The 576,716-nt window shown below is 45.7% G+C and overlaps 2 protein-coding genes across 3 annotated transcripts; both read left to right on the top strand.

The window, feature by feature from the left end:
- The first annotated feature begins 3,062 nt into the window (after positions 1 to 3,062).
- LOC137545538 (solute carrier family 35 member F2-like) lies at positions 3,063 to 23,105 on the top strand. The gene is made up of 8 exons (XM_068266888.1): positions 3,063 to 3,351; positions 7,667 to 7,842; positions 10,203 to 10,330; positions 11,841 to 12,000; positions 13,390 to 13,546; positions 16,152 to 16,204; positions 20,198 to 20,352; positions 22,058 to 23,105. The coding sequence occupies exons 1-8, from the start codon at positions 3,251 to 3,253 to the stop codon at positions 22,265 to 22,267; spliced, it is 1,140 nt and encodes a 379-aa protein (XP_068122989.1). The 5' UTR covers positions 3,063 to 3,250; the 3' UTR covers positions 22,268 to 23,105.
- A 90,599-nt stretch (positions 23,106 to 113,704) lies between these two features.
- Positions 113,705 to 343,472, top strand: CWF19L2 (CWF19 like cell cycle control factor 2). Of its 2 annotated transcripts, XM_068266886.1 has the most exons (18): positions 113,738 to 113,965; positions 117,054 to 117,164; positions 127,494 to 127,610; positions 131,952 to 132,062; positions 145,693 to 145,812; positions 163,412 to 163,505; positions 166,950 to 167,065; positions 177,763 to 178,523; positions 196,255 to 196,351; positions 200,578 to 200,676; positions 230,287 to 230,412; positions 238,088 to 238,225; positions 282,462 to 282,674; positions 316,043 to 316,159; positions 325,171 to 325,326; positions 333,807 to 333,887; positions 342,114 to 342,215; positions 343,214 to 343,472. In XM_068266886.1, exons 1-18 carry the CDS (start codon positions 113,873 to 113,875, stop codon positions 343,352 to 343,354), a joined length of 2,793 nt encoding a protein of 930 aa, XP_068122987.1. In that variant the 5' UTR covers positions 113,738 to 113,872; the 3' UTR covers positions 343,355 to 343,472. The 2 variants fall into 2 exon arrangements, 1 of the variants encoding a protein (XP_068122987.1); XR_011026053.1 differs by lacking the exons at positions 342,114 to 342,215; positions 343,214 to 343,472 and adding an exon at positions 328,687 to 329,088 and having other exon boundaries at positions 113,705 to 113,965; positions 333,807 to 333,872.
- Positions 343,473 to 576,716: the final 233,244 nt, after the last annotated feature.

The raw sequence follows: 576,716 nt of genomic DNA, 5'->3' as shown, positions 1-576,716 counted from the left end.
AATGGTTTACTGACCATGGTATTACTGTGCTCAATTGGCCTGCCAACTCTCCTGACCTGAGCCCCATAGAGAATCTGTGGGATATTGTGAAGAGAAAGTTGAGAGACGCAAGACCCAACACTCTGGATGAGCTTAAGGCTGCTATCGAAGCATCCTGGGCCTCCATAACACCCGAGCAGTGCCACAGGCTTATTGCCTCCATGCCACACCGCATTGAAGCAGTAATTTCTGCAACAGGATTCCCGACCAAGTATTGAGTGCATAACTGAACATAATTATTTGAAGGTTGACTTTTTTTTGTTTTAAAAACACTTTTCTTTTATTGGTCGGATGAAATATGCTAATTTTTTGAGATAGGAAATTTGGGTTTTCATGAGCTGTATGCCAAAATCATCAATATTAAAACAATAAAAGGCTTGAACTACTTCAGTTGTGTGTATTGGAATCTAAAAATATGTGAAAGTCTAATGTTTATCAGTACATTACAGAAAATAATGAACTTTATCACAATATGCTAATTTTTTGAGAAGATCCTGTATATTGTTTACAGCCTGTTCTTTCAGATGGGCTTATCTGCTTATCTGCCATAGGCAGTCACGTGACACAGGGGAGACATCACATTACAACTAGTGATTAGACATAGATGAGGGGGAATTAGACAGGCTAATCTCTCTAAATACATACAGGGTGCATTTCTCTCTGTTTTCCTTCTGTCCTGTGCAAGAGTTCAGGTCCACTTTAAAGAGGAACTGCAATGAAATTAACATAATGAATATAAATGCTTAATTTTTACAACATTCATGTATAGGTAATTTAGTCAGTGTTTGCCCATTGTAAAATCTTTCCTCTCCCTGATATACATTCTGAAATGTATCACGGTGGTGACAGCTTTAGTACTGCCAGGTGATCTGTACAGAATGTTCGTTTATGAGAGTGCTATGCACAGAGATATTAATTGCTTGGCAGTGGGAAAAAGCCATTATTTCCCATTACTGCTCGTGGGAAAGCTGAGATCAGTTACTGATTGGAATGAACTTCAATCCTTGGTTTAAGTTCCTCTTTGAGGGCTGGAACCCACTAGAACGATTTTGTTAACGTTTAGGGAGCAATTCAAACCGCTAGCGATTTCCCTAAACGCTCAGCTAATGTTAATGAATGGGCCAAATTCCACTGGAGCGATTGTGATTACCAAAATCGCAAATGCAGGACATGCAGCATTTTTATCGATTAGCGTTTGTGCAATGTAAAGTATATAAACGCTGGCATAATCGCTCGTCAAAACCTACACGTAGCGACTTGCTAGCGTTTTTACATTACTGCACACTGTAACAAAATGAAAATTAATTGAAAGGACTAATCAGAATTAAAAACGCTAATCGCTACACAAACGCTCATAAAATTGTTTACAAACCACTCATACAAAACGCTAGCGATTTCAGATAGCGATTTGTAGTGGGTTCCAGGCCTAAGGCCACCATACGTTGGTATTTGTAGCTACTTACCTGGTAAATTACTGATCATATCTATTTTATCCATTTAGAATCTATACAGCGTTCCCAGGATAGTATATATTTTGTCTTTTCACTAAAGACATACCTCCCAACTTTTTAGGAGGGACACCTAAGCCACACCCCCGATCACGCCCCCGTCACACCCCTATTCATGCATACCATAAAGATTTCTTAAGAAAAATATGTTTTATAATTCAAACCACGCTGGTCCTTTTTATCCTGGTTCATTTTACTTCATATTAACATTTTAAAATTAGTAATATATCAATTTAAAGCAGGGGTGCACATTAGGTAGATCGCAAAGGACTTCATGGTAGTTCAGGACACCCACTAAATTTTCCATTCTGTATATACAAGTGTGCTCCTAAAATTGTACATGTGTAGATCATTTTGACTTGTTAATTTTTTAAAGTGGCTCACAAGCTGAAAAAGTGTGGGCACCTCTGACTTAAAGAGACTCTGAAGCGAGAATAAATCTCGCTTCAGAGCTCATACTTAGCAGGGGCATGTGTGCCCCTGCTAAAACGCCGCTATCGCGCCTCTAAACAGGGGTCCCTTCACCCCCAAACCCACCCCTCCAAGACTTGGTCGTAGTCTTGGTCGTAAATGTTCTCTTCCTGGAGGCAGGGCTAACGGCTGCAGCCCTACCTCCAGTCGCGTCTATCAGACGCGCATCGTCGCCTCTCCCCCGCCCCTCTCAGTGAAGGAAGACTGAGAGGGGCGGGGGAGAGGCGGAGGTACGCGTCTGACAGACGCGCGGGAGGCAGGGCTGCGGCGGTTAGCCCTGCCCCAATGCGGAGGCGCTCCCCCGCTTTACGGAGGGGATTTGGGGGTGAAAGGACCCTCGTTAAGCCACGGGATAGCGGCGTTTTAGCAGGGGCACACATGGCCCTGCTAACTATGAGGTCTGAAGCGAGATTTATTCTCGCTTCAGACTCTCTTTAAAGGATAGGAATAAAGTTTAGAGTCAAACACATTTTTTAGTAGAGAAATATATATATATTTACATAGAAAGAGGGACAATGTTCTGAAAGAGGGACAAATGAGGAAAGAGGGACTGTTGGAAAGTTGGTAACTTTGCTTAAAAGGCTATACACCGTGGGTCACATTTCTATAAAGTTTCTAATATGCACTACCCCCTAGTTTACACTGTGATTACATTATCATTCCTCTTATTGCATGATAGCTGTTTGACCAATGTTACGTTTATCACCCCGTTATTGTATGACATCTGATCAATGTTACGTTGACTGTTACGATACTACTTGGCCATATTGTTAGCCTTAATGTATCTTTTGAAAATGGAAAATTTAATAAAATTTTTGGGGAAAAAAAAGGCTATACACCGATGACAATTATACAGCTAGTTTGCATAATGTGTGGCAGCAATCAATGTACATTCAGGGAGTTTCCTGTGGAGGATTGAAGGAGGAGTCTTCACACTGTGGTTGAATGCAAAGAACAATGTTATCCAGCCTGTTGTTGCTATTCGCTGAAGCAGGGCAGCCTGTTTGCATGCATTAGGGACTTGCAGAGCCACATGACCATTGCCTGATCCAGCTGTAAACAGACCAGGCAATGACTGTCTATTCAGAGTAATGCCATGTCACAACCTTATGCTAGAGCTGTGAAATCTGATCCTGCCGGTGCTGAGTGTTTGCATTGTTTAGGGCTGTAGTCCTTCTCCTTATCTTGCTGAATGAGTCTTGCTGGTCAGTCTTCTTGTTGCAAGCTGCAGGATGGCTGATGCAGAGGCCAGCCAGCCCCTTCTAGCCCTGCCAAAGCCCCCAGGATGCCGGGAGCCCAAGTACAGAAGGCTCTGCAGGAAGATCTTCTCATGGTAATACTGTACTGTATATACATTTGTTTTAGGAAAACTTGTGATAATACTCTCCTGAAACTTGCTCTCTCCTCCTCTCTCTTGCTCTCTCTTGCTGCTCTGCTTGTGTGCATGTTTGTATGATGTACTATGTCAGCAGTTTACAATGTTACTTTCACACTTCCTATGACATACTGCAGTTTCTAAAACCATGTGATTTTTTTTTTCCTGTTAAAAAACTGCATTACTTTTGGCATAGACAAGACACAGAACATCTTGGCCGACTCAAAGCACTTCAGGGTTGCAGCCATGACTAAGGAGCCATATTCTATCCGATACGTGTGAGCCAGGGCCGGCCCTAGACTTTCTGCCGCCTGAGGCAAATTTTGAAAAAATTATTGCTGCCTCCCCCGCCCCCCCGTGGGGGGGGGGGGGGGGGAGCTGGAGGGGTAGCGGGCAGGACGGGGGTATTGGGCCTAGCGGCGGGGAGGGGGGTCGGACACCCCCTCCCTCGCCTGGGACCCCCATCCTCCACTCCCCTCCAGCCTTAAATAGATCAGAAGCGCTACTCGTAAGAGGCAGTGGGCGGGGAGGACTCACCTCTTCCTCGCTTGATCCAGCGTGCACTCCACTGACGTCACTTCCTGCAACGCCGTCCACTTACAATACAGTGGGCGGCGTTGCAGGAAGTGACGTCAGTGGAGCGCACGCTGGATCGAGGAAGAGGTGAGTCCTCTCCGCCCACTGCCTCTTACGAGTAGCGCTTCTGATCTATTTAAGGCTGAAGGGCAGTGGAGGACGCGGGACCCAGGCGAGGGAGGGGGGGGGGTCCGACCCCCCTCCCTGCCGCTAGGTCCAATACCCCTGTCCTGCCCGCTACCCCTCCAGCTCAGCGGCCGGCTTCCCGCACCCACCGACGGGCGGATGCCGCCCCTAGAAATGTGCCACCTGAGGCAAAAGTTTCACCCCGCCTCATGAGCGGGCCGGCCCTGGTGTGAGCTATCCTACTACAGTCCGTTTATTTGATAAAGACTGGCACTTTTAGGAATTGGACACGTGAAGTTAAGTTTTCCAATCTGCTGCAGCCATGGGGCACAGGCGAAGTAGGTTATTTTGGAGCCCAGTAAAACCTTGGACTGAAAGTAGCTTGGTTTGCAAGCACTTTGCAAGACAAACAAAATGTTGTTAATGAAATTTGGACTTGATATAGTACGAAAACTGCATCACGCCATTACAATTGTGCCAGTGGTTCTTTTCTCTTTGACATTGCAGGATGGACTGAGACTACTAAAAGAAAAATATACATACCTGGGGCTTCCTCCAGCCCCCTTCAGGTTCATCAGTCCCTCGCCGTCCTGCCACGCCACCTGCACCTGCATCCTCCGCTAAGCGGCGCGGTAATCCTGCCAGTCTACGCAGTCTCTGCGCCTGCGCAGTACTGTCCTGGTGATGGGAGTGCGACAGGGGGGCAGGGTTGGTTACGCATGTGCAGTACTCCCTCACTGGTGGAATTACTGGGTCATTAGCCTGAAGAGGCCTGAGAAAGCCCCAGGTACCATATATTCCTGCGTATTAAATGACTGGGCTTATAAGGCAACCCCCTAACTTTTCCAGTTAAAACATATACTCGCCGTATAAGACTACCCCTCTTCCAACACACACCAAATAAAAAATAAAATGATATACTGCTGCTATGTATGAACAGATACTGGTGCTGTACTTTATGTGGTACCCAGTATATAACAGTAAACAGGCGATTGACTGGTTGGATTGGTCAACTCTCCCTCTCCATAAATGGATTTTTCAGCTCCCCGTCTCCCTGTTAACAGAGTGGTATGGAAGAATAGATTGCGCTGTGCCCATAAAACACGCCTCTTTCACTCTTCTGGCACCACCCTTGTATCCTATTTACCTCCTCCTCTGCCTCTCAGATCTCGCACATGTGCGCCTGCGCTGCTTCACTACAGTCCTCAGCAGCGAGATCTGAGCGTCGGAAACAGGATAGGGTGTATCACCTGGCATCAATGACGTATAAGACGACCCCTAACTTTTCAGATGATTTTCAAGGGTTAAAAAGTAGTCTTATATGCCAGAATATACAGTATGTATCAGTTTTCTTTTAGTCATCTCAGGTTTTCTTTAATGTGAGTGTAGGGACTGTACAATGAAATCCTCAAAAGGTGGCAAAAGCGCCTGTCATTGGATACGTTTCTTGTTAAAGCTACACTGGAGTGAGCCAACTGACAGCAATGATTCTATTAGTTATAGTAAAAGTCTTCCTACACAATAACCTTCATCCTCCTAACCTCTCATCTCCATCAGCCACAATTCATTTCTAAATACAGTGCATGTTAATTTGTTTTACTGTATGCATTTTTACCTTAGCCAGTACAATACTTTGTGTTAAATATCTTTCTTAAATGGTGTTGGATTGTGCAAGGAATCATCACTGCGAACTATGCTTTGATATAAGAGCGTTTTGGATTACAAGCATATTTCCAGAGCCTTGGGCTTGGACTTGATGAAGGGTAGCCACTTATGCCAGCACTATTCACTATGTCAGCAGCCACCACTCATTAGCAGCCGTCACTCTGCTAGCAGCAGCCACTCATTAGCAGCCACCACTATGCCTGCAGCAGCCACTCATTAGCAGCCACCACTATGACAGCAGCAGCCACCACTATGACAGCAGCAGACACTCATTAGCAGCCGTCACTATGCAAGCAGCCGCTACTCTGCTAGCAGCAGACACTTATTAGCAGCTGCCACTATGCCAGCAGCAGCCACTCAGCAGCCGCTACTCTGCTAGCAGCAGACACTCATTAGCAGCCGTCACTCTGCTAGCAGCAGCCACTATGCCAGCAGCAAACACTCATTAGCTGCCACTATGCCAGCAGCAGCCACTCAGCAGCCGCTACTCTGCTAGCAGCAGACACTCATTAGCAGCCATCACTCTGCTAGCAGCAGAAACTCATTAGCAGCTGCCACTATGCCAGCAGCAAACACTCATTAGCAGCCACTATGCCAGCAGCAGCCACTCAGCAGCCGCTACTCTGCTAGCAGCAGACACTCATTAGCAGCCGTCACTCTGCTAGCAGCAGACACTCATTAGCAGCTGCCACTATGCCAGCAGCAGACACTCATTAGCAGCCGCAACTATGCCAGCAGCAGACACTCATTAGCAGCTGCCACTATGCCAGCAGCAGCCACTTATTAGCAGCCGTCACTCTGCTAGCAGCAGCCACTCATTAGCAGCCACCACTATGACAGCAGCAGCCACCACTATGACAGCAGCAGACACTCATTAGCAGCCGTCACTATGCAAGCAGCCGCTACTCTGCTAGCAGCAGACACTTATTAGCAGCTGCCACTATGCCAGCAGCAGCCACTCAGCAGCCACTACTCTGCTAGCAGCAGACACTCATTAGCAGCCGTCACTCTGCTAGCAGCAGCCACTATGCCAGCAGCAAACACTCATTAGCTGCCACTATGCCAGCAGCAGCCACTCAGCAGCCGCTACTCTGCTAGCAGCAGACACTCATTAGCAGCCATCACTCTGCTAGCAGCAGAAACTCATTAGCAGCTGCCACTATGCCAGCAGCAAACACTCATTAGCAGCCACTATGCCAGCAGCAGCCACTCAGCAGCCGCTACTCTGCTAGCAGCAGACACTCATTAGCAGCCGTCACTCTGCTAGCAGCAGACACTCATTAGCAGCTGCCACTATGCCAGCAGCAGACAATCATTAACAGCCGCAACTATGCCAGCAGCAGACACTCATTAGCAGCTGCCACTATGCCAGCAGCAGCCACTTATTAGCAGCCGCAACTATGCCAGCAGCAGCCACCACTATGCCAGCAGCAAACACTCATTAGCAGCTTCCACTACGCCAGCAGCAGCCAATTATTTGAAGTCTTGTCCATGTCTTTCAGGTTATACAATCACAATTTAGTCCAGCAAGTCAGGATCCTGTTCTCTCCCTGTTCATTTGCAGCTCTAGGCATGAGACTTTTGAGGTTTTGTGGACTTGCTGAGAGGCAGCCAAGTTGTTCCAGCAGAAAGATCTTTCATGCACAGACTTTGGCTTAGCTTCATAATGTGAGTTTTCTATGTCCCTAAAGTGTCCAAAGTGAAGCTCTCTATACACTAACAGATTGTCACCCGTTGTAGCAAAATGATTGATTACTCTGAAAGGAAGCAATCACCTTCTACCACACACTTCATCGGTTTTGAATAGATTCCAGCAGAAATAGCTGAATTGTCGTTGGCTGGAGATTCATCCCCTCTTCAGTTGCTGCTAATGTGAAAACACTATAATGCTTCTCCTATGTTGCAGGCATGTTTTTAAGATTGCTCTCCTGGGCCAGCTGCTGTCTATCTTCATATGTGGAACCTCCGTGACCAGCGAGCTGCTTGTAGAGAATTATATGGTGAACACTCCGGTCCTGCAGAACTTCATCACTTACTTCCTGCTTTCTCTGGTTTATACATCCTGGCTGGCATGTAGATCAGGTACGTTCCAAATCTGCCACGCCTGAGGAACTATCAAAGGCATAAAAACGAGAGGCTTCCTGCAGGGAACACACACCACAATATGCAGGCTGTGACATCAGAATCACTTTTACTCGCCGAGTGCGATAGATGTCACACCCAGAATTATTTGTGGTACACACGGAAATAAAAATAGTGCAATTAGTGCAGATAACAGCCACAGAGTGCAAAAACAACATGACAACAACATATGGTATAGTGTGACAGATGAAAGTCAACCATATGAAAAAACGTATATGTATGCTGGGGCTCCAGGGTATTTGGAGGAGACTGGGGTTGTCAATGGGGAGGGAAGTTGAGGAGGAGGACTGCTTGGGGAAGAAGGTGTTCCAGTGCCTGGAGGTTTTGGTGGGGATGGTCCTGTATTGACTGCCTTAGGGAAGGAGGTTGAAAAAGCGACTGCCAGGGTGGAAAGGGTCTTGTTGGCCCTGGACCTCATTCTAGATGTATGGAGGAGGTCCATGGGGGGGGGTGGTTTTCTTGGTGGCACTGATTACTCTATTAAGATTTGTCCCTTGCATTTGCCCTGTGTACCAGATGATAAGGGAGGTACTGATTAGTACCTCCCACAGCAAAACTTCCTCAATTGCCTCAGGAAGAACAGCTTCTTCTGGTTTATGGTTGGTGTTCACGCCCCATATCAAGTCTTCGGTGATGGTAGTACCTAGGAACCGAGCGCTGTGTACCCTGGAGACCTCAACTTACTTAACCAACAACCTATAGTAGATATATATGAAAATATATAATTTTATGTTAATTATCCAGGTGTTAGCCTCAGAAACATTTCCTGGATCTATATATTGCTGTATTTTGGTACGTTACCCCGTCCTTCCTGTGATGTTTAGCCTAGGCTATATAGTTATGCAGACTTCTGCCCCACAACACTCTGGGAGATAAGGTGTTGTTTCTGCTCTGTCATTCCGCCTCCTAGCAGTAAAGATGTTGCCACATGCAAGGGAGTCTGAAGTGTAAAAAAAAAAAAAAAAAATAACTTATCTAAGGAGAGGGAGGGCCCTGGGCCCTATAGAGCCTTTCCGCTATTCTCCTGGTCCCGTAGTTCCTGTGCTGGCTCCACCGTAAGACTGATGCGTGAGACAGACTGATGTGTGAGAGAGTGTGCTCGAGGATGCACAGTACGGAGCCGCCGGTCTTTGGGAGCAGACTACCAAAGCTTCCCCCGCAGTGGCAGAGAGCGGTCTCCGACCAATCTGTCAGAGACTACGACCAGGAGAGGAGCAACAAGGCTCTATAGGACCCAGAGCGTTCCCTTTCCTTAGATAAGTATATTTTTCTTTTTTTTTTCACTTGAAACTCACTTTAAGAATGTAACTCAAGGAAAGGAAAGATTTTACCATGGACAAACACTGACTAAATGTTTTATAAATAAATACCATATTGTAATATATTAGCACTTTAAAGTGGACCCAAATTAAACATACAAGATTTCAGAAATAAAATCTATTTTCTAAATTATAATAATAAATGGCAGCCTTTTTTCAGCTGCATGATGACAAATATAAAATATTTTACATTTATTGGAGAAAGCCCTCCCTTCCTTTCATATTGCCGGGATAGAAACCGGCAAACTGGTGGAGTAGGTGGTGTCCGGCAAAGGAGGAATTGCTAATGGCTGCCACCTGTATAACCCTAGTTATGCAAAGAGGAGGGTGAAAAGCATGCACTGAAATGCTCATAGGCTTGAAGGAGTGTTTATTTATCTTTGTATGTGTCAGAGTGGTGCAACTAAATATTTTGAATCAAAAAAATGTTTGGTTTGGGTCCGCTTTAAATTAATAAGAGATGAGAGAAGAGAACCTGAGGCGAACCTAAAGGAAAATATAACTTTCTTACCTAAGAAGAAGGAGGCCTCTGGATCCTCCAGAGCTTTCCCGCGTCCTCCTCCAGACAATGCCCAGAACCCTTTTTAAAGGTTGTGACCTTTCTCCTCTTTGTGCACAAGCATGGCCATGCCTGTGCAGTAGCAAGTACTCCTGTTTCCTGCGCAGGCATACTCACACAGGCTGTGCTTGTGCAGGAAGATTGCAGGACTTCACTAGGGCTGCCCCAACTTTCTGGAACTATCAGACTCACCCCCGTCTTTAATACCTTCAAACGAGCCATCAACAATCATCATTTTATGCTCACCTAAGCTGAAATTGATATAGAATTGGCCTTGTGACGCTGCATCCACTCCCTCACTGGCCCGGCGCTGTTCCCCCTAATGTTCCATGCTTCCCCCGACCCGTGTTTTGTAGAGCAGTAAAACCGAAAGAAAATAATCCGAATCTCACAATATCTGATGGTTTATGTCTTTGAATTAGGAGAGGAGGGGCTTCTGTACTTACTGAGACACAAGTGGTGGAAGTATCTACTCTTGGCCATTGTCGATGTGGAAGGAAACTACTGCTTGGTGAAAGCCTTTCAGTTTACTACTCTTACTAGTGTCCAGGTAAGAAGAAAAGAATCTATATTTTTTTTTTGCCTTATTATTTTAAATAATAATATATTACTGGGTTGAGATTGAAGGAATGTATTTTCCTGGCAAAAAAAATTGTTTCAAAAGCATTATGCAGGAGAACAGAGGCGCCAAAAGGATAAAAGGAAGCCAAATAAGCTTAAAAACCAAATTCTTGGTAAATAGAGGAGGTAGTGGTGGACTTACCTCCTCCAAGTAGACACACAACGACTGTAGTAAAGACAGTCAATATATTTTATTTATGAACTCCAAATATGCAACGCGCTTTGCAGGTTTGATTCCTCTTCATCAGGCAATAACAACGGAGCAATAGCATATGTGGTCAGTAGAAGAGCCAGGCACTTTTGTTTCAAAAGCAGTATCTTCAGCTATTTGATGAGACACCAGTGCAGCAATTGCCGGGGGTACAAAGCTCTGTTGTGATGGCAGGGACAGGGCCAACTGTTCCATAGAGGCAACTTGGGCAATTGCTCCAAGGCTCCCCAAGTGCTGCCAGGCTCCCCCAGGTACCTATCATATATATATTGGTCCCTGGGGCCCTGCAGTGTTTTCTGCAGCTTTGTGATTGAGGTGCCACGGCTAGGATTAAGACGGGAGTGCACAGAATAGGTGAATCACTATGCAGCAAAAAAAAAAAAAAAACTCTGCCAAGAACCTCCAAATAGCTGGGGGAGGGGGAAGGTGGCAGCCAGATCGGGGGGCTATGGGCGGGGGATATTCTAGAATTACAGAAGCAGCTACCCTAATGCCACTTGTGCCTCCCTGGTTAATTTTTCGCTGGGGTTCCATTGTCATTAAAACTGTCCCAAGGTAGGGTGTTACACAGTGAGGTCCTAATGTGGCAATGCGGGATTCCCTTTTCTGATGGTACACCACGGCCTTCAGGTCCTGTAGAGGCTGGAGGTGGTAGCGTTGATGAATACCCGGTACAGTTTTGGAACATCAAATCTAGCAGGGTTTGGATAATAGTATGTGACTAGCTTAAAAGGAACCCTTTAGAGTAGTGTTCCTCAACCCTGTCCTCAAGGCCCACCAACAGTGCAGAGGTAGTTAATCAGCTCTGCTAAGGCACTAATTACCCCACCTGTGTATGTTTGTGGTTTTCTGCAAAACATGTACTGTTGGTGGGCCTGGAGGCCTCAGTTGGGGAACTCTGCAATATACTGGAAAAAGGAAACCCTGCTCACCACTCCACAACACCAGGCAGGAGCAGGACCAAAGGCAGCCACACCTCACAGTTACCAAAGAAAGAGGAAGTTCCGCTCAAACAGCTGGATCAAAGTCCAATTTTTATTGAAAAATCAGCATACTGGACAAGGCAATCAGCTAAACTCTGCTATAAAGTACTATGGTATGTGCTTACAGTCAGTGCCATCTGTTACCAGATATTGGTAGTGCGGCAATCTCTGGACTTGCTGAATATTTTCAATGTAGATTCCACCTAAACTACAATAGATTCCGTTCTTCTGTTTTGTTTATGTAGCTTTTGGACTGCATGGGAATCCCTCTCATGATGGTTCTTTCCTGGTTTCTGTTCCGTACGAGATTCAGATGGATCCATTACGTTGCCGTTGTGATGTGTCTTCTGGGGGTCGTAACCATGGTCTCTGCAGATGTGCTGTCTGGAAGAGAGGATGGCAAAGGTTAGCATCTTCACAGTCAGAGACAGGACCGTTTCTGGCTATTTTGGTACCCTAGGCAGAGCAAATTTTGCAATCTCTCCCCACTCCCCCACTTAAATGATTAAAGTGCATGCAGGTTGCTGATCACAAGGGCACTGTCATTAACACAGTAATCGCAGTGCCCTGTACAGAATGATGCAAGCCGTTTTTAATCCAATTGCAAATGTAGTGCCTAATGCATTTTTTTTTGGTATTGGGTTAAAGGGAACTGAGCACCGTCTTTCACTGGAATTTCTGCTGGCATAGAAGCTGCCATGTCCCCCCTTCTTAGAGTCCTTATTTATAGAAGTCAGATATGCTATCCTGACACATTCACAATCTAGATAATCTCTTTAAAGAACAAGCGACACCCATGTTAACCTAGAAATAATAAAACACATATATAAGTAGAAAAAGCAGAAACTCCTATTCTAGGCAGTGGCCATTTTGCCAAGCTAATGCTGACATCATATCCTCCCTGACTCTTGTTTCCCCCCTCCCTTCTCTTGCTCATTATGTATTCATTAGCTGCCCTCCTCCCAGAGTCTTCAGACACTGCCACTGAGGTGTATACTAGTAACTGTCTTTTTTTTTATTTACTCTTCCAATTGCTGAGTCACCTCAGCCTTGCTTGTAAACACAAGTTATCAGAGGGTGTTTCTGATAAGCAGCTAGACAGGGAAATAAATGGAAGAGGAGAAATATATTATAGATAAAAAGAACCCCCAGCGTGCAACTGAATGGCAATGGCTATTAAAGGGCCAGTGCACCTAAGGTATGTGATAACTCCAAACCATAACAGCAGAAAAAGTTTTCTGCTTTATCACTTAATACACTCAGACCAGTTGCTGTTCAAATTTGATTTTTATGGTGAGGATACCGCTTTAAAGAAACTGTCCTAATTACCCACCCCCTGTGTTGATGAAAAGGTATTGTTTACTTCTTGGTAATGAATACAATAAAACAATTAGCTTCCTAAAATCTCTGTGGCCAGGGAAGGATAGGCAGGCCTGCTGAGGTAGGCTAATAAAACTTAATTGCTAAACTTTGAATGTAAAATGAAAGTTAAAATGAAAGCTTAATTTAATAATGAGACATATTGTTGGCATGCACTTTTCATGTGCTATTGAGATGCCCTGGGTGCTAAAACTGGTGCTCGGTTCACTATAAATGAATAGTAGTAAACCCAGTGCTATGTGATTTTCCCACATCATGAATTGTGATCGCACCCGCTGATTGCACCCAAAATCACGGCTAAACGCATGTTCTTTGCTGTAACTGGGCACAATTGCCACTGCTTGACGTTACAATTGCCGTTGTGTGTACTGGCTTTAAAATGACCTTTCTTGTCTGTGTCTTATTACCTTGCAGCTGCCAACAAGCTGATTGGGGACATTCTGGTGATCGTTGGAGCGTCTCTGTATGCGGTCTCTAATATCTGTCAGGAGTACGTGGTGAAGAATCTGACCTGCGTGGAGTTCCTGGGCATGCTGGGCTTCTTCGGGACCGTTGTCAGCGGGACACAGCTGTGAGTTATCTCTCTGTGTCTCTATCTGTCATGTATTACCAGGGCCGGATTTACCATAAGGCACTGTAGGCACCTGCCTACAGGTGTCTGATGATGGAAAGGTGGCTCAGTCCCCACCCCCAGTGCCTCCCTCCCTATGCAGACTCCCAAGCATAGTGTAAATGAGGCTACTCACCCAGTTCTCTGCATTCCACTGACCAGATCTCCCTTCAGCCAGGGGCACCTCTAGCTTCTTTACACTTTGGAGCAACTCTAGCTAATTAAAGGACAAATTAAAAGAGAGGTATATGGAGGCTGCCATATTTATGTCCTTTTAAGCAATACCAGTTGACTGGCAGCCCTGCTAACACTCTACCTCTAAAGGTGGCCACTAACGGTCCAATTTCTAGAGAAAAATCGTTAGAGCGATCAGAAATTCTGATCGGACGAAAAAACATTCACTACACCATCAACTAACCAACAATTGCTTCCTATCTATCACGACCAACAAGAAAATCCAAATTTTGGTTCGACAAAAATTCAATCGGATGAATTTTTTTTATATAATCGTTCATTATCGATTGTGCCCATCAACTGAGATTATTTACAACCAATCCGATCAGAATTTCTGATCGCTCTAACGATTTTTCGCTAGAAATTGGACCGTTAGTGGCCAGCTTAATACTTTCAGCCATAGGCCCTGAACAAGCATGCAGCAGATCAGATGTTTCTGACAATATTGTCAGATCTGACAGATTAGCTGCATGCTTGTTTCTGGTGTTATTCAGACACTTCTGCAGCCAAAAAGACCAGCAGGGCTGCCAGAATACTGGTATTGTTTAAAAGGAAATAAACATGGCAGCCTCCATAGTCTTCTCACTTCAGATGTCCGTTAATACCGAGGATAGCTCTGGCTATGATGGGCATGGAAAAAATAAGGGAGAAGTGACAGCTAGGCCAGCCAGCACACTTGCGGTGAGGTTCGGCGGTAGGTTGTGGGTTCATGGAGGGCGGAGTCTAGGGTGCCCGGACATCTGTGCCTATAGGCTCCTAGGAGGTAAATCCAGGCCTGTGTATTACAGTAAAATCCCTTTATACTGTAGTAGACTTCAAGGGACACGGCAAAGTAGTTTAATATATCAGAAGTTTACTATATCAGGATACATCATACATTGTATAGTCATACAGACACATGGTCGGGACCTGGGGCCTCCCCCCACTAGTCCAGCAACCATACTGTAAGTGTACAGAAAGCCCCGATATCTTATTTTCCATGGGACCACTGCTGATCTCCATAGAAGAAAATACCTTGGTTCTCTGGGAGGAGGTGTGGTCAAGCTGCTGCTCACCGTGTTGCTCTAAAAGTAAAGCAACATCATAATACGAAAAACGTTTTTTTGTTACAGCTGATACAAATCCTGCAATGAATCTGCCGTGTGTCTACTTCCTGCTTTCATGGAAGCAGACATAGGGTTAACATCCTGTGTTAACAAATTAGCTGCTCTACTGAGGCAGCCAACTGACATAGCTGAGAGAGCAAATTACAGTTGTGAATAGTCACAGACAGGGGGGGGGGTGGAGGGAATTAGACAGGCTAAACACTCTAAATACATACAGGGTGAGTTTCTCTATGTTTTCATTCTTGCCACTGTAACTCCAAGCGAGTGCTCAGCATATGCATATCTGTCTGAACAGCTTTCAGGCTAGGTACACAAAGTAGACGATTTTATTCTGGTAATTGTCAGCTGGAGGGTTCTTTTTTTTTTTTTTTTTTTTTTTTTTTTTGGGAAAAATCATTTGAAAATATAGTGGGAATGCAGTTGTCCGCAATCCCAGCTGACCAATTATGTTAGCGATCCATCATGTTGGATCAGTAGCACCTAAAGGGCTTGATTCACTAAGCTGGGCTGCTACAGACCACAGGGAGTGTTCTAATTCCCTGTGCACGCTATGCAGCCATAGCATGCACAGTCTAAGTACGCTGGGCTCAATTAGTTTAAAGAGTGCTTCGTTACATATAACGATTGCTCCACTGAACCTGCCCGGCGGGGTCAGTACTTTCAAAGAACCGTATTACTGCACTTTGATTGGCCCAGTAGCCTGACTGTCAAGTGACAGTCCTGCAGGCGCAGTAAGGATGAACTCGAGGTCAACCGCTGCATCGGTAGGGACCTCGGGCTGGCGGCTGGGAGCTCCAGCCGCTATATAAGCAGGCACCTCTTTATTAAAATTTTAAAAATGTATTCAAGTAACATGAAGCCAACGTTTCAAGGCATGAAGTCACTTCCTCAGGGCATACGAAAGGTCTCACAATGGCGATGCGTAACTGTAACACATAACGTGTTACGCATCGCCATCGTGAGACCTTTCGTATGCCCTGAGGAAGAGACTTCATGCCTTGAAACGTTGGCTTCATGTTACTTGAATACATTTTTAAAATTTTAATAAAGAAGTGCCTGCTTATATAGTGTTTCAAGATTGAATTACAAGGGCTGTCATTCCCCTTTTTCCCATCCACATCCCACTGCTTATTGGTTAAAGCTGGAGGTGTGTGGGGGCATATTTCCCTAATAGGATGTACGCTTTGTCTGCTAATTACATTAATCTCTGTTTTTCTTCATTCAAGGGTGGCTCTGGAATCTGTTACAGTTGGCCGGATTGCGTGGAACTGGTGTGTAGGTGAGTAACCATAACAATGGAGAAGGAGTGACTCTTTGTGGTTACCAATAACCTCCAAGAGTCTAAGGGATGCGAGAGACCAGGAGCTCAATGGTACAGTTTTGTTAGGTATCAGGTGATATCATATGATTTTTATATTCACAAAAGAAGTTTGCAATAACTTGCAACCACCGTCAGAGCCTGCGAGAGATAACCGTCCCCACTCGGTTTTCCAGGTCTGCTGTGCAGGTATCGGTTGGTTGCCCCTTAAGTTTTTTAGGGAAAACTGAAAAAGTATGAACCCCTGCCAGGGATAAAGGCTAATGCTGGGTACACACGATGCAATTTCCCCTCCGATCGACTTGTGATCGGACAGGAAGTTGTAGTGTGTGTACATGTCCAATCTGCTCCCGATCAGTAAAGAAATCGATCTGCCAATGATAATTGCGCAAAATCTATCCCTTTCTCGATCGGAAACGGATCGCACATATCAGAAATAATCACCTGATCCCCGCCAATTGGATGGAAAATTGCATTGCGTGTTCCCAGCATAGGACAAACACTGGTGGAGGCGCCTGAAATATGCTAGTTCTATTAGATAATTATATTAACGAGAGACAGTGTGATTCTTATCTCTCTTGAAGAATAAGGCAATATTGTTTGAAAAAATATTTATTAACTCAAGCGCTTCAAAGTGAACCCGAAGTGAGAGTGATATGGAGGCTGCCATATTTATTTCTTTTTTAACAATACTATTCGCCTGGCAGCCCTGCTGGTCTATTTGGCTGCAGGAGTGTCTGAATAACACCAGAAACAAGCATGCAGCTAATCTTGTCAGATCTGACAATAATGTCAGAAACGCCTGATCTGCCGCTTGCTTGTTCAGGGTCTGTGGCTAAAGGTATTAGAGGCAGAGGATCAGTGGGGCAACTGGTATTGTTATAAGGAAATAAATATGGCCATATCCCTCTCACGTCGGGTTTACGGGACAATGCATTTCACGGGCGCTGGCCCACTTCTTCAGGTCAATACAGTGCTTTTTGGATAAATCTGTATCAGCGTGAGTGCCTCTCATAATAACCATATAGAAAACAAGAGTTTATTTTACAAATAATGTGATTTAAAGTAAGGTTGTATTCATTTATAATGGGCAGTGTAGTGGATAACGATTACTACTTAAAGTGGATCCGAAATAAACTTTTACTCATAGCATAATTGTGTTCCTTTCATTTAGTTTATAGGGCATTCCTCAAGCCAAATACTTTTTTTGTTTTGTTTTAATACTCTAATTCCCTAAAAAACTAAACAAGCCTCGCCCACAGCTTTTCCAGATAGCCTTGGCACTTTGAGCCTTAGTAGCAAAGGCTTATGGGAGCTCAGTCTGGGCAGGAGGAGGTTACTAGCTAGGGATTTCAGAGGCCGAGGGGAGTGAAATTTTCACAGGCTGAGGGCTGGAGATGCTATTAGCTTGCCTGTGTGTAATGTGACAAACAGAACATGGCTGCCCTCGTATCACAGGAAGAAATGATCATAAACTGTTGAAGCTGTTTGCAGCTAGATTTGCTGTGTAAACCATTTCAACTTTAAATAAGATATATAGACACGTTACTTGTTATAGTTAGTTTTTCATCTCGGATCCGCTTTAAGCCTTGCAGCTATGGAAACCCTAGTTTGAAATTCTACTTAGAACACGATTTGCTTAGCCAATCAAATGTATTCAATTGCAGCAAATCTGTGTTGAGATGTTGTTAGTCATAGCCAGCTATTGGTTGCATCTAGGAACATAAAAGGAAGCAATGCACACACAGCATACAGAGCTCCGATTTTATAAATGTTAAAATGTGTACCTTAGAGTCTGAACACACTCCTGTACATTTTTCAACAATGCGTGTCAGTCTGAATTACTTAAAGCCTGGACAAGGTCCTCCAGCACCCAAGGCTGAGACACCAAAGTTCGCCCCTCCATCCCTCCCCAAGGCTGAGACACAAAAGTGCGCCCCTCCATCCCTCCCCAAGGCTGAGACACCAATGTGCGCCCCTCCATCCCTCCCCAAGGCTGAGACACCAAAGTGCACCCCTCCATCCCTCCCCAAGGCTGAGATACCAAAGTGCGCCCCTCCATCCCTCCCCAAGGCTGAGATACCAAAGTGCGCCCCTCCATCCCTCCCCAAGGCTGAGACACCAAAGTGCGCCCCTCCATCCCTCCCCAAGGCTGAGACACCAAAGTGCACCCCTCCATCCCTCCCCAAGGCTGAGACACCAAAGTGCACCCCTCCATCCCTCCTCAAGGCTAAGACACCAAAGTGCGCCCCTCCATCCCTCCCCAAGGCTGAGATACCAAAGTGCGCCCCTCCATCCCTCCCCAAGGCTGAGACACCAAAGTGCGCCCCTCCATCCCTGGCCAAGGCTGAGACACCAAAGTGCGCCCCTTCATCCCTCCCCAAGGCTGAGACACCAAAGTGCGCCCCTCCATGCCTCCCCAAGGCTGAGACACCAAAGTGCGCCCCTCCATCCCTCCCCAAGGCTGAGATACCAAAGTGCGCCCCTCCATCCCTCCCCAAGGCTGAGACACCAAAGTGCGCCCCTCCATCCCTGGCCAAGGCTGAGACACCAAAGTGCGCCCCTTCATCCCTCCCCAAGGCTGTGACACCAAAGTGCGCCCCTCCATCCCTCCCCAAGGCTGAGACACCAAAGTGCACCCCTCCATCCCTCCCCAAGGCTGAGACACCAAAGTGCACCCCTCCATCCCTCCCCAAGGCTGAGATACCAAAGTGCGCCCCTCCATCCCTCCCCAAGGCTGAGACACCAAAGTGCGCCCCTCCATCCCTGGCCAAGGCTGAGACACCAAAGTGCGCCCCTTCATCCCTCCCCAAGGCTGAGACACCAAAGTGCGCCCCTCCATGCCTCCCCAAGGCTGAGACACCAAAGTGCTCCCCTCTATCTCTCCCACCCCAGCCACCACACACGGATTGCTATTAGACTAAAGGTCCATACACACGCACCATTGTAACAAACGACGGGTCCGCCAGACCCTCCTGTGGTGGGTGGATCAGTCAAAAACAGTCTCATCAGTCTGCCGACAGCCTGTACTCATGTTCTACTGTCGGCAGAACGACCATGCCGCGGTCGCAATAGTGCATGTGTACACACCTTAAGAGGCGCCCCAGGACCCCCAACCCAGCCAACACCTTAATCTTTAGTTATCTGGCTTGCGGTCACTGCCATGTATCCCCTTTTCTTATTTCTCTCTGCTTCAAACACAATAGGGGAAGGATAGCTGGGTGAGTTGTGCACCCCCTCCTACACTGCGCCCTGAGGCTGGAGCCTCTCTCGCCTCTGCCTCGGCCCGGCCCTGGAATGACTACCAACAGAGGTGCACAAATCCCCTTAGAGGCAACATACACACCTTGTATTCAAAACAAATGTTACAATTATGCACTAGTGCCCTGAGCTCTGATGGAAACAGAATGCAAATATAAATATCAAATGGGAGCAGCTAGCCATAAGGTAACCTTACATTTTTTAGACAGCAGGGTCTGGTGGCAGCGCTTCCCTTATGACTACCAGCATACAGTAGGTGTGCAGAGCCTAATTATAGGCATGGTCTTGCATTCAAAACAGATGCCTACTTTGGGAAGCGCTGCCAGTGCCACCACCCCCCCCCCTTTGTCTAAAAAATACATTGTAAATGTAAACATTTACCTTTTGTAAACTTTTTGTGTAAGCCATTTCATGTGCTTTCATAGGGTTTGAAGGAAATAAACTTACTTCAGTTCTACAATAAGCAGAGATAAATTCCATAGTGCAGCTAACAGCAAAATGCCTGATGGGAGTGATAGTCTGCTGAGTACTTTGGGGGAGGAGGTAAGTCTGCACTTAGCAGACTGAAGGTTGGTTCATGCCTGACTGTTGTCCCGAGTGTGTTACACCCTTACTGTTTGCAGTATATGAGCACTTAGTTATGGTCTCTTTCATCCCTTGCGCTGACCTTTCTGTCCTTCTCCATGTTTTCAGGATTGCTATATGCTGGATACACTTCCTGCTTGTTTGGTTTGTACTCCATGATGACATTTGTCGTAAAACACTCAAGCGCCACCTCTGTCAACCTGGGTATCCTCACCGCTGACTTCTACAGCCTGTTCTTCGGCCTGTTCTTGTTCGGCTACAAGGTAACCAAGCAGTAAATTGCTGGGTCTCTGATTAATAACATGATACCCTAGCTATAGTACATAACATTGATTATGGCTGGATAGTGTACTGGTTAAAGGGAACCGGAAGCGAGCAAAAATATTTAAAATAAACACATGACATAGCTGCAAATGAATATTACATACTAACCTCACCGTCAGTTCCTCTTAGAAGCTCTCCATTTTCTTCTTACAGTGATCCCTTCCAGTTCTGACAATATTTTGTCAGAACGGAAATATACCAGTTGCTGTCAGTTATATATCAGCAGCTGTCAGTTACATCTGAATGTGCAAGGTAATGTCCATGTTTCCCTATGGTTCAAGTGGGTGATATTACAGTTTAACGGTATGCTGACCAGAAAGCTGTTATGGGGTAATGGCCATTTTTAAAATGGAGGACAGAGAATTCCATAGATCACAGTGGACAAACAGGACGTAGGAGAGGAGAAAGGGATTGAGGAGTAAACTACATGGGAGGTAAGTATGACCTGTATATGGTTATTTTGACTTGCCTCACACTGCCTTTAGTGGCTGCAGCTCCCTAGTGACTGCAGCTCTGGCTCTTTTAGTCCACCAGGAGAATAGCACGGTATAAATATCCTGTGTCTTGGCATAAAGACACCTGTCAGGAAGACAGATGTAGTGGGCAATTAGTGAATTAGCTCATGAAGTTGAATAGAACTATGAAAATGAGCAAGGAGAGAGATCTCAAGGACATTATCAAGGCCCAAACCGAAATGGTTAAATAATTCCAAAATTGCAGGTTTTGTGGCGTGTTCCCAATATACAATGGTTGGTACCTACTCAGTTTTTCCAGAAAGGTATACCAGTGGACTACCATCTTAATCATGCGCAGCTAAGGCCTCTTGCACACTGCATGCATTTCCGATTCAGATTCCACTTTTTAATCGGTTTTTACATCCGATTCAGATTCAGATTTTTAATCTTTACTGCATGCTGCGGTTTTTGATCCGTTTTTCTGTTGAATGTATTCAGGGAAAATCGGAATTGAAAATCGGAAACGGAATCGGAAAACGGATTTGCAGTGTGCAGGGAGCCTTAGGCTTACTGATGTGTGTAGAGAGTGAAGGCTACAAAAAAAATGTAAAACCTATGCTGAAACTAGAGTTGATGTTCGGCAACATTCAAAGTGTTGGTAGATCTCCTGGACTCGGCAAACGCGCCGAGCTCACGAGCCAAAAAAGTGTGGGCACCCCTGATCTACAAGAACCAGAGTCTTCCATCTATCTGTGCATTAATATAAGCTTAAATAATAACTGTAGTCAAAATGCAATTGTTTTTTTTTAATAATATTGATTTATAAATAATTTAGTCAGTGTTTGCCAATTGTAAAATCCTGACTCTCCCGGATTCACTTTCTGAAATGTATCACAGACAGCAACTTCTTTAATACTGGCAGGTGATCTCTGCTGAATGTTCATTTACTGAGAGTTCTAAAGCCAGTAGTAAAGATTTCTGATCTCCCAGAATGCTGGTGGGAGGGGGGAGAGTTCTGCATAATAAACAGCCTAGGTTAAGCCTCTCTGGCAGGGAGGGGCTACATTCCATATACAGTAATATATTGGTATAGGAAAATTACCATAAAAGTGGGTATCCTGAATAACTGACTGCAATCTACTGTATGTTGTTACAGTTCCTCTTTAACTTGCTTTGTTTTCCTTTGCAGTTTTCTGGTCTCTACATTCTGTCATTTGTAATAATCATGATGGGGTTCGTCATATACTGCAGCGTAACCACATACACTTCAGAGGTTCCAGCAGAGAGTACTAATGGAGACACTGATGGAAATGCCATGTTAGATGTGGAGGCAGCTCTGGAATCAGATACTTCCAAGAAGCAGGAACACAAGGAGCTCCATCACATTTCTGTTAAGTGAATTTCCTTTTTGGGGAGTCACCTGATCTATTCTGAAATGCAGTAGTGTGTCAGCTGCGAAAGGATTGTAAGTGATCATCTTTGATGTTTGGAAGGTTGAAGCCTGTTTGTTGGACACCAGAGGATCAGAGATGGCCACCACCAGCCCTTCGCCTAAAACACTACTTACCGAAGGACTGAAGAGACAAAGCAGTTATATAGAAGCTCAATTCTCTCTGGGTGAAGATCTGTATTTGTATTCTCCTTTGTTGTTACCTACAGGACTAAGGAGGGGGCCTACATAATCCAACTAGATAAATATGAAGAGAATGTTCATTGTTTTTGTACTATGCTTGATAGATGCCTTTACTATTACTGTGACCACATAATAGGCTGTTTTTATAATGGCCATTTATAGGCTCAGGGACTGATCTGTAACTACTGCATTTAGGATATAGGCCACCCTACCTTATTACTGAACAGGCACGTGCAGAGGGGGGTGCTCTGGGTGCCCAGGCCCCCCCCCCTTTTTAAAGCAGCAAAAAAGGCCCCTCTGATCGCGCAAAATAAGCCCCACCCCTACCGCGGTAAGCCCCACCCACCCGTGAGAAGCTCCGCCTCCGCCTGGGGCACTTTCAGGTGAAGAGGCCTGGATAGGAATCCTAGTGTGGCATACTGACCTCACCCTCCACCTAGGACCCATACTGACCTCTACCTCCCCAAGCACCCATAGTGACTTCTCCCTCACCCACAAGGACCTCTCCATCCACCTAGCACCCACAGTGACTTCTCCCTCCTCAGCACCCACAGTGACCTCTCCATCCACCTAGCACCCACAGTGACCTCTCCCTCCACCTAGCACCCACAGTGACCTCTCCCTCCACCTAGCACCCACAGTGACCTCTCCCTCCACCTAGCACCCACAGTGACCTCTCCCTCCACCAGCACCCACAGTGACCTCTCCCACCACCTAGCACCCACAGTGACCTCTCCCTCCACCTAGCACCCACAGTGACCTCTCCCTCCACCTAGCACCCACAGTGACCTCTCCCTCCACCTAGCACCCACAGTGACCTCTCCCTCCACCTAGCACCCACAGTGACCTCTCCCTCCACCAGCACCCACAGTGACATCTCCTTCCCCAGCACCCACAGTGACATCTCCTTCCCCAGCACCCACAGTGACCTCTCCCTCCCACAGTGACCTCTCCCTCCACCTAGCACCCACAGTGACCTCTCCTTCCCCAGCACCCACAGTGACCTCTCCCTGCACCTAGCACCCACAGTGACCTCTCCCCCCACCAGCACCCACAGTGACATCTCCTTCCCCAGCACCCACAGTGACATCTCCTTCCCCAGCACCCACAGTGACCTCTCCCTCCACCTAGCACCCACAGTGACCTCTCCCTCCCACAGTGACCTCTCCCTCCCACAGTGACCTCTCCCTTCACCTACCACCCACAATCACCTCTCCTTCCCCAAATCTAGCAGTGATCCTGCCTACCCCAGCACCCACACTGACCTATCCTTCCCCCAGCACCCACAGTGATCTTTCCCTCCCCCAGAGGCTACCCTCCTGTTCCCTGCAGCACTTACAGGGACCTCCCATCCCAAAAGCAGCGCCCACACTGATCTCTTCCAACACACAGCATCCACAACTACTCCCTCCTCCAATATCTACAATGACCTCCCCCAGCACCCACAGTGACCTCCCCTTCCTCCAGCACTCATACTGACCTCTTCCTTCCACAGAACCCACAGTGACCTACCCTTCCACCAGCACCCACACTGACCTCTACCTCCCCCAGCAACCACACTGACCTCTACCTCCCCTAGCAGCAACTATGCCATTCGTAGCAGTACCCACAGTGATCTCCCACCCCCTGCACCCACCGCAATCCCACCAATATTCAGCACCCACATTACACTCAACCAGTAACCCCCACTATAGCAAGCACCCAGTACTTGCACCAAGCAACTTTCACCCAATACTTATATCCGACCTCCATATGGCACTTAGTACTTGCATCATTCACCCTATAGCTGGCACCCAGTACTCACACCCACTTGGCACAGTACTTGCACATTTTCTGAACTCACATAAACCAGTACTAGCACCCAAAGTACCTGCACTCAGAATCCACATGACACACAATGCCCACCCATAGCTAGCACCTAGTGCAGGCAATGCACCAAGTATTCGCACCAATGTACCTGCACCCAACACCCACATGTTTCATCTGCAGTAGTTCCAGTTGCACTAAGCCACCACTTGGTGCCCAGCACAAACACCAAACACTCACATATGACATCTAGTACTTGCACCCAGAACTCACAAGCGCTTGAGTAACTGCAATCAACACCTACATGATGCTTGACACCAACCCATACAGCCAGAATGCACATAACACCCTGTGCCAGCACCCAGAACCCACATGGCACCCAGCATCTGCCTTTAGCACTCACATGACAACAAATACCCCACTAACCAGCACCCATTACCCAGATGTTACCATGTACTCGCTCCCAGTACCCACTGGGCACTCAGTATTTGCACCTAAGACCCACATGACACCCTATAACCCCCATAATCAACACCCACATGGCATAGTACTTACACAGCACAAAGTTCCAAAGCCATTATATGCACCTAGTACCCGTCCATGGCCAGCATTCAAATAGCAACCAGTACCCACCCTTGGTCTGAACCCATATGAGACTCAGTACTCTCCCATGGCACACATCCAGACCACACATGGCACTCCCTCCTCACTCATGTCCAACACTCACATGGCTCCCTGTACCAATTAGCACTCACATGGCACCCACTATTGTTTATCACCATCTGCTACTGATTCAGCACCCAATACAGCATAGCATCCACTGCAAATAAACACCCAATACAAACTGGACCTTGGTACCCACAGCAGCTTGACACGGACTGTACTTTGGCACATCAGCACCCACTGCAACTTAGCACAAACTGGACCTTTGCATCTTTTCACCCATGGCATCTGGGCACCCACTGCACCTTGGCACTTACTGCAGTTTTGCATCTACTAATGCTTAGCAACCACTGCATATTGGCAACCACTGCTTCTTTGCCTGAAAAGAAGCTTGGATGTTGATCTAGAGGGACAGAGGTGGCACCAAAGAAGTTGGTTGGAAGAAGACACAAAGTCTGCCTGATACTTCTATAAAGGTGTGTGTGTGTGTGTGTGTGTGTGTGTGTGTGTGTGTGTGTGTGTGTGTGTGTGTGTGTGTGTGTGTGTGTGTGTGTGTGTGTGTGTGTGTGTGTGTGTGTGTGTGTGGTGGGGGGGGGGGGGGTTAAGACTGCCTAGTGCTTTCTGGAGAAGGGGTATTACATACACAATTTAGCACGATTTATCGATTAGGGACCCTTTTTCAAATTTGAGCACCCCCCCTTGAGAATCCTCTGCACGGCCCTGTTACTGAAGACAAAGTCTAGTAAAAAAGCAGCATACTATGGTGGACACCAGGATCAGCTATATATTGGCATCCTGCAGTGGACTCCAAAACCAGTTGGAGATCAGCGTCCTGCAGTGGATTACAAGACTATTTAGAGATCAGCATCCTGCAGTGGACTCCAAGACCAGTTAGAGATCAGCGTCCTGCAGTGGATTACAAGACTATTTAGAGATCAGTACCCTGCAATGGAATCCACGACCAGAGATGAGCATCCTGCAGTGGACTCCAAGACCAGTTAGAGATCAGTACCCTGCAGTGGAATCCACGACCAGAGATGAGCATCCTGCAGTGGACTCCAAGACCAGTTAGAGATCAGTACCCTGCAATGGACAAGAAGGTCAGCCAAAAACCAGCACTCTAGCAAATTTTCACCAAGAACTTATGCTACCCTTAACAACCATGGACAGTCAGGAACTGACATAATTCAATGGACATCAGTCAGCCAAAAACTAACATATAGTCATGGACTTCAGTGAGGCAAAACCTTGTATCCTGATTTTTGTACAGGTTGGAGGGAATGCTCTCGTTTAGTTTTATTTTTTGAACGAAAGGAAGGCAAAAAAATTCTGACTAGCCAATATATATATATATTTCTTTTACAGATGGGGCAGAGCCTGTTGATATGGGTAAAATGTGGGTGGATTTTTTTTACTTTATAGCACCTCTTCTAAACCTGTGTTTTAACTGTTTGTGCACTGGCTTTTGGCTGTGCTGTTAAAACTGGTGTGGGTGGGCAAAAAGGGGGCAGTACTCATGAACAATCTGGCAGATGCCATCTGCCTAGTATAACACTGCATGTGCACTAGGGCGTCGGCCTGGCAACTAGATTTTCATAGGTGCCTTTACTAGAAATACGGACACTTTAGATGCAGATATTTTATTTATCCGCTTTAACGTGAACCTGTGACTTTATTTAAAAAAAAAAAAAAAAAGTTACATTCTTGCCTAAGTAGGGGGAAGTCTCAGGATGGTCTAGAGGATTCCTGAGTCCTCCTCGACTTCACAGCCACTGGCCGGGAGCTTCTGCTAGTTTGTGGCCGTGATCCACGTATGCGTGCAGCTGTTCTCACGCACGCGCAGTAAGGCTGCACTCATACATGGAGCAGAGTGCAGCCACAAGAACATATCCAACAAACTCTTGTACTGCACAGCAGCATTGGGCTCCAAGATGGTTTAAGAAACCCCTGGGTCATCCAGTGGCTTTCCTCTACGTGGGTAAGTATCTAACCATCATTGCCAAAATGAATATGTCATGGAAAAGGGATGTTGTGGGGAAATGTTCAAATGTATTATTTTTTTTTCAAATGTTTTAATTTACTGAATAAATGTATATTGCCTTCATCATGCTTGTAAGCCTGGTGTCAGCATTTGTGACAGAATGACTAATGTAGTTGTAGGGGAGTCCTCTCTGTCAGCCTTTTAAAAGCAGTATCTGACACCTATGCCAAGGATTTAACGCTAATGCACCTGCGCTATTGCGCTCTCTCTCACTCATGCATGCGCAGTACAGAGCCCCCTGCCTTTGGGAGCACTCGGGCTCAGGCTTCCAAAGCCTCCCACATCAGGGGATTCAAACGGAGGTGACATCACTGGAACGAGGGGACCGTGAGAGTAACGAGAAGATTCTATAGGACCCAGAGCCTTCCCTCTCCTTAGTTAATGAGACTCTGTAACAAAAAAAGTTCCCCTGGGGGGTACTCACCTCGGAAGGGGGAAGCCTCAGGGTCCCAATGAGGCTTCCCCTATCCCTGTAGCTGTAGGCAATCCAGCGCTGGCTCCCCCCGAAGCATCCCGCAATCCGGGCTCGACAAGCCTTGATATATTTACCTTCCCTGGCTCCAGCGGGGGCGCTGTTGCGGCTCTCAGCACAGAGATAGGTGGAAATAGCCAATCTCTGTCGGGTCTGCTCCACTGCGCAGGAGACTTGCGCCTGCGCAGTAGAGCAGACCGACTGCGATCGGCTATTTCCGCCTTTCTCCGAGCGGAGAGCCAATACTGCGCCTGCGCTGGAGCCGGGAAGGTATATATTTACATCCCGCTGTACGGAGCGGCTCAGCGAGACCGCCGTGGGACACAGAAGGACAGGGTAAACCTCGATAGGATCCGGAGGCTTCCCCCACCCGAGGTGAGTACCCCCCAAGGGAACTTTTTTCGTTACAGGTTTTCTGTTGTTGTTTTTTCGGTTCCCATTAGCTTTTAAGAGGTGGGCCTCAGCTAGTTCCAACTTTTCTTGTGAAGGTTCTGTTCTGTAATTATGGCTATGGCACCATCTTGTGGATATTTACCACAACACCTACAAGCATCTGGTGGATTATAATAATTTCTAAGCCTTCCGCTGTAAATGTGTGTTTACATCTGTTCACACCAGACAAACCCCCTCCTGCCCCATCCTGCTGTGATTGGTTTGCCACCCCCTAGTTTATATTATAATAGCAGCCAGCATGGGAGAGAGGAAACACCTTTTGTTACTAATAAAGTCAAGTGTGTATTATTATTTTCATTTATTGGATTTATATAGTACCAATGAACTATGCAGCGCTGTACAAGGAATAAAATTACAGACATTGATAACGGGTGACCAACAATACAATACAGGTAATAAGCAATCAGATACACAATGCCATATCATACACTAGAGGGTAGTAGTCCCAATAATTATTCTGTGGGTAGAGTGCACAGTCAAGTATGATACAGAAGGAGGGAGGGCCCAGCCAAAGGCTTACAATCTAGAGGGAGGGGGGGGGGGGGTGACATGAAAGGAGGGGGGCTGAATGAAGAGGTACTCGTTAGAGAGTTTGGGCAGTGGTAATTTGGGGTAGGCCTCCTAGAGAGGCGAGTTTTGAGGGCTTGTTTGAAGATATTGAAGGAGGGGGCTGCCCTGATGGGCAGTGGGAGAGAGTTCCACAGGATGGGGGCAGCTCTAGTGAAGTCCTGTAGTCGTGCATGGGAGTGTGAGATGCTTGGGGTGGCTAGGAAGAGGTTGTTGGAGGAGCGAAGTGGGCGGCCAGGTGTGTATCTGCTAACCAGGTCAGAGATGTAGGTCGGGCTGGATTTATGTATACAATAATAACAAAATTGACTTAAAATTAAAGCAATACACAAAGCTATAGAAATGCAAAATTAAATACTATTATTTTTTTAACCACAAAAACACAAACACAAATCTACTAGAAAATAAAGTATTAAGACATTAATTCAAAATAAATTCAAAATAAAATGACAAATAACAAAGCATCATCATAAACTACAAATAACAATAATAAATGTGTGTAGGAGGATTCTTGCATTTTGGATAGGCACAAAATCATATTCATGCTAGAATATCTTTTTTCACGTTTCCATCAAATTAGTTTAATGCAAAACTCAAAACATTTCCAAGCTTTGCATTAATCTCATTGGATGGAACATGAAAAGAAGCCTTTGGCAGAACACATTTTCACATACCGTTTATAGCAAAATGCAATTTTCCCCCGAGTTTAAAACCATTTTCTTCTATGGAACTTTAAAACTGATTTTTCTCTAAAACTACAAGGTGTTTTTTAATCTCTTTCCAAAAATGTTCTTAACCACTACCTGAATTCAAGACAGTACATCTTTAGTTCTTTACCCGGCGTAGATATATATGGCTCCCGCTATGATCCCCGCTGTGCGCTCTCGCTCGCTTTCTCATTGCCGCCCGTTAATACACAGATCAGTGAATGGGAACACAGTGAATGACCACCGGCATCAATGAGATGCTGTGGTCATTGATAAAATGAAAGTAGACACTAACTTTGCTTCCTGCTAGCGTACTAACCGTACACACAGGAAGATAATGTCTGGGGACATCTAGTGGCCAAATAGTAAAAATATACCCTACATACTTATCCATAAAATCCCATTAAAATGAACCCTATACTCCCCCCACTCTCCCATAGTTACACCCCCCCAAAAAAAGTGAAAATATATATATATATATATATATGTGTGTGTGTGTGTGTGTGTGTGTGTGTGTGTGTGTGTGTGTGTGTGTGTGTGTGTGTGTGTGTGTGTTCGTGCGTGCGTGCGCGCGTGTGTGTGTAAAAATCCCCCTTATTTTCCAAATACAATATTGTCGCCATACATTGTACTAGGGACATAATGTAAATGTTGCAATAACTGGGACAAATGGGCAAATAAAATGTGTGGCTTTTATCCACAGTAGCATGGCTTATTTTAAAACTATAATGGCCAAAAACTGAGAATTAATGAATTTGCCTTTAACCACTTGAGGACCGCAGTGTTAAATCCCCCCTAAAGACCAGGCACTTTTTCATTAAATTGGCCACTGCAGCTTTAAGGCCTCACTACAGGGCCACACAACACAGCACACAAGTGATTCCCCCATCCCCTTTTCTCCCCACCAACAGAGCTCTCTGTTGGTGGGGTCTGATCGCCTCCCAGTTGTTTGTTTGTTTGTTTGTTTATAAACTGATGTGTATTTTTTTTTTAATTAAAAATCGTGTTTTTTTTTTTAATTTACATCCCCTCCCCCAGCCAGCCTATCACAGCGATCGACTGTGATAGGCTTCAGCCTATCACAGCAGATGGCTCCTGTGTCCCACAGGGGGACAGCCGTGTCACATGGCTGTCCCCAGTACAGCGCTGCTGTAGATCGCAGCGCTGTACAGGTAAATAGATGGCGAAATCGCCGTTTAACTGTCTCCCGAGCGGCGGCGGAGCTCTAGCTCTACTCTGCCCACCAACCAGGAGATGCGCGCGCACCCTGCGCGCGATCTCTTGCAAAATGCTGCTGCGGTCGGGTAGAGGTTAAGACTCCAACCAGTACTGCAAAGTACATAAAGATGCATACTTTCTGTAGCTTGTGCTCTCCTCTTTCATTTGATGCCTGATTCGCCGTTCTACACCAAATAGTTTTCGTTCGATTTCAGTTTAAGAATCGCCACAGCCATCTAGGCTATGTTATAACTTCCGGGTCACCCCTGTCTTCTCTGTTAGAGAAGTGCATCACTGAATGAAGCGGGAAGAGGAAGTGACATGCATGGCCATTGCAAGAGGCTCCTTCAGAGGGGTCATAGCACAACTTTGTTGGAAGTCATCTGGCTTAAAGGCATACCCATGAGAGGTGCTCGGCGTCCCTTTAAAATGCTTTTAGAATAAAATACTTCTTAGCAAAATATACCACCCAAAGAAAGCCTACGTGGTGGTAAAAAAGATATAACAGCCCCCTACGATTATTATCTGATTCAATAAAATGATCAAATTGGATGGTTGATCAGGCTGCAGAATTGGTAGATGCAGGCCCGACCCTAGACTTTTTGCCACCTGAGGCAAACTTTAAAGAAATCGCCCCCCCCCCCCCCAAGCCGTGGGTGTAAGGGGCCGCCGAGCTGGAGGGGATAGCGGGCAGGAAGGGGGTATTGGGCCTAGTGGCGGGGAGGGGGGGTCGGACCCCCCCCCCCTCCCTCGCCTGGGTCCCCCGTCCTCCGCTCCCCACCAGCCTTAAAAAGTTAAGTTGATGCAGCTATTGTAAGAGGCACATTTCTTTGTTACAGCTGATACAAATGCTGCAATTCATCGACAGTGTGTCTACTTCCTGCTTTCATGGAGGAAGACATATTGTTAACATCCGGTATTTATCAATTAGTTGTTTTGCCGTGACAGCCAGCTGATGCATCTGCAAAATCAAATTACGACTTGTGATTAGTCACAGATGAGGGGAGATTAGACAGGCTAAACTCTCTAAATGCATACAGGGTGCATTACTCTATGCTTTCCTTCTGTCCTCTGCAAGAGTTTAGGTCCACTTAAAGGGAATCTGAAGTGAAAATAAACTTATAATGAATTGTATGTATTTTACAGCTAAGAAATAGAACATTCGTAGCACAGATATGAGTCCCATATTGTTTCCAGTACAGGAAGAGTTAAAGGGATACTGTAGGGGGGTCGGGGGAAAATGAGCTGAACTTACCCGGGGCTTCTAATGGTCCCCCGCAGACATCCTGTGTTGGCGCAGCCACTCACCGATGCTCCGGCCCCGCCTCCAGTTCACTTCTGGAATTTCTGACTTTAAAGTCAGAAAACCACTGCGCCTGCGTTGCCGTGTCCTCGCTCCCGCCGATGTCACCAGGAGTGTATAGCAGAAGCCCAGTATGGTCTGTGTCTGCGCAGTATGCTCCTGGTGCCATCAGCGGGATCGAGGACATGGCAACGCAGGCGGAGTGGTTTTCTGACTTTAAAGTCAGAAATTCCAGAAGTGAACCGGAGGCGGGGCCGGAGCATCAGGGAGTGGCTGCGCCAACACAGGATGTCTGCGGGGGACCATTAGAAGCCCCGGGTAAGTTCAGTTCATTTTCCCCCGACCCCCCTACAGTATCCCTTTAAGAAACTTCACTTGTTGTTTATGCAAAATAGCTTCTCTGAGTTCTCTACTCATTTTGTCAGAGAGCAGTGCTATTTTCTGAAGCACTTATACATCAAAGAAACAGTGAAAGACAACTTCAGATAAGATTTTACCGCAGGGAAGTTCAAAGTTTCATCAGCTCATCTTTGTTTCATAGTTTAAAATGCAGAGTGTAGTTTGAAAACTGCAAATATTAAAGAATGATGCAATGTTATAAAAAATGGAAAAAAAAAACTATATGAAAAAAATTCTTTGCTACATGTTCTATTCATTATCCTTACTACACATACAATTCATTATATCATACGGGTTTTTTTCGCTTCAGTGTCAAAATGGAAATGTTATCTGTGCTCCTTTGCTGTGGAGCCTAATCGCAGCCAAAGGCTGAAGTGGAGTGAACAGACATGTCCTGCAGAGACCTGGATTGGTAGAATGTCTAATAATGTCCTCTATTCATTTGTAACAAATCCATCTACCAGGACGGCCAACCTTTCTTGTACGTCTCTCAGCGGAACAGAAAATAACTCTCTACTGGAGTTTTCTTGGTAAAAAGGTATCGGGTCCCTCCAGTTATTTTCTTCTCTAAATGCTGTCTGTTAGTTTTGACTGCGCTGTGAAGCCAGATGGAAACTTCACGCTGTGATTTTTGCTTTCTTGCTGTAATTTAGTACAGAGAAAGCTATTTCAGGACAGTTCTACGCCGTACTTGGAAATGGAACTGGGAATTACAGCACTTAAAGGCAGAACTATTGATTCTGGAAATAAGTGGCTTATGCCATTCCCTTTTACACCTAAGCAGAGTGCGCGCCGTTAGGTTTGGAAATTGTGTTTTTATGTTTATTTGGCCTCCTTTTATAGTCGCACAATATGAAATCATTTCAGCGGCAGACTGACTGTGTGTCTGTGATTGCGAGACACGACCTTGGGAGATTGCCAGCTCTGTTCTCAGACGTAAAATGGACAATGCACCTGCTTGTGCCGGGAGAAATGCATGCTGGGATAGGCCAAAGGGCGGAAGTGTAAAGAGAAATAGATAGGTGAATAAATGTAGATAGACAAATCAATATGTATTGCCAACAAAAAGTTAGCAAAATGTAAATGAAGGCAGAATACAACAATTTGCAAAGCATGATACATGTGGTATGATGAAATAAGGATGTGAAAGTGTAGTACCAATCCTACACAGAAGTTACCTTATTATATGTGTTTTTTTAACAGACGTTTTGTACACAGTGTGCCTCTGAGGAAGCGGCTTTTGGGCCGTGAAACACGTCAGGCAGTCTTTTATGTGAATTGGAACTGAATTTGTATCCATACGTTGTGTCTACAACCATAGAAGATATTGTGAAAAAAAGAATAAATAGAGAAACTATTAAAAAAAAACCCCATTCTTTGAGAATTGTCTTGTGTGTAACTTGTAGGGGAGGAACAGAACTACTTATTTTGATTGTGTTTATAGACATCTTTAGTTCTGCCAGGTGATCTGTGTGGAAGGTTTGTTACTGAGAGTTCTATGCACAGAGGGAGATACTGCTTGCTTGGTAGCTGTAAAAAAAACATGATTTCCCACAATGCAACAAGGTTCACATACAGCAAACTGTCAGGACCATGGTCATGACATCATACCGTGGGAGGGTTACACCAGAATATCAGCCATACAGATCCCCTCGATGATGTATTTGAGAAAAGGTAAATGTTTCTTGTGGAAAAGGCTGTATTAGCTACTGACTGGAATGAACTGGGTTAAAGTTCCTTTTTAATAAACAAGGCTACTTGCCGGAAGGCAGCAGACATGGAGCTCCAGGACTGAGTCACAAGAAGAAGACCTGGCAGTGGCAGGTAATTATAATGTTATAGGACAAGAGGTGCCACCGAATAAGTAATGTGCACTGGAGGTCCGCTTTAACGTGTACCAGAGACGATATCAACTAAAAGTTTTATACATACCTGGGGCTTCCTCCAGTCCCATGCGCATGGATCGCTCCCACGCCGCCGTCCTCAATCTTCTCTGTCTCGTTACAGGGTCCCGGAACTTTGGCCAGTCTGACGCATGAGAAGTTCGCTCTCTACGTATACTGGTGACAGTTGATATCGTCTCTGGTTTCCTTTAAGTGCTTCATTCTAAACAGCAACTCTAACAAATGTGATTGTTGAGCTGAAAAACAAACTGTAATGATCCTTTGAACTTTTCAGTGCTAAAACCTTATCAGCAGCCTTTTTCAAATAAAGCTGTTTTGACTTCTATTTACTTTTCAGGAGACTAGACAGAATACACAAGGTTTTCAACAAACTCATTTGCATAGATAACTGTGGTTTTTTTAACACTTGCTGTACTGGACAATAGAAAACCTCTTCAGACAATTTCTTAGTAGGACAAGTACTATCTGTACCTATGTTTATCTTATCGTGTCACGTATCACTTCAGCTATGTTTTAAACTTCCCAATATCAGGTTTTATTGTATATATTTATATTTTGTGGGTATTTCCTGTAATGTACCTGCATATTGTGCAGAGACTCTGTGGGGAGTTTTTGCACAATCTGCAGGTACATGTATCCAATGTATCCATTCCTATGCTTTAGGAATGGATACATTGCGGCTTGGTATATTGTGGGCAGGTAACTTTTGCAGAAGGTGATCATTAGTTGGACTCTGAGTACTCACATACAACCTTGGAATCAGTTTGAGTGTGGTGAACCCTGTGATTGGGTTTGGTTCAACGTGCTGCTTGCTAATGCTTTGCTACTAATCCTGCCAATTTAGCAAGAAATGCCTGTATGCTTCAGCTATAAGGACATTTGGAGATATTCATTGCCCATGTCTGTTGTATTACCACCCATCTGCAACTTGGCTCATGTTCTAAACTTAGTAACATAACTACTGTGGTTGAAAAATACATCTGTCCATCAACTCCAATGGGCCAATTAGCCTTTAAAGAGACACTGAAGCGAAAAAAAATATATGATATAATGAATTGGTTGTGTACTATGAATAATTACTAGAAGATTAGCAGCAAAGAAAATATTCTCATATTTTTATTTTCAGGTATATAGCGTTTTTTCTAACATCACATCATTCTCTAATATGTGCAGATTACACAACATTCAGTATTCAAAATGATTCTTTCAGAGCAGTCTGTGAACTAATGACCTCTCCTCTGGCAGAGGAAAAGTAAAAAATTAACTAACAGTTGAGATAATAAAAGTCAGAAAACAGCCCTCTCCACGACTTTGAAAGTCGTAGAGCTTAATGGCTTTTTTGTATAGAGATAACAACTGGAGTTTCTTAACTCTTCCTGTACTGGATACAATTAGACTGATGTATCTGATCTTAATGTTTTATTTCTTAGCTGTACTACACATACAAATCATAATATCATAATTTTTTTTTCGCTTCAGTGTCTCTTTAAAGGGAAAAATTCCTTCCTGACTCCAAATGGTAGTCAAATAAACACCTGAATCAACTCTCCCAGGAATTACCTAGTAATTATAACTGTGGATGCTCTTCAATGTAAAGAAAACATCCAAGCCCTCTTTAACCCTTTAGCAACCAATTTATTTAGAGGCTTGCAAGGGCTCTAGGCCAATTTATTGTTGAACATTTTTTTTTATTTCTTCTTTGTTAGATTTCTATCTTCTTATTAGTACTGCTGTAATGTGTACTTATGCCCACTTGTCACTAGGGGGCAGTGTAAGACAATAAAAGTGGACTTCTGCTTTCAGTTTCTATGTTTTCTGCTTGGAGAGAGATCAAAACAAGCCAAACATTTACAGCACAAAGAGTTCTGCAAGCTGAAGACAAAAGCAGTGCATTATCTTAAAGTGAGATAACTTGAACAGTTTAAAAGCATCCAAGCCCTCTTTAAAAACACCATTCCCTCATTACTTGCATGTCAATTTGAGTGTCACTTTGTATGTTACTTGCAGACTTAATTATGCATGTTATGGTCTCCATTGCTCTGTCTGTACATAAAGGGGTATTCCACCATGTACACACTAAGTTAAATCACCACTGGAGCATTCCCTGATTGGGTCTTCCTGCATACTTTTTTCTATCATTATACGATTGTTGAGGCCCTTTATATCACTTTAAAATGTTTCATGTTCAGTTAGGTTTATGCATTGGTTGGGGGTGTCAGTTAGGATTAGGTATTGGTTGGGGGGGGGGGGGGGGCAGTTAGGAATAGGGATTGGTTAGAGGGGTCAGTTAGGATTAGGTATTGGTTGGGGGAGAGGGGGTCAGTTAGAATTAGGTATTGGTTAGGGGGGTCAGTTAGGACTAGGTATTGGTTGGGGGGGGGCAGTTAGGATTAGGTATTGGTTAGGGGGGTCAGTTAGAATTAGGTGTTGGTTAGGGGGGTCCGTTAGGATTAGGTATTGTGAGGAGATGTCAGTTGGGAAGGTTGGTTAGGGATAGGCATTGGGTGGGGGAGTTAGTAAGGGTTAGGTATCAGGGGGCGGGGGGTGTTCAGTTAGATTTATGCATTGGTTGGGGGTGTCAGTTAGGGTTAGGCATCGATACAGGGAGTGTTCAAGTGAGAATGGGGTCAGGTTAGGAGATAGCAAAATATAATTAGTAAAAACTAACTACTTTGGAGAAGCCTCATTGGGATCCAGAGGCTTTCCTCACTCAAAGTAAGTACTGTTCCCCCTATAGGTTTACTTTTAAATACTATACATTTCTTGCAAAAAATATTTTTTCTTTGTGTTTTGATGATGACCAGCTACACACTACAGTGCTGAATAATCAGAACCCCCCTTTATAATCCCTCGGCAGGATCATTTGTAAGCATGAGATGAGGGTATAACAAAATTTACATTGCCTGTTACAAGATGACAGTGGAGAACAGGAAGCTGGGGGCGTTTAGCAGTTTTCATCTTCTGCCATTCAGCGACAAACACTCCATGAAGATCTGTAACTGTGGCGAGAGGACTGATGTCATCGTAGCTGCAGGGAGCGGAGAGTGACGGCGGAGAGTTGGAAGGAGGAATGGCGGGACGTGTTTCTGTGCCGTGTGGGGCCGCTGCTCGTGCTGCGTTCTGTGCGGTATAAATTCCCTTACATTTTGTAAAGGGGAAACATTAATATTTAACGAGCACTTTGTGGAGATTTTTCTAGTAAATAATTTATTACAAAGTTATTAATGCAGAAGTTGTTTGTGTTTTGAGCGTTGTTTAGATTGCCTGAGGCTGTTTCTGTCGCAGGCCAGAAGAAGAACACTGTTTCACAGAAAAGGAATACTTTGTATATTTTTTATTTCTTCCATGAAATGGTCATAGCAGTGAATCTATGAACAGTGCCAGGAAGGGCTCACATTATACTGAAAGGCTTCTGGGAAACCCGAATAGCCAATCTGGAAAAATTGTTGAATACCTGTTTTTAAATTTTTAAAGAAGGATAGAAAAGGCATACATGAAATAAAGGCACCTGGAAAAAAGGGGCGCAGGGGTTTGCCGCTAGTAGAACCTCGCTAAAATTATCGATATTTTGCTACCGTTTCCGATTGTAAAATATCAGTAATATTATAGAGATATTTTACTATGGCTAAACCTAACCCTACTCTCACCCAGAACCCTCCCTCTACCAATGCCTAACCCTAAGACCTCCCTCCTCCCGGTGGTGCCTAACTCTAATACCCCCTGGTTGTGCCTAACCTTAACCCACCAAACCTTTCCTCCCCCTCTACCACAAAGGCGTGATGTGCAGCAAAAGCAGGTACATTTCTGTGTCTGGAGACACCTGATAGAATCCTGGGCACCGGGGCTTGCGGAAATGCAAATAGTGGCATAGTACAGCAAGCGTGCACTGAAATATACCTTGTATGCCACATATCGCATCCATTATAAAAGCTGCGATTTGCGGCAAAGAAGGTACATTTTGATAGCGGCCACCAACATGCACCCAAATTTCCTTTCTTTGCCGCTAATTGTGGCTTTTATAATAGGCGCCTACGGCGGCGCCTTTTTCCCAAAAGGGCTCCTACGCCCATTTTTCCTGTTTCAGAAAAAAAGTGGTCCTTTAGCTAGGAATGGTAACTGACATCTCCAGGAAGGTTTCCCTTCATCCTCTTTTCTTCTTTCATCTTCTTACCATTCAGAGGAGAAATCTACAGCTAGTGGCCCCAATAAACAATGCTCGTCCATCCCAGCTCCTTCTTTCTAACAGTCTAAGGCATGGTTAGCAGCCTTGTCAATAAAACCCCCACCATAGACATAAGTACTAGTAGGAGCAGGACTAGTGGACATCAATTATCCAGTATCTACACCATTAGAATGGCAGAGATGAAGGAACAGTGGATGTAGAAGATTTGTCGTGAAGATTATTATTTATCATATTTATAAAGCATCAACATATTAGGCAGCCCTGGACAGTAAACACATAGAATGGTGCAAAGTATGGCAGGCATAACAAGGTTATACAACATAGGACAAAGTTATACAAGGCAAATGGTACAAGATACATGATCATGCGATTTGGGGCTGGTTGGGTAGGTCCAGTAATTCAAGTACGAGGCTGTCATAGGAAAGGAGCCCTGGGGCACCTTTTATTCTAATAGCAATCAGTGTGTGGCGGCTGTGGTGGGCGGGATGGAGAGGTGCAATTTGGTGTCTCACCCTTGGGTGCTGGAGGACCTTGTCCCGGCTCTGATGCTGACCCAGATTTGAACCTGAGATGGTAGTGCTACAATGCTAGCTTGCTACGCACTATGCCATCAGTTTCTTATCAGTTTGTTGTTTACCCAAGGGAGGCTTAAGGGGCCCGTACACTGGTCAATTTCAGCCATCGATCAATCGATTTTATAAAATCAATCGATCAGAAATTGATTCTATCAAATCTATAGATCGATTTGCGGCCGATTTTGATTGACTTGATTTATCTGACAGAATGGAAAATCTAGGTCGATCTGCTGCTGGTAGCAGATCCATAGCCCATAGAGTTGCACTGCATCTAATGGTCCAATAATGCATTTAGATCAATTTCCAATAGATTTCCAATAGATTTAATCTTGAAATCTATTGGAAATCTGTTCCTAGTGTGTGGCACACATCAGATAGATTCCTGTCAGATTGGACTTGATAGGCATCCGACAGAAATCTATCTGATGGTCAAATCTGCTGTAAATCTGTAAGTGTATGGCCACCTTAACATTGTTCTGATAGATTTTATGTAAACAGGAAGTGACCTTGGAACAAAATAGCTATTTACTCTATAGCAGGGGTCCCCAACCTTTTCAGGCCCGGGGACCACTTTCTGACAGTGTCATGCGCGGCGGGTTACGAGGGGGGGAGGGGTGGAGGCTGGGGTGCGGCGGCATAGCTAGCATAGTTGCCCCAGTATAGGGGGTTTAGTATCCCCAGTATGGCTAGTATAGTTACCCCAGTAGAGCTAGTATAGTCCCCAGTATAGCTAGTATAGTGACCCAGTATAACTAGTATAGTGCCCCAGTATAGCTAGTATAGTGCCCAGTATGGCTATTATAGTGCCCAGTATAGCTAGTATAGTGCCCAGTATAGCTAGTATAGTGCCCAGTATGGCTAGTATAGTGCCCAGTATAGCTAGTATAGTGCCAAGTATAGCTAGTATAGTGCCCAGTATGGGTAGTATAGTGCCCAGTATAGCTAGTAAAGGGCCCAGTATAGCTAGTATAGTGCCCAGAATAGCTAGTATAGCGCCCATAGTGCCCAGTATGGCTAGAATAGTGCCCAGTATAGCTAGTATAGTGCCCAGTATGGGTAGGTAGTGCCCCAGTATGGGTAGTATAATGCCCCAGTATGAGCAGGTAGTGCCCCAGTATGAGTAGGTAGTGCCCCAGTATGAGTAGGTAGTGCCCCAGTATGGGTAGGTAGTGCCCCCGTATGGGTAGGTAGTGTCCCAGTATAGCTGACCCCCCCCCCCCCCCCATTACCAGGGGAACCGCTTTCCTGCTTCTGCCTCATCACAGCAGCCGGGAGACACGCTGCTGTGAATCACAATAACAGATGCATGAGAGGAGAATATAAGAGAGGAAGCGGCCGCCAGCTAAGGTAACAGCATCGGCGGCCGCGGGGGGCGGCAAAAGGACAGACCCGCGGGCCAACTGCAAACGCCCCACGGACCAGCAGTGGGCCGCGGACCGGTGGTTGGGGCCCCCCCCCTCTCTATAGCACCTGGACTATTATGTACTATTAGTACACACACCATACAATTTTCTGGCAGATTTACCTGCCAGATCGATTATTTCCAACATGTCCGATCTGAATTTTGATAGATTTTCGTTTTTCTGATCGATTTTTTGAATGTTTTTCAAAATAATTTCCGTTCACTTCTATGAAAAATGTTAGGAAAACCGATCGAAAAATAGTTCAGAAAAACAATCGGAAAAATGAAAAGCGATCGAAATTCAGATTGGACATGTTGGAAATAATCGATCTGGAAGGTAAATCTGCCAGAAAATTGTATGGTGTGGATCATTACAAATTTGGAGCAAGGTCTTCTTTTTAAGGGGCATAAATTGGTAGCAGGAATAAAGGGCACAGATGGCTGGTGGACGATTTGGGTGCTGCCATAGGTGGTAATGCAAATATCAATTGACGGTGCCCAAAGCAGAAAAATGGGTGCTTGATAAATATTGTTTTCAACATTAGAATGTGTACATTTGTTTTTATGTACAAATTTTATGTTGTCAAATATACCATCGTTGCTACGAATGAAAGGGAATCAGGAAAGGGGGTCTTAGGGTTAGGCAACACCAAGGGGGGTCTTAGGGTTAGGCAACACCTAGGGGGGTCTTAGGGTTAGGCACCACTGGGGGGGTCTTAGGGTTAGGCACCACCAAGGGGGGTCTTAGGGTTAGGCACCACCAAGGGGGGTCTTAGGGTTAGGCACCACCCAGCGTGAGTCTTAGGCTTAGGCTCCACCCGAGGGGGGGGACTTAGGGTTAGGCACCACTGGGGAGAGTTCTCTGTGAGAGTAGGGTTAGGTTAAAGTGAACCTTAAGCCAGAAAAAAAAAAGAGTTTTACTCACCTGGGGCTTCTACCAGCCCCCTGCAGCAGTCCTGTGCCCTCGCAGTCACTCACTAATCCTATGGTCCCCCGCTGCCAGATAGTTTCGTTTTTGCCGACAGGCCCGTCAGGACTGGCCACGCGTAGCTTTTTCCGCATACCCGACTGTAATTAGCGCTATTGCGGGCCGCATCACGTACAAAAATATGCGTTGCCGCATATCTATGCGTGCGTAATGCGGCAACGCATATTTTTGTATGCGATGCGGCCCGCAATAGTGCTAATTACAGTCGGGAATGCGGAAAAAGCTAGGCGTGGCCAGTCCTGACGGGCCTGTCGACAAAACGAAACTAGCTGGCAGCGGGGGACCAGAAGATGAGTGAGTGGCTGCGAGGGCACAGGACTGCTGCAGGGGGCTGGTAGAAGCCCCAGGTGAGTAAAACTCTTTTTTTTCTGGCTTAAGTGTCTCTTTAAAGGGACACTATAGGGGGGTCAGGGGAAAATTAGTTGAAGTTACCCGAGGCTTCTAATGGTCCCCACAGACATCCTGTGCCCGCGCAGCCACTCACCGATGCTCCGACCCCGCCTCTGGTTCACTTCTGGAATTTCAGACTGTAAAGTCTGAAAACCACTGTGCCTGCGTTGCCATGTCCTTATTCCCGCTGATGGCACCAGGAACGTACTGCGCAGGCCCAGTATGGTCTGTGTCTGCGCAGTATGCTCCTGGTGACATCAGCAGGATTGAGGACACGGCAACGCAGGCGCAGTGGTTTTCAGACTTTAAAGTCTGAAATTCCAGAAGTGAACCGGAGGCGGGGTCGGAGCATCGGTGAGTGTCTGCGCGGGCACAGGATGCTTGTGGGGGACCATTAGAAGCCCCGGGTAACTTCAACTCATTTTCCCCCGACCCCCTACAGTATCCCTTTAAGCTGTATTATTGAATAATGAAAAGGTTTACAATGTAAATAGCTTTTTGTTTTTATTACCCGTCTGTTTTCCAACGATACTTATCATTTACAAGTTTTCGGTTTCACTTCCCACCCAGTTGAAAATGATCTTTATCGTTTATAATGATTTTGTTATCCACCCGAGCCTTTCGTTATTCACCTGCGCCCTTTTTTCCCCGTGCCTTTATTTCAGACACGCCATAAATTAGACAGTTGAGTAGGAAGAAATGTTAAAAATGTGAAAAGTTTACAGGTGATATCTTTTGGGGAACAAAAAAAAGGTTTAACAGCTATAAAATATGATTGTTGTTCAACATTCAGACCAATTGAAGTTGTATTGATTAAAAATTAGGTTCTAGTCTAGTTTAGTTTAGGAGACTCAGCAGGAGATGACTATAGGTCATAGTAAACGATGCTCAAACTATTTGGCCAATCACAACCCTTTGTGCTGTAGAGCATACTTGCAAAAACAGCACAGGGCCTAAAATGGCTCATCCTGTTCCTGCAAAAGCCCCAGCAGCGTTAATTACTATTCCCCCTTCAGGCTGCCATGGACTCAGGGGTAAGACATAATTCAGTTGCCATCTCAATTTGGGCTCACCGTGGCAGCATGGCGGCGTAGTGGTTAGCACTCTCACCTTGCAGTGCTGGGCCCTTGGTTCGAATCCCAGCCAGGTCAACATCTGCAAAGAGGTTGTATGTTCTCCCCGTGTCTGCGTGGGTTTCCTCCGGGCACTCCGGTTGCCTCCCACATCCCAAAAAACATACAGATAAGTTGATAATAGATAAATAAAATAAAATACGGCCTATGGCGGCACATGGTGTGTCCAAATTTCCCTGCGCAGATTGGAAAACTGTCCCCTATGAGGTTTCCTGCTGGGTTCCTTAAAATAGACTGGCATCAAAAATTATGCCAAGTTTGCCACATATTTAACTTTTCCCTGATGAGGAAGATTCTCTCTTCCTATGTTAGATTTCTAATAACTGTGTTTGTGCATATCTCCTGTATTTCTGGACGGCAAAGTGATAGAAGATGCATCGGCCTGTCTTATACCTATACAGAGACTGAGGCTTAGCAGAATCTCATCATCTGAACAGCTGGAGGCTTATTGCTGTTTTTTTGTGAAGCAGATTCTGGCTGAGGAGAACATTATAACAGAATACAGTAACAGCACAAGTTGCAAGATATGCCTAATGCCCAGAAGAAACAGTTGTGCCTCAAATACATTTACATCAAAACAAAATAACTTAAACAAATCCAGATGTAATTGTAACCGTAACATTTACTCTTTCCAACCTAAGGGCTACTTTCAAAACTTTTGCAGAGTGTAGTTGCCGTTTTATAGAAACAAAAAAAGCACCTAAAAAAAGGAACAGAACAGGTCATGCAGACAAAATATAATCAAGCATTAATAAACATCTAATTAGACCGAAAAATATAACAAACAATTAAAAAACTCCCCCAGCAAGTGGATTGTGGGTGGAACAAGACCGGGACTAGGTCAAAAATATAAAAGTATAAATAATAAAAATACAAAAAAATCACTTAAATGGTGGAAACATCTTGGAAGGAAACCCACAATTTATAAAATAAATATAAGTTGAATAATTTTGGAATAATCTGATTATTCACAATTATTACACTTACATTTATATTATAAATGGTGGGTTTCTCTCCAGGTGTTACCACCATTTAAGTGATTTTTTTTGTGTTTATTATTTATACTATTCTATTATTGACCAGATGCCGAACTTGCTCCCCCCCCCCCCCCCCATGATCCACCTGTTTTGCCTTTTTTAATTGCTTTTCATATTTTTTGGTGTATGAAGATGTTTAACAAAACTTGTTTATATTTGTTCTATATGGCTTGTTTTTTGAGCTGCTTTTTGTTGATATAGATTGGATTATCGAGCTCTTGTGGCACAATTCAGGCAAATATTCGGGAAATCACAGAATTAGTAGACTACGTTCCCCAGGAGCAAGTGAAGTATCCAGTCCTGTATAATGCTTGAAGAAGAAACTGAGTTTCAAAAGCTTGCAATAAACCATGTACAGTTAATCCTAGTACACACATTCAACTTTGATTGGCCAATTTTACCACTTCCATGTTTTATGAGAGCTTACCTACACAATCTGCTCATAGTATTCACAGTCTGTTGACCCTCACATTACATGGAGGCAGGGGCGTAGCTACAAATCTCTGGGCCCCTCACACATATTTTACTGTAAATTACATTTTACATAAATATTATTGTGGCTAGTTACTTAGAGAGGACGGGGAGTTGGACGTCTCTTTCTGCTGCCGCTAAACTCCCTGCAATGTTAAATACAATTTTCCCTCCCCCCTCCGAGTTGTAGCAACTCAGAGAGAAGTGTAATTTGGGGTCTGGTGATGGCCAGATCCCCGAGTTAATCTGCACAGGGCAAACATCATAGCATTGCTGCTATCACAGCACCCAGCGATGTGCGCCAAAGTTACCTGCTTTGCCTATCCCCCACCCACACACACACCCTCCCACAAGCCCCCCTCCCCCCCCCCCACACACACACACCAAGTTACAGAATGCAAACCCCTTTCACACAAACACAAACACACACACTGTACACACACACACACACACACACACACACACTGACACTGTACACACATACACACTACATACTCACACGCACAGTGTAAACACACAGTCTGCAGGCACACACGCGCTGCAACTGCTTTCACCATGGCCCAGCTACTCACAGTGCTGGATGGAGCACTTGAAATTCTTTTCCTGTCTGCCCCACTGCCCCCTCCACCGATGCTGTGATCGGGCTGACAGGCGGGAAGGGGGTGGAGCTTCACTCACAGCCATGTGGGAGGGGCGGAGCTACACTTTGGAGGGGCAGAGGCCGCAGAGCAACAGCCAGCACTGCTCTTCTGTGTTCCGGGCCAGGCCGGAACTATGAAGTAAGTATCGGCAGTCGGAGGGATATGCAGACAGGTGGCGGTGGAAAATAGTCCCATTCAGGCCCTGAGCAAAACCTAATTTTTTTGTGCCCCCCTTCATCCTCTTCGCGCATGCGCGCACACACACAGGCCAATATGCAATTCACCTTTTCTCCTGAGATACTTCCTAGGACAGTGGCTCCCAACCTTTTTGTCGTTGTGACATATCACGCCAAATGCTCAGATCTCTGTGACACGTCACATATGTAGAATAGAAAAAATACTATTAATAACCAAGAATGGATGGAAAGAGGGCATTATCCTGAATATACTTAAAAATGAAGGCTAGAACCTTTCAGGAATATTAACCACCTTAGCGGTATGGACGAGCTCAGCTCGTCCATTACCACCAGACGGTGCCGCTCAGGCCCTGCTGGGCCGATTTTGATAAAATAAAAAGCAGCACACGCAGCCGGCACTTTGCCAGCCGCGTGTGCTACCTGATCGCCGCCGCGCGGCTATCCGCCGCGTGCAGCGGCGAAAGAGGGTCCCCCCAGCCGCCCGAGCCCTGCGCAGCCGGAACAAGTAGTTCCGGCCAGCGCTAAGGGCTGGATCGGAGGCGGCTGACGTCAGGACGTCGGCTGACGTCCATGACGTCACTCGGAAAGCCAAACAAGGAAGGCTGCTCATTGCAGCCTTCCTTGGTACTTCTGATTGCCAGAGGCATCCGGAGCGCCCTCTAGTGGGCTTTCATGCAGCCAACTTTCAGTTGGCTGCATGAAATAGTTTTTTTTTTATTTAAAAAAAAAACCCTCCCACAGCCGCCCTGGCGATCTCAATAGAACGCCAGGGTGGTTAATAAAAACAATCAGTGGGACAGTTAGCCGCCGCCCCTCCCCACATTTAGAATGATAGCACAGCACTGACAATTTATACCACACGTTATAGCCGCAGTGCGCCCCCCCCCCCCAAAAAAAAAATGCCCTCAGACTCAGTATAGGTAGGTAGCCTGGTATAGGGGGCCCCAGTATAGGATCTCATGTGTAGGTGCCTTCAATATAGGTTTCCAAGCATAGGTGCCCCCAGTATAGGAAGTTAGTTTAAGGTCTCCATCCGCCCCATAGGTAGCCAGGCGTAGGTGCCCGCAGCATAGGTAGCCAGGTGTTGGTGCTCTAAGTAAAGGTAGCCAGTGTGAAGTTTAAAGGGGTCGCAGCCAGCACGCAGTACACAGATGTACAAAATAAAGTCCGTTTATTTTAGCAGCAGAACATAAACAGCTTAGTTTCAGCAGTAATGAGGAAAATAAACAGTAAGCTTACGTCAGCTTTTGTAGTAAAAAGTCCAGTTTGTTCAAAGCAAGTATATTTCCAACAGGCCAAAGCCACACTCACAGCAGTCCACACTCACAGCAGTCCACAGTGTGGTTTGGCATCCAGCAAGTGATCACCAATTCTCCTTTAGGGCAGAAACCCACTGGGAGTGCTTTGCAAGCGTGAGTGATTTGAAAAAGCTCTTGGTAATGCAATGCTATGGGGAATTTTTATAAAATCACATCACTCAAGTGGGATCACACCCATAGCATTACATTAGCTAGAGCTTTTCAGATCACAAAGCGCTCAGAAAAGCTCTCCTAGTGGGTTTCTAGCCTCACAGGAGATCCAGTAGATAACATCCTACACCTCCAAACACCTCTCTCTGACTGCCTGTGAGGCTGCTCCTTATGCATAATTAGCATCTCATTACCATTACATTAGTGAGTCTCTCTCAGCCCTACTGCCAACCAGGTGTGTACCTAGGTGGGATGGGAAGGCCCGCCCTTCCTTTCTTCCCTCTCATCCCAGGAGTCCGGCCCTGAAAAGAGAAAAAAAACACACAAGAAGCAATTGCTTGCTGCTTCCAAAATCCGGACTCCTTTCCTAGGACCACACAAGGTTTTAAAGGGACCACAATCCAAACACTGGAGATATATACCTCCCATCCAGCACCCATCCCCGATGACCTCTACACCAGCTATAGGTGCTCCCAGTATAGGAAGCCAGGAGTTGGTGCCTCCAGTATAGGTATCCAGCTATAGGTGCTCCCAGTATAGGAAATTAGGTGTAGGTTCCCTCAGTATAGGCAACCAGCTATAGGCGGTCCCTTGGAAGCCGGCGCCCTGACTGCTCCGGTCGCTCAGGTCAAAGGCCGGCTATGGTCCCATTTCACCTGCCAGCCTCCAGCCTCTCTGCAATGCGGGGGGTGTTACTCCAGGATTCCTGAATGTGCCCCGCATGATTAAAAAAGAAAGAAAAAGCACACACACACACACAAAAAAAAACAGGCAGCAGGACAGGCGGGCCCCCCAGTTGTGGTGAAGGGATCCGGGCCCCATAGCATTGCTCTGGTTGCTATGGTGATCCCTACGCCACTGCATAGAGGTAATAACATGAGTCAGTGATTGGCCAATCAAAATAGGATGTGTGTACGCACCCTAATGCTGGGAATACACGGTACGTTTTTGAGGCTCGATTCTCCCACTCGATCTAACTCCCGCTCGATTCCCGCAGGCGATTCTCTTATCTTCTGCTCGTTTTTCTTATCTTTTTCCATTTCCGAAATCGAGCACGGAAACGATCGGGCGGAAGATTGGACATGTCGGAAATTATCTATCGAGCTATCTAAATGGCTCAGAATCGAGCTGCGTATTTCCAGCATTGGTCATTAAAGCTATATCCCCAATCAATGTTTGTTGGTTTGATGTCAGCAGGGCCAGTGTTTCAGTATAAATAGCAATGATCCTGCAGTCTACGCCAACTAACGGTGTGTGGTGTGGAAGCAACAAGATCCTTCAGGCACATATAGCTTTTAAAAAGCTCCTCTCACATGAAGCCACAGGCACACAGATTGTCAGAAAATGTTTTAGGCTTAAGGTGGCCATACACTGGTCGATTTGCCATCAGATCGACCAACAGATAGATCCCTCTCTGATCGAATCTGATCAGAGAAGGATCGTATGGCTGCCTTTACTGCAAACAGATTGTGAATCGATTTCAGCATGAAACCGATCACAATCTGTGGAGCTGCCGCTGGAGCCGCCCCCCCCTTCACCCGCCAGCTATACATTTCCTGATCCGGCCGGCGCGAGTCCCACGGTCTCTGCTGTCTTCTTCTCCGCTCTGGACTCCGGGTTCCGCTCTGGGCTTCCAGTCCGGGGAAGTTTAAACAGTAGAGGGTGCTCTACTGTTTAAACTTCCTGCCGGGACAGGAAGAAGCCAGCCGGAACCCGGAACCCAGCGGAGAAGAGACAGCGGAGACCAGGGGACTTGCACCGGCCGGATCAGGTAATGTATTGCGTTGGTCATCGGACATTCGAACACCGCTATCGACGCACTCCTGACCCGCCGGCGATCGAGGGAAATCTTCCACGAAGACGGAAAGACGGGATTTGTCGGGAACGATTGATTTCAGACGGAAATCGATCGTTCTGTCAGCGTTTGCGCAAAGATTTCACAGCCGATTTGATCACAGTGATCGAATCGGCTGTATATTGGCGGGAAAATCGGTAAGTGTCTGGGCCCCTTTAATCATCTATGAAAGCTAAAACGTCTAATGCTCCCAAGTCTTTTGGCAGCAACACTCTGGTGTGATACTGACAGCCTTTTTACTGACACTCTAGTATGGTTAAATGACACATCCCATCGATGTGTTGAAGCAGAGGGAAAAAAACCATGATCTGCCAAAAAAAAATAAATCAGCAAACGACAGCTGTCCACACAAGTGAAGTAAATGGTCCAAACAGCTAAACAGTTATACTAGTTATAAATGCTTGCTGGCCTGTGAGTAAACCTTAGCCATCCAGGCTCACAGAATTCTGCCACCATTTGGCAAAACAGGACATTTTTGGCACCAGGGACACTGCAGAAGTTGATTGCAACTATAACGGGAATGGGCAGCTAAACTTTCGGCACGCCCAATATTTTACATATATAATGGCAAAGGTGGTGTGGATATCGGCGTGTATGCAGCACGGTGGTAAGGTTGTGTTAAGCATGAGAGTGGGGTCGGTTGGGTTTAGGCATGGGTGGGGGTTTGGTTAGGGTTAGGCATCGGTGGGGGGGGGGGGGGGGGGGTCGTTTAGGGTTAAGCGTCTGTAGAAGGAGGGCTCATGCGAGAATCGGGTTAGGATTAGCATTAGTAAAGTACAATTTTCAGATATATAGCTATCGGAAATGAACACTGCCTAGCATTGGAATATCGGCAATATAAATCCAAAAAAACTTATGAAATAATGAATTGTATGTGTAGTACAGATAGCAAATAGAACATTAGGTAACAAAGCCAAAAGTCTCATGTTGTTTTCCAGTACAGGAAGAGTTAAAACACTTGTGGTGTTATCTATGCAAAAGAGCTTCTCTGAGCTATTTGACTTGGTGGAACTCAGTCCTGTTTTCTAAATTTTAAACAGCCAAGAAACAGTGAGAAACAGCTTAAGATAAGGTTTTACTACAGGAAAGTTCAAAGGGTCACTAGCACTGCTCTGTTTTCTAGCTTAAAATACAGAGTGTGATTTCTAAACTGCGAATATGATAGAATGATGCAATGTTATAAAAATGCTATATAACGGAAAATGAAAATGAGACTCTTTTCTTCGCTACTAATGTTTTATGAATTATCCGTACTACACATGCAATTCATTATCTCATAAGTTTATTTTTGTTTCATTGTCACTTTAACTACTTAAAGACCGCCCCACGCCAATGGGCGTGACCGCGGCGGCAGCCCCAGGACCGCCTAACGCCAATTGGCGTAAAGTCCTGGGGCTGCATTTTGCAGGAAATCACGCGCAGGCTGCGCACGCGTCTCCTGCTCGGGGGGGGCGGAGCTCCGGCCCCTCTTCAGTCTCCGGGCGGCTATTGCCACTTGGGAGACTGTTAGACGGCATGATCGCCGTCTATTTACACAGTACAGCGCTGCGATCGGCAGCAGCGCTGAACTGGGGACAGCCGTGTGACACAGCTGTCCCCCTGGGGGACAAGAGAGCAATCGGCTCTCATAGGCAGAAGCCTATGACAGCCGATCGCCGTGATTGGCTGGCGGGGGGTGCGCAGGAGGGACAGGGCGGGGGGAGGAAGACACAATTTTATTAACAATAAATATAGATAAATATTTGTAAAAAAAACAAACAAACAACTGAGGGCGATCAGACCCCACCAACAGAGAGCTCTGTTGGTGGGGAGAAAAGGGGAGGGGATTACTCATGTGCTGTGTTGTGCGGTCCTGCAGCTTGGCCTTAAAGCTGCAGTGGCCAATTATGCAAAGCACAGCCTGGTCTTTGGGGCGGTTTACCTCAAGTGGTTAACTAATATTCTACTAACGGCTTTTTGGCACTCAAATTTCCCTGGCGCCCATTTGGCATCACCTTGTAAAGCCGCTCTTTAGCAAGGAGGCACACATCTCCATTTGCTTTTGTATTTTGCCTTGTCACAACCCCAAAAGGCCTATTTTTGTTCTGGAAAGAAGCACTTCCTCTTTTGATGATCTGGTGAAACATCATGTACAATAGTCAGCTCTTTCTCCCTATTGTCACTCATCTCATTTTTAGTCTGATGGCTGGAGTCATTTTTAGTATTCTTTGCCACATTCACTCCTTGCTCTTCTGCTTCAGCGCAAGGGCGTAACAATTGACCCTTCAAAGGATGCAGTTGTAAGGGGGCCCAGAAGCCACAGGAGTCCCCATAGAGAAAGAAGTTTCTTTTCCCTGTCCTGAGAGACTAACAACTACGGGCACAGAGAGAACAAAAACTTTCTGCTCTTTGCACAAATGTTCCAATGACTGCATCGGCTCAGCCACTGAAAAGGAAACTTTTGTAGGCAAAGATTTGTAGACTAGGCCGGATTTATCCTTTTTGTGCCCTAGGCCAAGTTTGTTGCAACTCCCATTTCCTGTGCAGCAGCGCCCCATCCCATTTCATGTGCAGTCCAATTTTCCATGTGTATCTTCCATATACCGCAGCCCCTTTTTTTCATGGACACTTCCCCTTGGGCATCAGTTTTCCTTTTCCGTGTGTTGCTCCCCATTTTCATATGTAGCAACCCCCTATTCAATGTCCAGGTGCCCCCTTGGGCTGTAGCCGCCCAAAGCACGGGCCTTGGGGCCTTTTCAGAAATCCGGCCCTGTTTCATCAGTTTCCTATCCATTTTGTAACAGTTTTAACAAACAGGAATGGAACTGACAGAACAGGATGGAATGACAACTGTAGCATTCTCTGCTGTCTAGTAGTCCCCCTCCAAAGCACATATAGATTTCACTGGTGTCAAGTGGTCTCCCCTTCCTATCCCATATAGCATTTTCTGGAGTCTAATGCCCTCCCCCCAGCCCATAAAGACTAAAAACTTCCCTTGTGTCTAGTGGTCTCCCCTCCCTAACCCATATAGATTTACCTGGTTTCTAGTGGTCTCCCCTCCCTAAGCCATATAGACCTCCTTTGCAATCATAAAATTACTTGAACCCGGATTTCTATAAATGAAAACATGATTTCAAGATACACTAATTTGAAAAATTCACAGTGGAATTATATAAAAAATGGATAGGTCAGGGGCGTGATAGTACCCTGGAAAGTATCAATAAGAAGCAGAACCTGTAGATCCTGCTCACTGACAAAACTTAACAAATAAAGTCAAGGGATAGATAGTAAGCAAAGGTGTAACTAGATGGGAGCAGCCTTAGAGCTGTTTCGGGGCCTCAACTACTAACCTTCCCTTCCTCCGATACATGGGACTATACTTCAGATCAGGTGTTTTTGTGGCTATCAGGGACGGATTTACCATAAGGCATTGTAGGCTCGTGCCTACAGGCACCTGATTATGGAAAGGCAGCTCACACTCCTCCCCCAGTGCCTCCCTCCCTCCTTCCCTATGCAGAGTCCTGATGAGTGTGTAAATGAGAGGTTACTCACCCTGCTCTCAGCATTTCACTGATGAGATCTCCCTTCAGTTAAGGTTCTTAATACTCAGGGTGCTACTAGCTACCTAATACTTGGGGGCACCTCTAGCTACCTAATATTGAGGCCAATGTGATGCAGTTCTGTGGGGATTTGTACATTCATAGAGGGTGAAGTCTTAACTGCCAGGACATTTATGCCTACAGGCTCCTGAGTCCTGAGAGGTAAATCCGGGCCTGGTGGCTACACTCATTATGGGTGTGAAGATCATAATGGCCACTCTTGTTTTATGACCCTTGTGAGATGGGCCCCCAGGCAGTGAAGGGCACCAAGGGGAGGCAAGTGAAGGGGTGGGAACATTGAGGGGGGGGGGGGCTCATCAAAGTTGTGCTGGGGGGCCTTATGAATTGTAGTGATGCCCCTGATAGTAAGAATAGAACCTTATCAGAGTAGATCAGTTTTCATATCTCCAAGAGGAGAAGATGAGAGATGTTGCTGTCATCTCTACTTTTGCAGCATATGGGTAATAAATAGAGAGAAGCTGCATTGTCTGTTCCAAGTAATCTAACAAAGACTGTTCTGTTTTTGTTTCAAGCTTTTTTCCAAGAAGAATATAGTCTGATCAGCAAAGGAGTAAATGAGAGGAATAGCTGTGGAGCACTCAACACCCATGAGAATAGTCGAGAACATTTTACGCACATAAAGTTACTGTAAGAATAAGATCTATTTCTAAGAGGACAAACAATAAAGTAGAAACGACACTTTATAGAGCTGCTGGTATGTGATTCTGACAAGGTTGGTTGCTATAATTCAGTCAATGCTAGAGAGAAATATTTCTCTAAAAACACACCACAGGCAAGTACTGAAACTTTTGAAAAGCAGTACTGGAGGCAGAACCAGGAGATTCCAGATGTCTGCTATAATTATAAGCAAAAAGTTATAGTGTGTATGAGGAGGTACTTTAAAATAATAAACAACATATAAAAATGTTAAAGGCAATCTGAAGTGAAAATAAACTTATGATATAATGATTTGTAGGTGTAGTAAAGCTAAGAAATAAAACATTAGCAGCAGAGATATGAGCCTAATATTGTTTCCAGTACAGGAAGAGTTAGGAAACTCCAGTTGTCATCTATGCAAAAAAGCATAACTGAGCGCCACGACTTTCAAAGTCGCAGAGAGCTCTGTCTTCCGAAGCTTATTATCTCAAGTGTCTGTCACTGTATCCCCCCCCCCCCCCTCCACACACACACACACACACACAAAGGACAGTTCTAAAGTTCACTGGCCTGCTCTGTGAAATCACTTAGAATTCTGAGTAGTGTGTAAACTGCAAATATTAGAGAATGATGCAGTGTTATACAAAAACACTATATAACTGAAAATAGAAATATGAGAATATTTTCTTTGCTACTAATGTTCTAGTAATTATCCGTACTACACAACCAATTTATTATATCATATTTTTTTTGCTTCAGTGTCTCTTTAAAGGCATTTTTTCTATTTATCAAAGAAAAAAAATTACTGATTATACCCCCCCCCCCCCCCCATCCCCAGAAAGTAAAATAAAACATTGTACGCAATTGGTAACAACCTTCTTAGTAATCCAAGACTCTGAGACTGACTGCTGCACACAGGAAATGTCAGCTCTCTCTTATATACAATGAAACCCCCCATCAGCCCCTCCTCAGTACCTAGCAGAGTGAATCGTTATTAGGGATAAAAATTTTGGGTTATATAATCCACCTCCATCACTAAAAAGAAAGAATGGGGGTTGTTGTTCCAGAGGATTACTAGTAAGAACGTTACTTAAATATTTACTATCTCTGAATATTCACCCTGCGACACAAAGAAGATGGATCCAGCAATGTCTCCCTGATGACCAGCGCAGGCCAGCGGGTATGCATGACGTCATGCGGCGGCACACGACGTGCGCGAAAGAGACTTCAAGCTACTGCGGTACTTAGCGTGCGAGTTGTCGGGATCTTAAAGCGCTGCTGTGGTTATCGTTATCGCCACACCAGTACCCACGTTGCACGATCGCGGAAATAACTGATCGTCCCTCAAAAAAATCACTGGTTGGGAAAATTGTCGGAAAAATTGCGAGGTGGGTACCGGCCTTCAGACCTTGTTTCCACTTGCAAAGCCCTCTCGGCAGAGCCGGATTTAAGCCAAGGCCACATAGACCATGGCCTAGGGCACCACAGGAAGAAGTGCGGGTGGGTAGCAGGCTATGCTGGGGTGGGGGTCACCTGGCTACCTATACTGGATGGAGGGGGGGTCATCAGGCTATTTATATGGAAGGGGGGGGAAGGTCATCTGGCTTCTTATACTAGAGGGAAGGGGGAGGGGTCATCACACTACCTACACTGGAGGGAAGGGGGGTCATCAGACCTATCTAAACTGGAAGAGGGGGAGAAAGGGTCATCTGGCTACCTATACTGGAGCTGGGGGGAGGGTCACTTGGCTTCCTATATTAGAGGGAAAGGTCAACGGCTACCTATACTGGAGAGGGTGGCTGCTGACAGTGGCCTAGGGCGTTAAAGAGTACAAATCCAGCCCTGGCTGTCGGCAAGCTCATGTATGCGGCATCAGGTGATCCACGCCAATGCCGGATACCTGGAACTTTGCTGTAATGCCGTTTCAACCACGATCAAGCCAGAAAATACTCAAAATACATCTAACAGTACTTCTTAACTACCTATTGATACTTTTTCAATTGCAAAATGCTGAAAAGTTATTTTAAAGAGAAGATGAAAAATTATTTCCAAAGAGAAAACTTAGGAGAAAAAATATGGGCCAGTGTGTCTAAAATAGATAAAATGTGTCACAGAATGAATATCTCGTCCGTAACTGAACAGTGCATTAATACACAGAGATTGCTGTGTTAGTACTGCAGTGTCTGGTGCGTCCATGTCAGTACGTGTGTGTTAATATGTGGTTTGTGAGCTGCATGTGGTGTGGAGGGTGTTGCATGTGTGTTGTGTACATGTATATACTGTATGTTTGGTGGGGAGGACACAAGACCACCTTAACTGAGAGGGATATGGATGTTTCCTTTTAAACAATACCAGTTGCCTGGCAGTCCTGCTGATCTCTTTGGCTGCAGTACTGGCTGAATCACACACCTGAAACTAGCATGCAGCTAATTCAGTCTGACTTCAGTCAGAGCACCTGATCTGCATGCTTGTTTAGGGACCGTGGCTAAAAGTATTAGAGCAGGCTTTCTCAACCAGGGTTCCTTGAGTACTCTGCAGGGGTTTCTTGGCATTTTCAACATCATGGGGTAAGTATAATAGAGCACATTATAATAGGAGGTACTGTAAAAAGAAGCACTAAATTGGGGGTCAGAATAATAATGAGCACATCAATAGGATAAGGAGACTAATGAAGGGCAGGTAGTAGGGGGCAGTGAAATAAACAGCCACACCTACTTTTAAAGGGACTCAGCGCTCAACTAAAGGAAATGTTTTATACATACCTGGGGCTTCCTCCAGCCCCTTACGCACAGATCGCTCCCACGCCGCCGCCCTCCTCTGCTCGCAGCTCCAATACCGGGTCCTTGGTATCAATAATTTGTATTTTCCCATTGAAATGAATCTAATCTGATTGGCTGTTTGTGACTCAGCCCCCTTTCTGAATTTGAACCCCAGTCACCCAGTGACCAACTGTACCAGATTTGATGCATCTGCTATTAACAGTGTAAGAATGGCAGCAATTTAAATATTCCCATTGAAAATCAACAGGTGAATTTTGATTGGCTGTTGTGGACTCCACCCATTTTCTGAATATTAATCCCAGTCACCCAGTGACCAACTGTTCGAAGTTTGAGAACCCTGCCATTAACAGTGTAAGAATGGCTGCAATTTACATTTTCCTATTAAAAAATGAATGGCTGAAATTTGGCTGCTTTATGCTCCACCCACTTTTCCTGGATTTGTAACCTTGGTCACCAAGTGACTAACTGTGCCAAGTGTGGGGACTCTGGCTTGATTACTGTGAGAATGTCAGCCTTTTACATTTTTTCCATTGACATGAATGGGTGAAATTTGATTTGCTGTTTGTAGCTCCGCCCAGGTGTGCAGAGGGGACGCGAGGACCCCAGAACATATCATCCCAGGTAGTAAGGGATCTGCATACCAAGTTTCGTTCAAATCGGTCAAGCCGTTTTCGAGTGATTTTATATATGTTATGGCCAGAACCCAAAGTTTGGCCACTTCGCGTTCTGGCCGGTCAATGTGCAAAGTGGCCGCTGCGCTGCGGCCAATGTGCGAAATGAAATGATTCCTGTAAGATTCATGTATTTTCTAGCCATCTCGCTGCGGCCAATTGTATCAACAGTTAGTTAATTTAATGAAATTAAGCCGGCGGCAATGTAGCAGATGAAGTCGCTGGCTCTCTCTCTATTCCCCATGCCTCTCTCTCCTATACAATACTGGGCAGCCGGCGGGGACATGCGTGTCACCCCAGAGTCGTTTGTCGCGGCAGGGAATCCTGCCGTTCTTGCAGAGCGGGTGCTGGCAGAAGCGATGTCTGCAGCCTCCCCGCTCTGCTTCCCTGGAGCGACGAACGACTCTCGGGGCTGCCCGGTGTTCTGTAGGAGAAAGGCAGGGGGAGGAGAGGAGGCAGAACGGAAGCCGGCAGCTTCATCTGCTACATTGCCGCCGGCTTAATTTCATTAAATTAACTAACTGTTAATACAATTGGCCGCAGCGAGACGGCAAGAAAATACATTAATCTTACAGGAATCATTTCATTTCGCACATTGGCCGCAGCGGCCACTTCGCACTTTGACCGGCCAGAACCCGAAGTGGCCAGCCAGAACGCGAAGTGGCCAAACTTCGGGTTCTGGCCGTAACATATTTATAGATTTTACAGTGTAGGACCTTCCCTTCCCCTCCCATCCACTTAAAGGTGGCAACTGGGTGGCTGTGATTAATATTTAAAAAGTGGGTGGAGCCTACAACAGCCAATCAAAATGCACCTATTGATTTTTCAAGGGGAATATTTACATTGCTACCATTTTTACTCTGTTAATGGCAGAGGCCTCAAACCTGATACAGTCAGTCATTGGGTGACTGGGGTCCAAATTCACTGTGACTAGATTAGCAAGCATTCATTCTGTCAGCCTTTGTCCTCCTAGTCCTGTCCTTGCGAGATAGCCATTGCTGCGGTTGCTATTGGCTACCTCACTGGAGTCTGTCTTGTATCTGTCTGAATGTTTGCTATCGCAAGAGCAGCGCAGCATCGCACTGCGCTGCCATTGCGTCTTATCAGAAGCCCAGAGCTGCAGTTGCTCTGGGCAGCCTGTGTAGCCTCTTCCATTATCTAGCTCTCAGCCTTGTTGTGCTGGGTGGTCAGAAAGTATGACCCTCCCAGCATTACAGGATCATTAGTAAAGTCAGTGACAGAACAGAAATGAGTGAATACGAGGTTGAGCATATGGCCATCAGTGTGGGTTGAGGTAGAGGACCACTGAGACAAGCCATAGGAGGAAGTGAGTGATAGAAGTTTGTTGGAGACAGTGTTATTGGTGTCAATAGGAATGTTAAAATCACCCATGATGATGGTAGGGATTTCAGAGGACAGAGCTGGAGAAGTCAAGCAGAGAAATGATCTAAGAAAACAGGAGCAGGTCCTGGAGGGCGGTAAATAACTGCAATTTGGAGGTTGGAGGGAGAGTATAGTCGGATTGCATGGACTTCAAAGGATGGCAGGGAGAGAGGAGTAGAAGTGAAAGGATCATGGATGAAGGGCAGTTTGTTGAAGGGTGAGCGGGCATTCCAGAGGGCAGCCGAGATCGGAGGGGGTGTAGGGGGAAGGAGTTGAATATTAATAAGGTTACAGCAAGAGAGAGGGGAATTTGATTTGTTGCAAACTGTGTGATTAGCAGGGGAAGTGGGGGTCCAGGGTTAGGTGAAATGTCCCCAGCAGCAAGGAGGAGGAGTAGGCAGACAGAGCGGAGCAGAGGGTGAGGTGTGGATTTATATTTAGATACAGTGTGACAAGGAAGTTGAGGTTGTAAGTATAAGAAAATCTCATGAGAGGCGAGCTGTGGAGTGGATAGGAGGGATGTTGAAATGTACTGCATATTGCTGACAGCAGGAGGATGTAGTGTGTGAAGAGATTTGAGGAAGGCTGGGGAGAGCAGGCAGATAGTAAATACCAGATTCAACATTTTTGTAACTAACCAGAGAAGCGGAGTTTTGTGTCAGTTCCTTCTGTTTCCTTCTGGTTCAATTCTGGTCTAATTCTGGTCTTTGTATTTTCATAACACTTAGGGTTGCAGATGCACTTTGGGTTCAGATGCTCAAAACTGACTGTGGTGAACATTACGGAAAGTCGTGCGCAATCGCCAACGGCTTGCGTAATGATCCAGCCCATTATTGTCAGTCCTGTGTAGAATAAAACAAAATACCTTTCCTTTTGCTCTTCTCACTGGAAGCAACAGCCACTCACCCACATCCTGTGTCAGGTCAGAAAAGAATTTCACACGTGGCCGACCCCCTATGCAGAGCCATTTGGCTGCACAGCTCATGTCCCAGAAACTAGCTCCAACCAGTAAGATAAGAGATTCCCTCCAAAATCATACAATCAAACAAAGAGAACTTTTATATATTTGTAATTCAAAATAGTCTTGTCGCAGAAAGACAAAAAACACATTTTCTGATACCTAGAAATCAGTTCTATCATTCACCTGAACTACAATTTTCTAACTGTCAGGAATCCATAGGAAACCACTTTATCCGGTCTGCGTAGAGCAAATGCGATAGAATAGGCATGTATAGTGCTGGTTGATACAGGGTCGTAGGCCGCTTATGAATATAGTCTCGGATTTGCGATGCGCCAATCTGGGGAGGAGTCACACAGATTATTAATAATTGGTACATTTTCCTGCTCTGAGTCTGGGGGTGGCAACCTTGCTGCCAGGAGATAACCCTGCCTTAAACACACCTACTTTCCAGGTAGTGACAGCCCAAAACTCAGGTCCTATAAAAGTGGGGTGGGACCAAACCCGCCCAGTTCTCCAAATCCCATCGACCAGGAAAGTCCAGGCATGCGTTCAAGGAGAACCGACGCATGCTGTGTTCCAGGACTCTTAACCTGAATGCCTACTTTTAAACTGGACTCTTTTTCTTCATTCTTCAAATGGACTGCTCAGCATAACTAAGTAAGAACTTTCTGATTTTATTCCTTTTTATTTTTAAGCTCTGTGTGTTTATGTTAATTGGTGTATATAACTGTATGCAATGCATTTTTGTTATTAAACGTTTTAAAAATCGTTTAGCGGTTATGACCTGTTGCTGATCATACACAATTGTACCTATTCTCCTGAAATCGCTACCCTGTGTTTAATAGAAGTGTGCCTTTATAACCCGTATGCGAGAACCCGGCCCAGATATAATGATCTGACCCAGGTTCCTGCATACTGCTAAGGGTTAATAGAGCATTCTCGAAGTCCTAGTATAATTACAGTAGCGGGCTGTGTAACCCGCTTGGTGGCAGATCTTTGAATTGTATGTGTGAGGTGAGTCCTTTGTCGTCTGAACGCTCCCTCTGCGAGTCAGTTCATCAAATTGCGGAGTCGGGTTACCCTTCGTGATGAACAAAATGACTGTGTGAAAGGATTTCTGACGCTGATCGATTGACCCCATCCGCATCCCGGCCTTGCGGTCTGTGACACTGACCAGTGGTCAAAAATGACCTCCTATCCTAGCTAAATGCAAACAGGCTGCCAGCATCTTAACCACTTGAGGACCCACCCTTTACCCCCCCCTTAAGGACCAGCGCTGTGTTGAGTGATCTGTGCTGGGTGGGCTCTGCAGCCCCCAGCACAGATCATGTAGCAGGCAGAGAGATCAGATCACCCCCCTTTTTTCCCCACTAGGGGGATGATGTGCTGGGGGGGTCCGATCTCTCCTGCCTGCATGTGGCTGGCGGGGGGGGGGGCACCTCAAAGCCCCCCTCCGCGGCGAAATTCCCCCCTCCCTCTCCTACCTGCTCCCCCCCCCGGAGATCAGGGCTGCACAGGACGCTATCCGGCCTGTGCAGCCAGTGACAGGACGTCCCCTGTCACATGGCGGCGATCCCCGGCCGCTGATTGGCCGGGGATCGCCGATCTGCCTTACGGCGCTGCTGTGCAGCAGCGCCGTACAATGTAAACAAAGCGGATTATTTCCGCTTGTGTTTACATTTAGCCTGCGAGCCGCCATCGGCGGCCCGCAGGCTATTCACGGAGCCCCCCGCCGTGAATTGACAGGAAGCAGCCGCTCGCGCGAGCGGCTGCTTCCTGATTAATCAGCCTGCAGCTGGCGACGCAATACTGCGTCGCTGGTCCTGCAGCTGCCACTTTGCCGACGCGCGGTATGAGTGCGCGGTCGGCAAGTGGTTAATTAGCAGACTTAGTGCAGGTGAGATGGTGGAGTGGTTGAATGGGAGACTCAGCCTTGTAGGCTGGATATAAAGAAGAATCTGCATGTGGCTGGATAGATTTGTAACTCACAGATCAAACAGCATACAACACTGTATAGGGGAGGGTGGGAGGCACTAGACACCAGGGAACTGTATAGGGAAGGGAGGACCACTAGAAAACAGGGAACTGTATAGGGGTTGAATGGGAGCCATTAGATAACAAGGAACTTTATAAGGGAGGAAGGTGGCCAGAATATACTGAGGTTGGCCCGAGACTAGGAACTAGTGTTCAATCTCGGCCCACTTTTGTATTTGAGTTTGACACCCCTGCTGTAGGGGCTCCCAAGGTGTGTGTCCCCTCCCCTACAGCTATGGTGACCGCCGTGGGGAGAAGTCCGGAGTGTAGAGCACAGTGCTGCCTCCTGTGTCCTGCCTGGATTAGGTAAGACCCCAATGTGTGTACACTCTGGATTTGTAAGGGTAAGGAGGAGCGGAATAATGGGGTCCCCAACAATGCATTTGGGGACATATGATGGACACTTTGATATGATATTGAGTAGCTGGGGGTGTGGTGGAATGAGTCCTGGGAGTTGGTACAAAGGCTGTGGGGGAAAGGGGGTGCCCTGGGGCCCCATTGTAGTTAGAACTGGCCCTGGGTGCAGAGGCTGATACCGCACAACGAGGCCAACCCTCAATTGCAGTGTGAGCTCTCTATTGGTCCTGTGCTGGTAATAATCACTTCTATAGATGCTTTGAATAGTAGTAATCATTAACAATGTGTTCCCCATCCCCTTCTTGCACCTCTGGCACTGTGGATGTCCTTGGCAGGTTTAAGTGGACCGTTAATTGTAATGTATAGGGTGCTTGGGGGGGGGGGGGAATGTAAAACTTGCATTGTGGCCTATAGCTCCTTAGCTACGCCAATGGTGATGGCCCAGTCCAGCAGAGTTACTACATGAAGGGGAACTGCTGTATGATCCCCGAGAAGCTTTGAAAACTCTGCAGAATGTGACTTGTGGGCCTCCTCATGTTCCATGTTCTCTGGGCATTTCTGGTATTTGCTCCAGATTGACTATGTAAAATGTTTATTATCCTTCTAAACATTTGAACATTCTATTATAACAAACAAACTGTCAAAAAAAATTATTCGCATGAATGTGACTACTGGTAGCTGATGATCCAGTGTGTTGCCGTTTGTGCACACTAGGTGGCATCATTTCACTAGAAATAATTTCCATATATCAGCGCAGGTAGAAGATCTCAGTTGAAATACCTTTACCCTGAATATAAAGCCGCATCTACACGAGTAGATGCGGCCGCGATGTTCCTTATCAATCGAGCCGCTGATGGCGGCTCGATTGATAAGATCCGACAGGACGGATCTCCCCACCGCCGATTCCCTGCTCGCTCCCCGCAAGGGGACAATGGCAGGGAATCGAGCGGAAGATAAGCGGCGCGGGGACGAGCGGGAATCGAGCGGGTATCGATTCCGGCGCACGCGCGGCGAGCAGGGACGCGGAAGAGGCGATCCGGCGGCTATTTGAGCCGCCGGATCGACCGCCTCATCTACACATGTAGATGAGACTTAAGACCACCTACCCACTAAGCTCTGGCATGTTTTGGGGGGAAACATCCAGGATTCTTGATATACTTTATAAGCCCTACTTCAAAAATAAGCCATAATTACAGTTCATGAAAAAAACTGGGGCACCTATACCTGTCTTACCGATACAGGGGACACAAACACTTGTCTAACCTATACTGGGGCACCTATACCTGGCTACCTATACTGGGGCACCTATACTGGGGGCACCTATTCCTGACTAACCTATACTGGGGGCACCTGCACCTGGCTACCTATACTGCGGCCAGCTATACCTGGCTAGCCTATACTTGGGGGCACCTATTCCTGACTAACTAACTGAGGCACCTATACTTGGCTAACCTTTACTGGGCACCTATACCTGGCTAATCTATACTGGGGGCACTATACTTAGTGTGTGTGTGTGCAGTTTTTACACCCTCACCTAGAAACTGGCCCAATTTTGCCTAGAAACTGCCTTAGTCCTGACAAATGGGTTTGGCCAAATTCCAAGCTTTAAGCGATGTGCATGATGGGATTATTATCAGATCGATGATTTCTATCACTCAGTTGCTGCCAAATGTATCCCATCCCTTCACGGCTACCAGCACTACATCTCAGACTTTTTGCACAGCCTGGGTGCTCTGATTGATGAGGAGGGTCACATGCTTCAGCAATCAAATCTAAGCTGTTGTGAAACATTACTTCCTTCACCTAAGAAACATTGCAAAAATGAAGCACCTCATACGTCCAGCAGATCTTCCAACCCTATTTCATGCCTTCATCACAAATGACATGGCAAATATCAATCATTTCTTGGTCTCTCTTCTATGTTTTATCTTCTCACTTTGCAATGTATTGATTTATTTTTTCCCCTTTTCGCTAAAGTTCCTCTTGATGTCCATACTGAAATCTCACCTGTTTAGTCTGGCATTTATGAACACCTGACTATTCCCTCTGTAACACAGTCCACCCCACGACTATGTACAGAGCCGGATTTCTGGAAAGGCCGCAAAGGCCCAGGCCTTGGGCGCCAGCAGCAGTAGGGGGCACCTGGACATGGACGAGGTGTTGCTGCATATGAAAAAGAAGGCTACAAATAAGGAGTGACACATGCAAGAGGGGTGCTGCTGTCCAAGGGAGCTGAACATGAAAGAGTGGCTGCTGTACATAGATGGTACTACACATGAAATGGGGGACTACACGTGGGATGTGGGATGCTGCTGTTAAAGGGAACCTAAACTGAGAAGGATATGGATTGTTCCTTTTAAAATAATACCAGTTTGTAACGATCGGTGTCAGCACGCAGAGAGAATCTGATTATTGGCGATCTGCAGTATCACCAAGAATGCAGATATATACCCGATTATTGATGATCTGCAGTATCACCGATAATCCGATATATTGCTAACCTCTGGACACCAGCAAAAGAACACAATAAAGACAGTAAGATCACGGAAGTGTGGAAATATCCACCATACGGCAATTCCTCAGAGGTGTGGTTACCTCTGCATGGGAACCCCGTGAGTGAGATCCTCTAACCAGGCAGAGTGAGGAATCTCAACCCCTAGCAGTAATCGTCTGCTTGGGGCAGGCGTCTCGGAGAGGCAAGCCTCAGAGATAACCCTCCAGTGGGAGACGTTCCACTGAAGGGAGAAAGGTCAGACAGGCAAGGGTTCAGCAACAGAGATGACGGGAGCAGTACAGGAACGGAAAGCAGAAGAGTAATCGGAAATCAGGCAGAGGTCGGCAACAAGGATCAGATAGGCAAAGGTACAATAACGTAGAGCGAGAGAGTAGTCAAGGATAGCCGAAGTCAAAACACAGATACAATATCAAAATACTAGCTAAGGTGTGAAATCCTTAGTATCAACACTAGGACACTGAGCTAAAGTCTGAGCGCTAACACAAGTGTATTCACGACAGCAGACAAGGAGCAACTGACAGACAGCTCCTTTTAAACTGGGGAACACTCTAGCAGCGTCCCCCAGCCAATCCCCAGCACTGCTGGAGTCAGCTGACCAGCCTATTGTGCCCTTCGGGAACAATAAAGTTCCTGTCTCCTCGCGCGCGCGTTACCCGGAGACACTGAGCCGGCGAGAGGGTGGGGAACCCTCTGGGCAGCAAGCTTACGGCCAAGTCCGTCGGACTTACGGACTCCGCCGGCTGTCCCATTGCCCCCACCGGCAGCAGAGCGGAATCCCTCTGGGATGCGGAGTCCGCCGCCACGTGTGTTCCGGCGGCGGCTCCGTCATCCCTTACACAGTTGCCTGCCTCTCCTGCTGATCCTGTGCCTCTAATACTTTCAGCCACAGCCCCTGAACAAGCATGCAGATCAGGTGCTCTGACTGAAGTCAGACTGGATTAGCTGCAGCCACTACTGCAGCCAAAGAGATCAGCAGGACTGCCAGGCAACTGGTATACATATACCGCTCAGTTTAGGTTCCCTTTAATGAAGAGGACCAACAAGAAAGTTGGCCTAGGGGTGCAAAAAGTATAAATCTGGCCTTGACAATGTATTGATCTGAGACATATCTATGCGCTTTAAAAACCGATGGGAGAAAAGTGGTTTACAAATGTTATTGTCTTGTATTATAAGATAATCGGAATCACTCACTGCTCATGTTAGTAGTTAGTTAATGTTGAGGCTGAATGGTGTATTTGCCAACATAAGCAAAGATGATCTGCACAGATTTCAGGCACAGCAGCGATCCCATTGAATATACTGTAGGAAGCCCGCCATTTAATACATTACATGGCTGATTGTTAAAGAAGAGTTCTCTCCTAATATATGGCTTGCATGCTGAATGCTCTCTGATTTCCCATCATGCAGCCCCCCTGGAGAAACGAGGCTAGCTGCAGCCAGCAGGCTATTAACGGCCAGCATTCTGCTGTATAAAATCCCATTTAGTGCATTTTATCCCCTTGATGACCTCCAGATGCTAGCGCATCAGCGATCCTGGCGTAAGCTGCCTGCTAGTACCGCACGGGCTAAAGAGAGCAGGAATAGCGGAAATAGGGAAACCTCAGCCAGTATTTCACTAACATAGTAACTTTATGTATGTCAGCACTATCTGCACAGAGTTTGTATGTTCTCCCCGTGTCTGTGTGGGTTTCCTCTGGGCACTCTGGTTTCCTCCCACATCCCAAAAACATACAGATAAGTTAAAGCGGATCCAAAATGAAAAACTAACTATAATAAGCAACTTGCCTATATAACTTACCTAAGGTTTAGATAGTTTACACAGCATATCGAGCTGCAAACAGATTCAACAGTATGTGATTATTTCTTCCGGTGATACAATGAGAGCAGCCATGTTCTGCTTGTGATCATTACACACAGGCAAGCTGCTCTGCATCTCCACCCCTCAGCCTGTGAAAACTTCACTCTCTTCTCCTCCTCCCCTCTGCCTCTGAAATCTCTGGCTAGTAACACCTCCTCCTGCCCACACTGAGCTCCCATAAGCCCTTGCTACATGGGTCTCAGAGTGCCTAGTCACTGGAGGAGCTTGTTTAGTTTATAGGGAATTAGGGTAATAAAACAAACAAAAAAGTATTTGGCTTGAGGAATGCCCTATAAAGTATATGAAAGGAACACAATTATGCAATGAGTAATAGTTTATCTCGGATCCACTTTAATTGGCTACGATACATACACTACTTGATACATACATAGACAAATCACTATAGTAGGGATTAGATTGTGAGCCCATCTGAGAGATAGTTAAGTGACATGACAATATACTCTGTACAGCGCTGCAGAAGATGTTTGTGCTATAGAAATACCAAATAATATTAATGTTCCTGCATAAAGAATATTCTCACAAAGTATCTAACAAAAGTGAATGCACCTCATTTTTATAGATTTTTTAAAATATCTTTTCATGGGACAACACTGACGATATGACACATTGAAGCAATGTAAAGTAGTCAGTGCACAGCTTGTATAACAGGGTACATTTGCTGTCCCATCAAAATAGCTCAACACTCAGCCACACTCACAAACCTGAGTACACCTCTAAGTGAAGAATGTCAAAACTGTGTCGAAAGTGTTGATATTTTGTAAAGCAGAAGTAGAATAGATTGGCACAAAAATTAAACAGGTAGACCTTCTGGGGGGTAGATGGAAACTCACTGAGCCTCCGGACCAAGTATTCACAGCAACAACAGAGGAAAAAGTTTCCGGGCACCAGATGAGTTGCAAGCAAGCCACCAATTTATTTCATCCCACCAAAGACAGATACAGCTACATAAAAAGGCGGCCTGACAGCCGTTTCGCAAGCACAATGCCTGCTTCCTCAAGTCTGGTCTCTGAGTAACAAGTCTGGTGTTTGAGGAACAAGTCTGGTCTCTGAGAAACAAGTCTGGTCTCTGAGGAACAAGTCTGGTCTCTGAGGAAGAAGGCATTGTGCTTGTGAAACGACTGTCAGGCCTTTTTTTTTGTAGCTGTATCTGTCTTTGGTGGGATGAAATAAATTGGCTTGCTTACAACTCATCTGGTGCCCGGAAACATTTTCCTCTGTTGTTTGTGTTGATATTTTGAGTGGCCATTTTTCCAGCACTGCCTTAACTCTCTTGTGCATGGAGTTCACTAGAGCTTCAGGATGCCACTGGAATCCTCTTCCACTTCTCTATCGGATCCGGTCGTTTCAATGCCAGGACCATCAGATGTCTCATAAACGCCTGTTTTAAATATCAGCAATCGGGCACCCAGTTTTTTATTTGGGAACCCAATGTGGGTAGTAGCCGATTGGCAACAACACAGAATTTAATCGTTTTAGATGGTCGTAGATGGTCAACTGTCAGTAGTTTGGGTGCCCAAGTTAAATTAGTGTTAGGCATTTTTAGGGGAGATAAGGTAAGGCATTAGGTTGGGGTATTAAAGGACATCCGAGGTGAAAATAAATTAATGATATAAAGAACTGTATATATATATCCTCCTTTTCCTAAAAATGACTTTTTTTAGATATCCAACAGTTTTGTTTTTTTTTATATTTAAATCTAATTTTTAAGTTATTACTATTGTCTCTGCTCAATGACACAGTGAAGTGTCAGTGAAATATGCCAGGTCTAAAATCTATGAACTATTGATCCTTTTTATCTCTTTCCTGCTTTCAGAAGCCATTTACTGCCACAGAAGTGTTTTATGGCTGTTATGTCTTATCAGCGAGGTCTATGCTATAGTCTGACTTGCATACCTGATGTCTAACTCTGCCAGCAGAGAAAGCAAAAAAGGAGCACAGCATAGTTATTTGTGTGCTTGGCACTGTACATACACATGACTATCTCATCATGTCACATGTCCTTTAAGATTAGGCACCTCCAGGGGTGGGGTGGGGGGTTAGGTTTAGGCAATGCGATTTAAGTAGTAGATAATAGGGTGCCGCCCAAACAGTTAATGTGAGTAATAAGGAACCGAAATAGTAATATGGTCAGCAATAGCTTTAGAGATAGAAGAGCAGGTTGGGTTTAGGCATTAGATGGAGGGGCAAGGTTAGGCACTTTAACCAGAGGGCTAAGGTCAGGATAAGTGCTGGGTACTAATAGCAGGTTATCCCAGCACCCACCTGATCCGGCACTGTGGTAACATGTACTCTCCTCCATGACGAAGCTAATGGGTGTTGGAGACCTTGCACTCCTCCTTGTTTGAGACCTTGCACTCCTCCACCTTCCATTAGAGGATGCTGCACATATGCTCAATAGGGCTTAGGTCTGGAAACATGCTTGGCCAGCCCAGCACATTTAGACTCTTTCTTTAGCAAGGCTAGCGTCGTCTTGGAGTTGTGTTTGGGGAATACTGCCTTGCGGACCAGATTTCGTAGGTAGGGGATCATGCTCTTCTTCAGCATGTCACAGTATATGTTGGCATTCGTGGTTTCCTCACTGAACTGTAGCACCCTGTGCCAGCAGCACTTATACAGCCCTGAACCATGACATTCCCACCACCATGCTTTACTGTAGGCAAGACTCTAGGCAGGTTACCGCCACACATGCTTGACAATGCGTATGTGAGATGAATGACGGCTCACGATGCTGCCACTCCAATTGCCGGTGGCGTAAAACACTATTGCCACTTCCAGTCATCACAACTTGGAGGGAAAAGTAGTTCAGGGTCTGGCGATCACCGGAACCCAAAATAGCCCGTGAGTGGGGCACGAACCAAAGCACTAGTGCTATAGCGATGCCCAAGTCAGGCACTACGCGGCCAGCGCCGTGCGCCGAAAGCATATTTTCATTGACAACATCTATGGGCAGACACTGATTAAATAATTTATAAAGTAATTAAAAAAAGTAATCATTTTTATTTATTACATTATATTCATTAAAGTTCCTCTTTAGCATGCATTGGTCTGAAGCGGTTTGCCCAGCTGAGTAATCTCCAGTCACCCAGTGACGGTCAGTACCTGATAGTTCTTATGTGAAGACAGGGTAGCGATTACTATGTGGGTCAGGAGACATTAACATTCTGCATCGCGTTATGTTTCCTCCACTGGCCACATTCTGATGTCTGCACTGACTTTGCCTTCACGCTATTAAACACAGTGTAATCTTTTGTAATTCCCCATGAAATCCCGCTGACATAACTTGTCATTCTTCCTGAACAGAGTCTCGCAGAGAAGAATGAGAAGTAAGGAAATAAGTGTGAATGACCTTCACAGAGACTGATTGCAGACAGAGGAGGCGAGACAAGCTGTTACATACTATCAGGGAACGGCTGGAGATGATCGCTGCCGCTACAACTGGGTAAGGATGTAATAAGACGGCCAGGGAAAATAACTGCAAATAGTTACGTTTATAAAAAAAAATAAAAAAAAAATGATACAATGCCTTTGCCAAAAGCTTACAGTCTAGAGGGAGGAGGTGGTGACATGAAAGGAGGGGGGCTGCATCGAGAGGTTCTTGGCAGGAAAAGTTAGGGCTGCAGTGAGGTGGGGTAGGCCTCCTTGAAGAGGTGAATTTTGAGGGCTTGTTTAAAGGTGTTGAAGGAGGGGGCAAGCTTGATGGGCAGTGGGAGAGAGTTCCACAGGATAGCTCTAGTGAAGTCCTGTAGTCATGCATGAGAGTGCAAGATGCATGGGGTGGTTAGGAGAAGGCTGTTGGAGGAGCGAAGTGGGCAGCCAAATGTGTATCTGCTGACTAGGTCGGACATGTAGGTCGGGTAGGACTTGCGTATAGATTTGTAGCCCAAACATAGGATATAGAACAGGCATGGGCAAACTTGGCCCTCCAGCTGTTGAGGAACTACAAGTCCCACAATGCATTGCAGGAGTCTGGAAGCCACAGTCATGACTCATAAAGGCAAATGCATTGTGGGATTTGTGGTTCCTTAACAGCTGGAGGGCCAAGTTTGCCCATGCCTGATCTAGAAGCTGATTAGAAGACAGTGAAGGGATTTGAATAGGGGAGTCGTGGAGACAGAGTGGTGGGAGGAATAGATTAGTCTGGCTGCTGCATTCATGATGGATTATAGAGGGGCGATGTGGTTCTGAGGGAGGCCTGACAGGAGGGTGTTGCAGTAGTCCAAGCGGGAGATGGTGAGGGCATGGACAAGGAGCCCTTAGCACCTCTTACTTGTGATGTTGTGCCAGTACACCGCCATAGAATCAGTGCATAGCAGTGGAAAGTTTGGCTGCCAACGCTCATTTTCTTTATAGCAGGGGCGTAACTTTAAACCATGAGGCCCCCAGCAAAACAATGCTGGGGCCCCATAATGTTCACACCATGTCCTTTGCCAACCCCTTGTGACAATAGATTGTAAAAATCTATCAGTTCTGACAGGTTTTGGACGGCTCATAGGGGATTATCAAAGTTTTATTTCTTTTCAAAAGCAGTCCCTGAATGGCAGTTGCTCAGTCCAACTGCCAGAATAGAGTGCAAGCGAGTAGGCAGGCTGGCTGGCCTCTTTGTATTGATTCTTTCCAGAGTGATTAAGTAAAGAATTAAAGTGAACCCAAGGTGAAAATAAACTGATGAAATAAACAATTATATGTATCCTCCTACTCCTAAAAATGACTTTTTTAAGCATTTACAAAGTAGGTTGAATATTTTACTGTCTCTAATCAGTGGCAGCCTATTCAGTGTCCCAGAGTTATAGAAAGGCCAATAGTTCATGTATCTTATTTCTCCCTGTCCTCAAAAGTTGTATTCTGCCAGGAAAACTTTTATGGCTGTAATTTGCTTATCAGTGATGATTACTATATTCCCGACACGGTAGCAACAAGACAGAAGCTGTCACTTCCATGCCTAGAAATTAACTCTTTCAGGCAGCAAAATAAAGCAGTAAAACAGCCTCGTTATTATTATGATTTGTACTATATATACATGTTTTTCTCATCATGTCACATGTTGCCTCGGTTACACTTTAAGAAATACCGAAACTTTCTCATTAGGACATGGACTAGTCCAAAACCTGTCAGTTCTGACTGTCATATGGCTTAATGCTTACTGTAAGGAAAGGGACAACAACATAGCAGAAAAGTCATTTATAGTACATTTTACTCTGGGAAAAATGCACTCCTTATACGTGTATTTTAAATTGTCCAATTTTTCGTGATAGTGGTCCTGTAACAGTCTTCAGTAAAAAAACCTTTAAGCTTTTGCTAGAGGCTTTGCATTTATTTTATTTAAACAAGAACAGCATGATAATGTGAATTATTTATCTGCAGAAAATACACCTGGCTGTGCCACAGGAAAGCAGCCTGTGATCAGTGAAAATTGCTCACTTAACAAAAACCGTTTTGGACGGGAGTCACGTCCGGGTCAGACCAATAGCCTGCTCTGAATATTGCGTCACTTGTGGAACGAAAAATGGTTTTCAGAGAATGGCTATGACTGTGATAACAAGTGTGTTTATTTCCATGAGCCCGATGTGCTTTGCTACAAGATATCTTTTGTTTTTTAAGCCAAGGGATACAATAGCTGGCGAACGTGGCATTAAAATTCAGATTAGGGTGGAGTGTTTTAAATGAGTATGAGCAAAGGCATGATTTGTGTCAATGAATAATGGACATAATAGGTCTAAATACAGAATAAATCCCTGAAAAATATTACAATAGAATCTCAGTTAGCCAGCCCAGGGATTGGTAGGTGTCAGGTAAATGTAGCTTTTGGTTGCATTAAACTTACTATTAAATATAGGCCTACTGTACTGTTCCACTTACAATATTCATATCGTAAAACTGCATTAAAGGACCACTGTCACGAAAAAATGTAAAATTTACAATACATATAAACACATATAAATAAGAAGTAGACTTCTTATAGGGTAAAATGAGCTATACATTACTTTTCTCCTATGTTGCTTTCATTTACAGTAGTTAGTAGAAACACAAACTTGTTTGCACCCTATTTTGTCAGTTGGACTGTGCAATTGCTGTTCACTAAGTGCTTTTGCAAATAAAGAAAACCATGAGAATCCCCCACGGGGATATGGGCTAGTCAGTTCGGTGAGATTTCTACTACCTACTGTCAGGGACGGATCTAGGGGGGAGCAAGCGGGTCTCTTGCCCCAGGCGCAATTTGTTGAATTCTTAAAAAGGCGGAAAAATTTGGATGGGGAATGGCAGTTTAGGCGCCAAAACCTGACCTTGCCCCAGGCGCAACTTGGGGCAACTTGCTCTAGATCCGTCCCTGCCTACTGTAATTGACAGCAACATCGGAGAAAAGTAATTTATAGCACATTTTCCTTTGGGAGAAATGTTCTTTTTATTTATGCGTTTTCATGTATTTTTTTTTCTTTTTTGCATTAGTGGTCCTTTAGTATTGGAATACTGTAATTAAAAACTTTTTTTAATAACTTCCAGTAATTTTTACAGAAGTGGTAGAGAGTTTACTGTGTAGACATTGTACCAAGAAGGACCATCATAATCTGATGATGTAGCTGGGACAGGATCAGGAATAGTGGATACTGGCTGCTTAAAGGGAACCAGAGGCCCCAGAAAAAAGCTATTATACATACCTGGGGCTTCCTCCAGCCCCATACGCATGGATCGCTCCCACGCCGCCATCCTCCGCTTCCTGTATCCGGCGGTACCGGGTCCCGTAGTTTCGGCCAGTCGGCGGCAGGACGCGGCCAAATGTCCGCATCACAGGGGCTCCCGGCATACACGTGCAGCTGCATACTGAGCAGACGCACGCGTAAGGGTATGGAGGGAGCCCCTGCTCATGCGGACAATTGGCCGCGTCCGCTGGAAGTGACGGGACCCGGTACCGCCGATACAGGAAGCGGTGGACGGCGGCGTGGGAGCGATCCGTGCGTATGGGGCTGGAAGAAGTCCCAGGCATGTATAAAAGCTTTTTCTGTTTTTAAAGAGAGTTCCTCTCTGGTTCCCTTTAAGAGTTCTTCTAGTTAAATGACTTTTAGATAACTGAGATTCTAATAGAAATGTGTTAGAACCTGTTTAGGTTTTTCATTGCTGTTTATGATTTTCCAAAATACCTGTCTCTAGTATCTCCAGGGACCTCGATTGCTTTTAAGTGTACCTGAGGTGACATGTGACATGATGAGACAGACATGTGCATGTATGTACAGTGCCTAGCATAATAATAACTAGGTTTTGCTCCTTTTTTTCTTTTTCTACCCAAAAGAGTTAACATTCAGGAATGCTAACGACAGTTTCTTTCCAGCCTTGACCCAGTCAGACGATATTGCAATCCTCACTGATATGGAATTACAGTCACAAAACTTTTTACTGGTAGAGAACAGCTTCTGAATGCAGGGCATAGATAAAGAAAATCAATCGTTCTTATATTTTAGCTCTGGGACATGGTAAGACTGCATCATTGGGCAGGCAATAAAACATTAAATCTACTTTTTAAGTTTTTAAAAAGAAAATAAAACCGTGGAATATCTAATCTATTTTTAGGAGTAGGAGGAAAGATTCAATTGTTTATCTCATCAGTTTATTTTCACCTCAAACTCAGGTTCAATTAAAAAAGTAAATTCCACTTTTATTAAAAAATTGTAATAAATATGTGCTGCTGCTATATACGGTAAATACATAAATAATGATATTAAGTGTACATGGGTGGGCCTCAAGTCTTTTTGCAATTTAGTTTTATTAAACATGATCGAAACTGACAGCTGAACTCTCTCTCCTATTGGCAAAAATATCATATGTATCTTGTTCAGAATAGTGTTGCCAAAAGAGTGTCCAAAAATTAATTTGTATGGAACTGGGGAGGAGCTTATGGCCATGGTCCTCCCAATTAAGGGATACTTCTGCAGGTATCTTTGGTGCGCTGGCTTTCCTGGCTGTCTATGTGCAATGCACTTGTCATTTGATGTCACCACCAGATCGAAGATCAAGTATTAAAGGATACCCAGAGTAACATATGACATGATGAGATACACATGGGTATGTACAGTGCCAAGCACACAAATAAGTATGCTGTGTTCCTTTTTTTCTTTCTCTGCCTGAAAGAGTTAAATACCAGGGATGTAAGTGGCTGACTTAGTCCTGATTGAGACAGGAAGTGACTACAGTGTAACCCTCACTCTGTCTGGGTCAGCCCTCGCTGATAAGAAATTCCAACTATAACACACTTTCCTAGCAGAAAATGGCTTCTGAGAGCAGGAAAGATATAAAAAGGGTCAATAGTTTATAGATTTTAACTCTGGCATTCTTCAATGAATGTGTCATTGAGCAAAAACAATAAAACAGTAAAAATTAAAAAGTAGATTTAAACATAAAATAAAACTGTGGAATATATTAACCTCTTGACGACCAGCTAACGCCGATTGGCGTAAACTGGTCGTCTGCGGGTTACCATGGAAACTCACGTCAGTTCACGGAGGGTGTCTCCGTGAACAGCCGGAGAGCTGCCGATCGCGGCTCGCCGGCAAAATGTAAACACGCGGGGAAGAAATCCCCGCTGTTTACATCATACGGCGCTGCTACGCAGCATCGCCGTAGGACAGATCGGCGATCCCCGGCCTCTGATTGGCCGGGGATCGCCAGCATCTGATAGGCGGAAGCCTATCCTTCAATGCGCAGGACGGAACTCCGTCCTGCGCATTACGGAGAGAGGGAGGGAGGGAGGTAAGGAGGCAGAGGGCGGAAATGGCTGCGGAGGGGGGCTTTGAGGAGCCCCCCTCCGCAAAACGCAGATGGCCGGCGGCGATCAGACCCCCCCTGGCAGGACATCCCCCTAGTGGGGAAAAAAGGGGGGAAGTCTGATCGCCGTGGCATAATACTGATCTGTGCTGCGGGCTGGAGAGCCCACGCAGCACAGATCAGGCAAATCACCCCTGGTCGGCAAGTGGTTAAGTCATTTTTAGGAGAAGGAAGATAGATACAATCGTTTATTTCATTTGTTTATTTTTGCCTCTGATGTCCTTTAACCTTCCTAGCGGTATTGACGGATATACATGTCAATACAAAACATGCTGTGAACAGTATTGACGTGCACACATGTCAATACTCTCCTGCACTGTATACTAGACCCTTGCTTGACACATTTTGGCAAGATACAGGAAAAAAAAGTTATGAAATCCTGGGGAAATTGAACGCCAGGGAGGTTAAGGTAAGAGCCATTGGCGCCACATCCACAAAAGTATCACGTAAATATGATCAGTAAGTAAGTAAACAGATGATGCCAGATTGCATACTGTATGGCCAGCTAGTGACTTCCACTAGCTGAATACAAAGACAGCATCTGAAGGGCTTAGCAAAAAAATAATGAAGTGTGTGAGTTGTATTTGCATACAGCAAAGAGTCAGGGTTCAACTCCACTAGGGGTGATTCTGCCCGATTTCACTCATACGAATCCGGATTGGCAGCCTATTGAAATAGACTGCTTCAAAATTCCAGACAACCCATCTGAATCATATATCCATGTATAGCACAGCTACAGGGATTCAGATGTGTAACCGCGGTGTACAAGTGTCAGTGTCTCGGAGATGGACACCCGGCACTAGTGGAAACCCGGCTTTAAAAAAAAAAATCTTTTCAAGTCGTTTTCCTGTATAGAACCGTGGTGGCAAGCAGTTTGAACGTTTATGAGCTCCCTGTAAGGATCTGCACATACAGATTCTTATCAAGATAAGGCAAGAGCAAGAAATCACATATGAAAATACTTAGGTCTGCACGGGTTGGATTTGAAGGTGAAAACGTGTTTTATTTACAAAGGTGCAGCAATTCAAATATACATCCACCATAGACATACAATCATACAATCCAACAAACAATGAATCACAATTCCAGAACCTCTCTAACTATACAATTATATACAACAAATATGCGAATAACACAGACCACACAATATATACAATGGCACAAACAGGAGCACGGATCTCATGATATATACAGGAGTGGATAACCAAATCAGCATACAAGAGAATAGTCAGACAGGCAGTAATCAAACCAGGCAATCAGAATACACAATAATACAGACGGCAGGCAAAGAATAGTCGGACTAGCAATGGTCATGTAACGATTGCGGAATCATCTCCGTGGTCAGCGCACCAGACGTGCGCTGACGCGGCGGTTTTCCTTCACAAGCGTATAATTTGAGGACACCCAGGCTAGGTGCTATGCACCTGCAGAGGGAAATTCCTGTCGGCAGGTGGAGCTGTGGAGTGCAGAGGGACAGCTCCTCTGCCCTACCACACACGCCAGACAGGAATTGTACGAAGGGAAGAAACGCAATCGCAAGAGAAGCGATTGAGAGTGAGCACAGAGACAGATTGTGTGTGTGCGTGCATAAAACTAGTTGCCAACCCGCGACTGTGCACACACCACAGCAGATAAGAAGCAGGAATGCGATCGCGAGAGGTGCGATCGCCAGACGTGACACAAGGCTACAGCAAGGCGGAGCACGAGAGTAGCAAAGGCACAGCAAATCATACAATGAGGAGATATGGAAAATAACAAACGCTAGCTAACCGCGAACACCGCACTCATTCGCAACAGTGCACGCGGTTATGCGCGGTCTCCACGTGATAAACACAATAGAGACAAGCACGCCTAACTAACCATCGACAGACAAACATGAAACAGAGGACGCGAACGCTTGCTTAACGGTTACCTCACCGAGCCTCCAGCAAGCGTCCGTAGCAGACAAGACAGACACATGAAAACAGGGACAAGCGAGAGACAGGATCCACAGTGCCAGCGAAAAGTAGCTAGCGCGATCCCAGGAGACAGAACAGAAGGATCCACAGCGCTAGCGAAAAGTGGCTAGCGCGATCCCAGGTGACAGAACAGAAGAGATAGCTGGTAGCAACCGCTGCACCAGCTATACTCCAAGAACAGAGATCAGAACCATTTCCTGTCGACCACCGCTGGGACAGGACAACAGCAACAGAACAAACAAACAGATCAACAATCCTAACTGCACTTAGGGAATCTGCCTAGCACAGTTTCCAGGAATTACTCTAAGCTGATCTTCAAACCAAGAGCATGGCTGACACTCTCTAGGAGTGTGTACTACAAACCCTGAAGGAATGGCCAGCAAAGGACTGTGGGTAATCCCACCCTTTATACTGCCAGTCATCACAGGAGGCAGGTAGGGGATTTGCATAACGAATGTATGCAAATTCCTCAGCAGCAAGCTGCAGAACTGACAATAGGTCTCTCTTAAAGAGACCTGCAGAATGCAGACGTGAACAGTGGTCAAAACGCTGCCTGTCTGCACAGGCAGCTGAGCAGGTTCTCACAGTACCACCCCTTCTAGGGTCGAATTCCAGACGACCCTCAAAACTGATATCTCCAAACCATTCTAACAGAAGACTCATGAAGGTCGGGGCAGCCCGACAAGGTCCAATTCCAGAGTCAGTCCACCCGAAACCGACCTCATCGGAAACAGAAGCCACCGAAACATGCCCATCAGTACTACCAGTCTCAGTATAACACCCATCAGGACTGTGAACGCCAGAGAAGAAGCCATCGACACCCTCCAGACAATACCCACCACCTTCCAAGGAGCGTCCGAAAATACCAAACCTGCCACAATACCTGTTCGAAGTGTCCCTTACAACACAAAAGCTACCGTTGATCTTATCCAGGGTACCAAGCAAAATTTCTCCCGGAATCTCCCAGAACCTTTTGAAGCTCCACAGAGATCCCAAGAGGGCAGAACAATCACCAGGCTCACATGGAGAATTACCAAGAACCCCCATGGAACTAATGACAATTCCGGATTCAGAATTACGAGGACACCCATCAAGATCAAGACTTTCAGGGACCACTTCTGGGCATGCAAGCAGGCAGGCCATATCAGAGCATGTCTCCACCGAGGAAGCATCTGAGTACGCTGGTAACCGAGGCACACTTGGGCTTTCTGGGTCACAGAGCACACTGGGGTACACCGGCACAGGAGAAACCTCAGGACATGTTGGGGAACTGCCAACCTCAGAGTCCGGCACGACAAGACCAAAACCAGTACCGGGCAGAGAATCATCATGAGTGGAGGTCACAGGCACTGGACTTTTAAAAGAAGACTCGGATACAAATTCAGAAATTTCTGTGACAATAATATCATCATTGACTACATATGAGTGAAGCTCCATCAGAGCTGAAAAGGTCGCCAGCAAGGCAGCAATGCCTACGGAAGCGGGTAACACCTCAGAAGGACTTGGGGGGCAGGAGACATCTCCTACAAGTTCTGCACCCTTTGTGAGGAACTCGGAGACCTCCAGAACATCAAACAAGACCTCAGGAACATCATTTTTCAAGTTTTCTAGGAAGGATTCTGAACTATCCATGTTACAGGGCAAAACTGGAACTTTATTTTGTGAACAGGGCAGATGTCCCAAGGAAGATTCCACCATAAACTGAGATTGAATTTCATAATCATGAGGGGGAATGTACAGGTATATTTACTGGACCACACACTGACTCCCTAACTTCCTTCTCACTGAACCCAGAATTCTGCGTAGCAGTCAAACTAGCTTGAAATTCCAAAAGTGCAGAAAAACAGGTAAAAATAGCAGCAATACCCAGACGAGCCTCTAGGGGCACTGCAGGAAATATTGTACAAGGCAATATTGACTCATCCAGAGTACAGGGTGGAGAGTCAGAACTTTCTTCAAAGCAAGAAAGGGGTTCCCAAATGTCAGTGTGATTGGACATCATATTGTTATTAATGGTACAGGGCAGGCTCAGAGAAACCTTCTCTGGACCCAGCAAAAATGCTTCAGAGTCAGATTCGTAAAACCAAAGTGCTGTCTCACTCTTAGACTCGGCTAACGATGTTGAATCCGAGGAGACAGAATGCAAAATTTGCGGATCCAAGATCGCTTTAGGTTGCGAAACTGATGCTTCCATAGCGCAAACCTCCGCGATCTGCGTAGCAGACTGCAAGGCATCTAGGACAGAAACACTGGAGCAACTGTCATTAGGCAACAGGTCTTCACAGGTGTGAACAGAATAAGACATAGATTCATTTGCAAAAGAAGTGGCGACAACAACAGAAGAAACTTTATTAGACACATCCATAAATTTCTTAAAGTTGCATAACTTAGGAATTTTCTCCATAGCAGGTTCATAAATGTACGATCTCAGAGAACCTGAGGGAAAAGATCTGACTTTCTTAGACAAAGGATCACACAGACCTTTTGCAACCATACGTGCGGTGGCGACATCAGACCGCACTGGTTTAACCTCCACACAAGCAACTGCTCTGAACGACTTGCACTCAGGCTTCAAACACTTGGTTGCTTTGGGAAAGGAAATGCATTCAAAACTCACTTTCTTTAAATCCAGAGGATTGGAACAATCATCCGTTGACAATGTGTTTTTACAAGAATTAGCAGATTGAAGCGCATGTAGTGCATCCAAAATCATTCTCCACACGTCAAACAGCGGAGTCACAAAGTCAGAGATACATTCACCAGTCTTGATTAAAGTGCACGCAGACTCAATGCACGCATACAAAACTGCTTCATTTTTAGAAAGGTAATGATTGCAAAACGATCTCCAATCACCTTCCAATTCATAGACCAGGAGCTCGATCTCCCATTTCTCAAACGGGGGTTCCCATGCACACTTAACAAAGGATGAACAATCATAGTGCGCACAGTCTACAGATGGAACTGGAGCAGGAACAGAACGGGAAATTTTTACCTCTTTATTGGGATCAATTGATTGGTGTGTGTGTAATTCATCCAAAATCGTCTGCCATACAAACATCACCAGATCCACAACACACTCATCACATTCATCAGAATCAATCAAAAGGTACATAGAGTCAAGACAATCGTTCAGGACATCCGCGCTTTTGGCGATATAAAAATCGCAAAAGGTTTTCCAATCAAAATCAAATTCTTCCACCAAGGCCCCGATTTCCCATGAGGCGAATGGTGGTTCAAACAACCCGGTGTCTAGATAATCTCCATATGGGTGGGGATCAGGAACGAGAACAGATTTTTTTAACTGCCTTAATATAGTGTGCGATACTACCTATAATAGGATCCACATACGCTTTTGTCTCAGGCAATGACATCTGAAGCAAATCAAAGGTTCCCTCTGCCTTGGGAATTTTGGTTGGGCTGGTCATTCTGTAACGATTGCGGAATCGTCTCCGTGGTCAGCGCACCAGACGTGCGCTGACGCGGCGGATTTCCTCCACAAGCGTATAATTTGAGGACACCCAGGCTAGGTGCTATGCACCTGCAGAGGGAAATTCCTGTCGGCAGGTGAAGCTGTGGAGTGCAGAGGGACAGCTCCTCTGCCCTACCACACATGCCAGACAGGAATTGTACGAAGGGAAGAAACGCAATCGCAAGAGAAGCGATTGAGAGTGAGCACAGAGACAGATTGTGTGTGTGTGCATAAAACTAGTTGCCAACCCGCGACTGTGCACACACCACAGCAGATAAGAAGCAGGAACGCGATCACGAGAGGTGCGATCGCCAGACATGACACAAGGCTACAGCAAGGCGGAGCACGAGAGTAGCAAAGGCACAGCAAATCATACAATGAGGAGATATGGAAAATAACAAACGCTAGCTAACCGCGAACACCGCACTCATTCGCAACAGTGCACGCGGTTATGCGCGGTCTCCACGTGATAAGCACAATAGAGACAAGCACGCCTAACTAACCATCGACAGACAAACATGAAACAGAGGACGCGAACGCTTGCTTAACGGTTACCTCACCGAGCCTCCAGCAAGCGTCCGTAGCAGACAAGACAGACACACGAAAACAGGGACAAGCGAGAGACAGGATCCACAGCGCCAGCGAAAAGTGGCTAGCGCGATCCCAGGAGACAGAACAGAAGGATCCACAGCGCTAGCGAAAAGTGGCTAGCGCGATCCCAGGAGACAGAACAGAAGAGATAGCTGGTAGCAACCGCTGCACCAGCTATACTCCAAGAACAGAGATCAGAACCATTTCCTGTCGACCACCGCTGGGACAGGACAACAGCAACAGAACAAACAAACAGATCAACAATCCTAACTGCACTTAGGGAATCTGCCTAGCACAGTTTCCAGGAATTACTCTAAGCTGATCTTCAAACCAAGAGCATGGCTGACACTCTCTAGGAGTGTGTACTACAAACCCTGAAGGAATGACCAGCAAAGGACTGTGGGTAATTCCACCCTTTATACTGCCAGTCATCACAGGAGGCAGGTAGGGGATTTGCATAACGAATGTATGCAAATTCCTCAGCAGCAAGCTGCAGAACTGACAAAAGGTCTCTCTTAAAGAGACCTGCAGAATGCAGACGTGAACAGTGGTCAAAACGCTGCCTGTCTGCACAGGCAGCTGAGCAGATTCTCACAGGTCAATACCGAGAGTTTAGAGTTCAGGACAAGATCAAGGAGCACAGGGAAATTGGCCAGAGTCACATAGTGATGCTCGGATACCCCTTTTTATAATTCGAGTTTGGTCGAATTCGAATAGTAAATTATTCGAATTCGGTCGAATATTCGAGTCGAATATTTTTTACTATTCGATTCGACCTCGGACTTCGACCTCACTATTCGAGTCGGTATTCGAGCTCATTATTCGAGCTGACTATTTGAATTGGCCTTAAATAGCTTCCAACACTTGTTTTGAGGGTGAATGATGCAAGAAACATCTTTTTTTCCAAGTAACAACAGCAAGTGATTATGTGGGGATGTTCCTTTAAAAAAAAAAAGGTGGAAAGAGAAGTTGTGTCCAAAATGTTGTTCAGTACTGTATATACTTCTTCTTCTTCTTTATCTTCTATATCTTCTTCTTCTTCTTCTTCTATATCTTCTTCTTCTATATCTTCTTCTTCTATATCATCTTCTATATCTTCTTCTTCTTCTTCTATATCGTCTTCTTCTTCATCTTCTTCATCATCATCATCTTCTTCTTCATCTTCTTCTTCTTCTTCATCATCTTCTTCTTCATCATCTTCTTCTTCATCATCTTCTTCTTCTTCATCTTCTTCTTCTTCATCTTCTTCATCTTCTTCTTCTTCTTCATCATCATCTTCTTCTTCTTCTTCTTCATCTTCTTCATCTTCTTCTTCATCTTCTTCATCTTCTTCTTCATCTTCTTCTTCATCTTCTTCTTCTTCTCCTTCTTCTTCTTCTCCTTCTTTTTCTGTATCGTTTTCTTCTTTATTATTGTTATTATTATTATTATTATTATTATTATTATTTAGTATTTATATAGCGCCGACATATTACACAGCGCTGTACAGTGTATATATATACCTTGTCACTAACTGTCCCTCAAAGGAGCTCACAATCTAATCCCTACCATTGCTATATGTCTATATTATGTAGTGTAAGTACTGTAGTCTAGGGCCAATTTTTTTTTTTAGGGGGAGCCAATTAACTTATCCGTATGTTTTTGGAATGTGGGAGGAAACCGGAGTGCCCGGAGGAAACCCACGCAGACACGGAGAGAACATACAAACTCTTTGCAGATAGTGCCCTGGCTGGGATTCGAACCAGGGACCCAGCGCTGCAAGGCGAGAGAGCTAACCACTACGCCACCGTGCTGCACTTATTTCTCTTTTATATTTTTTTTTAAAGAAATGCAGCTATTTTTGAGCGTAATAAATAGCTGGTTGCGCACGCATGTTGGAAGCGCCATTGTATGTGCTCCTTGGCAGTGGAAACACACAGACAGCAGGAGGTAAATTCAGCAGCAGGAGGAGGAGGATGATTGTGTGGCAGCAGGCAGTCAATGAGGCAGGCAGCGAGACGAGACATAATAGGCTGTGGTACCTAGCGGTGGTACCAGGCCGTAAATACACAGCATGAGGTTCCAGACAGCGGTCGTGAAGCCCACATCATGTCCAATACACAACTGGGACAACACAGTTTTCAACCCGGACACCTCTAAAAATAATATCACACAGTATTAATAAAAAGTATATATAATTTTTTAGTTTTTTTAAAGAAATGCAGCTATTTTTGAGCGTAACAAATAGCTGGTGGCGCACGCATGTTGGAAGCGCCATTGTATGTGCTCCCTGGCAGTGGAAACACACAGACAGCAGGAGGTAAATTCAGCAGCAGGAGGAGGAGGATGAGTGTGTGGCAGCAGGCAGTCAATGAGGCAGGCAGCGTGACATAATAGCCCTGGTACCTAGCGGTGATACCAGGGCTGTAAATAAACACAGCAGGAGGTCCCAGACAGCGGTCGTGCAGCCCACATCGTGTCCAATACACAACTGGGACAACACAGTTTTCAACCCGGGCACCTCAGAAAAATTAAACCTTTTTTTTTTATGGTTTATTTGTTTTGTTTTTTATAGAAAATTACACAGACAGATATAGCTATTGTTTGACGTAATAGCTGGTGGCAGAGTGGCAGCAGAAGGTAATTCTGTGTACCCTGGCAGTGGGAAACACAGACAGACAGCAGCAGCAGCAGGAAGAATGGAGGAGTAATGTGAGCAACTATTGTTTGACGTAATAGCTGGTGGCAGAGTGGCAGCAGAAGGAAATTATGTGTACCCTGGCAGTGGGAAACACAGACAGACAGCAGCAGCAGCAGGAGGAATGGAGGAGTAGTGTGAGTGTGGCAGCAGGCCAGGCAGGCAGCGTGACATAATAGCCCTGGTACCTAGCGGTGATACCAGGGCTGTAAATAAACACAGCAGGAGGTCCCAGACAGCGGTCGTGCAGCCCACATCGTGTCCAATACACAACTGGGACAACACAGTTTTCAACCCGGGCACCTCAGAAAAATTAAACCTTTTTTTTTTTTATGGTTTATTTGTTTTGTTTTTTATAGAAAATTACACAGACAGATATAGCTATTGTTTGACGTAATAGCTGGTGGCAGAGTGGCAGCAGAAGGTAATTCTGTGTACCCTGGCAGTGGGAAACACAGACAGACAGCAGCAGCAGCAGGAGGAATGGAGGAGTAATGTGAGCAACTATTGTTTGACGTAATAGCTGGTGGCAGAGTGGCAGCAGAAGGAAATTCTGTGTACCCTGGCAGTGGGAAACACAGACAGACAGCAGCAGCAGGAATGGAGGAGTAGTGTGAGTGTGGCAGCAGGCCAGGCAGGCAGCGTGACATAATAGCCCTAGTACCTAGCGGTGATACCAGGGCTGTAAATAAACACAGCAGGAGGTCCCAGACAGCGGTCGTGCAGCCCACATCGTGTCCAATACACAACTGGGACAACACAGTTTTCAACCCGGGCACCTCAGAAAAATTAAACTTTTTTTTTTTTTTTTTTTATGGTTTATTTGTTTTGTTTTTATAACAAATTACACAGACAGATATAGCTATTGTTTGGTGTAATAGCTGGTGGCAGAGTGGCAGCAGAAGATAATTCTGTGCACCCTGGCAGTGGGAAACACAGACAGACAGCAAAAGGGCAGTACACAGCAGCCCACTGTAGGTGTAAAATGTGTGGCTGCAGGCGACGTAATAGTCAAAGTGAACCAGGCTGGCTTAGTGAGCAGGAGCCAGGAGGTGGTAAAGGGTGGTAAGGCACATTAACGATGGTTCTTCAGTTCATGTCCCCCTCTCGCCGACAACAGGGGCCAGGAACTCGCCTTCCACCCACGCCTGGTTCATCTTGAGAAACGTCAGTCTGTCCACAGACTTGTGAGACAGACGTGAGCGTTTCTCGGTGACCACGCCACCAGCTGCACTGAAGCAGCGCTCGGACAGCACGCTGGAAGGGGGACAGGACAGCACTTCCAGGGCGTACTGCGCCAGCTCGCTCCAGATCTCCAGGCGCTTGACCCAATACTCCATGGGATCAACAGGGGCATCGCTGTCAAGCCCGCTGTAGGACCCCATGTAGTCAGCCACCATTCGGGTCAGGCGCTGGCTGTGACCGGAGGAGGATGCTGCTGCATGCACCTCCTCTCTAGTCACTGCTGCCGGAGCCTCTACAGTCCTGTAGAGCTCATTGCTGAGAGACAGCAGGTCTGTGGGGCGCTTGCTGCTGGATGCAGGCACCTGCTGCTGCCTCTGTGCTGGCTGGACATTGGGGGTGGAAGGCTGGGGGAAGGCGTCCTCCAAGCGCTCAACAAGGGCCTGCTGCAAGCTCCTTATTTGTTGCGCTGGGTCTCCTCCTGCAGGCGGCAGGAACTGGCTCAACTTCCCCTTGAGGCGTGGGTCCAACATCATGCTGATCCAGATGTCCTCCCTCTGCTTCATCTGGATCACCCTGGGGTCCTTGCGCAGGCACGTCAGCATGTGCGCTGCCATTGGGAAGAGGCGGGCCACGTGTGCTGGCACATCGATGGCAGTGCTGTCCTCATCCTCCTCCTCTGCTGCCTCATCCTCTCTCCACCCCCGCACCAACTCAGCTGCGCTGTGCTGATCCCCCTCATCAGCAGCAAGGTCAGGGACCTCCACCAAGTCCTCCTCCTCCTCCCCCTCAGAGGTGGACTGTGCAGCTGCATGACGCTCCTGCTGGTCCAAGGCTGCCGCTCCCTGTTCCAGCAAAGCATCGAGGGCCCTGTTCAGCAGACAAACCAGGGGCACCCACTCGCAGACCATAGCATGGTCCCTGCTCACCATGTTAGTGGCCTGCAGAAAGGGAGCCAGCACTAAGCACACCTGCTGCATGTGCCTCCAGTCATCATCGGGGACGATGGACGGGATGTTGCTGGTCCTGTCCCTTCTCTGAGCGGCGGACACAGTGGCCTGGGCAAGGTACTGGTTGACAGCGTGCTTCTGTTCAACCAGACGCTCCAACATCGCCAGGGTGGAGTTCCAGCGAGTCGGAACGTCAAGGATCAGCCGATGGCGTGGCAGCTCCAGCTCCTTTTGCACGTCTTCCAGGCTCGCACAGGCTGCAGCCGAGCGCCGGAAGTGACGCACAACGTTCCTTGCCGTTTACAGCAGTTCGCCCATCCCCTGGTAGGTGCGCAAGAACTTCTGCACCACCAGGTTCAGCACGTGGGCAAGACAGGGGATGTGGGTCAGGTTTCCCCTGTCTATTGTGGCAACCAGATTGGCCCCATTGTCGGCCACCACCTCTCTGACTCTGAGGCCTCTGGGGGTCAGCCAAATCCTCTCCTGCTCCTGGAGTTTGGCCAACACATGGGTTGCCGTCAGTTTGGTCTTCCCAAGGCTGACCAAGTGCAGCAGCGCTTGGCAGTGGCGGGCCTTCACGCTGCTGCTGAGGCGGGGGGTTTGGCCAGGTGTGCCGGAGGATGGCAGAGGATCGGAGGAACCTGCTGCAGTTCCCCTGACCCTGCGGGGTGGCACCACCCACTGTGTTGCTGCTGCTGCTGTGCCCGCTGCTGCTCTCCCATCCTCACCCCCTTCCACCAAGCTGACCCAGTGGACAGTGAAGGACAGGTAGCGGCCTGTCCCGAAGCGGCTGCTCCAGGAGTCCATGGTGACGTGGACCCTTTCACCAACCGCGTGCTCCAGCCCTCGCTCCACATTGGCCATCACAAAGCGGTGCAGTGCAGGAATGGCCTTGCGGGCGAAGAAGTGTCTGCTGGGGAGCTGCCAGTCTGGGGCTGCACAAGCAAGCAGCGCACGCATGTCGCTCCCCTCCTGCACGAGCGTGTACGGCAGGAGTTGGGAGCACATGGCCCGTGCCAGCAAGCCGTTCAGCTGCCGCACGCGACGGCTGCTGGGAGGCAGAGCCCTAACCACCCCCTGGAAGGACTCGCTCAAAAGGCTCTGGCGTGGCCTTTTGCTTGCACGGGAATCAGCAGACACAGCAGAGGAGGCCACTGAGGACTGGCTGCCAGAACAGGCCTCAGTGTCGGCGGCAGGAGTTGCAGAGGGGGGAGGAGCAGTGCGTTTCCGCACTCCTGCTGGTGCTGCTGGAGGAGCAGGAGGGCGGGTGGCTGCTGTTGCTGCTGCTGCTGCTGCTGCTGAAGGCTGTGCAGTGATGGGTGTGGTGCCACTGCCAGCACCAGATGCCTTCAGCCTCTGGAACTCCTCATGCTGGTGGAAATGTTTCGCAGCAAGGTGGTTGATGAGCGAGCTGGTGCTGAACTTTAAGGGGTCTGCACCTCTGCTCAACTTCCGCTGACAGTGGTTGCAAGTGGCGTACTTGCTGTACACTGTGGGCATGGTGAAAAATCGCCAGATTGGTGACAAAAACAACCCCCTACGGCCTGGAGCCGCTGCTGCCTGTCTCCCTGTGATGGTTGGGGCGGGGGCTTGGGTGCGGCTGGTGGTGGTACTGGCAGATGCTGCTGCTGCTGCTGCTGAGCCTGAGACACCAGCAGGCTTTGGGACCTGCCTACTGCTGCCAATGCTTGCAATGATGCGCCTCCTTGCAAGGCCCACAAGCGCATCCTCCTCCTCAGAGCTGCTGATGATGACATCCCCAGGTGCTGGTGGCACCCAGTCTATGTCTGTCACCACGTCATCATCATCATCATCCTCCCCCTCCTGAAACATGTCCTGCTGGGATGATGACCCCCCAAACTCCTCTCCTGATGCATGGATGGGCTGCTTGACTGTCGCCACAGTCTTGCTGTCCAATCCCTCCTCCCCCAAAGTGCCCATCAGCATCTCCTCCTCAAGATCACCAACAACAGCAGACAATTTACTCATGATGCCTGGGGTCAAAAGACTGCTGAATGACAGGTCGGCGAGTGACGGTGAACTGGCCTCCTCCCCAGGCCCTGCTGGGCGGCTGCTGCGAACAGGGGTGGTGGTGGTGGTGAGGGTGGAGGCCTCGGATGCAGAGCTGATGGCAGGCTGCTTATCCTCCGTCATCAGTTGCACCACAGTGTCTGCATCCTTTTCCTCAATGGGACGTTTCCGACCCGGCTGGAGGAAAATCGGAGCAGGTGCTACACGCTGCTGCTGCTGTGTCTCTGCAGCGTGAGTTGCAGATGCTCCTGCTGGGCGGCGCCCAAGGCGTCCACGGCCAGTGGCTATAGGAGGAATGTTAGCCACTGACGCTGCTGCTGCTGCTGCGGAACTGTGCATGGTGGCGCGGCCGCGGCTTGCCACAATGCTGCTCCCTCTCCTCCTGATTCCCTTGCTGCCCTTCCCCTTGCCCAAACCGCGCTGGCTGCCACTTCCAGACATCTTAGATGTTTTGGGCGTAAACACAAAAGTTTTTTAAAAGGGCGGGTGAAAAGTGGGGTACTTTAATGGAGTGGGTTGGTTGGTGAGGTGACACTAATCACTAAGTGATTAGATCGCTAACTGATTAGTACTGTACAAATACAAAATACAATAATCGGTAATCAGTAAGTGTGAACAGTGAGTGTGTCCCCTAGTACACTAACTAGAAATTACAATAATCAGTAGTAATCACAAGGAAATAGAGTGTGTGTACACTACAGACAGTGAGTGCACGCACGCGCACACACGCGCAGGAGCTAGCCTATGAACAGTGACTGAGTGAGTGTCCCTAGTACAGTAAGTAAGTAGTAACAGTCAGGAAGTACAACTAGAAATTACAATAATCAGTAGTAATCACAAGGAAATAGAGTGTGTGTACACTACAGACAGTGAGTGCACGCACGCGCACACACGCGCAGGAGCTAGCCTATGAACAGTGACTGAGTGAGTGTCCCTACCCTAGTACAGTAAGTAAGTAGTAACAGTCAGGAAGTACAACTAGAAATTACAATAATCAGTAGTAATCACAAGGAAATAGAGTGTGTGTACACTACAGACAGTGAGTGCACGCACGCGCACACACACGCAGGAGCTAGACTATGAACAGTGACTGAGTGAGTGTCCCTAGTACAGTAAGTAAGTAGTAACAGTCAGGAAGTACAACTAGAAATTACAATAATCAGTAGTAATCACAAGGAAATAGAGTGTGTGTACACTACAGACAGTGAGTGCACGCACGCGCACACACGCGCAGGAGCTAGCCTATGAACACTGACTGAGTGAGTGTCCCTAGTACAGTAAGTAAGTAGTAACAGTCAGGAAGTACAACTAGAAATTACAATAATCAGTAGTAATCACAAGGAAATAGAGTGTGTGTACACTACAGACAGTGAGTGCACGCACGCGCACACACGCGCAGGAGCAAGCCTATAAACAGTGACTGAGTGAGTGTCCCTAGTACAGTAAGTAAGTAGTAACAGTCAGGAAGTACAACTAGAAATTACAATAATCAGTAGTAATCACAAGGAAATAGAGTGTGTGTACACTACAGACAGTGAGTGCACGCACGCGCACACACGCGCAGGAGCTAGCCTATGAACAGTGACTGAGTGAGTGTCCCTAGTACAGTAAGTAAGTAGTAACAGTCAGGAAGTACAACTAGAAATTACAATAATCAGTAGTAATCACAAGGAAATAGAGTGTGTGTACACTACAGACAGTGAGTGCACGCACGCGCACACACGCGCAGGAGCTAGCCTATGAACAGTGACTGAGTGAGTGTCCCTACCCTAGTACAGTAAGTAAGTAGTAACAGTCAGGAAGTACAACTAGTAGAAATTACAATAATCAGATTCAGTAGTAATCACAAGGAAATAGAGTGTGTGTACACGACTACAGACAGTGCACGCGCACACACACGCAGGAGCTAGCCTATGAACAGTGACTGAGTGTCCCTCCCTAGTACAGTAAGTAGTAACAGTAAGTACAACTAGAAATTACAATAATTAATCAGTAATCAGAAGGAAATAGAGTGTGTGTACACTACAGACAGTGCACGCACACACACACGGTCACACGCAGGAGCTATGAACAAACAGTGACAGTGAGTGTCCTAGTACAGTTATATAACTACAATACAAAATACAATCACTCAGTAGATAGTAAAGGACAGCAGAAATACTGGTATAGATGAGAAATAAACTAACAGAGGACAGGAGAGAACAGCTGAGCTGCCCACACAGGCAGGCCCTGAGGCCTAAAGTTGTGTAAGCTTGCCTGCAGCAGCTGGCTCTCTAGTAACACACAAGCTACTAACTAAAATACAATGTCTATCTAACTAACAACAATATAGGTGTATATAGGAGGTGTATGTGAGCAAAAACGCTAGGTGAATGACCACAATAAAGCTCTTGTTAAGCCAAAGCACAAAGGAGCAGATCTCTCTCTGTACAAAGTCAGGCAAGGACGGAAAAACCGAACATGACGGCCGCTATTTATAGAGTAGGGGCTGGCCAGGGTCCCCCTCAGTGATTGGCTGCCGTCAAAGGGCCTGGGAGCCCTCTGATTGGCTCTGAGGACATCAATCTGGGCTATGACGCTATTCGAGCTCGGTATTCGAGCTCGAATAGCGCTGTTAGCTCGAATAGCGCGAATATGAATGTGCTATTCGAGTTCACTCGAATAGCCCATTCGAATATCTCCAGCTATTCGGAGCTCGAATACCGAGCTCGAATAGCTGAAAAAGAGCTCGAATATTCGAGCTACTCGAATATTCGAGCTCTGTTGAGCATGCTGCAAGGAAACAGAATGACCTAGCAATGTGCTGCTAGGAAGTCTGGTCTTAAAGCGGTATTGTCACCATAAAAATCAAATTTCAACAGCAACTGGTCTGAGTGTATTAAGTGATAAAGATGCTAATCCTGCATTCAAAACTTTTTCTGCTGTTATGGTTTGGAGTTATCACATACTTTAGGAGCACTGGCCCTGGTGCCAAACAAGTTGAATTCTGGTAGTTCTTTTAAATGCTGGGAGTTCTTTTTATCTATAATATATTCCTCCTCTTCCATTTATTTCCCTGCCTAGCTAATCACTTGTGTTTATAAGCAAGGCTGAGGTGACTCAGTGATTGGATGTGTAAATAAAAAAAGACTCTGGGAGGAGGGCAGCTAATGAATACACAATGAGCAAGAGAAAGGAGGGGGGAAAACAAGAGTCAGGAAGGATATGATGTCAGCATTAGCTTGGCAAGATGGCCACTGCCTAGATTAGGATTCTCTGCTTTTCCTTTGTAAAATTCACAGGAAATGAATCATTACATGGATAGCACAATACATCTGTTATGTAAGTAGAAGTAGTATTTATCTATGATGGCCTACCCACCTCCTACCACACAGTAACTCTCTAAGGAATATTTAACAGCCCCCCCCTAGTGTTTCCACCCCTCCCTTTAGATTGTAAGCCTCTGGCAGGGTCCTCCACTCCCTAGTGCAGGCATGTCAAACTGGTCCTACGAGGGCCGAGGTCCTCTCACATTTTTGACACAGCTCAAATGAATTGATGGGACTGAATTAGGAAAGGTGTGGTCCATCAGGTAGAACACAGTTCTCCATTTCTCAGTCCATCCTAAACACTGGCCTGGATCTGGCCCTCCAGGCCTGGAGTTCGACACCTGTGCCCTAGTGTAATCTACAGGATCATGTGCTCCTGTCCTATGACAGCCTGTACTTGTATTACTGGGCCTACCTAACCAGCCCATATTGCATGATCATGTATTTTGTAGAATTTGTATGTATAACTTTGTTCTATGTGTATAACCCTATGTATGTCATCCTTGTATCATTGTATATATTTATTGTCCAGCACTGCGTAATATGTTGGCGCTTTATAAATACAATAAATAATAATAATAATAATAATCTACTTACATATGTGTTTTTTATTACAAGGTTAGCATGTGTGTCGCTTGTTCTTTAAATAGCAGCACATTGATCAGGTGATCTCTCAGAAAGTTCACATAGTTCCATCTGCTGGTGATCCGGGGAACTGCACAGTTCTCAGCAACAAGGGAGACATCTGCTGGTTGACAGTGGAAGTTCACAGCAAAGTTCACTAGTGATGTCACCAGTAGGATAACAGAGGCACAGATCCTGACATTATAGTTCCACCTGCTGGTGATCCGGGGAACTGCACAGTTCTCAGTAACAAGGGAGACATCTGCTGGTTGACAGTGGAAGTTCACAGCAAAGTTCACTAATGATGCCACCAGCAGGACAACAGAGGCACAGATCCTGACACACCCATTGTCCATTACATAGCTCTGAGGCGGCTGCTACATAGGTTGTGGTCCTGAACATTGGAAAATCTATTTGCAGGGTGAGGCTGTGAGGGGAGTGACAGGGAACTGGGATTTATGACACCATAGGCCTACCTGTATATATAGTTTTAGCTGTTCAGGGAAGGTCAAGACAGCCTGCAACCTGTCCCCAGACACAGCAGCCGGATCATCCACAAGGCAATTCTAGGCAGCTGCCTAGGGCCTTGAGAGAGTCTAGGGGCCTGCTGGATGCTAACTCCCACCAAATCTAACTAAAAAAGCCAGTTCACCATCAGGGCTCGGCAAAAAGTGCTATCTTGCCTAAGGCCCCATTTCATCTTAAAGGGGAAATGCCAGCCACAAAATCAAATTCCATTTATCCACTGCACTGTGTTCATTATGTAGCCTGCAACCTCACCCTGCATTGCAAGCACTCCAATCTAATCAGAAATGTTTCTGCTGTAATAAATCTTATCTCAGTGAGCCTGGCTCTATTCTGATACATTGCGGGGAGACGGAAGCTCGTCATCACCCCTCCCACATTCCCTGTTCTTCACTGATTGGCTGAGGGCAGTTCAGTGTGAAGCTGCTGAAATCTGATCTATTCTGTGCTCACATATTTACAAAGCAAGCTAGCAATGACAATGCAGATTCTAGAAGGAAAAAAAAAGTAAGGAAAAAAATGACATCAGGATTGGCTTCAGTCAGAGGGAATCAAGATGGTAAATGCCAGGAATAGAATTCTCTTTATTTACTACTGTATGTAAAATTCACTGAAATCAAAACGTGGACAGTACAATACATATGTAAGTAGAACAAGTAGTTATCTACTTATATATTTTTTTGTCTGCATGCCTGGCTTGACACCAGAGTTCTGAGCTTGGCGATGGAGACTCTGCATTACAGCGCTATTTCCCTGGTGTCCAGAGGGACCACGAGGTAAGCTAAGATACAATTCTTCATTTATTGGCAGACATGGCCTACAAATAAGTAATTAACTAACACCGAGAGTTTGTTGATTTATCCTTATAAAGTAAAGCTATGCCTGCTTCTCTACATTGCTTCATTTTCTTTTTAGCTAGAAAAGTCTGAAGGCCACGAGAAGAAACGCAGACACCAGCGATCCCGAGAGGAATGAAGACTCTCTCGGAGGTGAAGACTTTATCGATTGCAGGGAACAGATTTAGAGGCAGTCATAAAAGTGATGCATTAAGTGTAAAATGTCCTTTTGTCTGAGAAAAATGGGTTTTTATGTGTCTTTCCAGCTAATGATCCTCAAATTGCTCAGCTGCACAGCGTGAACTATAAAGGAAAACCGTCTATAGGAGGGGCCTGAAACAAAGCCCTTCACACACACTGATCTGCCTTCAGAAATATTTAATTCTTAAGAGGGAATTGTCCAGAGACACAGTTGGGGTTTATGTCATTTAAAAATAAGTGCGGTCTATGTGGTTCCTTTGCCAGAAAGTGCTGCAGTTTAAAGCAAACCCATGAGTTTGTTGTAGAAAAAAATTAGATACTTTTCGTATTTTTCAGCAGCCGCTCCTCCACATGCACGAATGCGGCTGTATTGCGCCTGCACAGTAAGCTGGAGGCGTCGCCATACTCGCACCGGTGTAGCACTGCCACGCTCGTACATGAAGGGAGCACGGTCACGACCTTTAGGAGGTTCCCATGCAGCTGAGGTGGTTGGGAGGATAGTCTCTGTAGCATCCGTTATACTGCAACCGCCGCACTGTGAATGTCGCAAAGGTGGTGCATTGCGGCAAGCTGCACTGCAATTCACCACTGTGAACACAGCTGTAGTGTTATTCTCTAACTTCTGCCCAGAAATCATTTTCATTTGCGAAAGCACATTTCTGCACGCAAACACGGTATTTTGCGTGCTTAAATTCACATTTGCGCGCGGAAACCGCTACGTGCGGCCAGGGCCGGATTTGTACTCTGTACCACCCAAGGCCACTGTCACCAGCCGCCCTCCTTCAGTATAGCGAGATGACTCCTCCCCCCTTTCTCTCCAGTATAGGTAGCCAGATGACTCCCTTAATCCTTCCTTTCCCCCACCCCCCTTCAGTATAGGTAGCCAGCTTGCCTTCACGCCGCAGCAGCCATCAGTGTCACTCATTTCTCAGCTCGTGTCCAGTGCAGAAGCTTCCTTTTCCTTTCCGTCTCCCATGCTGCCCAAGTCCAGAGCAGCCAGCCACAATGCAAACGTGCACAGAGAGCAAGGTGGCTGCTGTACAGGCAGATAGCAACAGAGTACCATGGTCAGGCGCTCACCTGATATCCCTGCATTGCAGTGTTTGCACCAGTTTAGCCTGCTGCTTTGTTGCCCTTGCTACTGTGGTGCCCTAGGCCATGGCCTAGGCGGCCTTGGCCTAAATCCGCGCAGGACCGGATTTAGGCCAAGGCCGCCTAGGCTATGGCCTAAATCCGGCCCTGCGCGCGGCCATGCTATGAGTTAGCACGGTTTAGTGAATCAACCCCTTGGTGTGCACCAGCCCTTATACACAATCTCCTGGCAGTCTCCATATGTTCCCAGTCCAATAGTTTTTGTATATAGCCCTTGTTGGTTCTGCCTCACTTCCTAGCCAGGCTTTAGTGTGCAATCTACTGAGCGGCACCAGAAACAGCTGACACGTTCTCTGCTGTCACTCTAAGTCCCCGCTTGACCTTGACTTGTGAGAAAACTATCCAAGGAGGTCTGAGGATGATCACTAATGCAGAGGAGCAAATCCACAGCTGCACTTACATAGCTATGTTATACTTATTTCAGTGATGGACCCTCGCATGTCTGACTGATGGAAGGACTGCAGGAGGACACATTTGCCCTGCAATTATCTTCTTCATTTTCCCCACTTCAATCCTGCCACTTCCCTGCTTCTCCAGTGTCATTTTCTCCTCCACTTCATGTGACCCAGGTGCAGATCTGGCTTTCTTATCATTATCCTGTATCTATCGCACTTTCTGCAGGGAATGGCTGGGATCTCTGTGTTGTTCCATCGCCTTTCATACTATGACGTAGTGGATGCTAGTGGATGGTCTTGCAGATCTGAAGTCACAGGATTAAAATCTAGGTCAGGATGCTATCTGCTTGGAGTTTGTATGTTAATAATAATAATAATAAGTTAAATGGTTCCTGCAAAATTAGTCTTAGATTATCAGGGGTACTTCTAGGTTCCTGTGAGATCCGGGGCACCCCTGGGCACCAAGATATAAAGGTGAAAAATGGGCGTGGTTATGCCGCGTAAAGTGGGCATGGTCAAAGGTGGGTTCAAATGCTCATGAACATAGCAGTGGCGTAACTTAAACATATTCAATAGGCAGCATTTCACATATATAAGCCCCTCACCTAACTTCTGTCTTGTCTTCGGCTGGCTGGTATAGGTTAGATAGGTAGCTTCCCCCAGCGTAGGTTAGATAGGTATCGTTTTACGAAGAGGATAGGAGGCGCCCTTTGTGATATTTCGGTAATTGATTCTTGTACAGAGACTCCACTTGATAGAGAGTAGAAAGGTTTTTTATTTAGCACTATAGACAACGCGTTTCGCGGCTTAAACCGCTTCCTCAGGTCAAATACAGGTGCTTAGAACGGCATACGAGATGCCTGAGCGCCAAGATGTGGTAGACCCACATCTTGGCGCTCAGGCATCTCGTATGCCGTTCTAAGCACCTGTATTTGACCTGAGGAAGCGGTTTAAGCCGCGAAACGCGTTGTCTATAGTGCTAAATAAAAAACCTTTCTACTCTCTATCAAGTGGAGTCTCTGTACAAGAATCAATTACCGAAATATCACAAAGGGCGCCTCCTATCCTCTTCGTAAAACGACGTCTTACCACCCCATCCGTGGGGTCCTTCACGACTTACTAGAAGTGAAGCCTTTTTCTCCTAAGGAGTAGCGACCGACCATCTCAAAGACCGAGTGGGGACGGGACTTCCCCACATGCCTATACAAGTGGTTGCCTTTACAGCAACCTACACTTGTGAGTATAATTTACTCTTGTTTTTATTCAATTTACGTGAAGATAATACACCATAAGGGCTCCCGGTACCCCTGCGGTTTTTTTCTTTTCTTTTTACTGTACTAGTTACAGCCTCCTGATAGGTTAGATAGGTAGCTTCCCCCAGTTTAGGTTAGATAGGTAGCTTCCCCCAGTTTAGGTTAGATAGGTAGCTTCCCCCAGCGTAGGTTAGACAGGTAGCCTCCCCCAGCATAGGTTACATAGGTACAGTGATGTGAAAAAGTATTTTCCCCCTTCCTGATTTTTTATTCTTTTGCATGTTTGTCACACTTAAATGTTTCTGCTCATCAAAAAACGTTAACTATTAGTCAAAGATAACATAATTGAACACAAAATGCAGTTTTAAATGATGGTTTTTATTATTTAGTGATAAAAAAACCTCAAAACCTACATGGCCCTGTGTGAAAAGGAAATTGCCCCCTGAACCTAATAACTGGTTGGGCCACCCTTAGCAGCAATAACTGCAATCAAGCGTTTGCAATAACTTGCAACGAATCTCTAACAGCGCTCTGGAGGAATTTTGGCCCACTCATCTTTGCAGAATTGTTGTAATTCAATTTATTAGAGGGTTTTCTAGCATGAACTGCCTTTTTAAGGTCATGCCACAACATCTCAATAGGATTCAGGTAAGGACTTTGACTAGGCCACTCCAAAGTCTTCTTTTTGTTTTTCTTGAGCCATTCAGAGGTGGATTTGCTGGTGTGTTTTGGGTCATTGTCCTGCTGCAGCACCCAAGATCGCTTCAGCTTGAGTTGACGAACAGATGGCCGGACATTCTCCTTTAGGATTTTTTGGTAGACAGTAGAATTCATGGTTCTATCTATCACAGCAAGCCTTCCAGGTCCTGAAGCAGCAAAACAACCCCAGACCATCACACTACCACCACCATATTTTACTGTTGGTATGATGTTCTTTTGCTGAAATGCTGTGTTACTTCTACGCCAGATGTAACGGGACACGCACCTTCCAAAAAGTTCAACTTTTGTCACGTCGTTCCACAAGGTATTTTCCCAAAAGTCTTGGCAATCATTGAGATATTATTTACCAAAATTGAGACTAGCCTTAATGTTCTTTTTGCTTAAAAGTGGTTTGCTCCTTGGATATCTGCCATGCAGGCCGTGTTTGCCCAGTCTCTTTCTTATGGTGGAGTCGTGAACACTGACCTTAATTGAGGCAAGTGAGGCCTGCAGTTCTTTAGATGTTGTCCTGGGGTCTTTTGTGGCCTCTCAGATGAGTTTTTTCAGCGCTCTTGGGGTAATTTTGGTCGGCCGGCCGGCCACTTCTGGGAAGGTTCATCACTGTTCCATGTTTTTGCCATGTGTGGATAATGGCTCTCACTGTGGTTCACTGGAGTCCCAAAGCTTTAGAAATGGCTTTATAACCTTTACCAGACTGATAGATCTCAATTACTTTAGTTCTCATTTGTTCCTGAATACCTTTGGATCTTGGCATGATGTCTAGCTTTTGAGGTGCTTTTGGTCTACTTCTCTGTGTCAGATAGCTCCTATTTAAGTGATTTCTTGATTGAAACAGGTGTGGCAGTAATCAGGCCTGGGGGTGACTACAGAAATTGCACTCAGGTGTGATAAACCACAGTTAAGTTATTTTTTAACAAGGGGGGCAATCACTTTTTCACACAGGGCCATGTAGATTTGGAGTTTTTTTCCTCAGTAAACAATAAAAAACATCATTTAACCACTTCACCACTGAGGGGTTTTACCCCCTGAGCACCAGAGCAATTTTCACCTTTCAGCGCTCCTTCCATTCATTCGTCTATAACTTTATCATTACTTATCACAATGAAATGAACTATATTTTGTTTTTTTCCGCCACCAATTAGGCTTTCTTTAGGTGGGACATTATGCCAAAAATTATTTTATTCTAAATGTGTTTTAATGGGAAAATAGGAAAAATGTGGGAAAAAATTAATTATTTTTCAGTTTTCGGCCATTATAGTTTTTAAATAATGCATGCTTCTGTAATTAAAACCCATGAAATGTATTTGCCCTTTTGTCCCGGTTATAAAACCATTTAAATTATGTCCCTATCACAATGTTTGGCGCCAATATTTTATTTAGAAATAAAGGTGCATTTTTTTCAGTTTTGCGTCCATCCCTAATTACAAGCCCATAGTTTATAAAGTAACAGTGTTGTACCCTCCTGACATAAATATTTAAAAAGTTCAGTCCCTAAGGTAACTATTTATGTATTTTTTTTAATTGAACATTTTTTAATTTTTTTTCATTACAAAAAAAAAAAAAATGGGGAGTGTGGGAGGTAATGAGTTAATTTTTTGTGTATAACTAATTCATTTGTGTTTGAAAAATGTTTAGGGTGTAGTTTTACTATTTGGCCACAAGATGGCAACAGTAAATTTTTGTCTAATGCGACCTCCAAGCGTCCTTCCGGATGCTCGGAGGAAGTATAAGGAGGCTGGACACGTGAGTTTTTTTTCACAATGATCGTGCTGCCCATCGGAGAGCAGCGGATCATTGCGGGGCTTAGATCAATGAACGGGAATGGATTTTCCCGTTCATTGATCTCCGGGCGAGCGGGCGGCGTGTTTACTAGCGGCGGGCGGCGTGTTTACGAGCGGGAGCGCGGGCAGCGGCGGGAGTGCGCAAAGTACGGATTTCTCCGTCCCTGGGGGTTAAAGGATGGAAAAAGGGACAGAGAAATTCGTACGGGCGAGGGTAGAGTGGTTAAAACTGCATTTTGTGTTCAATTATGTTATCTTTGACTAATAGTTAACGGTTTTTGATGAGCAGAAACATTTAAGTGTGACAAACATGCAAAAGAATAAGAAATCAGGAAGGGGGCAAATAGTTTTTTACATCACTGTAGCTGTCCCCAGCGTAGGTTAGATAGCTTCCCCAGTATAGATTAGATAGGTAGTTTTCTCCAGTCTAGATTAGATAGGCAGCTTCCACCAGTATAGATAGGTAGGCAGCTTCCCCCAGTATAGATTAGATAGGTAGCTGTCCCCAGTATAGATTAGATAGGCAGCTTCCCCCAGTATAGATAGCTAGGCAGCTTCCCCAGTATAGATTAGATAGGCAGCTTCCCCCAGTATAGATTAGATAGGCAGCTGTCCCCAGTATAGATTAGATAGGCAGCTTCCCCCAGTATAGATTAGATAGGCAGCTGTCCCCAGTATAGATTAGATAGGCAGCTTCCCCCAGTATAGAATAGATAGGCAGCTGTCCCCAGTATAGATTAGATAGGCAGCTTCCCCCAGTATAGATTAGATAGGTAGCTGTCCCCAGTATAGATTAGATAGGCAGCTTCCACCAGTATAGATAGGTAGGCAGCTTCCCCCAGTATAGATTAGATAGGTAGCTGTCCCCAGTATAGATTAGATAGGCATCTTCCCCCAGTATAGATTAGATAGGCAGCTTCCCCCAGTATAGATAGCTAGGCAGCTTCCCCCAGTATAGATTAGATAGGCAGCTTCCCCCAGTATAGATTAGATAGGCAGCTGTCCCCAGTATAGATTAGATAGGCAGCTGTCCCCAGTATAGATTAGATAGGCAGATGTCCCCAGTATAGATTAGATAGGCAGCTTCCCCCAGTATAGATTAGATAGGCAGCTTCCCCCAGTATAGATTAGATAGGCAGCTGTCCCCAGTATAGATTAGATAGGCAGCTGTCCCCAGTATAGATTAGATAGGCAGCTGTCCCCAGTATAGATTAGATAGGCAGCTTCCCCCAGTATAGATTAGATAGGCAGCTGTCCCCAGTATAGATTAGATAGGCAGCTTCCCCCAGTATAGATTAGATAGGCAGCTTCCACCAGTATATATTAGATAGGCAGCTTCCCCCAGTATAGATTAGATAGGCAGCTGTCCCCAGTATAGATTAGATAGGCAGCTTCCCCCAGTATAGATTAGATAGGCAGCTTCCCCCAGTATAGATTAGATAGGCAGCTTCCCCCAGTATAGATTAGATAGGCAGCTGTCCCCAGTATAGATTAGATAGGCAGCTTCCACCAGTATATATTAGATAGGCAGCTTCCCCCAGTATTGATTAGATAGGCAGCTTCCCCCAGTATAGATTAGATAGGCAGCTGTCCCCAGTATAGATTAGATAGGCAGCTTCCCCCAGTATAGATTAGATAGGCAGCTGTCCCCAGTATAGATTAGATAGGTAGCTGTCCCCAGTATAGATTAGATAGGCAGCTTCCCCCAGTATAGATTAGATAGGCAGCTTCCCCCAGTATAGATTAGATAGGCAGCTTCCCCCAGTATAGATTAGATAGGCAGCTTCCCCCAGTATAGATTAGATAGGTAGCTGTCCCCAGTATAGATTAGATAGGCAGCTTCCCCCAGTATAGATAGCTAGGCAGCTTCCCCAGTATAGATTAGATAGGCAGCTTCCCCCAGTATAGATTAGATAGGCAGCTGTCCCCAGTATAGATTAGATAGGCAGCTTCCCCCAGTATAGATTAGATAGGCAGCTGTCCCCAGTATAGATTAGATAGGCAGCTGTCCCCAGTATAGATTAGATAGGCAGCTGTCCCCAGTATAGATTAGATAGGCAGCTTCCCCCAGTATAGATTAGATAGGCAGCTTCCACCAGTATATATTAGATAGGCAGCTTCCCCCAGTATAGATTAGATAGGCAGCTTCCCCCAGTATAGATAGCTAGGCAGCTTCCCCAGTATGTAGATTAGATAGGCAGCTTCCCCCAGTATAGATTAAATAGGCAGCTGTCCCCAGTATAGATTAGATAGGCAGCTTCCCCCAGTATAGATTAGATAGGCAGCTGTCCCCAGTATAGATTAGATAGGCAGCTTCCCCGAGTATAGATTAGATAGGCAGCTTCCCCCAGTATAGATTAGATAGGTAGCTGTCCCCAGTATAGATTAGATAGGCAGCTGTCCCCAGTATAGATTAGATAGGCAGCTGTCCCCAGTATAGATTAGATAGGCAGCTTCCCCCAGTATAGATTAGATAGGCAGCTTCCCCCAGTATAGATTAGATAGGCAGCTGTCCCCAGTATAGATTAGATAGGCAGCTTCCCCCAGTATAGATTAGATAGGCAGCTGTCCCCAGTATAGATTAGATAGGCAGCTTCCCCCAGTATAGATTAGATAGGCAGCTTCCCCCAGTATAGATTAGATAGGTAGCTGTCCCCAGTATAGATTATGCAACACGAGAGTCAAGATCTGACTCAAGGTTCCTACATATGTACTAGAGTGGTGTCGTAGTTCACACCACCTTGTTGTCACAGGTCTACTAAAAGACTACTACATCCTTTATTTGCAATACTTAAAGGTTTTAAAATATATGTTGGTGCATAGATTGCAGACCAAAGCGGGTGTCTTTGCCTATCCCCCCCCCACAGTTCACTGTCAGGCCTCTTGCACACTGCACGCGATTCCGATTCAGATTCCGCTTTTTAATCTGTTTTTACATCCGATTCAGATTCCGATTTTCAGTTTGCTCCCTGCACACTGCAAATCGGAATCTGAATCGGATGTAAAAACTGATTAAAAAGCGGAATCTGAATCGGAATCGCGTGCAGTGTGCAAGAGGCCTCAGAATGTGCGAACAGTTAGCTGGTCTGAGTGCACAAGCTGTGGGGTGTGGCTAACCCTGAAGACTTTGGTTGCACAGCACTATTATTTCTTTTATAAAATCAAAACAGTATTGTGTGGGGTGTACAATTGAACCACCCTGCAGCGACTTATGCAATAGATATGCAAAAAAGCTGTCCAGAATGCTCAAATATTTTCTAGAAATCAGATTTGTGAATTGTGTCAGAATGCTCAAATATGGCAGCTCTTTGCATCTACAGAGTCGCTGCAGGTCTCCCTCACACAATTACTGAAAACAAGCCAGGGAAATAGTACAAGGATTAGGGAGTGCAATACATATATACAGTGCTAACAGTGCTCGCTAGATTCGATAGGCAGCTTTCCCCAGTATAGATTAGATAGGCATCTTCCCCCAGTATAGATTAGATAGGCAGCTGTCCCCAGTATAGATTAGATGCGCAGCTTCCCCCAGTATAGATTAGCTAGGCAGCTTCCCCCAGTATAGATTAGATAGGCAGCTTCCCCCAGTATAGATTAGCTAGGCAGCTTCCCCCAGTATAGATTAGATAGGCAGCTTCCCCCAGTATAGATTAGATAGGCAGCTTCCCCCAGTATAGATTAGATAGGCAGCTTCCCCCAGTATAGATTAGATAGGCAGCTTCCCCCAGTATAGATTAGATAGGCAGCTGTCCCCAGTATAGATTAGATAGGCAGCTTCCCCCAGTATAGATTAGATAGGCAGCTTCCCCCAGTATAGATTAGATAGGCAGCTGTCCCCAGTATAGATTAGATGGGCACCTTCCACCAGTATAGATTAGATAGGCAGCTGTCCCCAGTATAGATTAGATGGGCAGCTTCCCCCAGTATAGATTAGATAGGCAGCTGTCCCCAGTATAGATTAGATAGGCAGCTTCCCCCAGTATAGATTAGATAGGCAGCTTCCCCCAGTATAGATTAGATAGGCAGCTTCCCCCAGTATAGATTAGATAGGCAGCTGTCCCCAGTATAGATTAGATAGGCAGCTTCCCCCAGTATAGATTAGATAGGCAGCTTCCCCCAGTATAGATTAGATAGGCAGCTGTCCCCAGTATAGATTAGATGGGCAGCTTCCCCCAGTATAGATTAGATAGGCAGCTGTCCCCAGTATAGATTAGATAGGCAGCTTCCCCCAGTATAGATTAGATAGGCAGCTTCCCCCAGTATAGATTAGATAGGCAGCTGTCCCCAGTATAGATTAGATGGGCAGCTTCCCCCAGTATAGATTAGATAGGCAGCTTCCCCCAGTACAGGTTAGATAGGCAGCTTCCCCCAGTATAGATTAGATAGGCAGCTTCCCCCAGTATAGTTAGCTAGGCAGCTTCCCCCAGTATAGATTAGCTAGGCAGCTTCCCCCAGTATAGATTAGATAGGCAGCTTCTCCCAGTATAGATTAGCTAGGCAGCTGTCCCCAGTATAGATTAGATAGGCAGCTGTCCCCAGTATAGATTAGATAGGCAGCTTCCCCCAGTATAGATTAGATAGGCAGCTTCCCCCAGTATAGATTAGATAGGCAGCTTCCCCCAGTATAGATTAGATAGGCAGCTTCCCCCAGTATAGATTAGATAGGCAGCTTCCCCCAGTATAGATTAGATAGGCAGCTTCCCCCAGTATAGATTAGATAGGCAGCTGTCCCCAGTATAGATTAGATAGGCAGCTTCCCCCAGTATAGATTAGATAGGCAGCTTCCCCCAGTATAGATTAGATAGGCAGCTGTCCCCAGTATAGATTAGATAGGCAGCTGTCCCCAGTATAGATTAGATGGGCAGCTTCCCCCAGTATAGATTAGATAGGCAGCTGTCCCCAGTATAGATTAGATAGGCAGCTTCCCCCAGTATAGATTAGATAGGCAGCTTCCCCCAGTATAGATTAGATAGGCAGCTTCCCCCAGTATAGATTAGATAGGCAGCTTCCCCCAGTATAGATTAGATAGGCAGCTGTCCCCAGTATAGATTAGATAGGCAGCTGTCCCCAGTATAGATTAGATAGGCAGCTGTCCCCAGTATAGATTAGATAGGCAGCTTCCCCCAGTATAGATTAGATAAGGAGCTTCCCCCAGTATAGATTAGATAGGCAGCTTCCCCCAGTATAGATTAGATAGGCAGCTTCCCCCAGTATAGATTAGATAGGCAGCTGTCCCCAGTATAGATTAGATAGGCAGCTGTCCCCAGTATAGATTAGATAGGCAGCTTCCCCCAGTATAGATTAGATAGGCAGCTGTCCCCAATGTGATTAGATAGGAAGCTGTCCCCAGTATAGATTAGATAGGCAGCTGTCCCCAGTATAGATTAGATAGGCAGCTGTCCCCAGTATAGATTAGATAGGCAGCTGTCCCCAGTATAGATTAGATAGGCAGCTTCCCCCAGTATAGATTAGATAGGCAGCTGTCCCCAATGTGATTAGATAGGAAGCTGTCCCCAGTATAGATTAGATAGGATGCTGTCCCCAGTATAGATTAGATAGGCAGCTGTCCCCAGTATAGATTAGATAGGTAGCTGTCCCCAGTATAGATTAGATAGGCAGCTGTCCCCAGTATAGATTAGATAGGCAGCTGTCCCCAGTATAGATTAGATAGGCAGCTGCCCCCAGTATAGATTAGATAGGCAGCTGTCCCCAGTATAGATTAGATAGGTAGCTGTCCCCAGTATAGATTAGATAGGCAGCTGTCCCCAGTATAGATTAGATAGGCAGCTGTCCCCAGTATAGATTAGATAGGCAGCTTCCCCCAGTATAGATTAGATAGGCATCTTCCCCCAGTATAGATTAGATAGGCAGCTTCCTGAGTATAGATTAGATAGGCAGCTGTCCCCAATGTGATTAGATAGGAAGCTGTCCCCAGTATAGATTAGATAGGCAGCTGTCCCCAGTATAGATTAGATAGGCAGCTGTCCCCAGTATAGATTAGATAGGCAGCTGTCCCCAGTATAGATTAGATAGGTAGCTGTCCCCAGTATAGATTAGATAGGCAGCTGTCCCCAGTATAGATTAGATAGGCAGCTGTCCCCAGTATAGATTAGATAGGCAGCTGTCCCCAGTATAGATTAGATAGGCAGCTGTCCCCAGTATAGATTAGATAGGTAGCTGTCCCCAGTATAGATTAGATAGGCAGCTGTCCCCAGTATAGATTAGATAGGCAGCTGTCCCCAGTATAGGTTAGATAGGTAGCTGTCCCCAGTATAGATTAGATAGGCAGCTGTCCCCAGTATAGATTAGATAGGCAGCTGTCCCCAGTATAGATTAGATAGGCAGCTTCCCCCAGTATAGATTAGATAGGCAGCTTCCCCCAGTATAGATTAGATAGGCAGCTTCCCCCAGTATAGATTAGATAGGCAGCTTCCCCCAGTATAGATTAGATAGGCAGCTGTCCCCAGTATAGATTAGATAGGCAGCTGTCCCCAGTATAGATTAGATAGGCAGCTGTCCCCAGTATAGATTAGATAGGCAGCTGTCCCCAGTATAGATTAGATAGGCAGCTTTCCCCAGTATAGATTAGATAGGCAGCTGTCCCCAGTATAGATTAGATAGGCAGCTTCCCCCAGTATAGATTAGATAGGCAGCTTCCCCCAGTATAGATTAGATAGGTAGCTGTCCCCAGTATAGATTAGATAGGTAGCTGTCCCCAGTATAGATTAGATAGGTAGCTGTCCCCAGTATAGATTAGATAGGCAGCTTCCCCCAGTATAGATTAGATAAACCACAGAGTAAGATAACACATTCCAGGCATGAAAAAGGCTAAGTAAAATTGTTCAAGTCATAGTCAACACAGCAAGATGCTGCTTTGACTTCTTCAGCCTTGTACACACGGGGACAAAAATAACTCAAAATGAACGATAAATGACCCATTGTTCAGATATTAGCAAATAAATGATCAAACGCGGGTTAAACAAACGATCCAAGACAATTCTTCTGTGTTTCAAATGACCGTCATGATTGATCACAGAGACAGATGCTCATTCATAGTCAGCAGTGTGCTCAGAGCTACAGTATGAACAATTATAAACTATGTGTACAAAAGTCTACGGCACCTAACCATTGTTTAGTGATTCAATCATCCGTCACTCTTTTAAAAACACATTACTTTGTTTCAGTGGCTTACCTAGGGAATTGACACCCGGTGCTGATTATCTACAGACAACAATTCCCCCCCCCCCCCAAAAAAAAATATTTTTTGTTGATGGGAGGGTTGACAAGTTGGGGCGCCAACAGTGTCGCTGCAAATCTTGGGATTTTTGGGGAAAAGGAGGCGTCAGGATGTGGACAGAGCTAACCATTGTGAAACGCTGTACTCTATACAGTGCTGCAGAAGATGTCAGTGCTATATAAATACACAATAATAATAGTATGGTAGGATATTAGACTATGACTATGGTATGATTAGATTGTGAACTCCTCTAAGGACAGTCAGAAAAGGGGGACATACGAAAGAGGGGGATGCGTAGGAGGAGGGGGGGGGGATAAAGAGGTAGAGGCACAAGACAGAGAGCCTGGTGGGAGAGGAGACATGGCAGGAAGACTTCTCACTAGGACTGGAGACATCACCAGTGCTGTTTGGCAGGGACATGCTGTTAAAAAAAGCCTCTAAAATCTGAAAAGTGGAAAGGATCATGGGGGAAGACAACAGGATGGGAGGAGAGCTGGGAAAGGCAAGAAGATTATTTGCAATAAAGCTAATCTAAATTGCCTGGAGCTTGCTTTTCTGCTCACTACAGAAGTCGGCTGTCAGCATCTGTATCACTGGCTTCTGCAACAGCAGTCTGCCCTGCATTATTAATTAATTATTCTGATCAAGATAAATAATTATAGTCTAGAGCATTCTGGTATTACAGCAGCCAGTGCACACGGCTAATAATGACAGGCGGCTTCTGCAGCACTAAACACATCCTGCCGCCTCTCCCTGCTAATGTCCCAGCTGCAGCACATAAATCAATCTCTCTACTCACCCTGCTGCTCTGCACATTCACTCACTGCAGAATGTGTGTAGAGCGAGGAGACACATTGCCCACGGGACAGGAAGGGGGACTGAGCAGGTTGGATAGAGACAGGACGAGTAGAAAAAACAGAGGAGGGGCCTGTTGCTGCTGCTTTTCCTCCACCCATCTGATTGTAATTTTTTACATATTCAAACTCCCGTCTGTGGTGGTTGCCGAACCTAGTGCCCGATTTGCCTCTGCTCACCGATTTACGGCACACAGAACAGACTGCCCTGGATTCATCCTCTTCCAGAACAGTAAAATAATTCCATGCATGGGATGGGCGTGCACGTCCAGCAGTGGTGCGACCTGTTCTAGCACCTTGATGCTCAGCATTGGACTGGTGGCGGGTACTGACAGACGGGAAAGCACTTGCAGGCTGCTGGCCAACCGTCTGCTCTGTTTCTACAAGCTGTTCACGCCTGCTAGTGCCTAAACCAACAGGTGGCAACCACGTTCGATCAGCCACCTCATCATCCAAAATATCATCTAGTTCAAAAAGTGACTCTTCTGAACCCTCCACCTGGCCACCAAACACCTCTGTAGTTGAGTAGTGGTGATGATGATGTTGACTGGTGACACTGGATGAAGAAAACACAGTGGCCATATCTGTCACCACAGAACCCACCACTTCTTGGGAGCTTGGTCCCATGGTCTCCTCCAATGCCTCCTCCCAAACCGTCTCCACATCTCTCTCAGCGATGTAGGTGTGCTTTACTTCTGGAGCGGATTACTGGGAGGAAACAACCTTGTCAAGAGAAGCAGCTGCGGTCAGGTTCAGGTCATGAGGAACCTGGCGGCCGGTGCTGCTGCAACTAGCTTCAAGTTCCTCAGACTGGGTAGAGGGTTCCTGATCTAAATAATCCACAACTCTCTTCGCCTCCTGCTCTGTCAAAATTTTCCTGTGCGCTGCGAACACAGGTAAGACATCTCTGACCAGGGGGGAACGCTTCCTGCTGCTGCCACCCTCAACCTGATCACGTACTTGACGTGATCCACCAACACCACCATCACTCCATTTCCTTTTAGGAGTGGCAGGAAATTGCTGCTGCTCTTGCGCCATTATTTTGGGGCCACAAACTTTATTGGAGAAGTGGTATGAGTGACGGAACAGATCAGAAAATAAGGGGGTGAAATAAAGAAAATAATGAGAAGAAAAAACCAAACAAAGAAGACAAAAAAAAAATAAAAAAATAGAAAAAAAAAAACTTGCACTACACTCACTCAACTAATCAATCACCTAACTCACTCTCACTCTGTCAAACACTAAGGGCCTGTTCAGACTATCTGCGTATGAAGAATGCGTTTAAAATCAAAGAAACGCAAGTTGAAAAACGCATGCGTTTTTCTTGCGTTCTAATGCGTATTCTATTGCGTTTTGCACACACACGTGACCCAGGGGAAAAAAAAAAATTATGGGAACCGCAGAGGAAAACGGACGCTAAAAACGCAATAGTACGCGTTTTTGATACGCGTCCATAGACTTTCATTGCGTCCGTTTCTATGCGTGACGCACAGAACTGCGTGCAGCAATGCGGATGAGAAACGTATGCGTCTCATACGCATACATGTGAACTAGCCCATTCAAAAGCATTAGGAGCCGTTCCTATGCGTTTTTGGTACCCGTACGTGTTCCCTGAAAACGTCTAGGAACGCGCATAGTCTGAACAGGCCCTAAGCCTGCGGCCTGGCTGGCTCTGCAGCAACTACTAGCACACTACACTACAATCTATCACTCAAACTAACAATCTACTGTCACTCTCTCACAAATACACCTAGCTTACTACTACTAATATAGCTCACATTCTAACTCTTTCTTAGGCCTCTTGCACACTGCAAGCAATTCAGATTCAGATTCCGCTTTTTAACCACTTGAGGACCCACCCTTTACCCCCCCTTAAGGACCAGCGCTAGTTTGATTGATCTGTGCTGGGTGGGCTCTGCAGCCCCCAGCACAGATCAGGGTGCAGGCAGGGAGATCAGATTGCCCCCCTTTTTTCCCCCCTATGGGGATGATGTGCTGGGGGGGTCTGATCTCTGCTGCCTGCGAGTGGCTGGCGGGGGGGGCACCTCAAAGCCCCCCTCCGCGGCGAAATGCTCCCCCTCCCTCTCCTACCTGGCCCCCTTTGGTAAGCCGGGCTGCACAGGACGCTATCCGTCCTGTGCAGCCAGTGACAGGCTGTCTCCTGTCACATGGCGGCGATCCCCGGCCGCTGATTGGCCGGGGATCGCCGATCTGCCTTACGGCGCTGCTGCGCAGCAGCGCCGTACAAATGTAAACAAAGCGGATTATTTCCGCTTGTGTTTACATCTAGCCTGCGAGCCGCCATCGGCGGCCCGCAGGCTATTCACGGAGCCCCCCGCCGTGATTTGACAGGAAGCAGCCGCTCGTACGAGCGGCTGCTTCCTGATTAATTAGGCTGCAGCTGGCGACGCAGTACTGCGTCGCTGGTCCTGCAGCTGCCACTTTGCCGACGCACGTTATGAGTGTGCGGTCGGCAAGTGGTTAATCTGTTTTTACTTCCGATTCAGATTTGCAGTTTGCTCCTTGCACACTGCAAATCTGAATCTGAATCGGAGGTAAAAACTGATTAAAAAGCGGAATCTGAATCTGAATTGCTTGCAGTGTGCAAGAGGCCTTACAGAGTCTTTAAAAAGACTTTTGGTTTATATACAGTCTTTAAAATACTTCTGTTTTATGTTAAAACAACTACTATGGGTCTGTCTCTCCTCTCCCTCCAACACCAGACTGAAACCCACAAGCTTCGTGACTGCACAGCTCTCTTATATACAAAATGGGTGGGATAGCTGCTGATAGGTAGCTAGGGAGCTGGTTGCTAACGTAGGATTGGTTGATCATTCTTAAGACTCTAATTGGTGCAGAAAGTCCAATTTTCATGCAGAAATTCTGTTGATAGCACTTAAGCTTCAGTCTGATTTGCTTAAAAAAATTGCATTCCGCCGGAATTCCGCATAGCAATTCTGGAATTTCCATTTAGCGATATAGCAATTCCGAACGGAAACACCAATTTCCCACCGGAATCGTGGAAAACAGAATTCTGCGGAATGCAGTGAGCACCCCTAGCTGTTGTGTATCTTTTAGAGCAGAGAGTTCTGAGTTCAGGTTCACTTCAAAAGCAATTCAACATAGTGTAGTAGAGACTCTACAGTATATTATTATCTCGATAAATCTTTTTTGTTTTCTTTTATAAAAGATCCTTGGAATTTTTCCTGACAGATTGGTAAAACTTCTGATACAATAAATTATTTTGCCCAGTCCCTTGGAGTTTACTATAGATGGATTCTACTGTATCTGCATCGTGCCTCTATATTCTCCTGCAGGAGAACAGAGGCGCCAAAAGGATAAAAGGAAGCTAAATGAGCTTAAAAACCAAATTCTTGGTAAATAGAGGAGGTAGTGGTGGACTTACCTCCTCCGAGTACACACTACGACTGTAGTAAAGACAGTCAATATATTTTATTTATGTATATATTGACTGTCTTTACTACAGTCGTTGTGTGTCTACTTGGAGGAGGTAAGTCTGCCACTACTTCCTCTATTTACCAAGAATTTGGTTTTTAAGCTCATTTAGCTTCCTTTTATCCTTTTGGCGCCTCTGTTCTCCTGCATAATATTGAGTCCAGCCTGGGTGGAGGGTTGAACCCCATTTTTCTCATCTACAGAGAGCGACTTCTTATTCCTGAGTGGGGTCAGGAAAATCTCCCCACCTGCCTTTACAGTGGTTGCCTAATGGTAACCCTGGTTTGTGAGTATTAATATATACTCTATCTAGTAACCATTTACCAGTACATATTACACTATTGGGGCTCTTGGTGTTCCTTGTTTTTATCTGTATTCTCCTGCGTTTGTCAAGTTTCCTCACATAAGTAAAAATATATAGCAGGCTTTCTGGAACCCCAGGGCTCCTTGCGCACTCTGTTGGGGTTCCGTGGCATTTTCCCCCGTCGTGGGGGAAGTATAACAGAGCACACTATAATTGGGGGTACTGTAAAAAGAAACACTAAATTGGGGGCCACAATAATAATGAGCACATTAACTACTTGAGGACTGCGGTGTTAAACCCCCCTAAAGACCAGGCCATTTTTCTTAAATTGGTCCACTGCCGATTTAACGGCTCGCTGCGGTGCCGCACAACTCAGCACCCCCCTCCCCTTTTCTCCCCACCAACAGAGCTCTCTGTTGGTGGGATTTAACAAGGGTGAAAGCTGGCACATCCAAAATCAATCTTTATTAGTTCCATGTAAAAATATGGCCAATGTTTCGGAGCCGCGTAGGACCCCTTAATCAAGGCAATATCTGCTCTGAGGCAAAGATCTGTTTGCTGCTGCTCAGGGCCGGGCCGAGGCAGAGGCTGGAGAGGCTCCAGCCTCAGGGCGCAGTGTAGGAAGGGGCGCACAATTCATTCAGCTGTCATTCCCAATTGTGTTTGAAGCAGAAAGAAATAAGAAAAGGGGATACATGACAGTGATTGCAAGCCAGATAACTAGAGATTAAGGTGTTGGGGAGGTTGGGGGCCTTGGGGCACCTATTAGTCTAATAGCAATCAGTGTGTGACGGCTGGGGTGGGAGGGATGGGGGGGCGCACTTTGGTGTCTCAGCCTTGGGTGTTGAAGGACCTTGTCCCGCCTCTGCTGCTGCTGACCTCAAATGAATATAAGAAGAGCCAGACTCCCGAATTCCTTTGCAGAATTTTTTGCACAACAGCAAACAGATCTTTGATTCAGAGCAGATAAAGGAGTCCTACGCGGAAATATTGGCCATATTTTTACATGGAACTAGTAAAGATTGATTTTGGTTGTGCCAGCTTTCTCCCTTGTTGAATACTGCATAGAGGGTGTCATCCCTCTTTTCAGCTGTCGCACTCCCCTTAAAGACTATGTGTCACAGGAGCCCTAGTGGCTGACCGCACTTAGCCTTCTAAACGGTGCCAGCGCACAGATCGTGCGAACTCTGGTCGCAGTCAATGCGCAGGAACCGTTAAGAATTAGCCGCAGACAACTCAGAAGGGAGCCTGTGAGACACGGGTAATTACAACGTCACCTACTGGTTCAGAGTAAACTGCCACCACCGCGGTTACCATGGGACCGTGGAGCCCACTAACTGACTGACTAGTCCTGCGAATAAAACGGTTAAACACACGGTATTCTGTCTAGCCAACAACAAACAAACAGTAGCGTATCTTCAGAGACCCGGGATCAGTTCTGTGTGTGTGCTGATAAGCAGGGTAGCGGACAGTGAATGACTTGGAGAAAGTCGTTTATTCACGCAATATAAATAATTAATATATACAGACAATTATTAAAATCAACAATTATTAAAACAGTAATAGCCAGTATAAAAAATAAAAGAAGGGAGAAAAATACTTAGTTCCTGGAAAGATGTCCTTTTTGTGGGAAAACAGAGTTCTGGGTTTCAATTTGAGTTCAGAGTTCAGACCAGGTGGATGCCAGCATATCCTCAAGCTGGCATCTGAGGAATTCAAGATGTTTCAGTGTGGAGGACACTGAGTTTGGGTCCTCAGCCATTCTTATGCCCCTGCTTCAGTAGGAGGGAGTGAGGGCGGGGAGCCATACACCCCCTTAGAAGATGAGATGAGCCCTCCCCTTATCCTGGGGGCTAGAAATCATATCTACCCATATATGGGCTCTATCTCACAGAACCGTACAGGTCAGGGCAGATTTATTAACATTTTCAGGTCTGTCTCGATTTACCCAGCGCCCTGATACCAGACATGAGGGGTGGGACCCCTGTGGTATCATCAGGGCATTTTCAAACTGCCTAACTGGCAGTCCTTACCTCAGAATGTTCTGAAACTTCCTCAGAACCAGCACCGGGGCTCATGCTACACTTCCCCCACGTTTGGTGAAGCTGCCATCTCAGGAACCCCAGAAATATTACAGATCTGGGAAGTTATGGATTATGCCATGAGACTTCAGGTTTATTCAGGGTGTGTTCTAGCTGCTAACAGCTGACTTTCCTTTGATCTTTACTAGGGAGCAAAGTGTCAAGACCTCCCGTGGATTCGTAGCCTGCCTGGCTGTACCTAGGCATCCTTTGGTTAATTAACATCTACATGAGATCAGCTAGGTGTCACCTTATACCTGATGGATGGGCCATCCGCACAGCTTGAAGCCAGGGACTCTCTGGGCCCAGGCTCATTAGCATATCAAAAGAGCCATCCAGCCTTTAGGATGGTGCTCTCACTGCTAAGAAAAGGACTCCAGCTCCCACTACACACTCAACCCAGATCGTATCGATTTGAAGCGCAATCGATGCAGGGAATCGAGTGCGATCGCTTTTTGTTCACGGGCGGTTACAGGACGCGCCTGCGGCCCCGCAACCGTCCGTGACACTATGGGTTTAATCCATTAGTGAGTGCGAGACAATACTTCCAATGTGATGCAAAAGCTCTCTGTTGGTGGGGTCTGATCGCTCCCCCGTGTTTATTTTTTTTCATAAACATTTATTTATTTTTTACCCACTTTACCCCCACGCGTACGGATTTCTCAGTCCCTTTTTCCATCCTTTCACCCCCAGGGACGGAGAAATCCGTACTTTCCGCGCTCCCGCCGCTGCCCGCGCTCGCTCTAGCGCGTAAACACGCCGCCGGCCGATCGCCCAGAGATCAATGAACGGGAAAATCCATTCCCGTTCGTTGATCTAAGCCCCGCAATGATCCGCTGCTTCTCCGATAAGCAGCGCGATCATTGTGAAAAAAAAAACTTTCTCAGCCTCCTAGTACTTCCTGCAAGTGTCTGGAAGGACGCTTGCAGATCGCATTAACCTCCTTGGCGGTAACCCCGAACTTAGTTCGGGGTAAGCCGCGCAGGAGGTTTTCTCCGGCCCTGCTGGGCCGATTTGTTTAATTTTTTTTTTGCTGCACGCAGCTAGCACTTTGCTAGCTGCGTCAGCACACCGATCGCCGCCGCCCCGCGCACCCCCCCTAATCAGTGCCAGGCAGCGCTGAGGGGTGGTTCGGGACTCCCAATGACGTCCTGACGATGGGCAAATACATTTCATGCGTTTTAATTACAGTAGCATGCATTATTTAAAAACTATAAAGGCCGAAAACTGAAAAATAATAATTTTTTTCCCACATTTTTTTACTATTTTCCCATAAAACACATTTAGAATAAAATAATTCTTGGCATAATGTCCCACCTAAAGAAAGCCTAATTGGTGGCGGAAAAAACAAGATATAGTTCATTTCATTGTGATAAGTAATGATAAAGTTATAGACAAATGAATGGAAGGAGCGCTGAAAGGTGAAAATTGCTCTGGTGGTCAAGGGGTAAAACCCCTCAGTTGGGAAGTGGTTAAATAAATTTTACTATTTATTTATTTTCTTAAATCCCTCCCTCCCCTCAGCCAATCATGGCGATCGGCTGTCATAGGCTTCGGCCTATGAGAGCCGATTGCTCTCCTGTGTCCCAGGGGGACAGCCATGTCACACGGCTGTCCCCAGTACAGCACTGCCTTAGATCGCAGCGCTGTAGTATGTTAATAGACGGCGGTTTCGCCATCTAACAGTCTCCTAGCGGCAATTGCCGCTTTCCAAGTGGAGATGCGCGCGCATCAGCACGATCTCCTGCTAGCTCCATTGAAAGGGGCTGCCACCGCGTTCACGCCAATCGGCAAGTAGTTAATAAAAAGCACTAGGAGTATAATAAGTGTCAGTGTAATAGGGAGTAGTGAAATAAACAGCCTCATTAATTTTTTAAGATCATGCCTCCTGCAAAATAAATGCAGGGATTCCTCAAGTTAAAAAAATTGTTTGCAGGGGTTCCTTGAGATCCAAAAGTTATTTTTAGGGTTAACAGGGTTTCTCCAGGGTAACAAGGTTGAGAACGGCTGATATATAGTGACCAGATGTGAATGATGTAACAAGTAACAGTTTGTCATTAGCAAACTGTTTAGCGGGAAACTCCTGCTCAAGGCCAGCCACCAGGCAACAACATAGCCTGCCTTTCTAGTATCCACTTTTCCTTTCATTTCAGGCGCTGCACAGAAACCAGCTCTCCAGCGGCCATACGTCACTTCCGGGTGTAGTAATATGGCGGCGCGGTGTCTCGTGTCACGTGATCAGTTGGGAAGCCGCAGCTGGAGATTGCGCTTTACGGCAGCAGCGTGATGGCGGCGTACGGGGGTAGTTTTGAAAGTGCGTCTAGTATATCGGAGAAGAAGGAGAATAAGAGGAGGGCTCGGGAACAGCTGCTGGCGCAGGTATCCGCAGAGTCAGCGGGTCTCACCGGCCCAGCTCAGCATGGTTGTTGTCATATCTATTATTGTATGCAAATGCACCATTCATGATAGTCCTTCATGGACAGGGGCAGCTTCCTGTCCCCAGTAATTATACCATAGTGTACTCTTCACACCTTCCTCACACTGCTTAACAGTAACACCATCATGGCTCCTGTCTATGGTGGCCCTGGTGCAGCGTCCTCTACCTGTACTGGTGACCTGGGTGCAGCGTCCTCCTGTCATCGGTAGACCCAGGCGCAGCGGTCCTCCTCCCGTGACTTGGGCGCAGCGTCCTCCTGTCACCAGTGACCCAGCCGCAGTGTCCTCCTGTGACTGGGGTGCAGCGTCCTCCTGTCACTGGTGACCCAGGCGCAGCGGTCCTCCTCCCGTGACTTGGGTGCAGCGTCCTCCTGTCACCAGTGACCCAGCCGCAGTGTCCTCCTGTGACGGGTGCCGTGTCCTGTCACCAGTGACCCAGCCGCAGTGTCCTCCTGTGACGAGTGCCGCGTCCTCCTGTCACCAGTGACCCAGGCGCAGCGTCCTCCTGTGACCTGGGTGCAGTGTCCTCCTGTCACAAGAGACCCAGCCGCAGTGTCCTCCTCCTGTGACTTGGGTGCAGCGTCCTCCTGTCACAAGAGACCCAGCAGCAGCGTCCTCCTCCTGTGACCTGGGTGCAGTGTCCTCCTGTCACAAGAGACCCAGCCGCAGCATCCTACTCCTGTGACCCGGGTGCAGCGTCCTCCTGTGACCAGAGACCCAGCCACAGCGTCGTCCTCCTGTGACCAGAGACCCAGCTGCAGTGTCCTCCTCCTGTGACTGGGGCGCAGCGTCGTCTTGTCGCTGCAGAGCCATGCGCAGCGTTGTCCTGTCGCTGCAGAGCCATGCGCAGCGTCGTCCTGTCGCTGCAGAGCCATGCGCAGCGTCGTCCTGTCGCTGCAGAGCCATGCGCAGCGTCGTCCTGTCGTTGCAGAGCCATGCGCAGCGTCATCCTGTCGTTGCAGAGCCATGCGCAGCGTCATCCTGTCGTTGCAGAGCCATGCGCAGCGTCGTCCTGTCGTTGCAGAGCCATGCGCAGCGTCGTCCTGTCGTTGCAGAGCCATGCGCAGCGTCGTCCTGTCGCTGCAGAGCCATGCGCAGCGTCGTCCTGTCGCTGCAGAGCCATGTGCAGCGTCGTCCTGTCGCTGCAGAGCCATGCGCAGCGTCCTGTCGCTGCAGACCCATGCGCAGCGTCGTCCTGACGCGTGTACAGCGGCATCCTTTCACCAGTGACTCGGGCACTGCGTTGTCCTCCTTTTACCAGTGACCTGGGTGCTGCGTCCTCCTTTCATTGCCACTAAGCCAAGGTTTACACTAATTAAAGTGTTGGGAAACGTCCTTTAATTTGAGTACATTTGAAATCGGCGCCGGTAGACTTGGGCGCAGGATACAGCCGGTATATGGCTGATCCTGCTTCTGCACAAGTTTGGGCCGATTTAATTACTATTCCCCCTCCAGGCCACCATGGATAGTGGGGGAATGAAATAATTCGGCTTCCAGCGATTGCTGGAGGCCGAATTATTATGTTTTTAAGCAACTTCGGCTCCGTCCTCTGACGGAGCCGACGTTACTCACTGAGCGCTGCAATAGGAATGATTCCTATTGTAGTCTATGGAGGCGCCAGCTGCGCCCAAATCTAGCATCGCTGAAAAGCACTGCTCCGCTTACTTTCCCCTCAATACACTGTTGTGAAGCATTGCCTTTGATGTGGCTCTCCTCTTTTTCTTGAATTGCTGTTCCTGGAAGGATTGGCACTGGTTGTACTTGCTTATGGGTAGAGGTTGTGAGATATCCTATTGTGACAAAATAAAGGCGACAGGTGGGGATAGGTAGAGATTGCATACCCGCCCACAAGTCTGCCAATAACAACCAACTATTGGTGCTACTGATAGCGGTCACCAGCCAGCAATTGCCTCTTGCACCACCCTCGCAATAACCACCAAGCCTTTCTAGCTTTCTAGGTGCTAGGCTAATTTAGAGGACCCAGCAGGAAACTTTATAAGGAACAGTTCTCCAATCACAGCACCCTCTACAGCAAGAAGCTTTGTTATTGGCCAGATAGTTTTGGCGTAGTTTACTACAACCTATGGAAAACCTAGCAGTTCGAGAGGGTGCTGACCGCCCGATCAAGTTAGCTACATTTCCCCTATGAGGTTTCCTGCTGGGTCCCCTAAAGTAGACTAGTGCCACATCCTGTCATAAAATAAATGCAGCTTTATTTACCTGGGGCATCTCCCAGCCCCTAGAATTGATTTGTGTCCATCGCCGCAGCTCTTTCTACTGGGTCCTGCTGGCAGCATCTGAAGGGTCGGCGTCATCAGGTGCATACTCCGTCTGAGCAGTAGGTTTCAGGTGACGTGGGCGTATTCTTGGACGCACACACACCTGCACATGTGCAGAAGATCCCGACCCATCGGGGGTTGGCGATCCTTCAGAGGCTGCCAGTGGGACCCAGGAGAAGACCAGTGCTGTGGAGAGGGACACAAATGACTTCTAGGGGCTGGAAGAAGCCCCAGGTCAGTAAAGCTACATTTATTTTTTGACCTCGGGAATCCTTTAAGTGGACAAAAGATTTAAAGCAAACCTGAAGCAAGCTAAAATGAAACACTAAGACACTCTACGAAGAGGGATGGGTCGGAATGCCATAGAGTCTTCGCAATCCTTTCTCTACCTCCTCGATCCACCACTGTCCCCCATTCTAAATTCTTGCTTTCATGACTCCTTGGCACTTGCCAGCCCAGACTTGCATGTTCGCAGTACGGATCTGCTTGTCTTTGGAGGTGCTCAGTGATAAGTACTTTTGAAGGCTGCACAAGGAGTCCCAGAGAGGTTATTCGACCAGGAGGTCAGAAAACTTTAAGGGGGGGGGGCAGCGGTGGAACGAGGATCGGGAAGACTCAATGGTATCTTTAGCCTTCCCTTCACGTAGTTGGGTGTAGCTCTCCAATTTCAACTTAACCCTGGATTTCACACTGTACGCTGAGCTTATGGAGAAATGCTTGGACCTTGCTGACAGCTTGTCTGTGAATTGTAGGCTAAGGAAGACTATGAAAAAGAAGAGCGAAGGAAGGAACAGAGGCGGCTGCGAGGAGAAGACACATGGATGCTGAATGATGTTAGTGAGCGTCTTGCACAGATTGAACAGGTAATGGACTTTAATGTAACATCTGGAATAGATGATATATTACCTTCTAAGACCCAAGGAGAGGTCTACTGACTGGCCGTTATGGAGTTACATTACAGGAACTTTAAAAAAAATAACAATTTGTATGTGTAGTACAGCTAAGAAATAAAACATTAGGAACAGAGACATAAGTCTAATATTGTTTCCAGCAGGGCTGTGGAGTCGGAGTCGTGGAGTCGGGCAATTTTGGGTGCCTGGAGTCGGAGTCGGGAAAAAATGCACCGACTCCGACTCCTAATGAATTTGTAACTGTAATTAAAATAGAAAATATGATAAAATGTTCTATTTCTCAGATAATAGTCATTAAAAATAATGTATATATACAGTATATATACAGTAATAGCTGTGCTTTGTCCACAAAAATGAAATAAACCAATCAAAATTAGTTACTTGTGCTGCTTCAATAAAGCAGTCCCCGTATTTTTAAGGTTAGATATACATATCTGATTGTGACTGTATATATGATGTGTACACAGGAATCTCTTATATATACTAAATAACATCTATGCTGTAAGAATAAAGCCTGATGTGTAGCTGTGTCACTAATAGAGATGGTCAACGAGATGGAAATAATTCCACATTGATGCTGATTTATGCAAATGTATGCACTCCCTTTGCTTATGAAATCAAATAATTTGATATGTTATTCAAATTTGGTTTGGTGACTACAAATTAAAGGGTAACTGAGACGGATGAAAAGTAAAGTTTTATACATACCTGGGGCTTCCTCCAGCCCCCTTCAGGCTAATCAGTCCCTCCCTGTCCTCCACCACCCAGATCTTCTGCTATGAGTCCTGCTAATTCAGCCAGTCAGCGCAGTCCGGCCGCATGCCGCTCCCACAGCCAGGAACATTTTGCACCTGCGCAATAGTGCTGCACAGGTGTAGTATGCTCCTGGCAGCGGAGTGTGTGCATGCGCACTACGCCTGACTGGCTCAAGTACCTGGACTCATAGCAGAAGATCCAGGTGGTGGAGGAGGACAACGAGGGACTGATTATCCTGAAGGCGGCTGGAGGAAGCCCCAGGTATGTATAAAACTTTAATTTCATCTGTCTCAGGTTTACTTTGTTACACAGTAGTACTATACTCTACATATGCACTCCCCACAGAGCTGCAGGGAATCCACTGAGAATGCTGTGCACATTGAACACAGAGGTGTTGTCTGTTTACAATCTCCTCATTCCCCTGCAGAGTACCTGCACATCATTCTTACATGTACCCACACTTACATTGCCTAGGGCCTGATAGATGTTCTTTGTTCCGGTTTGTACCTTTTACAAGTACTCTTACCAAGGACTATTTTTAGTCTAAAAGGGAATAAATATAGTAGTCTACATATCCTTCTCACTTCAGTTGTCTTGTAAAATTCCTAAGCGTTGGCAGTTAAGAGACGAATTTCATGTTACATACTTTTAATCAACAAAATTGTAATATGCAAATTAGAGGAGTCGGAGTCGTGGAGTCGGAGTCGGTGGAATCCTAAACTGAGGAGTCGGAGTCGGTGGATTTTCGGACCGACTCCACAGCCCTGGTTTCCAGTACAGGAAGAGTTAAGAAACTCCAGTTGCTATCTATGCAAAAGAGCCATTGAGTTTCATGACTTTCAAAGTCACAGAGAGCTCTGTCTTCTGAGGCTTGTTATCTCAACCGTCTGTCGTCGTATTTTCTTTTTCTCTGCAGAGGACAGGTAATTAGTTCACTAATACTCCAAAGAGGTAGCGCTCTCAGCTCTGAAGATCCCACCCTCTGATTTACATAAACATAGAACACCTGTTCGCCACCTCTTAATTTACAAATAGATATTCCAAGAGGCAAGGCGCTCACGGCCCTTGATAGGTCTATAAGCTATGAATTAAAACAACCTTGAAAATGATACAGAGTAAATTTGGTACAACACAGTTCTTATTCCATAAAGTCCTTTTAGCAAGTCCATAAACTAGCATCCGCACAGTAGTTGTTATGCTTCCATACAGGTATAATCTTCAACAATAGGCAAGACAGAGATGGCCACCACCAACACCCTTTGTGTGCCACTCACCGCTCTTTCTGACCAAAAAAGGTCAATACACGCCTTGGGACAGTTCCCGGGTCGTCCCCCACCTCTTAGATCAATTCACCTCTCCGATCAACAATATCTCCTTTCAGGGATGATTCTTCTATTAACCACCTCAGAGGAACAAACTCCACATAGTATAATACCGTTTTGGGAGCCACCATAATTGTGACCCCAAGGACCTATCCTTCTGTGCACTCCAAAAAATCCTGCCGGATTGGAGGGGCAGTAATAGAACAAAAAAGGTCTCACAAGAAGAAACGAGATGGATACATAGGATGGGGACCCTCAGACCTGATGGACTTAATATAGAAATAGACTTGGTGTGTCTCCCTCCGCCGCTAAGTTTCGTTTTCGGACGACTGCCAGTCGTCCTCAGGCAAAGCGTCATCTTCTTCCGGATTCCCCGTCGTAAAGAGCCGTAAAGCGCGTCCGCATGACGCGTTTGGCGTCATGTGGACGCGCTTTACGGCTCATTACGACGGGGAATGCGGAAGATGACGACGCTTTGCCCGAGGACGACTGGCAGTCGTCCGAAAACGAAACTTAGCGGCGGAGGGAGACCGGAGGGCACCGAAGGACCGGCGCGGGCACAGGACGGCTGCAGGAGGCTTGGGAAAGCCCCCAGGTAAGTGAATTATTTTTTCCACGCCAGTTAAGGTTCCCTTTAAGTGTAGAGAAACCGAGAGCCCAATATAGTGTAGTATGTTAAGCATAAATGAAGTAAAGGTTATCGTGAGAAAATTATACTCACAAACATGGGTTACCACAAAGGCAACCACTGTATAGGCAGGTGAGGAGATTAGACCTGTCCTCACTCAGGGATACGAATTCGCTCTCTGTAGATGCGAAAGGGGGTAGATCACGCCTCCACCAGGGGTGGACACGGTATAGCAGTAGGAGAACAGAGGCGCCAGCAGGATAAAAGCGGATAAAAACTTTAAAATTTGCTGGGAGGAAGCGGTGGACTTACCTCCATAAAGCAGACACGAAAGACTGTCTGAATAGTAGCAATCACATTCTCTGAGGCGCTACACCTGCTATTGCTGAAATTCTGTCTTGTCCCCATGTTTATTGCCTGATGAAGCGGACTGGGCCTGCGACACGCGTTGCACTGTTTTGGGGTACTAGTTAATAAATGTGATTGCTACTATTCAGACAGTCTTTCGTGTCTGCTTTATGGAGGTAAGTCCACCGCTTCCTCCCAGCAAATTTTAAAGTTTTTATCCACTTTTATCCTGCTGGCGCCTCTGTTCTCCTACTGCTATCCTTATTACTTGTTTACCAGATAAAAAGAATTGAGTTTTGATTGTATGCCCGACAGTTAAACTTTAAAGCAAAGCAATCACCTGACCTAAGGAGGGATATGGAGGCTTTTTTTTTTTTAGATGATGCAAATTGCCTAGCTGTTATTTTGATTCTCACACGTATGGTAAAGGTGGCCATACACTAGTAGATTATTTACATAGATATCCAGCCAATTTGATTTGGCCAAAATTGGCTGATGATGCAGGCAGGATGAAAAATTTTGGTCGATCAGTGGTGGATCGCGAGTGCATCGCTAATGGCGTTTGATATTGCAACTCAGCAGGGGAAGCTACTTTCACCTCTCCAGGGCGTAGTTCTGGTGTCTTCTCTCCCCGCTGGCTGCACTGCAGAGTCCATGGGCTCCTGTGTGACACAACTAACACTAGATGCCACTAGTGGTCAAGTAAGGTACATGCCACGCTGTAGGCCTGAAAGATAAATCGAATTTAAATTGAAATCGTGATCACCAAGATCACAATTTCGGAATCGTCAAAGCGGCAATTATCGCGATCACGTCATTTTTACGTGGGAGAAGTTTTAAGAAGTGTGCTTGGCAAAACTCCGGGTTCCTGTATGTCACATGACATACAGGAAGTATTCCGTGCATTAGAAGCTATGTCCAGAACTGATGCAGCTTGGGGGACAGAGGAGGCACAGAGAGACACAGAGAGACACAAAGGGGGCAAGAGAGAGACCCAGAGGAGGCATAAAGGGGGCACAAAGAGAGACAGAGGAGGGAACAACTAGGCAAAGAGGGGGAACAAAGCTTGATTGGAAGGAAACCGTGCATCGAATCGAAATCGCAATTTCAGACAAAAATCGCTCAATTCAATTTTTTCCTAAAATCGTTCAGGCCTACCACGCTGCCCCTGTTGTCTGTCCTCATGTCACACAGGCTCCCGGGATTTGGGAGTGAAAAAACAGCAGCTGGCATGGAGAGCAGAAACTGGGACCACGTGGGGGAAAGGTGGGGACTGAGAGACCCGGCAGGTGCACACAGATTTTCAAAGAATTCAAATCCATTGAAACTGTGTGCAGTGTGTGGAGGGATTCGAGCAGATGAATCCCTCTGTCATTAGATAATGATTGGAGAGGAATCTACTTGTTAGCCTTATTGACCAGTATATGGCCAGCTTAAAACAAATGAGGTGTTTGTTACCAACAGCTCCTGGCTGGAGATAAAATGCAGAGCAGCCATTTGTGAGGTTGCAGATGGCTGTTAAAGAGGAACATCAGCCTAAACAAACATACTGTCATTAAGTTATGTTAATTAAAATAGATAGGTAATATAATCTCTTACCCACTCTGTTTTAAAAGAACAGGCAAAGGCGGCAGGCATCTTTTTGGTTGAAAAGAAGTGACAGGGAGCATGAGACACAGTTCCAACTGTCCTGTGTCCTGATCACCCCTCCCAGTTGCTAAGCAACGAGAACAACATCAGAAATCCCATCATGCTTTGCACAGCATCAGGAGGAAAATGCTCAGGCAATTTTCTTTGATGGCGCGGGGCTTAGCTTCTGTGCAGCTAAAAATGAGGCTTGAGTAAGAAATACAGTTCTGATGCTGTGAAACTGTTAAAGAAACCCCAAGCCTTTTCAGTGCTGCTGAGTAGATTTTTAGTCTGGAGGTTCACTTTAAAGTGTGCCTGAGATGATGATGATAATGGGTATATTTATACTTACCTGGGGCTTCCTCCAGCCCCATGAGGTGCGAGGGCTTCCTCGCTGTCCTCTCCAGCCGCTCCTTTGTCAAACCTCCACGGCAACTCTGCTGCCCAAATTTCCTACTTCCTCCTTCCACAGCCCAATGATTTTTAGAGGAAACCTGTAATGTCGTTAAAAAAAAAAAAAAAAAAAGTTTGTTACCTGGGGCTCCGTTCCCCCACTGCGGCTCACATTTGGTTTCTTCAGTTGCTGGCTACTGCGCCTGCGCAGTCCTGGCCATGCGCGTCCTCGTGAGCGTCCTGCACTGTAGATTTTCTTGTACTGCGCAGGACGCTCCCGGCTCAGAAGCATGTACGATGATGCTAACGGCCAGGGCTGCGCAAGCGCAGTGTTTGTTGACTTACAGGTAAGCCGTGGTGAGGGAACGGAGGATCATTGGGGACCAGCGTGTGCATAGGATGGCTGCAGGGGGCTGGCAGAAGCCACAGGTTAGTGAAACTTTTTTTTTTTTACCAACGATACAGGTTTCCTTCGTTATTCTTCTTTAAACGAGTGCAGTGCAAAATTTGTACTTACCGTAGCTCTTATCCTGAAGGAGTTAAAGGACCCACAGGCATAATATGACATCTGCCAGCCGAGGACAAGTTGGCCAAGCAGGGTCCTCTGGGAATACCTCCAGCCAAGTCTTCTTGGGCAGGTTAAAAATACTCATCCCATTGCAGTTGTCCCCCTAATGAGCTGGCATGGGCTACGTCTGCACTCGATTTTCCTCCTCCACACTTCATTACAGAAGCGGTAGCTGAGCCAAACGTTCTTGTTTGTAGTGCCGCTGGGTTACGCAGCGAGCAGGGTTGTGCTTTCAGGTCTGATCATTATTTTCGGCTTGCTGCCAGCTTTAATTGTGATGAAACTGATGATTTTTATTTATTTATTTTTAATTTTAGTTTCTCCGTTTCATCGCGTTTTGTTGTTATGTTTTTTTTTAAATTGGAGGAGATTCAGTTTATAGACTAAAGCTACGTATACACAAATGCGATAACTGTTGCCTGACAATGACCTTTTCAGCCACTGCTCGTTATGTGTGTAAAGCAGCCGCCCATCAATATTGCTCGGGTGTCGTTTAGGATCCGTTCTGTCAGATCCTTAACAAGCCACAATGCCCAAGCATTACCGAATGCTATTTTAAACCCCCCAGCGGCTGATCGAAGCTGCTCCGTCGTCCGCTGATCGTCGTCCCTCAGCCCCCCTCCATAGCAACAGAACACATCACTAACTTCAAGGCTAGGGATGTGTCTCTACAGCATCGTTCCCTGGATTGTCCCCCGAGGGATCGTTTCCCAATCTCCGATAGGCAACAATTCTCACTTGTGTGTACTCTGCCTAAAGAACTGAAGAGAGAGGTATATGGAGGCTTCCATGTTTATTTCCTTTTAAGCAATACCAATTGCCTGGCAGCCCTGATGATCCTCTGCCTCTAATACTATTAGCCATAGCCCCTGAACAAGCATGTAGCAGATCAGGTGTTTCAGACTTTAAAGTCAGATCTGACAAGAAATAGACCAGCAGGGCTGCCAGGCGACTGGTATTGATTAAAAGGAAATAAATATGGCAGCCTCCGTATACCTCTTACTTCAGTTCCCCTTTAAAGTGAACCCGAGATGAGAATAAACTGATAAGATAAACCATTTAATCTGTCCTCATAAAAATTACTTTTTTTTTTTTTTTTATAGCTGTAATTTATCAGTGAGGTACCCTATAGCCCGACTGGGTCCTGACTGGAGAAAAACTGTCAGATGCATAGCTGGATATGAATTCTTTCAGGCAGGGAGAAAAGAAAAGCAGCACAGCATAGGTGTCTGTATTCTTCTTGCCACTGTATCTACACGTCTATCTCATCACCTCACATGTCATCTCAAGTACACTTTAATGTGACACTGATACGAGTAAGTATAAAAGATTTAAACATACCTGGGGCTTCCTCCAGCCCCCTGCGCACCAATCGCTCCCATGCAGTCTTCCTCCGTTTTCTTGTTCTCCCGTTGGCCCCCCTTTAAGTTTGGCCAGTCGGTGCAGCGCTGCGCAGCTGTGCTTGTCCCCTGTCTCGCAGTAGTAGTTGCAGAGCCTTCCCTCCCCGGGAGCACGGCGAGGCGCGTGCATGTGTCCGGACAGTGCATGCGCAGAGCTATTGTGGCTGCTAATGGGAGAACGAAGAGCAGGAGGAAGAGGGCGTGAGAGCAATCGGTGCGCAGGGGGCTGGAGGAAGCCCCAGGTATGTATGAATCTTTTATACTTGCTAGTGGAAACCGAGCCTTAGGCTCATACACATTGACAGCAACAATCGTATGAATTCAACGACTCATTGTTCAGAAATTGTGCAGTAAATAATCAACCAACCGGTTTCACTTCGGCAGATAATTGTTCATAGTCGGTGACACTGAAGCAAAAAAAACAAAAACAAGTTTGTGATATAAATGAATTGTATGTGTAGTATTGATAATTAACCACTTCACCACTGAGGGGTTTTACCCCCTGACCACCAGAGCAATTTTCACCTTTCAGCGCTCCTTCCATTCATTCGTCTATAACTTTATCATTACTTATCGCAATGAAATGAACTATATCTTGTTTTTTCCGCCACCAATTAGGCTTTCTTTAGGTGGGACATTATGCCAAGAATTATTTTTTTCTAAATGTGTTTTAATGGGAAAATAGGAAAAATGTGGGGAAAAAAAAATTATTTTTCAGTTTTCGGCCATTATAGTTTTTAAATAATGCATGCTACTGTAATTAAAACCCATGAAATTTATGTGCCCTTTTGTCCCGGTTATAAAACCGTTTAAATTATGTCCCTATCACAATGTTTGGCGCCAATATTTCATTTGGAAATAAAGGTGCATTTTTTTCAGTTTTGCGTCCATCCCTAATTACAAGCCCATAGTTTATAAAGTAACAGTGTTATACCCTCTTGACTTAAATATTTAAAAAGTTCAGTCCCTAAGGTAACTAATTATGTATTTTTTTTAATTGTAAATTTTTGAATTTTTTTTTAATTACAAAAAAAAAAAAAAAATGGGGAGTGTGGGAGGTAATGAGTTAATTTTGTGTGTAAAAGTCATTTATTTGTATGTGAAAAATGTGTAGGGTGTAGTTTACTATTTGGCCACAAGATGGCCACAGTAACTTTTTGCTTTATTGCGACCTCCAAGCCTCCTTCCGGAAGCTTGGAGGAAGAATAAGGAGGCTGGACACGTGAGTTTCTTCTCACAATGATCGCGCTGCCCATAGGAGAGCAGCGGGTCATTGTGGGGCTTAGATCAACGAACGGGAATGGATTTTCCCGTTCATTGATCTCCGGGCGAGCGGGCGGCGGCGGTTTTACTAGCGGCGGGCGGCGTGTTTACGAGCGGGAGCGCGGACAGCGTCGGGAACGCGGAAAGTACGTGTTTCTCCGTCCCTGGTTTTTAAAGGATGGAAAAAGGGGCGGAGAAATACGTACGCGCGGGGGTAAAGTGGTTAAAGAGACTCCGTAACAAAAATTGCATCCTGTTTTTTATCATCCTACAAGTTCCAAAAGCTATTCTAATGTGTTCTGGCTAACTGCAGCACGTTCTACTATCACCATCTCTGTAATAAATCAACTTATCTCTCTCTTGTCAGACTTGTCAGCCTGTGTCTGGAAGGCTGCCAAGTTCTTCAGTGTTGTGGTTCTGTGATGCATCTACCCCCTCCAGGCCCCTCTCTGCACACTGCCTGTGTATTATTTAGATTAGGGCAGCTTCTCTCTTCTCTCTTATCTTTTACAAGCTGGATAAATCCTCCTCTGAGCTGGCTGGGCTTTCACATACTAATGATTTACATACAGGTAGAGCTGTCTGCACTCTGCAGGAAGAAACAGCCTGACACTTCAGTGGATGAGAGCTGCAGGGGGAAAGAAACACACAAATTATCTCTTGAGATTCAAAAGGAAGGGTGTATACCACCTGATTGTGTATGGATGTATTTTCTATGTGTGGACATACTGTACATCAACCTACTTCCTGTTTTGGTGGCCATTTTGTTTGTTTATAAACAAACTTTTTAAAACTGTTTTTAACCACTTTTAATGTGGCGAGGAGCGGCGAAATTGTGACAGAGGGTAATAGGAGATGTCCCCTAACGCACTGGTATGTTTACTTTTGTGCGATTTTAATGATACAGATTCTCTTTAAAGAGAACCCGAGGTGGGGTTCTGAGAAAGTAATCCCCATACAGAGACTGGGTCTGCCTATAGAGCCCAGCCTCTGTTGCTAGTCCGATTCCCCCTAAGCCCCCCCTGTGCTCAGCGAGACCCCATTAATCACAGCCGCGCTGTCGACACGCAGCGTGTCGCAGCGGGCTGTTTACACCTCCTCCTGTCAGTCTCGCCACTCCCCCCGCCTCCTGCATCACTCCGGTCGTCGCTGATTGGAGGGAAGGGAAGCGGGCGGGACCGGAGCAATGCAGGAGGCGGAGATCGGTGAGACTGGCATTAGAGAGGTAAACACAGCCGCACAGCGCGGCTGTGATTAATGGGGACTCGCTGAACGCAAGGGGGGGGGGGCTTAGGGGGAATCTGACTAGCAACAGAGGCTGGGCTCTATAGGCACACCCAGCCTCTGTATGGGGATTTCATTGTTAGAACCCTGCCTCAGGTTCTCTTTAATAGAACATTAGTAGCAAGTATTAGTATTTTCAGTTATATAGTTGTTGTTTTTTTTGTGTTTTTTTTTTTTAATACATTGCATCATTCTATTATATTTGCAGTTTAGAAACTACACTCTGTATTTTAAACTATGAAACAGCAGAGCTAATGACCCTGTGAACTTCCCTGCAGTAAAACATTATCTAAAGCTGATTTTCACATTTTCTTTGATGTATAAGTGCTTCAGAAAACAGCGCTGTACCTGAGCCAAGTTGGGTCAGAGAAGCTCTTTTGCATAGATAACAAGTGAAGTTTCATACCTCTACTGGAAACATGAGACTCATATCTGCCACTAATGCTCTATCTCTTCTGTACTACACATTATGTATCCGGTCGTAGTCTTTAAAAAACATTCACATCATATTGCGCTTTCCTGAAGGATTGATTGTGAAACAATTGCTCATCAGTCTTTTCTCATTATCTTCCAGTGTGTACATAGCTGTATAGTCCATCCTTGTGTTGTGCTCCTCATAAAGTGATCATATCCGTCTTCTGCATTTTTGTGTTCTATTTTATTTCTTTGTTTTTATATATTTTATTTCAGGAACATACTGGAAAGAAAAAGAAAAAGGACAAACACCCCAAAAAGGCCAAGAAAGAGAAAAAGAAGAAGAGTAAGGAGAAGTCTTACAGGAGGGAGAGTTCCTCCGAAGCCTCTACAGTACGTATCTGTGCAGATCTCGTGGAGACAGAATGCAGTGCGTTAGTTTTCCTGCTATCTTGGCCTTTGTGACTTCACGCTGTAATTTAATTTAAAAGCCATAGAAGTAAATGGTCCTCCTGCGCTGCTATGTTTATTTGCAGACAAGGCTGCCATTATCCTATTGTAATTTCCCCATCTAGTGTCATTAATCCCACTGTGACAGACAAATGGTAGATGAATGGTAGAAGATACCGTCCCCGAACGGCATCACACACAGGCTTCCATCAAGGAGATGGTATTTGTCCCAGCCGTTAGGAATGGCGTCCGCAGATCACTTTGTTCAGGTGACCTTCCTCTCTGCAGATTAACCTTGCTGTTGTGACGCATCCATTAGAGGTAGTAAATGCCTTTACAGGTTTAGTACTAAAGTGGAGCCTCGGCCAAATAGATCAGTGCACAGTTGAAATACATACGGTTTCAAGATACCAACCTAATCGCAATCTCAGATCTGCACACAACCTTCTTTTGACCTTAGAATCACCTCTTCGCATTCACGTGTACAAGATTTTGCACTTGCTTCACTCCTCCTCTGGAATGGTCTTCCACAACACATCTGTCACTCTCCAACCTTTCATATCTTTAAAGGGACTCCGAGCAGTGCATAAAAATGAAATCGTCCTGGCTCCTCTCACTGGTCCTGCTGGCGATTTCATTACCGGCGACACCCAGGCCGAGTGTCGGCTCAACACTTCCTGAGCGGTGATCCTCCGAGTCATCACGGCGGGTGGCGTGACAGTCCTGCGCATTGGTGGTTTTTTAACTCTGAAGTTAAAGCGTCACCGTTCAGGAATTGTTGGGCCGAAATTTGGGGGTTGCCGGAATAAAATCAGCGGGACCGGGAGAGGAGCCAGGACGACGCCGGGGACCTTTCTCTCTCAGAACTCACTTTTTCTTATACTACATAACCTAAAAACGCACTGCTTCTAGGTATGAATATTTTGTATACCACCCCACCCCTTGTCCCCAAGCTTTGCTGGCCTTCTCCGGTGACTGTGCTTTTGGATCACTCTTCCCGATGGCTGTTATTAGTTACTTATATCATTGCCTTTTTGCCTGCCATGGGAGGTGGGGAGGAGGCGAGGTTTGGCATAGGGAGCTTTACAGTGCTCATTCTGAAATAACTGATAATAGGTTAAAATGGGGGGATAGTGTCTGGCCCCCAGTGCCAGTTGGTTTTATTCGTATACGCACCGTTCCAAATAATTATATAAATTGTGTTTTTCTCTGATTTTCCTAAATACCGTATTTTTCGGACCATAATATGCTCCTGACAATTAGTTGCACCTAGTTTTAGAGGACTAAAACCAGGGGGAAATAATATACATAACCTGGCGCATCCATGGTGCAGAGGCGTCGTGTGGATTGTACATCTTCTGTTCCCCTTGCATCATCCCTTGTGCCTCTTGTTTCCCCTTTTGTGCCTTAGGAACCTCTTGTATCCCCCTTATACCTCTTGTATCCCCTTGTGTTCTCCTCCGCTGTCCCTTTTCTGTCGTCCTCAGTGCTCCCCTCCTTACAGTTTCCCTTAGTGCCGGTTGTGTGTAATGATGCAGTCATGAGAAACCAGCACTAGGGGGAAACCATGAGGAACAGAAGACGTCACTGACTGCTGCAGGTGCTTCTGCTCTCTGCACAGAGTACAGTACAGGGAGTCCCCGACATCACAACGTCGGTGGGTTATTGTAAGTCAGAGACTCCCTATATTCAGTCCATTAAATGCAGTGACTTTACTCCCCACTTTTGGGGGAGAAAAGGTCCGTCCTATGGTCCAAAAAATAGATGATCTACATATTCGGGATCATGGTAAACCACAGTTGAACTGAATTGAATTATCACAAATACCTTCTGTTTTTAAAGCGGATCCGAGATGAAAAACTAACTATAACAAGTAACTTGTCTGTATATCTTATCTAAAGTTTACACAGCATATCTAGCTGCAGTCAGCTTCAAAAGTTTGATTATTTTTGTGATACAATGAGGGCTGTCATGTTCTATTTGTTACATTGTCACGGGCTGAGGGCTGGAGATGCTATCAGCTTGCCTATGTGTACATTCAGTCCCCGCTCCTCCCCTCTGCCTGTGAAATCAATGGCTCGTAACCTCCTCCTCCTCCTGCCCAGACTGAGCTCCTATAAGCCCTTGCTACGGTGCCTAGGCAGAAAAGGAGCTGTGGGTGAGGCTTGTTTAGTTTATCTGGAATTTGAGTATTAAAACAAAACAAGTATTTGGCTTGAGGAATGCCCTATAAACTATATGAAAGGAACACAATTATGCAATGAGTGAAAGTTGATCATGGATCCACCTTAAACACTTGAGGACCAGAGGTTTATACCCCCCTAGTGACCAGGCCATTTTTCATAATTCTGCACTTCACAAATTTAACGGTTTATTGCTCCGTTATACTACTTAGCACCCAAATGAATTTTACCCCTTTTTCTTCTCACAAAGCCTCCAGACTTTCATTTGGAGTTAAAATGTAGAGAAACCGAGAGCCCAATATAGTGTAGTATGTTAAAACATAAACGAAGTAAGGCAAATCAGTGAGAATATACTCACAAACGTGGGTTACCACACAGGCAACCACTGTATAAGCAGGTGAAGAGATTAGACCGGTTCTCATTCAGGGCTAAGAAGTCGCTCTCTGTAGATGAGAAAAAGGGGTAGATCACCCCTCCACCAGGGGTGGACACGGTATACCAGTAGGAGAACAGAGGCGCCAGGAGAATAAAAGTGGATAACCTTTTTAAAATTTGCTCGGAGGAAGTGGTGGACTTAACTCCATAAAGCAGACACGAAAGACTGTCTGAATAGTAGCAATCACATTTATTATATAGTACCCCAAAAGAGCAACGCATTTCGCAGGCCGAGCCCGCTTCATCAGGCAATAAACGTGGGGACAAAACAGAATTCCAGCAATAGCAGATGTAGTGCCTCAGTGCTGAGGCGCTACACCTGCTATTGCTGGAATTCTTTTGTCCCCACGTTTATTGCCTGATGAAGCGGGCTCGGCCTGCGAAACGCGTTGCACTTTTTGGGGTACTATATAATAAATGTGATTGCTACTTTTCAGACAGTCTTTCATGTCTGCTTTATGGAGGTAAGTCCACCACTTCCTCCTAGCAAATTTAAAAAAACTTTTATTCTCCTGGCGCCTCTGTTCTACTGCAAAATTCATTTGGAGTTACTTGATTGCTGCAGGTTTTTTGTTTTTTTTTTATGTTAAAAATATTGTTAAAAAGCAACATACAGATAAGTTAATTGGCTTCCCCTTGAATCGGCCCTAGACTAAGATGCATACACTACACATACATAGACAGATGCCTATGGTAGGGATTAAATTGTGAGCCCCTCCAAGGAACAGTTAAAGTGGACCTGAACCCAAAACATCCTCTCTGCTCTAAAAGATAACAGAATAATAACCTTAAAATAAAAACATTTCTTTGTTACAGCTGATACAAATCCTAAAGTAAATCTGCACTGTTTCTACTTTCTGATTTATGGAAGCAGACATATTGTTTACTGCTGTGGCAGTCATGTGACACATAGGAGAGATCAAATTACAACTTGTGATTAGACACAAATGAGGGGTAATTAAACGGGCTAAACTCTCTAAAAACATACAGGGTGCATTTCTCTATGTTTTTCTTCTGCCCTGTGTAAGAGTACAGGCCCACTTTAAGTGACAAGACATAGCTATATAAATACTTTTTGTGTTATAAATAAAAATAACAGCCTGCCAGCGCCAATTGCTGGCTAGCAGGCTGATCGCTGGGGCTGTGCTTTCTGACGTGCACAAGCTCCTGTCAAATCTCGCTCCTCGCGAGATGACGCCATATGGCGTTGCTGAGGAACAACAGAGCCTCTCTCCCACCGCCATCCTGCGTTAGGCGGTCAGCAAAATGTTAAGGTACATTTATACTCAATGTTGCTTTTTAGTAAGATGACTTTTAGTCCTCTTTATCCACTCAGACCCCTTTTACACTTGGGGTGTTGCTTTGCACTACACCACCGCATTCTGTTGTAGAATTAGGGATAGTCCCGTGGGGCTATCACACTGAACGAGATGCAGGGTTTTGCAGCGGCTCACGGCACTGTGATTTGGAACTGAGGCACACTTTCAATGGAAAGTATGCCTTACTGGCTTGGTCGCACACACGGTAAAAAGAGCCTTATACTTTTAGTGGTTCCTAGTGGTTTTGGGTCGCCATGAGCCATCTTGGTATTTTGAAGTACTTTCATGACTGACGTATGCCCTCTTTGAGGTTTATTGGTTTATGACTGAGGTGATGTTCTTTGCAGGATGCCGAAGGTGAGTGGGTTGAGGCAGCGTCTTCTGAACCAGTCGGTGAGAAGAAGGCGTGGAAAATCCAAGCTCAGTCTCCAGAAAGGAAAGCTGGCCCTGAAATGGAGGTAAGTCGTTAACCTGACTCATGTTATATTTTCTTCTGTATGTCTGGAGCGTAACAAATAAAATTATAAATGGCCATACTTGCCTCATGTTAAATGATCATGGTGTTCTCCTGTCAGGCTAAGCCTGGATTCACACTACACACAAATACAACAGAGATCAACAAATAAATATACCTATTTATGGATCCAATGTTTTCTATACCGTAGGTTCTCAACACAGGGTATGCGTAACTCAGGGGATACTCGAACTTGTCATAGTCAATCTATTAAAGAGAACCCGAGGTGGGATTTAATTATGTTAGTGGGGCACAGAGGCTGGTTGTGCACACTAACACCAGCCTCTGTTGCCCCATGGTGTGCCCCCAGGACCCCCCTGCACGCTGCTATACCCACCGCAGTGCTAGCGACACACAGCGTGTCGCCAGCACAATGTTTACCTATGCCGTGTCTGTCAGCGCCGCTCCCCCGCCTCCTCCGTATCGGTGCTACCGGCCTGCGTCCCTTCCCTCCAATCGCCGATACAGAGGAGGCGGGAGAGCGGCGCTAACAGACACGGCATAGGTAAACATTGAGCTGGTGACACGCTGTGTGTCGCTAGCACTGCAGGGGGTATAGCGGCGCGCAGGGGGGTCTTGGAGGCACACCATGGGGCAACAGAGGCTGGTCTTAGTGTGCACAACCAGCCTCTGTGCCCCACTAACATAATTAAATCCCACCTCGGGTTCTCTTTAAAGAGAAACCGTGACCAAGAAATGAACGTCATCTCAATCAGTAGCGGATACCCCCTTTTATATGACAAATCTTTTCCTTTTCACAAATGGATCATCAGGGAGCTCTGTATGGCTGATATTGTGGTGAAACTTCTCCCACAAGAAACTTTGAGGACCATGGTACTCCTGGCAGTTTCCTGTCTGTGAACCTTGTTGCATTGTGGGAAATGGCTGTTTACAGCTGTTTCCAACTTCCAAAAAAGCAAGCAGCAGCTACATCATCTGCAAGCAGTAAAAATGTCACCATGTGATGTCAGAATGTAAATCAGGGATTTAAAAGATAATACATTGGTCACACTGACTAAATCATTTATACATACCGTATTTCGCGCCGTATAAGACGCTCCGGAATATAAGACGCACCCAGGTTTAGAGGGCAAAAACCAGGGAAAAAAAAATACTAAACCTGGTGCGTCCATATTCCCCCCCCCCCCACGTGTCCTTCTATGCCCCCCATGTGTCCTCCTGTGTGTTCTCATGTGCCCCCCATGTGTACGTCTGTGCCCCCCATGTGTCCTCCTGTGTGCTCCGGTGCCCCTATATGTCCTCCTGTGCCCCCCATGTGTCCTGTGTGCCCTTATATGTGTGCTCCTGTGCCCCCCATATGTCCTCCTGTGCCCCCCATATTTCCTCCTGTGCCCCCCATATGTCCTCCAGTGCCCCCCATATGTCCTCTTCCCCCCCCCCCCCCCCAGCCTTCCTCCCTCCCACCTGCCTGCGTCTCCTGGCCCCCCCCGGATAGAAGTGTCAATAGCGGCGGCAACTTACCTTTGGCAGGCTCCTGCGCTGATCCTAGATGATTGCGCTGCCCCCCGCTAGCCTCCTCTGCCTCCCCCCTGCTTTTCTGGTCCCCCCCGGGTGGAGGAATAAGTAGTGGTAGCGTACCTCCGCAGTGCGCCCGCGATGACTGCAGACGTCCGTCTTCCAGGCACTTCTCGCTCTAGTGGCCGGCTTGAACTGATGACGCGCAGTTCAAAGCCGGTCACTAGAGCGAGAAGTGCCTGGAAGACGGACGTCTGCAGTCATCGCGGGCGCACTGCGGAGGTAAGCTACCGCTACTTATTCCTTCACCCGGGGGGGCCAGAAAAGCAGGGGGGAGGCAGAGGAGGCTAGCGGAGGGCAGCACAATCATCTAGGATCAGCGCAGGAGCCTGCCAAAGGTAAGTTGCCGCCGCTATTGACACTTCCATCCGGGAGGGGGCCAGGAGACTCGGGCAGGCATGGGGAAGGCAGGCAGGGAATCCCCAACATGGCGGCGGGTCAGCGGTTCGGAACGGCGGACGTTAAGTTGGGGATTCCCTGCCTTTGCCGTATAAGACGCTGGGACTTTTTCTCCCCACTTTTGGGGGAGAAAAAGTGCGTCTTATACGGCGACAAATACGGTAATTCTTGTAAAAATGAAGCGCTTTTTTGGTACATTATTTTCAATGGAGTTCCTCTTTAAGTTTTGAGATGGAGAAAATGATGAACAATATATAAATTAACCTAGATAAGTATTAAATTAAAAGCATCAAGAAATGTTTGAAAAAAAGTGAACAAAATTATGCAATATTCCTTAATATGTATGCATCAAGGGGTACTTGATGTGATGCTCTCAACAGGGGGTACTTAGCCAACACAACGGAATCAGTAAGAGCCTATTGAGACTAACCACATCCTGTTCTCAGTAGTGCTTTTTAACCACTCGTTAGCTTGACATCAGTGTATCAGTGAGATGATGGTGGCCATTGACAAAGTTAAAGCATACATTCACAGTACACCAGTGCACAGGAATATAAAGTGGGGGGAAACCTGGTGGCCAAATAGTAAAATTACAACTACATACATAAAATTAAATAAAATCCCTAATTAATTAAGCCATTACCCCCCCCCCCCCCCCCAAAAAAAAAAAAAAAAAAAAAACTTGTAATTAAAAAAAAAAAAAAAAAAAAAAAAAAGTGACATTTAAAATTTGCAATTAAGGGCATGTAATTAGTCACATAGTCCATAAAGTCTAAACAAATGCAAATCTCAAAAAGACCTTTATTTCCAAATAAAGCATTGTCGCCATACTTTTGTTCTAGGGACATAATTTAAAGCTTGTAGTAACCAGGACAAATGGTCAAATAAAATGTGTGGGTTTTATCCAAAGTAGCACGTTTTTTTTTAAAACGAGTGGCCGAAGACCATTATTTATTATATAATACCATAATTAGAATAAAACCATTCTTAGCAAAAAGTTCCATGTGAAGAAAGCCTAACTGGTGGTGAAAAACAAGGTGTAGATTATTTTGGTGTGCTGAGTAGTGATAAAGTTATTGGCGAATGAATGGGAGGGGCGCTGAAATGTGAAAATTGCACTGGTACTTAGTGGTGGTCAAGTGGTTAACGTGTAACTAAAGGGGAAAAAGTGGCGCCAATGGTTACTAACCTAAGTGGAAGGGAAGCCTCTGAATGATACTGAGGCTCTCCTCACCCACCTCCAGCTCGCCAGTGCAGTGCTGGGACCCGCTGAAGCACATTGAGAAGGGCTTGTTGACATTTCTCAGCCGCATGGCGCAAACACCTCACCTGTGTAGTAGCACAGAGCCAAAAGGGCTTGGCTTTTTCCGCAGAGCCCTAGTGATGGCTCCATGTTGCTGCGCAGGCCCGAGTCATCCTCGCCGTGCATCTCCACTTATTCTGATAGGAAGTATGAGGTGAATGCAGAAAGATTTCATTCCATTGACCCTAATGGACAGTTGTCCTTGCACTCTCCTGTAGTGTCTGGAAATGGTGTCTTCTCCGGAATAAAGAATACACTCAGCATTCCGTAGGTGTAGGAAATCACCGGGATCATTTAGAGAAGATATCTAGGTCATTCAGCAGGGTTCCTCAGACCCCATACCTATGATTTTAATTTGTGCCTATTAATAAAAATGATGACGGTCTCAACATCATCTCCCACAGAGTCTTCTGTTGCTGTCTGCAGAGTAGTTGTCAATCAATGCCGGCGTAGGCATTAGTAACTGGACTCTTTTGTTTAAACTTTGAGCAGGAGCTGCTCTGATAGGAGGGGGTTTGTCATGTGACTTTTTGAACTGCCGCAGCTCTAGCTTTATTTGCAGAACTCTGCTCCCTCTGCCTCTATAGTCTCTGAGGAAGCAAGATTACCCGTGAAACAGCTGTAAGGCCAGTATCTCATTCTGACTTTGCTGTGATGCATTTGCTGATGCTCGGTTGCTGATTAAACCTGAAAAGCAATGGATCTGTGTCTGGTCTCTTTTTTTAAGATTGGATACTTTATTATGTGGTAATAAACTATACTGGATACTTTATCTATTATGTGGTAGATGTAGCAGTGACTGGTCACTGCATCATAGGAAAGAACAGATTGCCATTACTATTTTACCTACATAATATGGCAGTGAGGTCATTAGTGGTTGTTCTCGAATGAGGCAAGTTGTGCTTTGAGAACAGATGCTTTTCCTTGTTTTATTGGAAACATATTACAGAGTATTATTCCAATGTGCAGTGAAGCTGTCGCTAGCCACTGGCTTCTCATGTTACAGATTTCTCCTGAATTTAGTGGTTTGCTTGGAGATCTTGTTGAATCCATTACTAGTTAGGCTGCTCAGATGGAGAGCAGGGGTAATGAATCTAGGGCAGTGTTTTCCAAACTTTTAATGAAGGTCAGAACCAACATCACAACCTCCATCCTGTCAGTCGTCCTCCAGCTGCTTCTGGGACTTGATTCAATTGTTTATGCTCCCTATGGAGCCTGTTAGCTGTCACTGCGATGGACAAATTATACATGGTCTTCTGTCAGCCTCTGGACTCTAGAGGATACGCGGTAATAGGAACACAACCTAACTGTGCCTCTGATGTGAGCTTCGTTAGATGCCAAACATTGGCCCTGATGCTCAAACCACTGGCAATATTGCCGTTTGCTGCTACCGGTGTGAACACTGCTCGTTGCACAATAAACTAGAACCGCGATACATTGGTAACGCAAGCATTGCTAAGGTAATAAGCGTTTATTACTTGCGTATTGTGCGTTGCCCATGTACCTTGTGTAATTGTGCAATATGCAATTCCAATTACTATTTTTAATGCGATTAAAAAAGAAAAGTTTTGCATACTGCATTTTTTTATGCGTTTTTCTTCTTGTGTTGCTAGCATCCAGTGAAAATCGCAAAATGGTATCGGAGTTGCGATTGTCAGTGTAAAAGAAGCCCTAAAGTTTTTTTTTTGTTTGTTTTTTTGTTTGTTATGTATATCTTTTTAGTTTTTGTGGAAGAAAAGGTTAAACGTTGATGTATCCTTCAACGTTAACGGATACATCCAAGCTGCCCCCCAAAAATGAGCTCTACTTACCCTGGGCTACCTCCAGCCCTTGGAAGCCGATCTGTCTCTTGCCGCAGCTCCGGGGTCCCCTCCGCTCCAGATGCTCGTTAGGTCAGCATCTACTGCACCTGCGTGAGCACCACTTGGGGTCGCGCTCAGGTGGGCTGGAGTGTTCTGTGAAGGCACAGAACTTGTGAGCGCAATCACTAGCGATACTTGCGCAGGCGCAGAAGATGACGCACTGGCAAGGCAAGCATCTGGAATAGAAGGGATCCTGGGACACTGGAGCTGCAGCGAGGGACAGATCTGCTGCCAGGGGCTGGAGGAAGCCCGGTAAGTAGTTCTAATTTTTTTGGGCCAGCTCGGATGTATCCTTTAACCACTTCACCCCAAAGCGGTTTTTACCCTAACGGACAAGAGCGATTTTCACCTTTCAGTGCTCATCCCTTTCATTTGCCAATAGCTTAATCACTACTAATCACAATGAAATATATATATATATATATATATATATATATATATATATATATATATATATATATATATATATATATATATATATATATATATATATATATATATATATATATGTATATATATATATATGTAAAAAAAATATATATATATATGTATATATGTATATATGTATATATGTATATATGTATATATATATATATATATGTATATATGTATATATATATATATGTAAAAAATATATATATATATATATATATATATATATATATATATATATATATATATATATATATATATATATATATATATATATATATATATATATATATATATATATATATATATATATATATATAATCTATATATATCTCTATCTTGTTTTTTTTCACCACCAATTAGGCTTTTTGGAGTTGATATTTGTTTTCAGTAATTACTTTATTTTCTATGCATTTTAAAGGGAAAAACAAGGAAAAAATTAAAAGATACACTTTCTCCAATTTCATACCCTATAGTTTTAATATAAACACTGCTACTGTGCATAAAACCCACACAATTTATCTGCCTATTTGTCCTGGTTATCACAAGATTTTAATTATGTCCCTATTACAAGTATGGTGACAATATAGTATTTGGAAATAAAGGTGAATTTTTTTCTATGGTGTTTTTCTTTCTCACTAATTTCACGTGCACGGGAACGCATGCGCGGGAGCGCGCACGCACACAGCGGCAGCAGCTCTGTGACTTATAAATATGTCTTGGAGCCGTTAAGAGGCTCTAGCAGGACGTTTTTATAAGTCTGGTTGTCATTAAGTGTTTGAGGAAAAACGGTCGGGACTACTGGGGTTACATGCTTTTTGTTGGAGCCCACTCTCTATTCCACACTTGTAAGGGTCTGAAGTTTGAGAGCCAAAAAGGTAAGCGGGACAGCACTTAAATGATACAGGGGTCAGGCGTGCAGCGCATCCACCCGTGTACCACCAGGGTTAGTAATCCAAATCTTCCAAGATGATTCGGCACAGCTCATTTACCAAAAAGTTTACTTTATTGGATCTTGCAAAACATACATAATAAAAGCTGTATAGTGGCCACTATACAGCTTTTATTATGTATGTTTTGTAAGATCCAATAAAGCAGTGCTGTCCAACTGGCGGCCCGCGGGCCGCATTCGGCCCGCCAGGCCCCCTGCTGCCAGCTCCGTGTCTGTGTTGTGTGTCTGATTTTAATCAAAGTGGCCGCAGCTATTGTCTCTCTCCTTCCTCACACACAGCGAAGAGGAGCGGCACAGGCTGGAGCGGGAGTGCATTGGTTATTGACTCACACAGTCTGACTGAAGCAGGGGGCGGGCACTGGCCAGTGATGTCACTGACAGAAAGCGCGGCAGTTTTAGGGTGGCCACTAATGATCCAATCTTTTTCCTCCAATCTTACCAAATCTATGTAGTAGAAAGGCAAATTGAGTGAATATATTGCAAACATACTTTATGGTGGCCATACACGGTACAATAAAAACGTTCGATTTTCCCGTTTATTCGATTTAATGATCGAATTGAATGAAAGTTGAAAATATTTTTTTTTTCGATCAAGAAATTCGAACGATTATCCCGTTTTTTCGGGAAAAATGATCGGACATGCTGGAAAAATCTTTATATTCGATCTAATGGAATAATCGAACTAAATTATCTAATTGAAAAATTGTACCATGTATGGCCACCTTTAGGCAGTCCCTTATATTACATGGAAATGGTAAGATTGAGTGAAAAAGATTGTATGGTTAGTGGCCACCCTAGGCTTAAGAATTGTCTGGGCTGCAGACATATCCCCGGGCAGCGCTCTTTTCTCGGGAGAGGAGGCCAAGCGGGTGCAAGGGGTCCAGCCTTTCCTGGGTGTGCAGCAGCGGCAGAGCGTGTACAAGTAGGTCGCCGGTCTGTACTTCAGGAAGGAGAGGTGAGATGTTTTCTGAACATCTGTGTGACGCTTTCTGCTGCCCTGAATGCCCCTTTGCCCCTACTACAATGCTGAAATGTACAGCTGGCCACTGTGACCACTATGCTGCTACAAGTGCCTGCCTATGTGTGTCTCTGGGGAAGAAGCACTGTGTATCTTTATTAAAGAGGAACATTTTATTAAAGGGGGGCACTGCCTAATGTATTTTTAAGGGTCATGTGCATTTTGAAGGAAATGCTGCCAGGTCATGTGCATTTTGAAGGAAATGCTGCCAGGTCATGTGCATTTTGAAGGAAATGCTGCCAGGTCATGTGCATTTTGAAGGAAATGCTGCCAGGTCATGTGCACTTTGAAGGCAATGCTGCCAGGTCATGTGCACTTTGAAGGCAATGCTGCCAGGTCATGTGCACTTTGAAGGCAATGCTGCCAGGTCATGTGCACTTTGAAGGCAATGCTGCCAGGTCATGTGCACTTTGAAGGAAATGCTGCCAGGTCATGTGCACTTTGAAGGAAATGCTGCCAGGTCATGTGCATTTTGAAGGAAAAGTTTCCAGTTCATGTGTGTGTTTTTCTGTGTGTTTGTGTATTTGGGGGGCGGGAGGGGGCAGGGTGACTTAACAGGTACCCTATTTATTAAAGTTGGCCCTCCACCATGTAGTCTGAAAAAAAATTGGCCCTCCATGCCCGTGAAGTTGGACTGCACTGCAATAAAACAAACTTTTTGGTAAAAGAGCTGTCTGGATCATCTTGGAAGATTTGAAGTTTGAGAGCTAATGCACTGAATTGGGGGGGGGGGGGGGGGGGGGGGGGGGGGGGGGGTTTGTTGCCCGTTGTGATGAGAGTTCAGGAATCGCTTTCGCTCTGAATGTTGTCATCCAATCCACGTTCAGTTACATGTATTTGCAGCAGTGTTCATTTCAACCCCACAGCCTTATAATATTTTGCCATCTTTTCTGTGTATGTAGAGTTACCCCAGAGGCTGAGATTGCTTGAGCAAATGTAACAAAGTGACAGTGTGAATGGTAGCGGAGGTTACAGATACTTAGTCCTGCTGTTCTATGGGCCCTCCTCTACCCCTACTGCATCAGATGAAATCTTCAGTGCATACATCTCATATTATTGTCATGTTGCAACCCTATTACCACAAAAATCCAGATCTCTGTAAACAAGTGCCTATGGAAGCTTTTATGATTACAATATGGCCGGAGAAAGTGACAAATGAAGAACTGGAAAAACACCAACCAACTACCAATAGAAATTCATTTAAGAAAATGGAAGTGGGGTTGGATAGGCCACACACTCTGGAAGGGTGCGGTTCCCACAGAATCACAGAATCCCTGCCGTTTGTATCGGCAGGACGTTTGTAAGTTGGGGACTACCTATATAGCATGCCAGCAATTTTCAGTGTTAAAAATATAAACTGAAATTGTGCCAGTTTCAAACCTTTTTATAACTGGACAGTTTACCAATTTCTGTTGAGGTGTTCTGTCCGAGTGCCTGCTGCACACAACAGCTGTTTGACGAGATTGTCTCTGAAGCTATGTACACACACTAAATGAAACTTTGCTGTGGTGGCCGATAACGACCTTCTCTGCTGAGAATCCAACACGTGTACAGTGCCCTCTGATCCCTCAGCCTGTGATCAGCCCATCGGCCAACAACCCCCCCCCCCCCCCACCTGCATATTAACACATACACATGCCGCCCCTGTTGCAGAGAGACTGAGTCCCAATCTGTGCCAGGCTACATGCCTCGAGGCTTAGAAAGGAACTTCAGCCTAAACCAACATATGTGTAATTACCGGCAAGTTACATTAGTTATGTTAATTAAAATAGATAGGTAATATAAACTGTTACCCATCCTGTTTTAAAAGAACAGGCAAATGTTTGTGATTTCACGGGGGCAGCTATCTTTTTGGTTGAAAGGAGGTGACAGGGAGCATGAGACACAGTTCCAACTGTCTTGTGTCCGGATCACCCCTCCCAGCTGCTAGGCAACGAGGACAACAACATCAGAAATCCCATCATGCTTTGCACAGCATCAGGGGAAGAATGCCTGGGCAGTTTTCTTTGATTCGGCGGAGCTTAGCTTCTAAGCAGTGAAAAATGATGCTTTGGTAAGAAAAACAAAGTTCTGATGCTGTGAAACTGTTAAAGAAACACCAAGCCTTTTCAGTGCTGCTGAGTAGATTTTTAGCCTGGAGGCTCACTTTAAAGGGATACTGTAGGGGGGTCGGGGGAAAATGAGCTGAACTTACCCGGGGCTTCTATTGGTCCCCCGCAGACATCCTGTGTTGGCGCAGCCACTCACCAATGCTCCGGCCCCGCCTCCAGTTCACTTCTGGAATTTCTGACTTTAAAGTCAGAAAACCACTGCGCCTGCACGCCAGTGTCCTCGCTCCCGCTGATGTCACCAGGAGTGTACTGCGCAGACACAGACCATACTGGGCCTGCTCCGTGCGCTCTTGATGACATCAGCGGGATCGAGGACACGGCAACGCAGGCGCAGTGGTTTTCAGCCTTTAAAGTCTGAAATTCCAGAAGTGAATCGGAGGCGGGCCGGAGCATCGGTGAGTGGCTGCGCCAACACAGGATGTCTGCGGGGGACCGTTAGAAGCCCCGGGTAAGTTCAACTCATTTTCCCCTGACCCCCCTACAGTATCCCTTTAAAGAGGAACTTCAGTGACATATAGGTAGAATATAGTGGATTATTCAGGAAACCCACTTTTATGTCTGTCCCTCTACCTATGCATTCCTAAAACCCTATTGCTGGGTGTCCTTAGGGGTTGAGCTTCCCATAAATGGCTATTTCCGGTTGTGATTGCTAATGCACCCAAGCTTATTGCCCTATTGGCATTTTCTGAATTGCCGGCAGTCACTAGTGTAATTTATAGTATATGGCCATGAGCTCACTGCAGCGATTGCCGACGATTTGCAATTTGTGGAAAACTAAAACGCAGTAAATGCAGAGCTTTTCTTCGATTTGGGGCGATCACAGTATAAATGTTAAATCGCAATCACTCAAAAATGTCGGAAATGTACTGTAAAAAAAAAGTAAACGAACCCCCTCTGCAAGCGTTATGCAATCCCCAGTGTGAACGGGGCCTTGGGTAGAATCAGCCTTCTCCTCCATTCAAATCAGATTGTGTAGTTTACACTAATAACAAGCTACCAGTCATCCAGCATGAGTACCTTTCTAGAAATTGCCTCCCCAAAAATAAAGTTTGGCGTAAATGAAACCTTATGCATAAGTAAAAATTAGACTAATGCAGTTCACTGGTGTATCTGAGATATTGTGCTGCTGATGCTTTTCAGCTCTGCTATGTATTTTTTTTGTTCCCTGCGGGTGGGGAGGTGAGAGGACTGTCATGACCGTGATTGGAGGAGGGAAGGGTGGATTGTGGGGCCGCACTGTTTTGTTGTATTTTGCAAAAATTCAATAAAAGTTCACTGAAAAGAAAACAAAAATGAACCCGGTTTCTAGCATCAGAAACACTTCCTATATCTGTATATATATTGCTGTATATTAGTATGTAAGTCCTCCCTCCCAATGTTCTTCAGCCTAGGCTGTTTATTATGCAGAATTCCCCCAGAAGTTCCTGCTGTCGTCAGAACACGCAGTAAACAAACATACTGCAGTGATGCTCCTGCCAGCAGTGAAGATTTTGCCAACTGTGATAAATTTCGGAGAGGAAAGATCTTACAATAGGCAAACGCTCACTAAATAGTTTATGAATGAATATTGCAAATATTGCAAAAAAATGTATCAATTTTATTTCATTATGTTCAATACTTTTTCCACCACTACAATATATCTACGTCCTCTGTGACTTCATGTAAGCCACGAGGACGTAGATATACGTCGTGTAGCTGAAGCACTGCTGTGCAGGATTGGGCTTGCTCCTGTGTAAAACCTATAAGCACTATCTAATGCAGCACCAATTGGTGAATTAGAATATATGTTCCCGGAGCCAATAAGATTAATTTTTACCATTAAAAATACTTTCATTTTCTCAGTTGATAGTGAAAAATACACACTGTAGCATTATTTCAAAATCAAATTTTGTCGCCATGAATTGTGACAGGAACATAATTTAAGTTTTGTAATAAATGGTAGAAAAAGCCAAACAAAATCTGTGTTTATTATTTACAATAGTGCTTTTTATTTTGAAACTGGAATTGGTAAAACTGTGAAATGTGTTTTTTTTTTTTTTTCAATTTATCCTCTGTTTCCCATTAAAATACATAGAAAACAAAATTGTTCAAGGGAGAAAATGTCGTAGGATGAAAGCCTAGTTAGTCTTGAAAAAAAAATAAATGTGTATTTCATTTAGGTTTCATAAGTAGGGATAAAGTTATTGCTGATTAAGTAGGGACATAGCTAAAATGTCAAAACTGCTCTGGTCCATAAGGGGGAAACAAGGTCTGGATGCAAAATGGTTAAAGAGTACTTGAGAATAAATAGAAAGAGCCTGAATTGACAAGCTCTATCTGAATGATTGAGGGTCGCAGTGTTGACGCGTGATTGGTGGCTGGGGATGGGCTGCAGCCATACAGGCGGAGGTTTCTGAAGACTTTCAGCAGATTTCGGAAGCATGAAGGGGGGGGGGGGGGGCGCGTCACCTCTGCCTTGAAGACCTCAGGACAGGTATGTATCTCATCCATCCTGCACAGTAAGCTGCGTACAACGTGGGCTTGATTGGCAGTGGTGGTTCGCGCAGGCGCAGTAAGGACGACCTTTGGGTCGGCCTCTGCACCGTGCGCAGTGACCGGGACGGTGGCGGAGCGGTCGGCGTGGGACAGTCGGCTACAAGGGGCTGGAGAAAGCCCCAGGTCAGTAAAGCTTTTTTTTTTTTTTTTTATTTTTTTTTTTTATTTGGCTGATGATTCCTTTAAGTACTGTTTAACTGCTTCCGAACCGCGGTAATTGAAATCTACGCTCTTTTGGCTGCTTATTCCTGCCAGGGCGTAGACTTCAATTACCGGGCTCACACAAACCCACCGCTGCTACCGGCGATCGCGACGCTCTCCCGTCCCCGCAAGCCCCTCGCTCTGCCGTTGCTATGACGGCAGAGCTCTGTGACCTGGTCAGGAGACGATTTAGTTGGCTCCGGACCCCGTGATCACTATGAACCAATCTCATTGTCTCACATTGATCACAGGGTTAGGAACCTATGAAATCTACGCCCTGGCAGGAATTAGCATAGACATAGCGACAGCAGAGCAAGGGGCCTGCGATAATGAGTGACTGGCAGCTCTGTACGGTGATGCATCAGTAGGAGGAGTTTTTTGGTACCGGCTGCCTCTGGTCCTTCAGAGACCAGACTTTTTTTTTTTTTATACAGTCTTCTTTAGCATTAGTGCCATTGATAAAACGCAGCATCCCCGTGGCTGAAAGCTCAATTAATACCCCCAAAATCCCGGGGCACAAATCCATGACTTTCCAGGTTGTGGATTTTGCTGCCCGGGGGAGGCAGAGCTTTGCGCTGTAGCTCTGCCTCCATTCGCTTCAATCTGCGCTGATCGCCGCCTCTCCCCGCCCCTCTCAGTGAAAGAAGAGTGAGAGGGGCGGGAGGAGACGGAGGTCGACGCAGATTGACATGAGTAGAGGCGGAGCTACTGCACAAAGCCCTGCCTCTACCCAGAAGGACCCCCAAAATTTCCCCTGGAGATTTCAGGGGTGTTATTTGAGCTTCCCGCTGCGGGGATGCAGCGTTTTCATCTATGGCATTAATTCTGAAGAGGACTGTGAAGTAAAATCAGGTATTTTTGGAGGCTTCAGACTCTAAGGGGAGACTGCTGGTACGGAAGTGGTTAATAATGTTATGCATGCTGAAAGCATTGCAGTATGTATGACTTCCTGGAGGTTTTAGGTTTGATATAGTCCATGTGCGATCAGTGTTATATAAATTGGGTCATTACTGGCTTGGGTGCACTTATGTCTGTAGACACGTTTTTCTATCTCTTTGTGTGCCTGTCTGAGCACCGTTTAAAATGCTGCTGGTATATTGCTGACACACCATCCTCTCTGGTGACTGACATCTTATTGTATGGATTACATAAAGCACTCTTCTCCATAGAACGTGAGATTGGTGGGATATTTTTAATGCTAAATGAACCTGTGTTTCCATTTCAGAGGGACGAGTGGATGACCTTCGACTTCATGTCTGTAAAAGCGACGTCAGCAGCCGCGGTGAGAGCCGAGAGACAGAAGGAGAAAACAGCGGAGCGTGAAAAAGCCGAAACAGCGGAAAAAGTAAGCCTAAGAGCAGCCTGTGCTGTTTAGCAGGTAGTAGACATGTTAGCATGCCGGCCCTGATCCATACTTCATTTCTCATGAGTTATCTCCATTGGCCCCGATATCTCATGGGAAATTTCCTCAGGAAGCCAAGTAATTTGTCACCAATGTATTCAACACCCATCTCTTGGCATAAGTCCAAAATACGATTTAATAGTTTAGTAATGGCCTGTACACACGAAATATCGCCAAGCACGATTGCAAATGTAGTGCAATGCAATTGCGTTTTTTAACCAAAATTCTATTTGCGAAGGTCATAGGCCTTCATCCGTGTAAAACACAGATACAGCAGGACGGAGTGGGGGGCTCTGATAGTCAGAGCCTTCCCTCCACTTGGGTAAGTATCAATGAGAGTTTCTGCACTTTGTTTGGTTTCCTGCACAGTTAGCCTTAGAGCATGACTGTGGTAGGGGTGAGAATGTGAAATCCTCTGAGGGACAGTTAGGCTAAGTTCACAGTGGGACGTTAAAGTCGCGCGTTAAAACAGCATTTAACGCAGAATAACTCACTGCAATGAAAAATCAATGCCCTGTTCACAGTGCACACGTTGCGTTGGTGCCTAACGCTGCACGTTAAGTAAAAGTACTGCATGCAGTGCGTTATACACGTTATTAGCTGCGTTGGACTGTTTGCACATGCTCAGTAATGACTTGGAAGCATACTTTTCATTGCCTGTATTTTTTACTGTATCTGCTGTATGCGACGGTAACGCTGCGTTGCCACTTTTTGGGCGCGTTGCGTTGTAAGCTTGCGGTGCGACTTTAACGTGGCATCAAAACGCAACGTCCCACTGTGAATCTAGCCTAAATGATATGACTATGTACTCTGTAAGAAAGATCAGCTCTATATAAATGCATAATAATATGGGTGGACATTAGACTATGACTATGGTAGGGAGAAGACTGTGAGCTTCTCTGAGGACAGTCAGTGACAGGACTATGTATTCTGTAAAGTGCTTCAGAAAAGGGTCAGCATTATATAATGCATAATAATAATATGACTATGGTAGGATTAGAGTGTGAGCTCCTCTGAGGACAGGCAGTGACATGACTATGTAATCTGTAAAGCGCTATAATGATGATGATAATCCTCTTCAAGCACTAGTCTGACATGACATGGTGTAAAAGCAGTACACAACATTTCTATGACCTGTTCACTAACCATGGGCCTGGTGTATGATCTAGGCAAGCCCTATTAAGGTTCCCTTTAAAGCAGACCTGAAGTGTACCTGGGGCTTCTGCCACCCCCCTGCAGCCTCCCTGTGCCCGTGCCGTCTCTAACGATCCTCCATAAAGCTGACGTCCAATGCACCCTCGTTCACGTTCTTTTTTAAAACATATTTTATTTGTTCCATGTGCAGCAAGGTATAACAAAACTGCATAAGCAGATACACAAGTCATACACAAGCCATTTCTTGGACAATTGCCACAAACCAGCCAAATCTTCAGAGCAATTTAATAAACAAAATCAACAGTGGAACAGTTGTCTTTTTCCCCTTTTTCTTCCCCCATCCCTCCCTCCCCCTTCTCTCTGCATGGACCTTATACCTACTATGTGAAATTTTGGTTCTAAAGTCTCTTTTTATTCTCAGTGTCAGCGATTCATAGATCTTATTTTCAATCTGCCCAAAGTGTCCGTAAGATCCTCTGTACAGTACCATTTTGTATATTTGAAATTTTCCATGAGCAGGTTTATTTCCTCCTGTGTAAAATATTGGACAATAAAGTTCCTCCAGAGTTTGAAAAAGTTCTTTGCTCGTTTTTCTTTTGCTTGCAAAACCAGATATTTTTCTATTGCAAATAAATTAAACATTTCTTTTCTGATATCAAGCATTTTTGGTGGACTTGGTTTTAACCACCAACTGAATAAGGCTTTACGTGCTATAATAATAATTAAATGAAAGAGCAATGACGGCTTTACATTTGGGTCCCCGTCATTTGATTGGAAATAGTTAAATAGGCATAAATCGCTATCTTTGGTTAACTGCTTGTGACACATCTCATTTGCCAATTCAAACACTTTATCCCAAAAAATCTCAATCCTTGGGCATTGCCAGACACAATGAAACAAATTTGCGTTAGGTAGTTGACATTTAGGACATTCTGGGAGGTAATATGCCGGAGGATGTTTATATTGAATATTAAAGGCGTATTTGGCCTTGTGTGCGAATAACATATGAGATGCACGCCATATTTCGGATTGTATGACCTCATTAATTAGTTGGATCCCTTCGCAAATTTTAGTATGTAAATTCTCATCTGCTATGTGCTTTTGCCACGGCTTGGCAATTAGCACTTTACCTTTGTCTTCTTCCAGACCTTTTAAGTTATTATATATCTCCGACAAAGATCGTATGGGGGTTCTGGGCCCAATTAATTTATCAAATGTTGTAGGCAGAGCTATTTTTGTAATCCTTCGTACTGACGCCCCAACAAAGGATCTTATTTGCAAGTAAGGGAAATAATCCATGGGCAATAAATGATATTGCTTACGTACTTCCACGAATGGAAGCCATGCTCCTGTATGTATGTCAAGCAGATTTCCCAGCCTCTTTATACCTTTTTCCTCCCATATGGTAACATTTTTTTGTTGCGTACTTGGAGGAAAGTTGGGGTTTCCCCAAATAGGCATGTATTTGGAAATTAATATTGGCAGTCCCAATTTTTTTCCTGACCGCCTTCCATGTGGCAATGGTGTCTCTAAATATAACGTTACTTTTGAGCCTTAGTGGTAGACTATGTAATTTGGAGTGTAATAGTCCCAGTAGTGACCAAGGCTGTGCCACTTCTGCCTCCAGCTCATGGTTGGAAAGTCTGCTTGTCCCTAGTATCCAATCCTGCACATGCCGCAGCAGCGTGGCTAAATTGTAACTCCTGATGTCCGGGATTTTGAGGCCTCCCAGACCTCTTGGCAGAAACAATTTAGATAGGTATATCCTAGGTTTTTTTTTCTCCAAAGGAATTTATTGAAGGCTGAATTCAAGGCTTGTTCATCTTTGTGCTTAAAGGGAACCTAAACTGAGTGGGATGAGGATGTTTCATTTTAAACAATACCGGTTGCCTGGCTGTAGTGCTGATCTCATTGGATGCAGTAGCAGCTGAATCACACACCTGAAACAAGCATGCAGCTAATCCAGTCTGATTTCAGTCAGAGCACCTGATTTGCCTGCTTGTTGAGGGGCTGTGACTATAAGTATTCGAAACATAGGATCAGCAGGAGAGTCGGGCAACTGGCATTATTTTAAAAGGGAAAATCCATATCCTTCTCAGTTTAGGTTCCCTTTAAGGAGTAAAGGCAGGGTCTGCATCGGGTATAAAAGCCTACCCATTGAAAACATCTTAATTAGGGCTGCTCTCCCTGGAAGTCCAATCGGCAAGTTATCCCAATTTTCCAGTTGGCGTATTATATCTTTAATTAGTGGGTCAAAGTTTGAATTATAGAGCAAAGTAGGATCTCTTGTGATCTTAATACCTAGGTATTTAAATTCCGATTTGGTGAGTCGTACACCCAGCTTGTCCCATTTAGAAAGCTCCGCCCTTTTAGATAACGGAAATAAAATACTTTTAGTTTTATTAATTTTAAATCCTGACCAAGAGCCTATTTCCTCGAGTATTGAAAACATTTCAGGTACTTGATTAACTGGGTCTTCCAGGAAGAGCAGCATATCATCAGCAAATAATGCTTGACTAACCATCAATGAGTCTACCTCTATTCCTTTTATTTTGGATCTAAGAATCTTGGCCAGAGGCTCAAGGGCTAGGTTGAACAACAGGGGCGACAATGGGCAACCCTGACGAGTGCCTTTGAGTAGATGAATACGCGAGGAAAGAAATCCCTCGGAATATATTTGTGCTTGTGGCGTTTTGTACATGGCTTTTATGCCATTCATAAAGTTACCTTGGAAGCCTTGACTTTCCATAACCTGAAAAAGCCAGTCCCATTCAACGTTGTCAAATGCTTTTTCAGCATCAAGTGACAATATTGCGCTATTCTTAAATGAATTTGGATAAGCTCTTACATGCTCTAATGTTAACATAATTTTGCGTATGTTGCTCACCGCTGCCCTTCCCCTAATGAAGCCGACTTGATCTATATGTATCAACCTTGGCATTATGGCGGCCAACCTATCAGCAAGAATTTTAGATAATATCTTCACATCCTGGTTTAACAGGGAGATTGGCCTATATGACCCTGGGTCCCCTGGATCTCTCCCTTCTTTATGTAGGAGTTTTATGTATGCTAATTGTCCTGTTTGGGAAATACCTGGTCTTTTAATATTTTATTGTATAGTTCTGCTAGGGGAGCAGCTATTTCAGCTTTTAATATCTTAAAAAACTCACTTGACATACCATCTGGCCCTGGTGATTTCATGTTTTTAAGGTTTTTAATTACTGCTTTGACCTCACCTTCAGTGATTTCTTCATTAAGGCTGTTGATTTCCTCTTGGGTCAATTTTATTAGGGAAAGGCCTTCAATAAAGGTCTTCATCTGACTTTTGTCTCTCCTTTTAGTATTATAGATTTCTTGGAAATATTTGGCAAACTGGTCTGCTATTTTTTTTAGGATTAGCCACCATATTCCCTTGATTATCTCTCAAACAAATTGGCTTATTTAATCGCGTTGTGTGAGCTTTGGCCATGTTTGCCAGCAACCTCCCTGCTTTTTCCCTGTATTTATAAAATTTCGCTTCTGAATGTGGCTTCATAGCTTCTTCCGTAGCCTTTAACCAAATATCCGCTTTAAGTTTAGCTTTAATCCACTCCTTTCTATTCTCCTCTGATGGATGACATCTGTATTTATTAAACATATCTCCTACAGTTTTCATTGTTTGGGTATATTGCTCATTAATTTGCTTTTTTTTTGCAGTCTGATATGCTATTATTTGCCCTCTCGGGACTGCTTTGGCCGCTTCCCAGTATAGGATAGGACTATTTTTGTGCTGTTTATTATCTTGCTGATAGGTATGCCACCAATTTATCAAGTTGTCTTCAAAGGATTCATCTCCGTATAGTTTCATTGGAAATCGCCATAGAATGTCAGATCCCCGGGCATTCCTTTCCTGTACGTCCATCAGTATCGGGGAATGATCTGAAATGATCATTTCCTCAATTGTTGTTTTCTTCAATCTAGTCACCAACTTTTCCGAAATTAAAAATAAATCTATTCTAGACCATGATTTGTGGGCTGTAGAATAAAAGGAATATTCTCTAGATAGGGGGTTCATATACTTCCATGCATCAACTAAATTAGCTTTCTCCATCAAAGATTTCAATCTAGTATCACCTGGTCTAACTGATTTTGCCCCATAACTCCTGTCTAATGTGACATCCACAACTGCGTTCATATCACCTCCCACTACCAGGTTTTCCTTGTTATGTACCAATATTTTCTGTGTTAACTTATCAAAAAAACCTTTATTTTCCCCATTTGGGCCAAAGTATTAGTAGTTCACCTGCGAGTTGCAACCTTAAGCAGAGCCACCGGCCTTCGCTATCATGCTCAGAACTTATAATTTGATGTTGGATATTTTTATGAATAAGGATCAGTACTCCAGCCTTTTTGCCCGCCGCAGGAGAGCCATATACAGAGCCAACCCAGAATTTTTTCATATATTTATATTGTTCTTGTGATAAATGTTTCTCCTGCAACAGGCAAATATCTGCACGGAGCCTTTTAAGATGCTTCAGAATTCTAGATCTCTTATTAGGGGATTGTAAACCTTTTACATTCCATGAAATAATTTTCATATTGGATTTTTGTTACAAACAACAGAAACCGGTGTCTCCCCTAGGTATCCCCCGAGATGAGGCAACTGTGAGATGCGTATAACTGTCTCATTAATGAACTGTCTCCTCCGTGCAAAGAGAATCCTCCCACCCCCCCTCCCCCCCCTTTCCCCGATATCAAACCCGTAAGTTCGTCACTTCTCTTCTTCCCCATGTGTATCTTCTCTTTCTCCGTGGCCGTACAACAACTTTAAACCACCACGTTATAATAAACCTTGAAGGCGTCACCCTATTAAGTTCTTACAGAGAGGACCATGAGACCCCTCGGTGGTGGAAACTCAGAAAAATAGGGATTCATTTTAGAACAAATAATAAACTTCCCAACAGGGAGTACCCCTTAACCTATATGTCTTAACATTAGTGTTCCTCCGAACTTTCCAGATTTCGTTTGGAATCCACTACCTGTATTAAATCTCCATTGAGAAAATCAGCCTGTCACATCAACGGTCATCTCTGGGGCTTGCAGTGTCCTCTTCCTCGCTTTCTGGCCTCTTTTTGAGAAAAGCTTTGGCTTGCTCGGGGGTTTTGAAGATATGTGTGTTCTCTTCCTCATCTGTTACCTTTAATATGGCAGGATAAATCAAGGAAAACTTGATCTTTTTTTTTAAACAGAATACCACATATCGGATTAAAAGCCTGTCTTTTCTTCGAGACTTCTGCGGAAAAATCATTGAACATCCGGATAGTGTAGTCTTGTACTTGTAGATCTTGCTTGAGCGATCTGTATGCCGTCATCATTTTCACTTTATCCGCATAATCCAGATATTTTACCAGCACAATGCGAGTTAATGCATTATTGTTTTTTTGGCGCTGTGGGCCCACTCTATGCGCTCTTTCCACTTTCAGCGGCGTATTTATTCCCAGTAAAGCGGGGATATCTGTTTCGCAGAGTTTATGTAAATGTGAGGGTAAGACATCTTCCGGTACCCCAGTTATTCTCACGTTGCTTCTACGGGACCTATTTTCAAGGTCCTCAATTCTTTCATGAGATGCCTTATTCTCTTTTTGGAGCTGCGCCACCGCCGTTTGTGCGATTGCTAGCTGATCCTCACATGTGGACAATCTCTTATCTGCCTCAGCTATCCTTTTGCCCTGCGCTTTCTGGTCCTGCTGAATCTTCTTTATCGAATCAGTGATGGCCTCCCCAATAAAGTTATGTATATCTGGCAAAAGTACCTTCCTCATCTCTGCCGCTAGTTTTTTATAATCGAGGTGTACCTGTGGTTGCTGACTTCCGTCACTTCTGGTCTCTTCGTCTGAGTCCCAGTCTCCCGTAGGCTTGCTCTCTGCTTTGCGTGCCTGTGACTGTGACGCCTTGCTCTGGGATTTACCGCCCGCCATCTTAGGAGTCTCGGCCGCTCGTGGCTGTTTGTCTGTGTTCACCGAGCAGGTAAGATACCGCTCCATACAATGTGCTGAGTTGAGCGCCGGTTCTTCCCCTTTCAACGGGCTAGTGATCGATATGTTTAGCGGGCGTTTAGCTGGATATTTGTGGTGAAGTTACTGCTGGCCCGCCGGAGCTCTCTTCTCCTCCGTCCTTTCACATGGGCGCCGGAACCGGAAGTCCTCGTTCACGTTCTTGTTGCCGGAAGCGTCCTGCGCAGGCGCAGTACAAGTAAATCTCTCACCGGGAGCATGAATGAGGATGCGCATGGCCAGGGCCGTGCAGGCGCAGTGGACGGCGACTGAGGAAAGTGAAAGGGAGCTGCAGCGGGTGACCGGAGAATCGTTTGGTAGCGGCATGGGCACCAGGGATGGGCTCACAGGTAATTACGATTCTGCAAGGACTCGAATTCGTAATTAAAATAAGCCTTAAAGTGAACCTCCGGACTAAAAATCGACTCAGCAGCACTGAAAAGGCTTGGTGTTTCTTTAACCGTTTCACAGCATCAGAACTTTGTTTCTCTTATACAAGCCTCATTTTTAGCTGCACAGAAGAAAACTGCCCGGGCTTTTTTCCGCTGATGCTGTGCAAAGCATGATGGGATTTCCGATGTTGTTGCTCTCGTTCTGCTGTTTTGGTGCAATTTTTTTTTTTACATTTTGAATTTGACGTTTGAAGCCTAGTGCGTGCAGCTGGGAGGGGTAATCAGGACACAGGACAGTTGGAACTGTGTCTCCTGCTCCTTGTCACCTCCTTTCAACCAAAAAGATGGCTGCCCCCATGGCAAAGATGGCAGCCCCCATGAATCACAAACATTTGCCTGTTCTTTTAAAGCAGTGTGGGTAAGAGATTATATTACCTATCTATTCTAATTAACATATCTTATGTAACTTAATGATAGTATGTTTGTTTAGGCTGAAGTTCCCCTTTAATTGCCGCTTTGCGGCTGGGTGATAAGGGGTTATTTACCTACCAATCCGCCATCCTGCCTTCGCTCCAAATAGCTTGCACGTGTCCTATTGGACGTCTTACAAGCCTTCCCACGGCGCACTTCCTCCTCTTTCCGGCTTGAAGGAGGAAGTGTGCGTAGCGAGGCTTGTAAAGCATCCAATAGGACGCGTGCAAGCTACTTGGAGTGCAGGCAGGATGGCGGAATTATGGGTAAATAACCCCTTATCACCCAGCCATACAGTTGCAGGCTCATTTTATTTACAAATTTTACCCGTGAGCCCAACCCTGATGGGCACAGGACGGCTGCAGGGGGCTGGCAGGAGCCCCAAGGTAAGTGAAACACTTTTTTTTTTCTCTTTTTTTTTTTTACATACTTCAGGTTTCCTTTAAGTATACAACCCCCCAGATAATATATTAGAAAGGTTGGTTGTGCACACTAACGGGCGAAAACCTGCTAACCAATCTGATGAGGTTGATGGAATTGTTCCGTTTTTCGGATGGATACAAGCAATCTGATTTGTAGGGCTTTTGTCAGTGGGCAAGGTCGATTAATTACAACAATGATTGTAAACGATGAGTTGTCCATGGGAGTGTCTCATCACTGGGCACCTTTAGATGATGTGGCAGCTCAGTTTTCCAGCGTGGCTCAGGTGTACGTGTTTGCTGGTTGGTAGAGTGCGCCCTGCTCCTGATGATTTCCTTCCATGGTCTCCTCCGCCGCCCTTGCTCATGTCAGTCTGTGTAACTGTTATTCATCACATTAGATGCCGCAACATTACCATTTGTCCTTTGCCCCAGGCATACATTGCTTTACATTCCCCTCACAATGTGGTGCCGCTTCTAGATGGGAATGGGACTTTATGCTTTCCACAATGATTACCGAAACATTCTTTGTGTTTATCATAAATGAGATCTGATCCGTCATCCTCCTGATGAAATGAATGAGGCTTCTATAAATGTGACAGAGGAAAGGGCAAGTGCAACCTACTTAGCATTAAGATGGATTCAGACGAAACTAGCGTATTGCGGCTTCCTTATGAGCAGCCTAAGAATGTAGCACCCGGGTAATGGAAATGGAACAAGGGATTAGGCTGAAGCCGCCTGTATGAAAAGAGATGTATGCAAAATGATCCCGCAGATACGCCATTATACGTGAATACATTTTTTTTAATGCATATAAAGGCAGTCATATTGGGCTGCATAGTCCCATCAATTTCATGGGGTGGATTTATTCATGTTCTGAAAGACAGAATGGGGACAGCTTTACCCGTGAAGCTTTCAGTATATGCAGACTTTGACCCCTGTAACCAGAGCCGGATCATCCACAAGGCATACCTAGGCAGCTGCCTAGTGCCTGGAGAGAGTCTAGGGGCCTGCTGGATGCTAGCCCTCACCAAATCTAACTAAAAAAAGCCAGGTGACCAAGAGTGGGCAAAAAATGCTATCTTGCCAAGGGCCCCATTTCATTTGAATCATTTTCTGCATGTAAGAACCTGTATATTGCGGTTGTGCAGTGATCCTTTGCTAAAGCGTTAAAATTTGCCATGAGGTTGGTGGAAATTTCACTGCTTATTCTAGGAATATATGAATCTCTCCAAAGCACCAAGCGTGTGTGGACTCCCTGCACATCAGAGAGTGGGGGAAGTCTCTGTAGAGCTAGTAACATAGGGGGAATCTCTGCAGAGAAACTAACATAGGGGGAATCTCTGCACATCAGAGAGTGGGGGGAATCTCTGCAGAGCATCTAACATAGGAGGAATCTCTGCACATCAGAGAGTGGGGGAATCTCTGCAGAGCAACTAACATAGGGGGAATCTCTGCACATCAGAGAGTGGGGGGAATCTCTGTAGAGCAACTAACATAGGGGGAATCTCTGCACATCAGAGAGTGGGGGGAATCTCTGCAGAGCAACTAACATAGGGGGAATCTCTGCACATCAGAGAGTGGGGGGAATCTCTGCAGAGCAACTAACAGGAGGAATCTCTGCACATCAGAGAGTGGGGGAATCTCTGCAGAGCAACTAACATAGGGGGAATCTCTGCACATCAGAGAGTGGGGGGAATCTCTGTAGAGCAACTAACATAGGGGGAATCTCTGCACATCAGAGAGTGGGGGGAATCTCTGCAGAGCAACTAACATAGGGGGAATCTCTGCACATCAGAGAGCGGGGGAATCTGCAGAGCAACTAACGTAGGGGGAATCTCTGCACATCAGAGAGTGGGGGGAATCTCTGCAGAGCAACTAACATAGGGGGAATCTCTGCACATCAGAGAGTGGGGGGAATCTCTGCAGAGCAACTAACATAGAGGGAATCTCTACACATCAGAGAGTGGGGGAAATCTCTGCAGAGCAACTAACATAGGGGGAATCTCTGCACATCAGAGAGTGGGGGGAATCTCTGCAGAGCAACTAACATAGAGGGAATCTCTGCACATCAGAGAGTGGGGGGAATCTCTGCAGAGCAACTAACATAGGGGGAATCTCTGCACATCAGAGAGTGGGGGGAATCTCTGCAGAGCAACTAACATAGGGGGAATCTCTGCACATCAGAGAGTGGGGGGAATCTGCAGAGCAACGAACATATGGGGAATCTCTGCAGAGCACCAAGGATAGGGGGGAATCTCTGCAGAGCATCGATTGGGGGGGGGGGGGGGGGGGAATCTCTGCAGAGCACCGAGCATGGGGGGAATCTCTACAGAGCACCGAGTGTTGGGGGGAATCTCTGCAGAGCAACAAGCGTTGGGAGGAATCTCTGCAGTGCAACGGGCATGGGAGGAATCTCTGCAGAGCAACGAGCATGGGAGGAATCTCTGCAGAGCAACGAGCATGGGAGGAATCTCTGCAGAGCAACGAGCATGGGAGGAATCTCTGCAGAGCAACGAGCATGGGAGGAATCTCTGCAGAGCAACGAGCAAATAGCTGCCCGATATGTCACAGCCTGCCACCAACTGAGAGGAACATGATACCACATGGACTGTATTCCCAGCCAATACCCCCATATGGACTGTATATCCCAGTCCCCCATGCTGTCCCTTACATCATCCACACACCTATGGACTATATACCCCAACTCCCTATATCCTTCCCTTATTCCCACAACACCCCCCCCCCCCCCCATGTTAATGTTTTGTTTTGTTTTGCTTTGGCAATGCTAAATGTATTTGGTCCTGCCAATAAAGCTTTTTTGGATTTGGATTTGGCATGGGAGGAATCACTGCAGAGCAACGAGCATGGGAGGAATCTCTGCAGAGCAACGAGCATGGGAGGAATGTCTGCAGAGCATTGGGTGATGTGTGAATCTCCACAGAGCGTTAAAGAGAACCCGAGGTCGGTTTGAAGAATGTGATCTGCATACAGAGGCTGGATCTGCCTATACAGCCCAGCCTCTGTTGCTCTCCCAAACCCCCCTAAGGTCCCCCTGCACTCTGCAATCCCTCATAAATCACAGCGTGTTGCAGCGGGCTGTGTTTTTCTCTATATTGTCAGTCTGCTGCTCTCCCCACCTCCTGCAGAACTCTGGTCCCCGCCTGCATCCCTTCCCTCCACGCTGATTAGAGGGAAGGGAGGGGGGCAGGGACCGGAGCTCTGCAGGAGACGGGGGAGCAGCCGAGACTGACACTACAGATGTAAACAGCCAGCACAGTGCGGCTGTGATTTATGTCTGATTGCAGAGTGCAGGGGGACATTAGGGGGGTTTGGGAGACCAACAGAGGCTGGGCTGTATAGGCAGATCCAGCCTCAGTATGCAGAGAACATTCTTCAAACCCACCTCGGGTTCTCTTTAAGTGTGGGGGGTGTCTCTGCAGAGCACTGGGGCATGGGACTAAAACATACAAGCGGGGAGACTCTCATCTTGTTACCAATGTTCTGTTTTTTGTTTTTAGTTCTTAGATGCCCAGAGCTGCTGTTGTCATCAGAGTAGTATGAATGGGTTACGCAGAATCTTTAACATTGAACCTTAGAAAGCTGATGAAAAAAGCTAAATTTGAGCAGATAATGCAAGTTTCTCCCCGTCGTCGCATCTCCTGTCACTTTTACAGACAGCAGCATATTGATTTTAGGACGCAGGGTGATACCTGTTACAGAACAGAATCCTATCTCTATTGCTGGTCACTACTGAAGAGCCATGCAGTAGACTGTTAATAAGGAGTTTGTAAAGAGAGCCTACAGCAAAACCATTTCCTTCTCCAGCCACCCCTCTCCTCCTTTCAGTATAGCTTAATTGGTACACAAAACTTTATATTGTAGACAGCACATTTCATCTTTGTGACTAGATCACAAAGGGCACTCTCTGTCAGGCACACTGACGCGTATGTACTGTATATTCCGGCGTATAAGACAACTGAGTGTATAAGACGACCCCCAACTTCCCCAGTTAATATATACATTTTGGGATATACTCGCCATATTTGACTACCCCTCTTGACTCTTGGACATTTGTATACAGTACAGCAGTGATCCCCAACCCTGTCCTCAAGGCCCACCAACAGTGCATGTTTTGCAGAAAACCACAAACAAGCACAGGTGAGGTAATTAGTGTCTCAGCAGAGCTGATTAACTACCTCTGTGGATTTCCTTAAAACATGCACTGTTGGTGGGCCTTGAGGACAGGGTTGGGGATCACTGCTGTACTGTATGTACTGGTGCTATACTGTATAAACAGGTACAGATACTGGTGCTGTACTGTATTGTGGTACCCAGTATACAACAACCAACCAATCACGGCAAGCGATGTACCTTACCGGTGATTGGCTGGTTGTTGTATACAAAGCCAGCTTGCATTGGTCAGCTATCCCTGTCTCCAAGACTATCAAAGCGGTAGCACAAACGTGCCTCTTTCACCCATCTGGCCCGCGCTTGTATACGAGTTGCCTCCTTCTCTGCCTCTCAGATCTCGCACATGTACACCTAATCCTGGTGAGTGGATTTTCTTCTACCATACTTGTACAGCACCGCCCTTGCTGCTTTCATACGGGTGCACGTTCGATGGGGATGCAGATGTTTTTGAGCTCCCCCAACCGCATGCGGCAACTGCAGATTCTCCAGTCCGGCTCGGAAGTTTCAGCACCTGCCCTATAAGAAGACTCCCGACGTATAAGACGACTCTTGACTTTTGAGAAGATATTCCTGGATTAAAAAGTAGTCTTATACGCCAGAATATACAGTACATGTGCACAGCCCTACTGTATTTCCTGCAATGCTTTACAATATGCTGGTGCTTTATAAATAAAGAATAATGATATAACACTTGGGAGTTGGCTGGGATTCAGAACGGGTCACTAACCACAATGCATCCTCCTTGTGGTTGATGTTGTAGCTATCCCTGCAGTCCGAAGAGTGCTGACTGCAGTGCTCATTACACACATGGCCACTAGAGGGGGACTATGTAAATATTTTATGAAATACCATCCTGCAAATAAAGCAGTGCATAGAAATGGGAAACATTGACTCTGCCTTGAAAATTTAAAGGGAATAAAAAAAAATGTTTAAAATTGCTATACTGTAATTACTTTTAAACATTCTGTGTAATAGGGCAATACTTTATTTTTATTTAGTTTTTAGTTTTTGACTGGTACACAATGCTTGAGTCTCAAGTTGTATACCTGATTAATTAAATACAGCTGGCGCAGAAGCTGTTTAAAGTGGACCTGAACTCTTGTACAGGACAGAAGGAAAACAGAGATACATGTACCCTGTATGTATTTAGAGAGTTTGGCCTGTTTAATTCCCCTTCATTTGTGTATAATCACAAGTTGTAATCTGATCTCTCCCCTTTGTCACATGACTGCCTATGGCAGAGATGGCAGATAAGCTAATTTGAAAGCACAGGATGTTAACAATATGTCTGCTTCCATGAATCAGGAAGTTGAAACAGTGCAGAGTTATTTCAGGATTTGTATCAGCTGTAACAAAGACATGTTTTTTTGTTTAAAGATTATTATGCTGTTGTGTATCTTTTAGAGCAGAGAGGATGTTCTGAGTTCAGGTCCACTTTAACGAGAGCATTTTTATACCAGGTGTATAGCAAATTTGGAGACATTTTGTCTTTGAAATAAACCCCGCCCCCTTTATATACTCCATCCCCCTAGTTAGCCTTACATTGCATGCCCTCTGTTTTTCACTTGAAGAACTCTTTTTAATTAAATGCATCAATTACACCCTGCACTCAACAGAAGAACCCCTGAGGTACTTGTGCCATAAACTGGGAATCTAGGTTCTAGAACATATTTACTCGCTCATTAGAAACAAATGTACATGAGATTTTTCTTGACTGAAATAGCAGTAGTTGATCCTTTCAGCCCAAAATTTGTGTCCAGCTGTCCCCTGACATTGCCAGCATCCTCTCTAGCAAAACCGGCAGTTACTTTCCCCAATTGGTTTCTGGGAACGTCTAATGCTGGGCATAGACGGGTCGATCGGGCGGTCGATTAGCCGCCAGATCGACCCCAGCCGCGTCCCTGCTCGTCCCCGCCGGCGGTCCTTATCAGCCGCTCGATTCCCTGCCATTGTCCGCCAGCGGGAATCGAGCGGGCGAGGGCCGAGCGGCTTGATCAGGCCAACTGAATATTATCAGCTGGCCGATACACTATACACAAATGTACCGTGTATCCCCAGCCTAAGGTTCCCATAGTTCATTCGACCGTTCTCTAACTTTGTACTGCATCTAGGCTAGCTGTAGTGACATTAGAGGCTTAAAGTGCACCCCAGGTGAAAATAAACTGATGAGATAATTACGGTAATTGTATTCTTTTACTCCGAAAACTGACACTTTTGGACATCACATTGTTTTATTTTTTACAAAGTAGATTTAATATTTTATTGTCTCTTCTCAATGGCTGTCTAAAATGCTTGAACTATTGACCTTTTTAATCTATCCCCTACACACAGAAGTGGTTCTTTGCAGAAAAAAGTTTAAGGGCTCGTTCAGACTATACGCGCTGCCGTGCGCATTTTGGCAGCGCGCGTAGTGTGCGACACGCATGAATGGTAAAAGGCATAGACTGCCCTTCTACGGTTCCCATCATATGCGCTGCGCAGCACCGCGATGCGCTACCGCACTGCTGGTGCATTTTCGGGAATCGCAGCGCAGATCCCATTCACTGTAATGAAACTCTAGAGCAGCGCATAGTAGCGCGGATGGCGTGCGATCGGACGCGTTGCGTTCCGATCGGACAGCCATCTGCGCTAAGTGATGTGAATGAGGCCTTATGGCTGTAATTCCTTATCAGTGAGGGCTATGCTATAATCTGACAAGGGTCTGGCAAAAGATTCACTTGCATGCCTGAAGGTTAACTTTTTTCAGGCAGGAAAAGTAATAAGAAACACAAAAAAACCCCCAAAACAAAACACTGCTTAGTTATTATTATGTTTGGCATTGTACATGCACATACTTATCTCATCATGTCACATGTCACCTCTGGCACACTTTAACCCTGGCTATCTATACTGGGGATACCTATGCCTGGCTAATACTGGGGATACCTATGCCTGGCTATCTATACTGGGCATACCTATGCCTGGCTATCTATACTGGGGATACCTATGCCTGGCTATCTATACTGGGGATACCTATGCCTGACTATCTATACTAGGGATACCTATGCCTGGCTATCTATACTGGGGGTACCTATGCCTGGCTATCTATACTGGGGATGCCTATGCCTTGCTATCTATACTTGGGATACCTATGCCTTGCTATCTATACTGGGGATACCTATGCCTTGCTATCTATACTGGGGATACCTATGCCTGGCTATCTATACTGGGGATACCTATGCCTTGCTATCTATACTGGGGATACCTATGCCTTGCTATCTATACTGGGGATACATATGCCTGGCTATCTATACTGGGGATACCTATGCCTGGCTATCTATACTGGGGATATCTATGCCTGGCTGTCTATACTGGGGATATCTATGCCTGGCTATCTATACTGGGGATACCTATGCCTTGCTATCTATACTGGGGATACCTATGCCTTGCTATCTATACTGGGGATACCTATGCCTTGCTATCTATACTGGGGATACCTATGCCTTGCTATCTATACTGGGGATACCTATGCCTGGCTATCTATACTGGGGATACCTATGCCTGGTTATCTATACTGGGGATACCTATGCCTGACTATCTGTACTGGGGATACCTATGCCTGGCTATCTATACTGGGGATACCTATGCCTTGCTATCTATACTGGGGATACCTATGCCTTGCTATCTATACTGGGGATACCTATGCCTGGCTATCTATACTGGGGATACCTATGCCTGGCTATCTATACTCGGGATACCTATGCCTGGCTATCTATACTGGGGATACCTATGCCTGGCTATCTATACTGGGGATACCTATGCCTGGCTATCTATACTGGGGATACCTATGCCTGGCTATCTATACTGGGGATATCTATGCCTGGCTATCTATACTGGGGATATCTATGCCTGGCTATCTATACTGGGGATACCTATGCCTGGCTATCTATACTGGGGATACCTATGCCTGGCTATCTATACTGGGGATACCTATGCCTGGCTATCTATACTGGAGATATCTATGCCTGGCTATCTATACTGGGGATATCTATGCCTGGCTATCTATACTGGGGATACCTATGCCTTGCTATCTATACTGGGCATACCTATGCCTGGCTATCTATACTCGGGATACCTATGCCTGGCTATCTATACTGGGGATACCTATGCCTGGCTATCTATACTGGGGATACCTATGCCTGGCTATCTATACTGGGGATACCTATGCCTGGCTATCTATACTGGGGATACCTATGCCTGGCTATCTATACTGGGGATACCTATGCCTGGCTATCTATACTGGGGATACCTATGCCTGGCTATCTATACTGGGGATACCTATGCCTGGCTATCTATACTGGGGATACCTATGCCTGGCTATCTATACTGGGGATACTTATGCCTGGCTATCTATACTGGGGATACCTATGCCTGACTATCTATACTGGGGATACCTATGCCTGACTATCTATACTGGGGATACCTATGCCTGGCTATCTATACTGGGGATACCTATGCCTGGCTATCTATACTGGGGATACCTATGCCGGACTATCTATACTGGGGATACCTATGCCTGGCTATCTATACTGGGGATACCTATGCCTGGCTATCTATACTGGGGATACCTATGCCTGGCTACCTATACTGGTGACATAAAATAACAAAACTGCTATGGTCCTTAATTAATTGGGATTTTTATGCCGGTCCTCAAGTGGTTAAAATCTGATCAGTATTAAGTGGTGCAATGATCAGTTTTTCCTGATCGATGTTCAGTTAGGGAAACCTAAGTCATACTTGGTATCACAGGCGTCTCATAGAATATGCCTTTAATTAGTCTTTTGTGAGATGGTGAAGAATGTGCCCATATTTTTTTCTGATGATTGTGTTCTTTTGGCAGGAGCAGCTGCAAGCCAGGGAATTAAACCCGTTCTGGAAGGATGGCGGTTCAGGGCTGCCACCAGAGGAGGGGGATGTAACCTCGCTTAAACCAGGTAAATGCCTTCTCCCTTGCAGTAGCTGCTGCGCTCAGCTGTCTGCTGGCATTCTTCACTGTCACAGTTATATAGAGCTGGAGGAGCCTTGAAAGGATAGAAGATTGCTGTTCTGTGGCCACCAGGAAGGGACGTCAGGCATTGATCTGATGTTTAGTGGTGTTTTTTTCTTCCTTTATGTTCCCCATAAGTAAAACAATGTTTAAAGAGGAGCTGTCAGCCATACTATCTCAGAAAAAAAACACATATATAAGTAGATAAATACTTGCAGCCGCACTTGCCTCCATACGTACTGCGCAGCGCGGCTCTGCTCGGCAGCCATCTTGAATGTGGGATAGAAGACGACCTGTGCAGTGGGGTCGGGCCCCGACCTAGGGGCAATAAAAATAATACATTTGCAGCTGAACAGAATGGAGGGCGCAGAGGAACTCCTCCATGGATTCTAAAATGAAACAGGTACTGATCCAAATTTTGATTTCTGGCCTCGGAAGTCCTTTAAAGTGGAACTGTCGCAAAAATCTTAAAATATAAAACACATACAAGTAAGGCCCAGGGTTTTGGGAGCAGAGAGCCGATATTTGCCGAGTGCACACTGAGCAAATTTTGTATGTGATTCGCCGGCCGCATCCGCATCAGCATCCGCATGGCTAATCAGAATCAATTTATTTTCGCCAAGTAAGTTTGCACCTACAAGGAATATGTCTTGGCAGTTGCTTAACAAACACAAACAAAAACAATACAAGGACAGACAGTGTGAATATTACAAGTTAAGGACGTTATAAGTATAGTGGCAGTAAGCAATGTGAGAATTGTTCATGTTTAGTTCTGTGCTGATTACTTTCAGTCCTAGCAGCTCTAACGTGGTTCAGCATTAAGTATGGCTACCGCTTGAGGAAAAAAACTGTTCCTGTGTCTAGAGGTTTTGGTAGCGGTTGACCGGAATTTTACTCCTGAAGGCATGCGCTGGAAGATGGAGTGAGCTGGGTGAGAGGGGTCAGAGGCAATTTTGGTTGCTCTCTTTCTGCACCTGCTAGTGTAAAGATCCTGCAGGGAAGGTAAGCCACAGCCAATTATCCTTTCCGCTGATCGGATGATGCGCTACAGCCTCCCCTTTTCTAATGCTGAGCAGGAGCTGAACCATACAGTCATAGATGATGTTATGGTGGATTCAATAATTGCAGTGTAGAACTGCACCATTAGATTTTGAGGTAGGCCAAACTTTTTCAGCTGCCGTAGATGGTACATTCTCTGTTGCGCTTTCTTGACAATAGTGGCAGTGTTGTTGTCCCATTTTAAGTCGTTTGAGATCGTGGACCCAAGAAACTTGAATGACTCTACTTTGGTTATTGTGGATCCATTTATGGTTAAGGGGAAGTGCTGGGGGGGAGATCTCCTAAAGTCTATTATCATCTCCATAGTTTTGAGAGCATTTAGTTCCAAGTTGTTGCTGCTGCACCAGGAGGAAAGCTGTCCCACCACATTCCTGTATGCAGACTCATCCCCGTTTTGAATGAGACCAACAACTGTTGTGTCTTCTGCAAACTTCAGAACCTTAACAGATGGATCTGTGGAGATGCAGTCATTGGTGTACAGTGAGTAGAGCAGTGGGGAAAGCACACAGCCCTGGGGTGCACCAGTACTAACTGTCAGAGAGCTTGATGTGAGTTTACCAAGTCTAATGCTGGGTACACACGATGAGATTTCCCGTTCGATTTGCGGATCGATTCGATTATTTCAAACATGTTCGATTGGATTTCGATCGTTTTTTCCGTCGATTTTGAATACCTATCATGAAAAAAACGATCGAAATCCAATCGAACATGTTTGAAATAATCGAATCGATCCGCAAATCGAACGGGAAATCTCATCGTGTGTACCCAGCATAACACGCTGTCTTGTCTGTTAATAAGTCGGTTATCCATTTGCAGATGGGTTCAGGTATGTGTAGCTGGGAGAGCTTGCTGTGCAGCAGTGATGGAATTATGGTATTAAATGCAGAGCTGAAATCTATAAATAAAATCCTGGTGTAGGTTCCTGGGATATCTAAATGCTGTAGTACATAATGCACACACATGTTCACGGCATCGTCTGCGGATCTGTTAGGCTTGTAGGCAAATTGCAAAGAGTCCAGCAGGGGATCTGTGATGGATTTCAGATAATTCATTATCAGTTTTTCAAATGCTTTCATGACCAGTGATGTCAGGGCAATAGGCCTGTAATCATTTAAACATGAATTTTTTATTTTTTTTTAATTGGTACAATAGTTGAGCTTTTAAAGCACTCAGGAACAATTGAGAGTTCTAGAGATGCTTTGAATATGTCTGTAAATACAGGCCCTAATTGGTCGGCACAGAGATTCAAGCATTTTGCAGACACAGCGTCTGGTCCCATTGCTTTCCTGGTGTTTTGTTTTTTAAAGAGTCTATTTACATCTGATTGGCATATTGTTAGAGCATGCACATCTGGGGACAGGTTAGCAGATTGTGTCTGGCCTGCTGTGTTGTGTACATACTGAGGCACTGCAGGGGGTGGAGATGATGGCTGGTTGGAGGAGTGCTCAGTTTGCCTGTGGCAGAGATAATGTATCTCTATGGGCTAGTGCACACCAGCGGTTTGAGGTTTTAAGCAAACCGAAAACGTGCAGCAAGAGGCACGTTTGCAGCTTGTTTAAAACCTCAAACCGCCGGTGTGCACTAGCCCATAGAGATACATTATCCACGCGGATTTTCAAGCAGATGCGGCCGACGGATCCGCCCAGTGTGCACTGGGCCTAAGAAGTGCGTTTCTCCCAGAGTAAAATGAGCCATAAATGACTTCTCTCCTATGTTGCTGGCATTTACAGTAAGTAGTAGATATCTGACATTACCGACAAGTTTTGGGCTAGTCCATCTCTTCATAGGGGATTCTCGGCATGGCCTTTATTTTTTATAAAGACACTCCCTGAAAAAGATTTATACAAAGATGCTGACCAGCCTCCCTGCTCACCTTACACTTTTTTGCAGTTAGTACCATTCACTAAGTACATTTTGAAAACAAAAATCCCTGTGAACCCCCCATGAGAAGATGGGCTAGTCCAAAACCTGTCGCTTCTGTCAGATTTCTACTACCTACGGTAAGTGACAGGAACATAGGAGAAACGTAATTTATGGCTCATCTTACTCTGGAAGAAACATACTTCTTAATTGTATAAGTTTACATATATTTTACATTTTAAGATTTTCTCGACGGAGGTCCTTTAATTGGTTTGTATTGACTCTTTATTATTTGGCTATAAGAACTCTTCGAGGTTCAGGAAAGCACCCTTTGTGACTGTAGACAATACTGCTGAGGCAGTTAGGCCTGCTAGTGTGCTAGACTTACCACATAGGTACACAGTGACCCAGTATAGCATTTACTTCAAAGCTTTGTTACATTTTACAATTCAGCATCTTGTTTACTCTGCAGTTCAGCGTGTTGAAGACGGCGGCCTCAGCTGGCTAAAAAAGTCACTACAGAGGATGAAGGAGCAATCGGAGAAGCAAAAGCGCAACCTAGAGGATATTGTGGCTGAGAGATATGGGGTAAGACCAAAGCCTTATCACTAGCTGTCATCATATTGTCTGCTAGCATTGCTGACACACTCATAATTTCAGCAGATTATCATACAGTTTCCTGAATAACACATAATTGTTATAAATATAGGGGGATGACTTCTCCGCAGTGGGAGGGATGAGTACTTAACATGTTGCATGCAAGCTGTTACGGAAACCAACATCCTCCAGTGGTAGACAGGTCATGTGTATGCTAGGTGTGTATTTTATCCCACAAGTGGGGCTTGCACTCTCTTGCAGGTAGGCACTTATCTGTTTTTAAGTAGAGCTGTTCATTTCTTTGCTATAGATCAGGACCTGATCCCCCAGGACGACATCGCTGGCCTGCCTGTACAGACGCGTGTCAGCTATGCTGCTGATGACACGTTCTGTTGCTATGTGGGGTGGAGGGATAACAGAGAGGCTTTGTGCTTGATATCACGTGGAGGAGTGGTGCAGACAATGCGATCTGTTGTCATTGGGGGTGAGTTGATCTGCCTGGGACGGTTCAGGTGGTCATTATCAGCCGCCATAGTCAGGCTTGTGTACGGTCCTTAATACTTTTAGCCATAGACCTTTAACAAGCAGGCAGATCAGATTGTTCTGACTGTAATCTGACTGGATTAGCTGCATGCTTTTCAGGTGTGTGATTCAGACTCTTCTGCAGCCAATGAGATCAGCAGCTCTGCCAGGCAACTGGTATTGTTTAAAAGAAAATAGAAATATCTCCTATCCTCAGAGGAGCTTACAATCTCCAGTCATTGGCATTGTAATGGTCTGTTCTCCCCGGTTATCGTTACGCATTTATATAGCAGCAACAATTTTTGTGCCACTTTTACAGAATAAAGTCCCTCAGGGGCTCATAATCTACATCTCTACCACGGTCATAGTCTCACGTCCTACCATATTATTATCATGCATGGTGCTGTCCTCTTCTGCAGCACTTTACAGAGTATGTAGTCATGTCTCTTAAGGTAGCCATACATCTAGCGATTTGGCTGTACGATCGACTATTCAATTTGATCATTTTATAGAATCGAGAGGGAATAGAGTGTGTTCCAGAATTCCCAATCGATGAAAAGTGGCATTTCACGTGGAATTGACCAGCTTAGTCGATCGAGCCGGATGCAAGATATCGGTCGATCGCACAGGAATTGGCTACTGTTCACATATCACTCGATCGACTCTGAATCGATTTTTAGTTTATTATTATTGCTGCTAAAGGGGGTCCAACCACTTATTAGGTTCAGGGGGCAATTTCTTTTTCACACAGGGCCATGTAGGTTTGGAGTTTTTTTTCTCACTAAATAATAAAAACCATCATTTAAAACTGCATTTTGTGTTCAATTAGGTTATCTTTGACTAATAGTTAACGGTTTTTGATGAGCAGAAACATTTAAGTGTGACAAACATGCAAAAGAATAAGAAATCAGGAAGGGGGCAAATAGTTTTTCACATCACTGTATAAAATAAAACTGTGGGATATCTAAAAAAAAAAAAGTCATTTTTAGAAGAAAGAGGATAGATACAATTGATTTTCTCATCAGTTTATTTTCACCTCGGATGTCCTTTAAAGGGACACTTAAGTCAAACAAAAAAAATGAGTTTTACTCACCTGGGGCTTCCAATAGCCCGCTGCAGCTGTCCGGTGCCCTCGCCGTCTCCCTCCGATCCTCCTGGCCCTGCCGGCAGCCACTTCCTGTGTCGGTGACAGGAGCTGACAGGCTGGGGACGCGAGTGATTCTTCGCGTTCCTGGTCACAATAGCGCCATCTATGCTGCTATAGCATATATCATATACTATATAGCAGCATAGAGGGTGCTAATGTGTCTGGGAACGCGAAGAATCACTCGCGTCCCCAGCCTGTCAGCTCCTGTCACCGAAACAGGAAGTGGCTGCTGGCGGGGCCAGGAGGATCGGAGGGAGACGGCGAGGGCACCGGACAGCTGCAGGGGGCTATTGGAAGCCCTAGGTGAGTAAAACTCATTTTTTTTGTTTGACTCAAGTGTCCCTTTAACCCACTTGCCGTTACAATTCTGGCGGCAAGGGGGCAGCGCAGCACTTTAAAAAAAAAAATTTTTTTATTAAATCATGTAGCGAGCCCAGGGCTCGCTACATGATACAATTAGGAAATGAAGGAGGCACTCAACTGGCATTTTTAAACTTGCGTTTGTCAAAACAGTAGCCGACACGACATGTTTCGGGGTTTCCCCCTTCCTCAAGTGTACATGATAGCCGCTGACAAGCGGCCTCTCCCTATCCACTCCGATCGCCTTCGGCGATCAGAGTAAGCAGGAAATCCCGTTCAGAAGGGGATTTCCTGCTGGGCTTCCCCGGTCGCCATGGCGGGATGACGTCACCGACGTCAGAGGGAATCCCGATCCACCCCTCAGCGCTGCCTGGCACTGACTGGCCAGGCTGCGCAAGGGGTCTGGAGGGGGGGGGGGGCGGCGTGGCGGGTAGCGGCGAATCGGCGGCGAGCGACGGCGATCGCATACCACACGCAGCTAGCAAAGTGCTAGCTGCGTGTAGAGGAAACATTTTTTTTGAAAGTCGGCCCAGCGGGGCCTGAGAAATCCTCCTACGCAGGTTACCCCGAGCTGAGCTTGGGATAACCGGCAAGGAGGTTAAAGAGAACCAGAGACGAAAACACATAATATATTTATACATACCTGGGGCTTCCATCAGCATGGACCGCTCCTACGCCGCCGTCCTCCGCTGCCTCCATCGCCGGTACCGGGTCTTGTCTCTTTCGCCGGAAGCAGCCAATTGTACGCATCCGCAGGGACTCCCTCCGTCTCGCAGACGCCTGCTTTACACCTGCACAGTACGGAGGGAGCGCATTTCGCTTGCGTCGACTGACCGAAGTGACGGGACCCGGTACCGGCGATAGAGGCGGAGGACGGCGGCGTGGGAGCGATCCATGCTGATGGGGCTGGAGGAAGCCCCAGGTATGTATAAATGTATTATGTTCATCTCTGGTTCTCTTTAAAACAGTGTAAAACTCTTTACATAACATCAAATATATAAACATGTTTCCCTACTTTTTATTACCCACACAGTTATCATATTTGCTATTGTGCACAAGTAATAGCATGTGTTTACAAATTACAAGTTCGCAAAATATCTGGTCTGAAAGCTGCCATTGCATTTTATTGCATAGCTGTAAATATAGCAGAGTATCTAGTGATCGTTTCTCTCCTTTGTCATCCCTCTGCCTGCAGTCCAGTTTCAGCACTGCTGGGAATGTTTAGTAATTGAGGCTGATGATAGGAAATATAAACAAAATACAATGTAATCACATCCTCAGCATCGGAAATAAGCTTCCCACTAAAAAAGAAAGTGCTTTGTTTGAATGTTCTGCTATCAATTTTTCTAGTGGTAGGTTTTATGCTGTAAATAATCTTTTGGAGCAGAGAACAAATGCTGAGTTTCATACTACTTGAATTATAGATGAAAAAGTAACCAAATATAACTTAACTACTTTGGCCTCCTGGACGTACTAGCAACGCCCAGGAGGCCATGTGCGCGTCCGCGGGCTCCCGCGGCCGATCGCGCGCGTTCACGCGCGCTCCCAGCCGCGGTTCGTTAGCCTGGCAATCAGTGAATCAGGCTATGAATTAAAGGTAGAGCGGCCATGCACATCCCATATAAAACTTGGCTTTATTCAAAAATTGTTTAAAAAGGCATACGTTACATCACATCAGACACATGGAGAGAGGTGTACAAGCAGTGCAGGGAGGTCTACAGCCATTTCGCGCCGTCTGTGCTGTGGCGCATCATCAGGACTACCCACCCCCTCAAAAGTTACCCCTTAAATAGGTTCTTACCACAAACAGACTCGTGTAGCCAGTCCCCTCCTCCAGTCATGGCCGCATCGCCGGCAAAGTGTATGGAACGCACGCCAGCGGTGAAGTGTGGATTACTTCCTCTATGCGGAACGCATGTCCGGGAACGTCGTTTGCGTCACATCCGGTCGACGCTGCGTAAAAACATAGGTGTACCACGCTGCGCTCCACTTCAAAACGTGAAAAAACATTAAGCCGCGTCGCATCCCTAAATCAAAATGCTCCATATTGCCATCTTGTGGCCAAAAAGGAGTATAGCGATCCACAAGCTCAATATAGCAATGGAGCCAGCTGGAGAGAGGGTACAAAACACTTAAAAATACATTCCTTATTCAATTAGACAATAGAGCATATATATTAACCTTGCTTCGAATGGCCCAAATTCCAAAAGGAGGGGAGGAAAACCGGAGATAAATTCTCTCCAATCTCATCACATAAATATCTAAATTCCTATATTATTTTATGTATATTATTACTCACCACCCCCTAGAGGAAAGGGCCAGCAAAGCAAGGCCAAAAGAATCTGTAAGAAGAAGAATAGGGAGAAAACAAATGATTAAAAGAGGGTACAACTTAGTTACATTATTAAAAACTTCTATCTGAAAGATAAATGTTACTATAGACAAGAATCAATCACATTAAATGAATACTGAAAGATTATTCTTCTCATTTAAGCCTAAAGGTCCTACTGCATTAAAATATGAGATCCAGAAACTTTCCCTCTGCAAAAGTTTGCGTTGCCAGTCTCCACCCCTTCTGTCCCGTCTAACTAGTTCAAGGCCTAAAAATCTTAATTTAGTTACATCACTGTTGTGAGCCTGACGAACATGCTCAATCACCCTAGGGCAACCCTCAACACTATGAACAGATCTGCAGTGTGCCTGGTAACGGTCCTTAAGCATGTTGGTGGTCTCACCAACATATATCCTTTGGCAAGGACAAACCAGAGCATATACCAAACCTTTGGTTCTGCAATTAATAAACTCTCTAATTCTGCACATCTGTCCAAAGCGGTAGAAGGTGTCCCCTTGCACCAGAAAGTTGCAACATGAGCACCGTTGGCATCTGAAATTACCCTTTGGGCGATTTGACCCTAACCAAGTCTGTGTTAGAGGACTAATAAACTCACTGTGAGATAATTTATCTTTCAAGTTCGGGACACGTTTATATGAAACGCAAGGGGGAAAAGTGCTTTTTTCTTTTAACAATCTATCCTGTTGTATAATCCACCAGTTTCTATTAATGGACTGCTTGATGGTCTCATACATTGGTGAGAAAGAAAAATGCATATAAAACCTCTCTGCTGTTTTTTGATAACCCTTTGGTTTTAACAAAGAAGCTCTCTCTCTCCCTGCTGCTTTTGAGAAGGCCTGTTCTATTACTTGTGATCGATAACCTCTGCTGGCCAGTCTGGCTTTTAAATCCTCTGACTGCATAATAAAGTCCTCCCATGAGCTAGCATTCCTCCGTAAACGGAGGAATTGCCCATAGGGGACTCCCTTGATTGTAGAGGGGGGATGATAACTTGATGCACTCAACAGAGAGTTGACTGCTGTCTTTTTCCTGAAGGTTTTAGTTAGAATAACCCCTTCTCTAATCTCAATATCCAAATCCAAAAAGTGCAATTGCTGATCCCCCCAATCATAGGTGAAAATCATATTTACATCATTTGAATTGACATATCTCATGAATTCGATGAATTCACTTTCTTGCCCCTCCCAGACAATTAAAATGTCATCAATATAGCGGATCCAGAGTTTAATCCGCTCCAGGAACCCATTCCTCGAGGAGTAGATGTTATTGGCCTCCCAATGGCCCATGAAGAGGCCGGCATACGTGGGGGCCACCGGGCTCCCCATTGCAGTGCCGACCTCCTGATGGTACCACTGGCGGTCAAAGAGGAACGAGTTCCTGGTGAGGACAAACTCCAGACCCGCCTGGACAAACCACTGTAATGCCTCATCCTGTATTGCCTCAGGCATGAAAGTTTTGATAGCCTCCAAGCCATCTGTATGACAAATCCTGCTATATAGCGAGACCACATCAATTGATGCTAGATGATAGTTAGGCTGCCATTCAAAGTCTCCAAGAATGTTAAGGACTTCAGTTGTATCGCCTACATATGAGGGTAAAGATCTCAAAAGCGGTCTCAAATGGAAGTCCAGAAACTGGGACAGGGGTTCAGTCAGAGATCCGATAGCTGAAACAATAGGGCGGCCCGGCGGGTCTACCAAAGATTTGTGTATTTTTGGGATACAATACCACACCGGGCTACGTGGATGTTGTGGTAGCAATTTGTTCGCCTCAGATCTATCTATAGCCCCATGTGCTACTCCCCTTGTCAATAATCTTTTCAACTCCCCTATATAACCTATAGTGGGATCCGATGATAATTGCGAATACGTGGATCTGTCCTCCAATTGTCTGAGACATTCTCGTTGATAGTCGGCCGTCGAGAGGACCGCCACCCCTCCCCCCTTATCTGCTTCCTTTATCGTTAACTCAGGCCGACACTGAAGCCATCTCAAAGCCTCTTTCTCAGTGTCCATCAGATTAGGAGGGGCCTTGGGATAAATCAGTGATCTACAGTCCTCCAAGACCTTAAGTTGGAACAATTCAACAGATCCACCTGGTATTGCTGGGGGGTTAAAGGTTGATTTATTACCTATATTATGGGGCAGTTTGCGTTGAGTGTCCACCATATTTGGAATATATGCTTCAGAGAGCTCACAAAGTGTTCTCAACGTTTCTCTATCCCAATAATCCTCAGAGGGCCCCACCAGAAGGGAAATGGGCTTCTTTACCCCTTCCACTGGGCATTCAGAACTTTTCTCCCTGTTAGCAAAAAATCTATGTAGTGAGAGCTTTCTCATGTTCAAAAATAGTTCTTGTTCAAATTTAACAAAATCAAAAGAAACAGATGGACAAAAATTCAAACCCTTTCTCAGTAAGGAAAAAACAGCTTCCGGCAACTCATTTCCTGATAGATTATAGACTTTTAATTCCTCTTGTTTCTCTCGGATCGTCTCGGATGTGCTTTGGTCCAGGAAACTTGTTTCAAGATGCCTTTTTGATTTCCATTTGCCTCTCCTGACTTTCTTCTTTCTAAAGGGAGCTCTTCCTCCGATGATGATCCAGTGCCTCTCATTGAGCCCTGTGATTCATTAAGGGAATTTGAGGGAGACCCCATTCCTGAACCGTTACCAGAGGGATTACGCCTTCTCCTCTTCTTGTTTCTCTTATTTGGAGTGCGATAAGGTTTATCCTGTCTCCACGAGAACACCTTCTGTTGCTCATAATCTGAACGATCCCGAACAAATTTAGCATTTTTATCTTTTTTAATTTGATCCTGAATTGGAGTTAATCTCAATTCAAACTTTGCAATACTTAATTTAAGATGATCTTCATCAGCAAGAGCGATTATCTGTTTTTTAACAGCCTCAATCTCTTCCATAATTTCCTGATAGTCAATTTCATTCTCCTCTATGACAAGGTCCAAGTACATCAGCACACACTTTTCAAATAAGGCATCACATTTAACCTTTGCAGATGGACGGACCTTCGACTGAATGAGATGCTTGTAAAAACGTACCCCCCTAGGGGCTCTCCCAACTGCTTTGTACTTTTTTAAGGTAGCAATTGTCCAGTACTTTCTTACCTCTCTCTCCATTAAGTTATACAGTCTACTTTCCAGACCTTTCAGTTCTTGTGGTTGAGGGGTAATTGTATTCCCCTGTTCCTCCTCCAAAAAGGAGTCAACATTTTTGCGGCCTTCTCTGAAAGCAGACTCTGCCATTATATAGCCACTCTATACAATATAGAGACCGTGCAACAAGTAAAAAGCGGTGAATCAGGCTATGGTGCCCGATCACTGATTCCTCTCTCCCCCCAAAAAAAGCGACAGCTTCTCTCAGAAGCTGCGCTTTTTCTGGCTGTTGCGTCCCCCATGCGTCTCTCTAAGCGTATGTTACGCTTATGGTGGCCATACATGGTACAATTTTTTCATACAATCTTACCATTTCTATGTAGTATAAGGGTAAATTAAGTGAATATACTGAAAGGATAATTTATGCAGTTCCCTTATATTACATAGAAATGGTAAGATTGTATGAAAAAATTGTACCATGTATGGCCACCATTAGAGTGACGTCATGTAAACAAACTCATGGCCGCTATCTTGTGGCCAAAAAGTAAAACTACAACTAAAAGTAAAAAAAATAAAACTCAACACACATTTACACTCTTAAGACTACTGTTTACATCCCACCCTCCCAAAAAATACCCAAATAAAATGTTTAACCACTTCACAACGGAGGGGTTTTACCCCTGAAACACCAGCGCGATTTTTACCTTGCAGCGCTGCGTCCATTCATTTTTTTCTGTCTTATGATTGGTTATGGGGGACTGGGTCCCCCATAACCAATCATTGAACTGCAGAGCGGGGGTGTGTGTGTGTGCGCGCGCACGGGTCGCGGGGGCGCGCGCGCGCGATCGCACGCTGCACATTTGTTTACTTTAGGTTGTTATGAATGAAGACTGCTTCCGTTTGAAGCAGGCTTCATTCTGTTCGCAATCGGCGAGTCTAATTGGATTTAGGAACGCTTGTTCCTAACGTCCAATTAGTCACCTGCTGTGCTGGCTGGAGTGTGCGCGCGAGTTCCCCGCCCACTCCCAGCCAGTAAACAAACAAGTGCGCCTTTCTCCGTCCCTAGGGGTGAAGCGGTGCGCAGAGGGACGGAGAGATTTAGCACTGGGTGGGGGGGGTGTGAAGTGGTTAATGTAAAAAAAAAAAAAAAAAAAATTACAATAAAAAGAAAAACATGTAAATATTTACCTAAGGGTCGAAACTTTTTAAATATCAATGTAAAGATGAAATATTTCTATATTTTTTTTATTTTTAACTTGTAAATAGTGATAGATGCAAAACGGAAAAAATGCACGTTTATTTCCAAATTAAATATTGTCGCCATACATTGTGATAGGGACATAATTTTAACAGTGTAATAACCGGGACATATGGGCAAATACAATACGTGAGTTTTAATTATGGAGGCATGTATTATTTTAAAACTTTAATGGCTGAAAACTGAGAAATAATGAATTTTTTCCGTTTTTTTTCTTATTCTTCCTGTTAAAATGCATTTACGATAAAGTGGCTCTTAGCAAAATGTACCCCCCCAAAGAAAGCCTAATTGGTGGCGGAAAAAACAAGATATAGATCAGTTCATTGTGATAAGTAGTGATAAAGTTATAGGCTAATGAATGGGAGGTGAAAATTGCTCGGATGCAAAAAGTTAAAACTGAAGGCTGAAGTGGTTAACTAGATTGCTTAAAAAATAGCCTTGCCAAATAGTTGGATAGTACTCTCACCTTGAAGTTTATATATTCTCCCCATGTCTGTGTGGGTTTCCTTGCACCTTCCAGAAACATGCTGACAAGTTGATTTGTTTTCCCGGAAACTGGCCTTGGTCTATGATCGAGACATATGGACATGACTATTGTAGGGATTAGATTGTGAGCTCCTCGGAGGAACAGTTAGTGACATGATTATATACAAAGCTCTGCTAAATATATTAGAGCTATGTAAACGTACAATAATACATTTAAAAGAAAATCTCATTTTAAAATAAAGTGGTATGAAATGCATATAGTTTTATTTGCCAATTCAAGTATATTTACCCTACTGAATAGGAATGTCCCTTATAGATGAGAGATGGCTCGCGGAGTGATGAGCAGACAGACACTGCTATGATAGTGGCGGGTGGGTGACAGGCAAACAGTGTTTGCTTTTAAAGTAGTATTGTCACCATAAAAATCAAATTTCAACAGCAACTGGTCTGAGTGTATTAAGTGATAAAGATGTTAATCCTGCATTCAAAACTTGCAAAACTTTTTCTGCTGTTATGGTTTGGAGTTATCACATACTTTAGGAGCACTGGCCCTAGTGCCAAACAGTGCCAAAGAGTTGAATGCTGGGAGTTATTTTTATCTATAATATATTTTTCCTCTTTCTTTTATTTCCCTGCCTAGCTCCTTATCAGAAACACCCTCTGATCACTTGTGTTTACAAGCAAGGCTGAGGTGACTCAGTGATTGGATGTGTAAATAAAAAAAGAAGACAGTGCAGTTGTTAGTATACACCTCAGTGGGAGTGTCTGAAGACTCTGGGAGGAGGGCAGCTAATGAATACACAATGAGCAAGAGAAGGGAGGGGGGAAAACAAGAGTCAGGGAGGATATCATGTCAGCATTAGCTTGACAAGATGGCCACTGCCTAGAATAGGATTTTCTGCTTTTCCTTTATAAAATTCACAGGAATCATTACATGGATAGCACAATACATCTGTTATGTAAGTAGAAGTAGTATCTATCTACTTATATATATGTTTTTTATTTCTAGGTTAGCACGGGTGTCGCTTGTTCTTTAACATTTTAGTAAGATGGCTTTTTGCTCCTTTGTAGCCCCTTACACATTTCTCAGCGTTCTGATTCACCATGAGCTTGCTGGGTAGTCTATAACTCCAGAAGTAACTGGAGAAGAGATGGACAGGTCCTCCAGTGTGTTGTAGATCCCTGAATCCTCCATGGGTAATCACTTGTGGAGATGTCCTCCTCTTCCACCCATCCTAGCCAGTAACTCAGAGTGGGCAGATTTCAGTAGCAAAATTGAATCACCAGACTTGCATGCTGGAAGCGATGTCACTGAGTAAACCTTTCAATCACTGAACCGGTTCCCATTTTGGCAACTGTGGGAGTTGTATTATAGTATAAGGTTGATGAACATTGGATTTTATATTATTACAATTTTATGCTAATATTTTTCATTCCACTTTTTGGACAGTCAATGGCAGTTTTCCAGAGCAAGCTAAAAGCTGCAGAAGAAGCTGCAGGACAACGTTCTAAAGGAGAGCCGAGTGATCGACGGGAACGATGGAGAAAACCCAACGATTATGACCATGGCTCTCTGAAGACTGATAGACCAGATCGCTCTGGAGACTATGAGAGACCTAGAGATAAATATGGCGACGAGTCCTTCCGTGATAGATCTTCATATAAAGTTGGCAGAGACTACCATTCAGACAGAACGAAGACAGAGGAGAGAGATTCAAAGAAGGACAGAGGGGAATCCCAAAGAAGAGACTATCTGGCCAGACGTTTGGAAGAGGCTGCTGACCCTAAGAGTAGCTCATCCAAGCTCAAGAGCATGTTCTTAAAACCATCTGAAGATGAAGGTTCTTCATCGGCTGCTGGATTTAAGCCTCAGAGAAACAAGCCTGGATTTGTAAAACCTGAATGTGATGATTCTCAGCCATCATCGGCTGCTGGATTTAAGCCTCAGAGAAACCAGCCTGGATTTGTAAAACCTGAATGTGATGATTCTCAGCCATCATCTGTTGGATTTAAGCCTCAGAGAAACAAGCCTGGATTTGTAAAACCTGAAACTGATGATTCTCAGCCAATGTGGAGGAGAACTCCAGGAGAGAGACACAAGGAGGTTAAGGAAAGCTGCAGTAAAGAAGTTGCTGAAATCCGCCAAAGGACTGAACCTCGAGAGGAACTCAATGAGGAGAAGAGTGTGCAGGACTCTCCACCGTCTCCAAGGTAAATTAATGACAAGCTATTATTGAAAGGGATCTTCCTTTTTTAATGGAAGCCCTCTGTTTACTTTAGATATGAACTGTAGTGAAAATAGCATAATGAATATTATTATTTTTACAATATTCATTTATAGATATTTTGACACTGTTTGCCTATTGTAAAATCTTACCGGTCCCAAATTTATATTCTGAAATTTATCACTGGCGGTGACATCTTTACAAGTTCTGCCAGATGATTTGTACGTAATTCAGAATTTTAGTTTACTGAGAGTTCTATGTACAGAAGGAGATACTGCTTGCTTGGAAGTTGGAAAAAGCGGTTATTTCCCACAATGCAACGAGGTTCACAGACAGCAAACTGTCAGGACCATGGTCATGACATCACACTGTGGGAGGGATCTCACCACAATATCAGCCACACAGAAACACCCATCCCCCCCCCCCCCTTCCAGATAGTCTGTTTGAGAAAAGGTAAAGATTTGTTGTAGGAAAGGGGGTACCAGCTACTGATAGGGATGAAGTTCAATCCTTGGTTCTCATTACAAACAGAGCACTCCCTCTTTTTAAACTGAGTAGTAGAACCTGTTAATTTGTGCTTATACCGCATGTAGAATGGACAATGCCTATTTAAAATGTGATTTTTTTTTTTTTTTTTTTTATTTTTTTTTTTTTAATGTGTTATTACTTGTAAAGTGTTCCCCTCTACTTATTTTATTTTCCTCGTACACTTCTTACCCTTGTGGAGACCTTATCAACATTTGGCTGGGAAGACGTTAGAGTGGGGCTGCTTATGGACCATGTTGATACATAAATATAATGGGAGGGGCTTGCCAGTCTTTTAACACAGGGTTAAAAACTAGAATGTACGGTAAGTAAACTTCACTATTAACAAGAGCCTTTTTTTTTCTTTAATATTGCAACCACAAGTAAACCCAAGGTAAGTGATATGGAGGCTGCCATATTTATTTCCTTTTATATAATACGAGTTACCTGGCTGTCCTGTTGATATTCTGGCATTAGTAATGTCTGAATCATAACCCTGAAGCAAAGTATGGGGCTAATCCAGTCAGTCATAAGTTCAGGGTCTATGGATATAAGTATTAGAGATACAGGATCAAGGGGACAGCCAGGCAACGGAAATAAATATGGCAGCCTCCATATGGCTCTTGCATCAAGTTCCCTTTAAGCACAAAGTATATCAAGTTCCCTTTAAGCATAAAGTATAAGTGCACTAACACATTAAGCAATAATTGTGTGTTGAGGTATCTGATGTGTGTGCTTTGTAATGCTTAACCGTACCTAGACCTAATGTTGCTAAAGTGTACCCGGATGCTTTGCATTGTAATGTGGACACAGAGGCATGTTAATTAGTTGATGACATACCTCTTTGTACTTTCTGCTGTGCTCTCTGCCCCCCTCAGCTACTACACTTACCCCCGGAAATTGCCGAATACAGCTTGTTGGCAGCTTAGGACCAGAAGAAGCTTCTTTTGAAGGAAAGGGACTCCCGCGCTATGCCCACTCTGGCAACATAAAGGCCCCTTTACTCCTCTTGCTTGCCTCTCCCTTTGCCCCTCCTCCCTCTGCCCCTCCTCCTCCTCACTTGCTCACTCCTTAGTCTCTGCTGTTCACGAGAGGAGCTATTGAGCACGCTTGGAGCTCAGACCCTCTCGTGCACTACTCTGATGTATGAGCCGTGACCCGGAAGTACTTCCGGTTTCGCGGCCATTTTGGGAGATAGTACTGTAATCTTTCCAGGGACCTGGTATGCAGATGGAACAACATACAGCGGTGGGAAGTGGGGCGCTTGAATCAGGAACACAAGCTGATTCAGGTAATATGTTTTTTTACGATTTAAAAATCTGCCTCGGGTTTGCTTTAACCCTTACCACTCGTATGTCCTGCATAGCGAGACATCGCAAATTTCCCGTCCCTGTTATATGTCCCACTATGTGGGACATTATTTTAGCGGCGCATCTGGCCGCACGCAAAGCCCGATCTCTCTCCCTTTACTTAGTGGGCATGTAGAACTACATGCCCACACAGGTGGTACCTCCCTCCCCTAAACAGGAAGTGGGCAATCAGCGCTGGCATGGCAGGAAGTAGCAGCATCAACTCTGCTTTGTTGTTGCTGATTGTTCCTGCTTTTCTGCATGGCCTTTTTTGCAGTTTCCTGGCAGATTACTTCTGACCAATTCCTGGCTGATCCCTTGCAGGTTTTTTCTTGCAGATTCCTGGCAGATTACTTTTGGCAGATTCCTGGCAGATCCCTTGCATATTCCTTCTTGCGGATGCCTTCCGGTTATTTTTTTGAATATTCCTTGCAAATTCCTTACAGAGCGGAGCAATGGCATCCTCTGCAGCAGGTAAAATAAAAATGACAGCGTTTGAGGTGGCACAGCGGATTATGGATGACAGCAGCACAGAATCAGATGTGCAGGATTCTGGTGATGACAGTGGCTATACTGTCACTGATGATGAGGATTATTGCTACAGTGATGACATTGATATTGATGAGGCTGCTGAAAATGGGGAGGGTGATGGTGATCACAGAAAATGGGCAAGCTTCTCTCCTACCAGTGACTGCTTGCTGCATAATTTTCCCTTTACTGTGTGTAATGCAGGGGTACAACTGCCTGCAGCTAATGTTCCAGAAACTGTTGGTGGGTTTTTTGAGCTTTTTTTTTTTTACACCGGCCCTTTTAGAAAAAAATATTAATGAAACAAATGATTATGCAAAAAGGAAGTTAGAAAATAAACCTCCTTCACCCAGATCCATCTGGAGGAGCTGGACTGATGTTACTATGCAGGAAATAAAGGCATACTTTGGAATAATTCTTAGGATGGCACTGCAAGAAAGGGGATCTATCCAGGATTTTTTCTCAACTCTGTGGATCAATTACACCCCCTTTTTTGGCGATATCTTTTCTCGTGAGCGATTTAGTCAGATCCATTAGATGCTACATGTTTCTCCACCCATCAGTGGTCCTGAAGGCCCTCAAACTAGGGGTTGGAAGGTCAGGAACTTGACAGAGTATATGAAAGAAAGATGCAGAAGTCTGTTTGTACCCCACAGGAATGTAGTGATTGATGAAAGCACAATTAGTTTCAAAGGAAGATCAAAGTACAAGATGTACAATCCTCAGAAACCAAGCAAGTGGGGACTACGAGTGTTACAAATGTAGCAAGTCGCCCCCCCCCCCCCAAAAAAAAAGCAACAGGTCGTCGCCAGGTCCCTCTGTGCAACAGCCGCACACACGGCGCACAGAGGGACAGAGATGCGTCGGTAGCTGTCACCGACGGTCCCTCCCCCACCCAGCCCCCACCCCTCTGCCGGAAGCTCCGCTCTCTGTGTGTGTGTTGCTGTCGCTAGTCCGCATACACACAGCGGACTAGTGACAGTTGCGGTGAAGTTGCGGCGACAGCTGTTGCCGGCGATTGACCAAGTCAATCGCCTGGCGACAGCTCTAAGTAGCGACGGTTCGGGGCGCGCGCGTCATACACACGGGCGACCTGTCGCCGCAACACACGTGTGCCACGTGGTTGCGGCGACAGTTGTAGTACGTGTGTATGGGCCATATGGCTGATTGTGAGACTGGATACCTCTTTGCGTTTGAACCGTATTATGGATCTGCAACTTCGGAAAGCTTGCCAAGGCCAGACTTGCCATTTTCAATTCGCATTGTCCTTCATCTTTGTACAAATCTGTAACAAGTCACTCCTGGACATTGGTACCATTTATTTACAGATCGATTTTATACCAGTCACATATAGGCACAAGAGTTACTAAAAGAAAAAATTCACATAACTGGAACATTCATGCCCAATCGTAAAGGCCTACCAAGTGAAATAAAAAAACTGAAACTGAAGAGTTGTGAAGTTTGTGCTTTGAAACTTCACAGTGAAGAGACGGTATTGGCATACCAGTACACCAGTAGTCTGGTAGCACTCTTTCAACAGGAAGTCAGTGAAGTGGTGGAGGAAGACCTTTTTTTGGTTGTTGGAGCTGGCAGTAGTGAATAGCTTCATAGTTTACAACCAGTTGCATCCACATGAACCAAAGGATCATATCAGCTACCGCAAGAACCTAATTCTTGAGTTGGTTCACGAACAACGAGCCTCTATGCCTCAGCGGAGATATGGCCGCCCTTCTTCATTGGATGTGGAGGAGCGTCTAAATGGTATCCAGCATTTTATTGCTAATCATCCCAATCGAAACACTAAAGATTGCACAGTGTGCAGTGACAGGAAGACACCAGGTGGCAGGCGAAAAACCACCTATTATTGCGAAACTTGCTCACGCCGGCCAGGATTACACCCAGGAAATTGCTTTAAGATGTACCATACTTTGGCCAACTTCTCTGCTACCAGCCAATAGAAGACACCAAATAAGGTATGAAATTAAACGTCATGTGTTCTTTAGAAGAAGATATAACATGTTACTGTGTTACGTTCCATGTAAGAATGGGAGAGAGAGTAAGAGTGCATTTCTGCACAACAAAAAACAAAGAGTAGAATTGACTCCTTTTAGGAAAAAAAGTGTGAAGAGTGGAAAGGGTTAAAGGGAACCCCAGTCGGAATATTCAAATCTTAATAGGACACAGATGCATGTCCTGTGCACAATGACATGCTTCTGTGTCCTTCTAGTGCCGCTGCCAGTCCCTCCAGGCTCTGTTGTCCCCCCTGAAAATATTGCCAGGCTAGCGGCAATCTGCTTGTCGCTAACGGTCTGTATACCTGAGGCTTGTCAATCATCCTCCTCCGCACTGCCGCCTCCATTACAGGCTCCCCCCGCCGCTCCCCGCCTCTGCTAACTTCGGGGGAAGCCTGCAATGGAGGCAGCAATCGAGAGGAGAATGACTGACAAGCCTCAGGTATACAGAAGGCTAGCGACAAGCAGATTGTTGCTATCCTGGCGATATTTTCAGGGGGGGGGCAGCAGAGCCATGGCGGGACTAGCAGTGGCGATAGGACACAGAAGCATGTCACACTTTGTGGACCTACCGCGATCGTGTGTAACCACCCTTATTATCTCAGCTGTTATTGGACACCTGAGACCTACGTCAGGATCCAGACTTAGGTTGGAGACGCAAATGTACAGCACTTCGCCCCGAACTGTTCCCCGAGGGATTGACTCGCATGTATACGCATCTTTATTTCTGTAATGTAAACACTGGCAGCAATAAGCTTCTATTATAGAATAGGAGCAATATCACTGATACAACTGCGTTAAATGTTTGATCAGAGCCTCATGTGATGTGATCTGCAAGCTTGTTAATTATAAGTACACAAATCCTTAAACTTGCTTATCAGTTCTTTGCCGTGACTCGAGGGTGTTCTGTAGCTCAGCGGTTTGCCTTCATTGTACGCCATCCACGTCTTCCGTACCGTCTTGGCATCGCGCGCGCCTTATCATGACTATGCTATTTTTATCCGGTAGCACTTTTAACAGTTTTGTTTGGAGTCATTTAGATATAAAGGCTCTTTGCAGAATGACAGCTTTCTAGTCGGCAGGAGAGGTGACAGGGTTCTCTTTGAAGGTCTGCCTTGTTTGGAATAGGTCAGGAAAACAGCATAAAATAGGAAGTACAGTAGAAAGCTTTCCTAATTGATAACCACCCGCAGCCTGCAGTGGTTTTGCAAGCCCAAATCTCAGAAACCAACAGAGAGGAAATATTTTTTCTGCTACCTCCTATCAAACTGCGCAGCGTCTCTGCTTTCTAGTTTCCTGTGGCTCAGCAGAGCGGATCTATTAGTTTTTTTTCTTTTTTTTATCTTTTCTTCTCCATATGGGCTCTGCAGACTCTGCTAGATGAGCTGTGATATTAGAGCTGGAGAGATGCCTTCTCAGCTCTGTCTGGGTAATGAGTATCTCCGTCACACACTCTACCTCGGCTCCCCCTCGTACTTTGCTGCAGCGAAACTAAAGATATTGTGAGCTGTTGTGAGGAAGTTTATCAGAAAGCGTTGCTGATGAGAATTTATTTGCCTACCGTTCCATGTGTTTGTAATAGGATTCTTCAAGGGTTACTGCAGATCAGTATTGAAATCTACGAGGAACATGCAGAAAGTAACAGCTGTTTGTTTTTATCTGCCAGGCAAGGTATTCTTTCTGTGTAATTTATCCTCCCTGGCAGTAAGGACGAGCCTGACTCATCACGTTAAAAGTTGCAGATATCAGTAAGGATAAGTCAGGCTTGTCCATGTTACAAAGGGGGTTAAAAACCGCTCTGCCCCTGGGGACACATATACCTAGCTACCTATACTGAAGCACCTATACCATGTTATCTATACAGGGGACATTTATACCTGGCTAACTTATAAAGGGGTATCTATAGTTGGCTAACCTATACTGGGGCACCTATAGCTGGTTAACATATACTGGGGCACCTATAGCTGTCTAACATATACTGGGGCACCTATAGCTGTCTAACCTATACTGGGGTACCTACAGCTGGCTCACGTATACTGGGGCACCTATAGCTGGCTAACCTATACTGGGGCACCTATAGCTGTCTAACCTATACTGGGGCACCTATAGCTGGCTAACCTATACTGGGGTACCTACAGCTGGCTTACGTATACTGGGGCACCTATAGCTGGCTAACCTATACTGTGGCACCTATAGCTGGCTAACCTATACTGTGGCACCTATAGCTGGCTAACCTATACTGTGGCACCTATAGCTGGCTAACCTATACTGTGGCACCTATAGCTGGCTAACCTATACTGTGGCACCTATAGCTGGCTAACCTATACTGGGGCACCTATAGCTGGCTAACCTATACTGGGGCACCTATAGCTGGCTAACCTATACTGGGGCACCTATAGCTGGCTTACCTATACTGGGGCTCCTATACCTAGCTTCATATGCAGGGGCACCAATACCTGGCTAACTATACTGCCTTACCTAGTCAGTCCTTCAGAGCTAGATCAGTACGTTTCACTACACAAGACCTGCTTTCATGAACTTTTGGGTTTTTCTTCTTTCGTCTCATTTGAATGGATAAAGTGGATTGATCTATGACAAAATGTCTTCCAGAACTCACGAATTCTCAATTTGAAACTACTTAAAGTGAACCTCCAGACTAAAAATCTACTCAGCAGCACTGAAAAGGATTGGTGTATCTTTAACAGTTTCACAGCATCAGAACTTTATTTTTCTTACCCAAGCCTCATTTTTAGCTGCACAGAAGAAATCAGCCTGTCCGTTTTCTCCTGATGCTGTGCAAAGCATAATGGGATTTCTGATGTTGTTCTCCTTCTGCTGTTTTGGTGCAAATTCGTTTTTTTATTGTATTTTGAATTGGAGATTTGAAGCCTAGCGGGCGCAGCTAGGAGGAGGATCAGGACACAGGACAGTTGGAACTGTCTCATGCTCCCTGTCACCTCCTTTCAACCAAAAAGATGGCTGCCCCCATGAAGAAGATGGCTGCCTCCATGAAATCACAAACATTTGCCTGTTCATTTAAAACGGGGTGGGTAAGAAATTATATTGCCTATCTATTTGAATTAACGTAACTAATGAAACTTAATGACAGTATGACAGTATGTTTGTTTAGGTTGAAGTTCCCTTTAACCTTTTGATGACCCAGCCTTAACCCCCCCTTAAGGACCAGCGCTGATTTCGCTGATCTGTGCTGGGTGGGCTCTACAGCCCCCAGCACAGATCAAACACCAGGCAGAGCGACCAGATCGCCCCCCTTTTTTCCCCACTAGGGGGATGATGTGCTGAGGGGGTCTGATCGCTCCTGCCTGCGTGTGGCAAAGCCCCCTCCACCGCAGGATTCCCCCTCTCCCTCTCCTCCCTCCCTTCCCTGGAGATCGGAGGCTGCACAGGAACGGATCTGTCCTGTGCAGCCTCTAACAGGCTCCTCCTGTCATGTGACAGCGATCCCCGGCCGCTGATTGACCAGGGATCGCTGATCTAGTACAGCGCTGCTACTGTTAGCAGCGTTGTACAAATGTAAACAAAGCGGATTATTTCCGTTTGTGTTTACATTTAGCCTGCGAGCCGCGATCGGCGGCCCGCAGGCTATTCACGGAGACCCCCGCCGTGAATTGACAGGAAGCAGCCGCTCGCGCGAGCGGCTGTTTCCTGATTAATTAGCCTGCAGCCGGCTACGCAGATCTGCTTCGCTGGTCCTGCAGCTACCACTTTGCCGGCGCGCGTTATGAGTGCGCGGTCGGCAAGTGGTTAAGCATACCTGTATTGAGAAAAAAAAAGTGCTTCAAATGAGTGCTTCCCTCAGTAGAGGGAAGCCTCTGGATAATCCAGAGGGTTCCCCCACCCTCCTCCACTGGACTGTTCCAGCGCTGTCTCCTCCAGAAGACCCTTGTTGGCAGTTCACACCTGCGCAGAAGCACAGACCTGATTGGGCTCTGCCTTTACCACCAAAGCCCGAGCGGGTTCGTGCTACTGCTCAGGTCAAGAGTGTTCCAAGAACATGTCTGGTCAACGATGCGACCAATTTGGGCCAAAATTGGTAGGATTTATTGATCGGACATGCTGCAATATGTTGGTCGATCGGGTGCGCGGTGGTAATGGCGAGTGATATCGGGATGTGCGACAAACGTGATGAAATCCCCGCCACTGTTCCCCCTAGTTTATAAATTTGCCCCCGCATGTGCATTTATACATTACCTTTCCTGTGTCGCCCACCGCATAGTGCCCCTCTATCTTCAAAATCCTTCGCACTTCCATTATCGGTATGTCACGTCACGTGCCATGTAGCGTATACAGCGCTAATAGAGGAGCGGGATTTCAAAGATGGATGGGCACCGCACGGTGGGCAACAAAGGACAGCTAATGTATAAATATACACACAGGGACACAATTGTACACTGGGGGGCAGCGGCGCACTCAGACTATTCCAGAGAGATGTTGAAATAGATCTGGAATCGGCCTGGGGTGTATGGGCAGCAGACAGATCTCTCTGATCAGATTCGATCAGAGAGAGATTTGTCTCTTGGGGGAATCTGTCCATCATTGCCTGATGTATGGCCACCTTTATTGTGTTTAGCATGAAGAAATAAAAATGTTCCAACACACTGTCTCCATGAAGATGCTCTTGCATGAACATTACCCTGTTGGTGTCCTTAGTCCCATAGAGGAATTCCTAAAGGCCCACATCATTTTCTATAGGCGATATTTCTTTCACCCACATCACTTTTATAGCCCCACAGAGAGAAAGTGACACCGTATGAATTATTTAAAAGACTCCTGAATTCCAAAGCTTTATGAATAAAAGCAAAGCGCGAGAGGCTAGGCTTGATCAGGAATTAGTCCTTGCTCTGAGGCCTGTGAAGCCAGCAGAACAGCACTTCCCAGATGACAGCACTGGGGATTTTCCTGTGACAGAAGCGAGGTGTGGGAAGCCGCATTGTTACAGAGGATGCTTCCAGTGTGGATCGCGGCAGCTTATGCTAAACTGTGACAGAAAATCTATGAAAGTTGACGGCTCGAGGCTCATTGTGACCTGCTTTAAAAAACACCACTAATCCAGTGCTTGTTATATGGGGCATACTTATATCTATATAAGACAGAGACTGGATTAACTCTTCTCCTGCCTTAGAAAATCCCACAGACTGTAGGAACTTCAAGAGATATCCACTTTTGCTTGAGAAAAATAAAAATCCCCTCAGTTCAGCTCTGCATTGTGAAGGATTTCAGCTAACAAATTGGCTAATTTTATGGCCCCAGACCCACACAGCTCTCCCAAATTGTTCGTTTTGAAAATGACGTAGGTCTATAAAGATTCAAGAGTATCTCAGGTAAAAATATCTGAGCCCATTGGAGGGGGGGGGGGGGCTTCTTAGGTTTTAAGTACTTAACTGATGTTTCTGAAGATTGTCACAGCTTTTTGGGCCGCAGCAACGTAGATGAGGGTGGCCAGCGCCTCAGCAGCGATTTTGGAAAAAAAAAAAACCAACAGGGCCACATCTCCGGGGTGGGGTGTGGAGCGGTCACCTGCCTGGATGCATGATGTCAGTATAGGAAAGTATTTCACCCTAGCACCCCCTTCACCCCACCCCATCCTCCATCATATTAAGACAGAGCCTATCATGACCGATTCTGTGATTTTTACTCTTTAAAGGACCACTATGGTGAAAAAAGTAGGCAGTTAAAATTTGACAGAACTGACAGGTTTTGGGCCAGTCCATCTCCTCATGGGAGATTCTCTGTGTTTTCTTAGTTTTCAACAGCTTTCCAGTTAAACAGCCGTTTAACTGCCAAAATGGTAAGATACCAACCATCCTCCCTAATCACTTGCACACTATTTTAGACTTTGCAACTGCTGTTCAAGAAATGCTGTTGAAAACAAAGAAAACCCTGAGAATCCCCCATGAGGGGATGGACTGGCCCAAAAACTGTCGGTTCTGTCAGATTTTAACTGCCTACTTTTTTCGCGATAGTGGGCCTTTAACCACTTTACCCCCACGCGTACGGATTTCTCCGTCCCTTTTTTCCCCCCTAAAAAACCAGGGACGGAGAAATCCGTACCTTCCGCGCTACCGCCGCTGTCTGCGCTCCCGCCGCTCGTGCGCGCGCACCCGCCGCTCGTGCACGCCGCCGCCCGCTCGCCCGGAGATCAATGAACGGGAAAATCCATTCCCGTTCGTTGATCTAAGCCCCCGCAATGATCTGCTGCTTCTTTCAGAAACAGCAGGATCATTGTGAGTCTCCCAGCCTCCTACTGCTTCCTGTAAGCGTCCTTCCGGACGCTTACAGGTCGCATGTAAACAAACACTCTGTGGCCATCTTGTGGCCAAATAGTAAACTACACCCTAAAAGCATTTTACATATACAAACATTACATTTACACAATAAATTAACTCATTACCTCCCACATTCCCCAATTTTTTTTTTTTTTTTGTAATTAAAAAAAAAAAAAAAATACAATAAAAAAAAAAAACATAAATAGTTACCTTAGGGACTGAACTTTTTAAATATTTATGTCAAGAGGGTATAACACTGTTACTTTATAAACTATGGGCTTGTATTTAGGGATGGATGCAAAACTGAAAAAAGTGCACCTTTATTTCCAAATAAAATATTGTCGCCAAACATTGTGATAGGGACATAATTTAAATGGTTTTATAACCAGGACAAAAGGGCAAATACATTTCATGGGTTTTAATTACAGTAGCATGCATTATTTAAAAACTATAATGGCCGAAAACTGAAAAATAATAATTTTTTTCCCACATTTTTTCCTATTTCCCCATTAAAACACATTTAGAATAAAATAATTCTTGGCATAATGTCCCACCTAAAGAAAGCCTAATTGGTGGCGAAAAAAACAAGATATAGTTCATTTCATTGGGATAAGTAATAATAAAGTTATAGATGAATGAATGGAAGGAGCGCTGAAAGGTGAAAATTGCTCTGGTGCTCAAGGGGTAAAACCCCTCAGTGGTGAAGTGGTTAAAACCCCTCTTCAGGCAATGGTTTTATATGTCCACTGCCGTGCTCCCATTCCCTGTAGAGAGATGAGAATAAAGATTTAAAAACAGCTGCAGTGAGACAGGTGTTGAGGTGCCACACATGCCGTTTCAGCACCCGGTCACTTTAGTGCAGGGTAAGCCGAATGATGTCTCACCCTGCTGCCACTGAAATGCCAGGCAGCACTCATTACCATTCACCCCTAGTTGTAGCAGCTCGGAGGGAGAAGTAATTTGGGGTCTGGCTATGGCCGGCACCCGAATTACTCTGCTGTGCAGCAATAGACAATGATAACATTCTGGTCAGGTAATGTAGTGTATTGTTTCGGAGAGATTCTGAGTTGTGAATTTGGAGGTCACGTTGTCCCTTGTTGTCCGGTCAGCCTGTAATGTCCGCTGTGCTGTGCTAGCAGTGTGGGCTGGAGAACGCCTAACTTCATCTACTAATCCTCAGACTCTCTGGCCAGTGACATCCATTTGTGTCCCAGAGGTTTATAGCTACCGGATTACCATAACTACCTGCACACATACATTGTAATCTGCCCTCAGCTGAAAGCCTCTGCCAACATTTACACATCGAATGTATGTTTAAAACTTTAAAGTTAAAGAGACTCTGAAGCGAGAATAAATCTCGCTTCAGAGCTCATAGTTAGCAGGGGCACGTGTGCTCCTGCTAAACCGCCGCAATAGTGCCGCTAAACGGGGGTCCCTTGACCCCCAAACCCCCCACTGCGACACTTGGTCACAGACTTGGTCGCTCCTGGAGGCAGGGCTAACGGCTGCAGCCCTGCCTCCAGTCGCGTCTATCAGCGGCGGATCTCCGCCTCTTCCCCGCCCCTCTCAGTGAAGGAAGACTGAGCGGGGCAGGGGAGAGGCGGAGATGCGCGCTGACAGACGCGCGTGGGGCAGGGCTGCGGCGGTTAGCCCTGCCCCAACCAGGAAGCTCTCCCCCGCATTACGGAGGGGATTTGGGGGATCAGGGACCCCCGTTAAGCCGCGGGATAGCGGCGGTTTAGCAGGGGCACACGTGCCCCTGCTATCTATGAGGTTTGAAGCGAGATTTATTCTTGCTTCAGACTCTCTTTAAGGCCTTAAAGGGAAGGTTCAGGGAGGGTGGGTAAAAAATAAAAATCAATTTCCACTTACCTGGGGCTTCCTCCAGCCCGTGGCAGGCAGGAGGTGCCCTCGCCGCCGCTCCGCAGGCTCCCGGTGGCCGACCCGACCTGGTCAGGCCGGCTGCCAGGTCGGGCTCTTCTGCGCTCCAAGGCCCGGAACTTCTGCGTCCCACGCCGGCGCTCTGACGTCATCGGACGTCCTCCGGGCTCTACTGCGCATGCGCAGTAGTTCTGCGCCTGCGCAGTAGAGCCCGGAGGACGTCCGATGACGTCAGAGCGCCGGCGTGGGACGCAGAAGTTCCGGGCCTTGGAGCGCAGAAGAGCCCGACCTGGCAGCCGGCCTGGCCAGGTCGGGTCGACCACCGGGAGCCTGCGGAGCGGCGGCGAGGGCACCTCCTGCCTGCCACGGGCTGGAGGAAGCCCCAGGTAAGTGGAAATTGATTTTTTTTTTTTACCCATCCTCCCTGAACCTTTCCTTTAAAGCTAATGTGTAAATAAAAAAAAGTCAGATACTCACCTAAGTAGAGGGAAGGCTCAGTCCTAATGAGCCTTCCCTCTCCTCTCCCGGTGCCCTCCGTGCTGCGCTGGCTCCCCCGTTCACATGCGCCGCCGAGGGGACTTTAGGAGCCGAGTCCTGCCCAAAGACAGGCGGCTCCACACTGCGTATGCACGAGTGCATCATAGAGGGCGCTCGCGTGAGCACAGTTCAGAGCGGCCCGTCTTCGGGAGCACTCAGGATCCCGAAGCCTCCCTTCGGCCAGGAAACAGCGGTATTTGACCGAAACTGTTGAATACCGCTACGGGAGAGCGAGGACAACAGCGGGGACCGGGAGAGGAGAGGGGACGCTCTATGGGACCCAGAGCCTCCCTCTCCTTAGGTGAGTATCTGACTTTTTTTATTTAAAAATGGGTTCCCATTCACTTTACTAATTTTAGCTCTGAAATAAAAAATAAGAGATCAGTTTAATGTAAATCATCTTATTGTTGTGTGTTGATGATCTGAAAAACATATTTTCTATGTACAGTAAAACCTTGGCTTGTTAGTAACTTGGTTTAAGAGCGCTTTCCAATGCAAGCAGGACTGGATTCACCATAAGGCACTATAGGCATGTGCCTACAGTCGCCTGATGATGGAAAGGCATCTCACTCCCCTCCCCAAGTGCCTCCCTCCAGCCTTACCTATGCGGAGTCCCGAATAAATGAGAGGTTACTCACACGGGTCTCGGCATTCCACTGACCAGATCTCCATTCAATTAGGGGAACCTCTAGCTACATAATACTGAGGATAAGCTTGAAAAGATGACATAAAGACACAGACACCAGTTGCCCAATATCATGTGATATAGTCGAGAAAAGAAAGACCATCAATCTGAAGTATAGATATACTCACAAAGATGGGTTGCAAGGCAAGCAACCATTTAAATGAGCATGTGAGGAAGTACCATCCACACTCGGCCTTTGTGTCAGGATATCCCAGTGGTAGCTGTTTCAAAAGAACAAAAACCAGTGGTCTTGGCTACTCAGTGAGGTCAAGGACCAAGTACCTTCCTCGTAGGGAGGTTACTACATATGCTAGGGAAAAGTAGAAGGTGCCCAAGGTATAACAATAGTATAGGAATAGGTAAGAAAATCTTACCTTAAAGGGATACTTAAGTCAGGGCTAAAAAATGAGGTTAATTCACCTGGGGCTTCCCTCAACCCCCTGCAGCTGATCGGTGCCCTCGCAGCTCTGGTCCGATGCCCCTGGACCCGCCGGCGACGACTTCCGGTCTCCCCGTCACCGGCCGACAGGCATGGGAACGCGAAGAATCACTCACGTTCCCATGCCTGTCGGCCGGTGACGGCGAAACCGGAAGTCGTCACCGGCGTGTGGTGGAGCATTGGAACGGGGCTGCGAGGGCACCGATCAGCTGCAGGGGGCTGAGGGAAGCCCCAGGTGGGTAAATCAAAAATTTTTTTAATCGACTTAAGGATCACTTTAAGGTTGTATGGTGATGTGATGTTTGGATGGTGTCGAAGGAATTTAGGGTGAATCGTTTTAAGAACTGGAAGATTCCAAATGCCAGTGCCAGATGTTTTTATTGTTTTACACGTGTGGAATTCTGATACCAGTTTTACATGAGTGACTTACCCCAAGATCAACCGATACCAGAATTGTAGAATCTATTGTCCGTTGATTATTATAATCTGGATGACGTCTCCTGTGGGTATGGTCTTTGGGTGCTGTCATCTGACCTGTGTAGACCAACCATCTTTCTGCTGTTGTCTCTGGTCCAATCATGACGATTCTTCAATCATGAATATTCCTGCACACGGCATCTTAAGAGTTCTTTGAGAGTTCCATTTTCCTGTAAATGATGTCACAATCTTTCCTCCTCCCCAGCCTCCCAATTTCACTTCCTTGCACATGTTCCCTTGTTTTGCACTCAGCTCTTTCTGTAGCCATCTTGAGTTTCTGTATGATATCATCATATTGGTATTTCCTGTGAAAATGTAATGCTCTGGCCAACAACCAGCTCTAGTAAACGTTACACAGTATCTGTTTTGGCTTCTTACTATAACATTATAAAGGTAAAAACTTCCACAATGGATGATAAGCTGATATCACTTGTAAACACGGCCGTGTTGTCCTTTTTTTTTAATGGGGGATAAGGGGATTTTATGTGGTTGTTAGGAACATACACACGTCGGATTTCTCCAAACGGCTGGTCGTTTGGACGTCAAATCGAGCGTGTACAAACGGTCGTTCAGCTGATAAGACTGGATTTGACCTATCCGCCAAGCGGATCCGTCAAAACCAGTCTTATCAGCTGAACAACCGTTTGTACACACGCCCGATTTGACGTCCAAACAACCGTTCATTTAGAAAAATCCGACGTGTGTACGCACCTTTTATAGTGTTCTTAATAAAATTGGTATCTGTTAAAGTAGACACCCCTGATTGATTGTTTTTTGGTCTCCGGTGGGTTTTTGGGAGGTGACTGCCGTAATTTTGGGGTGACAGTTCATTTATATTAACCTCAAGCACTCCTCATGATTTTGTAATTTCCACAGCACCGAGCAAGCAGACAGGGCCAGGAGGCATTCACTAGGTTGTGAGTCAGGTTGAATTTCAGATACATCCTACCAGTTTGCTGAACAGCGGTAGTTGTGGGTATTTGGCTAGGCACCAACACTAGCATTAACAATGTGTTTTGGTTGTTTTCAGTGTGTTTTTAAAGTTCTTATAACAGTTTGTACAATGCTGTAACATGTAAAAATATGTAATAAACAGTACTGTATATTTATACATGAAGACAGCTTTGTTTGTACTTCTAAAACGTTGTAACTCCAGTCGTTTGTAAGCAGAGTACTGTCTGTATAACCTTTTTTCCCCTGAGGTTCTCTTTTGCCTGTATAAATTACTTTAGTATCACAATACATGCTTAAAGTTGATCGGTTCGCTTTAAGATGCTAATATGTAGTTCATAGAGATCCATTTGCTGCCTGCAGACGGTCCCAGGAGACAGAGGAGAGTCGCACAGACTCATTAGCAGCTAATTTGTTAATAACAGTGTTCATCTTGTGGTGTTTGTTACACATTTGTCTTGCTAGACAGTTTGTGGTTTAGGTGTTAAGGTTGGCTGACTGCTAGGAGAAGCTGAAGACGCTAAAGGGAAATAAGATCCCACTGTGGTAGAGGATAGGAACGCCTGCTGGGTGGACCATTGTCAGTCCATGTTTATACACTCTTGCTTTCATAAAATATTGCTAGTAGTTATGCAGATAATGCAGAGTTAAAGGACGCTTAAAGTGAGAGGATTGTGGAGGCTGCTATATATATTTGCCTAGCAGTCTTGCTGAGCTTTCAGGCATCGTTAGTGTCTGAATCGCACACCTGAAACAAGCATGAAGCTAATCCAGTCAGGTTTCAGTCAGAAACCTCTGATCTGCATACTTCTTCAGAGTCTATATCTAAAAGTATTAGCCAGGCAATGTGCATTGTTTAAAAGGAAATGCATATGGCAGCCTCCATACCCCCCTTATTTCAGGTGTCCTTTGTTTCAGCCTACTCCTTCAGTGACTTTAAAGGGAACTGAGCACATTCTCTTTCACTGGAATTTCTCCTGGCACAGAAGCTGCCATGTTCCCCCCTCCCCTTCTCACATTCCTTATTTACAGAAGTCAGAGATGCTATCTTGACACATTATTGACACACACAAAAATGTCTTAGAAGAAACAGGCCTAATTACCCACCCCCTTTGTTGATGAAAAGGTATTGTTTACTTCTTGATAATTAGCTCAATAAAACAATTAGCTTCCTGAAATCTCTGTGGTACGGCCGTGCAGGCCTGCTGACAACACAGGCTAATAAAACTACTTTGAATGTAAAATACAAGGTAAAATGAAAGTTTATTTTAATAATGAAACAGATTGTTAGCATGCATTTTTCATGTGCTATAGAAATGTCCTGAGTGCTAAAAAAAAGGTGTTCGGTGCACTTTAACCAGTTCAAGTACCCTTTGAACCCAACAGACATAACCCTTGGGGTACATGTGTCGTGTTGAGAGCCTAGGTCTAGAGCAGGGCTATCCAACTGGTGGCCCGTGGGCAGAATGTGGCCTTTGGGTCGCACTCACTTGCCCGGTCTATTTTTCTTGTATCAGCCCCCTCCCCCTCTCTGCCAGGGATACATTTTGTTGCACTTGGCTCTGTTCCCTGAACACAGGACATTGATGCTCTGCCCCTCCAGCCGAAAAATCTGGTAATAGACACACCCTTTGCCCTTGAATTCGACCAGCACCCAGCATTCTGGGAGACCAGATGTTATTTCTGCTGGCTTTGGAACACACAGTAAACAATCATTTTGCCGTGACCAGGGCTGTGGAGTTGGTACAAAAATCATCTGACTCCAACTCTGACTCCTCAGTTTAGGAAACCTCCGACTCCAGGTACCCAAAATGGCTCTGACTCCTCGACTCCTGGGTCTAATTCTTACCAGGGTTGTGGATTTGGTACAACAATTTCCCGACTCCAACTCAGTTTATGAAACCTCCAACTCCAGGTACCCAAGATAAGCAATGTTAGTCATTCCCTTTATATTCAGTAAGCTTCCTCTTTAAGTATACAGTATTTTGTAGTGTGTCCTTCCAGCTTTCCATGCTGTAATATTACAGGTGTTTCTGTTTAATCCAGACCTGAGACAAGAGCTCCACCAGTCCAAATACTTACGGAAGAGGAGATGAATAAACTTGGCGCCAAGATTGTCAAAGCTGAAATAATGGGCAACACGGTAAGGCCTTTCTGCATATTTCCCTATCATTTTCTGAAAAAAAAAAAAATCTGATGTCCTTAGTTGATGAATCTGGAAACTTTGCCCTGATAGTTTTGGCCGTTTTTACACCTGATATTTGCGTTGCAGTGTGATGCCATGTTCCTACCGCATCCCACTCCAAGGTCATATGCATAGTGCCGCAGCTACCCCCCACCCCCTTGCTCAGTGACGCACAGGAAGACCGGTTCGCACATGCACGTTGCCCCACGCTCTTTTGCCCACTGACTTCCATTTCCCCAAGCATTGTGCGTTAATCGCAGTACTTGCAGTAATGCTCTGCAGGCTTTGAGGCAGAATAAGGTGGGATGAACAATTTCGGCACAACGCGACGCGCTAAGTGTAAAAGGCTCCATTGACTTGCATTGCCATTGCATTACACTGCGGTAAAACACAACACACACTTGCAATGCAAGGGTAAAAGGGGCCTAAGGGACACCTGAACTGAAAGACCTATAGAGGCTGCCATATTTATTTCTTTTTAAACCTATCGGTTGCCAGGCATGCTGCTCAGCTCTTTGGCTGCAGTAGCGTCTGAATCACACACCTGAAGCAAGCATGCGGCAAGTCCAGTCAGACTTCAGTCGGAACATCTGATCTGCAGACTCAATGTGGATAGATCAAAGAGGGCAATGATGATCAATGGGCTTGTTCGGCAAAGTCGCACATGAACGGACCCCTCTGCACCGTCGCCGTAAGCATCCTGTGTTTGCGTGAATCAGTCTTTCAAGACGGGACCACAGAGAGGACACAGGGACCTTGCGGGCTACGGGGGAGGGTGGGGGCGGGAGGAAGCTCCAGGTAAGTCCAGATTCTGTTTATTTTCTCTTTTCAAGGTCCCTTTAAAGAGACACTGAAGCGAAAAAAAAATGATGATATTATGATTTGTATGTGTAGTACAGCTAAGAAATAAAACATTAAGATCAGATACATCAGTCTAATTGTTTCCAGTACAGGAAGAGTTAAGAAACTCCAGTTGTTATCTCTATGCAAAAAAACCATTAAGCTCTACGACTTTCAAAGTCGTGGAGAGGGCTATTTTCTGACTTTTATTATATCAACTGTTTTCTTTTTCTCTGCCAGAGGAGAGGTCATTAGTTCACAGACTGCTCTGAAAGAATCATTTTGAATGCTGAGTGTTGTGTAATCTGCACATATTAGAGAATGATGCAATGTTAGAAAAACACTATATACCTGAAAATAAAAATGAGAATATTTTCTTTGCTGCTAATCTTCTAGTAATTATTCATAGTACACAACCAATTCATTGTATCATTTTTTTTTTCGCTTCAGTGTCTCTTTAAGTAAACAATATTTTATATAAAACTAGACCTCCTGGCTCCAGAAATGCGCAGTACTGATATATCCACTTAAGACGTGGAGCATTACATGATGATTAACGTCCTGGGTGGGCTGAATGTATAACTGCAGCCCTGCAGGTAAGACTATCCTTCCCTAAATGAGACAATAGGCAGGGAAATGTAAATTGCCGATCAGGGGAAAGAAGGACACAATTTGTCCTGCTTGTGTGGACTTGTATTAATGTTTTTGTGTACTGCAGTCATAAAACCTCACCAGGGTGTAATGTAAGCTAATAACACATCCCATCGCTTGCCTAACATAACTGCAGATTTAATAGTGTAATTATAAACCAAAATCAGCAGCAGTGGCTAAATCCACGTCTTGTATTATTGCATCTAATCAATTAACCGTACTGATAGGGTGCCTACCTCAGTGTTTCCTCAACATCTTATGGCCCATACACACACGGCACAACTGTCGCCACAAACACGTGGCACGCCCATGTTGCGCCGACAGTTGCCCCGTGCGTATGACGCGCGCACCACGAACTGTCGCCGGGAAGTGAAGTTGGCGTGCGATTGATAAGTTCAATCGCCAGCAACTTCTGTCTCCGCAACGGTCGCTAGTCCGCCACGCGTACTACGTGTATGCGGAGTAGCGACGAGAGACAAACGCAAGTGAATGGAGCATCCGGCTGGGGGATGCTCCCGTCACAGACAGCTTTCGCCGCGTCTGCCTTTCTGGCGAGACGTGTGGATAGCGGTCGCCGCAATTGAGCTGTAGCTCCCTGGTCTGGCAACAGCAGACACGAGTACCTCGTGTGTACGAGGCTTTATGGGTGTGCAGCCCTTTTAGTAGCCTGTGGTCACCATGTGCCCCCTGACATGGCAAAGACAGTCTCAAGTACCCCTTGAAAAAGATATATATTCAATTGTGGTGCAGGGTAATTGATTTTAAACTATTTACAAGCATTTACTATTGCTTTTCATTATCTAAAGTTTTAATTATTTTTATACTTGATGTTCCTTTCACTCTACTTACAGAATGAAAGGAACCCAGCGAAAAACCGAAGCCCCTTAGCCAATAGTTAAAAACAGAGATTTAGGTTGCACAAACCTTGTCAGTTCTCTGGTTAGCTCAGGTTGGTGCCCCTACAGAGTTTCTGTGCATCCTGTTCTGTGAGTGTTTCCTGGGGATGGTTCTCTCTCTTCTGTCCCCTCGATATCTTTACTATTGACTCTGTGTTTGATTTTATTCTTTATTTTTTATTTCATGGAGCAGCCATTTTTGGAAGGGGGTTAAGGCTCGGTTCACACCTGCATTAAAAACGGTCAGTTCGCAGATCTGAACGGATACTGTACAAACGGATGTGACCGGATCCAATGTTAACCTATGGATCCGTTTACATCCATCCGTTCAAGACCGCACGATCCGCTGAACAGGACTGCAAGTTTGCAGCAACACTAATTTTTCTGGACCGCTGAGTTCAGCGGACCAGAAACGGAAGATGATGCCGTGCATTGGGGGCAATGTTAGAACTTAACTTTTCTTCACACTAGTGAAGAAACAGACTGTAAATCCACTGGGGGTGGGGGTCTGAGGGATGTGGAACTGGGGACGCCTGAGTGGGCGGGTGAGGGAGGGAGGATTTCTTACCCAGGCTTCCGTCTCTTCCCCTTGCATCTCATGTCGCGTCATGTGACTACCTCACTTCCTGGTAGTCACGTGACTCAAGGGGAAGAGATGGAAGCCTGGGTAAGAAACACCCCCCCCCCCCCCCCCCCCTCCCGCATGCCCGCTCACCAAACCAGAGTGTCAACGGAGTGAAAACTGATCTGATTGACCGGTGATCAGATCTGTTTTCATAGATCCATTTGCAAGTATGGACCAAGCCATTCAGATCCGGTGAAGCGGAGACCAAATCTGCTCTACTTGTCTACTTTGTCTAGTAGTTGCTCATCAGGTATGCCTCAGGGATGAGTTTGGCATTGGTTAGCTGATGTTAGGTGAGTGAGCCTTAACCCATTAGCAGCTTCAAATGTTTCCTTTGAAAGCTACTGGTGCATTCTAAGCCTCTGTCTGCACATCTCATTTTCCTGCCTAGTGTAGCCAAATGAGTGGGCGGCAGGGAGCATTTGTATTTACATGTTCCAGATGGCTTCTTCTCTTACTCCACCTGCAGCTCTGAACTTCCGACAGGTCTTCTGGGTCCCGATCACATGATATGACGTGATCGAGATCCAGGAGACCAAGTCGGCGTTACAGCACCACCTGGTGGCGGAAGAGACTCTTCCATCACCCTTCTTCCACCACCAGGTGGCTCTGTAAGGCTGACATTGACTCCTGGATCCCGATCACGTCTAATGAGATTTGAACCTGAGAAGACATGTCGGGGTTACATCACTGCCACTGTGGTGTAGGAGGAAGAAGAAGCCAATCCAGACATCTGGACAGGTAACTTCCCACCTGCCTACCCTGCTGAGCCTGCCAGGCTGGTGAAGGCACACTTCCCCAGCGGCAGGAAAAATTCGGCCCTGCAGCCAAATACAGTTTTACTTAACTTGGCTGCTAAAGAGTTAAAGGAAACTTGAACCAAATAAAATTATTTAAAATAAACACATGATGTACCTGAAAACAGGACTGAGTTCTACCAAGTTTGGTTAAATAGCTCAGAGAAGCTCTTGTGCATAGATAACTCGGGGGGGGGGGGGGGGGGGGGGGTTACTCTCTCTTTTAGAAAACATGACATTTCTTTGCTTCTAATGTTCTATTTGTTATCTGTACTTTTCATTCTCTCATAAGTTTATTTTTTCCTTCAGATTTGTTATGAGTTTTTGCTCAAAGCAGTAAAGTTTCATATGAAAACTGTTTTTTTACTCTTTTAGGAGTTGGCTTCAAAACTCCGAGCTCAGTTGGAAGACGCTCGCCAGCAGAGACAAAACCAGCCACGAGCACCCGAGAAAGACGGGAGAGCGAAATCAGAGGTAAAGCCCTGGCTGGCAGCAATTAAGGAGTTTGCACTAGCGAGAGAGTAGAACTTGCTTGGGAATAGGCAATGAAAGCACTAGATTAGACTAGAACATTATGTGCATAATTTGGCAAGCCTCAACTTTTACTTATTACTAGTCCCGAAATCTTGAGGGTTTTTGCAGGGAAACTTCTTTTAAGGTTTTGTTCTAAAGTCTAACTCTGGTTTTGCTATTATTGATAGAGAACACTGTAGCTAGAACTTTTTGGACTTATAGTGGATCCGAGATGAAAAACGAACTATAGGAAGTAACTTGTCTATATATCTTATCTAAAGTTTAGATGGTTTACACAGTAAATCTTGCTGCAAACAACTTCAGCAGTATATGATCATTTCTTCCTGTGATCAAATGAGAGCAGCCATATTCTCCTTGTCATCATAATGCTGGGAATACACCATACAATTTTCTGTTATGCTGGGTACACACTATGAAATTTTCTGGCCGATTTACTGTCAGATCGATTATTTCCAACATGTCTGATTTGCTTTCCGATCGATTTCCGAGCATTTCCCGATTGATTTCTGTTCACTTTAATAGGAAGTCGATCGGAAAATGCTTGTAAATTGATGTTAAAGCAAATCGAACATGTTGGAAATTGATCTGACAGTAAATCTGCCCGAAACTCTCATAGTGTGTACCCAGCATTAGATTTACCTGCCAGATAGATAATTTACACATGTTGGAAATGATCTAACCATCTATCTGCCTAGCAATTAGGCATTGTTCTACTCAGCAGGAGATAACCAGAAGACAATGCACCAGAGATAATGACCAGTCTCTACAGAAAATAATTTAACAGAAAAATGTAACAGAGCATTGTGTGGTGTATTCCCAGCATTATACAGCCAAGCTGCTCTGCATCTCCTCCCCTCATCTTGTGAAAACTCCACTCCCCTCTCCTCCTCTCTCCTGCCCTCTCCACCCCCTTGCCTCTGAAATCTCAGTAGCCTCCGGCTTGTAATGCCTCCTCCTCCTCCTCCTTCGGGAAAAGCAGCCTCATCCCCAGACTGAGCTCCCATGAGAACTTACTACATGGGACTCAGAATTCCATAGTTGCTGGAGGAGCTGTAGGTGTAGCTTGTTTAGTTTATAGGGAATTGGGACATAAAACAAAAAAAAAAAAAGTATTTGGCTTGAGGAATGCCCTATAAAGTATATGTAAGGGGCACAATTATGAAATGTGTAAAAGTTTATCTCGGATACACTTTAAAAAGAACACACCCAGTTTTGATTGACTCAGCATGAGTAGTTTGTTGTTGTTATTCAGCTCCCATACAGGCAGACCTTGGACTATTGAACTTGAACCTGCTCTCAATTGTGTTTTTTCCCCCCCAACCACACAGGAGTTTTATGGCCTAGAATTAGTTGCCTGTGAGAGCTATGCTATAGCTCAACTGTAGAGAAAGTGTCATCTAAAGCCTTATGCTGGGTACTCACGGTGCGTTCCCGCACACGATGCGCCGCTCGATTCCCGGCCGCTCGATTATTTCCGGCATGTCCGATTCGCGTTTCGATGGCTCGTTAGGTCGATTTGGCATACTTTACATGAGAATCGACCTAACAATCATACAATACCTTTACAGTGAGAATAGATTGAGGTAGAAACATGGCCTAGTTCTATGTAGGGTTGGGACTTGTACATACACGTTTACTTGGTGTTACTTCAGGTACCCTGCAGACTGGCTCCTGGCTTCTTCCTATTCACAGACTCCAGCAGTAGTTCTGGTTTCTAGGTAACAGATGCTGGGCCTCATGCTATGCCTATGTTTCTGTTGCTTACATTGGAGAAATCACTGGCCCTAGTTCTGTGTAGTGTTGGGACTTGTACATATATGTTTATTTAATTGTGTTACAAGCTACATCAGTAACCCTTTAAGCAGGACTCCTGCTTAAAGGGTTGCTGCAGGAGATGATTGCTCTTGGATTCTTCCTATTTGGCTACTCCAGCAGTGTTTCTGATTTCTGGTTGCTAGGTAATGGTCGCTGGGCATGATGCTATGCCTACATTTCTGCATCCATTGGAGAGATTATAGGATTAATTAGACAACTGATATCTCCATAACATCTCTCGACCACAGTCATCAGCAGAAATAACAAAAAATAAATAAAAATAAAATGGTCAGATGCATATATACAAACCTTTAGATCATAGGTTGTCCTGCAAGCTTTGACCAGAAAAATTGGCTAATATTTTATTGCAAACATTTTTAACTCAAACCTGGAGCGTAGAAGAAATTAGTTTTGTTGGTAAAAAGGTTAGTAAATTGTTTTTAAACTGGGTAAAATGACACTTTGCTGCGGTACACTATACTATAATGCGAGGTCCAAGTTACAGGATATTTCACAGGTAACATTTTTTTTAAAGTAGTGTGGCTCCTGCAGTGCTTAGAGCAATGGAAAAAGGAGCACCTTAAAATAAAGAATCCCCCTCAAGTTCTATATACTTAATTTAGAGCAAACCTGTGATCCAGGGCTGGGACCATCTGGGAGTTTGTACCTTTGCTCTCCTCTGTAAATGAGTCTGGCCACACTGTGTAAATGAAACAGCACATTACAATCATCACTAGGGCAGAAGGATGCACAAAGGGGGATGGAGGACAGAGCTGCATAGTGGCTGCAAAGGGGGACACTGAGGGAACAGGCGGACAGAGGTGACACATTCGGGGACAGAGATGACACAGAGGGGGACACTGGAGGCACAAGAGAACAGAGGTGACATAGAGGGGGACACTGGAGGCACAAGGGAACAGAGGTGGCACAGAGGGGGACACTGGAGGAACAGGGGAACAGAAGTGGCACAGAGGGGAACACTGGAGGCACAGGGGAATAGATGTGATGCAGAGGGGGACACTGGAGGCACAGGGGAATAGATGTGACGCAGAGGGGGACACTGGAGGCACAAGGGAACAGAGGTGGTTCAGAGAGGGGCACTGAAGACTCAAGGGAATAGAGGTTACAGACGGGGGCACTGGAGGCACTAGGGAACAGAGGTGACGCAGAGGGGAACACTGGAGGCACAAGGGAACAGAGGTCACAGAGGGGGACACTGGAGGCACAAGGGAACAGAGGTTACAGAGGGGGGGCACAAGGGAACAGAGGTCACAGAGGGGGGCACAGGGGAACAGAGATGGCACTGTGTTTCGACTTTCAGACAGATGCTGCCCTGAATCACGATTCAGTTGGCTTCATGGTAGGGCTGTGCCGGCTGTGTGTGTGTATGTAAATATGGATGTGTGCATATAATAATATATACACACATACATCTACAATTCAGGTTTGCCTGATCACTCTTGTTCTCCAGGTTTACTAAATTTGTTCCATGGTGAAACTTTAGCCCCCTCCTTCCTTCGGGGGGTTGAGTTTCTCTAAATGTTCAGATAGAATATGTGATTCTACACTCAGCGTAACAAAGAGATGAACATGCAAATCTTCAGCGAACAAGAAATGGAGATTTTATACTGAAAATGCCAATCGCCAGGAGAAATCTTCCATTTTTAATTGTTGGCACTCAAGCGTGAAATCACCCAGGAAAAGTAGCAATCATCCAGAAGAAAAGGAAAAAAGAAACCTGTTAACTCTGTGCGTGTTCTCCTATTAGAGGAAAATGCTTGAGACGGAAGAAGCACAGCGGAGTACAACACGCTGCTGTTCAGAGGAAAGCTCCTGTCTTTGTTTGCAAAACTTTCAAGCTCATGACCTTATTTAAAAACGTAAGTAATCAAAACGCTTTATTTTTTTTCCAAAAGTGAAGCTGTCCTTAAAGTGTACCTGAGATAGAAAAAAATTATACATACCTGGGGCTTCCTCCAGCCCTCTTCAGGCTGATCGCTCCTTCGCCGTCTGGGTCCTCCGCAGCTCACCCCAGAAAGTCCTCCAGTTGGTGCAGGCTGGCTGCGTGTAATCCCCCGCCACGCTCCCATGGCCGGTAGCATTGTACATCAGCGCAGTAGTACGAAGCAGAATGCTTCCAGCAGCAAGGGGGCGGCCAGGCCACACATGCGCAGTGTGCCCCAGATAGTCCTCCAGTTGGTGCAGGCTGGCTGCGTGTAATCCCCCGCCACGCTCCCATGGCCGGTAGCATTGTACGTCAGCGCAGTAGTACGAAGCAGAATGCTTCCAGCAGCAAGGCCGCGGCCAGGCCACACATTCGCAGTGTGCCCCAGATAGTCCTCCAGTTGGTGCAGGCTGGCTGCGTGTAATCCCCCGCCACGCTCCCATGGCCGGTAGCATTGTACATCAGCGCAGTAGTACGAAGCAGAATGCTTCCAGCAGCAAGGGCGCGGCCAGGCCACACATTCGCAGCTCACCCCAGATAGTCCTCCAGTTGGTGCAGGCTGGCTGCGTGTAATCCCCCGCTGCGCTCCCATGGCCGGTAGCATTGTACGTCAGCGCAGTAGTACGAAGCAGAATGCTTCCAGCAGCAAGGGCGCGGCCAGGCCACACATTCGCAGCTCACCCCAGATAGTCCTCCAGTTGGTGCAGGCTGGCTGCGTGTAATCCCCCGCCACGCTCCCATGGCCGGTAGCATTGTACGTCAGCGCAGTAGTACGAAGCAGAATGCTTCCAGCAGCAAGGCCGCGGCCAGGCCACACATTCGCAGCTCACCCCAGAAAGTCCTCCAGTTGGTGCAGGCTGGCTGCGTGTAATCCCCCGCCACGCTCCCATGGCCGGTAGCATTGTACGTCAGCGCAGTAGTACGAAGCAGAATGCTTCCAGCAGCAAGGGGGCGGCCAGGCCACACATGCGCAGTGTGCCCCAGATAGTCCTCCAGTTGGTGCAGGCTGGCTGCGTGTAATCCCCCGCCACGCTCCCATGGCCGGTAGCATTGTACGTCAGCGCAGTAGTACGAAGCAGAATGCTTCCAGCAGCAAGGGGGCGGCCAGGCCACACATTCGCAGCTCACCCCAGATAGTCCTCCAGTTGGTGCAGGCTGGCTGCGTGTAATCCCCCGCCACGCTCCCATGGCCGGTAGCATTGTACGTCAGCGCAGTAGTACGAAGCAGAATGCTTCCAGCAGCAAGGCCGCGGCCAGGCCACACATTCGCAGCTCACCCCAGATAGTCCTCCAGTTGGTGCAGGCTGGCTGCGTGTAATCCCCCGCCACGCTCCCATGGCCGGTAGCATTGTACGTCAGCGCAGTAGTACGAAGCAGAATGCTTCCAGCAGCAAGGCCGCGGCCAGGCCACACATTCGCAGCTCACCCCAGATAGTCCTCCAGTTGGTGCAGGCTGGCTGCGTGTAATCCCCCGCTGCGCTCCCATGGCCGGTAGCATTGTACGTCAGCGCAGTAGTACGAAGCAGAATGCTTCCAGCAGCAAGGGGGCGGCCAGGCCACACATTCGCAGTGTGCCCCAGATAGTCCTCCAGTTGGTGCAGGCTGGCTGCGTGTAATCCCCCGCCACGCTCCCATGGCCGGTAGCATTGTACGTCAGCGCAGTAGTACGAAGCAGAATGCTTCCAGCAGCAAGGGCGCGGCCAGGCCACACATTCGCAGCTCACCCCAGATAGTCCTCCAGTTGGTGCAGGCTGGCTGCGTGTAATCCCCCGCCACGCTCCCATGGCCGGTAGCATTGTACGTCAGCGCAGTAGTACGAAGCAGAATGCTTCCAGCAGCAAGGGCGCGGCCAGGCCACACATTCGCAGTGTGCCCCAGACTGGAAAATTGCGGAGGATTCAGACAGCACAGGAGGACTGCGAGGGAACCGTCAGCCTGAAGGGGGCTGGAGGAAGCCCCAGGTATGTATAGTTATTTCTCTCCAGCTCATCTTGGATTACCTTTAAAGGATACCACAGCTGACAAAAAATATTGCTGCAGTGTTTGGGGGACTTCAAACACATACCTTTAGCGCCCCCCTCCGTTTGCCGCCGTTCCTCTAATATTCCTGCTGGTGTCCGGCGACTTGATTGACCCCCCACCCGGACATACTGCGCCCTGTGCGCGCAGTATGTCATCCCCTCTTCACTTCTGGTTGGCGCATAGCGATCGGCTCAGAAGCATGCTGACTCCTCTGCCTCCCCTGGGCTGCGTGTGCGCTCCATTACACTTAGCGTCACATGCTAAATCATGTGACGCTTGCAGCTGAAAGTTTAACTCTGTGTTAAATCACAGTACAGCAAATTCACGGTTATCCAGAACTCAGGCAACCGGAAGTCCAACTGGCATGCCTGAGGGGATAACGGGGACAGTGCTTTGGGGGGTTTGCAGGTTAAAAAATACTTACCAAGCTTCCAGGCACCATCTTCTACCCTTCTTGCAGCTCCCGTCGGCTTTCTGGTCTTCCATGCATAGTTTCCAGCATGTCGCATGACCCGATGTGGGTCAGGTGACGTGTTGAGAGCCGTACACAGACGACGTCTGAAAGCCGCTGGGAGCTACAGGAAGAGTAAAGATGGTGCCTGGAGGCTTGGTAAGTATTTTCAGCTGCACGGGCGGGGGTTTGCGTTTTTCGTCTGGTTTCTCAAGCAACTGGCAAGCACATGTATCTGGCATCATAGAATCCCTGCTTGTGCTGTTTACAGGGGACTGTTATCCTGCAGATACAACTTTATTTTTCAAACATCCTCCTGTTCTGTTAACACGGATAAGCTGCTTTTCTCAGGCGTCATCCTGAGGTTATTGAAAACCATTTTGCCCTTGCAGCTGCACCTCTGTTAACCTGCTGAGCGTTACGCCGCTCAGGAGGTTTTGCAGCCTAGAGTCCCCCAGTATAAATGTAACAGATCCCTTTGCTGTAAAAGCTTTAGCTAGCACTAGGCTAGCTAGTACAGGTGGCCGGCACCCCGCTGCTGATCCCCCCCCGTTCCCCCTCGCTAATACATTATCCAACCTGGATCCAGTGATCGCGCAGCCTCACCGCACAGCTCCGGGCTTCAATATTGGGAGGATCGTACATGACGTCATGCGCAAACCCGATCCTCCCCATAGAGGAGAGGCTGCGCGATCGCTGGATCCAGGCTGGGTAATGTATTAGCGGGGGGGGGGGGGGGGGATCAGCAGCGATCAGGGGATGCCAGCCACCTGTACTAGCTAGCCTAGTGCTGGCTAAAGCTTTTACAGGCATGGGATCTGTTAAATTTATACTGGGGGACTCCTGGGGCCAGCAAGCAGTGTCCCCGACGCAGTGTCCTGATGTCCTGAAGTGTCTCTGCGTCCCCTGTCCCTGTGTCCGTGCATTTGCGCTACTGCGCATGTGCATCATGGACAGCCGTTGGGACAGGAGGAAGCAGGGGGCTGGACGGGTGTGCATGTGCGGCGGACACACACACACACACACACACACACACACACACACACACACACACACACACACACACACACACACACACACACACACACACCCACGCACCCCCCCCCCCACACACGCACGCACACCACACACCACGCACACGCACCACACACACACACCACACACACCACACACACACACACACACACACACACACACACAACCCTCCCCCCCACACGCACACACCCCCACCCCCCCCACACGCACACACCCCCCACGCCCCCCCTACGGTCACCTACTACTGGCTACACCTATCCCTGGCTACCTATGCTACGGCCACCTATCCTGTCTACACCTATCCCTGGCTACCTATCTACGGCCACCTACTACTGGCTACACCTATCCCTGGCTACCTATGCTACGGCTACCTACTACTGGCTACACCTATCCCTGGCTACCTATGCTGCGGCCACCTACTACTGGCTACACCTATCCCTGGCTACCTATGCTACGGCTACCTACTACTGGCTACACCTATCCCTGGCTACCTATGCTGCGGCCACCTACTACTGGCTACACCTATCCCTGGCTACCTACTACTGGCTACACCTATCCCTGGCTACCTATGCTGCGGCCACCTACTACTGGCTATCCCCTGGCTACCTATGCTACGGTCACCTACTACTGGCTACATCTATCCCTGGCTACCTATGCTACGGCCACCTACTACTGGCTACACCTATCCCTGGCTACCTATGCTACGGCCACCTACTACTGGCTACACCTATCCCTGGCTACCTATGCTACGGCCACCTACTACTGGCTACACCTATCCCTGGCTACCTATGCTGCGGCCACCTACTACTGGCTACACCTATCCCTGGCTACCTATGCTACGGCTACCTACTACTGGCTACACCTATCCCTGGCTACCTATGCTGCGGCCACCTACTACTGGCTATCCCCTGGCTACCTATGCTACGGCCACCTATCCTGTCTACACCTATCCCTGGCTACCTATGCTGCGGCCACCTACTACTGGCTATCCCTGGCTACCTATGCTGCGGTCACCTACTACTGGCTACACCTATCCCTGGCTACCTATGCTACGGCCACCTACTACTGGCTACACCTATCCCTGGCTACCTATGCTACGGCCACCTACTACTGGCTACACCTATCCCTGGCTACCTATGCTGCGGCCACCTATCCTGTCTACACCTATCCCTGGCTACCTATGCTACGGTCACCTACTACTGGCTACACCTATCTCTGGCTACCTATGCTGCGGCCACCTATCCTGTCTACACCTATCCCTGGCTACCTATGCTACGGTCACCTACTACTGGCTACACCTATCCCTGGCTACCTATGCTACGGTCACCTACTACTGGCTACACCTATCCCTGGCTACCTATGCTACGGCCACCTATCCTGTCTACACCTATCCCTGGCTACCTATGCTACGGCCACCTACTACTGGCTATCCCTGGCTACCTATGCTGCGGTCACCTACTACTGGCTACACCTATCCCTGGCTACCTATGCTACAGCAACCTACTACTGGCTACACCTATCCCTGGCTACCTATGCTGCGGCCACCTACTACTGGCTATCCCCTGGCTACCTATGCTACGGCCACCTATCCTGTCTACACCTATCCCTGGCTACCTATGCTACGGCCACCTACTACTGGCTATTCCTGGCTACCTATGCTGCGGTCACCTACTACTGGCTACACCTATCCCTGGCTACCTATGCTGCGGCCACCTACTACTGGCTACACCTATCCCTGGCTACCTATGCTACGGCCACCTACTACTGGCTACACCTATCCCTGGCTACCTATGCTGCGGCCACGTACTACTGGCTACACCTATCCCTGGCTACCTATGCTACGGTCACCTACTACTGGCTACACCTATCTCTAACCGCACCAGGACTTTTGCAGGAGCAGGGTGAGCCTTTTTACAGTTTTACCCGGCGCCCCAAATCTCCTGGCAGCTTACTAATATCTCCTGTCGGCTTACTAATATGTATGCCGAGGGAGTGGGGCACCCCACACTGCGGTGTGTGTGGGGGGGACACATTATAGTCAGAAAGTGCTCCCCCATTCACATGTAGCCAGAGAGCTCCCACTAATGCAGGTAGCCAGTGGGTGCCCCCCTGTTGAACTGTTCAGTATAGTTCAACAGCTAGTGCCCCCCCCCCCCAATCTTCTAGGCAGAGAGCAGAGCGTATGCTACTTGCCTCCCCAGGTTCTGGGCACTTCCTGGAAGTCTTCCTTCTGTCCTGTGAGGAGCACTGCGTATCTATGTGGAGATCGCCCTCTGTTGTCATGTCACAGACAGCATTTTCTGAATAGTGACGGGGCCCTGGGCAGACACGTAGAAGACTTCTGCTGACGATGGATCCCGTTGAGGTGAGTGACAATAGCTCTTTCCTGCAATCGCTGTGCATGGCCTCCTGGCGCTATCCACGAGTGTAGGTCAGGGTTACTACTAATTTTTGTTTAAAGTAACTCCCAGCTACACTCAGTACTGCCAAGGAGGTTAAAACATTTGTGCCTCAAAATACTATATTAAAAAAAAAAAAAAAGCCAAAACATTGAATAACAGATGCTGTTGAATGCACAGTCCAGTCACACTGCACGGAGTTCCGCTTTAAGGATACTGTCTCTTGTTGTACTGATGCTGGTTGTTTCTGGGAAGAGGAAACTTTTTGCCCTCTGGTCAGCCTTAATTTCTTATCTAGTTAGTCTTGGAGGAGGATCATTAGGAAATCTGTTTCATGAGGCGGCCAGGCATGTCCACCCATATTAAAATAGATTTTTCATTATCGCCCTGAATGCGATGAATAATGTATCCAGGCTCATCAGCTCTATATGCCCAGGGTGAGGAGGACGTCCTTGTTTTGTCACTGTCACTTGTTTATCTACGCAGCGTAGAATCATAAAGCACACAATGTTTTCCTGGGAATGGGGCTAGCCAGCTATCAGAGAAGCCAGGCAGAAGCATCATAGCACGTTAGCACTCCAAATTTGTTTTCATTACATTCTGCAATCTATCTCGATTAAGCATTTATATAGTGCTGGCATCACCCACAACAGAAGCTGTGCTGTGTTGTGTGAGCCTAATAGAGAGCAGGACATTTTCTAGTCACAAGAAAGACCAGTTAAAGGGGACCTGAGCTCAGAACTTCCTCTCTGCTCTAAAAGATATGCAACAACATAGCAAGGGAAATATTTCTTTATTACAGCTTACAGGACTCCTGCAATAAATCTGGAGCGTGTCCACTTCTTTCTTTCACGGAAGCAGACATATTGTTAACATCTTGTGTTTACTAATTAGCTGCTCTGCTGTGGCATTCAGCTGACGGCTGAGAGATCAAATAACACTGGTGATTAGTAACAGATAAGGGGGAATTAGGCTAAACTCTCTGAATACATACAGGGTGCATTTCTCTCTATTTTCCTTCTGTCCTGTGCAAGAGTTCAGGTCTACTTTAAATCATGCCAGCTTGCATACAAATTGTACGCTGCTTCGAAATGATCCCATCAAAATAAATGTGAGACCAGCCCAGTTTCAGACTGCTTACAGTTGGAATTTTGTCTGTAGACCCTAAAGGGTCAATCGACCTTCCAATTCAATCATTCTATCGAATTGGAGGAGAAATCCGTTTCGCAACATGCTCACATACAAATGGTTGAAGTGGGCTCAGAACTACTTGAAGACTAGTTTTCAAACCATCCTGTTTACTAATGAGTGCCATGCAACCCTGGGTGGTCCGTATTGGTGGATGGTTGGTGGGCGGACACCATGTCCCAACAAGACTGCAACATCAGCAAGAAGATGGCAGTCATGTTTTGGGCCGGAATCATGGAGAGAGAGCTGCTCCCTTTAGGGTCCCTGAAGGTGTGAAAATGACCTCTGAAAAGTATGTGGCGTTTTACTGTCCACTTTCTTCCATGGTACAAAAAGAAGAACCGTGCTTTCTATGACAAAATCATCTTCATGCGTGACAACGCACCATCTCTTTCTGCAAGAAATTCCTCTGCAGTAGGCGGTTTTAAATCGAAACCGTGATACCTGTCAAGACGATCTAGTGATCTTTGCTAACTACTTTTCCCTGTGCTGCTCCATACGGCTCCGCCTACCACCGACGTCGTCATTCGAGAAGAGGATCCGGTGATTAGTAGAAGCTGCACAGCTTAATACGGCTCCGCCTACCGCCGCCTCATACAAAGTAGAGCCAGTAGGAAGCTGTGAGGCTACTCTAAACGGATCCACCCCCTGCCACCCTCATATGCTAGACTCACAGGCTCCACAGTCCGCATAGTGTTCAGCCCAGTGACATCACAGCAGGCTCCGCCGCTGCCGCCCACATACATGCTCTGTCTGCACTGCAGCTCCACTCACTGCCTCCTCCATGTTGTTAACCCACCGTGCCAGGCCAGCGCCATCACACAGATCCCGTCACTTCCCTTCATACACAGGTAGTGGGAGAACCTATGCAGTCTGTACTGTAGTTTGGCTTAGCTGGTAGGGCAGCAGGGATTAGTGTAGTGCAGCGTATTGTAGCTTAGCTAGTGGGTTCAGCAGGGATAAGTGTAGTGTAGCTTAGTGTAGTGTGGCAGCAGGGGTTAGTGAAATGTAGCTGGTCAGTGTAGCTTACAGACAGTTGGGGGTGGTTGCCCCTGCACTATAGATTCATCAGGTTTAGTATTTGTTTGTTTTTTTTCCCCGGATTTTTTTTTTCCTCCTCTAAACCTAGGAGTTTCTTACAGTCCGAAACATTCAGTGGTGGCTGGATAGTTTAATGGTTATTGCTCTGCCTCTGACACAGGAGACCTGGGTTCGAATCTCGGCTCTGCCTGTTCAGTAAGCCATCACCTATTCAGTGGGAGATCTTGGGCAAGTCTCCCCAACACTGCTACAGCCTATAGAGCGCGTCCTAGTGGCTGCAGCGCTGGCACTTTGAGTCCGCCAGGAGAAAAGCGCAATACGATCACTTGCATTTATTTAAGAAAATCGAATAAAAATATAATCTGCATAATAATTTGGAACGCGGTGTATGAATGACCCAATGGAAGCAGGAAATCTGCGCACCCGTTATTTGTAGCCGCAGTTTGTAGACAAAATTAGTAATGGTGCCTATGGTGGCACCAAAACTTCTGCGGTGTCCATGTTCTTTCTTTTTGGAGTGGGGCGGTTAAAGGGACTCTGAGCACCTCTCATGGGCATACCTTGAAGACAGACGACTTCCAACAAAGTCGTGCTATGTCCCTCTGGAGGAGCCTCTTGCAACGGCCATGCGTGTCACTTCCTCTTCCTGCTTCATTCAGTGATGCACTTCTCTAACAGAGAAGATAGGGGTGACCCGGAAGTTATAACATAGCCAAGATGGCAGCCGGGATTTTTAAATTCAAATCGAACGAAAACTATGTGGTGTAGAACATCAAATCAAATGAAAGAGGAGAGCACATGCTACAGAAAGGTATGCATCTTTAAGTACTTTGCAGTACTGGTCGGAGTCTTAAAGGCATGCCCATGAGAGGTGCTCGGAGTCCCTTTAAGGTCAAATGGCAATCAGAATTAGCACTACAAAATGGTAGAATATTGATAAATTTACTGATATTCTACTAGTGGCCTTTTTGCATGTTCACTGACCCAATGAGGTAACAATCCATATGTCAACCTTTTCCTTAGAATGTACACCACCACTGTGGTCGCACAGTCTGGCAACGATCACTTAACTATCGGCCTCCTCAGTATAAAGTACATTTGCAGCCTATAACCGTAGTGCAAAAACGTAAGGTGAGGAAAGAGCTGGCGGTATAGCGCAGCACATGCGGCGCCAGTGCTGGAGTAGACTTGTCCGGGGATTGCCCATCTTTCCACGGTTCTCAGACAAAGCTGTTAGCCATCCAGCGCAGGCACCCTTCATCTGGGTGATGCCCGCATGCTCCACTGTGTTCCGTCCACCTACACGTTTCTCTGACTATACGTCGGCTTTGACAACCTGATGATTCGCTACTCTACAGAGATTTAATGATGTTAGACACTCTGCAAAGATTTAACCTATGTTTTTTGACCTGTTAGGATTGGGGTCTAACAGGTCAGTCAAGGGTCGGGTCAATATACTTCAGACTGCTGGGGGGGCAGAATATACATAAAATGATGTTGAAAAACATTACATTGAATCTAGGTGTTGATTCCTCCCAATCATGCCTGGAGGAGAACTCCCAGCAGCAGCCATTCAGTCATGTGGCACCCAAAGAATGTCTTTGTGCACCAGACAGTGAAGCATACCCAGGTGACAACCTGCCATTCAGTTGGACAGCAGTGTCACCTGATGCACAATTGGATTGGAAGCCAGGGAATGACTGCTCACCGGCTTTTACAGTATGTGGATGGGTGGTGCCAGCACTGCTATTCTATATGTGGGCCACCGATATTTAATGGTGCAGTGGGCCGCATCTATAAGTTATACATTGTGTTTGGGGGCCAGTGATAAAGCCTTGGGGGGGGGGCGCATTCGGCCCGTGGGCCTTAGTGTGAGGTCCACTGTGTTAGAACATCGAAAGTCTTCTCCGTTATCTCATGTACAATGTAGTCTGTTTTGTCAGACACACCTGATTGAAATCAGCAGTGGCTGGATAGAGTACTGGTCAAGGGCTCTGCTTCTTACACAGGAGACCAGCGTTCGATCTCACATCGATCTTCCTGATGAGTAAGCCAGCACTTATTCAGTAGGAGACCTTGGGCGACTCCCTAACACTGCTACTGCCTATCGAGCGGGTCCTTGTGGCTGCAGCTCTGACGCTTTGAGTCCCCAGGAGAAAAGTGCAATATAAATGTTTTGTGTCTAACTGAATATGAGCAGGTTTCATCATCCACTGCCTGTAGAACTGAATAACGGCACGCATCTATTTAAAATGATGCAGTAATTGTCGCACACAGTTCTAGAACACCACCTTAGTGTAAACCGAGAACTCCCGGTGTAAGTAAGAAATGATTGGAATGATGATTAAGAACGTTGGCGTGTTTTTGTTTCTCCATCGGTACCTGCTGGTAATGTAGAGCATGGCCGTTTACCCCCCTCCCCATTTCCTGTCACACATCCGTCCCATGGGCTGCTCTGCAGACGGTGCCGATCCTCTCAATAACGGCCATTATTTTAGCTGCTCAAAGCTAAAAAGTTTCAAAGCTGCGTAAGTGAGTCATTCTTCGTTATTTTTTTCATTTTAATGAGATTGTACAACAATTACCTGGAGGCACAATGTTGCTAAATAATGTATGAATCATTTAAACATGTCTTTTAGTCACGGTTACATTATTTATTAGCATTTTCAGCAGGGTCCTGTCTGGTTTAATATTTTTAAAATAGCATTTCGACTCATTGGAGGCAGAAACCGCCACCGGCCAATGGTGTGATCAGGGCAGAGGAGATCTTGGAGAATGTCCATGACTGCTGAACAGGCTAATGATGGCAGTTACTTCCTAAGCACCCTCAAGTATTTGGAAAATGATTATTTAATTGTCTAGTCAAGTGTTAGCAGGCTGATGTACGGGTGAAACTGGAAAAATTAGAATATTATGCAAAAGCCTATTTATGCAGACGGTAGAACAGCGCTCACAGACAGTCCAACCACATGCAGATACAATCCCACTTACGTTACTACTTCCTGGACACGTGTAGAAAAGTCTTTGCAAATTGCTTGGCTATATGCTTCTCCCCTGACAACTATGAGCAGCAGGGGGTTAACATCAAACAGAACAGTCCACCGCTCTGTTTATGTTTGAGTCGCTGCAGAACAAACCAGGTTACACTAGTGAGTAGTTAGTCAATACTGATACAATCCGCACTCTCCCTTCTGGACATTTCTGAATATATCTCTGGACAGTCAGTATAAGTTTAAACGTCCCTCACGGGTACAGACTCGCCAGGTCCAAGGGTCTAAATGACCAAATCTTGCATCTCCCTCGTTGCCTCTCTGGCAGTATAGATGGCCGTCTTATCCTCCTGCGTCTGATGTAAGCCTTTTTGGTACATCTGCTTCCTGGTTGTCTTAGACTCTCCGGTTTGTACTCCGCTTTGCAAAAGAATAAAGAGAACCCGTCTCCAATAGTGTATTACTACTGTATTAAAAAGTTAGCATTCTAAAAATGGTATAAAATACGTCTTATTGGCAGAGCTGGCATTATAAGTGTCCTAATATACAGGAGTGTCCTAATATACAGGTAGCCACGGCCACAGGGCTCCGGGCTTTTTTCTTTAGATTTCTCTTTTTTTCCCCCCTAAATCCTCCCAAATCTCCTGGGAAGGATGTGGGGAGTCACAGGCGTACTCACAGTCATACATACTGCTCATATCAGCCGCAGCTTGCGGGCTTGCATCGGGCTGCCAGCTGATTAAGAACCCAGCTGATCCGACGCACGTGGTCTGGCTGCAAGGGGGTCCGGATCATCACTGCTACCTGATCAAGCTGCGGATCGCGGAGGGAAATGCCACATTGAAGGGATGCCATACAGCCGACATAGGGAAGGAGATGCCATACTGCCGCTGAAGTCGATGATGCCATACCACCGCTGCTGCTCACTCATCCCACTGCTGAACGAGGAGAGGAATTCTGCCAGCGGGAGGCTCATGCAGGCTTATCGCTTGGAGGCTCCAGCTCTGCACTTCAGAGCCCGGCAGTGTCGGCCCCTCCAGCGGCTCCGAGTCCAAACTGCTGCCACTGCTTCTCCTCATGCTCCCTCCATCCACCCGGGCAGCCAGACCTGCTGGCCTCTTCTCCCATCACACATCCGAGGCTGGGCAGGGAACCACTCGCCACGTGGGCTGCAGCTGCTTCACCCCATGACCTCGACCTTCGCTGCTGTGCCCGGGCCGCATGGATTCCTTGCTAACTCCCACCAACCACAGGCCAGGTCTATTCAAGGTAGGCCCCAGCTGCATCCGCAGGTCGAAATGGCAGCTGCTGAACCTTGCCAGCCTGCCCCACTACTGCAACCCAACTTCAGCATACAGGCAGCCCAGAGACCCCTTCACCTGCTTTTAGGTCTCCCAGCTGCTCCACAGCCTAGATCCAACTGCCAGTGCCAACCACCAGCCCCGTGCGATCTAAGCGCAGCACAGTCCTGCACTCTCCACGGCCTTAGCTCCACTCTCTGCAGCCCAGGAAGAAGGACTACATCATCTTCTTCAAGTGTGTGACCACCAGGACACAAACCAGCCATGGTTTCGCCACAACCCCAGGGGACTCATCACTCTGATTCTCTCCTTTTTCTCTCTGCTTCTGCTTCCTGCTTTCTCTCTACTTTCTGTGGACAATCGGTTGCACCTGTCTTGTTGGGAGCGTGTCGCTGTGTAGCGTCCAGTGCCGAAAATGGCAGCGCTCATATCAGCTCTCAGGCTGCTCCTCCTGTCCCACTCTTTTTCTGTTCCTGCTATCAGTGTATGTAATTGCTTGCTTGTATTACGTTAACTGTACGTGTATGCTGTAATGCTCTTTGTTTTTTTCTGCTTTTATTCTATTGTCTATACGTATGTACCATGCTTCACTGTATACGATGCTCTGTTTCATTGTACGCACAAGCTGTTAATGTTGTCCTATGTATGCTTGTCCCATGTCTACGTATGTACCATGCTTAACCGTATGCTTTTTTTCATCAACGACCCTGTATGCGCCAAAACCAATTCCGGGTACAATCCACCGTTGTACTTGGCGAAATAAATTCTGATTCTGATTCTGAGTTAGCTCCCGGGTAGCCGCCTCTCTCATATAGATACCTCCGCCTTTGCTCTCCGCTTGCCGTCGCTAATTAAAAAAGCATACCCGCCTGGTTTCACATTCAAGTGACGCCGCTCGGCGTGTTGCGTAAAGCGTCATGTGCAACATGTTCTCACGTCACACAGTGGCTCCGCCTCTGTTCATTTTTGTCAGTAATTCTGAACCAGACTTAGAGACCATTTAAGGCCTCAGGAAACCTTTTGCAGGGGTTTTGGATTCATTGTCTGATTAGATTTTGACACGATGAGCCTAGAATATTGAACTTTTAACAACATTCTAACTTAATGAAAATCAGAGACGGCTGAAAGGAAAGACTTGATACTTACCCGGGGCTTCCTCCAGCCCCATAAGCACGCCTGAGACCCTCGCCATCCTCCTGAGGTCTGCCATTCATCTGCAATCATCCCTGGTAACTGGCTCAGTCATGTCAGTCGGGGTCTTCTGTGCATGCACGGGAGGTCCGCACCAGCTAATGGGAATCCATATATAACAAAAAAAAAGGCAAGTACTCACCTAAGGAGAGGGAAGGCTGGGGTCCTAATGAGCCTTCCCTCTCCTCTGCCGGTGCCCTCGGTGTTGCGCTGGCTCCCCCGTTCAATTCCCCCGCCGCGGGGACTTCGGAAGTCTCCAGGAGCCGAGTCCTCCCGAAAACAGGGGCTCCACACTGCGCATGTGCGAGTGCATCATAGAGGACATGCGCAGTGTAGAGCGGCCTGTCTTCGGGAGCACTCGGGCACTCGAAGCATTTCTGAATCCTCCCTTCGGTGGGGAAACGGCGGTATTTGACCGAAACGGTTGAATACCGCTACGGGGGAGCCAGCGCAACAGCGGGGACCGGGAAAGGAGAGGGAATGCTCTATGGGACCCAGAGCCTCCCTCTACTTAGGTGAGTATCTGACTTTTTTATTTAAATTTCGGTTCCCATTAGCTTAAACTGTCAACGCTGGCATTTGTTGTAACCTTTACCGTGTTTGAATAAAGTGCCGTTTAGTATCGAGTGGCGAAATCCATCTTTCTTCATTGTGGATCCATTTATAAAAGATGTAGAGCCGGTTCACGTTGGCAATAAAACCGGTCCATTTAGCAGACTGTAACGGACTGGATCCTGTGTTATTCTATAGGATCCATTCACATTGCTCTATTGAAATGGATCCGTAACAAGTTGAAGTGTGCATGTGCAGAGCACTCCTGGGTCTCGGAAGTGTGAACAAGGATGTGCACCGCTGGACCAGCGCTTGCACAGTAGTGCACGATCTTGTGAACCTGGCACAACATACGGGGTAATTTGGAGGGGAAGTGGTGAGCATGAGGACTGCTGCCTATACATGCCTGCTCCCTCAGTTTGTAGAAATTACTTTGCCTCGGGTATCCTTTAAGCAGATGGATATATAGATACAATAGTAAAATGATAAAAATCATTTGGACATTTACATATTGTCCCACATTTCCTTTAATTGACGAAAGACGCTGAATAGATACCACTTCCCTTCCATGTCACGGCCTACTTGGTGACATGAATGAGTTTACTTTCCTTCATTGGCTTTAGATGCAATTAAATTCCTCGTCGGTAATGGCATCATCTGTGCTCGTATCATGCGAGCAATGATCTGTGTTCTCTACATGCTAACAGTGGACCAAAGTCATTTAAAAGTATCTAAAAATATATCAGCTAATATGAAGCGATTTGCATTGACCGTAATTTACCGCGGCCTCCTGTCAGTGCACCTTTAAATTATAGATCTCGCTAGGCATTGTGTACTGGTGCAGAAAATGAATTCAGCCTAATAGAGACTTGCTCGGTGAGGCTTTTTGAGATCTTGTCATGCAGGCAGACATCTCCACTTTACCAATATGGCCATAGAGTAGAGCGCTATAATCCGCTTAGAATGATAGGATGACACAGTTTGCAGTCTGCTTCTTTTATTCATTTTGTTCTGTAAATTTCTGTCTTTAAAGTGTAACTGTCGGGCATAAAATCAAAAATCAATTCTTTATTTTTATGTGGTAAACAAGTAATAAGGATGCTAATCAGGCAATCCAAAAGTTAAAATCTCTATTACTTTTCTTGTTTATAAATGATCATTCCCCAGTTTCCCTGACTCTTATTTGGTACGTTGCCGCAAAAAGGAAGTTGCAGGGCATGCTGGGTTGTCCTTTTTTTCTTCTGTACATTAGTTAAGTCTGAGGGGAAATAAAGAAGCAAAAAAAGACAACCCAGCATGCCCTGCAACTTCCTTTGTGCGGCAACGTACCAAATAAGAGTCAGGTAAACTGGGGAATGATCATTTATAAACAAGAAAAGTAATAGAGATTTTAACTTTTGGATTGCCTGATTAGCATCCTTATTACTTGTTTACCACATAAAAATAAAGAATTGATTTTTGATTTTATGCCCGACAGTTACACTTTAAAGTAAAATGATAGAAATAATCTATGAGATGTTAATAATTCTGAGATGATGCAGATTTATTTAAATTGATGCACCTTGGAATTGGTTCGTTTGATTCAGTCTTTTTCTATGCTGCATAATATTAGCATGAAATGTTCATCAATTTGTAATTACGCGTTTTTGCCGCCATATAAGATGCACTTTTTCTCCCCAAACAAAAGTGAGAAAAAGTCCCTGCGTCTTAAACGGCGAATGCAGGGAAACGCCCACCTTACAAACAGCCGCCGATGCAACCCACCGCGTTGGGGACTTCATGCATTGTCCTTTGTGTGCCTCTGTCTCCCTCGTGTCCACTTCTCCTTGGGTATCCACTCATCCTTCGTGTGTGTCCGCCCCCTGTCCCCCTTGCATAATTGGCTGTGTCAGGAGTATCTCTCACCTAAACCATGGCTCCTGTGGGGATCGCACACCTCTCCTATTCCTAAAGTGTAACTCCATTTTTATTGAAAAAAAGGATATACGGTACATAATAAGTTGGAGATTAGCTATAACTTTTTGTTTCCTGGTAATAAATCCAAACTTTGCTTGCTTGGAACCATGGCAACCAGTGTAAATAAGACTTCCCAGAATCCTTCTCTCTCTGGTTGTGTCGTTGGTTCACTGCTTATCTAGATGTCTACACAAAACACCTTGGGCACCTTATCATAAATAGGAGTTTGAAAGACGTCCTTGTCATATTCTCACTGCTCAATGTACACCAGTAAGCGACAAAATTAAATCTCTCAGCGGGGAAGATACTATATTATGGACAAATGAACAGGTGTGTTTGTTTTTTATGAAAAATTCTTGATGGTGATTTGTTAAAAGCAGGAAATGTTGACAAGGGCCATATTGTGGTTACTACACGATCATGATCAGATCTCCAGTATAGTAGGCCTTTGGCAGTGGTTAGTTCTTCTGCAACGGTGTGGAGTGAGGGCTAGCCTTTCTGTTCCAAGCATCGCAATTGGACCCATGAAGCAATGGAAGTAATTGGACTGTTCTGATGGATCATGTTTACTTTTGCCTCCAACTTCCCAAGTTCTCAGTGTAGTTATCGGTTATCCATGGAGGCTCCACCTCAGAACATACATGACATTAATTTGTTGCGAATTCCTTGGTGCCAGGATACTACAGGGCACGTTAAAAAGCCTTGTGGAGCTCATTCCTGATAAGTCAGAGCTGTGTTAGCAGCACAGGGGCAATCTACTCATTTTTACAGTTCATCACTTCAGAACTTTTAAAGGGGAACTTTAGCCTAAACAAACAGTGTCATTAAGTTACATTAATTATGTTAATTAAAATAGATAGGTAATACAATCTCTTACCCACCCTGTTTTAAAAGAACAGGCAAATGTTTGTGAATTCACAGGGCAGCCATCTTTTTTCATAATTTTTTTGGCTGAAAGGAGGTGACAGAGAGCATGAGACACAGTTCCAACTGTCCTGTGTCCTGATCACCCCTCCCAGCTGTGCGCGCTAGGCTTCAAATCTCACATTCAAAATAAAAAAAAAGCACCAAAACAGCAGAATGAGATCATCATCACCATCTGTGCAAAGCACGATCACCATCATGCATTGCACAGCTTCAGGGGAAAAATGTCCAGGCAGATTTCTGCTGTGCAGCTAAAAATGAGGCTTGGGTAAGAAAATGCTGTGAAACTGTTAAAGAAACACCAAGCCTTTTCAGTGCTGCTGAGTAGATTTTTAGTCTGGAGGTTCACTTTTAGGGATTACTGATTTTTTTTTTTATTTATTGGAATGCTGAAGAATTTTTTTTATTTATTTTTTTAACCAGCAAACCCCCAATTCTCAAAAGAATCGCACACCACGACACCACCCACATTAAACTATCACCCACCAGTAATGATCACCGGATTAACTCCGAATAGGCTTTATTCTGATTTCATCTAGGTAATTAAAGCACCTGTGTGTGTGTGGGGGGGGGGGATGGCGAATCTTACCCATCAGATGTCTTCCTTGATCCGTCCCAAGGCGCCTCCCACGATGCGTTCCAAGCGCGTCACGTGACTACAAACACTTCCTCCTCAAACCCAGAAGGAGGAAGTGTTTCTAATCACGTGACCGCGGCAAAGAAGACGACTGATGGGTAAGATTAACCCCCTTGCCGTTCCAATTCTGACGGCAAGGGGGCAGCGCTGCACTTATTTTTAAAAATATTTTTTTTTAAATCATGTAGCGAGCCCAGGGCTCGCTACATGATAGCCGCTGACAAACGGCATCCCCCTACCCACTCCATCAAGCAGGAAATCCCGTTCAGAACGATACATACATAGACATGGTTGGGATTAGATTGTGAGCCCCTGTGAAGGAGAGTTAAAGGTCCACTATCGCAAAAAAAAGTAGACGGCTAAAATCTGACAGAACCAACAGGTTTTGGGCCAGTCCATCTTCTCATGGGGCATTCTCAGGGTTTTCTTTGTTTTCAACAGCATTTCCTGAACAGCAGTTTAACTGCCAAAATAGTAAAATACAAGCCAACCTCCCTACTCACTTGCACACTATGGCCTCGATTCATAAAGCATTACCTCATGCGGTAATGCTGAAAACAGCAGACTTTACCGACCACTTAGCAAAATGTCAATTCATAAAGGCTGTTACCGCATGAAAAGCTGACATTACCGACCAGGGAGATAAATTACCGACTTGGCTGCAGTTACCGACAACACATGTCAGTAAATTGTCAGCAAATGTCAATTCATAAAGCCTGCAACAAGCGGTAAGTCTGGCGGTAGTTACAGACACCTCTAGTGAGGCGATAAGTTACCGACAGCTCTGACAGCTCTGATGAATGCAAAAGTGCAGAGAGCCGAAGTCTGTTTGATTCATCTGTGGAGAGAGCCAGAGAGCCCTCTGTGTGAATCATTTCAGCAGGCAGGGAAAGACTGTGTGACTGTTCTGTCTGAGTCATCAGTGGAGAGAGCCGCCTGTGTGAGTCATTTCTGCAGGCAGGGAAAGACTGTGTGACTCATCTGTCTGAGTCATTAGTGGAGAGAGCCAGAGAGAGCCGTCTGTGTGATTCATTTCTGCAGGGCAAAGAGAGAATCGAGACACTGCTCTACTCTACCGCTCAATGGGCTGCGGTAATTTACCGACCTCCAAGGGCAGCTGGGGAAATCTTTATGAATTAGCACACAGACCGGGAAAATACCGAGTGCGGTATTTTCCCGACAAGATTTTTTTATCGCACTGCTGTTTATGAATCGAGGCCTATATTGTCTGTTAGACTTTGCAACTGCTGTTCAGGAAATGCTGTGGAAAAGAAAGAAAACCCTGAGAATCCCCCATGAGGAGATTGCCTGGTCCAAAACATGTTGGTTATGTCAGATTTTAACTGCCTACTTTTTTTCATGATAGTGGTCCTTTAAATGACAAGACAATATACTCTATTTAGCGCTATGGAAGATGTCAGCGCCATATAAATACTAAATAATAATAAAAGATCCCATGCATACTTTGGCTAGTATATAGGATGTACTGTAAAATAGTACCATTTATTTTTGGTATTATTATGTTTTGGGTTTTGTCTATGGTGCTTACCATTTTGCTGGACCTTCTGTAATAATTGGTACATGTCTCAGTTATATCTGTTTGACTTCTTTAGCATTCACATTGCACAAGACAAGACAAATAACACTTATATCGCGCTTTTCTCCTGGCGGACTCAAAGCGCCAGAGCTGCAGCCACTAGGACGTGCTCTATAGGCAGTAGCAGTGTTGGGGAGACTTGCCTAAGGTCTCCTACTGAATAGGTGGCGGCTTACTGAACAGGCAGAGCCGAGATTCGAACCCTGGTCTCCTGTGTCAGAGGCAGAGCCCTTAACCATTACACCATCCAGATACAGATACAGATTATCTTGGTTACAATTAATTGCTTTATTTTAGATAACCGTTCAGATCTAAAGAAGTGACTGTGGTATTGTCTTGAAACTTTATAGCCTATTGTTTCTTGTTTAAGTATCCGGAGGGAGAAGTGTGCAGCAAATCAGCAGGGATGAGAGAAGGCTATTAGATAACATAACAAGACTCTCTGTTCTACGCTGGGTCATTTAGCAATCTCTGCATCTATTGTCACTGCTCTGTCCTCATCTCCTCCCAGATGCTCTTGTGTCTTGTATGAAGTGCCTGTGGCTGCCGTTGAAGCCCAACTAGACCTAAAATTTGAAAAAAGGCAAATAAGTATTAACTTTGAAACTGGACTTTTAAGGCTCCACAACTCACTACATAGCTCTGCTTTCCTGAAGCTGTACACTTATTTCAGCCCTTCAGACCTTTAACTGATGTCTTAGTTCTTGTTCACACTAGCCTTAAAAACTCTCCGATGCAAGCTGGCACGATTTTTTTTTCCAGAGCCTGCATACACTGCAGATGCTTACTTAAAGGACCTCTGTCGTGAAAATCTTAAAATTGAAAATATATGTAAACTTATACAATTAAGAAGTATGTTTCTTCCAGAGAAAAATTAGCCATAAATTACTTTTCTCCTGTTTTGCTCTCACTTTCAGTAGGTAGAAATCTAACAGAACCGACAGGTTTTGGACTAGCCCATCACCCAATGGGGGTGTTCACAGGGATTCTTTTATTTTCAAAATGCACTTAGTGAATGGCACATGCTCCGTCCAACTGCTAAAAAAGTGTACGGTGAACAGGGAGGCTGGTCAGCTTCTTTGTATAAATCTTTTTAAGGGAGTGTCTTTATAAAGAATAAAGGCCATGCTGAGAATCCCCTATGGAGAGATGGACTAGCTCAAAACCTGTCAGTAATGTCAGATTTCTACTACTTACTGTAAATGCCAGCAACATAGGAGAGAAGTAATTTATGGCTCATTTTCCTCAGGAAGAAACATACTACTTATTTGTATGTGATTTAAATTTTAAGATTTTTGTGACAGTTCCTCTTTAACCAGTGCAAGCCACTTTTAATGCCTACCAAGCTGTTCCACCCTGTGTTCTGGATCAACTCACCTGCCGTCTTTGTTTACCGCTTAGGTCCTCGGCGTGCGTTGACCACTGCAGGTTTGGGGACAAGTGGTGGTATTGGAGTCACAGCAGAACCATAGGACTAGCATTGGATTTCAAAAGACCAATGAAATCCTCCATAGCACTAAGAAGAATTCTCATTGGTTCAGTGGTGGGCCAATGAAAATTCTCAGTTTTGCTACGTAGGATTCTAATGAATCTATTCAATGATAGCCCTATTCTGCCGGGGCTCTGAGCTTACCGCTGCTTGTTCTGGAGCCCAGCGACGGATGCACAATGAGTAGTGTGAATACACTTGCCAAACGCTGCAATAGGGCACAGCACAGGATACTCTGAATACACCGCTGTGCTTCAGGCCTAAAATGTAAACCTAGCCTTTTACAGTGGCCCACTAGATATGGTCAGCAAGATGTAGATCATTTCTGCTTGCATGCAAAATTCCTTTAGCTTGGAAAAGGGCCAATCAAATCAACAGGAAGTGCATTTGATTGGCCAGTCACTAACAGAGTGAAAATGGCATGTATGCTGGAATTATTTGCTTTGCAAACCAAATAAAATGAATTAAGTTGTTCCAAGGTAAGGTAATTTGCCTACTTTTTAGTACTTTTTGCTCGCAGGTTATACAAAAGGGATTTTGTGGATAAAATGAGAAAACATATGAAAGAAAAAAGTTTAGTAAATTAGGACCATGGTTTTTGCTGTAACACTGGGAAATAAAGCCCAGCATCCACTGTTCTTCCTTGCAATTAGAATTTGCGTTGTTCAGTTTTGAATTTAGCTGGGCTATAGCCATGCTACAGATAGCATCGGTTTCATAGATAAGGCCAGCCAAAGGTAAGACAAGGGTGGTCAGACCTGGAGAGGCTCTGACAGCCCTAAGACAAATGTTTAGGCCACCTTATGCATAAACGTGGATACTTGGGGACAGTGGCATACCTACAATTCATGGGGCATAAAATCACATAAACTTAAGTATAGTCCCCTGTATTGGAGGAATGAGAGATTAACAGTTCAAGCTGTAACAAAGAAATGTTTTTCTTTAAAGCAGCAGGATTAGCCATACTATGCCAGGGGGAAAAAACACATATAAGTAGATAAATACATTTTTATTTCAGTGAATGTTATATAGTAAATGAAGAGAATTCTGTTTCTGGTGGGAACCATGTCTTTTGCCCACAGCTGAGGCTAAATCCTGATGTCATTTCTGCCCTTTAGTTTTTTTTTTCTTTTTTCCTCCAATCGCTGAGTCATCTCAGCCTTGTTTGTAAACACTAGTGAGCAGGGGATCGGGTTTCAGATAAGCAGCTAGGCAGGGAAATAAATGGAAGAGGAGGAATATATTATAGATAAAAAGAACCCCCAGCATGCAACTGTTTGGCACTGTCTATTAAAGGGCCAGTGCTCCTTAAGTATGTGATAACGCTAAATCATAACAGCAGAAAAAGTTTTGAATGCAGGATTAGCATCTTTATCACTTAACACACTCAGACCGGTTGCTGTTGAAATTTGATTTTCATGGTGACAGTCCCGCTTTAAAGGTTATTATGCAGTTGCGTATGTTTTAGAGCAGAGAGGAAGTTGAGTTCAGGTCCTCTTTAAAGGGACACTTAAGTCTCTAAAAAAAAAGTTTTACTCCTCTAGGGCTTCCAGCAGCCCCCTGCAGCTGTATCGTGCCCACGGCGACTCCATCAGATGCTCCTGGCCCCGCCGGCAGCCACTTCCTGTTTCGGTGACAGGAGCCGACAGGCTGGGAGCGCGAGTGATTCTTCGTGTTCCCAGCCACAATAGCGCCCTCTATGCTGCTATATGATATATACTATAACAGGATAGAGGGCGCTATTGTGGCCGGGAACACGAAGAATCACTCGCGCTCCCAGCCTGTCGGCTCCTGTCGCCGAAACAGGAAGTGGCTGCCGGCGGGGCCAGGAGCATCTGATGGAGTCGGCGTGGGCACGATACAGCTGCAGGGGGCTGCTGGAAGCCCCAGGTAAGTAAAACTCATTTTTTCAGAGATTTAAGTGTCCTTATAAAGCCGAAGATTACTCACAGCCGAAGATTGCTCGCAACTGCACTGGGCCAGTGCAAAGCATGAAGCCACTCATGCAATGGAGCCGCTCTGTCTGTATGGAGTTTGTATGTGCTCCCTGTTTGTGTGGGTTTCCTCCAGGCACTCCGGTTTCTTTCCAAATTTTAAAAAAAGTTACAGATAAGTTAATCGGTTACTGACCCATATTGGCCTAAAGCCTCATATACGGTACATGCCAGACTTGACCAAGGGAGCCATACGGGGCTATCTTAGCATGTACCGGTGTCCCAGCAGTGCAGGGCTTTAGTGCAAGTGTTACAGGCAGAGGACAAGCACCACTGACAGGTGACTAACCTGTTTAGAGCAGGAGGCAGTTCTCTCTGTTCCCTTCTGTGAATGGCTTGCCTCCTCCTGCTCAGTTAAAACCTTTGCCATTTTTTCTTCATGTTGTGCTTTTTCCCCTCTCATTATGTTTAATTTCTCATTTGTACTATATTTTTACACTTAAAAGAAGAAGAAAAAAAGACTCTAAGTGCAGAAGCCTAATCATTTTGTTTAAAGGGCAAAAACGGAGCGAGATTCATTAGTAATAAATGTTAAACGTTTTTCTGCACTTGTGAATAATTTAACAAGCACTTCAGAAAGAAAAGGTCCGGCTTTGCGGCTTAAGTGCTTTATGCAAATAGTTGGTTCAGACTATTCCTATTCTTATGTTTCACTGTAAATGTGCAGAACCCTAAATCTGTTCCTCAACACTGCAGCATTTGTGTGAACTGCAATGGAGACTGGGCATAGACTTTAAAGTGGATCCGAGATCAAATTTTACTCATTGCATAATTGCGAAAATACTTGCAAAAAAAGCCAAATACTTTTTTGTTTTGTTTTATTACCATAATTCCCTATACATTAAACAAGCCTCTCCCACATCTTTTTCAGAGTGCCTTGGCACTCTAAAATTGTTATAGTATTGGTACAGTAGCAAGGGCTTATGGGAGCTCAGTCTGGGCACGAGGAGGAGGAGGTTACTAGCCAGAGATTTCAGAGGCAGAGGGGAGGAGGAGAGGGGAGTGAAGTTTTCACAGGCTGAGGGCTGGAGAGCAGAGCAGCTTGCTTGTGTGTAATGATCACAAGCAGAACATGGCTGCTGTCATTGTATCACAGGAATAAATAATCATGTACTGTTGAAGCTGTTTGCAGCTAGGTTTGCTGTGTAAACTATCTAAACTTTAGATAAGCTATATAGACAAGTTACTTGTTCTAGATAGTTTTTCATCTCCGATCCGCTTTAATACAAAGCGGGGAACCGCAGATCGGAGGAGGACGGCGTGGGACATTACTGCTACAGGGGGCTGATAGATTTAGAGTTTTTTATCCTTACCAAACACCCACAGAACCCCTTTAAGTGGTTAAAGTCAGTCTCCATTGCAGTTCACACTCATAATGCGTATGTCATGGACCTGACCACTGTGAACCTAGCCTAGCCTATTTTTCTCTGTGAAATTAAATGGACTGCATAAATTATACAGGTAGTCCCCGACTTAAAGAGAATCTGTACTCTAAAATTCTTACAATAAAAAGCATACCATTCTATTCCTTATGTTCTCCTGTGGCCCTCTGTGCTGTTTCTGCCACTCCCTGCTGCAATCCTGGCTTGTAATTAACAGTTTTAGGCAGTGTTTACAAGCAAAACGATAGGCAAAAAGGTATTCCTTGCGCTCAGGCTCTAGGCAACCAACCCAATCAAATCCAGTGTGTTTCTTGTCCAAATCAGGCAACCACACAGTGTGCTGCTCCAAATTAGGGAATGTGCAAAGTAACCATCTAAAGAAGGAAGGAGCGCTCTAAGTGCGTTAACCAGGTAGGACTTTTATTGCGCATATAAAATGGATACTCACAAGAAGAAGAATTCAAAAGCGCTTGTCTGCGGTAAAGCCACCCGCTGTACCCCTCTGCCATTAGGCCAGATCTGATGAAGTCGCAGAGCGCCAAAACGCGTCATGACGTCCCACGCACCATGTCCATAGGCCCCGCCTACCGCCTTGCAAGACAAGCCTCCCGGACACATCGGACACGCCGCTGCTTGCCACAGCGCGTGCAGCTTTGCCGCAGTGGGGTACAGCGGGTGGCTTTACCGCATACAAGCGCTTTTGAATTCTTCTTCTTGTGAGTATCCATTTTATATGCGCAATAAAAGTCCTACCTGGTTAACGCACTTAGAGCGCTCCTTCCTTCTTTAGATGGTTAGTTTACAAGCAAAATACTGTCTTCTAACCAGAGTATCATAGGCTGAGAACTAGCTTACTGTGTGACTCATGCAGAGCTTAGAGGGGGTGTGTAAAGCTTCTGCCAATGACAAGCAGTGCTGCACATTCCACACATTCCGCCTCAGCCCGACAGACACGACAGAGGAAAGGAGATAAGATTTATTACAGAGACCGTGCAAGTAGGAAAGGCTGCAGTAAGACAGACCACATTAGAACAGTAATAGGAACTTATAGGACAGAAGAAATAAGGCTCAAAATTTTGTTACAGAGTTTCTTTAAGAAAGTCCGACTTACAAACGACCTGCCGATACGAACGGCATGGATTCTCTGTTACCATGGGAACAAGTGAATTTTTTTTCAAAATGAACTTGTAGTTTTTGAGAAAATTAATTGAAAAAAAAATGGCTTTTAAACTTGTATTTACAGGTACAGAAGGCAGAGGTGACACAGAAGGGGACACTGGAGGCATAGGGGGGCACAGAGGAGGTACAGGGAACAGAGATGCCACAATATTCCGACTTAAGAACAAAGAACGAACCTACAGTCCCCTATCTCGTTCGTTAACCGGGAACTACCTGTATTGTATTGTTGTCATTTATTTCATGCAAGGCCCTGTACAAGAATGGGTGCTTCAGATGAGGTTTAAAAGCCTTTCAAAGTTCTCTGGAAGCTGTTTGAGTTTAATCTTTACACAAATCTACTGTAAAATGGATGTTTTGCTGACACGCGGCTCCCTGTGTGCCGCCACAGCTTTTGGTGGGGACGTAGTATGACTGCATTAGAGTTATTTTAGTCTTCAGTGTAAATCTCCATTTCTTCTGCAGGGATCGGGCTCCAGAGAGGAACAAGAGGTTCTGCTTGTCAGAATGGATCAGTCAGGAAGAGCATGGCCTGTGAATTCATCAGGAGAACCAGCAGAACCAAGAGGAGGAAGGAGAAAGAGGCAAACGGTATATTGTGTGTTCTTTTATCTTCTTGTGGAGAGCATGCTGTGTTATAGGAGGCAATATGTAAACCTGTGGGCTCATGTCGTACAGATTTTCTATCCCGAGTACAACTGAAGTAAATCTGCATTGGTACCGCAGCCACATGGGTGCTTTCAATCTATTTCCGGCAAAAAGTAGAGATGTGGTACAAAAAACTGTCTGCATTGTTGCATAATCTACATTTAATCTCATAACCAAGTGTGAGACTGTACCAATACTTTTTAAAGATTTCCCCCGGTGTGTAAAAAAAAAAAAAAAAAAAAAAAAAAGCCTGGCATACCAGGCTCTGTCTTACAGGACATCCGAGGGGAAAATAAACTGATGAGAAAAACATTTGTATCTATCCACCTTCTCCTAAAAATGACTTTTTTTTTTTTTCAGATCGCCCACTGTTTCATTGTCTCTGCTCAATGACACATTCATTGAAGTATGCCAGAGCTCAAATCTATGAATTATTGACACTTTTTATCTCATTCCTGCTCTCAGAAGCCACTTACTGTTTTATGGTGGTAATTGATTATCAGTAAGGGCCCTTTTACACTTAATCAGTTGGAGTGCGTTAGTATACATTAGTATGCGTTGGTACGCGTTAGTGCGCGTTGGTATGCGGTTTTTCCATAGCAGTGCATTGGGAAGAAGATTTCAGTTAAAACGCGTTAAGTGTGAAAGGTGCCATAGGAAAACATGGGCATTACTTTGAAAATCAGTTTTCTTTCCGTTATAACTGAGAGCAACTGATTAAGTGTAAAAGGGCCCTAAGGGTTATGCAATAGTCTGATCCAGTCCGACCCGGTGCTTGGCACTATACATACACATGTCTATTTTAACATGGCACCTTGGTTGTCCTTTAAAAAGGAACTTTAGCGAACAGGGGAAAAAAATAAATCAATATATTAGAAAGTAAGAAGTTAACAAGTAGGATAAAGATCAAGAAAGAGATCATATTGTTTGATCCACAATCAGCACTTCATCTACAATCCCACCCCCTAAGAATGCCATAGGCTAATAGGTTGTTTTTCTTTTTATATATATAAAAACATGCACACAGGGAGATGGCAGTTGGTAACAGCTGTTATTTCCCACAATGCAACACGGCTCACAGACCGGAAACTGTCAGGACCATGGTCATATTGCATCACATTGAGGGAGGGGTTTCACCACACTATCAGCCATACAGACCTCCCTGATGATCTATTTGAGAAAAGGTAAAGATCTCTCATGGGAAAGGAGGTATCGGCTACTGATTGGGATGAAGTTCAATCCTGGGTTACAGTTCCTTTTTAACGCTGCATGAATTGTCCTATATCATTAAAAAGACACTGAAGCAAAAAAAAATAAAAATGATATCATAAATTGGTTGTGTAGTACGGATAATCACTAGAACAGTAATGGCAAAGAAAGTAGTAGCAAAGGAAATATTCTCATATTTTTTATTTTCAGTTATGTAGTGTTTTAGAACATTGCATCATTCTATAATATTTGCAGTTTACACACTACTCAACATTCTAAATGAAAATTTACTGAGCAGGTCAGTGAAAATTTGAACTGTCCTCTGGAGAGAAAAAGAAAATACAGTAACTGACAGTTGAGATGAGCTTCAGAAGACAGAGCTCTCTGCGACTTTGAAAGTCGTGGAGTTCAATGGCTCTTTTGCAGAGATAACAACTGGAGTTTCTTAACTCTTCCTGTACTGGAAACAATATTACTCATGTCTCTGCTCCTAATGTTTTTTATTTCTTTATTTCTTAGCTGTACTACACATACAGTGGGATGCAAAAGTTTGGGCAACCTTGTTAATTGTCATGATTTTCCTGTATAAATCGTTGACTGTTACGACAAAAATAAATGTCAGTTAAATTTATCTTATAGGAGACCCACACAGTGATATTTGAGAAGTGAAATTAAGTTTATTGGATTTACAGAAAGTGCGCAATAATTGTTTAAACAAAATTAGGCAGGTGCATAAATTTGTGCACTGGTGTCATTTTATTGATCCAAAACCTTTAGAACTAATTATTGGAACTCAAATTGGCTTGGTAAGCTCAGTGACCCCTGACCTACATACACAGGTGAATCAAATTATTAGAGTATTTAAAGAGGAGCTGTTAGGTATAAGGTCTCAGAGAAAATAAACACATATATCAGTAGCTAAAGATTGGCTGTACTTACATTACATATGCATTTCACTGTCCACGTTTGGATTTCACAGAATTTGTATATAGTATATGCAGAGATAGATGCTCCTGACAGCTCATGGCAGGCTCCATGTTTTTCTGTCAAATGTGTCGTCATGTCCTGCCTGCTTCCTGATCACAGATAAGCTCCTACTTGAACAACACAGTGTGCAGTGAATATTAATGAGCCATGTGGCTAGGAACAATAGCTGACTCCTGCAGTGTACTCTGCCCGAGATTTATCAGTGCTACGCGATTACAAGCTGCTGTAACGTCTCATTAGCAGCCGAGGGGAGAGCCCCAGAATGCTTTGCAGTATGGTATGCGGCTTGCGTCTTCTTAAGAATAACAGCCTTGCTGATAAGCACACATCAAAGGTAACTGAGATTTTTATCTTCACTAATTGCTTTTGGGCTTCCTTCTAAACTGTTTAACACAGGAGAATAGAGGTTTAAATTAGCTTCTGCAGCCTGACAGTTACTCTTTAAGGGGGTCATTTGTAAGTTTCTCTCTTTTAATTTTCTCTGAAGAGTAGCAACATGGGGCCCTCAAAACAACTCTCAAATGACCTGAAGTCAAAAATTGTTCACCATCATGGTTTAGGGGAAGGATACAGAAAGCTGTCTGAGGGATTTCAGCTGTCTGTTTTCACAGTTAGGAACATTTTGAGGAAATGGAGACCACAGGCTCAGTTCAAGTTAAGGCTCGAAGTGGCATACCAAGAAAATTCTCGGATAAACAGAAGCATTGAATGGTTAGAACAGTCAGTCAACCCACAGACCGCACCAAAAACCTACAACATCATCTTGCTGCAGATGAAGTCACTGTGCATCGTTGAACCATTCGGCGCACTTTACAGAAGGAGATGCTGTATGCGAGAGTGATACAGAGGAAGCCTTTTCTCCGCCCACAGCACAAACAGAGCCGCTTGAGGTATGCTAAAGCACATTTGGACAAGCAAGCTTCATTTTGGAATAAAGTGCTGTGGACTGATTAAACTAAAATTGAGTTATTTGGGCATAACAAGGGGCGTTATGCATGTAGGAAAAAGAACACAGCATTCCAAGAAAAACACCTACCTACAGTAAAATATGGTGGTGGTTCCATCATGCTGTGGGGTTGTGTGGCCGGTGCAGGGACTGGGAATCTTGTCAAAGTTGAGGGATGCATGGATTCCACTCAGTATCAGCAGATTCGGGAGACCAATGTCCAGGAATCGGTGACAGAGCTGAAGCTGCGCCGGGGCTGAATGTTTCAACAAGACGACGCTAAACACTGTTCAAAATCCACTAAGGCATTCATGCAGAGGAGCAAGTACAACGCTCTGGAATGGCCATCTCAGTCCCCAGACCTGAATATAATTGAAAGTCTGTGGTGTGTGTTAGAGAGCTGTCCATGCTCAGAAGCCATCAAACCAAAATGAACTAAATCTGTTTTGTAAAGAGGAATGGTCCAAAATACCTTCAACCAGAATCCAGACTCTTATTAGAACCTACAGGAAGCGTTTAGAGGCTGTAATTTCCGCAAAAGGAGGATCTACTAAATATTGATTTCATTTTTTTTTGTGGTGCCCAAATTTATGCACCTGCCTAATTTTGTGTAAACAATTATTGCGCACTTTCTGTAAATCCAATAAACTTCATTTCACTTATCAAATATCACTGTGTGTGTGTCTCCTATATGATATATTTAACTGACTTTTTTTTATCACAACAACCCACGATTTATACAGGAAAAATACAAGATACAAAGGTTACCCAAACTTTCTCATCCTTCTGTACAAATCATTATATCATAATTTTTTTTTTTTTTTGCTTTAGTGTCTCTTTAAGACATGGCATGACCGGCTCTTTTGTACCTTGTCTACACTTCTGTATAGACACGTATAGATGTGTTTAGAATGTTTGTCTAGAGTTCTACTTAAAGAGAAACCGTGACCAAAAATTGAACTTCCTCCCAATCAGTAGCTGATACCCCATTTTACATGAGAAATCTGTTACTTTTCACAAACAGATCAGGGGGCTCTGTATGCCTGATATTGTGGCAAAGCCCTTCCCACAGGAGACTGTGAGGACCATTTTCCTGGCAGTTTCCTGTCTGTGAACCTCATTGCATTGTGGGAAATAGCTGTTTACAGCTGTTTCCAACTGTCAAAAAAAGCAATAAGCAGGTACTTCCACTTACATCACCTTCCAGCAGTAAAAATGTCACCATGTGATAAATGTCAGAAGGTAAATCAGGGAGAGTAAAGAATTTACAGTGGGCAAACACTGACTAAATCATTTATACATAATTCTTGTAAAAATGAAGCACTTTTTTTATTACATAATTTTCACTGGAGTTCCTCTTTAAAGCAGCTCTCTGTTCCTGTATAAAATATGGCATGTGTTTTGCCTTGAATGTCTCCGACTCTTCCCTGCAGGCTGGAACAGAGCATCGCTGTGATGAATCAGGCGGCGTCTCCTCTTCCTGCTGTATGTTTTATGTTCCATGCCACAGTGGCTCTCCACACCTAATGCATCACTGTAGCGGCAGCAGCCTGCCCGTGTCAGTCCCACAGCCCATAAAGCACACACAGGCCGCTAAACATGAGCTGCGGGAGGAGGAGAGAAAAAAAAGAATCTAAATTAACTTCCCCTTCCATGCGCCATATTAATATGAATGGGCTCAAAATAATGCTCATTTTCTTTGAGGGCATTTTCATTTCAGCTTCCTCTCCTGGGAAATATGCGCATCAACTTGACTGGAATGTAGAGGTTGTGATGCATGCAATATTTAGGAGATAATTCTGCCAGTGACGCACTGTATCATTACAGGGAGGCTGCCTGCTAAGCTACCGATATTATTTATTAAAGCAACAATAGCACAATATATTTCCTTTGCTGGTGGATAGACTTTGTTACGGAGGGTCGGTACACTTCAGCTGCATTATTAGCATGGAACTGAAACTTAAAGAGAACCTGTACTGAAAATAAAAAGTCAAAATAACCATACACAGGTCATACTTACCTCATGTGTCGTCTACTCCTCAATCTCTTTCTCTTCTCCTGCATCCCATTTGTCCACTGTGATCAATGGAATTCTCCATCCTTTTTAAAAATGGCCATTACCCCCTAACAGCTTCCTGGTAGCACACTGTTAAACTGTAATATCACCGACTTGAGCCATAGGAAAACATGGACATTATCTTGCACATTCAGTTGTAACTGACAGCTGCTGATATATAACTGACAGCAACTGGTATATTTCAGTTCTGACAAAATATTGTCAGAACTGGAAGGGATCACTGTAAGAAGAAAATGGTGAGCTTCTGAGAGGAACTGATGGTGAGGTAAGTATGTAATATTCATTTGCAGCTTCGTTGTTTGTTTATTTTAAATAATTTTACTTGCTTCAGGTTCCCTTTAACTGCAGGCTCAGATCTGCCCAGTATCCTCTACCATGCTTACTTCAAACCGTTACCTGATTGTTTAAAATACGGTTTCTGCAGCTTCAAATCCAGTTTAAAGAGAAACTGTAACCAAGCATTGAATGTCATCCTAATCAGTAGCTGATACCCCCTTTCCCACAGGAAATGTTTACTTTTTCTCAAATAGATCATCAGGGGGGTCTGTATGGCTGATGTGGTGAAACCCCTCCCACAGTGTGATGTCATGACCTAGGTCCTGATGGTTTCCTGTCTGTGAGCCTTGTTGCATTGTGGGAAATAACAGTTGTTTCCAACTGCCAAGCAACCAGTATCTCCATCTGTGCATATGTATATCTGTAAAGAAAACCAACCTTTTAGCCTATCGCAGTGTTAGTGGGCGTGGATATAGATAATGGCAGTTGGGGCTGTCTATTGTTTTTCATGTCTGCCAGCAGTAAAGATGATTGCATGCAGGCTGATTGTGGATCAAACAATATGAACAAATTACATGGAGAATAGCAATCATTTCTTGATCTCTCTCCTATTTTTTTTAATTTCTCACTCTGCAGTGTATTGATTTATTTCCTCTTTGAGGACCATAGGCTTACACCACCTAGTGACCAGGCTATTTTTTTACTAAATAGGCCACTGCAGCTTTAAGGGCTCGCTGCAGGGCCGTACAACTTAGCACACAAGTGATGATTCTCCCCCCCCCCCCCCCCCCCCTCCTTTTCTGCCCAACAGAGTTTTCTGTTGGTGGGCCAGAATTGCTGCCAGGATGTTGTTTTTTTTTTTTTTCTTTTTTAAATAAATATGTATATACTAGCGGACCTAAGCCCGTTTAAAAACGGGCTCTATGCCTATGTTTTTCGCCGCACACGCTCGCCACCCGCCGCTGCGCACACATTCCGCCGCCCCGTCCCGTCTCTGTGAGGTTGGGTCCGTGCTGCGCACATGCGCAGTAGCGTAAAGCACGGACATTGCTACACAAGGACAGCGTGACGCAGGGACACGGGTTTTATTATAGAGAATATATATATATTTTTTTTAAAAGAAATAAATATTGCTAATTTATTGTCATTTTTAAAATCCCCCCTCCCTCCCTCCCCGCCGCCAGCCTATGACAGCGGATCGCTGTTGTCTCCCCCATGGGGCAGCCATCTCATACGGCTGTCCCCAGTACAGTGCTGCCAGAGATTGCATCGCTGTACAGTGTAAATAGACGGCAACTAACAGTCTCCTAGCGGCGAGACTGATGACGGAGTTGAACTCCGTCATTCAAGAGGAGATGCGCGTGCATTGGCGTGCGTGATCTCCTGCAAATCCCCGCCCCAGGACTTGACACCATTTGGCGTTAGGCGGTTCCGAGGCCGCCGCGATCACACCCGTTGGCGTGAGGTGGTCATTTACAAGTTGAAGTGGGATTATGCTCCCAAAACTAAAATTTCAGTAAGTACTCTTGGATAAATTAAAAAGTCTCCTTTATTATTATCCTCCCTGGCAGTGATCTATACAAAAATCTTGGACGTCAAGGAGGGGGACAGGAGTAGGACACAAAGTACAAAAGGAGGAAGCCACAATGGGGGACGGGGGGAGCCCAGAAGGGGGGACAGGAGGACACAATAATTGAGGGGAGAACAATGTAAAAGAAGCCTCTGTCTGGACCATGGGAGCCTTATAGTCCAAAAAATACGTTAAGTATGTAATATTCATGTGCAGGTACATCATGTGTTTATTTTAATTTTACTCAGTTCAGATTCCCTTTAACTTGCAATGTGTTATTAGAAAATCCAGTTACATCTTTAGCAGCACAGAGTTCTGCTTCCAGAGCTCTCTATTGCAGCCAGTAACTGTCCTGAACTGGCATTAACATGTTGAGATCAGCCACAATGAAATAATCTGTTAGCAGCTGGAGAAATTCCGGCCGGGTCAGGCTAACCTACAGCCCTGTGATGATGGTAAATGGCTGCGTCAGAGGAGGGTGATCCAGGATGTGGAGAGCGCTTATGGATACTCGAGGCTGTGTGACTCAGGATGTATTTCCTCTGTGTTGCAGCTGGAGACGCATGTTGATAAAGAGCGAGTTCGCTATTTCCATGATGACGACAATCAGTCTCTCCATGATCTGGTGAAGAGAGAGAAAATGGGGACAGCCGAAGACCAGAATAAACTCTTTATGAGGATGGCTTCAAAGGTAATGCTGATGCTCGTCACTATACTTTGTGATAATACAAGAGATCATTGGCTCTTTTACTCTACATGAAATTCTGATTTTGATGTGATTCCGATTTTTGGTCCTGGATGCTGCATTTTTATTTAAATTTTTTTAGTTCTCGTGTTGCTAGCTTCCAGTGAAAATCGTGAGTGCAAATTGGAAATGCAATTTGCAGTGTAAAAGAAGCTTGGTTTACACATACTATATGTCTGTACATGTACAGTCCAGTCCTGTCAGTTTTGCATCAGTTTTCTGTCAATTTTACGTGACTGGACTGGAACTGTAAACCTTTTATGCGTGAACCCAGCCATAAAAATGTACTTAGGAAAGGACTGGACCATAAATGTACAAATTAATGCGTGAATGCATCCCTAGAAACACAAACTGATGCCAACTGTCAAAAACTGACAGGACACCTTTTTATGTGTAAACCAAGTCTAACAGCCCTGAGTCCCCACCCCCATTTCTCCACACAGTAGACTGCTCTGCCATTCTGGAAGTAGGTAGCGGATCAGGCCACTCTTCATCTATACAGGGCATTCACAGGGGATTTTTATTTTCAGTTATATAGCATTTTTTATAACATTACATCATGCTCTAATATTTGCTGTTTACAAACTACACTGTGCATTTTAAACTATGAAACAGCAGAAATAATGGTCCTTTAAACTTCTCTGCAGTACATTCTTATCTGAAATTGCATTTCATTGTTTGATGTACAAATGCTTCAGAAAATAGCACTGCTCTCTGACATAATTAGTCGGGGTGCTCAGAGAAGCACTTTTGCATAGATAACAAGTGAAGTTTCTTAACTCTTCCTGTACTGGAAACATGAGACTCATTTCTGTGCTGCTAATGTTCTATTTCTTATGCTGGGAAGACACATACAATTCATTATACCATACATTTTTTTTTCACTTAAAGGGAACCTTAACTCTAAAAAAAAAAAAAAAAAAAAAAACATGAGTTTTACTTACCTGGGGCATCTACCAGCCCCCTGCAGCCATCCTGTGCCCTCGCAGTCACTCATGGCTCCTCTGGTCCCCCGCTGCCAGCTAGTTTCGTTTTTGCCGACTGGGAGTCGGCTGGCAGCCACGCATACATTTTTACGCATTCCTGCTGGTGCTGGAAGCTATTGTAGACATCAAGTACATTTTACGCGTTACAGGTGTAATGCCTAAAATTTTACGCATTACACCCGTAACGCGTAAAAATGTACTTGGTGATGTCCGCAATAGCTTCCTGCACCAGCAGGAATGCGTAAAAACATACGCATAGCGGCCGGCCGACTCCCAGTCGGCAGAAACGAAACTAGCTGGCAGCGGGGGACCAGAGGAGCCATGAGTGACTGCGAGGGCACAGGATGGCTGCAGGGGGCTGGTAGATGCCCCAGGTAAGTAAAACTCATGTATTTTTTTATTTATTTATTTATTTTTTATAGTTAAGGTTCCCTTTAATCTTCCCTTTAATCAGCCAATCTGCTTTATAACCTCATACTTTGAATTCTGAAGGGCATCTTGCCTATTATTTTGATTTTATACAATTCACGTTTAGAAAAAAATGGAGACAAAGCAAATTGTTTTTTTGTTTTTTTTAATCTATTCATCAGTAATCCCAAACAAAGAGCTTTTTTTACACAAGTGTTATGCTTTTGTATTTTTGTATTTTTTTATTTTAATGCAGTTCTCCTTAAAGTGGTCTGAAAGTCAGCATTTCTACTTTGCTCTAAGATATTTCTCACAGCTTGAAAGCTACTATCCCAGAAAAAATCAGAACAGCACTGAAATGGTTAAACAAAGCATTTTCTCCTGCTATTCAGCTTCAAATCTGCATCCAAACTGGAGCTAACAGTATATTTTTTACTTGTTAAACACAAATGTATCAAGACTGGAATGTAAACAAACTGAGAAACTGTCTCTGCTTCAGGCACACACAGAGCTCAGAATAGCTTATTAGAAGGTTTTAACCTCCCTGGCGGTAAGCCCGTGCTGAGCACGGGCTATGCCGCCGGGAGGCCCCGCTGGGCCGATTTGCATAATTTTTTTTTTGCTGCACGCAGCTAGCACTTTGCTAGCTGCGTGCAGTGCCCGATCGCCGCCGATCCGTCGCGCCGCCCCCCCCCCCCCCCCGACCCCGTGCGCTGCCAATCAGTGCCAGGCAGCGCTGTGGGGTGGATCGGAGTCCCCCTTGACGTCACGACGTCGATGACGTCATCCCGCCCCGTCGCCATGGCGACGGGGGAAGCCCTCCAGGAGATCCCGTTCTTTGAGCGGGATCTCCTGATCTCCGTTCGCCGGAGGCGATCGGAGGGGCTGGGGGGATGCCGCTGAGCAGCAGCTATCATGTAGCGAGACTTTGTCTCGCTACATGACAAAAAAAAAAAAAAAATTAAAAAAACGCATTTGCTGCCCCCTGGCGGATTTTTGCAAACCGCCAGGAGGGTTAATAAATAATAAAAAGCAGTTATAATAGAAAAATAATAAAATGCAATGCCAGCTTTCAGGGCAAGAAAAACTACACTTTTTGTGTTTTGTAATTTGTAAACAGACAGTATTACTTATGCACAAAAGCAAATATGATAACTGTATGAGTAATAAAAAGTAGGAAACCACATTTTTATTGAATGTTATGTCGGAGTTTCAGACCACTTTAAAAGACACTTGAAGTCAGAGGAACATGGAGGCTGCCATATTTATTTCCTTTCAAACAAAGCATATTGCTCGAATGTCCTGCTGATCCTCTACCTCTAATACAGTTAACCATAGACCCTGAACAAGCATGCAGATCCGATGTTTCTGACTGAAGTCTGACTGGATAAGCTACATGCTCATTTCAGGTGTGTGATTCAGATACTATTGATGCCAGAAAGCTCAGCAGGACAGCCAAGCAACTGATATTGTAAATAAATATGACAACCTCCATTTCCGTTACTTAACCACTTTACCCCCGCGGTACGAATTTCTCCGTCCCTTTTTCCCCCCTAAAAAAAAACCAAGGGACGGAGAAATCCGTACCTCCCACGCTACCGCCACTGTCTGCGCTCCCGCTCTCGCTCGTGCGCGCGCTCCCGCCGCTCATGCACGCCGCCGCCCGCTCGCCCGGAGATCAATGAACTTGAAAATCCATTCCCGTTCATTGATCTAAGCCCTCGCAATGATCTGCTGCTTCTATGAGAAACAGCGCGATCATTGTGGTTTTCCCAGCCTCGTAGTGCTTCCTGTAAGCGTCCTTCCGGACGCTTACAGGTCGCATGAACACAAACTCATCTTGTGGCCAAATAGTAAAACTACACCCTAAAGCATTTTACATATACAAATACATTAGCTTTACACAATAAATTAACTCATTACCTCCCACACTCCCCAATTTTTTTTTTTTTTTGTAATAAAAAAAAAAAAAACAATAAAAAAAAAACATAAATAGTTACCTTAGGGACTGAACTTTTTAAATATTTGTCAAGAGGGTATAACACTGTTACTTTATAAACTACGGGCTTGTAATTAGGGATGGATGCAAAACTGAAAAAACTGCACCTTTATTTCCAAATAAAATATTGGCGCCAAAGATTGTGATAGGGACATAATTTAAACGTTTTTTTTCCTATTTTCCCATTAAAACACATTTAGAATAAAATAATTCTTGGCATAATGTTCTACCTAAAGAAAGCCTAATTGGTGGCGAAAAAAACAAGATATAGTTCATTTCATTGCGATAAGTAATAATAAAGTTATAGACGAATGAATGGAAGGAGCGCTGAAAGGTAAAAATTGCTCTGGTGTTTAAGGGATAAAACCCCTCAGTGGTGAAGTGGTTAAGATTCCCTAGAACAGTGTTTTAAGTGTGGATCGGGACCACCACTGAAATCAAGCATCATTACTGAATGTTGCAGGCAATACTGATTTTTCCAGAGCATGGCATATAACAGAGCATTGTAACTTGGGTATTGAAAGCTTAGAGGGAAACTAGAGCTAGGCTTCTTTCTTTTGTGCAATACTTTGCCCTCTTGTAAATAAGGAGAGTTATGGAATTGAACCTCATCACACAATGTGACAAAACGAAAGTGCTTCTTGACTGCCACAACTTGTGGAGCCTTTTGTAAATTTGGATTCATTTCAGTTCATCTTGGCTACCCCTGAAGGTTTTTGCAGGTCAGGGTCTTTACACAAGTAGCTCTTGACTTTCTGACTTTGACATAATCCCACCCCTTCCTGTGCTAAACTAACTACTCTTTTGCAAAGCTCCTCCCCATCCATTTTATAATTCAGTGTAAGATTTCCTACTACCTTCTAATGCTTTTGTTTTGATTGTATCGTCGATGGACACTGCAGCCTCTAAAAACTAAAATCTACTTAAAGCGGATCCGAGATGAAAAACTAACTATAACAAGTACCTTGTCTATATATCTTATCTAAAGTTTAGATAGATTAAACAGCAAATCTAGCTGCAAACCGCTTTAATAGAATATGATTATTTCTTCCTGTGATACAATGACAGCAGCCATGTTGTTTGTAAACATTACACAGAGGCAGGCTTATCTGCATCTTGAGCACTTAGCCTGTGAAAAAAACCTGATCCTCCCTCCTCCTCCCCTCTGCCTCTGAAATCTTTGGCTAGTAATACCCCCCCCCCCCCTCCTCCTGCCCAGACTGAGCTACCATGAGCCCTTGCTACTGTCTGAAAATGCCAAGGCTCTCTGAAAACCTGTGGGCGTGGCTTGTTTAGTTTATAGGGAATTAGAGTATTAAAACAAAAAAGTATTTGCCTTGAGGAATGCCCTATAAACAATAGGAAATGAACACAATTATGCAATGATTAAAAGTTCACCTCGGATCCACTTTAAAGGACAACTGAAGTGAGAGAGATAATGGAGGCTTCCATATTTATTTCCTTTTTAACTTTACCAGTTGCCTGGCTGTCCTGCTGATCTTTCATGCATCAAGTAGTGTCTGAATCACCAGCCTGAAACAAGCATGCAGCAAATCCAGTCGAATAATGTGTAAACATTTCCTACTTCATGTTAAAATTCTGAGACAAAAGCTCTGCTTTACTTTGTGTAAGTTTTAGCTGCATTGGAAATATCCATTAGAAGAGGTAAGCCTGTGTTTTATGTCAAATGTGACATGAAAGCCAGTGCTGGTCTCTGCATGTCTCAGAAGAGTACAAAGTACTTTTCTTTGAGAACGAAAGATGTTCAGCATGAAAACTGGCCCAGGGAGCTGCAGATTCAAGCTCCTGGCGTTGTCCCACGTCTTCGACCACAGCAATGCATACCAGGAGATGTAGTCAGCCAATGTGAATATATCTTCTGGACGGGAAATATCCTCACATTGACGGACTAAATCTCCTGGCATGCATTGTCGCAGTCCGGAGCATACAACACCGGCGGAAGTTTCAAAATGGTGCAGCTGTGGTTCTCCCTGAGGAAGATAGTGGACAAGTGGTTACAGGCAGCACCCAACCATCTAGATGCGACGGTGCTGGGTCTCTTCTCTTGGAGTCCCTGAGCAAGATGGCAAATCCCATATGCATGTGGGGGGCAAAAGAGCAGCCCCCGATAGGTGAGAAATGCAGATTGCCCCAACCCCTGCACATTCTGTTATGAAACTCTCTTCAGGGAAGTTGCATTTTGTATATCTTGATATGAAGGTAATTGGGTCCCTTCAAAGTTTACCCGAGATGGATTTTTTTTGGGGGGGGAGGGGGGGGGGCACAAATGAGACACAAAGGCATGCTCCCTTGTAAATTACATACCTCTTTAGCCTCTCGGCGCTGCTCTCTGCACCCCTGGCTCTGTGCTGCTGTCTTCTGCCCTGGTTCACCATAAACATTCACCTGATTTTCGGAAAAATAAGACACACACACACTGAAATTCACACACACACTGAAATTCACACACACACTGAAATTCACACACACACTGAAATTCACACACACACTGAAATTCACACACACACACTGAAATTCACACACACACTGAAATTCACACACACACTGAAATTCACACACACACTGAAATACACACACTGAAATACACACACACACACACACACACACACACACACACACACACACACACACACACACACACACACACACACACACACACACACACACACACACACACACACACACACACACACACACACACACACACACACACACACACACACACACACTACACACACACACACTTCAAAATATACAGACACACACACACCTCAAAATATACAGACAGACACACCTCAAAATATACAGACAGACACACCTCAAAGTACACACACAGACACACCTCAAAATACACACACACACACACACACCAAAATACACACCCACCCATTCACACTTATGTGATTAGTGGGCGATTCCCGCTAATCGCTAAAGCGCTAGCACTTCTTAAAGCGCTAGTGCTTTGTTATCCTATGGCAGTATTCTCACTGCAGCAATTGGCGCCGATCACGGGCATTTTACGATTAGCGCCAATCGCAAACGTGTTACCTGCAGCATTTTCTGGAGGATTCCGGAGCGATCGCGGTACAGTGCTTATAAAGCGCTGACAGCGATTGCTCTGGAATCGAGGAAGTGTCCAGTGATTTTTACCCCGCTAATCACAGTAAAATCACTTGCGCGAAACGTTTTGCCTTTTTAGATGTGAATTGGGCCTCACACTCACTCTCTTCCCTTTTTATTTTCTTTTATTCATGAAGTAGAAACCACCTTTAAAACCCTTCCCTCACACATAGCATGCATCCATAAAGCATCCTGAAAGCTGAATAGTCCTATCCTTCGGCAGCAGTACAGTCATTGCTTATGATCAGGCCTGACTTTGGCTAATGGTTTCTGACTGATGCCAAATGCGTGAAATCATTACTAAGTACAGATGTCTGCGTTGTCATGCATTAGCCCTCAGTCACTGGAACGTGTCATGTGGCCTGTGCATAGTTCTTACTAAATTAAATATCTTCTCCAGCAACTCATTCCGTCCGTGACCTGAATGGAGATCATCGGATTGTCCAAACTGATCAGGCTGCCATTCCTGCCCTCTCTCCATGTCTCGGGGCACATGCACAAAGCGTGTGTCCAAAATGAGAGAACTGATATAACCAAATGCATGTTTGCAGAGCTGTGAAGGAATGGAAAATGTACAGTTTATAACTAATTGGTGCATTCCAGTCTAGCTGACTTGTAGCACTTCTTCGGTGTACTCTGACTGCCAACTCCTATGTGGATAGATTAGTGCAACTCAGCGCTCATTGATATTGAGGTACTTCTGGAAACCTTGTGGAGGAGCAGTGTAGACATTCAGTCATGCGGAAAACAGCTGATTTTATGCACATTGTATAAAAAGAAGCCAGAAAAAGCAGCACCACTCAAGGGGTAGTATTGAAAAATAATTAACACGTCATTTTTATTGTAACAAATTCTATGTAAATAAGACGAATACACTTCATGATGATTCAGCATTAAAAACAATGAAAAGAGCATCCCATAAAACGCACTGCCTGTAATCTATATGCACACACGATGCAAATATCATATTGTACTGCACACAATATATTAGTAATAGCCAATTATCTCAGCCATGAGCCTCCAGGCAGTGGAACCTGGGTTCAGTATGCAATAAATAGTAATACATTGAAAAAATCTGTGACCTCATGCATAATTAAGAACATAGTGCAAATTGTAAATATCATTTGAAAATGCCCTCACTACAACAGTGAACAACAACGTGCTATGATAGTGGGAGTAGTAGCTGCAATGAGAATGCTGAAATAAGTGATTGGAGCATCCCATAGAAAAGTGCATAGAAGGTATACTTAGCCCAGAGAAGTGGTCAAGCATGCAGGCATCGGTGAGGAGGCAGAGAGACGGAGGGTCCCTTCAAATGGACCCACTAGTTCCGCAGGCGTTACCCGCTTTATGAAGGATAGAGGGGGACAACCAAACTGATTTTACCAAACTGACAAACAGCTGTTTTTACCAAACCTCTTGCCAATTGCCTATTCACTAAACCTATTACTGCGTTGAAACGTAAACTTACTGACTATTGAAGTAAGTTATGGACTTGTGCGGTAAATACCACAATAAATGTCAATTCAGAAAGATTAGAGATTTCGGTAAAACTAGTATAATGTTAAGTATTTTAAACCTGCCAGGGCTTGCCGATAACCAGCAATCTGGATTTGGTAAAATTGATAGACAAGGCAGACGGACAAATTTGAAGAGCCCCCTGGTCCTGCTACTCACCCCATTTGATCTGATTGACAGCCGGGCAGTACATCAAGAAAAAAAAAAAAAACATGAGTGCAGAAGGAGACCTTAAAAAAGGCTTTTCTGTATCCCTTTAGATGTGCAGATCTATATACCGATACACAGAAGAAAGCCCTCTAGTCCCTTCTAGACTTCATGTTCATCATAATGAGGAGGGATGATCAATGAGATGCAAATATTTCTAAGTTCCTGCAGATTTATATAAATTTTTATGCAAATATATGCAACTTGAAAATGGACCTATCAGTTTAAACCTGGGTGGGATTTGATTGGTCCATTTTCAAGTTGCACATATTTGCATAAAAATAATTTCCTGAACAGCCATTGCTAAGTCTAACTGCCAAAAAAAAGTGAGTAGGGAGGCTGGTGGTATCTTACTATTTTGGCATTTAGACTGCCAGAATCCCAAATTTGATGGTTCCAGTCAGATTTTAACTGCTTTTTTTGCTGTAGTGGACCTTCTTTAAGAAGTAAAATCATGTGTCGGAGAAATATGTTTTGAAGCCGTCGGTGTTTTGTTTGGAACCTTAGCGCTGTGTACATTATCAGTCCCTAGTTACACTTACACAAGCACTGTTCTTGAAAAAGTAATTACTGTATCTGCCTGGCACTCCTCATATAGTATGCATAAAGCCTAATGCAGAAGATGGAAATCTCAGAATGAATAGCCTATTCATTCTGGCGCTGTCATTCTCCTTTCTGCTTCTATACATGTGGGAGTTTGGGCAATAGAGATCAGCGTTCCAGGTAACTTGGATACGTTCTGTCAAAGACACTAGAGAAACAATTGTATCTCCGAGGCTTGTCTTTCTCAGAGATATTGCTTTTAGTGCCGGGTTTTTAATAACATAATCACTTCCCGCAGCCCACTCCTTCCTATGATTGCGGTCTCTGTGCAGAAGGTCATTTGCAATTTGTCTGTTAAAGCAACTGCAGAGGGTAGTGTGGCGTCTATCTGTGCCCAACCCCTCCGGCTTCCTGTAGGACTTAAAGGACCACGATCCTGAAGATTGTAAAATTTAAAATACATGTAAACCTATACGTTTCTTCCAAAGTAAACTGAGCCATAAATTAATTTTCTGCTATGCAGCTGTCACTTACAGTAAGTAGTAGAAATCTGACAGTTTTTGAAGCAGCCCATCTCCTCATGGGGGAAGATCAGGATTTTCTTTATTTTCAAAAGCACTTAGTGAATGGCAACTCCTCAGTCCAACTGCTAAAAAAAGTGTGCAGGGAGGCTGGAAAGCATCTTTGTATAAATCATTTTCAGGGAGTGTCTTTATAAAGAATCAGAGCCTTGCTGAGAATCCCCCATGAAGAGATGGACTAGTCCAAAACCTGTCAGTTCTGTCAGATTTCTACTGCCTACTGTAAGTGACAGCAACATAGGAGAGATGTCATTTATGGCTCATTTCACTCTGGAAGAAACGTACTTCTTAGTTGTATGTTTACATTTTATTTTAAATGTTACCCTTTTTTGCGGCAGTGGTCCTTTAAAGAGGAACTTTAACCCAGGATTGATCTTTATCCCAATCAGTAGCTGATACCCCCTTTCCCAGAATAAATCTTTCTCTAACCAATCCATTGTACGGCTGGAAAAGGAGAGACTCCAGACTCCTCCTCCTGGGGAAACACAATTAGCAAAGGATTAAAAGCCCCCACCCTGCCCCTCCTGCCTCAGTATCTTGTGTTTCCGGCCGACTGGGGCACAGTTAGCAGCAAGGAAATTTGGCTGGAGCATGGAGGGGCTATACTGCAGTGGTTAAGAGATGTCTGACTAACCTGGCCTGTGATCAGGCGTTAGGAGGGTAATCTCGGCAGTACCTAGTCCCGCATGCCGCCATTACCTGAGTGTGCGCTGGTATTAAGAGCAGTGCAGCGAAGGTCTGTCCTCTGCCGTCAGGCTGTTGGCAGAATGGCGTCCCCCGCAAAAGAGCCCGGCGGCTGAGGAGTTGTGTACAGCGCGAAGGGCGGAGCGGAAATGACGTAGGGGCGCGCGCGCGCCTAGTGACGTCAGATATGCGGGCGGACAGGGGCAGAGTGGCGGAAGTCTCCAGAAGTCTTACCATATATGGTAGACGCCGAGACTCGCAGCGGAAGGATCCTCAAGCTATTTACTGGTGACGGATCTTCCGGAAAAACCCTGAAGGGGTGCAGAAGGAAAGCGCCGACGGAAAGGATGGAGGTTTCCGTGGCACAGTCTCCAGCAGCAAGCAGCGCAGAGGGGGTAATGTACACTACCCAGAGGCGGCATTGCACTTATGTTGGCATAAAGCAGATAGGCTTGCAGAGGAACTGACTAGTCTTTATATGTTTTTTTCCTGTTTTTCTCTCTCTCTCTCTCTCTTTGAAAGGCTATGGAGGCTAGAGGAGACAGAAGCAAGTTTAAAAAATGCCAGAATTGTTTTGAGAAACTGGATATTTCGTGGCCAAAGAGTATTTGTCTTAAGTGTTCAGACAATATTATGGCCTCAGAGTCCATGACTCTAGTTAAAGAATTTATGGAGTCGATGAGACAGGAGTTAAGAACTGCATTAAAAGAAATGAGAGGAGGGCAGGAGACAGGAGGAGGACGTTCCCGGTCCCTCCAGGCCAGTACAAAATTTAAATACTACTGGCTTGCTTCCTCTACCTCACTTAACTATAGAGGAGGAGGAGGAGGAGGAAGAAGAAGAAGAAGAGGAAGAGCAGGCATCAGGGGGTTTGCAGGATCTAGAAATACCCTCAGGAGAGGAATCAGAAACAGACAGTATAAAAGATAAAACCCCGAGGTTTTTGTTTATGCCAGAAGAAACGCAGGAATTGCTTAAAGCAGTTTACAATACAGAAGGAATAAAAGAGGAAGCCTCTCTTTCCTCGGTTCAGGATAAGGTATATGGCGGGCTAATACAGCAACAGGGAAGATCATTTCCTGTGCATCAGTCACTAAAAGACATTATAGAGGCGCAGTGGAGGGAGCCCGAGAGGAAATTGTTTGTGCCGAAGTCAGCAAAACGTAAATTTCCTTTTAAGATACAAGATTTAGATAAATGGATGAAATGTCCGAAATTGGACGCATCCCTGGCAAAATATTCAAAACAATCAGACCTGTCCTTTGAGGATGCGGGTTCATTGCGTGATCCTATGGACAAGAAGGTGGAATTATTAATAAAAAGAGCATGGGAAGCAGCTGCATTTGGGTTTAAGTCAAACCTGTCTTCAACATGTGTATGTAGAAACTTGAAAATCTGGATGGAAAGTTTATTAACAAAGATAGCAGCAGGAGAATCCCTAGCCTCCTACTCAGCTTCAATCCCAGTAGTAATTAAGGCAATAGCTTTCTTAGCTGATGCGACAGCAGAGTCGATCAGAATTACAGCACGCACCACGGCCTTGTTGAATTCGGCCCGCGGAGCGATATGGCTAAAAACTTGGGAAGGAGATATCACTTCAAAGAATAAGTTATGTGCTCTACCATTTGAAGGGGGGCTACTGTTTGGGCCTGAATTGGAAAATATTTTGAAAAGGTCATCAGAAAGAGGGAACCAGTTTCCCTACAGAAAGAAGAGACCGTTTTTTAGGAAAGCCTTTGTTCAGCCAAAAACTGATAAAGAGCAGAATAGAGGAGCAGTGGGCCAAAAGAAGTGGTTTCCCAAAGGAAGAGGCAGAGGGGGATTTGCCCTCGGGAGGCCAGATAATGTTAGAGAGACCAAATGACTCAGAAGTGGGAGGGAGATTGAGGTTTTTTCTGGAGAAATGGGAAAAGTTAAACCCAGACATTTTTGTGTTAAACATTATAAGGGAAGGTTATCGCCTGGAATTTTTGGTTACTCCACCAGACAGGTTTTTCCTCAATCCACTCCCGAGAGAATTGGAGATGGCATTAGGAATGAAAGCAACAATTTCTTCCTTTTTGTCAATGAAAGTAATAAAACCAGTTCAAGAAAGGGAAAAGAACAGGGGGTTTTATTCCCATTCCTGATAAAAAAGCCAGGGGGCAAATTTCGTTTCATTTTGAATTTAAAGAAGCTAAACCCATTTCTGAAATACAAAAGGTTCAGAATGGAGAGCATATACTCAGTACGCCAGTTGTTGAACAAGGGGATCTGGTTTGTGAACCTGGACTTACAAGATGCCTATCTACATGTACCGATATGGGAGAGGCATCAGAAGTACTTAAGATTTGCAGTAAAAACAGAGACTCAGATTCTGCATTTCCAATTTGTGGCCCTGCCATTTGGAATCGCATCTGCCTCCAGGGTATTTACAAAGATAATCTCAGAGGTCATGAAGCCCTTAAGATTGCAGGGAATATCGATCATACCGTACTTAGACGACATACTCATACATGCACAGTCCAGACAGAGGATAGAAGCACACAAGCAGGTGATGCAGATGTTCTCAGATCTGGGTTGGATCATCAATTTACAGAAATCAAACCTGGTGCCATCTCAGGAGGTAACCTTTCTAGGTTATCTCATAAATTCCAATCAGACGAAGATGTTTCTGCCAGGAGAAAAGAAAGGAAAACTGAAAGACACAGTGGTACAGTTACAAGAACAAAAACAGGTAACATTGAGACACCTAATGAAAGTGGTAGGGCTCATGACCGCAGCTATGCCGGCCATCACATGGGCCCAGCTGCACAGCAGAAGGCTACAAAACTTTCTTCTGGACAGTTGGGACAAGTCATCAAAATCTCTGGAGAAGGTAGTGCAGATCCCCGAGGAAGTGAAGCAGTCACTAAAGTGGTGGACAAACAACGAGAATCTAGACCGGGGGCGAATGTGGTCCCAACAAGACGTAGTGACAGTCACGACAGATGCAAGCGGCAGCGGATGGGGGGCAGTTTGCAGAGAGTTACACTTGCAGGGGCAATGGAGCAGGAAGGACCAGCAACAGTCATCAAATGCAAGGGAGCTAAAGGCAGTGGGGCTAGCGTTAAAAGGGTTTCAGACTCAGATACAAGGAAGAGATGTTTTAGTCCTGTCAGACAACATCACGACAGTGTCATACCTGAACAAGCAGGGGGGAACAAGAGTGGAAAGCTTGCTAGAGTTGAGTCTAGAAATTCTACAGTGGGCAGAACAACATGTCAGTTCAGTAGCAGCCACACATCTCAAGGGCAGTCTAAACGTAAAGGCAGATTTTCTGAGCAGAACAAAACTAGACCAGACAGAGTGGAGTCTCAATCAAGAAGTGTTTCAGCTAGTGGCAGAAAGGTGGAGACAACCAGAGATAGACCTATTTGCCAGCCCGGACAACAAAAAACTAGAAAAATTCATGTCTCTTCATCGAAGAGGCCAGCCGTTAGCAGTAGATGCTCTGTCACAACCTTGGCCCTTCCAGACAGTGTATGCATTTCCTCCCTTAGCCCTGATAACAAAGGTGATCAAAAAGTGGGAACAAGAAGGGGCAAACATGGTTCTAGTTGCGCCCTGGTGGCCGAAGCGGGCTTGGTTCACACAGCTGTGGGAGAAGTCAGGAGGACTTTTTTGGAAACTCCCAGACAGAATAGACTTGCTACACCAGGGGCCAATATATCATCCCAATCCAACTCTGTTCAGCTACACGGCTTGGTTTCTGAGGAAGACCTGCTGAGAAAAAAGGGACTTTCAGAGAAAGTGATACAGACTCTATTGAAGTGCAGAAAGTCAATCACTAGAAAGATCTATGGGAAAGTATGGAAGGTCTACTTGTCTTGGTGTGCAAAAGAAAACCGATACAGGCATAGGGTAGCGGATATTCTAGATTTCTTCCAAAGGGGAGTAGAAATGGGTTTGGCGGTCAGCACACTAAGGGTACAGTGCACGGCGTTATCACTCTATCTAGACAAACCTCTGTCAAAGGAAATCTTAGTTAAAAATTTTTTGAAGGCAGTGGAAAGATCAACTCCTATCAAAGCAAAAATAGTGCCACAATGGGATTTACCATTAGTCTTACAGATGTTGATGAATCCGCCTTATGAACCACTACAGGATCTAGATATAGAGAGGCTCACGCTAAAGACGCTATTTTTAGTAGCAATAACATCAGCAAAAAGGGTAAGCGACATAGAGGCTTTTTCCATCAAAGATCCCTTTCTCACGATTTTTTCAGACAAAATTGTGCTTACCCCAGATCTTAATTATCTGCCAAAGGTAGTTTCAGATTTTCACCGAACCCAACAGGTGATCATACCTTCCTTTTGCCAGAATCCGGCAAATGACAAGGAGAAGAAGTATCATAACCTAGATGTAAGGAGAACAGTAATACAGTATCTAACTAAAACAAAGGAATTTAGGAGATCAAATAGACTATTTGTGAATCATTCAGGAGCAAACAAGGGGCTTCAAGCCTCAAAGTCGACTTTGTCAAGATGGATTAAGAAAATAATAATGGAGGCATATGAGGTAAATGACAGGAATTTACCTCAAAGGGTGACAGCACATTCGTCAAGGGCAATGGCCACCTCTTGGGCAGAAAAGGCAGGAGCTTCATTGCAACAGATATGTCAGGCAGCCACCTGGAAGACACCGACAACCTTCATGAGGCATTATAGAGTGGATATATTGTCGGGTCAGGATATGGCATTTGGGCGCAAGGTGTTACAGGCAGCAGTCCCTCCCTAGGGTGAGTGTAAGATTACTTACCTATCTCTCCTTTTCCAGCCGTACAATGGATTGGTTAGAGAAAGTCCAGTTTAGACTCACCGGTAATGGTGTTTCTAACCATTCCATTGTACGGCGTCCAGTATCCCGCCCTGTCTCTCATTCTTACTTCTGCCTTATCACACGTTGGTGTGGGAAGAGTTAGTTAGCGGTCAGGCACGACTGTGTTTTCCTTGGTGGCCGTTCTTACTTTCGAATATACTGAGGCAGGAGGGGCAGGGTGGGGGCTTTTAATCCTTTGCTAATTGTGTTTCCCCAGGAGGAGGAGCCTGGAGTCTCTCCTTTTCCAGCCGTACAATGGAATGGTTAGAAACACCATTACCGGTGAGTCTAAACTGGACTTTACCTTTTTTCAAATAAGTCATCAGAGACTTCTGCATAGCTGATATTGTGGTGAACCCTTTCCACAGTGTGAAGTCATGGTCCTGACTGTTTGCTGTCTGTGAACCTTGTTGCATTATGGGAAATAACATCTACTTCCAGCTGCCAAGCATGCAGTATCAGGGAGATACTGCATGCTTGGCATGCAGTTCTCGTGCAGAGAACTCTCAGTAAACGAACATTCTGCAGGGATCACCTGGTAGAACTAAAGCTTTGGCCACCTGTGATTAATTTCAGAATGTAAATCAGGGAGAGGAAAGATTTTACAATGGGCAAATTCTGACTAAATAATAAATGAAGCAATTTTATTCACTAAATTCTTTTTACCACAGTTCCTCTTAAAGTACATCTGAGGTGAAGCTAAACTGAGGAGAAAAACAATTGTATATGTCCTCCTTTTCCTAAAAATGATTTTTTTTTTTTAGAAATGCCTCAGTTCTATTTTATATTTAAGTTTGTTTTGTTTCATTGTCTCTGCACAATGACACCTTCATTGAAGTATGCTAGAGCTCAAATCTATGAATTATTTACCATTTTTATCTCTTTCCTGCTTTCAGAAGCCTTTTGCTGACAGGAAAGTGTTTTATGGCTGTAATTTAGTTATCAGTGAGGGTTATGACCCAGTCCAAACCGGAAAGAAACTGTCACTCATATACCTGATGTTTAAAGGGGAGCTGAAGAGAGAGGTATATGGAGGCTGCCATGTTTATTTCCTTTTAAAGCGGATCCGAGATGAAAAACTAACTATAACAAGTAACTTCTTATATCTTATCTAAAGTTTAGATAGTTTAAACAGCAAATCTAGCTGCAAACAGCTTAAATAGAATATGATTATTTCTTTCTGTGATACAATGACAGCAGCTATGTTGTTTGTAAACATTACACAGAGGCAGGCTTATCTGTATCTTGAGCAAAAAACCTAATCCCTCCTCCTCCCTCCTCCCCTCTGCCTCTGAAATCTATAGGTAGTAATACCTCCCCCTCCCCCTGCCCAGACTGAGCTCCCATGAGCCCTTGCTACTGTCTGAAAGTGCCTTGGCTCTCTGAAAACCCGTGGGCATGGCTTATTTAGTTTATAGGGAATTAGAGTATTAAAACAAAAACAAAAAAGTATCTGGCTTGAGGAATGCCCTATAAACAATAGGAAAGGAACACAATTATGCAATGTGTAAAAGTTCATCTCGGATCCACTTTAAGCAATACCAGTTGCCTGGCAGCCCTGCTGATCCTCTGCCTCTAATATTATTAGCCATAGCCCCTGAACAAGCATGCAGCAGATCAGGTGTTTCAGACTTCAAAGTCAGATCTGACAAGACTAGCTGCATGCTTGTTTCTGGTGTTATTCAGATACTACTGCAGAGAAATAGACCAGCAGGGCTGCCAGGCAACTGGTATTGATTAAAAGGAAATATGGCAGCCTCTGTATACCTCTTACTTCAGTTCCCCTTTAACTCTTTCAGGCAGAGAAAGAAAAAAAAAAGGAACACAGCATAGTTATTTGTGTGCTTGGCTCTGTACATACACGTCTATCTCATCATGTCACATGTCACTTCGGTTGTCCTTTAAAGTCAGTTGGTGGTTACTTGTTTCCAAACTTGGCACTTTTTTTTTTTTTTAATTTACCACCTTCACCTAGCTCACTTTTGTACTGTGGGACGTGTAAGGCAGCATGTTCACAGTATGTTAAAATGGATGTGGAAGCATATCTGAGACGAAGCTTGCAGTGGCTGTTGGATCAGGCTTTACAAATCCAACAGACATCCGTATTGTCTCTCCAGCTTTACCCTTCACTTCTCACTGTGAATGCCAGGCTATAGTAGAGTACTGTACACTCAGTACCAGTAGCCCCAGCAATCCCTCAGTCACGTGGGGGGGGAGGGGCCTGGCAGGGTAGGGTATTAGGGGAAAGAGATGGACCTGTGCATCGTTAATGTAAAGTACCTGCCGTAAGTTCTACAGTATTTTATATAGGTCCGTGGTGGTGAGAGGCCCGACCCAGTTTAGTTACGCCTCAGAGTGCAGCGTTTGCAACCGCATAGCTGCTGCCTTTCATTGGTCCTTTTCCAAGCCATTTAAAATTGTCAAATTGGCATCACATAGGTATTAGTAACAACTAGTTTGCCATCTGTATTACCTACTCAGAGATTTGTAAAGAAACTCATGTTCCCGTGATCGATCCACCCCCGCTGCTCTGTATATCTGCATGAGGTGAGCACAGTGCAGCCCTGCTTCACAGGCAGAAATAGGAGATTACGCAACAGGCATGAATAGTGCATAAGCATGGAGGGTAAAGGAAACATGGCCTGGTAGCATGAAAATAGAATAGAATAGCTTTATTCGCCAGGTGCGACAGGTACCACGCCCAGAATTGTTTGTGGTACAATGGCAATTGGCATAGTGCAGCAGCAGCAGCAACAGCGCAGTGGAATAGCAACAACAGCAGCAGCAATATAGTGCCAGCGACTTGACATATGGTGCAGTGCAGCGACATAGTGCAGTAACAGCAGCAGCAACAACATGGTGCAGATGACAATCACAAGGTGCCAGCGAATTGATATATGGTGGCGTGGAACAGGTGGGAGTCAAGCATACAGACATGCATTCTTGCATGGGTGCACCAGCATGACAGGGGAAGACTGGAGGGGTATCCTTGGGGGGGGGGGGGCTTAGTTGAGGAGGACTACCTGGGGAAGAAAGGTGTTTCTGTGCCTGTTGGTTTTGGTGGGAATGGTCCTGTAGCGGCCTGAGGGGAGAAGGTTAAAGAAGTGAGCACACTCTCCTCATATGACAAACTGCCTACATGTGCGTTATAGCAAGGTCAGGCAATGGTTACATAATAGAAGTTTATACTTCCAGAACAGAATAGGAAAGCACATCCTGTGGTAAGTAAATGTGTGCTTTTATGTATAATTTATTATTAATACACCCTCAGCGATATGTGTCATGCATTATGGAAAGCGCGACAGATTTTCGCACACAAACCTTGAAGTAGATTGTCACAAGGAAAACGACTTGCATATGCATTGCACACGGCTCTTCAGGTTGAAAGTCTACTTTCATTACCTCATGAAATTTTAGAAAAAGCTGACAAAAGCTTATTTAAAATGAGCCGCTTGGGCAGCCCTAATCCTTATGAAGAGGCAGACCACTGGGATAGATCTGCTTCAAAGAGCTCGCAGACTACAATCCATTGACTTTCAGGTAGCAGCCTGAAGCTAGAAATTGTTGTAACAGTCCAGGATACGCGTTCCCTGAGCAGAGAACCTTCTTTACTCTTGGCTACCGTACTTCATTGAAATGGTGTATTATAGTAGAACTTCAGTCTTTTGCAGAGAATCCCAGCCCTGTGTCAGGCCTAAGGAAGCAGTGCGTATTTATGCATCCCCACTGGAGGAGAGACTCTGACAACTCAAGCTGGCCATGTATGGATTTATAAGATTCCGGTATGGCAAGCAATCATTATCCCCCCGTCCCCCACCCCCTCAGAAATCATGGTAGGGTGACCAGCCACCCTAAGAAAGAAGAACGCAGAGACAACGGGAGCCCAAATAATGCAGTATGTCACAAGATGAGTGATGGAAAACAAAAAAGATTTGAGTAATCGCGAAGGAAGGTTGCATGAGGGGCAACCAACCACTGAAAGCAGGAGGAGATCTAGATCTTTAAACCTGACTCCACTCTGGTGTCCAGCTGGTGCTGGAGGCTGTCGCACTCTTGAGAAAAACAACAAAGGTCCTATCAATGGAAAAGCCACTAAGTACCAACGTGCACCCCTCCCAAAGGAGGGTGAAGAGTACTAGGGGTAAAAGGCGCCCAGAAGTAGGTAAAACAGAGTTAAAAACAGCTAAAATAGAGGTGGCTTGCCTCAATAACCACAAGTTCATATAAATATGAACTTTAATAAGCACAGGCAATACGTTTCGAGGGTCTGCACCCACTTCCTCAGGCCTAGTAAAGTGCCAGAGTTGTATCAGAGCCAGGTACAAGAGCGCCTCTTTGGCACTTTATTCGGCCTGAGGAAGTGGCCGCAGACCCACGAAACACGTTGCCTGTGCTTAATAAAGTTCATATTTATATGAACTTGTTGTTGAAGTAAGCCACCTTTATTTTTCTATTAGCTGTTTTTAACTCTGTTTTATTTACTTCTGGGCGCCTCTTACACCCTTATATATTTGTTTTGTGATTCTTACAATTTGAGCCCTGGCTGTATTAATGTCACAAGAGGAACTTTAACCAAGGATTGCTCTTAATCCCAATTGGTAGCTGATATCTCCTTTTCCCACAAGATATCTTTACTTTTTCTCAAATAAGTCATCAGAGACGTCTATATGGCTTACATTGTGGGGACAAACCCCCCCCACCCCCCTTCCCTCCGCAGCATGACCCCGGTCCTGACAGTTTGCTGTCTGTGAACCTTGTTGCATTGTGGGAAATAACGTCCTTTTCCAACTGCCAAGCAAGCAATATCTCCCTCTGTGCAGAGGACTCTCAGTAAAGAACATTCCAACCAGATCACCTGGCAGGACTAAAGATGTCGCCAGCTGTAGTAGATTTCAGAATATAAATCAGGGAGAGGAAAGTTTTTACAATGGGCAAACACTGACTAAATAATCCTATAAATGAATATTGTAAAAAAATAAGTACTCGTATATTCCGGCGTATAAGACTAGGCGTACAAGACGACCACCCAACTTTTCCAGTTAAAATGTAGAGTTTGGGATATACTCGCCGTATACTACCCCTCTTCCAACGCACACCAAATAAACATTTAAAAAAAAATCATATACTGGTGCTGTACTGTATGTGGTACCCAGTATATAACAGTATACAGGTGATTGACTGGTTGGATTGGTCAACTCTCCTTCTCCATAAGTGGATTGGTCAGCTCTCTTTGTCTACCAGTTTATCAAAGCAGTATGGAAGAATAGATTGCGCTGTGCCCATAAAACACGCCTCTTTCACCCATCTGGCCCACCCTTGTATCCATTTACCTCCTTTTCTGCCTCTCAGATCTCGCACATGTGCGCCTGTCAGTAACAGGATAGGGCGTATCACCCTGGCATCAATGACACCCCGACCCCTGACTTTTCAGATGATTTTCAAGGGTTAAAAGGTAGTCTTATACGCCAGAATATACTGTAATAATTAATTGTTCTTTTCACTACAGTTCCTCCTGAAATGACCCCAGAACTGTAATGTGAAGGACTCCACTGTGTCACTGGAACCCTTGTGAACCTAGCTGTACCACTTTAACAAGGGCCCTGAGTAATCCTGGTCTTAAGAACCTGAATCACCTGTGTCACTGTCACAAGATCCTAAATGACTCCAGAGTGAACACTGATACACTGTCACAAGGGCTTGCTTGATCATACTTGTGTCTCAGTCAAGGCACCGGGTGGCCCGAGCTGTGTTGTAGATGCTTCAAGCAAGAAGTTTTAAATCAGGATGATACAATTTATTGGCTAACAAAAAAGAATAAGAATAAGCAAGCTTTCGGCCTTGCAGCCTTCGTCTGGCTTAAATCCTGTTTGTTTGCAGGCTGATGGTACAGACAGCTTTATACATTCAACATCAAAAGGAGATGCATAGATTTTTTTCAAGCATAAATACATGTCATTAAGATGCCTTAAGTGAAACCGAACATCTAAATGGGATGGGAGGTTGTTAGCTGAGATAAGAATCCTTGTTTACACCATGCTTTCAGACCTGGGAGTTGGACTGACACAGAGGTATCGTAAATTCTGAGTTCACAAGTTTAGCTATATAGGCTGAGAAAGAGTTTAAACATCGCCTCATACCAATCAATCTTTAAAGAAACTGTGCCTGCTTATAACCCCCACTATTTACAGTTTCTGTCATGTGAGTATTCGCTATCACCATGTTCATATATGTGCTTATATTAAAGTTGTGACAGCGCTTCTCTTCTTATGATCTGCAAGATTAAAACAAAATTGTTCCACATAGTGCGTTACTGCATAAATGGAAATGCAAACAGCATGCAGCCACCCTTGCATGCAAATGTGACAATCCGTGCTCCACTCAGTGTCTCAATCATAAACCCCCTCAAATTTAGCAGCTCACAAGATGGACACCCCCTCAAAATCCAGGTTGGTCTAGCGCATCGATGGCGAACCTATGGCACACGTGCCAGATCCGGCTCGCGTAGCTGAATCTGCTGGAACGCCATCACTGCTGCGCTATGTCCTACATGAACTGGCCGCGGTGTCTACTAGACGCCGAGCCAGTTCATAGCCCGCAGCCTGTTCCAGCCTCCATAGTCTTCCGGCAGGCAGAGCAGGGCTGCGGGAAGATGGCGTCCGAAGCCCTGTACTGGAGACTATTTGTGTCTCCAGTACAGGGCTTCGGGCGCCATCTTTCCACAGCCCTGCTCTCTGCCTGTCAGCGCCGGAGACTGCAGGAGGATCGTCCGGGGAGCTGCACGCCAGAGGCCGGCCGGGAGAGGAGACTTCTCTCAGGTGAGTAATTTCTTCTTTTGCAGGTGAAATGTGACTGACTGCGTTTATTTTCTGGTGAAATGTGGCTGACTGCGTTTATTTTCTGGTGAAATGTTGCCTACATTGCGTTATTTTCTGGTGAAATGTGGCCCACATTGCGCTATTTTCTGGTGAAATGTGGCCCACTGCATTATTTTCTGGTGAAATGTTGCCCACTGTGTTTATTTTCTTGTGAAATGTTGTCCACTGCGTTTATTTTCTGCTGAAATGTTGCCCACTTTTGTGGGCTGAAATGTGGCCCACTGCATTATTTTCTACTAAAATGTTGCCCACTGCATTATTTTCTGTTGAAATGTTGCTCACATTGTGTTTATTTTCTGGTGTCTGGGGTAACTGTTGCTGCATTTATTATTTAACGATCATAGTTGGCTATATTTGCTGCTTTGGGGTTACGGCGGGTATACTAATAAATAGCGAGGAGAACGCCAGCGCATACCACTAAGGCTGCATCTGAAATGACCACCAGCTCAGTGTGCAGCACCTCAATAGATTTTCTGCACACTTCGCATTCAATTCAGATGCAAATCATATGCAAATCTGCTACTACTTATCATGCAAACAGGAAACTCAGGAGGAGGAGCTGGGAGCAGCTAACCTGACAGTTACATAGTTACAAAGTTAAGAAAAGGTGGGGGGAAAGGCTGCGCATCCCTAAACACATGTTGCAATTGAATGGTTAATCGCACAGGCATACACCGCCTCTGCTAGACTGAAAAATGCATGCCCTGCATCCAAGACAAGTGCTAACCTTTATTAAACTAGGAGGAACTTTAGCTTCCAATATGGTTTGCATGCAAAGTATATTATACTAGACACTTGCGCCACGGTGAGGCAAACCTCCGGGCAGCAAAGTACCTCCTAGTTTAATAAATGTTAGCACTTGTCTTGGATGCAGGGCATGCATTTTTCAGTCTGACAGAGGCGGTGTATGCCTGTGCGATTAACCATTCAATTGCAACATGTGTTTAGGGATGCACAGCCTTTCCCCCCACCTTTTCTTAACTTTGATACTAATAAATAGCATCACACAGTTTCTGCACACCCATGATGCGAATCCTCGTTTCACCGCATCATGGCGGAAACGCTGCTTTCTTATGCCTCGCGGTTACAGCAATACGTTAGCTCCGCCCATACAATGTCATGGCCAGATATTTTGTTCATTTTGTTATCATTCTGAAGGGATTCCAGTCACAGGATTACTGCTAGTGAGGACTGTTTCTGTATGCTGGATGTGCTTGGCACAGTCCTCCATAGTAATGCCCACAGTGAAAACTGTTCTCAGTAAATGTCATATTTTCTTCACATAAAAATGAAATATGAAAAAAGCCTTTGTATTGCTATTTGCTAGTAATTACTGGAAAAATATGTGGCATTTAGAATTTGAGTTACCTTTTGTAGTTTTCCTTTAAATTAATTTCAGTATTTTGATAAAAAACTTAATCTGAATTTGTCAGGATTTATGGAGGTTAATATTTTTGTCCCTGCTAAGTAATCGGAACCTCAGCATAGGTCTGTTGCTTTATTTAGGCTTTTATTTTAATTTAGACGTTAAGCAGAAGGCTTAGCATTAGAACAAAGCTGTAAATTAAAACTGATTTAAAAGGTTTCATAATTATAATAAAGCTCTGTACATAAAGAAAAAATGATTTTTCATACACCTAATTGTTCATGAATCCATCTCATTGTGGCCCGTAGTACGTCTGCTTTCACTGTCCGGTCACCTTCAAATATAGAGCTTGTTGTAGGCTGTAAGTTGCTATATAATGGTTTCAATTCACAAAGCATTACCGCATTCAATAAAGCATCCAGTGTTCTCACCGGGCTCTTTTAGCCAGGTACTCCACCCGGCTAATTTTGATGAGCACGCAGCTGTCATCGGCTTACCTCCTTATTCTCCTCCTATGCTGTAAGTAGAGTTGTGCTGGCCCTGCATTCCCCGTTGGCCCCCACCTGGCTACTTTTTCATGCCATCCAACTGGAAAAAATGGCAACCTTTTCAACCTTCGTAGGCTATCTGCAAACACCATGGTTGAAGAGAACTCGCTGCGCAAGCTTCGTCCAGATGCAGCAGAGTATGAATTTGCTTCTCCACTGCCTGCAGAACTTTTTACCCAACAGTCAGTATCAACAAGACAGAGTTCTTGTATCAGTCAGTGCCAGGGAAGATGTATTCAGAACCAACTGTCACCACTGAAGGATAAATTCAGAAGGCTGTTGACAAGTTTGTATCCATTGGCAGCACACTCTCTAGATCTGTAAATATTTATATTTAGGTGGACACCCAAATTGCCAAAACAAGCTTTGCATCCAGATGCCTGCGGGAGTCCGAGTGGGAGAGGAGAGGTATTAAACTCTCCACAAAGATGAAATTATACAAGGCAGTTGTACTGCCCACACTTCTGCATGCCTGTGAGACATGGCCTGTGTACGAGCACCATGCTAGGAAGCTGAATTGTTTCCACATGACAAGGTTCCAGACACGGATGTTCTCTCTCTTAAGCTAATCTGCTAAGTATCTACACTCTTCTGAAGAGAGCCCAAAATCAGGTAGCGAGGCCACCTTGTTCATGAGCCAGACATGTCTCCCCAAGAGACTATTCTATGGTGAACTGGCTGAAGGAAAACGCACACAAGGTGTACAGAAAAATTGCTTCAAGGACACGCTTAAAGTCTCTATCAAAAGCCTTAGCATTGACCCAGATTCCTGGGAGAACTTAGCACAAGATGGTCCCATCTGGCGAAGCTGTTTCAGCAAAGATGCTACCTTCTATGGGCAGAGTAGGATTGCAAAGACGAAGATTGCAAAGACAGAAGAAGCATGAGCTGTGCAAATTCAGAGCCAATACTCTGTCAACCATCCCAGCAAACCACAAACCTATAAGAAATAAAAGATAAGAAAAGAGCCAGTTTTACCCAACCTTTTGTAAAAACCAAGGTCAATTCAGTAAGGCTGTGTGGAGAACTACACTGAGTGGCCACAAAATGAAGACACCCCTTATTTAAAAGTAAACCAGTCCAACAGTGATGTAGTGTGGCGTAACAACTCTGAGTTGCTTATATGAGCAGTGCTGAGCTTCGGATGACATGGTGGTTATGGAAGTTAATGTCAAAGTAGGTAAGAAAAATATTTAAGTGACTTTGAATGAGGGATGATCGTCAGTGCAAGAACTACTGGTGCTAGAATCTCTAAATAGACTATTCTTTTTGGATTTTCTCACCCAGCAGTATCTTGGGTGCTTAGAGAGCAGCAGTTAAGGAAAACCATTTCAAAATATAAGGACTATTTTGGTCAAAAAAGGCTGGTGAACGAGAGGGGAAAGGCAAGAAGCCTGGATAGTCCGCGGCAACAGAAGGGCAACACAACAAATTACCAGGGCTGTGGAGTCGGAGTCGGGGCAATTTTGGGTGCCTGGAGTCGGGGAAAAATTCTCCGACTCCTAATGAATTTAAACTGTAATTAAAATAGAAAATATAATAAAATGTTCTATTTCTCAGATAATAGTCATAAATAATTTATACATACAGTAATAGCTGTGCTTAGTCCACAAAAATGAAATAAACCAATCAAAATCAGTTACTTGTGCTGCTTCAATAAAGCAGTCCCCGTATTTTTAAAGTCAGATATACACATCTGATTGTGACTGTATATATGATGTGTACACAGGAATCTCATATATATTCGAAATAACATCTATGCTGTAAGTATAAAGCCTTTGGTTTGGTGACTACGAATTAAATGGTACCTGAGAAGGATGAAAAGAAAGGTTTTATACATACCTGGGGCTTTTTCCAGCCCCCTTCAGGCTAATCCGTCCCTCGCTGTCCACCTCCACCACCTGGATCTTCTGCTATGAGTCCTGGTAATTCAGCCAGTCAGCGCAGTCCGGCCGCATGCCAATTCCACAGCCAGGAGCGTTCTGCACCTGCGCAACAGTGCTGTGCTTATGTAGTACGCTCCCGGCGGCGGAGTGTGTGCATGCGCACTACGCCAGACTGGCTCAAGTACCTGGACTCCTAGCAGAAGGTCCAGGTGGCGGAGGAGGACAGCGAGGGACTGATTAGCCTGAAGGGGGCTGGAGGAAGCCCCAGGTATGTATAAAACTTTAATTTCATCTGCCTCAGGTTTACTTTGTTACACAGTAGTACTATACTCTACATATGCACTCTCCACAGAGCTGCAGGGAATCCACTGAGAATATTGTGCACATTGAACACAGAGGTGTTGTCTGTCACCCATAAACCTGGTTCAGATTGTGCATGAAGAATGTGTAATAGAGTAAGAATCTCCTCATTCCCCTGCAGAGTACCTGCACATCACTCTTACATGTACCCACAGTTACATTGCCTAGGGCCTGATAGATGTTCTTTGTTCCGGTCTGTACCTTTTACAAGTACTCTTACCAAGGACTAGTTTTAGTCTATGACTAAAGGGAATAAATATGTCAGTCTTCATATCCGTCTCACTTCAGTTGTCTTTTTAAATTCCTAAGCATTGGCAGTTAAGAGACGAATTTCATGTTACAAACTTTCAATCAACAAGATTGTAATATGCAAATTAGAGGAGTCTGAGTCGAGGAGTCGGAGTACTACAATGAGTAGTCTGAGTCGGTGGATTGTTGTACAGACTCCACAGCCCTGCAAATTACAGCTGAATTCAATGCAGGTGCATCACACAGCATGTCCCAACACACAAGATGGACTTTGCAATGGATGGGCGTTATTTAGCAACAGAAGACCATAAAAAATAGGAAAAGACTCCTGTTGTGGGCCCTTGCCATGGTGATCGGTTGGTCTCAAATTGGTTTGAAGAACATCATAGTTTAACCTGCTTCTATGGCCAGCTCAGTCCCCTGACCTCAATCCTATTGCGCATTTGTGGGACAAAGTTGAAAGACCACTTCAATGCTTGGAAATGCCACCAATCTGACTCAACTTAGAGCTGCCATTATGTCAGCATGCCAAAATTCCTCAGCAATGGGATCAGCATCTTGTTGAGTCCATGTCGAGAAGAATATTGTCTGTGATCAGAGCTAAAGGTGTACCAACTAGTTATTAGAGGGTGTCTCTAAATTTTTAGCCACTCATTGTAAAATTAACAACTGGTGAGGTCAATTTCTGACTTGTGAGGTAAATACCTCATAAACGTCTATTAACAAAGAATAGAGTGTGTGGCCACCTTTGCTCTACTTGTGCCACTGTCTAGAAATGTGTCTGCCTCTTTAACCAGTTCAGGACCATAGACTTAGGCTAGTGACCAGGCTATTTCTTACAATTAAGTGCTCTGCAGCTTTAGTAGCTTGCTGCAGAGCCATATCACTTAGCATGCAAGTGAATTCCCCCCACCCTTCTGCCCACCAACAGAGCTTTCTGTTGGTGGGCGCTGATTACTGGTGTCATGTTTGTTTTATTATTTTTTTTATTTGTATTTTTTTTTAAATACATTTCTTTATTTTTTATTTAATTTTGTCACTCCCTTCTCCCTCCCTCCGTCAGATCCTTTCTCATAGGCATCAGACTATGAGAGGAGATCACGATCGGAGCCTCTCCAGGGGACAGCTGAGTGACACGGCTGTCCCCAGTACAGCGCTGCCTTAGATAGCAGCGCTGTACAATGTAAATAGACGGCAGTTTGGCCGGCTAACAGTCTGCTAGTGGTGATCACCGCTGGTAGACTGATGACGTAGCAGAGCTCCGTCACTCAAGCGTGGATGTGTGTGGGATCCCCTGTAAAACCCCACCCCGAGACTTGATGCCTTTCAGCGTTAGGCGGTCCTGGGGCTGCCACCTTCCCGACACTTATCGGCATTAGGCGGTCAGGAAGGGGTTAAGTTGTGCCTTCAACTACCCCAGTGGATCCCAAAGTACTTTTTTTTTTAAAGAAAAATAGTTTATTTCACTTTACAGTTACAGTACATACATTGGGTAGCATGTTAGTACAAACTGACAAGAGTATACCAGTACATAATCGTGCAGTCAAGACACGCAGTCTTAAGGTGCGTACACACGCACTACAAAAGGAAACGACGGGTCCACCGGACCTTCCCGCTGGGCGACCTTTAGCCGACAGTATGCGCGTGTGTACGCGCTGTCGGCGGACTGATGAGGCTGTTTCTGAGCGATCCACTCAGCGGATCGTTCAGGAACAGCCTTATCAGTCTGCCGACAGTGCGTACACACGCGCATACTTTCGGCTAAAGACTGCCTAGCGGGAGGGTCCGGTGGACCCGTCGTTTCCTTTTGTAGTGCGTGTGTACGCATCTTTAGCTTTCAGACTTGACAGTCTGCTGTTAGTGAACCTCATTGCATTGTGGGAAATAACAGCTTTTTCCAACTGCCAAGCAAGCAAACATCTCCCTGTGTGCATATACTGCAGACAGCGGTAGAGGATGGGCGAGCGGGACGCATCTGTGCTCACGCCGGGGGGGGGGGCGCCCATAGCCTAGCGCCCATTTGTTAATGGGCGGGATTTTTTACTAGTATAATATAAGAATTTCAGGTCAGCAGGTCAAAAGAAAAAGGTACTTCCGGACACATATACAGTAGTAGTCATAATACAATTGGCATAATATCCACTGATATTTCACGTTTTATTATCTTGCTCTTAGTGGGAGGCTCATCTGTCTCATACCTTATGCTATTTAGGAAAGGGTTTCCCTATGTAAATAAACCAGCTAAAATGAATAATGCAAGCATACTGTATTATTGATGAACAGTATTTTACCATATTGCAAGCACTCTTAAATATAAGTACGCTAGAACTTTAAACAATAGCAAGCAATATCCTCTAGTGGCCGGATCTGTGCCGCAATACAGTACAGCTGGGTCCGCAGAGATTTTCCACTTTATCTGTCTGCATGAAGAGTAGAAAACGACAGTCACAATCTTCGTCTCTGTGCCTTAGCCAGCCGTTCCATTACCGCCGCTGATTCATGTATCTGTGTTAGGCGGGTGAGATGAGCAGACATTGCACAGGAAGGCTGTCTGATTCAGATTGATCTGGCCTGTCACATTATGACAGCTGCCTGGATTGGCTGTACCAGTAATGAAGAGAAAGCAGCTCTGGCTTACAGTCACTTACAGTCATTTTTTCTTATAAAAATGTTTCCAAAAGTACTAACCTTCTCTACTGAAAAGGCTGTATGTACAGAATACATTGCAGTCCACAAGCAGTATTATTATTATTGTCTTATTGAGTACTCATTATTATTATCTTACTAATATTATGAATGTGAAAGTTTGGATGTTTGTTACTCGATCATGCAACAATGGCTGAACGGATTTGAATGAAATTTGGCTCACATTACATTACCTGGAATAACATATAAAATACCGTTACTTAACAATATTTGGCGGCCACATGTTTAATTTGCGCACCACCCATTGGGGAGTCACTCAGGTACCTTGAACAATAGTCTGCAAATAAACGATTAACCCGAGTGTCTTCATGTGCTTAATTACTTTTATTCATAGCCTACAAAATGTATTCATACAAAACATGGTTCACACTACATCTTAAAATTCTAAAACCAATAGCTAAGACTTGTGAGCTTCCAATGATTACATCCCACTGTCCCTGTGATGGTATACCACCGTATTGATCACCCAGCCTTAGCCTATGCAAATCATTCGGTACCCAATCATATTTGGACATGTGTGGGCCCTCCACCCAGGCGCACACCACGAGGCCTCCTCACTCATACACTAATAACAGTGCACTGATGCTCTATGACGTTACTAATTTTCACAGCGGACCAGTTCTTTTCATTCCTGTGATTGTCATCAAACTGTCTTAACTGACAAACAATGGGGATATAGCCACAGCTTATTTTGATCACTTTCCCTCCTTACTTCATATTTCCACAAGACAGCATTCTGTCCATACGATGTTCCATACACAGGCCAGCAAAGGATCTTAGTCCACTGCAGCTCATACAGCTATGCTGCGTCTATAGCAACTTCCATTGCACTGTATAATTCAGCGTGTGGTGATTTTACAAGTGTTGGTGTTAAACTCACGATCTTCCTGCAGCTTCAGCCTCCTTCAGAGGGAGATACATTTCATCCCCATAACCAAGAAGTGGGCAGAGACAAATACAAATTGCACTGGGAAAATGTAGACTTGCGATTTTCACATGCAATTCTGATTTTTAATCGGTACTGCATGCTACGTTTTTTCTGCGGTTTTTTTTTTCATTTTATAGCATCCAGAGAAGCCAATCAAAATTCACCTATTGCTTTTCAAGGGGAATATTTAATTGCTGATATTCTTGCAATGTTAATGGCACAAGCCTCAAACCTAGTACAGTTGGTCACTGGGTGACAGGCGTTCAAATTCAGAAAAGCCACAAACAGCCAATCAGATTTGTTTCATTTCGATGCAAATTATTGATGCCAAAGACCGCAAAGCTCACAAACTTGAGTAGTTGTGGGTGAGGGTTAGAAAAAGTGGGTGGAGCCAACACCCGCCAAATACATACCTGGGCATCAGCAATTTGTTTATATAGGGCCAACATCTTCCGTAGAGCTGTACATAGTACAGAACAAATAGTGGTGAGCATAGATATGTGAGAAGATCAAAACTCTGCACAATCACGATATCCAGCAATACAAATACATGCATAGATGATATGTTGTTTGAGATATCGCCAATACTGGTACTCGTTCATATGATGAATTACAGCAGAATAAGAAAAACTAGGAAGTCTCTGCCCATGTGTGCTTACAATCTAGAGGGCAGGGGGTTGGAGATATCAGGGATAGAGAGACAGGAGTTAGCGGACCTATATCTGCCTATAGCAAATTATAGGCTTGTCTGGGTAGGTATGGCTGGATAGTGTAATGGTTAAGGGCTCTGCCTCTAACACAGGAGACCAGGGTTCGAATCTCGGCTCTGCCTGTTCAGTAAGCCAACACCTCTTCAGTAGGAGACCTTGGGCAAGTCTCCCTAACACTGCTACCGCCTATAGAGCGCGTCCTAGTGGCTGCAGCTCTGGTGCTTTGAGTCCGCCAGCAGAAAAGCGCGATATAAATGTTCTGTATTTGTTTGTATGTTTTGAGAGTACGTTTGAAGGTTTCCAGGCTCAGAGCGTGATGTACAGGCCGGGGGAGAGGGTCCCACGGGAAAGGTGATGCCCGTGATAAGTCCTGGAGAAGCAGTAACATCATAATTGCATTCCATATAAATGCAAAGTAATAATCATTCCTTTAATCTATTGACTGTGCACGTTCATATTTCTTTAAAGGAGTACTGTTGGGGGAAAAAGAGTTGAACTTACCCAGGGCTTCTAATGGTCCCCGCAGACGTCCTGTGACCACGCAGCCACTCACCGATGCTCCGGCTCCGCCTCCTGTTCACTTCCACTGTGCGGCCGCGTCCTCGCTCCCGCTGACGTCACCAGGAGTGTACTGCGCAGTCGCAGACCGTACTGTGCCTGCGCAGTACACTCCCGGTGACGTCAGCGGGAGTGAGGCCGAGCAGGGCCGTGGTTTTCCAACTTTAATGTTGGAAATTCCGGAAGTTAACTGGTGGCAGTTACCTGAGCATCGGTGAGTGGCTGCGCGGGCACATGGCATTTACGGGGGACCATTAGAAGCCCCAGGTAAGTTCAACTTTTTTTTTTCCTACCCTTCTACAGTACTCCTTTAAATAACAAACAGAAGATACCCACAGTACTGTATGGAAGTCTTCTTTTGGTACATAATCTGTGTGCCCATAGGTGGTGGGGATCTGGACCCCCTGAACCCACTTACCAGCTGCTTGCACACAGATGATCTACTATTGAGCTCCTATAAAGAACACTAGTACAGTACTGTTTCCAGCTTCTGTCTGCTGTGGTCAGTTGTGCAGTAGTGCCCCTTCAGCCGGTCGTTGCAGTCAGCCTGTGCCTTCTGCAAATGTCCTTGTTCAGAGGCATGCACATGTATATTCCTCCTCAGGTTGCAAACAAGACAGGAATTAGCATCTCATTGTCAACCTGTTATGCTGGGAATACAGGGTTCGTTTTTGAGGTGATTAGATGGTTCGATAATTTCCGACATGTCCGATCTCCCTTTCGATCCTTTCGCCGCTCAATTTCTGATAGAAGTTAATGGAAAAAGATAAAACCGAGTGAAAGATAAAGAGAATCAATTGCAGAATCGAGCAGCAAAAACGATCGAGAGGAGAATCGAGCGCCAGAAAAGAACCATGTGTTCTCAACATTAGATTTTTCTTGATCTTTCCTCTGCGCTTAATGCGTTTGACCACACCTTACGCCAACAGATACTTTCATCTGTAGGTGGATAACTTCCTATGTCTCTAGAAGGGCTTTCACAATCATATACGCAGATTAGATGATCTCTCCACATCCTTTCTGTGAGGGTACTTCAGGACTCTGTCCTTGCCCCCCTCCTCTTTTCCATCTACATGCATAGTCTTGGCAACTTAACTCACTTTTGTTTTCAATACCACATCTATGCAGATGATACACAACTGTACCTCAACCCCAGACCTTAAAGAGACACTGAAGCGAAAAAAAATATGATATAATGAATTGGTTGTGTACTATGAATAATTACTAGAAGATTAGCAGCAAAGAAAATATTCTCATATTTTTATTTTCAGGTATATAGTGTTTTTTCTAACATTGCATCACTCTATAATATGTCCAGATTAGATTACACAACACTCAGCATTCAAAATGAGTCTTTCAGAGCAGTCTGTGAAGTAATAAACTCTTCTCTGCTAGAGGAAAAGTAAACAGTTCAATTACAGTTCAGATAATAAAAGTCAGATAACAGCCCTCTCCACAACCAAGTTTGTCAGAGAGCTTAATAGCTTTTTTGCATAGAGATAACAACTGGAGTTTCTCAACTCTTCCTGCACTGGAAACAATTAGACTGATGTATCTGATCTTAATGTTTTTTTTCTTAGCTGTACTACACATACAAATCATAATATCCTTTTTTTTTCGCTTCAGTGTCTCTTTAAAGAGAAACTCCGACCAAGAATTGAACTTTATCCCAATAAGTAGCTGATACCCCCTTTACATGAGAAATCTATTCCTTTTCACAAACAGACCATCAGGGGGCGCTGTATGACTGATATTGTGGTGGAACCCCTCCCACAAGAAACTCTGAGTACCGTGGTACTCCTGGCAGTTTCCTGTCTGTCAACCTTGTTGCATAGTGGGAAATAGCTGTTTACAACTGTTTCCAACTGCCAAAAAAGCATGCAGCAGCTACATCACCTGCCAACAGTAAAAATGTCACCATGTGATAAATACCAGAATGTAAATCAGGGATTTAAAAGATTTTTCAATGGGCAAACACTGACTAAATCATTTATACATAATTATTGTAAAAATGAAGCACTTTTTTATTACATTATTTTCACTGGAGTTCCTCTTTAACCTCCTTGCCGGTTATCCCGGTAACCTGCGTAGGAGGATTTCTCAGGCCCCGCTGGGCCAATTTGAAATTTTTTTTTTACTGCACGCAGCTAGCACTTTGCTAGCTGTGTGCAGTTTCCGATCGCCGCCGATTCGCCGCAAACCCGTCCCCACCGCCCCCCCCCCCCCCCCAAGACGATCAGAGTGGATAGGGGGATGCCGCTTGTCAGCGGCTATCATGTATCGAGCCCTGGGCTCGCTGCATGATTTAAAAAAAAAAAAAAATTAAAAACGTGCTGCGCTGCTCCCTTGCCGCCAGAATTGTAATGGCAAGGGGGTTAACTACCTCCTCACAAGTGTTCCTGATTCCTTGTCTACTATATCCTCTTTCATTACCTCTCGCTTCTTAAAACTTAATATGAGTAAAACTGAACTAATCATTTTTCCACTGTCTCTTACCTGGGGCTTCCTCCAGCCCACCGTAGGCCGCAAGGTTCCCTGGTGTTCTCCTGGCTCCTCTTCCGGTCCTGTTGGCGCCACCCTTCCTGGCGACTTTCAGGCTGAAGGTCAGCCAGTTCTTCCATGAACGGAGACGCTCTACATCATCACGCCGGCCTGCACATGTCATCGCGCAGTCCGGTGCGACAATCCTGCGCATGTGCGGTTTTCTAACTCTGAACCGCGCTTGCGCAGGACTGTCATGCCAGCTGGCGTGGTGATGTGGAGCGTCTCCATTCAGGAAGAACCAGCCGACCTTGAGCCCAAAAGTTGCCGGTAACGGAGGTGCCAGCAAGACCGGGAGAGGACCCAGGGGGATGCCGGGGACCTTGCGGCCTACAGTGGGCTGGAGGAAGACCCAGATAAGTACCAGTTTCATTGTCCCAGGGTCCCTTTTAAGAACACCCCTTAACTTCAGTTCCCAAAGCGCAGTATTATTTGATTCCTCTCTCTTATTTATTCCTCATGTTCACTTTCTAACGAGAGTATCCTGAATAATGTATTACAGTCTACTGTATGTCATTACAGTGCCTCTTTAACCCATTTTGTTTAAAGAAGACTCTGAAGCTCAGAGCTGGTCTTCTCAGAGCCAACAGCTGCTAAGCTCTTCTTTGCCCAACCTGCCCCTGATCTTAGCCCTAGAGTGAACATTCTACAATCTAGCAGAGTGCCATGGTTACTTACATTTCACACAGTGACTGTGCTCTGCCTACTGTTTTATGCACACAGATGAGACTGGAGGGAGTTATCACTATGAGATCAGGCGTTTAAAAAGGCAGCTGTCAAGGGACCGCTCATCTCAACATCAGCTTTAGTTCAAAGTCATAGCAGGTACAGTTAATATGAGGTGATGATCGATATCAAGTCTGTCCAATTATGTTAGGAATGATTCTTCAGATGGTAGCAGAAACCCAGTGTGAAATGCATGCATCTGACGTGAAGACAGAACCTCTACATTGAGAAATATCGTTGTGATGGGTGTCTTTGATTTCATATTGTTGCCCTTTAGGATTTAGTCTTTAAGGAAACCTTTTTTTCCCCAAAGTGTCGTCGTATTCAGGTGTTGTCCCAGCAGCTCCAGCCAAGAGGTCGTACAGGGTTCCTTGTCTCCATCTCCAGGGACTCCCCAGCCAGATTTGCCATCCCTTTACCACTTACTTGGCGATTCTAAGGCTGTCAAATGTGTCTCCAGCAGGAGACCTGGCTTGTGGGCTTTTCTTTTGTTCAGGTGTGAGGATTTTCCTGTCATACTTTGAAGCGTTACTGAATTTAAAGCTTAAAGGCTTCCAGCCTGGTGCTGCCTTATTATTGCATCTAGCAGGTTCTCTTTGTTTTTTTTTTGTTTTGTTTTTTGACATGGAGAGCTTTAAACTTTTCAGACATTGGAGCACAATATGAATCATGTCATGCTACATTTCAGCATGTTGATGTCTGCTTACTGATCTTGGATTCAAGGTTTCCATGGCTAGTAAGATCTCCTTCCTCTTGGGATAGGAACAGGGGTGTAATAACAAATCATAGGGCCTACAGCAAAACTTTGAGCCCCCCAAAAAAACTTTGAGGCCCATAACCCTTCCTTTGTCTCATCTTGGTGACCTCACAGCCTGGGGGCCCGTTTTTCAAGGCTCATAGAACAAGTGTGGCCTTCAGGATCTTCACATATATACCACATGTAGCCACAAAATCGCCTAATCTGTAGTAGCAGAGAAAGGGAAGGTCAGTAGGTGGGGGACCGTGCACACTGGACCTCCCCTGCGGTCGCAGTGGCTGCTCCCCCCCCCCCCCCCCCCTAGTTACAGCCCTGGATAGGACTTTCCTTTCATTAGAAACTTTATAAGGGAGTACTTGAGGCAGTATGAATCAAGAGGTATATGGGGGCTGCCATATACCAGTTGCCTGACTGTCCTGCTGTTCATGTGCCACTAATACTTTTAGCCACAGATCCTGAACAAGCATGCAGGAAATCAGGTGTATCTGAAATTATTGTCAGATCTGACAAGATTAGCTGCATGCTTGTTTCTGGTGTAGTTCAGACACTACTGCAGGGAAACAGACAAGCAGGGCTGCCAGGCAAATGGAATAGTTTATAAGGAAATAAATATGGCAGCCTCCACATCCCTCTCACTTCAGTTGTCCTTTAACCTTCCTGGCGTTCTATTAAGATCGCCAGGGAGGCTGCGGGAGGGTTTTTTTTTTAATAAAAAAAAAACTGTTTCATGCAGCCAACTGAAAGTTGGCTGCATGAAAGCCCACTAGAGGGCGCTCCGGAGGCGTTCTTCCGATCGCCTCCGGCGCCCAGAATAAACAAGGAAGGCCGCAATGAGCGGCCTTCCTTGTTTTGCTTACATCGTCGCCATAGCGACGAGCGGAGTGACGTCATGGACGTCAGCCGACGTCCTGACGTCAGCCGCCTCCGATCCAGCCCTTAGCGCTGGCCGGAACTTTTGTTCCGGCTGCGCAGGGCTCGGGCGGCTGGGGGGACCCTCTTTCGCCGCTGCTCGCGGCGGATCGCCGCAGAGCGGCGGCGATCAGGCAGCACACGCGGCTGGCAAAGTGCCGGCTGCGTGTGCTGCTTTTTAGTTTGTAAAAATCGGCCCAGCAGGGCCTGAGCGGCGACCTCCGGCGGTGATGGACGGATATATCAGTCCATACCGCTGAGGAGGTTAAAAGAACCATATGATGGATGATTAGGGGAATTATTGGACAGTTTGCTGAGGGTTTAGTTTAAGAGGATTTGCTAGACTCTAACTACCATTGGGGAAAGTGGAGGGGTCATTAACTGAATTCGTAAAAACATAGTTTAATCATTGCTGACCCATCCAGTGGTGACTTTACTCCTGATCACCTCCCCACTAATGCAAGGATTGTTTGGTCACGCCCAATTGTACAACTTAAGACTTTTCACTGTTTCACAACCGAGTTTGTAAGTTCTCCCTGTGTCTGGATGGGTTTCCTCCAGGCACTCCGGTTTCCTCCAACTTCCCAAAAAAATAGATATGTTAATTGACCTCCCTCTAAAAAAACTGGCCCTAGATGCATTCGATACATATAGGTGGTTTGCAAAAATTAAAATACTGTGCAAAAGTCCATCTATTTCAGTAATTCAACTTAATAGGTGAAACTAATACAGGTCCTTCTCAAAAAATTAGCATATTGTGATAAAGTTCATTATTTTCTGTAATGTACTGATAAACATTAGACTTTCATATATTTTAGATTCATTACACACAACTGAAGTAGTTCAAGCCTTTTATTGTTTTAATATTGATGATTTTGGCATACAGCTCATGAAAACCCAAAATTCCTATCTCAAAAAATTAGCATAGTTCATCCGACTAATAAAAGAAAAGTGAAGTCAACCTTCAAATAATTATGTTCAGTTATGCACTCAATACTTGGTTGGGAATCCTTTTGCAGAAATGACTGCTTCAATGCGGCGTGGCATGGAGGCAATCAGCCTGTGGCACTGCTCAGGTGTTATGGAGGCCCAGGATGCTTTGATAGCGGCCTTAAGCTCATCCAGAGTGTTGGGTCTTGCGTCTCTCAACTTTCTCTTCACAATATCCCACAGATTCTCTATGGGGTTCAGGTCAGGAGAGTTGGCAGGCCAATTGAGCACAGTAATACCATGGTCAGTAAACCATTTACCAGTGGTTTTGGCACTGTAAGCAGGTGCCGGGTCGTGCTGAAAAATGAAATCTTCATCTCCATAAAGCTTTTCAGCAGATGGAAGCATGAAGTGCTCCAAAATCTCCTGATAGCTAGCTGCATTGACCCTGCCCTTGATAAAACACAGTGGACCAAGACCAGCAGCTGACATGGCACCCCAGACCATCACTGACTGTGGGTACTTGACACTGGACTTCAGGCATTTTGGCATTTCCCTCTCCCCAGTCTTCCTCCAGACTCTGGTACCTTGATTTCGGAATGACATGCACAAGTTGCTTTCATCCGAAAAAAGTACTTTGGACCACTGAGCAACAGTCCAGTGCTGCTTCTCTGTAGCCCAGGTCAGGCGCTTCTGCTGCTGTTTCTGGTTCAAAAGTGGCTTTACCTGGGGAATGCGGCACCTGTAGCCCATTTCCTGCACACGCCTGTACACAGTGGCTCTGGATGTTTCTACTCCAGACTCAGTTCACTGCTTCCACAGGTCCCCCAAGGTCTGGAATCGATCCATCTCTACAATCTTCCTCAGGGTCCGGTCACCTCTTCTCGTTGTGCAGCGTTTTCTGCCACTTTTTCTTTCCCACAGACTTCCCACTGAGGTGCCTTGGTACAGCACTCTGGGAACAGCCTATTCGTTCAGAATTTTCTTTCTGTCTCTTACCCTCTTGCTTGAGGGTGTCAATGATGGCCTTCTGGACAGCAGTCAGGTCGGCAGTCTTACCCATGATTGCGGTTTTGAGTAATGAACCAGGTTGGGAGTTTTTAAAAGCCTCAGGAATCTTTTGCAGGTGTTTAGAGTTAATTAGTTGATTAGGTTAATAGCTTGTTTAGAGAACCTTTTCATGATATGCTATTTTTTTGAGATAGGAATTTTGGGTTTTCAGGAGCTGTATGCCAAAATCATCAATATTAAAGCAATAAAAGGCTTGAACTACTTCAGTTGTGTGTAATGAATCTAAAATATATGAAAGTCTAATGTTTATCAGTACATTACAGAAAATAATGAACTTTATCACAATATGCTCATTTTTTTTGAGAAGGACCTGTATATGGAATGGATTCATTACCTGCAAAGTGAGATATTTCGAGCCTTTTTTTTTGCTGTAATTGATGACGTCACGCGCAGTCCTGAAACCTCCCCATAGATAATACCAGAGCTGTGTGGGGAGGCTGCGGCGATCGCTGGATAAAGGATTGGCGAGTAAGAGCTGGGGGATCTGGTGGTAACGGGATGGGGGGCACCTATACTACCTAGCCTATTGCTAGCTAACATCTACTGGAGCCACTTCAATGAAGAAACTTAAACTGGGGGGCACTTGTTTCTTGCTAGCCTATACTAGGGGATACTTGCACCTACCCAGCCTATCCTGGCGGACACCTGTACCTATATAGCCTATCCTGGCGGACACCAGTACCTACCCAGCCTATCCTGGCGGACACCTGTACTTACGTAGCCTATCCTGGGGGGACACCTGTACTTACGTAGCCTATCCTGGGGGGACACCTGTACTTACGTAGCCTATCCTGGGGGGACACCTGTACCTACCTAGCCTATCCTGGCAGACACCTGTACCTAACTAGTCTATCCTGGGAGGCACCTGTACCTGCCTAGCCTATCCTAGGGGGCAACTGTACCTACCTAGGCTATGCTGGGGGGCACCTGTACCTTGCTACTCTATACTGGGGTAACACCTGTACCTGGCTAAGCTATTCTGGGGGCACCTAGCCCTGGCTATTTACCTGCAATAATCTGCGGGTAATTCCAAAGACAGATGGGCACCCCTTGGTGGACGACACAGGACAGGTAATGTATAAATGCACACACAGGAGTGCATTTATACCCTAGGGGGGCACCCGTGAGGCAACGGGCACGGCAGACTGATACGGGAATCGCCCTGCGGAGTAGGTGCAACCGACCGATCTCTCTCCATCAGATTTGATTCGCGAGATATGTCTCTAGGTTGAATCTGCCCATGGTCGCTAGATGTATGGCCACTTTTACTTTCGGATTAGTGCAGGTTGAGCAGCTGCAGCTTTGAAGTATGTATAATCAGAGGTTTTGGGGAGTCATTTTGAAATTGTTTAAATATTGTGTTTTCGAGCTTTTATTTAACTTAAAATGTATACTAGACCCTTGCTTGACGTATTTTGGCAAGTTACAGGAAAAAAGGTTATGAAGATTAGTTGGATCACTTTTTGCACAGAAATCCTGGGGAAATTGAACACCAGGGAGCTTAACTAATGTACAGTTCCTCCAGATGCCTCTTGCCTACAGTCATTTGGTACCTGCACATTGTAGGTTGTACACTTTACTGGAGTTTACTGCATCATATTATAACATTTTTGTTTTACTGTATGTCCTTTCTCATTAGCCTCAGCATTTACCAAGAAATCTACAGAGGTCCAGGCAAAGTAGCTTGATGACTGTACTTATGCATGGCTATTGGCAGAAGACAGCGTTGTATTGCTGCCACAACGGCACTGTGCAGATCACTACTCATTTACAAGTATAATCAGAATTGATTGGGTCTGTGAATAATAAGCTAAATTCTGCCGAGGGCTGAAGGTGGTTCCTTCTGAGGTTATAAACAGTAAATATTATGTACTTGTATTACTCCTACCTGAAAAACTGTACTTACTTTTAACCTCCCTGGCGTTCCGATTAATTGCGGCGCGCGGTCGCGGGAGTTTTTTTTTATAGTTGTTGTTTTTTTTTTTAATGTAGCTAGCCTAGCGCTAGCTACATGCTTCCCCCTCCCTTCGCTTTCCCATCCACCCCTCCGATCGCCGCCGGCGCAAATACCCAACAGGAAATCCCGTTCTGAACGGTTTTCTTTATGGGCTTTCCCCGTCAACATGGTGACAATCGGAATGACGTCAGGGGGAGTCCCGATCCACCCGATAGTACAGCCTGGCAGTGATTGGCCAGGCTTCGCAAGGGGTTTGCGGGGGGGGGGGCCTCTTTCGCGGGGGGTAGTGGCGGATCAGGGGCGAGTGGCGGTGACCGGAACAAACACGCAGCTAGCAAAGTGCTAGCTGCGTGTTTAAAAAACAAATTATGCAAATCGGCCCACCAGGGCCTGAGCAATACACCACGGCGTTACTGGACAAGCTGAGCTCATCCGTAATGCCCAGGAGGTTAAAGAGCAGCTCTGATAAGCATTATGACCATAGTACCTGAGCTACCCTGCTGGAAATTTTTAGATGATACAAGTTTGGCTGAAATTTGGGAGCCATAGTAGTATGGTTAGCTATGAGTATCTAACCACTCGTAATTGAAATTTAAATTAGATGGCTCTGCCCTTGGCTGGGGGCGGATTTGTTAACGGACCTATGCCGATGCATGCCACCCACTCGCGTAACATAACGCCGCTAATTCCTTCTTCCTGGTTTGATGGAGTTCCTGGCAGCATAGGTAAGTAACATGCTTCAGGTGCACTTGTAATTAGGTACCTCTTACTACTCTATGCTGCTGCGCATGGCTTACTGCAGTGTAGGGCATCAGACCCATAGACCCTGAACAAGCATGCAGTTCAGGTGCTCTGACTGAAGCCTGACTAGATTAGCTGCATGCTTGTTTCAGGCGTGTGATTCAGACTACTGCAGCCAAAGAGGCTACAAGGACTGCCAGGCAGCTGGTTTTGTTTAAAGGGAAATAAATATGGCAGCCTCCATATCCCTCTACCTTCAGGGGTCCATTAGAAAGAAAACTTGGACCTTCACCCCACATCATGTTTATGTTTACAGAGCTTGGCATAAATTGGAGCGCTGCATTCTGCTGAACGATTTTCCGTGTTCATCTCTCTGACTTAAAGGACAACTGTAGTGAGAAGAATATGGAGGCTGCCATATTTATTGCCTCTTAAAAGGTACCAGTTGCCTGGCAGCCCTGCTGATCTGTTTGGCTGCAGTAGGATCTGAATAACACCAGAAACAAGCATGCAGCTTATCTTGTCGGAGCTGACAATTATTTCAGAAACACCTGATCTGCTGCATGCTTGTTCAGGGTCTACGGCTAAAAGTATTAGAGGCAGAGAATCGTCAGGAAAGCCAGGCAACTGGTATTACTGGTTAAAGTGGACCTAAATTAAAAATACGAGATTTCAGAAATAAAATCTGTTTTCTAAATTATAATAAATAGCAGCCTTTTTCACCTGCATGATGAGAAATATAAAATATTGTACATTTATTGGAGAAACCCCTCCCTTCCTTTCATATTGCCGGTACAGAATCTGGCAGACTGGTGGAGGAGATAAAAAACAAAACACAGGCTGCTACTGATGATGTCACAGGGGAGGTGATCTCAGCTTGTGTAAGATTTCACATAGACGACTCCCCTGACACACCCATGATCTAAAACCTCCTGCTAAGCTCAGAAGTAGTGGCTGCCACCTGTATAACCCTAGTTATGAAAAGAGAAGGGTGAAAAGCTTACACTGAAATGCTCATAGGCTTGAAGGAGTGTTTATTTATCTTTGTATGTGTCAGAGTGGTGCAACTAAATATTTTGAATTAAAAAAATGTTTGGATTGGGTCCGCTTTAAGTAAAATAAAATATGGCAGCCTCCATATTCCTCTCACTTCAGTTGTCCTTTAATTTATTGCTTTTGCTTCGGGTATCAGAAATCAACAATGAGGTGTCAGGAATGCTGGCTGAGCATCCAGTTTTGACCCTTTTGGGCTGAGAGAAATGGAGATGTAAATGATACACAACTGTCCGCTAGAACCTCATGCCGTTATTGCCAGTCCATAGATGTGATAGAAACACTTTGATTCATTATAGATTTATGTAGTGAAAAGAAGCAACACTCACTGATCAAAGTACCTCCTTTCCTTTTCTGCGTGTCGGCACTGCTTTCATCAGATAGAAGCACTTGTTATCACACACACCCCCCCCCCCCCCCTCCAGTAGCCATATCCTGCCCATTATTTTGCTGATTGTCCTCACACTGGGCTGTTTCTTCAGAGCCTTGATTGTGTTGCCACGTCTGTGTCTTTACAGTTCCCTCTTTGCCTTTTTCTAATTGGGTCCTTCTGTCTGTTTCTTTCTTACTTTTTACATTCTGGCATCCTCTATCATTGTTTGATGAATGTGTGAGATGGCTTGTTCAGTCTCCCAGAGATTCCTAGCCTTTTGTAGCTATAGCAGACTGCTGGGATGATGTAAAAAGGATTGTTCTTTAGGCCAGAGAACACCTTGAGGCCCATACATGTGCTGTGTGTGTGATTGTATCACCTGAATCAATCATTAAGTTAGTATTTTGGTGACCGTGTTAAAGAGGAACTTTAACCAAGGATTGAACTTCATTCTAATCAGTAGCCATTACCCCTTTTCCATGAGAAATCTTTACCTTCTCTCAAATAGATCATCAGGGGGGTCTGTATGGCTGATATTGTGGTGAAACCCCTCCCACAGTGTGATGTCATGACCCTGGTCCTGACAGTTTGCTGTTTGTGAACCTCGTTGCATTGTGGGAAATAACAGCTTTTTCCAACTGTCCTGTCAAGCAAGCAGTATCTCACTTGTGCATAAAACTCTCAGTAACGAACATTCCATAAAAATCACCTGGCAGAACTAAAGCTGTCATTAGCTGTGATAAATGTCAGATTGCAAATCAGGGAGAGGAAAGATTTTACAATGGGCAAACACTGACTAAATAACCTATAAATTAAAATTGTAAAAATAAGTAATGTTATTGTTATTTTCACTACAGTTCCTCATTAAGTGTGTACCACTGTACAAAATGAAATGTAAAAAATGGAATCCTGATTGATATTTACCGTTAATAGAAATCCAGATTGAACATTGATCAGGAATACCCGGTCTTTATTGCAGTAGTGATGGTACCTCAGAAATGCCATTAAAGGAATTGTCAGGCAAAAAAAAGTGTTTCACTTACCTGGGGGCTTCTCCCAGCCCCATGCAGCCATCCTGTGCCCTCGTAGTCACTCACTGCTGCTCCAGTCCCCCGCCGCCAGCTAGTTTCATTTTTGCCAACCTCTGGGTCCGCGGACCACATTGCGTCCATTTTTACGCATTCCCGCTGGTGCAGGAACATTAACGCATACATTTTTTTTAGCGTTAGCAGTGCAATGCTAATTTTTTTCGCATTGCACAGCTAACGCAAAAAAATGTCTGTGTTAATGTTCCTGCACCAGCGGGAATGCGTAAAAATGGACGCAATGGGGCCTGCTGACCCCGAGGTTGGCATAAACAAAACTAGCTGGCGGAGGGGGACTGGAGCAGCAGTGAGTGACTACGAGGGCACAGGATGGCTGCATGGGGCTGGTAGAAGCCCCAGGTAAGTGAAACTCATTTTTTTTGTTTTTGCCTGACAATTCCTTTTTAAGTCGAGCATTTCAAAGCTAGTAGCTATGGCTCTGCAACTGGTGTTAGATGACATTTCTACTTAAAGCTTACCTTATGGTGTAAGGCGGAATACCAGGTAAATGACTTGGGAAGATGGTTCACCTGATCTACCACAGTTGTATATTTAGGCCTAGCTCTAGAGGCAGCATGAACTTTTTAGGGTTGTAAAAAGTGACAGGTGTAGGTAATGTGATTTTCAGAATTTGCAGAAAGCAAGATGGCAGCCCCCATGGCACAGAAATAGTACATTCCACAGCACTGGCCAGCAGAAGAGTAACCATAGAGAAGCAGACTTTGGGATTTAGGAGGGGGGGGGGGAATCTTCCTCCTTTCCCCTTCCCTCCTCCACCAGGATTATACAAGTAATGAATAGGAACCTAAAAGCCTCTCATCAATATACTGTATTTAGAGGTGCAAAGTGAGAGTTCTAGCCATCTTGCTGTCCTATTTTACTTTTCTTGCCTTTTGTTCTCAGGCAGCTAAGCTATTTTAAAATGAGTTTGATTTTCTTCCTTACAGTTGAGAGAGAAGACTGACCAGGAGTATTACACCCTGGATGACATGTTTGTCTCCAAATCTGCAAAGAAAGAGCGTGCTAATGAGGAGGAGGAGCGGGAGAGACAGCAGGCAATATCAGAGCATCGCAGATTGGCTGCCACGATGGAGAAATGTCCCTTCTGCTTTGACAACGCCGAACTCCCAAAGCATCTCATTATTGCTATCGGTGTCAAGGTAGGTAGGTTGTCAAGCTAACTTGTAGAGAATTTCTGTAAGCATAACTGGTTTTAACCATTTCTTGCGCTGGCTCCAGTATATCGACACCCCTTGAGACTTCACTCTAGCTCTAGGGCCTAGATGTATGTATCTCGCCACGCACGCTCCCACTCATGTTCTCATCTCTGCATGTTTAGTACACTGATTGGGTAATAGGAACACATGGTCCCATTCACAGATTCACAGATCAAAGTGCCAGTGAGATGTTGGTGGTCATTGACTGAAGTGAAAGTAAAAAAAACACACACACATAATTTCGCGTGTGTGTGTGTGGGGGGGGGGGGGGGGGGGGATCTAGTAAGTAAAAAGATGACCTACATGCATTAAATAAAAAAAACAGCCATTAATTAACCCCCACCCCCACCTACTTGGAAAAATTAACCTCCACCCCCACCTAGTTGGGGAAAAAACTCTTATACTCTTGTAAAAAGAAAAAAAACGTTAACATGCATATAAAATAAAATAATTATTAGGAAAAAGTTCCACCCAAAGAAAGCCTAATTGGTGGCATAAAAAACCTGATATATATATAGATCATTTTGGTGTGATAAAAAAAAGGATGACTCCATCACATTTAGCTGATCACTTTCTGCTCATAAGCCGCATCCAACAAGTTTTGTCATCTGACTCATCGGGGGATTTCTTCGCTAAGTGTGATGAAGGAGAAGTCCTTTTATTGACGTGCCTGGGTTTACTATTTGTAAGTAATACTTCTATTAGAGTAAAAGTTTTATGGTTTTTCACTGAGAAATGTTTTAGTCTTTAGGTGATTTCATATGGTTGTGAAGCTGATTCACCAGAGCAGGGAGAGTATTTGAAGGGTGGGGTGCTTTCTGCTAATGCTGTTCTAGCTGTCTGTTAAAGGAATACTGTAGGGGGTCGGGGGAAAATGAGTTGAACTTACCCGAGGCTTCTAATGGTCCCCCGCAGACATCCTGTGCCTGCGCAGCCTCTCACCGATGCTCCTGTCCCCGCCTCCGGTTCACTTCTGGAATTTCAGACTTTAAAGTCAGAAAACCACTGCGCCTCCATTGCCGTGTCCTCGCTCCCGCTGATGTCACCATGAGTGCATTGAGCAGGCCCAGTATGGTCCGTGCCTGCGCAGTACGCTCCTGGTGACATCAGCGGGAGCGAGGACACGGCAACGCAGGCGCAGTGGTTTTCAGACTTTAACCCCCCCCACAGTATTCCTTTGTGCAGGGCAGCCAATGTGCTAGGTGAGTGCAGTTCCAGTAGGTGGTGGATGCACATTAACCACTTCACCTCCCTTGCTACGCTTATCTACTCCCCACAAAACTTTATCTGAAGCTCAGGGGAGTAGATAGGCGTACTTGTGGTAAACAGTGTGCTGTATGCCCAATAAGCTATCTGATTATGTATATAGGGTATCATTTTAACCGTGACAAGTGAGAGAATAGATTTTGTGTTGTTTGGCAACTGAGGGCTAAGTCGTGATTTTTTTTTTACTGGAAAACTGAATGAAAAGCAATAAAACTGTTATTTTCATGTACTCTTTACCCCTAAATAAATACTTGTAAAAAAAAAACAAAAGTGACAGCATTGAAAATAGAATACATAGTTACCCTAGGGACTTAGCTTTTAAAATATGTATGCCATGAGAGTGTATTACTGTTAATCATGAAGATAAGGGCTTTTAATTACTGATAGAGTACAATGAGAAAACAAAAAACACAAACCAGAAACTAATATATTATCGCCATACATTGTACTAGGAACATTTTTTAAATGTTTAGATAACCAGGACAAATTGGCAAATACAATGTGTGGGTTTTACCTATGGTAACATTGTTTATTTGAAAACTATAACTATAGTGGATGGAAATGGAGAAATAGTGTATTTTTTCTTTTTTTTTCTCATTTTTCCCTTTAAAATGCACAGATAATAACATAATTACTAAAAGCAAATATCACCCTCACAAAGCATAATTTGTGGCAAAAAAAACAAGATATAGATCATTTACATCTGATGAGTAGCAATAAAGTTATTGGTGAATGAATGGGAGGAGTGCTGAAATGTGAAAATTGCTCTGGTTTTTAAGCAAAAAACCCTGTGGTGCTGAAGTGGTTAAAGCGGTTTAACACCCAGCATTACAACTTTGCTTTAAAAGATTGCTTACAGCTTAGAAATTATGCCAGATTTTTTTTTAAGCAGAAATTCACTGAATGGGTTAAACATGACATTTTAGTGTTGGATTTAACTAGGAATCCGCATCTGTTCTTATCTTTAGTTACAAATGTATCTTTGTTTGGAATGCAATTAGACCTCTGAAAAGCCTGCCGGAGAAGCCCTCTTTGTTCTCTCAGAGCAGTGTTTGTTTATTACTTTGTAAATAGATACATTTGTAACTAAACCTAAGCACGGAGGAGGATTTCTAGCTAAATGCAGCACTAAAATGTCATGTTTAATCCATTCAGTGAATTTCTGCTAAAAAAAAAATCTGGCATAATCGTTTCTAAGCTGTAAGTAATCTTTTAAAGCAAAGTTGAAATGCTGGGTGTTAGACCACTTTAAGCGGGGTGTCACCTGTAACCAGCACAGTGTGTAGATTCTGGTCCCTTCCTGGTGGCTTTTCTAGTTAGTTTGCAGCTTGCACTATCATTAGACATTTTTCTTTTTCTCAGAGAATAATTTTGGATTGAGTGGAAACTGACATGGTGAATCCTCATCTAAGGATTTTAGTAGGATGATACTGGGATGAAGTGGCAGATGCCTATCAGGGCTTGCTATGTACGAACATTTGTTTTTGGTATCTAGGAAGTGCACTTTCCATTGACTTTTTTTGTTGTACTGGCATGGATATGACCCTCAAGGCCTGGAGTTTGATACCTGTGCTTTAGCTGAAGCGAGGAGCAGCGGGCGGGCCACACAGAGGCATGTCCTTCAGAAGAAGATTTCTTCCAGAGTAAAATGAGCCATAAATGACTTTTCTCTTATGTTGCTGTCACTTACAGTAAGAAGTAGAAATTTGACAGGTTTTCGACTAGCCCATCTCCTCCTGGGGGATTCTCAGGGATTTCTTTATTTTCGAAAGCACTTAGTCAATGGCAGTTGCACCGTCCAACTGCCCCAAAAAGTGTACAGTGAGCAGAGGGGCTGGACAGCATCTTTATATAATTTTTTATCAAGGAGTGTCTTTATAAAGAATACAGGTCATGCTGAGAATCCCCTATGGAGAGATGGACTAGTCCAAAACCTGTCGGTCAGATTTCTACTAACTATTGTAAGTGATAGCAACATAGGAGAAAAGTAATGTATGGCTTATTTTACTCTAGAAGAAACGCTTATTTCTGTGTGTTTACATGTATTTTACATTTTACAATTTTCATGATAGTGGTCCTTTAAGATGCTGTAAGCTGCTTTCTAAACACCCTATACATAAGGTGAATCCGTGTAATCCATCCTCTTCACAACAATGTAGTCAGCTCTCCCATAGAAGTCCAGAAGACAAATGTGTGTTCTATTTTACTTTTCTGTTCATTTTATTGAGATCGAATATAGTAAAGGGTCCCCAGCTTGTGCCACTGACTGCAGCTTCCAGACAATAGGAGTGGATGAGTCAGAGAAGATGATCTCCCTCTCCAGTATAAATATCAGCACACTGGGGTATTGTCTGAACAGTGTCTCTAAACAAAGCAAGTTTACTTGCACTCAGGATGATTTGCATTTGAAAACCATACCCTCTCCCTATGCCATTTCCTGGATAGTTTTCTTATTTACCTTCTTAAAGAGGAACTCCAGCCTAAACACACATACTGTCATTAAGTTACATTAGTTATGTTAATTAAAATGGATAGGTAATATAATCTCTTACCCACCCTGTTTTAAAAGAACAGGCAAATGTTTGATTTCATGAGGGCAGCCATCTTTTTGGTTGAAAGGATGTGACAGAGCGCATGAGACACAGTTTCAACTGTCCTGTGTGCTGATCAGCCCTCCCAGTTGCTAGGCAACGTGAATAACAACATAGGAAATCCCATCATGCTTTGCACAGCATCAGGGGAAAAAAGCCCGGGCAGTTTTCTTTGATGGGTGGAGCTTAGCTAAAAATGCAGCTAAAAATGATTCTTTGGTAAGAAAAACAAAGTTCTGATGCTTGTGAAACTGTTAAAGAAACACCAAGCCTTTTCAGTTCTGCTGAGTAGATTTTTTAGTCCGGAGGTTCACTGTAAGGTCAGCACACACTGTGAAATATTTTTCATAGAGAAAAGTTTGTATAAAAACAAGTACTAGGACACTCCTAATCGATTTTTGATCAATACAGCAATCAGATTGATCTATTCCCAAATGATCCTAGCTAAATACATACACACGCTCAACAGCGGTCTTTTATGCAGCACAATTGTTGAACAGCTCATGTTGTGAAACAAATTGAAACAGCTGAAGAAAAGTATTTTGCTATTGTTCAAAAAGATAAGACTGATAAGAAGTCGATCCAACAGTTGAATTGACTTCTTATCAGTCTTATCAGCTGTTTGAACAATAGCAAGAGACTTTTTTTTTAAGCTGTTTCAACTTTTTTCACAACAGAAGTTGTTCAGCATAATAGACCCCTGTTGAGCTTGTGTATGGGGCTTTAAGTCAAAGTTTCTGCTGCATAGATTAGAATTGCATCAATCAAGTGGCATCAGTACACTCGTACAACGTAATGAACGACAAATTGCCCAACTTGTGGTTTGCATGACTTGTTGTTTGCATGACCATTATGTACACACGTGCTGACCAACTAAACAACCAATTCATTTAAATACTGCATGCGCACAATCAGGGATGCTCTCCAGGTGAATTCCGAATTTGGAATTCATCCTGATAATCAAAGCACCTGAGCGGGTGGGTAAGGGCTCTTTCACATCTAAACCTGTTTTCTGCGTTTTAACCTCCTTAGCGCTATGCCCGACACTGTGTTGGGCATACTGCTTCCTGGCCCCAGGAGTTCCCCATGCATAATAAATGAGATCCCATGCCTGAAAAACCTTTAGCTAACCTTTATCGGGCACCTGCCGATCCTCCCGTTTATACATTACCCAGCCTGGATTCAGCGATCGCGCAGCCTCCCTGCACAGCTTCGGTCCCTCCATGGGGAGGATCGGGTTTGCGCATGACGTCATGTGCGATACTCTCCATAGTGAAGACCGGAGCTGTGCAGGGAGGCTGCGCTGATCGCTGGATCCAGACTGGGTAATGTATAAACGGGGGATCGGGGGGTGTCGGGGGGGGGGGGGGTGTCAGGCTCTTGTACTAGCTAACAAAGTGGTAAACGACCTTGCCCTTGCCAAAGCCGAAGGTAAATACTCCATCCTGCTCCTCCTGGACCTCTCCTCGGCATTTGACACTGTCGACCACTCCCTCCTCCTCCACTCCCTGCAGCTAATGGGCATTCAGGACCTAGCCTTAGCCTGGATCTCCTCCTACCTCTCCAACCGCTCCTTCACAACATTTTTCAATGGCTCCTCATCCACTCCTACACCCCTCTCAGTTGGTGTTCCTCAAGGTTCCGTCCTAGGACCACTCCTGTTCTCACTCTATACTGCCTCAATTGGTAAAATCATCTCCTCCATGGGTTTCAATTATCACCTGTATGCCGACGACACCCAGATATATCTCCACACCCCAGATATCTCCTCCTCTACCATGGACAAAGTCTCTGCCTGCCTCACATCCATTTCCTCCTGGATGGCTGCCAGGTACCTGAAGCTTAATTTGGACAAGACTGAGCTTCTAATATTCCCACCCCGCACAGCTGCACCCCTCCCAGATCTGCACGTCACTATTGAAAATACTACTATCCACCCTACCTCCCAAGCCCGCTGTCTAGGCGTTACTCTGGACTCTGAACTTTCCTTTACAGCCCACATCCAAGGTATTGTCAGATCCTGCAACTTCCACCTCCGCAACATCTCCAAGATCCGCTCCTACCTGTCACTTGACACCACTAAACTACTTATCCATGCCCTTGTCATCTCCCGCCTAGACTACTGCAATTCTCTTCTATCTGGCCTCCCCTCTAACCGTACTGACCCACTTAAATTGGTAATGAATGCGGCAGCCAGACTGATACATTCTTCTCACCGCAGTGCCTCTACAACTCCGCTCTGTAAAGCACTACACTGGCTCCCCATCAGCTTTAGGATCAATTTCAAAATCCTGTGCTTGGCCTACAAATCAGTGCACAAGACCTGCCCGACCTACATCTCTGATCTGGTCCACAGGCACATACCAGCCCGCCCCCTCCGATCCTCCAATGACCTGCGCCTAGTCGCACCACGCATAACTCAGTCACACGCACGATTGCAGGACTTCACCAGGGCTGCCCCTACTCTCTGGAACTCTCTCCCACCAGCCGTCAGACTCGCCCCCACCTTTAATACCTTCAAACAAGCTCTTAAGACTCACCTCTTCACGCTCGCATACCCCCCTACACCAGTATCATAATATGTTCTGTTAGACCCCCTCTCAAAAGACGCACCTATTGTCTCCACCCCACCCTTTAGATTGTAAGCCTCTGGCAGGGCCATCCTCCCTAATGTATCCATCTTGATTATGCAATCTTACTCACAACCACCCTTCTTGTAGACTCGAACAGTCTCTATCTTGACCTATGACACTGTATTGTTATCAAATCATTTGCATGATCTTGTTTTGTTGTGAGTTTCCGTATGTTCTACCTGTATGTTAACCCATTTATCTATTGTGCAGCGCTGCGTAATATGTTGGCGCTTTATAAATACAATAAATAAATAATAATAATAATAATAGCCTAGTGCTGGCTAAAGGTTTTTCAGGCATAGGATCTCATTTATTATACTGGGGGGCACAAACTGGCAAAACTTTGCGTTAACCAAGGTAAAATAAAAGTCCATACACTTTCATTTTACCTTTCACGTCCGACGCTGCGTTTTGGTGCGTTGCGGTTCAACGCACCCGGGAGATTTTAATCGCCCAGAGCCGGCATTTACTCGTCGGGTGAATGAATAACTACCGTCGCTGATTGTGTCGCACAGCAACATCCCGACAAGCCGCAGGCCATATAACGCGTGCAAGCGGAGCAGTGCTTTTCGGTGCTGCTAGATTTGGGCGCAGCCAGCGCCGCCATAGACTATAATGGGAATCCGTCTATAGCGGCGCTCGGTGAGTAACGTTGGCGCTGTCAGAGGACGGAGCCGAGGTTGCTTAAATAACACAATAATTCGGCCTCCAGCAATCGCTGGAAGCCAAATTATTTAATTCCCCCACTATCCATGGCGGCCTGGAGGGGGAATAGTAATTAACACGGCCTGGACTTGTGCAGAAGCAGGATCAGCCATATAACAGCTGTATCCTGCGCCCAAGTCTACTGGCGCCGATTTTAAATGTACTCTGTGCAGGAGAACGGCTCCTGCATGCGCTCTAGATGTGAAAGAAGCCTAAGGTAGGGTTAAACGTACCCAGCAGCCGTCTTCTTTAATCCATCCCATGGCGCACTCCAGGCCGCATCAAGTCACTATCACGTTTCCTCCTTCGACTCAGGAGGAAGCAGTGGCAGTCATGTGACGTGGCGTGGAACGCGCTGCGTGACGGACTAAAGAAGTCGGCTGCTGGGTACGTTTAGCCCTCCCTTACCCACCTGTTCAGGTGCTCTAATTATCAGGATTAATTCCGAATGAAATCCATTCGGAATTCATCTGGAGAGCATCCCTGTGCACCATACCCCACATTAAAAAAATAGATAAAATATTAATTAAAAAAAGGTAGTTTAAATGACTTGTACACATGTGGCCAACCTGCACGATAGTCAGTTGATCCACCAATTAGATCGGCCAAACAGCCTTTTATTAGATGGCCGTCTAGTTGTTTACTGCCCGTGCACACGACTAAACCATTCGTCCAACAGACAAGTTGGAATGATAGTTGGGAGGAAAAATTGCACATTTATGTGAGCCTTTAGACAAGATTTTTTCTGTAATCTGATCTGGTGTCTTCTGGTGCAAGGTGATCAACTAGACAAATGATAGGTATTTCTCTTACTTGGTCTATTCTAAATCTATAGTCCTCTCCAGTCTCACAATGACCCCTGCTCTTCCTGCTCAATACCCTGATTGTCTCTTTTCTCATATTACTGTGGGGAAGAGGCTTACTTTAGGAATGGACAACATCTATCCAGAAATAAGAACTGAAGCACAGGTCTGGAGCTTCCATAAAGGCAAGGGGGGCAACTGCCTCTGGGCCTTCGAGTGCTGCCTGCACCCCTACGCTGTCAGACTCCAGTCCTCCCCTTTAACACTGATGTGCTCCCTGGGGCCCTGCACTATAACAGCTTTGGTATCCTACCTGTCCCGACGGCTGGCGCACTGTTCCAGTTGTTTCATACTTCTTGTCTTCATATCTCGCTGCCTCCCTCTTGTGACCGGCGCATTCATTACACAACATGCGCAGGATCACAAGAGGCGGACAGTAGGAAGAAGATGGGAGCAGCACACTGCCGGGACAGGAGAGATACCAATGTTGTTATAGTGCAAGGGCCCCACGGAGCAAATCAGTTAAGGGGGGAGATCTGGAGGCGGCAGCTGCCTTGGGAGCCCAGGGAGGTGAGTTTGCTGGGGGGTGGGGGAGTGTTGGCCCAGGTTACTTTTGCCCCGGAGCCCCATTGGGCGTTGAACCAGCCCTGCTGAGGAGTAGAGGGCAGAAGATTTGATGGACTGAGCCATTACTTTTTACTCTTCCCAAAGCTTTAGTGGTTGGAGGAGGGGTCGTAGGGATGGCTGTAGAAAACTCATTAGGATGATGTTGTGCACGGTTTCCCCGATGCACAGCATTCGCAGTGACGTATGTTACGATGCTAACATCGGTGACCACAATGCATAATGTCAGTAAAAGCACAGGTATTATTCGCTTGGAGTTGCAATTGCACATTTAAGCAATTACATTCACACCTATGAATACGAGAAGCCAACTTACCAGCAAGGTGTCAATTGCAGATAAGCGGGCCATAAGTTAACAGGTGTTTCCAGACCACCCCCTAAAATGGAAGCCAACCCAGCCACAGCCAGCTGCAGAATTCAAATGAACATTCCAAATTGGTAATACTTGTAATGATCTCTAGGAGGCTCCCTTCCAGTGTAGCAACCCCTGCAGAATTCCAGCATGCTTATCCCAGTGCATGTTCTGCTATTAATGGTAGGATCGTGGGTAATGCAGGAGATTTGTATGTACCCCCATGGCCTCAACGTGCAGCTGCAGTATCATGTGACTAATACCTGTGCTTTTAGTATGATTATTATTATGATTAGTGACAGGTGTTATAGCAGCCAGCTGGGGCAATCCACATTCTCTGGCTGTGTGTCTCTAGTTTTTCCTGATCTGGGTGTCATCCTCAGCCTGATTGTAAGCATGCTCAGGAATCAGCAATGTATGAATTACTGAAGAACGGTTGTGGGGTAACACAAGTGTTGAAGAGGAACTGTAACCCAGGATTCAACTTCATTACAATCAGTAGCTGATTCCCCCTTTCCCATGAGAAATCTTTACCTTTTCTTGAATAGATCATCATCTGTGTGGTGAAACTCCTCCTCCAACAGTGTGATGTCAGGACCTAGGTCCTGACAGTTTCCTGTCTGTGAGCCTTGTTGCATTGTGGAAAATAACTGATGTTTCCAACTGCCAAGCAACCATTATTTCCTCTGCATATCTATATCTATAAAAACAACCTTGTAGCTTATTGCATTGTTAGGGGGCATGGTTATAGATAATGGCAAATGGTGTTTTTTTTTTCATGTCTGCCAGTAGTAAAGATGACTACATCTAGGCTGATTGTGGATCAAACAATATGAACAAATTACATGGCGAATATCAATCATTTCTTGATCTCATCTCTTAAAGTGGACTCAAAATAAAAAAAAATACAAGATTTCAGAAATAAAATCTATTCTATAAATTATAATAATAAATACCAGCCTTTTTCAGCTGCATGATGACAAATATAAAATATTTTACATCTATTAGAGGAACCCCTCCCTTCCTTTCATATTGCCAGGGCAGAGTCCGGCAAACAAAAACAAAACACAACCTACTAGTGATGATGTCACAGGGAGGTGATCTCAGCTTGTGTGAGATTTCGCATAGACAACGCCCAAGGGAGGGAGGGTAGCTGATGACAAACACACCCATGATCTAAAACCTACAAAGCTCAGAAGTAATGGCTGCCACCTGTATAACCTTAGTTATGAAAAGATACGAGATTTATTAGTTTTGGGTGGACAATCTGTTTCTTAGGCCTGGGACCCACTAGTAGTTCTTTTCTAAGCGCTTGTGATTGGTTTGAATAGCATTACATTAGCAAGAGCTTTTCAAATCACAAGTGTTTAGAAAAGCGCTGCCATTGGATCCCTGCAAGACTGTCGGAGTCGGTACAAAAATCATCCGACGCCTCAGTTTATGAAACTTTCAACTCCGATACCCCTCGACTCCAATTCTGCCTCCACCTATTCAGATTTAGAAAAACCACCTCTGTTCTCTTTAACCATTTCAGCCCGCGGTTATTTTTAACCTTGTGAACGAGAGGAATTTTCACATTTCAGCGCTTCTCCCTTTCATTCCCCAATAACTTTATCAGTACTTATCACAACGAAATGATCTATACCTTGTTTTTTTCTGCCACCAATTAGGCTTTCTTTGGGTGGTACAATATGCTAAGAATTATTTTATTCTAAATGCATTATAATGGGAATATTAAGAAGCAAATTGAAAAAAATCATTATTTTACAGTTTTCAGCCATTATAGTTTTAAAATAATTCATGCTACCATAATTAAAATCCACCCATTTTATTTGGCCATTTGTCCCGGTTATTGCAACGTTAAAATTATATCCCTAGTATAATGTATGGTGACAATATTTTATTTGGAAATAAAGGTGCATTTTTTCAGTTTTACATCCATCACTAATTTTTAGCCCATTATTTACAGTAATAATTATATGCCCTCTTGACATAGATATTATTTTTTTTATTACCTAATGTCAGTAGGTGTAATTTTACTATTTGGCCACAAGTTGTCCCCACTGAGCAAGATCCTATTAGCTACGCTACATAGGATACAATGTATTGCTACATTGTAACTAGGGAAGTGACGTAAGGCTTCAATGGAAACCTGCAATCACAGTGCCGGCGGGGAGATTAGTGAATGGGAACATTGTATTGTAACAGCTGTATTTAAAGAATAAACGCTGTTTTTGAACAAAAAACATGTTTATTCTCTGCAGATATGCTCGGATTGGCACAGGGGACTTTTGTCCCCTGCAGCCAATCCCCTCTACTAGCAGCAACATCACGATCACGGGCATTTGCCCACACGATTGCGTGCAAACACTTGCAAACTGCAGGGACGTGACTAGCACATCCCTGCGACTCTAGCAGTTGCCGCGCGGCATAAATGGTTAAAGATCCGTTCCGCCCTTTATCAGCGTATGTCACTAAACATAGTTTCTGTGATTGCGCCTGTATCCATGTTGCAAGATCGCAGAAACGACCACTTGCCATTTAAAAAATAGTCTGAAAAATAATTGGTAGAATCGCATGATGGGTGCAGGCCTTAGGAAATATATTTTGGTTCTGTGATAGGTGTAGGCTGCTGATTTTAAGCTCAATGTGCGGAGCGTTCTTTTAGTGTTGGATTATTTTCTCCGTAAGCTATTCGCTTCCACTAATAGATTGCATTAAAGCAATCGCACATCCTCTCGTATGAGGCCGATATTATAGACTGGGCCTGCTTTCCCCATTAAACCAACGTCCTCACAGTCTTGATGCAATCAGATAGACAATTAACGAAAGTAGATTAAGTGTGTTTCCAACACACTTTACTAAATACTCAAAGCCCAAAACTTTGTTTTCAGGTTTAGAGGTAATAAGCATTAGAGTCATGGTTTGTTTGTTGATTTCCCTTCTTGGAAAAAAATGTTCTGTTCAGCCCCCCCAGCCCCTTCGGATGAAAGTGTCAGAGTTCAGTAAATCTGACACTTTGCTGCCCCATCCTCCCCTGCTGCGCCATGTAATTTAAATATTGTGTAGGTGCATTTGGGCTGAGCGCTAGGGTGGTCATTGCTGGATCTAGTCTGACATGACTGTACCTCCCCAACACCACATAGCGCAAAGTACCGTATATACTCAAATACAGGTCGACCTCGTGTATAAGTCGACACCAATGCTCAACCCTCTTAAGCTGGATTGTTATTGACTCAAGTATAAGTCTACCAAGCAAAGTTAATAGTTGCACTTGGGGCTCAGGAGGGGTTAATGACTGCACTGCATACAGTATTGCAGCCATTAACCCCTCCTGTCCCTTAAAGAGAGACTGAAGCGAGAATAAATCTCGCTTCAGACCTCAGAGTTAGCAGGGGCATGTGTGCCCCTGCTAAAACGCCGCTATAGCGCGGCTTAACGGGGGTCCCTTCACCCCCAAATCCCCCTCCGTAATGCGTGGGAGCGCTTCCTGGTTGGGGTAGGGCTAACCGCCGCAGCCCTGCCCCACGCGCGTCTGTCAGCGCGTATCTCCGGCTCTCCCCCGCCCCTCTCAGTCTTCCTTCACTGAGAGGGGCGGGGGAGAGGCGGCGATGCGCCGCTGACAGACGCGACTGGAGGCAGGGCTGCAGCCGTTAGCCCTGCCTCTAGGAGCAACCAAATGCACGACCAAGTCGTGCTGGGGTGGGTTTGGGGCTGAAGGGACCCCCTTTGTGCGGTGCGATAGTGGCGGCTTAGCAGGAGCACACGTGCCCCTGCTAACTTTGAGCTCTGAAGCGAGATTTATTCTCGCTTCAGAGTCTCTTTAAGTGTAGCCAATACCTTCTCCAGGCCCCCAAGTGCTGCAATTATTCACTCCCTTTTATGCAGCCCAGTATTTCCCCCCTGCCTCTGTAATTGTTGTGGCCGGGACTTTCAGACCCATGTTTTCTTAGCATTTCCTTTCCACAATGTATCACTTACCACAGGATAAATTGCTGCAAATGGGAATGTCACTATTAGTACACACATAACTCACTGTGCTCAGTGTTGGCTGTGACTCGTGTATAAGTCGATCCCTATACTTCTATGAAGTGAATCAGATCTAAATTTCTAGACTTATACTCGAGTATATACAGTAATAACCATATTATGCTGCTGTGTTTGCAGGGGTGTGGAACTATATTGCGCAAGCTGTTTCTGGCCCCGCCCCCTCTAGTACAGGAAGGTACAGACTTTCCAGTTCACCAGAAAAGAGAAATAAAAGGCTTGGGGGTGTTAGATGGGGGTGATTGGAAAGGGTTACAGGGGGTGATTCTGCTCTGTGCCCACTGTATGCACATGATTATGAGCAGCAAGAGTTGTGGTGCTTTCTGCTGCAGATCAGTTATTATTGGATTACTAGGGTCCCTATAAGTCGAGCACGTGGATTAAAGCGCAGGAGATTTGGGCACAGCCGGTGCCACCATAGACCGTTAAAGGAATTACGACTATAGCAGCGCACAGTGAGTGAATTCGGTGCTGTCAGAAGACGGAGCTGAAGTTGCTTCTAAAACACTGTAATTCGTCCACCAGCAATAGCTAGAAGCCGAATTACATAATTCCCCACTATCCATGTGGATCTGGAGGGGGAATAGTAATTAACCTCCTTGGCGGTAATCCCGAGCTGAGCTCGGGGTATGCCGCCGGAGGTTGCCGCTCAGGCCCTGCTGGGCCGATTTTCATTCTGAAAAAAGCAGCACACGCAGCCGGCACTTTGCCAGCCGCGTGTGCTGCCCGATCGCCGCCGCTCCGCGGCGATCCGCCGCGTGCAGCGGCGAAAGAGGGTCCCCCCAGCCGCCCGAACCCAGCGCAGCCGGAACAAACAGTTCCGGCCGGCGCTAGGGGCTGGATCGGGCGGCTCTGACGTCAGGACGTCGAAGCGAAACAAGATAGGCCGCTCATTGCGGCCTATCTTGTTACTTTCGATTGCCGGAGGCGATCGAAAGTACGCTTCCGGAGCGCCCTCTAGTGGGCTTTCATGCAGCCAACTTTCAGTTGGCTGCATGAAATATTTTTTTTTTTTAATTTAAAAAAAACCCTCCCGCAGCCTCCCTGGCAAAATAAATAAACCGCCAGGGAGGTTAACTCCACCAGGACTTGTGCAGGAGCAGGGTAAGCCATATACCGGCTGTATCCTGCGCCCAAGTCTCCCAGCGGATATTTCTCTCGTACGCCCTATAAGTAGTTCTGGGGTTATGTAAGCCCCTCACACCTGCTCAGCCGTTTTGGAATAAAGCACCACAGCTACGTCCATCAGTCACTGCAGAGTTTCCTTGTAAGGGCCTGCTACCACTGAGCCAATGTTTGCCACCTCCTGGACGAGAGTCACTTGCACAGAGCTGAACGCAGGTGTTATACCGATCCCTCCCCTCTGCTGTCCTGCTTGTGTGACTGCAGTTACATTGCCTCCAGAATGTGCGCCAGATCCAGAGCTGTGTGAAGGTCACCTCTACTGAAACATCCTGCAGTTCCATTTATGTCAGCGGTGCTGTCTGCTGTTCTGCTCACACATTGAAATTGTCATATGTTTTCATAGCACAGATGTGAAGTATTAACAATGTTTGCTTCCTGCTGCCCTGAGAAAGCTGTGAGCGATTGTACAGACAATGAACTGTGTCTGCTGCAGAGATTGAGTCCTCTCACCGAGTCATTTACAGGTTTATTTCAGTATGACAATGCACAAACTTGTAACCCTAGTAGCCAGTCACAATCTGTCCTTCCCATTGCCGAAACTTGATTGCTTTCTCCTCACATTTCACCTTTCATCATTATACTTTGCACAGATTTCTCTTTTTCTAAGAAGCCCTTTGGAGTTAAATACTTAATTCAGAAGTGGGAAGCCTTTTTAGATATCCCAGTGGCCACCATTCCAGGCTCACAGGTTTTTTGTGTGGCCACATTCCCTCTAGGACAAGTGCGTCTGTAGTGTGCCTGCGAGAGTAAGGTCCATGCTTGCCCAGTAGAAGGAAGTTAGGAGTGCATGAGTGGCTTCATTCTACTGTATATGCGTGAACCTTACTTGCGCACCTCAGTCTGCATGTACTTGTCCACAGCTGGGAATGTGATCATAAGATCAAGAGGGACCCTGTGTAGAGTGGTGGGTTCAAGGAGGAACATGGAAATCTCTGGACTAGCCAGAGGCTTTAAAAGGCCTGTACCCTCTACGCCCCAGGGGTACCCATTAGATAGATCTCTACCACACTACACTTTCCATTCTGTATATACAAGTGTGCTCCTAAAATTGTACATAGGTAGATCATTTTGACTTAGTAATTTTTTAAAGGAGCTCACAAGGTGAAAAACTGTGGGTATGTCTGCTCTACGCAATTTTTCCAACAATTTTTTTGAGCGATCATTTCCCTGATCTCGCAGCTTGGGTGCAGGCAGACAATTACACAAATGACATTTGGCGATGCACGGCAATAACGACCGTCACGGCGGATTGGATCTTTAAGATCCCCGACAACTCCCGCGCAAAGTGCTGTGATCACTTGAACTCTCGTTCACGCCCGTTGGGTGGTATCGCCTGTATCGCCGTCAGGAGGATGGATCGGGGAATGCTTATTGCTGGGGGACGTCGCTGTTTTCCATCCTCCTGAGTCATTAGGTGAGTATTCAGTTTTACTACTGAAGTACGTATCAAACCCCCCTTTGCATTGCAGGTTTTCTTTAAATATTTGTTCTATGGCTGTTGTTTCTGAATACTGCCAGCTAACAACATTTGATAAATATTCATAGTTTCGAGCCATATCGGTGCCTTGCACAGATGAAGCCAATGAGCCTGAAACAGCTGTGCGCTGTGTATTAGTATAGCTCTGTAAAATGGATAGGCTGCTGGCACACGGTACACCAGTGGCACTGGTTGTGTGTTTAGCTTTCAGAGACATGAATTAATGATTTTCATTTTCACTTTATATCAGCAGAAGAAAAGTGCTTGTTTCAGACGCCACGGATGCATGAAAGATCAGCAGAACTTCTAGGCAATTGGTATTGATTAAAAGGAAATATAGGTAGTCCCAGACTTGCAAATGTTCGACATATGAACAATCCACCGATACGAACAGCTCAATCTCATTGCGATGGGACAGCTTCAAACTTCTCTGTGTCCTGGTGCAGCCGATCACCTCTGTGGTTCAGGAGGGACAGCCGTGTCACAAGGCTGTCCCCAGTACAGCGCTGCTGTAGATCGCAGCGCTGTACCAGTAATTAGATGTTACACCGTCTAACAGTCTTCCGAGCGGCAATCGCTGCTCGGAGACTGAAGGCGGAGCTCTGCTCCACCCACCAAGCAGGAGATGCGCCCACAGCATTAGCAGTGCAGATCTCGCCTTCGAACAGAGTCTTGTACGTTTCTCCTCTCTCCCCTACCTGCTTGCTCTTGTGCCCGGCACCTCTTCCTGTAGGTCACATGGCCTACTGGAAGAGATGCCGGGCTGCAGGAGGTGGAGTGGATAGATGTACAGTGCTGGACTCTGGTTGGAAGGCGAGTTCAGCAATGCTTCTCCCCCCAGAGTGGCACAGAGGGAGACACTGGAGGCAAAGGGTGGCACAGAGGAAGCACTGGAACAGTGTTCTGACTTAAGAAAAGTTCCAGGTTAAGAATGAACCTACAGTCTCTATTTTGTTCGTTAACCGGGGACTACCCATACATATGGCAGCCATGCTCTACCTTAGGCCATTCCCCCTTTGACTGCTGGCCAGGTTGCATACCTACTAGATATCCTAAACACATGCTGTCTCTAGGTATGATTATTGTACTACCCCACCTTCCCCCCCCTTAGATTGTAAGCTTGCAAGGAAAGGGTTCTATTACTTTTTTGTGTCTTGGAACTTGTTATACAATTTATTCATCATGTTACTTTTGTCACTGTAATTACCAATTCTGCATAATATGTTCCTAGTGGTGCGTTAGAGAATATGTGGAGTGTTTCATGCTACTTCTACTTTACTCCTAAACTGAGAGGGATATGGATGTTTCTTTAAACACTACCAGTTGCCTGACAGTTCTGCTGATCTCTTTGGCTGCAGTAGTGGCTGAATCAAACACCTGAAACAAGCATGCAGCTAATCCAGTGTGACTTCAGTCAGAGCACTTGATCTGCATGCTTGTTCAGGGGCTGTGGCTAAATGTATTAGAGGCACAGGATTAACAGGAGAGCCAGGCAACTGGTATAATTTTAAAAGGAAAAAATCCATATCCTTCTTAGTTTAGGTTCCCATTAACCTCTAGCCGACCGCGTCATGCCGATGGGTGTGGCCGCGGCAGCAGCCCCAGGACCTCCTAACGTCGATCCGCGTAAAGTCCTGGGGCTCTGTTTTGCAGGAGTTCGCGCACAGGATGCGCGCGCATCTCCTGCTTGGTGGGTGGAGCAGAGCTCCGCCTTCAGTCTCCGAGCAGCGATTGCCGCTCGGAAGACTGTTAGACAGTGTAACATCTAATTACTGGTACAGCGCTGCGATCTACAGCAGCGCTGTACTGGGGACAGCCGTGTGACACGGCTGTCCCTCCTGAGCCACAGAGGTGATCGGCTGTCATAGGCTAATGCCTATGACAGCTGATCACGGGGATTGACTGGCGGGGGGAGGAAGGGAGGTGAGTATACAATAGAATTAAAAAAAAAACACTTTATTTAAAAAAAAAAAAAAAAAACACAAACAAACATCTGGGGGGCGATCAGACCCCACCAACAGAGAGCTCTGTTGGTGGGGAGAAAAGGGGGGGGGGTCACTTGTGTGCTGAGTTGTGCGGCCCTGCAGCTTGGCCTTAAAGCTGCAGTGGCCAATTTAATGAAAAAATGCCTGGTCTTTAGGGGGGTTTAACACTGCAGTCCTCAAGTGGTTAAAGAGATTCTGAAGTCTCATAAAAATCATGTTTTTATATTAAAAATCTCTTTAACATGTTAGCCCTAACCAAAACGCTGCATCCCCGCGGCTGAAAATCCTCCCAAACTCCCCAGAGTACATTGCGGGGAGCGCTTCAGTGAGAGGCAGAGCTTTCAACTGCAGCTCTGCCTCTACACACGTCTATCAGCACAGATCGCTGCCTCTCCCCGCCCCTCAGTCTCCTTTCACTGAGAGGGTTGGGGGAGAGACGGAGATACACGTGGATTGACGCGCATGGAGGCAGAGCTACAGCTGAAAACTCTGCCTTACGAGGCAACAAAATCCACGACCAAGAAAGTTGTGGATTTTGCGGTGGGGAGTTAGGAGGGATTTAGTTAGAGTTCAGCTGTGGAGATGCAGAGTTTTAGTTAGGGCAATCATATTAAAGAGATTTTTTTTTATATAAAAACATGATTTTTTTTAAGATCTCAGAGTCTCTTTAACCATTTCAGCCCGCGGGATTTTTCACCTTATGCATCAGAGCAATTTTCACCTCCCATTCATTCGCTAATAACTTTATCACTACTTATCACAATGTATTAATCTATATCTTGTTTTTTTCCACCACTAATTAGGCTTTCTTTGGGTGGTACATTTTGCTGAGAATTGTTTTTTTATAAATGCATTTTAACGGGAAGATTAAGAAAAAAATGGAAAAAATCATTATTTCTCAGTTTTTGGCCATTATAGCTTTAAAATAATACATGCTACCATAATTAAAACCTATGTATTTTATTTGCCCGTTTGTTTCAGTTATTACACCATTCAAATTTTGTCCCTATCACAATGTATGGCACCAATAATTTATGTGGAAATAAAGGTGCATTTTTTTCAGTTTTGCGTCCATCACTATTTACAAGCTTATATTTTAAAAATATTCATAGTATACCCCCTTCACATGCCTAAATAAAAAGTACAGACCCTTAAGTAACTATTTGTCTTTTTTTGTTTTTTTATTGTAATTTTTTTTCCCATTAAAAATTTTATTTGGGTAATTTTTTGGTGTGGGGAAATAAACAGTTAATTTTAAAATGTTATAATGTGTGTAAATTGCCTTGAAAAATATATGTAGATGTAGTTTTACTATTTGGCCACAAGATGGCCACATTGAGGTTTTTTTTTCAATGTCCTCCTCGCTTCCTGGAAGCATAGGGAGGATGGAAAACTGTGAAAGACTGCGGCCTCCGATAAGAGACCGTCGGTTTTTCTACTGGGGACTTGGATCAGTGAACGGGAACCATGTTTCCCGTTCACTGATCTCAGGGCTACCGGGGAACAGCACGAGGGCGTGCCCTTAAATGGTTAAAGAGAAACTCCAACCTAGAATTTAACTTTATCCCAATCAGTAGCTGATGCCCCCTTTTACCTGAGAAATCTAATGCTTTTCACAAACAGACCATCAGGGGGCACTGTATGACTGATTTTGTGCTGAAACCCCTCCCACAAGAAGCTCTGGGACTGCGGTACTCTGGGCAAACTGCCACAATGTAACAATGTTCACAGACAGTAAATGGCTGTTGACAGCTCTCTGTAACAGCCAGAACAGCTAGGAGCAGCTACATAACCTGCCCACAGTAAAAATGTCACCATGTAATAAATGTCAAAATGTAAATTGGGGAGAGAAAAGATTTTACAATGAGCAAACACTGACTAAATCATTTATACATAATTATGGTAAAAAATGAAGCACTTTTTTTACTACATTATTTTCACTGGAGTTCCTCTTTAAAGAGCGTGTGAAGCCATTTAATTTACCTCTTTTTATTGCCCAGTTATCTTAAGCATTAAGATCAAAGCTAATTCGCTGCATCTAAGCGGCAGAACAAGGTATTTTTTCCCCCCAAGATCCAGGGGCAAAATTCTGCAATTGCAGAATTTTGCTTCCTGGAAAGAGGCAGAGCTTTGTGCAGTAGCTCTTCCTCTGCTCCAGTCAATCTCCACCGATCGCCGCCTCTCCCCGCCCCTCTCAGTCTTCTTTCACTGGGAGGGGTGGGTAAAGACTGAGATCGGCGAAGATTGACTGAACTGGAAGCAGAGCTACTGCGCAAAGCTCTGCCTCCCCGGGTGCAGCAAAATCTATGACCTAGAAAGTCATGAAATTTTGCCCTGGGATTTTGGGGGGATAAATACCTTGTTCTGCCACATGGAATGCGGTGAATCGGCTTTGATCTTAGGCTGCTTTCACAGTGGGACGTTACAGGCGCATGTTAGAGCAGCCTTTAATGCAGCCCACCGCACAGTAATGAAAAATCAATGGGCTGTTCACAGTGCCCACGTTGCGTTACATTGTAACGCTGCACGTCAAGAGAACGTACTGCATGCAGTACTTTATACACGGCTAAGCCATGTTAGACTACTTGCACATGCTCATTAATGTTGGGGAGGAGGGGAAAGCGGCCAGGCACATGGTTAATTAATATTCACTGCACTTTGTGACGTGTGCAGTGTTTACTTCCTGGAGCGGCCGCTCTGTGCGGCGATTGGCTGGCGGGACCACGTGATGCCGCATGTGTCCAAGAGTACGCATCACGGACGCCAGAGTGAGCTGCACAACGCGACTCGCTGTGACGTCCACATCCAACACCACCAGGTGTTGCGTTAGGGGCACGTTATGCGACCATAACGTCCCCTAAAACGCAACGTCCTGGTGGGAAAGTAGCTTAAATGCTTAAAGGGGAACTTCAGCCTAAACAAACATACTGTTATTAAGTTACATTAGTTATGTTTATTAGTATAGATAGGTAATATAATCTTTTACCCACTCTGTTTTAAAAGAAACAGGCAAATGTTTGTGATTCATGGGGGCTGCCATCTTTGTCAAGGGGACAGCCATGTTTTTGGTTGAAAGGAGGTGACAGGGAGCATGAGACACAATTCCAACTGTCCTGTGTCCTGATAACCCCTCCCAGCTGCACGTGCTAGGCTTCAAATGTCAAATTCAAAATGTCAAAAAAAAATTGCACCAAAACAGCAGAACGAGAACAACAACATCAGAAATCCCATCATGCTTTGCACAGCATAAGGGGAAAACTGCCTGGGCAGTTTTCTTCTGTGCAGCTAAAAATGAGGCTTGTATGAGAGAAACAAAGTTCTGATGCTGTGAAACTAATAAAGAAACACCAAGCCTTTTCAGTGCTGCTGAGTCGATTTTTAGTCTGGAGGTTCACTTTAAGATAACTGGGCAATAAAAAGAGGTAAATTAAATGGCTTCAAACTCTCTTTAAAGGGTGAAATAGATGAGGGCTGTTGTGCTGTGTGGTCCTTAGCAACCAGTGTCTTTTTGAACAGCCCCATTCACAGCTGGCAGAGTTGAGCTGTGGGAAACTTGCAAATTGCAAAAGAAAAGAAAATGTAAGTGATGCAATAAATAAGCCTCTGCGCAATTGAAATCTCAGAACTCATTATAATTTGGACCGAGCGGGAATAGAATGTGGAGAGGAACGGCGGCTGGGCTGATTGCACTGTTAAAGTTTCTTCCTTACGGGTCAGAGGCCAGCCGGGTCAGATCAGAGTTAATTTAGAGCAGGAAAATAGTGAGATCTGTTGATGGTTGGGGAAGGGAAGCCAGGACTGAGCACATCCGTGTGCTAAATCAGGCCAAGATGGCTTCACATTCTGCAGCAGTATAGAAGAAATATATTTAAAGTGGACCTGGACTCTTATATAGGTCAGAAGGAAAACAGATTGAAGCTTAACCATTTCAGCCCCGGGTATTTTACACCTTTATGCATCAGAGCAATTTTCACCTCCCATTTATTCGCCAATATGTTTATCACTAATTATCACAATGAATTGATCTATATCTTGTTTTTTCCACCACCAATTAGGCTTTATTTGGGTGGTACATGTTGCTAAGAATTTTTTTTCTATATGCATTTTAACGGGAATATTAAGAAAAAAATGGAAAAAAATCATTATTTCTCAGTTTTTGACCATTATAGCTTTAAAATAATACATGCTACCATAATTAAAACCTATGTATTTTATTTGCCCATTTGTCTCAGTTATTACACCATTTAAATGATGTCCCTATCACAATGTATGGCGCCAGTATTTTTTGGGGGAAATAAAGGTGCATTTTTACAGTTTTGCGTCCATCACTATTTACAAGTTTATAATTTGAAAAATGTTTGTAATATACCCCCTTCACGTGCATATTAAAAAAAGTTCAGACCCTTAGGTAACTATTTGTTACTTTGTAATTGTACTGCAATTTATTTTTTTAATTAAAACATTTTGTTTGGGTAATTTTTGGTGTGGGAGGTAAACCGTTAATTTTAAATGTAATGTTGTGTGTTTATTTTATAAAAAATGTATGTGGATGTAGTGTTACTATTCTACAGTTTTCATTACAGTGAAATTTTTTTTTAGTCCTGGAAGCTCCCAGGAAGTAGGAGGATGGGAAACTTTTTTTTTTCTCTGAAAGACCTCTGAAAAGAAGCAGTCGATCTTTCTACCAGGGACTTATATCAATGAATGGGAACATTTAGATCAATGAATGGGAACTATGTTCCCATTCATTGATCTCCGGGCTAACGGGGGGCTGCACAGGAGCAATCGCGCTGCAGCATGCCGCAGCACACCAGCAGCCGCCTGGACGTGATAATCACATCGAGGCGGCATAAATGGTTAAAAGAACATGCACATTTTTGTGATTTCATGGGGCAGCCATCTTTTTGGTTGAAAGGAGGTGACAGGGAGCATGAGACACAGTTCCAACTGTCCTGTGTTCTGATCACCCCTTTCAGTTGCTAGGCAACGAGAACAACATTAGAAATCCCATCATGCTTTGCACAGCATCAGGGGAAAAATGCCTGGGCAGTTTTCTTTGATGGGTGGAGCTTAGCTAAAAATGCAGCTAAAAATTAGGCTTTGGTAAGAAAAATAAGGTTCTGATGCTGTGAAACTGTTAAAGAAACGCCAAGCCTTTTCAGTGCTGCGGAGTAGATTTTTAGACTGGAGGTTTACTTTAAGTTATATTCCAGGAGGAAGCAAACTACAGCCCATTACAGGAAAGTATTTTTTTCTATGTACCGGTATATTTTCATATTTATTATTTAAAGCATATATTCCATACCACCTTCACACTTTTGTGTACATAAAGAGAACCTGAACTGAAAATAAATGTCAAAATAAACATGCACAGGTCATACTTGCCTCCCATGTAGTCTACTAGTCCTCTCCTACGTCCTGTTTGTCCACTGTGATTGATGGAATTCTCTGTCCTCCATTTTGAAAATGGCCATTACCCCATAACAGCTTCCTGGTCAGCACACTGTTAAACTGTAATATTGCCCACTTGAGCCATAAGTTCACATGAACATTACCTTGCACATTCAGTTGTAACTGACAGCAGCTGATGTATAACTGACAGCAGGTGGTATGTTTCAGTTCTGACAAAATCTTGGCAGAACTGGAAGGGATCAGTGTAAGAAGAAAATGGTGAGCCTCTGAGAGGAACTGGTGGTGAGGAAAGTATATAATCATTTACAGCTACATCATGTGTTTATTTTAAATAATTTTGCTCAGTTCAGGTTTCCTTTAAAGCAAAACTGAAGCAAAAATAAACAACTTATAATATAATGAATTGTATGTGTAGTATGGATAACAAATAGAACATTAGTAGCAAAGAAAATAGTCTCATAATTTTATATATAGTTATATAGTTTTTTTTTATAACATTGTATCATAATGTCATATTTGCAGTTTACAAACCACACTCTGTATTTTAATAGAGCAGAGCTCATGACCCTTTGATTTTCCTGCAGTAAAACCAAGGCTGGGGAGTCAGTGCAAAAATCCTCCAACTCCAGACTCCTCAGTTTAGGATTATTCTAATTCCTCTAATTTGCATATCAAAATATTTTTGGTTGAAAGTTTGCAACATGAAATGCATCTCATCACTACCAATGCTTAGGAATTGTAAAGTTATATTAAGACGGCATCTGCTTTTAGGAACAAAAAGCTTGCCAGGAAGCTAACACTTTACCATGTCAGCCATCCTGGCCTGTCATTGCCAACATGAATATCTTAGTACACTGTCTGTATGATAAGATTCACCTAAGCCCCTTATCAGCTGGGTTCCAGCGTGTAGCCCTGCCACCTTGCAGAAAAAGGCCTCTACCTTTTCTATATCTGATATAAAATTTCTATAGATTTTCTGCAATGGGGCAGATCTATGCACCGGAACCCAGCTGATACAAGGTTCCTATGAATCTTATTAACCCTCCTGGCGGTATAAAAAGGAGGCAGCGCGGCAGTTTTTTTTTAATTTTTTTTTTTCTATATCATGTAGCGAGCCCAGGGCTCGCTACATGATAGCCGCTGCTCAGCGGCATCCCCCCGCCCTCTTCGATCGCCTTCGGCGATCTCCGATCAGGAAATCCCGTTCAAAGAACGGGATTTCCTGGAGGGCTTCCCCCGTCGCCATGGCGACGGGCGGGATGACGTCACCGACGTCACTGATGTCGGGTCGTCATTGGGAGTCCCGGGCCACCCCTCGGCGCTGCCTGGCACTGATTGGCCAGGCAGCGCACGGGGTCTGGGGGGGGCGCGCGCCGCACCGTATAGCGGCGATCGGGCGCGCGGCGGCGGCGATCGGGGTGCTGGCGCAGCTAGCAAAGTGCTAGCTGCGTCCAGCAAAAAAAAAATTAAACAAATCGGCCCAGCAGGGCCTGAGCGGCACCCTCCGGCGGCTTACCCCGAACTACGTTCGGGGTTACCGCCAAGAAGGTTAAACAGACAAAGTGTTGGGACAGTCTAACTTTTAAGTATTAAGGTGGCCATACACTCATCTATTTTCTCATTTGATTCCTTGAAGATTTGATTCATCTGCTGGGAATCAATTCCCCAAAATCCTAGATTCATTTTTGATCAATTTTGACTGAAAAAATTATTGAAAGTATCGACAGGACATTTAAAACAATTTGGGGGACAAGAACATTGGCATATCAATGGCCTATAGGTTTGCACTGCTTCAAACACTGCAACTCTGCTTTTTGATAATTTTTCAGTAGATTTTCTTGTAGAAGGTATTGGAAATTGATGTGTAGTGTATGGTAGGAATCAATTCCTTCTATCATTTTAAAACTCTGGGTGGAAATCTATAAGTGTATGGCCAGATTTAGTGTAAATCCTTTTTTTTTTTTTTTTTTTTTTTTTACGTACACCAGAGATGCAATTTAACTAAACTAAACTCTCTTTCTTATGGTGGAGTCGTGAACACTGACCTTAATTGAGGCAAGTGAGGCCTGCAGTTCTTTAGATGTTGTCCTGGGGTCTTTTGTGGCCTCTCGGATGAATTTTCTCTGCGCTCTTGGGGTAATTTTGGTCGGCTGGCCACTCCTGGGAAGGTTCATCACTGTTCCATGTTTTTGCCATTTGTGGATAATGGCTCTCACTGTGGTTCGCTGGAGTCCCAAAGATTTAGAAATGGCTTTATAACCTTTATCAGACTGATAGATCTCAATTACAGTACTTTTGTTCTCATTTGTTCCTGAATTTCTTTGGATCTTGGCGTGATGTCTAGCTTTTGAGGTGCTTTTGGTCTATGTCTCTGTGTCAGATAGCTCCTATTTAAGTGATTTCTTGATTGAAACAGGTGTGGCAGTAATCAGGCCTGGGGGTGACTACAGAAATTGAACTCAGGTGTGATAAACCACAGTTAAGTTATTTTTTAACAAGGGGGCAATCACTTTTTCACACAGGGCTATGTACATTTGGAGTTTTTTTTCTCAGTAAATAATAAAAACCATCATTTAAAACTGCATTTTGTGTTCAATTATGCTATCTTTGACTAATAGTTAATGGTTTTTGATGAGCAGAAACATTTAAGTGTGACAAACATGCAAAAGAATAAGAAATCAAGAAGGGGGCAAATAGTTTTTCACATCACTGTATATTAGGAGTCGGAGTCCGTGCATTTTTCCCCGACTCTAGGTACCCAAAAAGTTCTCCGACTCTTTGATTTCAGAAGCAGAGGGGAGGAGGGAGTAGGAGAGGGGAGTGAAGTTTTCACAGGCTGAGGGCTGGAGATACAGATCAGCTTGCCTGTGTGTAATGGGACAAACAGAACATGGCTGCCCTAATTGTATCACAGGAATAAATAATCATAAACTGTTGAAGCTGTTTGCAGTTAGACTTTAGATAAGATATGTAGACACGTTACTTGTTACAGTTAGTTTTTCATCTCGGATCCGCTTTAAGTGCTTCAGAAAACAGGACTGTATTCAACCCAAGTTGGGTCAAGTAGCTCAGAGAAGCTCTTTTGCATAGATAATAGAAGATTTTTTTACTTTGTATTAGAACTCAGTTGCTCCAAAAATGCCACCGGACCCACAGTTGCGATTTGGCCAAATCCCCTCCATTGATGTGTATCATCGTATTGCTTTTTTGGGATTGCCAGCGGTTCCAAAGCACCACTGAAAAAGCTGTAGTGTTTCCCAGGCCTTGTAGTTCAAACACCAAGATTTTATTATTCTTATTTCTTCCCAGTTAGTAAGAAATTATTTAACTAGTTAACCACTAAGGGTTTTTTACCCTTAAAGTTAACCTGAGAGGGCAAAATAAAAAGATTTTATACTCGGGGCTTCCTCCCCCACGAGCACCGATGCATCCCTTGCCGTCCTCCCAAGTGCCTCCATTTGGCCACAGTCAGCCCCGGTGATCTGGCTCAGTTGTGCCAGTCAGCGCTTCTTCGCCGACTGACGCGACTGAGCCAGGTTACCAGGGCTGATTGGGGCCGAACAGAGGCACTCAGGAGAACACCGAGGGATGCGCAGGTGCTCATGGGGCTGGAGAAAGCCCCGGGTGAGTATAAAATCTTTTTATTTCGCCATCTCCGGTTAAGTTTAACCACTTCGCCGCCCGGGTACAGTATATCTACGCTCCTTTGGACTTCAGTTCCCCACCTGGAGCGTAGATATACGCACCCGCTGCCGCCCCTGTCCGCGCTCCCGCAATCGTGCACGCCGCCGCCCGCTCGCCCGGAAAATTACAATTAAAAAAAAAAAAGCCTAAATAGTTACCTTAGGGACTGAACTCTTTAAATATTTATATCAAGAGGGTACAACACTGTTACTTTATAAATTATGGGCTTGTAATTAGGGATGGATGCAAAACTGAAAAAAAAATCACCTTTATTTCCAAATAAATTATTGGCGCCAAACATTGTGATAGGGACATCATTTAAACTGTGTAATAACCAGGACACATGGGCTTATAAGTTACATGGATTTTAATTGCAGTAGCATGCATTATTTAAAAACTATAATGGCCGAAAACCTGAAAAATGATTTTTTTTTCCAAATGTTTTCCTATTTTCCCATTAAAACACATTTAGAATAAAATAATTCTTGGCATAATGTCCCACCTAAAGAAAGCCTAATTGGTGGCGAAAAAACAAGATATAGTTCATTTCATTGCGATAAGTAATGATAAAGTTATAGACGAATGAATGGAAGGAGCGCTGAAAGGTGAAAATTGCTCGGATGCTGGAGGGGTAAAACCCCTCAGTTGTGAAGCGGTTAAGGACCAGAGCAATTTTCACCTTTCAGTGCTCCTTCCTTTCATTCATTCACAACTTTATCAGTACTTATTACAACAAAATGATCTATATTGTTTTTTTCGCCATCAATTAGGCTTTTTTTGGGTGGTACATTTTGCTAAGAATGATTTTATCCTAAATGCATTTAACGGAAATAATAAGAAAGAAAATGAAAGAAATATATTTCTCAGTTTTAGGCCATTATACTTTTAAAATAATATGTTCTGCGGATACAACCCACACATTTGATTTGCCCTTTTTTCACGGTTATTACAAAATTTAAAATATTTCATTAGCACAATGTATGTATGGGGACAATATTTTATTTGGAAATAAAGGTGTATTTTTTTTTCCCGTTTTGCGTCCATCACTAATTATAAGCTCATATTTGCAAAAATAACAGTACTATACCCTCACGACATAGGTATTAAAAAAGTTCAGCCCCTAAGGTAACTATTTGTAATTTTTTTTTAAATGTCTTTTTTTTGTTGTAATGTACGCAAATACTTTTGGGGGTAACTAATGGGAGAGTGGGGGAGGAAAGGCGTAAGTGAAATGTATGTATTAGTGTGTTCTGTAATGTGTTATGGTATCATTTACTTTTTGGCCACTAGCTGTCCCCCTTCATCTGTACTGAACAGGGAAGTGGGTATGTGTTACTTTCGTTATTACAGTGACCGCAGGCATCTTTTTGATGCTGGCGATCATTGACATCGAAACTTAGATCAGTGAATGGGAACTGTGTTCTCGTTCACTGATCTCCTTACTAATGGGGGGCGACGAGGACATGCGCAGGAGCACACGCAGGGAGCGCACACAGCAGCAGATTTTCTACATCCCTGGGACTTCAGAGGTACTGCAGGGTCGTAGATATACTGCATGCTGTGCAGTAACTAGTTAATGGACCATTCCAGCGGAAAAAGTAAGCAGTTAAAATCGCACAGAACCGACAAGTTTTGGACTAGTCCATCTCCTCATGGGGAATTCTCAGGGTTTTCTTTGTTTTCAAAAGCATTTCCTGAATGGCAGTTGCTAAGTCAAAATAGTGTGAAAGTGAGTAGGAAGGTTGGCTGTTATATCTTTTTTGGGGCAAACTGCCATTCAGGAAATGCTTTCGAAAACAAAGAAAACCCTAAGAACTCCCATGAGGAAATGGACTAGTCCAAAACCTGTTGGTTCTGTCAGATTTCTGAACTGCTTACTTTTTTCGCTATAGTGTTCCTTTAAATATGTTTTACAGGCGGTTCTCTCACAAAGAAACCTAAAGATACAGGCCAGGCATGTCTTTGGGAACAGAAGTTTTTTTTTTTTTTTTGCAATCCGATTGCAGCGAGATTACTTTGTAACTGGAAGCTGGAGGGTGAATCAGGTTAGCATGAAATTGCTGTACAGATTGTAGCATTACCAGTACAGGACAATAGGCAGCAGCCTGGCATCTGGGAGATGAAACCTGACACTGCGCTCTGGAGAAAATGCTGCTCACCTAATGGTGGCGGTTGTTGCTGCAGCCATGTGATAGATGGAATCACAGCTCAGGAAATAATACCCCTTTGTTATAGAACAGATAACCATCAGGGCCTGTCTGGTTTATTTGCGTATGTGCCACTTACAGCACCCGCTGGAGGGGATAGCGCACATCTTTATTATTTGCTAAGAATATATCAACCGTTCTTTGGGGCAAAATAATAATCTCATAAAAGCAGAACATCAAGGCAAAATATGGATTCTGCAGAGTGGCACATCGAAGTGCTGGCAAGCATTCTTTTCCAGTATGTAAAGTGACGTGCCTTTTCTGGCATTTTTTTATACTCTAATTTGCTATAAACTAAACAAGCCTCGCCCACAGCTCCTACAGAGTGCCTTGGCACTGTAGCAAGGGCTTATGGGAGCCCAGTTTAGGCAGAAGGAGGAGGAGGTTACTAGCCAGAGATTTCAGAGGCAGAGGGGAGGAGGAGAAGGGACTGAATTTACACACAGGCAAGCTGATAGCATCTCCAGCCCTCAGCCTGTGACAATGTGACAAACAGAGCATGGCTGCCCTCATTGTATCACATGAGTAAATAACCATATTCTGTTGAAGCTGTTTGCAGCTAGATTTGCTCCTGACAGTTCCAAGTCTGTGAACCTCCTTGCAATGTGGGAAATCACAGCTGTTTCCAACTGCCAAGCAAGTAGTACGGTATCTCCCTTTGTACATGTATATTTAAAAAAATAAACTTTAAAGAAAACCTGAACTGAAAATTAAAAGTCAAAATAAGCATACACAAGTCATACTTACCTTCCATGTAGTCTACTCCTCAGTGTCTTTCTCCTGTCCCGCGTCCTGTTTGTTCACTGTGATCAAGGGAATTTTCCGTCCTCCATTTTGAAAATAGCCATTACCCCATAACAGCTTTCTGGTCAGCACACAGTTAAACTGTAACATCGCCCACTTCAGCCATAGGGAAACATGGACATTACCTGGTACATTGGTTTTCCTCTCAGCTATAACTGACAGCAACTGATATTTTAGTGACAGCAACTGATATATTTCAGATCTGACAAAATATTGTCAGAACTGGAAGGGATTATTGTCAGAAGAAATTGGTGAGCTTCTGAGAGGAACTGATGGCAAGGTAACTGCAATGTTCATTTGAAGTTACCTCATGTGTTTATTTTAAATATTTTTACTCAGTACAGGTTCTCTTTAAGCCTCTTACATTGTTAGTGGGAATGTTTATACAGTAGATAATGGCTGTTGGTGCTGTCTGTTCTGTTTTTCCTTTTTTTTTTCTTGTTTGTCAGCTGTAAAGATGATGATTTGTAGGCTCAAGGTATATCAAACAACATAAACAAATTACCTGGTGCATATCAATCATTTTTTTGATCTATCCTCTATGCAGGGACACCACCAGCATACAAGCAAGCCAAGCCCCGCTTGAGGCCTCACACTGCGGGGGGCCTCGCTCTGCTGCTGGCGGCGGCGGGCATGTGGGCACCAGGCGGAGCGGCGGGGAGAGAGAAGTTTCAACTTGCCTACCTCGATCTTGACAGCTTCTATCTACTTCCTGTCCTGGCGTCTGTCCCTATGGTAACAGCGCCCCCTTTGATGACGTACCGCATGCCATCACAAGGGGAGCTCTTACCGATGCGGCGCGCGCCAGGGGAGGCTGAAGATAGAAGCTGCGTGCAGGATGAAGGCAGGTAAGTGGAAACTTCTCTCTCCCCGCTGCTGCGTGCACCCTCCTGGCTATAGGGGGGAGGGGGGGCATGTACCTATCTAACCTATACTGGGGGACATGTACCTATCTGACCTATACTGGGGGACATGTACCTATCTAACCTATACTGGGGGCATATACCAATCTAACCTATACTGGGGGACATATACCTATCTAACCTATACTGGGGAACATATACCTATCTAACCTATACTGGGGGACATATACCTATCTAACCTATACTGGGGGACATATACCTATCTAACCTATACTGGGGGACATATACCTATCTAACCTATACTGGGGGACATATACCTATCTAACCTATACTGGGGGACATATACCTATCTAACCTATACTGGGGGACATATACCTATCTAACCCATACTGGGGGACATATATCTATCTAACCTATACTGGGGGACATATATCTATCTAACCTATACTGGGGGACATATATCTATCTAACCTATACTGGGGCAAATATACTGGCTACCTATATTGGAGGCACCTTCCTATCTAACCTATATGGGGGCACCAACCTATCTAACCTATATGGGGGCAGCTACCTATCTAACCTATATGGGGGCACCTACCTATCTTACCTATACTGGGGGCAACTATATGAGCTACCTATACTGGGGGGACCTATTGCTGGCTACCTATAGTGCGGGCACCTATACCGGTCTCCACGTTGGGGGTGCATTTTACGCCCTCGCCCTGGGTGCAATTTAGCCTAGAAACTGCTAGTATTTGACTCCACCCACATCATGTTTTGGCAACGCCCATTTTTTTGCCCTTTTAAAGAGAATCTGTATTGTTAAAATCGCACAAAAGTAAACATACCAGTGCGTTAGGGGACATCTCCTATTACCCTCTGTCACAATTTCGCCGCTCCTCGACGCATTAAAAGTGGTTAAAAACAGTTTTAAAAAGTTTGTTTGTAAACAAACAAAATGGCCACCAAAACAGGAAGTAGGTTGATGTACAGTATGTCCACACATAGAAAATACATCCATACACAAGCAGGCTGTATACACCCTTCCTTTTGAATCTCAAGAGATCATTTGTGTGTTTCCTTTCCCCCTGCAGCTATCTTCCACTGAAGTGTCAGGCTGTTTCTTTCTGCAGAGTGCAGACAGCTCTACCTGTATGTAATTCCTCAGTATGTGAAAGCCCAGCCAGCTCAGAGGAGGATTTATCCAGCTTGTAATAGATAATAGAGCAGAGAGAACCTGCCATAATCTAAATAACACACAGGCAGTGTGCAGAGAGGGGCCTGGAGGGGGAGATGCATCACAGAACCACAACACTGAAGAACTTGGCAGCCTTCCAGACACAGGCTGACAAGTCTGACAAAAGAGAGATAAGTTGATTTATTACAGAGATGGTGATAGTAGAATGTGCTGCAGTAAGCCAGAACACATTTGAATAGCTTTTGGAACTTGTAGGATGATAAAAAACAGGATGCAATTTTTGTTACGGAGTCTCTTTAAGGTCTGGCTATCCATTTTGTAGATCTTCTTTCGTGGATGGGGGCCTCAAGTTATGGAGTGCTTGGGGCCACCAAAACCTTAGCTGCACCCCTGCTTCTGTTACTTTTTAGTTTGCAATGTGTTGTTTTCTTTTTCTTTTTTTTTCCTCTGCTACTATATTTTGGTTTAGCTCCTCCCTGCGTCAAATCCATATACAGATTTTCCTCCTTCCTACACTGCTCATTTTGAACATTGAGAGCAGTAGGTGTATACCTTGTGAATCCTCACTTGGTTACCTGGCATGAAACAAGTCTTTTTAGACCCTCATGGACAGGTGCATTATGGGAGATCATGGGGCTTGACCACACCTCCTTTCAACGCAGAGCATTATTATTTTCATAGTTCCACTGATTTGACAATACGTTAACCAACAGGCACCACGGTGGCATAGTGTTTAGCACTCTTGCCTTACAGCGCTGGGTCCCCAGTTCAAATCCCAGCCAGGCAGGGCTGTGGTGTAGGAGTCGGAGAAATTTTTGGTACCTGGAGTCAGAGTTGGTGGTTTCAAAAACTGAGGAGTTGGAGTCGGATTATTTTCACCAACTCCAAAGCCCTGGTAAGAATTAGACTAAGGAGTTGGAGTCTGATCAAATGTGAGTACCCAGAGTCAATGGCTTCATAAACTGAGGAGTTGGAGTCTGATGATTTTTGTATTGACTCCACAGCCCTGCAGCCAGAGCACTATCTGCACAGAGTTTGTACGTTCTCCTCGTGTCTACGTGGGTTTACTCCGGGCACTCCATTTTTTTTGCCCACCGCTCAAAAATATACACAGAAGTTAATTGGCTTCCCCCTAAAAATTGGCCCTAGATTACGATGCATACACTACTCGATACATACATAGACCTATATCTTAGGTAGGGATTAGATTGTGAGCCCCTCTGAGGGACAGTTAGTGACAAGACAATATACTCTGTACTGCCCTGTTGAAGATGTCGGCGCTATATAAATACTAAATAATAATCGTAACCAACTGCCATGCAATTGATTAGCAGCTCTTGGATTTGATTAACTCATTAAGAATTTGTGGAAATTTGTATGCAAAATGTAACCACATCATAAATTGATATACAGGTTTTTAACACAGCACATTGATTTAAACGCTCCAAGTAACCTGTGGTCATTCTATTTTCCAGGTCTATTTGTGTCTCCCCAACCACCTTTCCCTCACAGAAGGCCATTGTCTGATTGTACCGCTGCAGCACTACACAGCCGCCACACTGGTAGATGAAGATATATGGAATGAAATTCAGGTCAGTCAGTTATATGTTCCTGTTCTTTGCTTGCTCAGGCTGTCGGAGCAGGAGGCGTAATTATGTGGACAGCATTACAGCTCCTGAAATGTCTGCGTAAAGTTCAAAGCTAAAGCCTGCCGAAATGTAGCTGTGAGGCAGAGGGATGTTCAACATACTTTTCAAATTTGCAACTTGCTGAGAACAGGTGGTGATTTCAGAGTCGCCCGCAGGGGGTGCTGCTGTGAAAGGCTGTCATTGCCGCTTCGGCTTAGGGAATGATCAGAACTAGTCTGTAGAACAGAACACCTGATGCTGCTCTGCACTCAGTCCACATGGCTGGCAAAGCAGAGGTTATACATGAATGAATTCAAACGCGTAAAAAAAACAAAGACCCCCATGAACTGAACAGTAAGGCCTCTTCCATGCTAAGTCAGTTGTGTTGCAATAACATTACAACTCAATGTAGCTGAAAAGATTGACCGTGCGTTACTGATGTGGTGGGACCATACATTGAGGCATACAGTACAATGTATGTATGCCTTACTGATACTTTAAACATGTTACCCAGTTACTGCACTCTATGTGGAATGCCCCATAAGAATAACATTGCTTTGCAATGCAGTGATATTGTCAACACAATGGACTCCTCACACACTCCTCATACTTTCCTCACATGGGATCATTGAATCCGATTTGTGGGATTGTAAGTAATTGGAAGGTGATTTGCTATTGTTCGCATAAACGGCAGCACAATGGCATAGTGGTTAGCGCTCTTGCCTTGCAGCACTGGGTCCCCGGTTGGAAACCCAGCCAGGGCACTGCATGGAGTTAATATGTTCTTCCCATGTCTGTGTGGGTTTCCTCCGGGCACTCCAGTTTCCATCCACATCCCAAAAATATACAGATGAGTTAATTGGCTTCCCCTTAAATTGGCCCTAGACTATGACACATGCACTACACGATACATACACAGACATATGATTATTGTAAGGGATTAGGGTCACAGTCTCCTACTCAGATCAGATCTCTTCTCCTCATGCTTTGTCTGTTGGGATTCCTCAAGGCTCTGTCCTTGGTCCCCTCCTCTTCTCCATCTACATGCACAGTCTTGGTGACTTACCGTAATCAACTCATTTGGGTTTCAATGCCACCTGTATGCAGACGATACACAACTGTAACTCTCGGCCCCAGACCTTAACTCCCTCCTCAAACGTGTTCCTGACTGCTTGTCTGCTATATCCTCCTTCATGTCATCTCGCTTCTTAAAACTTAATATGAGTAAAACAGAACTAATCATTTTTCTACCGTCTCTGTCCACCTCTCTGCCTGAAGTAACAATAAATGTTAATAACACTCCCATAACTTCAGTTCCCAAAGCACCGTGCTTGGGGGTAATATTCGACTCATCTCTCTCTTTTACTCCTCATGTTCACTCCATAACCAGCTCCTGCCATCTCCAACTCAAAAACATATCTCGCATCTGACCTTTTCTCACTCAAGACACTACTAAAATGTTAATACATGCTCTTATAATATCTCATCTAGACTACTGCAACATACTACTTTGTGGACTACCTTCTAACAGACTGGCCCCGCTCCAGTCGGTACTGAACTCAGCTGCTTGTCTCATTCATCTCTCTTCTCGATCTTCCTCAGCTGCCCCTCTTTGTTAATTAATTAGAGGATCCAGTTCAAACTCCTAACCCTAACCTACAAAGCTGACCACAATTTCTCTCCCCAGTACATATCCTCACTATAAATGTATAAATTATTTAGTCAGTGATTGCCCTTTGTAAAAGCTTTCCTTTCCCTGATTTACATTCTAAAATTTATCCCATGGTTAAATTTTTACTGCTGGCAGGTGATGTTACTGGAAGGAGATGCTGCTTGCTTTTTTGGCAGTTGGAAACAGCTGTAAACAGCTATTTCCCACAATGCAACAAGGTTCACAGTCAGGAAACTGCCAGGACCATGGTCCTCACAGTGTCCTGTGGGAGAGGTTTCACCACAATATCAGCCATACAGAGCCCCCTGGTGATCCGTTTCTCTTTAACAGCTGCTAGTGCAATACCAAATGGATCTTGGCAAGCTGAAGTATGATATAAAAGACTTGTCTTCTGGCCTTTAATGGAGGTGGAAATGATTCCATTCTGTACGTTTCTTCCTATTAATCCCGCAGCCTTTTAAACACTGCCTTTCCTTTACCACACAATATGAAGTGAAATGGCCACATTGTGTAATGAGTGAGTGGTATGATGTCACAGTGCAGGGCAAGGCTGTCTGAGCCACATCACTTAGCCGGATTCTGCTGCCAGCATAGCACCCGCTCTGCTGGAGATCTCCTTGCATTAAATATGAGCAGGCCTATTAGTTGCAAAAGAAATCACTTTAGAAAATGAGCAAGTAAAGGTCAGTTATCTTATAGCATGATGGTGAGATAAATCATCCCCATTCCCAGACTCGGCCTTCTTTTCCTTACAGTTACTCTCACTTCTCTGCTATTTTAACCTGTTCAGGTCCGCTAGTTCTGGTTCATAGCGCAGGTTTAATTGCTATTGAAGGCTGATCCAGGCACACATTTAAATGCAGTGCATTTAGAACCTTAGACTATTTTGACAAGTTGGAAGTTTGTGCTGAACTTATTTCAATTCCTTTTCCTCCTCTCATTCAACGGCTTATAAAAACGAAGTGAAAGCAGGATTGTTGTAATTATTCTTTTATAAAACAGGAAAATATATCAGGGATGGATTAAGGTGAAATTGGGCCCTAGGCAAGATAGTGGCTTTGGGCCCACACTTCCTGGCCACATAGCTTTTTTGGTAAGATTTGTAGGAGGCTGAGGTCAACCTGGCCCCGTGACACTTACTAGGCCACTAGGCATTTGCTTAAGGTTCCTTGTAGATGATCCAGCTCTGGATCACATGGGCACAAGTGTGAAGACTTCTTACTCGATGCTTAGTAGAAACCTATTTGGCATCAGTTGTACACTGGGGCTGTCTTTGGGTATGACGTGACAAGCTTTGCATTTAGGGGTTATCTGCTATTCATCTATGGAGGGGCTGGGCAAACTTTGCACAGCCCGGGCCGCAAGCTGGGTACCACGGGCCACATACCTAACATTCCTTCCCTCCCTCCTTCCCTGCAGTCTCTCAAGCGGAAGAAAACAAAGGGTTAACACTCACATACACTCCGCTTCCTGCGTCGGGTCTCCATGGCCACAGTGTGTCATGTGACACGCATCACGACACACCGTCAGGGCGTGCCAACGTGTAATACGCTGGCACGTCCTGACAGCGTCTCACATGAAGCCCTGTGGTTATGAAGACCCGACACAGGAAGCGGCGAGTAGGAGTGTGTTAACCCTTGGTTTCCTTCCACTCCCGACTCTGGAGGGAGGGTGTAAAGGAAATCCGGCCTTCTGACGGTGGGCCGGGTTAGTGGCGATATCTGGCCCGCAGGGCGAAGTTTGCTCAGTGCTGATCTATGGTGATCCTCTAAAGCAGAGGTTCTCAGCCTTTTCAACACATGTATTTCTTTGTGAGTCATCCTCGAGCTGACGCGACTTTGGTTTGTCATTTGGCCTGCTGCTGTCTACTTTGGAATCAGTGCAGCTAATAGTATACTGTATAGCACACTCACTATGCAGTGGTAGTATTCCCAGGTGAAATCAGGGGCAGGACATTGTCTGTGTGGCTTTTCTCCAGGCACTCTGGTTTTCTCCCATCCCCCAAAAAAATACAATTAGAGGAACTCCAGTGACATACTGCCTTTGGGACATGACTAAACAGATATTCCACAATGATGCATCCTTACAGCCATAAACATGTTCATATCTAATTAATTGGGTTGCCCTTGGTAACCACTGTCAGCATCAGCGATCCACTGACTGCACTTACTCTCGTATCAGCGTGACATTCGCACAGCTGCAGTTGGATACACAGATCACAGATGCTCCAAGTCAGATTTATTGCATGAGTGCACCCACCCACCTCTGCGCTCTTGTGCCCAGGAACGTCCTGCGCCTGTGTATCATGCTCCTGGGTATGTGAGCGCTGCGGTGGTGCACGTGGCCAGGCCATGCATGTGCAGAAGCGCACAATTGTTCCGATTACAGGAGGAGATTACAAAGCAATGAATCGGCCGGGAGGACAGCGAGGGACCCCACGCACCTCATGGGGCTGCAGGAAGCCCCAGATAAGTATAAATACTCACATTATGCACATCTCAGGTACACTTTAACTGGTGTCCCCCCAAATTGTTCTTAGCCTACAATAGGGACATAACACTATAACTATAGAAAGGCTTAAATTGTGATCTCACTTCATTGACAGTGACATGAATCTATACTATTTAAAGTTTTTGCGCATGTGCGTGATGTCATGAGTGACATCACGCTCATGCTCAGAGAGTGCCCGGCAACAGGAGCGTGATATAGGACGTGCACCGCCGGGCCAGCGCAGGCGTACTACTCCGAGTCATAGCGACCCGGATGTAGTACAAGGCTCAGCGAGATTTGCCCGGCGAACGGTTCGGGCCATCTCTACTGCTGAGTAGATTTTTAGTCTGGAGGTACACTTTAAGTGTAAATGGGGCCTTAGTGTTTACATGGCCTCCCCAACATACACATTTTTGGAATTCTCGGCACACTGGACTATATATGCTAAATTGCTTTGCTGGTGCTTCTCACAGTGTGTTGCTAGGTTTGATGAAAATAGGGAGTTTAATTTCACATCATTATAAATCACCAGCTAATGCCCGATGGACAACAGTAAATGTGTGTTGAACTCCAGCAATCTGTATATGCCTGAGGTTTCCAGAGCTGTACAAGTCTGCTGTGCGGGCTCTGATTTGCACTTGTAACGCCTATAAGGGTATCAGAGGATTGTTCTTCCACCCCTTCGGTTACAGAATAATCCTCTGATACCTTTATAGGCATTGTAAGTGCAATCTGAACCCGTACAGCTCTGAACTAAAGAGACGACTCGTGAGAATTGTTCTTTACGTCAGCGCCATGCCTCACCTCATTGACGTACAGAACTTTTCTCAGGAGTCATTTCTTTAGTTCACTGCAGTTACTTTCTCATCCAGGAAGCAAACAAGTACTCAGAACAAAATGACAAAAATCAGTATTAAAGTTTACTTCATTGGGAACAATGAACAGTAAGTGATTTGCTTGCAGTAAGTTGAGACAATTCATGACTGAAGTTTGCAGGGCTGTAGAGTCGGTACAAAAATGCTCCCACTCTAACTGCGGGTAACCAAAATGGCTCTGACTCCTTGGTCTAATACTTACCAGGGCTGTGGATCTTGTACAAAATCATCCGACTCCTCAGTTTGTGAAATCACTGACTCCGTGTACCCAAAATTGCTCCGACTCCACAGCCTTGGAAGTTTGGTACATGGGGCCTGTGGGGTTGTAACATGCAAAAGTTAAAAAAAAAATGCCAAAAAATAGTTAGTGCTCCAAAAATATAAGTAAACCTGTTTTTCTTTTTTTTCTAAAAATCTGTCTCTATGTCCTATGTCCTCCCCAATTTTTTTTTCTTTTTACCTGGCCTGGGTGCCTCTGCCTAATTGAAGGAACTGTCCACTGTCAGCGGGATTGTGGGAAGTTTTTAGGGTTTCTCTTTAGCTACAGTTAAGGTGGCCATACACTGGTCGATGTGCCATTAGATCGACCAGCTGACAGATCCCTATCTGATCAAATCTGATCAGATAGGGATCGTATGGCTGCCTTTACTGCAAACAGATTGTGAATCGATTTCAGCCTGAAACCGATCACAATCTGTTCAGCTGCTCCTGCCGCCTGTCCCCCCCCCCCCCCCCCCCCCCCGTATACATTACCTGAGGCTGGCTCCCGGGCGTCTTCTCCGCACTGCACCGCACCGCTGTTCTTGCTCCATCCCGGCGCTTCCTGTGTTACTCCGTGACCAGGAAGTTCAAATAGAGCGCCCTCTATTTCAACTTCCTGGTCACCGGAGTGACACAGGAAGTATAAGCGTACACTGGGACATGCGGAAATGCGGTGCAGCGAGGAGAAGAGGACCCCGGAGCCAGCTTCAGGTAATGTATACATGCTCGGATCGGGCCCGAATCGTACGCCGCAAGCGACGCGCTCCTACCGCCGGGCGATCGAGGGTAATTTCCCGCACGGCGCGATCGACGGACCGATCCGATTTCGGGAGGGAATCGGATCAGCGGGTGCGTTTAGCGCAAGCGATTGGCAGCAGATTCGATCCCAGGATCGGATCTGCTGTCGAAACGGCCGTGAATCGAGCCAGTGTATGGCCTGCTTTACAAGCTTATATCAGCGTGCAGATACCAGAATGCTTCCTATTTCAGATTTGTAGACAATGGCACTATGACCAGAAGGTAATTGAACTCCTCCTCCCCTTCTTCCTTGAAGAGTTTTCCCAGTGATGCAATCCTGTTGTCTAGGGCACAGTTCCCTAACCCTGTCCTGAAGGCCCACCAACAGTGCATGCTTTGCAGAAAACCACAAACATGCACTGCCTCTGTGGATTTCCACAAAACATGCCCTGTTGATGGGCTTTGAGGACAGTGGGAGGGACAGTAAAGACAGAAACCAGCAGAAATATTTTTTCCCATATCACATTTCTCCTATGTCTGACAGTGAGCATCTAAAAACAGTAGGATAGGTAAGCTAAATAAGTATTTTCGTATTAGATGATTTTCTTTTTCAGCTAATGTGGACTTTTATCCCACTTTAAGCTACTGCTCAGTCTATTGTATCAAGAGGAACATCCCTGCAGTCAGCTAACTATAGTCTCAGGTTATCAAAATGCTTAACACTCCTCTTGGGGTGATTTCACGACAGCAGATAAATATGGTTTAATCATTATGGGATTAGTAAATCTAACAAAGGAGGAGATGCAAACATCAACAGACAAAATTAAAGTCTGTTCTGCAGACATAAACCTTAATTAATAAAATGTTTTCTTTTCTTTTATTAACATAACTTTAATTATGTAGAGTAGCAAAGCCAGGAAAGTGTTTAGGTTTTGTTTTTTAGAGGCAATGAAATGGAACATGGATTTGAAATTAGACTCACAAGGTACTTTTGCAGCATATGTTGAGAATAGTTATATGCAGGGGTCTAACAATAGCCCCCTCCCCCCCCCCAAGATCCCCACAATCGTACCAGAGGGGGGGGGGGGGTAGTGGGGGACCATGGTCCTTGGGCAAGGAGAGCAAAGCAGCGACTTACATTACCTTCATCCAGCAGAGAGACAGGTCCTCACTTCTCTCTTTGCTGTAGCCACCATTGTACACTATCTCCCTGTGGCTGTAGTCAAGAAGAGGGTTACCCGCATGAATGCTTATTAGTGAGGAGAGGTTAGTACATTCCAAGCACTTACCATGGAGGAAAGGCCGTAAAGAGCACTAAAGAGCACTAATTATGCAACTGTGCTGACTCTCTGACTGTAATTGAAACTGTGGGGGACAATATTATATTCAGAAGATACAGCAAACATGGGTGCATAGTGTGCAGGGAAGCACTTGCCCACCTGCTGCCGCTCTCCTCTCCTCCTCGCTCCAGCCAATGTAAACGCATTGTTCTTCTCTTGTGGCTGCTGATCACTACCACGGCCGCAATACACCCCTTAGTTCCTCCTAGCGTCCATACTTCCTGCTTAGTGGTTCTCTGACACGGACTCTGGGGTCACACATGACATGCGGCGCAAGAGCCAGGGGACTAAGCAGGAAGTACGGAGGAGGCCATGAGGAACGGAGGGCCTGGAGGTGTATAGTGATAACAGGCTGCTACAGGAGAAGAGGATCTGGTTTCCAGCAGCTGGAGTGAGGGGGAGAGGAGCGCGGCAGAAGGATCAAGTGTAGTGTTGACGTCTTAGTGTGGTGCAGTGCTGTGTAGATTAGTTGGTAGGGCAGCAGGGATTAGTGTAGTGTAGCTTAGAGACAGTTTGGGGGGGAAGAAAGGTCCATAAGATGCCCCTGCACTATAGACACACTAGGTTTAGTAATTTTTTTCGCCCTCCAAACCTAGGTGCTGTCAGCAGCTTACCTCTGGGATCTCTCAATGCGTCTATCACCGCAGAGACCCGATCGGCTTCTCCTTCTGCCGCCTTGATGGTTACTGTGCGTGTGCGCGTTCCTAGCAACTAGGACGTGCACACATTTTCCGGCAGCACTGCAGGGCGAACGCATTCCGGGAAGCATCTGCCCTATGCTCTCAGACGCCAGAGTTAGTGTCAGCTGACATGTCTAGTCAGCTGACAATTAGGCAGGTGGTAAACATTGTGTCAGCTAATCGGGTTGTCAGCTGACACTCAGGCAGGGCTGCTCTGTGTATGATTGGTTGCTGTGATGTGTGGCCGGCCACTGATTGGTTGCCTAAATATTAAGCCTGCTGTGACACTTTGATGTTGCCCGTGATAGCTTTGGCTGTTTGCTCATTGCTGGGTGTGTTATTGTTATATTGGATTATCTGTGTATAGACCTTGCCTGGAAACCAACTATTCTCTCTGATTGCTGCCTGTATTGACCGTTACATGGAAACCAATTACTCTCTGATTGCCGTCTGTACCGACCCTTTGCCTGGAATTTGACTACTCTTTGAACTCTGCCTGGACCGACCTTGAATTGCCTGACTTTATTGCCTGCGCTCTGTGTACCTTGATATCTCTGATCTTACATGTATGAACTCGGATTGCTCTTTGTCTCTTGTTTGGCTCTGGTGAGTTATCTAGTTCACTCTACGTTTAGCTCTTATACGTTGCACCCACTAAGGCTTGGGTGTAACCGAAGTCGGGCAGGTGTTGTTTCCCTACCACCCATTCAAGCGGGGACACGCCACATAAGGTGAAGAAGGTGGTGTTAGATTGGGGCATAGGAGCAGAGCTGTGAGCTGATATCCTGTCAGGCCTGACAGGTGCGCCTTATAGTCCGAAAAATACAGTCATTACGTTTTCATCAGCTCTTCACTTCATAAAATATATTGGGCTTTTCCTTTACTCTGGAGTCTGGTAATGTTTCTCTTTGTGTTGTAGACGTTCCGTAAAGCACTGGTCCGGATGTTTGCAGAGAAAGGACTAGACTGTGTCTTCCTAGAAACCAACATGAGCTTAAAGAAGCGATTCCATCTGGTATATGAATGCATCCCTCTTCCTAAGGAATCTGGAGACATGGCACCTATCTATTTCAAGGTTAGTACAACATCCATTCATTTTTTGATCTTTATATGCATTTGTTATTTGACATTTTTGTGTCCTAACTTATCGGAGACAAGGCATTCCCTCCACATGGCACGCCGCAACACCGAAGACTGGAAACAGGCAAGACCAGCGACTAAAAAAAGCCATCACTGACAGTCAATAATTCACAGCTACGCTAGTTAAAAGCTTCATGCAGATATTCCCTGAAATTATAGGTTTGTTTTGGACTAACACTCTCTGTACATCTGTCCCCTATCTTTGGCCACTACATCTTACTCCACTCAACGGTGCTGGATTTTCTAAGGCTGATTACTATTGTATTTTCCCACAGTAGGGTGCCCCTTGCTGATATTGCCCTCTACATTGTGCAGGAAAAGGAAGGGATTTCATAGGCCGCCTCAGGAAGGGAGACAAATCTATAGAAAGAATGGAATCCACAGAGATCAAGAAGAAGGGGAAGGCCTCAAAAGATATGGAGATCATCAGTGGAAGAAGAAATTAGACGGATGGGAAAATCTTGGAATGAGATCAAGCGAATATAAACCAATAGGTGTGAATGGAAAGTCTTCTCTGATGGTCTGTGCTCTACTGGGAGTAAAAGCAACAGATATTATAGTACCCTCACTCTCAGAGGCATAGCTTCAAATCAACACTTTATAGAGAGGGTATGTGTGCATCAAACCAAGTAACTGAAAAAATATGGCTTTCCAAATTTGGCCTAATTGGCTACTCACGACATTGCTCATGCAAATATGCATTTGCTTTCGCATGCCATAGTTTGCAGGGTTAAAACCAATACCGCAAAGCGGTTTCCCTGCAGGAATTAGTTCATGCTACATTAGCACTATCCAGGAGCGCCACGAGGAGGCTTCCCAATGCCCCCATACAACCAGGGTGCCGCGGGGCCCCAAGCTCTCTCACTCCCTGGAAACCACAGCGGCATCCTGGAGGGGGAGACTGGGAGGTGCAGGCGACCCCCTCCAAAGCGTGGCCAGGGCCGGGAAGAGCCGCCCGCACCTGCCTCCCAAAATTTAAAAACAGGCACTTACCTTAACATCCATTGCCTTCTGCTACATGAGCGCGACTTGGGAGCGAACACATGAGAAAGGAGTGAAGCATGGGCCACTCCAAGCTTTGGAGCTCAGAGCTGGCTTTCACACAACACTCCAAGGGGGGGGGGGGGCAGGCGCAGACAGCTCGCTCCAGGGCTCTCACCTCCTAGAACAAGCCATCCACCACCCGCCTCCAAAGGGGGATAAAAATCTGTCCCATGGCAAAACACCCTGCTCGCCCGTACCCACAGATGAGTGGAAGATATACCTCCATGGCCAGCAGAGGATCGAGGCGGCGAGGGATCCAATGGCTGGGAAGGGGGCTGGAGGAAGCCCCAGGTATGTATGAATGCCTATATTTTAACCCAGGTTTCCTTTAAAGTCGTCTGAAAGTCAGCATTTCTGCTTTGCTCTAAAAGATTCTTTACGGCTTTAAAGCTACTTTCCCCCCCAAAAAATGTAGCAGAACCTTAACAGCACCTTGTCCTGCCATGAAAAGGCTATTCATCTTGAAATCCGCATCCAGACTGGAGATAACAGTATCTTTGTGTACATTCCAATGTTACATTTGTGTTTAAACAACTGAAAACACTCTCTGAGAAACTCTATGTGCTTCAGGCATAGACACAGTTCAGAACAACTCACTAGAAGATTTTAATATATAATAAAAAGCAGCTGAAATTAAATGCAATGGCAGCTTTCAGGGCAAGATAAACTACACTTGATAACTTGATAATATTGTAGTCAGATATTACTTGTGCACAAAAGCAAATATAACTTTATGAGTAATAAAAAGTAGGAAAACACATTTTTATTTAATGTTATATCAGAGTTTCAGACCACTTTAAAGCAAGGTTGTCTGTGGCAGGTACAGTAAAATTTGCAGTGATGATAGCACAAGGCAGGTAAGGATGTTTTTAAAATGTTATGCCTCCTGTCTCCTTTTTTAGATCGTCTATAAACCAACCTATCAGTTCCGAAACCAGGACAAAAGGGCCTACTCATAAGTGTCATCTTTAACACTGACGGAACACACTTTCCTTGTTTTTTTACTATTTATAAACATAAGAATTGTCAGGTGCATTGTACTGAATCCTACGGACTGGTGTTATTTATATATGGAAAGCATTGCTTGTTTTATGAGCGGGACACAGTGTCCTGGCCACACTTTACAAGAATAGCTGTGGCAGATGCAATGTTTTATCTTCAGCCAATTAAGAGTGCTGCTTAGGCACCTTCTGACCCAGCATGGAAATTGTAATTTCCCAGGTTGTGCATCTGATGACTGTGCTAGAGGGGAGAGCAAATTATAGAATTCCGCTTACCTCTCCCTCCATCGACATTTATAGCTTTACAGAGCTCAGAAACCATTTTGCAGGTTATTTAGCAGAGTCAGGGCCCTTTTCCACTAGCATTCGCAAAAGAGAATCACAAGCGATTTGCGATTTTTCATCAATTTTTGTGTTGAGATTTTGCATTTACCATATAGCGCAATCACTTCAAAATCACTCCAAGAGGCGATTACAATGCAGCAAAAATCGAACTGTGATAGTGGTAATTACTTTTTGCAATTCATATGCTAAATTAGCAACCTTAGGGACTTTAAAATTGCTGCTTTGCGATTTTAAGCAAATCGCCTGCAGTGGAAAAGGGCCCTAACATTATAGCACAATCCCTACAAAAAGTGATATCTATTTAGCGAAAATTGAATCACGATAGTGAAAATTACTTTCGCGATTCCAATGTTAAATTAGCAACCCTACCGATGTAAAAATCGCTAGTGCTTTGCGTTTTTAAGCGAATCGCCTGCAGTGGAAAAGGGCCCTATCATTATAGCACAATCGCTCCAAAAATCAATTTAGTGAAAATCGATCTGCAATAGTGGAAATGACTTTTGGCAATTCCTATGTTAAATTAGAAACCCTAGTGATGTAAAAAAAAAAAAAAAAAAAAAAAAGGTTTTGCGATTTTAAGCAAATCACCCGCAGTAGAAAATGGCCCTAACATTATAGCACAATTGCTCCAAAAAGCAATTGCGATTTTGGGAAAATCGAAATGCGATACTGGAAATTATTTTTTGCGATTCCTATGTTAAGTTAGCAACCATAGCGATGTAAAAATCGCTAGGGTTTTTCTATTTTAAGGGAAACGCCTGCAGTGGAAAAAGAGCCCCCACGCCATTTTTGTTTTTTGAAAAATGCAAACTATTTCATGCTGTGCAAGTGTTGCAGTATATATATGTACGGATTAATAAAATATGAGCACCTCCTTATCTGCTGATACTTTTTCCTGCTTTCAGCACATGGAAGTCTAACTTGTAGCGTAGTGGAGTTTGGAATAAAATGACATCTGAAGCCCAGTAAGAGGCAGGCTAAAGATCGCATCTTTTCAATCAGACAACTATTCTCTGCGTAGAAGAATTTCCTTCAGACCAACTAGAAACTCATTTTATCGGAGATTCATGACTGAATATTGCTCCCATAAATCACACCTCAATATATTCCGCTGGCGGAGGCAAAGGAAGACGACTCTGAATAAGCGATTGACACCAGGCCTCGGAATCCGCGTCAGCACACGGTGTGGCGGAATGACACCAAACCTCGGGAAGATTTCATTAGGCAAAACTTGTCGACGCTACATTCGTGCTTGACACTTGCTGCCCGCTGTCTTTGCTTCCGCGCCGGAGCTTGTTATGCTGCTGGTGGGTTATGGAATTGTGTCACCCCGTTCCATGTTATTTGCAGTAATCTGCTGATTTGTTGGTCTCCAACACTGTGGGAGATTTTGTAATGATTTCATTGCATGTCTTTCGAAACGCCATAAATAGAAGCAATGTTCAGGCTGCAGAATTTTCCACGAGTGAGGGAGATGGGTGGTGAAGCATATTGGGAATCTTAACCACTTAAAGGGATACTGTAGGGGGTCGGGGGAAAATGAGTTGAACTTACCGGAGGCTTCTAATGGTCCCCCGCAGACATTCTCTGCCCGCGCAGACACTCACCGATGCTCTGGCCCCGCATCCGCTTCACTTCTGGAATTTCAGACTTTAAAGTCTGAAAACCACTGCGCCTGCGTTGCCGTGTCCTCGCTTCCCCTGATGTCACCAGGAGCTTACTGTGCAGGCACAGACCATACTGGGACTGCGTAGTATGCTCCTGGTGACATCAGCGGGAGTCAGGACACGGCAACGCAGGCGCAGTGGTTTTCAGACTTTAAAGTCTGAAATTCCAGAAGTGAAAAAGAGGTGGGGCCGGAGCATCGGTGAGTGGCTGCGCGAGTACAGGATGTCTGCGGGGGACCATTAGAAGCCCCGGGTAAGTTCAACTCATTTTCCCCCGACCCCCCTACAGTATCCCTTTAAGGACGAGTGACATGGCTATCCCCAGTACAGCGCTGCCGTAGATCGCAGCGCTGTACAAAGTAAATAGATGGCGGTTTTGCAGTCTAACAGTCTCCTAGTGGCGATTGCCGCTGGGAGACTGATGACGGAGCTCCATCATCCAAGCGGAGATGTGCGCGCATTCTCCTGCAAAACAGGCCCCCAGGACTTTACGCCAATCTGCATTAGGCGGTCCTGGGGTTGGTGCCGCGGTCACAGCCATCTGCGTGATGCTGTCACCTAGAGGTTTCTCCACAGGATTTCACATTTAAAGCGCACCTAATCTCTTGCACAGCACACAATGAAAAGTCTTTACTCCACATAGTTGCTGAAGAAATTCCCTGTACTGTGCTCTGTTTGTCTAGCTAAATAAAAGGGTCCAATTAGCTCATATCAGCAGGTGTGAGTCAGCCAAACCGGAAAAAAGGGCACAGGAGCCGATGTTAAAAGCCGCGTTTAGCAGCAGAAAAGGGAAGTTTAGGCACGTGTCGGTTGCCGCTGTTGCCGAAATTTACCCTTTTTGCCTCAAAGTGTGGCTTTTTGCAGCTAAGCAGCTCATTTTGGGCGTCGGGAGGTGCCCAATTAGCGGTAATCATTAAAGATTTCCGCATCCACACAGTACCCGCTATACAATGCCGCAATTGCATCGGACGGATGCGGAAAAAAATAAGCTGGTTCGTCGCAGTATCGCAGCTTTACCTTTGGGGGGGGGGGGTTAGGGGGAGGCTTAGGAACAAGGGTTAGGGTTAGGCACCACCCGGAGGGGTTGCAATTAGGCACCACCAGAGCAAGTTAGGGGAGGGTTCTGTGTGAGAGTAGGGTTAAGTTTAGCAATAGTAAATATCTGTACATACTACCGATATTCTACTATGGAAACTTAGTAGTAGAATATCGCTAATTTTAGTGACATTCTATTACCGGCAAACCCTGCGCCCTTTTCCCGGACACCTTGTTTTCATGTACGCGTGAATCAGAGTTCCATGGCTAGCGGCTGTACTGATCCTTTTTGTAGAGTTCTTCTGAAGATGTGTCAGCGCTATATAAATGTTTAATTAATCTCCGTACTGATTCCTGCTTTATGTTTTCATTAAAAGGTAATTACATTTATTTTTACATGTGCTGACTATGAAGTCTTGAGGGCTGCTAAGCCAGCGCATTGCTACTGCTTGGTGATGACAGTAGCTCTGCAAGTCTTTTCCTAATTAGACACCTTCTGTCCCTGCAGCTATATGTTATAATAGGCTGGGCATCCCTGCTAGGTTATTACTGGATGCATGATGTAAACAATCAAAAATAGACCCATCACTATGTATGGCCACAGTGACCAAATATTTCCTCCAATCATTTCTGGGGATGGGGGGTTCTGTTGTTTCTGTGTAGAACTTTCTCGTTTAAAAGGAACTCTGCTAAAAAGGAAGAACAAAAAATAAATCAATAAATTGCAAAGTGAGAAGTTTACAAAAAAAAAATAGAGGTGAGATCAAGGAATGATTTCGCCATGTAATTTGTTCATGTTGATTGATCCACAATCAGCTTGCAGGTCATCATCTTTACTACTGGAAGACATGGGGGAAAAAAAAAATGGACAGCACCGTCTAGCATGGTCTATAACCACGCCCCCTAACAATGCGATAGGCTAAAAGGTTGTTTTTTTTATAGATTTGCATAAACACAGAGAGAGTTACTGGTTGCTTGGCGGCTGGAAACTGCTGTTATTTCCCACGATGCAACAAGGCTCACACACAGCAAACTGTCATTACCTAAGTGCTGACATCACACTGTGGGAGGGGTTTCACCACAATATCAACCACACAGACCCCCCCCCCCCCCCTGATGATTTGAGAAAAGGTAAAGATTTCTCCTGGGAATGGCATATCGGCTACTGATTGAGTTGAATTTGAATCCTTGGTTACAGTTCCTCTTTAAACAGTATGACTGCTGGCTAGTGCTTCCCAACTCCAAACCAATGTTCACCATTTGCACTCAAAAATATCTACACACTGCAATCTGTGACACAGACAGTGATAACATTCAGGTCGTCGATGTGAGCGGGACAATGTGTTGTTCCCTGAAAGGTTGGTTGGTACATGCTGGAGTTCCCTTTTAAAGGATACCTGGTGTGACATGAGATAGACATGTGTATGTACAGTGCCTAACACACAAATAACCTTGCTGTGTTCCTTTTTTTCTTTCTCTGCCTGAAAGAGTTAAATATCAGGTATGTAAGTGGCTGACTCAGTCCTGACTCAGACAGGAAGTGACTACAGTGGGACCCTCACTGATGAGAAATTCCAACTATAAAACACTTTCCTAGCAGAAATTGGTTTCTGAGAGCAGGAAAGAGATAAAAAGGGTCAATAGTTCATACATTTTAGCTCTGTCATACTACAATTAATGTGTCATTGAGCAAAATCATAAAACAGTTAAAACTTAAAAAGTAGATTTAAAAATAAAATAAAACTGTGGACTATCTTAAAAAGTCATTTTTAGGATGGGGAAGATAGATACAATCGTTTATTTCATTTGTTCATTTTTGCTTCGGGTGTCCTTTAAAGGTTTGGAACCTGAACTGTGCACAATTTGAACTTTGGGTTCAGAAGGAAAACCATGTTGCTATTTGTTGTTTTTTGCTCAAAAACACTAATAATACTCTCCAGGTTTTTTTTTATTGTTGTCTGAGCCACAGGTTGCCGAGTCTCTGCATTTCTGAGTGCAAAGGGTTTAACCACTTCCCCACCATAGGTTATTTTCCCTTAAAAAACAGAGCAATTTTCATATTTCACACTCCTCCCATTCATCCGCCAATCACTTTATTGCTAATTATCACACCTCAATGATCTATATATTATTTTTTGCGGGACAAACTAGGTTGTCTTTGGGTGCTACTTTTTGCTAAAAATAATTTTATTTATATGCATTTTAAAGGGAATAAGAAGTAAAAAGTAATTTTATTCTTAGTTTTCAGCTATTCTAGTTTGAAAATAAGAAGTGCTACTGTAGATAAACCCCACAAAGATTGTTCGATTGGCTTTGGGAACACTCTTCCATTCACCAATCAATGCTGTAATGGCACACTAGGGGTGTGCGTGTGATCGTTTGTGGTGCTCGTATACATGACAATGCCTATATATATGTGTACCTATGAAATCACCGCTGGGATACAGCCGGCATGGCTTATCCTGCTCCTCCTGCACAAGTCCCGGCGGCGTTAATTACTATTTCCCCTGTAGGTCTGTGTGGATGGTGGGGAATGATGTAATTCGGCTTTCAGCTATTGCTGGCAGCCAATTTACAGTGTCTTAAAAGTAACTTCAGCTCCGCATTCTGACAGCGCTGAAGTTACTCACTGTGCGCCGCTGTAGCTGTAATTCCTATTACGGGCTATGGTGGCGCCAGCTGCGCCCAAATCTCCTGTGCTGTTATTACAGCGCTCGATATATGCACCCCTGGTGTGGAAGTGAGGTATTTAGGGGGGGGGAGTTTGTGTTGTTGCAGGGAATTCCTCAATGATGGTAAGGGCCTGTTTCCACTACATGCAGATTAGATGCAGAATAGATGTAGAAAAAACTGACTCCAATGAATGCCTGGGGAAATCTGCATCAGAAAAATCGCGTTTAGTGGAAACAGGCCCATAGGCATTCATTGGAGTCAGTTTTTCTTCATTCATTCTGCATCCAATCTGTGTGTAGTGGAAACAGGCCCTAAAAGACAGCAATAATAGTCAACCTGGACTGATCTGTCCTGGTTGGGACAGTAAATGCTTTTAGTCATTTGTCTCAAACGATCACAAAGTATTGTTCCATGGAAACTATTAACATGTTTGTTCATTGCTACCCATCGGGACTCGCTCCTTTTTCAACAACCCCTATCAAGCGTGTGTATGGAACTTTCTGTTGGTTTGTATTTGATTTAACCACACCCCTTAGCACCTGCCCTTCCTGTATAAATATTAGAATTATAATATGATAAATCCAGGCCCGCTCTCTACCAGCAGCCAGATAACTCTGATCTGTAATCACGATTGTTGTTTTTGTACACAGAAAGCTATAATGGAGTCGGATGAGGAATGGTCCATGAATAAGAAGCTGATAGACTTGTCATCCAAGGATGTCCGGCGATCGGTGAGTAGCATTGTTCTCTGATTTTTGCCTGACTCATGTCTGTTAGTGCGCAGAATGCTGAACATGTTTCTACACTTGTTTGTGGCCATATTTATAAAGCCATATTTACTTCCTTTTAACCTTTTGGGGACCGACGTAGTTTGAATCTACGTCCTGCAGGTGGTGCTGCCGCCCTGACTGGATGCTGATTCAATGCCCGTGCTAACGAACCGTCCGGACGCGATTGTATGCATCGGAGAGGGGAGATTAAGCTGTCATTTGACAGTTGACATCTTCCCTCAGTGATCAGCAGCCATCGCGTATGGCTTCTGATCACGTGAGTACTATGATCGCCGGCGGATCATAGTGATCACTTACAGAGCTGCGGCGGTAGGGGGGAAAGAAGAGGATCCACTCACCTTCCTGCCGTTTCCCTCCACTCTGGCCGCATTTCCTGCTGTATTGCCGCTTAGTGCCGGGTCCCGGCTTGATGACGTCATCAAGCTGCAAACCGAAACTTAGCGTCAGTACGAGCTGGAAGCCAGCGAGAGCGGAGATGTCTACAGCTGCTCATCGCTGGAGCCTGGGAGGTGAGTAAAGGCTGCCAGCAATACCGGGGCCACCTGGCCACTAAGGGGGAGCAAACCTACATGCCTACAGTAGGGGGTCCGGCTGCCTGACCACCCCAAACCCCCTCCCCCCCTGCATGTAAAATTCCTGGTCCTTGAAGCGGACCCAAACCAAACATTTTTTTAAATTCAAAATATTTAGTTGCACCACTCTGACACATACAAAGATAAATAAACACTCCTTCAAGCCTATGAGCATTTCAGGGCATGCTTTTCACCCTTCTCTTTGCATAACTACAGGTGGCAGCCATTAGCAATTCCTCCTTTGCCGGACACCACCTACTCCACCAGTTTGCCAGATTCTGTCCCGGCAATATGAAAGGAAGGGAGGGGTTCTTCCAATAAATGTAAAATATTTTAAATTTGTCATCATGCAGCTGAAAAAAGGCTGCTAATTTTTATAATTTAGAAAATAGATTTTATTTCTGAAATCTTGTATTTTTAATTTGGGTCCACTTTAAAGGGACTCCGAGCAGTGCAGAAACTATGGAAAGATGCATATCATTTTAAAGCTCTCTTTCTCCTCTTTCCAATGATATATAAACCGCCGCCCTACGCCTTTTAGTTTTCACTATTTTCGCAATTGAAATTGCCACGGCCGCGAATTCGATCACAAAAATAGAGAAAACTAAAAGCCGTAAGGCGACGATTTAGGTGTCGTCAGAAAGAGGAGAAAGAGAGCTTTAAAATGATATCCATCTTTCCATAGTTACATTGTATTACACAGGGCGACTTTTTCTCAAAGTCAGCAGTTCCATTCAGCAGAATGGAGCTGCTGACTTTAGGAAAAAAGTCAGCCTCCATATACCTCTCATTTCAGGTTCCCTTTAACAATGCCAGTGTGCCGTTTGTTACTAGACTCTGCTCTTTATATCTCCTCCTGACTGGTGTTTGAAAATAATTTGTGAGGAAATAATTGAACGTCTCTTGCTGTGAATATTAAACGGCTTTTAATTCGGTAGAAAGACTCTCACTTGAAGCTGTTACATGTCATTTTTTCTCCATGCCCGCTGTCAGGTCTCCCATGTTTATTATTTTACTACAAAGAGATGATTACTAACCTTTATGCGAGATTCCCTCTAATTTCCATTTGTTTCAATTCTGTGAGGTAAGGATTAATTTCTTCCCCCTCAAGTCCCCCAGATGAGATTGTATGTGATCCACTTTATCGGATGTATGACTGCGCTGTGGAGTCAGCTTATCTGTCACGTAGCGGGGTCACCATGTGATCGCTGTATAAGGGCGTGACATTCAGCCTTTGCAACAGACAGTCCATCTTCTCTATCTGTTGGTGCGCTCTACATCCGCTCTCTCTCTGGAGGTCACGCTGCCTGTAGACTGTAGACTACATCCCCTCTAATGACAGATATCGCAGTGGCCCCGTTTCAGCCCATAGGCTCTGTCTGACATTTTTAGATGTCACATTTAATGTTCTGCTCTCACAAAGGCGCGCTTTGCTGTAATCCATTTTCACTTTCTGCTCATGTAATACTTTGTGGTTTTCCATTCACAGTTTTTCGTCTGATTGAAAAACTTTTCTTGTGCTTGTCGCCTATAAACCTGAACAGCTATTCAGATCTATGGCACAGAGTGACATTTTGCAGAGGGATTGTGGATAAATGGCTCACGGTGCTTAATAAAGCGAACCTTAAGTAAGATTGATGCGGAGGCTGATATATTGATTATCTTTTAGATGATGCAGGATGCCTGGCTGTCCTGCTGATCCTCTGCCTCCTGCACTCTAAGCCATAGCCCCTGAACAAGCATGCAGATCAGCTGTTTCTGGCTGAAGATCTGTTGGCTGCCCACACAACGCAGGCCAATTGCTAATTGATTTCATGCTTAAAGTGAACCAGAGACGAAGCACCCTCATGTATTTTACCATATATATCAGTGGGATCACTAGAGAAAACACCTACCTTGCTCTCTGCTTCATCCTTCACTGCTCAGCCTGCTTGTTTTCAGCCCTGATTAAATCCCTGACTGAGCATTCAGTCTGGCTTTGCTCAGGAATCATTATAGCTGAGTCAGTCTTGTCTGATGTCTTTTCAAGCCCAAGCCTCCCCCTTCTGTCTCTGCTATAATGACTCGGCTATAATGACTCCTAAGCAAAGCCAGACTGAATGCTCAGTCGGGGATTTTATCAGGGCTGATAACAAGCAGGCTGAGCAGTGAAGGATGAAACAGAGAGATGGGTAGGTGTTTTCTCTAATGTTCCAACTGATATATATGGTGAAATACATGAGGGCGCTTTGTCTCTGGTTCACTTTAAATCGATCAGAAATGGGCCTTGTGACGCCGCATCCGGCCTGACGCTGTCCCCCCTAATGTCAAATGTGCCTGTCCAGTGCATTATACTTTACCTGTCCGTGTCCGCCGCTGGCTCTGCCCTCCATCCATACCAGCGCCCCACAAGGTTGCCGGGGTAATGTGGGCATGTATGTGCCGTCACCCATGTGTACACTGGGGGCTTCATCATGCTCTTCCTGATATCGCTCACCGGTACCGCACCCGATCGGCCATTACAGCAGGTGATTATTCTATATTTATAAAGCGCCAACATATTCCATGGCGCTGTACAAAATAGGAAAACAAACAAGGGGTACATAATGACACAGACAATGATGTACATCAAATAGGGACACTGGTACAAATTACTGAACTGGTGGTTACAACAACAGATGCAACATGATGAATAAAATGTATAGCAGAGTGCAAGCTATGAAATAAATGAATAGCTTGCATTTATTAAAAAAAAAAAAAAAAATCTTAATTCCAAGACACAAAAGGGTGAGAGAGCCCTGCCCTTGTGAGCTTACATCTTGCAACAGCCTTGGCAGCACAGATATTCATCCAATCGGATGGTCGATCGGCTGCCAAGACGATGGATGTGTGGCCACCTACATTCACATGACCTCTGCAGACACACTAGACACACTATACACACTTTGGGAGAAGTACAGCGGCTACCGCGCCAACCGGCAAAGGGGAAGACCCACCTCCCTCTCTTTTTGCTCTTTACACTGTACAATACTATTTGGCCCCCTCCAGAATATAATGTTCCGACTCAGTGATGGATACACTATTGAAGCACTAACTACTGACATTCAACATGTGTCTTCACACCGTATCTAATTTGCCTAAAATGACGTGACCTTTCTTGTCAGCAGTTGCTTAGACTAGATGGCCAATATAGTGAAAACCGCTACCTACTCTTCAGCTACATAATCCAAGCTCTCATGCTGCTAAACCTATCTATGCCATGTCTTATTTTCAAAGCTTAATCTTAATGCTATTTTAACTAACATTGTTACTATAGGCCTCCTCTGCTAAGTGTATTCCTCGCGCTTACAGAGCCAGTTGTGGGGACTAGTACATACCTGCAGTTAACCACTTCAGCCTACAGTGTTATTTCACCTTATGCATCCGAGCAACTTTCACCTCCCATTCATTCGCCAATAACTTTATCACTATTTATCACACTGAAATGATCTATATCTTGTTTTTTCCGACACCATTTAGTCTTTATTTGGGTAAGAATTATTTTATTCTAAATCCAATTTGACAGGAAGATTAAGAAAGAAATGGAAAAAAAATCATTATTTCTCAGTTTTTGACCATTATAGTTTGAAATGAATACATGCTAGCGTAATTAAAAAGTCTAGAACTGACCCTGTTAAAATCAGAAACACTGGCGTGGGGTCCCTGCACCCCCCACCCCACATGCATAACCAAAGGGGCAGCGCAGGTGGACCCCAATGCTCCCACCACCAGGTAAATCACCCACAAGTGCCTGGGCAGTTGTGTAGGCTTGATGGCCAGATTTCATTTTATAGCAAGCTAGTAGACCTAAGCCTATGGTCTGTCATACTGCCACATGCCAGTGCGCATTTGCACGCGCCCACCTGGCCGGCACCCTGGCCCTTCCTGCTCCTGTCCCTCCCGCACATGTGCAGTGTGCAAATGCAGGGACGCACACACACACAGGGACAGGACGCAGATACACAGGGATTTTATTATATAGGATTTAATTTTTCTTTACCAAAAGCAAGACTAAAAAGCATGAAACAGCACAGAAATATCTAAAGATCAAAAAGACCATAGTTATAGCTTGCACAAGCCAGCAGTGAGTCTTCAGCACCTAAATTCCCTATTTGAGGACTTTCCTTTGATCTCCGCTTTTCACTATAAATAGCATAAAAGGAAAAGAATCCAGTGTGGCTTATTAAAGAAGTGAAGAAAAAAACTCCCTCCATGCAGGTAAAGCCGAGCTTTCTCATTGCTTCCATTTATTTTTAGCCTGGCGGAGTTGAAGGACCTCTACAAGCCGCTGCTGACATTTCTTGCTTTTCTCAGTTGCAGGCACGTCACCAGTGATTTGTTACTTGCCTTCTATTTCCACTTTCCTGTCTTGAAATGAAAGTCGTGTTAAGTGTTATGGGGGTGCGGGTTGTAGCAGAGCTGATGCGTCAGTCTTGCTGTTAAAGTGGACCTGAACTCTTGCACAGGACAGAAGGAAAACAGAGAGAAATGTACCCTGTATGTATTTAGAGAGTTTAGCCCGTCTAATTCCCTCTCATCTGTGAATAATCGCAAGTTAGAATCTCGCCAAAGGACCGGCACCACTCGATGTATTTAGAAGCTCTTTATAACTTTATTGGCATCAATATGATAGCAACGACAGACGCTGTTTCGGCCCCCATGGGCCTTTATCAAGTTGCACAGGATCATCGCAAGTGTAATTTGATCTTTCAGCTGGCTGCACAGGATGTTAACCCTACGTTTGCCTCCATGAAAGCAGGAAGTAGACACACTGCAGATTTATTTCAAGATTTGTACCAGCTGTAACAAAGACTTTTTTCTTTAACCCTTTCAGGTTCCACGGTTTTTACAACTTAAAGTTCCCGACATATTTGACACTTTAGCTGTGTCGTTTTGATACAGCAGTAACTTTTTAATTTTCTATGCCATCTTAGTGATACATATCTTATTTTTTTCAGTACAGTCTAGGCTTTTCTTTGGGTAATATATTTCTCCCAAAACTATTTTGGTTTATAGTCCATTTATAGGGAAAAATTAGGCGTAAATGCAGAACATTTTTTCATTTTTTCATGTTTCCCCTCCCTAATTTTCACATCACACGTCCCACAGTTATAAAACATTTACAAAAAAATATTTGGCTCTCACCGATTAAACTGATACCACATATGCCACATTTTACTTCTAGCTGAGCATGTGGGGGACCGTTATCCCCAGTCTGCGCGTCTGTGGCGATCAAATGCGTTCGCTAGGGAGACAGTTTAGGGGGCAGAGAGCTGTACAGATGCATCACTAGGCAATGGCAGAGCGTTACATCTGTAGAGCATTGGGGCCTGAAACTTTCGCCCTAGCGATTGCATCCGATCGCTACTGGCGACAGTCATTAAACGTTTATAAACAGGCATAGGTATTGCAGGGGTTAATAATGGGTCAATAGGCTAGTTGTGGGTTAAAAATTAATGGGGAATTTTAAAATAAAATCACTTTTTATTTTATTAGGCCCATGTCACTTTAATTTTTTTTTATTTTTTTTTACTTTTACCACTTTTTTCCCCCAACTTTATTGCATGATTGTTGCTAGCTAACAGCAACAAACATTCACAGGACCATTCATGTAACTGTGCACGTGCGGTCACATGCACGATCACGTGCGTGCGCATGCGCGGCGGCAGACAGCAGGATTTAATGCAGGACGTAGATTCTACATCCTAGAACACACAGGGGACTAATTAGGACCTAGAATCTACATCCTGGAACCTAAAGCAGTTAACCCTTTCCCTGCCAGGCGATTTGTCCTAAACACGGAAAAAAAAAACATATATCCAGGCACATCGCCTCTAGATAGGACATTAAATAAGTTATTAAGGAAAGGGAGGTGCTGAAGGGGGTGTGGCCAGAAAACAGCAAAAATCTATTAACCCTTCGCACTCCCGCATGCAGATGTTCAAACAAATGCATTCACAGATTCACTCATCCAGGCACAACTGTTATCCCTACAGCTAAATTAAAAGCCAGGGTTTTAGTTCACAGAAGAATGCATTCTTATGCTTAGTCACCTATACTGCGCAGAAGTACCCAGGTAAACATAGGTGTCCTAACTCTGGCCCTGTAACATGTATAGTGCAGACTTGCAAACACATTCATTGCATCAAACCTATCAATGGATTAGGAGCACACATCCTGACGTCCTCTCCTGGGAAAGACAGTGCATCTTACCAATCGCACAAGGGAGCTAACGTAATGTATCCATGTGCACCATGCGCATACACCAGCATAAGCTGTGTGCATGCTGACAAACACATACAGGGGAAGGAGGGAGTACACTGAATTAAAACCCTGGCCACAGGGGTCAGAATATGGCTTATCCTGCTGCACAAGTTCTTGGCGACGTTAAATACTATTACCCCCTCTAGGTCCATGTGGATAGTGGGTAATGATGCAATTCGGCTTCCAGCTTTTTCTGGAAGGCGAATGACAGTGTTTTAAAAGTTATTTCAACTCCGTCTTCTGACGACACCAAAGTTACTCACTGTGCGCTGCTATGGCCGTAATTCCTATTACGGGCTATGGTGGCGCCGGCTGTGCCCAAATCTCCTGCACTGGATTGCCAGTATTCAACAAGAAGCCCCATGTTTCCTCATCTCCGGACAAGCAGGGAAGGTGCAGACGATGGGAGAAGCATTGAAAGTACCGGCGGATGGGTGGCGATGCAAGCGCAGCAGCCAATGTGAATGATACCATTGCATCTGCTCACTTACCACAATGTTAACGAATACGCTGCTTTTGCGCACAAAAAGAGAATTCTGTCGTATGCATATTGTATGAGGCTTAGGATTGGTCCAATCTAAATCCGTATACAACTTGCATTAACCTTTATTGCAATCTGGAACTGTTGGCATCTCACTGACCATTTCTAATGCTAAGGCCGGTTTCACACCGCAGATTTTCAGCAGCGGAGCGATGCAGCTCAGGGGCCACACCACTACAAACAGGGCTTCAAGAATTACCACATTAGTACGTGGTAATCCCCGTCTGACAGCTGGCCAAGCAAGAAGTGATTCTCACTTCCTGTGGTTGAAGCGATCACGTGTGCAGAAGCGTATTGCTAATGCATTATGCATAAAACTTGTGCCAGGCATTTTAACAAACGCGTCGCCATGATCTTACATGACTTCTGGGTCGCCGTAGATCTGCACGGTAAACCTTCGCGACAGGGATGCGTCGAAAACCCCACTTCTGTCGCGCCACACCACATCCTATATATGAATACCTAACTGTTCCTGTGTCATCCTCCTGTCCATGGTTTTGTGCTACTGCGCATCTGTGGCATGCGGGGACAGGAGGAGGATGGGGGCCAGGGAGCCGTTTTAAATGGGCTCAGGTCAACTACTCTGGATATAAAAGGCCTCGTAGACTAACATTGGCCTGCGGTGTGCTGCGGTAAAAATGCCGCACTGCACCAGCGTGAAAGGCCCTGAAGGGTTCTTGCATGTCCTAAATTTGCATCTTATGTCCTGGTCTCTGCTGCATCCATATCATCTCCAAAGTGGTAAATCATTCTCTCTGCTTATCTTTTCAGCTTCCTAAGGGATTACCATACTTCTCAGTGGATTTTGGGCTTCAAGGAGGATTTGCGCACGTTATTGAAGATCAGAACAAGTTTCCTCATTACTTTGGCAAGGTAATTTAGCTTTCAACCTCACAAAATGCAGCGTTGGTCAGATAATGATCTTTTAGTCGCGCCAGTGTTTCCTGTGGACGGTGTCCTCTCATAGTACAGAACTGCTGTTTGCATCATATTCTATAAGCTGGATGGAATGACTGTTCTCGGGGCAGCAATACTAGAGGGAAGACATTATTTATCTTATCTATTGATGAGCACTGTAGCGGTCTATGAACACTGAGAATTTCTTGTGCTTCAGGAGTATTGATTACCTGTCTTTTTATGTGAAATGATAGAAGTATAACATAATTATCCAGCAGTCTAGCATGCCTTTTTTCACTTACATATACATATACACTGTATGTCTTTGTCAACGGTACAATAATGCTTGGGCGTCACTCTGGACTCGGCCCTTTACTTCACACCCCCCTGTGGTACGACTCTCCACAGGGGCCCAGAGAGTTCCCATCCCTACTGATCCAGTCGGCTGTTGCAAATCAAAACACTCGAGCATTATTACACATGTGCTCACACATTATGCGTTAAACTACCCGCAATATCGGTACATTCTGTTATCTAACAGACGGGTGTCATTATAGGGGAGCAGCCACTGAGATCACAGGGGAGCCCAGAGCTAAGGGAGGGGAGGGGGGCAGCTACTAACCTTCCCTTCTTCTGATTCAGGGGACCATCCTTCAGATCTGCTGGGTTGTTTTTGTTATGGGTGTGAAGATCACGGTGGCCACACTTGTTTTATCACGCTTGTGAGATGGGCCCCAAGGCTGTGAAGGGCACCATGGAGAGGCAAGTGGAAGGGGTGTGAACATTGGGGGGGAAGGGGCATCAAAGTTTCGCTGGGGGTCTCCATGAATTACTGCTGATTGATAGGGGGTCCCCACTGACCTATCTTTCAGACCCCATATCGTAGTGTGCTGTCGGCTGTACTGTAGTCTTTATGAGAAGTCTTTGCGGCAGTTGTGCAGGTTGTGACCCTTGCGTGGCTTTGTGTCCCTCAGGAAATAGTCGGTGGCATGCTGGACCTGGAGCCCAGAGTCTGGAGGAAAGCCGTCCGGGAGAATTTCGAGGACCAGAGGAAGAAAGTCTTACAGTTCGCTCAGTGGTGGAAACCATTCGATTTTACCAAGACTAAAGAATAACTTGTATTTATTTCTAAGTGTACATTTTTGTAATGAACTTTTTATCTTAGACCTCAAAACAAAAATACATAAAAACATTTTTGTAAATAAAACATAAATGTTGTTTTTATTTAGGAAAAAAAATTGAATGTTCATTGTGTTTTTATTTGCTCAGCTACTGTGTGGCCCAAATCATGCTTATAACAAATACTCGTCGTCAAACTGGATTACAAATCATTCATACATACCACTGGATCTGTACCAAAGCCTTCACAATAATTATGTAGATGAAATTCAATGTCCTCTGCTGGTCTCTCTGCTGTCATGCTCCCTCCGGGCTCCAATCCTTCTCCCGCAGTGTCTTCAGGGGAAATGAAATAGTCGCCCAATTACAACATGTGGCATCTTCATCAATAGGCTCACACAAAATGGCGTGAGCCTGCAGCAGGTGTGTAAAATGTAAACCTGTCCATGATATCTCCCAGCATCCTTTTGGACCTAGAACCATGTGACAGCCAAGGCAATCACCTCAGCCGGTGGGAGGGGCTTCTGCTGTATTATAAAGTACAGATTTATGCAATTTTAAAAAAATTATTTTTATGATATGCTCATTAAATTAGGAGAGCGTTTCAATGGGCGTAATACCCAACATGAATTTAATGAGCAGGAATGAAAGCCGCCACTGCATGCAGGAGTGTATCGCTGGCGCTAGTGCACATGTATGAGCATGCACCCTCTTAAAGGAACACTATCATTTAACATGTTTTTTTTTATCCTGGGATTGAAAGAGTTCCTGAAGTGCTGGTAAATAACTATGTATACAATTCACTTGCTTATCTCTTTTGTTTACTGTATCAAATACCTTTCACTCTTAACTGATGGCGAGTCTGTTCTAATCTGATAGCAGAGGGAACCATGAGGGGAGGGGGTAATTTCAGCAAAAAACAAAAAACTAGAAAATCATGCGGTATGCTGAAAAAAGGTTTTCTGATATATTGCCAGAGAGAAAAATGCAAAAACGAAACTGAATGCAAAAAAAGCGGCCAATTGACAATAATATGTGCAGCAGTGTACACCTCCCTGTATGCAGCCCACATACACTGAAACACTCCCTGCCTCACGGTGTAAAAATGTTTTTATTTTTTTCCTTATAGAGAACCCAAGGCAGATTTTCTAAATCTTAATAGGGCACCCGCCCCATCCTCCTACTGCTCTATAATCCACCCACATGCTGCGCATGCGCGGTACTCAAAAACACGGACACAGGGACAGCAGGAGGAGGATGCAGTGACACAGGGAGATTATTGTATAGGGCAGTGGTTCCCAACCTTTTCCGGCCCGGGGAACACTTTCTGACCAAATTTTTCTCTGGGGAACGGCGGGGGCGGGGGGGGGGGGGGGGGCGGGTGTTTGCGCGACCTAGTGGTCAGTGCCGTGCACAGCAGGCTATGGGGGGGGGGGGGGGCTGGGGTGCGGCTGCATAGCTAGCATAGTTGCCCCAGTGTAGGAAGTTGCCTCAGTATAGCTAGTATAGTGCCCCAGTATAGCCAGAATAGTGCCCCAGTATAGCTAGTATAGCCAGTATAGTGCCCCAGTATAGTGCCCCAGGATAGCGCCCCAGTGTAGTGCCCCAGGATAGCTAGTATAGTGCCCCAGGATAGCCAGTATAGTGCCCCGGTATAGCCAGTATAGTGCCCCGGTATAGCCAGTATAGTGCCCCAGGATAGCGCCCCAGTATAGTGCCCCAGGATAGCTAGTATAGTGCCCCAGGATAGCCAGTATAGTGCCCCAGTATAGCCAGAATAGTGCCTCAGTATAGCCAGTATAGTGCCCCAGTATAGCCAGAATAGTGCCTCAGTATAGCCAGAATAGTGCCCCAGTATAGTGCCCCAGGATAGCTAGTATAGTGCCCCAGGATAGCCAGTATAGTGCCCCCCGCTGTTATTACGTTAACAGCTGCCGCTCTCCCCTCTCCGGCGCGTGTGTTTATTCAAGCAGCGTATCTCCCGGCTGCTCTGTGTGATCCGGCAGGAAGCATGGCAGCGGCTTCCTGTAGCGGCGATATGTATCGCCGTTACTATGGTAACCGAGCCCTGCTTCCTGCGCATCACACACAGAGCAGCCGGGAGATACGCTGCTTGAATAAATACATGCACTGGAGAGGGGAGAGCGACCGCTGCTAAGCTAATAACAGCGGTGGCCGCGGGGATGTGCGGGAGGGGGAGAAGAGGACGGCACACCAGGCAACGTAGTGTGCCACGGAACACTGGTTGAAAAATGCTGGTATAGGGTAATAATCTTTCAGTAAAAAAACGACATTATAACTGGAGCCTATGGCGCCTTATGCTTTATGTGTGATGATGTGATCAATGATTTCTGCACAGGCACATGGTGGACATTTTTTAAGGCAGCAATAATTCAAAGTTTACGTGCCATGATTGTTCAATCGTTTGGAGAACACAGTAATGAACTTGGATGGCTAATATTGATAATCTGTCACGCACGATTGCATCAGGTTGAACTCTGACAAGCTGTTTCTTTTTGAGTTGATTGTTTCTAAATTGCATAACCCCATTGTCTTGTTGGTTTTATAAGACTTTGTCTGTGGCACCTTTGTTTTTTTAAATACATTTTATTTTTTGAACTAATTTTTAGGAGGACACTATTAGGCTAAGTTTCTGTTATGCAAATTCCCTCTGTTTTCCCGCACTCAAATTTGCATGTGGAATTGTAGCTTATTGAAATCAATGGAATGCTTCGGATTCACATGTGGGGAAGAAAAAAATAGTACTTGCTGCATTTTTTTCAGACATTGACCTCAATTCACTAAGCAGTTTAGACTAGTCTACAGATGGTTTTTAGTCTACTGATGGTTTGGTGTAATGTTTTAGACCTGGTCTATCAGTAATTACACAATTCACAAAGGCAAACCAGGAGTAACCACGCCCACTTTTTCTGCCTGAGATTAGACCAGCTAATTTCTGTAGGTGAAGTAATTCTGTGAGGTGTTTTAGATGTGAGGATGGAACGTTTTGAATTAATTATGCAGGAGTTTAATTGTAGGCAGAGGAGTTCTCATCAGAGGAGAAGGATGTCAGTCATAGCTACTTGTTTGTGAATTGTATCTTTTGATCATTTCCCCTGCTTTACCCACCTAATTACCAAATGGTTTAGACGAGGTCTAAAAACAGGTCTAAAACATTTGTTAAACGTGGATTCCCCTTTGATGCAACTGACCAAACCATCAGTAGACTAGTCTAAACTGCTTAGTGAATTGAGGTCATTGCTTCTGTATCCCCATAGCTGTGCATAGGCACGATTTCTCGCTGTGTTTCTCTTCGTATTTGCGATTCTGCGTTTGACGATTTTTTGGGGAGGGAGGAGGGGTCCCCGAATCCTCTTGTGCATGGTTTTATGTGAATTTTTCATGCACACCATTTATGTTGATTTACACGAGGTTTCATTTGCTTGCGATTTTTTGCATACTGAATGCAAATTTTCTGCATGTCCATTGACTTACATTGTTACGCAAATCACATGTACGTTGTGGAAAAAAAAAAAAACCTACTGGCCAAATGTTAGCAATGCTATTGAATTGCATTAGATATGCGGAAAATGCTCGCAAAAAAACGCAGATCACACATTAATTTTGCTGTGTGGGAAAGGGGACTGTAATGGCCACCTTGTAACACGGTATGTCGCACTGCGATGCCCCACCTATGCAAAGTTCGCAGTGCAGGCTATGCAGTGTAACTGTATGCGGGGTTCCAACGCACCACATGCAGTACATTACTGCAAAACATGCACATTCAAGGTAAATACTCTCCACCCGAGAGAGGAAGATGAATCCAGCAACATCCCTCTGACGACAAGCTGTCCATGATCCACTTTCTTGTACTTTGTGTAGAGTCGTTGGGGATCTTAAAGCAGTACGATCACCCATACAAGTCTAGGGAAAAAAACACATATTTATATAAGTAGATAAATACTTCAGCTACTTGCATAACACATGTATTATACTGTCCGCGTTTTGATTTCAGTGAATGTTATATAGTAAATGATGAGAATTCTGTTCCTGGTGGGGGCCATGTCTTTTGCCCACAATTAAGGCTAACTCGTGATGTCATTTCTGCCCTTTATTTTATTTTTTTTGGTCTCCAATCGCTGAGTCGCCTCAGCCTTGCTTGTAAACACAAATAAGTAGGGGATAAGGTTTCAGATAAGCAGCTGGCAGGGAAATAAAGGAAAGAGGAGGAATAGATTATAGATAAAAAGAACCCCCAGCATGCAATTCTTTGGCACCGACTACTAAAGAGCCAGTGCTCCTTAAGTATGTGATAACTCCAAATCATAACAGCAGAAAAAAAGTTTTGAAAGTTTTGAATGCAGGAATAGCATCTTTATCACTTAATAGACCAGTTGCTGTTGAAATTTGATTTTTATGGTGACGATACCACTTTAACCACTTGCCGCAGACACACTCGTACCGTGCAGCAGCAAAGTGGTAGCTGGAGGACCAGCGACGCACATCTGCATCGCCAGGTGCCTCCCTAATTAATCAGGAAAGGCCGCTCGCGCGAGCGGCCATTTCCTGTTAGATCACGGAGCGGGTCTCCGTGAATAGCCTGCGAGCCGCTGATCGCGGCTCGCAGACTAAATGTAAACGCAGGAGACGTTTGTCTCCTTTGTTTACATTGAACGGCGCTGCTGCTACAGCAGCGCTGTAAGGCAGATCGGCGATCCCCGGCCAATCAGCGGCCGGGGATCGCCGCCATGTGACAAAGGACAGCCTGTCACAGGCTGCACAGGACGGATAGCGTCCTGTGCAGCCCCAATCACCAGGGGTGAGAGGGAGGGGGGGAATTTCGCCGCGGAGGGGGGCTTTGAGGTGCCCCCCCCCCCGCAACACCCAGGCAGGCAGGAGCGATCAGATCCCCCCTGCACATCATCCCCATAGGGGGGAAAAAAGGGGGGGGCGATCTGATCGCTCTGCCTGCAACCTGATCTGTGCTGGGGACTGCAGAGCCCACCCAGCACAGATCATAAAGAACCACGCTGGTCCTTAAGGGGGGGGGGGGGGTAAAGGCTGAGTCCTCAAGTGGTTAAAGATCTGTCGTTATTGGTGCGTGTCCTTAAACGTCGATCTACTGATCACGCTCCTGTACCCACATCACAAGATTGTTGAAATGATTGCTCATTGCTCAAATAAATCACCAGTCGTTGGGAAAATCACGTAGTGGATACGGGCCTTTAGTGACAGCGAAGCATACTTTTCATACTTTGCATTGCTTTCCTGCTTTTACAGGGAGCACAATGCCCACTGAACCTAGCCTAACCTCTCTGTTGCCGCCATGTCATCTCATAAACAACTTTGAACCACCAGAACTTCATCCCGCTTCAGCTGGCCTTATCTCATCATCCAGTACATCTCTGCTACCTGATCCAGAGGAAAAATATTCAGCAAAGTGGCCTCAATTCACTAAGGGCAGTTCGGTAAAATAGTTTAGGTTGGTAAAATACCACATTCGATATTTTACACTTTTTTTTCCCGAATTCACTAAGATTTCCCGCATGTGGTAACATTTCTTGCATGTGGCAAGTCTTTTAAAATGTCTTTCTCCTGAAGTCCCACCCTCCAGAGTATCAGACCAAATGGGGTGAGAAGCAGGGCTGTCTGGCTCTCCCTATTGGCTGTCTGCTACATCTATCAATGTTACCGAATGGAGAGTGTGAGTTACTGGCTGATCAGAGCTGGGGTTGATTACCAAACACTTTTGCTTGATTTATCGAATACTTTCATCTTTGTACATTGCAGTTTCTTGAGGTATTTACTGCACAAGTCGGTTAACCGCACTAGTTGGTAATATTACTTTTCACTGTGGTAATAGCGTTTAGTGACTTGGCATTTGGCAAGGTGATCGATAAAATCGTCTGCTTTTTTCATTACCGAATATGAGACATACATACTTCCAGTCTTGGATAAGCTTTTATCAGCCCGCTGTCACATTGTACACAGCATCTTTTTTTCTGTAACACTGAAGGGTTTGCTTTGAGAGGCGGGTACCCCCAGTCCTTTACAGTGCGGCACGAGGTTCAGAATATCCGCCATTAAATCAACAGAATTGCAAAGTAAAAGTACTAAAAAGTCCTAAGAAATCTTCATCTCCTCCAAGACTTAAGCAGCATAATCTACATGTAAATGAATTCCGGAGTCCCACAGGGTCCATATTTTACCTCACGCTTTTGTCATTATGCAACTGGGCCAGTAGGAAATCCATTATTTTAACCTGCCGTAGTCTTTTGCATAGTTTTCCATCTCTCAGCCACGACAGGAGTGTTGAAAATGGATTTATTATGTGCAGGACCAGGCATGTCAGCTGCTGCTGATGAGGCGATCTATTCTTGTCAAAGGTCTGTCCAATTTATGTCCCTTGCTTTCATGGACTATTCATATTGTATGCATTTAACGGGGAATGCTGCAGACAAAATCATTCCTAAAGCACGGCCATTTTAAAGAACTGTAACCAAGGATTTAACTTCATCCCACTCAGTAGCTGATACCCCCTTTCCCACAGGAAATCTTTACCTTTTCTTGAAGAGATCATCTGTATGGCTGATATTGTGGTGAAACCCCTCCTATAGTGTGGTGTCAGCACCTAGGTCCTGGCAGTTTCCTGTCTCTGAACTTTGTTGCATGGTGGGAAATGACATCGGTGACCCCAGTAAGCTGTTCTTTGTTGTCTGCGGTGGATCTTCTGCGCAAGCGCAGAAGGCCCCCGGCTGACGTCACTCAGACTGAGTCCAAGTGAGCTGCGTACCTGGAGTTGACCGCAGCTGAACGGGAGATCACAGGAGGACGACGAGGGACACATCCATGCTTATGGGGTTGGAGGAAGCCTTGGGTAAGTAAAAAAAAAAAAAAAGTCAGGAAGACATCACTAAGGACCCGTTTCCCCTTGTTCTGCACGCGGATTGATTTTTTTCCCCTTTTTAGCTAAAGTTTTTCTTTAAGTTAAACTGGAGGTGAGTGCAGGGGCTGCCGCAGGCTTTCTGGCAGCACGATTGTTTTGCGGTTTTAGGGTCTAGAACAGGCATGGACAAACTCGGCCCTCTAGCCGTTAAGGAACTACAAGTCCCACAATGCATTGCAGGAGTCTGACAGCCACAGTCATGACTCATAAAGGCAAATGCATTGTGGGACTTGTAGTTCCATAACAGCTGGAGGGCCGAGTTTGCCCATTCCTGGTCTAGAAGCATGCAAAAAAAATTAGACCTTGAAATCTGTAAATAATCATACCGCCAAGGAGGTTAAAGTAAACCAGAGCTGACTTAATAAGAAGAAACTATACTTTCCGGGGGCTTCCTTCAGCCCCATAAGCAGGTGTGAGACCCTCGCTATTCTGTGGTCTGCCGTTCAGCCACGATGAGCCCCGGTAACAGGCTCAGTTGCGTCAGTCGTGGCATTCTGCGCATGCAACTGATGCCACTGAACCTGTTACCGGGGCTGATCGCGGTTGAGCGGCAGACCATGGGAGGACGGCGAGGGACTCACGTGCTTATGGGACCGGAGGAAGCCCCGGGTAAGTATCGTTTCTTCTTAAGTCAGCTTTGGTACACTTTAAGTATTGAGCAGGTCAATCAAGATACCTTGGGCATGTTGGAACGGAGTAGAGAAGAGCAGTTCATCTCGCTGCAAGTCTCCAGCTTTCGCTGCTTGTTTGGGAACTGGAGTCTGATGATGAATTTCTGAATACCAAACGTGACATTGCTGAAGAAATGTAGAACTCAAAGGTGAGGAAAAAAGATGAATATATTTTCTGCAGAACGGAGATTGTCTAAACTCCCTTTTCTATTTCTGTGTACACCTAGGAAATAAAAGAATTTTAATCTCCTGCCCCCAATTCGGAAATAACAAGATTAGGAAATGGAATTTCTTTCTCGTACAATGAGAAGCCTTCAGAAATCATCTCCCTGTGTATGATTAGACTTCTGCGGTGAAAACCAAACACATTCCACGTAAACAGGAGAAAAATATATAACTTCATCCGTTCTTACACAGTCCTGGCCGGGGGAGAGAGAGGAACCTTGTACCACCATTACTATAACAATGTACAAGTGATGATTTCCACTGATAATATTCATAGCCAACTTGTTCCACTGCAAAAACATCGCCGCAATCATCCGGCTGGGAATTATTGGGTAACCTACTCCTGCAAACTAATGTTCTTTTGCTTTCTCTGTATCTTATTCATCAACAAGAACACAATTTAGAGTTTTCCACTCTTCTGCCTAAAGTGAAGGAATCATTTTTCTACATAGTTGCCTCAGGATCCACCTGTACATCCTCCATAATCAGCTACTTTGTAAATCTTCTGGAAATATCCTATGAAAAATAGCAATGGAATAAACTTATAGGCACTCAAATGAGTGATATGCATTATTGTGTTCAGTGGTCGGGAGGCAGGTTAACTGAAAACCAGGATTTTACCAACTACTGTATCTACATTAAAGGACCACTATAGGGAAAAATGTAAGCAGTTCAAATCTGACAGAACCGACAGGTTTTGGAGTAGTCCATCTCTTCATGGGGGATTCTCTGGGTTTTCTTTGTTTTCAAAAGCATGTTCTAAATGGGCAATACTACAGTTTAAGAGACACTGAAGCAAACTTATTTTGCACATGTTACCTTATAAGTCGCTTCAGTGCTCTCATAACAAGTAATCCACCGTGTCCCTGCCGCTAAACGAGGGCTGCAGAGCCCCCAAATCCCTCTGCAAATATCCACGACCAACTTGGTCATGGATTTTGCTGCGCTGACAGGCAGAGCTTCCAGCTGTAGCTCTGCCCCTCCTGACGTCAATCGCCGCGCGGATCTCCGCCTCTCCCTGTGAAGGAAGAGTGAGAGGGGCGGGGAGAGGCGGCGATGCGCCACGATTGACAGGAGGGGCAGAGCTGGAGCTGAAAGCTCTGCCCCTTTCAGGAAATGCAGGCTGGATTGCCCGCCAGGGATTTGGGGGCTCTGCAGCCCTCGTTTAGCGGCGGGGACACGGCGGATTACTTGGCATGAGAGCACTGAAGCGACTTATAAGGTAACGTGCAAAATAAGTTCGCTTCAGTGTCTCTTTAAAAAGTGTGCTGACCAGGAAGCTGTTATGGGGAAATGGCCATTTTCAAAATGGAGGACAGGAAATTCCATCAATCACAGTGGACAAACAGGATGTGGGAGAGGAGAAAGAGATTGATGAGTAGACTACAAGGAAAGTAAGTATGACAAGTTTATGTTTATTGTGAATTTTAATTCAGGTTTGCTTTATGGAACAGCGATGTAACAGGATGAATAGAAGTCCTTTCAATGATAACACTATAACTATTATAGTCTTCTTAGTTCCAGTCTTAAATGAAGCAATTATAGTGACTCAGTGCTTGAAATGTAGTTTATTATTTAGAATCTATATACAGTAGCGCCAACATCTTCGGCAGCGCTGTACAGAGTATATTGTCTTGTAGTCATGTCCATTGTGGCCTAGGGCAAATTTAGGGGTGAGCTAATTAACTTATCTGTATGTTTTTGGGATGTAGAAGACAACCCAAGCAGACGTGGGGAGAACATACAAACTCTGTGCTAATACAGCAGAATCTCTTTATAGTAAACTCAGTCCTCAGGTCCCAGCAAATGTCTGAATATATAAATGTTACGGCCAGAACCCGAAGTCTGGCCCCTTCAGGTTCTGGCCGGGCAAAACGAGAAGTGGTCGTCTCACTGCGGCCAATGTGCGCAATGAATTAATATTTCCTGGATTTCTGGCGGGAATGTGACAAGTGAAACCGGCTCCTTCCGCTGCCCCTTCCTATTCACACGTGCAGAGCAGGGACAAGGTCCTCCAGCACCCAAGGCTGAGACACCAAAGTGCGCCCCTCCATCCCTGCCACCCCAGCCATCACACACACTGATTGCTATTAGACTAAGAGGTGCCACAGGGGCCACAACCTCCCCAACACCTTAATATCTAGTTATCTGGCTTGCAGTCACTGCCATGTATCTCCTTTTCTTATTTCTTTCTGCTTCAAACACAATTAGGAATGACAGGTGAATGAATTGTGCGCCCCCTCCTACACTGCGCCCTGAGGCTGGAGCCTCTCCAGCCTATGCCTCGGCCCGGCCCTGCACACGTGGCCCCCAGAGTCGTTGGTAGCAGCAAGGAAGCAGAGCAGGAAGACTGCAGACATTGCTTCTGCCAGCAACCGCTCTGCAGCAGCAAATGGCAGGATTCCATGCGGCTACGAATGACTCTGGGGGACACGTTGGTCCCAGACTGCCAGAGCGGAATAGGAGGCGGGCAGGGGGAGGAGCCAGAGCCGAGGAGTTGGCTTAATTTTTCACATTGCCCTCTGGAATCCAGAAATCTTAATTAATTTCTGACATTGGCCACAGTGAGACGGCCACTTCTACTTTTGCCCGGCCAGAACACAAAGTGACCAGACTTTAAGTTCTGGCCGTAACATATACAATGTATAATCAATTCTGATATAGTATATTATTTTCCCTGGTCCCTTGGAGTTTACTATAAAGAGATTCTACAGTAGTGTTGTGGCTGGAATCCGAACTGGGGACAGTGCTGCAGGGCAAGAGTGCTATTCACTACGCCACCGAGCACATACATGTCAGTTGGTTCTCCCCAATTCAGTCATCTCTCAGTTGCCAGAAACATTCCAGAAGCTCCCACCTTGGCATAGGAGTGATTAGCTGCACAGAGCAACAACCATTGTATCTTAAGCCTGCTACACACATGCAATTTTGTTTGGCTAATTTTACAATTTCCATGTAGTATGAGCTTCCCTACACAATCTGTCCATAGTATTCAGGATCTGTTGGCCTCCATACTACATGGAGGTGGTAAAATTGGTCAGCGATTAGCCAATCAAAGTTGAAGGTTTGTACCAGACTTTATTTTGAATCTGCTGGAATAATCCCTTGACTGGCAGAAAACTTTGAAATGCCTATTTGCCTGATTTTTAGCCTGAAACAAAGCTTTTTTTAAAAAATAAAAAAATAAACATACTCCTCTAAGGAGAGGGGTGGCTCTGGGTCCCATAGACTGGTCCACTCGTTCCACCGCAAGCTCCTCCTTTTAAATCTCCTGCCGCAGGAGGCTTCAGGAGCACAGGAGGATCCATACTGTGCATGCATGAGTTCGTGCCAGGCATGCACAGTATGGAGCTGTACATCTTCGGGAGCACTAGGGGGAGCCAGCGGTGGAATGAGGGGACCAGGAGAGGAACGAGGAAGGCTCTATAGGACCCAGAGCCTTGCCCCTCCTTAGGTATCTTTTTTTTTTTTTTTTTTGCTTCAGACTCCCTTTAAAACATGAACCACACTGCACCCATGTCTATTAAAATGAATGCCGTAGAACATAACCTCTATGTCTGACCTACCGGTGAGCTGAAAGCTTTCATTCTGCTGGCCGTGCTGCTATTGTGTTACACGCTGCTCTGGATTAAGCTGTCATTGGATAGCTGACCTCTCAGGGTAGGGGTTAGGAACCTTGTCAGTTGACTTCTTATCTTGTGATTACTACAATAATTAACCATAATGCTCTGTGTCAGGAAGCAGAAACAACAGCTGCTTCTACCTCCGTCTCTCAGCGTAGGTCCTTTCTTTACATCTATGGATCACAGGTTATCCTTGTGTCCCAAAAAAATTCCTTATTTATTTATTAAATCCAGTTGATACTTAAACTAACCAACATATAGAACACCCAGAGAGCTCATTGTGACCCAGAACCACAAGGAAAGTATAGGGGCTAAATGAGACCAAAAAACCCTTACTAAAAAGCAATGCTGAATGTAATTTGGCCTTCTTAAAGGGACTCCGAGCTCTACTTAAAGAGTAAAATAGTACTCACCGGGGGCTTTGTTTAGTCCAGCGCTGGTCGGGAGGTCCCACGACGGCGTCCTGGCTCCTTTCCTAGGCCCCGCTCTGGAATGGCTGGACGGCGGCAGCCCGGGCGACACTCGGCTGAGTGTCGGGCTCCTTTTTCTCCTCGCGTCATCACGGCGGCCGGCGTGGCAGTACGGCGCATGCACGCTTTAATCGCGCATGCGTCCCTTTAAAACAGAAGGCATTTGCAATAATTCAGCTTTAAGTGGGCAGCTGTGGTTTCCCATGATGCATCACTCCCGAATATGCAAATCATCTCTTTTGGCCCCTGAAGCCAGGCTCACAGACAAAAAGAGAGCATTTGCATATTCAGTAGTGATGCATCATGGGAAACCACAGTTGCTCACTGATTTATTAATTCGCAAATACCTTCTGTTTTAAGAAAGCAAATTACACTTATATGTAAAAATACCTAAATAATAAAACATTTTATTTCTTGAAATGCAACAAAAGCTATATTTGACCTGAAAAAAAAAAAAAAAACAAATGTGTTTGGCTACTCTAATTGCATCACAGAGCTGTATAATCTGTTTTAATTTTTCCCTAAAACCTTCTCCTCGCAGCTGCGCCCAAGGCTGGCGCCTTTCTTGCCTGTGCCTCAGCTTGGCCTTTCCTTTAGAAATCTACAGGAACTTTTTAAGAAAACAATAATAAAAAGACCAGTAAGTTGTTTAACCACTTCACCACTGAGGGGTTTTACCCCCTGACCACCAGAGCAATTTTCACCTTTCAGCGCTCCTTCCATTCATTCGTCTATAACTTTATCATTACTTATCGCAATGAAATGAACTATATCTTGTTTTTTCCGCCACCAATTAGGCTTTCTTTAGGTGGGACATTATGCCAAGAATTATTTTTTTCTAAATGTGTTTTAATGGGAAAATAGGAAAAATGTGGGGAAAAAAAAAATTATTTTTCAGTTTTCGGCCATTATAGTTTTTAAATAATGCATGCTACTGTAATTAAAACCCATGAAATTTATGTGCCCTTTTGTCCCGGTTATAAAACCGTTTAAATTATGTCCCTATCACAATGTTTGGCGCCAATATTTCATTTGGAAATAAAGGTGCATTTTTTTCAGTTTTGCGTCCATCCCTAATTACAAGCCCATAGTTTATAAAGTAACAGTGTTATACCCTCTTGACTTAAATATTTAAAAAGTTCAGTCCCTAAGGTAACTAATTATGTATTTTTTTTAATTGTAAATTTTTGAATTTTTTTTTAATTACAAAAAATAAAAAAATGGGGAGTGTGGGAGGTAATGAGTTAATTTTTTGTGTAAAAGTCATTTATTTGTATGTGAAAAATGTGTAGGGTGTAGTTTACTATTTGGCCACAAGATGGCCACAGTAACTTTTTGCTTTATTGCGACCTCCAAGCCTCCTTCCGGAAGCTTGGAGGAAGAATAAGGAGGCTGGACACGTGAGTTTCTTCTCACAATGATCGCGCTGCCCATAGGAGAGCAGCGGGTCATTGTGGGGCTTAGATCAACGAACGGGAATGGATTTTCCCGTTCATTGATCTCCGGGCGAGCGGGCGGCGGCGGTTTTACTAGCGGCGGGCGGCGTGTTTACGAGCGGGAGCGCGGACAGCGTCGGGAACGCGGAAAGTACGTGTTTCTCCGTCCCTGGTTTTTAAAGGATGGAAAAAGGGGCGGAGAAATACGTACGCGCGGGGGTAAAGTGGTTAAATATGCAAGCTTCAATTTTCCCTTTAAAAGATTGGCCCTGTCCCTTCTGCTCTTTTTATTGCTTTAAAATGATGGGTGAAAATTTTGACCACTTGGAATAAACAATGGATTAGGTCAATTTATTCTCACATTAACTGCAACAGTCTGTAAGGCCAGTTTCACATAGGTTGTCCCCTGGTAGCTGAAAGGCGTCTGGGCAAAGGTTTAACTACTGGAGGAGCAGCCCCTGGGGGCACTGTGGTGGGCTTCCTTTTTCATACCAAGTATTCTTCTGACCACACCGGTTGTAGATGGAAGGAGAGTCCACACTTGATATGGGTGAAAAGAGTGGCCACACTTGTTATGGGTGGAAGGAGTGGCCACACTTGTTATGGGTGAAAGGATTGTCCACACTTGTTACGGAAGAAAGGAGTGTCCACACTTGTTATGGGTGGAAGGAGTGGCCACACTTGTTACGGAAGAAAGGAGTTGTCCACACTTGTGATGGGTGGAAGTAGTGGCCACACCTGTTATGTGTGGAAGGAGTGGCCACACCTGTTATGTGTGGAAGGAGTGGCCACACCTGTTATGTGTGGAAGGAGTGGCCACACCTGTTATTTGTGGAAGTAGTGGCCACACCTGTTATGTGTGGAAGGAGTGGCCACACCTGTTATTTGTGGAAGTAGTGGCCACACCTGTTATTTGTGGAAGGAGTGGCCACACCTGTTAAGGGTGGAAGGAGTGGCCACACCTGTTAAGGGTGGAAGGAGTGGCCACACCTGTTATGGGTGGAAGGAGTGGCCACACTTGTTATGGGTGGAAGGGGTGACCACACTTGTTATAGCTGGAACTTATGGCTGGAAGGAGTGATCAGACCTGTTGTGGGTGGAAGGAGTGGCCACACCTGTTATGGATGAAAGGCGTGGCCACACCTGTTATGGGTGAAAGGCGTGGCCACACTTGTTATGGCTGGAAGGAGTAGCCACACTTGTTGTGGATGGAAGGTGTGGCCATATTTGTTGTGGGTGGAAGGAGTGGCCACACATGTTATATGATACCCAGCAGAGCAACCCCCTCTTTTGGAAGTTAATACAGGAGAAGGAGGCGTTAACGCTGGCAGGGCCCCAATATTTCTAGTTAAACCCCTGCGTCCATGCAGGGAGTTGCCACAGAATGGGGGGCAATGTAACTAGTAGCTCTTGCCTGAATACTACATGCCGGGTTTAGACGAGTACCTGGTTGCCAAGGGGCCAGCCTGTCACACACTGAAGTACAGTATGTGTTGTGCCATTCAGCTCAGTTCATTCATTTGAGCTGGACGGATGGAGGGAGGCTCAGAGTAGCACGAACACTCACCAAACTGTCCTTTCAACCTTCTGTGCAGGGCCAGATTTGGACATTTCACTGCCCAAATCCCACTGTCACCAACCCCACTGCCCTGTTCTTGTGCTGTTCTCCCCTGTCCTGTGCTGTTCTCTCCTGTCCTGTGCTGTTCTCCCCTGTCATGTGCTGTTCTCCCCTGTCATGTGCTGTTCTCCCCTGTCATGTGCTGTTCTCCCCTGTCCTGTCCTGTCCTTCACTATCACGGACTGGTTATGTAACAGCTGCCATTTACATGTTTGGCAATGTAACTGCTTGAATGTGCCAGCAGCTGGTCGCCCCTTGCTTCCTAGTGCCCTAGGCCATGGCCATTGTAGCCTTGCCTCTAATCCAGCCATGCTTCTGTGTGACTCTGGCCTAGACTACCAGTCATCCTGACATATAGTTTTCACTGAAAGTATCTCCTAATTATGCATTTTATCACCACATACTCTGTTTCCACTGCCTGGGTTTGTCCGAGTTGTCATTTAATAAGTCGCAGAACCTGTACAATCCATGTGTGTCAGTAATTAAATAAATGGCTGGGCAGCCGCTCTGCATGCAGCGTGGGGATCCAGACAGCCGCTGTGCTCTCCCCAACTGGAACAAGTGAGATTAATCCTCCATCTTTATTAAATAATCCATAAATGCTAGCAGGTACGGCAGGGAGGTAATAGCTTACACATTCTAAACACGCCTTTCGCCCCAGCAAATACTCCGTACATCTCAATATAAAGAAGTAGATGTTGATTTAATTACATTTCCCACCAATCAATGTACTATAATAACAGCATCCAAATAAAAACATGAAAAGGGGAAAAAAGACCATTGTAATACATTTAAAGCGGACCCAAAGCAAACATTTTTTTTAATTCAAAATATTTAGTTGCACCACTCTGACACATACAAAGATAAATAAACACTCCTTCAAGCCTATGAGCATTTCAGTGCTTGCTTTTCACCCTTCTCTTTTCATAACTAGGGTTATACTGGGGGCAGCCATTAGCAATTCCTCCTTTGCTGGACACCATCTACTCCAACAGTTTGCCGGATTCTGTCCCGGCAATATGAAAGGAAGGGAGGGGTTCCTCCAATAAATGTAAAATATTTTATATTTGTCATCATGCAGCTAAAAAAGGCTGCTATTTATTATTATAATTTAGAAAAGAGATTTTATTTCTGAAATCTTGTATTTTTAATTTGGATCCACTTTAATTTGCACATGCCGGGTAGCAGGGCCAGTTGACATGGATAGAAATCTAGAAATCACTGGACCCCTTGCAAAATTTTGGATGTGCTCTCACCAAACCCCGCCCCCCCTCCCCCCGCTTTCTGCACAAGTAAACTGATAAGAGCTAATGCTATTCAATTGGCTAGTGCACACTTGAATGCGTTTTCCCCATGCTGATAAAGACAGGTAGCAGTGAAGCCCTGCATGCATTTTCTCTATCAATTACATTAGCTTCTGTGATAAAACATGCATGTTTTCCAGGGCTGTGGAGTTGGAGTCGAGGAGTTGGGGCAATTTTGGGCACTCGGAGTTGGAGTCGTGGTTTCATAAACTGAGGAGTCGGAGTTGGAGTCGAAAGATTTTTGTACCGACTCCACAGCCCTGATGTTTTCACACATGCAGACACACATGGGGGTTGATTCACTAAACCATGATAACTCAAATATCACACCTTATCAAAGATATCACAACTTATCAAAGTTAACATGCCTTATCAGAGTAGCATAGCGAGAGCTACAAACGTATGCCTGCTAATTGGCAATGGCACTCATCCTGTCCTGAGCCCCTGCGGGTTCGTAGCGCTCACGATGCTACTCTAAAAAGGTGTGTTAACTTTGATGAGGTGTGATATCTTTGATAAGGTGTGATATTTAAGTTATCACAGTTTAGTGAATCAAGCCCATGGTGTGCAGAAAACGCATATAGAAAGCCAACAGGCAACTGTGCTCCCAGCCTCAGCCTATTTCACACACTCTGTCCATCTCTGATGGAGCAGAACTGGCTCTGCAGACTCCTCAAGCATCACTACTGTACAGAGCACTTGGGAAGGGGGTGGAGAGGCTGAGGGCAGGCTATACACAAGACCCTGCTGCATACTGAATAGGGACAGTCTACAAATATTTGTCTACAAAACTTTGTATATCTCTCAGGACAGGTAAAATAAACTTCTCCCCCCACAGGGCCCCTGTATGGACCGATGGGAATCTCAGGGACATTGATGGTACTTCCTGCTTAGCAGGGAGCCACTAGCCAGAGAGCGGCGCTACGCATATGACCCTGTCGCCACGGCCACCCCATTGGGTCATATGAAGGCTGGTTTCTGCAGTGCTTGCTAATCTTAAATCTAAAGCCGTCCTGAAAGTTTCGGGAGCAGTTGCACCCGGCCACACAAGCGCGGTATGGAGCCGTCCGTCTTTGGGGGCACTCCGGAACACACGAGTGCTTTTAGAGGGCTCACGAAAGCGATGTAACTTCACCAGGGGGACAGCGGGTGAACGATAACACCGAGAGGGGACAGGGAACGGCCCTCCTCCATAGGTATGTGTCTGCCTTTTTTTTTATCACTACAGATTTTTTTTTTGTACAGTGTATGCACCTTGGAACTAGAACAATCCAAATAACTTCCTGTCGGTGATTGGTGAATTTTCAAGCTGCGTAAAATTTGAATGCAAGTCAAAATAACTATGGGTGCATAATTATGATGCTGGAGGGGATCAAAGTGTCAAGTTGCCCAAATGTGCCCACATAATATTTAAATTATGTGGCACAGCGGATGGGGCTGGCGATTAGTCCAACACTTTGACCTAAAGAGGCTGACCCAGTCCTGGATTTTATCTGACAACAGCACCACCTAGTGGCAGCCATTGTTAATATGTTGTACTATGTCTAACATTAGACCTATGCAGGAAAAGGCCCATGTCAGACTTGGTCAGAATCAGAATCTTTTATTTCGCCAACCATGACTGAGTCATGCCCAGAATTGGTTTTGGCACAGTACATATAGCTCAAGTAGAAGACATCTAGAAGACATATATAGCAACCAACAGGAGCATCAGTTTACATCATACACCACCGCATCACGCAATACATTCACATTATTATAAAGTTCCACAGTTCTAATAGTGACATAAGGTGACCAACAGTAGGCCTGTGGGCCTGTTGACTAGATGGCTGTTTCATCCAGTTACAGGACCTGGGCCGCAGCTTAATGAGGGTTGGAAGTATGTGGAGGGAATTAAGGAGGCTGACAGCAGAGGGGAAGAAAGAGTTTCTGTGTCTTGTGGTCTTTGTGGGGATGGCCGAAGCCTCCGACCCAATGAAAGCAGTCTGAAGTAGCGGTGGCCTGGGTGTGAAGGGTCGTTGGAAATCCTCAGTGCCCTGGATCGCAGTCTTTTGTTGTGAAGGAAGGAAAGTGAGGGGAGGTGGCTACCAATGATCCTCTCCGCCACCCTAATAATCCTCTGTAGTTTGTTCCTGTCACTGGCAGTGGCGCCATCGTACCAGACCAAGATGGAAGAACAGAGGATCGATTCGATTGTGGCGGAGTAGAAGCTAGTCATAATAATCTCTCGGGCCATGCCAAACTTCCTCAGCTGGCGGAGGAAGTAAAGTCTCTGCTGGGCTTTCCGCTGGGTGACAGTGATGTTGGCCTTCCAGCTGAGGTCACTGGAGATGGTGGTGCCCAGAAGACAGGCGCAGGGCACTCTAGCTACCTCAGTGCCATCAATGTAGATTGGAGGTGGGGTGGGAGCAGACTTCCTGAAATCCACGATTAGCTCAACAGTTTTTGCAGTGTTAAGCACCAGCCTGTTCTCCTTGCACCAGTTGCAAATTCTCTCCAACTGCTGACAGTACTCCAGGATGTTATGCTTGGTGACAAGGCCAACAATGGTGGTGTCGTCAGCGAACTTGATGACCTTGACAGAGTCTGCCCCAGATCTGCAGTTATTCGTGTAGAGGGAGAACAGCAGTGGGGACAGGACACAACCTTGAGGAGCACCTGTGTTTTTGGTCATAGCTTGTGAGTGGATGTCTCCCAGCCTAACAACTTGGGACCTGTAGGTGAGAAAGTCTGTGATCCAACGGCATAAGCCTGGATGGACTCCAAGTGCCGCTAGATCATGGGTAGGGAACCTTGGCTCTCCAGCTGTGATAAAACTACAATTCCCAGCATGCATTTGCCTTTATTAATCATGACTGTGGCTGTCAGACTCCTGCAATGCATTGTGGGACTTGTAGTTCCTTAACAGCTGAAGAGCCAAGGTTCCCTACCCCTGCGCTAGATCATCCTGGAGAATGCGTGGGCAGATGGTGTTAAAGTCAGAGCTGAAGTATAGGAGTAGTAGCCTAGCGTACGCCTCCGGCCTGTTGAAGTGTTCATTGATGAGTTCCAGGCAGATGTTTATTGCATCATTAGTGTTTGCCCTGTAGATGAACTGATAGGGGTCGAGGAGGGGCAGAGTGGAGAGCTTAACCTCCTGAGCGATAATCCCGAGCTGAGCTCGGGGTATGTCGCGCAGGAGGATTTCTCAGGCCCCGCTGGGCCGATTTGCATAATTTTTTTTTTGTTACACGCAGCTAGCACTTTGCTAGCTGCGTGTAACTTCCGATCGCCGCCGCTCGCCGCCGATCCGCCGCTACCCGCCGTTCCGCGCAGCCCCCCCCTCCCCAACCCCTTGCGCAGCCTGGCCAATCAGTGGCAGGCAGCGCTGAGGGGTGGATCGGAACTCCCTATGACGTCACGACGTCCATGACGTCGGTGACGTCATCCCGCCCCGTCGCCATGGCGACCAGGGAAGCCCAGCAGGAAATCCCGTTCTGAACGGGATTTCCTGCTTACTCTGATCGCCGAAGGCGATCGGAGTGGGTGGGGGGATGCCGCTGCGCTGCGGCTATCATGTAGCGAGCCCTGGGCTCGCTACATGATTTAAAAAATAAAAAAAATTAAAAAATAGTGCTGCGCCACCTCTTGGGCGATATAATTGTATCGCCCAGAGGGTTAAGGAAGGAAAGGACCGCTCGCTCCAGGGTTTTCATGAGAATGGACATCAGGGCTACGGGCGTGAAGTTGTTAAGGTCAGAGGCCCCCTGCTTTTTGGGGACAGGTATGATAGTAGACCTCTTAAAGCAATCGGGAACCTTGCTTTCCTCCAGTGATTTGGTGAAGATGGCGAAGAGGAAGAGAGCGAGTTGACGAGCCCAGGTTTTCAGGCAGGCTGGAGATACGCCATCAGGACCAGAGGCTTTCCTGGAATTAAGTGTTGAGAGGAGGCGAAGGACATCTGTCTCGCTCACCACCTGGATGCTGTTCACAAGGCATGAAGGGGAGGTAGGCGATCCCAAGTGCCACCCTGGTGTTTCCTGGTGCTCGAACCTGCAGTAGAATCTGCTTAGTTCTTCAGCAAGTTCCAGGCTTGGTGCTGCATGTTGAGGAGGGGGCTTGTAATTGTAATTAGTGGCAGCCTTCAGTCCCTTCCATACAGCATGTGGGTCGTGTGAGCATAGGTTGTGTTTCATCCTCTCAGCATACTCGTTTTTGGCAGTCCTCAGTCCGCGTTTAAGGTCGTTTCTCGCCCTTCCAGGGGCGTAGCAATAGGGGTTGCAGAGGTTTACGCATCGGGGCCCTTGGGCCAGAGGGGCCCCGAAGGGCCCTCCCTCAACTACAGTATTAGCTCTCTATTGTTCCTGTGCTCATAATAATCACTTCTATAGATACTCTGAATAGTAGTCATTAACAAACTGTTCCCCATCCCCTTCTTGCACCTCTGACACTGTAGTTGCCATTAGCAGGTTTTGAAGAACCGTATCAATTGTTATGTATAGAGTGCTTGGGGGGCCCCATTGTAAAACTTGCATCGGGGCCCACAGCTCCTTAGCTATGCCACTGCCCCCTTCTGTAGTCCTCCTGGTTACCAGAGTTGTGCACGACTTCCTTGTGCCTCCTCAGTTGCCGTAGCTTGTTGGTGAACCACGGTTTGTTGTTTGGGTACACCTTGAAAGATTTAGTTGGAACCCAAGAATCCTAACAGAAGCTGAAGTATGAGGCGACGTTATCTGCCCATTCATCCAGGTTTGGTGCTTCCAGAGACTCCCAGTCGGTGCAGTCAAAACAGGCTTAAAGTTGCAGCTTGGCCTCGTCTGACCACTAGAGTTGGGCCGAACGGTTCGCCTGCGAAACGGTTCCATGCGAACTTCAGTGGTTCGCGTTCGCGTCCCGCAGGCGAAGTTTTGCGGAAGTTCGGTTCGCCCCATAATGCACCATGAGGGTCAACTTTGACCCTCTACATCACAGTCAGCAGGCCCAGTGTAGCCAATTAGGCTACATTAGCCCCTGGAGCCACTTCCCCCCTAATAAAAGGCAGGCAGCGGCGGCCATTAACCACTTCGTCCACAGGTCAGTAGATATACGTCCTCTGGGACTTCATCTAAGCCACAGGTCAGTAGATATACGTCTTGTAGCAGAAGCACAGCTGTGCAGGATTGGGCTTGCTCCTGTGCATATTTCTGGCACTATTTGATGCAGGACTAATAGGTGAATGGGAATATAAGTTTCCTGAGCTAATGAGATTGATTTTTACTATTAAAAATACTTGTATTTTCTCATTTCATAGTGAAAAACACACTTTGTAGCACTATTTCAGAATCAAATATCTTCACCATAAATTGTGGCAGGAACATAATCGAAGTTTTGTGATAAGCAGTAAGAATCGCCAAACAAAATGTGAGTTTTTTATCGACTGTAGCACTTTTTATTTTTAAACTGGAATTGGTAAAACTGAGAAATACATGTTTTTTCTATTTTTTTCTTTGTTTTCCCATTAAAATTCATAGAAAACAAAATTGTTTGAGGGAAAAAATGGCATACAATGAAAGCCTAGTTTGTCTTGAAAAAAACAATATATATTTCATTTCTGTGTCATAAGTAGGGATAAAGTTATTTCTGATTAAATAGGGACATCGCTAAACTGTCAAAACTGCTCTGGTCAATAAGTTGAAAACAAGGTCTGGATGCGAAGTGGTTAAGCTCACTCGTGTGCCTGCGTTAGTGAGAGTAGGGCGAGCTGCTGCAGACTGTCTCTCATAGGGAAAGATTAGTTAGGCTTAGCTTGTTCCTGGCTGCATACCTGTTCTGTTCAGTGAGCCCACCATACCTGTTCTGTTCAGTGAGCCCACTGGATACCTGCATACCTGTTCAGTGAACCTGCTACTGCATACCTGTTCTGTGAACCCACCACTGCATACCTGTACTGTGAACCCACCACTGCATACCTGTTCAGTGAACCCACCACTGCATACCTGTTCAGTGAACCAGCCACTGCATACCTGTTCTGTGAACCCACCACTGCATACCTGTTCAGTGAACCCACCACTGCATACCTGTTCAGTGAACCCACCACTGCATACCTGTTCAGTGAACCCACCACTGCATACCTGTTCAGTGAACCTGCCACTGCATACCTGTACTGTTCAGTGAACCCGCCACTGCATACCTGTTCTGTTCAGTGAACCCGCCACTGTATACCTGTTCTGTTCAGTGAACCTGCCACTGTATACCTGTTCTGTTCAGTGAACCCGCCACTGTATACCTGTTCTGTGAACCTGCTACTGCATACCTGTTCTGTGAACCCACCACTGCATACCTGTTCTGTTCAGTGAACCCGCCACTGCATACCTGTTCTGTTCAGTGAACCCGCCACTGCATACCTGTTCTGTTCAGTGAACCCGCCACTGTATTCCTGTTCAGTGAACCCACCACTGCATACCTGTTCTGTTCAGTGAACCCGCCACTGCATACCTGTTGTGTTCAGTGAACCCGCCACTGTATACCTGTTCTGTTCAGTGAACCTGCCACTGTATACCTGTTCTGTTCAGTGAACCCGCCACTGTATACCTGTTCTGTGAACCTGCCACTGCATACCTGTTCTGTGAACCTACCACTGCATACGTGTTCTGTTCAGTGAACCCGCCACTGCATACCTGTTCTGTGAACCCATATGGGCTGTAAAGCCACCAAAACCTGCACTCTCGCCATGGTGCGCACCAGTCCAGCACGTCCGTCACTACAGAAACAGCTGTTTGCAGTGCGTTACACGGTGAGTTTGGTGTGTCAGTGTGAAGCAGTACCTTAATTACACTACCTGATTGATGTATACACATGCAAGATGTTTTAAAGCACTTTAGGCCTGTCATTTAGCATTTAATGTGATTTCTGCCCTTAAACGCTGCTTTGCGTCAAATCCAGATTTTTCCCGGGGACTTTTGGCATGTATCCCACTCCTCCACCTGGGGGTCCAGGTGTTAGACCCCTTGAAACATCTTTTCCATCAATTTTGTGGCCAGCATAATTTTTTTTTTTGAAAGTTCGCATCCCCATTGAAGTCTATTGCGGTTCGCAAACTTTTCCGCGAACCGAACCTTACGCGGAAGTTCGCGAACCCGGTTCGTGAACCTAAAATCGGAGGTTCGGCCCCACTCTACTGACCACACTTTGATGGACTTGAGGATCTAGTCCATCATAGTTCATCATAGTCTTAGGCTCCCTGCACACTGTAAATCTTTTGTGATTCTGATTTTCCCTGAATGATATCAACAGAAAAACGCAGGAAATACGCAGTATGCAGTAACGATTAAAAATCGGAATCGCATGTAGAAAACAAATAAAAAATGATATTGGAATAACATGCGGTGTGCAGGGAGCCTTAATGTGATTTTATAATGCTGGCATGTACCTTATTCATTTATGTAAGATGTGATTTTTTTTAGTGACAGGCCTGCTTTAAAAAAATAAATTTTGAAGTTAATTTTTTTCCTATTGGAAGATCTTTTTGAACTAGCAGCTAATTAAACTCAGCGGAAGTTGTATTTGCGCTCCCCTCTGATTAAGCAGCATCTTTGGAGTTTGTGTTGTTCTGGCAGCCTTCCCTGCCTTTGCTGTTTTGTGATATTTATAACCCCGCCGTCGGATCCCGCTCCTTTTCCCACACTCGGTTTCATGGGACAAACATCAGAAAATAGCTGACGCCCTCATGGCTGCGCAGTTTGGAACGCACCTCCTGGCGACGCTCAGCAAACACATAAACAATCATTCTTTGCAAATAAAACATTTTCATATTTGGCTGCGCTTAGAACATTTAAATAGCCCCAGGGAAATTTTAGCTGAGAAAAAGATTACTTTTGGTTAAATAGAGGATTACCAAGTCACACAACACGCAGCACATTCCTGACTGTATAATAAAAAGTAATAGAGTTCAGAGGGAGAGATTTTTTTAAGCCTAAATTCGGGACAAATAAGCCGACAATAACCCCAACCTTGTCCCCATCGCTACTCACTAGCTAAATTCAAAATATAAAGTCTACACATACATAGTGTTAAAAGGAAAATTTCATTAACGGAAACCTGTAGTAAAAAAAAAGTGCTCAATTTGGGTACTTACCTAGGTAGAGAGAAGCCGTCGAGAAGCACTCACACCTGCGCAGTAGCACGGACCTGACCAGTCTCGGCTTTTTCCTCCAAAGCTCAAGCAGGTCCATGCTACTGTGCAGGTGCAAGCCGTCCACACCTGCGCAGTAGAACGGACCCGACCAGTCTCGTCTTTTTCCGCCAAAGCTCAAGCAGGTCCATGCTACTGCGCAGGTGCAAGCCGTCCACACCTGCGCAGTAGAACGGACCCGACCAGTCTAGTCTTTTTCTGACAAAGCTCCAGCAGGTCCATGCTACTGTGCAGGTGCAAGCTGTCCACACCTGCACAAGTAGAACAGACCTGACCAGTCTCGTCTTTTTCCGCCAAAGCTCAAGCAGGTCCATGCTACTGCGCAGGCGCAAGCACGATCACACCTGCGCGGTAGAAGGAACCTGATCAGGCTTCGCTTTTTCCACTAAAACCCGAGTGGGTCCATGCTATTGCGCAGGTTCCTTTTCCCAAGGTAAGTACTTAATGGACCACTGTTGCGAAAATCTTAAAATGTAAAATATATGTACACATACAAATAAGAAGCATGTTTCTTCCAGAGTAAAATGAGCGATAAATTACTTTTTTCCTACGTTGCTGTCACTTACAGTAGGTAGTAGAAATCTGACAGAACCAAGAGGGTTTCGGCTAGTCCATCTATCTAGTGTTGGGCGAACAGTGTTCGCCACTGTTCGGGTTCTGCAGAACATCACCCTGTTCGGGTGATGTTCGAGTTCGGCCGAACACCTGACGGTGCTCGGCCAAACCGTTCGGCCATATGGCCGAACTAAGAGCGCATGGCCGAACGTTCCCCGAACGTTCGGCTAGCGCTGTGATTGGCCGAACGGGTCACGTGGTTCGGACCCGAACGCGCTCTGATTGGCCGAACTGTCACGTGGTTCGGGTAAATAAATACCCGAACCACGTCATATCTCCGCCATTTGTCTGTGGGTTTAGCTTTGGGTAGGCAGGCAGGGTAGTTCGCGCTCCAGCCACGCTAGCCAGGGTCCCCCCCAGTCATTGTGTGTCGCTGCTGGGAATAGTAGTACACCGCTCGCTCAGCATTCTGTTTACTGCCACTCTGTGTACCTCGCTCAGCCACACTATATAGCATTCTGTTTACTGCCACTCTGTGTCTGCTGGGAATAGTAGTACACCGCTTGCACAGCCACACTATATAGCATTCTGTTTACTGCCACTCTGTGTACCTCGCTCAGCCACACTATATAGCATTCTGTTTACTGCCACTCTGTGTCTGCTGGGAATAGTGGTACACCGCTCGCTCAGCCACACTATATAGCATTCTGTTCACTGTTCTGTGTCTGCTTGGAATAGTGGTACACCGCTCGTTCAGCCACACTATATAGCATTCTGTGTACTGTTCTGTGTCTGCTGGGAACAGTAGTACACCGCTCGTTCAGCCACACTATATAGCATTCTGTGTACTGTTCTGTGTCTGCTGGGAACAGTAGTACACCGCTCGCTCAGCCACACTATATAGCATTCTGTTCACTGTTCTGTGTCTGCTGGGAATAGTGGTACACCGCTCGCTCAGCCACACTATATAGCATTCTGTTCACTGTTCTGTGTCTGCTGGGAATAGTGGTACACCGCTCGCTCAGCCACACTATATAGCATTCTGTTTACTGTTCTGTGTCTGCTGGGAATAGTGGTACACCGCTCGCTCATCCACACTATATAGCATTCTGTTCACTGTTCTGTGTCTGCTGGGAATAGTGGTACACCGCTCGCTCAGCCACACTATATAGCATTCTGTTCACTGTTCTGTGTCTGCTGGGAATAGTGGTACACCGCTCGCTCAGCCACACTATATAGCATTCTGTTTACTGCCACTCTGTGTACCTCGCTCAGCCACACTATATAGCATTCTGTTTACTGCCACTCTGTGTCTGCTGGGAATAGTGGTACACCGCTCGCTCAGCCACACTATATAGCATTCTGTTCACTGTTCTGTGTCTGCTTGGAATAGTGGTACACCGCTCGCTCAGCCACACTATATAGCATTCTGTTTACTGTTCTGTGTCTGCTGGGAATAGTGGTACACCGCTCGCTCAGCCACACTATATAGCATTCTGTTCACTGTTCTGTGTCTGCTGGGAATAGTGGTACACCGCTCGCTCAGCCACACTATATAGCATTCTGTTTACTGTTCTGTGTCTGCTGGGAACAGTAGTACACCGCTCGCTCAGCCAGAGTATATAGCATTGTGTTTACTGCCACTCTGTGTACACCGCTCAGCCAGACTATATACCATTGTTTACTGACACTCTGTGTACACCACTCAGCCACACTATATACCATTGTTTACTGACACTCTGTGTACACCGCTCAGCCAGACTATATACCATTGTTTACTGCCACTCTGATTCTGCTGGGAACAGTAGTACACCGCTCGCTCAGCCAGACTATATACCATTGTTTACTGACACTCTGTGTACACCGCTCAGCCAGACTATATACCATTGTTTACTGACACTCTGTGTACACCACTCAGCCACACTATATACCATTGTTTACTGACACTCTGTGTACACCGCTCAGCCAGACTATATACCATTGTTTACTGCCACTCTGATTCTGCTGGGAACAGTAGTACACCGCTCGCTCAGCCAGACTATATACCATTGTTTACTGACACTATATAGCAGACTATATAGCATTGTGTGTACACCGCTCAGCCAGACTATATACCATTGTTTACTGACACTCTGTGTACACCGCTCAGCCAGACTATATACCATTGTTTACTGCCACTCTGATTCTGCTGGGAACAGTAGTACACCGCTCGCTCAGCCAGACTATATACCATTGTTTACTGACACTCTGTGTACACCGCTCAGCCAGACTATATACCATTGTTTACTGACACTATATAGCAGACTATATAGCATTGTGTGTACACCGCTCAGCCAGACTATATACCATTGTTTACTGACACTCTGTGTACACCGCTCAGCCAGACTATATACCATTGTTTACTGCCACTCTGATTCTGCTGGGAACAGTAGTACACCGCTCGCTCAGCCAGACTATATACCATTGTTTACTGACACTCTATGTACACCGCTCAGCCAGACTATATACCATTGTTTACTGCCACTCTGATTCTGCTGGGAACAGTAGTACACCGCTCGCTCAGCCAGACTATATACCATTGTTTACTGACACTCTATGTACACCGCTCAGCCAGACTATATACCATTGTTTACTGCCACTCTGATTCTGCTGGGAACAGTAGTACACCGCTCGCTCAGCCAGACTATATAGCATTGTGTTTACTGCCACTCTGTGTACACCGCTCAGCCACACTATATAGCATTGCGTACTCTGCCAGTCAGTGTGTATATTGCTGGGATCAGTAATACTCCACTCACCGTCAACCACTATATGAGCTCAACATGAGTTCCCCAGAGACCTCCGCTGTGAGCAGCACTCCCAACAACAGCAACAGCCAACGCCCCACGCAAGCTATAACATCCACCCCAGCAGCCAGTGGTCAGCAGCAGCCCTCCCCGGAGGAGAACGTTGTGTCCATCAGTCCGTCGCCAGAGCGATTAATGAGGGCTGCCATTGAGGAGATGATGGGGCCTGATGTGGAGGAGGAGGTCTGGCTCAGGCCAGCATCCCAAGTTAATGTTGAGGACGATGAGGGGTCTGTGTCTGGGGATGTTGGGGTGGCAGAGGTGGTGGGTGGGTCAGACTCAGGAGAAGAGTTGTATGATGAGGATGATGATCGGGACCATCTGTATGTGCCTCAGAGTCCGACCCCGGAAAACATGTTGTATCGTGTGTTTAGGTACTAAAATCTGCGTTCCCTCCCAGTAGTGTTGGGCGAACAGTGTTTGCCACTGTTCGGGTTCTGCAGAACATCACCCTGTTCGGGGTGACTATATAGCAGACTATATAGCATTGTGTTTAATGCCACTCTGTGTACACGGCTCAGCCACACTATATAGCATTGTGTTTACTTCCACTCTGTGTCTGCTGGGAACAGTAGTACACCGCTCACCCGCCACTGTATAGCATTGTGCTCTGTGTCACTGCTGACAATAGTGGTACACCGCTCACCCACCACTGTATAGCATTTCTGTACTGCCACTGTACTGCTGCCAGTCAGCGTGTACTTTAAGGATAAGTGAAATGAGGAAGAAATCCGGTGAAAGAGGGAGGGGCAAGGGAAGAGGTGTTTCCCCTGACGGTTCACGTACAGGCCACAGGGGAGCACCCAAGAAAACCCACTCAATACTGCCCATGTTGTCCAGGACAACAACCCTCACAGATCCAAAAGAACAGGACCAGATAATTACTTGGATGACCTCTCAAGCGTCCAGCAGTGGGTTAAGCAGCACCAGCACATCACGCACGAGGTCCGAGTCCTCAGCCAGTTAAAGTCTGGGCTTTCTTTGAAGACTGCACTGAGGATGTTACCATGGCGATTTGCAAGGTGTGCAAGACCCGCCTGAGCAGGGGGAAAAGTATTAACAACCTCTCCACCACCAGCATGAGCCGCCACATTCTATCCAAACATCCCACTCTGTGGGCAAACGCGGCAGGACAGGGTACCACCAGCAACACTGCCTCCCTTGGGTTCACCAGACTCACCACCAGACCCGCCTCAGCAGCAGCAGTAGCCCAGCCATTGCGTGGTTCACAACATTCACAAACATCAGACGATGCTGACACTGTCACTTTCCGGACTAGTGCTCTTGAGGTCTCCCAGTGTTCATCAAACACAACAACCAACAGCCCTTCGGTGTGCAGCGCTACGGTTGAGTTGTCTGTTTCTGAGATGTTTGAGCACAAGAGGAAATTGCCAGCAAATGACCCCCGGGCCGTGGCAGTAACAGCCAGCCAGCATAGCCAAGCTTCTGGCCTGCGAAATGCTGCCATATCGAGTGGTGGAGACAAACAGCTTCAAGGGCATGATGTCAGTGGCCATCCCACGTTACGTGGTTCCCAGCCGCTACCACTTTGCGCGCTCTGCAGTGCCTGAGTTGCATGAGCACGTGGTCAGCTAAATAACCCGAAGCTTGAAGAATGCCGTTGCCTGCAAGGTTCACCTCACCACTGACACCTGGACGAGTGCGTTCGGCCAGGGTCGATACATCTCCCTTACCGCGCACTGGGTGAACCTTGTGGAGCCTGGCAGCGATTCCTCACCTGCTACGGCGCGGGTGTTGCCCACGCCGCAAACAGCTGGATAACAACAGCAGCACCTACCTCTCTGACTCCTTCTCCTCCAACGCATCTCAAAGCTGTACCTCATCCGGAAATGCTAACCCAGCACCAGCAGCAGTAGGATCGTGGAAGCAGTGCAGCACAGCTGTTGGCATGCGTCAGCAAGCGTTGCTGAAGCTGATCTGCCTTGGGGATAAGCAGCACACAGGGGAGGAAATTTGGAGGGGAATAAAGGAACAGACGGATTTGTGGCTGGCACCGCTGGACCTGAAACCGGGCATGAAGCTAGACACCTGGCACGAACTGGCAATGTACGCAATAGAGGTGCTGGCTTGCCCGGCAGCCAGCGTTATGTCGGAACGCTGTTTCAGTGCTGCCGGAGGCATCATCACAGATCGGCGTATCCGCCTCTCCACAGAAAATGCAGACCGTCTGACTCAAATTAAAATGAATCAATCCTGGATTGGAAACGACTACGCAACACTCCTGGACCCCAACCAAGTAACATGACCGATGAACATCTGGGATGGTTTAGCGTTTCCGGTCCCTGTTTATTGAACCTCTCATCTGTATTACATTTATGACTGCATGGCGGCAAAAAGCATTGCTGCTATATCCGCACGCTTTTTGTCCTCATGCAAGGCCTGGGTTGTTGTGTCTCACAAAGCGTGGCCTTCTCCTCCTGCGCCTCCTCCTGTTCCATCACGTGTGCTGCTGCTGCTGCTGGGTTACCGTTGCCGCGTGGTCCCTGTTTATTGAACCTCTTATCTTTATTACATTTATGACTACATGGCGGTACAAAGCATGCTATCCGCACGCTTTTTGTCCTCATGCAAGGCCTGGGTTGTTGTGTCTCACAAAGCGTGGCCTTCTCCTCCTGCGCCTCCTCCTGTTCCATCACGTGTGCTGCTGCTGCTGCTGGGTTACCGTTGCCGCGTGGTCCCTGTTTATTGAACCTCTTATCTTTATTACATTTATGACTACATCGCGGTACAAAGCATGCTATCCGCACGCTTTTTGTCCTCATGCAAGGCCTGGGTTGTTGTGTCTCACAAAGCGTGGCCTTCTCCTCCTGCGCCTCCTCCTGTTCCATCACGTGTGCTGCTGCTGCTGCTGCTGGGTTACCGTTGCCGCGTGGTCCCTGTTTATTGAACCTCTTATCTTTATTACATTTATGACTACATGGCGGTACAAAGCATGCTATCCGCACGCTTTTTGTCCTCATGCAAGGCCTGGGTTGTTGTGTCTCACAAAGCGTGGCCTTCTCCTCCTGCGCCTCCTCCTGTTCCATCACGTGTGCTGCTGCTGCTGCTGCTGCTGCTGGGTTACCGTTGCCGCGTGGTCCCTGTTTATTGAACCTCTTATCTTTATTACATTTATGACTACATGGCGGTACAAAGCATGCTATCCGCACGCTTTTTGTCCTCATGCAAGGCCTGGGTTGTTGTGTCTCACAAAGCGTGGCCTTCTCCTCCTGCGCCTCCTCCTGTTCCATCACGTGTGCTGCTGCTGCTGCTGCTGCTGGGTTAGCGTTGCCGCGTGGTCCCTGTTTATTGAACCTCTTATCTTTATTACATTTATGACTACATGGCGGTACAAAGCATGCTATCCGCACGCTTTTTGTCCTCATGCAAGGCCTGGGTTGTTGTGTCTCACAAAGCGTGGCCTTCTCCTCCTGCGCCTCCTCCTGTTCCATCACGTGTGCTGCTGCTGGGTTAGCGTTGCCGCGTGGTCCCTGTTTATTGAACCACTTATCTTTATTACATTTATGACTGCATGGTGGTACAAAGCATGCTATCCGCACGCTTCTTGTCCTCATGCAAGGCCTGGGTTGTTGTGTCTCAAAGCGTGGCCTTCTCCTCCTGCGCCACCCTCCTCCTGTTCCATCACGTGTGCTGCTGCTGGGTTAGCATTACCGGTCCCTTTTCCTGGAACCTCTTATATGTATTACATTTATGACTGCATGCCGACAAAAAGCATGTTACCTGTGCAAAGAAAACAGACATTTCCCGCATTTAAAAGACAGTTTTCCCTTTGAAACTTTAAAATCGATTTTCTCAAAAACTATAAGCTCTTTTTGCTAAATTTTTTTTTCCTCTTGTACCCACTCCCAAGGTGCACATACCCTGTAAATTTGGGGTATGTAGCATATAAGGAGGCTTTACAAAGCACAAAAGTTCGGGTCCCCATTGACTTCCATTATGTTCGGAGTTCGGGTCGAACACCCGAACATCGCGGCCATGTTCGGCCTGTTCGGCCCGAACCCGAACATCTAGATGTTCGCCCAACACTACATCTATCCATAAGGGATTCTCAGCATCGCATTTTTTTTTTTATAAAGACACACTTTATACAAAGATGTTGGCCAGCCTCCATGCTCACTGCACACTTTTTTGGCAGTTGGACGGAGCAACTGCCATTTCACTAACTGCTTTTGAAAATAAAGAAAACCATGAGATTCCCCCATGAGGAGATAAGCTAGTCCAAAACCTGTCGGTTCCGTCAGATTTCTACTACTTACTGTAAGTGACAGCAACATAGGAGAAAAATAATTTATGGCTCATTTTACGTTGGAAGAAACATACTTCTTATCTGTATATGTTAACATATATATATAATTTCAAGAGGTCCTTTAACTTCTTCCTTTGCAAACCTCACAATCTTGCTTTAAAGTGAATCACATAGTCTAGTAAACAGTCCTGTTGTTGAGAGAAGACATAAGACACAAACACTTCAGCGGAGCCAGGTGGCAGAGGAGTTCCACTACAAAGCAGTGCGGCATTCCATCTTTTTCATAATTCATTTCACAAAGACCAAAACGCAATCCAATAAATATTTATTGTGCAAAAGGTAATTTTAATAGAACTGCACTGCAAGAGTAAACTTAAATCGCCCACACACATTATCAGAAGACAAATATATATAGTTACATAGTTATTTTGGTTGAAAAAAGACATACATCCATCGAGTTCAACCAGTACAAAGTACAACTCCAGCCCGTCCCCCACATACCCCTGTTGATCCAGAGGAAGGCGAAAAAACCCTTACAAGGCATGGTCCAATTAGCCCCAAAAGGGAAAAATTCCTTCCTGACTCCAGATGGCAATCAGATAAAATCCCTGGAGCAACATCAACATCATTAGGCATTACCTAGTAATTGTAGCCATGGATGTCTTTCAACGCAAGGAAAGCATCTAAGCCCCCTTTAAAGGAATACTGTAGGGGGTTGGGGGAAAATAAGTTGAACTTACCCGGGGCTTTTAATGGTCCCCCGCAGACATCCTGTGCCCGCACAGCCACTCACCGATCCTCCAGCCCCGCCTCTGGTTCACTTCTGGAATTTCAGACTTTAAAATCTGAAAACCACTGCGCCTGCTTTGCCATGTCCTCGCTCCCGCTGATGTCACCAAGAGCGTACTGCGCAGGCACATACCATACTGGGGCTGCACAATACACTCCTGGTGACATCAGCGGGAGCAAGGACATGGCAACACAGGCGCAGTGGTTTTCAGACTTTAAAGTCTGAAATTACAGAAGTGAATGGGAGGCGGGGCCGCAGCATCGGTGAGTGGCTGCGCAGGCACAGGATGTCCGCGGGGAAGCATTAGAAGCCCCGGGTAAGGTCAACTCATTTTCCACCGACCCCCCCTACAGTATTCCTTTAAATGCAGGTATAGAGTTTGCCATAACGACTTCCTGTGGCAATGAATTCCACATCTTAATCACTCTACAGTATAAAAAAAGCATAATACATGTTCAGTATAATTGCCCACAGCTGGAAAGCCTGTCCAATTAAACAATGTAGAATGTTGTTACAAGGTCCAGAGAGTCAGCGCTCAATGCCAAGCAGCAGTTGGAAAAGAGTCCAAATCTCGGTATCTATAAAAGGAGATAAAGGCGTGATACAAATATCGACAGACCACATCTTGAATGGGGTGTTCGATCTACAGAGAGATCAAAGGTGGGTGACTAAAGTAAGGGGTGAGAGATCGGAGATATAATGAAATGTTAGAGAACCGTATTTAATTACTTTAAAAAAAGTATAGCTGATTTGACGTACTATACTGTATATACATGCATCCAAAGTTAATATCTAGACTGTCACATGACCTCCTTTTCCAATGTAATGGTAAACGGACTGAGGGCTCGCAAACATCGATGCGATTCATTCCTTTCATACTCAAAAGGCATTCCTAGGCTCATATGCAACAGAGATGGATTAAGAGGTAATGGGGGGTAATTTTGGTAAGCTGAAGTGGAGAGACGTCAAAGAAAGTGACAAATGGGCCCCTTGACACCCACTAGGTCCCAAGCATCTGCCTAGGTTGCCTGGTGGATAAACCTGCTCTGATATGCAATTAATTTTTTCTCCTGGGGGATATTTTAGCTTCACAGGAGGCTGTAATGCTACGCCGCAGGAAGTGACGTCAGTGGAGCGCACGCTGGCCTGGAACGAGGAAGAGGTGAGTAATCCCCGCCCGTTGCCTCTTACGAATAGCTGCAGCCACAGCACGGACCTTTTTAAAGCTGGAGGGGAGCGGAGGACGGGGGACCCAGGCGAGGGAGGGGGGGTCCGACCCCCCTCCCCGCCGCTAGGCCCAATACCCCCTTCCTGCCCGCTATCCCCTCCAGCTCGGGCGGCCCCCCACAACAACGGCTTGAAGGGGGGGGGGGGGCGGCGGCGATTTCTTTAAAAAATTGCCTCAGGCGGCAAAAAGTCTAGGGCCGGGCCTGCTCCTGTGGTGCCCTAGGCCATGGCCTAGAAGGCCTTGGCTTAAATCCGGCCCTGGTTACGGGCTAACACTCGTTTAGCAGAGGCAGCAATGTGCTAGAGAAGTTGGTGGGCGGGGTCATGTAATTTTGAAGGCTTATCTCCCAGAAGAAATATGCTAGGGCTGAAGGGAAACAATTGGGAGAGTATCTGCTGGGCTCTATGCCAAACACTACGCCAAAAGGCCTGATATGCCACAGGGAGCCAGACGCGTATCTTTAAGGGTGCAGGCATGGCCCGTGCCCCAGGCGCCCTCCCTCTTCAAACAGCAGGGGGGAGGGGTGCAGTGCTACTGGCAGCATTCTTGAGTCTAAGGGAGTAACAATCACTCAGCAGCATGGCTGTCTCAGTTTTTGTCATATAACTAAATTAGAAGATATTGAGTGTTGGGCTCTAAACTTTTCCCTGTCCTGGCATCCCACCTCCTGTGCTCCCCCTACCGCAGATCAGGTCTCAGTCCCCTGAGATAGCGGCAGATGCCTCTGGTCTAGAGGTTACAAGATCTCCCATTCATTCCTCTGTCTGTCATTCACACATTCCTCAGCCTTATCTCATTGTGCTGTTTACTTACTTGTATTCATGACACTCTCTGCACTTTAACTATAATCCTGCTGGCTTATCTGTGACCAGCTCTTCTCTTTTGTACACAATCTATCTCAAATGTCAAAATTCACTTTATTTCTAGCTCAGTATCTACCTACTGGTATGTAATAGGTAGTCAGGCTCTTATGTTATGTTATAATCATCACTGCAAATGTGTCATTGTTTTCATTCATATGAGAGTGGTGGCTTCCATATTTATTTCCATTTAAACAATAGCAGTTGCCTGCCAGTGCTGCTGATCTTTCTGGTCAGTAGGATCTAAATCACACACCTGAAACAAGCATGCAGCTAACTTTGTCAGATTTGTCATAGACATTTGATCTGCATGCTTGTTCAGGGTCTATGGATCAGTAGGATAGTCTAATTTATTTAGTGACTGTTACATTCTGGTATTTGTGTGTACTTGTGTTCTGATTGCATGAAGGGGTTACCCTACCCAAAAAGGTTAGACAGGATGCTGTTGATTGTAGGTGTGAGTGTGTGTGTGGGGGGGGAGTGCAATTTTAGTATTTGCCATGGGCGCTGTCCTGTCTAGATACGCCACCACTGGCGTAACAATAGGGTAGCAGCCCTAAGTGGCAGCAGCGGCGGCGGCAGCAGCTATAATTACCTCCATTCACCACGGAGGTTGCCGATCTGCAAGGGCTTCACATTACTTGTGAAGCCCTTGCAGATGGGAGACCTCCAGTGGTGAATGTAGGTAATTATAGCTGCTGCTGCCGCCGCCGCAGCTGCGGCCACTTAGATAGATGCAGGAGGGGGAGCGCAGAGGGGAGAGCCCAAGGTGAGGGGGGGACTGCCCCCGCTGATGTGCAAAGCTCTCCCCTCATGCTGCGACCCCTCCTGCCCCCCCCCCCCCCCCAAACGTCCATGAGCGGGGCCCCAGGGTGGGGGGACCCGCTCAAATTCTTGCAGGGGGGCCCGAGGATTTCTAGTTACGCCCCTGTACGCCACGGCGGGGAGCCCGTGGCATTACAGCCTCTGTAAAACCTTGGCGATCTGGAAGGGTCTGTGAAGCTTAGCCGGCCTGTGTAACAACTTACTAGAGGTTTCAAGTGTTGAGTAGAGCATGCTGTTTTTAGAGAGCGTTAGACAACAACAATATGCTCATCTTTGTCCGAGAGTGTTTCCCCATATCTTTTTCCTATGTTTGGACAAGAGAGGGATTCTCAGTGCTAGTAGGTGGAAAAATAGGCCTCTGTCTAGCGGCCTATTTCTGCAGATAACCTAAAAGTGGGTGTAAGCAAGAGAACCTGGTAGATGTTTGAAGGATCCCAGGTAGTAAAATACTTGGTGGAGTCGAAAAAAACTCCCTAGGTGATATTTTCAAACTTGTTAAAGGGGAACTGAAGTAAGAGGTATACGGAGGCTGCCATATTTATTTCCTTTTAATCAATACCAGTTGCCTGGCAGCCCTGCTGGACTGTTTCTCTGCAGTAGTATCTGAATAACACCTGAAACAAGCATGCAGCTAGTCTTGTCAGATCGGACTTTAATGTCAGAAGCACCTGATCTGCTGCATGCTTGTTCAGGGGCTATGGCTAATAGTATTAGAGGCAGAGGATCAGCAGGGTTGCAAGGCAACTGGTATTGCTTAAAAGGAAATAAACATGGCAGCCTCCATATACCTCTCTCTTCAGTTCCCCTTTAATAAAATGCTTTTTTAGACAACCAGCAAACAAAAATGAAATCAAAATATGACAATTGAATGGAGCCACCAGAGAGGACAGCGAGGGAGCCCACGGACCTCATGGGGCTGGAGGAAGCTCCCGCGTGCATCATCGGAAGCTTACAATAAAACTTCGTACTGCGCCTGTGCAGTAAGCTTCTGATGATGCGAGCGGGAGCGCGCATTATTCGTCTTGTTAGACAAATAATTGCCCGTTGCCGGCGGCGGGGAACGGCAGATCAGAGGAGGACGGTGTGGGACATTACAGCTACAGGGGGCTGATAGAAGCCCCAGGTAAGTGATTAAACTCAGGATTTATCTCTTTTCAAACATCTCTCATGATTAATCTCTTCTTAACTGACGTAACTCATGGTTTATCTCTCTTTATCTGTCTATCTCATGTATTATTGCTCCTTATCCCCTAGCAAGCAAGGAAATACTCTAAATCATTTTGATACTACTTTTTCATCTACTTTTTGGTACTTTTTCAATTGAAAAGTGCTGAAAAGTTATTTTTTTAAATAAAGTTGAAAAATTATCTTTTAAGTGAAAACTCAGGAGAAAAAATAAATTGCATATGGATCATGGTGTAAGACATATAACAGGGGGTAAATACCATATATAATTACAAATAGTAATTCCTTTGTAGCAGTCACAGTAGGTAGTGAAAATCTGCCAGTTCTGTCAGGTTTTGGACTAGTCCATCTCCCCATGGTGGTTTCTCAATAATTTGTTTATTTGCAAAAACACTGATTGAACTGCAGCAGCTCAGTCCAACTGCAAAAATAGAGTTGAAATTTGTAGGGAAGCTTGATGAAATCTTTGTATAGATCTTTTTCCAAGGAGGGCCTTAGTAAAGAATTAAGGTAATACTGAGAATCTCCCATGAGGAAATTGGCTAGTCCAAAATCTGTCAGGTTGGTTAGCTTTTTACTACATAAAGTAATTGAAAGCAACTTTGGAAAAAAAGTAATTTGTGGTACATTTTACTCTGGGAGACATGTACAGGGTGGGCCATTTATATGGATACATATGGATACACCCCATATACCACACCATACCATCGATTTATTTTTGTTCCAACAGTCTTGGGGGGATCTATCCAATGTGGGTTAGTGTCAGACCAATAGCGGTGGTTTTGTTTGTTAACAACACCATTCACATAAAATGGTGTATCCATATAAATGGCCCACCCTGTACATTTTTACACGTATGCATTTTAAAGGTTACATTTTTTTGTTAATAGTGGTCCTTTAAATACAAACTATGAAATACAGCCTCAAACAGTCCATATAATAAAGTACAATACAAAGGCGATGGCATCAGATCCACGGCTACATTTCTCATTGCTAGGAGAGTTTGCATCCAATCAGGCCTCAGTCATTCAGCATGGAGCCTAGAAAGCTCAGCACTTTCTACAAGCAGAGCTGTGCAGGCTGCAGCTGTATATTTGTGCATGTCTCTATATTTAGATGCACTGCAGTTTCCATAGTTTCTGACGCCCCACTGAGTACTGCTGGAATAGAGAATACTTGTGGTATAACTGATGCGTCTATGTTTACACACACACACACACACACACACACACCACACACCACACACCACACACACACACCACACACACACACCACTCACACACACACACACCACTCACACCACACACACACACGCACCACACACCACACACACAGACACAGACACACACCCACACACACACACACCACACACACACACACACCACACACACACCACTCACACACACACACACCACTCACACCACACACACACCACACACACACTAAAACTACAATGTGCAAATTATGTCTAAGTATTATTTAAAGAGAAACCGTGACCAAGGATTGAACTTCATGGGTGTCAGAAGCTGATAACTCCTTTCCCATGATAAATCTTTTCCTTTTCTCAAACGTCATCAGGGGGCTCTGTATGGCTGATATTGTAGTGAAACCCCTCCCACAGTGTGATGTCAGGACCATGGTGCTGACATCACACTGTGGGAGCCTTGTTGCATTGTGGGAAATAACAGCTGTTTCCAACTGCCAAAAAATCAAGCAGCAGCTACTTCCACTGACATCACCCGCCAGCAGTAAAAATATCACTGTGATAAATGTTATCGGAACAGCTCAATCAGAGAGAGAAAACCAGCAGCTAGCGAGATCTGTCACCTTCAAAAGCTAGAACGTACACACAGGGTTAACAGATGTATGGAGAGGGATTCCCCCCTTTTCTCACGGTTTACTGGTCCGACACCCCTCTCCGACACCCATCAGTAAGACACAATTATAACATAAAAGCAGTGGCGCTCCTACCATTGGGCGCAGGGGGGCGTGGCGCCTCGGGTGATTGACAGCCAGGGGGTTTCACCATGACCCCCCATAGTTGCAGTCTTGCAGAGCAGGCTGGGAAGAGCAGCGCTAGAAGGAGGGGTGACAGGGACAGCGACGGGAGACATATCCCCCCTCCCTCACCTGGGTCCCCTCCTTCTTCCTCTCTTCCCCTCCAAAATGACAGCAGGCAGCAAACGGGCAGGCAAGTACGCTGAGAATACTCACTTCACTTCCGCGTTCTAGCTGCTGGAACGTGCTCCAATGCTGGAGGCGCAGAAGAGGCACGTGATGGCGACACAGCGTTCCAGCGGCTGATACGCAGAAGTGAAGTGAGTATTCTCCGCCTGCCCACCCTGCCTGTTTTCTGCCCGCTGCCCCCGCTGTCATTTTGGAGGGGAAGAGAGGCAGAAGGAGGGGACCCAGGTGAGGGGGGGGGGGATATGTCCCCCCTCCCCGCCACCCCTTCTCGCTATACTGGGGGGCCACTGTACTAGCTACACTGGGGGGGCCACTATACTAGCTACACTGGGAGCCACTATGGGGGCCACTATACTACCTACACTGGGGGCAGCTATATGGGGGGGGTGCTACTGGCTACTCTGTGGGGGGGGGGACTAGCACTATACTAGCTACAATGGGGCCACTATACTAGCTACAATGGGGCCACTATACTACCTATACTGGGGGCAGCTATACGGGGGGTCACTATACTAGCTATACCGGGGGCCACTATACTAGCTACACTGGGGGCAGCTATACTACCTACACTGGGGGCCACTATACTACCTAAACTGGGGGCCACTATACTAGCTATACTGGGGGCAACTATGCTAGCTCCACTGGGGGCAGCTATACTACTTACACTGGGGGGGCCACTATACTACCTATCTTGGGGGCAACTATACTAGCTACACTGGGGGCAGCAACACTACCTACATTGGGGGCAGCAGCTATGCTGCCTATCCTGTGGGCAACTATACTAGCTATACTGGGGGCAGCTATATTGGGGCAACTATATTACCTTCACTGGGGGCAACTAGATACCTATACTGTGCTAGGTACCTATACGGGGGGCAACTTTATTACATATACTGGGACAACTATATTACCTATATAGGGGGCACCTATACCTGGCATTACCCGCTGTGGCGCTTAGTATGCTGTAGTTGCTCCTTTACTTTTTTGGGGGGGGGGGGGGGGGTGTCTTATAATACCCAGCACCGGGTGTCAAATGCCCTAGGTACGCCACTGCATAAAAGGAAGAGATAAGCAGATAAATATTTACCGCAGTACTTAGGAAAACCTAGACAAGCTATTCCCATCCCAGTTTAAAAAAACATTTTTGTAGATAGTTGTCTTTTAAAGCAAACTGGACTCAACCTGAATTCAGGTTTAAATGTAATAATATGGTGCTGTCTCCTATAGATCAGCTTACCGCCCCACACTCCTGGCTTGTCCAATGTCACTCTAGTTCTATGTTCTTAACAAGTTCTTCTCATCCATTCTTGTCACCTGTACTTGGGTCTGAACCATTAGTGTGAACTCAGTCTAACGCATACCCCATTGACTAAATTCCCTAGTCTATGTTTTGTCAGTGTTTAGAGAACCAATAAAAGTTATATTTTAGGATTTGGGCTTTAGCAGTTGATGGCAGTGTACTTTATTTACAGTATCTCAAAAAATTTAGTACACCTTTCACATTTTAGTAAATATCTTGTTATATCTTTCCATGGGACCACAGTGAAGAAATGACACTTTGATACAATGTAAAGTCGTCAGTGCACAGCTTGTATATCGGTACATTTACTGCCCCATCAAAAGTGAGTACACCCCTAATATTAAAATTCTACCCAAAATGTCAATATTGTTTGTGCCCACCATTATTTTCTGTCACTGCCTATAACTGTCTCCAGCTGTCAAGGATCTACAAGTCCCACAATGCATTTGCCTTTATGAATCATGACTGTGGCTGTCAGACTCCTGCAATGCACAGCTAACACAACATCCCAAAATAAAGGAGATTGTGGGTGCCACATATCTAACAGGCATGTGGGTTAAAGAGAACCTGAACTGAAAATATAAAGTCAAAATAACCATACACAAGTCATACTTACCTCCTGTGTAGTCTGCTCATCAGTCTTTCTCCTCTCCTGCGTCCTGTTTGTCCACTGTGATCAATGGAATTCTCCGTCCTTCATTTTAAAAATGGCCATTACCCCATAACAGCTTCCGGGTCAGCACAATGTTAAACTGTAATATCACCCACTTGAGCCATAGGGAAACATGGACGTTACCTTGCACATTCAGTTGTAACTGACAGCTGCTGATACAGTATATAACTGACAGTTACTGGTATGTTTCAGTTCTGACAAAATATTGTCAGAACCGGAAGGGATCACTGTAAGAAGAAAATGGTGAGCTTCTGAGAGGAACTGACGGTGAGGTTAGTATGTATTATTCATTTGCAGCTATGCCATGTGTTTATTTTAAATACTTTTACTCGCTTCAGGTTCCCTTTAAGCCCATGAACTGGCAGCAAGGCCCATCTCCTGGAGGGGTCCCTATGCTAATGGTGGATGCATCCACATCCTACACATACAATATCCATCATTACTAGGAGGGAGAAGGCGCCCCAAAAAGGCGGTGGTGATGGATGAACAGCATATCTATATTATGTGACTAAAAATAGCAAAAAGAAATCTAAATAATAAAAATGGCTTACCTCAAAGGAAGGGGCAAAGACAATTTCAAACAACAGGCTTCCTTTGAAGTAAGCCATTTTTATTATTTAAATTTTTTGCTATTTTTAGTCACAAAATATAGATTTAGATATACCATTCATCCACTTCCACCTATTTTTAGGGCGCCTTCTCCCTCCCAGTTGTTATGTCACAGCCCCCGAGCTGCTTTAGGGGGTTAGTCTAGTGCTCAATTTCTGAACTATTGCTTTTTTTCTGGAGCGCGACCCACATATTTGATGACCAAAGAACCCGAGTGAGGATGGGATTTCCTCACCTGCCTTCATACTGTGGTTGCTGGTCGTGCAACCCACACGTGTGAGTATTCTTTTGATCTTTAAGTCTATGTGATCAGCACTTGACATACTACACCAGCCTTTCTCAACCTTTCTACCCCGGAGGAACACTACAAATAACTTTGGGATCTCAAGGAACCCTGCAAACAATTTTTTTGATCTCAAGGAACCCCTGCATTTATTTTGCAGGAGGCATGGTCTTTAAAAGTATGTGTGGCTGTTTATTTCCCTACCCCCTATTACACTGCCACTCATTATACTGACTCCTGACCCCCAATTTAGTGCTTCTTGTTGAAGTACCACCTATTATAATGTTCTCTATTATACTTCCCCCACAATGGGGGAAAATGCCAAGGAACCCCTGCAAAGTACCCGAAGAAACCCTGGTGGGGAAAGCCTGTACTACACCATAAGGGACTCCTGGTGTCTCTGTGTTTTTTCCTGTCTCCCTAGGAAGGCTGTTGAATCCTTCGGGATAACACACCTCCATAATATCCATGATTGGACACATGTCTGATATAGGATAAAAAGCCTAAGGGCTCTTTTACACTTGATTCATTGGTATGCATTAGTACACCTTGGTACGCGTTTTTTTCATAGCAGTGCGTTGCGAAAAAGCTTTCAATTAAAATGCATATTGTGGGAACTGAGCCGTAGGAAAACATGGGCATTACTTTGAAAATCAGTTTTCTTTCAGTTATAAATGAGATTAACTGATTAAGTGTAAAAGGGGCCAAAGAGCAATCTTACTTGAGGTCTACCGCAAGGCCATGAGCCCCTAAACTCATGGGGGGACCATCAGCAGCTTCCCGTCCTCCTCCCTCCACAAGCCCATTCCAGCACTGGGACTCTGAAAAATCGCTTGTTGACGTTAGTTGACAGCTTGTGCATGCACAGTTGCACACTAGCTTAGACCTGCCAGCCCACGGCCCCCATATGATCACAACCTCTGCTACGCCACTGGTCTACTCCTCTCTCCTAGCAGTGTAATCCGGAGGTACACATCTAGCTTTCTCTGTTATGTCAATTTCCTCCACCCATGCCACTAAGAAAGTTCAACATGTTTTGCAGCGTGCATTATACCATAAACATGCCTCAGATTCAAATAATATCTGTACAATGATCTTTCAGCATAAAAATAACAGAAAACATTTGCTTATCATACAGGTACCTAAATAGCATTGGCCAAAAGCCGTGATAAAATCCCAGAGGAGAGCAGAGCAGCACAGAGCAGGAATTCTCTGACCTCTGTTGCTCTGGTACATTATGCCTCGGGGAAACAAGCCGGCCACATCTTGTCTGCACAGACAAAAAGTATTTAGAAGTTTTAAAAGTTCCACTTGTTATCTAGGTCATTGTTATCTACAATAAGGAGAAACACCCACAGCAGTTTATTATTTTAGGCAGAATGTCTGCGCTGTTACCCGATTCCAAGATTCCAATTACTTGTAGGATTTGACTAAAAATTGCCTGCTTCACGTTTTGCATGTTCTTAGCTGTGGACACATTTTAATAAGCGATATAAATATGTATGCGGTACTAATGCGTGCGTCATGCAAGGTAATGTATTGTTTCAGGGCTTACAAGATATTTTTTCCCTGTAACCTTATGGCTTTTTTTATACACAATTTAACAGGACTGTTAGTCTGAACACTTTAGCTAATGTTTTATGTAAAAAAAAAATAGGTTCGACAAGAAGACCATACAGACCAAAATACATATAACTATAAAGGCTTAGAATGTTGGTGCACTTATACTGCGTCGTAGCTGAGGAGCTTGGGGCCCCAGTGCGAGTTTTACATGGGGCCACAGCACTCTTGATATGAAGCCCCAAAAGCTACAAAGGGAAGATTCAGTGTCAGAAAGGTGTAATCAGAGTAAGAAAACCATTAGTGACCTGGGATAAACAAATACAAAAAAATGATGCATACCTGGGGCTTCCTCCAGCCCCCTCCAGGCTGATCCGTTACACGCCGTCTCTGCTGCCGGGATCCTCTGGTACGTGCCCCGTTCTCTTCACCAGTCTGGGCGTACTGCCCATGCACAGGGCATCTACCGGAGGATCCAGGTGGCGGAGGAGGATGACGACGGAGCAATCAGACTGGAGGGGGCTGGAGGAAGCCCCAGGTATGCAGAATTTTTTTTCTATTTGTTCATCTCAGATTTACTTTAACCTTCCGGGGACCGATTGCCTAACCCTCCTTAAGGACCAGGCCATTTTACATGTGGGGAGCGCGTTTGGGGGGTTAGGCAGCTGAATCCCCAGTACAGTTAGCTAGGCATGGTGTCCCCAGTGTAGCCAGGTGCCCCACCTGTAGACAGCAGCCTTTACTCACTTCCCAGGCTGCAGCGATGAGCAGCTCTAGCCCCCTCCGCTCTGGCCGGCATCCTCGCTCGCACTGCCACCAAGCTCCAGGTCGCGGCTTGATGACGTCATCAAGCCGGGTCCCGACACTTAAGTCATAGCGAGTAGAGATGACGGGCAGAGCAGAGGCATGCAATGATCGCCAGAGGAACACTAGGAAGGTGAGTCCCCTTCCTCTTCTTCCCCTCAGACCGCTGCTGCCAATAGTGATCACTACAATTGTCCAGCAATCGTAGTGATCATGTGATCAGGAGCCATTTGCAATGGCTCCTGATCACTGAGGGGCAGGGGCGTAGCAATAGGGTGTGCAGAGGTTGCGACCGCATCGGGGCCTTTGAGCCAGAGGAGCCCTTCTTATTGGTCCTGTGATGATAATATCCACTTCTATAGATGCTTTGAATAGTAGTTATCATTAACAAACTGTTCCCCATCCCTTTCTTTCACCTATGACACTTTGGTTGTCCTTGATTAGTTTTGTTGCGCCATATCAATTGTTCTGTATAGAGTGCTGGGGTGCCCCAAATGTAAAACTTGCACCGGGGCCCACAGCTTCTTAGCCACGCCACTGGTTAGGGGAGATGTCAGCTGTCATATGATGGATTAATCTCCCCTCTCGGGTGCGCACAATTGCGTTGGGAGTGGAAATGGCAAGTGGCGTAAATCCTACGCCGCATCAGAGTTAGGCAGCCACAAGTGCGGAGTAGGATTTACTGCACACGGTCCCCACAAGGTTAACCTATTTTGGTTCCTGGACGTAGTTTCTACGTCCAGGAACCATGCGCGCTACCGCGCGCCCCCGCGGACGATCGTGCACGCGCACTCCCGGCCGCGGATTCGGTAGCCAAGGAATCAATGTATCGGGCTACGGAGCCCGATCATTGATTCCTCTCCCCCGCTGAAAAAGCGACAGCTTCTCTCGGAAGCTGAGCTTTTTCTGGCCGTCTTCTTCCTGATGCGTCACTCTAAGCGCGTGCTACGCTTAGAGTGACGTCATGTAAACAAACTCATGGCCGCCATCTTGTGGCCAAAAAGTAAAAAAAAAAACACAGAATTAACACACATTTACATTATAAATCTATTGTTTACCTCCCACCCTCCCAAAAGTACCCTAATAAAATTTTTAGTATAAAAAAAAAAAACCATTACAATAAAAAAAAAAACATGTAAATATTTACCTAAGGGTCTAAACTTTTTAAATATCAATGTAAAGATGAAATATTTCTATATTTTTTTTATTTTACACTTGTAAATAGTGATAGATGCAAAATGGAAAAAATGCACCTTTATTTCCAAATAAAATATTGTCGCCATACATTGTGATAGGGACATAATTTTAACGGTGTAATAACCGGGACATATGGACATATACAATACGTGAGTTTTAATTATGGAGGCATGTATTATTTTAAAACTATAATGGCTGAAAACTGAGAAATAATGAATTTTTCCATTTTTTTCTTATTCTTCCTGTTAAAATGCATTTACAGTAAAGTGGCTCTTAGCAAAATGTACCCCCCAAAGAAAGCCTAATTGGTGGCGGAAAAAAACAAGATATAGATCAGTGCATTGTGATAAGTAGTGATAAAGTTATAGGCTAATGAATGGGAGGTGAACATTTCTCACGTGAAAACGACGGAACCTGAATGGGTTAAGGACTACTACTATGCAATGCACATATAAAGGTGTACGTTACCAGTACAGCACCAATGAAAAGCTAATAAGGTAGATGGAGGTCCCTCAATGGGCCCTACTGGTTCAGCGGCACCGGTGCGGTCTTAGCCTCTCCATCCCCTATTGTTACACCATTTACGGGACGATTTCCAATCGATTTCATGCTGAAATCATTTGGAAATCGGTGGTGCAATGTGTGGGCAGGCAACAGATCCCTCTCTGATCAAATTCGATCCCACTTGTACAGTTGTGTAATCTGACTAGCTAGGCTACCATCTCTCTACTGATGATGGTCCCTCCCTCAACATTAACCCTATACACACATCTAAACCTAATTTTCCTGCCTAAAAAGAACCCCTCTTTGATGCATTTTTTTCACACACACACCCCCCCCCCCCCCCCAGTGCTAAATATAAGCATCAGGGGTCAAATTCTTAAAGTGGGATTATACTCAAAATTATGTTTTTACCAGTGCTGGGCCGAAATTACGCATGAGCGTAATTACGCATTGTAATTCAATGTAAATTTACGCGTAAGTGTTACGCGTAACTTACGGTCTTACGCGTAATTATTTACGCGTAAGACCGTAAGTGGTATCGTAATTACACTGTCTACCGTAATTGCTAGGCATGCGTAATTTTACGAACACTTACGCGTAATTTTACACGTAATTACTAACGTAAAATCTCCCATTTTCTAAGAGTAGCCAATCAGTCAACATCCTAAGCAACCAATAGTATCTTCTCCCGCCCTTCAGTATAAGCGTACGTTTTGACGCATACGAATGATATGTACGCAATAACTGTCACATTGACGGCTATTGCGTACATATCGTCCGCATGCGTCAAAAAATACGCATTAATGGGTATTACGGCACTACGCGTAACATCGTAGTGTAAGCGCCTTCATTACAGTATCCTTACGCGTAATCGCGTAAGTTTACGCGTAATTACAGTGATGTACCGTAGATAATTTCCTACGCCGTAACCGTAATTGCGTAATGCGTAATAGCGTAAAATTACGCGTAATGATCCGTAAGCGTAGATTTTTCCATTACGACCAGCACTGGTTTTTACTTGAAACCTTAAAGAGAATCTGTATTGTTAAAATCGCACAAAAGTAAACATACCAGTGCGTAAGGGGACATCTCCTATTCCCCTCTGTCACAATTTCGCCGCTCTCTGCTGCATTAAAAGTGGTTAAAAACAGTTTTAAAAAGTTTGTTTATAAGCAAACAAAATGGCCACCAAAACAGGAAGTAGGTTGATGTACAGTATGTCCACACATAGAAAATACATCTATACACAAGCAGGCTGTATACAGCCTTCCTTTTGAATCTCAAGAGATCATTTGTGTGTTTCTTTCCCCCTGCAGCTCTCATCCACTGAAGAGTTACAAGCTGTTTCTTCCTGCAGAGTGCAGACAACTCTGCACATCTGTAATTCCTCAGTATGTGAAAGCCCAGCCAGCTCAGAGGACGATTTATCCAGCTTGTAAAAGATAATAGAGCAGAGAGAAGCTGCCCTAATCTAAATAACACACAGGCAGTGTGCATAGAGGGGCCTGGAGGGGGACGTGCATAGCAGAACCACAACACTGAAGAACTTGGCAGCCTTCCAGACACAGGGTGACAAGTCCAACAGGGGAAAGATAAGCTGATTTATTACAGAGATGGTGATAGTAGAAAGTGCTGCAGTAAGCCAGAGCACAGAATAGGTTTTGGAACTTGTAGGATGGTAAAAAACAGGATGAAATGTTTGTTACAGAGTCTCTTTAAAGAGTAAAAAACGAATGTTCATACAGACCTACCAACTATCTGTCCAACTATCTTCCAAACTTGCCCCATTCACATGCTCAACAGTGGTCTTTTATGCAGCACAATTGTCAAACAGCTTTTGTTGTGAAACAAGTTGAAACAACTAAAAAAAAGTATTTTACTATTGTTCAAAAAGCAGATAAGACTGATAAGAAGTCAATCCAACAGTTGGATCGACTTCTTGTCAGTCTTATCAGCTGTTTGAACAATAGCAAAATATTTTTTTTAGTTGTTTCAACTTGTTTCACAACAAAAGCTGTATGGGGCTTAACCTACAAGTTTGGTAGATAGTTGGACAGATAGTTGGTAGGTGTGTATGAACCTTTATGCTGGAAATACACGGCTCGATTCTGAACCATTTAGATGGCTCGATAGATAATTTCCGACACGTCCGATCTCCCGCCCGATCATTTCGCCGCTCGATTCTGCATTGAGCACAATGGAAAAAGATAAGAAAAACAGCAGAAGATAAGAGAATCGTCTGCAGAATCGTGCGGGAATCGATCAAGCGGAATAATCGAGCGGCAAAATCGAGCCGTGTATGCCCAGCATTAGACTGGTTTGATGTAAATTAACCTCCCTGGCGTTATGATTATTTCTAGATTTAAGGCCTAAAGGTTCATACACACCTACCATCTGTCCACCTATCTACCAGACTTGTCTGTTAAGCCCCATACAACTTTTGAGATCCAGTGCTGCAATTCTCCCTCCGTCCTCCAGGTGGAGCGCTATAATCCTATAGTGAGATCGCTATCTGTCTTCATATGAGAAATAGCAATCGCACCCAAGAGATTAAAGTGTACCAGAGATGGTACACTGGCCATTATTTATACTCCCCTGGGGCTTCCTCCAGCCCCATGAGCACCGGTTCTTCCCTCGCCGTCCTCCTCAGGTCCCCGTTCTGGCGCTACGACTCCCAGTAATCTGGTCAGTCGCCGCCAGTCATTGCCTTCTGCGCATTCGCGACTCGCCCGCACACCCTGGCTGCGTTCCGTCCATTTGAGAGTTCTGCAGCTAGTCTAGAATGCTCCAGAAGACGGGAGCGCGACAAGGGATGCGAGGCTGGCCTGGCGCATGCGCAGAAGGCTGCAACTACCCAGATTACCGGGCGTTATATCGGCAGAACGGGGGACCCCAGAAGGACAGCAAGGAAAGCGCTGGTGCTCATGGGGGTGGAGGAACCCCTAGGTAAGTATACATAAGGGCTAGGAAACCATCTCTGGTTTCCTTTAAGAGCCTCCGAGGACCGGAAAAGGAATGGCTGCCAGTGTCTGGATCCCGGGTGAGGTAAGTTAGAAACACCACCATGCTGTCTCCTCATACCTCCTGGTGGCTACCCCAAATCAGGATCGGGATTTCTGCTCCTAGCTTCTTTTTTCCACCTCGGGCTTGACTCGGGGGTTACCGCCAAGAAAGGTTAATGTTATAACTGAGCTATGGTGGCTAAACCAGCTGAGTCCCAACACTTTGCTTTGCAGTTTTTTGTGCTCTGACTTTTTCCCTTTGTAAACCTGTCTGCTGTAAATCCTATCATAATATATAGTACAAAACTAAATATATAATACAGTCTATAGAGTGGGGGAAAAAAAGCCTCTTCAACCCCTCCCATTAGAGACAAATGTTATCTCCCATCGACCGCACAGCACTGCGCTGCTGAAGGCCGAAAGGTTGAATAAATAAATGCAGACAAAAGAAGCAGAAAAAATTATAGTAATTACCGTACAGAGGCCGACTAATGCCTAACACTGGTAAGAGGCTCCACAATATTAGAACAAATAAAGATAGAGAAGTAATTATTCCCATTCAGCCAAATCATATCTAGGAAGATATAAAATAATTGCTGCACAAAGAACATTTTATTCTGAGATTTCAGGAGGAAAAAAGTAATAATGGATTGCTTTAGCTGCTCCTTTTTATCTAAGTAAACCTGCACTTTAAGATAGAATTCAAAAAACTACATCAGCCATGAAAAAAGAGAGGAAATTTAAACAGTTATTCAGTTTTTTTCATCAGACTCGTGCTGGAAACCAAGGTCACAAGGGAGTTCTTACAGGAGACCACCTGACAAGGCATAGTGTGCAGTAATAAATATGTCATGGTGGTTATTCTAATTCAAAGGAGCTCTATTTTGGCTACATGTACACTCTGGCACTTTAATCAGCCCGAGGAAGTGGGCACAGACCAACGAAATGCATTGCCAGTGCAAAATGAAGTTCATTTATTAGGAATTTTGACTTCATTGAGGTAAGCCACCCCATAATTTTGTCATATGAATTGTTTTTTTACACCCTTGGGCTCTCCTTCTCCTCCCTTTTGGTGATCATTCTAATTCTCTTTTTGTAATATGCCGAGATATCACAGCATAGAAGACTACATAACAAGATGTGGAAATTACAAGTTCAAAACATAAGAATTAAAAATGTAGCATAGAAGGAGAAGAGAATCCTAACCAGCATTTTACAACATAGCTCCTTCTTATTTAAATAAACATATTTCCAGATACCAGCCTTCTATCAATCTTCGCTCTCCTACCTCTTTGGCTGCATCTTCTCATTCCCGCTTACAAGACTTTTCTCGATCTCCATCTCTCCTCTGGAACTCCCTCCCTCAACATATCCACCACTCATCCACACTAAACCTCTTTAGGCAAAGCTTAACTCACCCCTTTAGCCAAGCATACTATCTCTTAGGACACAGACATTGGCCACTGACCACCACTTTGCATACACAGCTTCCCATCACCTATATTCTTATTAGTACTTTCCCTCTCTTCATCAGAGATCATCTTTATATAAGATCATCAGGCTAGAACTCAATAGAAATGGCTATCGGAGCTTGATGAGGAGGCTGGGGATTGAAGACTGAACACAATGCTGGAACAGAGAGAGAGAGAGTGATTTATGCAGGGCAGGGAATCTTAGGGGAGGGCATTCATGATGATTGATGAGTCCTTTACATGGCTTAGCTGCCAAAGACTATCCCTCGCAATCAGGTCTCCGCAAGGTATGTAACCGTGCTGCCCCTCAACTGCCCTCTAATTGGGATAAATGGAGAGGTTGTGGCCAATAAAAGAGGGCAGAGCTCTGATGGGAGTCTCCAATGGAGTGTGGGAGGGACCTTTGTTGTTGATCTTATTGGATCAGGGACAGCATGGATCTTCAAGTATTAAATTACATATTTACACTGGTTTTTTTTAACCACTTTACTGATTATTTGGTATAGAGGGCTTAGATGCTTTCCTTGCATTTAAGGGCATCCACGGCTATAATAACCAGGTAATTCCCCTTACCAGAGGCAGCAGCGTAGCTAAGCTTTTCAGTGCCCGGGGACAAAGACAGTTTTTGTGCCCCCCTCTGGACAAATTGGGCATGGCCACATATCAGAATGTGGTCATGGTCATGGGTGGAGCCAAACGTACAAATGCTGTTGAGATAACCAGATGCACCCCCCTTCCCCCCGTTTAAATAGCCTAATGTGCCCCCTTTAGATAACCAGATGTGCCCCCTTCCCCTTGTTTAGATAGCCAGATGTACCCCTATAGTTAGCCAGATGTGCCCCCCCCTCTTCTGCTGCTGTTAATACTTCTGCACAACTCTGCAGAGGGAGGGAGAGAAGCAGGGGCACTTCAGGCAGCCAGCTAGCTGCCTCTCACTCTCTTATGTGTGCGGTGGCCATGCTCTGCGCCCCCTTACAGTGCTGCGCCCAGGGACATGTGTTTCCCATTGCCCACCCATAGCTACGCCTCTGACCAGAGGGATACCAGAACTGAAAATATTAGGAGAAATAGGGGGGCAGCAAGAATGTATGAGGCACTGTCCTGATGGCCACCGCTCCCCCGTTCTTCAATGTTCCCATTTTTTTGTAGCTAAATGCCCTCCCAGCAGGGGAATTTAGCTGGCAAAGGATTGGGACAGAGGAGAATGGGGGTAGTGCTCGGCCATCAGGACAGCTCCCCATACATTCCTGATTCCCCCCATTTCTCCAAATATTTTGGATCTGGTATCTGTTAAGGCTAATGGCCAATTAGCTTTTGTCAGGCCTTTCCCCTGGATCATTAGGAATACGAGTGGGTTCAGGATGGTTTTGTTTTTTCGATGAACGGATGTCTTTTTTTCAACCATGTTAAAGAAAGAAGCAGGCGGAGAGATAATAATATTTTTAATCAGGAGTATCATAACAAAGTCCTCTTTTCCACAAGCAGCTAAAGGCGGTGAATCCACTGCCTTTCAGCTGCTCACGTCCAGGCTGGAGAAGCTGGAGTCTGTGTGCAGGGATCGCAGAAGGTGAGTTGTAACTGTGCTATGCCCGTTCTCCCCCACCCCTGTGCCTATGCTTGGCTACCTATGTACCTACCTATATAACCTATACTGGGGGCACCTACCCAGCTAACCTATACTGGGGGCACCTACCTATCTAACCTATACTGGGGGCACCTACCTATCTAACTTATACTGGCGGCAACTATACTAGCTATCTATACTGGAGGCACCTTCCTATCTAACCTATACTGGGGGCACCTACCTTTCTTACCTATACTGGGGCACCTACTTATCTAACCTATCCCGGGGGCAACTATACTGGAAGTGGCGTAGCTAAGGAGCTATGAGTCCCAGTGCGAGTTTTACATTGGGCCCCCCCAAGCACTCTAAACATACAATTGATACGGCGCACCAAAACCTGCCAAGTGTCAGAGGTGCAAGAAGAGGATGGGGAACAGCTTGTTAATAATAACTACCATTCAAAACATCTATAGAAGTAATTATTAGTTACAAGCACATGACCAATAAAAGGTAATACTGTGGTTGAGGGAGGGCCTTACGAGGCCCCTCTGGCCCAAGGGCCCCAGTACGGACGAGACCTCTGCAACCCCTTTTGCAGTGATAGGCAAACTTGGTTCTCCGTCTCCAGCTGTTAAGGATCTTCAAATCGCACAATGCATTTTCCTTTATGAATCATGACTGTGGCTGACAGACTCCTGCAATGCATTGTGGGATTTGAAGTTCCTTAACAGCTGGAGAGCCAAGTTTGCCTATTACTGCCCTATTGCTATGCCACTGTATAGCGGCTACCTATCCTGGAGGCACCTACCTATCTAACATATACTGGGGCACATACCTATCTAACCTAAACCGGAGGCACTTACCTATCTAACTTATACTGGGGGAAACTATACTAACTACCTATATTGGAGGCACTAACCTAGCTAACATATAATGGGGGCACCTACCTATCTAACCTATACTGATGGCAACTATACTGACTACCTATACTGGAGGCACCTACCTGGCTAACCTATACTGGAGGCACTTACCTATCTAACCTATACTGGGGGCAACTATACTGGCTACCTATACTGGAGGCACCTACCTATCTAACCTATACTGGGGGCAACTATACTGGCTACCTTAGATACAATGAAGATACAAAGTCGGCACTGCTGCATGTTGTGCATTTATTGCTGGATGTTACCTTCATCACATTTCGTGCAAGATATAAAAAAATCACATACCGTGCAAAAGAGGCTTGTAGCTGTGAGCTGGTGGTGGGCGCTGGATGCAGGAGTAGCCTGACGGCCGTTTCGCGCTATCTAAGCGCTTCTACGGAGGCTGTCAAATATACTGGCTACCTTTACTGGAGGCACCTATCTATTTTAACTATACTGGGACAACTATACTGACTACCTATACTGGAGGCACCTACCTAGCTAACCTATACTGAGGCAACTATACTGGCTTCCTATACTGGGGGCAGTTATTTTGGCAAGCGCTTATGCACGACAAATTATTTTCTTCACGATATTGCGGAAGATTGTTTAATAAATAGTCGTTAAACGATGTTTAGCGACGCGCGACACCCCTGGTGATCGTATAGGTTTTGAACTACAAACATGTCCGATTAAATCATTGAGCATCGTTCCGATCTTCATTGACTTGCACAGGTTTACCTGTGATTGTGTAAACGATTGTTTACACGATCGTTCGTTTACGGCGACGCAAACGATTCTTGCAGATTTGGCCAGAGCGAACGGGAAAATAATTGTTTGGCGGCGGAGATCCTTAATCCATCTGGCTGTATCTGCCGGTGAGCCTTCAGCTTAATATGCTAAATTACGCCTGTACTGAGATCCTAATCATTCCGGGTGAATAATATGCTAGAAACATATAAAGGGGCCATACATCTTCACATTACTGTATGTCAGTTTTTGTCCATTACTTTCATAGCTGATGACACTCTGTTCAGAATTATAGCAAGGATATTAATAGCCCATAAAGACAACATGTAACATTCAATGCAGCTACTGAGGTCCCCAGCGACCAGTAATTCCGGGATTAGGAATAGCGATTGTCATACCAACATTGGAGGAATTGACACAACTGCTGATATCGCTACTACAGCGGTGCGTTTTATGCCTGTGTTTCGGACACAAAGTTAAGAAGACATCACTGACTAATAGCTCCATAGTGTGTGATTCATGCACTGAATCAGCCATGAAATAATGAAAGGTCAGAGCTTTCTTACAGCAGATGTCAGCAATGAATGCCTTTCCTGCAGCTTTCATCCAGGGATTCCAAGACAAATGGCAGTATTTGTAACATAGCCTGCAATGCCTATTAAAAGAAACAGTTCACAGGAGCCCGAAAGACATAAAATCAGGTAGTTAAGGAAGAGAACACAGGAGAATGGAGGTATAAATAGTGTTCTCTCTAACGGCATATCTGAAGCTGGCAGGAACTTGGATGCCATGGATTTAAAGAGTATCTGCATTTTCCCGAAGAAAAGAGAATAGCTCAATTTAAAAAAAAAAAAAAAATCTTAAGAGGAGCAGTATCTAAAATCATCAAATACCACAATACATATAAGTAAAAAAAACTATATAGTAAAATTGGAGAACTCTGCATCTATATATGGAGTTACACAAAGGTACAATTCAAAATCCCAACGCTTGCTTACAAAGCTCTCCACAACTTAGCTTCTTCTTATCTAAATAAACTTATTTCCAGACACCATCCTACATGCAATCTACTCTCTACTAACAATATTCTCCTGTGTTCCTCCGTTGTCACCTCTTCTTGCTCCCACTTACAAGACTTTTCTCAATCCTCTCCCCTCCTCTGGCACTCTCTCCCTCGGACCCTCAACACATCTGCTACTCACCCACACTTACCCTTTTTAGGCGCAACCTGAAAACTCACCCCTTCAGGCAAGCATACTCTTCTACCTAGGACTCTTCGACCACTGACCACCTCTGAGCACTGAGCATGCCCTAGTGGCTGAAGCTCTGGCGCTTTAAGGCCACCAGGACAAAAGCGCCATAGAAATGTTCTGTGTGTTGTCTTATGCTGGGGGAAGCAGCCCGGATATAACCGGCTGAAGCAGCCGTGCCCTGAGTTGTCTAACATAAGTAACTCGGGCGGGGCTGTTAATAGTCTAAGTGACTTACATGACTCATGATTTATCTCTCCTTAAAGTGAACCTCCGGACTAAAAATCTACTCAGCAGAACTGAGAAGGCTAGATGTTTCTTTAACAGTTTCACAGCATCAGAACTTTGTTTGTCTTACCAAAGCATCATTTTTAGCTAAGCTCCACCCATCAAAGAAAACTGCCCAAGCTTTTTTTCCCTGATGCTGTGCAAAGCATGATGGGATTTCCCATATTGTTATTCACGTTGCCTAGCAACTGGGAGGGGTGATCAGAACACAGGACAGTTGGAACTGTGGTCTCATGCTCCCTGTCACCTCCTTTCAACCAAAAAGATGGCTGCCATCATGAAATCAAACATTTGCCTGTTATTTTAAAACAGGGTGGGTAAGAGATTATATTACCTGTCTATTTTAATTAACATAACTAATGTAACTTAATGACAGTATGTTTGTTTAGGCTGAAGTTCCTCTTTAACTGACTTAACTCATGCTTTTTTTTGCCTGTGGTGGTGGGATCTGTTCTCATTGGCTGCTGTGACTTGCTGTACATCCTGGGAGAAAATGATTCGCTCAGCAGACCCCATTCTGGGGTTCCTGCTGAAACTTTGGCGCCGTACGCCCCCATGTTTTGCCCGCTATCGTTCGGCAAGAAAGCAATCGCATGGCAAATCGCAGGGCCTTTCAAGTGGAAAATGTAAGGAAGCAAGAAAGGCGCGATTCACCACGACATTGAACTCTGTATCATTCCATCAGTGCGGTCACACTGTATGCTAAGCTGCATTGTCAGTGCTTCTTTCCCAGTGCTCATAATATCCAATAACTTAATGCGCACACATGCCTGTTTCTGTAATTTCACCTTGATAAATTCAACGTAAACTGTCAACATCACACTGCAAGCTAAAATTAGACTTCTGTTTAGGAAGCAGTGCTATATACAGTAAATAGGAGTAATATTCCTAAGAGGTAGTATTTGTTTCCTGACTTCCCAGTGTAATGAGCTCTTAGAACTGAACTACGTCAGTGCAAAGGGAATTACGTTTTTAAAAAAAAATTATAGTGGTTGCCATGAAAACAATACTTTTAACAATGTAATGGAATGAAGCAACCCTCTCAAGCTTACTTCTTATGTAGCTCCTGATGCTTGCTGCCGCCGCCACCTGATTCGTCCACAGAGTCTTACAACTGCTCAGAATGAGAAAATGCTTCAGTATACCAAACTCAGTTTTACTGAGTGAAGCCTAAAGGTGGACATACATCTATCAACTTAGGTAGGGTATCTAACCTTTGGGAGGCCAGCATGGGTGATCCCCCCGGACGTCGGCCACGTCTTGGGGAGGGTGTACCAGCCATGTTTTCTTGCTCCCCCCTCTGAGGGGCAGTTGTGGTGCTCCCAGGCAGTGGATGCTTTGTGGGGGTGTCTGCACTGCCCTTCATTTCTTGGAGGTACAAGGAGCCCACACGCGGCGCCCCTGTTGAGATGCAAAGTATTTTGCATGGGCCAACTTCTGCAGGAATAGCAGGGAGATAGTTTTAGATTCTGCATATTCTGGTAGGCGAATGCAACAAGCAAACGCTTTGCCATTTTAGTCAATAGACTTGAGGCAGCCAGTATATAGTCAGGTGTTGACTGATCAGAGCACACATTCCCTTCTTTTGCATAGCATGCATCTATCAACTTCATGGCCGATCAACCAATACGATTCGATAATTATTATTGAATCAGAAGAAAATTGGTGCTATCAAGAGCATGCCCAATTGACTATATGAAGAATATCAGGCAGAAATCTGTCACATGTATCGATCAGACCTGCTGCAAGATGTTGAACCGTCGTGGTCAATAAGGTGGTATCGGCGAGTGATATCCGGAAGAGCGACGTACACTCCGAAACCCCTGATGCAGCGCCCCTAGTGTATAAATGTACCCCCCGGTGTTCATTTATATATTATCTGTCCTGTCTGTCCTGTGCCCATCTGTCTTCGGAATCCCCCGTTTATTCGTTATTCATTATTTTAATCTTATGTTGTGAGTTACCGCAGATCTCTGATGGAGGATAAACTGCACACAGACACCATGCTTTGGTTTCTCTCAGGAACACACTTCTATCTTTTTTTTTTCTTTTCTCTGCTCTCTGAGTAAACTTTATTTAACACTTGCTGGTTAACAAACCGACAACATTGTCACATGACTCTAGATCAGTGGATAAGTTGTGTAAGAGCATATGAATAATCACATAGCTTAATACTTTTTAAGATTAAAATTAGGCAGCTTGACTTATTAAAGGGACAGGTTACCCAAAACTCAAAGGCTGGATTTCTTCAAAGGCTACATCATAAAAGTGCTTTTGCCCAAGGCAGTTGGTGAATGGGGTTTGTGGGGGCTGCATATGAGAATGAGGGCTTTCACACATAGAAGAGTTTGACTGGAATAAAAAGGCTGAACTTTGGGGACAGTATATAGAGGAGGTGCCTGCTGCACATGGATGAGGGGGACTTTGACTGGAATAAGAAGGCTGCATAATGGGGGCAGCACATGGAAAAAGGGGCTGCTACGCATAAATGGTCAATAAGATACAAATAGTTCCGAGCTGATGCAGGATTATGTAAATTTTGTATGCAAATTGATGCAGCTTGAAAATGGAGTTTACAGTACTTAAAGTGGATTTGAACTCTTGCAGAGGACAGAAGGAAAACAGAGAAATTCTCCCTGTATATACAGTATTTAGAGAGTTTAGCCTGTTTAATTCCCCCTCATCTGTGACTAATCACAAGTGTAATTTGACCTCTCCGTTGTGTCAGCTAGCTGCCTCGGCAGAGCAGCTAATTTGTAAACACAGGATGTTAACCCTCTGTCTGCTTCCACGAAAGCAGGAAGTAGACACACATCCAGGAGATATTTGCTGAGGAATCGATCCCAGGGTTCACTGAATATTCTTTTTCCAGGGATGTTCATTTTCAGACACAGAATGGGAATTAAAAACCTTGTTTTGAATAAACCGATACCCCAGAATAGGGATGGTCAGAAAAACTGCTATCTGTACCTGAATCACAAGACTCTGGAACCGCAACCTGACCTGTAACCTCTTCCCATCACCCCTCTCCCAATACCAGGCGGGTGCTGCAATGCTGGCAACTTTCCTTGTGTTACGATCACGTCACATCATGTGATCAGAAGCCAAAAGAGGATGTTGTAAAGCAGCATCACCATGGTGGAGGAGAGAAGAAGCTGGTCCACACAGGTAAGTATAACAGCTCCCTGCCACCTACTCTACCCACAACCTGGCCCACAGCACGCTACTCACAACCTGACCCGCGCCAAGCCAAAATCAGCTATCCTTACATGGCCAGGCCAAAATCAGCTATCCTTACATGGCCAGGCCAAAATCAGCTATCCTTATATGGCTGGGCCAAAATCAGCTATCCTTACATGGCTGGGCCAAAATCAGCTATCCTTACATGGCCAGACCAAAATCAGCTATCCTTACATGGCCAGGCCAAAATCCGCTATCCTTACATGACCAGGCTAAAATCAGCTATCCTTACATGGCCAGGCCAAAATCAGCTATCCTTACATGGCCAGGCCAAAATCAGCTATCTTTACATGGCCAGGCCAAAATCCGCTATCCATACATGGCCAGGCCAAAATCAGCTATCCTTACATGGCCTGGCCAAAATCAGTTATCCATACACGGCCGATGGGGCTCCATCCAGCAGAATGATTGGAAGTTTCAGATCACGGTGGATGTTGCCCAAGTCATGAATGTATTCCAGGCCACATAACATTTGTGCTGCCAGCATTTTGATGGAGAGAAAATACAAGATTTATTAGCATGGAACATTTTACAAAGTAATGAAAGCTACAAATATTTAATGACATGTTCCTACAGATCTATAGTAGAGATGACATGTGAACTTTTCTCTATGCAAATTTACCTCTGCCAACAATGAAATGATGTGTAATTAAAAGGACAGAAGTGTCTTCCACATCCACTTTTAATAAATGCCATTTATGTGGTTAAAAAGTCATAACAAAATTTCTGACGGGTTTGTACTTTTTACTATTCTTACTATTCCCCTCCTGAGTCTAAAGGTCTGTACACATGGTGGACTTAATGATCACTGGTAGATCATTAGGGCAACAGTTTGATGAAAGAGGGCTGTCCAGACACACTGCTCAGCTATAGTCAAGTAGCATGTGCTTACTCAAGAAGGGAAGGAGGAAGCTTGAAGCATGCTGCACCATGTAATGTTGTAAATTTGAAAATTGAATAAAATTTTTTGAAAAAACAAGGGCAGGAAGGAGGGAAAATGTGGTGGCACACAAGCGCAAGGTCGGTTGCAGGAATGTGTATATGGGGTGGGGATCGGGGGTTTTGGGGGATGTCAGAGTCTGTTGTGGGAATGGGGAAGGCAGCAGTCTGTTGAAGGAATGGGGTGGCAATGAGCAGGGGGGTTGGTTGCAAAGTTTGGCAGTTTACATGTAGTGCTATAGTATAAGTTGAGCGTTTATAAGGAACCTTAAGTGACCCATAGGCATTCATTTACTTATCTGGGGCTGTGTGTGCACAGAACATTCCTATGCGCGACTGAGTCTTGTCTTGCCTGTTACCCAAGACAAGACTCAGTTAAACAGGTTTTTGTGCCAAACCCAATTCCGAGCACGACCCAGTCATGCTTGGCAAATAAACTTGTTTCTGATTCTGATTCTGAGGGGTATAACGGAGGAGCCTAAAGCACTATAGGAAGAAGCCCCAGGTAAGTTACAGGATACCCGAGGTGACATGTGACATAATGAGATAGACATGTGTATGTACAGTGCCTAGCACACAAATAACTATGCTGTGTTCCTTTTTTTCTTTTTCTGCCTGAAAGAGCTAAATATCAGGTATGAAAGTGGCTGACTCAGTCCTGACTCAGACAGGAAGTGACCCTCACTGATAAGAAATTACAACTATAAAACACTTTCATAGCAGAAAACTGCTTCTGAGAGTAGGAAAGAGATAAAATAGCTCATAGGAAAGAAGTAGGAAAGAGGTCAATAGCTCATAGATTTTAGCTCTGGCATACTTCAATAAATGTGTCATTGAGCAAAAACTATAAAGCAGTTAAAACTTAAAAAGTAGATTTAACCACTTAGCATTTTCTGCCAAGCTTTTCTACTTTCTTGTTTATAAACACCTGCAAACATATGTAAACAATTGGTTCTGTTTTCTATTTTTAGAAAACAGAGTTTGTATAGCAACATCTTGTGGCCAAAAAGTAAAACTACTTCCAAATACATCATTATACACTTACCATAGAAAAATTAAATGCTTTTTCATAATTTTTTTTAACTCCTTCACCCCTAACCCAAAATAAAATATCATCGCCATACATTGTACTAGGGACACAATTTAAACATTGTAATACCCGGGACAAATGGGCAAATAAAATGTGTCTTTTATCTACAATAGCACATTTTATTTTTAAACTACAATGGCTGAAAGCTGAGAAATAGTGATTTTTTTTTCATTTTTTTCTTCTTCTTCCCTGTCAAATGCATATAAAATAATAGAATTCTTAGCATAAACTACTGCCCAAAGAAAGCCTAGTTTGTCCCGCAAAAAAAATAATATATCGATCAATGCAGTGTGATAATTAGCGATAAAGTTATTACCGAATTAATGGGAAGAGCTTTTGAAGGGGAAAAAACCTGTGGTAGAGAAGTGGTTAAACATAAATTAAAACTGTGGAATATCTTAAAAAAGTCATTTTTAGGAGAAGGAAGATAGATACAATCTTTTATTTCATTAGTTTATTTTCGCCTCGGATGTCCTTTAAGTAAATGCCTAGCCCGCTCCATAACCACCAATCTCTCCTGATTCCTGTCATACATTAATGTCCAATCATGTCATGTCCAATCATCGTTAATTCTCCCGTCTTCCATGTGGTGCTTTCCATTTGCTGACAGCATTTCCCTTTTCAGCCTTAAAGGGAACCTTAACTGAACAGGGGGTAAAGAGTTTTACTTACCTGGGGCTATTACCAGCCCCCTGCAGCAGTCCTGTGCCCTCGGCGCCGCTCTGGAATCCTCTGGTCCCCCGCTGTCACTTAGTTTCGTTTTTGACGACTCACCAGTCGCCGGCCGCCATGCGTATTATTGGACGCATTCACCAATGCAATTAGCGCTATTGCGGACCGCAACGCGTACAAAAATACGCGTTGCCGCATATCTACGCGTGCGGAATGCGGTGACGCGTATTTTTGTACGCTTGTGGTCCGCAATAGCGCTAATTGCATTGGTGAATGCGTCCAATAATACGCATGGCGGCCGGCGACTGGTGAGTCGTCAAAAACGAAACTAAGTGACAGCGGGGGACCAGAGGATTCCAGAGCGGCGCCAAGGGCACAGGACTGCTGCAGGGGGCTGTTAATAGCCCCAGGTAAGTAAAACTCTTTACCCCCCATTCAGTTAAGGTTCCCTTTAACTTCCATATTCAGCAACCCCTTTTCCATGTCTAGCCCCGCCCCATGGGCAGCAGCCACCCAAGACCCAGGCCATTGCAGTGGTGCTCAGCAGAGCTCGAATATTCGAGTAGCTCGAATATTCGAGCTCTTTTTCAGCTATTCGAGCTCGAATACCGAGCTCGAATAGCTGCAGCTATTTGAATGGGCTATTCGAGTTAATTCGAATAGCCCATTCACTATTCGCGCTATTCGAGCAAACAGCGCTATTCGAGCTCGAATACCGAGCTCGAATATCGTCATAGCCCAGATTGATGTCCTTAGAGCCAATCAGAGGGCTCCCAGGCCCTCTGACGGCAGCCAATCACAGAGGGGGACCCTGGCCAGCCCCTACCCTATAAATAGCGGCCGCCATTTTAGGTTTTTCCGTCCTTGCCTGACTTTGTACAGAGAGAGATCTGCTCCTTTGTGCTTTGGCTTAGCAAGAGCTTTATTGTGGTCAATCACCTAGCGTTTTTGCTCACATACACCTCCTATATACACCTATATTGTTGTTAGTTAGATAGACATTGTATTTTAGTTAGTAGCTTGTGTGTTACATAGAGACAGCCAGCTGCTGCAGGCAAGCTTACACAGCTTTAGGCCTCAGGGCCTTGCCTGTGTGGGCACAGCTGTCCTCCTGTCCTCTGTTAGTTTATTTCTTATCTATACCAGTGTTTCTGCTGTCCTTTACTACTGAGTGATTGTATTTTGTAGTATACTGTAACTGTACTAGGACACTCACTGTCACTGTTTGTTCGTCCATAGCTCCTGCGTGTGTGCGTGCACTGTCTGTACAGTACATACACTCTATTTCCTTCTGATTACTACTAATTATTGTAATTTCTAGTTGTACTTAACTGTTACTACTTACTGTACTAGGGACACTCAGTCACTGTTCATAGGCTAGCTCCTGCGTGTGTGTGCGTGCGTGCACTGTCTGTACAGTACACACACTCTATTTCCTTCTGATTACTACTGATTATTGTAATTTCTAGTTGTACTTACTGTTACTACTTACTGTACTAGGGACACTCAGTCACTGTTCATAGGCTAGCTCCTGCGTGTGTGCGTGCGTGCACTGTCTGTACAGTACACACACTCTATTTCCTTCTGATTACTACTGATTATTGTAATTTCTAGTTGTACTTACTGTTACTACTTACTGTACTAGGGACACTCAGTCACTGTTCATAGGCTAGCTCCTGCGTGTGTGCGTGCGTGCACTGTCTGTACAGTACACACACTCTATTTCCTTCTGATTACTACTGATTATTGTAATTTCTAGTTGTACTTACTGTTACTACTTACTGTACTAGGGACACTCAGTCACTGTTCATAGGCTAGCTCCTGCGTGTGTGCGTGCGTGCACTGTCTGTAGTGTACTACACACACTCTATTTCCTTCTGATTACTACTGATTATTGTAATTTCTAGTTGTACTTACTGTTACTACTTACTGTACTAGGGACACTCAGTCACTGTTCATAGGCTAGCTCCTGCGTGTGTGTGTGTGTGTGTGCACTGTCTGTAGTGTACTACACACACTCTATTTCCTTCTACTGAATCTGATTACTACTTGTATTTTCTAGTTAGTGTACTAGGGGACACACTCACTGTTCACTGTTCACACTTACTGATTACTGAATTATTGTATTTTGTATTAGTACTGTACTAGTAATCACTTAGCGATCTAATCACTTAGTGATTAGTGTCACCTCACCCAGCAACCCACTCCATTAAAGTACCCCACTTTTTCACCCGCCCTTTTAAAAAACTTTTTTGTTTACGCCCAAAACATCAAAGATGTCTGGAAGTGGCAGCCAGCGCGGTTTGGGCAAGGGGAAGGGCAGCAAGGGAATCAGGAGGAGAGGGAGCAGCATTGTGGCAAGCCGCGGCCGCGCCACCATGCACAGTTCCGCAGCAGCTGCGTCAGTGGCTAACATTCCGCCTCCAGCCACTGGCCGTGGACGCCTTAGGCGCCGCCCAGCAGGAGCATCTGCAACTCACGCTGCAGAGACACAGCAGCAGCAGCAGCATGTAGTACCTGCTCCTATTTTCCTCCAGCCAGGTCGGAAACGTCCCATTGAGGAAAAGGATGCAGCCACTGTGGTGCAACTGATGACAGAGGATGAGCAGCCCGCCATCAGCTCTGCATCCGAGGCCTCCACCCTCACCACCACCACCCCTGTTCGCAGCAGCCGCCCAGCAGGGCCTGGGGAGGAGGCCAGTTCACCGTCAGTCGCCGACCTGTCATTCAGCAGTCTTTTGACCCCAGGCATAATGAGTCAATTGTCTGCTGTTGTTGGCGATTTGGAGGAGGAGATGCTGATGGGCACTTTGGGGGATGAGGGATTGGACAGCAAGACTGTAGCGACAGTCAAACAGCCCATCCATGCATCAGGAGAGGAGTTTGGGGGGGTCATCATCCCAGCAGGACATGTTTCAGGAGGGGGAGGATGATGATGATGACGTGGTGACAGACAAAGACTGGGTGCCGCCACCACCAGCACCTGGGGATGTCATCATCAGCAGCTCTGAGGAGGAGGAGGAGGAGGATGCGCTTGTGGGCCTTGCAAGGAGGCGCATCATTGCAAGCATTGGCAGCAGTAGGCAGGTCCCACAGCCTGCTGGTGTCTCAGGCTCAGCAGCAGCAGCAGCAGCAGCATCTGCCAGTACCACCACCAGCCGCCCCCAAGCCCCCCCCCCCCCCAACCACCACAGGGAGACAGGCAGCAGCGGCTCCAGGCCGTAGGGGGTTGTTCTTGTCACCAATCTGGCGATTTTTCACAATGCCCACAGTTTTCAGCAAGTACGCCACTTGCAACCACTGTCAGCGGAAGTTGAGCAGAGGTGCAAACCCCTTAAAGTTCAGCACCAGCTCGCTCATCAACCACCTTGCTGCTAAACATTTCCACCAGCATGAGGAGTTCCAGAGGCTGAAGGCATCTGGTGCTGGCAGTGGCACCACACCCATCACTGCACAGCCTTCAGCAGCAGCAGCAGCAACAGCAGCCACCCGCCCTCCTGCTCCTCCAGCAGCACCAGCAGGAGTGCGGAAACGCACTGCTCCTCCCCCCTCTGCAACTCCTGCCGCCGACACTGAGGCCTGTTCTGGCAGCCAGTCCTCAGTGGCCTCCTCTGCTGTGTCCGCTGATTCCCGTGCTAGCAAAAGGCCACGCCAGAGCCTTTTGAGCGAGTCCTTCCAGGGGGTGGGTTAGGGCTCTGCCTCCCAGCAGCCATCACGTGCGTCAGCTGAACGGCTTGCTGGCACGGGCCATGTGCTCCCAACTCCTGCTGTACACGCTCGTGCAGGAGGGGAGCGACATGCGTGCGCGCTTGCTTGTGCAGCCCCAGACTGGCAGCTCCCCAGCAGACACTACTTTGCCCGCAAGGCCATTCCTGCACTGCACCGCTTTGTGATGGCCAATGTGGAGCGAGGGCTGGAGCACGCGGTTGGTGAAAGGGTCCACGTCACCATGGACTCCTGGAGCAGCCGCTTCGGGACAGGCCGCTACCTGTCCTTTACTGTCCACTGGGTCAGCTTGGTGGAAGGGGGCGAGGATGGAAGAGCAGCAGCGGGCACAGCAGCAGCAGCAACACAGTGGGTGGTGCCACCCCGCAGGGTCAGGGGAACTGCAGCAGGTTCCTCCGATCCTCTGCCATCCTCCGGCACACCTGGCCAAACCCCCCGCCTCGGCAGCAGCGTGAAGGGCCGCCACTGCCAAGCGCTGCTGCAGTTGGTCAGCCTTGGGAAGACCAAACTGACGGCAACCCATGTGTTGGCCAAACTCCAGGAGCAGGAGAGGATTTGGCTGACCCCCAGAGGCCTCAGAGTCGGAGAGGTGGTGGCCGACAATGGGGCCAATCTGGTTGCCGCAATTGACAGGGGAAACCTGACCCACATCCCCTGTCTTGCCCACGTGCTGAACCTGGTGGTGCAGAAGTTCTTGCGCACCTACCAGGGGATGGGCGAACTGCTGGAAACGGCAAGGAACGTTGTGCGTCACTTCCGGCGCTCGGCTGCAGCCTGTGCGAGCCTGGAAGACGTGCAAAAGGAGCTGGAGCTGCCACGCCATCGGCTGATCCTTGACGTTCCAACTCGCTGGAACTCCACCCTGGTGATGTTGGAGCGTCTGGTTGAACAGAAGCACGCTGTCAACCAGTACCTTGCCCTGGCCACTGTTTCCGCCGCTCAGAAAAGGGACAAGACCAGCAACATCCCGTCCATCGTCCCCGATGACGACTGGAGGCACATGCAGCAGGTGTGCTTAGTGCTGGCTCCCTTTCTGCAGGCCACTAACATGGTGAGCAGGGACCATGCTATGGTCTGCGAGTGGGTGCCCCTGGTTTGTCTGCTGAACAGGGCCCTCGAAGCTTTGCTGGAACAGGGAGCGGCAGCCTTGGACCAGCAGGAACGGCAAGCAGCTGCACAGTCCACCTTTGAGGGGGAGGAGGAGGAGGACTTAGTGGAGGTCCCTGACCTTGCTGCTGATGAGGGGGATCAGCACAGCGCAGCTGAGTTGGTGCGGGGGTGGAGAGAGGATGAGGCTGAGGAGGCAGAGGAGGAGGATGAGGACAGCACTGCCGTCGATGTGCCAGCACACGTGGCCCGCCTCTTCCCAATGGCAGCGCACATGCTGACGTGCCTGCGCAAGGACCCCAGGGTGATCCAGATGAAGCAGAGGGAGGACATCTAGGATCAGCATGATGTTGGACCCACGCCTCAAGGGGAAGTTGAGCCAGTTCCTGCCGCCTGCAGGAGGAGAGCCAGCGCAACAAATAAGGAGCTTGCAGCAGGCCCTTGTTGAGCGCTTGGAGGAAGCCTTCCCCCAGCCTTCCACCCCCACTGTCCAGCCAGCACAGAGGCAGCAGCAGGTGCCTGCATCCAGCAGCAAGCGCCCCACAGACCTGCTGTCTCTCAGCAACGAGCTCTACAGGACTGTAGAGGCTCCGGCAGCAGTGACTAGAGAGGAGGTGCATGCAGCAGCATCCTCCTCCGGTCACAGCCAGCACCTGACCCGCATGGTGGCTGACTACATGGGGTCCTACAGCGGGCTTGACAGCGATGCCCCTGTTGATCCCATGGAGTATTGGGCAAGGGCGTAGGGCCCGTGGTCGCAGCGGTCGCCTTGGCGACCGGGCCCGGCTCCTGAGGAGGCGAGGGAGGGGCCCGGGGGGCCCATCTCCGTTTGGAGGGCCATGCGGCCCGTGCGCGCTGGTAGGGGGGAGCCGCAGCTGCGGGGAGGGCAGCCCGACCTCTCCCTCCCTTCCTCTCCCCGGGGCCCCCCCCTCAGATGCAGAGTGAGCGGCTCACGGAAGCGCTGTAGGCAGAACTCACCTCCCTGCGTTCCACTCGCCGCTGATCTCCTCTCTGGCTGGCTCTGCATAGATGCTGTTACACACGCAGCTTCCGGCTAAACAGGAAGCTGCGTGTGTAACAGCATCTATGCAGAGCGGGAGGAGACCAGCGGCGATTGGAACCAGGGACGGAGGTGAGTTCTGCCTACAGCGCTTCCGTGAGCCGCTCACTCTGCATCTGAGGGGGGGGCCCCGGGGAGAGGAAGGGAGGGAGAGGTCGGGCTGCCCTCCCCGCGGCTGCGGCCCCCCCTCCATTATGGGGACGGGGCACCTACCTACCTGCCCTATCCTGGGGGGCAGCTACCTAATCTATCCTGGGGGGCAGCTACCTAATCTATCCTGGGAAGCAGCTACCTAATCTAACCTAATCCTGGAGGGCAGCTACCTAATCTATCCTGGGGGGCAGCTACCTAATCTATCCTGGGGGGCAGCTACCTAATCTATCCTGGGGGGCAGCTACCTAATCTAACCTATACTGGGGGGCACCTACCTAATCTAACCTATACTGGGGGGCAGCTACCTAATCTATCCTGGGTGGCAGCTACCAAATCTATTCTGGGGGGCAGCTACCTAATCTAACCTATACTGGGGGGCACCTACCTAATCTATCCTGGGGGCAGCTACCTAATCTATCCTGGGGGGCAGCTACCTAATCTATCCTGGGGGCAGCTACCTAATCTATCCTGGGGGGCAGCTACCTAATCTAACCTATACTGGGGGGCACCTACCTAATCTATCCTTGGGGGCAGCTACTCAATCTATCCTGGGGGGCAGCTACCTAATCTATCCTGGGGGGGCAGCTACCTAATCTATCCTGGGGGGCAGCTACCTAATCTATCCTAATCCTGGGGGGCAGCTACCTAATCTATCCTGGGGGGAAGCTACCTAATCTATCCTGGGGGGCAGCTACCTAATCTAACCTATACTGGGGGGCAGCTACCTAATCTATCCTGGGGGCAGCTACCTAATCTATCCTGGGGGGCAGCTACCTAATCTATCCTGGGGGGCAGCTACCTAATCTATCCTGGGGGGCAGCTACCTAATCTAACCTATACTGGGGGGCACCTACCTAATCTAACCTATACTGGGGGGCACCTACCTAATCTATCCTGGGGGGCAGCTACTCAATCTATCCTGGGGGGCAGCTACCTAATCTATCCTGGGGGGGCAGCTACCTAATCTATCCTGGGGGGCAGCTACCTAATCTAACCTAATCCTGGGGGGCAGCTACCTAATCTATCCTGGGGGGAAGCTACCTAATCTATCCTGGGGGGCAGCTACCTAATCTAACCTATACTGGGGGGCAGCTACCTAATCTATCCTGGGGGCAGCTACCTAATCTATCCTGGGGGGCAGCTACCTAATCTAACCTATACTGGGGGGCACCTACCTAATCTAACCTATACTGGGGGGCACCGACCTAATCTAATTTATTCTGGGGGGCACCTACCTATCTAACCTCTACTGGGGGCACTTACTTATCTAACCTGTATTGGGGGCACCTAGCTAGCCTATACAGGTGGCAACTAAACTGGCTACCTATATTGGAGGCACCTACCTAACTAACCTATACTGGGGGCACCTACCTATCTAACCTACGCTGGGGGCAACTATTCTGGCTACCTATATTAGAGGCACCCACCTAGCTAACCTGTACTGGGGGCACCTATCTATCTAACTTATACCGGCGGCGCCTGCCTATCTCACCTATACCGGGGGCAACTATACTGGCTTACCTATGCCTGGCTACCTATACTGGGGGGACCTATAGCTGGCTATAGGGATTTTGATATGTGTGTGCGTCCGTCGGGTGTTGCCGGGGGAGGGGGGGCTGTTGTTGCCGGGGGGGGGCCCACATCCAGATTCCGCATCGGGGCCCAGAGGTTTGTAGCTACGCCACTGGTATTGGGTCAAGCGCCTGGAGATCTGGAGCGAGCTGGCGCAGTACGCCCTAGAAGTGCTGTCCTGCCCCCCTTCCAGCGTGCTGTCCGAGCGCTGCTTCAGTGCAGCTGGTGGCGTGGTCACCGAGCAACGCTCACGTCTGTCTCACAAGTTTGTGGACAGACTGACGTTTCTCAAGATGAACCAGGCGTGGGTGGAAGGCGAGTTCCTGGCCCCTGTTGTCGGCGAGAGGGGGACATGAACTGGCTGCCGGAAGAACCATCGTTAATGTGCCTTACCACCCTTTACCACCTCCTGGCTCCTGCTCACTAAGCCAGCCTGGTTCACTTTGACTATTACGTCGCCTGCAGCCACACATTTTACATCTACAGTGGGCTGCTGTGTACTGCCCTTCTGCTGTCTGTCTGTCTGTGTTTCCCACTGCCAGGGTACACAGATTTACCTTCTGCTGCCGCTCTGCCACCAGCTATTACGTCAAACAATAGCTGCCCCTGCTGCCTGTATTTACCTTTAAAAAAAAAAAAGGTTTAATTTTTCTGAGGTGCCCGGGTTGAAAACTGTGTTGTCCCAGTTGTGTATTGGACATGATGTGGGCTGCACGACCGCTGTCTGGGACCTCCTGTTGTGTTTATTTACAGCCCTGGTATCAACGCTAGGTACCAGGGCTATTATGTCACGCTACCTACCTACCTGCTGCCACACTCACACTACTTCTCCATTCCACCTGCTGCTGCTGCTGCTGTCTGTCTGTGTTTCCCACTGCCAAGGGTACACAGATTTTACCTTCTGCTGCCACTCTGCCACCAGCTATTACGTCAAACAATAGCTATATCTGTGTAATTTGCTGTAAAAAAAAAAAAAAAAAAGTAAACCATTAAAAAAAAAAAAAAGGTTTAATTTTTCTGAGGTGCCCGGGTTGAAAACTGTGTTGTCCCAGTTGTGTATTGGACACGATGTGGGCTGCACGGCCGCTGTCTGGGACCTCCTGTTGTGTTTATTTACAGCCCTGGTATCAACGCTAGGTACCAGGGCTATTATGTCACGCTGCCTACCTACCTGCTGCCACACTCACACTACTCCTCCATTCCTCCTGCTGCTGCTGCTGTCTGTCTGTGTTTCCCACTGCCAGGGTACACAGATTTTACCTTCTGCTGCCACTCTGCCACCAGCTATTACGTCAAACAATAGCTATATCTGTGTAATTTGCTGTAAAAAAAAAAAAAAAAGTAAACCATTAAAAAAAAAAAAGGTTTAATTTTTCTGAGGTGCCCGGGTTGAAAACTGTGTTGTCCCAGTTGTGTATTGGACACGATGTGGGCTGCACGACCGCTGTCTGGGACCTCCTGTTGTGTTTATTTACAGCCCTTGTATCAACGCTAGGTACCAGGGCTATTATGTCACGCTGCCTACCTACCTGCTGCCACACTCACACTACTCCTCCATTACTCCTGCTGCTGCTGCTGCCTGTCTGTTTCCCACTGCCAGGGTACACCGATTTACCTTCTGCTGCCACTCTGCCACCAGCTATTACGTCCAACAATAGCTACTCTCATTACTCCTCCATTCCTCCTGCTGCTGCTGCTGTCTGTCTGTGTTTCCCACTGCCAGGGTACACAGAATTACCTTCTGCTGACACTCTGCCACCAGCTATTACGTCCAACAATAGCTACTCTCATTACTCCTCCATTCCTCCTGCTGCTGCTGCTGTCTGTCTGTGTTTCCCACTGCCAGGGTACACAGAATTACCTTCTGCTGCCACTCTGCCACCAGCTATTACGTCAAACAATAGCTATATCTGTGTAATTTGCTGTAAAAAAAAAAAAGTAAACCATAAAAAAAAAAAAAAAAAAGGTTTAATTTTTCTGAGGTGCCCGGGTTGAAAACTGTGTTGTCCCAGTTGTGTATTGGACACGATGTGGGCTGCACGACCGCTGTCTGGGACCTCCTGTTGTGTTTATTTACAGCCCTGGTATCAACGCTAGGTACCAGGGCTATTATGTCACGCTGCCTACCTACCTGCTGCCACACTCACACTACTCCTCCATTACTCCTGCTGCTGCTGCTGCCTGTCTGTGTTTCCCACTGCCCGGGTACACAGATTTACCTTCTGCTGCCACTCTGCCACCAGCTATTACGTCCAACAATAGCTACTCTCATTACTCCTCCATTCCTCCTGCTGCTGCTGCTGTCTGTCTGTGTTTCCCACTGCCAGGGTACACAGAATTACCTTCTGCTGACACTCTGCCACCAGCTATTACGTCCAACAATAGCTACTCTCATTACTCCTCCATTCCTCCTGCTGCTGCTGCTGTCTGTCTGTGTTTCCCACTGCCAGGGTACACAGAATTACCTTCTGCTGCCACTCTGCCACCAGCTATTACGTCAAACAATAGCTATATCTGTGTAATTTGCTGTGAAAACAAAACAAAAAAACCATTAAAAAAAAAAAAAGGTTTAATTTTTCTGAGGTGCCCGGGTTGAAAACTGTGTTGTCCCAGTTGTGTATTGGACACGATGTGGGCTGCACGACCGCTGTCTGGGACCTCCTGTTGTGTTTATTTACAGCCCTGGTATCACCGCTAGGTACCAGGGCTATTATGTCACGCTGCCTGCCTCATTGACTGCCTGCTGCCACACACTCATCCTCCTCCTCCTCCTGCTGCTGAATTTACCTCCTGCGTTCTGTGTGTTTCCACTGCCAGGGAGCACATACAATGGCGCTTCCACCATGCACCACCAGCTATTTGTTACGCTCAAAAATAGCTGCATTTCTTTAAAAAAATATATATAAAAGAGAAATAAGTGAAGAAGAAGAAGACGATATAGAAGAAGAAGAAGATATAGAAAAAGAAGAAGAAGAAGGAGAAGAAGAAGATATAGAAAAAGAAGAAGACGAAATAGAAAAATAATAATAAGAAGAGGATATAGAAAAAGAAGATATAGAAAAAGAAGATATAGAAGAAGAAGATGAAGAAGAAAAAGATGAAGAAAAAGAAGATGAAAAAGAAGATGAAGATGAAGAAGATGAAGAAGATGAAGAAGAAGAAGAAGAAGAAGATGATGAAGAAGATGAAGAAGAAGAAGAAGATGAAGAAGAAGAAGAAGAAGATGAAGAAGAAGAAGAAGATGAAGAAGAAGAAGATGAAGAAGAAGAAGATGAAGAAGAAGAAGAAGATGAAGAAGTAGAAGAAGAAGAAGAAGAAGAAGAAGACGATATAGAAGAAGAAGAAAAAGAAGATATAGAAGAAGAAGATATAGAAGAAGAAGAAGAAGACGATATAGAAGAAGAAGATATAGAAGAAGAAGAAGAAGATGAAGAAGAAGATATAGAAGATAAAGAAGAAGAAGAAGAAGAAGAAGTATATACACTACTGAACAGAATTTTGGACACAACTTCTCTTCTCTTTCCACCTTTTTTTTTTTTTTAAAGGAACATCCCCACATAATCACTTGCTGTTGTTACTTGGAAAAAAAGATGTTTCTTGCATCATTCACCCTCAAAACAAGTGTTGGAAGCTATTTAAGGCCAATTCGAATAGTCAGTTCGAATAATGAGCTCGAATACCGACTCGAATAGTGAGCTCGAAGTCCGCGGTCGAATCGAATAGTAAAAAATATTCAACTCGAATATTCGACCGAATTCGAATAATTTAGTATTCGAATTCGACCAAACTCGAATAATAAAAAGGGGTATCCGAGCATCACTGGGCCATTGTGGCCTTTCTCTCATAGGCATTGATTAACCACTTTTACTGCGCAAATTGAGAGTAAAAAGTAGTAATGAGCGTGAACATCGCATAATCGTAATTTCGTTTCGAAATTTGCAATTCCCATGTAAAAAAGTAATCCAAAATTTAATTTAGTTTGTGAATGTAATCAGAACAGTAATTATGCAATTTCACCTAATTTTTGCGTAATTTCATTCCGATTTTAGCGGTTAATAGCAAAGCCCAGTACATGTTATCATGACCAAAATTGCTACGCATGTTAAGGAGAATAGAAGGAAAAAGGCATAGTTTGAGAGAACATTTTTTTTGAAAATGCACAGAAAAAATGTTTTTTTTTAAACTTCAAAAAATGAGTTTTGAAACCATTTTTTCTTTTTTTTTGAAAATTGATTTTCTCAAACACTAGTCTTCTTTGCCTTGTTCCTACTATTAGTCTTAACTAGAGATGTTGCCGGCGAACATCTCTGAATCTATGGGCCTTCTACTACTTCCGGGTCGCTATGACCCGGAGTAGTACGCCTGCGCTGGCCCGGCGGTGCGCTTCCTAGATTGCACTCCTGTTGCCGGGCACTTTCTGCGCATGTGCGTGATGTCATGAGTGACGTCACGCTCATGTGCAGAGAGTGCCCGGCAACCGGAGTGCGATCTAGGAAGCGTACCGCCGGGCCAGCCAGGCGTACTACTCCAGGTCATAGCGACCCGGAAGTGGTAGAAGGCCCATAGATTCAGAGATGGGAAATGCGATGCCTGGCGAACGGTTCGGGCCATCTCTAGTCTTAACATTCGGTGGCGATAGCATGTATGGGGGCTTTGCTATTAACCTTTAAATTTGGCACAACATGGGATTATGCAAAATCAATGGAATGTCCAAATCATAATTACAGTAGGTTGGACGTAATTGCAAAAAATTATACCAAATTTTGTGTAATGGTAATTAGCAGATTACAATCATCACTAGTAGCGGAAGAGTATTAGGCGGCACCTAACTATGCAGTGCTATGGTCGTTGTCCCTCTGTCCCAGGAACAGCAGTAAGAATGCGAAGAGATGAGACCCAGCACCGTCTTCAGTCATTCAAGCTCTTTTATGAAAGAGACACTGAAGCGGAAAAAAAAATTATGATCTAATGATTTGTATGCGTAGTGCTGCTAAGAAATAAAACATTAGGAGCAGAGATATAAGTCTAATATTGTTTCCAGTGCAGGACGAGTTAAGAAACTCCAGTTGTTATCTATGCAAAAGAGCCATTGAGCTCCACACTTTCAAAGTCGCAGAGAGCTCTGTTTTCTGAAGCTTATTATCTCAAGTGTCAGTCACTGTATTGTTTCTTTTCCTGCAGAGGACAGTTCAAAAGTTCACTGGCCTGCTCTGTAAGTGTAGTAGTGTTTAAACTGCAAATAGTAGAGAATGATGCAATGTTATAAAAAAAACTACTATATAACGGAAAATAAAAATATGAGAATATTTTCTTTGCTACTAATGTTCTAGTAATTATCCGTACTACACAATCAATTCATTATATCATATATATATTTTTCGCTTCAGAGTCTCTTTAAGGCATCAGGACACAGCAAAAAGGGCAAGTATCTAGTAGTTCTCTTCGCAATCATCACTAGTAAAAAGGAGGTAATTAGGTATGCTTAAAATGGGACTATGATCTATGATGTAATATACAAAGTATGCATACTACACTATTCTTACTGTACTATACTAGTATGCATACAGTATACTGTATAAGTGTGCCTATTCAGCACATTGCTGCCATTATAGTTTTACAATGATTTTCAAGCTTCGTCATCAGATATTGATACACCATTGTCCATTCTGAGGACAACCTTGGCTTTCCTGGGCTATTTATAATATTTTGTGTCGTCTGATTTGCATTTCCTGTATGCCTCTGAAAGTAACGATCATCACACAATGGAATATGTGCACTTACAGAATGTTCCCATCTGGTGGGAGAGGAGCGTGAATTGATTACAATAAATATGTTAAACAATGCAGTTTTGGCTGAGCGACTGGCATTGTTTCTACCTCTAATTGCCATTTTCAAATTGGAAAATCTGAATCTCTGTTCACAGTGATTACACAGAGAGCCCGGAAAAGTTTGTGAAGCAATTAGGAAGGCTTTGAAAACTTTTCCATTAAATGAAATCCATCAGTCTATTCCTCGACATTAGACTCCTCTGCTTGGCTTTCCCGGTGCCCTTTCCATACCTGGTGACGTGATCCGCTGTGTTTTACAGTAAAGACTTTTCCCATGAGCCTTTTAAAGCATATCTACCTAAGCTGTATTTTTAGCTTTGGAGCCTAAAGATCCATAAGCTCTGGTGCCCTAAACCCCACCCTTTAACACAGGCACACCTCCTCAAGCCATGCCCTCTGACCAGTCTGATGTGCCCCATTAAGCCGTCCCCTAACCAGGTGTGCCCCTCTTTCCCCCTCCCTTAATAGAAAGCCAGATATGTCCCCCTTTCCCCCTCCCACCAACCAGTACAATTAGCATAACCTTCCCTCTACAGTGCTGGCGAGTCTCTTCATATACACTTCACTTGCACTCTCCGGAGGGAGGGTTAGAAGGGGAGCACTTAGGGTGGCCAGTGAGCTGCTTTTCACACATGGGACGCCTGTAGGCACTAGCCTACAGTGCCTATTGGTAAATCCAGCCCTGATATGTACATTTGTAGGTGCTTAAAACGCCTTTTCAATTGCTAAGACAAGAGTGTGGGGCATTAAGCAAGGGTACTTACCCATGATAAATGACCAAACGTATTAGATTAAAAAAGAGTGTACCTGGAGGGAAAAAGTTCCCCAACGGGGTACACATCTCAGGTGGGGGAAGCCTCTGGATCCTAAAGAGGTTTCCCCATCCCGTTCCCCGGGCCCATTCTAAGCCTGGGACCCCCAAAAAAGAGCTTGTTGACAGCTCGGCCCAACTCAGCTTTCTCTGGAGAATGCCAGGCCTGAGCCCAAGTAGGATGGTGCTACTGAGCAAGCACAGGGTGCCACTCATCAGGTGGCCTAATGCTGGAGCAGTTAAATTTAGGTAGCACCAACAGTGGTCTTTGCGGGTTGCAGCTTGCAACCTTCTTCAGGTAAAAGTCCCGCTAGGTGGTTACACAGACATGAGATCACGAGGTGACACTGCTTGCTGGATTCCTGTTCAGAAACTGAGGTATTGCAATTCCACTTCCTGGGAGCTACAGGTCTATGGCAGGCTGGCCAGCATAGTGATTGACTGGATCCCCCCACTTATGCATAAAACTGAATATGGATGAGGTGGGCAGTGAACTGTGTCATGATCTATGATAGGACACAGACAGTGCACAGGAAGGATTTAATTTTGATTGGCCAATAATTGTCTAAACTTACCACCACTTCCACAGATTTTTAATACTATGAACAGATTTTGTAGGTAATCTCTCATACCACATGGAAGCAGTAAAATTGGCCAATCAAATGTCACCTATGCCGCAAAAAGCCACCAAAAGCTGTTCTTTTGTTTTTCTGCACACTTGAAAAGCATTTGACCGAGATGCCTGGCAGACGCCTTTGTAAACCAGCCGCAAATGTAGTCTACCCTCTATCCTTCTTCTTACCTTGGGAGGTCACATGGTTCTGATTGGCCCATTCACCAGCTGAATCTATACAGGAAGCAAACACTGCTATTTGACAAGCACATTTGACTCAAGAAATTGGTATTTTGGCCACCTCTGTAGTTGATCTTTAACCACTTTAGTACCAGCAGTCTCTGCCCCCTTAAAGATCAGCGACCACTGGTACCAGAAACCACAGAATACCGACAAATTGCCGCACACAGCCTCTTCAACCATAGACCACACCGCGCACCGGGAACCACAGGCCACCCACTCTGCCATCTCCATGACGGCAAAGCTCTGTAAGCCGGTCAGGAGCTGCTTTCATTGGCTCCTGACCGTGTCTATCAATGTAAGCCAATGGGAGTTGCTTACATTGATAGACAGGTTCAGGAGCCATTGAAATCGTCTCCTGACCAGCTCACAGAGCTCTGCCGTCATAGAGATGGCAGAGCGGGTGACCTGCGGCAGGGAGATAGCGATATGTTCAGTGGGAGCGAGTAGAGCGGCGACAACGAGCGGCACCAGTGAGCTGAAATTTATGCCCTGGCAGCCACATCAGCATCAAAACAGGGCATACAGTTCAATTAGTGTCGTCCTTAAATGATTAAGAAGTATCTTTAACATGGGATTGAACTTTATCTCAGTCAGTAGCCTATACACCCTTTCCGATGAGAAATCTTTACCTGTTCTCAAATAGATCAGTAGGGACATCTGTATGGCTGATATTGTGGCAAAACCCCTCCCACATTGTTATGTAAGGGCCATGGCCCTAACAGTCTCCTGTCTGTGAACCTCATTGCATTGTAGGAAATTACCAGCAATCAGTATCTCCCTCTGTATGTATATTAATATATTGCTTGTTGGACTTCCAACTAACCGACTAACACCGCTCAATTCTGTACTGAACTCTGCTGCTCGACTCATTCATCTCTCCTCTCGCTCTTCCTCTGCTGACCCTCTCTGTCAAGCTCTTCACTGGCTACCAATTAATGAGAGGATTCAGTTCAAACTCTTAACCCTAACCTACAAAGCTCTCCACAATCTCTCTCACCTGTACATCTCCTCACTAGTCTCCAGATACCAACCCAACCGCAATCTCAGATCTGCACATGAGCTTCTTCTATCCTCTTCTACAATTACCTCCTCACATTCACGTGTACAAGACTTCTCACGTGCCTCACCCCTCCTCTGGAATGCCCTTCCACAACACATTCGCCACTCTCCCACCTTTGAAATTTTTAAACGCTCCCTCAAAACCCACCTTTTCCGACAAGCATATTCTCTAGATTAGGCCATGCACCCACTAAATAACCTAATTTGCGCACTGCCTGTACATATACTGTATACATCCCCACCTCTTGTTTCCACCCCATTTCCTTTAGATTGTAAGCTCGCAAGGGCAGGGCTCTCACCCTTTTGTGTCATGGACTGTTATTAATTTAATTGCTTGCACACTGTTAGACATTTATACATTTTAGTCATCATGTTAAATCAAATTGTAATCAGCAGTGCTGTATTTTGTATCAGTGTTCATATTTGATGTATATCATTGTCTGTATCATTATGTATCCCTTGTTTGTTTTCTTACATTGTACAGCGCCACGGAATATGTTGGCGCTTTATAAATAATAATAATAATAATAATAATTATATATATATATATATATATATATATATATATATATATATATATATATATGTATATATATACAGTGGCTTTCAAAAGTATTCGGCCCCCTTGAAGTTTTTCACATTTTGTCACATTACTGCCACAAACATGCATCAATTTTATTGGAATTCCACATGAAAGACCAACACAAAGTGGTGTACACATGAGAAGTGGAACGAAAATCATACATGATTCCAAACATTTCTTACAAATCAATAACTGCAAAGTGGGGGGTGCGTAATTATTCGGCCCCCTTTGGTCTGAGTGCAATCAGTTGCCCATAGACATTGCCTGATGAGTGCTAATGACTAAATCGAGTGCACTTGTGTGTAATCTAATGTCAGTACAAATACTGTTCTGTACTGTAGCTGTTCTGTGACGGCCTAAGAGGTAGTCTAAGAGAATATTGGGAGCAACAACACCATGAAGTCCAAAGAACACACCAGACAGGTCAGGGATCAAGTTATTGAGAAATTTAAAGCAGGCTTAGGCTACAAAATGATTTCCAAAGCCTTGAACATCCCACGGAGCACTGTTCAAGCGATCATTCAGAAATGGAAGGAGTATGGAAACAACTGTAAACCTACCAAGACAAGGCCGTCCACCTAAACTCACAGGCCGAACAAGGAGAGCGCTGATCAGAAGTGCAGTCAAGAGGCCCATGGTGACTCTGGACGAGCTGCAGAGATCTACAGCTCACGTGGGAGACTCTGTCCATAGGACAACTATTAGTCATGCACTGTACAAAGTTGGCTCTTATGGAAGAGTGACAAGAAGAAAGCCATTGTTAACAGAAAGCATAGGAAATCCCGTTTGCAGTTTGCCACAAGCCATGTGGGGGACACAGCAAACATGTGGAAGAAGGTGCTCTGGTCAGATGAAACCAAAACTGAACTTTTTAGCCAAAATGGTAAAACACTATGTGTGACGGAAAACTAACACTGCACATCACTCTGAACACACCATCCCCACTGTCAAATATGGTGGCGGCAGCATCATGCTCGGGGGGTGCATCTCTTCAGCAGGGACAGGGAAGCTGGTCGGACTTGATGGGAAGATGGATGGAGCCATATACAGGGCAGTCTTGGAAGAAAACCTCTTGTAGTCTGCAAAAGACTTGAGACTGGGGTGGAGGTTCACCTTCCAGCAGGACAAAGACCCTAAACATAAAGTCAGGGCAACAATGGAATGGTTTAAAACAAAACATATCCATGTGTTAGAATGGCCAGGTCAAAGTCCAGATCTAAATCCAATCGAGAATCTGTGGCAAGATCTGAAAACTGCTGTTCACAAACGCTGTCCATCTAATCTGACTGAGCTGGAGCTGTTTTGCAAAGAATGGGCAAGGATTTCAGTCTCTAGATGTGCAAAGCTGGTAGAGACATACCCTAAAAGACTGGAGGCTGTAATTGCAGCAAAAGGTGGTTCTACAAAGTGTTGACTCAGGGGGCCGAATAATTACGCACACCCCACTTTGCAGTTACTTAATTGTAAGAAATGTTTGGAATCATGTATGATTTTTGTTCCGCTTCTCATGTGTACACCACTTTGTATTGGTCTTTCACATGGAATTTCAATACAACTGACTCATGTTTGTGGCAGTAATGTGACAAAATGTGGAAAACTTCTAGGGGGCCGAATACTTTTGCAAGCCATTGTATATATATATATATACACATACTTTTTCAAACCCTAACCCACAATTACTTAATTACTCAATGACCTAGTTTGTGAGCTTTGTGGTCTTTGGCATCAATAGTTTGCATTGAAATGAAACAAATCTGATTTGCTATTTGTGGCTCCACTCCTTTTCTGAATTTGAACCCCAGTCACCCAATGACCAACTGTACCAGGTTTGAGGCTTGTGCCATTAAAAAAGCAAGAATGGCAGCAATTAAATATTCCCCTTGTAAAACAATAGGTTCATTTTGATTGGCTTTTGTAGGCTCCACACACTTTACATAATATTAATCCCAGTCACCCAGTAGCCAGCTGTGCAAAGTTTGAGAAACCTACCATAAACAGCGTAAGAATGGCTGCAGTTTACATTTTCCCAGTGAAATTAATATTTATCTCCGCCCACTGATAACCCAGCATTGCCTGGCTATGTATTTGGCTAGTGTTGGCTCCAACCACTTTTTCTAACCCTAACACACAATTACTCAATGACCAAGTTTGTGAGCTTTGAGGTCTTTGGCATCAATAATTTGCATTGAAATGAAACAAATCTGATTAGCTGTTTGTGGCTCCACCCCTTTTCTGAATTAGAACCCCAGTCACCCAATGACCAACTGCGCCAGGTTTGAGGCTTGTGCCATTAACAGTGCAAGAATGGCAGCAATTAAATATTCTCCTTGAAAAAAAATAGGTGAATTTTGATTGGCTTTTGTAGGCTCCACCCAATTTCCTGAATATTAATCCCAGTCACCCAGTAACCAACTGTGCAAAGTTTGAGAACCCTGCCATTAACAGTGTAAGAATGGCTGCAGTTTACATTTTTCCAGTGAAACTTGTATTTGGCTCTGCCCACTTTTTGGTTATGGGGATAAAAAGTATCCTATATGTTATTCCAGGTAATGTACTATGTGTGTGCCAAATTTCATCCATTGTTGCGTGATTGAGTAACAAACATCCAAACTTTCGCATTTATAATATTAGTGAGATACTGTATACAGTATACCCTATATATACACCAACCTTTGTTAGTGGGTTGGTAGGTGCTCTCCATGGTCCTGATTCTTTGCACTGGAAGGTTACATGGCCCTTTCTTAGCACTCTCTGCTACATCAGGCTTCTAGCAAACCCAAAGCAAGTAGGAGGCAACAGTTTAGCACCCTCACCATACCAATATAAGCCTTCATTTTTCAGAGCATTATTTTTTCTTCATAGAAAGATGCCTTAAAAAAGCCTTTTACTTTTTTAACTGCATGGAAAAGGGTTAAAAACTCTTCTCTATGTTAGACATTGTTTTAATCATCTCATATCTCTTTCCAGGTCTCATGCTACCTTCACTCCTCTTTTTAGTGCTTAGCATGCAGAATATGTAGAGGTAACAGGAACCCAACTTTCCCCTCCTTTGGAACTCCCTCCTTCAACACATCTGCCACTCACCCACAGTCACCCTTTTTAGGTGCAACTTAAAGAACTCACCACTTCAGGCATTGGTGTAACTACCATTCATGGGACCCCCTAGCAAATTTTTAATGGGGCCCCCCCAATTTCCACATCTCTTCCCTTGCCTCCCCTTGGTGCCCTTCACTTCCTCAGAACTTATCCCGCAATGGTCCTAAAACAAGTGTGACCATCATTGTCTTCACACCCATGACAAGTGTAGCCACAAAAACACCTGGGCCCATATGGTTCCTTGTATCGGAGGAAGGGAAGGTTCGTAGTTGGTGGGGCACAGCTATGGGCCCCCTGCAATTGCAGTATTGCTCTCCTCTAGTTATGCCCCTGTGTTTAGGAAAGCATACTCTCTCACTCCTTCGCCACCCACCACCACTTTTCTATCTCATACATAGCTTTCCTTCATCTATTGTCATATCCCTTAAAGGGGTTATGTGGATTATTAAAAAACTGACACTTACCCGGGGCTTCTATCAGCCCCCTGCAGCTGTCATGTCCTGCGCCATCCTCCTACGATCCTCCATTCCCCGCCACCGGTCCACCTAGCAGACGCAACTGCGGCTGAGCGGCTGTGGCCACGCGCGTGCTCGCTCCTGCGGCGCAGTAAGCTCCAGGAGATGCCAGCGGGAGCGAGCATTATTTGTCTAATTAGACAAATAATCTACCGGTGCCGGAAGCGGGAAATGGAGGATTGTAGGAGGACAGCGCGGGACATGATAGCTGCAGGGGGCCGATAGAAGCCCCAGGTAAGTGTAGTTTTTATTTTTTTTATTATTATGCACAGAACCCTTTTAACCTTTCAGAATGTAATGCCAATTGGAACGTCACCTGTGTACGGCTGATCAGGTAAGTATTAACACTAAGACCACCCAGTCATGCATCATTCATCAAGCCTGGCATGATAGGCTCTGTCTTTCATAGTTGAGGTAGTCTTTAATGTGCTTTGATGGGCTGGTTAAGGGCTCTGCCTCTGGCACAGGAGACCAGGGTTTGAATCTCGGCTCTGCCTGTTCAGTAAGCTGCACCTATTCAGCAGGAGACCTTAGGCAAGTCTCCCTAACACTGCTACTGCCTATAAAGCGCGTCCTAGTGGCTGCAGCTCTGGCGCTTTGAGTCCGCCAGCTTATTTGCATAGGTAAATAAGCTGTCCTTCTCATATAATGTCCCACACAAGCCATGACTGCATACTGTGATTAGACAGAAAACATCTGGCATTTTACCGTTTAAGTTGTTAAAAAACGTAACAGTATTCCTAGCCTGCCTGTCCTGCGCCACACAGAGTATGCCCATGACCTCTTTCTTGTGTGGGTCAACCAAAATAGATATCATGTCATGAATGGCTTGTTAAACAGGCTTACGTTGTCGTTTCCATGGCAATCCAAATAACTCTCTTCTAAAAGAAAATCCCAAAAGGTCTGCAAAAAACACAAGACGCACCTCGAGATGTCAGATCTGTATATCCGCTGACAGGAGGAACAACCCTCCATACTCAGTGGTGTCTTGTTATGAGTGGCAATTCCTACAAGGAGACTAAATGAGATCTTGCTGCAAACAGTACATTTTTCTATTGTCATTGCGGGTTCACATAGTCTGTGGGATGGAGCTTAGTTGGATCTTGAGGATTTTTCTACGTAACAAGTTTTCTATTAGAAAATTGTTTTTCTTCAGAATACAGGTGTGTGATTTCAGTTGCACAATTAATGCATCTTCATACATCAAAAAACTTTCTCCACACTCCACTCAGATAAACTGGCAGCCCTTAAATTATGACCGTGGTTCAGCAGACTAGGTTTCTCAGAAATACTGTAATAGTGACTAGAGATGTAGCGAACGGTTCACCGGCGAACGGTTCCAGGCGAACGTTGGGGGTTCGCGTTCGCCTGCATCAGGCGAACTTTTTCGGAAGTTCGATTCGCCCCATAATGCACTATGAGGGTCAACTTTGACCCTCTGCATCACAGTCAGCAGGCACATTGTAGCCATTCAGGCTACACTAAGCCCTGGAGCCCCCCCCCCCTTATATAAGGCAGGGTCCGGCAGCCATTACACTCACTCGTGTGCCTGCTAGAGAGAGGAAAGGGACAGCTGCTGCAGACTTGTTCTTCTAGGGACAGATTAGTTAGGTTCTAGGCTGCTTTGCTTGCTCCTGACTGATTATTATTGCTTTTAAAGCACCCATCAACTGCAACAGCTCTTTTCAGAGCTCATCCTGTACATATTTATTTTTCTGTGTGTCAAACTGACACTTTTGTTGCATGCACAGCCTTGCTAATTGATAGTGTGTGTGCCACTGCCAGCAGCCCAGCACATTCAGTGACTACCTGTGTGTGTGACAGGGAGCTGCACATTGTACTACCCAGTACTGCATATACCCTAGTACCTGTTGTGTTTACTTAACCCACCTCATCACTGCATATACCTAGCTTTGTGTTGAGTGAACCCAGCTCACTGCATCTAACTACCTGTTGTGTTGAGTGAACCCACCTGGCCACCTCACTGCATCTAACTACCTGTTGTGTTGAGTGAGAACCAATCTCACTGCATCTTAAGTAGCTTTACTGTTTAGTGAACCCAGCTCACTGCATCTAACTACCTGTTGTGTTGAGTAAGAACCCACCTCACTGCATCTTAAGTACCTTTACTGTTCAGTGAACACAGCTCACTGCATCTTACTACCTGTTGTGTTGAGTGAGAACCCACCTCACTGCATCTTAAGTACCTTTAGTCACGTGTTGATTGAACCCAGCTCACTGCATCTAACTACCTGTTGTGTTGAGTGAGAACCCACCTCACTGCATCTTAAGTACCTTTAGTGTTGAGTGAACCCAGCTCACTGCATCTAACTACCTGTTGTGTTGAGTGAGAACCCACCTCACTGCATCTTAAGTACCTTTACTGTTCAGTGAACCCAGCTCACTGCATCTAACTACCCAGTACCTGTTGTGTTTACGTAACCCACCTCATCACTGCATATACCTAACTTTGTGTTGAGTGAACCCAGCTCACTGCATCAAACTACCTGTTGTGTTGAGTGAACCCACCTGGCCACCTCGCTGCATCTAACTACCTGTTGTGTTGAGTGAGAACCCACCTCACTGCATCTTAAGTAGCTTTACTGTTCAGTGAATCCATCTCACTGCATCTTACTACCTGTTGTGTTGAGTGAGAACCCACCTCACTGCATCTTAAGTACCTTTAGTGTTGAGTGAACCCAGCTCACTGCATCTAACTACCTGTTGTGTTGAGTGAGAACCCACCTCACTGCATCTTAAGTAGCTTTACTGTTCAGTGAACCCAGCTCACTGCATCTTACTACCTGTTGTGTTGAGTGAGAACCCACCTCACTGCACCTTAAGTACCTTTAGTGTTGAGTGAACCCAGCTCACTGCATCTAACTACCTGTTGTGTTGAGTGAGAACCCACCTTACTGCATCTTAAGTAGCTTTACTGTTCAGTGAACCCAGCTCACTGCATCTAACTACCTGTTGCGTTGAGTGAGAACCCACCTCACTGCATCTTAAGTACCTTTACTGTTCAGTGAACCCAGCTCACTGCATCTAACTACCCAGTACCTGTTGTGTTTACGTAACCCACCTCATCACTGCATATACCTAACTTTGTGTTGAGTGAACCCAGCTCACTGCATCAAACTACCTGTTGTGTTGAGTGAACCCACCTGGCCACCTCGCTGCATCTAACTACCTGTTGTGTTGAGTGAGAACCCACCTCACTGCATCTTAAGTAGCTTTACTGTTCAGTGAACCCATCTCACTGCATCTTACTACCTGTTGTGTTGAGTGAGAACCCACCTCACTGCATCTTAAGTACCTTTAGTGTTGAGTGAACCCAGCTCACTGCATCTAACTACCTGTTGTGTTGAGTGAGAACCCACCTCACTGCATCTTAAGTAGCTTTACTGTTCAGTGAACCCAGCTCACTGCATCTTACTACCTGTTGTGTTGAGTGAGTACCCACCTCACTGCATCTTAAGTACCTTTAGTGTTGAGTGAACCCAGCTCACTGCATCTAACTACCTGTTGTGTTGAGTGAGAACCCACCTCACTGCATCTTAAGTAGCTTTACTGTTCAGTGAACCCAGCTCACTGCATCTAACTACCTGTTGTGTTGAGTGAGAACCCACCTCACTGCATCTTAAGTACCTTTACTGTTCAGTGAACCCAGCTCACTGCATCTAACTACCCAGTACCTGTTGTGTTTACTTAACCCACCTCATCACTGCATATACCTAGCTTTGTGTTGAGTGAACCCAGCTCACTGCATCTAACTAGCTGTTGTGTTGAGTGAACCCACCTCACTGCATATACCTAGCATCCCCCCTAGATGGACAAAATGGACAAACCAGGTAGAGGAAGAGGTAGAGGCAGACCCAGAGGAAGGCCACCAGGAGCCGGCAGGTCTGTGGCTGTGCGAGGTGGTGTTGCTGTGATTTCGTGCAGACCTGGCCCAAAATACAGTGCTCAGAAGAAGGCACGTGTCATCACTTCTCAAAATCGTGAGGAGGTGCTTGAGTATTTAACACAGAACACCTCATCTCCCGCAGCCACCAGCGCTACAACAGGCACCACATCCACGGCATTTGACACTTCGCAGGAGTTATTTGGTGGTGGTGGTGAAATCACTGATTCCCAGCCACTACTGCAACTACAACAACAAGGCGCAGGTACACCACCTCATACGTCTGAGTTAGGTGGCGATAGTATGGAGGGGGATGATAAACCACCTGAAGTTGGTGCAGTTGAGGATGTGTCTGAGGAAAGCGCAGCTGGCCAAGATTATGATGACGATTATACGGATACCACATATGTTCCCGGTAGAGGAGATGACCAGGGGGACAGTTCAGAGGAGGAGTCAGAGAGGAGTAGGAGGAGACGACTCCACGATAGAAGCAGAGGGAGCTCGTCCTCAGAAACAGCTGGGGGCAGTGTCCGGCGCCATGTATCGCCAGCTATGGCCAGCCAGCCAACATGCCCTTCAACGTCAGCTGCTGATGCCACCGTAGCGCCATCACCCCAGGGGGGCTCAGCGGTTTGGAAATTTTTTCACGTGTGTGTCTCAGATTGGAGCAAAGCCATCTGTTGTCTCTGCCAGCAAAAATTGAGCTGTGGAAAGGCCAACTCTCACGTAGGGACAAGTGCCTTAGGAAGGCACCTGGAGAGAAGGCACAAACAGCAATGGCAAGAACACCTAAGGAAAAGCAGCACCCCTCAAAAGACAAGCCACCCTCCTTCTCCTCTTCCTCCTTCAGGTGTATCGTCTTCATCCACTTTCTCCCTTGCACCTTCACAGCCACCCTCCTCCACACCGCCTCTTCCCTTGAGCGGTTCCTTTTCCTCTGCCCACAGCAGTACCCAGCTGTCCGTGAAGGAAGTATTTGAGCGTAAGAAGCAAATGTCTGTCAGTCACCCTCTTGCCCGGCGTCTGACAGCTGGCGTGGCGGAACTATTAGCTCGCCAGCTATTACCATACAAGCTGGTGGAGTCGGAGGCTTTCCGTAAGTTTGTGGCCATTGGTACACCGCAGTGGAAGATACCAGGCCGCAATTATTTTTCACAAAAGGCCATACCCAAACTGTACCGTGCAGTTGAGAGGCAAGTGGTGTCATCTCTGGCATACAGCGTTGGGTCAAGGGTCCACCTGACCACGGATGCCTAGTCTGCCAAGCACGGGCAGGGCCACTACATTGCATGCACAGCCCATTGGGTCAACCTGGTGACCGATGGCAGCAAGCAGAGAGTACGTGGCTGCGCAGCGGACCGACTTGTCACACCTCCACGGCTTGCAGGCAGGCCTCCAGCCACCTCCTCTCCACCTGCTATCATCGCTTCGCTGTCGTCATCCTCCTCCTCCTCCTTGGCTGGTGCCGCGATCTCCTCTCCAGCTACACAGCCCCAGCACCCCAGGGCCTATTCTGCATGCCAGGTACGACGGTGTCACGCAGTGTTAGACATGTCTTGCCTGAAAGCGGAGAGTCACACTGGAGCAGCTCTCCTGGCTGCTCTTAACAAACAGGTGGAGCAATGGCTGACCCCGCACAAGCTTGAGATCGGCAACGTGGTGTGTGACAACGGCAGCAATCTCATTGCTGCATTGAATTTGGGAAAGCTGACACACATACCCTGCATGGCACATGTGCTGAATCTGGTCGTGCAAAGATTTGTGTCCAAGTACCCAGGCTTAGAGGACGTCCTGAAGCAGGCCAGGAAGTTGTGTGGGCATTTCAGGCGCTCTTACAAGGCCATGGCACGCTTTGCGGACATTCAGCATAGAAACAACTTGCCGGTGAGACGCCTGATTTGCGATAGCCCGACTCGCTGGAATTCCACCCTGCTGATGTTCTCTCGCCTGCTAGACCAGGAGAAAGCCGTCACCCAGTACCTGTATCATTACAGTACAAGGACACAATCTGGGAGAATGGGAATGTTGTGGCCCAACAACTGGACACTGATACGAAATGCATGCAGGGTCATGGAGCCCTTTGAGGTGGTGACCAAACTGGTGAGTCGCGATGAGGGCACCATCAGCGACTTGATCCCCTACGCCTACTTCCTGGAGCGTGCTGTGCGTAGAGTGGTGGATACAGCTGTGGAGGAGCGTGAACGAGAAGAGTTACGGCAGCAGGAGTCGTGGGAGCCATTTACACACGAACCCGATGTTCCCACAACACCTGCGGCAGCATAGAGGGGGGAGGAAGAGGAAGAAGAGGAGTCGTGTGGGGAAGGAGAGGAGTCAGACTCTGATGATGGTGATGATGAGGAAGGTGTTTCTGTGGAGGAGGAAGAGGCGGCGGAAGAAGAACAACCGCAGCAGCCATCACAGGGGGCTTCTGCTGCTCCACGTTCCTGTGGTATTGTTCGTGGCTGGGGGGAGGAAGAGGAGTTGCATCCCGTCACTGAGGAAGAGCAAGAGGAGATGGAGAGTACGTCTGCATCCAGCTTTGTGCAGATGTCCTCTTTCATGTTGTCCAGCCTGTTGAGGGACCCCTGTATCAAAAAACTCAAGGCGAATGACCTGTACTGGGTGGCCACGCTACTAGACCCTCGGTACAGGCACCTGTTAACAACTCAACACAAGAAGGAAAGGATGCAGCACTTGCAGAACAAGCTGTCGATGATGCTTTACAATGCGTTTAAGGGTGTTGTGGCTGCACAACGCAATCAAGGTACCACTGGCAGTAACCCTCCTCCTCCCAAGTCCACGCAGGCAAGGACAGGATGCTCCAGCGATCTCAGGGTGATGTCGGACATGCGGACGTTCTTTAGTCCAACTCCTCGCCATAGTCCTTCCGGATCCACCCTCCACCAACGCCTGGACCGGCAGGTAGCCGACTACCTGGCCTTGAGTGTGGATGTAGACACTGCGAAAAGCGACGATGAACCCTTGGACTACTGGTTGCGCAGGCTTGACCTGTGGCCAGAGCTGTCCCAATTTGCCATACAACTTCTCTCTTGCCCTGCCGCAAGCGTCCTGTCAGAAAGGACCTTCAGTGCAGCTGGAGGCATAGTTACTGAGAAGAGAAGTCGCCTAAGTCACGACAGTGTTCAATACCTGATCTTTATCAAAATGAATGAGGAATTGATCCCGGAGGGCTACTGCACGACCGAAGACTAAGTCAGTCCCCACACACAGCATCTCTGCCTGCAGGCCGCTTGCCCTCTCCGCCACCACCAACAGGGTCCAGGACTCTAGGCGGATTCCTGAATTTTTAAGGCCAGTGCTAGCAGCGGCCGCTACACTAATGTTTCTGGTGCGTGTACATGCCTGCCTAATTTTTCTGGCTGCACTGCGGGCGGCTGCAACAAAAAAACAAAAGGCATGTACATGTGCCCATCCCCCTTCGTCATCATTACCTTGCCGCGGTGAAGGGGCTTGCGTATCACAATGAAGCAATGACCGCCGGCTATTTGAGTGTCTCGGGTGGGGGTGGCACACAAAAGATAATAAGGTCGTTGCTTCATTGTGGTCAGACCAAATTTGATCAGCTGGACAGTCACTGTTGTTCTATCATTGAGCTACCACAGCCCGGCGACCATATGGGCTTGAAAAACGCCACGGCCTACACTCTGGCCATGTTGCGCACCAGTCCAGCACGGTCGTCACTACGCAAACAGCTGTTTGCGGTACGTTACACAGTGAGTTTGGTGTGTCAGTGTGAAGCAGTACTCTAATTACACTCCCTGATTGATGTATACCCATGCAAGATGTTTGAAAGCACGTTAGGCCGGCAATTTAGCATTCAATGTGATTTCTGCCCTTAAAACGCTGCTTTGCGTCAAATCCAGATTTTTCCCCGGGACTTTAGGCATGTATCCCACTCTGCCATGCCCCCCTCCAGGTGTTAGACACCTTGAAACATCTTTTCCATCACTTTTGTGGCCATCATAATTTTTTCTATTTTCAAAGTTCGCCTCCCCATTGAAGTCTATTGCGGTTCGCGAACTTTTCCGCGAACCGAACCTTCCGCGAAGGTTCGCGAATCAGGTTTGCGAACCGAAAATCGAAGGTTCGCGACATCTCTAATAGTGACTAATGTGAACAGTCAAAGTGTACCTAACCTGAGATGGGAATAAAAAAAACATACATACCTGGGGTTTCCTCCAGCCCCTTTCAGGATGATCGCTCCCTCACCGTCCTCCTCCGCCTCCTGGTCTATCTGCAGCTGGTCCTGGAAAATCCTTCAGTCGGAAAAGTTACCATTCACCGATCAAAGTTCCCGATGTGATCAATAATCACCGGCATCAATGTGATGCCAGTGGTCATTAACCCATTCAGGTTCCGTCGTTTTCATGTGAGAAATGTTCACCTCCCATTCATTAGCCTATAACTTTATCACTACTTATCACAATGCACTGATCTATATCTTGTTTTTTTCTGCCACCAATTAGGCTTTCTTTGGGGGGTACATTTTGCTAAGAGCCACTTTACTGTAAATGCATTTTACCAGGAAGAATAAGAAAAAACTGAAAAAATTCATTATTTCTCAGTTTTCAGCCATTATAGTTTTAAAATAATACATGCCTCCATAATTAAAACTCACGTATTGTATTTGCCCATATGTCCCGGTTATTACACCGTTAAAATTATGTCCCTATCACAATGTATGGCGACAATATTTTATTTGGAAATAAAGGTGCATTTTTTCCGTTTTGCATCTATCACTATTTACAAGTTTAAAATAAAAAAAAAATATAGAAATATTTCATCTTTACATTGATATTTAAAAAGTTTAGACCCTTAGGTAAATATTTACATGTTTTTTTTTGTTTTTTTTTATAGTAAACATTTTATTTGGGTAGTTTTGGGAGGGTGGGAGGTAAACAATAGATTTATAATGTAAATGTGTGTTAATTTTAATTTTTTTTTTTTACAGGTGTAGTATTACTTTTTGGCCACAAGATGGCGGCCATGAGTTTGTTTACATGACGTCACTTTTAAGCGTAACATACGCTTACAGTGACGCATCGGGAAGGGAACGGCCAGAAAAGGCGCAGCTTCCGAGAGAAGCTGTCGCTTTTTCAGTGGGGGAGAGGAATCAATGATCGGGCACCATAGCCCGATACATTGATTCCCTGGCTACCGAATCCACAGCCGGGAGTGCGCGTGCACGCGCGCGATCGGCCGCGGGAGCGCGCGGTAGCGCGCATGGTTCTTGGACGTAGAAACTACGTCCAGGAACAAAAATAGGTTAATAAAATGTAAGTGAAAGCACAAGCTGTACTTTTTGTGTACTGTCCACAGTAGATAGGAATAAAGTGGGGGAAGGAGGGCATATAGTGGCCAAATAGTAAAAGAAATGTAACCCCTTACCTCCTCCATTCCCATAGTTAAATAGAAATAAAATAAAACATTTATTTAAAACATGTATTTCAAAATAAAATATTGTTGCCATATATTGTACTATTTTAAATGTTGTGCTAACCAGTACGAATGGGAAAATAAAATGTGTGGGTTTTATCCACATTAGCACATTTTAGTTTCAAATGCATTTAGAATAAAATAATTATTTTGCAAAGTGTACCACCCAAAGAGAGCCTAATTAGTGGGGAAAAAAAACCAGATAGACTGTAGATCATTTCATTGTGATAAGTAGTGATAAAGTTATTGACGAATGAAAGCGAGGAGTGCTGAAATGTGAAAATTGCTCTGGTCTGTAAGGGGAAAACCCCTTAGTGGTGAAATGGTTAAAATTACTTTTAATTTAACATCCATGCAGCAACACAGAGACGTTAAAGAGAAACTTTATTGTAAAACAATTGGCCAGCTACCTACCTGGGGCTTCTTCCATCCCCCTGAAGTCTCCCTGCTCCCTTGCTGTCTTTTTGCGTTGTGCAGTTCCTCCACAGTCCCCGTCGACCGGTCAAGGCTACTGAGCATGTATGTGTCCCCTTGATCACGCTCCCATTGCCGGAGCATTCTGCGTATGTGCAGTAGCTATTTTTACATACTGCGCAAGCGCAGAACATTCCCAACAGGATGGCGGAGGTGGTGAGGAGGCGCATGAGGTTAATGAAGGCAGACAGCGCCTATACGGAGCAGCGTGGAATGACAACGAGGGAGCAGGAGTTAGTTAGTTATAAGGAAGAACCCTTTCCATTAGTACAGGTGCATGTATATATTACTATTATTATTATTAAAAAAAAAAGATTTTTCCCCGTTCAGTAGATGCAGCATAGGCTCATTGTCCTATTTACACTGGCAGTGCATTCCTGTGACTCCACAGTGCAGGTCCTCTCCACCTGACCTCGCCTGATCTCCTGCCATTAACCTAGTTTTCTTTTCAGTCCCAATAAAGCAAAGTTTCCCTGCGGTCAGAGACGCTCTCCCATTCTTCAGACATGATGACAGCAAAGAGCAAGACACAAATCACTGCCGGCACAGCAAGGGATTTATTGCACTCTGCTCTATGAACATGGGGAAGCTTTGCATTGTTGGACTTTTAATAAGATTTTAAAGGAAACCTGAGGTGAACTTTGGATAAAATAAAAAGACATACTTACCTAAGAAGGGCTTCCCGTGTCCTCCTCGCTGCTGCTTGCCTGGAACTTCCAGAACATCGTGGATGCGCTCCTTTTCTGGCACCAGTTTGGCCACGCTGCATGGCTTACTGAGTAGGTGTGGCCGTACTCATGCAGGAGCCTGAAGAGGAGCGTGGCCCTGATCTTCTTTCTGTAAAACCCTTGTCAGTTTTTTTCGGGTCCGTGCTCGGCAACGGGACCAGAGGATGGTGTGGGAAGCCTCTATGGGATCCAGAAGCTTCCCACTTCTTGGGTAAGTATTCTTTTTTTTGCCTCTGGTACACTTTCAATATAAAAAATGAGGCTGGGTTGGGTACAGAGGGCAGGCTGTTATGGGTGGCTCTTGGCAAGAGTCTGAGGTAATATAATTGATCGGGGCATATGGGAATTTAGGGGTGAAGAGATGGTATCACAATAATGTAAAGAAAGTCGCATGTCATCTATGAACATTAAAGAGACTCTGTACCTTACCTAGGGGGGGGGGGGGGGGTTGCCTCAGGGTCCCAATGAGGCTTCCCCCTCCCCTGTAGCTTCAGGGAATCCAGTCCTGGCTCCCTTGAATCCTCCCTGACAAGCTTCTTGATAAGCGACGATTTATTTACCTCTCCGGGATCCGGCGCAGGTGCAGTAGCGGCTCTTCATTCAGGTTAAAGCGGAAATAGCCGAGCCCGATCGTATCCCCTCTACTGCGCTGGCGCAAAAGGACTCGTGCCTGTGCAGTAGAACAGATAGATCGGGTTTGGATATTTCCGCCTTAACCCGAATGAAGAGCCGCTAGTGCGCCTGCGCAGTAACTCGCCACACTTCGTTGGACACTGGCACTTAAACGGAGGGACAGAGGAGGACGGGGAAGACTCGTTAGGATCCAGAGGCTTCCCCCTCCCGAGGTAAGTACCCCCCAGAGGGATTTTTTTACATTACAGACTCTCTTTAAAGTGAATGGGAACCTGATTTTAAAAAATGAGACAGATACTTACCCAAGGAGAGGGAAGGCTCTGGGTCCTATAGAGCCTTCCAGCTCCTCTCCTGGTCCCCTCGTTCCAGTGCTGGCTCGCCCGGTAGCAGTATTTGACTAAATAAGTCAAATAAGACTTATTTGACTAAATAAGTCAAATACTGCTTTACCCGGCCGAAGGAAGCTTCAGAAGTCTTCAGGGAGTCCGAGTGCTCCTGAAGAAGGGCGGCACTGTACTGCGCCTGCGCAAGCACGCTCTCTTGCACGCTCACGCCTGTGCAGTATGGAGCCGCACGTCTTCGGGAGGACACGGAAGACTTCCAAATACCCTTTTGACGGGGGGATGAAACATGGGGGAGCCAGCACAGGATAGAGGGCACCGAGAGAGGAGACGGAAGGCTCTATACGACCCATAGCCTTCCGTCTACTTAGGTAAGTATTTGCTTCATTTTTTTTTAAATGCGGTTCCCATTCACTTTAAAGTTGTAATTTTTTATTGTCTCTAAAAATACCTTAAACATAAGATATGATGGTGGAACAGAGGTTTTGTATAGCCTCAAACCATACAGATCTACCACTACATCATACCCAATGTTATGTGGATTGTGAAAAATGATGTATACTTTATTGTAAGATTGACATTGTATTGATCCAGGATATTGGTGGTTCCCTTTTAATGTGTTTGTGATGTTTTCATCCTTGTTTTAATATGTATAATAAAATGTACAGTTTTAATGTTCAATAATGATATGTTCCTAATACAATGTATGGCAACAATATATTGTTTGTAAATAAAGGTGTATTTTTTTGTTTGTTTTTTGCTTTCTCAGTGTACCCTATCAATAATTACAAGCGCTTATTTGCTAAATTAACCATTTACTGACAACCTAACGTATTAAAACGTCATGCTTACCGCTATTAACAGCAACATGACGTTTTAATACGTCCCGCGTTCCCGCCGCTGCTACCGCCGTGTGTCCGCCGCTACCGCCGCTTTTTCCGCCGGGCTTCCGTGCTGGGTGATTGGGGAAGAGGACCGAACGGTCCTCTACCCAATCGCAGTGCCTGGAGTGAATGGACGTGACCGCGAACAGCGGCTACGTCCATTCACAATAACAGGAAATGTAACAATTAAATAAAGTGAAGAAAAAAAAAAAAAGTGAACATTTCCTATGAGTGTTCACTAGCGCCATCTTGTGGCCAAAAAGTACATTACACCTACAAAATACATTCATTTTCAAGTACATACAGATCATTAATAAAATAACACTTCCAACCCTCTCCCCCCAAAAAAAAACACCTGTAAAAAAAAAAAAAATCAGCTAAAAAAAATAAATAAATAGTTGCCTTAGGGACTCAGCTTTGTTAATTTATATTTTATGGTGGGAAATTAATTTTAATTTATTACATAGGGGCTTGTAATTATGGCCAGAATAAAAAAAAAACACAACAGAAAAATAACACTTATATTTCAAAATAATATACTGTCGCCATACGTTGTGATAGGGACATCATTTAAACTGTTTAATAATCGGGACAACTTGGCAAATAAACCGTGTTTGTTTTATCCACAGGAGAATGTTTAATTTTAAAACTATAATGGTTGAAAACTGAGAAATAATGATTTTTTTTCTTTTTTTTCGGTTTTTCTCATTAAACGCATATAGAATAAAAAAAATTCTTAGCAAAATGTACTATCCACAGAAAGCCTAATTGGTGGCGAAAAAAACGAGGTATAGATCATTTTCTTGTGATAAGTAGTAATAAAGTTATTAGGGAATAAAAGGGAGGAGCACTGACAACTGAAAATTGCTCTGGTCCGTTAGGATAAAAACCCTTGGGGGTGAACTGGTTAACAGTAACAGTTCCTAAGGTAATTATTTATGTTCCTATTCCCCAATTACCGGTGAATAAGTCCCGTCATGAGTGATTCATGAGAGCACATCTGCGTGCACCCGTCACTGATTGGAAGGACGCATCATATCTTGAGTGATGTCCTATGTAAAGATATCACATAGGACATATAATTTACAAAAATGTGAGAGGTGTACTCACATTTGTGAGATTGTCTCTCTCTCTCTCTCTCTCTCTCTCTCTCTCTCTCTCTCTCTCTCTCTCTCTCTCTCTATATATATATATATAGTGTATATAAAATTGGAGATGTGTTTGTGTGTGTGCGTGTGTGTGTGTATGTATGTGTGTATGTATGTGTGTGTGTGTGTATGTATGTATGTGCTGTCATCACTCAAAAACATCTTGACCTATTTAAACAAACTTGGTATACAGATCTCTTAGTACCTGGGATGATGTGTTCTGATGTGTTCACAAACAGCCAATAAGATTTCACCCATTCACGTAAATAGGACAATTTTACAGGCTGCTATTCTCACAGTAATGAAGCCAGAGTCCCCAAACTTGGCACAGTTGGTCACGTGGTAACCAAGGTTAAAAATTCAGGGAAGTGGGCAAAGCATAAAATAGCCAATCAAACTTTAGCAATCCATTTTCAAAGGGAAAATATAAACTGCAGACATTCTAAAGGCCCGTACACATGCCTGACTGCAGGCAACGGCGAGTCCGTCGTCACCTCCTGCTGGGCGGGCGTTCCAGCGACAGTCCGGCGTGTGTACAGTCTGTCTGCAGACTGATACGGCTGTTTCAGAAACAACCTTATCAGTTCACCGACAGACTGTACACACGCCGGACTGTCTGCTGAAAACCTGCCCAGCGGGAGGTGCTGATGGACTCGTCGTTGCCTGCAGTCAGGCGTGTGTACGGACCTTTACACTGTTAATGGCAGGGTTCTCAAATTTGGCACACTTGGTCACTGAGTGACTGGGATTAATATTCAGGAAAGTGGGTGGAGCCTACAACCGAGCGCATTCATTACAACGCAGGTAGATTTGGGTGCAGCCGCCGCCACCATAGGCTGTAATAGGAATTACGGCTATAGCAGTGCACACAAAGTAACTCCAGCGCCGTCAGAAGACAGAGCTGAAGTTACTTTTAATAACAATTCGGTTTCCAGCAAATGCTGGAAGCCGAATTATTTCATTCCCCACCATCCATGGCGGCCTGGAGGGGGAATAGTATTTAGCGCGGCCAGGAATCAGCCATACCGACTGTATCCTGCTCCTAAGTCTCCCGGTGCCGATTTTATATGTATCCCCTACAACAGCCAATCAAAACTCACTTATTGTTTTTCAAGGGAAACATTTCAGTTGCTGTCATTCTTACACTGTTAATGGCAGAGGCCTCAAACTTGCTACAGTCGGTCATTGAGTGAGTGGACATCAAATTCAGAAAAGAGGGCGGAGCCACAAAGAGTCAATTTGTTTGCTTAATTTCAATGGGAAAACTAAAACTGCTTCCATTATCACATTATTGATGTCAAGGACCCCATAGCTCACAAACTTGGTCATTGAGTGACTGTGTGTCAAGGTTAGAAAGAGTAGCCAGACCCAACAACAACCAAATACATACCTGAGCAATGCCGGGTCTTCAGCTAGTGTATATCTATAAATATGCACACACACACACACGCATGCACGCACGCACGCACGCACACACGCACACACACACACACACACACGCACACACACACACACACACACACACACACGCATGCACGCACGCACGCACACACGCACACACACACACACGCACACACACACACGCACACACACACACACACACACACACACACACACACACACGCATGCACGCACGCACGCACACACACACACACACACACGCACACACATTTGCCTCTTACTTACTTAGGTATGATTTTTTACAAGTGAAAAATATGCTGATGTTTAGTGCTTCTGAATGGGTCGATGTAATGAATGGCCATCAATTGCATTCAATATACTGCATGGGTGACCGCATTAAAAAAAGGCAGTTCCCTTTTACCTACTGTCACCCAGAAGAATTAACTAAATGGGCCTGAGAGCATCGAGTGGGAAGTAATTTAAATTGTTCGCTTTCGCCTTTGTATGCTAAATGATGTTGATCCGATGTGTTCTGCGCCACTATGCCGGCTTACAATAGAATTTCAAGGTTGTACGGATGTTAAATTCATAATTTGGCATCAGGTGGTTTAAATGAAACACTGATCTGCTGTTTTGAAACACGGCATTAGTATGGAAAGCAGCGAGCTCTACTATTGCATGAAATCATTTCAACTTTGCAATGTGCTGACAAGCTTCAGCCTGTAATTGTCAAACAATCTAAACTCCAGCCTTTAAAAAGCTCCTTCAGACTTCAGCAGCTAAAATGTGGCTACAGGAAGGTGCCTGAGTCCTGACCCACACGTGGCAGGGGAATCGGAGGAATCAGGCAAAGCAGGAAATAAGGAGATGTGTGCTGAATACAATCATTTACTCTGATACTGTTACTTGCTAAGCTATGAAGACACGATTAGTTCTATTTTACTCCCTTCCTCCCAACTCTCCGATCTGTGTATCCCTTCCTTACCCCAAATCCCCCTATACACACTTCTAATGGTCTTCAACTAAGGATCACATGATCCTACTACTGGGCTGGTTCAAGCTCTGATAAACATGAGTGCCCCTTACCCCCCTTCCACTACAGCAAAGGTAACCTAAGTGTGGTGGTGATGGTGGTGGTAGTGTGTGTTTGTGTGAGGTGGTGGCCTAGTGTGATGGCCCAGAGTGGTGGTGGTTGTGTGGGGGAGGCCCAGTGTGGTGGTGGTGGCCAGTGTAGTGGTAGTGGTCAACCCCAACAGCAGTGGGTGGCTCAGCAGGAAGTCGTCTCTCTCTCTCTTCCCCTCCCCAGCAGACAGCAGTATCACTTATCAAGGATGCCGCTGCTGCCTAGAACTCCACATGTTCCCTCCATCCGCTTCTGGTGATAGCACAGGGCCTCCTTATTCACAGGTGTGTGGGCACATACCTTCACATGCCTGCATCACATTGAGGAGACCGCCACTGTGACCAGCCTTGAAGTACAAGAAGTGGAAGCATGTCAATGCGTTGTGGATCAGGAAGCAGGACCGAGCAGCAGCATTGCAGGAACAGGTAATTTATTAATGCCTTCCCCTGCCTTCTTTGCCTGCTAATGCCTCTCACCAGCACACACACTGCGGCTGCAGTAACCAACCAGCATTCGCTGAAATTTAATTTTTAGAGGGGCTATGGGGGGGACCATAGGGCTCTGGGGAAATTGCCCCCTTTTATTTTGTTGTAGCGCTGGCCCTGGGTACAACAGCCATGGGACTACTTTGGCTCCAATTGGTTTGGTTCCAACTCCAACCATTCCCACATCCTCTGTGCCCAGGAATCCATCCTAGGAGCCTCCCACAATGCTGCCATATTCCTGGGCACCCTGTCTCATCACTATTTAAATTACCCTTACCCATTATACTGGTGGGAAGTCAGTGGCTGTAACTTCTATACCTCCTCTTCCATCAGCGGCAAAGGATGAAGGTAAATGCCAGAAGCACTGTGCCCCCTTCCGGAAGTACTGTAGCTGAAGATGTTTGAAATAAAAAATAAGAAAGATAAAGATTTGAAAAAGATCTAAATGACACATATTGTTTGTATTTTCAGCCAGGTGCAACAAAAATATAATTTAGTTTTCTTTACTTAAAAACATGTAATGCTCATAAAGAAGCCAGTGTTCAAATATTTTCTTTAAAAATAAAGGATTTATTGACTGCTTTGTACTGCAGCCTTAGTATTGACTGCCGGGTCAGCAAAGTTCCGTGCTCTGCAGCTGCTTATCTATAGCAGAGCAGAGATGGCCCTGGATAGTAAAAAAAATGATAACATCGGCTTCACTGTCTGTCGAAGCACCCCCTCCCCCCGATGTTGTGCGGGGGGACAGATGTACCCGCTTGCCCCCACCACCCTACGCCTCTGTTACCTGGGCTTCCTTCCCATCCAGTCACTCACCTTCCCAAATGCCCCATCTCCAAGAAGCTGATGGAACTTTAAGCTCTCCAGAGTCATAGAGGTGGGAAACGCTGTCCATGGTGCTGGCAGATGGGATTCTTGCAGTGAAAAGCACGTGGTGATTTTGCAACAGACTCAAACCTGTATCTAGGATTCTTCTTGTCTGTTACTGAAAAGGTGATGGACACATTTGACTAACCTATATGCAATCCAGAGTCACCCAACTAACTTGTCGCTGATGTGCTTTTTTTCTGTAAAGAAGAAATTAAACAGATGACTGGGCACTATCCAAAGGCAGGTTTACCAAACTATCGGCAGTATGCAAAACACTTGTTCGCATCCCAGTCAAGCACTCGAACATGCATCAAACAACGTGCAATGGCTGTTGTGCTGTGTATCTCAACAATTCCAGTAGAACATTAGAATGGGCCCTTAACATTAATGGTCAAAGTGTCGACATATGCCTTTACTGCCTGTAACTCTTTAGCATGTGGTATACTAGAGTAGAGGACCTCAATGTCCAGGGCAACCCTCAGAGCATCAGGAGATGCAGACATGTCATTCAAAGCTTGTTATAAATGGGGTATTTTGTATGAAGGCAGTGCTCAGATGTAACTCAATGCAATGGCAGGTGGCCAGGTGGTCCATTGTCTGTGCCTAGTGATAGCAAGCGTACAGCCGGTGCACAGCCAAAGAATTCCCAGCCTTCAGCCTCCCACGTGGAAGAGGCCTAAGAGCTTGTTTCTACTGGTGGTCAGAGGCTCCAGGTGAGACACAATGTTCTGGACTACACACACTTACATATCCAAGATATGCATGTGTGGTGGGGGATAGCGCTATGTACATGGAGGAATGTGCGTGCTGTCCCAAAAAACATTTTAGGCTACAAATCATTTTTCTTGACACTAACAAGCACAGAAACCTGCACTGGGTGGCAACAGTCCAATGATTTTCAATAGGCTTTCTGATCTCATGAAGATTTTGCATGCATCAGTATCGAAATTCGGACTTAAAAATGGGGCTTCAAGAGAAACCGTAACCAAGAATTGAACTTCATCCCATTCAGTAGCTGATACCCCATTTCCCATGAGAAATCTTTTCCTTTTCTCAAACGGATCATCAGGGGGCTCTGTATGGCTGATATTGTGGTGAAACCCCTCTTACAGTGTGATGTCAGAATCAAGGTCCTGGCAGTTTCCTGTCTGTGAACCTCATTGCATTGTGGAAAATAACAGCTGGGTCTAACTGCCAAAAAAGCAAGCAGCATCTCCTTCCACTGACATCACCTGCCAGCAGTAAAAATGTCACCATGTGGTAAATGTCAGAATGTAAATCAGGGAGAGGAAAGATGTTACAATGGGAAAACACTGACTAAATCATTTGTACATAATTATTGTAAAAATGAAGCTTTTTTATTACATTATTTTCACTGGAGTTCCTCTTCAACTTTACCTCAGAGGGTCTGACAATATAATCTCTATTGCAGTCATATGTTTATCATAGTCTAATGTTGGGCATACACGGCGTCAAGGGGAGGCTTATCAATCGAGCCTGATGGCTCGATTGATAATATCCGACGTGTCCAATCACCGCGGGGGGTGATTCCGCGCTCGATCCCCGCGGGCGGTCAATAGCGGCAAATCTGGCGGGAGATAAGAAGCGCAGGTGGGGACGAGCGGTAATCAATCCGCGCGGACGAGCGGGGATGCAGCGGGGACGCGGCGGGGGTCTATCCGGCGGCTAATCGGCCGCCGGATCGACCCGTGTATGCCCAGCATTACACCAATTTTCAGGAGTGACAAGTTCATTTTCTGTATGTTTTTCAGAGGTGGGAGAAAGCTGAAAGGCCTGGAAGAAACCCGTGCGAACACACAAGCTCCATGCAACTAGTCACCTGATCCAGTTGTGAAGTGAGAACCCAGCACTGCAATGTGACAGAGCTATCCATGACCACAACACCAATGCGCCATCGTCCTTTAAAGAACAAGCGACACCCATGCTAATCTAGAAATAAAGTAACACATATATAAGTAGATAAATACTACTTCTACGTACATAACAGATGTATTGTGCTATCCACGTAATGATTCCTGTGAATTTTATAAAGGAAAAACAGAAAATCCTATTCTAGGCAGTGGCCATCTTGCCAAGCTAATGCTGACATCATATCCTCCCTGACTCTTGTTTCCCGCCCTCCCTTCTCTTGCTCATTGTGTATTCATTAGTTGCCCTCCTCCCAGAGTCTTCAGACACTCCCACTGAGGTGTATACTAGGAACTGCACTGTCTTTTTTTTATTTACACATCCAATCACTGAGTCACCACAGCCTTGCTTGTAAACACAAGTGATCAGAGGGTGTTTCTGATAAGCAGCTAGGCAGGGAAATAAATGAAACAGGAGGAATATATTATAGATAAAAATGACTCCCAGCATTCAACTCTTTGGCACTGTTTGGTACTAGGGCCAGTGCTCCTAAAGTATGTGATAACTAGAAACCATAACAACAGAAAAAGTTTTGCAAGTTTTGAATGCAGGATTAGCATCTTTATCACTTAATACACTCAGACCAGTTGCTGTTGAAATTTGATTTTTATGGTGACAATACCGCTTTAAAGGACCACTATAAGGAAACATTTTCAAATGTAAACCCCATACATATAAAATGTACATTTCTTCAAGAGTAAAATGCACTACAAATGACTTTTTTTTTCCTACAGTGCTGTCGCTTACATAAGATAGTAAAAAGCTGACACATCTGACAGATTTTGGACTAATCCATTGCTTCAAGGGGGATTCTCAGTATTAACTTTATTCTTTACAAAAGCACTCACTGGAAAGGATCTACGCAAAGATGCCAGCCAGCATCCCTACTCGTTTGCATGATATTTTGTTGACTGAGTAACTGATGCTCACTAAATTATTTTGTAAATAAAAAAATACCTGAGAATCCCCCATTAGGAGATTGACTAGTCCAATTTTCACTACCGACTGTAAAAGACAATGACACAGAAGAAAAAAAAATGATAGCGCATTTAAAGCTAGGAGAAATCGTCATTCTATATGTATGTATTTTAAATTCTACAATTTTTTGCGATAGTCATCCCTTTAAAAAAATGTTTCCTTTAATTTATAAGGTCAGATAAATTCAGTGTCACTGCATGATACTAACAATGAATTACAATATCTGGAAGAGCAATACAACTAAATATATTGATATACAGGAAATGGGCAGATATGTAGTGAAGTTAGTGTGTCTGGCCTGTGGCTGTAAATAGCACAGCCGTATTGGCCTTTGTGGAGTCGTTACATTAAGGAGCGGGCCTTGGCACTGTGCGGCAATCACATCCTTGGCGCAGTGTCATTTAGCAGCTCCTCTGGTGTCGGCTGACGTTTTGTAATAACCGCGTCTCAGCAGGAAGCTCATTTCATATCTCTCTGTTCAATCTACTCCATGAAGTCATTATAGAGATTACCTTAACAAACGCTGAGACGAATGAACTTCGCAGCCACTTTGTATTGTTCACAGTCAGTGTCGCTTGTGATACTGGAACTTTCAAGTTATTGTATTAGAACTGTGTAAAACAATTTGCCTTAAGTGTCTTCCGTTTTGGTGATTTCCTTTACTGCCAGCCAAATGGCGCCTCTACTGCCAGCCAAACGGTGCCGGGTAAGGTCAGCTGTTAAGTTCTGAACTTCTGGTGCGTGTTTGATTTGCCATGATGAGAGGACAATAGTAAGAGTATCTGTAAAATGCAGTTTATGATAATAGATTCATTTCTGGGATGCTGTTTTTACCAGTTCTTGTCCCCCTTCATTTGCTTAATCCTAACTGATCCACCACATGTAAAATACCATTACTGATGCCTAATCCCAACCTCCTCCCCCCCCCCCCCGATGCAACTCCCTTTCTGAAGCCCAACCCTAACCTCCTCCCAATTTAACTCCCTTCCTCATGCCCAACCCTAACCTCCCCCAGTTTAAATTACTTTTTAATGCCTAATCCTGACCTGCCTCCAATGTAACTCCCACCCTGATGCCTAACCCTAACCTCCCCCCAAAGTAACTCCCTCCCTGAAGCCTAACCCTCACCTCCCCCCAAAGTAACTCCCTCCCTGATGCCTAACCCTAACCTCCCCCTAGTGTAACATCCCCCCAATGTAACTCCCTCCCTGATGCCTATCCCTAACCTCCCCCATGTAACTCCCTTCCAGATGCCTATCCCTAACCTCCCCCATGTAACTCCCTTCCAGATGCCTAACCCCAACCTCCCCCCAATGTAACTCCATCAAATGTAACTCCAACACTGATGCCTAACCCTAACCTCCCCCCATGTAACTCCATCCCTGATGCCTAACCCTAATCTCCCCCCATGTAACTCCCTTCCTGATGCCTAACCCCAACCTCCCCCCATGTAACTCCACCACTGATGCCTAACCCTAACCTCTCCCCATGTAACTCCATCCCTGATGCCTAACCCTAATCTCCCCCCATGTAACTCCCTTCCTGATGCCTAACCCTAACCTCCCCCCCTGTAACGCTCTTCCAGATACCTAACCTCCCCCCCCCCCAAGTGTAATTCCCTTCCTGATTCCTAACCCTAACCTCTCCCCAATGTAACTCCATCCCTGATGCCTAACCCTAATCTCCCTCCATGTAACTCCCTTCCAGATGCCTAACCCTAACCTCCCCCCAATGTAACTTTATCCCTGATGCCTAACCCTAACCTCCCCCAATGTAACTCCACCCCTGATGCCTAACCCTAACCTCCCCCCATGTAACTCCACCACTGATGCCTAACCCTAACCTCTCCCCATGTAACTCCACCCCCGATGCCTAACCCTAATCTCCCCCCATGTAACTCCCTCTCTGAATACTAACCCTAACCTCCCCCCCTGTAACTCTCTTCCAGATACCTAACCCCCCCCCCCCCAGTGTAATTCCCTTCCTGATTCCTAACCCTAACCTCTCCCCAATGTAACTCCACCCCTGATGCCTAACCCTAACCTCCACCTAATGTAACTTCATCCCTGATGCCTAACCCTAACCTTCCCCCCAGTGTAATTCCCTTTCTGATGCCTAACCTCTCCCCATGTAACTCCATCCCTGATGCCTAACCCTAACCTCCGCCTATGTAACTCCCTTCCAGATACCTAACCTTCCCCTAATGTAACTCCACCCCTGATACCTAACCCTAACCTCCCCCCAATGTAACTCCATCTCTGATGCCTAACCCTAACCTCCCCCCAATGTAACTCCATCCCTGATGTCTAACCTCCCCCTAGTGTAATTCCCTCCCTGATGTCTAACCCTTACCTCCCCCTAGTGTAACTCCATCCCTGATGCCTAACCCTAAATTCTCCCCCCCCCCCAGTGTAATTCCCTCCCTGATGCCTAACCCTAACCCCCCCCCCCCCCAATGTAATTCTGTTCCAGATGAAGGTTAGGGAGGGGACACGAGTGCCTGCCAACATGTATTGCAATATGTGGAACGCATGTCTCTTTGGCATTTGGTTTTCAGCTCCTCCTGTGTATGTGCTGGAGAAGTAATCGTGTATAACTGATTTAGTCAGTGTCTGCTCATTGTAAAACCTTTCCTCTCCCTGATTTACACTCTGACATTTATCACATGGTGACATTTTTACTGCTGACAGGTGATGTCAGTGTAAGGAGATGCTGCTTGCTTTTTTGGCAGTTGGAAACAGCTGTAAAAAGCTGTTATTTCCCACAATGCAACAAGGCTCCCACAGTGTGATATCAGAACCATGGTCCTGACATCACAATGTGGGAGGGGTTTCACCACAATATCAGCCATATAGAGCCCCCTGATGATCCGTTTGAGAAAAGGAACAGATTTCTCATGGGAAAGGGGGTATCAGCTACAGATTAGGATGAAGTTCGATTCTTGGTTATGGTTTCTCTTTAAGTTCTTCCTCAAGCAGCTCTGTGGACAAGACATTTGCTGCTCCAATCCCCAACCAATACGTTTTTGTTCTTGCCATCAACAATATTTCTGTTATCTGATGATGGTTTCTACATTTTTGATGACAGCACAGTTGGCTTCTTATCCTGAAAACCAATTACCAAGTTTCAATAAACAGTTTTAGGAGGGAAATGCGGAGTGTATGAAGGCCTCCCCCCCTTTCCTCCGCTCCATACACACTGTGGCTGCTTGACACCCTGAAAGCTAATAAACCAGCTGGAAAATCAGGACACGTTCATTTCACCGGGGGATTGTGTGCCGCAGGAGGTACATCTGATGAGGTGTCAGACTTTTAGGAGATAGGATGAGGTGTGTAGACAGGCCCAATTCTCCTCTGCCTATAGTTCCTCTCACACAATTCCAGCTTTACAATGCATGCTGAATCTATAAACAGATGAAAAGTCTCCCTGAAAGATAACAGGAGTTACCTGAGGAGAAGGCAGGAAACTTTATCTGTGTTGATCTGTCGGCAATAATAAGTATATTTCCGCAAGGTGATTCAGAGGGCAGAAATCAGTGAAGAGGGAGGCATTGGATATCTGACATTTGGCACTGGGGTTGATTCAAAAAGCTTACTTATTTTTCACCTTAAAGGACAACTGAAGTGGGGTGTATATGGTGGCTGCCATATTTATTTTCTTATAAACAATACCAGTTGCCTGGCAGTCCTGCTGATCCTCTGCCTCTAATACATTTAGCCATAGCCCCTGAACAAGCATGCAGCAGATCAGGTGTTTCTGACATTATTGACAAGATTAGCTACATGCTTGTTTCTGGTGTTATTCAGACACTTCTGCCACCAAATAGATCAGCAGGGTTGCCAGGCAACTGGTATTGTTTAGGAGGAATATTCCATATTCTCCTTATTCTTCTCACAACAGTTGTCCTTTAACGTGGACCTGAACTCTTGCACACAGGGCTGGTTCTTGACTTTTTGCTGCCTGAGGCAAACTTGTGCGGATGAACCCCCCCCCCCCCCCCCCGATTTGGAATGATTGCGCAGCACCCGTCTATTTGCTCTGCTTCATTTAATGTTCTCACATGCTGCAGCTCAACACTATACCACACTGGCTGGCTCACCCTCAGCCACTCCATTCCTCCTCAGTAAGGACAGCAGTGCCACCTCCTCCCTTCAGCTGTGCAAGTCAAATGAAACACTGCCGCTCTCCTGCCTCCCCCCTCCTCACTCACTGTCAGACTCCCCACACAGCACAACAAGCTGCTTTTCCCGAATGATGACCTCTTCACCTCACTCTCCTCTCACTTCTTCTCCTACTCTGCATGCTGTTAGTGTAAACACAGTAAAAACATGCTGCCCCTGTAATCTCTGCACCTGATGCAAGTGTTTAACCTTGCTTCATGAGAGAACCGGCCCTGCTTGCACAGGAGAGGAGGAGAATACAGAGAAATCCATCCTTTGTCCACACTGCATGTGTTTATACAAAACAGCCTGTCCAATTCTCCCTTTTCAACAAGTAATAAGGTAGTGTAATTTGAGCTCCCAGCTGTCTGCCGAGTTGAGAGCTAATATGTAAACACAGGAATTTAACCCTTTCTGTGCTCCCAGCAAAACAGGAAGTAACTACACTGCATCATCTCTGAAGGAGCTCTTTAAAGTGAACCCGAGATGGGAAGGATATGGAGGCTTCCATATTTATTTCCTTTTAAGCAATACCAATCCTGCTGATCCTCTGCCTCTAATACTTTCAACTATATACTCTATAATGATTCCTGAGCAAAGCCAGACTGAATGCTCAGTCAGGGATTTTATCAGGGCTGGTAACAAGCAGGCTGAGCAGTGAAAAATGAAACTGAAAGCAAGGTAGGTGTTTTCTCTAATGTTCCCACAAATATATATGGTGAAATACATGAGGGTGCTTCGTCTCTGGTTCACTTTAAGGAGAGATAAATAATGAGTTAAGTTAGATAAGGGGGGCCTGATCCAATTAACTTTTTCTCCTCGTTGATATTTTTACACTTTATCAATAAAATGCCTTTTAAGCAACCAGTTTAAAAGCACCAGCTTTAAGCACCAGCAAGCAAGAAAATACTCAGAATAATTTTGACAATACTTTTTCAAATATTTTTTTGGTACTTTTTCAATTTCAGAGTGCTGAAAAGTTATTATAAACAGAAGATGAAAAATTATCTCCGAGGAGAAAACTCAGGAGAAGAAGTGAATTGGAGCGTATAGAGGCACTCACACCTCTGCAAACTGTTAATGAGGCACTTTGTATTCACCTGAGGAAGCGGGCCAGTATCCATGAAACGCGTTGTCTAATGTGCATGTATAAAATCTATACCTACCTTTTGTGATTTGTCTGTGAAGGAGGTAAGATTGACTATTTCTATTTCGAACGTACATATATTACTACCAGATATTCAGGGTGCCTCCAACAGTTCTCTTAGATTAGCTTTGAATACTGACACTTTCATTTTTACCTGGTCATCGCCCTCCACCTATCCCCCGATGTCTGGAGGGGATGCAGGGCATGGCTTCCCCCAGCCCCCCACAGACTGAGCTCTACGTTCACCTAAATGATTATTAGGAACACCATACTAATACAGTGTTTGACCCCCTTTCGCCTTCAGAACTGCCTTAATTCTACGTGGCATTGATTCAACAAGGTGCTGAAAGCATTCTTTAGAAATATTGATAGGATAGCATCTTGCAGTTGATGGATATTTGTGGGATGCACATCCAGGGTACAAAGCTCCCGTTCCATCACATCCCAAAGATGCTCTATTGGGTTGAGATCTGGTGACTGTGGGGCCATTCTAGTACAGTGAACTCATTGTCATGTTCAAGAAACTAATTTGAAATGATTCGAGGTTTGTGACATGGTGCATTATCCTGCTGGAAGTAGCCATCAGAGGATGGGTACATGGTGGTCATGAAGGGATGGACATGGTCAGAAACAATGCTCAGGTAGCCCGTGGCATTTAAATGATGCCCAATTGGCACTAAGGGGCCCAAAGTGTGCCCAGAAAACATCCCCTATGTCCTCAATTCACTAAGCTTTATCAAACATTTGATAATTTACCTCATGGGTAAAATCTAGTTTTGAATTCACTAAGGTGTTATACTGTATATTTATCGAATGTTTTATTGATAAAACGTTCAATTAATCTATAACACCGTAGTGAATTCAAATCAGCTTGAATCAGTCGGCCCATTCTGTCTGACTGTTAGCATCAACAAGACATTTTTGCCCACAGGACTGCCGCATACTGGATGTTTTTCCCTTTTCACACCATTCTTTGTAAACCCTAGAAATGATTGTGCATGAAAATCCCAGTAACTAAGCAAATTGTGAAATACTCAGACCAGCCTCTCTGGCACCAACAACCATGCCACGCTCACAATTGCTTAAATCACCTTTCTTTCCCATTCTGACATTCAGTTTGGAGTTCAGGAGATTGTCTTGACCAGGACCACACCCCTAAATGCATTGAAGCAACTGCCATGTGATTGGTTTATTAGATAATTGCCTTCATGAGAAATTGAACAGGTGTTCCTAATGATCCTTTAGGTGAGTGTACAGGAAGCAGTATGTAGGCTGGACTTCAAAGGTTCCCTGAGTGTGAAGAACAGAGACTCATTACCTGCTGTTGAAGGACAACTCAGCCACGGTCACATGACCAACCACCAGATGAAAAATGCAATTATGGTAGTTACTGTATTCTTTTTTTAATTAAAGTATTAGTGCGAGTCCTCTCAGCCCACTGACTCTTTTTGACGTGCTGAAGCGCTTTTCTGTTTCCAAGCAGAAAAGCGTTTGACATAATTTCCCATCGGTTTGTCGTGATTTTTTGAGCCCCTAGGGGGATACGGAAACGTGAACTCCACCAACACTAGAAGCTACAAGCAGCATCTCAGAAAGTTTGATCAACGCGGAACTTGTGCAGTTGATAGCAATTGAAAGTACATGTATCGAGATGAATGTACAAAATATACAATACTGTTTTTTATTAAATATTTTTGTTGTTACATGTTACCATATTGTATAAACTGTTATAAATAGCTTAAAGATAATCTGTATTGTTAAAATCGCACAAAAGTAAACATACCAGTGCGTTAGGGGACATCTCCTATTACCCTCTGTCACAATTTTGCCTCTCCTCGCCGCATTAAAAGTGGTTAAAAACAGTTTTAAAAAGTTTGTTTATAAACAAACAAAATGGCCACCAAAACAGGAAGTAGATTGATGTACAATATGTCCACACATAGAAAATACATCCATACACAAGCAGGCTGTATACAGCCTTCCTTTTGAATCTCAAGAGATCATTTGTGTGTTTCTTTCCCCCTGCAGCTATCTTCCACTGAAGTGTCAGGCTGTTTCTTCCTGCAGAGTGCAGACAGCTCTGCCTGTATGTAATTCCTCTGTATGTGAAAGCCCAGCCAGCTCAGAGGAGGATTTATCCAGCTTGTAAAAGATAAGAGAGAAGAGAGAAGCTGCTCTAATCTAAATAATACACAGGCAATGTGCAGAGAGGGGCCTGGATGGGGGAGATGCATCACAGAACCACAACACTGAAGAACTTGGCAGCCTTCCAGACACAGGCCTGACAAGTCTGACAAGAGAGAGATAAGTTGATTTATTACAGAGATGGTGATAGTAGAACGTGCTGCAGTAAGCCAGAGCACATTAGAATAGCTTTTGGAACTTGTAGGATGATAAAAAACAGGATGCAATTTTTGTTACGGAGTCTCTTTAAAGGTGGCCATACATTCGTTAGATTAGCAGCAGATAGTTTATCAGATAGATTTCTGATCTATCTGATGTGTTTAGGAACATTTTTTACTAGGAACAGATTTCCAATAGATTTCAGTTTGAAATCTATTGAAAATCGATCTGATGGCATTTTTTTGCCATCAGATTTCCATTAGGGCCAATGCAAAATGATAAGTAATCTCAACAGATCGACCTAGATTTTTCAGCCTGCCATCATTGAATTGGCCAAAAATCGGCTGAGTGTATGGGCCCCTTTAAACACATGAAAAGTAAGTTGAAAACAACCAAAAACATTGTTTATACTATATGTCCTTCTGGGATGAACTAGATTGCCATAATAATCAGGCCATACAGTATATGGGTAAAATTAGCCATTCCATTGTCCATGATTGCTCCCGAATTAAAAATTCTGATTACTCCACTAAATAAAGCCAACTTATATTTTTCATAAAACTGCTGGTCATTATCCTCTATAGACGTCCGACAGCAAAGAGCCATCAACACTATTAGCTTGTTAGGGTTGATTAAAGTGTGGAGAGCTGCATTTTCGGACTCTCCACTTGGCAGCTGCTGTGTTTTGGCCGTTGGCACCAGCAGCCCACACATAAATCTTGTGAAGGTGCCTTGTCCTGTACGTGCTGATGGCTCCCTTCTTCAATATGCAACTTCATTAAATGGTCGATCCAGTTTCCTCTAATTAAAAGCTTGCGAGTAATAAGATGAGCTTGTGTTTAAACATGCCGTGTCGAGGATGAGTAAGATCCTGTATGGAAACGGAGAAGGTGGGTGAAGAGCCGTCCTTGCGGGTTCTCCTTCTTAATGATGTCACTCCTCCAGAAAGTTGGCTCTCAAGCACAAGCCTCATCTGATTAGACATGTTGATAATGGAAGGTCATCAAGACGAATGTTCAAGAGGAGGGAAGGACAAAATGTTATGAATTAAGCAGGAAGAAACTCAATCTGAATTAAGATTAACTAGGGAAGATAAAGAGCAGGCCACCTCGAAAAGCAAATGCGTGGACAATGTCAAGGGAGGAGGCACCGGAAAACAATTGTTAAAGCAGAACTCTGATGTTAAAGTGTAACTAAACTCAGAACTTACTCTCTGCTCTAAAAGATCAGCCACAGCATGATAACCCTTATGGGTTTATGGAAATCCTAAAAAAATGAAGATTTACTTGGTTTCACTTCTGCAGAAGGCACTGAAAGGGTTAAGTTTTAGTGTTTATCTTATGGAGAGCTATCTAGTCAGAGTTCTGCTGCAGTCTATTCACAGTTGCTGATAAGAACTAATTAGACAGGTTTATCTGGCTAAATAAACACATTTTTCGGCAACTATGAAGGGAACAAAGACTTTTCATTGTGTGTGGTGCAAGAGTTCGGGTCCACATTAACGCTGACCTCCACAGTCCTCTTCCTACTTTCCTTCTGGGAGCGCACTGTGCATGCATATGATGTCATAGCATAGTGACATCATATGAATGCGCACTGGCCACGAGCGCTCTGTAGGATACGCGCAGCCCCCAGCCAGCATAGTGAAGATCAACCCGGCCGGCCAGAAGAGGATCCCGGAGGGCTTTCAGGTGAGTTATGGAGGCTGACAGGAGAACAGGGGGAGTGGTAGGCATCAGCACAGGTAACAGTATATCCCTGCTCCCCCAGTTTCCCAAAAAGATTTGAGCTCTGGTATCCTTTAAGGACTGGAGTGATAAGATATCACTGTGAAGAAAGCTAACCACTACATATTAATAAGGCAAGCTTCTTTCATGAATTATCACTTAAAATACTGATCGATGTGTGGTGATAGGTTTCCACTTGCCTTATTATCACCAGCATCATCTTAGTGAATTGTAGCCAAAGTCTTGTGAGTGAAAGTGTTTTATTAATAGTTTCACTCTAAATGGAAGGATGTCTGTTTGCTGTGTCATTTAGTTAGAAAAGTTTAGTTCCGCTTCAAAGTCTACTTATCCTTTAAGTGCAATTTCCAGCCCGGAAAATCATTACCTTTATGTCACATATTATTTGTCTACACAAGCTACAAGGCCATTCATAAATACAGCTTTGTGCGGAGCATAATGCAGGTCTGACACAAGCCTGGAGTCGTTTATGAAATGAATTATCTCAGGGCTCAGTAAATGTTTTTTTTTCTAGTACTTACTGAGCACAGTTATTAAAATCAACTTTTCTAAACAAAAACGTTTTGTTTTATTCCATTAGACACATGCGGGATGAAGAAGAGCTAAGCTATGCCAGATGATAAAATAAAATGATTACTGGATAAATGGGTATTTAATAGTGCTAATTACAAGTGCATAGAGCTAGGAGCCAGTTAACAAATATATAACAAATATCTGATGTGCTATCAGTGGTGCTGCCAAAATGCCGCAGTTTCCCCACACTAGATTCTGCAGAAGATCTCTGGTACCGGGCTCAGATGTGCTGCCACACATACAGGACAGGGGCGTAACTAGAAATCACTGGTCCCCCCTGCAAAAATTTGGATGGGACCCCCTCCCCCTGCTTTTTGCACAGGTACTGAGAACCCATGTTAATCAATGGGCTAGTGCACACTTGAATGTGTTTTCCCCATGCAGATATAAACAGACAGCAGTGAAGCAGTGGGAGCATTTTCTCTATCAATTACATTAGCTCCTGTAATAAAGCATGCATGGGGCTTGATTCACTAAACCGTGACAACTGATATCACGGTGGCACTAGCGTTTTGCGTGCATTATAACGCACGTAATGTTTTTTGCGCAAACTCGAATTTTCAAGTGGAAACACAATCATTTTCACATGAAAATTCACGATTGCACGTGAAAATTCACGATTGCACATGAAAACGTTATGCGTATTATAACACGCACAAAACGCTGGTGCAATTGTGATATCAGTTATCATGGTTTAGTGAATCTTGCCCATGGTGTGCAGGAAATGCATACAGAAAACCAACAGATTAATGTGCTCCCAGCCTCAGCTTATTACACTCACTCTGTCCATCTCTGATAGAGCAGAACTGGCTCTGCAGCCTTCTCCAGCATCACTACAGTACAGAGTACATGGGGAGGGGTAGAGTTGGGGGCTGAGCGCTGTACACAAGAGCCTGCTGCACACTGAATAGGGACTGTCTACAAATATTTGTCTGCAAAACTTTGTATGATTCCTTATCAGTGGCTGAACAGATGCAGTCATTAGAATTGTGCAGAGAGCAGAAAGCTTTTTCTCTCTATGCCCTTAGTTGTCAGTCTTTCAGGACAGGGAAAAGAAACTTCTCCCCCCAGGGGACCCCCTGTGGCTTCTGGGCCCCCTGTGGCTGCATCCCTTCCAGGGTCTATTGTTATGCAGTAATTGGTCCTAGTAGATGTACCTATAACCACGATCAAATGATTCATACTCATGTGGGTCCTCCTAGATATGAGAATATCGATTAATAGCCCCACTATCAATAGTCCCAATATTGACTGGTAGTTAGTTTCAGGTTATAGGGAAATCAGTAAATTTTAGGTTTTGGGTAATGGGTTGAGAGTCCTAGAAACGGAGCATGAATTTTGGGCATCCGTAGGCACGCAATAATTATGATTTTAAAAATAATAACGTTATAGTTTTTGAAAATTGTTATTGTTTTAAAATTGAGTACATTATAATTTTTCATATTTTTAAAGTTAACTATTCAATTTTGAAAGTTATTTTTGAAATACATTGTTTTCAATATTATAAGGTTATGAAGGGGGGTTTTAAGGGATAGGCATCAGTAATTTGGGTTTTAGGGTTAGGCGTCAAGAAGGAGGGTGGTTGGGTTAGGCATCAGGAAGGGGTTGTTTTAGGCCTCTTTCACAGTGGGACGTTAAAGTCGCACGTTATAAAAAATTATAACGCGGACTAACGCACTGCAATACAAAGTCTGTGCGACATTCGCAGTGCGCACGTTGCATTGTGTGTAAAGTGTAGCAATATTTAGAAGGTGCTGCATGCTGTGCGTTTAGCAATACATTTGCTGTGTTATGTGTGTTGCACATGCTCAGTAAATTTTTTTTTTTTTAAAGTAACGCATGCGCCGTTTTCGTTCCATCAGTATGCTATGAAAACGGTGCACCAAGAGACACATAACTCAGCGCAAAATAACGTCCAATGTCATAACCTACATGCGCTGCGATAGGGGCACGTTGTGCGACTTTAAAGGGAAGGTCCAAGCAAAATAAAAAAATGAGTTTCACTTACCTGGGGCTTCTCCCAGCCCCATGCACCCATCCTGTGCCCTCGTAGTCACTCACTGCTGCTCCAGTCCCCCGCTGGCAGCTTGCCGACCTCTGAGGTCGGCAGGCCGCATTGCGTACATCAAACGCAACGTCGCATCAAACGCAACGTCCCACTATGAAAGAGGCCTAAGGGTTAGACGTCAGGAAGGGAGGGTTCTGCTGTATGAGAGTAGGGTTTGGTTAAGTTGTAGGGGGGTTTAGGGTTAGGCCTCATGAAGGTTGGTTTTAGGGTTAGGAGTCAGGTATGGAGAGTAGAGTAGAGTTACATTAAGTTGAATATGGTTTAGGGTTAGGCGGGGCCGGTTCTAGACTTTTTGCCACCTGAGGCAAACTTGTGAGATGCCGCCACCCCCTCCCCAGTATAATAACCCCCCTCCCAGAATAGGTGGCCTGGAGGGGGTAGCAGGCAGAAAGGGGGGCAGAAGGGACAGTGGCGGGAAGAGGAGGGTTAGGATTGTTTAAAGTGATACTTAACTACACAACTGTCCTGTGCCCACGCCATTCCTCAACAATCCTCCATTCCCCTGCCTCGGCTTAGTGTCAGTTTCGTTGTGAGTCGGCAGGCCACTGCGCCTTTGCAGGACGCTATTGTGGATGGGAACAAGAGCAAGGATACGTGTAGCCAGGCGCAGTGGGGAAGGGGGGGCGGGGGGGCACATGAGGAGACAAAGGAAAAGGAAGGAAGATAAATGGAACACCTGGTCTAGCCAGACAGAGTTACTTACAGCCAGCCAAAGACAGATTGATGTAGTCAGATATGCCAAGCCAATGCATCCCTCTCTGATCGAAAATGGGTTCTCCCAGTGCTTGCGTTCAGTGGAGTAGCAATAAGGGGTGCAGAGGTAGCAACCGCATTGGAACCCTTGGGCCAAGGGGGCCTGAGGGCCCACCCTCAACCACAGTATTAGCGCTCTATTGGTCCTATGCTGGTAATAATTACTTCTATATGTGCTTTTATTAGTAGTAATCATTAACAAACTGTCCTCCATCCCCTTCTTGCACCTCTGACACCGTGATCGTCCTTGGCAGGTTTTGGTGCACCGTATCAATTGTTATGTATAGAGTGCTTGGGGGGGACCAATGTAAACCTTGCACTGGGGGCCCATAGCGAGTACATTTGAAATCGGCGTCGGTAGACTTGGGCACAGGATACAGCCGGTATATGGCTGATCCTGCTTCTGCACAAGTCCGGGCCGTTTTAATTACTATTCCCCCTCCAGGCCGCCATGCATAGTGGGGGAATGAAATAATTTGGCTTCCAGTGATTGCTGGAGGCCGTATTATTGTGTTTTTTAAGCAACCTCGGCTCCGACTTCTGACGGAGCCGACGTTACTCACTGAGCGCTGCAATAGGAATGATTCCTATTGTAGTCTATGGAGGTGCCGGCTGCGCCCAAATCTAGCAGCGCTGAAAAGCACTGCTCCGCCCATAGCTCCTTAGCTACGCCACTGCTTGCATTGATTTCCACTGGGTTCTCAAGTTTCCTCCCACATCCCAAAAACATACAGACAAGGTATATGGCTCCCCCAAAATCAGCTTTAGGCTATGACAGGGACAACAGACCTATGGGAGGGATAAGGGACAGTTCATGACTAGACTACATATTCTGTACAGCCCTGCGAAAGATGTCAGAGATTTATAGATATAAAATAATAGTAATGAAAACTAACCAATGTTTTATAGAAACATAATATAGAGGATTAGTAATATTATTTTTAATTTTTATAGTGCCAACCTCTTCTGTAGTACTGTACATAGTATAAAGCAAATATTGGGGAACATACTGTATATACCATAAATGAGAAGTTCAACACGCTGTACAACCAGGGCGGTGGAAACAATAGGCAGGAGACACAGGGGTAAATGGATGGAGGAGGCAGTGAATCTCCATTGCTACCTACAGCAAATTATAGGCTTATCTGAAAAGGTGTGTTTTGAGAGTACATATGCATATTTCCAGGACTGGAGCATAATGTACAGGTTGTGGGAGAGAGTTCCAAAGGAGAGGGGCTGCTTGTGAGAAGTCCTGCATTCGAGAGTGAGAGAAGGTGACTAAGCTAGAGGACATAAGGGTCTCCTGGGAGGAGCAAAGGTTCCGAGCGAGGAGATATCTGGAGAATCTGGAGGTGACAGCTTGTGAAGAGCTTTGTATGATAGCGTGAGAAGTTTAAACTGGACCCTCTGGGTAATTGGTAATCAATGGAGGATAAACACTGCACAAACTGAAAACCTTCTGTCAGGCTTGCACTGGTTAACAAATGGTTTGACTACATTCCCTTTTCTGCTGCACAGAAGCCTTCCTTGTGTATGGCCGTTTAGATATTTTATGGGACATTAAAATCTAGAAATAAGCATGATAGAGGGACATCCAGATTTCACATGACATTTCCTGTGACTCCCCCACAAAATGTCACCATTTATCAGTGGTAGGATCCTGGAAAGAGCTGACCCGCGTTTAGTACATTGGCGCCTTGGGTAGGATCCACATATTTTACATCTCCTATGAAAGCTACCTCTCTGATTTCACATGTATGCGTCAGCAGCTCAGAGGATTTACACGCTATAAATCAAAGTCCGGCCATCAGCTCCCATGCTTTCTTCCCCAAGAACATTCCCAGACTGTCATTTCACATGACCATAGTATCTCTCTCCAGCAGTGGATTGAATCTGGCTTAAAGTGGACCCAAATTAAAAATACAAGATTTCAGAAATAAAATCTATTTCTAAATGATAATAATAAATAGCAGCCTTTTTTCACCTGCTTGATGACAAATATAAAATATTTTACATTTATTGGAGGAACCCCTCACTTCCTTTCATATTGCCGGGAAAGAATTCAGCAGACTGGTGGAGGAGATAAAAAACAACAACAAAACACAGGCTGCTACTGATGATGTCACAGGGGAGGTGATCTCAGCTTGTATGAGATTTCACATAGACGCCCCTGTGAGGGAGGGTAGCTGATGACAAACACACCCATGATCTAAAACCTTCTACTAAGCTCAGAAGTAATGGCTGCCACCTGTATAACCCTAGTTATGAAAAGAGAGATAAAGGTTTGTCTGCACATGAGCAGAGAAGCATTTGGTATCGGTTCTCATCGTTTGGCCGTCGTGTTTAGAGCCCTCTAGGGGGACACAGAAGCGTTGAGTGTAGCCGAAATGATGGGATCATGTACTGCATTTATCTGAACAAGAAGAAAAACTGGTAACATCGTTTAAAAAGTGCTGTCCATTTGTAGGGGAAGCGAACAGCCGTTTAACACCCAACTACAAACAGTAACCAGCTCCTGTCATCTCTAACTCAAAAACATATCTCCCATCCGACTTTTTCTCACTCGGGCTCAACTAAAATAGGTGTTCTTATAATATCTCATCTGGATTATTGTAACATACTGCTTTGTGGACTACCAATTACCAGGCACAGCTCCAATGTGTTCTGAACTCAGCTGCTCATCTCATTCATCTTTCTTCACGCTCTTCCTCTGCTGCTCCTCTCTGCCAAGCTCTTCACTGGCTACCAATTAACCAGAGGATCCATTTTCAAACTCTTAACTCTAACCTACAAAGCTCTCCACAGTCTCTCTTCCCTGTACATCTCCTCACTCGTTTCCAGATACCAACCCAACTGCAATCTCAGATCTGCGCATGACCTATCTTTGTCCTCCTCTAGAATCACCTCCTCACATTCACGTATACAAGATTTCACATGTGCTTCACCCCTCCTCTGGAATGCCCTCCCACAACACATCCATCACTCTCCAACCTTTGTTACCTTAAAACGCTCTCTCTAAACTCACTTTTTCTGACAAGCATACACTCTACCTTAGGCCAGTTCCCATTTGACCTGTGGCCAAGTTGTACTCCTACTGGATAACCTAAACCACACTGCCTAGGTATGAATATTCTATACTACCCCACCTCTTTCCCCCATTCCTTTAGATTGTAAGCTCACAAGGGCAGGGCTCTCTCACCCTTTTGCGTCTTGGAATTTGTTACACATTTTATTCATATTACTTTTGTCACTGTAATTACCAATTCTGTATTTTGTTTCCATACTGTATTTTGTATATTGGTGTATACCAGTGATGGCTAACCTTGGCACTCCAGCTGTGACAAAACTACAAATCCCATCATGTCTCTGCCTTCCCGAGTTATGCTTAGAGCTGTTAGAGTATTGCAATGCCTTATGGGACTTGTAGTTCCACCACAGCCGGAGTGCCAAGGTTAGCCATCACTGGTGTATACCATTGTCTGTGTTTGTTACTTTGTACAGTGCCATGGAATATGTTGGCCCTTTATAAATTAATAATAACTCTTCTCTCTACACTATTCATAGCTGAAATAAACTTTAGGCTGTTGGTGCACTATGGGTAACACAGCTTTAGGCTGCTGGTGCACTATGGGTAACATAGCTTTAGGCTGTTGGTGCACTATGGGTAACATAGCTTTAGGCTGCTGGTGCACTATGGGTAACATAGCTTTAGGCTGCTGGTGCACTATGGGTAACACAGCTTTAGGCTGCTGGTGCACTATGGGTAACACAGCTTTAGGCTGTTGGTGCACTATGGGTAACATAGCTTTAGGCTGTTGGTGCACTATGGGTAACACAGCTTTAGGCTGCTGGTGCACTATGGGTAACACAGCTTTAGGCTGCTGGTGCACTATGGGTAATACAGCTTTAGGCTGCTGGTGCACTATGGGTAACATAGCTTTAGGCTGCTGGTGCACTATGGGTAACATAGCTTTAGGCTGTTGGTGCACTATGGGTAACATAGCTTTAGGCTGTTGCTGCACTATGGGTAACATAGCTTTAGGCTGTTGGTGCACTATGGGTAACATAGCTTTAGGCTGTTGGTGCACTATGGGTAACATAGCTTTAGACTGCTGGTGCACTATGGGTAACATAGCTTTAGGCTGCTGGTGCACTATGGGTAACATAGCTTTAGGCTGCTGGTGCACTATGGGTAACATAGCTTTAGGCTTTTGGTGCACTATGGGTAACATAGCTTTAGGCTGCTGGTGCACTATGGGTAACATAGCTTTAGGCTGCTGGTGCACTATGGGTAACATAGCTTTAGGCTGTTGGTGCACTATGGGTAACATAGCTTTAGGCTGTTGGTGCACTATGGGTAACATAGCTTAAGGCTGTTGGTGCACTATGGGTAACACAGCTTTAGGCTGCTGGTGCACTATGGGTAACATAGCTTTAGGCTGCTGGTGCACTATGGGTAACATAGCTTTAGGCTGTTGGTGCACTATGGGTAACATAGCTTTAGGCTGCTGGTGCACTATGGGTAGTAACATAGCTTTAGGCTGCTGGTGCACTATGGGTAGTAACATAGCTTTAGGCTGCTGGTGCACTATGGGTAACACCGCAGTTGTTTTATCGCACAGAAATGTGCCTTTGCTAAAATGATTAGAAAATAATCAAGTTCTGTGGAGACTATAAAACATTTCATCTTTGAGCATTTTATGAGGATGCTTTTGTTTTTGTAGAGAGCTCCAGGCATTCAGTCTCCAGTCTGGAATATACAGCCCTCCCCGGACCATGGACTAATTAATCACTGTGTCCATTAATTATAGCTAATGTCAGGTAATGGAAGGTCACAGCGCACAGGCAGATGACTCAACGCCCCGCGCATGTAGCGGCTAATAGTTTGTTACAGGCTCGCTTGCACATCTTTGCTAAACAACAGTTGGGAATGCACGATTTATTGGATTACAGATACCGATTGTCTCTTGCAGTGTAAAAATAGATGTCCTTCCTATTAAGGGTCTTTTATCACTTATAATCATACATGTCCACTGGCTGTTCATACTTAAGTGGGTCTTTATATTATTGCTGTTATTAAGGATGATTTAGATAGGGTCATGTTCTTCTATGGTACTGTATAGAGTTAAAAAAAAGCATGGATACCATGGATACATAAAAGTGCAAACATCTATATATAATAGAGTAAGTGCCTCATCCTGCAAGCAAGAAGAAGTAGCGCCCTGCCCCTAGGGCCGGTCCAAGCGAGAAGAAGGGGACGGTCTAAGCAAGAAGAAGAAGTAGCTTCCTGCCCCCAGGGCCGGTCCAAGCAAGAAGAAGGGGACGGTCCAAGCAAGAAGAAGAAGTAGCTTCCTGCCCCCAGGGCCGGTCTAAGCAAGAAGAAGAGTAGCAGTGGCTGAATGGAGTACTGGTTAAGGGCACTGCCTTTGATATGGGAGGCCAGGGTTTGAATCCTGGCTAGGGTCAGTACCTATTCAGTAAGGAGTTCAAGGCAAGACTGCCTAACAGTGCAGGGTGGCCTCCTGAGCCTGTCCCAGTGCCTGCAGCTCTTGAGCGCTTTGAGTCCGACAGGAAAAAAGCGCTATATAAATGTTTGGATTTTTATTATTATTAAGTAGCGCCCTGCCCCCAGGGGCAGTCCTAGACTTGCTGCCGAGCTGGAGGGGGTAGCGGGCAGGAAGGGGGTATTGGGCGCAGCAGCAGGGAGGGGGGTCGGACCCCCCCCTCACCTGGGTCCCCCATCTGCGCTCCCCCTCTAGCTTAAGTTCAGCAGCAGCCGCTGCTATTAGTAAGAGACAGTGGGCAGGGATGACTCACCTCTTCCGCGTTCCAGCGTGCGTTCCACTGTCGTCACTTCCTGCAATGCCGTCCACTTACAATACAGTGGGTGGCATTGCAGGAAGTGACGACAGTGGAACGCACGCTGGAACGCGGAAGAGGTGAGTCATCCCCGCCCACTGCCTCTGTCCAACCCCCCTCCCCGCCGCTGTGCCCAATACCCCCTTCCTGCCCGCTACCCCCTTATGCGGCGTATGCTACGCCGCGGGTCGGCTAGTTGGTACATAATACAGAAGTAGCAGACAACATAATTAGTAAAATGGACCTGAACTCTTGCCGAGGACTGAAGAAAAACCTAGAGAAATGCACCCTGTATGTATTTATAGAGTTTAGCCTGTATAATTCTCCCTAATCCGTGACTAATCACAAGTGTAATTTGATCTCTTAGCGGTGTCGGCACAGGGATCTTGGCAGCTTCGGCAGAGCAGCTAATTTGTAAACACAGGATGTTAACCCTATGTATAGTTCCATGAAAGAAGGAAATAGACGCACTGCAGATTTGTTGCAGGTCTTGTATTAGCTGTAACAAAGAAATGTTTTTCTTTAAAGGGAACCTAAACTGAGAAGGATGTGGATTTTTCCTTTTAAAATAATACCAGTTGCCTGGCTTACCTGCTGATCCTGTGTCTCTAATACTTTCAGCCACAGCCCCTCAACAAGCATGCAGATCAGGTGCTCTGACTGAAGTCAGACTGGATTAGCTGCATGCTTGTTTCAGGTGTGTGATTCAGCCACTACTGCACCTAAAGAGATCAGCAGGACTGCCAGGCAACTGGTATTGTTTAAACGGAAAAATCCATATCCCTCACCGTGTAGGTTCCCTTTAAAGGATACCAGAGCCGAATGAAGTAGGAAAAACGGGGGAAGCAGGCATGTACTGGCAGCTGTCCTGATGCCCAACGCTCTCCCCCTCCTTCCCTACCAGACCTGGGACAAGGTCCACCAGCACCCAAGGCTGAGAGACCAAAGTGCGCCCCCCCCCCCATCCCTCCCACCGCAGCCGTCACACACTGATTGCTATTAGACTAAGAGGCGCCCCAGGGCCCCCAACACCTTAATCTCTAGTTATCTGGCTTGTAATCACTGCCATGTATCCCCTTTTATTTCTCTCTGCTTCAAACACAATAGGGGAATGATTGCTGAGTGAGTTGTGCACCCCCTCCTATACTGCGCGCTGAGGCTGGAGCCTCTCTCGCCTCTGCCTCGGCCTGGCACTGTTTCCTACTTAAATGCCCCCCAGAAGCCTCTTCCAGGTCACCTGGGTCGGGCAATAGTGCGTTGGCGCTGGCCCGGCTGCGCACGTCCTTCCTCGCATGCTTGCAGCATGTGCATGACAAAGTTGTGACATCATGCGCATGCACAGAGCACTCCCCGCCGCGGGCGTGTGATGCAGGACTTGCACAGCCGGGCCATCGCCTGCGTACTACTGCTCAACCCAGGCAACCCAGAACAGGCTGCCGGGCGCATTTAGGTAGGAAAGGAGGAAGACAGAGGAGAACTGGGGCAGCAGTAGGCATCAGGACAGCTGCCAGTACATGCCTGCTCTCCCTGGTTTTCCAACTTCATACGGCTCTGGTATCCTTTAAGGTTATTATGTTGTTGCTTATCTCGTAGAGCAGAGAAAAAGTTCTGAGTTCAGGTCAACTTTAAAGTGACAAATGTATAGTGATTTTTTTTTTAAAGTATAGCAAATTATAGGACAACTTATTGTGAGCTTACAATATTAGGGAATAGGGCGGGAACAAAAGTTGGCGAAATACATTCAAGCAAAGTGATTGTGTTTTCAGATTATATTCAGAAAGTAGCACAACTTGGACAGAGGCTGAAAGGGAATGGTCTAGCCCTATGTTAGATTGTACATTTGTGTTTTAAGGGTACACTTGAAGGTTCAATGGTTTGGAGAGTCTCAGATGTGTTTTGAAAGGGAATTCCAGAGGAAGGGAAAGGCTCCTGAGAAGTCCTGTATACTGTACAAGAATAGTAGGGGAGGAAAGAAGACGGTCATGTGCAGATTGAAGGTTGCAGTTGGAATGGTATTTGGAGACTACTTTTTGTCCTCTATGGTCAGGAGCGTCTTATAGTCCAAAAAATATGGTACATTACAGCAATAACATATAAGGAGAAAGAAGCCTGTCCATATGGGCATGAACTTTATACTTTACAGACTCTTCTCTCCTCAAGTTTTCCTTTGTGTAGATATGAAATATCAATTTCACCTCTTTTTGGTTTCCTTAGCAATTGTTTCTTCTTCATGCGCCATTTGCCAGAATGAATTAAACATTGATATGACCGGTATATTTTACTAGAATTCACCTGTTACACTTGTTGGTATTTTTTGATTAAACCATATTTTGCTGAAAGCTCAACTAAGAATCTGTTCAGTTTTTCTGCTAAAAGAAAAAAATGTGCCAATAAAACAAGCAGGTGGACAGGTGCAGCACATGCGCTTAAAGGGGATTGGATGCTTTCCTTGCATTGTAGGACAACCTTCGGCTATACTGTAATTACTAGCTAATTCCATGTGGTGTTGATCCAGAGATTTTATCGGATTGCCATCTGGACTCAGGAAGGTTTTTCGTTTTACCTTTTAAAGTGAATAGGCCCAAGCCTTGCAAGGGTTTCCTTTGCCTTCCTCTGGTTAACGGTGATATGTGAGGGTGCAGGCTAGTCTTTGTATTATTCTAGTACCAAACTGTCTTTTTTTTCAACCCAACTATGTACCATACAAAATTGTATGGCTTGTAACGAGTTTGTCTTGCAAAGTTAATTACGAGTTTGCAGGAAATGTTTCACGTTATTGGGAATTTTGCTGCAAAATTACGATTATGCGAAATTCGAGATTTAGAACTACGCAACAACCTATAATGTGAACTTAGCCTTACAGAGTTTACATTTTATTATTTTTATATATCGCCTACAGGGTTACTTGAGATCAATATAACGGTGATCATGTGTTACCTGTTGTGGGTTCTGAAGTCCTTGTCATGGAATTAGAATCACTTTGTCTGTCTGTAGCAGATAAGGTTATGTACAAATCTGGAAATCAGATATGTGTCATTTTCCAGTTCGCTTCTGGAACCTCAGCAGATAGAGATATCAGGTATGTGTTGCTAAACATGACAAAATGTGATGTTGGATTGTGATACCGTGTTTAATCTGGCATGTTGCAGTCGCCCTGCTAGGTAAGGAAAACAACCTCCGGGCTTGCAAAAGACAAATCTTCTGCAACGTCCTTGTAAATGAATGAATGAACAAAAGAGTCAACCAATCATTCAAAGGATAGCTGTTAAAGCGAACCCGAGTTCAAAAACAGATACTTACCATGAAGAGAGGGAAGCCTCAGGATCCTATTGAGACTTCCCTCGGTTGTCGGATGTCCCCCGTTGCTGAGCGCGGCCCCCTTCCACATCGTTGCCGCATGGCACCTCTTCCCCATTCATGGGCGCGCATTAGAAGCTCGAGCACAACCCGCACCTACGCAATAGTATAGAGGCCGTGGCTCCGTGCTTCTCTGCATGCACGGGTGGGCTCGAGCGTCTACTGCGCCGCCGTGAATGCAGAAGAGGAGCCGTTCAGCCCCGATAGGATTAGCGGCCATGCCTTGTCAATAATCTTTGGGGGTTCCCGCTCAGCGATGGGGGGCATCAGACGACTGAGGGAAGCCTCAACAGGCTTTCCTCTCTTTAGGTAAGTATCTGACTTTGTGTAACCGAGCTATGGCTCATGTCCACTTTAAGTAATGGGTTCTTTTTGGGCTCAGGACACTCAGAATCCCTATTCTGTCCGGTACCAGGAGTGAAATAATGACAGGCAGCCACAAGGTTAATCAGTTCAAAACTCCACTCAGATATTTATTCACGGGGTATCTTCTTATATACTGATATAGTGTTCACATTGCCAAGTACCCACCCATAATTTGGCATTATACTTAATACATGAACACCTGCAAATATATTGGTTTCACACTAACTGATAAGAAGACATTTTAATTAGATGCAGTATCTACATGTACAAGGTCAGATATGAGACACTTCTCGTTAGGAACATCTCAAGAACATTCTGGTTAGATTAGACACATCTTGAAGGAGTATAATCGTCCTTGGGCCTAATATTCACTAATCCCTATCAATACAATGTAACATTTCTTTGGACGTTCCTTAGGTAAACAGCATCTGGTGTCCTTGATATTGATACAGGCTGGTCTTTTTAAAGTGGATCTGAACTCAGAACTTTATCTCTGTTATAAAACATATGCCACAGCATAATAATCTTTATAGAAAAACATTTCTTTGTTAGAGCTGATAGAAATCCTGCAATAAATCTGCAGTTTGTCTACTTCCTGCTTTCATGGAAGCAGACATATTGTTAACATCCTGTGTTTTCCAATTAGCTGTCTGCCATGGCAGGCAGCTGATACAGCTGCGGAATCAAGTTACAACTTGTGATTAGACACAGGTGGGAATTAAAAAAGGTAAACTCTCTAAATACATACAGGATACAACTCCATATTTTCCTTCTGTCCTGTGCAAGAGTTCAGGTCCACTAAAAGAACAAGTGACACCCATGATAACCTAAAAATAAAAAACACATATATAGTTAGATAAATACTAGTTCTACGTACATAACAGATGTATTGCGCCGTCCACGTTATGATTCCTGTGAATTTGATAAAGGAAAAGCAGATAATCCTATTCTAGGCAGTTTCCATCTTTGTTACCTTTGACCTCCTGACACCATTTCATCCCTCACTTTTTTTCTCTTCTTGCTAATTGTGTATTCGTTACCCGCCCTCCTCCCAGAGTCTTCAGACACTCCCACTGAGCTCTATACTAGGAAGTGCACTCTCTTATGTCATTAGAAGGAGGGGGAAATAAAGGGAAGAGGAGGAAAATATTATAGATAAAAAGACAACCAGCATGCAACTATTTAGCAATGGCATTTAAAGGGCCAGTGCTCCTAAGGTATGTGATAACCCCAAACCATAACAGCAGTAAAAGTTTTGAAAGCTTTGAATGCAGGATTAGCATCTTTATCACTTAATACACTCAGCTGTTGAAATTTGATTTTTATGGTGACAATCCCGCTTTAATGAGCAAACATTCTTTGTCAGCAGCAACCCCTTAGATTTCTTGATAAACAACCCCTGGTAAGAACATAGTTTCCTTCAACACAAGACATGGTTCTATGAATTTAACAATTTCAGTACATGTGACAGAAGAAAACAAGCGTCTCAGATACAAGACAAGTTGAGGTCATAGAATAGAATGGAAGCAGTGTGAGACATGTATATATACATATATCCTTTCAACAGTTCATGAGAGTACAAGAGTGATGCCTCGTTTCCACGGGCAGTTGAACTGTGTGCTCTGCGACTGCAAGCAATTACCAGTCAGCAGTGAGCAGTTAGGAGGCAGCAGTGAGCAGTTACCAGGCAGCAGTGAGCAGTTATCAGGCAGCAGCAAGCAGTTGTGAGAGTTTGAGAGGCATTTCACTGCCTACCAATTGCCCATGGAAAAGAGGCTTGAATATGGTCAACGAGATGTTAAAGAGTAACTGTTAGCCCCCAAAGTGAAATTTAAATCTCTATAGCAATGTTTTATTTAGTATTTAAGTGAGCCAAAAAGCCAATGCAGAACTTAAAAATCAATCTAATTTTTTTACTATGTAGCCTTTTGCCCAAGCTCCGGACGCAAAGCCGCATATCAGATACTGCTTCAGCATGCAGAGCATGCCTATGTCTGCCCGACCCCCCTCTCCCCCCCAGGACCAGGTGCCGATATATTCTCACACCAAACAGCTGACCGCTCTGACACGGAGAGAGAGCGGAAGCACTTCCAGCGCCGCCACCGCAGAGCAGCCGCCGCCGTGCATCTCTCTCACATGTGATTCTCTCACATGTGACTCGGCGGCGGCTGCTCTGCGGTGGCGGCGCTGGAAGTGCTCCCGCTCTCTCTCCGTGTCAGAGCGGTCAGCTGTTTGGGGTGACAATATATCGGCACCTGGTCCTGGGGGGGAGAGGGGGGTCGGGCAGACTGTGCTCTGCATGCTGAAGCAGTATCTGATATGCGGCTTTGCGTCCGGAGCTTGGACAAAAGGCTACATAGTAAAAAAATTAGATTGATTTTTAAGTTCTGCATTGGCTTTTTGGCTCACTTAAATACTAAATAAAACATTGCTATAGAGATTTAAATTTCACTTTGGGGGCTAACAGTTACTCTTTAACAATTGACTTGCATGTGAATTAAATGCAAATTGTATGCAGGTTTGAATTGGACCAATTAAAATTGAGAGGAAGTGCTTTTGATTGGTCCAATTTCAAGTCGAATTGCATTTGCAGATAAGCTGGAACCATTAGCAGATCACAGACCATCAATAATTACAAGCCTTAATTGCTAAAGCAACTGGGGTTTCTTCGCCTAATTTTCACATCCAGGGGTATGGGTGCGACTTGATAAAATTATATATTTACAGTTACCCCTAAACAGGGATGGTCGTAGGCAGCCAACTTCGCTACGCTGGAACTACGCGTATTTTTACGCAAATACGCTTCGCAATCTACGGCTCCGAAATCAGCCACTTCGCTACGTTAGCATACCGTAGACTACGCATTAAAATACGCAAGCTTCACGTATTGCGTAGCGTAGTTGATGCGACCGCTTATGCCCTTATGCGGAAAAATTTCCGCAATAATCTGCTAACTATGCGAATACACAAACTAATTTAAGCATACTTTCCAACATCCAATGCGAAATTGTATGCGTACAAAGGGTAATAAAATTTATGTGCATGCGCAATGACCCATATCAATGCAGTTACCGCACGCGTAGTTGACTTCGCAATACATACGTCAACAATGCGTAGCGGGCGAAGCTACGCATAGCGGGACTACGACTACGCGGAAATGTGTAAGTGTAGTTCTTAAACTTCGCCTACGAACTACGATGCGTAGTTGCGTACTACGATGCGTAGATTCGCGCTGGCGTAGTTTACGAGCAACCCTGCCCCTAAACTAATGGTACTGCACCATTTGGCTCCTGGTCTCTCTCTGCTTACCACCTAGGTGTTCCAGGCGAGCCTACTACGTGAAAAACACCAAAACCTTTCTCAATTGTATATGGTAATTGTATTAAGGCATTGCTGTGTGAATTCAGAAGTGTGTTGAAGGCAAATAAAATCACTGGGAGGCAGGGGCGTCGCTAGCCCCAAAGATCAGTGGCACATGCCCCGGATCTATTCTGGGGTGCCCTAGATGTCTCCCAGGCAAAGTCAGGTAGTGGGCAGCAGTACTCAACTCAGGCTGCTTCGTCTCCAGATTCTGCAGACATCTCTTCTGGGCTTCTCCGCTTAGCGTCTGGGAAGGAATCAGAAGCTAGAGCTCCTAGCGTCTGATTCTTGGATGATGGGGGAGAATCTCGGGGAATCTATCCGGTAGGTCATCGGACCTGTCGGATATTATCAATCGAGCCATCAGCGGCTCGATTGATAAGGAAAAGAAACTCCGTGTATGCCCAGCATTAGGATCCTAGCAACGCCCCTGCTGGGAGGTAAGAGGATCTAAGAGACAGCAGGCTGCCTTTGAGCACAAATTTCTAGTTGTATAAATAATAGAACATGCCAAGGTTATGAGATTATTACCAGTACAAGTTGTATTCACTGCATTTTACTTGCTGCATTATGCTTAATACATGCAGTCTTACAAACCGATTTTGGCATAACGTAACCAAGGTTAAGTGTTGTGTTTGCTTTACATCATGAAATGATTTCTGTTGGCCATGATGAGTGCAAATCAACGTTCAGCACCAGGGCAAAGAAAACCAACATTTCTTTAAAGTCAGCTTAGAGCAATCATCAGTCTGCAATCACAAACTTTTTCAAGTTTTTGTTTTCAAACATCATCAAAGTAAAATATTTCTAAAAAGAGATGGACCGTGCTCAGCCTGCTTAGGGACCAGGATTTCAAAACTGGATAATATGGGCACTCTGTTAAATTACGTCTATAGTGGTTCTAATTAGCCTCTTTACAGCCGGTCGTGTAAATTGCGGCAGCTTGGGTAAATTGCGCCTTTACAGTTCCTGTGATAAGCAGATTTTACACGGAGCAGTGAAAAATGTCGCACAGCGCCGAGTGATTAAAAATGGCGCCGCATTCACTTTCATTATCAAACGATATTTATCGTTTTAAATGTTAAAAATGGCGCAGACCTTGTGAATGTTACTTATCGTTTTAAATCCTGCTTTTTTTTGTCCTGTCTTAAACGTTATTTATAGTTTTAAGCCCTGCTTTGCTGCCGGAGAAGAGGGGAGGGGCTGCAAAGCCTTCCCGGAGCAGAAAGCCACGGAGGGAGACAGAGATAGATGCAGCTCTGCTATACTAATTATAGCTAGAGCTGCACGAGGACCGGCAGTGTGTGGCCTCGGGTGCAGAGATCTTCAGTCAAGGTTGCAAGATAGAGGATATTGGCGTGGGACCATTTCCGAGGATATTGGCGTGGGAACATTTTCTTAAAGGTACAGGTAAGTATTTTCGGCTAATTAAGATGAATAAAATACTTTACTCGTGGTTGTTTTCATTTCATTTAACCCTTTGTGGAAATGGGTAAGGGGTACTTTGTACGCCTATATTCATTTCTCCTGGGAGGGTGCGGGCATCTGGGGTCCTCTTCTTAAAGAGGACTCCCAGATGCCACCATGAACCCCCCCCAGGGAGTCATCGCCCCAGCTGACTGGGGCTTTGCCCCTCCCCCCGGAGCCCCCCATACCATGGACCATGCGGGCTAGTATAGCTCAGGGTGCGAAGCCCCAGTCGGCTATCTTAGCCTGCATGGGGGACAAAGGGTTACAGAAGCTCTGTAGGGGGGACCCCATGTCATTTTTTTAAAATTATTTCCCACACTCTGAACAAAAAAGAAAATTAAATATTTTTTTTTAAATATTGTTTCCCACTATCTTTTTAATATATCCTGCAAATTTGGTGTTGCTAGGATATAAGGGGCCTTTGCTATTAACTGCTAAAGTCGGTGGGAATTGTTTCCCTAAGAACTGTCATTTGCCGCATTTAAATGTAATTTTTTTCTTTTGAAACTTTAAAATCAATTTTCTCAAAAAGTATAAAGTCTTTTTGAAAAAAAAAATCCTCTTATTCCCACGGTCCTTCTTAACATAACCTGCAAATGTGGTGTTTCTAGCTTTTAAGGGGGCTTTGCTATTAAACATTAAAGTCGGCGGGCAGACATATTTTCAAATGGCAGCAAAGCAGGGCTTAAAACGATAAATAACGTTCAGGCAGAACAAAAAAGCAAGATTTAAAATGATAAATAAAGTTCACAAGGTCTGCACCATTTTAACCTTTGTGCGTACAAGAAGGCAGACTGGGCATCAGTCCCTTTAAGTTTCTTTAATGCAGCATCTTGCCAAAAAGAGTATTGCAGTGATACATTCATATATAGTCACAAACGGATGGATCAAACCTGCATTGCTGTGAGTGTTCGGGGAGTGCGGGGTGCGGGTGACCAGGGGTAGATGGACGGCACTACAGCCGTTTCGCGCCCAGCTGGCGCTTGCTCACGTGCTTGCGACGCTCACGAGCAAGCGCCAGCTGGGCGCGAAACGGCTGTAGTGCCGTCCATCTACCCCTGGTCACCCGCACTCCCCGAACACTCACAGCAATGCAGGTTTGATCCATCCGTTTGTGACTATATATAAATGTATCACTGCAATACTCTTTTTGGCAAGATGCTGCATTAAAGAGGAGCTGTTAGGTATAAGGTCTCAGAGAAAATAAACACATATATCAGTAGCTAAAGATTGGCTGTACTTACATTACATATGCATTTCACTGTCGTACTTCACAGAATTTTTATATAGTATATGCAGAGATTGATGCTCCTGACAGCTCATGGCAGGTTCCATGTTTTTCTGTCAAATGTGTCGTCATGTCCTGCCTGCTTCCTGATCACAGATAAGCTCCTACTGAATAACACAGTGTGCAGTGAATATTAATGAGCCATGTGGCTAGGAACAATAGCTGACTCCTGCAGTGTACTCTGCCCGGAGATTTATCAGTGCTACGTGCTGGACTGATTACAAGCTGATGTAACGTCTCATTAGCAGCCGAGGTGAGGGCCCCAGAATGCTTTGCAGTATAGTATGCGGCTTGCGTCCTCTTAGGTCTAACAGCTTTTCTGATAAGCCCACATCAAAGGTAACTGAGATTTTTATCTTCACTAATGGCTTTTTGGCTTCCTTCTAAACTGTTTAACACATGAGAATAGAGGTTTAAATTAGCTTCTGCAGCCTGACAGTTGCTCTTTAAAGAAACTTAAAGGGACTGATGCCCGGTCTGCCTTCTTGTACGCATATTGTCAGACTGTTGTTCACAGATTTTGAAACCGGTGCACGTCCAGAGTTTCAGCCATATGCCATTTGTTTGAGTGGTTGGAAGAGGGGAAGTATTGATTGAACAACAAGCAAATGCAGAGCCTGCCCCCCATGTACATGTATTGGGTTTGAGTGCCAAGTGTTTTTGTTCTACATTGTACCATTTTAACCTTTAAAGGGACTCCGAGCAGTGCAGAAACTATGGAAAGATGCATATCATTTTAAAGCTCTCTTTCTCCTCTTTCAAATTGTATATAAACCGCTGCCCTACGCCTTTTAGTTTTCGCTATTTTCGCGATTGAAATTGCTGCGGCCGCGATTTCAATCGCGAAAATAAAGAAAACTAAGAGGCGTAGGGCGACGATTTAGGTGTCGCCAGAAAGAGGAGAAAGAGAGCTTTAAAATGATATCCATCTTTCCATAGTTATATTGTATTACACAGGACGACACTTTCCCCAGTGTCAGCAGCTCCATTCAGCAGAAAAAGTCGCCCTGTGTAATACAATGTAACGATGGAAAGATGGATATCATTTTAAAGCTCTCTTTCTACTCTTTCTGGCGACACCTAAATCGTCGCCCTATGCCTTTTAGTTTTCTTTATTTTCGCTATTGAAATCGCGGCCGCGGCAATTTAAATTGCGAAAATAGCGAAAACTAAAAGGCATAGGGCGGCGGTTTATATATCATTGGAAAGAGGAGAAAGAGAGCTTTAAAATGATATGCATCTTTCCATAGTTTCTGCACTGCTCGGAGTCCGATAAATATTGTTTTAAACAAATATCGGGCGGAAACGTGCGCCATTATTTGACCGGCGCCGTTTTTCACTGGACACGCTTTTACAAGCTTTGGGTAAATTACTGATTTATAGCCCCTGTAGGAGCTGTAATTACAGTCAGAGCTGGGATAAGGTCCACCAGCACCCAAGGCTGAGACACCAAAGTGCGCCCCTCCATCCCTCCCTCCCCAGCCGTCACACACTGATTGCTATTAGACTAAGAGGCACCCCCAGGCCCCCCCAACACCTTAATCTCTAGTTATTTGGCTTTCAGCCCCTGCCATGCATCCCCTTTTCGTTTTTCTCTCTGCTTCAAACACAACAAGGGAATGATAGCTGAATGAGTTGTGTGCCCCCTCCTACACTTCACCCTGAGGCTGGAGCCTCTCTTGCCATCGTCCCAGCCCTGATTACAGCTTCAAAGCATGAGAGCGCTCCACTTAGTGGAAGATCCTGGGCTCATGTACCGCCTTAAAACCACTAATCAGCAAGCTCCAAGACATGTGGGGAAGTGAGGCTCTATAGGAAACAAACAGGAGCACTCTGCAGTGCGTTATTGTTTATTGGATCTGCTAAATGTGTGCCTAGCAACACACACTTACAAAATAACTGTGCCTAAACTTGCAGCATCATCTGACATAGGCGTAGGTACAGTGAAACGCGTCATGCCGCTCCAGGCTCTCTGAAAACAGCACCCTGATCACCACTTTCCTTGATCTACTCCATTTTCCACCAGGGTGCCTGTCACAGCTATGCATTCCAGAGGAAAAAGTTACGAGAGGGTTTCCTGCATACCCACTAGTTGGTTGACTCGCTGTTTTATCATCTGAATCTTGTATCTTGTGAATTTATAAATACAATAAATAATAATAATAATTCCCAGTTTAATAGTAAAGACAAGCTAGGTGATACTAAAAACTAAGTCAACCTCTACTTTTCTAGTAGAAATAACATTTTCGTGACCTCTTTTCTACCCGCTAATAAATTAGGGCTGTGATCGCTTGTAATTTCAGGCTTCCTCTTAGTTGAAAGCAGAAATGTTCTGAACTCACTCGAAAGCATTGAAAAAGTTTCAGCAAAGTAATAAAGCTGGCAACCATTGAGGCGCTAGGACATGGGGTCACCGGGAGGATAATTCAACCTGAAAAGTCCCCATAACAGTTCTTCACGAAGAGTTATTCGCTTGTCTTTTATTGCAGCCTGGAGACAAGGTGATAGGAACAAACTTTTTAGCAGTTATCCATAATAACCAACGAAAATTGCTTATTCTTTTTCCTATTTTTTCCACAACATGAAGACTGAAACCTGATTGGCTGCTCAGCAGTTGCTATGGCGAAGTTAGAACCTTTATTCTCACACTTTAAATTAATCTGCTTTTGAAACTGCTCAATTTTTAGTCTTTTCTGGCAATCTTATAACATCTCTCCTATTCCCACAGGATCCAGTGACCTAAAAATTCCTTTTCTAAAATGCTAATTCAATGTCTCTGAGTTAAGGATAGGCAAAATTAATTTCATCTCTGCAGTCACACTGATTTGTGTACTCAGTTCACAGACAGAAAGTGCTGAAAAAAGTTTGGATTTCGATGTTCAGAGTCCTTGAGACGGCATTAGAAGTTTTCTTTGAGGAAATTAGCATCACTGTGATGTACGGCAATTTATGTCTCCCATCCATGTGCATTATGTGATGTCTAATTACATGACGTGATGCAGAATAGCCAATTAGGGGGCTGAGAAACCCAGAGGATTTCCCAACCTGATCCTCCTAACAGACTCGCGTCCCAAATCACATAACAGAGTAAATCTGAAAAATAAGGTAAAGGCTGACAATCTACATATCTTTTCAGCAGTGTTTGTAGCTGAGGAGCTTGAGGCACCAGTGCAAGTTTTACATGGGGCCTCCAACACTCTATTGATATGAAGCCCCAAAACCTACGAAGGACAGTTTCAGCGCCTCAAAGGTATAATCTGAGCAAGGAAATGTTTAGTTACTCAGTTCACCACTGAGGGTTTTTTCCCTTATGGACCAGAGCAATTTTCACATTACAGCGCTCATCCCATTAATTCACTTTATCACTACTTATCACAACTAAATAATCTATTCCTTGTTTTGTTCATCACCAATTAGGCTTTCTTTGGATGGTACGTTTTGCTAATAATTATTTTATGCTGAATGCATTTTAATGGGAATAATAGGAAAAAAATTGAGAAAATTAATTATTTCTCAGTTTTCGGCCATTATAGTTTTAAAATAATATGTGCTACCATAATTAAAACTCATATATATTTTTTCCCATTTGTCCGGGTTATTACACCATGTAAATTATGTCCCTATAATAATATATGGCAACAATATTTTATTTGGAACTCAAGGTGTATTCAGTTTTGCATCCATCACTAATTACTAGCTCTTTTTTTTTTTTTTTGCAAAACTACAGTAATATACCCTCATGACATGCACATTAAAAAAAATTGAGTCCCTAAGGTAACTATTTATGTAGTTAGATCAATGAATGGGAACTGTGTTCTCATTCATTGGTCTCTGTACTAACAGGCTGTCACTTTCCCTGCCCAACGGAGTTAGCCACAAGTGTCCCTTAATATTGAAGGCATTTCTGGCACCCTATTAATAAATAGCTAGAGTTTACGGATTTACCATAAGGCACTGTAGGCTAGTGCCCACAGGCACTTGATGGTGGAAAGGCAGCTCACTCCCCTCCCCGAGTGCCTCTCTCCCTCCTTCCCTATGCAGAGTCCTGAGCTGAGTTTAAATGAGAGGTTACTCGCCCAGCTCTTGGCAATTTCACTGACAAGATCTCCCTTCAGCCAGGGGCATCTTTAGCTGCCTAACATTTGGGGGCACCTCTAGCTACTTAGTAATAGGGTGCCAGATGCCAGAAGTGCCTTCAATATTAATGGACACTTGTAGTTGGCTATCTCCGCTGGACAGGGGAAGTGACAGCTTCGCAACCTAGCATACTTAAGGTGGGGTTTTGGTGGGGGTGTGTGGGTTCATAGAGGGAAAAGTCTAGGGCGCCAGAACATTTGTGCCTATAGGCTCCTGTGATGTAAATCCAAGCCTGTGTATGGGTGTATACGATATCCGCAAATGCGAAAAAACTGCAAAAACTGTGGAAAAATTTGATAAAACTGTGGAAAAGTGCAAAAAAATAGCGGAAAAATGCAAAAGTATTAAAGAATGATTTTCAGTAGTATGCTAGATATATATTTATTATTTTCGTGAACATTAACGCAAAAAGAATATTGGCATTTTCGCTCATCGATGTCCATGGAAGCAAACAAAGGGTTAACATTCTGTGTTTACAGGATAAAAGCAATAATTAGACACACTGCAGATTTATTGCAGGAGATTTGTATCAGCTGTAACAAAGAGATGTTTTTCCTTAATGGTTATTATGCTGTTGCTTATCTTTTAGAGCAGAGAGAAAGTTCTGAGTTCAGGTCCGCTTTAAATGATCTTTCGTGTGACTAGAAAATATCCTACTGATATCTCTCTCTCTACACACACATTCCTCCTTACTATGCTACCCCACACATCTATTCTCAGTCATGCTGCAGACAGACTTGTAAATTCTCTGAAAGGTCATCATATTTGGGCTGCTCATTATGACTCCTAATTCTAAGGAAAGGTCAGCATTGCTAGATGGTGTCCCCACATTCCTACCTGCTGCCCACAGTGACCTGTCAGCAGGGCCGGGCCGAGGCATACGCTGGAGAGGCTCCAGCCTCAGGGCGCAGGGTAGAAGGGGGCGCAGAATTCATTCAGCTGTCATTCCTAATTGTGTTTGAAGCAGAAAGAAATAAGAAAAGGGGATACATGGCAGTGACTGCATGCCAGATAACTAGATATTAAGGTGTTGGGGAGGTTGTGGGCCCTGTGGCGCCTCTTAGTCTAATAGCAATCAGTGTGTGACGGCTGGGGTGGGAGGGATGGAGGGGCGCACTTTGGTGTCTCAGCCTTGGGTGCTGGAGGACCTTGTCCCGGCTCTGCCTGTCAGCATAGTCCAAAGCTTGTGGAGAAAAAGGGAAACTGTTAAAAACTAGGTTTGTGAGGGGATGATTTTGTTTGGTTTTACAATGAGTAGAAACTAACCTGTACTGAACCAGCGTTTTTGCACCTTAGTTCTCACAATAATGAGTGATCCCTGCCTGGTTAATTGACCAGCTGTGAGGTAAGGTAATGATTAGCCTTTTAAATCAGATTAGCCCTGTGCAAAAATATTTGTATTTCATACATATATGTATTGAAACGCCATCCTCTAAATTGCGCCCGCCTCTTCCTGCTTTATTGACAATCACCTGAAGTGACATGATGAGATAAACAGAGATACATATAGCACTAGTCCAACAAAAACAATTATCTGAAGTCCCTTCCTGTTTTCTAGCATAGTAAGTGTTAAAAAAACTAGAGCTGTTATCTATGCAAATTAGACAGCGCAGCCGCAGTCTAATTAGACGCGAGATTAGACCGGGAACGGCAGCGGGGCGTTCCCGAAGGATTGTAGAAGGACGGCGCGGGACATGACAGCTGCAGGGGGCCAATAGAAGCCCCAGGTAAGTGTCGGGTTTTGTTTGTTTTTAGCACCACCAGAGAACTCCTTTAAAGGGATACTGTAGGGGGGTCAGGGGAAAATTAGTTGAACTTACCCGGGGCTTCTAACGGTCCCTCGCAGACATCCTGTGTTGGCGCAGCCACTCACCGATGCTCCGGCCCCGCCTCCGGTTCACTTCTGGAATTTCAGACTTTAAAGTCTGAAAACCACTGCGCCTGCGTTGCCGTGTCCTCGATCACGCTGATGTCATCAAGAGCGCACAGCGCAGGCCCAGTATGGTCTGTGTCTGCGCAGTACACTCCTGGTGACATCAGCGGGAGTGAGGACACGGGCGTGCAGGCGCTGTGGTTTTCTGACTTTAAAGTCAGAAATTCCAGAAGTGAACTGGAGGCGGGGCCGGAGCATCGGTGAGTGGCTGCGCCAACACAGGATGTCTGCGGGGGACCATTAGAAGCCCCGGGTAAGTTCAGCTCATTTTCCCCCGACCCCCCCCCCCCCCTACAGTATCCCTTTAACCACTTGAGGACCGCCCCCAGCCGATGGGCGGCGGCAAAGTCCGGGCCCAAACGACCGCAATACGCCCATCGGCGGGGGCGGCTGCGTGGGTGGCTATGCGGCGATCGCATCATTCGTGACGCGATCAGCCGCCGGGGACTGGCTCCGCCCACCGCTCGTAGTAACCCGCCGGCCGTTCGGAAGCGCCGGCGGGTTACTAGCACCCGGATCGCCGCATGGAAATAGTATAATAGGCTTTGTAATGTATACAAAGCCTATTATACTGGCTGCCTCCTGCCCTGGTGGTCCCAGTGTCCGAGGGACCACCAGGGCAGGCTGCAGCCACCCTAGTCTGCACCCAAGCACACTGATTTCCCCCCCCCTGCCCCCTGATCGCCCACAGCACCCCTCAGACCCCCCCCCTGCCCACCCCCCAGACCACTGTTTGCACCCAGTCACCCCCCTAATCACCCATCAATCACTCCCTGTCACTATCTGTCAACGCTATTTTTTTTTTATCCCCCCCCCCCCTGCCCACTGCCCCCTCCTGATCACCCCCCCACCCCTCAGATTCTCCCCAGACCCCCCCCAGACCCCTCCCCCCGTGTACTGTATGCATCTATCCCCCCTGATCACCTGTCAATCACCTGTCAATCACCCGTCAATCACCCGTCAATCACCAGTCAATCACCCCCTGTCTCTGCTACCCATCAATCAGCCCCTAACCTGCCCCTTGCGGGCAATCTGATCACCCACCCACACCAATAGATCGCCCGCAGATCCAACATCAGATCACCTCCCAAATCCATTGTTTACATCTATTCTCTCCTCTAAACACCCACTAATTACCCATCAATCACCTATCAATCACCCCCTATCACCACCTGTCACTGTTACCCATCAGATTAGACCCTAATCTACCCCTTGCGGGCACCCAATCACCCGCCCACACGCTCAGATTGCCCTCAGACCCCCCTTTATCAATTCGCCAGTGCAATATTTACATCTGTTATTCCCTGTAATAACCCACTGATCACCTGTCAATCACCTATCAATCACCCCCTGTCACTGCCACCCATCAATCACCCCCTGTCACTGCCACCCATCAATCAGCCCCTAACCTGCCCTTTGCGGGCAATCTGATCACCCACCCACACCAATAGATCGCCCGCAGATCCGACATCAGATCACCTCCCAAATCCATTGTTTACATCTATTCTCTCCTCTAAACACCCACTAATTACCCATCAATCACCTATCAATCACCACCTGTCACTGTTACCCATCAGATTAGACCCTAATCTACCCCTTGCGGGCACCCAATCACCCGCCCACACGCTCAGATTGCCCTCAGACCCCCCTTTATCAATTCGCCAGTGCAATATTTACAACTGTTATTCCCTGTAATAACCCACTGATCTCCTGTCAATCACCTATCAATCACCCCCTGTCACTGCCACCCATCAATCACCCCCTGTCACTGCCACCCATCAATCAGCCCCTAACCTGCCCCTTGCGGGCAATCTGATCACCCACCCACACCAATAGATCGCCCGCAGATCCGACATCAGATCACCTCCCAAATCCATTGTTTACATCTATTCTCTCCTCTAAACACCCACTAATTACCCATCAATCACCCCCTATCACCACCTGTCACGGTTACCCATCAGATTAGACCCTAATCTGCCCCTTGCGGGCACCCAATCACCCGCCCACACCTCAGAACGTCCTCAGACCCCAGCCCTGATCACCTCGCTAGTGCATTGCTTGCATCTATTTCCCCCCTCTAATCACACCTTGAGACACCCATCAATCACCTCCTGTCACCCCCTAGCACACCTACCTATCAGATCAGGCCCTAATTTGCCCCGTGTGGGCTCCTGATCACTCGGCCAAACCCTCAGGTCCCCCTCAGACCCCCTTCCGATCACCTCCCCAGTGCATTGATTGCATCTATTTTCCCCTCTAACCGCCCCCTGAGACACCCATCAATCACCTCCTGTCACCCCCTAGCACTCCTATCCATCAGATCAGGCCCAAAACATCCTGTCATCTAAGAGGCCACCCTGCTTATGACCGGTTCCACAAAATTTGCCCCCTCATAGACCACCTGTCATCAAAATTTGCAGATGCTTATACCCCTGATCAGTCATTTTGAGAAATTTGGTTTCCAGACTACTCACAGTTTTGGGCCCGTAAAATGCCAGGGCAGTATAGGAACCCCACAAGTGACCCCATTTTAGAAAGAAGACACCCCAAGGTATTCTGTTAGGTGTATGATGAGTTCATAGAAGATTTTATTTTTTGTCACAAGTTAGCGGAAATTGATATGTATTGTTTTTTTTTTCACAAAGTGTCATTTTCCGCTAACTTGTGACAAAAAAAAAATCTTCTATGAACTCACCATACTCCTAACAGAATACCTTGGGGTGTCTTCTTTCTAAAATGGGGTCACTTGTGGGGTTCCTATACTGCCCTGGCATTTAAGGGGCCCTAAACCGTGAGCAGTAGTCTAGAATCCAAAGGCCTCAAAATGACCTGTGAATAGGACGTTAGGCCCCTTAGCGCACCTAGGTTGCAAAAAAGTGTCACACATGTGGTATCGCCGTACTCAGAAGAAGTAGTATATTGTGTTTTGGGGTGTATTTTTACACATACCCATGCTGGGTGGGAGAAATCTCTCTGTAAAAGGACAATTGTGTGTAAAAAAAAATCAAACAATTGTCATTTACAGAGATATTTCTCCCACCCAGCATGGGTATGTGTAAAAATACACCCCAAAACACATTATACTACTTCTCCTGAGTACGGCGGTACCACATGTGTGGCACTTTTTTGCACCCTAAGTGCGCTAAGATAGTGTTGGGCGAACAGTGTTCGCCACTGTTCGGGTTCTGCAGAACATCACCCTGTTCGGGTGATGTTCGAGTTCGGCCGAACACCTGACGGTGCTCGGCCAAACCGTTCGGCCATATGGCCGAACTAAGAGCGCATGGCCGAACGTTCCCCGAACGTTCGGCTAGCGCTGTGATTGGCCGAACGGGTCACGTGGTTCGGACCCGAACGCGCTCTGATTGGCCGAACTGTCACGTGGTTCGGGTAAATAAATACCCGAACCACGTCATATCTCCGCCATTTGTCTGTGGGTTTAGCTTTGGGTAGGCAGGCAGGGTAGTTCGCGCTCCAGCCACGCTAGCCAGGGTCCCCCCCAGTCATTGTGTGTCGCTGCTGGGAATAGTAGTACACCGCTCGCTCAGCATTCTGTTTACTGCCACTCTGTGTACCTCGCTCAGCCACACTATATAGCATTCTGTTTACTGCCACTCTGTGTCTGCTGGGAATAGTAGTACACCGCTTGCACAGCCACACTATATAGCATTCTGTTTACTGCCACTCTGTGTACCTCGCTCAGCCACACTATATAGCATTCTGTTTACTGCCACTCTGTGTCTGCTGGGAATAGTGGTACACCGCTCGCTCAGCCACACTATATAGCATTCTGTTCACTGTTCTGTGTCTGCTTGGAATAGTGGTACACCGCTCGTTCAGCCACACTATATAGCATTCTGTGTACTGTTCTGTGTCTGCTGGGAACAGTAGTACACCGCTCGTTCAGCCACACTATATAGCATTCTGTGTACTGTTCTGTGTCTGCTGGGAACAGTAGTACACCGCTCGCTCAGCCACACTATATAGCATTCTGTTCACTGTTCTGTGTCTGCTGGGAATAGTGGTACACCGCTCGCTCAGCCACACTATATAGCATTCTGTTCACTGTTCTGTGTCTGCTGGGAATAGTGGTACACCGCTCGCTCAGCCACACTATATAGCATTCTGTTTACTGTTCTGTGTCTGCTGGGAATAGTGGTACACCGCTCGCTCATCCACACTATATAGCATTCTGTTCACTGTTCTGTGTCTGCTGGGAATAGTGGTACACCGCTCGCTCAGCCACACTATATAGCATTCTGTTCACTGTTCTGTGTCTGCTGGGAATAGTGGTACACCGCTCGCTCAGCCACACTATATAGCATTCTGTTTACTGCCACTCTGTGTACCTCGCTCAGCCACACTATATAGCATTCTGTTTACTGCCACTCTGTGTCTGCTGGGAATAGTGGTACACCGCTCGCTCAGCCACACTATATAGCATTCTGTTCACTGTTCTGTGTCTGCTTGGAATAGTGGTACACCGCTCGCTCAGCCACACTATATAGCATTCTGTTTACTGTTCTGTGTCTGCTGGGAATAGTGGTACACCGCTCGCTCAGCCACACTATATAGCATTCTGTTCACTGTTCTGTGTCTGCTGGGAATAGTGGTACACCGCTCGCTCAGCCACACTATATAGCATTCTGTTTACTGTTCTGTGTCTGCTGGGAACAGTAGTACACCGCTCGCTCAGCCAGAGTATATAGCATTGTGTTTACTGCCACTCTGTGTACACCGCTCAGCCAGACTATATACCATTGTTTACTGACACTCTGTGTACACCACTCAGCCACACTATATACCATTGTTTACTGACACTCTGTGTACACCGCTCAGCCAGACTATATACCATTGTTTACTGCCACTCTGATTCTGCTGGGAACAGTAGTACACCGCTCGCTCAGCCAGACTATATACCATTGTTTACTGACACTCTGTGTACACCGCTCAGCCAGACTATATACCATTGTTTACTGACACTCTGTGTACACCACTCAGCCACACTATATACCATTGTTTACTGACACTCTGTGTACACCGCTCAGCCAGACTATATACCATTGTTTACTGCCACTCTGATTCTGCTGGGAACAGTAGTACACCGCTCGCTCAGCCAGACTATATACCATTGTTTACTGACACTATATAGCAGACTATATAGCATTGTGTGTACACCGCTCAGCCAGACTATATACCATTGTTTACTGACACTCTGTGTACACCGCTCAGCCAGACTATATACCATTGTTTACTGCCACTCTGATTCTGCTGGGAACAGTAGTACACCGCTCGCTCAGCCAGACTATATACCATTGTTTACTGACACTCTGTGTACACCGCTCAGCCAGACTATATACCATTGTTTACTGACACTATATAGCAGACTATATAGCATTGTGTGTACACCGCTCAGCCAGACTATATACCATTGTTTACTGACACTCTGTGTACACCGCTCAGCCAGACTATATACCATTGTTTACTGCCACTCTGATTCTGCTGGGAACAGTAGTACACCGCTCGCTCAGCCAGACTATATACCATTGTTTACTGACACTCTATGTACACCGCTCAGCCAGACTATATACCATTGTTTACTGCCACTCTGATTCTGCTGGGAACAGTAGTACACCGCTCGCTCAGCCAGACTATATACCATTGTTTACTGACACTCTATGTACACCGCTCAGCCAGACTATATACCATTGTTTACTGCCACTCTGATTCTGCTGGGAACAGTAGTACACCGCTCGCTCAGCCAGACTATATAGCATTGTGTTTACTGCCACTCTGTGTACACCGCTCAGCCACACTATATAGCATTGCGTACTCTGCCAGTCAGTGTGTATATTGCTGGGATCAGTAATACTCCACTCACCGTCAACCACTATATGAGCTCAACATGAGTTCCCCAGAGACCTCCGCTGTGAGCAGCACTCCCAACAACAGCAACAGCCAACGCCCCACGCAAGCTATAACATCCACCCCAGCAGCCAGTGGTCAGCAGCAGCCCTCCCCGGAGGAGAACGTTGTGTCCATCAGTCCGTCGCCAGAGCGATTAATGAGGGCTGCCATTGAGGAGATGATGGGGCCTGATGTGGAGGAGGAGGTCTGGCTCAGGCCAGCATCCCAAGTTAATGTTGAGGACGATGAGGGGTCTGTGTCTGGGGATGTTGGGGTGGCAGAGGTGGTGGGTGGGTCAGACTCAGGAGAAGAGTTGTATGATGAGGATGATGATCGGGACCATCTGTATGTGCCTCAGAGTCCGACCCCGGAAAACATGTTGTATCGTGTGTTTAGGTACTAAAATCTGCGTTCCCTCCCAGTAGTGTTGGGCGAACAGTGTTTGCCACTGTTCGGGTTCTGCAGAACATCACCCTGTTCGGGGTGACTATATAGCAGACTATATAGCATTGTGTTTAATGCCACTCTGTGTACACGGCTCAGCCACACTATATAGCATTGTGTTTACTTCCACTCTGTGTCTGCTGGGAACAGTAGTACACCGCTCACCCGCCACTGTATAGCATTGTGCTCTGTGTCACTGCTGACAATAGTGGTACACCGCTCACCCACCACTGTATAGCATTTCTGTACTGCCACTGTACTGCTGCCAGTCAGCGTGTACTTTAAGGATAAGTGAAATGAGGAAGAAATCCGGTGAAAGAGGGAGGGGCAAGGGAAGAGGTGTTTCCCCTGACGGTTCACGTACAGGCCACAGGGGAGCACCCAAGAAAACCCACTCAATACTGCCCATGTTGTCCAGGACAACAACCCTCACAGATCCAAAAGAACAGGACCAGATAATTACTTGGATGACCTCTCAAGCGTCCAGCAGTGGGTTAAGCAGCACATCACGCACGAGGTCCGAGTCCTCAGCCAGTTAAAGTCTGGGCTTTCTTTGAAGACTGCACTGAGGATGTTACCATGGCGATTTGCAAGGTGTGCAAGACCCGCCTGAGCAGGGGGAAAAGTATTAACAACCTCTCCACCACCAGCATGAGCCGCCACATTCTATCCAAACATCCCACTCTGTGGGCAAACGCGGCAGGACAGGGTACCACCAGCAACACTGCCTCCCTTGGGTTCACCAGACTCACCACCAGACCCGCCTCAGCAGCAGCAGTAGCCCAGCCATTGCGTGGTTCACAACATTCACAAACATCAGACGATGCTGACACTGTCACTTTCCGGACTAGTGCTCTTGAGGTCTCCCAGTGTTCATCAAACACAACAACCAACAGCCCTTCGGTGTGCAGCGCTACGGTTGAGTTGTCTGTTTCTGAGATGTTTGAGCACAAGAGGAAATTGCCAGCAAATGACCCCCGGGCCGTGGCAGTAACAGCCAGCCAGCATAGCCAAGCTTCTGGCCTGCGAAATGCTGCCATATCGAGTGGTGGAGACAAACAGCTTCAAGGGCATGATGTCAGTGGCCATCCCACGTTACGTGGTTCCCAGCCGCTACCACTTTGCGCGCTCTGCAGTGCCTGAGTTGCATGAGCACGTGGTCAGCTAAATAACCCGAAGCTTGAAGAATGCCGTTGCCTGCAAGGTTCACCTCACCACTGACACCTGGACGAGTGCGTTCGGCCAGGGTCGATACATCTCCCTTACCGCGCACTGGGTGAACCTTGTGGAGCCTGGCAGCGATTCCTCACCTGCTACGGCGCGGGTGTTGCCCACGCCGCAAACAGCTGGATAACAACAGCAGCACCTACCTCTCTGACTCCTTCTCCTCCAACGCATCTCAAAGCTGTACCTCATCCGGAAATGCTAACCCAGCACCAGCAGCAGTAGGATCGTGGAAGCAGTGCAGCACAGCTGTTGGCATGCGTCAGCAAGCGTTGCTGAAGCTGATCTGCCTTGGGGATAAGCAGCACACAGGGGAGGAAATTTGGAGGGGAATAAAGGAACAGACGGATTTGTGGCTGGCACCGCTGGACCTGAAACCGGGCATGAAGCTAGACACCTGGCACGAACTGGCAATGTACGCAATAGAGGTGCTGGCTTGCCCGGCAGCCAGCGTTATGTCGGAACGCTGTTTCAGTGCTGCCGGAGGCATCATCACAGATCGGCGTATCCGCCTCTCCACAGAAAATGCAGACCGTCTGACTCAAATTAAAATGAATCAATCCTGGATTGGAAACGACTACGCAACACTCCTGGACCCCAACCAAGTAACATGACCGATGAACATCTGGGATGGTTTAGCGTTTCCGGTCCCTGTTTATTGAACCTCTCATCTGTATTACATTTATGACTGCATGGCGGCAAAAAGCATTGCTGCTATATCCGCACGCTTTTTGTCCTCATGCAAGGCCTGGGTTGTTGTGTCTCACAAAGCGTGGCCTTCTCCTCCTGCGCCTCCTCCTGTTCCATCACGTGTGCTGCTGCTGCTGCTGGGTTACCGTTGCCGCGTGGTCCCTGTTTATTGAACCTCTTATCTTTATTACATTTATGACTACATGGCGGTACAAAGCATGCTATCCGCACGCTTTTTGTCCTCATGCAAGGCCTGGGTTGTTGTGTCTCACAAAGCGTGGCCTTCTCCTCCTGCGCCTCCTCCTGTTCCATCACGTGTGCTGCTGCTGCTGCTGCTGGGTTACCGTTGCCGCGTGGTCCCTGTTTATTGAACCTCTTATCTTTATTACATTTATGACTACATGGCGGTACAAAGCATGCTATCCGCACGCTTTTTGTCCTCATGCAAGGCCTGGGTTGTTGTGTCTCACAAAGCGTGGCCTTCTCCTCCTGCGCCTCCTCCTGTTCCATCACGTGTGCTGCTGCTGCTGCTGCTGCTGCTGGGTTACCGTTGCCGCGTGGTCCCTGTTTATTGAACCTCTTATCTTTATTACATTTATGACTACATGGCGGTACAAAGCATGCTATCCGCACGCTTTTTGTCCTCATGCAAGGCCTGGGTTGTTGTGTCTCACAAAGCGTGGCCTTCTCCTCCTGCGCCTCCTCCTGTTCCATCACGTGTGCTGCTGCTGCTGCTGGGTTACCGTTGCCGCGTGGTCACTGTTTATTGAACCTCTTATCTTTATTACATTTATGACTACATGGCGGTACAAAGCATGCTATCCGCACGCTTTTTGTCCTCATGCAAGGCCTGGGTTGTTGTGTCTCACAAAGCGTGGCCTTCTCCTCCTGCGCCTCCTCCTGTTCCATCACGTGTGCTGCTGCTGCTGCTGCTGCTGCTGGGTTAGCGTTGCCGCGTGGTCCCTGTTTATTGAACCTCTTATCTTTATTACATTTATGACTACATGGCGGTACAAAGCATGCTATCCGCACGCTTTTTGTCCTCATGCAAGGCCTGGGTTGTTGTGTCTCACAAAGCGTGGCCTTCTCCTCCTGCGCCTCCTCCTGTTCCATCACGTGTGCTGCTGCTGGGTTAGCGTTGCCGCGTGGTCCCTGTTTATTGAACCACTTATCTTTATTACATTTATGACTGCATGGTGGTACAAAGCATGCTATCCGCACGCTTCTTGTCCTCATGCAAGGCCTGGGTTGTTGTGTCTCAAAGCGTGGCCTTCTCCTCCTGCGCCACCCTCCTCCTGTTCCATCACGTGTGCTGCTGCTGGGTTAGCATTACCGGTCCCTTTTCCTGGAACCTCTTATATGTATTACATTTATGACTGCATGCCGACAAAAAGCATGTTACCTGTGCAAAGAAAACAGACATTTCCCGCATTTAAAAGACAGTTTTCCCTTTGAAACTTTAAAATCGATTTTCTCAAAAACTATAAGCTCTTTTTGCTAAATTTTTTTTTCCTCTTGTACCCACTCCCAAGGTGCACATACCCTGTAAATTTGGGGTATGTAGCATATAAGGAGGCTTTACAAAGCACAAAAGTTCGGGTCCCCATTGACTTCCATTATGTTCGGAGTTCGGGTCGAACACCCGAACATCGCGGCCATGTTCGGCCTGTTCGGCCCGAACCCGAACATCTAGATGTTCGCCCAACACTACGCTAAGAGGCCCAAAGTCCAATGAGTACCTTTAGGATTTCACAGGTCATTTTGCGACATTTGGTTTCAAGACTACTCCTCACGGTTTAGGGCCCCTAAAATGCCAGGGCAGTATAGGAACCCCACAAATGACCCCATTTTAGAAAGAAGACACCCCAAGGTATTCCGTTAGGAGTATAGTGAGTTCATAGAAGATTTTATTTTTTGTCATAAGTTAGCGGAAAATGACACTTTGTGAAAAAAAACAATTAAAATCAATTTCCGCTAACTTGTGACAAAAAAAAAAAATCTTCTATGAACTCACCATCCTCCTAACGGAATACCTTGGGGTGTCTTCTTTCTAAAATGGGGTAATTTGTGGGGTTCCTATACTGTCCTGGCATTTTAGGGGCCCTAAACCGCGAGGAGTAGTCTTGAAACGAAATTTCTCAAAATGACCTGTGAAATCCTAAAGGTACTCATTGAACTTTGGGCCCCTTAGCGCAGTTAGGGTGCAAAAAAGTGCCACACATGTGGTATCGCCGTACTCAGGAGAAGTAGTATAATGTGTTTTGGGGTGTATTTTTCCACATACCCATGCTGAGTGGCAGAAATATCTCTATAAATAGACAATTGTGTGTAAAAAAAATAAAACAATTGTCATTTATGGAGATATTTCTCCCACCCAGCATGGGTATGTGTAAAAATACACCCCAAAACACATTATACTACTTCTCCTGAGTACGGCAATACCACATGTGTGGCACTTTTTTGCAGCCTAACTGCGCTAAGGGGCCAAAAGTCCAATGAGCATCTTTAGGCTTTACAGGGGTGCTTACAATTAGGCACCCCCCAAAATGCCAGGACAGTGAACACACCCCACAAATGACCCCATTTTGGAAAGTAGACACTTCAAGGTATTCAGAGAGGAGCATAGTGAGTCCGTGGCAGATTTCATTTTTTTTTGTTGCAAGTTAGAAGAAATGGAAACTTTTTTTTTTTCTTTTTTTTGTCAGAAAGTGTCATTTTCCGCTAACTTGTGACAAAAAATAAAATCTTCTATGAACTCACCATGCCTCTCACTGAATACTTTGGGATGTCTTCTTTCCAAAATGGGGTCATTTGGGGGGTATTTGTACTATCCTGGAATTTTAGCCCCTCATGAAACCTGACAGGTGCGCAGAAAAGTCAGAGATGCTTGAAAATGGGAAAATTCACTTTTGGCACCATAGTTTGTAAACGCTATAACTTTTACCCAAACCAATAAATATACACTGAATGGGTTTTTTTTAATCAAAAACATGTTTGTCCACATTTTTCGCGCTGCATGTATACAGAAATTTTACTTTATTTGAAAAATGTCAGCACAGAAAGTTAAAAAAATCATTTTTTTTGCCAAAATTCATGTCTTTTTTGATGAATATAATAAAAAGTAAAACTCACAGGAGCAATCAAATAGCATCAAAAGAAAGCTGTATTAGTGACAAGAAAAGGAGGTAAAATTCATTTAGGTGGTAGGTTGTATGACCGAGCATTAAACCGTGAAAGCTGCAGTGGTCTGAATGGAGAAAAAGGCTCTGGTCCTTAAGGGGCGAAAAGACTGTGGTCCTGAAGTGGTTAAGCAGCTACCCGCAGTCACCATTGCATTTGTGATATGGGTGACAAGATTAGTGAACACCTACATTCAATTAGCCTAGTGCAGCTCTTCTTGAGGGAGATAGAAACTGCAGCCAGGGGCGTAACTAGAATTAATAGGGCCCCCCTGCAAAAATGATAGCATGGGGCCCCCTTGGTCCCTGAACCCCATGAGGATCACATGATTGTGAGCTGGCGAATGGCAACAGAGAGTGCTCTGCTGCGAAGCAGAAAAAAAATTCAGCTACTCTGCAATTGTTTTTGCCAATTGGCTGCACTTGTGGATGGGGAGAGGGAGGAGGAGGAGGGACCCCCAAAGCCTCTGCAGGGGTGATTGCTACGCGGCGCCCATGACTGCAGCCCACAGCAATAATTTTATAGAAAAGGACTTAAGTTCAAAAAACGAGGAAATACAGTGCAATTTTAGCAAAATCTTATAGAAAAACTTTATTGGTACAAAATATCAAAAAATTCGTTAAAAAGCTTCTTCAATTCCACATGATTTGTTTTCATATAATCAATAATCAACCATAGGACATGAATAATTGAAGCTGATTGGTAGGTATTATATTCTGGCTTGATGCAACTTTGAATAGATGTTGTATTTTACAGGCGGCAACGACACATGTTCGTTTCGGGCTCTTTATATCATATGTATGCCCTTCATCAGGCCGTAATACAAATTTCTGTATGGCACAGTCAATCAGCACAAAGGCCAGAAAACTACATATAGTGGCACAGGCATCCAGGCCTACCAGATGCACAAGGGAATTCTTCCAAGGCGTGAGAGGAAAAGAACGCTGCTAGAGTGGAAGCCCCACTCTAGCAGCGTTCTTTTCCTCTCACGCCTTGGAAGAATTCCCTTGTGCATCTGGTAGGCCTGGATGCCTGTGCCACTATATGTAGTTTTCTGGCCTTTGTGCTGATTGACTGTGCCATACAGAAATTTGTATTACGGCCTGATGAAGGGCATACATATGATATAAAGAGCCCGAAACGAACATGTGTCGTTGCCGCCTGTAAAATACAACATCTATTCAAAGTTGCATCAAGCCAGAATATAATACCTACCAATCAGCTTCAATTATTCATGTCCTATGGTTGATTATTGATTATATGAAGACAAATCATGTGGAATTGAAGAAGCTTTTTAACGAATTTTTTGATATTTTGTACCAATAAAGTTTTTCTATAAGATTTTGCTAAAATTGCACTGTATTTCCTCGTTTTTTGAACTCAAGTCCTTTTCTATAAAATTATTGAGGTCTTGTGGGCAAGGTGGATTGCCCTTAAGAGGACTTTGTGTTTTTGATCCTTCACTTTAAAAAGGATGATACCCAATTATACGTATTCAGTTGCAGCCCACAGCAACCAGTTATTTCTTGTTTCATTTATGTGTCAGCAGCACTGTAATAATAACAATAATGGAAACACAATACTTGAATAACAGCAACAACTGTTGTGGTATGACTAATGGAGTTGCAGGGTAATATCATAAGCTGACAGGTGGTTCAGTCCCATGATGCTTCTGGCATGCTGAAGTATTGATCCATAGATGTCTTCTGTACCGTTCTTATTCTTCTGTGCTGATGCGAATTCCTCCTCTTTCACATCTCATTATTTACAGATGGACTTAGGAAGACGTATTCATAACAAGTACAGCATTAGGTTTATGAATCTCTTATTGATAGACCTGCTTATCTGCTAATAAGCATGCATATGCGGCTGATAAACTCACCGCCGGTGTCTGCAGCTTGTGATGGACGGTTAACTCTGTATTCTGGGGAGATGAAAAACAGATTATTTGTATGGAATATTGTGGGTGTGTAGATTCTATCCAGAAAGTAACAGCCATTTGCTTTTATCTGCCAGGCAAAGTATTCTTTCTGTGTAACATAACGTCCATCTGTCAGGCTAATCTCTCCTCTGCCTGTGCTGCTTGTCACGTGACTGCAGGATGCCAGCAACTGTTTGTTCAGCAGCATTAACATGAAGCCCCTCTCCCTCAATTCCTACAACCCATAAGGGAGGAGTGTGATGCTACTACAATAAAGGGATTGAAAACTTTGTAAAAACATATCATAAATAGCGGTATTGACGGATATGCACATCAATACAAAACATGCTGTGAATAGTATTGACATTCATATACGCCAATACTCTCCTGCACTGTATACTTAGACACTTGCTTGACACATTTTGGCAATTTACAGGAAAAAAAAGTTATAAAAATTAATTGGATCACTTTTTGCACAGAAATCCTGAGGAAATTAAACGTCAGGTAGGTTCAATAAAGTAGGTGATTATGTGGAGAAATAATCAGAAGATACAATTTGCTTGATCCTAATTCACTTATTCTCCCAAATTTTCTCCTGGGAGATCATTTTTCATCTTCTGTTTTAAATAGTTTTGTACTCTGCAATTGAAAGAGTACCGAAAAGAAGGTGAAAAAGTACAATCATAATTATTTCTTGCTTGCTGTTTGCTTAAAAGTCATTTCATTTATAATATGACTATATCACAGAGAAAACTGAACTGGAACAGGCCCAATGGCGTACAATTCAAAAAGCCACATGCTGATTTTGGAGCAAGCATAAAAAAACCCCCAAAACCGATTAAAGGGGAACTTCAGCCTAAACAAACATACTGTCATTAAGTTACATTAGTTTTGTTAATTAGAATAGATAGGTAATATAATCTCTTACCCACCGTTTTAAAAGAACAGGCAAATGTTTGTGATTCAAGAGGGCTGCCATCTTTGTCATGGGGACAGGTATCTTTTTGGTTGAAAGGAGGTGACAGGTAGCAGGAGACACAGTTCCAACTGTCCTGTGTCCTGATCACCCCTCCCAGCTGCACACGCTAGGCTTCAAATGTCAAATTCAAAATGTAAAAAAAAAATTGCACCAAAACAGCAGAACGAGAACAACAACATCAGAAATCCCATCATGCTTTGCACAACGTAAGGGGAAATCTGCCCGGGCAGTTTTCTTCTGTGCAGCTAAAAATGAGGCTTGTATAAGAGAAACAAAGTTCTGATGCTGTGAAATTGTTAAAGAAACACCAGGCCTTTTCTGTGCTGCTGAGTCGATTTTTAGTCTCTGAAGGTTCACATTTTATAGCAGTAGTAGAATATTGGTAAATTTACTGATGTTCTACAGCTTAATTGATTTAGTGAAATATCGGTTATATTTGCAGATATTTCATTATGACCTAACCAGTTCTAGACTTTTTGCTCTCTTCAGCACACTCTGCTTAGGGCTTTATGTTAGTCATTTTGTGCATTGTGATGCTGTCCAGAGGGGCGGGGCATCAAACATTTCAAATGTAAAACCGGCCTATACGTTTATGGTTCTTTTTTTGTCTTTTTTCCTCCTTTGCTCTTCTCAATGTCATGGGAAGCCTAATACAAATCCCATTGTGTCTGGGAGCAGAGAGGCTGGCGGTTATCATTCACGGCACATCTCCTCTTCCTCTCTATTATCCCGTGAAGGTGAAGAACAGCGGTAATTACATTATATTGCAATCATGTTCGAGCAAACATGTGCTGCTGCTTATGAGGCTTGATATACATTTAATAATTTCATATCGAAATCAGCCATCATGCCATGTCACACCCGGCTATGTCTGCATATTACCACTTCAGCTCCATAATCTGGACACGTCGGGAATGGAACTGCCCTGCATATATAATGTACACCTCCTCTGCTGGAAAATAAGCAGCTTATCTACGGTACTTCTGATTGGATGCCCTTGGAATGCCGAACAATACTCCCCTGCAAGAGAGTTCTGAAGAGGAAGCAGGGCTATTTTTAGGCATAGACAAGCCAGGCAAATGCCTGAGGTGAGAGCTGCTTGAGGGGGAACCAAGGAATTATTCCTATCAAAGTTTGCTTTATGGAGTGCTAGTTCCATTAAAGGACAACTATCAATAACTGTGATGATGTACCTGGGGTACAGGAGACCAGTTAGCTGAGGGCAGCAACCCTTGCGGCTCACCGACTGGGGCCCCTGGAAGTGAAACAGGGGAGCCCAGTAAGCAAGGGGCAGGAGCGCTTGTGAAACCAGTGGTAGAGCAGGTTTGGAAACACAGCACTCCCGCAGGCTGAGTCCGGCACTGCAATGACTCAGCAGCCGAGAAAGTCCAGTAACAGGTGCCAGGCAGGAGAAGACGTGGAACTTGGAACAGGCAGGAGTCGGCAACAAATCGGGTACTCGTACAATCCGGGGTCTGGCAACAAATCGGGTCCTCAGGCAAGCAGTGGTCGGCAACAAATCGGGCAGTCGGACAAAGCAAAGATCGGCAGGGAAGCGGGTAGTCAGGCAGGCCAAGGTCAACATCCAGGAATCAGAAACGGGCAGAGCAAGGCTCACTCACGGGAGTGCAACACACACAAAAGCTGCAATACTACAGCACCCGAGTGTTGCACTCTTCAGACTTTTATAGGCCGTTTTGGCGCGCACAGCACAACGCGTCACACGCCCGCGCATGCGCACTCGCGCGCAACATACACGCGCATGTGCACGCACACGCGCAGACGCGCGCAACCGAATGCGCACGCGCGCACGCACGCAAAGACGCGCGCAAGCGCATGTGCACACGCGCGCAATAACAACATGCATAAACAGAACATCCCTCACGCGCGCGCGTGCACAGCATCCAACGCCAGCATCTTATAACGCCAACGTCTTTGCCGCACCACGCAACGCGCATGGGCAAGCACCGACAACCCACCACGCAGGGAAGACCGCCGAGACCCACCAGGACGACTGCCAGCATCCGTATGTACAAGCCGCCTCGTCTGGACAGGTAACTGACCGTGACAATGCCCCCCCCCCAAGGGGCAGCCTCCGGATGCCAACTGGAACTGGCTTATCTGGGTATTTCTCATGGAAGTCCTTAATTAGTCTTGAGGCATGGAAATTAGCAGCAGGTTCCCATGTGTTTTCCTCTGGTCCATAACCTTTCCATTTGACGAGAAACTGAACCTGACTACCCCTTTTCCTAGAATCCAGGATCTCCTCCACCTCAAATTCCTCTTCTCCGTCAACCATGATTGGTGGAGGTGGGAGTATCTCCCGATCTGGAAATGGATCCACAGATGATGGTTTTAGAAGGGAGGCATGAAACACTGGATGGATCTTAAGATTCGACGGTAAGTCTAGTTCATAGGCCACCTGGCCAATTTTCCTCTTCACCGGGAATGGTCCAATAAATCTGGGTCCCAATTTCTTGGATGGACAAGATAATTTCAAGTTTATCGTAGACAACAGTACACAGTCTCCAGGCTTGAATTCCACTTCACCCCTCCTGTGACCATCCGCCTTCCTCTTAAAGGTAGCTTGAGCTTGGGCCATAACTTGTTGCAACAGCTTATTATTTTCTGAAAAGAATTTCACAATATCAGTGACAGCTGGCACTGGAGATTCAGGAATGAGATCTGGCAGGAATGTAGGATGATAACCGTAATTGGCAAAAAATGGTGACTGTTGAGTAGAAGAATGGATGGAATTGTTGTATGCAAATTCAGCCAACGGGAGCAACCGGGCCCAGTTGTCTTGAGCGTTAGAAGAGAAGCACCTAAGATATTGTTCGAGGGTTTGGTTGGTACGCTCCGTTTGGCCATTAGATTGAGGGTGGTATGCAGATGAAAAATGAAGTTGTATGTCGAGTATTTTGCAGAGAGCTTTCCAGAACCGTGATGTAAACTGTGATCCTCGATCAGAGGTAATATCAGCTGGAACCCCATGGATGCGGACAATCTCCTTGATGAATGTGTTTGCAGTTGTCTGAGCAGAAGGAATACTGCACATGGGTAAAAAATGTGCCATCTTTGACAACCGGTCTACTATAACAAAAATCGTGTTACATCCCTCGGATACAGGTAATTCAACAATGAAATCCATTGAAATGGAATACCATGGCCTGGGGGGGGGGGGGGGGACAGGAAGTGGATTCAACAATCCTAATGGTCTCAACCTAGATCCTTTGGAACGATTACAGACCAGGCATGTGGTTACATATGTCTTACAGTCCTTGCTGAGATTGGGCCACCAAAAATGACGTTGGACCAGTTCTTGGGTCTTTACACATCCAAAGTGATCCGCCATCTTATGATCATGGAAGAACTTGAGTACTGAAACACGATTTTTCTTGGGTACAAATATTTTATCTCCATAAAACCAAAGACCCTCCTTCTGTGTCAAAGGATGACTAACTCTTTCGGAGAGCACTGACGCCTCCTGTCGAATCTGATCAACCAATTTTGATTGCATCATCAGGAAGTTATGCTCGGTCAAGATGGTGTCAGGTGGAGCTTGAAACTCATCATCTGGAAACATCCGGGAGAGGGTATCCGGATTTGTATTCTTTGATCCTGGTTTATAAGTTATATGGAATGTGAAACGACAGAAGAAAAGCGCCCATCTAGCTTGTCTAGGGTTTAATCGTTTGGCTGTTTTAAGGTATTCCAGGTTACGATGGTCAGTATATATTAAAATTGGATGAACTGCCCCCTCCAGTAAATATCTCCACTCTTCAAGAGCACACTTGATTGCCAACAATTCTCTGTCTCCCACGCTGTAATTCCTCTCGGCGTCTGATAATTTCCTTGAAAAGAAGGCAACCGGATGAAGTGCTGCCTTAAGGCCTTGGCGTTGGGAGAGCACTGCTCCTACTGCACTTTCAGAAGCATCTACTTCCAGAGTAAAAGCTAAGGCTGGATCAGGGTGCTTAAGGATAGGGGCTGAAGTGAATAACTGTTTGAGCTTGTCGAATGCTGCTTGGGCCTGTGGAGTCCAAAGAAAACGAGTCTGCTGGCGTGTAAGTTGTGTAATTGGTAATATGATTGCTGAAAATTTTTTGATGAATTTGCGATAAAAATTCGCAAAACCTATGAACCTCTGGATTGCTTTTTTATTAACAGGAGCGGGCCATTCCAGGATTGCTTGAATCTTTTGGGGATCCATACTGAATCCATCTGGAGAGATGATTAGCCCCAAAAACTGAATTGAATGTCTCTCGAATTCGCATTTTTCCGCTTTAACATACAAATGATGTGACCTCAGTCTTGCGAGAACCCGTGAAATTTGGTAACGGTGATCCTCTAGAGACGTGGAGTAAACCAGGATGTCATCTAAGTAAACGATTAAGAACAAGTCGATGAAATCTTTAAGTACATCATTTATAAAGTACTGAAATGTAGCAGGAGCATTACAAAGCCCGAAAGGCATGACGAGATATTCATGTTGACCGTAACGGGATCTGAAGGCTGTCTTCCATTCATCACCCTTCCGTATACGTATTAAGTTATATGCCCCTCTCAGATCTAATTTCGTGAAAACTTTGGCTTCTCTTAATTTCTGGAACAGTTCTGGCATCAAAGGTAGGGGATAACGATTTTTGACCGTTATTTTATTTAGCTCCCGGTAGTCGATACAAGGGCGAAGAGTCTTATCCTTTTTCTCAACGAAGAAGATACCTGCTCCTGCAGGAGAAACAGAAGGACGTATGAACCCCTTTTCCAAATTTTCCTCGATATACTGTTTAAGGATTTTCTGTTCAGGTTCAGATAAAGGGAACACTCGGCCAAAGGGTATAGCCGCACCAGGTAACAAGTCTATGGGGCAATCATTAGGGATGCTCATTCGGATTCCGCGGAAATGCAATTTCCGAAATTCCGATCGGAATTTGCATTTCCGCATCGGAATGCGGAAATCGGTAATGCAAGTGTGTTAGGCGGATTTCCGCCGGAAATCGCGGAAATTTCCGCCGGAAATCGCGGAAATTCTGCCTGACTTTGACATCGATTTTCTCAAAAACTATAAGGTCTTTTTGAAAACTTTTTTTTGCATATTGTTCACAAGATTGAGTTTAATAAACCCTGAAAATTTGGTGTTTCTAGGACTTACGGGGGCTTTGCTATTAACCACTAAAGTCGGCAGATTTTTACTGTAAAGTAAAATGCAGAAAATCTGCATCTGCCTATTTTCTGCATTTATATTACAGTAAAAATCAGCCGACTTTAGTGGTTAATAGCAAAGCCCCCGTAAGTCCTAGAAACACCAAATTTTCAGAGTTTATTAAACTGAATCTTCTGAATAAGATGCAAAAAAAAGTTTTCAAAAAGACCTTATAGTTTTTGAGAAAATCTATGTTAAAGTCGGGCGGAATTTCCGCGATTTCCGGCGGAAATTCCGCATTGGGATGCGGAAATTGGTACCGGAAAGCGGAATCGGTAATTGGCAATGGCGGAATGCGGAATTACCGCGGAATCGGAAATTGGCATTTCCGACCATCCCTAGCAATCATAGGGGCGATGTGGAGGTAGCTGGTCCGCCCCCTTCTTATCGAAAACATCCAGAAACTCATGATATTGGGAAGGAATGAGTTCGGTCAGGTTTGCGGAACATAGCAGAGATCCGGAATCCTTTGCTTCCGCCTGAGAGCAGAAATCATTGCAATATGAAGAAGTGAATGACACCTTTCCAGTGATCCAGTTAATTGCCGGGTTATGGGCACGAAGCCAAGGCAGCCCCAGGATGACTGGATACAAAGGGGATGCTACAAGATCAAATTTGAGATATTCCTGATGAATTCCGGATATGCGAGAACTCACGGGAGTAGATTCCATAGTTACTGGTCCGGAGCTAATTGATGTTCCATCAGCCAGGTGGATATGGAGAGTAGTGTTGGGCGAACATCTAGATGTTCGGGTTCGGGCCGAACAGGCCGAACATGGCCGCGATGTTCGGGTGTTCGACCCGAACTCCGAACATAATGGAAGTCAATGGGGACCCGAACTTTTGTGGTTTGTAAAGCCTCCTTACATGCTACATACCCCAAATTTACAGGGTATGTGCACCTTGGGAGTGGGTACAAGAGGAAAAAAAAAATTTGCAAAAAGAGCTTATAGTTTTTGAGAAAATCGATTTTAAAGTTTCAAAGGGAAAACTGTCTTTTAAATGCGGGAAATGTCTGTTTTCTTTGCACAGGTAACATGTTTTTTGTCGGCATGCAGTCATAAATGTAATACATATAAGAGGTTCCAGGAAAAGGGACCGGTAACGCTAACCCAGCAGCAGCACACGTGATGGAACAGGAGGAGGCGCAGGAGGAGAAGGCCACGCTTTGTGAGACACAACAACCCCGGCCTTGCATGAGGGCAAGAAGCGTGCGGATAGCATGCTTTGTACCGCCATGCAGTCATAAATGTAATAAAGATAAGAGGTTCCATAAACAGGGACCGGCAACGCTAACCCAGCAGCAGCAGCAGCAGCAGCAGACGTGATGGAACAGGAGCAGGTGCAGGAGGAGAAGGCCACGCTTTGTGAGACACAACAACCCAGGCCTTGCATGAGGGCAAGAAGCGTGCGGATAGCATGCTTTGTACCGCCATGCAGTCATAAATGTAATAAAGATAAGAGGTTCCATAAACAGGGAGCGGCAACGCTAACCCAGCAGCAGCAGCAGACGTGATGGAACAGGAGCAGGCGCAGGAGGAGAAGGCCACGCTTTTTGAGACGCAACCCAGGCCTTGCATGAGGACAAAAAGCGTGCGGATATAGCAATGCTTTTTGCCGCCATGCAGTCATAAATGTAATACAGATGAGAGGTTCAATAAACAGGGACTGGAAATGCTAACCCAGCAGCAGCAGACGTGATGGAACAGGACTAGGAGCAGGCGCAGGAGGAGAAGGCCAAGCTTTTTGAGACACAACAACACAGGCCTTGCATGAGGACAAAAAGCGTGCGGATATAGCAATGCTTTTTGCCGCCATGCAGTCATAAGTGTAATACAGATGAGAGGTTCAATAAACAGGGACCGGAAACGCTAAACCATCCCAGATGTTCATTGGTCATGTTACTTGGTTGGGGTCCTGGAGTGTTGCGTAGTCGTTTCCAATCCAGGATTGATTCATTTTAATTTGAGTCAGACGGTCTGCATTTTCTGTGGAGAGGCGGATACGCCGATCTGTGACGATGCCTCCGGCAGCACTGAAACAGCGTTCCGACATAACGCTGGCTGCCGGGCAAGCCAGCACCTCTATTGCGTACATTGCCAGTTCGTGCCAGGTGTCTAGCTTCGATACCCAATAGTTGAAGGGTGCAGATGGATTGTTAGACACAGCTACGTCATCTGACATGTAGTCCTTGACCATCTTCTCCAGGCGATCGGTGTTGGAGGTGGATCTGCACGCTTGCTGTTCTGTGGGCTGCTGCTGCATGGGTGTCAGAAAATTTTCCCACTCCAAGGACACTGCCGATACCATTCCCTTTTGGGTACTAGCTGCGGCTTGCGTTGTTTGCTGCCCTCCTGGTCGTCCTGGGTTTGCGGAAGTCAGTCTGTCTGCGTACAACTGGCTAGAGGAGGGGGAGGATGTCAATCTCCTCTCTAAAGTCTCCACAAGGGCCTGCTGGTATTCTTCCATTTTGACCTGTCTGACTCTTTCTTCAAGCAGTTTTGGAACATTGTGTTTGTACCGTGGATCCAGAAGGGTATAAACCCAGTAATTGGTGTTGTCCAGAATGCGCACAATGCGTGGGTCACGTTCAATGCAGTCTAGCATGAATTGAGCCATGTGTGCCAGAGTCCTACCAGAATCCTCATCATCCTCTTGTGAGCGTTGTGATAGTTGTTGTGATGCATCATAGTCGTCACCTTCCTCCTGGTCTGCTTCTGCTGACCATTCGCGTTGAATTGTGGAAGTCCAACGTGCACCGCTCTGGCCCTCGTCAGTGGTGGCATGAAATTCCTGCTCCAACTCCAGCTGTTCCTCCTCCTCTTCTTCGTCATAGCTGCTGGGGCCAGCGTTCCCTGAGGCGGATGGCCTGATGTTGGTACCATCACGCTGATCGTTTTCTCCTTCAGATTCCCCCAGTTGCATCATGACAGCTGTTTCCTTGATTTTTAACATCGACCTCTTCAGTAAACACAGCAGTGGTATGGTAATGCTGACTGAAGAGTTGTCACTGCTCACAAGCAACGTGGATTGCTCAAAATTTTGGAGGACTTGGCAGAGGTCCAACATGTTGGCCCAATCGGATCCACAGAAGCTTGGCAGCTGGCCGGATGCGCCTCGGTACTGCGCCGTCATGTACTGGACCACTGCACTCTTCTGCTCGCAAAAGCGGGCTAGCATGTGCAGCGTAGAATTCCAGCGCGTAGGGACATCACACAGCAAGCGATGGTGGGGGAGATTGAAGCGCTCCTGCATCTTGGCGAGTGCCCCCGAAGCAGTACTGGAAGTTCTACAATGTTTGGCCACTCGACGCACCTTCAACAGAAGATCGGCCACGCCTGGGTATGTCCTCAGGAACCGCTGAACTACTAGGTTCATCACGTGCGCCAGGCAAGGGATGTGTGTCAGCTTAGCCAACCTTAAAGCGCGAATGAGATTACTCCCATTATCACACACAACCATGCCCGGTTTCAGGTCCAGCGGTGCCAGCCACAAATCCGTCTGTTCCTTTATTCCCTTCCAAATTTCCTCCCCTGTGTGCTGCTTATCCCCAAGGCAGATTAGCTTCAGCAACGCTTGCTGACGCATGCCAACAGCTGTGCTGCACTGCTTCCACGATCCTACTGCTGCTGGGTTAGCGTTTCCGGATGAGGTACAGCTTTGAGATGCGTTGGAGGAGAAGGAGTCAGAGAGGTAGGTGCTGCTGTTATCCAGTGGGAGGGACGGCGGTGCAGCTGTTTGTGGCGTGGGCAACACCCGTGCCGTAGCAGGTGAGGAATCGCTGCCAGGCTCCACAAGGTTCACCCAGTGCGCGGTAAGGGAGATGTATCGACCCTGGCCGAACGCACTCGTCCAGGTGTCAGTGGTGAGGTGAACCTTGCAGGCAACGGCATTCTTCAAGCTTCGGGTTATTTTGCTGACCACGTGCTCATGCAACTCAGGCACTGCAGAGCGTGCAAAGTGGTAGCGGCTGGGAACCACGTAACGTGGGATGGCCACTGACATCATGCCCTTGAAGCTGTTTGTCTCCACCAATCGATATGGCAGCATTTCGCAGGCCAGAAGCTTGGCTATGCTGGCTGTTACTGCCACGGCCCGGGGGTCATTTGCTGGCAATTTCCTCTTGCGCTCAAACATCTCCGACACAGACAACTGAACCGTAGCGCTGCACACGGAAGGGCTGTTGGTTGTTGTGTTTGAAGAACACTGGGAGACCTCAAGAGCACTACTCCGGAAAGTGACAGTGTCAGCGTCGTCTGATGTTTGTGAATGTTGTGAACCACGCAATGGCTGGGCTACTGCTGCTGCTGAGGCGGGTCTGGTGAACCCAAGGGAGGCAGTGTTGTTTCTGGTACCCTGTCCTGACGCGTTTGCCCAAAGAGTGGGATGTTTGGATAGCATGTGACGGCTCATGCTGGTGGTGGAGAGGTTGTTAATACTTTTCCCCCTGCTCAGGCGGGTCTTGCACACCTTGCAAATCGCCATGGTAACATCCTCAGTGCAGTCTTCAAAGAAAGCCCAGACTTTGGAGCACCTGCCTCCTTGCTGGCGATTTCTGTTTGCTCCTCTTTTGCCTCTCACTTGAACTTCCACGCTTGTGGTGCCTGAAATTGCGCGCCGCCTACCTTGTGGCACAAGGCGAGCTCGTGCAGCAGTGGGTTCTTCAACAGACTCATCTGTGCTGCTGCTACGACGGCGATGTTCTCGTTCACAAACAAAATCTGGGTCTCTGTCCACATTGTCCATACCCTCCTCTTCCATCTCCTCAAACTCGTCATATGTCATTGTGGGCCGCCGCCGTGGAGTAGAGCTCCCCACAACAACCTCTGCGCAGCACACTCCAACGTCGTCTTCCAGATCTTGTCGGCCGACCTCCTGCAATTGCAACCCCTCCTGCCCAAATTGCTCTGGGATTTGGGTTTCCGAGTCCTCTTCGGACTCGCCTTGTATTTCAGTGCGCGGTGCATTTCCCACAGTTAACGGTTGTGAATCCAGGCACAACATTTCTGGCTGTTCCTCCATTGACCTTTGAAAGGTGGAAGTTTGTTGGGCTGGGAATAGCTCCTGCGAATACCCCATTGTGTCCTGAGGTAATTCATCGGACTGGTTATCTGGCAGTTGTGTGCGTGGTGTCGCTGCCGGTTGTGTCAGCTTTGTGCCCACTGGCTCCTTGTAACTGGCTGAGGACTCGGACCTCGTGCGTGATGTGCTGGTGCTGCTTAACCCACTGCTGGACGCTTGAGAGGTCATCCAAGTAATTATCTGGTCCTGTTCTTTTGGATTTGTGAGGGTTGTTGTCCTGGACAACATGGGCGGTATTGAGTGGGTTTTCTTGGGTGCTCCCCTGTGGCCTGTACGTGAACCGTCAGGGGAAACACCTCTTCCCTTGCCCCTCCCTCTTTCACCGGATTTCTTCCTCATTTCACTTATCCTTACAGTACACGCTGACTGGCAGCAGTACAGTGGCAGTACAGAAATGCTATACAGTACCACTATTCCCAGCAGCGACACAGAGCACAATGCTATACAGTGACGGGTGAGCGGTGTACCACTATTCCCAGCAGCGACACAGAGCACAATGCTATACAGTGGCGGGTGAGCGGTGTACCACTATTCCCAGCAGACACAGAACAGTACACAGAATGCTATATAGTGTGGCTGAACGAGCGGTGTACCACTATTCCCAGCAGACACAGAACAGTACACAGAATGCTATATAGTGTGGCTGAACGAGCGGTGTACTACTGTTCCCAGCAGACACAGAACAGTACACAGAATGCTATATAGTGTGGCTGAACGAGCGGTGTACTACTGTTCCCAGCAGACACAGAACAGTACACAGAATGCTATATAGTGTGGCTGAGCGAGCGGTGTACCACTATTCCCAGCAGACACAGAACAGTACACAGAATGCTATATAGTGTGGCTGAACGAGCGTTGTACCACTATTCCCAGCAGACACAGAACAGTACACAGAATGCTATATAGTGTGGCTGAACGAGCGGTGTACCACTATTCCCAGCAGACACAGAACAGTACACAGAATGCTATATAGTGTGGCTGAACGAGCGGTGTACTACTGTTCCCAGCAGACACAGAACAGTACACAGAATGCTATATAGTGTGGCTGAACGAGCGGTGTACTACTGTTCCCAGCAGACACAGAACAGTACACAGAATGCTATATAGTGTGGCTGAACGAGCGGTGTACTACTGTTCCCAGCAGACACAGAACAGTACACAGAATGCTATATAGTGTGGCTGAAAGAGCGGTGTACTACTGTTCCCAGCAGACACAGAACAGTACACAGAATGCTATATAGTGTGGCTGAACGAGCGGTGTACCACTATCCCCAGCAGACACAGAACAGTACACAGAATGCTATATAGTGTGGCTGAACGAGCGGTGTACTACTGTTCCCAGCAGACACAGAACAGTACACAGAATGCTATATAGTGTGGCTGAACGAGCGGTGTACTACTGTTCCCAGCAGACACAGAACAGTACACAGAATGCTATATAGTGTGGCTGAACGAGCGGTGTACTACTGTTCCCAGCAGACACAGAACAGTACACAGAATGCTATATAGTGTGGCTGAACGAGCGGTGTACCACTATTCCCAGCAGACACAGAACAGTACACAGAATGCTATATAGTGTGGCTGAACGAGCGGTGTACTACTGTTCCCAGCAGTGACACACAATGACTGGGGGGGACCCTGGCTAGCGTGGCTGGAGCGCGAACTACCCTGCCTGCCTACCCAAAGCTAAACCCACAGACAAATGGCGGAGATATGACGTGGTTCGGGTATTTATTTACCCGAACCACGTGACCGTTCGGCCAATCAGAGCGCGTTCGGGTCCGAACCACGTGACCCGTTCGGCCAATCACAGCGCTAGCCGAACGTTCGGGGAACGTTCGGCCATGCGCTCTTAGTTCGGCCATGTGGCCGAACGGTTTGGCCGAGCACCGTCAGGTGTTCGGCCGAACTCGAACATCACCCGAACAGGGTGATGTTCTGCAGAACCCGAACAGTGGCGAACACTGTTCGCCCAACACTAATGGAGAGGTTCCTTCCAGGGTTGAATGAGAAACTGGTGGGTTGTGGCGAATGATATATCCAGGAAACAGCTACAGGCTCCAGAATCGATTATGGCAGTAGTCTCAAGGATTCTTCCTGGGAGCTGAAAAGAAATAGGGATAATGAAATGGTTTGAATTGAAAGAGGGACAGGTTGGAAGTGACATTTTGGTAGCAGGATCCTTACCCGTAGGTCTCACTGGGCAGGAACGGATGAAATGACCAGTGGCTCCACAGTAAAAACATAGATTGCTCTGTCTCCTTCTTGTTCTCTCCTCCATGGATAATGCGGGACGGATTATTCCCAACTGCATAGGTTCTGGTGAATCTAGAGAGGAGGCGGATGTCGGGGCCAGAGAAGGACTTGAAGGTACCCAGACTGAACGGCTGGTCCCAGCTGATTTTTCTAATTGGCGTTCTCTAAGGCGGCGGTCAATTTGAAGGGATGTTTGAATCAGCTCATCTAGGGTGACGGGTGTTGCAATTCTTGCTAATTCGTCCTTTAGATATTCGGACAGACCTAGGCGATACTGGTGGCGAAGAGCTGGTTCATTCCAATCTATATCTGCCGCCCAGCGACGGAACTCCGAGGTATACTCCTCCACGGGTCGTCGCCCTTGGCGAAGGTTACGTAGAGAAGCTTCGGCTGTAGCACTCCGCTGGGGGTCGTCATAGAGGATTGCCATGTTTTCAAAAAAAGCATCTAAAGTGGCTAAGCACTGATGTTTTTTCTCCATTAGCTGGTGAGCCCATGACTGCGGTTCTCCTAGTAACAGCGAGATAACAAACCCAACTTTAGTCTCTTCGAACACAAAGGTCCGGGGTTGGAGGGAGAAGAATAGCTGACAGGCATTCTTAAAGGCCCTGAATTTGGTTCTATCCCCTGAAAAGCGCTCAGGTGTTGGCACACGTGGTTTAGGTGCGGGAACTGCTAGTACGGGGCATGGAGGTGCAACAGCGGGAGCAGGAGGAGCAACAACAGCGGCGGGAGCAGGGGCCGCAGCAGCAAATCCGGCAGGTTGGTTTATATTGGGTAGAGTGTTGATGCGCTCCTCCAGCTGATTGTGAGCTGCTTGAAGCTCCTTGATTGCTTCTGTTAAGTTATTCATCTGCTTGCATAGGGTGCTCAGCACATTTGCTGCCTCAGCGGTCTCCATATTTTGGCTGTAGTATTTTGTGATGATGTACCTGGGGTACAGGAGACCAGTTAGCTGAGGGCAGCAACCCTTGCGGCTCACCGACTGGGGCCCCTGGAAGTGAAACAGGGGAGCCCAGTAAGCAAGGGGCAGGAGCGCTTGTGAAACCAGTGGTAGAGCAGGTTTGGAAACACAGCACTCCCGCAGGCTGAGTCCGGCACTGCAATGACTCAGCAGCCGAGAAAGTCCAGTAACAGGTGCCAGGCAGGAGAAGACGTGGAACTTGGAACAGGCAGGAGTCGGCAACAAATCGGGTACTCGTACAATCCGGGGTCTGGCAACAAATCGGGTCCTCAGGCAAGCAGTGGTCGGCAACAAATCGGGCAGTCGGACAAAGCAAAGATCGGCAGGGAAGCGGGTAGTCAGGCAGGCCAAGGTCAACATCCAGGAATCAGAAACGGGCAGAGCAAGGCTCACTCACGGGAGTGCAACACACACAAAAGCTGCAATACTACAGCACCCGAGTGTTGCACTCTCCAGACTTTTATAGGCCGTTTTGGCGTGCACAGCGCAACGCGTCACATGCCCGCGCATGTGCACACGCGCGCAACATACACGCGCATGCGCACGCACACTCGCAGACGCGCGCAACCGAATGCGCACGCGCGCACACGCATGCGCACACGCGCGCAATAACAACATGCATAAACAGAACATCCCTCACGCGCGCGCGTGCACAGCATCCAACGCCAGCATCTTATAACGCCAACGTCTTCGCCGCACCACGCAACGCGCATGGGCAAGCACCGACAACCCACCACGCAGGGAAGACCGCCGAGACCCACCAGGACGACTGCCAGCATCCGTATGTACAAGCCGCCTCGTCTGGACAGGTAACTGACCGTGACAATAACCAAGTGTTGTAAACTTAAGATGTACAAATCATGTCTAAGTAGCTGTGTAAGCATTATCCTATTTTTCATGTTAAAGTCAGGGCCGGCTCTTCCATAGAGGCAAACAGGGCAATTTCCCCAGGGCCCCAGAGCCCCTCCTCCCCTCCAGCTATGGTGACCCATGACAGGGGGATGTTGTGTGTTTACTTTATATAGGAAAAGAAGGAGGTGAATAATGGGAACCCTAAAAGTACTTCATAGGGGGCATATGATTGACACCTAATGATATTGTGTGACCCGGGGAGGGGGGAATTGGATCAGGCCTGGCAGCTGGCTCAAAGGCCCTATGGGTGATTTGTTTGGAAGGGGGGCATCAAGAGGCTCCCAAAGGCACTTTTGCCCCAAGGCCCCATAGTAGTAAGAACCGTCTCTGGTTAAAGTGATCCCTAGGAGAAGCTCAGGACCAAAATCAGATACATACCTTAAAAGTGGGAAGCTTTAGGATCCTATTGAGGATTCCCTCACTGATTTGAAGCCCCCCATTGTTGAGCGCGGCTCCCCTCCACATCTGGCCGTGCAGATCTTCCTTCTCAAGCGTGGCCACGCAGTAGCTGTGTAAACCCTATCAACGCATGCGCAGTACCACAGAGCCTGCAGCTCCAGCTTACTGCGCATGCACGGCAGGCTGGGTCGGCTATTGCGCGGCCACGCTGGAGCAAGAAGAGCTGCGCGGCCCTGACACTGTTTAATTAGCGACAATGCATTGCACAATGCACAGGAATGTTAGATCAATCACAAGCTTCAGTTCAGTTCCGCTCTGCAGGCAGGATCAGCTGTTTGGGAGCCTACTGTACGTTCTCCGGGTCTGCCTTGCTGCGGGGCCTCTGCCCGTCCCCACCGACGCTGGCCCTGCCCTCCCGGGCCCAAGGGTGACCTCCGGGCACTGCTGGCTGCTCCAACACCCGCTGCATTGCCAGACATCTCTGCTCGGCCACCCACGTGGAGATCCCCAGTGCGAGAGTGGCTCCGCTGGCCACTCCAGAGGCAGTCTCCGCCGACTCCAGCCTGGTGGGCCACCCACGTGGAGGAGCTCCTCTCCTCTGAGCTCTCCCGCAGGCCAGGCCTCCCTCGGTGAGGCCACTGCCATGGAGATCACCCCCACGTTCAGCCCTCAATCTGCGGCCATGTCTGATCACCCCACTAGGTCCCCTCTGCCTGCAACCAGGTCCCCTCTGCCTGCAACCATCATCTAATGGACTCTGGACCTGACCAGCCCAGACCGGGCACCAAGCCTTTTCCTTTACACTCTTTCACTTTACACAGCTCTCTCAGTTGCTTTCTCACTTTCTCTCTCTCTACTTTCGTGGACAAATCGGTGCACCTGTCTTGTTGGGAGCGTGTCGCTGTGTAGCGTCCAGTGCCGAAGATGGCAGCGCTCATATCAGCTCTCAGGCTGCTCCTCCAGTCCCACTCTTTTCTGTCCCTGCTATCAATGTATTTGCTGTGCTGTGTTTTGTATTTACGTTAAATGTACGTGTGTGCTGCAATGCCCTGTTTTGCTTTTTATTTTTGCTTTTATATTTTATACGTATGACCCATGCTTGACTGCATGTGATGCTGCACTCTGCTTAATTGTACGCACAAGCTGTAATGTTTTTTTGTCCTATGTATGCTTGTCCTATGTATTTGCCATGCTTAACTGTATGCTATTTCTTGTCTCTTCAACAACGACCCTGTATGTGCCAAAACCAATTCCGGGTACAATCCACCGGTTGTACTTGGCGATAATAAATTCTGATTCTGATTCTGATTCTGATTCTGATTCTGATTCTGATTCAAGGTGAGGATCCTATTCCAATCATGGAAGGTTAGGCCAATCATGCAACTTCCAGCTGAGGGGCAGGTATGAGAGAAATGCTCAGATTTTGCTGTACTGTAATTCCAGGATAAAACTAAAAATATCCTGCAGTCAGTGGCATAGCTAGAGATCATGGGGCCCCAAACAAAACTTTCATGGGGCCCTCAGATGTAGGCTCGCTTAAAGTGGATCCAAAATGAACTTTTACACATTGCATAATTGTGTTCCTTTCCTATTGTTTATAGGGCATTCCTCAAGCCAAATACTTTTTTGTTTTTGTTTTAATATTATAATTCCCTATAAACTAAAGAAGCCTGCCCACAGGTTTTCAGAGAGCCAAGGCACTTTCAGACAGTAGCAAGGGCTTATGGGAGCTCAGTCTGGGCAGGAGGAGGGGGAGGTATTACTAGCCAGAGATTTCAGAGGCAAAGGGGAGGAGGAGAGGGGATTAGGTTTTTTTGCTCAAGATACAGATAAGCCTGCCTCGGTGTAATGTTTACAAACAACATGGCTGCTGTCATTGTATCACAGGAAGAAATAATCATATTCTATTAAATCTGTTTCCAGTTAGATTTGCTGTGTAAACTATCTAAACTTTAGATAAGATATATAGACAAGTTACTTGTTATAGTTAGTTTTTCATCTCGGATTCGCTTTAAGCAACACCACCTGCCCCTACCCTATGGGTATGAGTTATTTGGGCAATTTATCATGCAATCAACACTGCACATAGTTCATGGGCACTGAGACACAGTCGGTAGGTGGAGAAACACAAGAAAGTTAATGGTGAATACATTACGCACCCACTGGGCCCTCTATGCTCCAGGGCCCCATAGCACCTGCTATGGCAGCTATGGCAATTGCTACACCCCAGCCTGCAGTGCATGGAGAGACCCTGGAGCGAGCACCCTGCAAGCCTTCCTGTGGCCTCTACCATGGAATTGGCACCTCCTCACCAACTTCCAGATTAATAATGCTGTTCACAGTTTTGGTGTTTGACATTAACATAGTTTTGGTGTTTGAATTTAGGACTGCGTGGTTCAGAACTTGCACACCAGCACTCAGCACCATCTCAGCAATGGGCAGCAGGACTGGGTGCATTTCATTTTACTCAGATACTTCATCCTTCCAGTTTGGAAAGCATAATTATCAGCGTTACATGAAATGCACCCCATCCTGCTGTTTGAAGCTGAAGTGGTGCTGAATGTGGGTGTTCGGGTTCCAAGCCATGTGGTCCCGAGTTCGAATGCTAAAAATGAACTTTCTTTTTTTCCCTTTTACTATTTATATAACGCTGACATCTTCCGCAGCGCTGTTGTCTTGTCATTTAACTGTCCCTCAGAAGAGCTCACAATCGAATTCCTACCATAGTCCTATGTCTATATCGTGTAGTGTATGTATTGTAGTCTAGGACCAATTAAGGGGAAGCCACTTAACTTATCTGCATGTTTTTGGATTTGGGTGGAAACCCACACAGACATAGGGAGAACATACAACCTCCATGCAGATAGTGCCCTGGCTGGGATTCAAACTGGGGACCTAGTGCTGCAAGGAGTGAGTGCTAACCACTACACCACCATGCTACATGCTTCTATAGTAGATGAGCCCAGAGACCATTAAAGTGTACCTGAGATGTTCTAAACACAAGCATTTATACTTACCAGGGGCTTCCTGCTGTAGACAGTGTGCTTCCGCCTACATCCACATCTGTCCATTACTCCACTGCCTGGCCTGGTAAAGTCCCTGACTGAGCCAGTCGGGGACGACTGTGCATGCACAGCCCTGCCTGTGCGTGTCCTTGGCCGCGCTCCCAGGTGCAGAATGCTGCTGGCCATGGGAGCGCAAGCAAGGATGCGCGGCCAGGGCAATGCCGTAGTCCCAGACTATCAGGTTGGACACCAAAGAAAGGAACAGATGGCAAAGAAGCCCACAGCCTACAGGTGGCTATAGGAAGCTCCTGGTAAGTATAACTGCTTGTGTTTAGAATGGTTCGGGATTCCTTTAAAGGGGAACTTCAGCCTAAACAAAACATACAGTCATTAAGTTACATTAGTTAATTAAAATAAATAGGTAATATAATCTCTTACCCACCCAGTTTTAAAAGAACATGCAAATGTATTTGATTTCATGGGAGCAGCCATCTTTTTCATGGGGGCAGCCATCTTTTTCAGGGGGCAGCCATCTTTTTGGTTGAAAGGAGGTGACAAGGGAGCATGATACACAGTTCCAACTGTCCTGTGTCCTGATCACCCCTCCCAGCTGCGCGCTAGCCTAGGCTTCAAATCTCAAATTCAAGATGTAAGAAAAAAATGTTGCACCAAAACAGCAAAAGGAGAACAACAACATCAGAAATCCCATCATGCTTTGTACAGCAACAGGGGAAATATGCCCGGGCAGTTTTCTTCTGTGCAGCTAAAAATGAGGCTTGGGTAAGAAAAACAAAATTCTGATGCTGTGAAACTGTTAAAGAAACACCGAGCCTTTTCAATGCTGCAGAGTAGATTTTTAGTCTGGAGGTCCATGCTATCCGACACCTCTGCCTTTCTTTTCACCTCCCACTACAAAAACAGGCATGCTGCCGTGTGTACATTTCGACCACCTAATCATGGTGTTTGTGATTAAAATAGTATTATTAGCATTAGACAGAAATATGTAAGAAATGTAGTAAACCATATGTAGCACTAGCAAACCACAGGAAGCACGGTGGCGTAGTGGATAGCGCTCTCACCGTGCAACGCTGGGCCCACAGTTTAATTCCCAGCCAAGGCAATGCCTGCATGAAGTTTGTATGTCGTCCCTGTGGTTGTGTGGGCAGGGCAGTTTCTAGGCTAAATTGCACCCAGCCTCAGGGCGAAGGTGTAAAAATTGCGCAGCCTCCCCCCCACCCCCGTGGACTTATGAACCCTTACTCTTTAGGGATAGTCACACAGCCACAGGTCACAAGTAGATCTGCCTACTTAGTAGTGACCATCCACTCATCCAGGAGGAAGAAGGGACCAGGAAAAAACGCAGGCGGGACGGAAAGCAAGAGGGACGGAAAGCCAACTCCTCCATGGGCGCCGCGCACTGACAGCCTGCAGTACTCCTACAGGAAATCAGGTGTCATGATGACCAGGTGTCATGGTGATGTGATGATGACTTGATGTCGGACGTAGGTAGCCTAGTCAAGGAAGGTGATCGCACTGGTAATCTTCTTTCTTCTTCCATTTTCTGCACCACCTGTCACCAGCTCCCTAGCAGTTATGTCCTTCTGCCTGCACTCCCCTTCTTCTACCTGCCGGTCTGCACCCAGGGCGTTCGCCCAGCCCACACTGCCCAAGAAACAGCCCTGTGTGTGGGTTTCCTCCAGGCACTCTGGTTTACTTTCACAACCTAAAAACATACAGATACTGTACGTTTATTGGCTTTTCCCTGACAATTGGCACTAGACTACAACGGACATATGACTATGGTAGGGATTAGATTGTGAGCTCCTCTTAAAGAGAATCTGTAACAAAATGTTCAGCCTTATTTCTTCTATCCTATAAGTTCCTATACCTGTTCTAATGTGGTCTGGATTATTGCAGCCTCTTCTAGTTGCACTGTCTCTCTAATATATCTAATCTTCTTTCCTTTGTCAGGCTTTGTGGACAGAGAGAGGAATGCACTCCTCTGCTGTGATAGGGAGAAGTTATGCACACCCCCTGCATGCTCTGTGTGTGTGCTTTTGTTTATCCCTCACAGACAGGTCTCTGCTCTCTATTTCAGCTTGTCATGCTGAGAAACTGTGAGAATACTTGACAGGAGTGCAGATAATTCACTACTAATAAAAACTTGTAGTATACTGTAACATTATATATATATATATATATATATATATATATATATATATATATATCTATATATATAAAATCGGATGTATGTATGTATGTGTGTATGTGTGTGTGTATGTGTGTGTGTGTGTATGTGCCGCGATCACGCGAAAACGGCATGACCGATTTGAACGAAACTTGGTACACAGATCCCTTACTACCTGGGATGATATGTTCTGGGGGTCTCGCGGCCCCCCTGCACACCTGGGCGGAGCTACAAACAGCAAATCAGATTCCACCCATTCAAGTCAATGGAAAAAATGGAAAAGGCTGCCATTCCCACAGTAATCAAGCCACAGTCCCCACACTTGGCACAGTTGGTCACTTGGTGACCGAGGTTACAAATCCAGGAAAAGTGGGCGGAGCATAAAACAGCCAATCAAATTGCAGCTATTCATTTTAAATGGGAAAATGTAAACTGCAGCCATTCTTAGACTGTTAATCGCAGGGTTCTCAAACTTGCCACACTTGGTCACTGGGTGAATGTGATTAAGATTCAAGAAAGTGGGTGGAGCCTAAAAAAGCCAATCAAAATTCACCTATTGATTTTCAAGGGGAATATTTAAACTGCTGTCATTCTTACACTGTTAATGGCAGAGGCTTCAAACTTCCTACAGTGTGTCTTTGGGTAACTGGGGTCCAAATTCACTAAAGGGGCGGGGCCACATACAGCCAATCAGATTTCCTTGGTGGATAAACTGCTTCCATTCACACATTTTTGATGCCAGGAACCTGAAAGCTCACAAACTTGGTCATTGAGTGACTGTGTGTCAAGGTTACAAAAAGTGGGCGGAGCCAAAAACAAACTTCACTGGGAAAATATAAACTGTAGGCATTCTTACACCTTTAACGGCAGAGTTCTCAAACTTTGCACAGTTGGTCACTGGGTGAATGAGATTAAGAATTTGGAAGGTAGGTGGAGCCTACAACAGCCAATAGAAATTCACCTTTCGATTTTCAAAGGGAATATTTAAGCTGCTACCATTCTTATACTGTTAATAGCAGATGCCTCAAACCTGGTACAGTCGGTCACTGGGTGATTAGGGTTCAAATTCAGAAAGGGGGCGGAGCCACAAACAGCCAATCAGATTTGTTTATTTTTCAATGGGAATATACAAAGTATTGATACCAAGGACCCCAAAGCTGATAAACTTGATAGAGTGACTGTATGTCAAGGTTAGAAAAATTGTGCGGCGCCAACAACTTAATTTTTTACATGGCAGGGTTCCCAAACTTGACACAATTGGCCACTAGGTGACTGGGATTAATATTCAGAAATGTGGGTGGAGCCTAAAAACAGCCAATCAAAATGTACCTATTGATTTTCAAGGGGGAACATTTACATTACATTTTACTCCGTCTAATCTGGGCTGCGTGTGTGTTCCAATACACCAAGCGTCACATGCTAATCATGTGACGCTTGGTGTAATGGAGCGCACACGCAGCCCAGATTAGACGGAGAGGACAGCGTGCTTCTGAGCCGAAAGCTATGCGCCGGCCAGAAGTGAAGAGGGAAGAAATATGTTCAGGTCAAGGGTCAAGCAAGTCACCGGGACACTGGCATGAATAGTGCATGAACAGCGGCAGACGGAGGGGGCAGGAGGAGGTCACAGTATGTACTTTTGACCCCCCACACACTGGAGTTATCTGTTTATTCAGCTGTGGTATCCTTTAATGGCAGAGGTCTCAAACCTGATACAGTCAGTTATTGGGTGACTGGGGTCCAAATTCACTAAAGTGGGTGGAGCCACAAACAGCCAATCAGATTTTTTAAATTGATTTCAGCCATTCTGTTATTGGCAGGGTTCTCAAACGTGACACAGTTTGCCACTGGGTGACTGGGACTAATATTCAGGAAAGTGGGTGTAGCCTACAACAGCCAATCAAAATTCACGTTTTGATCTTCAAGGGGAATAATTACATTGCTGCTATTCATACACTCTTAATGGCAGAGGCCTCAAATCTGGTACAGTCAGTCACTGGGAGACTGGGGTTTAAATTCTGAAAAGGGAGTGGGCCAAAAACAGCCAATCAGATTTGTTTAATTTCAATGGTAACATGCAGCTTATTGATGCCAAAGACCACAAAGCTCATAAACTTGGTCAGTGAGTGACTGTATGTCAAGGTTAGTGGGCAGAGCCAAAAACAACTTTTTACATGGCAAAATATAAATTGCAGCGATTCTTACACTGTTAATGGCAGGGATCTCAAACTTGACACAGTTGGTCACTGGGGGACTAGGATTAATATATGGAAAAGTAGGTGGAGCCTACAAGAGCCAATCAAAATTCACCTATTGATTTTCAAGGGGAATATTGAAACTGCTGTCATTCTTACACTGTTAATGGCAGAGGCCTCAAACCTGCTACAGTCGATCATCAAGTGACTGTGGTTCAAATTCACTTAAGGGGTGGAGCCACAAAAATCCAATCAGATCTGCTTTTTTTTGGATAAACTGCTTCAATTCACACAATTTTGATGCCTGGAACCCAAAAGCTCACAAACTTGGTCGACTGTGTGTCAAGGTTACAAAAAGTAGGTGGAGTCAAAAACAGATTTTCGAGGAAATTGTAAACTGCAGCCCTTCTTACACTGTTAATGGCAGGGTTCTCAAACTTTGCACAATTGGTTACTGGGTGACTGGGATTAATATTCATAACAGTGGGTAGAGCCTAAAAAAGCCAATCAAAATCACCTGTTGATTTTCAAGGGGAATATTAAAATTGCTGCCATTCTTGCACTGTTAATGGCACAAGCCTCAAACCTGGTACAGTTAGTCATTGGGGTTCAAATTCAGAAAAGGGGACAGAGCCACAAACAGTTTCATTTCTTGGAAAATACAAATTATTGATGCCAAGGACCCCAAAGCTCAGAAACTTGGTCATTGAGTGACTGTATGTCCAGGTGACAAAAAGAAGGCAGAGCCAAAACCAAATTTCACTGGGAAAATGTAGACTGAAGGCCTTCTTACACTGTTAATGGCAGGGTTCCCAAACGTTGCCCAGATGGTCACTGGGTGACTGAGATTAATATTCAGGGAAGTGGGTGGAGCATATCATAGCCAATCAAAATTCACCTGTCGATTTTCAAGGGGAATATTTCAATTGCTGCCATTTTTACACTGGTAATAGCAGATGCCTCAAACCTGCTACAGTTGGTCATTGGGTGACTGGGGTTCAAATGCTGGAGAGGGGCAGAGCCACAAACAGCCAATCTGATTTGTTTAATTTCTATGGGAATATACAAATTATTGATGCTAAAGACCCCAAAGCTCACAAACTTGGTCATTGAGTGTTTGTGCATTAGGGTTAGAAGAAGTGGGCGGAACCAACTCCTGTCAAATACATACCCGGGCAATGCCGGGTCATCAGTGGGTGGAGACAAATACAAATTTCACTGGAAAAATGTAAACTGCAGCCATTCTTACGCTGTTAATTGGAGTGTTCTTAAACTTTGCACAGTTGCTCACTCAGTGAATGGGATTAATATTCAGAAAAGTGGGTGGAGCCTACAATAGTGTATAAAGCTTCACCTATTGCTTTTCAAGTGGAATATTTAATTGCTACCATCCTTGCACTGTTAATGGCACAGGCCTCAAACCTGGTACAGTTGGTCATTGGGTGACTGGGGTTCAAATTCAGAAAAGGGGGTGGAGCCACAAACAACCCATCAGATTTTTTCATTTCAATACAAATTATTGATGCCAAAGACCACAAAGCTCACAAACTTAGTCATTGATTAATTGTTAGGGTTAGAAAAAGTGGGTGGAGCCGACACCAGCCAAATATATTCCCGGGCAACGCCGGGCAATCAGCTAGTATATATATATATATATATATATATATATATATAAACAGCACTTCCTGGTTAGCAGCCATGTTTTTTGTTTGTAAACACAGGCCTAAAACTGGCAATTACAAGCCAGGATTGTGGTGAGCAGCGGCAGAAACGGCAAAGAGGGATGCAGGAGATCACAGTGACTTGATTGGTATGTTTTTTATTGTACAAATCAGACAGTACAGATTCTCTTTAAGGGAAAGTTAGTGGCAAGTATATATACTCTGTGAAGTGCTGCGGAAGATGCCAGCGTTATATACAGTAAATACTTAATAATTATAATGAATGAACTCTTTGCAGAAGCCCCAGTTTATTTTAGTAGTACACTAACCATGTATAGGAATAAATGATCGGCACTGTAAACATGCATTTTACAGCTAAACACTCTCGATTTATTGCCATTGAGTGGTTTCATCTGCCTTGTGACACCTCCGGCACACATATTAATCGTGAATTATTATTTTTATGCACATTATGTATGCACCTCACCATTTCACATTAACCTTTTTGCCACTCTCTTATTACAAGCATAAGTCCTGAGTTCATTCCCATAAGGGACATTTTTACGAAGCCCGCTGCTAATATTCCCATTCTCCATTCCTTTATCTCATTTCCAGTAAATGCTGTAAGACCAGCTACCCCTGGACAATATTAAATGCCTGGGGATTAACCTCTGCAATGCCAGATTGCTTTGAATACTGGTCCTGATGTGTTACCTGTGTCCTTTGGATTTATAGCATGACTGTTAAGGAAAATAATAATTTGTGCTTTATAATGCCTCACGGGGGTTGATTCATTTACCGTATATACTCGAATACAAGTCGACCTCGTGTATAAGTCAACTCCAATATTCAACCTTCTTAAGCTGGAAATTATTATTGACTCAAGTATAAGTCTACCCAGCAAAGTTAATGGCTGCACTTGGGGCTCAGAAAGGGTTAATGACTGCACTGCATACAGTATTGCAGCCATTAACCCCTCCTGTCTCTTAAGTACAGCCAATACCTACTCCAGAGTCCAAGTGCTGCAATTATTCACTCCCTTTTATGCAGCCCATTATTTCCCCCCCTGCTCCTTTCCTTGTTAATTGTTGTGGCCAGGACTTTCAGACCTGTGTTTTCTTGGCATTTCCTTTCCTCAAAGTATCACTTACCACAAGATAAATTGCTGCAAATGGGAATGTCACTATTAGTACACACGTTACTCAGTGTGCTCAGTGTTGCCTGTGACTCGTGTATAAGTCGACCCCTATACTTTTATGTAGTGAATTAGACTTACATTTCTAGACCTATACTCGAGTATATACAGTACATTAAAGGGGTTCTCTTGTTTTTTTTTTTTGAATAAAAACAGACACTTACCTGGGGATTCTACCAGCCCCCAGAAGCTGTAATGTCCCACGCCGTCCTCCTACGCTCCTCAGTTCCCCACCGCCAACAAGACGAATAATGCTCGCTACCGCGCGCGTCATTGGGAGCTTACTGCGCAGGCGCAGTACGAAGTTTTCTTGTACTGCGCCTGCGCAGTAAGCTCTGGATGACGCGCGTGGGAGCGAGCACACGTGCGGCCAAGGCTGCGCAGCTGCAGTGGGCCTCAGATGGCAATCAGACTGGGACCGGCGGCGGAGAACGGCGGATCGTTGGAGGATGGCGCAGGACATTACAGCTTCGGGGGCTGGTAGAAGCCCTAGGAAAATGTCCGTTTTTATTGTACAAACCCCCCAAGAGAACCCCTTTAAGTAAAACTGCTGCTGGCTGGGCATGGCTATTTTACTGACACATTGTGCATTTCACAAATAGTGCAACATGCATTACATAGGTATGCATACCTCCCAACTTTTTGAGTTAAGAAAGAGGGACACTATAAGACACGCCCCTGCTACACCTCTAACCACGCCCCACCACAGCCCTCATCCTCCAAAAGAGGGACAGTTGGGAGCTATGGGTATGGCGCGTGTTGCTAGCATACCGTACGTCACGGTACTTCCGTAACACGTCATCATTAGTGTAATGTACCTGACGTATCAGAGAGATCTGTTGCCTGCCCACACACCTCTGATTCAGTTTTCAGTATGAAATCTATCAGGAATCGCCCTAATGGCGACGCCTCCATCGCCTGCCTGGCAAACCTCCAAGCGTAAAATGTCCCATCTAATACCCGTACTCTGAAAAAAATCTCGCCTGTGTCACTGATGTGTCTCTCGGCGTCCTCCACTGTCAGCACCATTACCGTGAGTGCTGTGCTACGTGGAGTGTGTACCACATGGTGTGTTTGTGACATAACACATGCATCTGGTGCCACATGGCACAGGCAAACCTGGTAGGGGGGTGTCTGTGGAGGATGTAGTTCTATAGTATCTGCTATGGGACAGCAGAAAATGGCTGCAGGAGTCCCTGATGGGAGAGGGGGAGGAGGAGGAAGAAGAGCAGAGAGGAAGGCAGGACTTTCAGGCAGACATAGCGAGTGAAGGAAGAGGGAAGAGGCAGCATTTTAACAGCAGCCACCACTATGCGATCACCAGCCGATTAGCAGCCACCACTGTGCCAGCAGCAGCCACCAATTAGCAGTCACTATTGTACCAGCAGCAGCCACTGTTTAGCACCTACCACTTTGCCAGCAACCACCACTGGTTAGCAGCTGATACCATACCAGCAGCAGCCACCAATTAGCAGTCAAACCCATGCCATCAGTAGTCACTGTACCAGCAGCAGCCACAAATTAGCATCCACCACAATGCCAGTAATAGCCACTGATTAGCAACCACCACTGTGTCAGCAGCAGCAGTAGCCACTGATTAGCAACCACCACTGTGTCAGCAGCAGCAGTAGCCACTGATTATCAGCTGCCACTCTGCCAGCAGCAATCATAGCCACTCATCAGCAGCCGCCGCTGTGCCACCAGCAGTAACAGCCACTGATTAGCAGCTGCCACTGTGCCAGCAGCAGTGTGTCACTGAGATCTGAACATTTGGCCACAACTTGAAAAAGGTTGAGAACCACTGCTATAGAACAATGTTCTGTTCATTGTCTATAAAACTACCTAGACCTTTAATAAAAAAAAAAAAAAAAAGTTCCATTTGCACTTATGTGTTGACGGGGACAGAATCTGCCAACCTCCTTGATTGATTTCCGGAAAAGAGTTTCATTGAATTACCTTTTTTAATCAGGAGCCCGTTTCATGTCGGCATCGAAGGCTGGCCGTGCATTAACTGGATAATAATATCAGAGGTTAGAGGTAGCTAAAAATGATGCTTTTGGAAAAGAGTAATTTATTTAGAAGTGAGACCACAATAGCGGGAGGAGAGGTGAAGAGGACTGAAGAGCGAACAGAGAGAAGAGGAAATACAATTGTCGTGTCACACAAAGACCTGCTGCACCGAGACAAGAGCTGCTTGTAGGACTAATAGCCGTTAAATACAATTTGCTCTTTTCTGAATGGAAAGTTTGCTAAGAGATAGAGTGGCTGCTATGTATGGCTCACAAAATAATGTGAGCCTTTTGTAATAAAAATAGATGTTAACTGCCAGTAGCCTGAAAGGAAAACTTTACTGAAAGATGTGGGGAAGGGGACTCGTGCAAGAAAAAGCGCCACTATGCATGTACTAAACAGAGGACCACCACATGACCTGCATGCGCTCGCCCTCCGATGACAGTTTGAGGACACACACACAGATACCCAGCCACAGGGTGGATTTCTGGGAAGGCCACACAGGCCTGGGCCTTGGGCGGCTGCATCCTAGGGGAGTGGCTGGACATGGAAGAGTGGTTGCTGCATATGGAGGAGGAGGCTGAAAACGAGGATCAAGACATGGAAGAGGGGTGCTGCTGCCCCAAAGAGCACATGAAGGAGAGGAGCTGCTGTTCATAGACATTACATATGGATGAGGGCATACTGCCCAACGTTTTGAGATTAGAAAAAGGGACACTTTAAGACACACCCCTGTCACACCTCTAACCACGCCCCCCACACCCCGTGACATGTATATCACAAAGAATTCAGTATTAAAAAAATGTACTTTTATCATTTAAACTACACTGGTTCTGTCTAACATCATTAGTTTTCCTCCATTTTAACATGTGAAAAAAATACTAATTTAAATGATAAAAAAATACATATATTTACACATATCTGTATATCAGTCCTGAAAGAGGGACTAATAAGGAAGAAAGAGGGACAGGGGGATTTGGTTCCCAAAGAGGGACTGTCCTTCTGAAAGAGGGACAGTTGGGAGCTATTATGAAGGGGCTGCACATGGAATGGGGGACACTGCTGCACATGGAAGGGGATCAACAAAAAAGTTGGTCTAGGGGCACTAAAAGTATAAATCCGGCCTTGCCCAGCCATAGCTAAACTGGAACCACTAGACACCAGGGATTACTGTATGGGGGAAGAAAGGGGGTTACCACTAGATGTCAGGGATCACTGAAATGTAGGAGGGGGAGAACCACTATATGCCAAGGATCACTTGATAGGGTGGAGGGGGCACTAGAATCCAGGGTTCCGTGTATTAGGGAGGGACAAACCACTAAAAACCAGGGGTCACTGGATGGGGGGGGGGCACTAGATGCCAGGGATCACTGGATGGGGTGGGGGACACTAGAAACCAGGGTTCACTGTATTAGGGAGGGACAAAACACTAAGAACCAGGGATCACTGGATTGGGGGGACCACTAGATGCCAGGGATCACTGGATGCCGTGGGGGGGGGGGAACTAGAAACCAGGGTTCACTGTATTAGGGAGGGACTAACCACTAAAAGCTAGGAATCACTGCATGGAGGAGGGAGGGGGGAACTACTAGAACTCCAGGGATCACTGATGGTGGAGGGAAAGAGGCCACATAACATCAGGGATCAGTGGGTGGGGGAGGGAGAGGAGAACCACTAGATAAAAATTGGGGTGCAGTCTTGCGCTACCAGGACTTATCCGGATGGTAAATGATCTTTTGCAGCTCTCACAGCCCAGGTGTGAAGAGAAGAAAAGAGAAAGAGAGCACTCCGATTGTGAAATACAGTAACTTTTTTTTCTTTTCTCCTCCAATGCTGAGTCACCTCAGCCTTGCTTGTAAACACAAGTGAGCAGAGGATCATGTTTCAGCTAGGCAGGGAAATAAAGGGAAGAGGAGAAATATATTATAGATAAAAAGAACCCCCAGCATGCAACTGAATGGCAATGGCTATTAACCACCCTGGCGTTCTGATTAAATCGCCAGGGTGGCTGCGGGAGGGTTTTTTTTAAATAAAAAAAAAACTATTTCATGCAGCCAACTGAAAGTTGGCTGCATGAAAGCCCACTAGAGGGCGCTCCGGAGGCGATCTTCCGATCGCCTCCGGCGCCCAGAATAAACAAGGAAGGCCGCAATGAGCGGCCTTCCTTGTTTTGCTTATATCGTCGCCATAGCGACGAGCGGAGTGACGTCATCGACGTCAGCCGACGTCATGACGTCAGCCGCCTCCGATCCAGCCCTTAGCGCTGGCCGGAACTTTTTGTTCCGGCTACGCTGGGCTCAGGCGGCTGGGGGGACCCTCTTTCGCCGCTGCTCGCGGCGAATCGCCGCAGAGCGGCGGCGATCAGGCAGCACACGCGGCTGGCAAAGTGCCGGCTGCGTGTGCTGCTTTTTATTTCATTAAAATCGGCCCAGCAGGGCCTGAGCGGCAGCCGCTGGCGGTGTTGGACGAGCTGAGCTCGTCCAGACCGCTCAGCTGGTTAAAGAGCTGGTGCGCCTAAGGTATGTGATCACTCCAAACCATAACAGCATAAAAAGTTTTGAGTGCAGGATTAGCATCTTTAGCACATAATACACTCAGACCAGTTGCTGTTGAAATTAGATTTTTATGGTGACAATCCCACTTAAAGGTTTGGATATGCCGAAGCGCTTTGTGACATCGCTGGCATTCTAGCAACAGGGTGTTAGCCTGCTGCCATCCATCACCAGGGACCAGGATTGCTGCTGGCCACAGCAACTGCCTCAGGCACCACCCTTGATGCTCATGGGCATAGTCCCAGATATGGTTTTATAGATTTGTTACCAAGTAAATGCAATGGCTGCTTGCATTGCAAATTAAAGTTACTGTATTTTACAATTGGCGTGTTCTCTTTCTCTTTCTTATCTATTGAGAACCAAGAGATACTGTATTGGGGAGGAAGGGGGAACCACTAGAATAAAGGATTCCCTGGATGGGGGGAGGGGGAACCACTAGATGCCAGGGATCACTGGATAGGGAAGGGGGGGGGGGGAAACCACAAGACACCAGGGATCACTTTATGTAAGGGAGCAGAGAACTGTATAGGGAAAGTAGATGGCACACTAGAAACCAGAGAACTTCATAAGGGAGGGAGGACCACTAGACACCACAAGACACCATCCCCTTCAAGTGAACCAGAGATGGTTCACTAGCACTATTTTATACTTACCTGGGGCTTCCTCCAGCCCCATAAGTACCGTGGCCTCCCTCGCCATCCTCCTCAGCGCCTCCGTTATGCCACTATGACTCCCAGTAAGCCTAGGCAATCATGGGCTTCTGCGCATGCATGCAAACCCCTCATCGTGCTTCCGTCCCCTGGACGTCCCAGAGGCCGGGAGCGGGCTGAGCTGCGCATGCGCAGAAGGCCTCGACTGGCGGCGACTGACCAGATTACCAGGAGTCAAAGCACTAGAACGGAGGGCTGAAGAGGACAGCGAGGGAAGCCAAGGTGCTTATGGGGCTGGAGAAAGCCCCAGGTAAGTATACAATAGTGATAGTGTACCATCTCTGGTACACTTTAACCTATTGGGGACCTCCGCAGGTTGAATCAACGTCCGGCAGGTGGTGGTACAGTTCTGACCGGACGTTGATTCAACGTCCATGCTAAAGAACCGCTCCCGACACGATCGTGCGCACCAGAGAGGGGAGATTAAGCTGTCATATGACAGCTGGCATCTCCCCTCAGTGATCAACAGCCATCGCGTATGCCTGCTGATCACGTGATCACTACGATCACCGTTGGATCGTAGTGATCACTTTGACAGCGGCAGCGGCAGGGGGGAAAAGAAGAGAATCCACTCACTTCCTTCAAGTTCCAGCGACGATCGGCGCCCCCCTCCGCTCTGGCCGGCATCTCTGCTCCGTCTGATGTCAGTGCCGGGTCCCGGCTTGATGACGTCATCAAGCCGCGGCCTGACCTGAGCGTCATTTGGAGCGGAGATGCCGGCCGGAGAAGAAGGGGCTACTGCGGCTCATCGCTGGAGCCTGGAAGGTAAATGATGGCTGCCAGCTACAGGGGGGACACTTGCCACCATGGGGGAAGACACTGCCCAGCCAGCCACAGATGGGATCTGGCCGCCCGACCCCCCCAAACGCGCGCACCCCCCTCCACCGCAAAATGCCCTGGTCCTTAAGGGGGGTTAGGCGGCCGGTCCCGAAGTGGTTAATCACTAAAAAAGATCTACTGCTTTCAAAATATGATAAAATATTCCAGTCGCCTTGTTTACAAATCAATCCCAGCTTTATGTCTTGCCCCATCATTTTTGATTCTAAGCTTATAAATTCGAGGTTCTCACTTCTATTTTATCTTTATGTTTTGTTAGATACTACCTGTCAGTATTAGTTACTGTCCCATGTCTCTTGTGTATTGCTTTTATAATTCTGGCATCAATGCCTGTTTTCCACTTGTGCGCCAAGTTCTATACAATTATTTACCTATATACTCTGTGTCTTGGAAATCGAGTTGGGTAATCGGGACTGCATGTATGACACATCCATAGCTAATGGCATTTTTCCCCCATTTCATATCTTCCCAGCAGGTAGCCTGTCTCATATTAAAGATGTTCCTATCAGCAGGTAAACGCATTGCAGTAATCCACAAACATGTCTGCTCCCATTCCCAGAAGTTTATTGAGTTCTCTCGATGTCCTCTCATCTGAGTCATGAAAAACAATCATATCTGTGTCAGAACATCGCTGCAACCACATATTCAAGAGACGGATTTTATTTGTGCAGTATATATTGCTGATATACATCACAACTTGGGAGACAGCTAGATGATGCCCAGAGGAGCGCGAGGAGAAAGCAGTCGTTTAAGCGAAAAAGAATGCAATAACAACATCAACCATGTGAAGCAGCACGGCGGTGATGTAATATATCACCGTAACGTGTCATTGAGTGGAATTTCAATTTTCACTGGTTCTGCCACTACCTTTCATACATTTTTCTGTAGATTCTAAAATATGTGGATTAGTTTTAAAGTTGAATTCCAAACAAATATTTTTTTGAAAAACATTACTAATAATATTCTCAACAAACGACTAACTGCATTTAAATAATTTATGTTCAATGCCAAGCAGCTGCAGCTATAGCAAGTAAAATTTTGGTATGCATTAAAAGGGAAATGATTAATAAATGAGATAGGGACTGCAGGTCTGTTCTTAAAGAAAACCTGAACTGAAAATTAAAAGTCAAAATAAACATACACAAGTCATACTTACCTCCGGTGTAGTCTACTCCTCAATCTCTTTCTCCTTTCCAGCGTCCTGTTTGTCCACTGTGATCAAGGGAATTCTCCGTCCTCCATTTTGAAAATGGCCATTACCCATAACAGCTTTCTGGTCAGCACACTGTTAAACTGTAACATTGCCCACTTGAGCCATAGGGAAACATAGACATTACTTGGCACATCAGTCGTCCTCTCAGCTATAACTGACAGCAACTGATAAATAACTGACAGCAACTGATATACTTCAGTTCTGACAAAATGTTGTCAGAACTGGAAGGGATCATTGTCAGTAGAAAATGGTGAGCTTCTGAGAGGAACTGATGGCAAGGTAACTCTGTAATGTTCATTTGAAGTTACCTCATGTGTTTATTTTAAATATTTTTACTCAGTACAGGTTCCCTTTAAAGCGGGTCCGAGATGAAAAACTAACTATAACAATTAACTTGTCTATATATCTTATATAAAGTTTAGATTGTTTACACAGCAAATCTAACAGCAAACAGCTTCAATAGAATATGATTATTTCTTCCTTTGATACAATGAAAGCGACCATGTTGTTTGTAAACATTACACACAGGCAAAGCTGATCTGCATCTCCAGCACTCAGGCTGTGAAAAAAACCTAATCCCCCCTCCTCCTCCCTCCTCCCCTCTGCCTCTAAAATTTCTGGCTAGTAATACCTTCCCCTCCTCCTGCCCAGACTGAGCTCCCATGAGCCCTTGCTACTGTCTGAAAATGCCAAGCCTCTCTGAAAATCTGTGGGCAGAGCTTGTTTAGTTTATAGGGAATTAGAGTATTAAAACAAAAACAAAAAAGTATTTGACTTGAGGAATGCCCTATAAACAATAGGAAAGGAACACAATTATTCAATGAGTAAAAGTTCATCTCGGATCCACTTTAACCTGAATCCCTTAATTGTGTTCCCCCTGTGCCTCTTTTGTTTGCCCCAGTATAGATGGCCAGGTATAGGTGCCCACAGTATAGCCAGCCAGTTATAGGTGCCCCCAGTATAGGTAGCCAGGTATTCTACAACTTCTACAGTATATCTGTGTTCCGGGGGGGGGGGGGGGGGGGGATGAGAATGGTAATTCTCAGTGGTGTTGATCAAGGAATTATATCTGTTTGCCATCTGGAGTCAGGGAGGTTTTTTTTTTCCTTTTGGGCCTAATTGTTCCAAGTGTTTTGCCTTCCTCTGGATCAACAGGGATAAGTGAGGGTGCAGGCTGAGGTTGTATCTTATTTTCTGGTTGAACACGATGGACATGTGTCTTTTTTTAACCCAAATAACTATGTAATGTAGGAATAAGTATATCAGACAACTCACTGAATCCATATGATGGCAAAGAAGGGCCCTGCCAAATAGGCTTACAAACTAAGGGGTTTGGGAAAGAGACACATAATGAAGGGGGGGGGGGGGGGGGGTGGATGTAAGTCCAAGCTAGAGGATGAAGATGGCAGATAAGCAAGCGGATCCAAAATGAAAAACGAACTATGACAAGTAACTTATCTATATATCTTATCTACAGCTTCAACAGTATATGATTATTTCTTCCTGTGATACAATGACAGTAGCCATGTTCTGCTTGTGATCATTACACACAGGCAAGATACTCTGCATCTCCACCCCTCAGTCTGTGAAAACTTCACTTCCCTCTCCTCCTCCCTCCTCCCCTCTGCCTCTGAAATCTCTGGTTAGTAACCCCTCCTCCTCCTCCTGCCCATACTGAGCTCCCATAAGCCCTTGCTACAGTGCCTAGGCACTGAAGGAGCTGTGGGTGAGGCTTGTTTAGTTTATAGGGAATTAGGGTATTAAAACAAAAAAAAAAGTATTTGGCTTGAGGAATGCCCTATAAACTATATGAAAGGTACACAATTATGCAATGAGTAAAAGTTTTTCTCTTATCCACTTTAAGGCCTACTTTAATTAGTTGAAGGTGGAGACGAGCCTGATGGAGGGAGTTCCCTAGAGTAGAGTAGGGCTGGTCTGCAGAAGTTATGGAGCCGAGCAAGAGATGCAAGAGATGGATACCTGTAGAGTGTTGGAGGAGCGGAGAAAGCGGGGTGGGAGGTATCTATGGATGAGATCCTAGAAGCACAAAGGGTAGGCATAGCGGATTGCTTTGTATGCCAGGCAGAACAGTTTAAATTTAATTTGGGGGGGGGGGGGGGGCAGGGAGTCAGTGAAGGGGAAGCTAAAGAGAAGTGGTGGAAGGAGTGAATAAGCCTGGCTGCTGCATTCTTAAAGAAAACTTGTAATGAGAAAAAGTTCCCCTGAGGGTACTCACCTCGGGTGGGGGAAGCCTCCAGATCCTATTGAGGCTTCCCCCGTCCTCCTGTGTCCCACAGCGGCGGTGAAAATCCTCCCAGAACGGCGGGGATGTAAATATTTACCTCCCCGGCTCCAGCACAGGCGCAGTATCGGCTCTCCACTCAGAGATAGGCGGAAATAGCTGATCGCTGTTGGGTCGCTCTACGGCGCAGGCGCAAGTCTCCTGCGCCTGCATGGTAGAGCGGACCCGACAGAGATTGGCTATTTTCACCTATCTCCGTGAGGAGAGCCACAACAGCGCCCCCGCTGGAGCCAGGGAAGGTAAATATATCAAGCCTTGTCGGTGTGTTGAGCCCTGGATTGCGGGACACTTCGGGGGGAGCCAGCGCTGGATTGCCTGCAGCTACAGCGGAGGGGGAACCCTCATTGGGACCCTGAAGCTTCCCCCTACCGAGGTGAGTACCCTACAGGGGACTTTTTTTTTTGTTACAGGTTCTCTTCAACAGATTGCAAGGGTCGGAGCCCGGCTTTATATGTTGTTTGGTGTGGGCAGAGGCACAGGAGGGGGAATCTGCTGGTTCCCCCCCCTCCCGAGGTCAGGCTACACCCTGCGAGGTTGGGGCTCATGGTCCTGTGGGCAACCTCAGGTAAGTTTGCTCTTGGACTTCTTGTCCTGTATCAGAGATGTGTCCAGTCGTGGATGCGCTCATTGTGCGTGTGGGATGCAGATGCATCCACCAATGCATTAACATAGGGACACCCCTAGGAGATTGGCCTTGACGCTGTCGAAGGAGCTTAACCCAGATGGCTGTTGGATATGTGCAGAGCCAGGACAAGGTCCTTCAGCACCCAAGGCTGAGACACCAAAGTGCGCCCCTCCATCCCTCCACCCCAGCCGTCACACACTGATTGCTACTAGACTAAGAGGCGTCCCAGGGCCCCCAACCTCCCTAATACCTTAATCTCTAGTTATCTGACTTGCAGTCACTGCGATGTATCCCCTTTTCCTATTTCTTTCTGCTTCAAACACAATTGGGAATGACAACTGAATGAATTGTGCGCCCCCTCCTACACTGCGCCCTGAGGCTGGAGCCTCTCCAGCCTCTGCCTCCGCCCGGCCCTGGATATGTGGCACCAACAAATGTGTTTATTTTGGGATGTTGTGTTGGCCGCTGGCTATCTGTGCGTTTTGAGCTCAGGTCCCTTTGGATTTTAGGTCTTGTTGACTTGTTCCCACTATTCCCCTTAAAGGATACCACAACTGAAATGTGGCATGATGAGATAGACATGTGTATGTACAGTGCCTAGCACACAGATAACTATGCTGTGTTCCTTTTTTTCTTTCTCTGCCTGAAAGAGTTAAATATCAGGTATGTAAGTGGCTGACTCAGTCCTGACTCAGACAGGAATTGACTACAGTGTGACCCTCACTGATAAGAAATTCCCCCTTTTTTACCTCTTTCTTGCTCTCAGAAGCCATTTTCTGCTAGGAAAGTGTTTTATAGTTGGAATTTCTTATCAGTGAGGGTCACACTGTAGTCACTTCCTGTCTGAGTCAGGACTGAGTCAGCCACTTACATACCTGATATTTAACTCTTTCAGGCAGAGAAAGAAAAAAAGGAACACAGCATAGTTATCTGTGTGCTAGGCACTGTACATACACATGTCTATCTCATTATGTCACATTTCAGTTGTGGTATCCTTTAACATACGTAACAATTTTATTAACAACAGCATGCATGGGAGCTTTGCTATTTGCTGTTAAAGTCTGCACGAAAATACCCCGATCTGGCCGATGCAAAATTATGACTATGCTAAATCTGTGCTCTTCACTAGTCCCTAGGATGGGGTATGATCATTAGAGATGTAGGTGAACAGCTCGCCTGCTGCTATGGGCCTGTACTACTTCCGGGTCACGCTCTCTGAGTAGTACGCATGCCCTGGCCTGGACATGTTCAGTAGTACGCATGCCCTGGTCAGGTGGTGCACGTCCTCGTTAATTGCCGGACTCGCGTCCTTGTGGCCGGCACGCTTCGTACTGCCAGGCCAGGGAATGTGTACTACTGAACGCGCCAGGGCAAGCGTACTACTCAGAGAGCGTGACCCGGAAGTAGTACAGGGTCATAGCTGTTCGCCGGTGAGCTGTTTGCCTACATTTTTAATGATCATAACAATATGAGCATCTTTAGAGAGCCAAATTAATCCATGCCATGCACTGATGAGGATAAAACAATCCGAAACAGTCTGTATGCATGTTGGATTATTCTGGCTCTGTACAAATTAACAAACTGACACATCATTGCATTCCAGCGATTTTTTAGCTTCTAAGGGTAACAATGGTTAATTTGCATATATTCAGCAGTGATGCACTGGGAGACATCTCAAGCTCACTCTATCCTGAATTATCGCAAATTCTTTCTGTTTTAAGAAAGCAAACTTTTGTTTTTCTTAACATCTTAGTAAGGCCTTGTTCACATCAGGGCCGTTTCTGTGCGCTTTCCACAGCGCACTGCCCTGTGCGATCAGCAAGGTATTTATTTTCCCATGTAACTAAATGTAGCTGGTTCACATCTATGCGCTGCGCTGAGCAGCGTTACAAAAACGTAGTGTTGCATGCATTTCTGTGGGTTGAGCTGGAAAGCGCACAGCAATGCAAGTGAATGGGTCCGCTTTTTTAGCGCATAGAAGCGCGTACAAGCGCATAGAAGCGTATGCTTTTTTACCCCTAATTGGAGAAAAAAATACATTTACATACAAAAACAAAGTTTTATTGACAACTGCTGCTGCTACAGTAAGCAAAACGTGCTTTAAAGAAGCGCAGCGCAACGCATAGAAACGCAGACTAAAGCGCGCACAAGCGCATGCGTTTTTTACCATGCGCTTTAACACGTTTTTCAGCGCAGCAGATGTGAACGAGGCCTAAGGGGGCTTTTAGGACCATTGTAGTCCCTTGCACACTCCAATGAGTTCTGGGTCACCATGAGCTTGCTGGTTAGTCTGTACCTTTAGAGGACAGTGAAGCCCATTAGATTTTTTTTGTTCTGTGTTTTAGAAAAAGAATCAGTGCTTTCTAAATATACATATAAAAAAAAAAAAAGAACTGTCCCTTTTTATCTTCCATTTTTTCGGATGTGCTTTATATAACCTATAATTTTAGAGGCTTTAATATTATTCTCTATTATGCTGCAATATTATTATTTTAATCAGAATTCTATCATGTTCTGAAATGCTACCATTCTCAAGTTCACAGGTCCAGAAATGTGAAGAGCAAGATTACATCCCTTCCTTGATTAATTGAGTGGCGAGAGTAAAGTGTCAAAAATTAAGATCAGCACCTCTGTCTAATCAAAGAGCGTGGCGATGCTTCCAATTGGAGTAGCATCCTCCACCCACCTATGGGAAAAACGGCCTTCGGATAGGGGGTTTATGCAGTTCTGAAAACGATATCTGATAATCTGAACACTGAAACGGAGTAGGAACTCTCTTCCAGGTAAAATGTGTACCCTAGTTCTGGACTTTAAAGGGTATCTTAAAGAGAACCCGAAGAGCACTTTGGGTCAAAAATCAAATACTCACCTAAGAAGAGGTCCTCCCGACCTCCGCCTCCGCACATGGCGTCGCCGATGTAATGACGTCATGCGCAAACCCGATCCTCCCCATAGAGAGACCTGAGCTGTGCAGGAAGGCTGCACGATCGCTGGATCCGGGGGGGGGGGGGGGCGGTAATGTATAAAATGAGGGTTTGGGGGGATTGCGAGGGATCCGGGGGTACCCAACACATTTACTAGCTAGCCTAGTGCTAGCTAAAGGGTTTACATTCATTTGGCACAATTATTTAATTATGGGGGACTCCTGGGGCCACAGTGTCGGGCATACCGCTAAGGAGGTTAATACCATGCCACAGGTCACACAGAAGATACAGCCAGTGGTGGATTCTCTGCCAAAGGCTCTGCAGGGGCCCCAGGCAGCAACAGTTAAGTTGGTGGGGGCACCTTGGGGGGCCCTACAGGCTCTAGGGCCCTTGGGCAATTTTCCCCTTTGCCTCTAGGGTAGTACTTGCCCTGCGTGCTCAGCAACAGTGGACTGGAGAATGGGGTGGGAAGCCTCCACAGGATCCAGGGGCTTCCCTCTTTTTAGGTAAGAACTTGTCCTTTGACCTGACCTTTGTCTTGGGTAAAAAAAGATACTTCAGTAGCGGGGTACCTCTAGATGGTCCAGAGGCTTCCCTAATTAGAGATGGCCCGAACCTCCAATTTTCGGTTCGCGAACTCCTGAAAAAAGTTTGGTTCGTGCGAACTTCCGCAAACCGCAATAGACTTCAATGGGGAGGTGAACTTTAAAAAATAGAAACATTTATGCTGGCCAGAAAAGTGATGGAAAAGATGTTTCAAGGGGTCTAACACCTGGAGGGGGGCATGGCGGAGTGGCATACATGCCAAAAGTCCCGGGGAAAAATCCGGATTGGACGCAAAGCAGCGTTTTAAGGGCAGAAATCGCATTGAATGCTAAATTGGAGGCATAAAGTGTTTTGAAACATCTTGCATGTGTATACATCAATCAGGGAGTGTAATTAGAGTAATTAGAGTACTGCTTCACACTGACACACCAAACTCACTGTGTAACGCACCGCAAACAGCTGTTTGCGTATTGACGGCCGTGCAGGACTGGTGTGCACCATGGCGAGAGTGCAGGCCGTGGCGGTTTTCAAGCCCATATGGTCGGGCTTAGGTAGGTAGGCATAGGTAGGTGTCCCAGTATTTAGCTAGGCATAGGTAGGAGTCCCAGCATAGGTAGGTAGCCATAGGTTGGAGTCCCAGTATAGGTAGGTGGGCATAGGTAGGTGTCCCAGTAGTTAGCTAGGCATAGGTAGGTGCCCCAGTAGTTAGCTAGGCATAGGTAGGAGTCCCAGTATAGGTAGGTAGCCATAGGTAGGTGTCCCAGTATAAGTAGATAGGCATAGGTAGGTGCCCCAGTAGTTAGCTAGGCATAGGTAGGAGTCCCAGTATAGGTAGGTAGGCATAGGTAGGTGCCCCAGTAGTTAGCTAGGCATAGGTAGGAGTCCCAGTATAGGTAGGTAGCCATAGGTAGGTGTCCCAGTATAGGTAGATAGGCATAGGTAGGTGCCCCAGTAGTTAACTAGGCATAGGTAGAAGACCCAGTATAGGTAGGTAGGCATAGGTAGATGCCCAAGTATAGGTAGGTAGGCATAGGTAGGTGTCCCCGTATAGGTGAGTAGGTGCCCCAGTAGTTAGGTAGGCATAGGTAGGTTTCCCAGTATAGGTAGATAGGCATAGGTAGGTGCCCTAGTAGTTAGCTAGGCATAGGTAGGAGACCCAGTATAGGTAGGTAGGCATAGGATGGTGCCCTAGTATAGGTAGGTAGGCAGAGCAGGGACAAGGTCCTCCAGCACCCAAGGCAGAGACACCAAATTGCGCCCCTCCATACCTCCCATCCCAGCTGTCACACACTGATTGCTATTAGACTAAGAGGGCCACAGGGCCCACAACCTCCCCAACACCTTAATATCTAGTTATCTGGCTTGCAGTCACTGCTATGTATCCCCTTCTCTTATTTCTTTCTGCTTAATGCACAGCTGAATGAATTGTGCGCCCCCTCCTACACTGCGCCCTGAGGCTGGAGCCTCTCCAGCCTATGCCTCGGCCCGGCCCTGTAGGTAGGCATAGGTAGGTGTCCCCGTATAGGTGAGTAGGTGCCCCAGTAGTGATGGAAAACATGTTTCAAGGGGTCTAACACCTGGAGGGGGCATGGCGGAGTGGGATACATGCCCAAAGTCCCGGGGAAAAATCTGGATTTGATGCAAAGCAGCGTTTTAAGGGCAGAAATCACATTGAATGCAGGCCTAAAGTGCTTTCAAACATCTTGCATGTGTATACATCAATCAGGGAGTGTAATTAGAGTACTGCTTCACACTGACACACCAAACTCACTGTGTAACGCACCGCAAACAGCTGTTTGCGTATTGACGGCCGTGCTGGACTGATGCGCAACATGGCCAGAGTGCAGGCCGTGGCAGTTTTCCAGCCCATATGGTCGCCGGGCTGTGGTAGCTCAATGATAGAACAACAGTGACTGTCCAGCTGATAAAATTTGGTCTGTCCACAATGAAGCAACGACCTTATTATCTTCTTGTATGTAGGTAGGCATAGGTAGGAGTCCCAGTATAGGTAGGTAGGCATAGGTAGGTGCCTCAGTAGTTAGCTAGGCATAGGTAGGAGTCCCAGTATTGGTAGGTAGGCATAGGTAGGTGTCCCAGTAGTTAGCTAGGCATAGGTAGGAGACCCATTATAGGTAGGTAGGAATAGGTAGGTGTTCCAGTAGTTAGCTAGGCATAGGTAGGAGTCCCAGTATTGGTATGTAGGCATAGTCCCAGTAGTTAGCTAGGCATAGGTAGGAGACCCAGTATAGGTAGGTAGGCATAGGTAGGAGTCCCAGTATAGGTAGGTAGGCATAGGTAGGTGCCTCAGTAGTTAGCTAGACATAGGTAGGAGACCCAGTATAGGTAGCTAGGCATAGGTAGGTGTCCCAGTAGTTAGCTAGGCATAGGTAGGAGACCCAGTATAGGTAGGTAGGCATAGGTAGGAGTCCCAGTATAGGTAGGTAGGCATAGGAAGGTGCCTCAGTAGTTAGCTAGACATAGGTAGGAGTCCCAGTATAGGTAGGTAGGCATAGGTAGGTCCCCTAGCATAGGTAGGTAGGTAGGTGTCCCCGTATAGGTAAGTAGGTGCCCCAGTAGTTAGGTAGGCATAGGTAGGTGTCCCAGTATAGATAGTTAGGCAGGGCCTAGCTGGCACAGTAATAACAATTACCAAGGTCCAGCTGCAACAGATAGGGCTGTATAATGTCAGTGAGCAACACACACACAAAAAAAACACATCAGGAAAACATTAGCTCTCAAAAGAGCTGTTGAGGGGTAGTGGTGCTCAAATACCCCTTTTTAAAATTCGAGTTTGGTCGAATTCGAATAGTAAATTATTCGAGGTCAGTCGAATATTCGAGTCGAATAAATTTTACTATTCGATTCGACCTCGGACTTCGAGCTCACTATTCGAGTCGGTATTCGAGCTCATTATTCGAGCTGACTATTCGAATTGGCCTTAAATAGCTTCCCAACACTTGTTTTGAGGGTTAATGATGCAAGAAACATATTTTTTTCCAAGTGACAACAGCAAGTGATTATGTGGGGATGTTCCTTTAAAAAAAAAAAAAGGTGAAAAGAGAAGTTGTGTCCAGAATTTTGTTCAGTACTGTATATACTTCTTCTTCTTCTTCTTCTTCTTTATCTTCTATATCTTCTTCTTCTTCTTCTATATCTTCTTCTTCTTCTTCATCTTCTTCTTCTTCTTCTTCATCTTCTTCATCTTCATCTTCTTCATCTTCATCTTCTTCATCTTCTTCATCTTCATCTTCTTCATCTTCTTCTTCATCTTCTTCATCTTCTTCATCTTCATCTTCTTCATCTTCTTCTTCATCTTCTTCATCTTCATCTTCTTCATCTTCTTCTTCTTCTTCTTCTTCTTCTTCTTCATCTTCTTCTTCATCTTCTTCATCTTCTTCTTCATCTTCTTCATCTTCATCTTCTTCATCTTCTTCTTCATCTTCTTCATCTTCTTCTTCTTCTTCTTATTCATCTTCTTCATCTTCTTCTTCTTCTTCTTCATCTTCTTCATCTTCATCTTCTTCTATATCGTCTTCTTCGTCACTTATTTCTCTTTTCATTTTTTTTTTTTTAAAGAAATGCAGCTATTTTTGAGCGTAACAACAAATAGCTGGTGGCGCACGCATGTTGGAAGCGCCATTGTATGTGCTCCCTGGCAGTGGAAACACACAGACAGCAGGAGGTAAATTTAGCAGCAGGAGGAGGAGGATGAGTGTGTGGCAGCATGCAGTCAATGAGGCAGGCAGCGTGACATAATAGCCCTGGTACCTAGCGGTGATACCATGGCTGTAAATAAACACAACAGGAGGTCCCAGACAGCGGTCGTGCAGCCCACATTGTGTCCAATACACAACTGGGACAACACAGTTTTCAACTCGGGCACCTCAGAAAAATTAAACCTTTTTTTGTAATGGTTTTGTAGTTTTGGTTTTACAACCAATTACACAGATATATAGCTATTTTTTGACGTAATAGCTGGTGGCAGAGTGGCAGCAGAAGGTAAATCTGTGTACCCTGGCGGTGGGAAACACAGACAGACAGCAGCAGCAGCAGGAGGAGGAATGGAGGAGAGTAATTATGTGAGCAGCTATTGTTTGACGTAATAGCTGGTGGCAGTGTGGCAGCAGAAGGTAATTCTGTGTACCCTGGCAGTGGGAAACACAGACAGACAGCAGCAGCAGGAGGAATGGAGGAGTAGTGTGAGTGTGGCAGCAGGTAGGCAGCGTGACATAATAGCCCTGGTACCTAGCGGTGATACCAGGGCCGTAAATAAACACAACAGGAGGTCCCAGACAGCGGTCGTGCAGCCCACATTGTGTCCAATACACAACTGGGACAACACAGTTTTCAACTCGGGCACCTCAGAAAAATTAAACCTTTTTTTGTAATGGTTTTGTAGTTTTGGTTTTACAACCAATTACACAGATATATAGCTATTTTTTGACGTAATAGCTGGTGGCAGAGTGGCAGCAGAAGGTAAATCTGTGTACCCTGGCGGTGGGAAACACAGACAGACAGCAGCAGCAGCAGGAGGAGGAATGGAGGAGAGTAATTATGTGAGCAGCTATTGTTTGACGTAATAGCTGGTGGCAGTGTGGCAGCAGAAGGTAATTCTGTGTACCCTGGCAGTGGGAAACACAGACAGACAGCAGCAGCAGGAGGAATGGAGGAGTAGTGTGAGTGTGGCAGCAGGTAGGCAGCGTGACATAATAGCCCTGGTACCTAGCGGTGATACCAGGGCCGTAAATAAACACAACAGGAGGTCCCAGACAGCGGTCGTGCAGCCCACATTGTGTCCAATACACAACTGGGACAACACAGTTTTCAACCCGGGCACCGCAGAAAAATTAAACCTTTTTTTGTAATGGTTTTGTAGTTTTGGTTTTACAACCAATTACACAGATATATAGCTATTTTTTGACGTAATAGCTGGTGGCAGAGTGGCAGCAGAAGGTAAATCTGTGTACCCTGGCGGTGGGAAACACAGACAGACAGCAGCAGCAGCAGGAGGAGGAATGGAGGAGAGTAATTATGTGAGCAGCTATTGTTTGACGTAATAGCTGGTGGCAGTGTGGCAGCAGAAGGTAATTCTGTGTACCCTGGCAGTGGGAAACACAGACAGACAGCAGCAGCAGGAGGAATGGAGGAGTAGTGTGAGTGTGGCAGCAGGTAGGCAGCGTGACATAATAGCCCTGGTACCTAGCGGTGATACCAGGGCCGTAAATAAACACAACAGGAGGTCCCAGACAGCGGTCGTGCAGCCCACATTGTGTCCAATACACAACTGGGACAACACAGTTTTCAACCCGGGCACCTCAGAAAAATTAAACCTTTTTTTTTTTTTAATGGTTTTTTGGTTTTTGGTTTTACAACCAATTTAGCTATTTTTGGACGTAATAGCTGGTGGCAGAGTGGCAGCAGAAGAAGGTAATTCTGTGTACCCTGGCAGTGGGAAACACAGACAGACAGCAGCAGCAGGAGGAGGAATGGAGGAGTAGGCGAGCAGCTATTGTTTGACGTAATAGCTGGTGGCAGAGTGGCAGCAGAAGGTAAATCATCTGTGTACCCTGGCAGTGGGAAACACAGACAGACAGCAGCAGCAGCAGCAGGAGGAGGTATGGAGGAGCAGTGTGAGTGTGGCAGCAGGTAGGCAGCGTGACATAATAGCCCTGGTACCTAGCGGTGATACCAGGGCCGTAAATAAACACAACAGGAGGTCCCAGACAGCGGTCGTGCAGCCCACATTGTGTCCAATACACAACTGGAACAACACAGTTTTCAACCCGGGCACCTCAGAAAAATTAAACCTTTTTTTTTTTTAATGGTTTGTTTGGTTTCGGTTTTGCAACCAATATAGCTATTGTTTGACGTAATAGCTGGTGGCAGAGTGGCAGCAGAAGAAGGTCATTCTGTGTACCCTGGCAGTGGGAAACACAGACAGACAGCAGAAGGGCAGTACACAGCAGCCCACTGTAGGTGTAAAATGTGTGGCTGCAGGCGACGTAATAGTCAAAGTGAACCAGGCTGGCTTAGTGAGCAGGAGCCAGGAGGTGGTAAAGGGTGGTAAGGCACATTAACGATGGTTCCGGCAGCCAGTTCATGTCCCCCTCTCGCCGACAACAGGGGCCAGGAACTCGCCTTCCACCCACGCCTGGTTCATCTTGAGAAACGTCAGTCTGTCCACAGACTTGTGAGACAGACGTGAGCGTTTCTCGGTGACCACGCCACCAGCTGCACTGAAGCAGCGCTCGGACAGCACGCTGGAAGGGGGGCAGGACAGCACTTCCAGGGCGTACTGCGCTAGCTCGCTCCAGATCTCCATGCGCTTGACCCAATACTCCATGGGATCAACAGGGGCATCGCTGTCAAGCCCGCTGTACGACCCCATGTAGTCAGCCACCATGCGGGTCAGGCGCTGGCTGTGACTGGAGGAGGATGCTGCTGCATGCATCTCCTCTCTAGTCACTGCTGCCGGAGCCTCTACAGTCCTGTAGAGCTCGTGGCTGAGAGACAGCAGGTCTGTGGGGCGCTTGCTGCTGCTGGATGCAGGCACCTGCTGCTGCCTCTGTGCTGGCTGCTGGACAGTGGGGGTGGAAGGCTGGGGGAAGGCTTCCTCCAAGCGCTCAACAAGGGCCTGCTGCAAGCTCCTTATTTGTTGCGCTGGGTCTCCTCCTGCAGGCGGCAGGAACTGGCTCAACTTCCCCTTGAGGCGTGGGTCCAACATCATGCTGATCCAGATGTCCTCCCTCTGCTTCATCTGGATCACCCTGGGGTCCCTGCGCAGGCACGCCAGCATGTGCGCTGCCATTGGGAAGAGGCGGGCCACGTCTGCTGGCACATCGACGTCAGTGCTGTCCTCATCCTCCTCCTCTGCCGCCTCATCCTCTCTCCACCCCCGCACCAACTCAGCTGCGCTGTGCTGATCCCCCTCATCAGCAGCCAGGTCAGGGACCTCCACCAAGTCCTCCTCCTCCTCCCCCTCAGAGGTGGACTGCGCAGCTGGTTGCCGCTCCTGCTGGTCCAAGGCTGCCGCTCCCTGTTCCAGCAAACCATCGAGGGCCCTGTTCAGCAGAGAAACCAGGGGCACCCACTCGCAGACCATAGCATGGTCCCTGCTCACCATGTTTGTGGCCTGCAGGAAGGGAGCCAGCACAAAGCACACCTGCTGCATGTGCCTCCAGTCATCATCGGGGACGATGGACGGGATGTTGCTGGTCTTGTCCCTTCTCCGAGCTGCGGAAACAGTGGCCAGGGCAAGGTACTGGTTGACAGCGTGCCTCTGTTCAACCAGACGCTCCAACATCGCCAGGGTGGAGTTCCAGCGAGTCGGAACGTCAATGATCAGCCGATGGCGTGGCAGATCCAGCTCCTTTTGCACGTCTTCCAGGCTCGCACAGGCTGCAGCCGAGCGCCGGAAGTGACGCACAACATTCCTTGCCGTTTCCAGCAGTTCGCCCATCCCCTGGTAGGTGCGCAGGAACTTCTGCACCACCAGGTTCAGCACGTGGGCAAGACAGGGGATGTGGGTCAGGTTTCCCCTGTCTATGGCAGCAACCAGATTGGCCCCATTGTCGGACACCACCTCTCCGACTCTGAGGCCTCTGGGGGTCAGCCAAATCCTCTCCTGCTCCTGGAGTTTGGCCAACACGTGGGCTGCCGTCAGCTTGGTCTTGCCAAGGCTGACCAAGTGCAGCAGCGCTTGGCAGTGGCGGGCCTTCACGCTGCTGCTGAGGCGGGGGGTTTGGCCAGGTGTGGCGGAGGATGGCAGAGGATCGGAGGAACCCGCTGCAGTTCCCCTGACCCTGCGGGGTGGCACCACCCACTGTGTTGCTGCTGCTGCTGCTGCTGTGCCCGCTGCTGCTCTCCCATCCTCACCCCCTTCCACCAAGCTGACCCAGTGGACAGTGAAGGACAGGTAGCGGCCTGTCCCGAAGCGGCTGCTCCAGGAGTCCATGGTGACGTGGACCCTTTCACCAACCGCGTGCTCCAGCCCTCGCTCCACATTGGCCATCACAAAGCGGTGCAGTGCTGGAATGGCCTTGCGGGAGAAAAAGTGTCTGCTGGGGAGCTGCCAGTCTGGGGCTGCACAAGCAAGCAGCGCCCGCATGTCGCTCCCCTCCTGCACGAGCGTGTACGGCAGGAGTTGGGAGCACATGGCCCGTGCCAGCAAGCCGTTCAGCTGCCGCACGCGACGGCTGCTGGGAGGCAGAGCCCTAACCACCCCCTGGAAGGACTCGCTCAAAAGGCTCTGGCGTGGCCTTTTGCTGACACGGGAATCACCAGACACAGCAGAGGAGGCCACTGAGGACTGGCTGCCAGAACAGGCCTCAGTGTCGGCGGCAGGAGTTGCAGAGGGGGGAGGAGCAGTGCGTTTCAGCACTCCTGCTGGTGCTGCTGGAGGAGCAGGAGGGCGGGTGGCTGCTGTTGCTGCTGCTGAAGGCTGTGCAGTGATGGGTGTGGTGCCACTGCCAGCACCAGATGCCTTCAGCCTCTGGAACTCCTCATGCTGGTGGAAATGTTTAGCCGCAAGGTGGTTGATCAGCGAGCTGGTGCTGAACTTTAAGGGGTCTGCACCTCTGCTCAACTTCCGCTGACAGTGGTTGCAAGTGGCGTACTTGCTGTACACAGTGGGCATGGTGAAAAAGCGCCAGATTGGTGACAGAAACATCCCCCTACGGCATGGAAGCGCTGCTGCCTGTCTCCCTGTGGTGGTTGGGGGGGGGGGCTTGGGTGCGGCTGGTGGTGGTACTGGCTGATGCTGCTGCTGCTGCTGCTGAGCCTGAGACACCAGCAGGCTGTGGGTCGCTGCCAATGCTTGCAATGATGCGCCTCCTTGCAAGGCCCACAAGCGCATCCTCCTCCTCCTCCGAGCTGCTGAGGACGACATCCCCTGGAGGTGGTGGCACCCAGTCTCTGTCTGTCACCGGGTCATCAACATCATCCTCCCCCTCCTCAAACATGTCCTGCTGGGATGATGACCCCCCAAACTCCTCTCCTGATGCATGGATGGGCTGCTTGACTGTCGCCACAGTCTTGCTGTCCAATCCCTCATCCCCCAAAGTGCCCATCAGCATCTCCTCCTCAAAATCGCCAACAACAGCAGACAATTGACTCATCATGCCTGGGGTCAAAAGAGTGCTGAATGAGAGGTCGGCGACTGACGGTGAACTGGCCTCCTCCCCAGACCCTGCTGGGCGGCTGCTGCGAACAGGGGTGGTGGTGGTGGTGGTGGTGAGGGTGGAGGCCTCGGATGCAGAGCTGATGGCGGGCTGCTCATCCTCCGTCATGAGTTGCACCACAGTGTCTGCATCCTTTTCCTCAATGGGACGTTTCCGACCCGGCTGGAGGAAAATCGGAGCAGGTGCTACACGCTGCTGCTGCTGTGTCTCTGCAGCGTGAGTTGCAGATGCTCCTGCTAGGCGGCGCCCAAGGCGTCCACGGCCAGTGGCTATGGGAGGAATGTTAGCCACTGACGCTGCTGCTGCGGAACTGTGCATGGTGGCGCGCCCGCGGCCGCGGCTTGCCACAATGCTGCTCCCTCTCCTCCTGATTCCCTTGCTGCCCTTCCCCTTGCCCAAACCGCGCTGGCTGCCACTTCCAGACATCTTCAATGTTTTGGGCGTATAGACAAAAGTTTTTTAAAAGGGCGGGTGAAAAGTGGGGTACTTTAATGGAGTGGGTTGGTTGGTGAGGTGACTGAGTGAGTGTCCCCTAGTACAGTAAGTAAGTAGTAACAGTCAGGAAGTACAACTAGCAGTTACAATAATCAGTAGTAATCACAAGTAAATTTAGTGTGTGTACACTCAGACAGTGAGTGCACGCAGGCAGGAGCTAGTAGCCTATGAACACAGTGACTGAGTGTCCTAGACTCCTAGTACAGTAAGAGTAAGTAGTAGCAGTAAGAAGAACTAACTAATTACAATAATCAATCAGCGATCAGAAGGAAATGGAGTGTGGGTGTGTGTACACTCAGACACTGAGTGCACGCACGCAGGAGCTAGTAGCCTATGAACACAGTGACTGAGTGTCCTAGACTCCTAGTACAGTAAGAGTAAGTAATAACAGTAAGTAGAACTAACTAATTACAATAATCAATCAGCGATCAGAAGGAAATGGAGTGTGGGTGTGTGTACACTCAGACAGTGAGTGCACGCACGCAGGAGCTAGTAGCCTATGAACACAGTGACTGAGTGTCCTAGACTCCTAGTACAGTAAGAGTAAGTAGTAACAGTAAGAAGAACTAACTAATTACAATAATCAATCAGCGATCAGAAGGAAATGGAGTGTGGGTGTGTGTACACTCAGACACTGAGTGCACGCACGCAGGAGCTAGTAGCCTATGAACACAGTGACTGAGTGTCCTAGACTCCTAGTACAGTAAGAGTAAGTAATAACAGTAAGTAGAACTAACTAATTACAATAATCAATCAGCGATCAGAAGGAAATGGAGTGTGGGTGTGTGTACACTCAGACAGTGAGTGCACGCACGCAGGAGCTAGTAGCCTATGAACACAGTGACTGAGTGTCCTAGACTCCTAGTACAGTAAGAGTAAGTAATAACAGTAAGTAGAACTAACTAATTACAATAATCAATCAGCGATCAGAAGGAAATGGAGTGTGGGTGTGTGTACACTCAGACAGTGAGTGCACGCACGCAGGAGCTAGTAGCCTATGAACACAGTGACTGAGTGTCCTAGACTCCTAGTACAGTAAGAGTAAGTAATAACAGTAAGTAGAACTAACTAATTACAATAATCAATCAGCGATCAGAAGGAAATGGAGTGTGGGTGTGTGTACACTCAGACAGTGAGTGCACGCACGCAGGAGCTAGTAGCCTATGAACACAGTGACTGAGTGTCCTAGACTCCTAGTACAGTAAGAGTAAGTAATAACAGTAAGTAGAACTAACTAATTACAATAATCAATCAGCGATCAGAAGGAAATGGAGTGTGGGTGTGTGTACACTCAGACAGTGAGTGCACGCACGCAGGAGCTAGTAGCCTATGAACACAGTGACTGAGTGTCCTAGACTCCTAGTACAGTAAGAGTAAGTAATAACAGTAAGTAGAACTAACTAATTACAATAATCAATCAGCGATCAGAAGGAAATGGAGTGTGGGTGTGTGTACACTCAGACAGTGAGTGCACGCACGCAGGAGCTAGTAGCCTATGAACACAGTGACTGAGTGTCCTAGACTCCTAGTACAGTAAGAGTAAGTAATAACAGTAAGTAGAACTAACTAATTACAATAATCAATCAGCGATCAGAAGGAAATGGAGTGTGGGTGTGTGTACACTCAGACAGTGAGTGCACGCACGCAGGAGCTAGTAGCCTATGAACACAGTGACTGAGTGTCCTAGACTCCTAGTACAGTAAGAGTAAGTAATAACAGTAAGTAGAACTAACTAATTACAATAATCAATCAGCGATCAGAAGGAAATGGAGTGTGGGTGTGTGTACACTCAGACAGTGAGTGCACGCACGCAGGAGCTAGTAGCCTATGAACACAGTGACTGAGTGTCCTAGACTCCTAGTACAGTAAGAGTAAGTAATAACAGTAAGTAGAACTAACTAATTACAATAATCAATCAGCGATCAGAAGGAAATGGAGTGTGGGTATGTGTACACTCAGACAGTGAGTGCACGCACGCAGGAGCTAGTAGCCTATGAACACAGTGACTGAGTGTCCTAGACTCCTAGTACAGTAAGAGTAAGTAGTAACAGTAAGAAGAACTAACTAATTACAATAATCAATTAGCGATCAGAAGGAAATGGAGTGTGGGTGTGTGTACACTCAGACAGTGAGTGCACGCAGGCAGGAGCTAGTAGCCTATGAACACAGTGACTCAGTGTCCTAGACTCCTAGTACAGTAAGAGTGATTAAGTACAAGTAGTAACAGTAAGTAGAACTAACTAATTACAATAATCAATCAGCGATCAGAAGGAAATAGAGTGTGTGTTGTGTGTGTACACTCAGACAGTGAGTGCGCACACGCAGGAGGTAGTAGTAGCCTATATGAACAGTGACAGTGAGTGTCCCTACGGGTACAGTAAGAGTAAGTAGTAAGTAAGTACAACTAACAATAATCAAACAGTAATGAGAAGGAAATAGAGTGTGTGTACACACAGACAGTGAGTGAGTGCACACACGCAGGAGCTAGCTAGTAGCCTATAAACAGTGACAGTCAGTGAGTGTCCTACTCCTAGTACAGTATAACTACAATACTATTAGTAAAGGACAGCAGAAATACTGGTATAGAATATGAGAGAAATAAACAGAGGACAGCTGCCCACAGAGGCAAGGCCCCCCTGAGGCCTAAACCTGTAAGCTTGCAGCAGCTGCCTGTCTCTAATGTAACACACAAGCTACTAACTAAAATACAATGTCTATCTAACTAACAACAATATAGGTGTATATGGCAGGTGTAGGTGAGCAAAAACGCTAGGTAAATGACCACAATAGAGCACTTGCTAAGCCAAAGCACAAAGGAGCAACTCTCTCTCTGTACAAGTCTCAGGCAAGCATGGAGAAACGGAACATGGCGGCCGCTATTTATAGGGTAGGGGCTGGCCAGGGTCCCCCTCTGTGATTGGCTGCCGTCAGAGGGCCTGGGAGCCCTCTGATTGGCTCTAAGGACATCAATCTGGGCTATGACGCTATTCGAGCTCGGTACCGAGCTCGAATAGCGCCGGGTGGCTCGAATAGCTCGAATAGTGAATGGGCTATTCGAGTGTACTCGGATAGCCCATTCGAATAGCTCCAGCTATTCGGAGCTCGAATACCGAGCTCGAATAGCTGAAAAAGAGCTCGAATATTCGAACTACTCGAATATTCGAGCTCTGCTGAGCACCACTGTTGAGGGGTGCTATTTTAGCAATAACAATCAGCCAGGAGCAAGCCAAGAGCCTAACTAATCTTTCCCTAGGAGAAAAAATCTGCAGCAGCTCTCCCTAGTCTGTCTATTTGCAGCAGGCACACGAGTGAGTGTCATGGCCAGCGAGCCTGCCTTATATAAGGGGGGGGGGGGGGCTCCAGGGCTTAGTGTAGCCTGAATGGCTACAATGTGCCTGCTGACTGTAATGCAGAGGGTCAAAGTTGACCCTCATAGTGCATTATGGGGCGAATCGAACTTCCACAAAAGTTCGCCTGGTCCAGGCGAACGCGAACCACCAAAGTTCGCCTGGAACCATTCGCCGGCGAACCGTTCGCTACATCTCTATCCCTGATCTTTCTGCGCACCTCCATTACTCTGCTGTGACCCTTTATACAATACTAGCTGATTGCCCGGCGTTGCCCGGGAATATATTTGGCTGGTGTCGGCTCCACCCACTTTTTCTAACCCTAACAATTAATCAATGACTAAGTTTGTGAGCTTTGTGGTCTTTGGCATCAATAATTTGTATTGAAATGAAAAAATCTGATGGGTTGTTTGTGGCTCCACCCCCTTTTCTGAATTTGAACCCCAGTCACCCAATGACCAACTGTACCAGGTTTGAGGCCTGTGCCATTAACAGTGCAAGGATGGTAGCAATTAAATATTCCACTTGAAAAGCAATAGGTGAAGCTTTATACACTATTGTAGGCTCCACCCACTTTTCTGAATATTAATCCCATTCACTGAGTGAGCAACTGTGCAAAGTTTAAGAACACTCCAATTAACAGCGTAAGAATGGCTGCAGTTTACATTTTTCCAGTGAAATTTGTATTTGTCTCCACCCACTGATGACCCGGCATTGCCCGGGTATGTATTTGACAGGTGTTGGTTCCGCCCACTTCTTCTAACCCTAATGCACAAACACTCAATGACCAAGTTTGTGAGCTTTGGGGTCTTTAGCATCAATAATTTGTATATTCCCATAGAAATTAAACAAATCAGATTGGCTGTTTGTGGCTCTGCCCCTCTCCAGCATTTGAACCCCAGTCACCCAATGACCAACTGTAGCAGGTTTGAGGCATCTGCTATTACCAGTGTAAAAATGGCAGCAATTGAAATATTCCCCTTGAAAATCGACAGGTGAATTTTGATTGGCTATGATATGCTCCACCCACTTCCCTGAATATTAATCTCAGTCACCCAGTGACCATCTGGGCAACGTTTGGGAACCCTGCCATTAACAGTGTAAGAAGGCCTTCAGTCTACATTTTCCCAGTGAAATTTGGTTTTGGCTCTGCCTTCTTTTTGTCACCTGGACATACAGTCACTCAATGACCAAGTTTCTGAGCTTTGGGGTCCTTGGCATCAATAATTTGTATTTTCCAAGAAATGAAACTGTTTGTGGCTCTGTCCCCTTTTCTGAATTTGAACCCCAATGACTAACTGTACCAGGTTTGAGGCTTGTGCCATTAACAGTGCAAGAATGGCAGCAATTTTAATATTCCCCTTGAAAATCAACAGGTGATTTTGATTGGCTTTTTTAGGCTCTACCCACTGTTATGAATATTAATCCCAGTCACCCAGTAACCAATTGTGCAAAGTTTGAGAACCCTGCCATTAACAGTGTAAGAAGGGCTGCAGTTTACAATTTCCTCGAAAATCTGTTTTTGACTCCACCTACTTTTTGTAACCTTGACACACAGTCGACCAAGTTTGTGAGCTTTTGGGTTCCAGGCATCAAAATTGTGTGAATTGAAGCAGTTTATCCAAAAAAAAAGCAGATCTGATTGGATTTTTGTGGCTCCACCCCTTAAGTGAATTTGAACCACAGTCACTTGATGATCGACTGTAGCAGGTTTGAGGCCTCTGCCATTAACAGTGTAAGAATGACAGCAGTTTCAATATTCCCCTTGAAAATCAATAGGTGAATTTTGATTGGCTCTTGTAGGCTCCACCTACTTTTCCATATATTAATCCTAGTCCCCCAGTGACCAACTGTGTCAAGTTTGAGATCCCTGCCATTAACAGTGTAAGAATCGCTGCAATTTATATTTTGCCATGTAAAAAGTTGTTTTTGGCTCTGCCCACTAACCTTGACATACAGTCACTCACTGACCAAGTTTATGAGCTTTGTGGTCTTTGGCATCAATAAGCTGCATGTTACCATTGAAATTAAACAAATCTGATTGGCTGTTTTTGGCCCACTCCCTTTTCAGAATTTAAACCCCAGTCTCCCAGTGACTGACTGTACCAGATTTGAGGCCTCTGCCATTAAGAGTGTATGAATAGCAGCAATGTAATTATTCCCCTTGAAGATCAAAACGTGAATTTTGATTGGCTGTTGTAGGCTACACCCACTTTCCTGAATATTAGTCCCAGTCACCCAGTGGCAAACTGTGTCACGTTTGAGAACCCTGCCAATAACAGAATGGCTGAAATCAATTTAAAAAATCTGATTGGCTGTTTGTGGCTCCACCCACTTTAGTGAATTTGGACCCCAGTCACCCAATAACTGACTGTATCAGGTTTGAGACCTCTGCCATTAAAGGATACCACAGCTGAATAAACAGATAACTCCAGTGTGTGGGGGGTCAAAAGTACATACTGTGACCTCCTCCTGCCCCCTCCGTCTGCCGCTGTTCATGCACTATTCATGCCAGTGTCCCGGTGACTTGCTTGACCCTTGACCTGAACATATTTCTTCCCTCTTCACTTCTGGCCGGCGCATAGCTTTCGGCTCAGAAGCACGCTGTCCTCTCCGTCTAATCTGGGCTGCGTGTGCGCTCCATTACACCAAGCGTCACATGATTAGCATGTGACGCTTGGTGTATTGGAACACACACGCAGCCCAGATTAGACGGAGTAAAATGTAATGTAAATGTTCCCCCTTGAAAATCAATAGGTACATTTTGATTGGCTGTTTTTAGGCTCCACCCACATTTCTGAATATTAATCCCAGTCACCCAGTGGCCAATTGTGTCAAGTTTGGGAACCCTGCCATGTAAAAAATTAAGTTGTTGGCGCCGCACAATTTTTCTAACCTTGACATACAGTCACTCTATCAAGTTTATCAGCTTTGGGGTCCTTGGTATCAATACTTTGTATATTCCCATTGAAAAATAAACAAATCTGATTGGCTGTTTGTGGCTCCGCCCCCTTTCTGAATTTGAACCCTAATCACCCAGTGACCGACTGTACCAGGTTTGAGGCATCTGCTATTAACAGTATAAGAATGGTAGCAGCTTAAATATTCCCTTTGAAAATCGAAAGGTGAATTTCTATTGGCTGTTGTAGGCTCCACCTACCTTCCAAATTCTTAATCTCATTCACCCAGTGACCAACTGTGCAAAGTTTGAGAACTCTGCCGTTAAAGGTGTAAGAATGCCTACAGTTTATATTTTCCCAGTGAAGTTTGTTTTTGGCTCCGCCCACTTTTTGTAACCTTGACACACAGTCACTCAATGACCAAGTTTGTGAGCTTTCAGGTTCCTGGCATCAAAAATGTGTGAATGGAAGCAGTTTATCCACCAAGGAAATCTGATTGGCTGTATGTGGCCCCGCCCCTTTAGTGAATTTGGACCCCAGTTACCCAAAGACACACTGTAGGAAGTTTGAAGCCTCTGCCATTAACAGTGTAAGAATGACAGCAGTTTAAATATTCCCCTTGAAAATCAATAGGTGAATTTTGATTGGCTTTTTTAGGCTCCACCCACTTTCTTGAATCTTAATCACATTCACCCAGTGACCAAGTGTGGCAAGTTTGAGAACCCTGCGATTAACAGTCTAAGAATGGCTGCAGTTTACATTTTCCCATTTAAAATGAATAGCTGCAATTTGATTGGCTGTTTTATGCTCCGCCCACTTTTCCTGGATTTGTAACCTCGGTCACCAAGTGACCAACTGTGCCAAGTGTGGGGACTGTGGCTTGATTACTGTGGGAATGGCAGCCTTTTCCATTTTTTCCATTGACTTGAATGGGTGGAATCTGATTTGCTGTTTGTAGCTCCGCCCAGGTGTGCAGGGGGGCCGCGAGACCCCCAGAACATATCATCCCAGGTAGTAAGGGATCTGTGTACCAAGTTTCGTTCAAATCGGTCATGCCGTTTTCGCGTGATCGCGGCACATACACACACACACACATACACACACACATACACACATACATACATACATCCGATTTTATATATATAGATGTAGTATTAAAGGATAACTGTCAAAGTTAACTAATATTATAAATGCCACATTTATTTCCAGTAATTACTAGCTAATAGCAATACAAAGGCTTTTTTTTTTTTCAACATTTCATGTTTTGTGACAATTACAGAGAACTGCGCTGAGTACAAGCCGCGCCTGTGCAGTAGCATGGAGATGATCGTGTACAGTTTGTTTCTCTGTGCATGAGGGGACTGTGGCAGAGAAGATGTAGAAAGTCCTAGCCGGCGCCCGGCAGCAAAGGGATCGTGACTCGTGGAGGATCGGGGAATGCTCTGGAGCATCCAGAGAATTCCCACTGCTGTGGTAAGGATCTAACAATAGATATTACAGTCGTTATTATGGTATAAAATCGATTGAAAGATACATTTGCAATATTGTTTTTTTACTCAGTTGTAAAATAATGGATCATAATTATTGATTGTAATTTCAATTATAATACATAAGACATTGTAATAACAAAACATAGAGTGATAGTCAAATACTGTATGGCCAGCTTAATACTTCTTTTTGTTTTTCAGCTCAGCATGAAAGATTTGTCTCAGCTGCTTTTCAAAATTACGTCTTAAAATCGAGCACGTTAATTGCAGCGCAGGAGATTTGGGCGCAGCGAAGCCACCATAGACCGTTATAGGAATTACTGCTATAGCGGGGCACAGTGAGTAATTTGGGCGCTGTCAGAATGCGGAGCTGAAGTTACTTTTAAAACACTGTAATTTGGCTGCCAGCAATAGCTGGAAACCAAATTACACCATTCCCCACCATCCACGTGGACCTGAAGGGGGAAAAGTACTGCACTAACGCCGCCGGTACTTGTGCAGGAGCAGGGTGAGCTGTATATCGGCTGTATCCTGCGCCCAAGTCTCTCGGCGGCGATTTCTCTTGTATGCCTTAAATTGGAGCCCTTACACTCAATATAAAAACACAAGACTCAGTTCTGTGTTCTATTCCCCTTAAAGAGACTCTGAAGCGAGAATAATTCTCGCTTCAGAGCTCATAGTTAGCAGGGGCATGTGTGCCCCTGCTAAACCGCCGCTATCCCGCGGCTAAACGGGGGTCCCTTCACCCCCAAACCCACCCCCGCAAAAGTTGGTCGTAAAATTGGTCGTATATTTCCTCTTCCTGGAGGCAGGGCTAACGGCTGCAGCCGCTAGCCCCCTCCCCGCCGCTGCCCCCACTGCCCCTCCTTCTAGCGCTGCTTCCCCCCTCCTGGAGCAGCTATACTGGGGGCAACTAAACTAGCTATACTGGGGGCAACTAAACTAGCTATGCTGGGGGCAACTAAACTAGCTATACTGGGGGCAGCTATACTATCTATACTGGGGGCAATTATACTAGCTTCACTGGGGCAGCTATACTGGGGGCATCTATACTAGCTATACTGGGGCAACTATACTAGCTATACTGGGGGCATCTATACTAGCTATACTGGGGGCATCTAAACTAGCTATACTGGGGGCAACTAAACTAGCTATACTGGGGGCATCTATACTAGCTATACTGGTGGCAACTATACTGCGGGCAACTATACTAGCTATACTGGGACAACTATACTAGCTATACTGGGGGCAACTAAACTAGCTATACTGGGGGCATCTATACTAGCTATACTGGGGCAACTATACTAGCTATACTGGGGGCAGCTATACTAGCTATACTGGGGGCAACTATACTAGCTATACTGGGGGCAACTAAACTAGCTATACTGGGGGCATCTTTACTAGCTATACTGGGGCAACTATACTAGCTATACTGGGGGCAACTAAAATAGCTATACTGGGGGCATCTATACTAGCTATACTGGGGGTATCTATTCTAGCTATACTGGGGCAGCTATACTAGCTATACTGGGGGCATCTATACTAGCTATACTGGGGCAACTATACTAGCTATACTGGGGGCAACTATACTAGCTATACTGGGGGCATCTATACTAGCTATACTGGGGGCATCTGTACTAGCTATACTGGGGCAACTATACTAGCTATACTGGGGGCAACTAAACTAGCTATACTGGGGGCATCTATACTAGCTATACTGGGGGCAGCTATACTAGCTATACTGGGGGCATCTATACTAGCTATACTGGGGGCATCTATACTAGCTATACTGGGGTCAACTATACTAGCTATACTGGGGGCATCTATACTAGCTATACTGGGGGCATCTATACTAGCTATACTGGGGGCAACTAAACTAGCTATACTGGGGGCAACTAAACTAGCTATACTGGGGGCATCTATACTAGCTATACTGGGGGCATCTATACTAGCTATACTGGTGGCAACTATACTCCGGGCAACTATACTAGCTATACTGGGGGCAACTATACTATCTATACTGGGGGCAGCTATACTGGGGCAACTATACTAGCTATACTGGGGGCAACTATACTATCTATACTGGGGGCAGCTATACTGGGGCAACTATACTAGCTATACTGGGGGCAGCTATATTGGGGGCAACTATACTAGCTATACTGGGGGCAACTATACTGGGGCAGCTCTGGGGGCAACTATACTATCTATACTGGGGGCAACTATACTGTGGGGAACTAAACTAGCTATACTGGGGGCAACTAAACTAGCTATACTGGAGGCAACTAAACTAGCTATACTGGGGGCAACTATACTATAACAATAATCCGAACATTTGTATAGCGCTTTTCTCCTTTCGGACTCAAAGCGCTCAAGAGCTGCAGCCACTGGGACGCGCTCAGGAGGCCACCATGCAGTGTTAGGGAGTCTTGCCTTGAACTCCTTACTGAATAGGTACTTGACCTAGCCAGGATTTGAACCCTGGTCTCCCATGTCAAAGGCAGAGCCCTTAACCAGTACACTTTCCAGCCACCACTATCTATACTGGGGCAGCTCTGGGGGCAACTATACTAGCTATACTGGGGGCAACTATACTAGCTATACTGGAGGCAACTATACTAGCTTCACTGGGGCAGCTATACTGGGGGCAACTGTACTAGCTATACTGGGGGCAACTATACTAGCTATACTGGGGGCAACTATACTAGCTAATACTTTAAATTACAGTTAGCTCCGCCCTCATCCGGTCATGACCACGCCCAATTTTTTTGCCGGTTGTGGCCACGCCCATTTTTAAAGGGGGGGTTGTCTTTTAATACCCAGCACCGGGTGCCAAATGTCCTAGGTACGCCACTGAAAGTAGGAAAACATGTTTTTATTGAATATTATGTCAGGGTTTTACACCGCTTTAAGTAAAAGACATACAATTAATCATCTCATAAGTTTATTTTTTACTTCAGGTTTACTTTAAGAGGTTAAATGTAGCAAACAATGCAGCTCAACCAGCAAGAATTGTTAAAAAAAAGGAAAAAAAGTTTTTGCTTATATCGGTTACTGTATACATCTTATTAAAGGTAACTAAGCACCACTCCCCCCCCCCCCCCCCGCAGTTTCTCCTGGTTTATAATAGCTTTAGGAGCTGCCATGTTCCCCCCTCCGCTTCTAGCTGCATTTATTTATTCAAGGGCAGATGTGAAGATTGCCTCTGTGACTTTTCTAAACACTTTGAGGCACAGTGCCTATCCCCTCCCCCCACAACCCCACTGATGAAAGCTTTTGTTTGCTCTTGCTAATGTGTGCAATAAAATAATTACATCAGTCCTCATCTGCCTGAAATCTCTGTGGTCAGACAGGCCTCGGAAGTAGGGTAATAAAACCTTCTGATAGACTTTGAAATGTAAAAAGAAGAGGTATTATTTTAGTAATGAGCCACGCTGTTAGCACACATTTTTAATGTGCTATTGAGATGCCCTGGGTGCTAAAAATGGTGCTTAGTTCCCTTTAAAGCATTGACTGCCTCAGTATCTCAAACCCTTAACACATGCCATCCATAATCTATATGACTGTTCCCAGCTTTCTATAACTTTATGTTTTGAGGGCTAAATGTTCTTATGTATTGTTTGTATACGATCCCATTCAACCGAGGCTAGGTTATATTTTTACTAAGAGGGGCATTTAACTATCCATTCAATAACTCAGCTCTTCTGATCTCAGCAAAAGCCTGCGGCTGCTGTACTCTCTGAAGGTCGATTTATTCCCAAAAAAAGCATATTATGGCAATATTTCAGTCCATTTCACTGCTGGAGGGAGCAGTAATATAGCAGCATTAACAGTCTCGCTGACAGGAAGTGGGATGAGGGCGGTTAGCGCAGCTCACTCTGGGTAAACAAACACACTCTTGGATCTATTTTGAGAAGCTCATATAAATTCTAAGACGCTCTATTAATGAGTTCATTAACTCTAACGGTTAATTCCAGATTGCGCTGGATTCTGCCAAGATGTTGAGAAATGGGGAGAAGGGAAGAATGGAGGGAGGCAGCGTGCCGAGTGACTAGCAGGCAGCAGCCCAGCGCTCTCACAACTCGATGGCTTGCCTGCAATTAGGCGCGGTCACGTGTGAGCCTTAATAAGACAAGCTGAATGACGAGAGGAGCACAAAGCTGCTCACAGGCACTTTCTCTGAAGCTAAGTTGTTTCTCGTTCAGCCCTAGATTTGGCCCATATTAGCACACGCTTTGCTGACAGAGCACTTTCCTTTGTGAAGAAGCAACAAAAGTGTTCAGACTTGTGAAGCTAGCTACACGGCAATGTAAAGCCTCTCTCCCACGTTAGATGACTGTCGCCCCAAAGGCCGTGGTGTAGCAATACAGGGTGCAGACTAGGTGACTCCACCATAGCCCCTGGACCTGAGGGGCTCACACAGGGCTCTCTTTCAGCAAAGCAGGTAAAAAAAGGGTGCTAGGGGCAGCCTGTTAAAAATGGTGCCAGAATAGGTGGCAATGTTAAAGAGGAGCTGTCAGCCATACTATCTCAGAAAAAAACCACATATATAAGTAGATAAATACTTGCTCTACTTACATAACATTAAATACTTAAATTGCATTACATAACATAAAAAAACACATTTATAAGTAGATAAATACTTGCTCTAGTTACATAACATACATTGCACTGTGAAAAAAAGAGAAAATCCTTCTTAGCATTACCAATTTTAAGTGTGGCTATTTATAAGCCAATCCTGATGTCATTTCCTCCCTTACTCTCCTCTGCCTGATTTGCCCACCCTTCACTATAGAAAGTGCATTGACTCAGCATGAGAAATATTGGCCAATCAGAGAGGAACAGAGGCGGGGGGTGGGGGGGGGGGGACACACAGCCAATTAGGCTGCATTAGTTTTAGGGGAAGTAGAGAAGCAAATAAGGCCAACCTAGCATGCCCTGCAACTTCCTTTTTGTGTACCAAATTTTCTGTGTACCAAATAAGAGTCATGTAAACTGGGGAATGATCATTTATCAACAAGAAAAGTAATGGCGATTTTAACTTTTGGATTGCCTGGTTAGCATCCTTATTACTTGTTTACCAGATAAAAATAAAGAATTGATTTTTGATTTTATGCCCGACAGTTACACTTTAAAACCCATGATTGGATGATAATGTGGCCGCCCCCGGAGGTGCCTGAGGTTTATAGCCGATATTTACTGTTATAGCCACTTATTAGCCGCTGTTTACCATTTATAGCCACTAATTGCGGCTTTTAACATTGTGATCGGAGGTTTGGGTTAGGGGAGATATTTCCTTAGTGTTAGAAGTGTGGGGAGTGTCCTTAGAGGTTAAGGTTAGGCCGGGGGGGGGGGAGGTGTTGAGGTTAGGCACCAGGTAGGCTTAACCACTTGCCGATGCCCACAGCCGATGGGCGGCGGCAAAGTGGACGCCGAAAGGACCGCAATACGCCCATCGGCATTGCGTCCTTTCGGCATGCCGGGGGAGCGATCGCTTCACTGGTGACGCGCGCTTCCCCCGGCAACTGGCTCCGCCCACCCACGACGACAACCGGCCGGCTGTTCGGAAGCGCCAGCGGGTGATTAACCCCACGATCGCCGCTACAAAGTGTATAATACACTTTGTAATGTATACAAAGTGTATTATACAGGCTGCCTCCTGCCCTGGTGGTCCCAGTGTCCGAGGGACCACCAGGGCAGGCTGCAGCCACCCTAGTCTGCACCCAAACACACTGATCTGCTCCCCCTTGCCCCCTGATCGCCCACAGAACCCCTCAGACCCCCCCCCCCCCTGCCCACCCCCCAGACCACTGATTGCACCCAATCACTCCCTGTCACTATCTGACAACTCTATTTTTTTTAATCCCTAAACTGCCCCATGGGGACTCATGATCACCCCCCCACCCCTCAGATTCTCCCCAGACCCCCCCCCCCCCCGCGTACTGTATGCATCTATCCCCCCTGATCACCTGTCAATCACCTGTCAATTACCTGTCAATCACCCGTCAATCACCCCCTGTCACTGCCACCCATCAATCAGCCCCTAACCTGCCCCTTGCGGGCAATCTGATCACCCACTAGTGTTGGGCAAGCACCTGGATGTTCGGGTTCGGGCCGAACAGGCCGAACATGGGCCAGATGTTCGGCATTTTCGGCCCGAACCCCGAACTCAATGCAAGTCAATGGGGACCCGAACATGCCGCAATACGGCCCCCCTATGGGGTCGCAGGCATAAGGGGGGAGCATGCCTCGATCGCGGGGGGGGGGTCAGAAATTCCCCCCACCCCCTCCGCTAGTGCTCCCCCCTCTGCCCGCTTCCCCATAAAAAAGTTTGCGTAAAGTTAAATAGTACCGGTGGTGGCTGCTGCAGTGGCTGGCTGGCCTGGCAGTGGTGTGAGTGAGGAGGAGGAGTCAGAGTAGGACGCGTTGAGGCCGGGCAGTGGGCGGTTCAGCCGTAGTACCCTTGTGGTACTTCCGCCCTTTCTCTGACCTCATGTCCTCTACGTGATGACGCATACGAGGGTACGCGTGACGCGTACCCTCGTATGCGTCATCACGTAGAGGACGTGAGGTCAGAGAAAGGGCGGAAGTACCACAAGGGTACTACCGCTGAACCGCCCGCTGCCCGGCCTCAACGCGTCCTACTCGGACTCCTCCTCCTCACTCACACCACTGCCAGCCAGCCACTGCAGCAGCCACCACCGGTACTATTTCACTTTTCGCAAACTTTTTTATGGGGAAGCGGGCAGAGGGGGGAGCGCAAGCGGAGGGGGTGGGGGGGATTTCCGACCCCCCCCCCCCCCCCCCCCCCGCGATCGGGGCATGCTCCCCCCTTATGCCTGCGACCCCATAGGGGGGCCGTATTCGGCCGAACAGGGCCCTGTTCGGCCGGGCATTGAGCAGTTTGGGCGAACCCGAACTAAAAGGCCGAACACCATCAGGTGTTCGGCCGAACTCGAACATCACCCGAACAGGGTGATGTTCTGCAAAACCCGAACAGTGGCGAACACTGTTCGCCCAACACTATCACCCACCCACACCATCAGATCGTCTGCAGACCCGACGTCAGATCACCTCCCAAGTGCATCTGTTCTCTCCTCTAAACACCCACTAATTACCCATCAATCACCCCCTATCACCACCTGTCACTGTTACCCATCAGATTAGACCCTAATCTGCCCCTTGCGGGCACCCTATCACCCGCCCACACACGCTCAGATTGCCCTCAGACCCCCCTTATCAATTTGCCAGTGCATTATTTACATGATCTGTTCTTCCCTGTAATAACCCACTGATCACCTGTCAATCACCTATCAATCACCCATCAATCACCCCCTGTCACTGCCACCCATCAATCAGCCCCTAACCTGCCCCTTGCGGGCAATCTGATCACTCACCCACACCATCAGATCGCCTGCAGACCCGCCGTCAGATCACCTCCCAAGTGCATTGTTTACATCTGTTCTCTCCTCTAAACACCCACTAATTACCCATCAATCAATCAATCACCCCCTGTCACCACCTGTCACTGCTACCCATCAGATTAGACCCCTATCTGCCCCTAGGGCACCCAATCACCCGCCCAAACCCTCAGAACGCCCTCAGACCCCAGCCCTGGTCACCTCGCCAGTGCATTGCTTGCATCTATTCCCCCCACTAATCACACCTTGAGACACCCATCAATCACCTCCTGTCACCACCTGTCACCCCCTAGCACACCTACCCATCAGATCAGGCCCTAATTTGCCCCGTGTGGGCTCCTGATCACTCGGCCAAATCCTCAGATCCCCCTCAGACCCCCTTCCGATCACTTCCCCAGTGCATTGATTGCATCTATTTTCCCTTCTAACCACCCCCTGAGACACCCATCAATCACCTCCTGTCACCCCCCTAGCACTCCTATCCATCAGATCAGGCCCAATACAACCTGTCATCTAAAAGGTCACCCTGGTTATGACCGGTTCCACAAAATTCGCCCCCTCATAGACCACCTGTCATCAAAATTTGCAGATGCTTATACCCCTAAACAGTCATTTTGAGACTGTTAGCGTCAAGTTAGCGGAAAATGACACTTTGTGAAAAAAAAACAAATTAAAATCAATTTCCGCTTACTTGTAACAAAATATAAAATCTTCTATGAACTCACCATACTCCTAATGGAATACCTTTGGGTGTCTTCTTTCTAAAATGGGGTCATTTGTAGGGTTCCTATACTGCCCTGGCATTTTAGGGGCCCTAAACCGTGAGGAGTAGTCTTGAAACCAAATGTCGCAAAATGACCTGTGAAATCCTAAAGGTACTCATTGGACTTTGGGCCCCTTAGCGCAGTTAGGGTGCAAAAAAGTGCCACACATGTAGTATCGCCGTACTCAGGAGAAGTAGTATAATGTGTTTTGGGGTGTATTTTTACACATACCCATGCTGAGTGGGAGAAATATCTCTGTAAATGACAATTGTGGGTAAAAAAAATCAAAACATTATCATTTACAGAGATATTTCTCCCATCCAGCATGGGTATGTGTAAAAATACACCACAAAACACATTATATTACTTCTCCTGAGTACGGCAATACCACATGTGTGGCACTTTTCTGCAGCCTAACTGCGCTAAGGGGCCCAAAGTCCAATGAGCACCTTTAGGCTTTACAGGGATACTTACAATTTAGCACCCCCCAAAAGGCCAGGACAGTGAACACACCCCACAAATGACCCCATTTTGGAAAGTAGACACTTCAAGGTATTCAGAGAGGAGCATAGTGAGTCCGTGGCAGATTTAATTTTTTTTGTCGCAAGTTAGAAGAAATGGAAACTTTTTTTTTTTTTGTCACAAAGTGTCATTTTCCGCTAACTTGTGACAAAAAATAAAATCTTCTATGAACTCACCATGCCTCTCACTGAATACTTTGGGATGTCTTCTTTCCAAAATGGGGTCATTTGGGGGGTATTTATACTATCCTGGAATTTTAGCACCTCATGAAACATGACAGGTGGTCAGAAAAGTCGGAGATGCTTCAAAATGGGAAAATTCACTTTTTGCACCATAGTTTGTAAACGGTATAACTTTTACCCAAACCAATAAATATAGACTGAATGGATTTTTTTTTAATCAAAGACATGTAGCAGAATAAATTTGAACAAAAATGTATACAGAAATTTGTCTTTATTTGAAAAATGTCAGCACAGAAAGTAAAAAAAATCATTTTTTGGACAAAATTCATGTCTTTTTTGATGAATATAATAAAAACTAAAACTCGCAGCAGCAATCAAATAGCACCAAAAGAAATCTGTATTAGTGACAAGAAAAGGAGGCAAAATTCATTTAGGTGGTAGGTTGTATGACCGAGCAATAAACCGTGAAAGCTGCAGTGGTCTGAATGGAGAAAAAGGCTCTGGTCCTTAAGGGGTAGAAAGACTGTGGTCCTCAAGTGGTTAAGGTTAGGCACCTCCAGGGAGGGTCTTAGGTTAGGCATTGCTAAAGGAAGAGTTCTGTTTTAGAGTAGGGTTAGGTTAGGTCATAGTAAAATAATCGCTAAAGATTACCGATATTTTACCATCATACCAGAGACGAAGCACCCTCATGTATTTTACCATATAGATTAGTGGGAACATTAGAGAAAACACCTACCATGCTTTCTGTTTCATTGTGCACTGCACAGCTTGTTTCTTACCAGACCTGTTAAAATCCCCGACCGAGTATTTAGTCTGGCTTTGCTATAATGACTCAGCTATAATGATTCCTGAGCAGAGCCAGCAGGGGACAGGCTTGGACTTGAAAAGACATGAGAGAACACAGACTGAGCTATAAATATTCCTGAGCAGAGCCAGACTGAATGCTTAGTCTGGGATTTTATCAGGGCTGATTAGAAGCTAGCTGTGCAGTGCAGAATGAAACAGAAAGCAAGGTAGGAGTTTTCTCTAATACTCCCACTGTTATGTATGGTAAAATACAAGAGGGTGCTTCGTTGCTATCTCTGGTGCTTTTTTACAAGTACGACCCTTTCAGTAGCTAACTTAGAGCTTTATTAGCGCTGTAGTGGTAATGATCACATCAACTTGTGTTTTCAATAGTGGTGATTATTTAAAGTGTACCAGAGACCAGCAAATGTAAAGATTTTCCACTTACCCGGGGCTTCCTCCAGCCGCATAAGCACGGATGCATTCCTCCCCGTCCTCCGGTGGTCCTCTGTTTGTCCGCAATCATCCCCGGTAACTGGCTCAGTCGGGTCCAGTCTGGGTCTTCTGCGCATGCACAGTAGACCCAGACTGATGCAACTGAGCCAGTTACCGGGGATGATTTCCGCTAAACGGAGGACTGTGTGAGGACGGGGAAGGATGCATCCGTGCTTATGCGGCTGGAGGAAGCCCCGGGTAAGTGAAAAATGTTTACATTGTAGGTCTCTGGTTTCCTTTACGTATACCTGAGGCAGGGCAGGGTTTACTATAAGGCACTGTAGGCACATGCCTACAGGCGCCTGATAATGGAAAGGTGACTTACTCCCCTCCCCGAGCGCCTCCTTCCCTCACTCGGCATTTCACTGACGAGATCTCCCTTCAGCCAGGGGCACCATTAGCCAACTTATACTAGGGGGCACCTCTAGCTACTTAATATTGAGGGTAGTTCTGGTTACCTAATACTAAGGGGCATCTGTAGCTACCTATGACAGGCAAGGGAAGAAAGGAAGAAGTGACAGCTGGGACAGCAGTCATACTTGTGGTGCAGTTTGGTGAGGGATTGAAGGTTCACGGAGTGCAAAGTCTAAGGTTCCAGGACATCTGTGCCTATAGGCTCCTCTGAGGGAAATCTGGGCCTGACCTGAGGTAATCTAAAAAATACAAATAAAATACTTATCTCAGTGGAGGAAAGCCTCTGGATAGCTCAGCAGATTCCTCCAATCATTTCCGTCATCTCATTATTTGCAAACAAAGATGGCAACCGCATCAACCACTAAAGTGGGCATTGGCCTTTGAGAGTACTGTCTGTTGACCAACCTCCTCTGCTGCAGTGTATACCCACAGGAGTAAAGTGGCCACCATCTTTAGTGATAGAAGGGGAGGGGGTCGGAATGGATTGTCAGACCTCACACCAGATATTCCACTGTGGAATGGGCCATCCCAGTTAAAGAGTACTATAAACTTTTTGGCTGAGTTCTGTAGGGAAAATCAGTAGTCCACTTATCCTCTAAGCTGTAGGGAAAATCAGTAGTCCACTTATCCTCTAAGCTAAGCTGGAGACCAGCTCCAGGAAGGAATATTTAAACTTTGGGGATTTTGCTGCTATCTTGTTTTCATTGTGGTTTCAAGAAAAAAGAAACCCACACAGGTTCTAAGCCCTTTCTCTAGTATAAAAACCAAAAACTATAACTTTTTTCCCCCTGCAGCTATAGCTTAAAGAGACACTGAAGCGGAAAAAAAATTTATGATATTATGATTTGTATGTGTAGTACAGCTAAGAAATAAAACATTAAGATCAGATACATCAGTCTTCCAGTACAGGAAGAGTTAAGAAACACCAGTTGTTATCTCGATGCAAAAAAGCCATTAAGCTCTACGACTTTCCAAGTCGTGGAGAGGGCTGTTATCTGACTTTTATTATCTCAACTGTAAGTGAACTGTTTACTTTTTCTCTGCTAGAGGAGAGGTCATTAGTTCACAGACTGCTCTGAAAGAATCATTTTGAATGCTGAGTGTTGTGTAATCTGCACATATTTGAGAATGATGCAATGTTAGAAAAAACACTATATACCTGAAAATAAAAATATGAGAATATTTTATTTGCTGCTAATCTTCTAGTAATTATTTATAGTACACAACCAATTCATTATATCATATTTTTTTCGCTTCAGTGTCTCTTTAAAGCAGTGTTCCCCAACCCTCACCTCAAGTGACAGTGCAAGTTTTGTATAAATCCACAAAGTAATCAGCTCTGCAGAGGCACTAATTACCTCACCTGTGCATATTCGGGGTTTCCTGCAGAACATGTACTGTTGGTGGGCCTTGAGGACAGGGTTTGGGACACTGCCTTAAAGGGAAACTGAAGTCAGAGGGATATGGAGACCAACATGTTTAATTTCTTTTAAAGTAAACCTGTAGTAAAACAAAAGAGCCCCTGGGGGTGGGTACTTACTTCAGGAGGGAGAAGTTTCTGGCTCCTAAAGAGGCTTCCTCCGCCCTGCTCAGCCACCTGGATCCAGCGCTGGCTCCCCTGGACACAGAGCGTCAATAATAATGAATTGTGCCGTTGCGGTGCACATGCGCAGTAGTGGCTCTCCGCTCGGGCTCTGGTGGAAACAGCCAAGCCTGATCAGGTCCGCTCTACTGTGCAGGCATATACGGCTCGCTCCTGGGCAGTAGAGCGGACCCGTAGCGCAGAGTCACTACCGTGCATGTGTGCAAGCCGACAAGCGGCCAACAAGGAGATCCCCGGGGAGTCCCAGTGACGGATCCCCTCCAGGCCTGGATTTACATCACAGGAGCCTATAGGCACAGATGTCCTGGCACCCTAGACTTCACCCTCCATGAACTGTACCAAAGGTATGCTGGGTAGCCCAGCTGTCACTTCTACCTTACTTCCCTTGCCAGTCATAGCTACAGGTGTCCCTTAGCATTAGGTAGTCAGAGGTAAGATTAAGTAGCTAGTGGCACTAGGGGAGTGACCCACCTTTACATCATCAAGCACCAGTAGGCACATGTCTACAGTGGCTTATGGTAACTTCCTGATCCCCTCTACTGAGGAGGAAGGGTAAAGCCTTTTTTGGATCCAGAGGCTTCCTCCTCCCAAGGAAGTACCCCCCAGGGGCTCCATTTTTTGTTACAGAACCTGAGGTGAGAGGGATATGGAGGCTGACATGTTTATTTTTTTTTAATAATGCACATTGCCTGGCTGTCCTGCCTATCCTCTGCCTCTAATACTTTAAGCCATAGACCCTGAACAAGCATGCAGATCCGATGTCCAGAGACGGGACAAGGTCCTTCAGCACCCAAGGCTGAGACAGCAAAGTGCGCCCCTCTATCCCTCCCACCCCAGCCATCACACACTGACTAATAGGTGACCCAGGGCCCCCAACCTCCCCAACACCTTAATCTCTAGTTATCTGGCTTGCAGTCACTGTCCTGTATCCCCTTTTCTTATTTCTTTCTGCTTCAAACACAATTGGGAATGACAGCTGAATGAATTGTGCGCCCCCTCCTACACTGCGCCCTGAGGCTGGAGCCTCTTCAGCCTCTGCCTCGGCCCGGCCCTGCCGATGTCTATGACAAATCTGACAAGATTAGCTGCATGCTTATTTCAGGCGTGTGATTTAGACTCTACTGACCAGAAAGATTAGCAGCACTGCCAGGCAACTGGCATTGTTTAAAAGGAAATAAATATGGCAGCTTCCATAGGTCTCACACTTTAAGTTCCTTTTAAAAATTACACGTTTTAAAATATATATTTATTTACTATATTGCTTAAATAAAAAATAGATAAAAAAAAGAAACAACAGGTTCTGTTCTCTAGATATTACAGCTATCATTTTACTATGGGCTGCCCTATTGGCCCAAATGGGGACATTATATTCAAAGCCTCTTCCTGGATCAATGTCCCTATAAATCATTGCACAGAAAGAGTGTCAGCGCGATACTAAAGAATAAAATAAATAAATACAGGGAAACGAGAAAGAAGGACCTTCCTTCGGCCCATGCGATCAATTCTTTGTGTCATTCCCACCAGCGAGTCCCACAAAGTCACTGCTAATAATAATATCTCATCGTATATGATTTATGGCTCCAATAAAATTTGTAGCCCTTTCCTCCTCCGAGAAATGCATAAACTGCGCCGGAAGTCAAAGCAGAAACAGCACAGCCTATTAAGCAAAGTGACAGAAACATCTCATTATCCACAGATGGAACCATAAAAAGTGTTTATGCTGCGCATCATCATAGTGCGAGATAGATTAGGAACCGGACTGCCTCTTTCGGGTTCTGAAACTCTCCGTAGTACATCACAAATGACAAACAATAACTATGTTCATTTAAACTCAGCGCATAAGTCCAGTGCGATACTACTTTGGGAAAAAAAAACACAACTGTTTGGGCTGGAACCCACAAGAGCGTTTTTTTGAGCATTTTGGCAGCGCTGCGATACGCTAACGTTTTGCCAAAACGCTCAGCTGATGTTAATGGATGGGGCAACTTCCACAGGAGCGTTTGCGTTTCCCAGAAACGCAAACGCAGGACCTGCAGCATTTTGGGAGCGTTAGCGCTTCAATGTAAAGTATTGAAACGCTAGCAGAAACGCTCAGCAAAACCTAAACTGAGCGGTTTTGCTAGCGTTTTGCGGTTCAGCACATGTAACAAAATTAAAAATAATTCACAGGACCAATCAGGATAAAAACGCGAAACGCAAAACGCTGTACAACCGCTGAGCAAAAAAATACACTGTTGCAAAACGCGACCGAAAACGCGCATGAATCCGCTTGCAAACCGCTCAGACAAAACGCTAGCGGTTGCGTTTTGCGTTTGCGGATTTCAGTGGGTTCCAGGCCTTTCAGCGGCATAATTGCGAAAGGCAACAGGTGTCCTTCACAAACATAGCATGCTCAGGAGGAGGAAGATGTGAGTCCACAAGGCAACTTGAAGTGAAAATAAACGTATAATATACAGTAATGGGCCATATGCAATTCACTTTTTCTCCTGAGTTTTGTCCTAGGCAGGGGTGTTGCTAGCCCCAATGATCAGTGGCACGTGCCCCGGACCTATTCTGGGGTGCCCCAGATGTTCCCCAGATGGCAGTACTCACCTCCAGCCGCTTGGTCTCCAGACATCTTTTCTTCCGGGCTCCTCCCCCTAGTGTCTGAGAATGAATCATATGCTAGAGCTCCTAGTGTCTGATTCTCAGATGCTAGGGGTAGAATCGCCAGCTACAGAGGATGTCTCCAGACTTGGAGGGTGGATGGAGGAGATGAGTAGTTTCTTCTCCTGTGCTACTCTGCTGGGGAGGAACAGTGAGGACACACACAATGATGCATGCTCCCTATGGAGGCCCCAGGCACCCCAGCTTCCAGCATGTCACCCCAACACCAAGCATACCCCATAGAGGTACCACAGCCCCCAGCATGGCACCTCACAGCACCTGGCACTTCCCATATGTTTAAGTGGCAATGCCTATTTATGTGATATGCTGCATTTTATCTTTTCTATACCAATGGAGAGGGGGGCTTCATCCAACGTTTTACTGGGAAGGCCTACATAGGCTGGTGTTAAGTTCGTGTAATTGTGGCTCCACCCATGACCACACCTACATTCTAGCACATGGCCACACCCATCTTTCGGCTGGGGTGCCCAAAAGTGCCCCGGATCTCTTAGGATCCTAACAATACCCCTGCTCCTCCTAGGTGATATTTTTTAATTTGTCAATAAAATGCCTTTTAAGCCACCAGAAAACAAGAAAATATTCAAAATAATTTTGATAGTACTTTTTCGTTTACTTTTGGTAGTTTTTTAGTTGAAAAGTTCTGGAAAGTTATTTTAAATAGAAGATGAAAAAGTATCTCCTAGGAGAAAACTCAGGTGAAAATGTGAATTGCATATGGGCCCAATGATTTGTATGTGTAGTACAGCTAGGAAATAGAATATTAGTAGCATAGATATCAGTCTAATATTGTTTCCAGTACAGGAAGAGTTAAGTTACTTCAGTTATTGTCTATGTAAAAGAGCTTATCTGAGCTCTCAGACTAATTTAGTCAGAGAGCAGTGCTCTGTCCTGAAGCACTTATCTAAACCTGTTTCTCACTGTTTCCTGTTTGTTTAAAGTTTTACTGTAGAGCTGATGACCCTTTGAACTTTTGGCTTTGTTTAATAGTTTAAAATGATGAGTGTAGTTTGTAAACTGCAAATATTAGAGAATGGTACAATGTTATTAAAAAAGCTCTATAACTGAAAGCTCACCAGAGGAGCTGGTGGCTCTGTCAGTACAGAAACACCTCACCAGTGCCAAGGGCTCACTGGTGAGTAGCGAAGTCAGACTAATCGGGTCGGTAACAGCCAGGCAGATATAGTACAAAATCGGAAGGCAGAGAAGTAACGTTTAACAGGCAGAGTTTGGCAGCAATATCAGATAGGCTAAAATACAGAATCACTAGGGCAGAGAGAGGTACGAAATACAGGCAGTCGGTAACTAGATCAGATGGACAAAGGTACAGAATCACTAGAGAGTAAGAATAGTCAAGAACGAGCCAGAGTCATAAACAGATAATACAAAAAATAATGCACATTCCTAGAGCTGTGTGAAATCCCCGGTTTCCTCCCGGATCAAAGCACACCGGATCTACCTATGGTCTGAGCGCTAACACGCAGTGATCGCAACAGCAGACAAAGATCCACTGAATCCTCCGGGCTTAAGAGCCTGAGGAGACCTCGAAGCACGGCCCCCTGCGCCCAGCCAATCAGCGTCGGCGGGCGCATGGCATGACGTCAGCCGACTCGCAGGTCACCTGAGCCGCCTCTTCGCTGCATAAAGGTTGTGACGGTGTGCGCGCGCACGCGTCAACACAACCCTATGGGCAACTGACAAACCCGTCCTCGGCGTGCTAGACGCCCAAGGCACGGGAAACTGTTTAGGCAGGGTCACGGAGGTAGCGACGGTGGCAGCGCTGTCCGCCGGCGCTGCCCCGTCTATATTTGTTACAAGCTAAGGCTACTCTCTGAAAGACCCAAACTGTTAACAAACAGCATAATGTTATTGAAAAGTGGTTACACCCCCATAACAGTTGTAGGAAGGATTTGCCATCCTAGGAGTTTAGGCAGGTGAGGTCTTTGGTAATCATTTTGGTATCCTTATCCGTCAAGCTGCCTTGCCTAGGGCAGCAAAATGGCCATAAATGGCTCCGCTCAGGTCTGGATTCATTATAAGGCAGTGTAGGCACGTGCTTACAGGCGCCTGATGATGGGAAGGCGGCTCCCTACCCTCCCCAAGTGCCTCCCTTCCTCCTTCCCTATTCAGAGTCCTCAGCAGAGCATACATAAAAGTTTACTCGCCCAGCTCTCTGCATTCCACTGATGAGATCTCCCTTCATTCAGGGGTACCACATGCTACTTAATACTGAGGGTACTTCTGGCTACCTAATACTAAGGAGCACCTGTAGCTGCCTATGAAGGGTAAGGGAGGAGTGACAGCTGGGCCAGGCAGCACACTTACGGTGCAGCTTGGCGGGTGTTTGTAGGTTCATGGAGGGGAGGTCTAGGGTGCCAGGACATCTGTGCCTATAGGCTCCTGTGGTGTAAATCCAGGCCTGGCCCTGCTACAGTACTCTGTGCATTATCCAGTGAAAACTAACACATCATGTAATAATCTTATAATCAGTATGGCCTTTTATTAAGCCTGGCTGATCAGGGATCCACATATGAGGTTTCAATTTCATCCAGTCTCATCATGTCTTCTCTTTCACTACCTGTTTTGATTTAATTATATTGCTTCCATTTCTCCAGCCATTGTCATGAAAACAGCCTGGGCTGCCATGCTCCAGCGTTATCTCCGTTTGCAATTCAAGAAGATTGTTCAAGCAATTTCATTCTTTCTCTCTCTCTCTCTTTGGGGACAAATGATAATTCGCTTACACTAAATATATTCCTGATTGCATCAAGGGATACAGCCTGAAAAAAGCATTGTCAGGCCCATTATTTTCTTTGCATACAACAGGCAATATCGTAATGACAGTTGTCTTCTTCTCCGAGACGTTTTAGTCTTGCTGAGTGAAGCAAAAGGGAATAGAAGGGAACAATAGCGGCAGAAAGTGCACATTGTCTCCTTTACTAGCAGCCATTCACTCCTGCTGGTAGAAGGAAATTCTATCGTTCAGACTGGAGAGACTGACTTTGTCATTTCTGTGCATATTAAATATGTTTGTTTACCCGGTACTTCAGCCCGCGCTATCACCGCTCTTTCAACATGTTGAAGGGATCGTCATCATACAAAGGCGTAGCTAGGTTTTTCAACGCCCGACGAGGGATCGTCGTCATACAGAGGCGTAGGTAGGTTTTTCAATGCCCGACAAGGGATCGTCGTCATACAGAGGCGTAGCTAGGTTTTTCAATGCCCGACGAGGGATCGTCGTCATACAGAGGCGTAGCTAGGTTTTTCAATGCCCAACAAGGGATCGTCGTCATACAGAGGCGTAGCTAGGTTTTTCAATGCCCGACGAGGGATCGTCGTCATACAGAGGCTTAGCTAGGTTTTTCAACGCCCGACGACTTGGCTATGCAACAGAATGTGGACGTGGTCATGGGTGGAGCCAAATGTACAAATGCTGTTTAGATATTCCCCCTCCCTCATTAAGGTACGCCTCTGTTGTCATTATGGCTGCATAGCAATACAAACTATCACTGTACTGTAAATTGCACAGGTAACTCTTTAACCTCCCTGGCGGTGCATTTCTGTCTGGATTTATGGGTCTAAAAGCGGTACATTTTTTTAAAAAGAATTTTAGGACTTCACTTCTTAAGCCATAACTCACCAAACTATGCCAGAATAAAAGCCTGGTAGACAGTCTGCATATTAATAAAAGACTGGAACACAAAATTGTTGAAATAATTAAATTAATGAATAAGCTTAAAAAATAGTGGAACTGTAGAAATAAGGCACCAGACTATACAGTATACCTTATACACCTCCCGCGTGTGATATATTTTATAACAGGGAATGAATGGCACAGAGGGAAACATCACAATCGGGGCAGTAGAAGCGTGATTCCTTTCTGACTTTTTCACTCTGCTATCAGTCTTAAGGTGCGTACACACGCCGGACTGGAGGCAACGATGGGTCCGTCTTTACCTCCCGCTGGGTGGGCGTGCCAACGACAGTCCGGCCTGTGTACGCACTGTCGGCGGACTGATACGGCTGTTTGAGTGATCCGCCGGGCGGATCGCTTAGAAACAGCCGTATCAGTCCGCCGACAGTGCGTACACACGCCGGACTGTCGTTGGCACGCCCACCCAGCGGGAGGTAAAGACGGACCCGTCGTTGCCTCCAGTCCGGCTTGTGTACGCACCTTTATGCGGCAGGCAGAAAGTAGTCAAAATCCAGGCAGAGGTCAGGGCAGGCGGCAGGCAGAGAGTATTCAAAATCCAGGCAGAGGTCGGTGTAGCTCCCAACGTGCAAATGTCGTATGACGTCGCGCATACCCACCGGCAGGAAGAGGCGTCGCTGACGACCATCATCTGGGGGAAGTCACAGGACCCGTCGGGTGGTGAGTATGGAGAGTAAGGCAGATCAGCAGAACCACTTCGTTCAGAAGCAGTTGGGAACCAAATGGCTATATTGTTAACATCCTGTGCTTTCAAATGAGCTTCGCTGCCATGGCAGTCAGGTGACACAGGGGAGAGATCAAATTACAACTTGTGATTAGAGACAAATGAGGGGGAATTAGAAAGGCTAAACTCTCTATATACATATGCAGGTAGCATTTCTCTCTGTTTACCTTCTGCCCTGTGCAGCAGATCGGGTCCAGATGGGGGGATCAAACAGGCTAAACTGTCAAAATACATGCAGGCTACAGTTCTCTGTTTTCTTCTGCCCTGTGCAGATTTAGGGGTCCAGATGGGATGATTAGGCAGGCTAAATTCTCTATACACATAAAGGGCACATTTCTCTCTTTCCTTCTGCCCTGTGCAAAAGTTCAAGTCCACTTTAAAAAATGTTGCCGCCCCTGATGACGCCACGCCATACGCTTTGCCGCTGATTGGCCACCGGGATCCTGGAAGAAGAGCAGAGCTGAACGGGATCCAGGTGGCCCAGGGAGAGAAGCCTGGGCCCGGCTGGCCAGCACTGATTGCACGCGAGACCCAGGAAAGCAGCTGGAGCAGTGGTTTTAGCCAGCCCGAGCTGAGCTCGGACTTACCGCTTCCAGCTATAAATACCTAGCCCGAGCTCAGCTCTGGAATACCGCCAGGAGGGTTAATAATAATTAAACACAAACAAACATCACAACTGTCATGGAGTAGCTGCAGGAAAACTTGAAAGGATAGTGTACAGTTGAGTAACAACAGTCCCTGCAACTACAAAGGAAGCTATGGGGGTCTGCTTCTCCTCCCTCCCAACTGACTCCCTACTGAGTCCCAATGCGTGTCACGTGATCAGGAGATGGGTATGCAGCAATGCAAGTGGCTGCTGGTAGGAAGAGGACACCCGACCCAGTGCTGGAAAAGGTAGATATAACACTGCTCCTCCTATACTTACCCTGCATGGGGAAAGCTGTGTATGTGACTGAACAGGGTACCCAGGCCAGTTTTGCTTGGGGGTCCGGGGGATCATTGTTATTCCAGACCCCCCAACCATCCTGAATTCCTGCCCCAAGTTAGGGGATCTGTCCAGTGGCACTCCTTTCTGTGTCCCGGCTGGGCAGGCATAGGAGGGAAAAAAGTATCAAGGTACCAGCCGCACACCAATGAATACTGTGGGGATGCAAGGAGGGGGGCTGGCATCATTCCTCCTTCCCTCTCCATGGGCGCCCCTCCCGTGTCCCCTTGCAGGGTATTGGTGCAGTGGTGCGTGCGGATATCTCACCTGTTCATGGGTTCCGGCGACCGCCTCCTCTCTACTTCCTGTTTCTTATCATGATGCGTCTAGAACTAGCACCCTCTATTATCAGGCACTGTGGGCGCCCAAATGTACCCTCATTACTGCTATTTCAATAGGTGCCTATAGCGGCACCCAAACTTCTGCCACAAGCAGGAGTTCATTATTCTCCAAAAGACTCTTTAATATGGGCAGCTGAAGGCGGTGAATTTACTGCCTGTTAGCTGCTCTCTTGTACTGCTTGGGCGCTTGTCAGCGCTCAGTACTGGCGGTAGACAAGTGGTACCCCCAGGGAGTCACATTTTAGCGGTTCTCTGCTGCCATGTCATGCCACAAGTGGTGACCCGCGTTGTTATTACAAACCCTGACATTCAGCTGCATTTCAATTGCACCTGAACCGGGTTCACAGGCAGCAGACGGGATGCTGAACTGCACGGCAAGCGCTCAGTTCAGCCTTCACCTCCATCTTAAAGAGGCCTTAATGTCGTAGCTGATTGCTGCATAAAACAAAGTACGCTGGACTCACAAGCCTTTAAAGGACCACTATCGTGAAAACATTCTGTATAAATATATACACAAATAAGAAATACATTTTCCCCAGTGTAAAATGAGCCATACATTACTTTTCTCCTTAGAGTAAGTAGTAGAAATCGGACAGAACCGACAGGTTTTAGACAGCTCATCTCCTCATGGGGGATTCTCAGTGTTTTCTTTATTTTCAAAAGCACTTAGTGAACGGCAGTTGCTCCGTTCAACTGCCAGACTAGTGTGCAGTGAGCAGGGAGGCTGGCCAGCAACACTGTATGAATCCTTTTCAGGGAGTGTCTTTATAAATAGGGCTGCTCAAATCTGGATCCTGGAGATTAGTTGCTATCCGGATATCTCCCAGTAAACCTGTGCGGGCTGGGTGGGGGGGTCAAGCTTACCTGTCTGACGTCTTCTTCATCCGTCCCTGGCTCCTCCCATGATGCAGTCCACGCGGCGGTTACGTGACTACAAACACTTCTTCCTTCCAGTTTGACCGCCACATGGAATGCATCGTGGGAGGCGCCAGGGACGGATGAAGAAGATATCAGACAGGAAAGCTTGACCCCCCCACCCAGCCCGCACAAGTTTACTGGGAGATATCCGGATAGCAACTTTCCGGGTTTCTCCCGGATCAGGATTTGAGCAGCCCTATTTATAAAGAATAAAGGCCATGCTGAGATTCCCCTATGGAGAGATGGACTAGCCCAAAACCTATCGGTGATGTCAGATTTCTACTACTTACCGTAAGTGACAGCTACATAGCAGAAAAGTATTATGGATCATTTTACTCTGGAAGTTCTTATTTGTATGTGTTTACATTTATTTTAAATTTTACACTTTTTCCAGATTGTGGTCCTTTAAGTAAAAAAAAAAAAAAAAAAAAAAAAAAAAAGAGACCTACAGCAGGGATGTCAAACCGGTCCTACGAGGGCCGAGATCCTCACACATTTTTGATACAGCTCAAATGAATTGATGGTTCTGAATCAGGAGAGGTGTGGTCCATCAGGAAGAACACATTCCTCTTTCTCAGTCCATGCTAAACACTGGCATGGATCTGGCCCTCCAGGCCTGGAGTTCGACACCTGTGACCTAGAGTCTCAGTGCTGGTAAAGCTGTGTCTTGTAGTGTATTCATTGTGTGTTCCTGTATAATGCTATATCCCCATATCTCCAGTAGTGTTGGGCGAACATCTAGATGTTCGGGTTCGGGCCGAACAGGCCGAACATGGCCGCGATGTTCGGGTGTTCGACCCGAACTCCGAACATAATGGAAGTCAATGGGGACCCGAACTTTTGTGCTTTGTAAAGCCTCCTTATATGCTACATACCCCAAATTTACAGGGTATGTGCACCTTGGGAGTGGGTACAAGAGGAAAAAAAAATTTAGCAAAAAGAGCTTATAGTTTTTGAGAAAATTGATTTTAAAGTTTCAAAGGGAAAACTGTCTTTTAAATGCGGGAAATGTCTGTTTTCTTTGCACAGGTAACATGCTTTTTGTCGGCATGCAGTCATAAATGTAATACATATAAGAGGTTCCAGGAAAAGGGACCGGTAATGCTAACCCAGCAGCAGCACACGTGATGGAACAGGAGGAGGGTGGCGCAGGAGGAGAAGGCCACGCTTTGAGACACAACAACCCAGGCCTTGCATGAGGACAAGAAGCGTGCGGATAGCATGCTTTGTACCACCATGCAGTCATAAATGTAATAAAGATAAGTGGTTCAATAAACAGGGACCACGCGGCAACGCTAACCCAGCAGCAGCACACGTGATGGAACAGGAGGAGGCGCAGGAGGAGAAGGCCACGCTTTGTGAGACACAACAACCCAGGCCTTGCATGAGGACAAAAAGCGTGCGGATAGCATGCTTTGTACCGCCATGTAGTCATAAATGTAATAAAGATAAGAGGTTCAATAAACAGTGACCACGCGGCAACGGTAACCCAGCAGCAGCAGCAGCACACGTGATGGAACAGGAGGAGGCGCAGGAGGAGAAGGCCACGCTTTGTGAGACACAACAACCCAGGCCTTGCATGAGGACAAAAAGCGTGCGGATAGCATGCTTTGTACCGCCATGTAGTCATAAATGTAATAAAGATAAGAGGTTCAATAAACAGTGACCACGCGGCAACGGTAACCCAGCAGCAGCAGCAGCACACGTGATGGAACAGGAGGAGGCGCAGGAGGAGAAGGCCACGCTTTGTGAGACACAACAACCCAGGCCTTGCATGAGGACAAAAAGCGTGCGGATAGCATGCTTTGTACCGCCATGTAGTCATAAATGTAATAAAGATAAGAGGTTCAATAAACAGGGACCACGCGGCAACGGTAACCCAGCAGCAGCAGCAGCAGCAGCAGCACACGTGATGGAACAGGAGGAGGCGCAGGAGGAGAAGGCCACGCTTTGTGAGACACAACAACCCAGGCCTTGCATGAGGACAAAAAGCGTGCGGATAGCATGCTTTGTACCGCCATGTAGTCATAAATGTAATAAAGATAAGAGGTTCAATAAACAGGGACCACGCGGCAACGGTAACCCAGCAGCAGCAGCAGCAGCACACGTGATGGAACAGGAGGAGGCGCAGGAGGAGAAGGCCACGCTTTGTGAGACACAACAACCCAGGCCTTGCATGAGGACAAAAAGCGTGCGGATAGCATGCTTTGTACCGCCATGTAGTCATAAATGTAATAAAGATAAGAGGTTCAATAAACAGGGACCACGCGGCAACGGTAACCCAGCAGCAGCAGCAGCACACGTGATGGAACAGGAGGAGGCGCAGGAGGAGAAGGCCACGCTTTGTGAGACACAACAACCCAGGCCTTGCATGAGGACAAAAAGCGTGCGGATATAGCAGCAATGCTTTTTGCCGCCATGCAGTCATAAATGTAATACAGATGAGAGGTTCAATAAACAGGGACCGGAAACGCTAAACCATCCCAGATGTTCATCGGTCATGTTACTTGGTTGGGGTCCAGGAGTGTTGCGTAGTCGTTTCCAATCCAGGATTGATTCATTTTAATTTGAGTCAGACGGTCTGCATTTTCTGTGGAGAGGCGGATACGCCGATCTGTGATGATGCCTCCGGCAGCACTGAAACAGCGTTCCGACATAACGCTGGCTGCCGGGCAAGCCAGCACCTCTATTGCGTACATTGCCAGTTCGTGCCAGGTGTCTAGCTTCATGCCCGGTTTCAGGTCCAGCGGTGCCAGCCACAAATCCGTCTGTTCCTTTATTCCCCTCCAAATTTCCTCCCCTGTGTGCTGCTTATCCCCAAGGCAGATCAGCTTCAGCAACGCTTGCTGACGCATGCCAACAGCTGTGCTGCACTGCTTCCACGATCCTACTGCTGCTGGTGCTGGGTTAGCATTTCCGGATGAGGTACAGCTTTGAGATGCGTTGGAGGAGAAGGAGTCAGAGAGGTAGGTGCTGCTGTTGTTATCCAGCTGTTTGCGGCGTGGGCAACACCCGCGCCGTAGCAGGTGAGGAATCGCTGCCAGGCTCCACAAGGTTCACCCAGTGCGCGGTAAGGGAGATGTATCGACCCTGGCCGAACGCACTCGTCCAGGTGTCAGTGGTGAGGTGAACCTTGCAGGCAACGGCATTCTTCAAGCTTCGGGTTATTTAGCTGACCACGTGCTCATGCAACTCAGGCACTGCAGAGCGCGCAAAGTGGTAGCGGCTGGGAACCACGTAACGTGGGATGGCCACTGACATCATGCCCTTGAAGCTGTTTGTCTCCACCACTCGATATGGCAGCATTTCGCAGGCCAGAAGCTTGGCTATGCTGGCTGGCTGTTACTGCCACGGCCCGGGGGTCATTTGCTGGCAATTTCCTCTTGTGCTCAAACATCTCAGAAACAGACAACTCAACCGTAGCGCTGCACACCGAAGGGCTGTTGGTTGTTGTGTTTGATGAACACTGGGAGACCTCAAGAGCACTAGTCCGGAAAGTGACAGTGTCAGCATCGTCTGATGTTTGTGAATGTTGTGAACCACGCAATGGCTGGGCTACTGCTGCTGCTGAGGCGGGTCTGGTGGTGAGTCTGGTGAACCCAAGGGAGGCAGTGTTGCTGGTGGTACCCTGTCCTGCCGCGTTTGCCCACAGAGTGGGATGTTTGGATAGAATGTGGCGGCTCATGCTGGTGGTGGAGAGGTTGTTAATACTTTTCCCCCTGCTCAGGCGGGTCTTGCACACCTTGCAAATCGCCATGGTAACATCCTCAGTGCAGTCTTCAAAGAAAGCCCAGACTTTAACTGGCTGAGGACTCGGACCTCGTGCGTGATGTGCTGGTGCTGCTTAACCCACTGCTGGACGCTTGAGAGGTCATCCAAGTAATTATCTGGTCCTGTTCTTTTGGATCTGTGAGGGTTGTTGTCCTGGACAACATGGGCAGTATTGAGTGGGTTTTCTTGGGTGCTCCCCTGTGGCCTGTACGTGAACCGTCAGGGGAAACACCTCTTCCCTTGCCCCTCCCTCTTTCACCGGATTTCTTCCTCATTTCACTTATCCTTAAAGTACACGCTGACTGGCAGCAGTACAGTGGCAGTACAGAAATGCTATACAGTGGTGGGTGAGCGGTGTACCACTATTGTCAGCAGTGACACAGAGCACAATGCTATACAGTGGCGGGTGAGCGGTGTACTACTGTTCCCAGCAGACACAGAGTGGAAGTAAACACAATGCTATATAGTGTGGCTGAGCCGTGTACACAGAGTGGCATTAAACACAATGCTATATAGTCTGCTATATAGTCACCCCGAACAGGGTGATGTTCTGCAGAACCCGAACAGTGGCAAACACTGTTCGCCCAACACTACTGGGAGGGAACGCAGATTTTAGTACCTAAACACACGATACAACATGTTTTCCGGGGTCGGACTCTGAGGCACATACAGATGGTCCCGATCATCATCCTCATCATACAACTCTTCTCCTGAGTCTGACCCACCCACCACCTCTGCCACCCCAACATCCCCAGACACAGACCCCTCATCGTCCTCAACATTAACTTGGGATGCTGGCCTGAGCCAGACCTCCTCCTCCACATCAGGCCCCATCATCTCCTCAATGGCAGCCCTCATTAATCGCTCTGGCGACGGACTGATGGACACAACGTTCTCCTCCGGGGAGGGCTGCTGCTGACCACTGGCTGCTGGGGTGGATGT

Source organism: Hyperolius riggenbachi, chromosome 2 (assembly GCF_040937935.1).
Source record: "Hyperolius riggenbachi isolate aHypRig1 chromosome 2, aHypRig1.pri, whole genome shotgun sequence".
NCBI lineage: Eukaryota > Metazoa > Chordata > Amphibia > Anura > Hyperoliidae > Hyperolius > Hyperolius riggenbachi.
Note: the sequence above shows the minus strand (reverse complement) of the source record. Positions and strands in the feature narration are given on the sequence as shown.

Bases quoted from the DNA above. Each gene is read 5' to 3' on its own strand.
- CWF19L2 (XM_068266886.1), top strand. From the start codon at position 113,873: ATGGCGGCGTACGGGGGTAGTTTTGAAAGTGCGTCTAGTATATCGGAG. The intron at 178,524-196,254 runs GTAAATTAATGA...TGTTTAATCCAG, and splicing joins GACTCTCCACCGTCTCCAAG to ACCTGAGACAAGAGCTCCAC. The intron at 282,675-316,042 runs GTAGGTAGGTTG...TCTATTTTCCAG, and splicing joins TTATTGCTATCGGTGTCAAG to GTCTATTTGTGTCTCCCCAA.
- LOC137545538 (XM_068266888.1), top strand. From the start codon at position 3,251: ATGGCTGATGCAGAGGCCAGCCAGCCCCTTCTAGCCCTGCCAAAGCCC. The intron at 12,001-13,389 runs GTTAGCATCTTC...ATTACCTTGCAG, and splicing joins TGGAAGAGAGGATGGCAAAG to CTGCCAACAAGCTGATTGGG. The intron at 16,205-20,197 runs GTGAGTAACCAT...CCATGTTTTCAG, and splicing joins TGCGTGGAACTGGTGTGTAG to GATTGCTATATGCTGGATAC.